Genomic DNA, 576,716 nt, shown 5'->3' with positions numbered 1-576,716 from the left:
TTGGGAGGTAACCTGTGTTATATTTGATAGGATCATTATTGATTAGGGCACAGTCTGGCCTGAGGGTGGGACAGCTACACCTGATAGTCTTAGGATGGGAACTAGCCACACAAGAAGATGACCATGCAAGGTAGGGTGGAGCTTTGGACCACCGAGTAGCACTAGACCTGGAAGCTGAAATCAAACATGTGGGTGATTAATCAATCATGGTTACTAAATGAAGCATCAATGACAGCTCTGAAATGTGGGTCTCGGGGAGCTTACCTGATTGACAATACTTGTGTATCAACACATATCCATGTCAGGGGGTAACACGTCCTGAGTCCATGGGGAGAGGAGAATGGAAGCTTTGCCTTGAAACCCTCTCAGATTCTGCCCTGTGCATCTCTTTCTTGGCTGATTTTAATCTGTATCCTTTCCTTCAATAAACTATAACTGTGAGTATAACAGCTATCAGTGAGCTCTGAGTCCTTCTAGGGAATTATTGAAGCTGAGGGTAACTTTGGGAACCTCCAACCTTGCAGTTGGTGTCAGAAGTGAGGGAGACTTTGGGGACTGTGCCCTCGACTTTCTGTCAGCTGAAACTCTCATGTATCCCTAAATCATTTTTTAAAAAGACTGGTATTCTAGCTTATTTCTCAATCAATAAAGCAAACTTAATAAGGAGCTTCTGTGGCTCAGTCTCTTCCCAGAACACATAGTGGAGGATACGTGGCATTCAATAGATCATTTTCTAGTTCTTAGTATGAGGCAGGGACTCTCGTTGGTGGGTTCATCTCATTATCCTCGGTGCCTAACCCAGTGGCCAGCAGAAAGCAGGTACTCAGAAGTTTCTGTGAACATAAGCACCCATAAAACTTCTGTTCTGTTCAAAACACATACTACAGGGGCTTTCACAGAGCAATGTGTAGACATATACATCAGTGACATCTGGTTTCAAGAGAATGATGACTGTCTTACTTAGCTCCAGCTGGCATAACAAAATGCCATATACTGGGTGGCTTAAACAACAGAAATTTATTTCTTGCAGCTCTGGAGGCTGGAAGCCCAAGCTCAGGGTGCCAGCCTGGTTTGGGTTCTGGTGAGAGGATCTCTTCTGAGTAAATGGATGCTGCCATTTCACCATGTGCTCCCGTGGCCTTCCTTTGGTGTGTTTTCAGCGTCCGTCAGAGAGCAGGCTGTCTGGTGTTTCTTCTTATCAGGACACTAATCCCATCAAGGGGCTCCCACCCTCATCACCTCATTTAACTCTAATCACCTCCCAAAGGCCCCACCTCTACATACCATCACAATGGGGGTTTGGGCTTCAACATATGAACTTGGGGCCGGGGGCAGGTACCATTCCATCCATAGCAATGACTTAAACGACGGTGACCTGGAAAGCTTTACACAGAAGTAGGAGTGATGAGAGTGAAAGGGGTGGAGAGCAGGGGGCTGAGGGCATCACCTGCAGGGTGACTCCCAGGAGAAGGGACTCACATTTTCTTCAGTCTTTAATCTTTAATCTAAGTGTACTTGTGAGTGCATAAGGGGACATGGGAGAACAGGAAAGCACAGATCTCCATCAGCAGAGGAAAGCTCTCAGTAAATTCCCCACATGTTCTTTGGTTTCCCTCTGTATTAGGACAAGTCATTAGGAAAATGGGAGAGAAAAATCCACTATTCTGCTGGGTGTCCACAGCCTTGTTCTTATCACTCCCACCTGAGGAGATGGCAGTCCTGGACACTGCCAGCAGTCCACAGCCTTCCATCAAGGAAACCCCTACACTTGGAGTTCTCCTTGAAATTCACAAAACACTTAGTATAGCCTGCAGTGAAGCATTTAGGAGAGTTAGTGCCAACATGTCACAGAAAAGGGAACTGAAGTTCAGAGAGACCGATGGCCAGCTGGACTTCCCCCTGCTAGTCACAGCAGCAGGGTGGGGTTTGGAATCCAGCTCTCTGGGTCACAGGGGAGAGCTCTCTCCATGCCACAGTACTGCCTTCAAGTAGAGGGACGTGGTTCCCAGCCAGGGAAGTAACGGTCCACCTTTGGAGCACACCTGGAAGGTCACACATCTTTAATAAACATCTCCGTTTGTGTGTTCTCCCAGGATAACAATCTGAGAACTGAATTAATGCTTCTGCCTCTGGAAGAGCATGGACAGAAAATAACAACCCGTGACGTTTTGAACAAATTACTAAATTTCAATCTTCTCTAAAACAAAGAAAGAAAAAGAAAGTGAAACTAGAGTGGGAAGGTAAAAATTATGTTTGCAAGCTTGAAAATCATTAGCCTCCATCTTTTTCCTTTAATATTTATCTTATTTATTTATTTTCCTTTCTTCTTTTGGCTGCGTCAGGTCACAGTTGCAGCATATGGGATCTTTGTTGAGGCATGTGGGATCCTTCCATTATGGCACACAGTCTGCTCGGGTTTCTCTCTAGTTGTGGCGCTTGGGCTTCTCTCTCACTGAGGTGCACGGGCTCCGTAGTTGTGGCGTGCGGGCTTAGTTGCCCTGCAGCCTGTGTGAGCCTAGTTCCACAACCAGGCATAGAACCCTCATCCCCTGCTTTGGAAGGTGGATTCTTTACCACTGGACCACCAGGGAAGTCTCCTAGCCTCAGTCTTGACATCATTAGAAGTGGATGAAGATCATGTTCTCCGGTGCCTGGCCCAGGTACCTGGTGGACGAGGGCACCATCCTTAGAGATAAGGGTGGATAAACAGCAGTAGGCTTGGGGGGAAATGGCACTCTCAATTTCTCTCATGTCGAGTGTGCCTTAACTGCCACAAATGAAGATGGTGATACCCAATGACCTGGTGGGTGTTGCCCACAGGATTGGGCATTATGGAGCCCCAAAGCAAGAGGAGCTGAAATTGCCTACATTGGGGTTGATTACAGAATAATCAGATGTGAGAAATGGGAGAAGTAATAAAAACCATTTTTTCAAGAATTTTGGTAAAGAATAGAAGAATCTAGATGAAACAGAGTCAGAGAATTTTATAAGAAGAGTGTAGTGATTATGAGCTCTCAAGTTGAGCTGCCTATGTGTAATCTTGGCTCTGTCAATTTTTAGTTCTGTAACCTTTAGCAAATTACTTAACCTCTCTGTGACCCAGTGTCCTCATCTGTAAAGTGACAAAAACCATGATGATAATTATGATAATGATCATTTATTTCCTAGGTTTTTGCAAACAGTAAATAAGTAAATATATGCAAAGTGCTTGAGACATTGTCTCCCCAATGGTAAACTCAACTCGTGGTAGCTACTATTAATCCTACCAAAAGCCAAAAATGAGAAAGGAGAGAGGTTGAGTGGTATTTTTGGGAAAGGGGTAACACTGAGAGAAGATATTTTTAGGGTAAAGGGGGTGGGGCATGATTTCCAATTGCCCTGCTGTGATTCTAACTCCTTCACTGCTGGAGTATCCAGGTCTTCTTCCCCAGTGTGCAGGGAATTTCACACCAAGCACTGAGGATCTAATGATGAAAACATAGGTGAGAGGAGAGATGTGCAGAACATTGAATGAGACAGCTAAGGAATCCTTCAAATCATGTCTTGCCTTCCTGTTCCCGTACGTGGAAGGCTAGCTTCCTATATTACCTACGTTTCCGTAGAATCTGTGACCAGATGGATCACTCAGATGGAAGGACCAAGACTGAAAACCACTTAGGAATGACAAATAACGCTCTTTGATGAAACATTTGGGTCTTCTTGACCTGTGCTGAAAATGGCCATTTGAATATCACCAGCTATGAGTTTAAACTCCCTTTTATTTGTTCATCATTCATTAAGAATTTACCAGGGATAAGATGACAAGAGAATTCTATTCTCTGCCTTCATGAGGTTCATAGTCTAGTTGGATAGACATAAATGCAAATGGTGACATGATACAGTGTGACAATCGCTATGAAAGACACCGGAGAGCCTGAGGAGAAGGTGCCTTGAGTCTGGCTGGTGTGGGAGGGTGGGTGCTGGATCTTCCTGAAATGGAGGACTTCCACACAGTATCTTATGGACCAAGAAAGAGCTCATCAAATTAATACAAACAAAAAAGTTGTAGGATGTCGAAACCGAATGTGCAAATTCTTGGTAGCCACTTGGAAACTGCACTTCTGCTGGTCTGGCACATGGGTTGGGGCATTGAAGGATATATTGATTAAACATGAGGTCCATCTTGCATTATCCAGCATTTGCTGTGCTCAACCTCAGGAGAAAAATATTGTGGACATAAGGTGACCATGTACAGCAGACAAAGCAGAAACGTGACTGCACCCCAAATTTCCCGCTGGGAGAAATTCTCTAACCAGGAATGGGGTCTCTGAAGGTACATGAATGTACTGCTTCAATCTGCGAAGTGTTCACATTTATGAGTTTGAAGCAATAAAACCTTATGCTCTCCCAAATGATCTGTTATTACCTATCTTCCATATCCTGGTCCAATGAACCCTGATCAGTGTGACCAAGTAGTATGACAACTTCATGCCAGAACTTCCATGAGCACAGGGGCAGCGGGCTGCGGTATAGAGCTGCAGCCATTCAGGGTGTCCTTAAAACTGCTCCAAATTTAAGATTTGATGTTCTAATAAACTTTGCAACTTCTGGATCCTTCTCTGCATTTACTTTAAGTATTTTTAAAGGAAAATGTAGCACTTCAAACTTAACATAAAGCTAAAACTAACCAACAAGTGGAGGTTTTGTGATGGGTTACAGGCAACAGTTGCAAGCAAGGCTTAGAAAAGGACAACCACCAGCCTGAGGTAGTGAACAACTTCATACTTGTATCTTTTCAACCAGATTGTTGAATTTTTCAGGGCAGCAGGTGAACCCCATTTCTTGGTTTTGTAATCCACATTGTAATGAAAAAAAAAAAACTGACGGCCTCCTAAATGCAGAGCATTCTATTAGATGTTGTGTGTAGCGGGGAGAGGGAGAGAGAGAGAAAGAGAGAGAGAGAGAGGGGGTTTATTGGTTTCTAGTAGGGGAGAGAGATGTGCACAGATAAATGTATTAAAACATATACACAGGTAAATGTCTTAAAAATTTAATTATAATATATTATATTTTCATTAGAGACCGCTGAGTACAAAAAATTCTGTCTATATATAAATTCTGTATGGGGACTCATGAGATGGCGTATGGGAGATAAACCCTAAGGGGAAAGGGAAAATCTGAAAGGCAGGGTGACAGATGTGGGAGAGGAGAGCTTTCACCTGTGTCCCTCTCCTGAGGCCCCTCAGACACACAATACATGCTGTGTCCGCCCTTTAGAGACAGGTGGAAGGATGGGTGGATTGGTGGATGATGAACGGGTAGGTGAAGGAACAGATGATTCACTGATTTGGTTAGAATCGGCTGCTTGCAACGTGAGAGAAAATATTTGGAAGTGATTTGACCAACTCCTACCTCGTTTGTATAGTGGTCAGGTAACTTTTGAAAGAGAGGGAAGGTGACATTTATGTGCTCCTACTGCAATGGCAGAGTTGTTCCCAGGCCCTGTCAATCATGTCACACTCACCCTCCGAGCTGTATATTGTCTCCATTTCACAGATGAGAAAACTGAGACTCAAGGAGGCCAGCAAACTGCCTGATTTCACACGGCTCTTAAAGGGAGAGACTGTGAAATCCAGACCTGCCTAATGTGCCCAGGTCCAGCTGTCTTTGGGCTGAAGTTCCCAGGAAGCAGGGAGTTTAGAGGTGGCAATGGGTCCGCATTCTAGTTAAGTTGATTGCTTTCCTTTCAAAGTTTAGAGGCCCCATGACTCTGGTGCTGGGGGAAACGTGCTTCTTCCTGCCTCCCCGCCACCATGTCAGCCCTTCCCCGAGGCCAAGACTACAGTTTAGAAGGTGTCAGCCTGGTGCGAGTGGGGGTGGGAGAAAGGTCAGGGCTCTGACAGCAAGGGGACTTCACCTTAACTTTTTTTTTTTTTTTGCTGCACTGCGAGGCACGTGGGATGTTATTTCCCCAACCAGGGATAAAACCTATGTCCCCTGCAGTGGAAGCACGGAGTCTTAACCACTGTACCACCAGGAAAGTTCCCACCTTAGCTTTTTTAATTGAAGTAGTTGATTTACGATGTTGTGTTAGTTTCAGGTGTACAGCAAAGTGATTCAGTAATTTATATATATGTAACACTTTTTCAGATTCTTTTCCCTTATAGATTATTACAAAATATTGAGTATAGTTCCCTGTGCTATACAGTAGGTCCTTGTTGGTTATCTATCAATATTTTATATATAGTAGTGTGTATATGTCAATTCCAACTCCTAATTTATCCCTCCCCCCTTCCCCTTTGGTAACCATAAGTTTGTTTTCTATGTCTGTGGGTCTATTTATGTTTTGCATATAAGTTTATTTATATCATTTTTTTTTTTTTTTAGATTCCACATACAAGCGATATCATATGGTATTTGTCTTTCTCTGTCTGGCTTACTTCACTTAGTATGATAATCTCTAGGTCCATCCCTGTTGCTGCAAATGGCATTATTTCATTCTTTCTATGGCTAATATTCCATTGTATACATGTACCACATCTTTATCCATTCATCTGTCGTTGGACATTTAGATTGCTTCCATGTCTTAGCTATTGTAAAGAGTTCTGCAATGAACATTGTGGTACATGTATCTTTTCAAATTATGGTTTTCTCCAGATATATGCCCAGTAGTGGGATTGCAGGATTGTACGGCAGCTCTATTTTTAGCTTTTTAAGGAATCTCCATACTGTTCTGCATAGTGGCTACACCAACTTACATTCCCACCAACAGTGTAGGAGGGTCCCTTTTTCTCCATGTCCCCCCCAGCATTTATCATTTGTAGACTTTTTGATGATAGTCATTCTTTTTATTTTATTTCATTTTTGGCGATGCTGCGTGGATTGCGGGATCTCAGTTCCCCAACCAGGGCCTGAACCCGGGCCACAGCAGTGAAAGCCTGGAATCCTAACCACTAGGCCACCAGGGAACTCCTAATGACGGCCATTCTGACCCGTGTGAGGGGATACCTCACTGTAGTTTTGATTTGCATTTCTCTAATAATTAATGAGGTTAAGCATCTTTTCACGTGCCTTTTGGCCATTTGTCTGTCTCTTATATAAACCAGTCAGGAGAGCCGACGGGGCATAAAAGAAGGAGTGAGAACTGTTCTACCCACAGTGTGGTGAGGAATAAATGAGGGCCTGGGCGTGTGAGTACAGAGGGCTGTGTCCTCTCTAGATGGCTGCACAGTGAGCTCTGATTCCCTTTCTAAGTAGCTCTCCCATGGATGAGTAAATGTTCATCCACTGATTCAGACAACTGGGTGCCACCCCCGACATAGAGTCACCGAGGGTCCCGAGGAGGCGACACGCAGATGTGGACTGGGTCCCCTGCCCATCCTAGTGGTCCACACACCTGCTCTGTGCAGGGGTGGTGACCGTGAGATCAGGACCAAATCTGCTGAGGGTCGTGCTGACGTCAGTTTATCTCTCTCACCCTGGCATAGCTAATTAGCTAGATGGTGTGCATGCAGCTTCTGCTCTGCAATCATAGACAAGACCAGTGGGACACTCTCCAGGACCAAACACTGCTGGGACAGGCACTTTTACACCTGAGTCTGCATCAGCATCAGCATCGCCTGGAGATGCCACCCTTCAAGGCTGGTCCCAGCCCCACAGGGTCTGATTCGTCAGGTCTGGAGAGGGGTCCAGAGCCTGCACTTCTTATTTTTTTTAATAATTGAAATATAGTTGATTTACAATGTTTCATGTGTACAGCAAAGTGATTCAGTTATACATATACATATATATGTCTATTCGTTTTCAGATTCTTTTCCATTATAGTTATTACAAGATATTGAATCTAGTTCCCTGTACTCTCTCCGAGCCTGCACTTCTGACAGTTTTGGGTGATGCTGGTGTGGCTCATCTAGGGCCACACCGAGAGAACTGCCACGCTGAGCGTGTACCAACCCCAAGCCTCTGGCAGCTCTGCACGGGTTGGTATTTCCCCGGGAAGCACCAAAGCCTGACTGTCCTAAGCATATAGTATCAGCACTGATGTGCAGTCTTGCGGTTCCACGTCACATCTGATTTCTCAAGCCCTGGGCATTTTGAAGTCAGTGATAGTCAAACGATGCAAATGCCTTTTGCTCATTGCTAATATGTGACAGGCATCTCCCAACACACAGAAGTGAACTGGGAAGTCCTGGCTTTTCTACCACTGAGAGAAAAAATGGAAACATGGACATGGACATTTTTTACTGATACAGAGAAGCAGATAGATAGATGGATAGATGATAGATAATAATATATATTGATAGATAAGATACATCAATATATAGTGATATATATATTGATATTGTTATGTATCTGTATTAATATGAGAGAGAATTTGAGAATGTTCCATGGCAGCCAAGGATAAAACAGAAAGGTCCAAATCAAGGCAGCCTCAGGCTTTAGGACCTTAGAAACAGTAAACCCACAGTGGGGGCAGGTGGCAGAACAGGTGCGATGATCCCAGAGTTAAAGCCGGAGCTCGGCAAGACACCTCGGGTGGCAGGGAGATGGAGACAAGGTGGCAGGGACATAGAGACAAGGATAAAACACAGGGCACTGTGATTAAATTATGACAAGACAGCTCGGCTGGCTGAAGCAGTATGTAAAGACCAAGGCTCTCCCCTTCACATGTTTTATTGGTGAAAAATTCCCTGAGGAAAGTGACTTAAGATGCAGCCTTCTTCATTCCAGGTACTCAGAAATGTTCATTTGTAAAGACTTAGGAGGTATTTTGTTACCGGCCTTTGGTTTCTGTTTGTAGGATTGTTTTAAAAGCTTGGAAATTGTTTTCAAGGACTTCTCATGCATTCATTCAAGAAGTATTTACTGAGTGATTCTATGTTGTAGTCACTACTTATGCCGTGGATAAAAAAAAAAAAAATGCCATGGTGTTTCCATCACGGGGCCTTTTGTCAAATAGGTGAATAGACATTAACCACATAATCTCCCAGCTAGTTGAAATGACCAGCGGGCTATGGAGGACGGCCGTGTGAGACTACCACAATGTGTAATAGAGAAATCTCACCCAGATGAGGCAATTAGAGAGAAGGTCTGTGAAATTCGCCCTGTGCACTGAGACCATGACAATGACTAGGATGTAACTAACGCAGAAGCAGTGTTTTGTTTTCACCCTTGGAGCAGTAGATCCCATTTCATCCTCCCAGTGACCCTGCAAGGTGGATGGCATTATTAGCAATTTAGAGGGGGAAGCTGAAGTTAAGGGTCACAAAGCAGGAAGTAGCAGATTGGATTCATACCTTGGTCTTTGGTGAGTCCAGATCTCTATCTTGACTACCTCATCATTATTTTGTATGAGAAAAGTGACTTGGGCGACAGGTGTCTGAACTGGAAGAGATCTTAAAGAAGAAATAGTTTAACTTCCTCACGTTATGTGTAGAAATGAAAGAACTAAGATCAAAGAGGAATGGGTTTCAGTCACACATGGAGTTTGGGACAGAAGCAGCGTGATTTCCTGCCTCCACGTCAGTGTCCTTTGTGGTCCAGCACGCCTCCACCAGTTTCAGGCTACACTGTTCCCTACCTGCAGCCAATCGCTGCACAGCTGCTCAGGTAGCTTTCCAACTTCCCCAAGCATGGGCATTGCCTGGAGGACTAGTTCAAAGATTGCTGGGCTCCACCCCCAGAGTTTGTGATTCAGCCGGTCTGGATGGGCTGAGAATTTGCACTTCTAAAAAACTCTTAGGTGATGCTGTCACTACTGGTCCCAGGACTACACTCTGAGAACCAGCTATCAGCTACCGAGCCAGACCACAGAAAATACCTGTGATGAGTGTGGCTCAAGTTTTTGAAATCTGACATATGCAGAAGTGCCTCAAATACTCTGGTTACATAACTCCCAGGCTTATCAAAGCCCCCTGCTCTTACTCACCATCCTGTCTCATCCTGGACTGGCAAATCCATTCCTGCATCCAAATCCCTTCCGTCTTTGACATCCAATTCAAATGGCACCCTCTGTTGGAAATGTCCACTATCCCTCTTCCCCCAATTGGGATTCGAGCTATGCTCAACTCTCAAGGCATCTTATTAGTCTCAGCATCAGTTTCACCATGGTCTTCCTATTACAGTTATCAGTTCACAAAGATTATGCCTGATCCATTGTTGTATCTTATGTAGTGACCTCCACCCTCCTAGCACAAACTAACTCTTCAGTAGACATGTATTCAGTGAAAATGTTAAACCTTGAAAAGCATTTAAGCATATGTTTTCACATTTTATATTCCTAAAAGGCTTATGAAGCAGTTTGAGCAGGAATATCCCCCCTTATTTTTAGAAAAGGAAAAAGAGGACACACATACAGGGATTGCAAATGGCACATTCAAGAACCATAACTGCTCCATCTTGGGTCACGGCAACAAATAATTGGTGCATTCCAATTGGATATCGAGGAGAGTTTACAAAGGGACTGTTTACAATGATGTGGGTAGTGTCTAGGGAAAACAAGGATGAAGCAGACCCTGGGGTGAGGAACTATACCACACTGGAGTGGACGCTAAACCCTGAGAAGCCACCATGTGGAGAGAGCCCCCTGAGAAGAGCTCTGGACCTTGGTAGAGGGAGTTAGCACCCTGCAGCCATCTGCCAGGAAGGGAGCTGGACATGTGAATTCCCCCATCTCACCACCCATCCCCCCAACCCTCATCTCTTACCCTCACCTCCCAGTTGTCAAACTTAGCTGGAAGGCAGGAGATGAAGGAGCCCATTCTCAGGTCCACATAGACGGGCCTCCGGCACAGCGCAGAGTCGAGAGGCTGGGGAGCAGGCCTGGAAGGGCTAAAGGAAGACATCCCAGGCATTGATTCCAGCCTCCAATTGTTTGTATTTTCTCCTCAACCCTGCTGCTTCAACAGACTCATAAATCTTCCCGTTAAAAATGTCTACTCCGTGGAATGTAGATGGTTTATTGATAAAGACAGGGAAGGTTAATTAAATTTTAGATGGAATTGCTTTGGAAAAAGGCTCGTTTTAGAATTCACACTTTCAAACAAACTTTCTGCTTTATGGGTGCTCGTTTCTTTAAAACAAAAAAGTCAACAAACCATAACACCGAAAATGTTGTTTCATGCTGTCTTTTTACAGACTGCTTCACTGGGCAGGTTGTATGTTTATAATCTATGGTAGGACCTAACATGCACTGGGATGATGATAAAAAAATGAAATGAATTTCAACAAATAATTAAGGATGCAGTTTCTAAAGACTGGTGGAATGCTTAGTACAATAATCTTTGTTTTTTCTAAGTCATATATATTTTATGAGTCTGAAACAACTGATGCCAATAAGTCTTTGGGCTATGGAAGCAGAAAAGGAACACAATGTAATGTAGCACAGCATAATATATGAAGCAATCATTCAAACATAGCTTGCAGTACATACGTCAATAAACTTCCAGTGTATGGAAGCCAGTGAAGTATAGGAGATATTCAAGCAGAAGGTGCTTATTCAGTGCACTGTAAAAAAATCCATTTTTCCTCGGCTTGCCAAATGTGCCTGAGAGTTATTACTAATTTATCATGAAAAAAGCAACCACCAGTGTGATATAAGCAAGGAAACCTGGGTAATTTCTCATGTCGTTCTTTTGGACCTTGAGGGGATACCAAGGGGATGTGACTATAATGATTGTAGTCCATGGGTGAGATCTTGCCTTGACTCAGCGGATGTTCAGATACTGCTGAGAATGCTGGTGTGGGTGTCAGAAGACCTGGCGTCGACGTCCAGCTCTTCCAGTAGCCAGCTGGGCCACCCTGAGCCTCAGGGGTAAGTGGAGAGGAAGGAAATGGAAACCTGAAAGTCCCTTCCAGAGATGGAGTCTGTGATTCTCCGGAGAGGTGGAAACCTGGGTGCACACTGTATTACATTCCACAGTCTCTCCTCTGGGCCCGCAGCCTGACCAGCTTCTAGGGGAAGATGCCCACTCCTGCAGGATTTGACTGACAACAACTCCTTCTGCCTATCTCTGAGCAGCTCAGATGATGAAGGCGTTCTGTAGAGAATGCTGGCTTGTGAAGCCCGAAACAGTAACTCTGGGACAATTTCAAGTTGAAGAGTCCTGAGCAACTGTGGTTGTACTTGCTTTCTATGGCTGCATAACAAACTACCACAAACTTCATAATTGGCATTTCTTATCTCACAGTTTCTGTGCGTCAGCAATCCAGGTAGAGCTAAGTTGAGCCCTCTGCTCCAGATCTCACAAGGCTGTATCCAAAATGTCAGCCAGGCTGCTTTCTCATTAGCTGCTCACATCGGAAGAGATCTGTTTCCGAGCTCCCTCCTAATTCAGTCCTGGGCGTTGTGGAGCTCATGGTTGCTTGTTTCCTTAAGGCCCACTGAAGGGTCTCTCTTTAGGAAGGGGGTTTCACCTGATTAGGCCAGGCCCACCCAGGATAATCTCAAACTTGATCAAGGTCCCAAGTGACCTGGGGCTTTACTTACATTTTCAGAATCCCTCACCTTTGCCCTATCACAGACCCTAATCACAGGAGTGATGCGCCTTCTTAATCAGAGCCCCTCCATACTCAAGGACAGGAGACCATACAGGGTGTAGAAGACACCAGAGGACTGGGGTCTTGGGGACCATCTTAGAATTCCATATGCTAGACCACAAATAAATACTGTCTATATACCATTTGTTTTAAGAGCAGGAGCTCTACTTCCTTGAAGAAGCTGTCATAACTGGCGCTCCCATTCTGGCAGGCTAGGCCAGCTCCTGGCTCCCCACTGCACACTGAGTTTTGCTGATAAGTTGTCATTTCTCTGCTTGGTTTCCCCAAAATTGTCTATACATTACTTAAGAGCAGAGATGGACTTCTTATATCTTTATATTTATACTTAGCCTGTCAACTTGTACACAGTGGATACTCAGTAATTAATGATTGATTGATAGTATTAAAAAAAATACTTGATATCTATACAGTTCTTCAAAGTTTATAAATCACCTTCACATGCTTTATTTCATCTTATAGCTCTGTGAGGTGAATACAGCAACAATTAATGCATAATATTCAAGGTAACTTATCGAAAGGTGTTTTAGTAGCAATGTTGAATTAGCTATGCTGTCAAACATGTAACATACAAGGAAAAATGGCAGAAATAACTTTTTTCTAGATCACACCTGTCCTGGCTTTTTTTTTTTACTATTACTAGAACTTTTTGTTTACTTACAAAGTCCCCGTTATTTTATTAATTTTGCACAAAATGTTAGTACTTCTGTATTTAAGGAAACGGCTTTGGGAGAGGCGTACTTAAATGGACCCAGTGAGGAATCAGCATAGACTAGACGGTTCTCATTTGTAAATGTGTTTTCTCAGCTTTATTACCCCCCAGACATATTTTAAAGTGAAAATATTCAAATAGTATAGAATTGTTTAATGTGGCAGAACAAATGTCACGAGAGAAAATAAATGTAAACCTACAGATTTCATGAAAAAAATATGTAAAATAAAGCACTTCTGTAGCAAATGATTCACTTAAGAAGATCATGAGCCATGAGATGTTACATCCGCTGGCCCACGTACAACCCTGCTCGTCTCACTCCCCGCTCAGCTGTTCAGAAGGGGAAGCTCTCTATCAGGTCTTCTCAGTGATCTCCCATGAGAATGCTGTTATGTTTGGAACGCAGTCTGCATTCCAGGAGAAAGGCACCACCTTCCTTTTCCTTCAAGAGATGCTAGTCAAGGCCACTTGCTCACATTTTCAAATTTCTCATATTTTTTTCCCTTCCAATTTTGCTGACTGTTGGAACCAGGCAAGAAGAACAGTGTGCAGTGACCTGCCCAGAGACAAGAAACTAGTGCAATGAGTCTGTAGCTTAAAAAGCAGGAACACTCCTCACTATGGAAATGTTTCACTGTAGTTAATAATTAAGCTTACATTCAAAAGTTTTTTCTCTGAGCTGCTCTCAAGGAGAGCATTCTGTTCCAGCAAGAGTAACTAACTTGTAGGACTTCTGATCTGGAAGCCCCAGTTTGGCCATCAAGTAGTTGTGTGACTTAGGCATGTCACTTACTTTCCTTAACTCTAAAATGTTTTGATTAGGCAACATCCAAGCACTCTTTTTGTCTTTGAATTACATTGTGCAATGATATACATACTATTTTTTTTTGCAAATTCTTCACTTTACACATTTTAAACCCCAAATGTCCCTCTCATCTGTTTTACATATCAAGTGTGATAATAGAATTGCTTGCCTCTGGGAAACTGGAGATGGTCAAGCAAAACATTCAAGGTGATTGAGCTCAAATTCGTTTCTTTTACACCAACCTTTAATGCATAGGTAAAGTGTTGGACATTGACTTATTATACTCTGGTAAAAGAACTTATCTACTCCAGTAAGAAAATGTCAAGGATAAATATACACAAAGCTCATTTGGAAAATCATTTTGAATATCTGATGTTACGTGGGAAAATGTTAGTGATGGATGGTCAAATAGAGAGAAAGTTATAGAAGTTTATTGATGTTGTCCCCTTGAATCTCATTTCCCTGAAAGGTCTCTCCTTCAGAGGGGCACGCTCCCTGCAGCAAACACATACCAGGCTCAGGGAGATTCTTGTGATGACCTATGGAGAGTGTAACTAACAACTAGTCTATACCTAGTATAGAAATGAGTGTTTGCTCCCAGATTGTCTAGCTCCATATCCCAGGGACAAATGTTTTCTTTGAACAATATCACAAATTGTGTCAAATTGTTATTTAAGAAATTAAACTGGCCTCCAATGAAACATTAATCATGTGACATGATTTAATTTACAGGTACAACTTGAGAAACTTAAAGAATCTCTTGCTAGTCTCACCTGCACAAACGTCCCCTCCTGTGTGGCTGAGCCAGCTTTGCAGCTGAGAGTGGGAAAAGCCACAAGGTGAGAAGGACCATATGTCGTAGAGTCTTGCCGATGGAAACTAGGAAACCCAAGTTACGGTTACACTGGAGAACGGACTGGAGCAGGGCTGAAAACTCAGAGAAAATGTTCAGGATAGGGACAGATTGAATCGCAGAATGTGTTCCATGCCACAGTGTATTGTATTATGTGTGACCACTGTCCTTGGAAGAGAAGTGTCCGTGGCTTGTCACATCTGCTGTAGACCGTATGGTGTGTGTTTGCTTCAAACTACAGTTGACCAAGCTCATACAATCAATGATAAATCATCTTCTCTGTTTTCTGTCAGCTTTCCTGAACTTGCTGCATGTGGGTTGCAAAATTGACTTTTGCTTCCTGGAAATTAACACAGAGAAGAAAAAAGAGCAATTATAAAATTCACAGATCCACAAAAATAAATAAAGCAAAATGTTCTCTTATTTCTATCCCGGAGAAACAAATCTCTATACAATACTCAAATCATAAAGAGGACACCGTGTAATATAACGGTTAATATTTTCAACAACATCCTTCAGGTAAACGCAATGGTGAGTTTCAAAGTCCTGCCCTACACAATATTCTACTATTCTCTGTTTACTTTCTAAAGAATGTCTGATGCTGCGTAGGAGTTAGCATTTTGGGGTAAAGCAGCACAAGAACCACTCTACTACCTGGGTTACACGTGTGCCTTCCCTTGAAGATGATAAGTTGCTGAGGTCAAGAAGAATATCTAATTATTTCATCATGAATAGCCATGTAACATAGCCAAGTTGTTAACCTAACTGATTCACATACAACGTACATGTAAAATTCCGGGGGATTATTTAATGTATGTGGATGCAAACACATACACATATTTGCCAACACACACACAGATTTTTTGTAAATTATTATTTAGGATACTAATACGGATGACTTGAAGTTGCCTTTCCTATGCCAGGCCTCTGATCCCTGGGAGGGAATCATGTTATAACTGGTTCTCCTCAGGATGCATCTGCTCACACTTGCCCACACTGAAACTCAGCTGCCACTTCCCGCCCACTCAGCCAGCCTGAAGAATCTTTTTGCTGCCGTCTATGCCTGTCAGCTTGACGTCTTTCTGTTCAATAGCATTTTTAGCATTGTCTGCAAACTTGGAAATGACATGCACACCCCCTCTTCCGGATTAATAAGTAAAAGAAGAAATAAGATTCATCCTGTATTCTGTAAAACATTCATTTATTCTTAAACGTTTTTAAAGGAACTAGTTTTTAATGTTCGTGGTGCATTTTTTCTTTTTTTTCTTTTTTAGCAGTCTCTTGGTAATGGAGATTTGAGCAATTTTAGATTTGGGTGTTTGTGAAAATATTTGCAAAGGAAAAATAAAATCATAGAGTGATAAAATATTGGGTCTGAAAATATCATAGGAGCCTTTTAGATGAACACAGGCCTCTGAAGTAATCCTTACATCCTCACCATAATGTCCCAAGGTTGATTGGAAAGGCAGTGTCACAGAGACAAAGAGACAGAGAGACAGAGACAGAGAAAGACATAGATAGAGAGAGAAAGGAAGAGAGACAAAGATAGAGACAGGGAAACAGAGATATAGAGAGAGAGGTTAAAACAAAAGAGGGCCCATGGACTTCCCTGGCGGTCCAGTGGTTAAGACTCTGTGCTTCCACTGCAGGGGCCCAGGTTCGATCTCTGGTCAGGGAAGATCCCGCATGCCGCGTGGCCTGGCCAAAAAAACAAAAGGCGGCCCAGCCTTCACCTGATTGCACCGACAAAGGAGGGCCAGCTCCATACATAGTCTCTGTCCTGGGGCTGGAGTAGAACAGAGCAGGAGGGTGTGGATACCAAGGATTCCCTCGAAATCTCCCCCCCTTCCTGGGATGAACTTGGGATACGCATGTTCCCAAAGGATCCCTGGGAATGTGGCTGTCATGCCACAGCCAGGCATGACCTGGCCTCTCTTCACCAAGACTGTGATCAACCCTCCTGGAAGGAAGCCCTGCAGAAAATGCATTAACCTTTATCATCCACCTCATTCAGGGAATTGGAATATTTAGGACTAAATCAATATTTTAACGGGGGTTACGACTTCCTGGAGAGTAAATGACTGTCCCCTGTGCACAGTCCACAGTTGGCCAAGGGGATTTGGGACACAGTAGGATTCCAATGTGATGCTCAGGCTACACCAGCCAGGATGGCTACACCTGCCCCATCAAGTCAAACTGCATGCGGAAGCACATACTGAGGGTTAGTCAGACATGAACGACAATCATTTTTGCCATTATAGTAAATGTTCTATTAACATTTATGGAAAGAGCATCAAAGAGAGAAAGGAATGCGGGGCGTTCCTCTGCCCCCGCCCCCAGGGGCCCACCCCATGCCTCAGCTTCATGTCTGTCCCATTCTCATACCATCCCCACTCCGCTGTGTGCATGATAGGATTTGTATTTCCTCCTTCTTTTCTTCCTTTCCTCTCCTCCCCCCTTGCATTCAAGATTATGAAACTTTGCTGTGGGCCCTGCCCTTCCTTCTCTTTCTCCTGTTCACCCTGGTGGTGTGTGGGTGAAATGGGGAGGGGGGCCCCCAAATACATATCAGCCCAACAGCCATAAGTCTCCTTCTTTATTATTAGGAAACAAAACAACAACAACAAATGGCGTCATGAATATGAACAGCATTGTCAGGTGAATTAGCTGAAGTGCTTTTTTTTTTGTACTCTGTCCTCAAATTTAATGGAATAATGTGTCTTGCATATATGAGAAAATATCTACCTGCAAAAAATGGATTTTTTTTAATGGTAATGGAATATCAGAGGCTTTTAAGGCCCAAAAGTATTGAAATTATACAGAATAGCTGCTTCTAGCTAAACCTTAGTGGCCACAATGCCGCTAGTTCACCAATCTTTAGATTTGTGGTTTGTTTCTGTTTTATACTTCTGAGTTTTCTACTTTCAGGAGCTTTCTGGACAGAGATTCTTGAACCTATCGAGGTCCTCCATGACATAAATTAAATACGGACTGCTTTTGTTTGCTCTTGAGCCAGGAAATTACATGTGAAATGTTATCTTCCTAGAATACAATTTTGTGCAATTACTCAGTTACCAGAGTTTTTGATAAGTCTAATTCACATAAGTCTAATTCACAGAACTCAGTTTGTTCATCAGTTAAATGGGTTTAATAATGTCTGCCTCACTTATTCCACAGTGTTTGGTGCCATTTCTTGCTATGCCTAAATTACGGATTGACATGAGGTGTCCTTTCTGGAACCACACTCATAGTGATCTCCTGTGTGAACATACATGTACACATCATCAAGAGTGTGCACATATATCTCTAAAATGATATTGCCATCAGCAGTTGATCAATAAGGATGCATTGAATTGGTAAGGGATAGATGATGGATAAAGTAAAAGACATAGGCTGATTCCCCTGCCCTCAAGATGCTTGTCCAGTGGTGAAGACTCTGAACTCTCGAGCAGGGCAGCCTGAGTGCGGGTACTGGTTCTGCCACCTGTTTGCTGAGCAACGCTGACCAAGGTGCTTCCCTCTGCACGCCTCAGTTACCACATCTGTGGAATGGCCACAGCAACCCTCACTAAATCACAGGACTATTAGGAGGATTAAATGAGCTAATTCATGTAAGCCACTTTGAAGAGTGGCTGGCACATGACAAACGCTATATAAATGTTTCTTACATAAATTAAAAAAAAATGGATGATCTAGTGAAGGAGAGGAGACCAATGCACTTCCTGTAATTTCAGTGCAATCCAACAGTTGCCAGGAGAGGTCTGTGCAAAGTGCTACAGAATTTAAAGGAAGGGATAAGTGACAAGATTAAATAAGTGCAGGGGGGTTACTGGCTCTATAATAGGAGCATCACTCCATGGCAGGTCACAGGGGGCAGTGCCGAGGCCTGTGAGGTGCAGGAGGGCAGGCTCTTCTTGCCGCAATGGGGAATCAGACTCCTTCCTCCTCTTTCAATGGCAGCTTCTCTTTTGGAATTTCTGCTCTAAAACTTGAAGTCCACAGGGAAGTGTTTGCTTTGATGTGTGAGAATGTGACTGAAGATAATACTGGCACACCCCAAGGCTGCATGTCTGCGAGGATCTGCCAGTTCTATTCTTGGATATTGACATATGTCCACATTCTACAGGGGGATGCTCTGGCAATCTGATTAGAAATCACGAAATCTGAAGTGTGACCCAGGATGTACTAATTCCCAGGGGCTAACAGTGCTCAGTACTTAAGCACGGTGGCCCGGTGGGATTCAGATGTCAAATCCCTTCCTCCAGATGTGCATTTACCAGCGGGGATTCCGATGCTGGCAGACTTTACAGCTCTCCTTGCAAAGGGTGCCCGCCTCAAAGGAAAGCATGACTTCCTTTGCTTTGCCAGATCTACAGGTAGCTTTGGGACAATGGCTCCTGTCTCGCATAATCGTTCCTTAAACAAGTGCTCTCTTGATTGGAAAAGTGATGATTTTATTTCATTTTATTTTTAGAAAAAAAAATCACTGAGCGCTGGACGCCGAGGACAGCTGGAGCGTGTGGGACGTGGGGTGCTATTTTTTCCTCGCCGCTTTGGGAACCAAGCAGATGGGTGGCCACTTGATTAGATCAGGGGCCAGATATGGTGCCTTCCAGCTGTTGGCCACATGACCACATTTACTATGGGCAAAGGTGAGAATTTCCCTTCTGTTTTCCATTTTCCCTTGGTCCTCAGCTTCTTTAAATTGTGTCTCTGGGCTGCGGAAAGCACATCTGCCTACTCCTCCTTGAAATATGCGGCTATGGATTCTCTACGGGAAAAGAATTTCCAAACACCTTCTGTAAAATACGCAAAGGGACTTACGCAAAGGGACTCAGGTAACCTGAGCAGAAAGAATCTGGGCTTTTAAATGAAGTGGGGCACTTTCTCACAAGATTGGCAGGTAGACAAAGCCCCGGTCCAGAGAGAGCGTGGTCCGAGACAGAGCAGAGGACAGGAAGGGATGCTCTTGCATCCTAGGGGAGGTCTGCAAGGAATCCTTCCTGTTGGCACTGGATGTGCCTCTACTGTCCCATTGGAAACTGGTGATGAAAGATAACACTTTTCTAGGCACATTAACACTTTACAGTTTGTAAGCACTCTATGCTTTACACGTCACAAATGTGGCTTCATAAACTCCCAGCCAAACACCAAGTACTGGGGCCTCGTTTGTTCTCAAGTCCTTCCATCCTCAGCCACAGGCCTAACAGTTCATGGCTGAGGAGACATAAAATCTTCTGCAATCACAGGGTCTGTGACCGTGTGGGTGACAGTGGCACGGTGTCATGACACAGATGGGTCGGGTCCTAGCTATCCCACATCCTCTGTGAGCCACAGTCTACCTGTGTGTTGAATGGGGATTATTTCCTGCCCTGTGGACCTCACGGGGCTTGGCTGGATCAGATGAAACCGTGGGTGAACAACCGCCTTGGAGGCAAGACAGTTCCCTGTGCACGTGTTGATAGTAGAAGCTGAGCATATTAATATTATGATCCTCTATTGAATCTTTATCAAACAGTGAACTTGGGGTTCCCAAACGTCTTACTTCATTGAGAAAATGAGGTCACCGCACATCCCACGTCCTCTGGTGTGTCACTTAGAAAAGGCCCTGAACACAATCACTTTTGGCAGAATTCTGCTTCGGTGGTGCTCTATGCTTTACATCTCTTTTCCTCCGTGTATTTCCTCGGTTAAGCCTCATGACATCCCTAGGAAGTAGGTACCGCCACTGTGAGGTCACCTCTGTGGAACCGGAGCTTAGGGATTGAGGGATTTTCCACCGACTCATCTTGTAAGGGGAGAGCCGGGAGTCGAGCCCATGTTTCCAACGCCAGCACAGGAGCCACTGTCAAGGGGTCTGTGTTGCGGGAGCCCCACGTCCAGGTTCAGCCTCCGCTGTGGCAACCCACGTGCTTCAGGAAACCTCGTCCTGTCTCCTTGGTCACGTAAGCTTCATCTCTTCATCTTTTCATCCCAAGAGTCCCTGTGGGAAGGTGACTTGACACTAGTTTTGATTTTTTGTAGAAACTTCTCCAGTGCAAGGCAGGTACTCAGGGGTGGGTGCAGACTTGATTTTACAAGTACATCTGTTCTGTTTATTTTTGCTTCTTTGCAGTATTATCAACTTCTGCTCCATATGGGTGATCCATATTGTGCCTCGGTGAAATGATACCACATTATGCTTTTATCCCTTTATCATCAAACACTACTCATGAAAAAATCACCAGGTTTGCCTAGGTTCATCTGTTCAATTTATTTTTCCCAAACTTTATTTTGAATAAAACACCTACGGTAAATGTGATTTATGTAAATGAATAAAACAAAACTGTTATATAAGCTTTTTTGACATCATTCAGTCCCGTTCTGTCGGGGTGCCACTATACAAAATATTCTGGCAGCCTGTTTTCCATAGGATTATATTATTTCTGAAATCGCAGAGCCAAAGAGATAAAACTATAATATACTTTCAAATGCTTTAATTTAATTTTTTTTTCTCTTCTCTCCCCAAGCTTCCCAGATGGAGGAACTCCAATATTTTAAAAGAAGCTTTTACTTATGAGAATCTTTCAACACTATTCCAAGTGCCTGTATCTATTCCTCTCTCATACTCTCTGCATTTCTCCATTTTTCTCACACCTCTCTCCCTGATTTTATTTAAAGAACGGCAATCCATCTTTCCTTTTTTCTTCTTCTTCTTCTTTATTGTTATATTTTCTTGCTTTCTGCTCCCTGGAAACTGGAATGGAAGAACTTCCATTCTCAGAGCTTGAGCTGGGGGCCAGCTCCTGTGCCCTGGATTTACACTTATCTCACTTATTGCCTGTGCCGCTCGGCTCTGGGAGAGGTTCTTATCTCCACCTGGCAGATGGGAAATGAAGACTCAGGGAGCAGAAGGCCTAACCAGCTCAAGGGCGCACTGCTAGACTCACCGCTGCGTCACTGAGCGTGTGGACGTCCACACTGCCGCAGGCGGGCGGGGAGGAAAAATGCCTTTGCACCTGCTCTTCCCAGGACACGGGCCACCTGTACGGCTGATGCCACGGCAGCTTGCGTTGTCTTCGGCTAACAGAGCCTCAGTTCATGGCTGAGGCTGAGGTTCCTCACGTGGCAGACCTGCTGGGTCATTGTCAGCCCCTTCGTTCTATGCAGTGAGGAAACTGAGTACCAGAGACAGGGTCATGACCTACCTAAAGCAGCACATCCAGTAACAGGAAGTATGTGAGCATAAGATCTCTGAACTCTGTATCCAGCATGCATTTCTTATAAGCTGACACTCAGTTGAAGACCCACAGTGCCCTTAATGAAGAAGTGAAATAAACCAATGATTAGTTCACTAAATATTAATGTATAAGACTTTTAATTCAGGTATTTCATATCTAATGAAGTAATAAACATTTACATTTGAGATAATGTACGTAAAACCTTTTGAAAATGAATGTACTACTAAAATATATGTTAGTATGATTATTGTAAATGTGAATCATTAAAAACAGAAATGAATCAAACTCATGTTTCCTCATAAATGAAGGTCACCTGGCTTGGGTACCTTTTGCTCTTTCTTCCATGTTTGTTGGGAGATCTGGTACAAAAAGTTGGACTTGCATTAGTGTTGCAGTATCCCCTACTGGATTTTTCGAAGAATTCTTCAGATATTTTTGTAGACTTCAGGCACACTATTCAAGTACTGAACTGTAGTTCAGCAGCCTCTTGTGGATTACTCATCAGGAGATACGCTCTCAGTACAGTCATCTTGATGCTGTATATCCCTGAAAAGTTCATGAGAATGACAACTCTCCAAATCCCAGTTTCCCTAATACCAGGATAGAAAGTCCTGACTATTTTTGCAAGTCCCTCTCACTGCAAAATAGCAGGAAGCTATAGAAAAATGATGCTTGAGTATAATAGAGACTGGAGACAGGTTGGTATTTTTCACACCATAACGCAACGTGAAGTTACCTTAGCCTAAAAAGTAGTCATGAGTACATCAGGCCCAATCTGCATGGTGTTTGTCAAATGGTTGTCCATCCAGTTCCTGCCAAGCAGATATCTGAGCATTTCTGTTTTAATATTTTCTTCATTTTCTCATAACTCATGTTCAGTATTGGTGTTTGGGGATCGATCTATTTTTAATTATGAAAGTAGAAGTTCTGTGTTGCTCTTGTTTTCCACATTTTTGCTACATTTCTACTGCAAAGGGAAAGGAATATGCTCTCTACTGCCTGGAAACATGGCTGAGGGCATATCACCAGCTTGGAGTCTGCTGTTGATGGGGAGAGGATCAGTACGAAGTCACTCCTTTTTAAAGTGAGACCTGTCATAATCATTGCTATCCAAAGTGAGAGATGCTTTCTCTTCTATACAATTGGCCTTTGACAATTAACAATGCAATGCCCACTGCTGGGCAGAAAGGGCCTCCAATTGTGGGAGTCATAGATGCCTTTCTTAAACTTTTTACCTTAGTTAAGAGCAAGGATGAAAGAAAAGGTGACCAGGAAAAGGTAGAGGCAAAATTCTGGGTCCTGAGTTGGAGTATAGCAGCCATGACCCCTGTCAGCATGGTGATGATAATAATGATGATGATGGTGTAGTGGTGGTGGTGGTGGTGATGGTGGTGATGTTGAGAGGTGATACAGCAGAAGCTCAGAGAGGTCTGGAACTTGCTCTGTTTATGCTTTCAGCATCCTTGGTGTTGAGTCCCAGATCACTGATCTTTTTTCTCTTTCCCCTTGTTTCTCACCCTTTCCCAGATTTACATCCATTTTGCTTCTAGTGGATGTAAAGTTTGGTGTGATGCTCATGCTGATAGATTATTGCACTGATTGTTTGGACTAAATATTCTCCCAGTGGGACTGAGCAGAGGTTTCCTGGGGCCAATGCAGTACCATCTCTTCAGGCAGACCCAGTGGTCAGTGAGCAGCCTCCATTATACCCCGTCCCTGGCAGGCAAGGAATGGACCACACATTTGATTCTGGGACACTCATTGACACTTTAGTCCCTCTGTAGGCAGAATCAGTTTTCCCAGATTTTGGAACAGCAGAGAAAGACTTTTCTCCCAATGAAAGATCAATCAACAAACGAAAACAACTTTCAAATGGTACTTCCAGCCTATGGGCTGGTGTTGGAGTGTGTCCTAGAGCACAGGACAGCTTTGGAAAAGTTATTTAACCTTACTAACCATAATTCTTTTTCTGAAAAATGGATATGGGCATGCTTAATTGAGAAGTTTAATTCTCACGTGCCAAGTTCAATTGAGAATTAAATAAGATAATGTACTCGAAAACGTCAGCATGCTCACCAGCACAATGAAGAACATTAAGAACTTTGATGTTATACTGTCTTCCTCAACTGGCCCAATCTTACTCCCTGTTCATAGTGCCTCTCTGAGTTGATGCTGGTTAAAACTTCTCAGGTTTCCAAACAAGAGTCCCAGAGTCCCAGGAATCATGCTCCTTTCCATATTCCACACTCCATACTCCATGTCTAAATCCTATCAGTCTGTGTCAGATATGTTGCCTATCTCAATACTGTCTGTCCCTACTCTCTGCTTCACCGTAGAGTTTTAAGGCCTCTGTTCCCTCATGTGCATGTATTATCTCATAGCCATCCAATTACAGCTGCCGTCAGTCAGTTTCCTCCTACACTGATCCATTCTTTTCTTTCTTAATAGGCTTTATTATTTTTTTGACAGCTTTAGGTTCACAGCAAAATTGAGCAAAAGGTACAGAGATTTCCCATATATCTCCTGCCCCTGTATATGCCCACCCTCCCCCATTATCAACACCTCCCCGACCAGAGTGGGACACTTGTTACAACTGATGCAGACGTTGATGCATCATTATCACCCAAAGTCCATAGTTTACGTTGGGGCTCACTCTTGGTGTCATGCATTTTATGGGTTTGGACAAATGTATAATGACATGAATCCACCACTACAGTACCATACTGAATAGTTTCACTCTCCTAAAAATCCTCTGTGCTCTGCCTATTTATCTCTCTCTCCCCACAAACTCTTGTAAACCACTGATCTTTTTTTTTTTTTTTTTTTTTTTGCGGTGCGTGGGCCTCTCACTGCTGTGACCTCTCCCGTTGCAGAGCACAGGCTCCGGACGCGCAGGCTCAGCGGCCATGGCTCACGGGCCCAGCTGCTCTGCAGCATGTGGGATCTTCCCAGACCGGGGCACGAACCCGTGTCCCGTGCATCGGCAGGCGGACTCCCAATCATTGCGCCACCAGGGAAGCCCTACCTTGTATCATTTGATTAGAGCACTTACAGCTTTTTATTTTAAGTATCTGCATTTCTCCTCTCCCACCAGGCTCTGCTCTCTACAATGAAGTGACTCTACTTCACTTCAGTAAATAAGTGAAAGAATCAACAGTTGAATGGAAGAAGTTTGTCTCCAAAACCCTTTCAATGATTTTTAAACTAAGCTCTGTAATGTACTTTTAGAAACTATTCAAAGACAAGATTTTACTTCCTATAGTTTCTCTTATTTAATGGACATTATAATCACTGGTATCAATTTATTTTTTAATGATTTTATAATCATGATATTGTATAATTACAATAGTAATGTAATTAAGGAATCTGTCAACCCAGTTAACAATAATGAACATTAGTTACAACCACTCTTGTCATTGGCTCACCTACCACATTACATCCACTATGACTTTACAGGATGCAGCTTTTATCACAAAATGTGAGACAGTGAACAAGATGTTGTACATATCTCATTTAATAAGCTCATGAGGTACATATTATGACTTCAATTTTATAACTGAGAAAGGTGAAGATCAGAAGATTGAAAAGATCTTTGCAGGCCACAGAGCTAGTGAGAGGCAAAGTCAGGAACAGAATATGTTACCCCATCCTCCTGTGCTGTAGTCATTTTTCTTCATTTTATGGGACCTTTCAGCATAGATTTTTTTTGCCTTTATTCAACTATCTATTTTTCTATTAACAGATTTTGACTTTTCATTTACAGATTTCCAACTTTTCATACTCTGTAGACATTGATAGTTTCCTTCTTCAGTCTGTGCCCTCTATCCGTTTCTATTTTCTACTTATCTAAATTCTCTGGTAATTTTTTCTAGCTATTTTTCTTCATTTCCCTCTACTTTGTATTTTCAGATCCAATGAGATAATGAATTATGAAATATTAAAAGTAGTAACTTTTCCATTTGCTCATTATTAAATTTGACCTCAACCTATGGAGAAGAATAAAGTAAGACTTTTATAGCACTTAATCAAGTAACATAGGTAAAATGCTCTGAAATACCATGTTACAAAAGACTATACTACATAAAATCATCTTATACTCATTTTGGTTTCTTGCACAATTTCACCTTATTCATGTCATGAAAGGATGGTGCCCAGTGGAGTGTGGTGTTTACCTTGACAAGAGAGTGCAGCTTTATATCAATACAAACAGGGTAACCTCCACCCAGGGCTGCAAGGGAGCCTTTGTCTCTATTTAAAGGAGAATTTCTAACGTTGTTCATAAAGTATACTGGAGCTTTTATCCCTCAGAAATTTGAACTTCCCTTCTATTTTGGGAGATCATGAGATCTTCTCCTGTTCTGTTCCTGAGGTGTGTGTAAAATGAGTTCTCTTATCAGTTCTGCCTGCCCAGAAGAGATAATTTAGTGACAGAACAGAGAGCATCCTTGTGTGATTTCTACCCGGTGTCCTTTGCAAATGCGGCAAGGGATTTCATGGACATTTTAATTTTTTTTATTAGAAGTTGCTGAATTTGAATTAGCTGCAATCCCCCTTTTTAATAGACTATATCAAAAATGTTTAAATTCCATGGCGTTGGTGGAACCTTCCATTGTGTCTGAGGACAAGGGCTAGGAGCATGCCTGGGGTGTTAGCAGCAGCTCTAAGTAGGTATTCAGTTTGAAGATAGAGTGCATGATGAACGAAAGGCAGACCCTAGCAGGTTATTTAGCTTTCAGTTCTGAGGAACCTGTCATTGCCTGCTTCTGTAAACCTACCTAATGTGATTTATCTGATCCATTTCAATGCAAGAGACGGAAATGGCTCCTGTTAGCAGAAACAGCAATTACAAAGTCACAGAAACAGCAGTTAGAAACTTGCAAGGCTGGTGCTGCTTAAACATCTAGGCTAAGCACTTTTTAAATTTGCACTTTAATCTTGTTAGTGGCCTGTAAATGAGAACCCCTCTCAGCAATCAGATGTTCACGAATAGGGCCATTTCCTATGGGCCAATGCTATCTAGAAGACTAAAGCTCTCTTGCTAAGGAAGATTGACTTTATAGCAGGGTCTTAACAGGTATCCAAACAGACCACAGAGACTCTGTTTGGGAGCACAGAGCCTGACAGCCTTGGGGGGGACTCATGACACTGCCCACACACCCCTACTGTCCTCCTCTCCTGTCCTCCCCTTCCATGTCTCTCTTCCATGTATACGACCTCCTTGGGGGCAGGGAAATGAGACACCTGAACGCAGAACCCAGAACCTATGGGTGCATAAAAACCAGGAAACTTCACTGAGGTGATTAAAACCTCAACACCCTCTTTGGGGGTGAAGCTTCAGCTTAATGATGCTTTTTTATAGCTTTTAAAAAAAATTATTGAAGTATAGTTGATTTACAATGTTGTGTTAATTTCTGCTGTACAGCAAGGATATTCAGATATATATATATATATATATATATATATATGCATTCTTTTTCATATTCTTTTACATTATGGTTTATTACAGGGTATTGAATATAGTTCCCTGTGCTCTACAGTAGGACCTTGTTGTTTATCCATTCTCTATATAATAGCTTGCCTCTGATGATCACTTTGTCTTTGAGTTATTTCTTTAGCGCCTGCCACTTCTAAGTGTTTGGTTAAGGATCTGAGAGGAACATGGTCCAAGTCAGATGCACTGAAAGGCACTGAGATGAGGATCAGATGCTGATTTCTAGCTTGAGATGGTTTAACAAGAGTTGATCCCTTCTGAGCTCACCACACAGTGACCTGGCTATGGATTAGCCATTGACAGCACAAGGAGTGTCAATTATTCATTGACAGTAGGAAGAATTCCAGAGGATAAACCTGGGTCTCGTTCAGGTAAAGTCCTGCTTCAGCTAATTTTGGGCTCCTGTGTGAGGGTAAAAATGCAGGAAGTCCACGGGGCCTCCATCCAGAAGAATCACAAACAAGGACGTTGACTCATTACCAGAGCAAGGAAAAGAACGTTCTCCTTCCATGCATCTTCCTAAATTCAAAACAAAGGGATCCCAGATAGCAAGTGTTTCATACCTCCTGGAGGGTTCTATGGCTAGTTCAAATGACAACTGGATCCCCATGTCCCTGGAGGTAAGCTCCCTCTTGCCAGGCCATTCCCTTGGGAGTCTGGGAGTTGTCCTGTGTGTGCTCACATCACAGTTATTTTCCTTGTGGCCAACTGACCTCATGGGCCATGAACCAGCCCCTCACATGTTTTTGAAAACTTCCTGCTTCTGTGTGCAATAGCCTTGCCACTCACATGTGGCCCAGGGCATCATCACCTGCTTCCTGAATTTGGCAACAGGATCACCTGGGGAACTTTCCAAAAATAGGTTCCATGACCCCATCTTCTGTGTGCTGAATTTGAATGAAAAATTGAATAGGGAATGTGTATTTTTTGTTTTTTTTTTTAGAAAAAATCCTTTCTAAGTGAATTCTGTTATCAGCCAGGTTGGGAAACTAGTAACAGGATTAACTTCCTTAAAATTTCCTTGTCCAAACCTAGCTTTAGGTACAGACAAGAGAAAAGGCAGCTGAAGGGAAACCATGGAAAGAGATTCATGGTCTGATCAATTATCAGAAGGAAGCCCTAAATACTTTGTCTGCCCTGCGGGCAAATGGCAAAGTTAGCACGCTATGTCCAGGGATTCAAACGCTGACCTGGTTTCCAGTCCAAATTTAGGGAGAGGGGCATACGATCTCCATCACCAAAAGCTGCTGAAGAGCCTGAGACACTCCTCAGTTGAGACCCCGCATCCCATACTCATTTTTAATCCATCTTTGATTATTATCCTAGTCATACGTAAAAATACACTTGTCAGAAAATAGGCAGCGCCTAAGTATAAGAGGGGTAAATGGCTCCTTCTACGACCTCAACTCTTCTCACTGTCTTAAGTTAACCAATTTATTTACTAAAAGTTTATACCTCTGGAGACACCATTGCATGCTTATGTGGAGAGAGAGACAGAAAAAGAGAGAGAGAGAGAGAGGTGGATGTGTAACTTTGTCAAGTTACTCAGCATTTCCATGTCTCAGTTTCCTTGTCTAGAGATTAATAGCAGCACCTTCCTTATGGAGCTATTAGGAGAATTAATTGAGTGGATATTGTCTGGAAGATAGTAAACACTATATAACTGTGGTTAACAAACATATGCATATGCTTTCAACATACTATTGATCTAGGTTTACAACTTGTAGTTTTTCACTTAATATTTGTCTTATAGCTCTGTATATGCTAGTGCACACAAATATATAATTTTATGAGAATTGCGTAGTGTCACATGGATGGACTATAAAGTATCAATATTTCAGAACATCTTTTGATGGGCTACTGTGTTGCCGTCAAGGGCCAATGTCTTTTAAATACTCAGTAAACAGTGAGAAAAATACATGCAGTTTTACTTGCACATGTTGGAAAAAAATTGTAGAATAAAAAGTTGAATTGTGGGACTTTGCTGGTGGTGCAGTGGTTAAGAATCTGCCTGCCAATGCAGGGGACACGGGTTCGAGCCCTGATCTGGGAAGATCCCACATGCCGCGGAGCAACTAAGCCTGTGGGCCACAACTACTGAGCCTGCACTCTAGAGCCCGTGAGCCACAACTACTGAAGCCCGCGTGCCTAAAGCCCATGCTCCACAACAAAAAAAGCCACCACAATGAGAAGATTGCACACTGCTAGGAAGAGTAGCCCCCGCTCGCCACAACTAGAGAAAGCCCGTGCACAGCAATGAAGACCCAACGCAGCCAAAAATAAATGTTATTTAATTAATTAAAAAAAAAAAGTTGAATTGTTAGGTAGGTATGTAGATTTCCAGACTTGAGAGATAATGTCCAATGTCTACTCAAAGCTGTCCCCTTTTCACCCTCAGCAGCAGTGTATGTTGTTCCCCTTCATGGTAATAAATGTTGGATATTATTAATACAAACTTAAAAAAACCCCAAAACTTTACTAATGTGAAGTGGTGGGAGAAGAATGACAACTTTGTTGCTGGGAGGTGAAACATGACACAGGTTAGAATACCAGTGACAGTATTGGATACATACTAGGCATGCCTTCATTTTATTTCACTTCATTCAACTTGAACCTTATTCCCAGCATTAGTTTTGAGTATAGTAACCTCCCAATATGCTGCTAAGATAAATAAGCTGCAAAATTTTATCCAGATTCATGAAAAAAACAATACTCCCCTGTTCAATAAAGTTCTTAGGATTAGCATCTCTGTTTTGGAGACTACAAGACCCATTCATTTTAGTGTTGGCATCATAAAATCAATATCCTCTTCCTGGGAGTCACTGCAGTATTGAGTCAATATTTTCTTGAGGATGGATAGACATGTATAAAGAGATGTAGATGTAGATAGACATATAAAACATTATTAATTACACTGTCCGTGAAGAAGCTTGTAGGGTCTAGTTAATGATGTTTTACTGCACCTTGTATTTACTGACGCTCAGTGTAACTGGCGGCTGTGGGGTTTGCAAGAGGTGATGTGGAGCCTGGCAGCACTGACTTACACCCCCAGGTCTTCACGTATGAGCTGACAACCTCCTGAACTTTTCTCTCTCTAAGCTTGACTTTATTTATTTATTATATATATTTCTCTATATATACTTCCTTATATATTTGAGATATAGCACATATCTCAAAAGAGTAGTGAAGGTTGACAATTAAAATAAGCACCTTCAATTCAGTTATTACAAAACATTGGCTCTATTTCCCCTGTTGTACAATACACCCTTGAGCCCGTCTTACACCTGATAGTATGCCCCTCTCACTCCCCCACCCCTATATTGCCCCTCCTTCCTACACTGGTCACTAGTTTGTTCTCTATATCTGTGAGTCTGCTCTTTTTTGCTATATTCATTAGTTTTTTTTTCTTTAGATTCCATATATAAGTGATATCATACAGTATTTGTCTTTCTCTGACTTATTTCACTTAGCATAATACCCTCTGAGTCTATCCATGTTGCTGCAAGTGGCAAACTTTTGTTCTTTATTCATGGCTGAGGAGTATTCCAATATGTGTGTGTGTGTGTGTGTGTGTGTGTGTACACACACACACACACACACACATATATCACATCTTCTTTATCCATGCATCTGTTGATGGACACAAGTTGTTTCCATATCTTGGCAATTGTAAATAATGCTGCTAAGAACATTGGGGTCCATGTATATTTTGTAATTACTAAATGGAAAGTAATCTTTAAAGATTGTATAAAAATGGATATTCACTGTAATACGATCAGAATCAAAAGTTGGAAGCAACCCAAGCCCATCAATTAAGAAGCAGACTAAAAAGTTGTGCGTTAAAAGAAAAACAAGCACCTCATTGAGTCTCAGGATAAACATGTGAGAAACGTTATTCTGTTTCGATCTTCATGACAGACGCAGCTCACAGGCTCAGGTGACTTGCTCTGGGTCCCAATGAAGATTAATGACAGCACTGGACAAGAGCATAGGTCACACGACCTGTAACGAAGCATGCATGCCATCAAGACAAAGACCCCCGGAATGCTGTTCTGCTTGTGAAAATGCCCTAAGACCAGCAGGCACGTTTCTTGTCTCTGTCCTTCTGAATCTAATCATTCATAATATACCTGTAAACGACACTTGCAATTTCAGGATGAAAAGAAATTTTGGCATAATTATGTTTATATGAAATATTTTAATGACTATCATGAAATCAAACTGATCATCCAAGTTCTAATAATTATATTATAATTAAGTTAAAATCTCAGAAAGACCTTCATCAGATGGGGAATGCTCATGGTTCTAGTTTAAAAGCACAGCCTCTGACTTTGATGTGCACATGTGCTTGTGCGTCCGTACACGTATGGAGCTTTACCACCTGCTGGAAGTAAGACAGATAAGGAGATTTCGCTCTTCCTCTAAAAGTTTTCCTTTAAAACTCAGGTCAGAATTTCAACTGGAAATGCTCTTCAAGGTTTCCCTGGGGAATTGTCTCTTGATATTTGTCAAATTGAACACTAGATGTCACTGCATTGCAACAAAATTTGGGTTTTGAATGCATTTTTCTGTGGTTGTAAATAACATGTTCCTTAGGAGGGTGGAAAAAAAAGGTGAGATGTCTTAAAAAGGATCAGTCTTTCTCAGTGGTCTTTCAAATGTTCATTTGGGCAAAGTATTATAGAGTTTCTTTATCATCGATGGAGTTTTATTTCAAGTAAACACATGCCTAATTATGTGTATATTTTATGTTTCAGCGATTTCAATGGTCATATTCGAATATCCAGTTTTTCCATGGTTCTGTGCCACAAAATCGAGAGCAATTCAAACCGAAATCTGAAGGCAATAACTCCCGGGCTCTCCTTTCAGCCTCAAGCTCTTTCCTGACATCCATCCCGACTTCTCACAACAGTGATGCTGGACATCCACAGGTACCACAGACCCATCATCACCTCCTCCCCATTTCCCTAATCCTTAGTCAAAGGTGGGGCCAGAAAGCCAGTTTCAAAATATAAAATATCTGGGTGATTTTTCCCTTTTTTGTCCCTCAGGTATCAAGTCCAGTGTCACCAAGATCTGAATTAGTCTCTAAAATCCTCACAAGATCCCATCTGAGATCTTCTCACCGCCTTAGTTCAGAAATGCATATTTAAAGAAATGTCCACTGTTGTGACATCAATCTCCACATCAATCTCCTAACCAATGTCTCAAACTCAAGTTGTTCTGTCCTCATTTAAAGAAACAAACCCAAATGAAACAGCACCACCACCCTTGATCTAAACTTAGATGCTTCTCCATTGGCCATGGAAGCAGATTCAAGCTCCTAGCACCTATGGCTGTGGCAGCCTAATCACTATATTAGGTCTTACTTCTCTTTAAGGCATTCTTCTATTTTATAAACCTCAAGCCTGTGCAGGCACTGCTGCTCCTGCCTAGAAAGTCTTCAGTTCTTTCTCTAAGTGGCCAATCTCTTATTTAAAACCCAACTCCAGTGTTTCTCTATTGGTGCATGCTTCTTCACAGCCCTTTTAATTTTTGCATCCTTCATTCTAATTATTTCTATGTATTCCTATCTTCCCTTTAGTTTGTGCATAAGTCATGGTAAAGGTTGATGTCTCTTCCTCTTGTTATCTTGATATTGCTTCATATATGGTAGTGCAGTGACTGTACAAATGACATTTTTATGTAGCATATGATGCTTTCCTCTGAATTGAATTTGTTAATTAAAATTTAACAGAGTGTTAAAGTGGAAATTTCAGTTGAGGCACTATCAGATAGACAGATGTCATATTCCAGGATGAGGTGCAATAACTTGAGGCTGGATTTCAGAAAGAAGAGAAAACCAAGGGTGTGACTCATCACCCCTCATCACCCCCCCCCCCATCTGATGATCTGAAGGGTCTGGAAGAAGCTGGAGGTGGCGGGGGAGAGATTTTTCTAGTGTGAGTTTTGAGTACCATGGGGAATGAGGGACTTTCCCTCCTATCTCAATTCAAAGTATAGGTGCTGAAAAAAAAATCACTCGGAAGCCTGGATATCTGTAGTTTATATTTTGGCAAACATGGTGAGCTAGCATCTGGCTCTCTCCTGAAAGATGCTAAGGGTGAGAAAAGGCGAGGCAGTACCATGGTGAGTGCCTGCTGCAGAGCTTGACCATTTGGGTGAAGGATGTGTGATTATTCCCAACAGACAAGGCATGAACCCTGAGCCAAGAACAGATGTGTGTTAGACTAACTGTTGTCAACGTGAGCTCCTTAGAGGGGCAAGAGACCTTGATCCAAGAGTACACTGATGCCTAGGTTCAGAGGAAGGAAGTTAAGTGTCCATTGGGATGGAGTACTGATTGCTAAGCTTCTGTCTCTCATCTCCTCACTCCCGCTTTCTGTAATTAGCTCTGTGACATCAGGACTGGGGCTCCAAACCACCTTTCTTCTTTGCCAGGGTTCCCTGACCCCTTCTGCCTAAGGTGCTAGCAGAGGGAGACTGCAAGGCAGGAGGAGGGAGGGGGCACCATTTTTCTCTTTGCACACCTTTCATGTCAGCAGCTTGCAAGCAATTCTGCTTCTTCCCCTGCAGTGCCTATTGAGGAGCTCTTTATTTCAGTTTCTGGCTTTGTCCACATTTCTAGAACCAGCCTCACCATTCTATCTCCCTAAGCAGCACTCCCTCTTTCAAGGTCTGAGTCCCAACTCCTGGCACTTCCTTCAAGCTCTTGAACCGTTAGTAACAGCGAGTGGCACCTCCTTAAGTGTTGGGCTCCAGCTCTGGCAGGGTCCTCCTCCAAGCTTCCATGTTCTCAGAGTCCTGACCTCTTTCCTTCATTCCCAGACCTCCTACACTGACAGCCACTGTAGGACTCCAATTTCCTTTTTTACTTTCATGTTGCCTGATTCCTGTCTAATCCATTCCCTAGATTAAATTCTCTCCGTTAAAATAACTACTGTGTTTCTGCTTTCCTGTCTGGATTCTGATTGATAAAAATAGGGCTACATTTCCCATATCAAGAGAACTGGAGGTATGAATCCTCCAAGGTAAGGAGAGATTGTGATGACCCACAAAAGCCCCTGGGGAGAAAGGGTCAGCCTCAAGCACTTGCTGGGCCACAGCGTGTGGACACCGGCTTCAGAGTAAATGCAGGTAAGAACTTTCCTCAACTCCCCTCTCCCTTCCCAAACTCCCCAACCTTGAAGAAGCCAGGAATTAGAGTTAGCAGCACAAGAAGGCAGGTGGCAGGCTGCAGGTCTAGCTGGGGGTGACACCTCAACTTTACTCACTTCTATGGTTGGTTACGATGTGGGAATGGACACAGCCATGACTTAACCGTTATATGGTTTTTGTGACATCAAGGAACCTGATTTTTTTTCACTTAAAAGTGATCCCCAAAACGTAATGAAGCTTGTGTTAAATTTCGTCTAGGAACAAAAGAAGAACTAGTCCACCAAGTAGGTTTAAGGGCAGAGGGGACCCACAAATGGCACAGTCTTTTATTACAGTGGGGACATGCAGACAGACAGGTAAATGAACAATGCAACAATACAGTAAGTTGGGGATTGCAGGTAAGCCTGGGTTTTATAGGCATTTTTAATGGCTCAAGGTGCTGGGGCTGATAGGAAAGCAGTTGCATTTCTATTTTCTCCACTATCCTATAGGTACTGTCCTGCTTGGCCACAGTGTCCTGTGTCACATGCTCTTAGGGATTAGAGGAACTGGATTGAAGAATTTATCATTTAACCACATTTATCACTCCCCTGTCTGCCTACACTTCTGGACTGGAAACTCCCTAGGACAAAGGTGGTGCATGCTCACCATGTATTCCTAGTAGATGGCACAGGGTCTGACAAATGCCAGGTCATTAATATATAGTTGTTAAATGATAAGAGCCATTGCAGAGGTTTATGGGAAGAAAGACTGAAGGATGACTTAATTCCATGTGGGGGACCTGGGAGTGGGAATCAGAAAACAGAACAGAGAGATGATACTGAACTCGCTTTGGGGATGCCCAGAGAGCAAGGAGAAGGTAGGGGAGGAAGAAGTGCATTCCCAGAAACAGGGAGGGGTGGGGAGGCTTGGACCCCAGGGCCGGTGCAGGGACACAAAACAGGCAGGTGGTAAGGGGTCCTGGTGCCTGGGTTCTTCATCTTTCTGCAGGACATGGGACAGAAGGAGTAAGATACCCTGGCACCATATTTTAATTGACCTCAGTTCATTCTCCTCTCCCAGAGCTAAGGATCCAAGAGAGACTACAGCATCCCCAGGCGGACCCGCGCCCTGCCAGGCCCGAGGGAGTGACAGTAGCAGTTCCTGGCCCAGAGTACGGCTGGCCCTCTTTCTCTGCCCTCTCTCCGGAACTGTTTTTTCTCCCCTGCTCTCTGAAAGCCTTATTGATTGCTCAAAGTGAACTCCTCTGCCCACGGTTTCCTCAACCCCCAGAGCAGCTTGCATTTCCTCTGACGTGGCCTCTGTCTTCTCCCCTCCCCCAGGAGCCCTGGGGTTTTTACATTTCAAATACTTGACAGCTGGGTGAACTTCTGCTTCCGCCAGAAGAAGGACTCTTTGCTTTCCACAATGGTCAGCCAGTGGCACCGGGGCTATTTTCTCTCCAGCTGTGAGAGAGGCTTTCTCAAATGACTGGGAGAAGCTGCTGTCCAGCTGTGGCGCCTCACCCTCTCGCCGGGCTCTGCATTTTAATCAGCGGCCTCTCACTGCCTCATTTGTGGGCTGACGCAGATGCACCCCTTCTCCCAGCCTGCAGAGCATCCTCAGAGGCCTTCCGCTCGCTCGGGCAGGTGAACGCAGGACTGACATCACCGCAGGTGTGCCCTCTGTGGCTCCCAGCTCAGCCAGGTCCATCTTGGTGCCCTCAGGTGTCCCAACTCATGTCTGCTCTCTGATTCAACTCTAAGGAATAGGGCCTCTGACATAAAGCTTAAAGCCAGAATTCTGTATACAACGGAGAAATACAGTGGAATTATGAGGGTGACAAATGAACCAGGACAAACCTGGGTGGATGTCCTGATTCTGTCCGCAGCTGGATGACTTCTGGAGTAACCCAGCATCTCCCCACCCATCTCCTGTGCGTTCCCAGCCCAGTGCCTTTGTTCAGCCTGGTCCCTGTTTTCACAACTTTCTGTGTCATACAACTATCCCTGCCTGCTGAATCTCATCCATCTTTAGAGCCCTGGTTTACATAGCCCTGCCTTCCAAACATCTTCTCTTTGGGTTGCCAAGGTGCCTCATCATGGTGTTTTGCTTGTCTTTAATAAGAATAGCAAGGATTCATCATCACTGAGTTCTCACTAAGTGTCAAGTGCCAATGCCTTTCAGCGCGTTCATCTCCTAGTCCCCTTGACACTGGGCTTGCTACAAATCATTGTTTTACATGCAGAACTAAGGCACAGAGACCTGCTAATAGTGGCCGAGCGCTGGCAGGGCCATGGTCGGTCAGGGGCCAGGCAGTCATGGTCCCCCCACTGCATCATCTAGTGCAATGTCCTTCATGTGGCTTGAGATATCCCCCTCCTAGTCTAGGATCTCCCTGAGGACTGGACCCTGGTACCATTCATCTTTGCGTGCCCTGCAGTGCCTAGCCTTGTAGACACGGAGGAATAAAAGGGACCAAAAGGGACAGAAAGGGGCAGCACTCACACCGTACCCAGAACTATAATCCAAGCTTCCATGTCAAGCATCTGGTGTAAGCCACTCAGCCACCCAGTAAGGAGAGTTTTTTGTTGTTTTTGTTCTTTCTTTGTTTTGCTTTTCTTCCTTTTTTTCTTTTTCTTTTTTTTTTTTTTTGGCCATAACATGCAGCTTGTGGGATATTAGTTCCCCAACTAGGGATCGAACTCCCAGCAGTGGAAGCATGGCGTCCTAACCACTGAACCACTAGGGAATTTCCTGCAAGGGGAGGTTTTTGGTTTTGTTTATTTAACATCTTTATTGGAGTATAATTGCTTTACAATGTTGTGTTAGTTTCTGCTGTATAACGAAATGAATCAACTATACATGTATATATATCCTCTCCCTCTTGCATCTCCCTCCCACACTCCGTATCCCACCCCTCTAGGTGGTCACAAAGCACTGAGCTGATCGCCCTGTGCTATGTGGCTGCTTCCCACTAGCTATCTATTTTACATTTGGTAGTGTATACATGTACATGCCACTCTCTCACTTTGTCCCAGATTACCCTTCCCCTTCCCTGTGTCCTCAAGTCCATTCTCTATGTCTGTGTCTTTATTCCTGTCCTACCCCTAGGTTCTTCAGAACCTTTTCTTTTTTTTTTTTAGATTCCATATATATGTGTTAGCATACGGTATTTGTTTTTCTCTTTCAGACTTATTTCACTCTGTATGACAGACTCTAGGTCCATCCACCTTGTTACAAATAAGTCAATTTCATTTCCTTTTATGGCTGAGTAATATTCCATTGTGTATATGTGCCACATCTTCTTTATCCATTCATCTGTTGATGGGCATTTAGATTGCTTCCATGTCCTGGCTATTGTAAATAGAGCTGCAATGAACACTGTGGTACATGACTCTTTTTGAATTATGGTTTTCTCAGGGTATATGCCCAGGAGTGGGATTGCTGGGTCGTATGGTAGTTCTAGTTTTAGTTTTTTAAGGACCGTCCATACTGTTCTCCATAGTGGCTATATCAATTTACATTCCCACCAACAGTGCAAGAGGGTTCCCTTTTCTCCACACTCTCTCCAGCATTTATTGTTTGTAGAATTTTGATGATGGCCATTCTGACTGGTGTGAGGTGATACCTCACTGTAGTTTGGATTTGCATTTCTCTAAGCTTAGTGATGTTGGGCATCCTTTCAACATCAATTTTTTTTTTTCTTTTGGCCGTGCCATGCAGCTTGTGAGATCTTAGTTCCCTAACTAAGGATCAAACCTGGGCCCCCAGCAGTGGAAGCGTGGAGTCCTAACCACTGGACCACTAGGGAATTCCCTGCAAGGAGAGATTTATCGTCTCCATTTTTTTATGGTCAGTAGTATTTGGGTCGGACTGAACAGTAGGAAGGAAATATATTCAAGCTCCTATTCCTTATACTAGCGACTTGCATTGATCTATCTCATGAGCTGTTCTCACAGTTAGTTTCTTCAAGGGATGATGGATTTGAACTAAATTGTCTCCTCCCCCTTCTCATTCGGTATGAGGCATTCACAGGCTGGGAACCATAATGGACTTTCTTTTATTTCAACATTTCTTTCATGCTTCTGAAACTTATTTACTCACCACAACCAGTGAGGCAGTTGTTATAATCCACAAGTTAGAAATAAGGAAATGAGCTAAAAGAGCTAAAATGTTTATTAAAAATAGAGGGCACACACTCTTGCTGGCACACTGGAGATCTCAAATTCATAGCCCTAAGTTAGCCTAGAGTCATGTTATGCTTAGACCATATGAGATCTTATTTTATACATTTATACTAATTTAATTTAGAAGTTAGTTCACATTGTAAAAGCCCAGATTTCCAGTCTGCCTGACAAGATATCAGATGACCTGGCAAAGTTGGGTTTTCATTTTCATAAAGTAACAACCTGTTGATCCTGATTGATCCCCACCCCTGTATTTTAAGGTGAGCTCTCCCATGTGCCCCCTCCACCACGAGCCTGTTTTGCTGATTCACAACATATTTTGGGCTCCTGAAAGCCCTGACTTTGCCTGATAAAGCTTTAGAAAGCGCCATACCTGTCGGTGGAACAGTCTGTGATATGAAAACAGCTATCTCTAAGGGATGGTCTCAGGCCTCTTTCTATCAGAATATGCGGTCCATGTCTCTCAAGCTCTGAATTCTGACATGGGTTTCAAAGCAGGTTATTATAAGGATCTAAGGATGGTTAAACATCAGAAATCCCACTCATTATTGGGAAACCACATAATCATTTCCATAGATGCATAAAGACAGTGATAAAATTCATCTTTCCCTTTCCTGGTAAAAGATTCTGAAGAGTTTAATGAAGATCTTAGCCATTGCAATATGAAAACAAAAAAGGAAAGAAGTGAGAGTTACTAAGATTCAAGTAAGAAATAAAATTGCTCTTAAATGCAAATATGTTCTAGGTAGAAAATTCAATATAATCTATAAACTATTAGTACTAATGAAGGACTCCATATATTTATTCAACAAATATCTACTTAGCAAGAGAGTGGCTATTCTAGGTATAGCAGATACAGCAATGAGTAACACAGAAAGCACTACACTTGTGGAACTAATCTTTTATTTTAAAATATGTTTATAATTTATCTGATGATGATAAATGATCTAGAGAGCGATAAAGCGTCATAAATTGATTTATGTATTAAAAATATATATGGTGAGATCAGCTCAGTGCTTTGTGACCACCTAGAGAGGTGGGATAGGGAGGGTGGGAGGGAGGTGCAAGAGGGAGGAGATATGGGGATATATGTATACATATAGCTGATTCACTTTGTTATACAGCAGAAACTAACACACCATTGTAAAGCAATTATACTCCAATAAAGATATATATATATATATATATATATGTATATGTATATATATATGGCGGTTAGAGAAAGCCTCACCTCTGAGTAGAGCCCTGGAGGACATAAGGGAATCAGTGGATCACTGGGGGAGATCATTCCAGGTTGGGAGGGCAGTGAGTGTGAATGATCTGAGTGGTAAACATTCCTGGTGTGCTGATAACAGCAAATAAGGTAGTGAAGCAGCAGGAGCCAAAGGAAGTACAACACCTAATGAGATTTAGGACATACATGGGGCCAGATCACATAATGCCATGTAGGTCCTTGAAAGGTTTGCCTTTGATTCTGAGTGAGATGGGGAACACTGGAGGGTTCTGAGCAGAGTGTAATTTGTCTTACAGGATTACCCTGTCTTCTTTGCTAAAAATAGAGGGTGGTCAGTGCAGAAGCAAGGAATCAATTAGGAAGCTATGGCAATAATCTGGGAGAGAAAGGAGGTAATCCTTTTGGACCAGAGGTAATGCTGGAGGTGGGAGATATGATTAACTTCTGACTTTATTCTGAAGGAGGAGCTAACTGGATTTGTAATAGTCTCAGTGTGGTAGGTGATATTTTAGTTTATAAACTCGAAGAATGGAATTTCCATTTACTAAATCCTGAAGACTGAAGAAAGGAGTAGGTTTGAAGGAGGTGAGGGATCAGGAACTTGGTTTTACACATATTAATTCTCGATATTGAAGTAGTCATTTGGGGCCAGGCTTATGCTGTGGTAACAAAAACAAGTCTCAATGGTTTAAATCAAAATTTATTTCACACTGATACCATGCCTATCATAGGTTGGACAGTTCTCCAGGACAACTGCTTTTTGTGCCACGATTTAGTGATGTGACTCTGCCACTTGTATTTAGGGTCTTCACACTCATTGCTGAAGGGAAGAGCAGGATGGGAAAAGTGGACGGGGTCTTACTACCACCTCTACTTGTGAGTGTGCCACGGTTGCAGTGGTGGATTGCCCCAAATTCCCTGTGAGGTCTGAAGTAATCATTATCCCTGGTGTTACAGAGTTGGATGCTGATGGATCACCCCAAGTCCTTCCTCATTAATTGTCTACTAGAAATAGATCCATCTAGCCTAAGGAAATGCCCTCTGCCTAGAGGCAGCCCACTTCCAGTAACAGTTGACATGGGGGAACAAAGAAGATGCACTTGACTCAGTTTAGAATGACTCTGACTAGCCATCCAGGTCCAGGACCTCTCATGGGATCAGCTGAGGCTCTGTTGTAATTGCACCACAGTCAATTTTTCCCTCTTCCCAATTCTTCTCCCCTCACTCCCTTACAGGTGAGTCCCTGCAGGCCTGGCCTCAATAACCTCCTTCCTCAAACCTCTGCGACTCAATTTCTTAAGGAAACCTAAGACATGTGACATACTTCTTATTTTCTCGGCAAGAAGTAGTCATGTTCTCCCATCTCAATGAAAGTGTTAATGAGAAACACAGTGTGTGAGCCTGGAAGAGGGACATATTAGTGAGCACTTACATTGTCCATGATATGTCCCTTTTGAGTGTAGAGTTTAGGGCTTACGTCCAGACTGGATATAGAAATCTTGGGTGATATTTCAAGAGTAATACCAGATGACATACCCTAATAATTGAGAGCATATAGAAAGGAGGAGAAGTTTGAGGACTGGGCTCTGGGCATGTGATCATTTAGAAATCTAAGAGCTGAGAAAGAACCAGGAAAGGAGGCTGAGAAGTTAAAAATATGCATAGTCTATGCCTTAGTACCTCCTCAGAAACCCTCACCCTTGTACACAAGAAAATGTGTGTGTAAATGGACATTTCAGTATTTCTTTTTTAAAAAGTACAGAATAATGGAAACAACCAAACATCCATCAACACAAGGAAGATAAATTGTGGCCAAAATCATAAAGCAGTATAGAATTTACCAGTTAAAATAGATAGCATTGAGTTGCATGAATTAATATGAATAAATCTCAAAAAACATATCCTTGAGCAAAAACAGCAGGTTTCACCATCATACATGTAATATGATACCATTTATATGAAGTTTAAAAACACTCAAAACAATACCATACATTGCTTTTGGGAACACATCTGCATAATAGCAGTATGACATGCACATGGAATGCTGTGCATTCTGCAGAGGGGGAGGGAATGGGAGCAGGCTTGCACCCTGGTATATGTATGTTATCTTCTGCTGTTATTGTAATCCCTGAATGGTTTTACATAAGAAGATGCCTTCCCATCTTGCTGTTCTAAAGCACATAAAATATTAATAAAATCAGCTATTTTAGGTGTCTTATGTAACAACGGATTGTAAATTCATTGGTAACCAGGACCTTTGATTCCCTTGGCAATTGCCAAAGCATCATCACCATAACAGCAGTGTAATATGGTTATAATAATAATATACCACTTTTTTAGCCTACACTGTGACCAGAACTGTGCTAAGACTTTCATATGCATTATTTTGCTTAATCCTCTCATTGATACTAGAATAGAGACGATCATTACCCTATGTTGCCGATGAGGAAACTGATGCCTAGAAAAAATAAATAAACCCCACATCTCACAGCTAATAGGTGGTGGAACCAGAATTTGACTCATCTTAATTTGACGCTAAAGACCATGTTCTCATTGGCAGTACTGCCCCCTTCTCTCTGCCTGGTGTGAGACTCAATTATCCTCTAGTACATGGAAGTGACCCAGAACTGAGAGGGCTTGGAGAGACCAGTACTGCTTCTCTCCTGCCTGGAGGATTGAGCCCTCAAGTGGCAATACACCCATCATCAAGTCTTCTTTCCCAAGTTCCATGGGCAATGGACCCACTCCCATTCTTCTCTATCCATTCTGCATGTTTCTTGGTAACAAAGTGAGTCACAATTCCCATGTTTCCTCTTCTGGGGAAATTAACGGAATTGAATTGAACTGAAAATCACAGATAGGAATGACCTCAGAGAACTTCCCTTTCAATTTACAAATTTCATCCCTCTCAATTTACAAATTTCATTCCTCTCAATTTACAGATTGAAAGGAAAGGCCAAAAAACGTAGAGCCTTCCTAGTTACCAACAGATTCGTTCATTACTGGAACTCAGGGGTTCTCCATGCCGTTTGCACAGTAGAATCACCTGGGGAAATTAAACAATTCTGCTGCCCTGGCCTCAGAGCCAGACCCTCTGATTCGGTTGGTCTACAGTGGGACTTGGCATTGGCAGCTGCTTGGTCTCCCCAGGTATTTCTAAAGTGAAGCCATGCTTGAGAACCTCTGCCTTTATGTTTCTTTCCCCTGGCACTCTCTCACACAGATCCTTGATGTAGCTGGCCAGGAAGCAGAGGTTGGGTCCATGCTTCACATTTTGCCAATAGAAAAGGGACAAACACTACTTGAATTGTGTTTGCTTTTCAAAAATTTTCTGAGGTCCATAGGAGATTCTATTACATACAAGTCTTCTGTTATGCTAGTTTTTATTTAGTGCCCTTTTTAAGAGGTAAAGAAAATGATAAAGGAATGTTTTTAGCAGCTACAAATGGGTTATATATGAGAGTAACAGCAGTTCAGAATATGCAGGTTTGGATTTAGTTCTGTTTCAGAAATCTGTATAAGCTGACTCCAGTTACCATATGTCTACTGTTTCAAAGGCAGGGTCATCAAACATTTTCTGTAAAGGACAGATAGTAAATATTTTATTGTGTCTGCAGGCCATACAGTTTCTTGCATCTGCTCAACTCTGCTTTTGTAGCATGAAAACATCCATAGATAAAGACATAAAAATGGGTGTGGTTTTGCTCCAATAAAACTTTATTTAGCAAAACGCTTGTGGGGCTGAATTTGGCCCTCTCCATAGTTTGTCAACCTCTCTCAAGTGTCAGTCTGAAATAGATACTGTTTGATACTGATCCAACTCATGAAAAATATAAATAAAATGTGTTTCTTATGCTATGGAGAGTTTCTGAAATTAAGAAGATGTCTCCAACGTTGCTTTAACATTTTACTTATATATCCAAAAGACCCTAATACAAAGAAGAACAGTGTTTATTCCAGCATCATTTTACACCTTTGCATCTTTTTAGCAGCTTGTACTTTCAGTGCAACTTAGAAATGTTTCTATTTTTCGTCTTCATAAATTTCTCTTTTAAAGATTTAGCAGAAGTAAGCTGCTAAACTCCAGAAGCAGTCAAATAACTACTTGGAAAATGGAAAGGCAGTGAACACTAGTCATTTCATGATTTCAATTTTATGTTTTCTTCATTACAGAACATACATACATAAAACTTTCAGTAGGGTTGCATCATCTGAATCATAGTTTTCAGTTTCAGCCCAAACCACTGCCAGTTATGAAAGCCTGGCCTTGCTTGATTTAGGTCTTCGAACAAACCTAGAAAAGTAGTTGCTAGAATGAAAACAATTCTTGGTTTGTTTTGAGTATTGCTGTAAGTGGTTGGAAGGAAGAAAAATGCCTTGCCCTTGCTAGGCTTTCAGCTTCAGAATGACTATCTGAATTCTAGTAGCATCTCTTTGCTACCCAGCGCTCATTTAGGGATAGGAGAAGGTGCTCTGGGGCTCCTGCTATGACTTTCCCTGCAACCCAGCAATGAATAAAATGACTACTCACTTTTAAACTAATAGAGAGCCACTGTCCAAAGGTAAGGAAGTGAATGAAGCCAGAACAGCCCAGGGAGAGTTGTCCAGAAGCATTCCACATGAAATATAATGTTCAAGACATGGAAGAGATTACTCCAAAACACGCTACCTGGATTTCAGGTTTTTCTGGGAGGCAGGCAATCTCTCACTCAACCCACACAAGCTAACAGCAGATCAAAAACTGAGGCCGACACAGAGGTGGGAGAGCCAAGTTCAGGACACTGGTCCACAAGACACCTCCCAGCTCCTCGTAATATTAAATAGCAAAAATCTCCCAGAGATCTCCATCTCAATGCCAAGACCTAGCTCCACTCAATGACCAGCAAGCTACAGTGCAGGACACCCTATGCCAAACAACCAGCAAGACAGGAGGACAACCCCATCCATTAGTACAGAGGCTGCCTAAAATCATAATAAGGTCACAGACATCCCAAAACACACCACCAGACATGGACCTGCCCACCAGAAAGACAAGATCCAGCCTCATCCACCAGAACACAGGCACTAGTCTCCTCCACCTGGAAGCCTACACAACCCACTGACCCAACTTTAGCCACTGGGGACAGACACCAAAAACAACAGAAACTATGAAGCCATAGCTTGTGAAAAGGAGACCCCAAACACAGTAAGTTAAGCAAAATGAGAAGACAGAGAAACACACAGCCGATAAAGGAGCAAGACAAAAACCCACCAGACCTAACAAATGAAGAGGAAATAGGCAGTCTACCTGAAAAAGAATTCAGAGTAATGAGAGTAAAGATGATCCAAAATCTTGGAAATAGAATGGAGAAGATACAAGAAACATTTAAAAAGGACCTAGAAGAACTAAAGAGCAAACAAACAGTGATGAACAACACAATAAATTATATTAAAAATTCTCTAGAAGGGATCAATAGCAGAAGAACGGAAAAGTGACCTGGAAGAAAAAAGTAGTGTAAATAACTACTGCAGAGAAGAATAAAGAAAAAAGAATGAAAGTAATTGAGGACAGTCTCAGAGACTTCTGGGACAACATTAAATGCACCAACATTCAAATTATAGGGGTCCCAGAAGAAGAAGAGAAAAGAAAGGGACTGAGAAAATATTTGAAGAGATTATAGTTGAAAACTTCCCTAATATTGGAAAGGAAATAGTTAATCAAGTCCAGGAAGCACAGAGAGTCCCATATAGGATAAATCAAAGGAGAAACATGCCAAGACACATATTAATCAAATTATCAAAAATTAAATACAAAGAACAAATATTAAACACAGCAAGGGAAAAACAACAAATAACACATAAGGGAATCCCCATAATGTTAACAGCTGATCTTTCAGCAGAAACTCTGCAAGCTAGAAGGGAGTGGCAGGACATATTTAAAGTGATGAAGGAGAAAAACCTACAACCAAGATTATTCTACCCAGCAAGGATCTCATTCAGATTTGATGGAGAAATTAAAAGCTTTACTTCAAGCGAAAGCTAAGAGAATTCAGCACCACCAAACCAGCTTTACAACAAATGCTAAAGGAACTTCTCTAGGCAGGAAACACAAGAGAAGGAAAAGACCTACGATAACAAACCCAAAACAATTAAGAAAATGGGAATAGGGACACACATATCGATAATTACCTTAAATGTAAATGGATTAAATGCTTCAAGCAAAAGACATAGACTGGCTGAATGGATACAAAAACAAGACCCATATATATGCTGTCTACAAGAGACCCACTTCAGACCTAGGGACATATACAGACTGAAAGTGAGGGGATGGAAAAAGATATTCCATGCAAATGGAAATCAAAAGAAAGCTGGAGTAGCAATTCTCATATCAGACATAATAGACTTTAAAACAAAGACTATTACAAGAGACAAAGAAAGACACTACATAATGATCAAGGGATCAGTCCAAGAAGAAGATATAACAATTGTAAACGTTTATGCACCCAATATAGGAGCACCTCAATACATAAGGCAAATACTAACAGCCATAGGAGGGGAAATCAACAGTAACATATTCATATTAGGGGACTTTAACACCCCACTTTCACCAATGGACAGATCATCCAAAATGAAAATAAATAAGGAAACACAAGCTTTAAATGATACATTAAACAAGATGGACTTAATTGATATTTGTAGGACATTCCATCCAAAAATAACAGAATACACATTTTTCTCAAGTGCTCATGGAACATTCTCCAGGATAGATCATATCTTGGGTCACAAATCAAGCCTTGGTAAATATAGGAAAATTGAAATCGTATGAAGTACTTTTTCCAACCCCAATGCTATGAGACTAGATATCAATTATAGGAACATATCTGTAAGAAATACAAACACATAGAGGCTAAACAGCACACTACTTAATAACCAAGAGCTCACTGAAGAAATCAAATAGGAAAACAAAAAATACCTAGAAGCATATGACAATGAAAACACAAGGACCCAAAACCTATGGGATACAGCAAAATCAGTTCTAAGATGGAAGTGTATAGCAATACAATCCTACCTTAAGAAACAAGAAACACCTCAAATAAACAACCTAACCTTACACTTAAAGCAATTAGAGAAAGAAGAACAAAAAAACCCCAAAGTTAGCAGACGGAAAGAAATCATAAAGATCAGATCAGAAATAAATGAAAAGAGATGAAGGAAACAATAGCAAAGATCAATGAAACTAAAAACTGGTTCTTTGAGAAGATAAACAAAATTGATAAACCATTAGCCAGACTTAGCAAGAAGAAAGGGAGAAGACTCAAATCAGTAGAATTAGAAATGAAAAAGGAGAGGTAACAACTGACACTGCAGAAATACAAAAGATCATTAGAGATGACTACAAACAACTCTATGCCAATAAAATGGACAACCTGGAGGAAATGGACAAATTCTTATAAATGCACAACCTTTGGAGACTGAACCAGGGAGAAATAGAAAATATGAACAGACCAATCACAAGCACTGAAATTGAAACTGTGATTAAAAATCTTCCAATAAACAAAAGCCCAGGACCAGATGGCTTCACAGGAGAATTCTATCAAACATTTAGAGAAGAGCTAACACCTATCATTCTGAAACTCTTCCAAAACATAGCAGAGGGAGGGACGTTCCCAAACTCATTCTACAAGGCCACCATCACTCTGACAACAAAACCAAACAAACATGGCACAAAGAAAGACAACTACAGGCCAATATCACTGATGAACATAGTTGCAAAAATCCTCAACAAAATACTAGCAAACAGAATCCAACAGCACTTTAAAAGGATCATACACTATGATCAATTCGGGTTTATCCCAGAAATGCAAGGATTCTTCAGTATACACAAATTAATCAACATGATACACCATATTAACAAACTGAAGGAGAAAAACTGTATGATCATCTCAGTAGATGCAGAGAAAGCTTTTGACAAAATTCAACACCCATTTATGATTAAAAACCCTCCAGAAAGTAGGCATAGAGGGAACATTCCTCAACATAATAAAGGCCATATATGACAAACCCACAGCCAACATCATTCTCAATCATGAAAAATGGAAACCATTTCCACTAAAATGAGGAACAAGACAAGGTTGCCCACTCTCACCACTATTATTCAACATAGTTTTGGAAGTTTTAGCCACAGCAATCAGAGAAGAAAAAGAAATAAAAGGAATCCAAATTGGAAAAGCAGTAAAGCTGTCACTGTTTGCAGATGATATGATACTATACATAGAGAATCCTAAAGATGCTACCAAAACTACTAGAGCTAATCCATGAATTTGGTAAAGTAGCAGGATACAAAATTAATGCCCAGAAATCTCTTGCATTCTTATACACTAATGATGAAAAATCTGAAAGTGAAATTAAGAAAACACTCCCATTTACCATTGCAACAAAAAGAATAAAATATCCAGGAATAAACCTACCAAAGGAGACAAAAGACCTGTATGCAGAAAATTATAAGACACTGATGAAAGAAATTAAAGGTGATACAAATAGATGGAGAAATATACCATGTTTTTGGATTGGAAGAATTAACATTGTGAAAATGACTCTACTACCCAAAGCAATAATAGAGATTCAATGCAATCCCTATCAAACTACCACTGACGTTTTTCACAGAACTAGAACAAAAAATTTCACAATTTGTATGGAAGCATAAAAGACCCCAAATAGCCAAAGCAATTGTGAGAAAGAAAAACGGAGCTGGAGGAATCAGGCTCCCTGACTTCAGACTATACTACAAAGCTACAGTAATCAAGACAGTATGTTAATAGCACAAAAATGGAAATATAGATCAATGGAACAGGATAGAAAGCCCAGAGGTAAACCCACACAGATATGGTCACCTTATCTTTGATAAAGGAGGCAAGAAGATACAGTGGAGAAAAGACAGCCTCTTCAATAAGTGATCCTGGGAAAACTGGACAGCTACATGTAAAATAATGAAATTAGAACACTCCCTAACACCCTACACAAAAATGAGCTCAAAATGGATTAAAGACTTAAATGTAAGGCCAGACACCATCAAACTCTTAGAAGAAAACATAGGCAGAACACTCTATGACATAAATCACAGCAAGATCCTTTCTGACCCACGTCCTAGAGAAATGCAAATAAAAACAAAAATAAACAAATGGGACCTAATGAAAATTCAAAGCTTTTGCACAGCAAAGGAAACCATAAACAAGACCAAAAGACAGCCCTCAGAATGGGAGAAAATATTTGCAAAGGAAGAAACTGACAAAGGATTAATCTCCAAAACATACAAGCAGCTCATGCAGCTCAATATGAAAAAAACAAACAACCAAATCCAAAAATGGGCAGAAGACCTAAATAGACATTTCTCCAAAGAAGATATACAGATTGCCAAGAATCACATGAAAGAATACTCAGCATCACTAATCATTAAAGAAATGCAAATCAAAACTATAATGAGGTATCACCTCACACCAGTCAGAATGGCCATCATCAAAAAATCTAGAAACAATAAATGCTGGATAGGGTGTGGAGAAAAGGGAACCCTCTTGCACTGTTGGTGGGAATGTAAATTGATACAGCCACTATGGAGAACAGTATGGACGGTCCTTAAAAAACTAAAAATAGAACCACCATACGACCCAGCAATCCCACTACTGAGCATATACCCTGAGAAAACCATAATTCAAAAAGAGTCATGTACCACAGTGTTCATTGAAGCTCTATTTACAATAGCCAGGACATGGAAGCAACCTAAGTGTCCATCAAGAGATGAATGGATAAAGAAGATGTGGCACATATATACAATGGAATATTAGTCAGCCATAAAAAGGAATGAAACTGAGTTATTTGTAGTGAAGTGGATGGACGTAGAGACTGTCATACAGAGTGAAGTAAGTCAGAAAGAGAAAAACAAATACCGTATGCTAACACATATATATGGAATCTAAAAAAAAAAGTAAATGGTCAGAAGAACCTAGGGGCAAGACGGGAGTAAAGATGCAGACCTACTAGAGAATGGACTGAGGATACGGGGATGGGGAAGGGTAAGCTGGGACAAAGTGAGAGAGTGGCATGGACATATATACACTACCAGACGTAAAATAGATAGCTATTGGGAAGCAGCCGCATAGCATAGGGAGATTAGCTCTGTGCTTTGTGACCACCTAGAGGGGTGGGATAGGGAGAGTGGGAGAGAGACGCAAGAGGGAGAGGATATATGTATATGTATAGCTGATTCACCTTGTTATAAAGCAGAAACTAACACACCATTGTAAAGCAATTATACTCCAATAAAGATGTTAAAAAAAAAACAAAAAAAAACTAAGGCTGAAACATAATCAGGTGGGGTTTGGGCACAAAAATTCAAGTAGGGCCTTGCCTATCTGGATCACAGACCAGACCTGTGGATGGCTCTCCTGAGCTAAAGGGCAGGTCTTTGCATGAAACTCTCAGCTCAGCTCCACGTCTTGCCTTTGTCTCTTTACTGTCACTTCTGTCTTTGGCAGTTTTCATTTGTGTTTTCTCTCTTTTGACAAATAGAGGTTGACAGGTATTTATTTTTAGACAAAAAGTGTTTTTATAAATTAAATCTTTTCTTCCATCCCCACGATTAACTGCTAGAAGTGTAAAATTAGATAAAGTGAAGCTGAGTAACATGTAAGCCATAGGGTCTATAGTTTTACAGACTTGGGTTTCAATCTCGTTTTTTTAACTTACTAAATATATGACTTTTAGAAATTAATCTAACTCTTTGATCCTTGGTTTCCTCGCCCAAAATATGGGAATATCAGCACATGGCTCATAAGATCTATGTGCAGCAGTCAAGCAATATGGGTAATGTTCTGAGGTCCAGGCACATAGTAGTTGCTCAGTAAGTGAAGACATGGTGATGATGGTGATGATGGTGGTGACTGTGACAATGACGTCTCTAAAATTGGGGTCGTCCTGTCTAGCATAAATGTACAATAATAAGGAAAGGATAGATTGGCAAAGAAGAAAATGATTTCTAAATTTCTTTTTCATCAAATGGTTTCAGAATGTGGTTTAGGAAAACTTTCCAGAATGACAGACACAAGCATGTTCAAACTAAAGGACAACAGAAAACTCACCCTATCACTAAATATAGGTGATTCTGCTTTACATAATCTTACTGAGTCCTCATTTCTTCCCCCTTTCAAAGCCATGGACCATCAAGAATCAAAAGTCAAACCAATTTATTAAATACTCTGGCAGCAGGAGTAAGAGGTTTGATTATTTGCTGTTGCTTTAATCCCAGAAGCCCAATCAGCCAGCCATGAGCTCTTGGTTACAGCATTCTTATGGTTTTTAAAGTCCTATGAGTTGTCAATCAGGAACTCCAAAAAGACTAACCGTAGTGTGAAATATCCACTTCCTGTGAACTGTATGTATATTGTCATGTCTGCACTTCAGTTTTGCTGAGTGCCAACAAAACTGTGTTGATGCTTAAAGGAAATACCCTCTAATTCTTGGAAGTAGAAAGGGTTACATAATTAGTGGAAGAAAATGTATTTATTTATTATTTTCTTAAATATTATATTATTATTGAGATTCCGCTCCATGCCAATCTCTGTGGTAGGCATGGAGAAAGGTCTGGGAAATAGGTATAAATACCATTTCATATACTTGAACTTGAGGAGCAGGAATGTAAGAAATGTCCTTGGCCCATTGTTTCAGTAGTTGGCTTTCAGTACAGTGTACGTCTTTTAGTGTTAGAGTCCTCATTCTAGGAGTCTTTGATTTTCTACATTCTGTCATATACCCATCTTGGCACAAAACAGTAGATGAGAGAAAGAGAAGGGCTATCCTGAAGATAAAGGGAAGAATGCTCAGGCAGGACCATGACTGGGAAAACACACTTTGGGAATCTCGATATTAGAAAGAGAACAGGACAGGGTGAGTACACATATCATAGCACTCCTTTTGTGTCTATTCCCTGCAATAAACGCTCTTCTGGGCAAGGGATTATTTGCACAGCCACTGGTGAGGAGAGGGTTGGAAAACAGATTGGAGTGTTGGTTTTGTAACATTTCCTCTCATCGGACTTTCAACCCAGCTCAGCATGGTTCAACAGCATCAATGGGATTATTGATTTGTAGAAAGTGAGAGAAGTTTTCTCAATAGGCAATGATAAACAAAGGAGATTGTTACAGTAAGAATAATTCTGGAGTCCCACATCATTTCACCAAAGAGAATGAATGAGTTTTGAGAGAGAGAGAGAGAGTGTGTGTGTGTGTGTGTGTGTGTATATGTGTGTACTATTGCACTGTGGTCAGGCAACTGCTTTTCCTGTTTTTCTTTATTAATATTTTTAGAAAAAATTCACACTCATGCTTTGTTTTTACATCCTCTAGTTCTCTTTTCTTTTTTTAATCACTAGAGTCTCTGCTTACATGTATTGCACAAACACAGACACTTACGTATTTTCAAAGCCCCCAAATACAATTGTTTTAATCACCCTCTAACTCTAAATTAAAGAAACATAGCATTGCCACCTAATTTCAAATAATGCTCCATTAATGAGCACTGAAATTTTTCTTTCTCAAGACTTCCATGTTGGTGAGCTTGCTCATCATACCTCAATATGCTTATATAAAAACTTATAATTTAAATATTCTATGTGAAAAACACTACAGTGGTCACTAAGTCAAATGACCTTGAATACAGGTGACAAAGCTGAGGCTCCAAGAACTTAAGTAACTCTATTAGTCACATGACTGGTATATGTGTTGTTCAATTCAATGGATTTTTGTTTGTTTTTCTTTTAGAGTTAAATATTTAGCAGAATGAAATGAGGACAGGAAGGCAGGCATATCACATCAATTTTATTTTGTTTTTATCTTTCATTTTAAGTTTTAAATTGAAAAGGCACTAAGTACAGCATTTCTTTCACCACTACTATCAGTGTCTCTCCTCTGTGGTACAGCTACAAACTTTGACTTAACTTCTTTCAGGTAGAGTAAGATAGCTATATAACAAGAAAACCTAATATGTAAAAAGGCTCAAAATATGATAGAAGTCTATTTCTTGCTCAGGTAAAGTATAAATCAGATGTTCCTGTTCGGTGGTGGCTCCTTTACAATTAAGGTTGCAACTTGCTTTCCAACTTGGGGGGTTCCATCAGCCACCATATATGATTTCCAATGTTGCAGGTGGCAGGGGAGGGGTTTCTATTACGACAGCCAGTAAAGGAAAAGGGTATGGAGGATGGCAAAGGGAGGTTTTCATGGGCCAAACTTAGAAATTGTATAATGGTGTAAAGCGATTCTACCCACGCTTTATTGGCTGGAACTCAGTTACACAGGCACAACCTAACTGCAAGTGATCCTGGCTGATGTAGTCTAGGTACCTGTGTATGGGTGCATGTATGTATGGAAATGGAATCAGTCTATGCACACGTTGCCGCAAATTCCTTTTACCATATTAGCCATATTAGATCATTACGTGTATTGGGTGCACAATGCTCCAGTGGAAAAATGTTCTGTGTTTATTTAACTAGTCTATGTGATCTTATCCAACTTTCAAAACACAGTAAAATCTTGCTTCACTCTTTGTAATGACACGTTTTAAATATTTGAATTTTGGGGATAATTGAGACTTTATCTTCCTTAGCAACACTTTTCATCAAAATTCTAAGCAACTTTTACATGAAGCTCTTTCTAGATGCATTACACAGGTAGATGCCTTATTAGAAATCACTACTGAACAGAACTGATTGATTTTTCTTAGGACCATGGCAGAGAGAGTGGGGCTTCCCAAGCACTCAGTTGGTTTCTGTATTTCCTGGTCTCCTTGACCAGCTAGTTCTTGTCTCTGGGCTGTGGACGTAAGCAATGTGTGCTAATTCTGAACCAAAAGGTAAAAGACTGACCACAAACTTTAAACTGTCCTGCCCAAAAAGGTGACCAAGGAGGCCTCACATCGAAGTGGTGGAACCACTAGAACAAAGCAACAAGAATTGTTGAATTACAACATGGAGGATAATTACCCTGGAGAACTGCCAAACTTAGAGCAGAATTTTCATGACTGAGGAATGCAAACCTTCACTGCATTAACCTCCTAAGAGGTAGGGTTGTTGCTGCAGCATATTCTATCCTGACTAATGAAATGTTTGTGCGATATTATTTAAAATATTAATTATATTACTTTACATTATTGATTAATATTAGTTTCCATTTCTGTAGGACTTAGAGCTTACATAAGACTTTCCTAGTCATGAGCTTATATAACTTGTACAACAGTGTAATTCTTATATATATAACAACATATAAGCCATTCCTGAGATGTGTTCTACTACTTTACTGAACATTTATGAGTTAATAGTATTTTACTTTCTGAGTTAGTATGTCTTCTTTTTATGGGATGTTTGTGCTTGCCACTATACCTTCCACCCTATTGCCACTTTTCATGCTGTCTTAGGTGATTTTAGTAGGCAACTTCTGAATTTAGTTTTATTTGTATTAAGAAAAGTAAATTGTCTCAGAATGAGAACCTGAGAACCTCCCTTCTGAGTAAGCTATTTAATTCAACACGTAGAATGTGCAGTTTTAATTTTCCATCATAAAAATGCTTTCAAGAGTACTTAAAGCTATTTCATGTCTGCCTCATTTTAAGAGTGGGTCTGTTGCAATCCTTGGCTTCTCTAGGTTTTATTTGACTTTATCTTTCCTTTCCTTGCTTCCTACCTACACTGTACTCGGGTGTGATGACCATATAGGGAAATTAAAGTTCCAACAGGGAGATAACTGAGCTGATGTGGACAGGCCTGGGGCCTGGTCTGCCTGGTGATAACTCTGTATCCAGTGCAGCAGAAGGCAGCTCATGGCCTGGAGTCCATGTTTTTCCTCAGTAAAATTACAGAGCTGGGTTAATTACCAACTAAGATTTTTCTGCATACCAAATTATCTGGTTCTAATTAATATTAACAGTCTTTAGAGACTGAAAAGCTGTTCAAATCTTGTATTCGAGCAGCAAAATATAATTGTTAATAGACTTTCAGTGTATATAATGAGCCGGTCCACATGCGTGCACTTTAATATAGCACCTCATCTATGAGATTCTCATTACTCCCATTTCATACTTGGGAAACTGAGGCTTGCATAGGAGAGTAAAATGCTCAGGGTCAGGCAGGGCTGAATGATGAAATGGGCAGTTGAATCTAAGTATGTTTGATTCCAGAGCTTCAGCCCTTAACTCTTAAGCTCTATTTTAAACAATGGGAATTGTTGCTATATAGGCCCCCAGGAAATTAATAAAACAGGTAATAGGTGCTATAGTTCTCCCCCAAAACTAGACCATTCTCCCTGTCCTTATGTGGAACCTCTTTTGCACAGACATTGGTGCGCCATCCTTCCATGATTTGTCCAGTGCAGCAGGGCCCACTGCGACTGCTGGGCTGACTTACCACCCTTCTGAAGGTTCAGTGGTGAGGCAAGTGTGATCCCACAAGGATTGAGAACTTATTATCCACGACACCACAGGCCACATGAGCTTCTTGTCCACATTGGTTCTGCATGGATCCTGTTGTCCCCCAAGGACAATGAGGTCATGTGGAGGTAGGTCCAGGTGCATGCCATGCACACACAAGTCTGTGCACAGCCTTGAAACACTGAGTGTGGAAAGCCCCAATCATATAAGTGGGCTTCTAGCAAACCTGCCCACCTTTGCCCCTGAGGGACACGTGAGCTTTGTTATCCTGGTCAGAAAGTTTGCCCTTTGCTTTGGAGGCAGACACTAACTTCCAAGACTGCTATGTAAATGTTCTTGGAAACAATCTGAGATGCTGCACAGAGATGCCACGGAGAGTTGGTGGCTGACACTACCTAAAGGTGAAAATGTGCCCAGAAGCAAAATATGCCCCAATGTGTCCCTTCCTTGACAATCGTAGCATCTGCATCAGTCACGGGTCTTCTCTCAGCCAGGAATGATGATACAAAGTAGAATGGGGAGTGTGGATGAGAAGTCCCTGCACTTTTCCCAGAAAGCTCCTTTTCTGGAGTAGTTGGTCTGAGTGTAAATTGGTCTAATCCATTTGGAAAATATTTTGGTAATACGAACAAAGAGACCTAAGTGTACTGATATGCATTGAATAGAAATTCCAGGTCTAGGAATCAATCCCAAAGGAACAATTTGAAACCGCTGAGAAAAGTTCACATAAATAGATTATTTATAATAACAAAATGGTGATCATAATCTAAAGAATGGGAGAATAGTTAGATAAATTATGGTGTATATTTTGATAAAACATTACCTTTTTAATTTTAAATGATGGTTATGGAATCCCTCTATTAATAAGAAAAGTATCTATGATGTAATGTTTTGTGAAAAATTACGGCTACAACTGTATTCAATTTGAGTACAAACGTGGTGTGATACCCACTCATGAGGGGAAAAGCTCAAAGGAAATTCGCAGAATACTGCCATATGCTTGCCGAGTTGGGCTAGTGGAGTGAAGAATGAGAGGTCTTTTTTCCTCATCACAATTCTCCAAACATTTTGGACACATGGTTTGATTTTTAAAATGAAAAATATGTATAAGGTTAAAAAACAAACTCTTGTAGTGATGTGTTAATGTTATCAATCAAACATTAATCTCTAGATTTAAGTCAGAACCAATCAAGCATTTTTCTTCTTTTTAAGGTTACGTCCTTTCAGTTATTAAGTTTGTTAATTAAAATCTCTTCCTTTAAGACCGCTTGTGTCCCAAGCGTGAAAGGCATGTGGACCTCTGCAGGGAGGTCATGCAACAGAGGTCACTGTGGAGGCAAAGATGGTCTTCATGGAACAAGGATCCACTTTCCTTTCTTTGGATTCCTCCATTACTCTACATGAGCCCTCCAAGGGTAAAAGAGAAATATGACACGTGACAGCTATGACAAGGTCCTTACACGTCAGCATTGGCTCCTATTCAACTCTCTGGACTCACCCATCATGAAGCATCCTGACTCTCCTCCTACTCCTTCACCACCCATTAATCTGAACTAGACCCACTGAAGTTCATTAAGGTCCTAGAATATTCTAGATCCTCTTTGACTCCAGTCCTTCCCACCTGCTAACCCATCTGCTTGAAGCTCTGCTTCCTCAGCTCACTTTCACCAAACTAACTCTTACTTAAGATTAAAATCACTTTCTCTAAGAAGCCTACTGCAGCCTCTTGAGTCTGGATCAGGTGCCCCTGCTGTATTCCTTTAGCAACCTTATCTCAGCACTCCTCACCCTCTATGTGCTAACAAATACTCCTTCAATAGGCCAGGAGACTTTAACTGGGGAGTAACCTAGAAAATGCCAAACATTTTTTTTTTTTTTTGATGTTGGGGGTAGGAGTTTATTAATTAATTAATTTTTGCTGTGTTGCGTCTTCGTTTCTGTGTGAGGGCTTTCTCTAGTTGTGGCAAGCGGGGGCCACTCTTCATCGCGGTGCACGGGCCTCTCACTATCGCGGCCTCTCTTGTTGCGGAGCACAGGCTCCAGACGCGCAGGCTCAGTAGTCGTGGCACATGGGCTTAGTTGCTCGGCGGCATGTGGGATCCTCCCAGGCCCGGGCTCGAACCCGTGTCCCCTGCATTAGCAGGCAGATTCTCAACCACTGCGCCACCAGGGAAGCCCAATGCCAAACATTTGATTCTACAAGGTAACAGTTAGCAAAATACACCATCTCAAGTTGATGACAACAGGAAAGGCATGTGAGTATCTGGCTTCTATTGTTTAGATATTTCATAAAAACAGTTAATTTCTTAAGCAAATTTTATGTTAAAAAGAGGCTGGATCTTGGATATCATGATGTCAAAAGGACTACGCATTGTGTGATGAGCCCCCAAACCACAAGGACAGAAGCCTCACACATGTCATTTTCACTGGTAAGGTAACGGTCTCAATCAAAGGAGCATCTGGTGATTCTCATATGACTTGAATTTGATTGCTGCTTTCCTTACATGAGGCAAAAAATTACCAGCAATGAATTAGCTTTCCTTTCTATTTAAATCACTTTACTGTAAAATGTTTCAATTTCTGATCTAAGTTATTATCTCATAGTACTTAGATAAACTTTCTGTCTTACATTATTTTCCTTAAAAATGTACCTCACACAATATCAAGTATCAAATTATCTCAATTTCTATCTGAGGTGATTAGGCTTTTGGTAAGTTCCTGAAGTGTTTATTCCAAACTATTAAAAACCCACTCTGAAGTTACATCTCTGAGTGAGACACCTGCCTTAGAGAATAACAGTATTCCAGGCCTTTTTCCCATTTGCAGCTCACTGCCCAAGGAGAGGGAGGAATGAAATGTGCCTCTTACCTAAGCATCATGCCCCCCACCCCATATTCTGACTTTTTCCTCTACTTGGCTGAGAATTACTGACCATTCCCATCAGGACTGGACTGAACCATGTATAAAATAGACCTACTGTTAGAAAGAGAATTAGGTGAAATCATTGATACATAGAGCATTTTAAACATATTTTAGATGAATTCTATTATATGGACAAAGTGTTTTAGAGTTTTCTAAAGTCTTTCTCCAGACTAAGATATCTCCAGAGACATCTTGATTAGAAAAAGAGGAAGATACTTTAAAAATCTTTTATGATGGAGATTGTTAAAAGAAAATCTCTTTTTGTTTTCCTATTTCAATTCACCATTTTTTTTAAGATCAATAATACCCACTATGATGGGCTTCTTCTACTCTTTGGAATTTGCAAAGAAACCATTTGGGAGAATGTTCTCAGGTCTTATAGCCTTATCCAACTGACAAGTTCACCTGCTGCATAATATCGTCAGATTCTGCAACCCCAGAGATGTGTCATTTGCATTTGGAGCCATTTTCTTTAATAGGTGGACTGGGAAACACAGACACAGACACACACACACACACACACACACACACACACACACACACACACAACATGAGAGCTGTGAGTTCAGTTTTCTTTGAGGACTTTCTGAGGACTATAGCCTGAGAGACAGCCTCTCAGATAGCTCTGAGGAACTGCTACAAAGAGATAAGGGGGATGTCAGTGTATATGTGATTTTGGTAAAGGTGGTACTGTACATGCAATCAAGCACACATCTGGGTAGAAGGTTGCTATTAGTCACAAGGAAAAGATGTGTCCATTAATGATTTTAGTGTTTTTCTAGGTATGGGAAGATGAAAGAAGTAGGGTTCATAAAATTTACTCCTGAAAACATCTAACTATCTGAAGGCCTGTTCTGCCAGTTTTTTTTTTTTCCCCAGGGCACACAGTGCCTCATTCCTGATCTCCACCCTGAACTCCTTTCAGGGTATGTTAAGGTCAGTGACTGCAGTGGCTAATGACTCAATCTTTGTAGAGACAGATGGTGAGAGATTCTTTAGTTGGCAAATAAATAAGTGGAGCTACCTTTATAGTCAAATTTGAGGATTACAATCCTACTGATGCAAGTGGAAGATGATTTCTTGCCTGCTGCTATGTTTAATACACACAACTGATACATTTTTTAAAGAAACATTTCCAGGCTCTTAGGTGCTTAAAGCTCCAAACCATGCAAAGAGCATGAAGGAAGAATCCACAAATTTGCTAATAGTTTTGACCAATGCGGTGATGAAATTGCATTCCCCAAGGATCTTTCTGCTAATGTAGCTGAGCTAGGAAAGGCCTAAGGCCAATCACATAAGGTGGATCAATGGCTCTTTCATCACAGGGAGCCCAGCTGCTGGCCCCAGAGTGCACCCTACATCTAGCCCCCGATCTTCCAACTGCCCAGGGCTGACAGGGGGAAGGAAGGGCTATTGCTGACATGAGTGATTTGAGCTGAAGAATCTAAGCTTTTAGAAAACCGTAGTTCACATTTCATTTCAATTATTTGTGTGTGTGTGTTTCCTTTTTGTTGCATTTTTTCCCTTGTGAAGAAACTTGCCATGTGGTATTTAAGGTGACCTAACTCTGGCGCCGAGAACGTTCAGTGTGGTTTGTCTTCCCACCCACACACAACTTGCCTTGCAGACTTGACAGGGATAGATCAGCCCCGCAGAGGAGCAAACAAAAAACCAAAAATACCCTCCTCCAAAAAATACCCCACGGTGTGAAACTCTTTCTGAGAAAGAGTGGCCTGTTTCCTTAAAACAGAAAAAAAATTAACAAAAATAGATTTTTCTTAAGATTCTTATTTACTCAGATGATATTGATTCTGTTTCTAGCACAGCACAACCGACTGTAGTGGCTGCCCAGGGATTTTTAGAAAGTCTGATAGATGAGAACGCAACGGGGTCTTGCTGTGAGTGAGTTGTGCTTCTCACGTTGCTTATTAGAAGGTAAATGCATGATTATACGGCACACTCATGGAAGAGCAATACACTTTATGGGGGAATTTATAAACCAGTATGTTTACATCAACGGTGCTATACAAGTAACAAATAATAATAACATTGTGAAGAAAATTAGCTCCTTAGATGCATAACATTTAATATGTAGCTCTGTATAATTAATATCCTGGCAGTTTAATGTGTTACTCATTTTCTTTTTTTCCCTCCCCTTTACTAGGAAGAAAGGAACAGAATTTGTTTAATTTAATATGGCGTTTTCACAGTAGTATACAGCCAACATGTCTCATGCTGGATTAATCTAATTTCCTATCCCATAACTTTGAAACTGGCCACTGGTTTATTAATGTACAGTATGCCCACTTAGATGATGTGTAAATATCATTCCCTCCTCACTGTTACCTTTCGCCTCCCTGCCGACTGTTCTGCTAGACACCCCACGATGCAAAGACAAAGAATTATTTAGCTCAAAATGTCAAGTGTGCTGAGACTGAGGAAGCCTGAATTCGCTCATTGATCTTTACAACCATCCTCAAAGGCAGGGGTTATTATTTTGTGTGCAAAAAAACTTGCACACAGAGGATCCAAGAGATTTATCCAAGATAAAATTTCATAGTGCAAAGTTGAGGACTCCAGGCTTGATGTCAGGTCTTCAGCGTCTAAATCCCCGGGCACCTGCCGTAGCCCTCTTCTTTTACAAGTGCTTTTACATTGAGAACTTGGCATTGGTTGCAGCACACACATATGTGCTGTTCAAAAGTGTGTGTTTGTGTGTGTGTGTGTGTGTGCATGCACAGGTATCGATATTTTCCTAACATCCAGAAATTGGTCCCTAGGAGCCAGACATGTCTGACTCCACGCAAAACTGAAGAAAGCCACATCTGCCTTTGGCCCTGTCCTCTTAATGCTCCGGATGAAGTAGCCCCTATAGAGTCCACCCCACTGTGCATCATTTCCTGTGCTCGTCCTCTGGCCTGTGATGACGGCGGCCCCCCCTCCCTCAGCTCCACCGCCCATGTTAATGATGCTCTCGCCTTTTCACTGGAGCATTACGTTGCCGGAACACACTTCACTATTCAGCTGTCACCGTCACCACTTAATACACAGTGAAAAGGCAGTGACTCAGATCGCAGGTGCCAGTTTGGCCTGGGTGATTGTCAAATGGTCCCATCCCAGCTTATTTAGGGTGCCTAAAGGCAGGCCTGATGCCAGCACGCCCTGCGAGTTCCAGGAAGGAGAAGGGCAGGAAAAGTGCATGAAGAGTGGAGCTGGGCTTAGTGACATCCAGGTGTAAGTGATTTGCGGGGAGGACTCAGGAAGGAGGAATCTCCTGGCTTGGAATCAGTAGGTGATTTATGCTCGATGCTCCTAGCACATAGTGGTAACCCTTCTCCTACAACCTCTAGGGTCAGAACACCTGGCTCTGCCATGGTGGATGCCTACCTTGACATCTCCACACCCATTGTGAAGACAAGGGAGCATCTGGACACTCCCAAATGTCCTTTGTAGTTTGAGTCATACCACATGGCAACTGGCTTGTTGGTCCAATCCCTGCTAAGGATGAAAGACTGCTTCTCTCATGCAGGCACTTAGTTTAGTCAAGGAACCTTCATGTGTGGTTCTGGGCCACATCCTGAATCCCTAGTGGTTCAATAAGGGTGTGGTGATGGACATCTGCAAGTAATTTTATGAATTTTAATAAACCTAATAAGAACCATTCTATAGCATCCAAACCACAAAAACTTACCAAGTGCCCTTTAGGTGCCAGGCACTGTGTTTGGCTCTGGAAACATTCAAGCATCATCTTTGAGCCCAGGATATTCAGAGGTAAAAACCAGTTACACAAACCAGTTACACGATCACTTTAGACATAGTAATAAGGTGGTATACGTGATGCTTTAAAAGAAGAGAGGCAAGAATGTCTATCATTTGGAATTTGGGACAGGAGGTTTGGAGTTGGTAGCAGAGAACATGAATCACAAATTGTACATAACATAAGGACTCCAAGTTGTGTAACTCGGAAACAGATATTCTTGACATCCTTAGTGTGGAACACTTGAGAGCGTTGTGCTCATCATATTCATCCCTGGTCTTTGCATCTATGCCTTTATCTTAATTCCACGCTTATCATTCCAGTTATTCATCTTTAAACATTATTTTATGACACAACATTACCCTGGCTCTCGAGTTTCTTGCATGCACCGATATGATATTCTTTAGACCTTCCTCAAATGCCAGCTCCTCCAGGAAGCTTCCTCAGTTCCCTCTGGGATCATGTAGACTACACAGGAAGACCATAAATATTTACTTGCACCTTTTTAATGCACACCTCATTTTGTACCTTTTATTATATTATAAGAATTAGGTTTATTGTTGTACAACCTGTTTCATCCAGTTCACATTATTATCAATCATCAGAAAAATATTTCTGTTCAGGAAAACGACAAACAAGCCGAAGTTAGTTTTTGGATCCATCTTCAGTGAGAGCTCACCAAAGTCTTCCATTAACTCCATAGGACACCTGCCCTGTCCCCACCCCACCACATTAACACCCTGGGCTGCCAGAGCATCCTGAATATGGACCTGCCATAGTCCTTTCCACTCTGCAGCTTATTTTCTTTTGCAGTTCTCTCTCTGATGAGACTTGAGTCCTGAGGAACAGGGACTGAATCTTGTTCGCTCAGCACCTTGTATGGGACAGGATCAATAGGGGGAACTTAGCGTTTGTGTTCAATCCACTACATGTAGGTATCTGTTGATCATTTGAGCAACAGCTCTGAAGAGCCAGCACAAAATTCGGTGCTCATAAGCTTGGGCCATTCTACTACTTGTTGTATGCAGGAAAGCAGTGAGAGACTCAAAAGCAATCAAGTCCAATCCAAATGAAACCTTATTAGGTTCAAATTATGCATTACCCTGAAACATTCTTACCATGAGTACATTTGGCCTGTACATAAAATGTTTGTTTGTGTTTCATTTTTTAACTGAAACTTATGCCACCCAAACTTTAACCTTGAACTGACTGACTCTCATCTTGGTGCCAAAAGTCCAGCTGAGCAATTAGCATTTGAAGTTCGTGTGAGGAGGGACTCGTGAATGATGGCTTCAGAGCTCTGCCATCTTGTCCTCCTATGAGGTTAAACCCCAGGACCGCTGTGCACACGGACCTCATTAGAGAGTCCTGGCAGGACTATCTTCCCTGAGTTGCCTATGAAACTCATGATACTTTTTTAGGGTGTTTTTTGTAAATAATCACTATACAGAAGGCATTTTTGTCTGGTTTACAAAATGTTCATGATGACATTGTCATAGTAGCCAAGGTAGTGAGTACAACATAATGACTGGGAACAATGGGTCAGAGTCATGGTAACCACTCATAGTGACTTACACACGGACTAACCTGTGTGAACCTGATAAAAGGCACATAACCTCTCTAAGCTTCAGGGCCTTCCTGACTGCAAGATGGCAATAGGAATTACCTCTGTTGTTGTGAAGACTGAGTGAAAATACTCTGGACATTCATGTCCAGCATTAATTAAAATTTAATTAATTAATTAAATTAATTTAATTAAATTAATGCTGGACATTAATGCATGTCCAGCATTAATTAAAAATAACTTTTTAGTGTGCTTTTGCTCAATGTCAGTCTGCATTACCCTTTTAGTCACTATTTGGTAGCAGATAATAAAGTGAGATGGAAAATGCCATTTTCTCTTTTGGCTGTTTTGAGGCACAGAGCTAATATCTAATCCTTAATATTTAATCCTTAATATTTAATCACAGTAGTTATGTGAATTTGAATGTCTGTGACATGTATTTTCTCTTGCTATCACATATTCTTGTTTTTATTTTACATCTAGGTTTTTGAAGCCAATATTTTAGCCAGACAACATATTTTAGATGTAGGTAAAACATATTCTAGAAATAAGTAAGCACATAGTTTATTTTATATGAACAGAAAATATACATTTCCTATCATTTAGGACTTACAGTATTGTTAGTGTGGGAAAATACATATAAAGCAAAAGTAAAATTATACATGTGTGTATATACACACACACACATGCACACACACACAGAGTGCTGAGCTGGCAAATGTAACATCTGCTTCCCCAAAACAAAAAACCCCTCATTTGTAGGTTTTGCCAATTTCCATGGTGTAAATACTCCTATGATGGCTCATTTCAAGCTACCAATAGTTTAAGAAACAGTGTGCACAGTTCCTAAAACATGAACTGGCTCCAGTGGATAGCTGCTAAATTGGCACGGACTCAAAGAAGAAAGCAAATTCAGAGAACAGAAGTTCCATGTTTATGGACTAAAATAGCCTTGGAGGTACCAGAGAGCACGGACAATCTGAGCCAGGTCTGAAAAGACTCGTAACATTTGGAAAACACCAAAAACGGTGAAAAAAGCTCTAGCATCTATGTGTAGCCAGCTCTTTCATTCATTATGAGTTAATTAAAAACATTTTTTTGAATTATAACTGGATGCCAGACACTTATTATAGGGTTTAAATACACGGAATTATAATCACAGGTGTCAGACAGATATGTACTATAAAGCAGTGTTGTAGACACAGTGCTGTAGGCTATGCACAAGTAATCACTGTAGTGAGCACTTAACCCAGCCTGGAGGTCAAGGTCAGGGAAGGCTTCCCGGAGGCAGTGACTGAGTCTTAAAGGCTGGAGAGAATACTCACCAGGCTGAGGCAGCAAGAGAAGGGCATTTGAGCTGGAGAGGGCTTAAGTGAAATCAAAGGGAGAGGGAACATAGAAGGTGGAAAGCTACAAGCAGATCCAGGTTTGGGGTGCATAACTTGCATGGCGGCAGGCAAGAGGAAGAAGTGTGGCCAGGAGCTGGGACAACGTGGATTCTCAAGGAGCTGGTGGTCCTCTTAAGGGTTCTGCAGTTTCTGCTGAAAGCCCTGGCACACGTCTGCTGTGATCTGAGCAGATGTTGAGAATTGCATCCTATGTAGGTCACGTGAACAAATTTACCATTATGTGTCGGTTTTGAATGCCTAAGAGCAGGGGTAATGAGATCCCTCCAAGGGTCATTGTCATCATCCAGGCATGATTTGATGAGAGCATAAGCAATGCACTAGAACTTGGGATGGAAAAGGATTATTACGGATTTTGTGCAATTCATAACTTGCCTTTACTTTCATCTTTTTACTTAGCTTAGATTGTAAGCCAAATAATATCATTCTCTGTAAGTTTAGGCTCAGATTTTCATTTTTTATTAGTTAGCTAGTTCTGAGCTATCTTATTTCAATAAATGTCTGTTTATTCATGTTATAGACTCATGTAATAGTCTCGTAGATGTCTTAACCAGGAAGGCACTGAGTGTGCATTAATTTATAGATAATTTATGATAGAACATACCTATTTTCCAATTTCTTTTCTTTTATATTAAACACATCTATCACTAAAGTCATTTTTGTGTCCATTAGATAAAAGAATAATTTAAAATTTCTCCAAATGATTATTAATCTTTGTTGGGAAGTGTCTCCTACAGTTGGGTCAGTAGATGAAAAGGCAAGATTAATTATAAAATTACTTCAGCTCTAGAAATCTTAATATGCCTGGAGCTTAGAAGGTTGAAATATAGTCTTTTTGATGACCAACAATTAGATTTCTCTCTCTACAAATACAATAGAGTAACATATCCAAAACTATAGACAAATAAGAAAAATCACCATTACTAGAGTCTAAAGAGGAAAATAATATATATATTTTTTAATTTCTTGGCAAAACCATATATCTGGGTTAATTTTACTACTGAAAGTTCCTGAGAAGAATGCATTGTCTTTGCAGAAGACATTGTCCTAAAATTCAAATTAAAATATATTTAAATGATACTGAAAACACTTGAGAGTCATTTGGATTCACATCTAGTATACAATAATTAGAATTTCCCATCCAAAGTACATTTTCCCCTCTAATGCTTTATGGAATGCATGATTGATTTCCTTTTTGTTAATATAATCAAATAATTTTGTTTTAAAGTGTGTTTTTCATTATAAAATTAATGTAACCACATTACAGGACAGTTGTGAACCACAGAGACTTAGACTTGAGTGTCCACTGTAGAATATTGTCCCAGCAAAACAACTGAAGCAGCTGAATGTCCAACAGTGGAAAGATGGTTAAAAGATCTAGAAGAGGATATGATCTGACAACTAAAATAATGAGGCAGATCTCAACATAAAGATATATATATTGACATAGAGTGTCAGTGTCGAGTACAGAAATCGAGTAACAAAACAATCTACATAACATGGTGCCATTTATGTAAACATATAATATGTGTTATAAATGCACTCAAAAGGGACTTCAAGAACAAGCATACCAAACTGTTGAAAGAAGTTGCCTCTAGGATGTGTGTCTATGTGTGTTTGTGCATCTGTCAAGAGGTGGGAATAAATTTAGGGATGGTAATCAAGAGATTTAATTTTATCTGCTATGTTTACAAATTGCATTACTATATTGTGTGTTGGTTTCATGAATAATAATAGAAAATAAAAGAGAGTAGAAAAGGGAAAAGACTGTTGTGAGGCTCATTATTTCACTACTGTTACACAAAACCCATTAAAATTTCATATATTTCTTCCAGTCTTTTTCCCACTCAAAAAAATATATACATATATACATATATACAATTATATTGTATATAAAATTTTCCTCATTTTTTCATTCAATGTTTTAGTATATTGTTACATAGTTTCCATAACTGGGAATGTGCCATAATTCTTGTAACAATTCTTTTTGTGGATATGTAGTTTATGTTTTATATTCTACTACTGATGATTAACATCTTGCATATAGTTTGATCCCTTATTTTGAAGAGTTTCTTTAGGATTTTCTGAACTATATAATTAGGTCAAAAGTTACGTGCATTTTTTGTGGTTTTTCATTCTGTATTTCATGAGGAATGTCACTTGTGCTAAAGTCAAAGATGAACAGAAACATTTTATGAGCTGTGGCTTGTTTCAGATCTTTAAGCAAATTCAGTTAACTTTTTTGTTTTTGTTTGGTTTGGTAAGGAATAGATTGATGCTTGGCCAAATGCCAACAACATCGGAGGACATCAAATCTGAGGTGGTGGAACCAGAGTCAGGGTCCCCCATTAATAAGTGTACTGCTTCTGCAAGTGGCTGCGGGCTATTAGGTGCCTTATACAGTGCTTGGTGGAGAGCAGTCAATGTTCAATGTCTATGTATTGAACTAAATTGAAGAGAAATGAGAAATCTGAATCAAATCCCAGCTAAAACATACAGATGATGGATGCCATGGCAGCCCAGGTGGCATCAGACCAGGCAGCATGGAGTCATATGTTGACAGCAGCTCCCAACCCACAGGCACCTCTCAGGTCATCAGAAAGACTCAGCAGTCAGAGCTGTGCATCTGGCCATGGTTCTAAAGCGCCCAAGCGTGAAGGTCCATGCTCCATTCAGGTCAAGTCACAATGAGTTCACCAATCTGTGCATGTATGTCAGACTGTCTGTAAGAGGATAGGGTTCTGTGTCCTGAATTAGAACATATCAATGCATCCATTCTATTGTTCATGAGCCAGCTGTCCTACTCCTTTCACAAGCTTTTTTTTTTTTTTTAATATTTATAGATTCACAGGAAGCTGCAAAACTTAGTACAGAGAGATCCTGTGTACACTTCACCTAATGATTTCTCCCAATGGTTATTTGCATATATTTGCATATAATTTGCAAATATTGCATAATTTTAGTACAGTATCCAACGTAAGATTTGATATTGGTACAATGTGTTTGTATAGGTCTATGCCATTTTATTCACATGTGTAGATTTGTATGATCACCAACCCAGTCAAGATTCAGAACTATTCCATCACCACAGAGATTTCCCTCATGATACCTTTTTATAGTCCTATCCCTTAAGCCCCTTCTACCACATACACAACCTCTAAATCCTGGCAAGGACTAATCTGTTTTCCATCTCTATAAGTTTATCATTTTGAGAATATAAATGCAATCACACAGTATGTGACCTTTTCTCACACAGAGATTGACTTTTATCACTGAGCATACTGCACTTGAGATCCATTCAACTTAATGTGTGTAAATAGTCACTTCCTTTTTCTTGCTGGATAATATTCCACTGTATGGATAAAGCACTTTGTTAACCATCTAGCTATTATTCAAGAGCTTTGGATTGTTTCCCAGTTTTGACTATTACAAATAAAGCTGCTGTGAACAATCACATTCAGGTTTTTATGCTGACATGTTTTTACGTCTCAATAAATATCCAAAATACTACTTGTTCAAATGGTAAGTACATGTTTAGTTTTCTTAAAAAATAAAATAAAAAGGCAAACTGTCTTCAGAGTGGCTGCATCATTTTATATACTTACCACGATATGAGAGATTCCATTTCTCTATATCCTTACCAGCATTTGGTATTGTCACTAATTTTTATTTTATGTGTTCTAATAGGTGTGTAGGGATATCTCTTCTGGGTGTTAGTTTTCATTTCCCTAATGGCTAGTGCTGTGCAAAAGATGTTGAATATCTTTTAACGTTATTGCTTGCTATCACTGACAGGTATCCTCATGTCTTTTGCCCATTTTCAAACTGAATTGTATTTTTTTCTTCTGTTAGGTTTTGAGTTCTTAATATGGTCTAAATATGATGCCGTTGTCAGATATGGTTTGCACCTATTTTCTCCCAGTCTGCAATTTGCCTTTTTGTCCTTTTCATAGGGTCTTTCACAGAACAAATACTTTTAATCTTACTGTGGTCAATTTATTTATTTTCTCTGTTACGGGTTATGCATTTGATGTCACATCCATGAATACTTCACCAAGCCCAGGTCCTAAAGACATTCTCCTGTGTTTTCTGCTAAAAGATTTACAGTTCTACATTTAACATTTAATGATGACCCATTCTGTATAACAAGGTTTAAATCAAGGGTTTGTTTGTTTGTTTTCTTTGCCCATAGATATTCAGTTGCTCCAGCACCATTTACTGAAAGAATATTTTTCCTTCATCGAATTACTTTTGCACCCTTGTCAAAAATTAGTTGGCTGTACTTGTGTGGGGCTATTTTTATGTACTCTATTCTGTTCCAAAGATCTTTATGTCTACCCTCCAGAAATACTACATAGTCCTGATTAGTGTAACTGTATCATGAATCTTGAAATTGGAAGAGCACTTCCTCCCAATTTTCTCTTCTTTTTTTCAAAATTGTTTATTCTAATTCCTTTGTTTTTCCATACAAACTTTAGATTAATCATGTCTATCTTATAAGTAATCTTGCTAGGATTACAATAGGAATTGCACTAAACCTATATGTCAACTTGGGGAAAATTGATAACTTTACTGTTAAGCCTACCAATCCATCTATATACCTAATTCTTTTCACATACTGTAGAATACATTTGTTAGTATTTTGTTAAGAATTTTTGCATCTGTATTCATGAGGGATATTGTTCTGTAGTTTCCTTTTTGGTGCAGTCTGAGCCTGGTTTTGGCATTGGGTTAATACTGGCTTTGTAGAATGAGTGGGAAGTATTCCCTCCTTGTCTATTTTGTGTAGAATTTGTGTTAATTTTTTAAACTTCCATTAGAATTCTGCAGTGAAACCATCTGGACCTAGAAATTGTTTGTTTGGAATATTTTAATTTATGTATTAATTTTCATTATTAGTCACAGAACCATTCAAATTATTGGTCTCGTATTGAAAAAGTTGGGATAGTTTACAGTTTTCAAAATTTGTATATTTCATTTAATTTATCAAATTTATTTGTGTAAAGTTGACAGTAATATTCCCTTTTTATCTTTTTGATGTGTACAGGGTCTGTAGTGATATCCTATGTTTTATTCCTGATGGTAGTAATTTGTGTCTTCTCTCTTTTCTTTGTCAGCCTAGCTGGAGACAAATCAATTTTATTGATCTTTTTAAAGAACCAGTTTTGTTTCCCCATAAATTTTCTCTGTGTTTCAGTTTTGCGTATCTGTTTTCTGTATTATGTTTCTGTTTTCACTTTCATTGATTCTAATTTTATTTTTATTCCTTCCTTCTTTCTTCTTGCTTTGAGTTTATTTGCCCTTCTTTTTTTAGTTTTTAGAAGTGGGATCTTAGATTATTGATTTAAGACATCTTTTCTAATAGAAGTTTTTAGTGCTATAATTTTTCCTCTCAGGCTTGCTTTAGCTGTATCCCACAAATTTCCATATGCTATATTTTCATTTTCATTCAGCTTATTGCATTATTTTATCTCCCTTGAAGCTTCCCCTTTGCCATATAAATCATTTATTAGTGTTGTTTAATCCCTAAGCATATGGAGATTCTCCTGTTGTATTACTGTTATTGATCTTTACTTCAGTTTGATTATAGTCAGAGAACCCATACGTGACTTCAATTATTTTAAATTTATTCAGATTTATTTTATGGATGGCCTATCATATTTTCTATCTTTTTATATGCTCTGTGGGCACTTAAAAAATGTTTATTCTTCTATAGTTGGGTGGAGTGTTCATAACATCTTAATTTGATTCTGGTGGTTGATCATGTTTTTGAGTTGTCTATATCCTTGTTGATTTTCTGTTTAGTTTTTCTATCAATTATTTAGTGAGGAGTGTTGAAATGTCCCACTATAAGTTTTGAATTGTTGATTTTCAGTTACATTCACATTATTTTGCAAATAGAGTTATTCTGCACAGAGTTGGTGGCTTAAACAATGGAAATTTATTTCTCATGGTTCCAGATGCTGGGAAGTCCAAAATCAAGGTACTCAACTATTCTCCTGATGAGAGCGCTCTTCTTGGTTTGCAGATAACATCTATATGCCCCTTCATATGGTGGAGAGAAGAGAGAAGCAAGTTCACTTTTCTATTCTGATAAAATCACTAATCCCATCTTGAGGGATCCACCCTCATGACCTAATTACCACTCAAAGCCATCTTCTCCAAATACCATGACATTGGGGATTAGGGTTTCAACACATGAATTTTGGAGCAAACACAAACATGCATTTCATAACACTTTTTTATCATTACAAAATGTCTCTCTATATATCTGATAATTTGCTTTAATGTCTATTTCATCTTATATGAAACCACTCCTGATTTCTTTTGATTAATACTTGCCTGGTATATCATTTTTCATCCTTTTGCATTTAACATAGCTACATCATTGTATTTAAAGTGAGTTTCCTACAGACAGCATGTTGTTAGGTCATGATTTTGTTGTGTTTTGTTAGTTCAATTTTTTTAAACTATTTTTCCATTCTCTGTCTTTTAAATGGTATTTTTGGGCCATTTACATTTAAATTAAATGATTTTTGATTTGTTTGTTTTGCTGTTTCTTCCCTCTATTTTTCACATCTCCATATTCTTTTTTCTGCCTTCCTGTGAGTTACTTGAACATATTCTAGAATTTCATTTCAAACATATTTTAGAATTTCATTTTGTAGTGTGCTTCAGTTTATAAAAGTTTGTATAGTTCTTAATGGTCACTCTAAGTATAACCATATTATAACTTGTCACAGTCTACTAGTGCTAACATTTTACCAGTCTGAGGAAAGTGTAGAACTCTTACATCCCTTAAACTCCATTTACCATCTCCCCTTTATAATAATTGTCATAAATATTTCCTTTACATAAGTAATTTAGAAAATTTCAGAGGAGAAGGAATTCTATTACATTTACCAATATATTTGGTCTTTCCATGTTATTTCTTCCTGATGCTCCAAGATAACTTCTTTTATCACATGTTTTCTATTTGTTAGGGAATTTCTTGCAGCCATTCTTTTAGAGCAGATCTGCTGGTGATAAGTTCTCTGAGTTTCCTTTATCTGAGAATGTCTTCTCTTTTCCTTCATTTCTGCAGGATATTTTCATTGAATATAGAATTCTGAGTTGGCAGTTCTTTCTCTCAGCACTTGAAATATTCTGTGCCATTTCCTCCTGGCCTCCACAGTTCATGCTGAGAAATCCGCTCTGGCTGGAATTGTTTTTTCCATGTAGGTCATGTGTCATCTTTCCCCTGTCAATTTCAAAGATTTTTTTCCTTTGTTTTCAGTTTCCAAAAGCCTAATTATTGTGTGTTTTGGTGTGGATTTCTATAGGTTTATCTTATTTGTGGTTTGTCCAACTTCTTGCAACTGTAGATTTATGTTTATTTCTATATTTGGGAATTTTTCAGTCACTATTTATTTGAATACTCTTTTAGTTCCATGAATATGTGATCTTCTGTTATAGTCCTACATATTCCTGATATGTGTTCCTTTTTTTTTTTTCAGTCTACTTTTTTCTCTGTTGTTAGAATTGGGCAATTTGTGTTGTCCATCTTTAAGTTTATTGATTCTTCTGTCCTCCCTAGTGTGTTCTTATAACCCATCTATTGAGTTTTTTATTTTGGCTACTGAAATTTTTTTTAGCTCTATAATTTCCATTTAGTTCTTCTTTATAGCATCTATTTATTTGCTGAGATTGTCCACATTTGTGTTCATTTTAACTGTATTCATAATTACTTGGTGAAGCATTTTCATGATAATTGCTTTAAAATACTTGTCAGATCTTTCTAACATCTGCATCATCTTGGTTTTAGTGTCTTATGATTGTCTTTTCTCATTCAATTTGAGGTCTTCCTACTTCACAGGATGAAAAATGATTTTCTATTGAAGCCTGGACATTTGGGGCATTACAGTTTAAAACTCTGGATCTTAGCTACGTGTTAGGTTTTAGCAGGCCTCCTTTTATAGAATCTTGGTTGGTGAAAAGGGCTGTGCCCTACCACTGTCGGGTGGATGTGGAAGTCCAGGCTGTACTTAGCCTCAGTTGACATCCAGTGAGGGGGGCTTCCTTGTTAGCACTGGGTGAGAATGAGAGTTCATTCTCCAGTAGGTCTCTGTGATACAACCCTGGGTGGAAAGAGGAGGGCACATTGCTGCTCTTCCCCAAGTGGCCTCCACTGCCATGGGGTGGGGAGTGGGCCTTGTTCCTTCAGGTGATGGTGGAAGTCCTGACTCTCCACTCAGTCCGTCTGAGACTACTGCAGTGACAGTGGAATGATATCCCTCTCATTATTACTGGGGGTAACCAGGCCCCCCAAAATGTCTTCCCTGACACCCAGGTGTCTATAATATAGTAATCTCATTAAGACTGTGTGCATTTTAGGTATAAACCTTTACTTTCCTTAAGGATGAAAAGCAAGTTAGGTTCTTGTAAACTCAGAGGCAATCCTATACAAACATAGGCTCCTCACTATTTATAGGACAGAGTCCATTCTCCTAAGTACACTATCCAAGGACCATTATAATCTGAGTCCATCAAAGCTCTTCTACTCCTTCCACTTCTCCCATCCATGCTCTCTGTGCTGCAGTCAAACAGGTGATTTGTGGAGATCCACCTGTGTCCAACCTGTGCCCTCTTGTTACTGAGTCCAACCTCACTCTGCTAGCCAAATAACAGGCCAATAAATCAGGAGACGCCAATAAATCAGGAGACGAGGTGTTGAGGCAAGGAATATGGACTTTATTTGGAAAGCCAGCAGACTGAGAAGATGGCAGACTAGGGTCCCCAAAAACCTATCTTCTTGGGGTCTGGATGCCAGTTTCTTTTATAGAACAGAGAGCGGGAGGAGGTGAGGAAGTAAAGTAAAAAGGCTATTGGTTTTGCCTGGCTTGGCCAGCATCAGGGAGGTGATGTGTTAATTTCTTCTTTTCTGCAGCCATTCACAGGTGGGCAGGGTCAGATTGTCTCCCTGTGACCTGAGCAAAGGCACTTTAGTTTAACATTCAGGCAGAGGGGCAGGGTTCTCTAAGGCAGGCTATTATGTATGATTATAATAACAAAAGCAATGAAAAGCAACATTTAAGTCAAAGAAACAGGTCCAACATGGAGTCAAAATTGGTTGTTCCCTGTTACACTCTCTTTGCTGACACTGTTTCCTTCTCCCTAGAGAACAATCTCTTCTATTCAGTCACTCCCCTCACCCCTACAGGCCTTGCTTAAATAGCCCTTTACTGAAAAGTCCAACTCAAGCACAGAAATCTTTGACTCCTTTCAAATCCCATGTTATTATCAGCATACTTTTAGCATGTACCATGGTGTATTACTAGTTTACTTTTTCATTTGTACATGTCCTGGTTCCCAAACTATCTTATAATTTTTTTACAGAAATGTTGTGACAGTGCCTTGCTCAAGAAAAGCATTTCTTTTAACTCTACTTATGTTCTTTTAGATCAGTCATTTGAGTGATGGGTGGGAATTGAAGAAACTCAATGAGGAGGTGATAGGTTAGGGCATAATGAACTTGAGTGATCAGATAATTACTGAAAATGATTTCTATAAATGCAGGCATCTGTGAAAAAGAATGCAAAAGTAAAAAACTCATAAAATTGTATGAGTGCTTAGAAAATATGAAAATATCCCAAGGTTCATTTTCTTATACAATTGCAAAAAGGCATTCACTGCAGGACAAAGTTTAAATTCATTTCATCATTTTCTGTATTAGTTACCAAACAGCAATATCTGGTCAAAATTTAATACAACAGAATAAATAATAATCACAGAATGGTGTTCCTTTGTAATTATAGCTTAAACACTAATTTATATCTCTTCACTTATCAGAAATGATTACTTACACTTAACATTTTGAACATTTTGGTTACAGTTTTTTTTTTTTGTATTTTGCCTTCAGTTTATTCATTTGCTTGTTTACTTGAATTTTGTGCTGGAGATGCTCCACAGAAACTGCATACTCTTATAATTCCTAAGAAGGCATTTGAATCTGAAACCTAACTGAGACTCTTTGCACCACAATTAGCGGTGCTGGCTTCACATCTTTCTGTCACAATAGAAAGTCTACAATGCCATTAATGTCCCAGGCTCCTTCTTGCTTCTGCACTATCATCATTATTTGTGGCTTTTATCTTCCTGATTGCCTCTTGATGGCAAAAGGAATGCTCTATCTCCAGCTCATGCCCTCATTCCAGGAAGGAAGATGATGAAAGTGACCAGAAAAAGGTGGTGGAATCTATTCCAGGAAAGTAAAACTTTCCCAGAAATTCCCAGCTCACTTATACGTACATCTCCTTTGCCATAAGTGTGTCGCCCAAGTTGAAAGAAAGGTAAAATGTAATTTTTTATACCTTTATCCTGGCACACAGCCACTCTGAAGAAAACTTGTGTTGGGTCTGTGAGGGAGAAGGAGAGATGGATTTTGGGGAGGGAACTAGCAATGTTTACTATAATCAGAATCCTCCTGGTATTAGTACATAAAAATCTATCTAGCCTTTAAAAATGAGGTCCTGGTGCTCCTGTGCACATTGTAGAAATGTGTTTGAGCCTCTTGGGAAGCCCTCTGAGTGCCGGGCAGCCAGTGACCCCAGCACCCGTGAGGACCCGCTGCTCTCCATGCCTCCCCCTCAGGATGGCACGTGTCCACACCCATGTGTTCCTGGGCATCACCCTGACCTCTGCATCTTCTTTTCGTGTTAAGCACCAGGACAAATGTCATATTCTCATCTGCTGTTTGTGCCACATTTTGAGTTCAGGAATCTTCTCTTTTGTTTCAGGCGTGGATAACTATGTCCATTACTGATAAAATGTCCAGGGGTTGTAAGTGACACAGTAGGACCTCCATATTAGGAATTCCATTTTTACCACCCATTCAGCACATCATAGCCACATGCCAGAACATAATACAAGTGCACTGTATTATTGCACATTACATGCAAACACATTTCAGCGTGGCGTGTACATTTTAAGATAACCACAGATTGAACAGGGAAAGACAAAAACAGAAAACATAACCCACCTTTGAAACATTTAAAGTTAGGTGGCTGGGGCTAATAACCAGTCTGCATTAGAAATGTTTCCTTTTGTCAGCATTCTAGCTTTTGTTTAAAAAAAAATAAATAAAAGGAGAAAAAAAGTTTCTCAAGTTAGCATAGCGAAGCCTTTTTCTAAAGGGCCTATAAATAATTTTAAATTCCTGGTGCTGCCTCAAATGTAGCTCTTCTGAGCTGCAATGTCGGCTATTTCTCTGAAACTGGAGTAGTCATTCAAAAATAGTTTCACTCAATTTAACTGCCTATTGAACCCTCTAAATTACAGATATTAAGCCTTTGGTTTCACAACAAACTTAATGAACAGTTCTGACAATCTATAAGCAAGGCCACTGGAAATTCATGGGCCAGATGGAATCACAGATTACACCATTTTCCTACTGGCCTGCAATTCTCTGGCACCTGGATCGACATTCCAGGGATACATATTATGTCTGGTGCCATAGCCCCTGCCCCTAATAACTGAATTTGTGTTTCAAAAAAGCTCATAGCAAGCAGAGAAATGCCTGCTAACTTTCATTCACGATTCTTTGCAATATCAGGGTAAAACTCATTTGATATATTTAGATGATATTTAGAATGCAAGGTGATCTAAGGAGAGCCTTTGAGAGGAAATGCATCTAAGGAAAAAGAAAGACTATAGGAATAGGCAGATTAAAGCAAAGGTAATGGAATGAGGAAAGAAATCTGCAAAATCACAAGGGGGGACATAAGGAAGAAAAATACATAAGTTAGCAAAGGAAGAGAAGAAGACAGTTTGAAAGTCAAGATATCCATCCCCCCTACCCAAGAATCTCTGAATTATTTCTTGGGAAAATTAGCATTTGTGACACATATTTTATTCGAAATATCCCACATATCTGCTTAATAGTGATTTTAAGGGCAATGTGTTTAATCACTGCAAGATTCCTTTCCACGCCCTGAAATGTGACCAGGTGTCAATGACATGATTGATTACAGGGGATGGGATGATGCTGAATTAATTGTCATCACATACTCCCTCACTCTTATTGCTCAGGAGCTACAGCACCTATGCCCCAGGGTAACATAAAACTTCCTGATTCCAAAGAACACACATCACTCTTTTCTTCCCCCATCTTTATATTTCTCATGCTGTATAGTAATTGTTTTCATCAATTTTTCTTCCTCAGAGTAGACAGTGTGCTCCTTGAGAAGATTTATCTTATTTACCTCCTTATCCCTGTGTTAACAGGAGGCCTGAAACAGTGAAATCTTAGGAAATGTTGGTTGACTCAATGTAGGCTCCGAATTCCTTGGGCAAATTGCATGATTTCCTCTTATGATAACCAGAAAGCATTTAAGGCATGGATTTTTATTTAAGAGACAGAAGAGTATCCCAAAGAGAAGCCAAGACATGACTTCAAGTGTTCAAGTTTGTGAACAGCAAAGGATAGCAGTATGTATTGTCAATGGTATTGAGCGCTGTTTTTGAAGTTATTTGTGAACATCATTTCATCGGAATGGTCACTGCTTGACACATCATAGGTATCAGAAGTGGTTAATCTGGCAGGAAGCAGGTGATAGATCTCTTGGGTCCCTATGGAATCAAACACATTTGGTGGAAGCCAGAGGAAATTCCATCAGCATTATACGTTTCAGACAGAAATTCTTCTTAAAAATAACTGTAGGGCTTCCCTGGTGGCACGGTGGTTGACAGTCCGCCTGCCGATGCAGGGGACACGGGTTCGTGCCCCAGTCCGGGAGGATCACACATGCCGCGGAGCGGCTGGGCCCGTGAGCCATGGCCGCTGAGCCTGTGCATCCGGAGCCTGTGCTCCGCAATGGGAGAGGCCACAGCAGTGAGAGGCCCGCATACCGTAAAAAAAAATAAAAATAACTGTAGAATGCTCTGATATTAGAGGTTGAACAGTCCCTAGAGTATGCAGTATAAATACCTTATTTTACAAATGTTGAGGTGAAAACCAAGTCAGAAAAGGGAGTCAGACTTATCAGGCGGCTGGGGTCACTATGTGGTTAATGGCATGCTTTCCAACCCAGACTCCCTGAAACCCTTGGATTGCCAAAAATTGGCAAAGGAGGTATGAGGGCTATTTTCATGCTTTCAGGAAGACTAATGGAAATCAGATTTTTGGTATCCATTGAACAGCCAAAGTAGATAAAAACTGAGTCGTATTGTAGGTGAGGAAGGAGCTGATATTTCTTTACTTTTGACTGAAATTATGGTGACACAGTTTAGTCAAATTCTTTATTTGATGATAAACTGGTAGGTGGTGGTGTGCTGACAATACCTATATTATGAAAAATGTCATATATTATTTATTAAATGTACTTTTTTTGCTTTTAAGGCAATCTTAAAAATATTTTTTATAAATAGTATGGGAAGGAGTTCTTCATGAGAGAAAATCATCCATGGCTGAGAGAATGATCATCAAATATTCCATCTTCCCCCAACATGTCCTGTCCTCCTGGCTGCTAGGCAGGGTCAAAGAATTATATCTCACCCATAAAATGTGAGCAAAAGTGGTTGATGTATGTCATTTCTTGCCTGAGATAGTAAGTTTTTTGTGCAATCTTCTCATGTTTCTTCACTCTGCTGCAATGACTAAAGAGTGCTCTGAAAGGGGAATCTCATCTTCACCTCCCTAAACCCTGACAACCCTCTTAGCACGTGTAGCAGAAGAAAGAGACAAATTCCTGTTGTTCTGAACCAGATAATCAGAATGGTTTGCTGATTCAGCATACCCTAGGACTTCCCAAGTGAGGAGCTAACATTTATCAAATACCAAATACAAAACTACCCTGTCAAATGTTTTTAAATCACTACTTCATCTAATTTTTACAGAGCCTATGAAGGAGATGTGGTCTCCACTCCTGTATAGAATGCGGTGATGAGGGAACTGAGGATCAGTGAGTGTCCATTCATTTCCAGCGTCCCACAGTTAACAAGTAGCTGCATCAGGAATGGAACCCAGTCCTGCCAGCCCCCACTGTCCATGTAATTCGCACCATCCATGCTTGAGGAGGAAAAATTAACATCTACTGAGATAGTAGAGTCCTCCTGAGTTCAAATCCACTACCCTGTGATGGCTTTGCCTCCCAAAGCTCTGCATTTCTGCCCTTTGGGAGATTCCAATCTCTTCCTGGTTGTCCAATTTGTCTTCCGTCTACACACCAAAGCCAAGACCCAACCCAACTATTTAAAAAAAAAAAAAAACAGGTTCAAAAGGAACGTCCATTGTCGTTGCTGCTATTGCCATGAGAGCACGTATAATACCTTTCCCTTTGTAAAAGTAACAAATAATAGATTGCTTTTCTTACCCTCAACCTTCAATTTTGTGTCAAACCTATCAATCACTGTGTTGACCTTTACAAAGGAAGGTTAAGGGAGTTCACTGTGGCGATTTCTATGATGTGCATCACATCAGATGCAGAGAGTCAGATTTGCATACGTTCCGCTGATTATCAAAAGGTTTTTTTTCTTCCCCTCACCCATCTTTTGTTCAGTTATGTCTCTATGTTCTTTTTCTTCAAAGAGGTCATGTATTGCCAGGGAGGTGACATGTGAAAGTCAGCAGTGTCTGGCAGAGATTCACGTGGAAATGGAGGTGGTCTGTACTGCTCTCAGACTGATTAAATAAAGGATGCTGTGGGAGCAGAATGAGACTGTATGCATGCTTTAGTAAATGAAAGTAATGCATTAGAACGCAGCTTTAGGGTCTAATTTAAAAATATAATTCAGGCACCAGCAGAAGCCTTTAAAATATTGGCAGATGTCTGTATGCTACATTTCATGGAGAGGACAAAGTGGATTAAAAGACAAATGTAATCTACAGAATAGTTCAGCTTCTCTTATATTCACTAGTGCTTTAATTTCTTTCAAATGCATTTTGTTTAAAGAGGATTTTATGTCTATTTTTTCCTATGCTACTGTAAAATTACTATACACCAACCTCAGAGATAGTCTCAAATTATTAACTCATGTATCAATTGTCCATTCCCCCATCCCTTCATGTAATGTTTATTTAGAACCTGCTATTTGTAGACTGTAAAATGAGGAATGTTACCTTCAGGGGAGAAGTGGAACTGATTCAGGAAACTGACTGGAACTTACTATCCCTGGGAATCTCATGGCTTTGTCCAGGGATTTTTGTCCCAGGGGATGGATTCTCATAAACACACTTCCATTTCCCTTTTGAGATGATGATGAGGTGACCAGAGCAAAACAACTATTGTTCTCTCCTTCTAGCTTTAATTTCCCCCAGTGGTGTTTATCAGGTTCTGCATTTTTGAATCTGCTTCCCCTTTCCTTGATCAACCTATTTTTAAGTCCATTCAAATGCCAAGCAAAGTGCTGATTCAAGCATCCTTGTGCTATCTGCTTGGAGATGAACTTGGAAGATTTGTCAGTTGGGGAGCTTTTTGTGATACTCAAGTGAGGAAACTGTTTCCAAAGCTACCGATTTTGTAACACAGATCGAAGGATTGCCAGCCTTTTCCCATAGACTGTAATTCCCGCTGACGGAAGGGAAAGAGTCAGAGAGGAGAACACTGCTGACCTTAGAATCTAGGGGAATCACGGCACCCCTTGGACACATTACTTTGACTAGTGACCGGATTTTTCCTTCTGAGATGTTTATAGGATGAGGCATCGTAAGGGATTTTGCCCCTAGATAAATCTGACTAGGCATGGTGTTCATTAGCAATTTAATGCTGCCACTCACATATTTAAGAGAAAAATAAAACAGAAAAGTCACTTTGAAAGTCTATTTCCTCCTAAACTATGAAGTCTTAAGTGTAAGAAATATCCTTAGTCTGTTTCCCTTAAAAATGAATCAGCAAACAGAAAACTGTTGAATCTAATTCTTAACAGGATTGTGGTTCAATCTATGGAAAATATAAGGAAGTGGTTTGCTAAAAACAAGTTAAAAATTAGAGCCAGCCTCACCATGCAGACAACTGTAAACATGGAATGGCCTTAAACATGATGGGTGTTGCTGTTTCTCTTTTGGAAGAGTCAGCTCAGAGAAGAGAAGTGGGTGTATCAGAGGTGGAAGCCGCAGAGGTGAGATCATTACTTTGTCTCCTGGTCCCCTGATCCCCTTCCTCTTCTTTCTCCAGACCCAGTAATTGCTTGAGATCCACAGATTCCCTGGAGCATGACCTTGGTCACAATAAGAGTGACTGTTTAGTTCTATCAAGCACATGTCGGTGTCTAAGGCCTGGCTTGGAGGTTATCTATCAAAGTTTGAACACACAGAAAATGTACACTTCTACAAGGCAGGGAATATTTATCTCTTCTGTTTAGAACTTTGCCATCTGCAGAGGACCATGTAGTAAATATTACTTGCGTCTCCTCAGATGGATACATAAGAAATGCTTTGGTAATAAAATAGAATTGCCTTCTGAGATTTATTTTTTAAAACATATATTTGGGAATATAGCTATCATGGAAAAGAACAGACTTTTAATATTTTTCCTGGAAGGCTTTGTTTAGAGGCTACAGTGTTTCATAAATTGAAAATGTTCTTGAATTTTTGGTGCTGGCTGTTTCTACTCTAACTTTTGTGAAATATCAAGAAAGGCAATAAAATTATCTATGCCACAAATGAATTTTATTATGTTTTATGTAAATAAGGGTTCCCCTGCTTTCTTTATTGGTCCTGAGTACAGAAAAAAGAGAATATCCCTTTAATTTTTTGAGAGATATATTTCACTGTATCTGTCTGTCAAAGATGCAAAGTAAATCTCCCTTTTGAAACTTCTGCTACTGAGAAGGAGGAAATACCTGTTCTTTCACATGTTCTCATAGTTGAATGTGGAAAATGGAGCTCTAAGAATAAAAGCAATAAGAACAAGGTTATTATAAAATACAGAAAAGAGTGACCTATCACTGGACCTCATTTGGGGTGACTGGGGAATCTGCTGCTTCAGCGTCCTGATTTTAGTGAGCCACGGAAGGTCAGGAGAGGGATGAATTCATCTTCTGTTCCTTACAGACAGGCTGTAAGCCAAATTTACTTTTAATTGTGCAGCTTTCCTAATGTTCCTTTAATATCAGGACCAAAATTTTCTTTTACTTGTATTTTCTTGTAATCTACACTAAAGTTAAAAATAAGCCAAAACAACTGTTATGAGCTGAATTGTGTTCCTCCAAAATTCATCTGTTAAAGTACTAATCTCCATGATCTCTGACTGTGACCTTATTAAGAAATAAGGTTATTGTAGATGCAATTAGTTAAGATGAGGTCATACCGGGCCCCTAATTCAATATAACTGATGTCCTTAGAAAAAGGACACTTTGGACACAGATACACACATAGGAAAAACATCATGTGAACATTAGGCAGAGATCAGGGTGATGCTCTACAAGCCAAGAAACACCAAGGATTGTCAGCAAACCTCTGGATGCTGGGAGGAGGTATGGTCCAGATTCTCTCTCATGGTCCTCAGAAGGAACAAGCCCTGCCTGGACTTCTGGCCTCCAGAGCTGTGAGGTAGTAAGTTTCTGTTAGTTAAGCCAGTTTGTGTACTTCGTTATACTTTGTTACAGCAGCCTTAGCAAACTAGTACAACTCTTAAATGTTTTCCACTCTTTTGGATTATTTTTAGTTCTGTGGCTTAATTACAAGAACAAAAGAAACTAACAAGAACAAGACCAAAAAACGTCATGAGAAGATAGGATTGTAGAGGTGTCCTATGAAACATGTTCTGGTCACGTCTCACAGGGCAGGGAAAAGCAGAATGGAAAGCTCAAGGTATATGAGGACTGTCTGCAGTGTTGTACAGACAAGGTAAGCACCACGGAGTTTCAGGAGCACTCCATTTCTCCAGCTTCAGGGCAAGGTAGGTTAAGAGCTCAAAAGAAAAGTGACAGCCAATCGTGGAAGAGAAGCATCCTTAAGGAGATAGAGCACATTCTTCTTTGTTACGTTTCCATTTTTTCTTCTTCCATTTGTGCCTCAGAGATCCAGGCCTCCTTCCCCCACAAAATGAGGTTGTTTCTAGTGGTCTGTATGTTTCAGCCCCCGAGCAAATGCACTGTCACATCACAAGCCTTCTTCCCTGGAGTGAGGAATCTTCCCTCCTCTTACCAAGTCTTACATATGGCAAATCTTATCATTCTTACCTATGGCCTATACTTTTAATATTTCCCCCTTTGATGGAAAAGCTTTTCTTTGCTCATACCTCATAGCTCTGCCCTTGTCATATTAAAAACAGTTTTTGTAATTTAGAACAACTCCCCTCCCCCTTTTTGGGGAACAAAGACTGTCTTCCGATGAACCTTTGTTCTAGGCTGTCTCCTTCACTCCAATAAATTAGTGATAGCCACTCATTCCATGAGTTGTGAATCTCAGAGAAGGAAATATACTTGGAATAAAAAGTACCTCAGAAAAGAGAAAAGAGTTCACAAATCTTACCCCCATTACATCTTGTTCTGGTTTTGCAGAGGAAGGTTGAAGCCGGTGGGCACAGGATTATCCTAGCAAGCCTAACCCTGGAAATGCTGCCAAACTCAGAGCAATTGTGGATATGTATGAATAGTCATCCCTGGGGGTTATTTGTTTGACATAGGCTCTCTTGTTTCAAAGTGATGAGCCCAAGATAAGGTGCTCTCTCCTCAGTGTCTGGGCCTCCCTGGAGAGGGGCACAAAGTTGGATGACTGGTGAGAGGCCCTTTAAGGCATTATGGAGCTCCACCTGAGCACAGGTGTGGCAGGTCGACCTGTCATTCCCCCAGGGCCCAGAATGAGGGAGCTGAGAGGCTGGAACCGACACTGTGACATGGCAAGTCTCTCAGGTCACACAGCTACTTCCTCCTTCCATCTTTCCTGAGTGAACCCAGACAGAGGAGAGCTCAGGTGAGGAATCGCTCAGCCCTGATGGCGAGCATTTTAGATCTCTGGGCAAATGGGACTCCTGTGCTTAAAAAATACCCAAGAAACAATAGCATGGGGTTTCAGGACTTATCACAAGAGAATATGGTAGCAAGCATGTGAAAGGAAATTTTGATGGTTTTTGTTTATTTATTTTATTTTGTTTTTTTTTACCCCATAGAATAAACTTGTAAAACCGTGTAGAGCGACCTGGAAGTTCCTTGGAAATAGGTTTCAATAAAATAAAATAACAGTTATTTTTGGGTTTTGAGTCTCTCCACATCATAGTAACAAAATATGTAAATAAAAAGCCCTTCCTCTAATCCACTTTCTGGTATGTCAGTCCTGGATTAAAGAGTCATATCAACACCTGACCCTCCCACACATAGGCAGAGATGGAGTGCAGTTTCAAAAAAAATTTTTTTTTTTAATAGGAAGACTTGGTAATTTTTTTCAGATTTATGCCAAGCTTTGGAACCCCACACAATTACTATAGGTGACAAAAAGCCAATACACCAGTTTCCTTTCCCTAGTTTCATAAATCTTGAAGTTACTTTCACTTATTTTTATTCCTTATTTATACATGATCTGACTTGATTATACCTGATTTTCACAAAGGCTACTTACAATAAAAGAACAGGGCTTCCCTGGTGGCACAGTGGTTGAGAGTCCACCTGCCGATGCAGGGGACACGGGTTCGTGCACCGGTCCGGGAAGATCCCACATGCCGCGGAGCGGCTGGGCCCGTGAGCCATGGCTGCTGGGCCTGCGTGTCCGGAGCCTGTGCTCCACAATGGGAGAGGCCACAACAGTGAGAGGTCCGTGTATCACCAAAAAAAAAAAAAAAGAACAGTTATGATTAAAACTCCTAAAGGCAACAACACTACGTGAGAAGGAGAAAGAGAAGGAAAACAAAAAAAAATAAGGGAAAATAAGGGGTGAAGAAAAGACGATAAAGATAGAAAAGGAGTATTGAGCTTCCTATCAACCACAGCAAATAATCAAATCTCATGAATTATGTAACACTCACTATTTAATTTAAAAATGCATTCTATTTCACAGGAGAGAGAAATCATTTCCAGTCCTAAAGTCCTGGGATAAATATGTCATGCAAAATCTTTATGTATATGACATTTAGAATATGATAGGACTAATCTTCACTAATCATTCTTCAACAGTGAAGACAAACTCCATGGGTCTGTTTCTTTTTATTTTGAATTTTATTTTATTTATTTTTTATACAACGGGTTCTTATTAGTTATCCATTTTATACATATTAGTGTATATATGTCTATCCCAATCTCCCAGTTCATCCCACCACCACCACCACCCCCACCACTTTCCCCCCTTGGTGTCCATACATTTGTTCTCTACATCTGTGTCTCAATTTCTGCCCAGCAAACCCATTCATCTGCACCATTCTTCTAGATTCCACATATATGTGTTAATATACGATATTTGTTTTTCTCTTTCTGACTTACTTCACTCTGTATGACAGTCGCTAGATCCATCCACGTCTCTACAGATGACCCAATTTCATTCCTTTTTATCATGGGTCTGTTTCTTAATGGCCTCCAGTGAGAGCCAGTGGAGAGTGGGCAGGACATAATGACCCTGTAAAGAAAATTCTGGTGCTGATGCTGGGGGTGCTACATGTTGGGATGAAGGTGTAGAGGTAGCTAAAGATGTCTGCCTCTGGAGAGTAGCTGTTTTTCTCATCTGACAAGTTACAGAAAAAGCCTAGAGAATCTTGAAAAGTGAAGAGTCAACATGATTCTTAGATTATGCCTTTGGGACACCCATTGCCTCAGATGGGATTATGACAAGAAGAGCATGCCAGACTCCTCAAATGGCTGTCACTTGGGAGAACCAGAAGGGCAGGCATTTTGTGTTATTGACTGAAAGAATATCAATATGCTCTACCAAGCTGAAAGAAAACAACTCGTTCTTTTTGTGGAAAATGGAAGATTCCAACAAAGAGTTTTGCTTGATGGAAGGTTCTCCAGGTCTGTGGGTAAGGATAAGTGTGTCGGCAGCAGAGCCAGATGGTCTCAAGGAGCACCTCTCAGGGCAGTTCACACCATGGCCAGGCACCTGCATTAAAGGAGGTGTAGATGAAGACACTATCAACCTATGATGCTCAAGAAGGGGAAAATAAACCAAAAGGCCAGGGCAATAAAAGTAATAGCAGACACTATTTTTCTTTGTTTTTTAATGAAACGTCTAATTTAAAAAGAGGGGGGAAAAGCCTGTAGCAAGAGCATTTATTAAAAACTAACAACAAATATGATATTAAATGGAGAATTGTTCAAAGAAGCCCCACTAAAATCAAGAAAAATACAAGAACACCAGTTATTCAAGATTATGTACTACAAAGTACATAATATTAAATGCAATGATAAATATGTATGTCCCATTTGAAATAAACTATATTTTATTGAGAAATATAAAGAAGGCCTAAGAACGACAGGCCTTACTTCTAATTAAAATGCCAATTCTCCAAAACAAATAATTTAATCTAATAAAATTTCAATCATAATCTTAACGAGGGTATGTTTGGGAACTAGAAAAATTGGATATAAAATTTAGATGGAAGAATAAATGTGTGAGGGTTGTCAAGAACAATGTGAAATATATATATAATTGAGATGGACTTGTCCTATCAGATATTAACATATTCTAAGAAGCTACTATCATAACAAAATATGGCTATTCTAGAAGAACAGAAGGTTGATAAAGATATCTAAGAATGCATTGAGTTTAATCTAGAGTACTTAGGTATTGTAAATAAATGAGGAAAAAACAAGGCTTTTCTATAAATGATGTTGAGAAAATAGGTTAAATGTTAAATAAAATAGGAAAAATAAGTTTTATCCCTATTTTATACCATATATAAATAAACTACAAAATTAAAAAATATTCAAAAATGCAAGTATTAAAAGTAATATATGTGATTATTTTAAAGCGTTTATGGGAGAAGTCTTTCTAAACACAATAGGAAAAACAAAAGTTATTGAACAAATAAAGGCAATTTAATATTTAAACATACAACTTCTATAAATCGAAACATAACCAATACAGAGTCAAAGGATACTCTGTAGAGAAAACATTTGTAACATAGGTGACAAAGAATTAATGTCCCTAATGTATTTAAACTCCTAAAATTAATTCTAAAAGACACAAGTATCATTAGGAAAATGTTGAGACAGTATGAAAGGCATTTGATAGGACAAGGAATCAAAGTTAATAAGTAGCCGAGGAAGCTCAGCATCATGAGAAGACAGGGAAACACAAATGAATCCATAGGTTTAGTGCCCTCGTCTGCCTCCCAGGGTGACGCTCAAATGATTGGTACCATCTAATGAGTGTACAAGGAATCAGCATTTTCATACACTGTGGAGGGAAGTGTAAATATCCTCATATCCTCACCTCCCTCCTAACCCAGCTTAGAGTAGTCATAGTAGTGACTCCTCTGATACGCCTTCAACTGCCCTAAGCTTTCTACTTTCATTGTAATTCCCTGCTGAACACCTAACCCGAACATCATTAAGTCCAAATCTCTGCCTTCTCTGTGGCTGCACCCTGAGCAGCTGGATTTTACTGGATGAAACATGCACACACATGCACACGTAGACACTCAGAAACACAGGCATACACAGACACACAGACACATACCACACAGAAATACAGAGACATACGCAAACACACATACACAGAGACATACACATACATTCTGATGAGTTCTGTTCTTATTCTCTGCTCCCTCGTCCTTTCATTCCGGCGTACTGCTCCCTCCAATAAATGACCTCATCAACTTTTTACCATTTGTCCCACCCCTTATAGCCTCACTTCCTTAGAGTCTGATGTCCATCATTATAATTACTCCATTGACATACTTTCAAAGGTCTCAAGAGGGTCCCCATCATGCTCATGGTTTAGCAGTCAGATTTACATTACATTTTCCTAGGTAATTTGTTCAAGTGTTCTCCAAAAAGAATGTTAATTCTTTTTTTTTTTTTTTCTTTTTGCAGTACGCCGACCTCTCACTGTTGTGGCCCCTCTCCCGTTGCGGAGCACAGGATCCGGACACGCAGGCTCAGTGGCCATGGCTCACGGGCCCAGCCGCTCCACGGCATGGGGGATCTTCCCGGACTGGGGCACGAACCTGTGTCCCCTGCCCCGGCAGGCGGACTCTCAACCACTGCACCACCAGGGAAGCCCAAGAGTGTTAATTCTTAACACTCAGTGTTCCCAACACACACACACACACACACACACACACACACACACACTCAGAGTGGTTATGGCTCTACCTAGAGAAAATAAAGACAATCAAGCAAGAATCATCTTATTCCACACACCATGTCTGAAATATATCTATACTTAACCCTATTTTAGTCAGGATTTTCCAGAAAAAAAGAACCATCAGAGAGAGAGAGAGAGAGATTGTTTATATATTATATGTATTATATGTTGCATATATTACATATAACATATATGAGAGAGAGAGAAAGCAAGAGAGAGGGAGAGAGAGAGATTCATTATGATGAATTGGCTCACACAATTGTGGAGTCTGAGAAATCACATGACCTACCATCTGTAGGCTGGAGACCTAAGACAGCTGGTGGTATAATCCAGTCTGAGTCCAACTATGAGAAAATACAGGAACATTTATGAAATCTACTCATCTTATTTCTGTAACATCCATACTTAGTTTATTTGCTGCGACTTTCCATTTCATTCAGACTAAAAGCCTAAAAAGTCCTACATGATCTTCTCAACCCATTACCTCTGGTTTAATTTGTGCCTACATTCTCCCTTCCTCTTCTTCCAGATAACTGTATGATGTCTTCCTTATCTCCTTCAGATCTTTCCTCAAAATGCCATCTTATCCATGACCTTTCTACGACCACATTCAAAATTGCAATTTCACCCAGAGTTGTTATTATGTATCTCTACAGCACTTACCACTTATGTATCTTACAGCTAATATACATTATAGTTTCCTTTTTTATTTTGTCTATTTTATGCCTTCTGCAACTAGAATACAAGTACCATGAAGATAAAAATATGCATTTGTTTAGCTGACTGCTATATCCTCAGTGCCTGGAAAAGAGCCTTACACAAGGAGACAGTTTAGTAAATATTTCTGAATCAATGTTGTATAGAAGAATGATTGAATGAAAATGCTTTTATCTGTATATTCAGAGTTACCCAGGGCTAACTGGTATGTGTATCAACACTAGTTACTCAGCTCAGTACAACTAAATGGCATTTCCTGTTTACCTTACAAGAGTCCATAAATTTGGAGTCCTTAGGAAAATATCATCTTGACTGTGTATTGGTAAATTATTTTCACAAATTGACTTTGACACAAAATAGATTATAGACTGAATGTGAAACAAAACTATAAAACTCCTAGAAAATAACATAGGAGAGAATCTAGATGACCTTGGGTATAACAATAATGCCAAAGACATGATCCATGAAAGAAAAATTAATAAGGGGGACTTTTTTAAAAATAAAAAAATTCTGCTCTGTGAAAGACATTGTTGAGAGAATGAAATACAAGCCACAGACAGGGAGAACGTATTTGCAAAAGACAAATCTGATAAAGGACTCTTATGTAAAACATACAAAGAACTCTTAAAACTCAACAATAGAAAACAAGGAACCCAATTAAACAATGGGCAAAAGACCTTACCAGACACCTCACCAAAGAAGATATACAGGTGGCAAATAGGCATATGAAAAAATGTTCCACATCTTATGTCATCAGGAAAATGCAAATTAAAGCAACAATAAGATATCTCTACACACCTATTAAAATGGCCAAAACTTAGAATACTGACAATATTGGGCAAGAGGGGTTCTCATTCATTGCTGGAGGGAATGCAAAATGGTACAGCCTCTTTGAAGACTGCTTGGCAGTTTCTTACAAAGCTACACATACTCTTACCATGTGATACAGCAATTTGGCTCCTTGGTATTTATCCAACTGAGTTGAAAACTTATGTCCACATAAAAATCTGCAATGAATATTTATAGCAGCTCTATTCATAATTGCCAAAACTTGGTAGCAACCATTATGTCCTTCAGTAGGTGAATGGATTAATAAACTGTGGTATATTCAGACAATGGAATATTATTTAGCATTAAAAATGATCTATCAAGCCATAAAAAGACATGGAGGATCTTAAATTCATATTATTAAGTGAAATAAGTCAATCTGAAGAGGTCACATACTGTATGTTTCCAACTGTATGACATTCTGGAAAAGGCAAAACTATAGAGACAGTGAAAAGATCAGTTGCCAAGGCTAGGGAGAGGAGAGGGACAGATGAATGAGTAGAGTGCAAAAGATTTTTAGGGTAGTGAAAATTCTCTATATGATACTATAATGGTGGATATATGTTGTTATACATTTGTCCAAAGCCATAGAACATACAACACAAAGAGTGAACCCTGATGTAAACTATGGAATTTGGGTGATTATGTCAATGTAGTTGCATTGATTGTAACTGACTGTAACAAATGTACCACTCAGGTTCAAATGTTGATAGTGTGTGAAGCTGTGTACGTGTGGTGGAAGAGACTGTATGGAAATTCTCTACTGGTCAATTTTGCTGTTAACCTAAAACTGCTCTAAAAAGTTGTCTATTTTACTTGACTTTGAAATATAAAATCGAGCATACAATTGTTCTGTCCACTAATGATGCATAAAAATTATGCTCCCCCCCACCAATTTAGAAGCTTCAAATAATTTTACCATGTTCCCAGATTCTGTGTTTCAGGGTCAAACACAGGAGTAACGATTTCACAATGAAGACCATAATGTCTGGTCTTCACTTGGAAAAAATTCAAATTCCAGTGATGACTTGGAGGGTGGAATCATCTGAAGGCTTATTCAGCCATATGAATGTCTCCTGAACTAGAAAGATCCAAAGATTGAATGCCTACATGTGACCTCACCATGATTTTTTAATTCTCACAGCATGGCAGATTCAAGGTAGTTGGACTTTGTATATAGTATCACAGGGCTCCAAATACAAGTGTTTAGGTAAATAATACAGAAGCTGCATCTCATTTTATAACTCATCTAAGAGTCATAAAAAGTAATTTCTATAGTATTTTGTTGGTCAAACAATTACTCATCATCCATATTCTTGAGGGGGGGAATTTGAATCCATCTGTTAATGGTTGAAGTCAATGTCACATTGTAGAAGAGCAACTGGGAAGAGGATAATAGTTGCAAATATCTTTGGAGAATGAAATTTGCCAAAACAATTATGTAAACATACATCTAGCTCCTTTGAAATCTCAAATTGAAATAAACATGAAGTTATAAAAGCCAGAATCATATAGCAAATCAAATTTTGATATTTTTACTAAAAATTATATGCTTAAGATGCAGCTAATGCAGCACTTTGAGGAAAAAAATATAGCATTAAAATGTTCACATAATACATAAGAAAGGTTTCAAATATGTTATCTATCTTCCACATTAAAACTAGAAAAACAGGAAAAAATTAAACCCAAATCACACTAAAGAAAGAATATAATAAAGGTAAAAGCAGAAATCAATAGATGGAAAAGAGCAAGGACAACAGAAAAATCAACAACACCAAAAGCTGCTTATTTTAAAATATTAATCAAATTGTGAACCACTCATCAACTGATAAAGAAAAATGAAAGAGAAGGCACAATCTAGTAGTATCAGAAATGAAAGAATGAACAGAACTACAGATCCTACAGATGTTAAACGATAAGGGAAAAACTTTAAGAACTTAGATTTAACAGACAAATTCCTTGAAAGACAAAAACTATCAAAGCTCACTCTCAAATAATTAGGAAACCTAAGGAATCTTACATCTAATAAGAATTTGAACTAATATTATTACAAAACTTTCCTACAAAGAAATCTCCAGAACTGAATGGCTTCCCTGGAAAATCCTACCTACTATTTAAGGAAGTAATAATATCAGTTCTACACAAACTCTTCCAGAATCTCTAAGAGAAGGGAACAGATTCTAAAAAATATTATGTGGATATGATTACTCTGATAGTAAAACCAGAGAAAGACTAAATTTCTCAGGATTTGCCTTTGACAGGAAGTCATATGAATGGAATCGTATAATATATAGCTTTAAGCGTCTGGTACCTTTCTCTCAGCATTTATTTTTGTGATTCATACGTGTGGTTTTGTTCCATTTTATTGTTAAATAGTATTCCATTTTACAGACAATGCACAATTTGTTTATCCATTCATCAGTTGATGGATTTTAAGTTCCATGATTGACACAAGTTACCATTCTAAATATATTTATGTCTTCATTGAGATACAGAACTAATATAAAATAAATACTGATATACAGTGCAGCCTGCCTGTAATCTGTAATCTGTATCCCATAGCCAAAAAGAGATAAAATCACAATAAAGATATTCTGATAGTTTTTGTTGTGAAAAGCAGAAACCAACTAAAGAAAACTTTCAAATACTTACAATCAGATTGACACCCTTAAGTAACAAATTGCTTTTGACCTTGAATCTTTTGGGTCTTGCTGTAAAGTTATTTTCAAAGCTCAGTTGTTTAAATGTCTCCCCTGATATCCTTTTTCCTCAAATCACACATAAGTCATTAAAGAGTCTCCTGATCTTTCTCAGGATGTGCTCTATATTTTTTTAAATAAATGTTCTTACCATTCCATCTCCAAATTAAAATCCTTGAAAATTCCCTTAGTCCTTAATGTAAAATTAAAGATATCCTACAACTAGGCTACAAATTATCTTTCCAGACGCAATTTTCATTTTTTTCAGTTACCTCCTGAGTAGCCTGTTTCAGAGAAATGATTTTTCTCCTTTTCAGTATATACACTGATATTTTTAAAAGTCAGACCATTTTCCATCCAGTGTGTCTTCATCTTCAACGACGCAGACTCCTCCCATTCTGCATGGGCAAATGTTACCTCTCTCAATTTCGACACAAACCCAGATTTCCAAATAAACTGTACCTGATTTTTCCCACCTGGGAATTATTTCTATTCCCTTCTTGTATCCTTTATAGTCACATATTTAACTAATATATCTACACCTTATATGACAGAAAGTGATAGACACTTGTGAACATAGGCAAGTCCTTTTGTTTGTTGATTTGTTTCTTAATTACTTTCTAAGTTACAAAATTCTCTACCACATCAATCTTTTTGCGCGGTGGAGTTTGCTTCTTTCTATAGTAAATCAGAATGTCAGATACTCAATTTCCCGGACTTCCTTGCTGCAGTGGTAGGAGCATGTGATCAGACTTAGCCCATCAGACACAGCCAACCAGGAATTTGAATTAAGACATAGCAATACAGAGGAGTAAACAGAGGGAAGGTTTCAATCCGGCAGCAATGGCATCAGCAGTGGCAACAGCAACATTAGGTGCATAAGTGGATGGAAGCAATAACCAGCAATAGCAGTCATTGCCCGCCAACAGCAGCTCTGCCCAGGAAGGCCTCATCTATCTCATTTTGAAGAGTGATTTTTTACTATGATTCTGACTGCCTGGCCTCCCTCAATACCACCTTTTTCTTCATCATGTTTCTTTAGCCTGCTAGTAATTTTGCTAAGAACTCATCCATTGTCTTGTCTAAATAAATCCCATTTTCTGTTTAAATCAGGCTGCTCACAATTGAGAATCCCTATCAGAGCTGCACATCACTAAGTCATTGCAGAAATGCCATAAGGTGGGTATTAATATTCTCACCTGCATATGAAGAAAATGGAGCTCAGAGAGGATGTATAATTTGTCTAAAAGTCATTCATTTGGCATGTATTATTTATTAACTTTCTTATTAAGCATCATGTTTCTTCTGCAGTGGGAAGATAATATTTAGAGAAAGTCATGAAATAGCAAGTTGCCTGGGATTTGAAAAATATGGAAAATAATTAAATAACAATTACAAAAAACAGAAATGACCCTTAAAATTAAGTTTAAGGTCAATATTTTTGATGACGTATCTGACTTTATTCATGTTTCCTAATACAGATTTTGTTTCAGATTGACAAACTTTCTAGTTTCTCTCCTGCAGAGGGTAACAAGGAAGGAACGTGGATGAGAGGAGAAATGAGCAGTAACTGCACTGAAATTGTGGTTATTAAAGGGAGTGGGCACAAAATATTGTCTTGGTAGCTAGTAAACACTGGCTATAGAGCCACAAGATTTCTTGAGGCCCTACTTCTTTTAAACCTTGTAGCCTATTAGGACCACAAAATTTCTGTATCACCTCTTAAAAAAAATCTCACAAATTTTATGAACCAAAACTTAGAAAACACTTTTTTAATTAACAATTTTGAAAAGTAGTGTCCCTTTCTTCTCAAACAGTAGGAGGTGGCAGGATCTGTTAGATATGTGGGAACCATGTACTTCTTTTATTTTATTAAAACTCTCATGCCCATGTCCAGTTTGGTATGTATGCCAGAATGTGAATGTTTTCTTGGCACTTTCTAAGAAATCTGGAAAGATCCAAATGAACATAAGATCTGGTGGGTGATAAGTGTGTCACAACCAGAATTATAGATTTTAGAGTTGGGAGGAAACAGAGTTGCCTATTTTTAAAATATAAATTCCAACTGTTCAAAACCCTGTAGTTTCCAGGATTTAATTAATGCTCTCTTTGAGGGCCCGTTAATGAAGTGTAGAGACTTCTGGGTTAGACTTTATTGGCATTCTAATAACATATATTACATATTTAAAGACTATTTTGGAATGTGTAATTCTCCCAACTTCTGCAAAAGTGTGACTTCAAGCAAAGGAAATTGTCATCCAGCATGGATGATTCTAGGGAGTGCTCTTTCTAACAACGGTCCCTAAACAGAAACTATGTATTATAGGTGAGGCTGTGCCCCTACATCCCTGTACAAATTTGCTAGGCTGCTGTAACAAAGTACCATAGACTGGTTGGCTTCAAAAATGGAAATTTACCTTCTCACAGCTCTGGAGACCAGAGATCAGGGCGGGGGGGTCCTTCTGAGGCTGTGAGGGAGAGTCTGTTCCATTCTTCTGTCCTAGCTTTGATGGTTTGCTGACAATCTCTGGTTTCCTTGGCTTGTAGAAGCATCGCCAAATCTCTGTCTTCATCTTTATATGGCCTTCTCCCTGTGTGCTTGTCCATGTCCAAATTTCCCCTTTTTATAAGGACACAAGTCATATTGGATTATAGGTCCACCTTAGTCCAGTATGACCTCATCTTAACTAATTACACCTGCAACAACCCTGTTCCTAAATAAGGTCAAATTCTGAGGTACAGGAAATAGGACGTCAACATATGAATTTTGAAGGAACATAATTCAACCTAAAACAATTCAAATATAGACGAGCCAGTGTCCTCTGGTTCCTGGTCCTTTGCCAGCTCAGCCTCTCTAACCAGACTGCCCTTTCTAGTCTTCCCTCCCCATTTTCTCCCTGCTTGCTGTCATACAGAAAACCCACAACTCTCCTGAAGTAGATTTCCTTATAATTTTCTGAAGGCTTTCCAGAAAGCTACAGATGAATATTAATCTCTCCTTTTTCAGTCCATTCATCTCATTTACAAATTTAACAGCTTTTTATCATTAGTCATCTTTACTTCTTTATCTCAAAAAGTTGCTTATCTCTTAAGAGTGGCAATCATTATGCCCTTAATTTGGTGTGTCCTGTACTGTGTTCCATAGGTGGATTTGTGGCTCTGGAGCTCAAGAAAACATGGCTGTTCTACAGCAGAGAGTAGACATTTGCTGTCTTGATTAAAGAGAAAAGACAAGAGAAATGAAAAGAGGGAAAAAGAAAAGAATAGAAAAAGGAAAACACAAATTATTTCTTAAGCAAAAGCTAAAGAAGGTGCTGGACATATGTTCTTTTGGAACATTTTGCATTTCAATTGAGAAGGTGGCTGCGTTGCAAATTAACATAGATATATTTAGCACAAAGAATATACTCTGATACAAGAAGCCTTTTGTGATAAATGCAGCTCTTTGACATTGAGCCAGTTTAGAGGGCAGAGGTGCTGTTAATTCAGCTTTGCTAAAGGTATTTGGTTGCTAACTGACTTTCTGTTTCGCATTATATTTGCAGCCCTAGATTCTCCAAAAGAATCTCTGCATAGCAACTAAGGCATCTTGAGTGATGAAGTTCTAGGTAGCATTGCTGTAGAACGCTTTGCTCTGAGGAGCAAAGCCAACCCTCTAGAAACTGGAGGAACAGTGAGTGGCCGGAGAGTGTTAACTGTATTCTCCAGGGTGCAGAGAAGGACACTTTACCATTTCCTGTCCTTCCCTTTATAAACTCACTGTCATTTTTTACCCCCAATTCTTAAGTGCATTCTCTGGCAGATATCATGGATTTTCTTCTGACCCTTTTTGTCAATTAGAAGTCATTTTCAGATTTAAGAAAAAATACACTTTTAGGTAAAAATTGGTTCTTTTTAATATTATTCCTATCAGCGCTAATGTAATAGTTAATGAAAAAAAACATTTTTAATAACCACCTTTAAAATCCTTCATCAGTGATTTCTTGCTTCAGATACTGAGTAGTCTTGATTCCTTTTATTCTCAGCCTCAAGGGCTCTCAATCTGAGTCTTATTTTAACATCCTTTTTACACTATACTTATTGTACATGCCTTCCCTCCAGACTGCAGGTTCTTTGAACGCAGAGATAGACATTTTTTTTTTCTTTTTTATCCCCATAGGTCAGCATATCCTTGCCATCCATAAATGCTCAAAAAAATGTTTGTGAATGAGTGAATGAATAAAACTGTTTAAAAAGAGTTAGGTAGTATTTTTTTAATTCAGTGCCAATGTACACTTAGCAATGTCACAGAGAATAGCAGCTTGCTAGGAAAAGTAATTTGAGAATGTCTGTGTTCAAAGACTAAGAGCAAAATGATATTAAATAGTTTTTCACTGGTGAGTCTCTGGAGACAGTAGGTGAGGCATTGCTAGTTAAACTTACTACCACAAAACATTACAGTATTAGACTGTAGCCTGTAATCAACCCCAGCTGGAAGCCCATATCAACATTTCTGTGTTTCTTGCCAGTTCCTTGTTAATCCTTTAAAAGGGTAGGTAAAAACAAGGCCAATGAGTTGTATTACAAGGGATGATTTATGGATCCCAGTTATTCAAAGGTTCACTCCACATACTGCACGTGCCAAAAAAAATCCATTTCAGAAATGTTTAATTGACTGATTATGCTGTGCAGCATAATTGGCTGAAGAGTACGAAGGGCACTTTGTTATAGACTTTATGTGTCCTCTTTTCATTTTTAAAATAATTTAGGTTTCTCATTCATTGACCATAGTGACAAAGGCTTTCAGAGGTAGAAGAGTAGAGCCCGTAAGCCCATGACCTCCCCCATATCTTCCAGTCATGACCCTCAAATAAATATGAGCTTTTAGAAAGAACTTGATGCATTCACTACTAAGCATAGATTTTGAGATGAGCTTTGAACTCTTCTTCCAAGGTCACCTGGTAGCATTAATTTCAAAATTGGTATATGGCAAAGGCATCTTCATATCAACTAAAAATATAATGGAAAAATTTTGAAACTCTTAGAACAATAATAGATATCTGAAAAATTTCTAGCATCAAATAAAACAATGTATTGTCTCTTTATCATTGAAAATAAAGCTCTAGACCTTTGAAATGGAATTTCTAAAGTGATATGCATGAGCTAATGAGGGGATTGGAACACTGAAAGAATGATTTTTGTTTTCATAATTGATAAAAATAATGATGGTACATTATTATACTCATTTTTAGTTGGTAAAATAGTTTCAGTGCAATGAGAATTCACTGAGTGACTCTCATGTACCAGAATCCTAGGGAATGCTTTCTTCACAGAGCTGCAATCTTTTAGGGAAGGAAGGAAAAAACAAAGAGAAAAGATGCCAAATGTTGTTTTAATATTGTTTTTCTTTCAAAACGTAATGTTCATTAAATAAAATTTGTAACAATATATATAAATATAAAGAAGGAAATTAAACTATTTCTATGAGAAATAGTTTTTATTAATGTGTTCATATTTTGATTATATGTGTGTGTGTGTGTGTGTGTGTGTGTGTCCGTGTATTTTTTATGCAGAATAAAATACATTCTTACTTTTTTTTTTTTTTTTGCAGTACGCGGGCCTCTCACTGTTGTGGCCTCTCCCGTTGCGGAGCACAGGCTCCGGACACGCAGGCTGAGCAGCCATGGCTCATGGGCCCTGCCGCTCCGCGTCATGTGGGATCTTCCCGGACCGGGGCAAGAACCCCTGTCCCCTGCATAAGCAGGCGGACTCTCAACCACTGTGCCACCAGGGAAGCCCCATTCTTACTTTTTAGCTTAAACTCATTTTGTGGGTATATCACAGTATTGGATTTTCGTAAATAGTTATTCATGGTTGCTTAATAGTCTATTTTGCAGGTGTATCGAAGGTTATTTAACTGTAACTGGGCTTTTAAGTTTGTACATTCAGTGTAGCACTCTGGTGGACTAGGCCTATCAGGAGTTGCTTGGTTACCTGAATTACATTTTTGCTGGAGAGAAATACATTCTCCCTCATTGTGCAGTTGCATCTGCCTGTGAGTTTTCATAGAGATTGTTGTCAATCCTGGCATAGGACATAGGGACTTGAATGTTCCCTGGGATACCCAAGGCCTGGTGCAACAATGGCAGTGCTTGATGGAAGTCTGCCCATCTCATAGATGTAGGGTGAGCAGTATCAGCTCCTGTCGAGAAACTGCATCATCGTTAGCAGCAGAATTTCCCAGGGATTTGGCAGTGTTTCCCAGTGGAATACTGTTAGAGAAAACAATGATATAAAGACACCAAGAAAATGTAAAAACTCATTTACTTTAAGTTGACAAAATATATGAGCATTAACGTACAAGAGACAAAAGATGAGCTAGAAAGTGTGTTGCTTATCGATGTATTGCTCAGCTCCAAACCCAAACTTTTTTTCCGCTTTGTATAAATGAATCTGGGCCCTTTAATTTTTTTTTTTTTTTCCTTTGCTGGCTGGCATGATGTTAAGCTTCGTTAGTAGAGGGTACTGAGGAGACATTGAGGGAGGAATGGATTTTGCTTTCTGGTACTGGTGTTTGCTTGGCAGGCTCCTGCAGGGAGCCCAGCTTCCACTGGTGTGCCCCCAGCCCTGGGCATAGTTTAGCAGTGTGCCTCTGTCGAGCAGCTTAACACAAACAGCTTTCTCCTGCAACCCAATGGGTGCATATACTGCAAGTCACCAAGGGCAGATGTCCAGCAAGTTCTGCCAGCACAGTACCACAGTGACTTGTCTGTCATCCAGAGAACCACAGCTGTGTCTTCTACAACAAAGTCTGGAGCTCAGCCTGGGGAAAGGAGGCACACTTCTCCCTGGACGCTCTTTCTCAGCCCTAGGGCTACAGGTGGTTCCCTATATCTTCTATTTCTTCGTTCTTTTGAGTTTTCTTTACTCCTGATTAGTTATTCCATCATTATTCCAATCCCTTGTTATATTTAATAATTCTTTATATTAAACTTTTTCTGTTCAAGTTACCATGTGGCTTTTCTTTTCTTGTTGGATATTTACTAATATAATGAGTTACCAGGGATTCAGGGAAAGATGTAACAAGAGTGAGCAAAAAATAAGAAAACAATGCCTGGAAATGGAAATTGAAATGGAAAGTTTAAATCTTCTTATGAGACAGTAAAGAACATAAAAGCACAACATAAAATCACATCAGTAAGATGGACCACATACAAGGGAACCAACAGTCCCATGGCCTACAGAAAGCCAAGGTGAATAAGATCTGCCTTGTGGTTGAACAAAACGATAAAAACCTTTAATGAGTAAATTATTTATTTTTCAGAAAAAATTTAGTATTTTACTTTTCATCTTTTATATTTGTATTCATTTATTTTTTATTGAAGTGTAGTTGCTGTACAATATTACGTAAGTTATAGGTGTACCATATAGTGATTCACAATTTTCAAAAGTTATACTGCCTTTATAGTTATTATAAAATATTGGTTACACTTCCTTGTGTTGTACAATATATCCTTGTAGCTTATTTTTTACCTATTTTTTTGGGCCTCTTACTCCCCTACCCATATATTGCCCCTCCCTCATTCCCTCTTCCCACTGGTAATCAATAGTTTGTTCTCTAATACCTGTGAATCTGCTTCTTTTTTTGTTATCGTCACTGGCTTGTATTTTTTTAGATTTCACATATACATGATATCATACAGTATTTGTCTTTCTCTTTTGACATATTTCACTTAGCATAATGAGTAAATTATTTTTATATCAGTGTGTCAGAAATTATCTTATGCATAGTAAAAATAAAACTATAGTATTTATTTAATAAAATTCATACTAAGAGGCATATTTAAGGAATTGTTACAGCCTGATTTTGGAAAGTGTATTTTTCCAGCAGAAACAGATGATAGTGAGTCGAGACATTTGAGTTTTTATTTGTTGTCCTAGAGCAGAGGTTGGTGAACTATGGGCTAAGGGCCAAATCGGACTTCTACCTGCTGTGTGAATAAAGTTTTGTTGGAGCACAATCTCACCCGTTTGCTTACTTACTGTCTATGGGGGCTTTCACACTACGACAGCAGAGCTGTGTACTTGCAATATAAATTGTATGACCTGCAAAGCTAAAATGTTTACTCTCTGACTCTTTACAGAAAAGTCTGCCAACTCCTGACCTAGAAGCAAACGTGTGACACTGTGTCGAGTGCTTGCCATGTTCTACCTCAATCAGTGGTAAACTATGACTATGACCCTCAGAGGTGGGCGCTCTCACTACACCAGGTTTGCAAAGGCGGCTGAAGCTTATAGACTACTAGAGCTGGTGGGAAAGTTAGAAGGCTTGAGAGTCACACCCGCAAGATTCAAGTTCTGCCTCCACTTTTTAATTTGTTCTGTCAAATATCTGCTCTCTCCAAGCCTCTGTGCCTACAAGGAGGATATGGAGGAAAAACAACTGCCACATAGAGCTGCTATAACTAATAATTTAGCTATTTTAAATGAAGAATTTAGCTTAGTACCTGTGACCTGGAAAATGCTCAGTTTGTATTATTAGAGAAGTGAAAACACTTGGCCAAGACATCATGGTCAGTAGCAGAGCTGGCATTCCAATACAGCATGTCTGAGTCTGGAGCCCAAATTCAAAACCAATATGGGAAACTACTAAGTGCTTAAGAACATCTGAGATACACTCTTTTCTCCCCTTTGAGCTCTCTTATTTTCCCTTCTTTAGGAACAAGAAGTCTTGGAGTAGAGTTCCACTATTGATCTATAGCCAGTAAATCTACTGATACCAGAATTTCTTAGTTCTAACTTTGTCAGGCATACCTTGGAGACATTGTGGGTTCAGTTCCAACCACTGCAATAAAGTGAATATCACAATAAAGTGAGTCACGTGAATTTTTTTTGTCTCCTAGTGCATATTATAGTTAGGTTTACACTACACTATAGTCTATTAAGTGTGCAATAGCATTATGTTTCAAAAACAAAGTGCAGACCTTAATTTTAAAAAAATGCTTTATTGCTAAAAAATGCTAACTCCCATCTGAGCCTTCAGCAAGATGTAGCAGTGCCATCAAAGATCAGTGATCACAAAGTAACCATAATAAATATAGTGATAATGAAAATGTTTGGCATATTGTAAGAATTGCCAAAATGTGACACAGAAGCAAGATATGGGCAAATGCTGTTGGAAAAATGATGCTCATGACTTGTTTGACACAGGGTTGCCACAAACTTTCAATTTGTAAAAAAAACACAATTTCTGTGAAGCCCAATAAAATGAAGTACAATGAAATGAGGTATGTGGGTATTCTATAGGGGCTGTTATTACTCAGTAAACATTGTTTCTTTCTAGAAGTTCTCCCCAGTTATGGGTTAAGGAAGGTGTGGTAGGCAAATTCTCAGATGGCCCCCAGACCCTGTCCCCTAGTGTACTTACCTGTTTAATCACCTCTCTTTGAATGTGGGTGGAGCTTGTGAATATGATGGGATTTCACCCTCATGCTTAGGTGAAGAGATTTTGCAGAAGTAATTAAGGTTTCTATCAGGTGACTTTGAGTTAATCACAGAAGATTATCCTGAGTGGGACTGACCCAAGCAAACAAGGCCTTTATAAGAGAGATTTAAAGCAACAGAGATTTTGCTCCTGGCCTTGGAGAAGTGAGTTTCCATGTTGTGATAGAGTCTTTGTGAAGGTTGTGAGGAGGTCACATGACTGGAAACTACTAACAGTTCCTAGTAGTTGAGTATAGTCAGCTGTTGAAAATCAGCAAGAGAAAGGGACCTCAGTCCCAAAGCTGCATGAAAACTAATTGGATCTTTCCCCAATCAAGCCTCTGATGAGAACACAGCCCCAGTCAACCCCCAAACTGCACCCTGGTAGATCTTGAAATAGAGAATCTTACCAGCCTGTGCCCAGACTCATAACCCAGAGGAATTATGAAAGAATAAGCATGTGTTGTCTTAACCTGCTAAGTTTGTAGTAATTTGCTCTATAGCAATATAAAACTATAGAAAGCTGTAGTAAAGTCATGGAAAATATTTTTCAACATCTAGCTGGAGGAAAGGAGAATATTTGCTGAAATCAGGCTCTCTGTTCTTTTCAGAATGGGACTTTTGGTCCATTGCCACTGTGTGCTTGGCTAGGAGGTAGCAGAGTCCTACAGAGTAGGACCTTAATGCTCCAATCACACTATTGTTATAACCCCTTACTATTGTTGCTTATTAACTTTCATTGGGCGCTTATCATACACCAGCTCCATTTTATTTTTAAAAAAAATTTTTTTAAGAAGATGTTGGGGGTAGGAGTGTATTAATTTATTAATTTATTTTTGCTGTGTTGGGTCTTCATTTCTGTGCGAGTGCTTTCTCTAGTTGTGGCAAGTGGGGGCCACTCTTCATCACGGTGCACAGGTCTCTCACTATCGCGGCCTCTCTTGTTGCGGAGCACAGGCTCCAGACGCGCAGGCCCAGTAGTTGTGGCTCATAGGCCTTGTTGCTCCGCGGCATGTGGGTTCCTCCCAGACCAAGCCTCAAACCCGTGTCCCCTGCATTAGCAGGCAGATTCTCAACCACTGCACCACCAGGGAAGCCCCACCAGCCCCATTTTAAATGAGAATGTATTGATATTATTTTTATAGTAAGAAATAAATTATTGAAAAAGTAATGACTAGATTTGGTTTATTTTTATTGATTATAACTGAGTGTATGAGAAATGCCAGTTCTCGGATTAATTTCATAGTCTTTCAAAGCAGGAGTGTTGAGTTTGTTTCAAGAGCGGACTTTGTGATAAAATAATTTGTTAAAGGCAGGGAAGGAGGAACTGTGGCCTTGTGAGTTGAGCATTTGTGAGTTGAATTTTGTGTTTAAAATATATAATGGCCTAACAGTGGCAGATGCAGCTCTGTGGTAATGAAATGGATAAATGCTGGGAAAGGGAAAAGGAAGAAATTATCCAGCAGGCTGACCAAGGTTGAGCTACTACCTGGGTGGTAGGGTGCTGTATAGTCTCCTTTGCTGCTGTAACAATTTTCCACAAGCGTAGTGGCTTAAAAATGTAAATTTATTACCTCACAGTCTGGACTGGCCCTTCACATTGCTCTGTTCCTGGTTTCTTTAGGCTGGATGGGGGTGTCAGCTGGCTGGGCTGTTATCAAGAGGATCTCAGAAGAATCTACTCCAAAGCTCATTCGCATCATTGGCAGAATCCATTTCCTTTTGCTTTTAGGACTTGGGTCCCTGTTTCCTGGCTGGCTGTCACCCGGAGGACATCCTTAGCTCCTGGGAAGCCTCTCTCTGGTCCTTGTACATGGGCCCCTTTATCTCAGAGTCAGCAATACTGCATCATAACCTTGTCAGACTTGGAATCTCTGACTTCTCCTTCTGCCATATCTTTCTGACCCCAGCCAGAGAAGCCTCTTCACTTTGAAGGGTGGACGTGATTAGAGTGGGCCCACCCAGGTAACCTAGGATAGTCTTCCAGTCCTAAAGTAGATAACCTAATTACACCTGCAAAGTCTTTTTTTTTTTGCCCCATGCCATGTCGCATATTCTTACATTGGGACACAAGCATCTTTGGGGCCATTATTCTGCTCACCATGGATGCACTCTTGGGAAGCAGTGGTCAAGTCTAGCACAGGGTTCCCAAATATGTTCAGCAAGATTTAGAACCAGAGGCAGGGGTTGTAGCACACGCCCTCTCACGTGGGAAACAAAGGTCTAGCACAAGCCATGTAGTTTACCCAGGTTAAGTTCAGCTTCTGCTATGGCTACATACCGGCCATGCGTGGATGTGGACCTAACCTTGCATGTGTGGATCTCGGGAAAATGAATCCCATATCCTTTTTGATAAGATGGGGGTAAGAAAACTCAATGAGTGATAATCTAAGGAGTAATGATATACTTTACAGTGATTGTCTTACAGTGATTAAATATGATAATCTATGTAAAGAGCCTTGCCCATAGTGGATGCTAAACAAATCTTAGCTCCTTCTCATCCTCTCCTACTATATTCGCAAAAGAATCTAAAAGTTATTTTCTTCCATGATATAATTTTTTTAAAAAATACAGGAAAACTAGGGCTTCCCTGGTGGCGCAGTTGCTGAGAGTCGGCCTGCCGATGCAGGGGACGTGGGTTCATGCCCTGGTGCGGGAAGATCCCACATGCCGCAGAGCGGCTGGGCCCGTGAGCCATGGCCGCTGAGCCTGCACGTCTGGAGCCTGTGCTTCGCAACGGGAGAGGCCACAGCAGTGAGAGGCCCGCCTACCGCAAAACAAAACAAAACAAAACAAAAACAGGAAAAATAATATAGATGCCTACTATATAGGGAGATGTATACTACTCAGTGTCTACCTGGTGGTTCTCAAAGGTTTTGAACGTACCTGTGGACACTAATAAGTATACACAATTGAAATATTGACTAGTTAAGCATATGACAAATAAGATGTTATAATTTGTACATGTGAAATGCTATGTTGAAATAAATCTAAAAAGTGTAAGTAAATCATGTGGAAAGATCTTTGATAATTTTTTTTCTGTCTGTATATGGAATGTTTAATAGCAGTTTATTCTGAATTTACAGATGTGTAAAAGTTCATAAATAATTCACACAATAGGACAATTGAGAATAATTTGAACTCTATTACATCAAGCACTATTGTTTGTTATAAATATCTACATGACATTGAAACTCCAATTGCTTCTGCGACCAAGCATTAGAATTATTACTTGGCAATTAAACCAGTATCTCAATAATGTTTGCTCAGATAATACGTAAGGAAGGATTTCATGAAAACAGATATTCTCAATGGCAGCTGGAGAGTTCTTGGTTCATAATATTTTGTGCTTTTGGGAAGATCAGAAGAAGTCAAACTTTTAGTCCTGCTCTGATATCTGTTCTTCTCTATGAAGCTGGTTCTTGTTCCTCTCTTCCCAAAGGCCCAGGCTCACCCCTTTCCTTGGTGTTTTCATTATACATTGAATATTTCTGTTGGAACTTTCCTCACTATATTTGTGGGGTTTTTGGTTTGTTTGTTTCTGTTTCCCCCATTGGACTGTGAGCTCCTCAAGTGTAAAAACCACATATGTCACTTCTGTTTGTAGGTCTTGTTTGGTTTTCTGGGTTAGACATGGCCCCCAGTAAAGCACTGCAGTTAAAGGCACTGAAGAACTTCAGCTGCAAGTGGCGGAAGGCCTAAGAAAAGAATTTAAAACAATGAAGGTAGATCTGGGCTAACATACAGTATAAGAGGGAAAGGGAGTTTCAAGACAGAATAGGAGAAATGTATACTTAATTTCAACTATCTTACCCTGGCCTCAAGGTGTGTTCAAATTTAGTTAGTCTATTGAATCTGGAATACATACCATCATATTTTTTCAGAAATATTTTCAGTTGTTTAACAATTCAAAATCAGCAATAATCCTAATAATTTTTTAAAAAATAAGGAAAGAAAGAATAAAATATAAAAAAGAAAGAAGAAAAGACACTTGTGCTAATGATCTACTGATCTGAGGTTGTGATCAGAATATTGAAATTAAGAGCTAGACTCCAATAGGGCATATACTTGACTTGTACATCACTTTTTTAAAAGGAAATCCAGCCTGTTTTTCCCAGAGTAATTATTTAATGAGGCTGAGGACACACACTACATGCTGGCCCATGGCTCTGAAAGTATGAAAGCCTAAATCTTAGAACTAAAAGAATTTCAAGTTCACCATCACATTCAGATGGGCTATGTGGCTGAACTGGTGATCTGGGCCATATTAACAGTTGGTTCTACCTCAATGAGCTAATTATACATAGAGAATGAGGAAGACACAAAATTAAAGTTATTCAGAAGAAGTGCCGTGATAATCACCCTTAATAAAAACCTATGAGACTATTCCTACTTCCTGAGGCTTTTATAAATAACAAACAGATGATGCCTGATAATAATCAGAAACTACCATTTCAAACAGTTATAAGATATTCTATATTATGCTCAATCCAATGAACTGGAGCAGCAAATGCGTAACCATATTTTATATATATATATATATATATATATATATATATAATTTTTTTTCTCCCTAATTTATCATCTTGCCACGGGTACTGGTTCTGGACTCTTTCACTACATATAGTTTATAACATAATCCTTTACTCCTTTACTTCACACTTGTTTATCATCTCAAAATTTAGACTGAACATATTAAATCTTAGTAAAAAGAAGTGTCCGATTCCTCATTATAATTCCCAGTTAAAAATATCTTCCACCAGCAAACATATTCAAGATGTTATTTAGCACTCATAAAATATTAATATGTTCAAGATTAGTAATTTTATGGGTCTATCCAGAGGTTGGATAAACTTATTTGTTCAATTTCTATTAAATACTTGAAGAGCTCATGCTCTGTAACAGATAAATTCTTAATAAAGGCATTTGTCTAAGAGTGCAGTGTTCTTTCAAAGCCAGACGTGACTTTAGGCCGTATGCCCTGTGACTCAGAGCAAGAGTTCGGATTAGTCATACAAAATTTACTTTTTTATTGTACAACTAGAATGGCCAGTTGATTTTCCAAAGTAAATTCTGGCTTCAAGTTTAGCAAGACTCACATTTAGAGATGCTATAGAACAAATAGTCTTCTCTACAACAATCACGATAGGATTGTGATTTCTGTAAGTGCACAGGGACGCAGTACTTCATTGGAGCCAGTACACCACACCTAATACCAAGAGGGAATTATTGTTTCTATGGCACTTCCTGTCACTATGTGCCAGATACTGCTAAATGACAAAACACTACACAAAAATAAAAAATAAAAAAGTAAAATAAAATTAAAAAAGCATGGCTCCTGCCTGCAAGCATCTCACTGTTGACTAAGATGAAAAAAAAAAAAATCACTTTGCCTGTGATACATATACTAGTAGGTGTTTGTAGAAAGTCCTTTGGGATCCTGGGACAGGGAGGAACTAGTTCTGCCTAGCGAGAGGGCAAAACATTTTCAGAATTGACATTTCTTGGAAAGTTTATGAAGGGATAGAACAATTAGGATGTGAGTTATAGATTGCTTCTGCCTCTGATTCTCATTGTGACGGGTAAATAATGCAGACCCGTGGATTGTCATACAATTTTGTATACATTTGCTTCCTCATTTGTAAAACGGAATAATAAAACCAAGTTAACAGATGTCAGCTCAACTCACAGGGCTGATGCAATTATCAAAGAAAATAATGTTTGAGAAAACGTTTATATAAACCTTATGACAGTATACTTGCAGAAGATTATATTAAAGAGATAAGTTGAGGACGGATCTGGGGGACCCTTAATACCACCTAAGAAGTATGTATTTTGTCTTGTAAATGGTCCTTATTTTGTAGGTCATTTTTGAGATTGACAATGAATATGGAAGTAATACGTAAAAGAAAGTATAAACGGTGAGAATAAAAGTCCAGGAACCAATTGAGGATTACTGTAAAAGTATAGATTAGAGATAATAATTGCCTAAGCTTAAGTAATAACAAAAGAACTGGAAAGAGAAGGTGAATCAGAGCTAAACTGAGGAAAGAGAAGCAATAAGACTTGGTAACTGATTTAACGTGGGTGACAAATATGAGAGAGGAATCAAAGATGATCGTATTTTTAGAAGGATGCTATGGCCATTAACCAGAGGAAGGCACCCAAGATGTGTGGGGAAGGTGAATAACATGCCCAGATATAGCTGGACTTCTATGTGAAGGGCACAGGGACAGGGCTTGAGAGGTAGACAGGAGATGGAGAGACAGTTTGGAGATTCACCAATATAGATATTAATATTTTTTAATTGAATCAAATAAAAAAATTGGACTCAAATCCCAGTCTTCTGGTCATAATCAGGGAGCTCCACTACAGATCATAGAAACTTTCTGAATTGTATCTCTTTTGGGGAAGTGGTTTCTATTTACTTAGTAAAGCGATACTTCTTTGAGAAGGTGAATTTCACAATTCCAGAAGGTGACTGAGGGACTTTCCCTTTTTAAAGCCCGTGTTAGTAGGAAGATTCTGGAAGAAATTGCAATGAGCAATACTTGAGGAGTAGAAAAGCATTCAGGGTCAGGAGCATCATGGCTGGTGGACAATGGGAAGATGATAAATCCAGGAGCAAGTGTGGTTGGGAGATGAAGCAACCCAGCAGTCATCCAGCCTCAGAGCAGATGTGTTCAGATGGCATCAAAGCCCCTGGCACTGAATATTGGATTTGAGGGCATTTGTCTTGATTTTGAGACAACTTTTGCACAACGGAAGCAGCATATCAGCCCTAGAAAAGGACTGGACACTATTAATGAACAACATTCAATCTTCAGATACAAGGAGCCAAACCTGGGCATGCAGAGCAGCCCGGATTTCAGGATCAAGCAGAAAAAGATCCATTTACCACATGGAGAAGCCAGGACAGCTGGTGCTGAGTCACAGAGTGTTCAGTCCTACGACGTTGCTTGATGCTCAGAGTGTAGTTCATGGTTAGGCACGCTTGACATCCCTGAGGGCTTGTTAGCAATGGAGAAGGAATGAAGACCAGGTGCTCTGGTGGTTCCTTCCAGCTTCAATCTTGCTATATAGGAACTGGGTTGGAGTTTCTGCTGGAGCATAATGGAAAATAAGCATAGGTAGGTAAGTTGGTTCCACCTTTTTTAAACAAGGCAGAATGAAGACTGGAGTTGTTAAAAGCTATGAAAGGAGGCAGAGAGCGCCCAAAAAAAGCATGAGAAACATAAAAGGGGAGGGAGAAGCAAGGGCACAGGGTCCTAAGCTAAGGTCATTGGGAAACAGTTATATCATCAACATAAGGATGCATGTTTAGAAGGGGAAATTTGTTTAGGGGAGGACTATAAACTTTCTACTATTATTTAAAAAATGTCACAAAAGAATTTGAAATCAATCCTCTGCTGCAATTTATAGCAACACATTATAATATAGCAAAACCTAAATGTTTGAGGTAATTTTTTTTTCATAAAATGCTATTTTTTTTCAAATTCTTCACCCGAGGCCCAAAAGGAAATATTACACATTATAATATTTATACCTACATACATATGGCACTGATATCATGTAGTGCTTAAAATTGTGGTCCCTTATAAATAGTAAAGTAGAACATTGAAAATGTTATTTTTATTTTTTTATTTTTGCTTAAAATGAATGGGGATTAAATATTATTCCTGGGAGACAGAGAATTTCTACTTTTTTTCTTTCTTATTTTTCTCTGCTCTTTCATCGTAGCAGAGAACAGACTTCAAATATAAGTGGCATTGCACTAAATATGGCAGGGCCAGAGGGAAGGCATTAAAAAAAATTATTCTGTGGAAAACAGTTTGGATGAATCAGCCCTCTCCCTTCGTTTCCAAGTCTGGATGCCATACCACATCTCGGCACTTTTCAGCAACCCCCTCATGAGATTTCAAATCAGATTTCCTAGATGCTTGTAAAATCTCCTCTTCCATTCTCCAGATTCTTTAACACAGATGCATATTTCCCTTTGTATGATGGAGAGCCTGGGTCTTACTTCTGAGCTAACCGGAGAGCTTGACATAACTTAATTTTGTAGCAAAAAGCATTAAAGCAGAAATGTCAGTGCAAAAGGCAACCTGAACTTTTCAAGTCTAGAACTGGGCTCTGCAAGGCTCCCACTGTGTCAGACTCTAAAGAACAATTCGCTTTGTGCAAGTGTAAAGGCAGCAAGAAGACCACTGTGGCTGCCACTTACAAGGGACGCTGGCTTGTCATTTGCTGTAGAAAACTAGTGATTAGGCCACAATAGCAGCTGTAGCTTAGTGATTTGCCTTTAAAATTTTTTTTTTTTTTAAGCAGCGCACAGAAACCAGCACCTGGACAACGTATTTTCCACCTAATCATCATCAAAGAAAGGATGTTCAGTCTGACAGGTCAAGGATACCTCTACAGAATTATGGTTTTTATCTTAAGGGTGCATAATGGTTGCTAATTTGCTGGAGAGGGGATTTCTTTCTGAGTTTCAAGTCACAAAACTAGGTCTGGAGCGCTAATCATTTCCTTCATCCATCCATCCTAGCACTGTTTGTCAGCAAAGACAGATCTTAAGAGTGGGAAGAGTATGGCACACCGGTTCTTGTAGGGATGTCTGATCTGTGTTCCTCTGCCTTTTGATTTCTTCTATGTCCTCTGAAACTTTAATAATGTAATACCACTTGGACATGCTTATACCGGAGGGTTTAATTAAACCAACAACACAAAACAACAAATCCAGCCCACCTAACAGTAAAAGTTAATTACATTATTACTGAAGAAAGACCTAATAGTTACATGCATCGGGGGAAAAAAATTTCTACGAAACAAAAATTTGAAAACAATTTGAAAAGAAGTCCCTCATTTTACCAGAAAGAAATCTGAGGCTTAGATAATTGGGGGGATTTTCCCAGACAAAACTGTCAGTAAGGGACAATTTGGAACCACAAATATTTGAATACTTTCCACGTAGTATGTCCTGGACAAAGCTCTGGAGTACCAAGAAGAAAAGTCCCCCTGCTGCTCATCACAGAGGTCACAGTCCAGGCGAGCAAACAGAATCACACACAATGTCCGCATCTCCTAGAAATGGAGAGATGGGAGCTGGGGCTCTTCCCACTGCACCATGTGGGCTCCACATCCACTGCTCTGCTCACAGAATCTCATCAAATCTGTTACCACATATTTATTTTCATTAATAAATATGCATTAACAGCTACTAAGAACAAGACGCTGAGTTACAGAATATAGAGCAAACTCAAATCAGGAATCCACAGGGAGGGAAAGACATTAGGGAAGGGCAGATACAATGCAGAAGAGAGGCAGCAGAAGGCACATGCCAAACTCTCTGGGGCTTTATTTGATTATTATTTTTATTTATTTATGTATTTTTATTGAAGTATAGTTGATTTACCATGTTCCAAGTATATAGCAAAGTGATTCAGTTATACATATGTATAGTCCTTTTCAGATTCTTTTCCATTATAGGTTATCATAAGATATTGAATAGAGTTCCCTGTGCTATACAGTAGGTCCTTGTTGATTATCTATTTTATATGTAGCAGTGTGTATCTGTTAACCCCAAATTTCCAATGTATCCTTCGCCCCCTGCCTTTCCCCTTTGGTAACCATACATTTGTTTTCTGTGTCTGTAAGGCTGTTTGTGTGTTGTAACTAAGTTCATTTGTATCTTTTTTTAGATTCCACATATAAGTGATATCATATGATATTTATCTTTCTCTGCCTGGCTTTAAAAGAAGAGAAAAATGCTTTTGGTTGGAGAATTAGGAATTTCTTCAGGGATGAATGGTATTTGAAACAGATCTTGTAGGATGGGTAGAAGAGCAAAGATGGGGACAGCCGATGTATCAAGGCAGAAGGAAGGCGGTGTCTTGTGGGGGAAGGTTATAACTAGAGCATCTGCAAAGGCCCAGCAGCAGGAGAGCTCAAGGATGTCCAAGAGACACCGTGTTGCTTTGTTTGGCTGGAGGACATGGAAAACATGAAGTGGAAAATAGAAGCTGAAAGCTGGATTTATGCTCCGCTGTGGTAAGAGGTGAAGGCAGACCGTGAGCTCATTTTTGGAGATTTGGATGATTTTTTTGACATTTGTAAGCAGGAAAACTGATATTCTTAGGTTTCAGATATAGGAAATTTGAACGGACCCTAGCAGGAAGGCCAAATTGGCCTGGGTTAAATATATAAATCTTCCTTATAGCCTTTTAGCCAAGGTGCCTAAACTTCTCACTGCATAAATAATGCAATTCTACTCTCATTGTTCCTCAGATGATCAGTTCCATATACTCCAAGGATTATAGTCTTATAGTTGTTAATGCACGGGTACTTCAGATATAATTTACGCCAAACCACTCATATCAACAGCAACAAACAGGGGCTTAGAAAGAGCAGGAGTCAGGGTCCCCTGAGAAAACTGAGTCAACACTAAGTGGGATGGCTTTAAATGGGATTCCTTTTTATGACTGTAAAGTAAACGTTTCTACGATACACAGCACACACGGCCTAGAGAATGTTGTCTGGGTCCTCAGGCCAACAGCTTTTCAGGTCTGTCCACAGTGTGACCATAAGAAGGATGCTATCCCATTCCTTTTCTTGGGAAAATTAATTTACTGATGCCACTTTGGCAGAAACACGAATCTATTGCCCATCCTGTGTAGGTTTTAAAAATATACTTAATTGCTAATTGTTATTCATCCTTTGGGATTCTCTGACATATGCAATATTTCATAGTTTACCTAAACTCATAGAAGATCAAATATTTAAGGTAAATGCACGTGGTCAATAGGCTGACTTCAAAATTTACTTTATCCTTTGTTTTAGTGTATTGCCAATAGTGTAAGTGCCACTTCTTTCTTACATTACGACACTCTGAGGAAGAGTGGTGCTGTTATGTGTCTTTGACTAAAGAAGCATCCTCTAAAACCTAAGGAAGGCATGGTGCAGACATGAGTATGTGTGCATAAGACATGTAATTCTCTGTATTAAAAAATATATATGGTTGCCATCTACCTGCCTGCACCTCTTCCCTCTTACATAAAACAATCTATATAAACGTCCTGGAGCTGAAGGGAGGAATCTACATTTGGGCCAGAAACAAACGCTATAGGACACCAAATGCAATGGAACTCAAAATTAATGTGGCAAATGTGAAATGTGAATCAGGTCTCAGCTGCAAATTTAACCAGATAGATGTGAGAAACAAAGAAAAAGAAGGAGTTGCTTCTTGTAAAGAGACCTACCACTACCATTTCAGACCATGCTCTTAAACCCTGATTTCCGCTCTTTCTAAGCCCCTGTTTGTTATTTTTACATGTCTTCTTCCTAAGTCTCTGCTCCAGGGGGTCAGCAAGAGGTGAGGCCAGCTCTCATCAACAGAAGGGATTCCATTTACTTAGAAGATCATTAGAGTCAGAACACAAGATGCTTCGATTTCTGAGTCTGTGCCCAAAGCCAGCTTACCTGGACCTCAGACCAATGTGTTTGGTGTTGAGAAACATACACCTTGCACACTTGAGACAGTGAAGTATGTCACTATTGCTGTCATCCTTTCAACAATTCATCTACTATTAAAATTTAAAGGCCATGCTGTCCCTGAAGTGAACATAGTAATTCAACCTCATTCATGGTTGGAAACATAAAGTGAAATATACAGGAGACAATGTAATCCCAAATACCCACCAGCCAACTTCTTACTGCCTAAGAAATTTATTTGGAGTCCTGCAGTCAACCTTATCTTCACTCTTAGATACTAGGCAGGAATAATATTAAGAACACATTATTTTGAATCCCTTCTCTGGAGGAAAAAAAAGGAAAGAAAAGAAGAACATTGTGCAAAAGCAACATCTTGTTGCCAGGACTGTTCTGAGAAATGACGAATGGGCACCGGCTGTAGATTTTTAACTCTGTATAGTAGTTATTAAAAAGCACTCAGCTGCTTTGCAGCCTGGATTTCTCTCCAGAGTTTGGGGAAGGAGTAACAGCAAATGTCAAGAAAATACCTCAGTTCAGTTCGGTTCTTTGTACTTTCCTGGGACACTCCGTGTCCTTGATGGGATGGGACTGGGTAGAGGGGCCTAGACTTGGGCCCCATGGGTTTGGTTGACCCATGGCCAAAATGAATGACAAATGGGGCACACAGGGAATGCTTGGTTGATATTTTAATTTGAGCTGTATTCCTTTGGATTCTGTCCATAGTGTTTTATTTCATTTCACCAATTTGTAATGTACTATAGTGACAATATGAGTTGTCATACTTTGGCTTTTAGTTACTGCAAACAAAAAGGCTTACACAGAGTCAGCTTTCTCCAGAATTAGGATTCAGTCATCTGTGTCCTCACTTTAATCGGCTTCCTTTTTCCTTAGAAAATAAGGAAATTTTCCTTAACAATAAAAAAAGGTCAATGACGATTTTTTTCATGAAGTTGCAAAAAAGTGTCAAAATTGCCTTCTCAAAACCTTCCGTGCATTAAGGAACATACGTACTGTATTTGGGGGAAATGGGAGCAGACTGGGTGTGTTTAAGCTGGGTTGAGTCTACAGCCATCCACCTCTTTGAGCCAGCAAGAATCTGCAGAGTCTTCTTCAGCTCCTCTTAGCAGGGTCTTGAGAGACGGCGCCCTGGTGATGCTCCATCCTAAATAAGCTTCCACCCCTTCCCTTCATTCCCTCCTCTCTGCGTTCACTCTCATTGGCTGGGCATCTTCCCTTACTTAGCTCACTCTCACCAAGTCTTCTACCTAGAATTCCTTTCCCCACCCTATCTTCCTCTCTGACAGCCAGAGTAATTTTATAAAATAAAGATTAAATTATTTTTACCCCCTTACCCTCTCTCAGTATCCATAGGATTAAGTTCTACTTCTTTGGCATGGCTCATAAGCCTCTTCTAAACTGACTTGGAGCTTTACCTCACTAGCTTTTCTCTGTAGACATTCTCCTCTAAATACCTCTTCACTGTTTTCCAAACCCATCACATATTTCACAACTTTATGCCTCTGTTTTTACTGTTTTTTGCCTGATGTTTTCTCTTCCTAAACTCAGGTACTTGCCCCTTATCCATGTGATGAATAATTATTTATATTTCAGAACCCAGTGGTCAAGATCTACAACTGTGCTTTCTATCTTTCTGTGACAGCTTATGTCCACTTAGCTCTATTAATTGTCTTCCTGCAGGGTTTTGGGAGCAGCAGTGTGTGCTGCACCCAGTCTAACAGACTTGGGGTTTTGTCTCAACTTGGCCACTGTATTAGTCAGATAATCTTATCAATTTGTTTATGCTTTATCGGTCTCAGGTTCCTCAGCTACAAAGTAGAGATAATAATAATGGTTGTCTCTAGGATGCAATGGGAATTAAACTGAGATAAACAAAACACTTGCCTCAGTGCCTAGAACAAGGTAAGTTCTTAATAAACAAAACTCATTGCTATTGTATATTTCTATCACTGTAATTTTATGCCATATTATGTCTGTTTAACCTGTCTCTGTCCCTGCTGGATTGTGTGTTTTCTAAAGTAGGAAATGTACCTTCATTATCTTTCCATTTCTAGCACATAACATGGGGCTACTTGTAAAGTTGGTGCTAAGGTCACCAGATAAGGTACAGATGCTTGGTTCAATTTGAATTTCAGATAAAGAATATATTTTAGTATAAGTATGTCCAAAATATTACATGAGACATACTTTTAATTAAAAAATTTGTTTTAAATATCTGAAATTCAAATTAAATCAGGTGTCTTGTGTTTACATTTGCTAAATCTAGCAACCCTAAATGATGTTCTTCATCTAAATTGTCAGGTTTGGGGATGAGGATTCATAAAAGACTCTTATGATGGTGTAAAGTGTTTACTTATGACAATAATGTGAGACATCACACTTATTTCCTGTGCAACTCTCCTAGCATTACCAACACCTCACTGGAGATTTCACCATTGTGAAACTAACAAAAAGAAGCCGACTGGAAAAAAATATCTGTCACTGATACACATCCCCATTCACTGGAATAAGGAAACTAACGAAGTAAGGTAAAAAAGAACAATGTATGGTTTTCTTGAACCTCTGTTTCCTCATCTGTGAAATGATCTAATTGTAACACCTGCTACGCATTTTAACATTGGTAAAGAAGTCAATTAAATATAAAGAATAATGGAAAGAGAGAAAAGAAGAAGTATACACAGAATGTATTCTTATTTTTAAACCTAACACTTATTTTAGCCAAATCTTTCTTGCAGATATGTCTGGGTTTTCATACGTATATTTTCCTTACACATAAGAATTTATTGTCGCAGAGCAAATATTCATCATGGTTCGGTGGAGATAAATAACACTGATCATGGCATTTAAGAAGACAAAGTGGAATATGAAGAGACAGGGATGAAGATCAGGGCAGACTGGTGTAAACTCCATCTCATCTCTTATTGTAAGTGAGATGTTGAGAAAGTCTCTTAAAATCTGAGTCTCAGTTCCCTCATCGGTAAGACGGAGGCAGTAATACTGACCTCACAGCATAGCTCGGAATTCAATGTAAAAACTGAGATAATATGGAAAAATGTCTAGAATGATGCCCAGCCCTATACAAACACTCAGCAAAGGCTGATCTAGTACTCTTCAAAGTTGAAAGACATAGGTCGATTGTATTAGTTTCCTATTCCTGCATAACAAATTGCCACAAAATTGGGGGCTTAAAATCAAACCCGCTTATTAGCTCACAGTTCTGTAGACTAGAAATCCAGCATGCTGTAGCCACGTGTTCTGCTCAGGTTATTATGAGACTGAAATCAAGGTGTCAGCCAGGCAGAGTTCTTGTCTGCAGACTCTGGGGGAAAATCCACTTACAAGTCCATTTTTGTTGGAAAACTTCAGTTTCTTAGAGGTGTAGGATTGAGGCTCCTGCTTTTCTTTTTAATTTATTTATTTATTGTATTTATTTATTTTTGGCTGTGTTGGGTCTCCATTGCTGCACGTGGGCTTTCTCTACTTGTGGCGAGCGAGGGCTATTCTTCCTTGCAGTGTGTGGGCTTCTCATTGCGGTGGCTTCTCTTGTTGCGGAGCACAGGCTCTAGGCACGCGGGCTTCAGCAGCTATGGCTTGCGGGCTCTAGAGCGTAGGCTCAGTAGTTGTCGCGCACAGGCTTAGTTGCTCCGCAGCATGTGGGAACTTCCTGGACCAGGGCTCGAACTTGTGTCCCCTGCATTGGCAGGCAGATTCTTAACCACTGAGCCACCAGGGAAGCCCAGAGACTCCTGCTTTTCATGTTGCCTGTCTACTTTCTTATTTCTTAGAGGTTACCTGAATCCCTTGCTAATTATTCCCTTCCATCCTCAATCCAGCAAGGGGACATCAGAGCTTTATTGTGCTTTGAATCTTTGACTTCCTTTTCTACAAGTAGCCAGAGAAAACTCCCTGCTTTTAAAAGGCTTGTGTGATTACGTCAGGCTCACCCAGGTAATCTTTCTGTCTTATGGTAAACTGTGCCAAATAACATCACCTGATCATGAAAGTGATGAGTCAACACATTCACAGGAGTTGAGAATATGCAGGGTTTGTACACCAGGGAGGTGGGAAAATGAGGTGGTCCTTAGAATTCTGCCAATCTCGCTACTTTCTAGCTTTGTGAATTTGGCCAAAAGGACTCTTCAGCTTTCAATGGCTCTGCTCTCTGCAGCACCTTTACAAATGGGATGGGGTGGGGTGGGGAGATCAGCCTACCTCAAAAGATTATTGTGAGTTCCAAACAAGAGAGAGGCTGAGCATTTTGTAAGCTGCAAAGTACCTTCTCTGAGTCATACATTTGTCTTTGTAAAGCATTTTAAAATTCTTACATCACATTGCAAACGTTTGTTTACATATCTGTCATTTTCTCCTGAATTCTGAAATGGTTGGAAGATAGGTTGTTGATTTTTACTTCAGTATTTCCATTTTTTTTTATCACTGCTCATGTTACAGCAAGTGCTCAGTAGTTATGAAATGAATGGACACCACATTTTATCCCTACCTTTTTGTGACTCACTAGGGACTCCAGATGGGCGTGAACCAGGAGAAGTAAATAGGTCCAAATTCTTTCTTGGAAGTATTAAAAAAACAAAATGGATACTTAGCATAAAGCAATTTGATTTTTTTTATTAAGTACTCTGGCAAAGATGCTACTAGGTAACATGTACCTTGAAATTAACCAGTCAATATATATGATGCTAGTACAAAGTTCTATGTTAGTAAATTTACATTAAAAATCATGCTTTCCTGCTACCTGTTAATTTCTTACAACATCTCACATATTGATGATATCAGATGGGCCTCTTAAAGCAACTCCTGTAAATTCATAAATATGAATACCATGGATTCTAAAGGAATAATTAAAAAATAACTTACTTTAATTTTTTTCCTTCAATTTATCTTTGTTATCTTTCTAGAATTTAGGGTCAAGAAAAATTGAAGACTCAGTAAAGATATACAACAAAATGCAATAAAACAAGCGTGGATTTGGGATCCAGACAGACTGGTTTTGAATTCTATTTCTTTCACTTGGAAGGGGTATTTCTTAGCCTGTTTTTTCTTCTGAAAAAGTGGCTACTGATGTTCATCCACAGAGTTGTTGTGTGGAGTAGATATAAACCTTATAAGTTTAACTGTGTTCTGGTTAAATTGGCAGGTTGTTAATAAATTACAGCTGATGTTATTATAAATACAATCAGTAATAGTATTTTAATAGAGGTAAAGTCTAGGTATGTTCTAATTAGTCATTCCCAAATCCATTAGCTGTCCCAGAATTAACCCCCAAAAGTCTAACCAAGGCTTTGAAAGAAAAAGCGAGTTGCTCAATGCCACAGTCCAGGGGCTCATCTGAATTCAGATCGGAAGCTCTTCTCCTTAACGCCCAGCCAACCCAGACATCCCAGTGACCCAGGGTTTGCTTTCCTTTGGTCAGTGTGAAATCATCATTTGTGTATTCATAAACTTTCTTACAAGTTAAAAAATGTACTTTGGAAAACCAGAACATAGAATCTTTTTAAACGATCTTTATTTTTCCCCTTCAGGCATCTTCCTGAAACAGCCAGCTAGAAAAGACACATCCCCCTACACAAAACCCACACAAGAATATCAAAATCTGTTTGATAATGAATTTAAATTTTAAAAAAATCCATACGCTAAAATCATTTTTATTTTTAATTTTTCCCTCTTTTTTCAAATTCACGGACATAATGTTTCTTATTGCAACTCAGAAACATCCCAAAATAGCTGCCAAAATCTTACAAATAAACATAAAGCCAAGGCTTTTGCTGTACAAAAATAGTCCTCACTTCTGCTCCAAAGGTTGGTTGCCCTTCTAAATCTCAGTTAGGGCTGGGCCTCCACTGGCAGCTTAGGCTTGCAGCCACATTTAAGTAAGACTAACTTTTCTATCTGGAAAAATTCATACATATGGGAGTTTGTGCCTCCAGTCCCAAATATGTACGTGCATTAAAAAATTCTAAAACGAAAAGAAGATTACAACTAGAAGATTGAAACATATTGATGAAATAATTTCAATTGCAATGCAATTCGTGCTGAGTTAGGTTACATCACCGACTATTGTCCCCAAAGTGTACCATGATTGATATTACTTTGTAAAGTGCCAACAGAAATTGTTACCCGTTCACTTAAATTGCTCCCATAGGGCTTCCCTGGTGGCGCAGTGGTTGAGAGTCCGCCTGACGGTGCAGGGGACACGGGTTCGTGCCCTGGTCCGGGAAGATCCAACATGCCGCGGAGCAGCTGGGCCCGTGAGCCATGGCCGCTGAGCCTGCGCGTCCGGAGCCTGTGCTCCGCTACGAGAGAAAGGCCACAACAGTGAGAGCCCCCCCCCCCCGCAAAAAAATTGCTCCCATAATTAAATAAGGAGTTTTCTTCATTACAACTGACATTTATGATCCCTGCTACAAGGTATAATAGATCCTCTCTCCCACTCTCTTTCTTTGAGGTATTGAAATTCTGTATCTATAACTGAGGAATCTTCGGAAAAGAAAAGACAGGTCATTCTGTTAGCATGTCATTGAACCCAATCCCTGGAATATTCATCTTGATTACAGTTTTTTTTTCCCATCAATTTTTCTGCTACATGGTAGAAGAATATCGCAGTTTGGGTTTGAGTAGAATAGGTGAAGATTAAAATTGACCACAGTTAAATTATTGGAATTTTATATGAGAGAGTAAACATTTTTTAGTCCCTACACCTTCTATACAAAATGAAAGGCAGAAAATTAAATTACTGTTTTTCCTTATGACTCACTACAGGGCCTTAGAAGACAGTCCATGATATGGCCCCTGCTTCATTTCCTACCACTTGTCAGTTAGTTCTAGAAAGATGGGCTTCTTCTTATTCCTGCAACATGCCAATTTCTTCCCTATCTTTTAGCCTCCAGGTGTCTGTACTTGCTGTGCCTTTTGACATAAGATTTCATGGGAGACAATTCTCCACGGTCTCCTGTGTTATGCATATTTTACGAGGAAAGCACTGACTGCCCTGTGTCAGGCGAACATTTTAAGAATGCTTGTGTGGCTTCCCTGGTGGTGCAGTGGTTGAGAGTCCGCCTGCCGATGCAGGGGACACGAGTTCGTGCCCCGGTCTGCGAAGATCCCACATGCTGCCGAGCGGCTGGGCCCGTGAGCCGTGGCCGCTGAGCCTGCGCGTCCGTTGCTCCGCAACGGGAGAGGCCACAACAGTGAGAGGCCCGCATACCGCAAAAAAAAAAAAAGTTTGTGTAGCAAGTGATCCTGGAATGTAGAGATAGTGTCTCTCTCTGGGGAAAAGGGCAGGCATGCTTACTGCCTATTTGGAAAAATGTGGGTTCCCTAAGCTCAGATTTGCTCTTCTGTAATTCAAGGCACTGCATTTGCAGGTACCCTCCACCCTCCTTTGCATCATCTTATGGGAACTGGGGCTTAGGCACCTGGCAGTCTAACATGTTAATTTGCAAATAAAATCTCAAATCTTTCACAGGGCTTACAGTGTCAGTTATAAGATAGGATGCTGATGGATATATGACTTCCTGGAAGAGGAAGGATAATAGCCAAACGGCTTTGTTTGTCAAATGGAAATGGTATACAGTATTGAAGAACACAGCTGACCCAGCCCCAGCAGTAGACATAAAAGTGGCAGCTCTCCATTTCTGGGAAACTTCATTTCCATTCATCATGTAGATGCCTATAATAAGGGCCTGTTCTTTGCTGATACTAACTGGGATGGTTTAGCTACTGAAATAGGACACGCAGATTTTGTGCAGTGCGCCTGAGGTGGGAACCCCCCAATCCTCAATAGGAATAGGGAGAGAAGGACATCAGTGACCTGTGTCTTTCATAATTGTCCTTAGAACCTTCCTCACAAGGCAAATGTCTTGATGCAGCTCCCCCCAAACTGTTGCCCGTGCCTTAGATTTAAATGACTGCTAGGTCTGCCACTTTTCACTAGGCAACTCTAATGACTATAGGACCGCTATTCCCCTTAACTTTACTGAGAAATCTATTAGAAACAAACAAGGGTGGCCCTTATCCCGCACTTCCCATGCAGAGCATCTGCCAACACCTCCATTCGAACATCTCCCACACCTCCATTCCCTTAGCCATTGCTCAGTCACCAAGAGCAAACACATGACCCTATGGGGAATTGGGCAAAGAGGACAGGCTAGAAAAGCTTCCATCATTCCACTGCTCCTCAAACAAGCATCAAACAGAATTATTTAATTGAACTGGGCAGCCTAATGCCTTTGAGCTGGTGGGGAGGTCAGTTTGGATTCATCCTAAACCTTCTGACTTATGGAAGCATGGGTTTCCTAGCAATTCTACATAATACTTTCTTTCCAGGGACATCATGTACACCCCAAGCTATACTTGTATAGGACCGAGGTGCTAACTTTCCTTCCCCATAGAAGCATGGTGACTTAGGGTGGTCAAAAGAGAACTTCACGTGTTTAAGGAAACCAATGTGGATTGGTATCACTCAGATGACTGCAGGTGGGGAACTTCATGGAGGGGTAACTGAGTCTTTAATTATGTGCAGGCTGCAGGCAGTCAACCTTGGATGGGAGTCATTTAATTAGAAAAAGTGGCACAAAATTGTACCTCACTTTGGTTGAAGTGGTCAATGACATTACTTCAGCCCTGGAAGGCTTTCAAGTCAGTCCCAACTTACTGACCAAGGGTGTTACTGATGATACAATTTCCATTACCTTCTTCCTTGCAGACTAAGGCAGGGTTTGTGCGATTACTAAGATGTTCTCCTGTACCTATATTAATGCCTCGGTTGAGTAGAAAGATCAATGCAGAAACTTAAGAAGAGTTTTCTAAGAACTCTTTTTAGGAAACTGGTTTTCTAAGGTAGACTGGCGGTTCACAGAATGTTCTACTGGTTGTATTTGTGATATCATGAGGCATGTTTGAGCTCAGTGCTGTAAGCTGGCCTTATTTTGCTACTCGGAGTCTTGTTCTTAGTATCAATAGTAGTAGTAGTAGTAGTAGTAGTAGTAGTAGTAGTAATTAAACAATATAGGAAGCAAATTGACTGGATTTGATCCCAGACTCTGTCAGTAAGATTAATCTGGGTAGCCGATAGAATGGCATACTCTTGGGAAAACTGGCCAGAATTCAAGACTATGTAGAAGTGAGGGGTAGCTACTATCAGGAATCAATTTTTCATGGATCTCTCACATTTTCACACATCTTGTAAGCAAGGAGCCAATTACACTTTGTTCCAGAATATCTTTTCAAGGATCCTTGCGTAGTAAATATTTGGAAGATAGAGACGGTAAGATCAGGCATTTTTACTGCCTATTATACAAATTGGGGCTGCCTAAGCTCAGAGTTTCTGTCCTACAATGCAACCCACTGTTATTCAGGTGCCATCTGCTTTTCTTTGCCCCTCCCTGTGAAAATCGTGGCTTGAGGAAATAGCTTCAAAAATGTTGATTCTTTGGTTTAGATAACTTTGTGAATCACAAATTGTCCTCCATCTTTGACCTTGGAGTCACGTGCCTTCTTCCAGCGTCCGTGAAGCAGTGGGAAGCTAACACATTAGTTTACGAGTAAGAATATTTCCAGTTTTCTACAACAGCCCCTAATCATTCTGATCTCTACTTAAGTGTTGTCTCCCGAGAGGCCATAGTGCTTCACCCTCAGTTATCCTCTTTCCCACGAATGTTCTTTCTTCTTATTGTAGCCCTTATCTTTAAAGATATTCGTGGTTATGTATGTGTACAAGTGACCCCTGAGAAAATGTTTGAACCATGTGGGGCTTCTTACACACAATTTTTTTTTTTCAATAACAATACAGGTGGCCCTCTGGATCCACAGATTTGGACCCGAGGATGCAGAGAGCTGACCGTAAGGGACTTGAATAACCATGGCTTTTGGTATCCATGGGGGGTCCTGGAACCAACCCCCTGTGGATACCAAGGGACTATTATATTGTCTACCCTCCTCCAATTGAATATATGCTGCATGAGGGCAGCAACTATGGACTCTATGTCCATTCGCTTTCTAAAGCTCAGAGTAGTAGCAGGCAGTAAGTAGGCATTCAATAAATACTGGTTGAATTTATTTGAATTCCTTTAGAAAATCATGGGGATTTGTAAGACAATGATTTCATATGCTCTCCCTTTTCTGTCTGTCTGCATCATACAAGACATGTATCAGATAGATAAGTATCTCTGCTGCACATATTTGGATTCAGAAACATTGAACCTACTGCAGAAGGAGGTGGTTTTATTAAAGATGGTTTAGCCAAAATATGGAACATTTCTTAGACCATAAAATGTTCAAACAATTGTAGATCAATCAGTTCACAAAGGAAACTATTATTCCATAACTTTATCCTCAATCCTGTAAATCCACATGGATACCCAATAACAATATAATTTTTCCATTGCAATGACTTTTACTGGAAAAACATAAATTTTCATTGAAGTAAAAAAAACCCTTATTGACCAAATCACTTGCTGGGCTACAATTACATGTTGTAATCAGAAGCAGAGGCTTGGATCATTTCAGTGGAAAGAATGGTAGAATCGAGGATCAAGTCACCACATCAAAACCAAAACAGAACAGTAGATTTGATCAAAATCAGTCTTATAGTAAGACATATGCTACGAAAGAGTCAATGGTATGATTAAATTCAAGAAACAAAAATGTAGATAGACTTTGGATGCAGACCATTCTTATTTGACTGGCTCTGCATTTAACTGTTTTTATCTCATCTTGACATTCCTAGCAATTATAGTAGTTTTATATGTTGAAGAAACACAGTACAAATCACAGAGAGCTCAACATTATGTCTAATGCCAAACCTTTTAATAAAGACAAAACTCAAATTACTATGCCTTCTTACCAAATAAAGAAGATGACAGAGGCACCATCTTCCCAGTCCTCAAACTGTACTGCAAAGCGTCACTTCAAAAAACCTAAAATAAATCATTATTATCATGTTGATAGTGTCTCAACTCACTCACTAGTTGTTTTTCTTCATTAAGAGACATTATTTCTTAGAGAAGCTTTAAATTTACAGAATAATTGAACAAGAACAGAGAGTTCCCATATACTTTCACGCCCACACACCCTGGCCCGTATTTCCCCTGTTATTAGCGTCTTGTATTCGTGCGGCACATTTGTTACACTTGATGAACGTATATTGATACTTTATTATTAAAGTCCATAGTTTACATTAGGGTTCCCTCTTTGCGTTTTATATTCTGTGAGATTGCTAAATTGCATAATATCATGTATACCTCATTACAGTATCATATAGAATAGTTTTACTGCGCTAAACATGTCCTGTGCTACACGTATTCCTCCCTCTCCCTCCTCACCACCAGCCCTCCAGATCCTGACAAACACTGACCGTTTTAGTGTCTCCATTTCTGCCTTCTTCCAGAATGTCATATATTTGGATTCAAACAGTATGTAGCCTTTTCTTACTGGCTTCTTTCACCTAACAATATGCACTTAAGGCTTCTTCTGTGACTCTGTGTGGCTTGATAGCTACAGTATTCTTTTCCTGTTTTAAATAATGTCCTTTGAAAATAAAGTCATTAAACAACACCACCAAAAACAACAAAAACAACAAAAAGCATAATATTCATAATGCTGGATCATTAACTCATTATTTAGCACCACTTGATCTATTAAATTATATACAATACTATTTTGCCAATTGTCATGTTATGTCTAATTGTTTCATCTTCTTAGAATGTTACCTCCATGAGGTCAGAAACTGTACCTTATGTAGTCATTCCCCAGTGATATATCTAAAGGTTTATATATATATATAACATATATATAAACATATACATATATATAACATATATATATATGCACATATACATATCTTTGCAAAGAATTTACTTTTAAAGTCCTTAAATAAAGTGTATGCAAATAAATAATATAATTTAGAAAGTTTTCTGGATTTTAAATGTAGTTAAGTAGGCATCCAAGAAATATTTCTTAAATAAATAAAGTAAATTAAAAAAATAATGTCCTGGGCTTCCCTGGTGGCGCAGTGGTTGAGAGTCCGCCTGCCGATGCAGGGGACACGGGTTCGTGCCCTGGTCCGGGAAGGTCCCACATGCCGTGGAGCGGCTGGGCCCGTGAGCCATGGCCGCTGAGCCTGCGCGTCTGGAGCCTGTGCTCCGCAACGGGAGAGGCCACAACAGTGAGAGGCCTGCGTAGCGCAAAACCAAAAAACAACAACAACGAAAAATTTGGTGTGATCAGTTTTTTTTTTAACAGTACATATGTTACTCTATGCATATAGGTATATTAATATGATTTTAATTTGTATTGCCCTAGCAAAGAAGTAACAAATAAGTGTCCAGAAAGAAAGTGACTTTAAAATGTCAGATTTTCTCTTTGGGTTATCCACTGTGGAAATTTTCTCCCTTCCTTCAGTCTTGTTTACTTGTAGTTCTCTGATGCCTTCAAATAATTTAATTTTTTGAAACTCAGACTTTTTAGTATTTCTTAATAAAAGTATCAGTCTTCTTCAAGCTACTACACTGAATACAAGAGCAAACATTTTATACAGCCCCTCAACTTTGACTTTGTAGATTAATCTTATTATTTTATCTTTTCTCCCCATTGAATCTATTTATATTTGTTGTTGTTTTACTTTCTAGATTTTCCTTATATTCTCATCCATTAATATTTAAATGTGTGTGTGTGTGTGTATGTGTGGTATTCCTTATCCTTGCTAAAGTATAAACAGCATCCACTTCTACATTTGTAGATATGGTATATTCTCTTCTCGTGGATGAAATATTTTTTTTTCCTTTGAGATTATCATAGCATTTCTGATGTGTGACATGTTCTTCTGCCCTCACATCATCTCTAGGTTCTCAAAGTTCCACTTTCTGTCTCTTATTTAAAATTGCTGTGTTTCGAGCAGAGGGGAAGCCTCAAGGTGTGGACATTGCCAACTGAATGAGCCTCTCTTTATTTTATTTTAAATCAATCCAGACTTACCAACTTCTGTGGTTTTCTGCTGGCAAGGAAACTTCCTATCATTCCAACAAAGGTCTCAGTAATGGGGTGTACAGACCTCTAGAGGAAAAGGAAGGGGACAAAGTAAATATATGCATAAATATCCATTTAATGTTTTTTGACTGTTTATCTCCAGAATTCATTGTGTGAGGTCATCAAAGTTCTTTAGGGATCTTTACATGCCCTATGAACCCCAGAAAGTTGCCTCACATATTATTAGGAGTTCAAGGGATGCTTGTTCAATTAAATCCCTGCTGGAATGGTGGGGCAACATGCAGCTAGGGGAGAAGCTGCCAAAAGTGTTATAAGGGTCTTATGTCAACAGCTGACGTATATGTGATATGATGTCAAAAACTGAATGTGAAATAGTTATGCTTTAAGAAATCACCTTCTCCATGAAGATAAGAATTTTATTTCAATGAGCTGTCTTAACTTTTCCATATAAGTTAGAAATGTAAAAACTGACAAAAATGAAATTAGGACAGGAATTGTTGTAGTCATTTTTGTCAAGTATACACCACACATGCTTATTTATTAATGAGCTATGGGTTGATTTTTTTCCTCTTCCTTTCATGCTTTCTCTGATCAGTGTGATGTATTCTTGGACCACCTTTGTATGTTCTTTTGGTCTGACCAAGATGTTGTCCACCTGATTTTGATATAAAAAGGATGTGGGACAAGGAGAGGAACATATCAGTGCTTAATTTTGTGTTACTACCTCAGGTATTCCAGATCCTTAATTTTATGATTTTATTTACTGACAATTGGAGTGAAAAAGCAATCAAAATCAAATTGCCCAGCTTGCACCTGCATAGGCCTGGAAGTGACGTGTGGCATCACTGCTCTCAGCCTCTTCCTTTGGATGTGCCCTGTGCTTTGACAATCATCACCTCAACTGGGCTTTGTCAGGTAGCCTGTGCAGCAGATCCAGGGCTGCTGGGGGCAACCCTGTAACTCATAGCCCTGCTCTAGTCCTCTGCTGAAATAGATGTAGTTTTCCTTGGCTACAATCATTCAGAGGTGACTACGATTCCCTCAATATTAAGATTATAAATCATCTATTTCAGATCCCATGTTTACCTCAGTTTATTTAAATAGGAATTGCATAATTCTAGAGAAATTTGTTTCTACTTTGTGTTATCTTGGTTTTATTTCCCCTCTTCAAAATGGAGGTACAGACATGGCAATCATTCCTTGGTTATCCAAAGAAATGGTAGGTTGTGAATAGCTTGAACCATTATCGTCATAATAAAACCATCATCATTGTCATTTTCTTCTTATTTAAAAGTGTTACCATGTATTATTTAAGTGTATTTTTTCATTATAAAACGTATATTCATCAAGTCTACTCTAGGCCAGACACTCTTCCAGGAGTAGAAAATACAGTGGTATTTAAATGAAAAGTGTTCCTATTCTTCTGAAGCTTTTATTCTAGTGAGGAAGATAAACAACACAGAATCTTTCTCTAAATAAGTACTTTCTGATATTGGTAATTGCTAGGAAGAAACTATAGCACGGCAAGGATAAAGGCCAGTATTTTAGGTAGAAGTGAAACATTTGAGCTGAAACATGAGCAAATGAAGGTTTTGGAGAAGAGTAGCCAGCTAGAAAACATAGTGAGGGTAAAGATCTTGAGTGTAACAGGAGGGAGAAGTATTGAAGATTACAAGCAAGAACAGTATGCCTTGAGTGTGGTGAAAAAGGAAAGAGAGAGGATACTTGGAACCAAGGATGGATATGTGAGCAAAAGGAAGATCATAAAGGTCCTGTGGAACATAGTAAATTAGATCTAATTAGACCAAAGCACCCTCTGGTTAAAACATTGCTTAAAAAATTCTCATATACCAATATGAGAATTCTCCTATACCAATATATGAGAATTTTTTTAGCAATATTTTAACAGGAGGGTGCTTTGGTCTAATTCATCTTTTTAAACGGTCATTTCCTGTAGGTGAGGATGGGGGAAGTGGAACCCTTGTGCACTGCTGGTAGGAATGTAAACCGGTGCAGCCACCATGAAAAATAGTAGGACGTTTTCTCAAAAGCTTAGAAATGGCATGACCATACGATCCAGCAATTCCACTTCTGGGTGTGTACCTGAAAGAACTGAATGCGAGGTGTCGAGGAGATATTTGTGTCTTCACGTTCGTAGCAGCATTATTCACAATAGCCCAAAGGTGAAACAAACCAAGTGCCCAACAACAGGTAAGTAAACAAAATATGGTAGATACATATAATGGAATATTATTCATCCTTAAAAAGAAAGGAACCTCTGACACAAACTGCAACAGATGAACCTTAAGGACACTCTGCTAAGTGAAATAAGCCAGTCACAAAACAAAACAAAACAAAACAAAAAAACGTTGTGTTTCCACTTATATGAGGTCCCTAGAGCAGTCAAATTCATGGAGGCAGAAAGCAGACAGGGGCTGGGGGGAGGGGTAAATGAAGACTTGTTTAATGGGTACAGAGTTTCAGTCTGGGATGGTGAAAAAGTTCTGAGAATATTTAGACTATGGTGATGGTTGCGCAACAATAAGAATGTAGTTAGCCCTACTGCACTGTATACTTAAAAATGGTTAAGATGGTAAATTTTATGTTATATGTATTTTACCACAATTAGAAATTTTTTAAAACTGAAAAAAGTGAAAGATTATTTTCTGCTTCTTGTTTGTTTGTTTGTTTTAGCACAGGTTGCAAGAAGGAAAACATAAAAGCATGGAGACCTGGTAGGAAGGAATGTGTATTTCATCTCTAGCCCAGATATGATATAAGCCTGGGTTAGTATGTCACTAGTTGCCTTGACTAGACAGCAAATGCAGACAAAGGTTATAGACAGCCCATCCTAGGTGGTTCATGGTAAAGGCACGCAGAGAATTGTAGGAATGTTTGTGTACGTGATGGGAGGCATCTTAGCACTACACCACAGGTGCTGATGGGAGTATCCATTAGAATGAAGAATACTGATGCTTCAGAAAAAAAGGGTTGAATAAAGAAGCAAAGTCTCTCATTAGGCATTTGGGAATCCGATTGAGTAAACATTTTGAGGAGTTGCCCTTAAATATCAGGGATGAAAGGTCATTTATGGTAAAATCCAGGGTAAAAAATGGAGAAGGCAGGGTATGGGGGCCAATGCCATAGGTCAGTAGTTTGGATTTCAGAAAGACGATATTGTTCTCGTGAATGATTTCTGCTTCATCAATGGAATAAGAAGTAAGGTTATTATTTGGGAGTAAAGAAGGGGACAGCTTATTGTTGAAGGTTAGATTAAAAAGTAGAAGTATGATATTGCTGTCTTGGTGAGTGAGGAAGCAAATGGATTAGGAAAATGCAATAGGATGATATAGCAGGCCTTAGAATCCATTTGGGATTTATGAGAAATGTACATAATCTCCTTCACTCATCATAGCATTCTTACAAGATAGATATTATTTTACTCAAATTTATAAGTGCAAAGCATGAGGCCAAGAGGGTAGGGTAAGCAGTAAATTCCATGTCTTTCCACGTTCTTTCCATTTTGTCAAGGTTGCATCTCAAGGTGCATTACTTAGGTTCTACCATGTGCCAAGCATCTGACTTTTCTCAATTTTACTTTGTCATAACAACATCCTTGCCTCAGATAAAAGAGAGCTTCAAAGAAAAGTCTGGGCAACTTCTCAAGGTCATAAGAGGCAGAGGAAGTTTCAAATTATTCTGGCTCCAAAGCCCACTTTTTCCCATCCACACTCATGCCCTCTACACAGAGAGAGACATTTCAGGAAAGGCAGAGAGACCTGCAGAGGGATAACCCAAGGCCCATGTCCTTCATTCTCCGAGATCACAAAGAAGTGTTATTGCACCGTATGTATTTAAGACTATGGAAAACATAAACTGTGGAAAGTTTATAGATTAAGATTCTAGGGATGGTTAGGTTTTAACTCTTTGTTGAGAAATAAAATAATCTGAGGCCCAAGGTCAAGCAAAATCAAAACTACTGCCAGGTTTCCAAAGTTCCAGGTCCATACTGTCTCTTCTTGGAGTTACTGGTAGAATGCATTTTATTTAAACAAACTGTACTCTTTGGAAATGTCAATTTTAATATGTTAAGTCTAATGTTTTGTGTGGTGCTTTCCCAGAGAAAAGGCAAGGTGCCCAAGTATACTTAAGGGTCAGTGGATTTCTGTAGTAGAAGTCAGAGTAGCTGGCTTCACTCCTGTTGGGTCTGATGTTTGAGTGTAACCTTGAACACACCTTGCTGCTCAGCATGGCTTACATCACCAACTCACGTCTCCTGAGCACTTTCCAATCACCATACCTTGTCACAGTCTGACATGTAAAGAGCTAAAGATTTCATCTCAAAAAAAATATTTCATAATTCTTCCCTGGCATAGCTTTTCCCATCACTGGATCTGAAATTAAATTGATTTACCATTTGTAAGCATAGCACCAAATGCAGCGTGATAGATCTGATTATATTTTTTAAAGCTGTCTATATGTCAAGACTACCATAAGCAAAGTTAAATAGCAAGGGGTGAAAAAAAATTACAAAGTACATGTCAAAAAAAACAGTTTTACATGTATATATGAAAACAGAAGTACAATTATATAAATATAGTTAAAGCATATAAAAATAATTCACAATGAGAAATACAAATGATCAACAGATATAAACATTGTTCATCTGACAAGAGGAAAAATGCAATGAGGTATAATTGGTATCTAGCTAATTAGGAAAGAATAATGTTAAAATAAATATAAATAAATCATTATTGTTAGTAATTAAAAGTGCTAAGGATTTGTGAGTGTGAACAAACTCTCTATGTATTCACTGTAGGTAAAACTTTTGTGGAAGCTAACTTCAATTTATACATAAAAGCATTAAAGATGTTCATACCTTTTAGACAACAACTTTACTTCCAGAAATGTACCCCAGAGAAGTAATTAGCTGAGGGGGCAAAATCAGACATATAAACAGCTGTCTTGTAGACATGCTATCACAACTGGTACCATGGGGATCTTGGAATAGATAACATGGATGATCTGAGTCCATTTCTGTAAGTCACTCAGAGACTCAGTATAGTGTTCCTTACATTTATTTAGTCAACATTTATTTATCTAAATGTAGAAGACCTGTCTATAGGACCTGATAGAAATTATAAGACATATAATGACCAATTTATTAATTATTTAACTTTTAAGACTTCTCTGCTCGTTGAGTTAGTCCTTAAGATTTATGAAAAGTGTATGGAGATGTAAATTCCAAACTTAGAAATCCATCAGATTAAGGGAGCCACATCCAGAAAATGAGATGATGTATATAAAATCTCTAGCATAGTGCCTGCCACACAGTGGGTACTCAATATACAATAGTTACTATACTACAATAAAATTATACCAATGCTATTGTTATTATCAAAGATTCATGTCAGGTTTCCTCAAATGGTCCTTTGTTTCTTCTCTCCTTCCATCCATTTTTCTCTATTCCTGCCTTGTTTCTTTCATCCTTTTGCCTTTCTATTTTTCCTTTCTTCCAACATTTTTGAGCATCTAATTGGAGCCATGCATTTCATTAGGCACTGGTGTAAATAAAAAACAAAACACTATGTTCTCCCTCAAATAACTGATAGCATAGTTGATGTACCCACCCTTGAAAGAAGCAATATTACACATGCCAAACAAAAGTCTTTGGCAGCTGAAGGAAGGGTGTGGCTAATTCTACAAGGAAGAACTTTTTTAGACTTTTTGTTTGAAATGGATTTTGAAGACCAAATAGGCCCAGAAGGCAGAGTAGCTTTTTCATGCCTGTGACATAAATTTGCACTTGAAAGTACAGGAGCCATTTTGGGAACCACAGGGAAGGTATGAAGGGCAGGAGACCTGTGGGAAGAGCTTTAGGTGAAAAGAGTGAAAATATGTCAGCATAAGTTTGGGAAAGACTTCAGAAAAGACAGTAAGTAGTTTGTATTTGATCCTATATAGATGGTTTCAAGAACGGTGGTGGGATCAAAACTGTTTGTAAGACTAGCATGCTGCAAGGTAAGGATCAACTAACTCATACTTGATTCAATACGTAACTTTGAGGGGAGCAGCTTCCATGGGCAGAGAGCGTGCCCGTATTTTTCAGTGCCAGTGTCATGCACTTCCTAAAGCAGAAAGAGAAGTGTTGCCAGTGCTTATTCCTCCTGTGATCCCTTCTTTCCTCTGGAACCCAAAAGTTCAGTGATAGTCCAGCTCCTTCATTGTTTATTCAACAAGCATCATATTATGCTAAGTGGAGCCAGAAGCCAGAGACACAAGGATAACAAAGGGTAGGTTTCCTCCTTCAAAAATGTTACAGGTTAATAGGACAGAAATAGTTTAACTGCCTAGCACTGCGGTGTGATACATGATACAATAGACTTATGTCTGGTAGAGAGAAAAAGGAGAAGGAAATTAACTATTCTTGGAAGAAAGCTTTCTCATATTAAGGAAACGCTTACCATGAGTTTTAAGGGATAAAATAGGACTTTACAAGGAAGTTGAAGGGGAAAAATGCCCTCCAAACCCATTTTGTGTGTGTGTGATGTTGTTTTTATTTTCATGATGCTTTGACTTCACCGGGCACAAAGAGAGGATTTCTCTCTTCTCTGGTTCCCATGGAAATAGTACTGTGGCTGCCATATGCAATTTCTGTTAGGTATGTTGACTTACGCCGGCATTTCATGTGTGCAATCTTATTATATTGTTAGACTAGCTCTTTGAAGTAAGCAAACCATTCTGAATTTTGTAAACAAGAAAATTAAATCCCAGGAAAATAAAGCTTGTGGTTATCACAACAGTAATTGGTAAGGCGGAAACAAAATCCTGTTCATTCTGTTATCAAAACATATGCTATACACATTACTAGTATTCCATTTATGCCTCTGTGTTAACAACACCTTGTTGAACTATGATTGCATGCCTCTATGTGACACAGGGGCTCTGCCTATTTTATTTTGTATCCCAAGTATAGGACACAGTGCTTGGACCTAGTAGGTCTCCCCAAATATTTGAGGAATGAACATATAATCCCCTAAAAATATCCTTTGGGACTTACCTAGTTCTACCAGATATGAAGATCTTTTTTGTTGTTTTATATGCTTTGCCTTCTGAACTAAATAATTTGCCTCTTGAGGTCAGAGCTTCTGTCTCAGTTCTCTGTAAGCACCCACAACACCTAACATAGAGCCTTGTCTGATGTAGGAGACCCCGATAGAGTGCTTTTAAGTGAATTACCCATTTCTGATAGATTTTGGAGTAGACTTCAGTCCTTATGCTTAGTTTTATAAAACAATGTCTCAGTATCCCATTTGGTAGGCTGTGGCTCTACCACTATACTAAATGAAATTGAAATCACTACCGCATTCTCTTCCCCAGGACTGTCTCAGCTCTGGGACTTTAAAATACCTCTCAACCTTTGTGGCAAACATGACCCATTTGGGGACATTCTTTTCTCTAGGGAAATCAATAGAAAACTCAACTTTCACTTGAGCAAATGCTTAGCTCTCAACTGGTTTCATTATTATAAGAAATGTTAGCAAATTATAATTAGGGGAAAAATTAGGGGGCCAAAAAAAGGAAAAGAACTGCCTTGACAAACCCTGAATGCAATTCTAATCTATGCTATGCTATTATTACTTTTTAATCCAAATTTAACATATGTTGGAAGTAAAATTAGAAAATCTGTTTCTGCACTATTTAAAACTCCAAATTCCTGCCCACTGTTTTGACTTTGAGATATCAGTACCTTTGGTAAGATTGAAACATCATTCTCTAAGGAGAGATTAGGCATTTTTATGCAGCTATTAGACTGCTGTCTAATGGTCCTGGATTTGATGGAGTTCACGTTCAGGTTTACCTGTATGATGCTGAGAACAAGGAGCTTCCCCACCTGCTTGTGTCCATTCGTGATCACTGTCTCCTGAATGATGCCAGTGATTACAGCTTTTATGAGAATATGGACTGCAAAGTGACTGCCATATGCCCCTTTATTGAAATGGTCCATTCTTGTGGGAATACCAGTAAATAGTGAGGTGGTCCAAAATCCAATCAACCAGCAAAGAATTATTGGCAACCTAGTTTCCCTAAAGTGTAAACCTTCCATATCCAAATGACTAGTAAACAAGCCCCAAACCTTGGATTCCTACTAATTTCACCACTATGAATTTTTATTGATCACTACAGATCTTAAGTATTTCTCAAATCCATTCTTTTCCCTTCTTTCCCATGTCATTGTTTTAACTCAGGCTCTCCATAACTTTCTCCTGACAAATTTGTATTGCCTTTTACCTGGGCATTGGGGAATGCAAAGTTGATAGAAGCAGAGAAAGTCGTAGTTTGTAGAACTTGATGGCATGTGGTTTTTACCAGCTGAAAGGAGACTTTTAACTTCAGCTATAAGATTTAATATAATTTCACATTTTTCACTTCCCTCCTCTGTCAAAGGAGAATACATATTCTCTGCTCTGTGGCTCACAGAGACCTCTCCCTCCCTCCCCATGGGAAGAGTGTTCTCATTGTCCCGTTCACATGGGCTCAGTCACATGATTTGCTTTGGCTAATGAAACACTTGCAAAAGTGACATGGGCCTGTCCAAGCAGAAGCTTGAGAGCCAAGTCACAGTGTGACTGTGGCATTTCCCCTCTGCCAGGAGATCGCCACATCCCAGATTGGAGCTGCTCCTTCAGCCTGGGTCCTGGAATGAAGAAATGACAGAGCAGTAGCTGACCTCAGCCAATATATAACATGAGCAAAAACTAAACCTTTGTGGGTTCAACCATTGAGATTTGAGGGTTATTCAACATTACATTACAAAACCTCATTAATACAATGAATGTTTCATTTTGTTGGCTATTTAATTCCTCATAAAAAAGTGTTTTTGTAGCAGTTGATATTACTTCAGGATAAATTGTCATTGTATTTATGAAATAGATCTCTTCTGTAGAACATCTGATGAATATTGATTAAATGAGATAATATATGGATAATATATGGAAGGCAAAGTGCTGAACACAGACTAGATGATTTACAAATGTGGGTGTCCCTGCCTATTTCTGTTCTTTATTAATTTAAAATGACTCAGCTGTGTTTGTTTAATGTCTTAGCTTATTCCAAACAATGACGTTTTCCAAAAGTCTTTTCCCTTAAAAAATAACTTTTTAAAAAGCAAAAATGTTTATGCTGCTGGGACTTTTCTTCCCCATTGACTTGAGAGGATCAACACACCATGCTCTCTGGTGGCTCAGTTAACAATTAACCCTCACAGAAAGGGCAGCCAACCTTCGTCCTGTAATTGTTCTGTAATTCTGGTTTGGAAAAGGCTCTTTCATCAGCAGAAAGCACTTGTTCAACCTCTATTAAGTGTTAGGCTCAGGAACAATAAAAACATATAATTCAGAGATGGGGCTGGGGAAGCGTATGCAGCAACTCAGGAGGTGAAGTGGCATTTGGGACCAGCAAACGAGTGGGACAACCATGCAGACTTTCCAGGGTGGGGACTGAGAAGGAGATTGCTTACGGTCAGGACCTTAGACAGACTCCAGAGCCAGGAGGGATCTGACTCATTCCACAGCAGGTTCAGTCTGGACCTTACAGCAAAGCAAAAGGGAAGAAACAGCACCAAGAATGATTGAGGGAGGGAATGAATTACAGAAGGAAAGGGGGGAAAAGAGGTGTGGAAATAAGAAGAAAAAGGACATTTACTGAGCACCTACTGCATGATGCTAGGACTTACATTTCTTTCCTAATTTAATCTTTAAAGCAGGTCTTTCAAAGTAGGAATTATCAAGCCCACTCTAAAGATAAGGAAATGGAGGCTTATAACTTGCTCAGTTCCTCATAGCTGGTAAGTGCCATGGCTGTGGGTTACTGTTCTGCCTCTTCCTCTTTGCCAGTGGTCTGAGCAATTGATACTAGACCTCTTAATTTATACTGCATTATGTAGTATACCTTATCACCACGGTTGGCTGCTTGAGGTTAAAATGGAAACATTACAAAACTGTAGCTACAGAATTCCCACACTCTTTGCTCCTTCCCATGCTCACATGTACTATACCCTCTGTTCAGAACACTCTTCTACCCTCTTGCCACCCAACCTGCCCCATGTGTCATCCCCTTCCCCACCCCGCCCCCGCAAGCGTCTCCAGCCTGTCTTCTCCACCAAGTAAAGACCAGCAGAGTACCTTCCTGCAACTGCCCCATCATGAGTCGACAAGCCCCCTTATCCCTCTACACTCATATATTAAAATCACTGTTTTGATATCTGTCTCTTTTCTCCCCATCCCCAACCACAAAAATAAGTTTTCTAAGTTGAGGGGCTTTTTCTTTTCTTTCTTTTTTTTTTTTTTAACATCATTATTGGAGTATAATTGCTTTACAATGGTGTGTTAGTTTCTGCTGTAAAACAAAGTGAATCAGCTATACATACACATATATACCCATATCTCCTCCCTCTTGCATCTTCCTCCCACCCTCCCTATCCCACCCCTCTAGGTGGACACAAAGCATCGGGCTGATCTCCCTGTGCTATGCAGCTGCTTCCCACTAGCTATCGATTTTACATTTGGTAGCATATCTATATCCATGCCACTCTCTCACTTCATCCCAGCTTATCTTTCCCCCTCCCTGTGTCCTCAAGTCCATTCTCTATGTCTATGTCTTTATTCCTGTCCTGCCCCTAGGTTCTTCAGAACTATTTTTTTCTTTTTTAAGGTTCCATATATATGTGTTAGCGTACGGTATTTGTTTTTCTCTTTCTGACTTACTTCACTCTGTATGACACACTCTAGGTCCATCCACCTCACTACAAATAACTCAATTTTGTTTCTTTTTATGGCTCAGTAATATTCCATTATATATATGTACCACATCTTCTTTGTCCATTCTTCTGTTGATGGACACTTAGGTTGTTTCCATGTCCTGGCTGCTGTAAATAGTGCTGCAATGAACATTGTGGTAAATAACTCTTTTTGCATTGTGGTTTTATCAGGGTATATGCCCAGTAGTGCAAATGCTGGGTCATATGTTAGTTCTATTTTTAGTTTTTTAAGGAGCTTCCATACTGTTCTCCACAGTGGCTGTATCAATTTATATCCCCACCAACAGTGCAAGAGGGTTCTCTTTTCTCCACACCCTCTCCAGCATTTATTGTTTGTAGATTTTTTGATGATGGCCATTCTGACTGGTGTGAGGTGATACCTCATTGAAGTTTTGATTTGCATTTCTCTAATGATTAGTCATGTTGAGCATCCTTTCATGTGTTTGTTGGCAATCTGTATATCTTCTTTGGAGAAATGTCTATTTATGTCTTCTGCATATTTTTGGATTGGGTTATTGTTTTGGTACTGAGCTGCATGAGCTGCTTGTAAATTTTTGAGATTAATCCTTTGTCAGTTGCTTCCTTTGCAAATATTTTCTCTCATTCTGAGGGTTGCCTTTTCATCTTGTTTATGGTTTCCTTTGCTGTGCAAAAGTCTTATAAGTTTCATTAGGTCCCATTTGTTTATTTTTGTTTTTATTTGCATTTCTCTAAGAGGTGGGTCAAAAAGGATCTTGCTGTGATTTATGTCACAGAGTGTTCTGCCTCTGTTTTCCTCTAAGAGTTTTATAGTACCTGGCCTTACATTTAGGTCTTTAATCCATTTTGAGCTTATTTTTGTGTATGGTGTTAGGAAGTATTCTAATTTCATTATTTTACATGTAGCTGTCCAATTTTCCCAGCACCACTTATTGAAGAGCCTGTCTTTTCTCCATTGTATATTCTTGCCTCCTTTATCAAAGGTAAGGTGACCATATCTGAATGGGCTTATCTTTGGGCTTTCTATCCTGATACATTGATCTATATTTCTGTTTTTGTGCCAGTACCATACTCTCTTGATTACTGTAGCTTTATAGTATAGTCTGAAGTTAGGGAGCCTGATTCCTCCAGATCTGTTTTTCTTTCTCAAGATTGCTTTGGCTATTCGGGGTCTTTTGTGTTTCCATACAGATTGTGAATTTTTTTCTTCTAGTTCTGTGAAAAATGCCACTGGTAGTTTGATAGGGATTGCACTGAATCTGTAGATTGCTTTGGGTCGTATAGTCATTTTCACAATGTTGATTCTTCCAATCCAAGAACGTGGTATATCTCTCCATCTGTTTGTATCATCTTTAATTCCTTTCATCAGTGTCTTACAGTTCTCTCCATACAGGTCTTTTGTCTCCTTAGGTAGGTTTATTCCTAGGTATTTTATTATTTTTGTTGCAATGGTAAATGGGAGTGTTTCCTCAATTTCTCTTTCAGATTTTTCATCATTAGTGTATAGAAATGCAAGAGATTTCTGTGCATTGATTTTGTATCCTGCTACATTGCCAAATTCATTGATTAGCTCTAGTAGTTTTCTGGTAGCACCTTTAGGATTCTCTATGTATAGTATCATGTCATCTGCAAACAGGGACAGTTTTACATCTTCTTTTCCAATTTGGAAAAGAAGGAAAAAGGAAAGTAAAACTTTCCATTTATTTCTTTTTCTTCTCTGATTGCTGTGGCTAAAACTTCTGATTCTATGTTGAATAATAGTGCTGAGAGTGGGCAACCTTGTCTTGTATATGATTTTAGTGGAAATGGTTTCAGTTTTCCAAAATTGAGAATGATGTTCACTGTGGGTTTGTCATATATGACTGTAATTATGTTGAGGTAAGTTCCTTCTATGCCTGCTCTCTGGAGGGTTTTTATCATAAATGGGTGATGAATTTTGTCAAAAACTTTTTCTGCATCTATTGAGATGATCGTATGTTTTTTCTCCTTCAGTTTGTTAATCTGGTTTATTACATTGATTGATATGCATTTATTGAAGAATCCTTGCCTTCCTGGGATAAACCCCACTTGATCATGGTGTATGATCCTTTTAATGTGCTGTTGGGTTATGTTTGCTAGTATTTTGTTGAGGATATTTGCATCTATGTTCATCAGTGATATTGGCCTGTAGTTTTCTTTTTTTGTGACATTGTTGTCTGGTTTTGGTACCAGGGTGATGGTGGCCTCTTAGAATGAGTTTGGGAGTTTTCCTCACTCTGCTATATTTTGGAAGAGTTTGAGAAGGATAGGTGCTAGCTCTTCTCTAAGTGTTTGATGGAATTTGCCTGTGAACAATCTGGTCCTGGGCTTTTGTTTGTTGGCAGATTTCTAATCACAGTTTCAGTTTCAGTGCTTGTGAATAGTCTGTTTATATTTTCTATTTATTCCTGGTTCAGTTTTGGAAGGTTGTGGTTTTCTAAGGATTTCTCCATTTCTTCCAGGTTGTCCATTTTATTGGCATAGAGTTGTTTGTAGTAATCTCTCATGATCCTTTGTATTTATGCAGTGTCAGTTATTCTCCTTTTTCATTTCTAATTCTATTGATTTGAGTTTTCTTCCTTTTTCTCTTGATGAGTCTGGCTAATAGTTTATCAATTTTGTTTATCTTCTCAAAGAACAAGCTTTTAGTTTTATTGATCTTTGCTATTGTTTCCTTCATTTCTTTTTCATTTATTTCTGATCTGATCTTTATGACTTCTTTCCTTCTGCTAACTTTGGGGTTTTTTTGTTCTTCTTCCTCTAATTGCTTTAGGTGTAAGGTTAGTTTGTTTATTTGAGATGTTTCTTGTTTCTTGAGGTAGGATTGTATTGTTCTAAACTTTCCTCTTAGAACTGCTTTTGCTGCATCCGATAGGTTTTGGGTCATCGTGTTTTCATTGTCATTTGTTTGTAGGTATTTTTTGATTTCCTTTTTGATTTCTTCAGTGATCTCTTGGTTATTTAGTAGTGTATTGTTTAGCCTCCATGTGTTTGTGTTTTTCACAGATATTTCCCTGTAATTGATGTCTAGTGTCATAGCATTATGGTTGGAAAAGATACTTGATACGATTTCAGTTTTCTTAAATTTACCAAGGCTTGATTTGTGCCCCAAGTTATGATCTATCCTGGAGAATGTTCCATGAGCACTTGAGAAGAAAGTGTATTCTGTTGTTTTTGGAGGGAATGTCCTATAAATATCAATTAAGTCCATCTTGTTTAATGTGTCAATTAAAGCTTGTGTTTCCTTATTTATTTTCATTTTGGATGATCTGTCCATTGATGAAAATGGGGTGTTAAAGTCCCCTGCTATGATTGTGTTACTGTTGATTTCCCCTTTTATGGCTGTTAGCATTTGCCTTACGTATTGAGGTGCTCCTATGTTGGGTGCATAAATATTTACAATTGTTATATGTTATTCTTGGACTGATCCCTTGATCATTATGTAGTGTCTTTCTTTGTCTCTTGTAATAGTCTTTATTTTAAAGTCTATTTTGTCTGATATGAGAATTGCTAGTCCAACTTTCTTTTGTTTTCCATTTGTATGGAATATGTTTTTCTTTCCCCTCACTTTCAGTCTGTATGTGTCCCTAGGCCTGAGGTGGGTCTCTTGTAGACAGCATATATAAGGATCTTGTTTTTGTATCTATTCAGCCAGTCTGTGTCTTTTGGTTATATCATTTAATCCATTTATATTCAAGGTAATTGTCAATATGTATGTTCCTATTACCATTTTTTAAATTATTTTCGGTTTGTTATGGTAGGTCTTTTCCTTCTATTTTTTTCCTGCCTAGAGAACTTCCTTTAGCATTTGTTGTAAAGCTGGTTTGTTAGTGCTGAATTCTCTTAGCTTTTGCTTGTCTTTAAAGGTTTTAATTTCTCCTTCAAATCTGAATGAAATCCTTGCTGGGTAGAGTAATCTTGGTTGCAGTTTCTTCCCTTTCATCACTTTAAATATGTCCTGCCACTCCCTTTTGGCTTTCAGAGATTCTGATGAAAGATCAGGTATTAACCTTATGGGGATTCCCTTGCTGCTTTTAATTTTTTTTTCTTTTTATTTAATTTTTGATAGTTTGATTAATATGTTTCTTGATGTCTTTCTGCTTGGATTTACCCTGCATGGGACTCTGTGCTTCCTGTACTTTATTGACTATTTCCCTTCCCATATTAGGGAAGTTTTCAACAATAATCTCTTCAAATATTTTCTCAGTCCCTTTCTTTTTTTCTTCTTCTTCTGTGACCCCTAGCATTTGAATGTTGGTACAGTTAATGTTGTCCAGAGGTCTCTGAGACTGTCCTCAATTTTTTTTTCATTCTTTTTCTTTATTCTGCTCTGGGGTAGTTATTTCTAATATTTCATCTTCAAGGTCACTTATCCTTTCTTCTGCCTCAGTTATTCTGCTATTGATTCCTTCTAGAGAATCTTTAATTTCATTTATTTTGTTGATCATCAGTGTTTGTTTGCTCTTTAGTTTTTCTAGGTCCTTATTAAACATTTGTTGTATTTTCTCCATTCTATTTCCAAGATTTTGGATCATCTCTACTATCATTATTCTGAATTCTTTTTCAGGTAGACTGCTTATTTCCTCTTTGTTTGTTAGGTCTGGTGGGTTTTTATCTTGCTCCTTCATCTGCTGTGTGTTTTTTCTGTCTTCTCATTTTGCTTAACTTATTACGTTTGGTGTCTCCTTTTTGCAGGCTGCAAGTGCATAGTTCCTGTTGTTTTTGGTGTCTGCTCCCACTGGCTAAGGTTGGTTCAGTGGGCTGTGTAGGCTTCCTGGTGGAGGGGACTGTTGCCTGTGTTCTGGTAGGTGAGGCTGGATCTTGTCTTTTTGGTGGGCAGGACCGCATCCAGTGGTGTGTTTGTGGTGTCTGTGACCTTATTATGATTTTAGGCAACCTCTCTGCTAATGGATGTGTTCCTGTTTTGCTAGTTGTTTGGCATGGGGCATCCAGCACTGTAGCTTGCTGGTCATTGAGTGGAGCTGGGCCTTAGTGTTGAGAAGGAGATCTCTGGGAGAGCTTTCGCCATTTGATATTACTTGGAGCTGGGAAGTCTCTGGTGGAACAATGTCCTGAACTTGGCTCTCCCACCCCAGAGGCTCATGCCTGACACCTGTCCGGAGCACCAAGACCCTATCAGCCACACTGCTCAGAAGAAAAGGGAGAAAAAAAGAAAGGAAGCAAGAAAGAAAGAAAGAAGGAAAGAAAGAAGGAAAAATTAAAATAAAAGTTATTAAAATAAAAAAATTATTAAAAATAAAAATTAGATAAGTAATAAAAAAAGAAAGAAAGAAAGAAGAGAGCAATCACACCAAAAAACAAATCCACCAATGATAACAATTGCTAAAAAGTGTACTAAAAAAAAAAAAAAAAAAAAGACAGATAAAACCCTAGGACAAATTGTAAAAGCAAAGCTATACAGACAAAATCACCCAAAGAAGCATACACATACACACTCACAAAAAGAGAAAAAGAAAAAAAAAATATATATATATATTTAAAAAAAAGGAAGAGAGCAACCAAATCAATAAACAAATCTACCAATGATAATAAGCTCTAAATGCTAAGCAAAGATAAGCATAAAACCAGAAACAAATTAGATGCAGAAAGCAAACCCCAAGTGTACAGCTGTACCCAAAGTCCACCACCTCAATTTTGGGATGATTCGTTGTGTATTCAGGTATTCCACAGATGCAGGTACATCAAGTTGATTGTGGAGATTTAATATGCTGTTCCTGAGGCTGCTGGGAGAGATTTCCCTTTCTCTTCTTTGTTTGCACAGCTCCTGGTGTTCAGCTTTGGATTTGGACCTGCCTCTGTGTGTAGGTCGCCTGAGGGCGTCTGTTCCCACCCAGACAGGAGGGGGTTAAAGGAGCAGCTGATTCGGGGTCTCTGGCTCACTCAGGCCAGGGGGAGGGAGGGGCATGGAATCTGGGGCGGGCCTGCGGCAGCAGAGGCTGGCATGATGTTGCGCCAGCCTGAGGTGCGCCGTGCATTCTCCTGGGGAAGTTGTTCCTGGATCATGGGAGCCTGGCAGTGGCAGGCTGCACAGGCTCCCAGGAGGGGAGGTGTGGACAGTGACCTGGGTTTGCACACTGGCTTCTTGGTGGTGGCAGCAGCAGCCTTAGCATCTCATGGCCGTCTCTGGGATCTGCGCTGATAGCCGCAGTACCCGCCTATCTCTGTAGCTCATTTAGGCGGTGCTCTGAATCCCCACTCCTTGTGCACCCTGAAACAATGGTCTCTTGCCTCTTAGTCAGTTCCAGACTTCTTTCTGTACTCCCTCCCGGCTAGCTGTGGCACACTAGCCCCCTTCAGGCTGTGTTCACACAGCCAACCCCAGTCCTCTCCTTGGGATCTGACCTCTGAAACCCGAGCCTCAGCCCCCAACCCTCACCTGCCCTGGCAGGTGAGTAGACAAGCCTCTTGGGCTGGTGAGTGCTGGTCAGCACCGATCCTCTGTGTGGGAATCTCTCCACTTTGCCCTCTGCACCCCTGTTGCTGTGCTGTCCTCCGTGGCTCCAAAGTTTCCCCCCGGCCCAGCCCCCATCTCCACCAGTGAAGGGGCTTCCTAGCGTGTGGAAACTTTTCCTCCTTCACAGCTCCCTCCCAGAGGTGCAGGTCCTGTCCCTATTCTTTTGTCTCTGTTTTTTATTTTTTCTTTTGCCCTACCCAGGTACGTGGTGAGTTTCTTGCGTTTTGGGAAGCCTGAGGTCTTCTGCCAGCATTCAGTAGGTATTCTTTAGGAGTTGTTCCACATGTAGATGTATTTCTGATATATTTGTGGGGAGGAAAGTGATCTCCACGTCTTACTCCTCTGTCATCTTGAAGGTCCCTGAGGAGCTTTTTCTTCATGGATTTATTTGTACATTGTTCTTTTAGCAAGCATTCATTGAGAGCCTGCCCTCTGCCATGTGGTGTGCCTGGTGTTTGGGACACACTGATAAATAGGAATGAAATGGTCTCTGTCCTCACCAGGCTTACTCCATGGGGCATTACCGACGAGAGTCTGGGCAGCATGACAGGGTTCATGGCCAAGTTAGCAGACAGAGTGCGTCCCTGAGGACCCGAGTACAGCCCCTCCCTTAGACAGAGTTGTTAGGAAACTATCCACCAGGAAGAGACATCCAAACTGATATCTCAGAGGTGAGAGGAAGGTGATAAAGTAGAGGGAGAGGAAGCAAAAGTCCAGTCGCAGCCCCAGCACACACTGTAATGACGGCATTCAAACTAAGGGGAAGGACTCTTTGAAAGCTCCTTGCCATCTTAGATAGTATATTCTTGTTACTTGCCATAGAATGGGTTAAAAAAATCAGTATTTGTAAGCCAGCAGCACATGCTTTCGTATACTTTGAGTGAGAATTCAGCATATCTTTTAAAATGAATCCTATGTATGTTCTGATTTATTATCTGCCTTTGCATGTTTATCTTATCTCACTTTCTGAAATCTCCTTTCTAGCTGGAAAGTACAGCTGATGGCAGAAGGTGTGTTTATACCTCAGTGACAGAGAAAGGAAAGTGAGGCAAGTGCCTTGAATCAGATAGTTGGGGGTTTTACTGTGTTCTCAGAGCCACTTTTAATAAACCTTCCTGATACTCGGTAAAAGGATGTGGTCTCCATCAAAAGCCCTTTTCGGTAACCAAATCAACAAGAGGAGAAAAACACACCTACACAGTCCCAGGTGCAGCCTAATGCAGGGCACCCTGAGAGGTGCAGGCTGGCTCTTCCTCCCGGTTTACGAGGGGCTCGCGTGGACCAGCAGCTCAAAGCTCTCCGCATGCAGTGGGAGGGTGACAGATCGAGCCTCTTTCAGCTGACAGCTCAGGGACACCAAGAATGCACTTCCCTCTGCTCTCCCACCTCAGAATTGCAGCTTTCTTCTCAAATGAGAATTTTCTGACCCCCACCTCCACCCCAAAGCACTGGCCAAAGTACTAACCATACTGAGTAGTCCTGAGTTCATCTGTGAAATGCACACCCCCTGATCTTAGCCAGCCAAGTGCTGGAAAGCTTCAGGGGTGTAGACAAAAAGCTGGTTTGATGAATGAAGGTTTACATTTATCTGCTCTGGGTGCTGGAGTAAAAGCACATGCAACCCTTGTCCCAATATGGGCAGGATATCCATTACTTGGCGCTCTTCCTAGCATTTACTCATTTAGGTTTAGAGAATAACACTTATCTTCCTGCCTATAGAGTCCCATGTCCAAGAAATAAAAAAATGGATGTAATGGACAGTAATGCCTAATGTCAGATTTGGGGAAACTCTTAATAGTTTCTCTTTACAAAACTCCAACAGATTTTCTTATTTGTCTCTGAATTCTCCGTACATATTTTGACATCTATTTCATTTTGTGTCTATTATGTTCAAGGCACTCTGATGGGCTTTATAAGTGTGTTGCATTGTTGTCTGTGTCTGGCATAATATGTTTAGATTTCTGTCTCCTTACCATACAAGAGGTAAGATAACGTTTATTTTTTAATTTACTTTAAGGATTAAATGAATGTAGGGTAAGTTAAAACATACAGTACTTAGTATACAGATTAAAAGTCAGCTGGGCAAGGAACGCATCTGTATTGTTTGCCCCTACATCATTAGCTCCTAGCTCAGTGCCATGCACATAAAATGTAGCTAATAAGTATCTGTTCACTCACCTGTGGTAGTAGTAACGGCAAAAGAAGACGTTCTAATACTCATCTAATGTAAAATCTCAGCTGTAACCTGTGCATTGAAATACTATGGGTACTTTACACCTATTTTTTATTCTAAGTCTCGCATTCACTCTGAGAAGCAGATCACCTTACATTCATTTAATAATAAAAGAAATTTGGGCTAACAGAGTTTAAGTGACTCTGCAAAAGGCTTGCTATTTGTGTTAGAACCAGAATTTGAACCCAGACCCATAAGTCTAAGCTCAATACTATTTCCTCTGGGCCATAATGGGGAGAAACATGAACCTGTCCACACCTGAGGTAACTACTGCTACAAGGTGTTCTCTTCACTTCCAGCTGGTGGAATTACAGTGATCTGTGGTCTGGCCACCTTACCCTCCACTTATGAGTGACGTTGATGCTAGGACTTTCACCTGCATTGTCACAATCTTCTTCAGAATAATTCTGGGAGGTAAGTACTAGCATCACAGCTGAACTGGTTGAAGCTGAGTTGGGGGAGGATCAGTATCTCCCAGCCTCACCCAGCTTTGCCTCCAAAGCTTGCTCTTGGAATCACTGTGCTTCTCACACAGCCATGAATAGGTAGGACATTCAAGGGTGGCACCTCTACGGCTTTCCATGTCTCCAGATTAGCATTCCAAAATCAGATTTGCGCAAATGACAACGTAGCTCAGACTGACCAATAATACCAACGCTTCTGCATCACTGCACTCGTGATGTACAGCTGTTGTTCTTGGTACTTTAACTCATTCAAGTGCACATATTTTATAAATTGATACCTGTTGGTGATATATAAAATGGTAAATCTCCAGGATTATCACCTTTTGAATAGTCGTCAAAAGATAATCAACATCTCATGCAAACATTACTTTGCTCAGCCTTTTATAATCACCTATTTTTATATGGCCAGCCTGTGACCAAATGGATAAATAAGGGTCCTATTGATGAGGACCTCAGAGCAGAGAGAGTAGACTAGCAGATAGGTGAGTAAGCAGATAACTAGAGTGTACTGAGCTAAGTGCACTATGTGCGTTTGTACAATGAGGGATGCACTGAGATGGAAAAACCCACCTTCCCTGTCTCTTCCAAAAGGCTAATGCACAATATGGCCCTGCCATTGAATAAATGGCTCAGGTGACAAAAAAAAAAAAAAAAAAGTAGAAGATGTGAAATTTCAGACTAAGGCACGGAAGTTTCAAAGACAGTTTGTGATGCCAGAGACCAGTTTCATGAGACTGAGCAGGTCATAGATATTGACAGTTGACAGGCTTGGTGTACAAAGAGGAGATTTGAGCTAGATCTCAATGAACCCTGATGGTCATGCTAAGATATAGCTTTGAACCCAAGAGAAACATTTACCCAGTTTCCTCTTAGTGGATAAATATGCTCTGTGGAGGCGAGGGGCAGCCTCCAATCAATGTGGTGCACAGATCAGTGTGCTGCAGTCGCAGTGCAGCTGACAGCAAAGAGTTTGGACCAGAAGAAAATTGTTCATACTTCTTTTAACAACTGTAGTAAAACCTCATTTTTCATTTCTTAAAAGTAATCTTTAATTACTTTACCATGTTTTGTGAACTATTATAAACATTTTGACAAAAACAGAGCATAAAATAATGAACACCTATATACCACTCCTAAATTTATTAAGTGGCCACCGTAGGCTTATTTGCTACAGATGATTTTTGTGTGTGTGTGTATTTATAAACATTACATAGCTGGCGAGGTGCCTGTGTACTGCAGTTGGATTCCTTTTCCCTGATTCTCCCATAGAGATGATCACTGACATGCATTTAGAGTTTATACTCCTAGGCAAGTGTTTAAAGGGTTACTATTTATCATGCAAATTTAAAAAAAAATTTTCTAGGTTTGAAAACTTTTAATAGATGATATCACATTACATAGGCATTTTCTTCCAATATATGTGTATTTTTTTTCTTTTGCTAAAGCAACATGCTTTAGAGATTTTTGCTACTGATGCAAATAGCACTTCTTTATTAATTTTAACTGTTGAGTAGTATTTGATCACTTTTTTTATTCATCTTTTGAGGTTCATTTTTTTTTGAGGGGAGTTGGCAAGGAAAAATGCAACTACATAGAATTTATCATCAAAATTACTGCACCAGAAGGTAAAATCTATATGTAGCAGTGTGCATGAAGCTAAGGCATTAGCTGGCTTTGCCACCAACTTCCATGGATCATCTGTCCCATTCTGTGATCCACTGTTTAAATTTCTCTTTACATAGGTGTTCCAAGGGGTTTCCTAGAAATCCCATAGAGACCAGGAAAACATACTTGTTCCATGTTTTCATTGAAAACATTTTTAATGTTTCTATTTGATGGGGCTCTGGATTCTTTTAGGGTATTACGCTTACATGTTGGGAATTCCACTCTTTTGGTGAGCATTCATGACCATTTCTGTGGCTCTATCTCTGTTCATCTCATAGCTATTTCTGTCTAAATTATTTTCTAGGATTATCCTCAAAGAGAGTGGTCATTTCTGCATTGGCTGGCTAATTGAGGGTGGAGAATGTTTATTGTATGAGCATTGAATCTACCATTTTCAACTGTCCCACCATCTCTGCCCCGGTATACTTTAGGCCATTTGGGAGGACTCGAACCTAAATTATTTTACTGTTAAGTGATAAGGACATATTTATTTGATGAGGTAGAACTTCTGAGCAGAAGAGGGAAAGCACCATTCTTTGGGAACTGCTGTGCATCAGACACTAGGCAGGACATTTTCACCTCTCTCATTTTGATCTCCCTCCCTGCTCCATCTAAAGGCTTGAGGGAGACAGATTTTTCCCCATTGCAAGTGAAACAAATGAGGAGAAAGAACATTAAATAATTTGTCCAATGTCACACAAATAGAGCAATGGAAAATAAGTACGGTTTTATTTCGAGTCTAAAATTTTATTTTTAGCTCAATAATAAAATAAATGTCTTTTAGTTAAATAAAAATAAAATTATATTCATTGAATATTGTCCTAGTGTGTTCTGAGGTCTGCAGCCATCCTGGTAAACTGCACAATAGGGAGGATATGTGAGGACCCCGTGTGCCTTTAAACACATTATCCAAACACTCTCAGTTTTTCTTGAACTCGACAGGCATATTCTGTGAATATTCTATTCTTTAAAATTATTATTTCAAAAACTTACCAGTGGATTGGCATAGCTTGCAGGTTGTATCATTAAAACAATTACGCTGCAACAGCCAAAATACATTACAAACATCAGAACCAGCAGCTTAACACTCTTCTTTGCACAATTCCTTAGCATCGTAGCCAGCCAGATCCAGATCTAAGCAACTCTGCATTTGAGTGGAAGATCCCAGGGAGAAGTGGTGTTTGCAGTTAGTTGCCTCTGAAAGGCAGTGTGATGGTTAGCAAACCAGATGTCTTAACACATAGGAGGCTTCCGGGGCAGATACCCACCCACAGATTCTCAATTAGGGAAATCTACAATTAACATGACAGCGAGGAGAAGGGTCTGGTGTGCAATTAAAATATTTTGGCTAGTTCTTATTTTGCTGAGATATTGGTTAATAGTCTTCAAAAATTCATATGAAATCCAGTTATTTGCTAAAATGTGAGACCATTTATAAGGGAGCAAGCAGTAATTTGATAAACTTGTGTTGGATTTATTTTTTAGAATCTGCTTCAAGGCTACGAATCACGGATACTATGATATGGTTTAGACAACAAAAAGCATAATCCTCATGGGATTTGAGAAGACTCAAGAAGTGAACTGAAGGTGAAAAAGTCCAATAACAATGAGTAAAGATTCTTCTAACAGCTTCAGCAATTCTAATGCATCTTGAGCCCCAGAAGATTTTGGAGTTTGCAGCTGCAGATGACAATTCTTTTTCTTTCCTTTTTTTTTTTTTCTTCTCAAACTGAATTTCAACAATGAGGCAAGTGATTGCAGCATGGCAATAGACAAAAGCTGTTTTCAGAGGATTGCCTGCTTGCAAAGGCCTGGGAAACCCATGCTTCCAAGTCACAAACAATAGGTCTTTTAACCTAACACATTGCCCCAAACTGGGTGGTAAACACAGTTCCCAAAATTGTCACAGTTCAACATATTAGAAAACCTACAATAAGAAAAGCTTAGCATAGTTTTCTGCGCTCCAGTTACAAAGATGAGCCTTATGGAAGAGCCTCTTTCACAAGCTGGCTAGCAGCTCCCTCCAGTACGGAATTGTGGTATGAGTCTCACTTCCACCTGTATCCTCAGAGCAAGAATATCATCACTACAACATACACAGGAACATAGTCATCAATAGTTTGGGGTCCACTGGAGTTGATAGTGGGGATCCATATGGACTAGAGAATATGTAGAAATTCACTCTGATTATTGTCTCTCTACTCATCCATCCCTCCAGTTAAGCTGTACTTTGAAAGAAATAAATGATTGTTTTTCCTCTGCTCTGAAAATCCCTTAAGTTTTAATGCTACTGTAAATATATTTAAAGACATGAAAATGATCGTTGGTAGATATAAAATGAAACTCCACAGTCATTCATTCAATCTTTCAACCAATTTGTTTGATGATGGAAGGTCATGGCACTATTGTTGTAGTTTCTGGAGATGCAGAAGTAGACACAGTGGGGTCCTTCCCTCACATTTTATAAGGGGAGGAGTATATTTTAACTCAGTTATATGTAGTGAGTTAGATGATTGAACACTAAAGATAAAACGCTGAATGATGATTATGCAGCTGAGAATGAGTGATCAATGTGTCCCAGAGAAAGCAGGAGTTGAGTAGGTAGTAGCTGAATACAAACAAAAAAAGTGGGAGTCTGCTAGATAGACAAGGATACAAAGGCCATTCTAACCAGAAGAAATTGCATAGGGACACAAAGGCAAGAAGTGATAGTAATGATTAGTTTTTATTCAGCACTAACTATACACCAAGTGCCAGGCTGAGCACTCCACCGGCCCTATTTCAAATATTCCTTGTGACAACCTTATGAGAACAGCACTGTTATTATCCCCACATCGTATGTGATAAAACTGAGGTTTGAGAATTAAGTATCTTGTTCAAGTTAAACAGCTAGCGAGTAAACGAGGTGGGATTCAAACTCAGGTTTCTTTTTCATCCCAGAAACAGTCTCGAAATGTCCTATTGCCAGGACATAGTAAGTGACCTGGAGTTGTGGAGTTGGACAAAAAGGTTCAGCATCAGGCAGGAGCCATTCATCTGTAAGACACAGATGTAAGTGGGAGTGTTTGTAGCACTTTAAACAGGGGAGTGACTTCACCATATGAATATTTTCAAAAGATACCTTTTGTAGCTATTGCACAGACAGGATTGGCAGGGAGGAGCTCGGAGGGATTGGAAGCTGAGATGAGGTAGAAATTTGCAAACTTGATGAGAGATAATGAGGGCTGAACAGAGGCAACTGCATGGAGATGGTGTGCTGAGGATGGATTTGCAAGATATTTGAAAATTAAAAGTCTACATGGCTGGCGAAAAGAAGTGTCACTGCAGAGAAATGCCCAAGTGTCTGGGTAGAGAGCCTCGGTGAAGTGTATCAAGCAAAACAAAGATTCTATAAACAGGATAGCTAACAACTCCCACTGATGATCTGCTGTCTGTCACCATCAATAAGCTGTTTCCAAGTACTGACGCTGTACAGGGAGGTGAGCATGCACAGATCAACAGGGCTAACTTCCTGTGTTGCAGGAGCCTCCAGAAAGCTTAGGAGAGAGTAAACCAACACAAACAACACTATAACCAGATCTGACTCATGTCTACAATGGGGCTGGAGAGTGGGTGCAGGCTGTAATATCACAGGAGAGCAGAGGAGAAATGACCATTCTGGGCTGGATTTGTGCAGCCGATGGTGCTGGAGAAGGACCTTGAGCTTAGAAGATGGGAGGATACACAAGCATGTATAGTGACAGCCCTCCAGTCAGCGTGCTCATACAATAATACCTGGAGTCTAACTTCCATACAGAATTTCTGTGTGACTTACAGGTCGAGTGGTAGATTCACCTCAGACTGTAGAAATCCTTGAAGGAGATCATTAAGTGATCTGTTGTTTCATGTTTTCTGCGTCTTTAAGGGTTTATATTGCTTCTCTAGACATTAACATGCATTGGAATAGCATGTCATGCATGCTAAAATTTAAATTCTTAAATTGCACCCCAGGGAATCTGAGTCAGGATGTATGGGATGGGGCATGAGGACCTGGCTCTTTAATCACAGCAACCAAGTGGTTCTGATGGAAGTGCCTGGAGGCCACTGGAGGAACACTGCTCTAGGAAGCATGAGCCAGGGAGAATTTTATCAGGATAATGACAGCTAGGAAATTGTATATTAGAAAATATAAACAGTCAGCACCTTACTTCTATTACAGTGGTGAATGAATGGCATAATATGAAATAAATTTTGTATGAAATGAACACAAAAATCCCTATGGATATTCAAATTGGAGTCTTCAGATTCCTTAGGTGTCTCTTATACTCCTTTAGTATTATTTTCTCTCATTTCTCTCACTTTTCTCTCAAACTCTCACATTTTATCTATCTAGTTTCTCCTCGCCACTTGCCCAACTCTGATTTCTCTTTCAGCTTCTCCACATCCCTTTCTTTGTCCCTGACCCCTCACCATCCCTGTTTCACCTACTTTTTCATTCTGTGGTCTAATTTCTGCCTTTCCTTTCATCATTGCAGCACCCATCTTATAGAGCTAATTTCTCTGTTAATTCTTTCGTAGCTTTCCCTCGGTGTTGAATTGTGTCAAATATGTTTTTGTATCTACTGAAATGAGTACATATTTTTTCTCTTTATTCTGTTAATATGATGCATTGTGCTTATTGATTTTTGGATGTTAGACCAACCTTGCATTTCTTTGATAAATCTCACTTACCCATGACATTGTGTGCATCTATACTCAATTTGGTAATACTTTGTTAAGTGTGTGGTATCTGTACATAATGAATTTTTCAGTTCTTGTAATGACTTAGTCTAGTTTTTATACAGGGTAATTCTGGATTCATAAAATTAGTTGGGGAGTGTTTCCTCCTCCTTTATTTTATGAAGGAATTTTTGTAGCATAGCAATTATTTCTTCCTTATATTTTGGATAGAATTCACCAGTGATGCCATCTGAGCAAGCTTTTTTTTCAGAAGGTTTTTCATTATGAATGCAATTTATTTAATTGATAGAAGTCTACTCTTTTTTTTTTTTTTCTATTTCTACTTAGGTTACTTTTTCAAAAATTAGTGTCCTTTTAGGAATTTTTCCATTTCATCTAATTTGTTAAATTTACTAGCATAAATTGTTCATAATAATTCTGTATCATCCTTTTACTTTCTGTAGTACCTTTGTTAATGTCCTCTTGTTTCATCCCAAATAATAGTACTTTATGTCTTATATTTATTTTCCTGATCAGATAGCTGGGGGCCTATTTTAGATATGAGTATGAGTTGTATAAATTCTGGTTTCTGTTTTTTTGTTTTGTTTTTTTTCTTCTAAGTGTATCATTTGTTTTGTTTTGGTGGGCAGTTATCTTGGTTGAAATCAAGATGAAAATTCTGTTTTTTTTCTTTAGCTCTGATCCCAAATGACATACATTTTTTTAAAGCTGAGCTCCTTTGAATATGCTTCAGCCAGAGATGTGTGCAGACAAAATTTGGAGGTTCCCTAACTGGCTACTTTCCTTCTGGGTCTTTTCTTCTCCTCTCATTCTCATTCTCTCTCTCTCTTTTTCTTTCCCTTGCTCCTTCTCCATTTGCCGCTGATTTCACCATGTTAAAAGCTATGATAATAGCAACTCTACTGTGCATAATTCTCTCCATTTGCTATGTACTACCTTTTCAAATCTGAATGCTTCTTTTAACTCTCCAATGCCTTCAGATAACTACATTATGTTCAGAGTTTATACTTGTAATTTGTAGAAAGATAGGTCATGCGCAGTCTTACTTAGAGATTTCCCAAAACAGATCTACATCTTTCTCTGTTCTCATTTTTTAAAGGAGTCTTCGCTGTAAAGAAAATTGTAGTTTTTTTTTTTCTTTTTCTTCTTCTGTTATTTGACTTCTTAAAGATCTTCATCCATTGTATACTATCTTGCATTGTTTCTGACAAGAAGTCTGTAGTCACTCTTATCTTTGTCCTTATGTGTCTTTCTTTACTTGCTTTTTAAAAAGTTTCCCTTTCTCAAATTATACTGCAATAATTTATTATGATGTGTTTTTGTTGTGGTTTACTTTATCCTTATCCTGCTTGGGTTTTCTTAAGTTTCTTGGCTTTGTGGGTTGTAGTAAATAGTCTGACTCCACTTTTGATGTTGGAATACTGACATCCTTTAAGCACCACTCCTCCCTCTTCCCTTCTGCCCACTTCTGGAAAAGCTTATAAGAAAGTCCAAGTGCTCCTCCTTTAACAGACTCTCACCCCACCCTACTCTCTAACAACAATAAAAACCCGAAGTCATTCTCCTTTCCTTTCCTGTTCTCTCAAGCCATTTTCAGACCAGCTTGGGAAGCCTGCCTTATACGTCCCAGATAACACATTATGTGAATAATACAACTTTTCAAACCTTCTTGAAGTATGTGTTTGCAACATCATGCTTTGATACTTGAACAAAATGTTTGAGTTGAGCTCCTTCTTATATCTTCAGGTGTATATAATACAGATTCAAACTTTTCATCAAATTTTGACAATTTGTATCAAAAAAATTTGATACAAATATTAAAAAAAATTTTTTTTTCTAACTTATTTTGGAACACAAAATTTTTTATATGAGACCGTTTGATATTGTCTCACAGTGTACTGAGCTTCTCTTAAATTTTTTAGGCATTTTTTAATGTCTGTGCTTCAATTGGTGTAATTTCTAACATCTGTTTTTAAATCTTTGAATTTTTACTCAATGGTATTTAATTTACAATTAAGATTATTCACTGAATTTTTCATTTACAATGATTTTCAGCTTTAGAAATTACATTTGGTTCTTTTACAAATATTTAATTTCTTCCATCATTATTTTCATGCTTTCCTTTAAATCTTTGAGATGTTTATACTAGCAATTTTATGGCTGTGGTCAGGATCCCATAATTTCTGTTATTACTGGATTCACTTGTACTGGCTTATTTTTTGTCTGGTTATGTGTCATAGTTTATTGCTTCTTTGTAAACTAGTGATTTTTAACTTGAGCCTATGTTATTAAAAATTGGATGTTATGCTTTGTTGTTGTCTTTAAAGACTATTTCACTTTGTTTCCCTCCAATCATGTCTGAGCTCTGGAAATTGATTAGCTTACAGCTCCTTTGTTTTTCTTTGTCCAGCTTGTGAAATTTCACTTTATGCATGCAAAACTTGGGCTATAACAATGGATTCAAGGGAACTACTCTATATATTTTGGAACTCTTAGATCCCTTCTCTCTGGTACATTGCCTTCTAAATTTCATTTACCTAAGCCTCTACAAACTACCATCTCTGCCTCCTCAACTCAATAGTTTTGTCACTCTCAGCTTGGGTTATCATTTATTTCAAAAAGATCCATAAAATATCTCCAGCGAGACAACTTGTTTTCCTGATCTAAGGGATATATCTGAAAGAGTTATTCCATGCATTTTCTTTATTTTTCTACTTATTTTTGGTTGAAGAATAAAACCAATATCAAGTACTCCTTCATTGTTGAAAATGAGAGTTCTCAAACCTGCTTTAATACTTTAAAAAAACTTTTTAGAAAAATAGAGGTTCAAACTAACTTAAATTTTAATGATATTTGGCACTTTCAGTGAGAATAACTCAGCTTAGGTAGCAGTGAAATAAGTGGAAACCTTTACACATGGCTAAGTTCACAGTGGTCTAGCCAGGATAGATCACAACCTGTTCTATGCGGTCTTAAAAAAGGTTTTGTTTATGCTTTAAAAAACAACTGTGAGATGCATTCTTATTTCACAAATATTAAAATGTATTTGTTCATGTTATAATCAAAGAGAATGGACTATTATGAAAAAGAGAGAGATAGAAAGGAGAACATGAGATTAAGAAAGATACAGCTATATTCATAAATATAAAAGAAACCCCAGGAAAATGGTAAATACTGTAAACTAGCAATCCCCAACCTTTTTGGCACCAGGAACTAGTTTTGTCAAAGACAATTTTTCCACAGACAGGGGTTTGGGGGCATGGTTCAGACGGTAATGTGAGCGATGGTTCAGGTGATAATGCAAGCAATGGTTCAGGCAGTAACGTGAGTGATAGGTCAGGTGGTGATGCGAGCGATGGGGAGCAATAGGGAGTGGAAGATGAAGCTTCGCTTGCTCACCCACCACTCACCTCCTGCTGTGCAACCTGGTTCCTAACAGGCCACGATTGGTACTGGTCCACGGCCTGGGGGTTGGGGACCCCTGCCATAGACTGATGGATTTTCCACACATCATTTTTTTCTTTTCCTTCCATTTTCTGCTAGAATAAATGTATTATTTGTACAATAAAGATGTCTTTTAACAAATGGTGCTGAAACAACTGGATAGTAATATGAGCAAAAAAGAAATTCAGCCCTATCTTGAACCATATGCAAAATTAAGTATAATGGGGTAAAAAACAACTATGAACCAACTAGAATACAATGTTTTGACCACTAGAATCAAGATAAATATGTAAGTTGGGAAGGTTTGTTCATATTGAAGCCTGGGACTTGGGATGTCAGGAATGACTTTTAGTGTGGGTATTAGTCAAAATGATTTTGGAAGAGAAGGATATTCTGAGCACAGCAACCAGCAAATGCAAATGTACAGAGACACGGTACTGCCCAGTGATTTCTTTGTGCTGAAGTATAGTGCGCAGTATTTAGCCAATTATTGAGAACTTACAATGGCTGAGCAATGTTATACGTAGTTCACATATATTGCCTCATTTAAACATAGAAAACACACTTATTTCTAGATTATTGCTTCAACATCTGCCTACCTCAACCATCCCATAAGAAATTCTGGGAACTGACGCCAGTTCCTAAAAATTCTTTATTACAGTTTCCCTAAAAGACGTTAGAAGCTTTCTTGGATGGATGGATAGGTAGATAGATAGATAGATGATAGATAGATAGATAGATAGATATACAGAACTCACCCAGATTTTTGTTTTATATTATGAAGAGGGAATTATGTAAGTCATTAAATTTGATCATATTTCTGACTTTGCTAGTCATTTTAATATCTCACGACATGATCTCTCTTTATGTTATCAGCTGTCCAATTTAAAAAAAAATGAAAATAAAAAAGCAAATGAGGCCTTTCAGATCTTCTGTGATTAATGGGAAAAGAAATACTGAAGCAGAGAACAAGACTAGCATGTGTATGTGCCAAAGAAACAGAAGCTGCACTGCCCCCAGCCATGCCTACCAGACTCAGCCAACACTCAGCCCACTGGAATACTAGCATTCCATCCAAGTCTGTCCCCAGGTCTCACCTCAAGGTCATTATGCCAGGCTCATGTCTGTCTTCTACCCAGAACCCCTAGTACCTGCTATCAAACCTCCTCCAGTGCAGAGACTCCAGGCGCATCATGGGAAAGTGAGATGCAGTCTGGCAGGGAGAATTTTCACCCACATAGAGGCTCTGGCCTCAGACTGGAGCCTTTACCACAGGCCATCTGTCTCAAGTTATCAATCCCTTGGATCTTCAGGGATCAGAGAAATGGGCTGCTTTGTTCTGAGTCTTATGCTAATGTGCCTCCTGACATACTGTTTGTAAGAGTAGAAAAACATACAATGTAATATTAACAATGGCAAGCCTCTGGTGATGGGTTTGGTAAACTGTATTTTCCAAATTACTTTCTGTATCTTCTTAGAAAACAATTAAAATCTATTTTAAGCTATGAATACAGTACTGTTTCTGTTCTCTGTATTTATTTCATTATTTATTATATGTACATTCATTTATTACTTTAAAACTTAAAAGAAATTCTTTATGATCTTATTTCAAAATATCATAAGAAAATTATGTGACTTGACTCTAGGGAAATTCACTACCATCCATATTACTATTGAAATCTGTGATCTTGTTGGAGACATTTTCATATGTCTGTTTTCATTACATTAAAAGATATTCAAAGTAAATATGCCATAAAGGAGAAGCTTGTTTGCCAACCAATATTCCAGAATATTTTATAACCATGAACAAAGAAATGTATTAAGGAGACCACTTTCTTCTCTGTTATGCATAAGAGCAGTGCCAGGTTGTTATATATTACAGGGCTGTGACTGAGACAAAATGCACATGGTTTAGACACTATAGACATGTATTTTGTTATAATATGCAATTTAAAAATAATGTTGACAATAATTCTGTAACCTGCCCCATGCCGAAATATAAAAATACATTTTCTTTCTTCAAGAAATGCATAATTAACTTTCTAAGAAACATAAGAGATAGTCCCACCAAGCACACATACATATAATATTATGTGACCCAACTGGACTGTAAGGTAAATCTAATCTTTACATGTTTGTCCCTATTTTAGTGAATTTGTAACTTTAACCTTTGGAGTTCTTATTTTTGTTTTATTAAAAACATCAACTTTAAGCATTTTTTGTCAGTACTTTTGATTTCTAAAACGAAGTCTACCACATCATAGGGCAATGACCACTGAGTAGAATTTTCATAAGCTCGGTAAGGCTAGATATTTGAATTGGATTTTCCTCTGTTCTTGTTGTATATGAAAGCCCCTAAACAAAACTCCAAGAAATGAGAGAGCAAGAGATAGAGATAGAGAGAGAACTCATAGTATGAAACAGGAGAGATAAAGGAAGAAAAAGAAAGTGGGGAGGGAAAAGGAAGGAAAGAAGGAAGGAAGGAAGGAGGGAGGGAATGAGGGAAGGAAGGAATGAAAGCGAGAAGGAAGGAAGGAGGAAGTAAAAAGGAAAGGAAAGAAAAGAAAAAAGATGAGAAGAGAACAGAAAAGAAGTTCCATGGAGTAATAAATGATGAAGACGTTTCAAGCATTGATGAATTCACATCCTGTTCCTTTGTTTTTTTTTTTTGTCTCCAACCTGAAATATAAGACAAACAATAAGCAATTAATCTGTAATTATCCTAGGAATAAAGACAGACTGTTTTTTCAAAATTCTCTAATCTATTCAAACTTCTGTATAGTTTGCTTTTTCCAAAACTGCTGGATCCCCCAAATCACTTCACTAATCAACTCTACATGAGGTTAAAAAATATTTCCAGCACCTAAAGACTTTTTCCAAAACTGCTGGATCCCCCAAATCACTTCACTACTCAACTCTACATGAGGTTAAAAAATATTTCCAGCACCTAAAGACCATCATCCTCATCTTTAAGTAAGAGCAGAGAAACTATCTTTCCATCATCTTGATGAGCTGAAGGACTGCAAGGTTGCAGCCAACAGAATCAACTCTGGATTTCGGGTAAGTCTTCCCAAAGATGAAAGACCAGCAGTCTGAGATGACTGAAACTGACACTGGTCTTAATGACTGATTCTGGTGATTCTGGCCATACAACACATGATGGGAATTTTATTTGAACACCATCCCTTTACCTTCAAATTTTCTAGGTCATTTGGTTGAAAGTTTACCACTCATAATTCAAGAATTTAGCTTTTTGACCAATGTAAAGTCTTTTTCTTCCAAAAGTTTATTTTTCTCCTTTTTATGTTTATTATTAAAAGTGATTTGCTTTGATTTGCATTTCTCTAATAATTAGTGATGCTGAGCATCTTTTCATGTGTTTGCTGGCCATCTGTATGTCTTCTTTAGAGAAATGAGTATTTAGGTCTTCTGCCCATTTTTTGAAACTAATGAGAACCTACTGTATAGCATGGGGAACTCTACTCAATGCTCTGTGGTTACCTAAATAGGAAGGAAATCCCCAGAAGAGGGGATACATGTATACATATGGCTGAGTCACTTTGCTGTACAGCAGAAAATAACACAACATTGTAAAGCAACTATACTCCAATAAAAATTAATTTAAAAAGTGATTTGCTTTGTCTTCCATCATTTCATTTTCCTTTTTCTTATTTTTCTATATTATTGGCTATTTCCTTTGTTTATCTTTTGTTATATATTTTCAGTTTTCAAGTTTTTACCACCTGGCAAATTCGAAGGCATAGCTTGTTTTAAAAATACTATTTATAGACTGAAGACTTCCGAATGTATACCTCCAGGCCAGAATTTTCTTAACTCCAGAACCACAACTCTCCATTGGTATATCCACTTGGGCAGTCTCATATACATTTCAAAATTTACGTGCAGAGAACTCCATTATTGATCTTGCTCCTCATCTCCTTCCCTCTGGTCTTCTCTGCCCAAAAAACCAGTATTTCCATGCCTTCCATTCCTCAGGCCAGTGTATCATCAGCAACTCCTTCAGCCTGCCCATGTCTAATCCATCACTAAATTCTATCAGCATGTCCACCAAATCTCTCCAATATCCACTACCATAAGCCTAGGCCAAATCATCAACTTCTTTTGCTACAACACCTTCCTACATGGTCTTATTGAACCAGCTCTTGATCTATTCCAATCAGTTTTCAACATAAAAGTCAGATCAATTAAAACATTTAAATTAGAATTTTAAGATAATTTCTTTAAAATAATTACTGCATTAAGTTCCAACATTACTAGGTTGAGAGAGTATCCCCTTCCTGGTGTAAGAGGAGGGAGGGCATGACTATGGTGGGATACTTCTCAACTATTGCTTTGTTCACCCAATTCTGAATAGTCAGGCCACTTTTTTTGAGAATTTGCATTTTAGAAATGCCTTCTGTAGCACACTGACTGATGAATTAGACTGCATACTTTTTATGTTTGTTTTATCCAGTTTCAGAGTATGAACTGTCTGAATGCATGCCCTTATACCACCATATTTCCTGGAATATGGGTCACACAATTAAGCTGAACTTGATTGCCATATGTTACCTCTGTATGTCAATTTGTTCCCATGATCTTTTTCGTCATGGCCCTATGGTTTTCTCTGAAGTAAAAGCTGCAATTGTATCTTTTGCTTACCCTTTATTCATTATTGATTGAGCACATACTGGGTAAGACAAACTGCTTGTTCTATCTATAGGAGATATAGAGATAAGTAAAGTTCAGGCCCTGACTTTAGGGAATTCAGAATTCAGTGGACGACACGGGACACACATAAGTGATATATACATGTTATGCATATTTGTGCTCAGAGAAAGGAATGGCCACTTCTAAGGTAGTTATGAATGGGAGCTGGTAACTCTAAGACATAATATTGATCACAGATTTTAATTTCACTAATGACATATTTCCATACATTTTTTATGCTACTTTACTAGTGTTTAGGAAATAGCTCAGCATATGTCCCCTATCTAAAAGTTTACTTGAGATAGTCCATCATATGAAAGTTTCATCTTCTAAAAAAGACCATAATAACAACTTCTCAATTCAAGCTGGAATTACTCCTTAGTGAATCCAGCTTCTATATTGTACAAAGGAATTCAAGGTCAAAGAGTTTAAATTCAGTCCTGCATGCCCAAATAATACAAGAAGGAGGAAAATATTTAAAGAATATTTCCCTTAAAATATTAGCTTTTACCAAGGGTTTTAACATCTTCCACCTCTAAATTTATTTTTAAAGTATTGTGCAAGTACAGTGATTTACTGTATACGAAGTTTTAATGTAAACTGTGAAGAACCAAATCAACTGTGTGAAAAGTCCATGATTCAATAGGATTATAATGCACTGGAAAAAAAAAACAAAACCTTAAAACTAGGGAAACCAAAAACAAGCAGTGTAAGGAAACAGTCTCCCAGTGTCATAATAACAAAGACATTGTTGATACTGTATATTTGGACTTCTTTTTGTTATTGTTATTTTCCTCTTATAAAATAAGGCTTATTTAATACTAGTTTAACCTTCTCAGAGTTTAAAAAATGGGAAAATGTTGATCTTTTATAGGAATAGAAAGTAGATGCATAGGAGAAAGATTTCAGCTATGTGTCACCAACTCCAACATGTAGTATTTGTAATAAATTGCCTGTAGGGTCTAAATATGTTGCTGAGAAATGTGGACAAGACAAACAACAGTAGGGCATAATTTAGAGCAAGTGCAAGGTTAAGACAAAGCTCCTGAATGGTGGCAACCTCATTCCAACAAAATACATTGTTGTGGGGGGGGTTATACTATCTCAAGACTTAAGAGGTGGTAAACTATTGGATTTGACTTCTCTGTACTTAGATTTCTTTTTTCTATAAAATCAGAAGTTTGAACCAGGTACCCAATAAGGGACAAATCCACCTCTAAAACTGTTTGATCATGAAATGTCAATTCTGGCAAGTACCCGCAGCTAAGTTTTTCTTTCCTTTGGTACCTAAATAATACTTAAACACAGCCATGATGGATGGGAAACATCTATGGACTCTCCATGAAGTGCTTTTTAAAAAATTATATTCTGTTTTTTTTAAACTCCAATTACATGTACAAGCTTTAGGCTTCACAAAATACTAACCTGCCTCCACTCTAAAGCTAGACCTTTTATTTCTTTACATTGATTTCTTGATCTCAACTCTTTAAGAGCCTGGAGTCTTTTTAGGTAGCTGAAGTCACTGCCTGTCTCTCTTTTTGTGAAAATCAGATTAATCTCACAGTACTACCAGCTCCATCTATTTTAGGACACCCTCCCCTCTGGAGTAGCTCACAGCCTTGTCCTTGGGGTCTCCCATTTCCTACTTTCATCTCCTCTCCTTCTATGGCCTTTGGTCTTGAGCAAGTTGTCTTCTTGGAATTTCTGAATTTCCTGTGTAACAAGAGTTTGTTGTTTCCTTCGATCATTGTTAATTTCTGTCAGTATGGTTTAACAGCTCTGTAACCTAGATTCCCACAGTACAGTCATAGTAATAGTTTAAACCACCGTCAACATGGATCACATAGAGTTATACATGAATATCTTCCCAGAATTGTATGCATGCCCATTATTTCATATGGGTTCTGCTGATATTCCTGGGGTTTTGTTGATGTATTAGGTGTCATCTCAATACATCATGATGTAAAATCAGAGCTCGATGGGAATACCATTAACTCTAATGAAGAGAGTCAAAACAACATTCTCAGAAAGGCTTAGAAACAATCTTCTAAAGACGAGTGTTCTCAGGAGGATGACAGTGATCTGTATTACTGTTGGACAAATTCTGTGGGGCAACTTGCTAAGGACAATGGCACAGACCTGGGTTGATTTTTAAAAATGCAAGCATACAATATTAATATAGGTTCCCAAATTTCTTAAATAAAATGAATGCATGCACGCATTTGAGGCAGCTTTGCATTGCCAGCCTGAGGAGGCTATGAGGGGAGCATCAGTATTATTACTAGAGCTGGGTAAAGATGTCTTCCTGGATCAAATGCACCACGATATACATGTACTTCTTTGTTTAGCTCTGCATTCCCATTTGTTCCTAATTTCTGCATATAAACACAAGGTAGATGGGATCTGATGGGAAACTTTGTTTCTGATCAACTACAGAGAAGTTTTCCAGCATCTGTTGAGCTCAGCTAGTAAGCACGATTTATAAAACAGTGAATGACTAACCCCTGTAACCATTTTAATGACCCTAAAATAAAGTGCTTAGAGCAACATCTGTCCCAGCAGCTGGGTTCTCTGCATGAGTGGGCAGAGCGACACATTGGGACAAATTCTGTTCTCCCTTTTGACAGAAACAATTGCAGCAGATCATTTTTATCGTAATCAATTTAGGTACAGTTTCTTGGAAACCATCTGTGTAGTGTTCATAGATTGTGCTTAAGAATTTAAATGTGTATATTTTTGGTCGCTTGATGTAGCATCTGCTAATGGCCACATAAGTTCCACTTTTTATGCAGAAAGCTGTTTCCTTGTAAAGGGATTAGTAGAATGACTACTTGATTTTATCCTTTTAACTACCCAATAAGCTTCTGCCATTTGAATGACATCTGTCATGGAGGGTTAGTTTTAGAATTAATTGTTCAAAACATTAAAACTGGAGTTGAAGTTATAAGACAAAGCTTCAGTGAAACATTTTATAGTGTTTGTATCTCTAGATCATCAATGCAGTTAATATGGTTGTGTATGGGGAACTAAAACTAAAGAAAAGTCGCTTTTGATAACTCTTTTTCATCCATTTTTATCCAGTTTTTGTTTGTTAGCCTATGCCTTTACAGTTATTAGTTAAATAATCATACATGGAAATCAAATGTCTAAAACAGACAACATTAACTTCAGCCTTGAGAATAATTTTGCAATCATATTAAAAGGTAATTGCTCTTAAAATAGTTGATAATGAAAATTGATTGGCTTTGGTGCAAAAATGAAGGATTTGCCTAAAAAATGCTGTCAGCTATATTTTTGGAATGGAATGCATTCTGTAATGTAATTGAGTCTTGATAACACATTTTGAGTAGAGAAATTCCTTGTCTTGCTTGAGAATTCTTTTTGAATTTAGCAAATATGGCACTATCTGGATAATCTAAGATATCTGAGTACGTTAAGATTTCCATGGTTTGGGGCTTCCCTGGTGGCGCAGTGGTTGAGAGTCCACCTGCCGATGCAGGGGAGACGGGTTCGTGCCCCGGTCCGGGAAGATCCCACATGCCGTGGAGTGGCTAGGCCTGTGAGCCACGGCTGCCGAGCCTGTGCTCTGCAACGGGAGAGGCCACAACAGTGAGAGGCCCGGGTATCGCAAAAAAAGATTTCCATGGTTTGAAAAAGTTTTTTTTTTCCTCTAGTAACAGACATGTTTGGACTTTTCTCTATCCAAACATTTTGAGTGCCCACAAAACAAATTTGATAAACAACTGGCTAAGTAAACAAAAAAATGTCAGGATTCAAATTCTATGAGATTATGAGACACTTAACGTTACATCATTTTTATTTTCATAAATACTAAGTAGAAGGTTAAGAGCAGTATGAGTTTTGTATTCATCCCTACAAACACATATTAAGTGCCTATTAGGTGTAAAGGGCTGAGGTTACAAGGTGTATGAGTCGTTCTAAGCAGGAGGAGCTCCCTAGGTAATACAAAGGAAAGAGCGTCTTGTAACTGGAGTAGTTTCCTCTGTGTTCTCAAGGTGCTATTACAGACATATCTCAATTTGGCACAAAATTGGAGTAGTTTGTCCAGCAATCAACCTGGTCGTTATCCATGTGTTTTCCTTTTATTCCCTTGTAGTCAACAGTCTTGATTCGTAAAACAGAGTAAGTAGTGAGTTGTTTGTAATAGTATGCAGGTGAGTGTAATAATCAATTATATTTATTAAATGGACTGTACGGCTGTGCATTAGGTAATCAAGGCACGAATCGAATATGAAATTGGAACCGCTAATACAAATGTTTCATTGTAAATGTCTGTCCCTGAAATTTGCAAATTGTTTACTTAAAAAGGCATGAAAAGAGAAAAAGAAATACAATGGTTACACAGGTTGGGGTTCATAATATGCATACTAGAGGTGATGGATAAATTTTCCAATAAGATTTCTGCAGTCGATAATTCCAGTACATTTCAGGAAATATATCATCAGAATTAATTTATGGTAACTTCTGAAAGTGGCAGGAGGTGAGATACTTAAGGCATGTGCCATTTTTGGCTCCCTGGTCTAGAGAAGTTCTTTCTACCCCAACTTATCAATCAGCTAAATAATTTGCAAAATTAATTAGATTAAAGAATTTGGTACTATGATTCTATGTGCTGGAAGGTGTCCAGACTATTAGAAACATCATTTCAATAATACCCTTTCATGCCATCTGTAAGAATCACATCAAACAGACTTAATGCAGATGAACATAATACAAAACAGAACTTACAGCCAAAGAGAGGAACACACACGCAAGAGGGTACACGCACACGCACACACTCATGCCTCAAGCCTCATATAGGTACAAAAATATATGTAGGAGCCATAAAGAGAGTTGTGATGCAGTAGCAGAGGAGAAAATTAAAGATTTCCCCCATTTTGAGATTCACATTCCTCCAAAAATAGCTTTATACTTTAAGCTTCCAACTACCTTTTCTCAGATTGTCTGTTGGGCTGTGGTTCTTTGGGAAGGTATGTTTTTTTTCATTTAGATGGATGTGTGTGTGTGTGTGTGTGTGTCTGTGTGTGTCTCTGTGTTTTTGAGTGTGTGATGTCAGTGCTCAGTCCAGGTTGTTTGGTGCTTTTGCAGAAGATGTATGCTGGTTACCGTCTCAGACTTGATTACCCAGCATCTTTTAGGGTGCAGAAGGTGGCAGAAATTGTGTATAATGTATGTACAAAGATACCAAGAATCCAAGATAGAAAGAGATGGACGCTGAGAACTGCAGGTGCAGACTGTGGAAGTTCAGGGATGGAAAGATTCTTTCCAATAGGAGGATTGGAAAATCTTCCAATGAAAGAAGTAACATCGTAGGAAGTCTTCCCTTGACAAAGCATTGTTTCATTTGAGATATGCATGATAGATAGATTTGGACTTGCAGGTGAAGAGGACGATATAAGCAAAAGCTAATAATTGCTGCATCTTCTTGCCTGAATTTCAAAGATTCCTTGAGAGAGCCATGTTCGTGACTTTTAACTGCTTGTGGCTGGAAGCACCAAACAGACTGAGGGGACACAGCACAATTATATGCCCACTATGGGCTGAGATCCACCAGGTTCCTTGCTGTGCAGGGTTTGGTTTGGTTTTGAATTAAACATTGTGCAAAGCAGTGCTACTCAAAGTGTAATTCTTGGATAAGCAGCATCAACACCACCTGGGAATTTTCTAGAACTGCAGGTCTCTAGACCTCGTGTTTGAGAATCCTAGCACGAAGCAAGGATAATGAAACTTGACTTCAGCAGGCATCACTTTTCCACTTGACCTTTCTTCCTGATAAAGTACCAGCTGAGTTATCCAATCTTTCTTGTGCCTTCACAAAGAACTTTGGTAGGTGCTCATCACTGACAATATTTATTTTTAGGGAACTTTTGGTAGTTAATCGTGCTAATGATTTGTCTGCTTCGTTGCTTTACAAAATCACGCATGATTGTAATTCTGTGGGCTCCTGCCAGGAAGCCAGAAAAACCCATAGCTGCTCTGCTGAGCTCCTGACAGCTCCAAACTTCAAGTACGATGGGGTAGGGAAGGGGGGCATCAGAGACTGTTGGTGCCCAGGCAGATGTGACACATGGGTTCATTTTAGAATATGTGGTCCACTTAGGCTCTTTGCAGTCTCATCCCTTCAAGTCAACTACAGGATCCTGAGGAGATGGTTGATTATTTTTGTGTAGTGTAGTTGGGTGAGATCGGTAGTTCTTTCAGTCCTGGTAGAGGCTAAAGGATGAATTTATGCAGCTGTACATTGACCCAAAGCCTATTTTTTTTTTGTTTTTACAGCGAAAAACTAGTGTCTAAGGGCCTGTTACTCTCTCTCTGTGGTTCTCCCTTCTGACCTCTGCTGCCCATGCCCTTTGGGGCTCACCTGTTTGCTACATGAATGCAAGTTACTGGTGGGATTGACGCAACTCCAGTTGGAGTCAAAGAATCTCAGTGTTCTCATGGCCATATTGAAGAGTAGAAAGTAAGGGAAATTGTCCAAGGTCATTGGATGGGAAAGTGCAGTTCAGCACTCCTTTTCCTGCATCATTCCACCTCTTCCAACACAGGCTGTGTCAAGAGCGATCAGTGAGGGACACAGTTGCTTCCAAGAGCAGGCAAGTGATACAGTCACTGGAGCATGTGAGGGTTGGGTAGAGAGGGGATGGGAGAGTGCCTGTCCACCTAAAGCAAAGAGCTCCAGCCAATCATGCCATGTGGAAACCCAGGCCCAGTGTTGGCAGATTGTACGTTTTAATGTGAAAACTCCCAATTTTTAAATGTTGCCTCAAATGAAAAATGATCATGTGAGATAAACAAACATGTTTATAGGTCTGATGGGGGCCATGGACCACCAGTTTGAAAACTCCATGTTTCCAGTGAAGTTGTGCCCCACACTGACTTTTCTCATTTTTTTCTTAGTTCACTTAGTTTGAAGTCATCCCTTTCCCAGCCCTCCCACCTAGAGCAACATCTGCTCTTATCCCTCTGACCTACTTTTGTTCGTGCCATTCTTTTTGCCTGTTATGTATAACGTCTCTCCCATATCTACTCCAATTTAAATGTCTTTCAAGTTTGAAGTCCAGTCACACCGCCACCAGGCAGGCTTCTTTGGCAACCCCAGCCAGCCAAGGAGGCTGGCTCCCTTAATGAGCAAGGCATTTGATAACAAGCACATTTGATGCTCAGTTAACAGTCTATGGCAGGTGGTGAGCACACTCAACCCTGGTAGATACGCCAATCACCTGGAGAACTTTAAACAGCAGTGCCATCCAGGCCTCGCCTCCAGCAATTCTGATTTAACTGGCCTCAGGTGGGATCTGGACATTCTTTTATGCTCCGAAGTAATTGTAATTTGCCAGAATGGAAAATGATGGAGACGTTTAATGATAACTTATTCAAGGCCATGTTTTGATTAATCAGATTGTAATCAATTTTTTTAAAAAGCAGGGAGGGGGTTTATATTTACCTTTTCCACACAAAGGAATGATGAAGAGTATTTCACATGATAGATGGTCCAGGGATGCACACGACAAACCAGCAGTTTTCTAGTCCACAAACTGCCGATGAGCGTGCATTTCTGCCTGAGCTCTTTATATTCTGTAACTCACCATATTAAGGGTTCTTGGGTTTTTACCAGTTGTGGGACATAGTCCATGCTTGAAATGGTCCAGGAAAAGGAAATGGAGTCATTTTGGCCAACACTGTTGCTTACCTTCTCTCTGTTTCCAGGTATTCGGTGATGACCGTGGTCATAGCAGCCTTAGATGAACACAAATGGAACAAGGAAGGAGTGGCCTGTTCTGCATAGGCAATGGGACAGGAACAGCATGACTGTATCAAAAATCCTTAAAATATTTCCCCCCTTTCTGAGCCAGTAATTTGTGTCCCAGGAATCAACTGAAATAACAATACAAAATACCAAATAATATTTTATTGCACATAAATTTTTATTGAAATGTTACCAAATGATCAAAAAAATTTAAATAACAAAAACATCCAAATCTTCATGGTGAAATATTGTGTATATAGCCATTAAAAGGTTTTAAAATCCCCACTGGACTAGCATGGGGGTTAAGTTGATTTTATAATAATGATATCATTCATTTATTCCTTTATCTTTTCAATCAAGCACATGCTTATTGAAATCTACCATATACAAGGCATCAAGATATTATATACATAATTGAGATTGTGTATATGTGAAACATTGCAAAATTTTGCTACTCTCATATGAAGGCATCTTTTAAATTTTTCATGTTTTCCAAGTAGCTTTGAGTAAAGCCACTGGTTTCTGTATGTATTTTTTATTTACTTTAATAATTTCATAATATTTAAAATAGTTTGTTTTAAAGTTATTTCCCTAAGCTTGTTTTAAGGGTAAGTTCCTCTGCAAGAAATAATGTTGCCTCTTGGATAGTAAAAAGTAATATTTCTTATTTATTTTTAATGTGTTGCTTGACAAGAAATTGACAATGATGTAATATGATTTGGGGAACAGAGGGTTTCTTACCTATCTTCTGATTATAATGGGAATGTCTTACTAATATTGTCAGTTTCAGTGGTGTCAGAGAAAATAGAGAATAGTCGACTAATTTAAGACATATTTTGGGGGAAGATACTATAGGACTTCTTGATAGTTCTCATGGCTTAGAAATGAGAAAAAGGCAGGAAACAAATATCACTCCTAGGTTTCTATCTTGAGCAACTAGCTAACTGATGAAGTCATTTACTAAGATGGGAAAGCCTTGCATATGCAGGATTGGGATGAGGGTGTGGGATCATGAATTCTAATTTAGACATATAAAGTTTGAGATATCTGTAAGACACCCAAGCTAAAATTTCAAGGAGGTAGTTGGCTTTATGATTATAACTGTAGAAAATAATTGGGGTCATCAGTCTAGATCTGGTACTTAAAACCTAAGGAATATGTGAGATCACATCTGTAAAGAATGTAACAGACGCTGTTAGACAAAAGGGAAAAGAACTTAGGAAAAAGCACCAAAGTTTTCCAAAATTTAGTATTTGGGAAGAATAGAGAGAAATGTGAAATTTCTCATGTCTATCTGTCTACCTATCCCTTTGTATGTTACTCTTACAGCACATACCTTTGGGAAGTATTAGGTCATGAGGGTAGAGCTCATGAGTGAGTTAATTCCCTTATTAAAAATTAAGGAGACAAGGGATCTCTCTCTTTTTCTTTCTATACTTTCTACCATGTGAGAATACAAGAAGACAGCCATCTGCAAATCAGAAAGTGAGTCCTTACTAGACACCAAATTTGTAGATGCTTTGATCTTGGGCTTCCAGCCTTCAGAACTGTGAGAAATAAATTTTTGTTGCTTAAATCACCCAGTCTATTGTATTTGTGTTATAGCCGCCTGAACTGATTAAGCAGTGTATACAAACATTTTATTTCTTAACCAAGAAGTTTTTATCCTAGGAATACAATTATCATTCAACATAAGAATTACCACCATTGTGCTTTTAGAGATTAAATGATAAAAGCAATATGGTCATATTATAGAAGAAGTAAAACCATTTGGGGAAAAATAATTTATTTAAAGAAGTATTGATAGTAATCTAGGAGTAGAAGAGAATCTCTTTAATCTGATAAAGCATAACAACTCAAAATACATATCAAATCTTACACATATTGACAAAATTTTGAAAGCATTCTCACTTAAATCAAGAGCTAAAGAAAGTCCTGGTATTGTCACTATTATTCAGTAGTCATAGCCAATGCAATAACACAAGAAAAAGAAATAGGAGCTATTAGAAGAGACAAAATTATAATAATTCACAGATTAAATTATTTTCTACATAGAAAGTCCAATATAATTAACAAACAATAAGAACTGAAATATAAAGTTTAGTAGGATACTGGATGATATGTTCGATATAGGATATAACCAATATCTAAAAACCAGCAGTGCTTTAATTCACAATTCATGACTAATTGTATGTTGTTATCAAGAAGAAATACTTTTTATAATAGTAGAGTGATGCATCCAGTATGATTCCAGGTATGCAAAATATAAAAACAGGCAAAGTGTTACTACTGTTTTTAGTGACCAAAAAAAGATGTGAAGAAGTCTGAAACATGAGATGAAGAGATCCATTAAATCTGTAGTAGAACTTGTTTCTGGGAGGGAGGGAAGCAAATGGGAGATTTATTTGACATATACAAATTAATTAAACTTAATTGTAAAATTCTATTTGTAATTAAAGTAATCTGATCCAAAAGTTAATGTCTATTATTTCTGTGTTGAAATATAGTGCTTTGTTACAGTATCTCATGTAATTTTTTCAAATTTAGGTAACACTGGTTTATAGCATTATATAAGTTTCACATGTACAATGTTATATTTGGCTTCTGTATACACTACAGCATGCTCACCACCAAAAGTTTAGCTTTTATCTGTCACCATACACTTGACCCCTTTTACTCATTCTACCTTCTACCCAATCCACCTTCTCTCTGATAACCACAAATCTGTTCTCTGTACCTATGTTTTGTTTTGTTTTGTTTTAACTTGGTTTGGTTTATTTATTTTATATTCCACATATGAGTGAAATCATATGGTGTTTGTCTTTCTCCATCTGACTTATTTCACTTAGCATAATACACTCAAGTTTCATCTATGTCATCACAAATGGCAAGATTTCCTCTTTTTTGTTTAGGCTAATATTCCATTGTGAATACACACACACACACACACACACACACATACACACCATGGCTTGTTTATCCACTCATCCATCAGTGGGCACTTACGTCGTTTCCATATCTTGACTATTGTAAATAATTCTATGATGAACATAGGGGTACATATAACTTTTCAAATTAGTGCTTTTGTGTTCTTTGGATAAATACCCAGAAGTAGAATAGCTTGATCATATGGTAGTTCTACTCTTAATTTTTTGAAGAATCTCCATACTGTTCTCCATAATGGCTGCACCAATTTATATTCCCACTAACAGGATATGAGGGCTCCCTTTTCTCCATACCCTCTCCAACACTTGATATTTCTTGACTTTTTGACAGTAGCCATTCTAACGGTCATGAGGTGATATTTCATTGTAGTTTTGATTTGTTTTTCCCTAATAATTAGTGATATTGAACATCTTTTCATGTGACTTGTCCATCTGTATGTCTTCTTTGGAAATCTGTCTATTCAGATCCTCTGCCCATTTTTAAATCAGGTTGTTTGTTCTTTTTTGCCGTTGAATTGTATGAGTTCTTTATATATTTTGGATATTAACCCTTTACTGAATATATGATTTTCAAATATCTTCTCCCATTTGGTAGGTTATCTTTTAATTTTGCAAATATTTTCTCCCATTTGGTAGCTTGTCTTTCTGTTCTGTAATTCTTTTTAAACACAGAGAAAAAAGCAGAAGTGGGATTGTTGGCTGTAAAATGTCAGACATCAACGGAAATGCAGAGGAATTGAGGCCAGGGTTTGAGTCCCCATAGAGACCTCATATGCTCAATCAAGATGGCAGCCACCAGCTGAGGGCATGCAGGAAGCTAAGCTGTGCCTGGAGGAGAAGGCTGGCTTGTCCTCTTTCATACTGGGGAAAAGGTCCCTCACAAAAGGCCGTGGACATGCAGCTGATACTAATACCTTGCTGGCTTGTTCAAGAGTTGAGTATAGGAAATTCTGCACATAGAGTACATTAGTAATTCTACTTCATAACAAAATAAGCAACTTCTCCATTTCTAAGGATGACTATTACTATATCATTGCAAATGTTCCTAAACACAGAAAAATATTGTATATTTGAAAATGCCTATTGGAAATATTTGAGAGGGAACATCCAGGAGCTGTCTGGATTATATGGAGAGTTCAGAGTTAAAATCCAACTCTCAGTACTTACTGATAGCTGGGTTGGTGCCATACCTCCCAAGAAGTAAGTATTCTTGACTTTCTCTTAGCCAAAGCAGATGGTGAGTAGTTTAGAAATTTAATTTGCCTGAAACACTTCCTTTTAGGGCAGTGTGGTAGATTCCATTTATGACTTTGACAGGTAAGGTGTAATGTTAGATTTTAATACAGAGCTTTTCACTCTGAGGCACAGACATCTGGGCAGCAGTGTCACATATGTACAATACATGGGCTGGAAACAGGGTCCTTCTTCTCCTTTCAAAAACCTTTCTGCTCCATCTGCCTTTCTAAAGACTTTGGACACCACATTCCAATTTAGGGAATGGGATCATTTTGTAATTTGTAAAAAGTCTATATGTTCCTGGTGAGTTTGTACTTTAGCCTTCATATCTAACAATATTTGAAATGAGCAGGTGTGTCAAATTTTGCCCACAGAGTCAAATTATTTAAGATGAATATGTCCTCCCCTCTCAGTCAAGGACACTAAGCGGAAACAGTAATGCCAGGGAGATGACAATGAGATTTTGTTTGCTCTGCATAAAGAAGCAAGTTAGAATTTTTCTTCAATTTCCTATGCCAGAAAATGTGCAGTTTTTCCTGTATAAGTTGCATTTTTGTTGCTCTCTTTATAAAGTTTTGCTCAGAAATAAGGGTTCATCCTTGGTATCTGAGGGTATGAGTTGGGATACCACCAGCTCGTCCTTGTTGTGTGTCCTAGAACACGTCCCTACCTCTCTCTGCCCCAAGTTCTCAAGTATACAGTGGCATCACTAACAGTGTCGTCATACAAGGTATCACTGAGGATCGAGTGAGTTAGGACCTGTGAAGTGCTCAGAACAGAACCTTGCTTGTAGCATGCATTCAATAAATAGCCATCATCATTAGACAGAATGTGATTAATGTAATGGACATATTTCCTATTTTTGGTTTGGCTGAGAGTAAGCTCAGAACTAAAGTTGCAGTTCAACAGAAATGATTGTATGGGGTTAACAGTTTGAATATTTATGTGCTAGATTCCCTTTCTACTTTGTATTTTCCAAGGCTTTGCTTATAGACTTTTTTTTTCTGCTATAAATTCTTATCAGTCACCTCAAATGTTTTGAAGAAAGAATACTGAAACAGAGACACTCTGTGTGTGTGTGTACATGTGTCTGTGCTGGAGGTGCCCTAAAATAAAAACTGGTAAGCAAGATCACCACTTTCCCCTCACTTTGTGAGTGAACAAGAAAATCCCAGCCAGGGCACCAGAGCAATGACTTTGGATACACGCACCTGATTCACACTCCAAAGCAATGTCTTCTTGAAGGGCCATAACAACCTTGTTTGGATGAAAAAATGGTGATAACAGACCAAGGCTCAGTTGGGCAAGATTGGGCAAGACAGTGGGAGCACCTGTGAAGAGCGGAAGAGATGAGGAGTGTAGCTCTCTGTAGGTAAGTTTACAAACTGACATAAAAATAGACTATAATGAAATTCTCACGGGAAGGTCACAGGATTAGGCTGAGAAGGTCTCGGGGAAAATGCATTTGGTAAAAATTTGACCCTTGGTATTAACCTAAGTCTTTATAGAACTCAGACCTTCATCCAATCACTTCACTTACCCAAGCCCCCGTTTTCTAGAAGTAATACTAGTGCCAACCATTCAAAGGATGATTGAGGATTGAGTGAGTCCAGGGTACAGATACAATTTCCAAACTCAAAAGCATTCGCATGCATGAGCTGTCATTACTATTTCAATGTCTTTATGGCAGTTATTTTCCAGGGGACAGTCACTTCTCAGCTGGAGACAAACTGAGCCTAAAACTTCTCCCCTGAAGGCAGGTAGCAGTAGCCTTCTCCATGCTCCAGAGTCAGAGAAATAAAAGGAGAGGGAACAAAGAACACTTTCTCTAGAAAATTGTCCCTGCTTCTGTTCTGTCACAGTCAGCCTGGCTAAGGGTCATTGATGAGCTATTGTATTTTTTCTCTCTATCTCTAAAAAGTCTGCTGAAACATCCTCCCAGGAGCCAAAAGAGGAGGCGAAGAAATAAACAGCAGCTGATGGTTGAGGGAGCTTAGCCAGAGCGCCCTTCAACTCAGGATGTCCGTGTGTGTGTGTGTGTGTGTGTGTGTGTGTGTGTTGAGGTGGGGTTGGAGGGGAGGCTGAACAGGCAGGTGAGTGAGACTTTTCACAGTGTATGGGGTGTGAGCGGCCCTCCAGAAGCGGCTTGCTCAAGAGGTGTCTCTGGCTTTCGAGAAAGTAAGCCAGGTGAATAGGTAAAGTGAAGGTGAGATGTTATTTCCTGGCCAAAGTGATCAAGGTGGGCATGGCACATGCCCTGTTAACAGGCCTTAATTTTAGACAGGATTGGCCAGGCACAATGAATTACTGGACAGAGTCGTTCTCCATAAATGCCCATTGAAGGACTAGATGAGCCTGCTCACTGGCCACCAATTGGAGCCTCAGGGCCACAGGGATGGAAGAGCCAGATGGGCCTCCCCCATCCCCTCCCAGATCTCCACCCCACCCCAAGACTGGCCCTGAAAGCTCTGTGGAGTTTCATTCCAATTTTTTTCATAATGCCTTTTAAAATGACTTGTTAATACTATAATCTCATTGTAAGAAATTTAAAACTTGAGAAAAATACAAAGAAGAGAATGGAAATGGCATAGAGTCAGTCTTACAATCCTAAAACAACTTTATTAACGTTGTGGTATTGAAGCTAAATCCGGCCTCTATACCACGACACTGAATTAATTTTCAGAAACAGAGTTTTGGGTGAAGTAGAAAAGGAGAGCTTTATTACTTTGCCAGGCAAAAGAGGGACACAATGGGCTCACGTCCTCGAAACTCTGTGTCCCAACCTGAAGACGGTAGTGAGGAGTTTTAGAGCAATGGTTCGGAGAGGGCGTGATCAGCTCAGGGGCATTCTTCTGACTGGTTGGCGGGGAGATAAGTGGGAGTCGGCATCATCAACCTTCTGGCTCCAACTGGTCTGGCTTTTGTGCCCAGGAGCCCCACAGGGTCCTGCTCAGTAACAGTATATTTACTGCAGTTACATCATCTCAAAGGTTTTGTCATTTGTGTTTTATTCCCCATGACATTTTAGCCAGTTCTCAAATTTCCACCAACTACTTAAGATACAGTTTAAATATTCTGCTCTGCTGAGAATGTGCCCTGGCATGTTTAAGTATTCCTCTATTTTCATACATGGGAAGCTCCATCATTTCATCCTACACACCACTGTGTGTCTTTGCATCTGACTGCACACATATTTGCAAGCACCAATATCCCTTTGTTATTGGTCACTTGAAGTGGAATTACCTTGTTAAAGTATGTAATTCTCAAAATGCACACACACATACACACACACACACATTCCAACTGCTTTCCAAAAAATCCTGAGATTTTTATTCCCTTCCAAAGAAGTGCATGACGGTTCTAATTTCATCCCACCTTTTCAACCTTTAACAGGATAACTTAAAAATAATTTTCTATCTTGAAAGACCCAAAATGATATTTAATTGCTTAAATGTAAACCTTTATTTCCCTGGCACAGGTCTTTGGTCTGGATAACGAACCAGGATCAAGAGATGAGAAGAGTCTCTAAGGAGAATAACCCCCAAGTAGAGCCTTAGTAGTGGACCCCTTCCCTGCACCCTCCATCATGGCTGCCAGGTCCTTTGGGTTGGGGGTGTGGGAAGCTCCCAAGCTGAAGGCCTGTCCAGGAAGAGGTCTCCTAAAGCTCTGCAGAGCCCTGGATAACAGGAGGCTATGCGGCTCTAGAGAGGAATGGAGAGGCCGCTCCTGCTGAGATGTAGCGTTAAGATTGGGAAAAGCTCAGGGACCTGGGAAGCTGCGGAAGCCACAGTCTGGGTGGCAGCGAAGGGCCTCCAAGGCTGGGCTCTGACTCTGTGCCTCCTGCTCTCCATCACCTCACAGTGCCCGCCCCCCCGTGGGACCCTGACCCAGAGGAGACATAAGAGGAGGAAAAGGAGGCCTGATTCAGAGCCGCCCCTTCCCTAATGCAGCCCCACCTGTGCCCCGCGCTGGCCGTGCCCCCATACCCCTGGGGCTTACCCTTCTGAGCTGACCCTCTCCTGGGTGCTGCCACAGCACAGACTCATGCCCACCCATCACATTACACGGGGTCTCTTTGTCTTTGCTCTCAAGTGCCTCCACGAGCCTTGAGGGGAGACCATGTCTTATTCATCCACCTTACCGAGCACAGGGCCTGGCGCAGAGTGTGATACCGTGCAGGGCCCTGTGGGCTCCTGGGCACAAAAGCCTCTCTGTGTCCCCATTTCTTGATTACAGGAAATAGGCTTCATTCAGCCTCCATGACCTTCCCTGAGTTCCAAGGAGCAGGTTCAGTTGCTAATTAGGGAAGAAGGGGATGCAGACATGGGAGGACAGTTTAAAAGGAACAGTAGTGCAGCCTTGGGGCAGGGTCCTGGTTCTCCCTCAAGGGATACACACAACAATATCTTTGAGCTGTTTTGCAGATACTGAAACCCCCTCCAGGCGGGAGAAGTTAACTGTATGGTGCCCACAAGCACGTGATCCCACACTGGTTGGAAACAGAAGGTTGGTGATGCCGGCTCCTACTTACCATCCCACCAACCAGTCAGAAGAATGTCCACGAGCTAACCACACCCTCTCTGAACCATGACTACAAAACTCTTCACTACCCCCTCCAGGTTGGGACACATAGTTTCGAAGGCAGTAACCCTCTGTGGCCCCCTTTGCCTGGTAAAGCAATAAAGCTATTCTTTTCTACTTCACCCCAAACTCTGTCTCTGAGATTTAATTGGGTGTCAGGGTACAGAGGAGGATTCTGATTCAAGTGTGTGGTGCATCAGTGAATAGGGATAGAGTTTTCAGAATCCCACCCAGGCTGCACCATCCCCCCAGGAGGCTTGCCAGGCTCACCTTCTCAGGGAGCTGGTACCCTGCAGGGAGGAAGGGACTTGCTGGGTACAGGCTTTGCAGGGGCCTTGTTTCCCTAGGCAACCTGCTTTCTCTTTCTTGTTCAGAAGGCAGCTCTCATCTGCAGTTCTGGGGCCTGCAACTTTTGCCATATGTCGGTTGTCTCTGCCTTCATGATCCCAGCCATATTAATGTTATAATTAGAGCCAGTATTTATACAGATTTTCTTCTGAGCACCAGCTCCTCATGCTTTGCGGGAGTGATTTTCTTCGTCTTCCCTGCATTGCTGGTTCAGGGATATTATTCCATTTTATATTCGAGGACAGATTGGGAGAGAGAAGGGAAGGGGAGAGAAACATGGCAGAGACAGAAAAAGCAAAGGGCTCGACCCATCCTACTTCCAACCCCATCAGGCTGACCCAGAGTGCTGTCGGGGGTGCCTCGCTGACCTCTCTGCTTCTGCTGTCCTCCAGAAGCCAGAAGGAGCCTCTTATAACGTAATTAGATCACAAAGCTCTTCCTCGCCTCCGGTCCAGAGTGCTACCAGATACCAGCACTGGGAGGCCCCTCCCTTGGCCAAGCCCCCGAACTCCAGCCTCAGCTTCCACAACCCCTCCTGCTACTTCTGTGGGCTCTCTTGCTGACCCTCAAACAAGCCAAGGACAGTTCTGCCCCAGGGACTTGGCCATGCTGTGCCTGTGAATCTGCACAGCCCATTCTCCCTTCTGTTAGGTCTCTGCTCGCCGTCCCTGGGGAGTATCTTCTGTATCCTCCTCCCTGACTGACCCCATGCACGTTCCTGATGGTTTACAGGCTGCCCCCTCTGCTAAGATGTAAGTCCACAAGGGCAGTAACTTGGTCTCTTTTATTCACTAGTGTGTTTCCAACACCAAGAATTGTGACAGGCCCCGAGTACTGTGGGAGGTCAGCCACAGGATGTAATGTCCAGCTGACATGCAAGCTGGTCCCGGGCAGTGAATCTCCTCACTCCCTCCCTGTCCTCAGAGGGTAAATTCCGCCCGTCGTTCCCACAGTGGGAACCGTGTTCAAGGACGCAGCCTTGGGAGGTCAAGTGTAGTTCTAGAAGTACATGTGATGGAACCCAGTTAAGGCCTCTCTACAAACTTAAGATTCTGGCAGAAGGTGAGAAGGTCTACTTGCCTTACAGTTTTCCCAAAACGGTCTTGTGTGTAAGCTCCTTTGCTTATTAAACCCACCACGTACCCATCCGGAGTGATGCCTCTTCCTTCAGTCTCTCCTTGCCCACTACAGGGCCCAGTTTGCAAACCAACAAGTAGGCACTCGGGAGATATTTATTGAAGAAAAAGTAAATGAATAAAGAAAGAGATAAATGAATCAATCCAGGAGCAGTTCCCCATTTCCACACACTTTCTTTCCTGATGATTCAGTTTATTTTGCTTGATCCCAAAGAGGCAAAGTACTAAAGGCTTATGTTTGTGGAGTACTACAGTTAACACAATGTTTTACATCTGCTCCCACAATGGATTCTCTCAGCAGCCTGAGCAACCTTTTCAGGTTGGCAAGATAGGAAGATTCTAGCACTCAAGATCTGGGCTGGGACCCAGGTGTTTCCTAAGTACTCTGAAGTTTTAGAGCTGCTGCACACAAGGACATGCTTCTGCCCTTTGTTTACAGATGACATGAGCACCGCACTCCATTCTTCTCCTGGTGATGGCCTCTCAGGTTTGCCTCTCCTTTGTCTGTCTCAGCTTCCCCCGTTGACATGATCTAATACACATTCATAGTAATATTAGTATGCATATTGTTACTTGTTGAAAGTAAGTGGAAATAAGATTTTAACTCCCAATTCTTCCTGCTCTAATTGCTGATTCCCACACTTGGTGGGTGAGGGGGAAAGGGAGATAATTTTTCCTGCCTTTGAAGCATTCAAGTTCAGTCTTGGCATCAACCATGTCATGTGAGATGTTACACATTTTTAAGGTTACCAACTGCTTCATGATCTTCTTCCACATTATGTTCTGAATCTCAGCGCTCTCTCCCATCAAGTACAGGTTGCTCCCACCCCTATGGGTTCTATGTAAACTCCACGAATCAAGGCTGCTCACCTCACACTTACATCCTTTTTGATCAAAATGTCCAAAATGGTGCCACTAAAATGATTTATCTGATCTACAGCTGTGGCGCTAACCAAAATAAATGAAAATTTGTATAAAGGTGATCCTATTACTCTGTTGTAACTCTTTGGGATCAGGAGCCCCAGCCTCCAGGCCTCCCCCACCCACACCCACAACTGCATGAAAACAGAGTATTTACATTTGCCAAATTGAAGATAATCACCTCCCAATTGGTTGCTGCCCTTAAAGGCTCAGCCTGAAACCGGGGAGGACCCTGTGGGGCTCCTGGGCACGGAAGCCTTTTTTGTCCCCCGTTTGTGGTAGGCAAGACTCCAGCCTCCATGACCTTCCCTGAGTTCCAAAGGGCAGATCTGAACTGTTGCTAATCAAGAGAGGAGCAGTCAAGAAACCACCTGAGACAAGATTAAAGGGACCAGAGAAACTCATCAGGTTTAGCAGACCGACCACCTGAGACCCTGTGCACATCCTCACCTTGTCAGCAACCCCACCCTTGAACTACTGCTATAAAACTCCTCATCATATCTGCCCGGGTTGGGACACATAGTTTTTCGAGGCAGGAGCCCACTGTGTCCCCCTTTGCCTATCAAAGCAATAAAGCTAATCTTTTCTACTTCATCCAAAACTCTGTTCCTGAGATTTGACTTGGCACTGGTGCAGAAAGAAGCTGAGCTTTCGTCATCAGGACCCCTACTCTATGAACATTTTCATGGGTCACTCTTGGAGTGAGTAAAATATGCCAGGAACATTGTATATATTTAGCCAAATTAACTCTGGCCATGAGCCTATGAGATAGGTATTGTCATCTCCAATTTACAGACAGAAATACATGAATTCATCACACCCCTGAGCTCTCCAACTGTACAGCTCAGATTTGAGCTCAGTACACCCAGTGCTAAGCCCAGAGTCCTCGCCCTCTTCCAGCAAAGACATTGTCTAATCAGGTGTGTGTCTCCTGAGAGGATTAAGGCATCACCTAAAGGCTTCACAGAGATTTTGCATGGGAAAAGCTCTTAAAAAATGGAAGAGCAATCAAAAGTATTAGTTATTTCTTATTATGGATAACAATAATAATTGTGTCTATTGTGGATAGCAGAATAAATGTCTAGCCTAAACTATTCACTAGCAAATTCTTTTGCATTCATCAAGTCCAAGCTTGTTGCCCTTGAATTTTGTTTAGCTTATAAAAAAAAATCATCCTCAAAATGTCATATTTTGTTTCATCCGATCAGGTCAGGCCACATGAGGATTGATCTGTGCTAAGAGTTCTGCTTTAATTCACATACTTAATTATGTATTTTATAATTGAAAGCAACATTAAAGACACATTGATATATAAGATAACCTCAGCTAAATAGTGCATCAAATGTGGTATTTTTTCTAAAGATTTTGTATTCTTCATTAATTCAGCTAGCAAACACCACCCCATCTGAAACCAGGTATATTTGGCAGATGAAATCAAAGTAGTAAACAAAATGTATCAATAGTGTAGGCAGGCTGGGGAATGTTCACCGCCTGAGTTATTTTTGGGTGGTTCAGCAGATTTCTTCTTTCCATAATAAGTGAATTTTCTCCACAGAATTTTAAATTTAACTGATTTTTCCTCAACAAAATAAAGTTACTCCAAAAAGGAATGTCTATTAACTCTTTACTATAAGTTACTTTCATGATCAAACTTCAAAAAGAGAAAAAGATCTAGTTTCAGTCTTGGATTTTATCTAATACTCTGTAGTCTAGTATATTATTGTAAGTGTTTTAAAATTAAAGAAAAAATTTACTTAGTCAATGTAGAAAAAGGGTGAAAAGTAGATAACCTATGTTTCCCCTAAATAAACAAGCAAAGGATAGCACTGTCCCCAAAGGGGAAACAATTTGTACCATTTTATTATAAGATATAACCATTATTAACAGTTGAGGAACTGGTGTTCTTTATAAAGCACTTTTAAAATATGTTATTAAAGGTTTATGAATTGGAAGTGATACCGCTGGTTTAGCTTTAAGTGTGTGAAGCTGACGGAATGCCAGCTGTGGCCTGGGAATGAGAAAACCTGGTTTTATCCTGCACCCGTCACTCCTTAGTTCTGCGATCCTGGCTGGACACCTCCCCCCACGCCCATCCTCAGTTTTTCATCTGTAAAGTGGGAATAAAAACCCTCCTTATATTTGTATGACTCATATGAGAAGAGATCTCCCCAAGACATGAATCGAATCAGTCTTATCCCCTTAGTATTGAATATATGCTGACTGCCTTTCTGTTGTCCTTTTCATCAATGACATAACTTGCTCTCCCTGGTAGGGCCCAGGCTGGGGTCACCAATGCTGTCTTGGTCTCTCTCCTTTTCCTACAATTAGCGTCATCCATGCCAAACCAAATCCCATTTCCAGCAGTGGTCATGCTCTCTTGGGCCTTTGTGCTCATGCTGTTTGTTGTAGGGACAATCTGGGGGGAAGACTCTCTTGCTAGGGTTTCCTCTCCAATCCTCGGTGTCCCCTACTCCATCACCTACTGCAGAGCAGGTGGCCCTGCTTCTGCGCCGAGTGCTGTGGGAATCATATTCAGGAACATGGAGAGTCTAAGGGAAGATTTTGAAGCAACAATTTCTATGTAGAGTTAGACTCTACAAACAGGATAAATTCACTTCCATAAAATACCTAGTGTCAGAATAAAGCATTGGCTAAAAATTGTTAAATTAGAAGTGGACACTTTTTTTGGAGGAAAACTCCCTCTAATATTAAAAATGGATCCTCTGTCAAGATTGATTCTAACCTACCCTCCAAAACATCAATGGGGTGTGTTCCCTCACAGCAGACAGGGCAGCTGGAGCAGACAGACGGCCAGCAGAGGAGGGCTCAAATGTCAGGTCCAGTGGTCCAGGCTTCTGAGGGTGGCACACAACTGCATAGATAAGGGGATGGGTCAAGGGAAGACAGAGCCCTCCTCCTTGAATCACAGGACAGGCATTCTTGCCGCCTGATTTCAACCCTGGGGGCATGGAGCTTGCCTCTAAAGGGAAGTCCTTCCTTCCTTTGCTGTCCGGTCTCAGCCCAGAGCCACCGAGGCGTGAGCAAAACCTCACGGGGGCCATTTCCTCCAGCTTTCCTTCTCCCCGCGGACACAGAAGGAGAGCACTTTAAAGCAGCTCCTTAGAGAAGCTGCTGACTTCTCGCACTACTCACACCCACCTCCGCCTGACGCTGAGGAAATTCTGCGGGGGGGAGAGGCAAGGAGCCCCACTCGGCTCCCTTTGCCAGGAGCGCTCTTCCCCTGCGACTCCATTCTCGCACCAGCTCTGCCCCTGGACGTGTGAAGCGTGCCTGTCATGTGCCCCCATAGCCCCACGTACCTCCCCAAACACACCGTCCAATCACACTGATCATCGTTACTTGTTTGGCTTTTGCCTTAAATCATGCTTCCTGAGAGGAGGACACGCCTGTCTCCTTTACTATTGCAGGTGGGTAAGTAGTGATCTGTATGTCTTAAAGAAGGAAGGAAGGGATGCTCTAGAGCAGTTTGAGAACTCTAAGGGGGTATACAAATATAAGCTGTTAGCTTTAGTCCTTCACAAGTCCCATCCTGCTCTAAAGTTCTGCAATTCCCTGTCGTGTGAAACGAACAATAGAATCAATGCTGTGTAAGGATTTTAGATAATCCAAATGTCTGATCTCAAGGACTGAAAATCTGTGATTTTTGTCTTTTGCTAGTTAGTGGCTGTATTGAACGGATTTGTCTTGGTGATTAGATGGCCAATCTTCTTTCTGACCAGGCAACACAGGTTAGTTTACATAAACTCCAGGTGTTTCCATGTGCAAATGTAATGCCAAAAACCATGGATAACATAACAGCTCCACACTGGCTGTCCCCTGTTACCCCTGAGAATCAAAGTTCTATTGCCTAGGTCATGCTCCTGCTTAGGTGTTAAGCCCCCCAAGTTTTTTTAAAGAAAGGTATTAAGTATTCTACTTTTTCACTTCTCTGTGGCAAAACAGACCAGGGTGCCTTGACACAATGGAGCCAAGAATGGCTTTCTACCAGATGAAAGGAGTATTTGGTTTTGACATTTTGAGAGCACAGTATCCAAATGACCTTTGAAGAATAAGTAAAAGAGCCATCAAATCAGTCATTATACTGAAAACCAAAACTCTGTGGCTCCTGGCATCTGTGTCGCCTACTGCCTTCTCACCTGTGAGTGCAGGCGCAGCTCTGGACCATCCCAGGAGGTGTGGAAGCACGCACTTTGCAGAGTTCCAGGCAGCTCATCTATGGCAAGTTATGTCCCATGGCAGCCCTCACCCAGAGGTTTTGAGCACTGCCTGAGGGACTAAATTGGCCATAGATTTCCCATACACCCCTAATATTATTGCAGAATTCCATTATCATGTTGGCAACAGCTGGTGGGGAAGCTATAGTTACAGCCTGGCCAGAAAATATTATATCCACAATACTTTATGCCTTTAAAATAGGGGGAAGGAAAAAGAAAAGAAGAAAGAAAAACTCATCTCTGAGTCACTGGCACTTCAGTCAAAGCAAAACATGGCCCCAGTGCTGTGTAATGCATTATGTATCATCAAACTGGTGTTGCAGCTTCAGTCCTGCACCCTTTCGTGAACGTTTGAAAGCTGAATCCAGCACAGAGTTTGAATGTGGCTCTTCTGGAAGGAGACAATGCTGAATGGGAAACAGGAATGCCAGTGGTGCTGTAAGGGGCTATTACTCCTCTGCAGTTACAGAAGAGAAGTGTACACATGATGCCCTTCCAATTGCTGTGGGTCACAGAAGGCTGCGGAATTTTCTAGCACAGCGCAAGGGAGAATGCAGAGGGCCCTGGGCTTGAAGAAAGGGTTCAGGGTCATTGAGGTCATTGCATCTTACTAGGGAAACATTCACAGAGATGAGAATGTAATTTGGGCTCATATTCATTTGAAGGTAAGTGACATACAAGCACTCTTCACCATGTGCCTACTGAATAAGATAAGATTCTTCCTGGAGCTCCAGTGCCACTATCCAGAAATGGGGTGATCAGAAAATATCTTCACTTAAAAGGAAAAGAAGAAAATGGAAAACATGCTGGGTCACTAAAGGATAGAACAGTTTTGGATGGGTGATACCTGCTCAATATTTTTAGTTCTCAAATAACATGACAACAGAAAAATTATTGAAATGTCATCATCCCGGTGTCAATCATGCCCCAGGGAAACTTTAGCATATTCTTTATGATGTGTTCTGCCTCTATTTGTAACCTATTTTGGAATATCAACGTACAGTAAGCAAAGACAGGGAAACTATTAATCCTGACACAATGGTTAGATACTTAAGTGAATAAAAACTAAGTGATTTAGCAAAAGTCTGTGGTAGGATATTAGTGAATCATTTTTAATAAGTGGGTAGATTGTTTGAGCTGTCCACTAAAGTCCCTACCATATCATTAATTCCCTTTTCTTATTACTTTCAACTGATGAATATTTTAATTTCACAGAGAGAATATAAATTAAAAGAAACATTAAAAGAGCAAAAGCAGAAATGACAAAAATGATTATTAATTAGCACTACGAATAACAGACTATTCTTATGGTATAACACTGTGTGTTCTGTTTGTAGCACATAAAATTATAAGTAGCAAATTATGGGATTAGTTGTTGCATGTTTCATATACTAGAATCTAAGGTTAGTTGAAGCAGGGATAATGTTTGCCTTGTTCACTGCAGTTTTCCTAGTGATCCACACATAATCAGTGTTACCCATATATTATTCATCCTTTCATTATATGTCATCTGATGGGATGCTCTGCTCAGCACTACTTACTATTATTATGAATAATATATCTTTGAACCATCACATATCCCTGTGAATTCTACTATGTACAGATTTAAACTGTATATGAATAGAAAGTTCAGAGATGTATGTGATTCAACTCACTCTCCTTATTTCCTCATATCTTATTATCAACATGGCGGACAGATTCATTCACAAAATAAATACATAGATAAATATCTTTGCTCATCTACTTTTCCTGAATACTTGCAATTAGAGCCATGTGATTGATTTCAGCTAGTAATGTTTCATAGAAATAACAGGTGTCATTTCTGTAGTGAGGGACTCCAGAGCTACGTGTAATGGCCAACCTCTCTCCCTGCCATCATGACAAAGGAGTCTGTGCTCTAGGTGGTGTAGACATCCATCCATCTGGGTACCTGGGTGACAGTGCAGAGCAGAACCATCTGCCACTCCACAGGAAACGTCATGTAAACCCAAAATAAAGTTGGTTGTTGTTTTTTAGTATAAAGCCACTGAGATGTTGAAGTTGTTGTTACCTCTATGTAATATAGCCTTTTCTGACCAACATCGGCACTGACTTTATGGATTCTTCCTTCTCAAATTCAGTTTAGTCACTTTACATCTCATGTTTTTACAATGATAATAATATTCTTGCCATCACTCCCTCCTGATCCAAATCATTCTGCTCATGCTGCAGAAAGAATCATTTTAAGCTAGATATTTGATCGTGTTATTCTTCATTTCAAAACTTTCAGTGACTCCCATTTGATTTTTAAGCTATAAGTATAAACTCCTTATTTAAGCATGTGAAGAGTTTCAGTATCTGGATCAAATTATGGATTCAGCCTCATCTCTTTTATCTGCTCTACGTGATCCATTTGCTCTGGGAAATTGGTCCATTCATTCAATCAAAAAATATCTATTCTCAAGTCTTACTTTAAGGTACTGGAGATATGGTGGTATATAGACCCACAAGTCCCTAGATCTCGTAGAATTTACATTCAAGAACAGAGGTGCCTACATTGATAGAAGTGTTTTATATCTACATTTTACAATATCATAACCACTATATACATGTGTCTTTTGAGTACATGACACCTGGCTACTGTGACTGAGAACCAGAAATTTTAATTTTTAATTCTAATTAGTTTAAATTTAACTCTAATAGTCAGGTTTGGCTGATGTTTACTGCACTAGACAGCACAGTTCTACAGGGAGGGAACAGATATTCGATCAAACACTAAAGAAGGTAAAACTATCAGACAGTGATAAGTGCTATGAATAGAATTAAATGAGTAATAGAGGATAGGATACAATGTGAGTCCCATTGAGAAAATAGCTGTTTCAAACTGTTGGGTTAGAATGGTGCCTCTGATGAGTGATGTATGATTGACAGGAGAGAGCTCCTCATGGAAACATCAGAGAGAAGACTAGTCCAGACAGAGGGAATAATGCAAGTGTTAGAGGAAAAGGGAATGGCCGTGATGCTGAGCAAAGTGTGCAAGCAAGGGAGATACCAAATGAGACTGAAATTTTAGGCCTTTCTATCCTTTAAGGAATAAACACTACCTTGTGTACTTACCATTCTTCAACTGTCATTGACAATTTTTTCTCTTCCCAGTCACAAAATATTTATTCTTTACAACCTCTTTTTCTTGCATGAAAACTTCTCATCCAAAATAAAACAAAGAAAGCTCTTTCTTACCAAACCTATAAGTTTTATTTTCTGGGACACTATGCGGCAAATTTTAAACTTTGGTGACTTTTTTTTAATATCTAATGTCATTTTATTTAAGTTCAGGTTTTTAAAAATTTGTTCTGTGTTTTGGTTTTACGAACTTATGGTTCCTCTCCCTGAGCAAATTTAAGCACCTTGAGACTGAGGCCCATGTTACTAATGGATTCTGCAAAGTATCTAATGGAGTCATGTGATACACAAGCTCTGGGTCAGTTCTATTGATTAACTGAAATCCCTTAAATTTAGAATTCATATATTTTTGTATGACCATTATTTTGTTTTAAGTTTCGTTGACTGGAGCATACATTTATTTTAATTATTCTTAGATGTTGAGAAGAAGATGAGTTCCTTTGATAGACTGTGAGCAACATAAAGGAAGCAATTCATTTTTGAATCCTTAGCACCTGGCACAAAATAGATCATAGTATTTGTAGAGTAATATAATGAAGCCATTATGTCTTCAACATGTATTATGAGAACCATACAAATTTTGGCATGCCAATCACCAAATTAAAATGGAGATGCGGCTTCATTTAATAATCATGGCACCACCCCAAACCAGAACTTTAACATATTGCAGAAACTCTCAATATTATCCTTCTCCTCTTTACTCATAGCAGATGAGGCATTTTCTCTTCATTAAGAAAGCCTGAAGCACCTGGAATGCCTAGTCCACCAAGTTGACGTGGTACCGTTCTAGACTAGAACATTTCATAAAGAGCTTGGTGTACAAATTAAACATATCTTTCCAAGTAAGTAACAGTCCATTTCTGAAAACTTTCTTAGACCTTTCTCATTATCTGAGATTTCTAACATTCATTTTTAAGGCTAGAAAAGGCAAATCTATGGCAGGTTGAGATGATGGAAAGAATATTAAGATTACAAATGAGAATATAGAGAAATGTCCGCAGAGTAGACGACAATATATCCCACGACAAAGCTGGCAGACAACTCATGATTAATGGTATGGGTACTGGATGAGTGGGAGGTAAGCCTGACCACGTGGCCATATTCCTGTTGATTGTGTTGTAATTAGATTCAGTCAAAGGGCATAAAGAAGAATTAAAGATAGAGACAGTGGCAGCGGGTGACTTGGTAGCATGGCCCTCATGTCCTCCCAATCTTTATTTTCCCAATTTTTTTGTCTTTAGTTACAGCCACTCATTATCAGCACTACCTAGTCAGCCCATTTCCAATCCCTGATACTCACCCTCGTGGAAAGGTTTCCACTTGTTTCTTCCACCAGCATGTGCCATCTTGTCTAAAGGAAACAAGGCTGGGTAGAAAACATAAGAGCTACATTCTGATCAGGGTTCCACCACCATTATCTCTGTTGATCTGGATGCCATTCGACCTCTCCATTTCTTGTTTTCTCAGATCGTAAAATGGAGAAAACATTCCGAGCTCTGCTCATACAGTGTTGTGATAAGGGCCACAAATAATGTTGCAAACTACCATACTGGTCTGAATTATAGTAGTGTCTTCTAAAGTGTGTTCTAACATTGTTGGTTCTATAAGTGTTAACAGGCATTATCAACAATAGAAGATTCCTCAGTAAAACAAAATGGGGAAGTCTTGGGATGAGCAACTTCAGGAAAGTTTCTCTAATGCACAGCTCCTCTCCATCCCTAATGCCACTATACACTGCAAGCATTAGAGAAGGAAACATAGTAAGAAGCACTTTCCAAAGTTGGTTAACAATAAAAACTTGTATTTTTGTTGAACGTGCCACGTCCCTGGCATCTTGGGCTACTTTAAGTCATGTTTTCAATGAGTGCAGTTCTTGGAATATATGCTCTAGATCCCTGTGAAATCCCTTCCATCTATACAAGGAAGTGAAGCTGAAGCCTCTGTCACTGGTGAACAAGAGGTTTTCAGGGTGGTCTGAGGGCAGGATGCTGGCCCTGCCCCAGTTAGAGTGTCTGCCTTTGTCTCCAAATAAGCACAGGGTGGAGGCTCCTGGGGGTCCATGATGGGTGGCAATGCAGGTTTCACTCTAGTCCTACCCTCCCCAGTGGACTGGTCTATCTCCCCAGCCAGTCCCACTGGCTCCAGGTAGAGCAGCCTAGCTTCCCTGTTTGATTTAATAGACAGTTCAAAATCAACTCTAAATATAGTGGAGTGTAACTGTGTAATGATATGTTTATGTTCAGTGAGGGGGAAAAAAAGGAAGTGAAGAGAGTAACAGTTAACAGTGTCACCTCCTGTTGTGCCCAAACTGTGAGATGTAGAAATTTGATACAGAATGAATAAAATTAAATCGCTGGTCCTTTTCAACAAATGTATTTCCCCAGTCCTTGGCTGTTCTGCAGGGGAACTCAAGATATCACTTGCCAGTGCTTCTGAGGAGAGAAGAGAAAGCTGGAATACTGCAGAAGACTTGTCCCTGAACCCCTCACCTCACCCCACTACCACATGTAATAACTTCCTGCTCAACTACAGTAATGCTAGGAGACATGCAGGAACTCAAGTTTGAGCAAAGCAAGTCTACAGTCCCTAGCCTTGGCCCATCAGTTATACGTTGATGATCGGAGATCATTTTAGATCCTTGGAGCTGTCACAATCAGGTCCATGATGCCTTGTGAAATTCCCCCTGTCCTGAACAGGTCTGGTCGATTGGGATTTTCATACTGTGTCCTCATCCCATGAGGACAGGGAAGAAACCTCTGTTGTACTTGAAACACCATAGTAAGTTTTCCCCCCAACCAAATCTAAATACAAGGCTTTTCCTGGGATGGCCTCAATCTCTCCATCAGTCCTGTCTTCTGCCTGCCTCCAACTTTTGTTTTCCTTCCTAATCAAGCATGTTCTGTTTGTTCTGTCTCTAGCTGCTCCTCTTTCTCATCCCTAATTCTCAGTCTCCTTTACTTGTTCCTTCTCATTCCCAGTTGGAGTGCCCCAGAGCTGCACCCTCTGATCTCTTCTTATTTTTATTAGCACTCCCTGTCTTGATGATCTCCTAAAGCTCCATGGCATTAAATGCCATCTATATGCAATGCCTCCCAAATTTAAATCAACCGATCAGAAACTTCTTCTAAGTCCATACCCACATAGTCTACTTCCTACTGAAAATTTAATAAGCCTCTCAAATTTAACACATGCACAACTAAGCTCCTGATTGCCCTTTTCAAACTTTAGGGAATTTCAGGATCAGAAGTATCTTCATCATGAAATAACGATTACAGAAAAAGCAGTTCTTCTTACCATCTCCCCCCAACTCAAGAGTTGGCAACTCTAATTTTCCAGTTGTGAAGGCCTACAACTCAAGTCACCATTGGGTCCTTCCTTTCTCTATTACACTAATTCTCACATTTGAATCCATTACCTTATACCCAGAATCCAATAACTTGCATCACCTCCACTGATACCACTCTTCTGAAAACTGCTCCCAACTCTCACCTGGATACTGCAAGAGCCTCTACCTTAGAATGGTTACAAAACTGGCCACAGTCTTCAACTCTCCCTGTATTCAGGACATATGCAATCTGTCTTTGCATCTGTTCTAACTAAGAGATGTGTACTCCTCACACACACTTGAGTCAGGCCTGTGACTTGCTCGAAATGTGTCCACAGGCCAACTCTAAACCTGAGCTTTATTTCACATTTTCTTTTGAAATTCTGCTGTCACCATGTGGGTAAGCCTGGGCCAACTGGCTGGAGAAGAACTCAGCTGTACCAGCCAAGGCCATCCTGGGCCAGCCTGCAGCCTGTAAACCAGCAAACATGAGACTAAGCCAATCTGAGGTCAGCTGAGGACCCCACCTGTTCCACAGCTAACAGTGTGAACCCAACCAAACCCAAAGAACTACACTGATAACTTGTAGAGTAATAATGCATGCTTATTGTTTAAGCTTCTGAGTATTTGTTATGCAGCACTATCTAGCTGATACAATCTCTTAACTCATCGTCCTTCTTCTTCCTTTGCTTACTTACAATCTGTTCTCAACCCAACACTGTGAATTATTTCACTAGATATAAGTTACATCATCCTACTCTTTTCTTCAAAGCCCTGCAATGCTTCCCCTTCTCACCTGGAATAAAAGCCAAAGTTCTTAAAATTGACCCTAAGTCTAGCTTGACTGGCATCCTGCCCACCTGCTACCCCTCTAAAATTTTCTGCTACTTTTCCTCTTGCTATCTGTGTTCCTGCCACATCGGCCTCCCCACTACCACTCAGGTACCAGAGACATATCTCTCCTTAGGTCCTTGGTGCTGGCTCCACCTAAGACATTCTCCCCCATAGAAGATGGCTCAGCCCTACCTCTTCAGCATTTCAGTGAGGTCTTCCCTGGGTGCCCACCTACAATGGCAAGTATCCCACTTACTCTGACTTGTCCTGTCTCTATTCCCTGCTTTCCTTTTCAACACATTTACTCTCCCACCAAGCAAGCCTTTGTATTACCCTCACTCTCAGTACATCCCTGTAAGCTCTTGTAGGGCAGGAATTTCTGTCTGTTTCATTCATTGTTGCATTCTGAAACAGTGCCTGGCATAGAGCAGGAGCTCTACATTTTTTTTTTTTTAATGAATGATGGATAAATGAATGTGTGAAGGTGGATCATTAGAACTAAATTGCTCTCCCTCTTTGGCTTGGTCCTTGTTCCCTCACCTTCCCAGATACCATTTACGTGAAGCCTTTACTTTGAACTTTCACTTATTTTACTGCAGCTCTGCTCCCAACTCTGCAGTACTTGGTTCTTGGTCCCATAGTTCTTCTAACACTTAACACGTTGTACTGGAAAGGGTCAAATTCTACCGACTTATAAAAATAACCCTCAGCGTCTAGCAACCTTTTTCTCTAAATATTTTAAACGTTGGATGCCTATTGAAATGAGTGTCTTACCTCATCATCTGTTTTCCTCCACTGGCTGCTTCCAGTTGTGCTAGACTTGTCTCCTCAATTAGAAACTAAGCTATGTGTGTGTTTCTATAACTCCAAAGGTGGCTTAAACCGTGCTGATTGGTACAAATCTCTTACATAGCCTTCATGAAAAGGTACCATAATAAATAAGAATAGTAAAAAGAGACAACAAATAACAAGAAAGTTAATATAGCCTGAAGGACTCATTTTTGAATGTTATTCAGTATTTTCGTGAATACTTTTGTTGACAATACAGAAGATACATCAATTAGACATAGAAATATTAAACAGCAAATGTACAGAAGGTCAGAGAGTTCACCAGAAATTTATTATGGGGCAAAACTAGAGACGAAATCTAACAAGGACAAATAGGAAATCTATGTTTAAGTCTAAGCAACCAATAGTATAGGGACCCAAATGAGGAAAAACTGAGGCTGTTCATTGCATGTAGGGAAACAAAAGGTCCTTGGCTTTAGGGAATTTCAGGATCAGAAGTATCCTCAGCATGAAATAACGATTACAGAAAAAGCAGTAAACAACATTAGGAAACAACATAGTCCAGAACAAAAGAGGAAATGATTTTGTGCCAATCAAGCCACATCTGGAGCATTCTGTTTAATTATGGGTGTCGCATTTTAAGATGTTGAAAAACTGGAGCACATTGAGAGGAGGGGGGAGCCTGTGAGGTGGTCTGAGAACTGGGCCATTGGCGGATTGGTTAAATCATTGGAGAAGCAGTGTCTGGAGAAGAGAGAAAAAGCAATTTTTTCAAATACCTAGAGTAGAAAGGCTTAATCTGGTCAGGTAGCCAGGGATGATCTAGAGCCTACAGGAGAAGGTAGAAGAAGCAGCCTTCTGTTGCCACATGGAGGAACCACGACCTGCCGGACAGCAATGTGCAGCCTCATAAAATCCTCAGCCCCCTCCACAGCCAACATAAAGGCAAAGGGGGCTGCTTCCCTAGGCCCATGAGTTGTAGTGGAGGTTGTGGAGTGTAGGGGAGTCTGGGCAAGGTGAACCCTCAGAAACCCCACCACTCTGAGATTCTGTGATTCTGAGTACTTTATTGATACTGTTTAAAATAAGCCAAATTGATGATTGAACTTTGTCCTGTGAAAGTTTGGGGCTGCAGGAGTAGGCATTGGGTCTGAAATAAATGGATTACACTGAAAGGGAAATCGGGGATGCAGTGGGATGGAGGTAGACTGCCTGCCCGTCAGAGGATTCTGATTCTGGTTGTGACTGATCAACAGGACTCTCAACTTCCTCCAGTGTAAGAAGGCAGGATGGGGGCAGGGGTGCCTTCTTTGTCTTTACCGGGTTGCTGTGAATTCCAGGTAAGATCATATGTGTGTATGACCCTTAATAGTGTAAACATAATATACAGACTGTGTTTACATATGTATGAAGTGATGACTGTATTTCTAATTTTGTCAGTTTTAGACAGGTATTTCAGGGAAACAGGATGGATCAGAACTTCAGCAAAGCATTTTGCAAGATCTCTAATGATATTTTGGCCTAAATACAGCTGTCCCATCTGGGCCATGGTAAACTTAGAAGGATTTATCACTGGATGAAAAGCTCTGCCCTAAAAGATGCAGATTAATAGATCAACGTCAACCTAGATAAAGTTGCTTAATGACAGGGCTGTGTCTTCAAGCCCTGCTCTGGGTCATAACAAGAGCAAAACGAATAGAAATAAATCTAAGAAAATTAAGTTTAATATGGAGGAGGCAAGTGTATTATTATACTTGATTCTAAGAAAGCACCTTCATCTCAGAAAGGTGAGGAATACACTTAAGAGCTTGATCTCTCATAAATTTAGTCACTTGAGGGTAAGTCAACACTGAAACTTGGTGCCCAAGGAAGATGACATATTCTCAGGCTACATTACTAGAGGTATAATTTCTAAAAAAATTTAAAGGTCACAGTTGAGTTCTTTGTATTGCTTGAGCTGCCTATTCACTTCTGGGCATCCCAACTTTAAAAGATTTTTTTGACTGTGAGGAACAGACGCTAAAAAGAGTAACATAATGTAAACCTAAAACTATTAGCATGAAGGACAGGGGGAGGATAGTTATCCCCCCAAAACTGAAGACTTAGAAGTTACATGAGCACTGTAGTTCTGTCTCCAAGTCTAGATTAGGTGGTGCCCTTCCACTCATGTCTCTCTCTAAATTGTTCCCTTCAGGTATTCACATCTGTTAAGGAATCTTGGGGGGGTCACTACTCTTAATTTTCCAAGGACAAACATTTGAACATGAACATGCACACACACAAAATTACACACACACCATCTCTTCTAAAATTAGCAATAATGTTTAACTTCCAACTGAAGGTCCTTTGTCTTAATCTGGACTTGGGAAAGAAGGTTCTTTTAAAAGAGAAGGTAACCCACAGAAGTGTGGCTCTGTCTCTTAAGAAGAGAACCTTCCACATTATTATTCACAGCAGCTTAAATCCATTCCAGAAGAGAGTCTTTGATCTACATTTGCATATCTAAATGTCCTTAGGGTGGTTTTCCCAGAAGAAAGGAAGAGTCTTCATCAAAGACTGGCCTCCACCTGCTAGGATGCAGAGAACTGCTTGCAAATTTTAAAGAGGGTTTCTATCTGTCCTTTCATCTGGGTTTCAAAAATCTTGAGGTCTATTCCCAGCCGGGGCACTTTGTCATCTGTAATCAATGTGGGGGAAGAGTAAGTGGTCACCCCTGAGGCAAGCTCATTGCTTCACAACAGGTGATCCAGTGGGCAGGCCTGTCTGTTATAGCACCGGCTAACACTCAGCTCACCATCTGTGCCTCAGTCTGTTACAAGGCTAGAAGAAAAGGTGGTAAACAGGTAGATTTAAACATGGACAAACTGGAAGATCATCCTCCCACACTGAGCCTGTGGTGAGGTAAAGAAAGAGAGGCACCCGTTGAAGTAGAAAACGTGTGGAACTGAAGATGTTGGACAGAGGTCTGGAAAGAATGGGATCTAGGAGAGAAGATGGTGACATCAGCTTGGGAAATGCTGAGATGAGGGGTAAAACATCCAAGCGGAAGTGGGAGCTACAGCTCAGGGCACAGGGTCCACCTCCCATTGGTTGATTTGTTGTTCTTGGTCCTTCAGGCATTCTGGTTCAAACTCCAGAATGAACAGCAGGCAGTATTGCTGGCTTCCTTCACACCAGCCTCCTTCCAAATTAAGGATGCCTCATAGGAGCCCGTTTCCCTGATGACACGATTAGTAACAACCCCAGGAAGTCATCTTTTGGGAGGTGGAGGAGGCCTGGTGTCTCCACATGGATAGCTCTAGTTATGGCACAAGACACAATCTTCCTGGAATCCCACATGGATACCTCTAGCTATGGTACAGGACACAATCCCACACTTATGGCCTGTTGAGAGCAAAGTCTTCCAAAGCAGCAACTGGCAGCTAAGCCATTAGGACTTCTGCTCTTCACGTAAACCTCAATTTCCCCTTATTTGTGCTACAACTATGGGACATGGTTTTATGTTTTTCTCTAAAACTATTCAAGTAGGGTATTGCTACTGGGTTCCTCCATTTGGGTTTGAAGAACTTTTCCTTTTGGCCGGCATGATGTTGTGTTTCGGGTTTTGAATAGATATTAGATCAGCATCCTCTCCTTCACTCTTTTCATCATCCCTTACTTCTCCCAGGACTCATTTAGCACCTGCCTAATTCTTTTAACGATGCGTAGGGTGATTGTGAGCACTGATGGAGAAAGAGACGTCATCAGCTAGGCGCTGGGAAAGAAAAGGAAGTAGCCACCAGTAAGTGGGAGGAGGGGTTGAAGCCAACATGACTGTCAACTCCCTTCAGCCCCATGTCTTTCTCTATATAATATAAAGCACCTTGACGTCTAACGTCTCATTTTATCCTTGTAAGGATAAGTGAGGTAGAATTTTCTGTTGTCCCCATTGAACTGATGGAGAAACTGAGGCCCAGAGAGGGTAAGGAAATTAAAGGCAGACATCCAGGAAGCACTGGATTTGGGAGTTGTATGCTCTCTGGGGTCTCACTCTTGTCCTTCCGGCTCCATGTTGCACCTCATGGACTCAGTAGCACAGACAGTGGTGTTGTGAGGTTACTGTTGATATTTCCACATCACCAATTTTGTGCAAAACACTCTCCTGGGCACTTTTTACTTATGCAGTGTCAGTCAATCCTCACCAAAATATGGTCTATTTCTCCCCCCGCCCCTGTTTACAGATGTGGAGAATTAAGACTCAGAAGGTAGAAGCAACTCATCTAAGGGTATATTGTAGGGTTAGGGACAAGACATCCCCAGGCCTGCCTCACACTTCACCCTGTACCACCTGCCCAGTCGGGTTCAATGCCCCACGGAGAGGTTCTGAGTGGAAGGGCTGCAGGAGACAGAGTCCCTCACTCCCCCCAGGGGCAGACTGGGCAGCGTCCCAGAGCAAATGGTGTGGACCCTGGCAGCCATCCAGCTCTGACAAATACATCTCCCGGGGGGTCAGTGTTGGAGAGAATGAGCACAATCACGCCTTATTTCCTCTGTCGGACGACTGCAAGAACAAGGTCTCCCCAACAGATTTCACCTAGGGACTCAAGAACTCGACAGGAAGAACGAGTGCCTTGAGGGGCGTGCCTGTCACTGTCCTTAGGGCAGGGGTGGACATGCCTGCCCTCAGCTCACCACCTTCAAAGGCAGCCCCGACTGAATCCCAGATTTGGCTGACAGCTCCCCAGAGCAAACGGCGCTCCTAATATTAAAGGTACTGATGTTAATTAATTAAGTCAAAAGGAGTCTTAAAGAACCCTGCCCCCCCCCCCGCCCCTCTCTCCCCACATCCTCCCATCAACTTAACATGTCATTCACTTCCTAGTGGCTCCTGAGTCACCACACCGACTCTCCGATTCACAGAAATCTTGTGTTTAATACAGCGGCAGCGATACCTATAATGGAGGGGGGGCGGGGAGACTGCACATTTCACCATTTCCATCTAGATGAGGAGCAAACAAAGAGATAATTATAAACTGTTTCTCTTATTGTTGCACTCGCATTAGACATGTGCATCTCTCTCTTTCTCCCTCTCCGTCTCTCTCCTTTTTTTTTTTTTTTTCCTCCACAGAAAAGTAATTCTGTTGTGGAGATGGTACCAGGTGCATGGGGTGACCTCACACACACCAAATCGGGAGCTGACATCCATCACACTTTGAAATTTTGGATTTCATCATTTCCTGATCTTTCTAAAGGGATCACAGCACCTGGCCCTCACAGCTGTAGTTCATTTAGAAAGCAATTTAAAAACCGAGAAAAAAGCAAATGACATCTTGCTGCCTCAGCCTTGTCATTAAGTATAGCAGAATGGCCTTCATTTATGAGGCACATGGCTAAGAATTAATATCTTTCAGGGCTTTCTCGAGGAGAGATTACAAAAGGTTTGAAAGACCACTAAATAATTAGTGGTATGACTGAGGCAAGCAAAAAAAAAAAAAAAAAGGAAAGAAATCCCTCTTTTTCATTCTACAGAAGAAAATCGGAAATTACACTGACTTGAGTGTATATCCTAACTTTGGGAGTCATCCTTGCAGCCCCCTTTAGGAACCACATTCTGTGCTTTCCTTTGCTTCTTTTGCCCTCCTAGGCATAATTGGCACTCCCCAGAGATATGTTTTACTTCCCCAGATACTGTACAGCAGTCAGAAGTAAAAAATTAATTTTTTTTTCAAATGCTTTGCTGTGATGGCTGAGAACACCCTGAATGCAGATGCTCTAACAATTTTAAAGTCATCTGACCGATTTCCCCACTTCTTCCCTTCCTAGATCCCAAGCCCCTTTATTTTTTATTTATTTTTTATTTGCGGTACGCGGGCCTCTCACTGTTGTGGCCTCTCCCATTGCGGAGCACAGGCTCACGGGCCCAGCCGCTCCACAGCACGTGGGATCTTCCCGGACTGGGGCACGAACCCGTGTCCCCTGCATCGGCAGGCGGACTCTCAAGCACTGCGCCACCAGGGAAGCCCCCCCCCCCCACCAAGCCCCTTTAGATCAGGGCCATGAGGATCACCAGTCCTCTGCAGAGCCGTCACAAAGTGGAACAACACCAGGCAACGGTATTGGTGTTCCGGTTGTTCCAAAAATTTCACTCTTTAGCCACATGAAATTTGGAAAACTGTTTCCCTTGTTTGGATCTCAATTTTCTTAGTCTGTAAAATCAACGGGTTAAAAGACTTGATTTCTGGAATCCGTTAGAAAGCTAAGATTCCAGTATACTGAGCTGGATTTCTGAGAACCTCCCAGAAGTCAGCTCAAAAGTTCGGTTGGTACAACTCTAGGTGGTGGATCTTTGTCCCAGACTTCAGACACAAAGAGAATAAAGTGCTAACTTGATTTCAGACCTGGGCCCTGTTTTGAAAATTATTTGTGATTATTACAATATGGTACATGGTATAATTACATGATCTTAATCTTCCTTACCACTCTTCAAAGTGGGCATAACTATTCCCTTTTTACAGTCATTGAAACTGAGGCTCCACCAGCTTCAATAACATGCCTAAGCAAGGAGGAGGTAAATTCCAACAGATTCTGTGGGTTCTGCTGGAGCAGTGGCCTTTTAGTAGCTTTGCAGGAGCCTATCAGGTTGAATTCCTAGGATGGTATCAATTTGGTGTGTCCTGAACCCTGGAGTTAGACAGCACCCCGACTCTCACTTGCACCCCACATTCACTCATACTTCTTTTACATATTGGTTTTTAGCTCATCGATGTTGAATTGCCCTTCCAACTAGGTGTTTCCCAACGTTCATTAAAAACTTTTGGGCCCCTAAATGCATCAGAACATCGGCTAGAAGAGAAAAAGAATACATATGTTGCACACTGTTCTAGAAACATGAATGCGTTTAGATGCCATCCATGAATTATACCAATTTAATTCTCACAACAACAACATAAAGTGGGTTTTATAACTCATTTTTTAATTAGCAGAAGACAAAGCTGGGGTAGGTTAAATAGCTATCTAGCATAGACTGTACTACCATGTCTGGCTGTTCATTGCCCTTCCTATGAGAAGAGTTGAGGTCCCGGTTCACTCTCATGGGCCTTGCACTGCCTCCTGTGCAGGGAGGACACATCCCTGACCCACCGGGGGTTGCCCATGGCCATGTGACACTTTTGCCCAGTGGAAAGTGAGCCAACATGTCCTATGCCTCTTTCAAGCCGCAGCTTAAACCTATTTTGTGTTTCCCCCCATTCTCTCATACATTCTCTCTGCCAACAGATGGCCTGTTCCCTTGTGACTGCTCCTCAAGCCTGGGTCCCCAAACAAGGTATGCAGAGTGGAATGCAGGCAAGCCATAGAGGTCATCCAGCAACGTAAGCATGAAGTAACTATTTAATTATTCAAGGGAGATCCCTGGTGAACTTGTGGTTAGGATTCCGGGCTTTCACTGCTGGGGCCTGGGTTCGATCCCTGATTGGGGAACTGAGATCCCACAAGCTATGCTGTGCGGCCAAGAAAACAAAACAAAACAAGTAATTTTTTTGTAAGCCACACGCATATTTTTTTTATTACCGCAACAAAACCCAGTGAAAGCTAGCTAGCATATTTGCTCATCGTCTTAAGGCAGTGGCTGCTTCTGCACTGATGTTATTCAAAGTCCCCTTTAAGTTCTGACTGGCCTGCGATTCTATACAAAACTACAGCCAGACATTGTCAGCAAATTTTTTTAAAAAGTACAAAATAAAATACAAGCATTGCTAGATCACATGGTAGATGACTTCTAGGTCTACACACAAGGCATAAAGTGATCACTCATCCAGAAAGCAGATTTCTCTTAACCTTTATGTGAACAAAAGGCATAGCCACAACTTTAAGAGATGCACAGATATGTGATAGCTTCTTAAACAGAGAGAGAGAAGATTGGCACTACTTCATCTCCAGCTTAGAGACTGCAGCCAGCTCAGACTTTAAATACCTACTACACAGAGAGCTCTTGTTCTTTCCTTCTTATTTATTCATCTATGTATTTATTTATGTTTAAGGAATCAGCTGGTTAGTTTTAAGATCACCATGAAGAGATGTCAACAAAAGAGCCACTGGTTATGAGGGTGCTTCTTATAGAGTCTGTCTATGCATTAGTTTAGCCAAAAGTATATCCAGTTTTAAAAGGGCAAAATCTTGTGTATAGGGCGACCAGCTACATCTGTTTACCTAGGAATGAGGGGTGTCTTGGAATGTGAGACTTTCCATGATAAAACCAGGAGAGTTCCTGGCAAACAGGAATGTATGGTCACCATGTGTGGTGTACAAATCTTTATACTGGCATATTCTCCTTAGATGTATCAGTGGGTTTTTTTCTTATCTCTGGATCTTTATATCTTCTATAAAGCTCAAACACTTCCTCATCTGTGAAGACTTCCCTACTCTGACCATATTCCAGAACTGTAATGAATTTGTTCTCAGAATGGAGAAAAGCATTCAGAAGCCCATCATTCATTCAAAGGTTAGTATTTGCATTCTATTTTATTCTTTCCTTTGTGTCATTTATCATTTTTGCTAGCAATCTCCTTAGTGATACAGAATAAGAGGATTCTGATTTATTAGCTCAGTATCTGGCCATTAGAATCTCCTGGTAAACTTGAAGGAGTATTTATCCCCAGACTCATCTCTGGTCAATTAAGTCAGGATCTCTAGGGATACAGCTGGGGCCTTGACTTCATTGTTTTGTTGTTTTCATGTTTGTTGGTTGTTTTGTCTTGTTTTGTTTTGTTTTAAGCTTTGCAGGTGATTCTATGTACCTAGAGTTAAGAAATACTAATATGGCACAACCCCCTAATTAAAAATGACAACAACAAACAAAACAAACTTAAACAGAAGTTAACTATCTCATGCCAGATTTTTACAAATTGCTAGCAGCATTTTTAGATGAGAAGAAAATCAAGAAATCAAACTGTCTAATCCCTATTCTTCTGGCATAATTTTTAAAATAGATCTATGCATCTATCCATCCATTTCACCCCATGTGCAGATGATATTTCCATTTCTCCTTCCTACTTCCCTCTTGTTGACCCTCTCCCCAAACTAGGGAATATCCGTGGGAAAAGAATGGCTTGTCATGAACAATAGGATTGTTGCAAGTTGCTGAGTCTGATGGGTTGTGTATACTTCGATAGAGCCTCTTTTTACCTCTAAAACTGTCATAACCACACCTGCTACAATGGACTATGATCACAGTTTAGGTCCAACAAATCTCTCAGGAGTATCATACAGAACTTCTCACGGCGTGTGCCCTGACTGTCTACAGATAAGCCAAGGTATTGATTCCCTTAGCTCTCTAGCAGTCCAGGCAGGGCATGGCAGGGGAGGAGCCCCTGTCTATCAGCAGGCTCTCCTTCCTTTGTGTTGTAAAAACATGGTCACTTTCTACATATACCATGATGTAAAAAATTTTGCAATATGCTGAAAATAATCTTTATTCTCTTTCCCAGTGTTTTTCTCTTCCTGCCAGTAATGTCAGCCTTCATAATATTAATGCTTTTTTGGAGAACCTAGACTTCCAAGCACTGAAGATAGTGATTTCTCTATTTTACATTATTTTATTTAATTTTCAAAGAAGCCCTGTTGGATTTATTTTAGAGATTAGAAAAGAGAAAATCAGAGAACTTGAGTACTGGCCCCAAATGACACAATTAGTAAGGTAGATATGACATTTAAAGCTGCCTAACTGTTTTTGTTTGTTTATTTATTTTTTACCTATCACATCACTTCTAAATTTGCCTTGTTATCACTTTCATGGCCAAACCAATGATCTGGACTTGAAAGAGATGAGTTTTTTCTGGACTTAGGGTTGATTTTTCAGTCTGTATTCTTCCCTTGAAAGTCAGAATTAGCATCTAGAGAAAAGAATTTAAAGAATCAAATATCTGATGTGTGCAGTAAGGAATAATGTGGCAGGCCTGGGTTTCCCAAACCCTGAACATTCTAAAGAATTTCGAGACTGATCCTTGACCAGTTCCTGGGAGATAGCTCCCAGCCCTTGGAATATCCTGCCTGCTAAGAGTGTCTTTGTATACCTGAGATTTGGGGCCATGCCAGGTAGTTTATACTAACAGAGGGATTTGTGTTGGATGACAATGCTTGTATGCCTGAGGTTTTGGGCCATGCTGTGCCAGTTTGACATCTGAGGGGCTGGGGTCTGAGTAACTGAAGTCAGTTATATAGCACTGCATACCTACACAGCTGACCCCAATAAAAACCTTAGACCGCAAGGCTTGCGTAAGCTTCCCTGGTTGGCCACACTTCACTTGTGTTGTCACACATTGTAGTTGGAAGAATTAAATGCCATCCATGCGACTCCACTGGAAGAGTATAACTGGAAACTTGTGCCTGCGTTCTCTTAGACTCCGCCATATGTATCCTTTTCCTTTGCTCATGTTAATCTGTATTCTTTCACTGTAATAGGCCATAACCATGAGAATAACATCTTTTCTGAGTTCTGTGAGTCTTTCTGGCAAATCATCCAACCTGAGAGTAGTCTTGGGCATCTCCAATACATACTGCTATTTGGAAACATATATGTTGAGAAAGCCTGAGGATTTACATGTGCCTGCTACTGCCCTCCATGCTAAGAGCAGGGTCAAATATCCACTACAGCTCCAACTAAGGACTTTATAAATAAGCTCCTCAAAAAAGAAAGGGAAAAAAAGGGCATTCTGTAAAAAGCTAGAAGAAAATGCTGAGTGTATAATCAAGTGCTTAATTGTGTGGTGGTAGCTACCATTGCTGTAGCATTACAAGAAAATACTGAGAAATATGGTGGTCAAGTCATGTCTCTCTTACCATTAATGCCCTTGGACTAATACAATCTCGTCAAGGGCATTTGCTCAGAAGTAGATTGATGTTCACATGCTTGGAAGATAAATTGGGCTACTGACATACTCTTATTAAATGTTTTGTTTTTTTTTCCTTAACAGCCACAAAAATCTGCCAATTTCATAGAACTAAGAGGTTTTTCTTAGAAAAGATAGTTCTTAAAATCAAACCATTCTTGCTAATCAGTCTTTTCCCTTTTTACTTTGTTTAAAGAAGGAAAATGTGTCATGAAAACATCCATGTCTTTCTCTGTTCACAAAGCAGCACACTTCATGGGTTGATGACATCTTAATTCTAGCTTTTTAAGGTTTACATCGCGGAATGAATTTTTACAATCTATCAGCGATCTTCAAAAATAAATGAGATGTATATCATAAGAAGGCAGCAAATGGCTGAACTAACAATATTAATGATGACTTTTAAAAAATCTTTTTCAATTATATTTTATTTCTCGAAAAAGAATGTAGGTCTAAGACTAGTACAGAATTTGAATGCTGTCCTTTTATTTTTACCCACAAGCTGTATTCATCATAAGGATAAACATTACCCCAGGTTCACAAATACTTTCAATGAAAATACAGCAGACAGGAAATAAGGAAATGGGCCTGCAGAGAAATTAAGCCTTTGTTCTTTTCTGAGTTTTTTTGTTTTGTTTTGTTTTGTTTTCAGGGAAGTCTTTCTTGAAAGGGAAGAGAAAAATCTGTCCCATAATGCACATGTCCAAAGACACATCAGAAAAAAATAATAGGGTCTGGGGAGATCTAATGAATGTGACTCCATTCATGGACTGGATGGAAGCTGACACTGCATATTTTCAAACAGATTGTCTCCACAAACTAAGATAATAGCTAGCAGAGGGCTGTGTTGATGCAGGGGTTAGAGGTGTGAAGCAAGTGGAGGACTGAAGGCATCAGACACATGGGCCACAGGATGGCATCCAGGCACATGAACCATGGAATGGCAGCCTTATCAAGATCCACATAGGGAGAGGGTGATGTGTGACATTCACCAATGCAACTTTGTCAAAACCATTCAGTCAGTTGCTTCTTAGCATTTTAAAGAGTAGAAAAATTTCAGAATTGTGTTTGCTTTAAATGGGGTGTGTGCTGATTTCACTCTCATTCCTCAGGGTGTTGTGTTCTTCTGATGTAGCAAAAGACACCCCTGATGGTCAATGGTGGGAGACCCACATCATCCTGGTTACCTACAGGGCTCCTTTCTTTGAAAAAACAATCAACACACTCCTGAAAACCTCATATTGAAACTAACTAAGGAGAGGAAGCTATTCGCAGCATTTTTTATTATCCTGAGTTGTACATTGTATGCTTTTGAATACCTCGGAAATAGTGTTATGCTACAACTTGGAACTGAGTTGAACTGTAACATTTGGGAGGCAGAAAAATGTTAAATGTTTGAATAGATGCCTTGTATTGTCTACATCCTCTTATTTACATCTTTTCATTAATATTAACCTTTGATGATATGATATATTCAAAGTGGGATCTAAGAACTCTTCGAATGCTTGTAGGGATTAACAGCTGTTGTGATTTTTAAATTTAATTTAATTTAATTTTTTACTGAAATATAGTTGATTTACAATGTTGTATTAATTTCTGCTGTACAGCAAAGTGATTAAGTTATACATATATATATATATATATACATTCTTTTTATATTCTTTTCTATTATGTTTTATCTCAGGTTATTGAATATAGTTCCATGCACTGTACAGTAGGACCTTGTTTATCCATTCTATATGTAATAGTTTGCATCTGCTAACCCCAAACTCCTAATCCATCCCTCCCCCACTCCATCCCCCTTGGCAACCACAAGTCTGTTCTCTATGTCTGTAAGTCTGCTTCTGTTTCGTAGATAGGTCCATTTGTGTCGTATTTTAGATTCCACATGTAAGTGATGTTTCTGTTTATGTCTTGATAGAGGTCCAGATCTTGGTAGTGATTTTATCACTTTCTCTCTGTACTAGGACACAAGTTTCTTCACACTCTCTGAAGGTGTAGATGTGCTTTCCTCTTCGTGCCATTGTCATGTGTGAATATGTCTTCTCCTTTCTACCCCATTTTGTAATATTTGATAGAAGAACTATTTTGTAAATTATATTTGTGTCCCTCCCAGTGTGTCTAATTCAATGCCTTTTATATAATGGGCATTCAATAATTATTTATAGACTAAGTGATTAAATGAATAATATCAATGATGTCATCAGTGAATAGAAAGGTCTATTCCATTAACTTTGATATATTTCAGCAAGTGATACATATTTACTGAGACAAAAAAGTGGTTGATAGTCACATGTTTAGAAGGGATTAATTCTGGTGACTTTTTCAAATGGAAATTTTCTAAGTACCAGTAAATAGCATTTACATTATTTGTTGTGCTCTGCAGTCTCATCAAGATAATAAAATATTGTTTCGATATAAAAAAGATTGGACAAAACTAGCCTGGGTGGTGTCCAAACCATCTGCTTAGGTCCACAAAAAACACTTGTAGGGAATAAATATGTCTATAATGAGCTTGTGACTTTTAGATTTGAAATCTTAAGTGCAGAACTCAATAAGAGTCCTCAAATGGCAGCTCTCAGAGACATCTACCAAGGAAGAAAACAGGCAAGTTACCATTGCTAGTCAGATGTATTTGCCAAGAAAACCAAAACATTGAAATGTAGGTCACAGATGGCGTCCCAGTCTTTCATGGGTACAGCATCCTAACCATAAATCTGCAATCTTCACCTAATGGAGATCCTGGTGAGATCAAGCACCAAAGTTCCTCTTCAAGGGGTTGAGCCCACCCTCAAGCATGGCCTTCTCCCCTCTAAAGGATAAGCAGGAAAGATTTTCTTAATCCTCACTTGATCAGATATTGTTAGCATCTCCCACTGTGTAAGTTATCAGCGATATAGCAGTAAACCAGAAAACTAATTTCCTCAGTGAAGATTTTTGTAGAATAAACATAGCCTTTGGAAGCAAATCTAGATTTGAACCTGATGACTTCTACCTAAGATCTGAGCAAATAGATAGGCTCTGAGAGAAATCAATAAAGCACTTATATCAGAGAGAATAATGCAATCCAAACAGTGGAATTTATATAATCTCTGCTGAAAGGATACTGCTAGGATGCAGGCAAGGTTAGGAATATGTGTGGTCAAAGAGGAGAGAAAAATGTGATAAAGATCAGAGCCACATAGATGGTGAGCAGACATAATTACTCACTGTAGTTAATTTGCTTAGGTCCTCTGAAGAATGAAAATGGCCCTTTACCTATTCAAAGACAAGGACAAATATGATCTCAGTCCTATTAAAATAAATGCAAGAAAAACTTCAGTAGTTTCTAAAAGCTTTTTTTTCTTTGGTAATGAAAATTAACCCCCAATTCAGAACCTGCCAGCTATATACAGATGAATTGTATTCTAAATGTGGTTTTAAAAATCTCTACACAAATAAAAACTTAACAAAGAAATATTGCTGTGCAATCAAACTGAAAAAACAAAACAAAACATGGTTTTTCTTGTGAATTTTAACTTCTTAGCTCTTGTAAAAAGTTTTGAGAGCAAAGACAAGAGGGCAAGCCACGTTAATCTAGGTTTAGTCTTTCCACTAACAGGAATCAGAGGAGAGTTATTCTATTCAGGCTACAGATGACCACAGTTATCAGATTGATGTCAGACAATTTTTCAAACCACCTGACATGCTCTTTGAAGTATTCCCCCCCGGTAATTCAATAATTATTACAGAACACCTACAGCCTGCAAACGAGTGAGCTCTGCTAAACTTCGAATGCTAGACAGAATGAGGTACATATGGCTCTGCCCTCTTGGGGCTTCCAGTCAAGAGGAGCAAAGAGGATAAGCAATTAACAGGGTTCTTTGTTAGAGATATTTTATAGGAACCAAATGGGTGATATGAAAGCCAGAAAGTGAATGGAACAAGTTTCTTCCTGCAGGACAAAATGCAGGTGCAAATCCCCAACAGACTGATCCCTTTGATGATATACAAAACACATTAATTACAAGTAAGAAAAAGAAGAGAGAATCAACAAGATTCAAGGCAGAATTCACTTACCAGATCAATCTGGGCTTTCATAGAGCTCTCTGCAAGACTTTAGAGCAACGTTTGGCAACAAGAGTCCTGCAGGTACATGTGAATTGAAACCTTTCTAATCTACTTTCTACCACAGAAACATTGAAAATAATAGAACAAAATAAAAACAAACTATAATTTTCTGACATGATATTAAATGAAGACAGTATATAAATTTTCAAATATAGCATAATTTAGTGCAAAGAAAAAATTTCATGTCGGTAAAAATTATGGAAAGAAATAAAAGAATATGCTTATATTCTATTGTCCTGTTAGAGGAGTGAACCGTTTCCTTAAATGATCTTTCCCTTTTTAAAATTAATTAATTAGTTAATTAATTTAAATATTTATTCGTTTAAATATTTTTCTTGTAAGTAAAGGCACAGAATTCATTAACTGTAATCATTGGTTTATGACACCACCATTTGTTTATACATTGCTCTTCTCTGTTTGTTTAGTTTGTTTGAATAAGATAAAACACACCCAATACTCCAATTTTAGTATTGTTGACTTAATTAATCTTTGTTTAATAGGCAACCTATTTTGCTTTGTTTCAGACCAGGATGTCTAAATAGTACTAACCTACACATTTTACTAATAATTAAAATAATTTTTCTCTGTTAGTGAAAATAGCATTTCATACTTCTGAAATTAAATTTTTTTTATTGTGTGAAGATACTCAATTTCATCTCTTTTTTACAATTTAATGTATTGACCAAATTCTTCTTTCCCAATGATCTCAGACACAACCTCTTTCATATATAAATTTCCACAAATGTATAAGCCTCTTAATGGACTCTCTGATTGATACATTGGTCAAATTGACATCAGTACATTGACATATAATTTTTCACAAATATTTTAGAATTTAATATTTAAAGTCTAAAAAGAAAATTCTTCTGGGATTTTTATTGAAAATGTAAGGAGAATTGATATCAGCAGTTCTGAGGTTTTAAATACATGAATATATCTATTTATTTAATATATATTTAATTTCTTCAGTTATGTTTAATAGATTTTAAGTATAACTTGCACTTATTTTTAAAATTTGTCCCTATGTGTCTCATATTTTTATTCTATTGTAAATGGTATTGCTTTTTAAAAATTCCATTTCTAATTGTATGTTGCTAGTATATACAATGACAATTGATTTTTGTATAGTGTCCTTATCTTGTATAATCTCACTAATTCATTTACTAGGTCTAGTAGGGTTTTTTTTCTTTTTTTGTAGATTTTGCATAATTTGGCAAGTTAACTCAGAGGGGTTTGTTGCTGTTTGTTTGTTTTACATAGATGATTAGGTTAACTACAAATAAAAATTATTTTACTTTTACTTTTCTAATTTCCAGCACAATATCAAATAGAAGTGGAGAGAGTAAAAAACATTGTTATCTTCTTGATCTTAGGGAAAAAAATGTCCAGTCTTTCACTATTAAGAATGATGCTAGCTATATTTTTTAAATATATTTTTAGAAGCTCTAATTAATTTTATAAAGTTTTCTTTTATTCTTAGTCATTTGAGAGTTTTTATGATGAATTAATGTTGGATTTTGTCAAATGCATTTTTAACATTTATTGAGTTAATCATATATGTTTTTGTCTATTTATTCTGTTAATATGACAAATTGCATTGATTGATTTTTAAATGTTAAACCAACCTTGCATTCCTGAGATAAACCTCACTTAGGCACTATACATTATATTTTTTTGCTAGATTTTATTTGCTAATATTTTATTGAGGTATCACATCTATATCTATGAAAGTTATTGGTCTGTAGATTTTGTTTTATAATGCAGTTTTTATGGTCACCTACAGAAGCATATGAACCCCTCAGCCAAAATTTGGTTTAGATGTTGAGACTGATGGTTATACACACTCAAACACACACGTTTACAAATACACCAAGAAGGCATGAAAGACTTATTCCTTACATAATTGAGTTCTCTGAGGGGATCTGGGAATACCTCTAATGCAGGTCGGAAATGGCTTGAGAAGGAGTGTGGAAAGGAGACTGGTTTGAGTTTTTATTGTAGTTACAGGGTGAGGCTGGGGTGAGAGTTTTGGCACATGGGAAGGGGTATTAGTGGTTTGAATTTCACACTAGTGCCAAAGTAGAGAACACCCAGCTTTTCTTATCAGCTTGTCAAGATGTAGGGCACAAGGAGAAAAGGGAAGAGTGAGATGTCATCAACAGTCAAACTTCAAAAGACTCCATTACAGTCTTTGTTTTGTTTGGGTATTTAGAATAATCTGACCTTATAAAATGAGATGACAAATGTTCCATCCTCCTTTATTTACTGCAGGTCTGTGTGGGCTTTTTACAATCTCTTTAAATATTTGACAGACTTCACCAGTAACCTATTGGGACCTAGAGTTTTTGTTGTTGTTGTTGTAGTTGTTGTTGGAGGGGAGGTTTAATGGTAAATTCATTTTCTTGAAGAAAAATAGAGTTATTCAGAGTTTCTATATCTTATTTTTTTCAGCCATAATAATTTTGGACTTTCAAAGAATTTGTCCATTTCATCATTTTTTTAAATTTATTGGCAGAAATTATAACATTATCTATTTTTAAGTGATTATAGGACCTATAGTGATATTCCATATTTCAGTCCTGATATGGATAATTTGTGTATCCTATCTTTTTCTTGGTTAGAGGTCTAGTTAGAGGTTTATCAATTTTATTGTTTTGTTTTTTTAAAGAAACAACTTCAGGTTTTATTGATTTTTAAGCATTGACCAATTTTTATTTCACTGCTTTCCTCTCTATTATTTTCTGCTTTTGTGGGATGGATTAAATTGTTCTTCTTGTTCTAGATTCTTATGATGACATCTTAAAGTTTAATCTCTGGGTCAGTTTCTATTGATTGCTTTTTTTCCTTAATATAGACTTAATTTTCCTCCTTTTTGGCACATCTAGTATTTCTCTTTACCTATTTTGTTGTAAATTTTATAGATGGCATGTTGTCAGCAAGCTGGATTATGTGTATTTCTTCCCAGGAAGTTGAGAATTTGTTTTGTTTTGTTTAATTTTGCTCTGTTTTCTGTCTTCCAGCAAAAATTTCCTCGAATTATAATGAGTATGGTTTTATCCTTTTTTAGGGTAGCCTATTTTGGTTATGATCTATATTTTTGAGGTATGACTCTTTCCCTAGAATATAGACCTTCCTCTTAAGTAATGGCTTTAATTGGGGTATTCACTGAATGCTTGAGATGTCCAGCAGTGGTATCCAGTCTGCACAGGCAAGAACTCTAAAACTTCCTGTACATGATGACATCTGGTATACCTCATTAGCTATCAGCCTGAGAGCAGCTGATTTCTTGCAGGCCTTGTCATGCTTTGCCTTCACATGTCCAGCCCACACTTTATCAGTTCTTGAGGTGGATCTGCATGCAGAATTCTGTCCCCACTTCCAAAACCATAGGCAGCTCCCTCCTTGAGCATCCTGGAACTCCAATCTCTTCCTCTTCAGCTTGACCAGATCACCTCTCCCTGCAGTCTCTGCATGCCCATAACTTCACAGGGAAAGGGTCCCAGTCAGGGAACTTGATGGATGTGGAGCTCACCATTCTGACCCTCCTATTTAGTGCTTGGAAACAAAGTTTTTTAGTTTGCTTTATATAGTTTGTCCAGTGTTACAGTTATTTACAAAGAGAGGGTAAATCCAGTTAAAACCTGTTAAACCATCTTGGAATATCTTCTGCACTTGACCCTTCTTCACTCTTCCATATAAAATTTAGAATCATGTTAGCAAGTGTCATAAAAACTTATTGAGATCTTGACTGGAATTGCATTCAAACTACCGATCAATTTGGAGATAATGGCATTTTCACAAGATCAAGTTTGGTATATACCTCTATTTAGCTTTCCATTAATAGTTCTTATCTTTGTATCTAATTTCTAAACTTTATAATGTGTTTGCATTGCTATTATAATACACACATTATTTAATAGACTCTTGCATGGTTTAAAGATACATAGAAAGATCAATCCAACTGTTTTTAAAATAGTTATATAAATTATATTTTCTACTTCAATGACAGAGAACTCACTGTAGCTGATTTTATTGTTAAACAGCTAAACTTGTCATGAATTTTGGCCTTATGATGAATGAAAATTATGCTTCATACAGCTCTCCATGTCTTAATTTTACTCTCTGACCTTAAATAGATAAATCTAATTTTTAACATTATTACTTAGTTTCCACCATTTAAAAATCTCTTTTACAAACTTTTTAAAGTGTTGGACAATTGATCTTCATTAAAACTCTGGAAGAAAGCAGAATTGATATTACTTGCCCCATTTATGAATGGAGAAGCTGCTAATCAGAGAATTTTTTTAAATGTTCCAGCTCTCACAGCTAGTAAGCAGGACCTTTGGGCCCTTAATTCAGTGTTATTTCCATCAACAACGAGTTTAGATTATTTCAACGTAGCTACAAAGTAAGGTGCAAGGTCAGAAGAAAATAAAAAGCTGACATGAAACTTACAGTTTTCTGAAACATTTACAGTTGACAAGTTTAACACATCTTTAAATTCCCGGATGTAATCAGACTTGACCTGATGGTCCTTTAAATGGAGGACTTCATGTCTTGTACCACCTGGTGGCCTACCTACTCAACCAGCACAAAAGACATAGAAGGTTCTCTAAATATTATTGTTTTAGTAAATTCTCAGTGACTTTGGATGCAATCAGTTGTCAGCACCTTCAAGTTATTGGTCCTTTTCTTAAAAGGAATTTTAAATCTGTGAAAGTAGATTGAAAGCAAAACTGAAGGAAGGAATCGCATTAACATTCATGAGTGGTCACGAGTTTTGAATGCATTAAACTAATTTCATCCACCAGCCCTATCTGATAGTTCCCATTATCTTCATTTTACAGATGAGGGTCAGATTTTTCAAAAATGGTAGATCAATGAGGTAATACTTTGACGCCATATTTGGATTATGCTTTTTTTTTTTTTCTCTCAGATTTGTGTGTCATAATGTACCACAGAGGTTTTTAAAGAAATAGTTAATAAATAACAAAAAATATCAGAAGCTTCCACCGAATTCTGCTCTTTTAGCGCCATACTCAATAATGAACTGATTGAGCAAGAAGAATAAGAAAAAGTAGAAATAGCTGAAATTTAGCTACTTAAAATGTACCAGGGACTTTGCTAGAAGTTATACACATATTTATCATTAAATCCCTACTGAACTTTATGGAGAAGGTACTGATTTCATCTTCATTTTACAAATGAGAAAACTGAGCTTTAGAGATTAAGTAATTTTTCCAAGATTACACAGCCAGCAGTAGCAGGGGCGGATTCAATCTAAACCCAGGTTACTCTTAAGCCTTTGTTTTCACACATGCATGTAAAAGACTGTACTGTGTGTGAGTGTAAAATAGTCCTCCATATTCCAGCCTTCATAACAAAAATTTTAATCTCACTCTATCTCAACAGTGGAAATTCAGAGCACTGTACTGCTTAGACTTCTGTTCCACTGCAACTCATACTGTAGTGAAGGAGAGACAGAAGCATAAATAAATAAATACGTGAATAAGATTTTCAGATAGCAGTAACGGCTCTTTACATAAAGCATGGTAATGTGCCATCTAGTAAGTGACTGAAGCTTTGACATATCAGCTGTGACCAGAATGACACAAGGGAGTCAGCTACGTGAAGGTCTGAGGACAGAGAGAGGACATTAAGGGAATAGCAAGAGCAGAAACCCAACAATGGCATCACCAGAGCTTGGTGTGTATTAGGGAAACCCATGCACCAGACTGGCTGGAATCCAGAGCAAATTACAGAGTGAATAATACAGAGTACAGAGAGACAGACAGACTCTATGAAGACTCTTTCAGCCATGGTCAGGAGCTCAAGCTTTACTCTAATAAGAAGGCTTTGGAAAGTTTGGAATGGGAGGAGTGTGAAAAATATAATTTTGGGTTTAAAAATATCAGTATGTGTGCATACGGAGGATGGATTGTAGAGGGTCAAACATGGAAGCAGAAAGACCAGCTAATAGCATATACCACTAATCTGAGAAAGACATGATGGTGACTTGGACCAACGTGGTGGAAGTGAAGAAAGGAAGGAGTGGATGGATTAGGGAAAAAAAAAAATTAAATAAATAGGCCTTACTGGTAGATGGGATATGGGGGGAAAAAAAAGAATTAGTTTCTCTTATAGTTTTGCTTAGCCAATTGGACATTTGTGTCATTTCCTGAGATGGAGAATTTCAAACATTGGGACAGGGAGGGATATGGATTAGGGGAGAGGTAGGATCAAGTTTTATGTTTGGGGCAGAGATTATTAACCACATGAAGTGTGAGACACCTCTGACACATCCTAGGAAAGATAGAAAGTATTTTACAAAATCTCTGCAGCAAGTCTTTGAGATAGAAAAAAAAAAAGAATTTCTCCTTTACTGAATGTTTAGCGAGGCTTAGAGAGAATATGTAAAATTTCCGAGATTGCAAAATGGGTAAATGTATAGCTGAGGGTCTCACCAGGTCTGAGGACCCGTGTGGTGCACCATGAATCTCTGACCCTGATGTACCTCCCTCCTCCCCACATGTCCAGACGGTGATGCAGACACACACACAGATTCTTGTGCAGGTTGAAGTATTGGAGTCCAGTGTGATTGCTGGACATGGAATTAGTCACTTACAAAGCACATAGGTGGAAGATTCATGGGCCCTCCTGGAGAGTAATCATTTCACAGATAAAGCACACAGGTGTGTTGGGACTGGTCCATATCTGCACTGATTTCCCAGAGGAGCTCTTTCTCAAATTTTGAGTAGAAAAAGAGGACTTTAAGAGTGCTTCAAATTTAGAGTACCCGAAGAAGTGCATCTCAGGCACACAAGTTACACAGCTCATTTCTTAGGGCTCTGTCCACTCAGAACACCTTGGATAGCAACCACTTCATGGAATCTTCATACTGTTACCATAAGACCTTGGCAGGAGAAAGAAACTTTTGGAATATTGAGATAGAAAGTGCTACTGGAGAGAACTAGTCCAATATATTCCTTTTTTTAAGTGACTGCACAATAAGTCCACTGACTGTTTAAGAACTGAGAATGAGTAAGTGCAGTGCCAAGAACACAAAGATCTCCTGAGTCCCTGCCCAGCTCTTTCTGCCACCAGAATGCTTTTCTGTCACTGTAATGACGTACTTACCATTCCCCAAATTAAACACTAGATTTCTCTTTTCTGTGCAAAACACTCCCCATTTCACAACTGCATCCCTCGTGCCTGCTGGACTCCTGTGTTCCTCCTCGCCGCTTGATGGCCAGGCTCCTGAAAGCTCTAAACCTTGAGTGCTGCCACAGCCTGGTAAGCAGACACAGACGCACTCCAAGTCAAGTTGCCTCCAGGGTACTTGGAGAGCTCGGGGAAGGAGACCGATGTGCACACAACGGGAGAAGCTCTCAGAGGATATTGGCAGCAATTCCGTTGCCAACCAGCTGCAAAAAGCTTTAAAGGACGGTGTTGCATAAAAAATGAAAAATGTTGATTGAGGACATATTGCCCTTGATTGAATGCTGAAGGAAACCTGCTGGCAGAAAAATAGATATGGGAGAGAGAGAGGGGAAGGGAGAAGAGGGGGCAGGGAGAAACAGGTTTGCCCATTCTACCAGCTGTAGAGAAAGCTCTATTTGTCAATCCACAGCAAACATCATTGGGAGTGAAATTTTGTGTTGTCTACTAGAAATCCAATCCTAGGAAACAATGGACATTTTGCCACATTTTGTTTCAGGACCGTCCAGTGCTAAGAACAGTTCTCAGCTCTTCTGAAAATGCCTGTGCCGTGGGTCCCCATTATATCCCATCCTCGCCAACTTTATCTAAAGTCCCCAGAAGGGTGGGGCAGGAAGAGGATGTATGTTTACAGCATTTGGAGCCAGGCTTTGGGGCTTTATAATCTGTTGACCTCCAAAGATGCAATTTGGTTATATTCTCAGGGATGCTGGCATCTATTTCGTTATTTATCCCTGTGAGGTGTTTGACTCACTACCAGCAAACAATGAAGCTTTCTCTTACTCCCCACAAGTTATGTGGTCTATGGTTTCAATGTGACTGTTCTGAGGACTCCCCTTTCCAAAGCACAGTCATTCATGGGTTATCACTGCCTAGGGAGGATAGATTTCTGAGGACTGTTCTGGATTTCTTGATTGTGGGAGGCTGTGCTGTGATCTGAGCAAGAAATAATTTTTATGTAAGATGACTTATGCCCACCATCCAGCACAATTGCACACCTCATCAGAATTCCTGGCCCTACACTTGACAACTGACCTCATTTTCATAGAATCATGGAACATAGTTATATGAGGCAACTAGGGCATCAGCCACATCACAGATCAAAACAATGTCCATCCTTTGGCCCCAGGTAGGCACCACTGGGAGGGAGCATATGCCAGGGATCCTAAGAGACAATTCTATCACAAGGAGGTGTAGAGAGAATTTTCCAGCTTGGGGGATGGAGAGGCACAACATCCATTTACATATATTCCATTGCTTGATCTTGAAGACTGGATTTTTAAAAGTCATCCAATAAAATACTCACATTGTTGATGAAGAGAAAGAGGGCCAAACACAATGGCTCTCAACTATTAGAAAGTGGGTTTGTTGATAGCCTCCATCATTGCAGTATTTTAGTAATCAGTACAATTGATATAAAAAGTACTCGATATAATGTTTCACCGTTCCGAAGTCTTGTGGAGTAGCTGTGCAGCACTGTTAATTAGAAAAGTGTGGGGTAATGGGTGTTTGTGAAGCTGAAAAATTATACAAATAATCCTTGATGATACATCCCCTCATTGTCCACTGTGGGAACAGAGGACCATATAACACCACTAATAAGCATTTGTTGGATTAACAACTTCAGAAGGAATACAACCTTTCTTGGGGGATATTACCAGGTCGAAATCTTTTGACCTATCAAATCTACTTTTAGGAAGATATCATAAAAAAAAAAAACATGGGGATGGCCTTTAGACTTAGCAAAAATTATGTTCAACACAACATTGTCATAACAAGAAAAATTTCTAAGCAACCATAATGTTTAGCAACAAAGGCCTTGTTAAATAAATTTTGATCAACTATATAGTACAACACTATACAGACATAAAAAGTGATATTGTAGAAGATAATTTATCCATATAAAAAGACATTTTAAGATATTTGGTGAAAAAAGTCAAACGAATTTCTAAATTGTGTGTAAAGTATGATCCATTTCAAGTAGTTGAAATATAATATACAGAAATATTTAAAATATATAAAATACAAATATTTGAAACATATTAACAGCAGTTTTTTAATAAGAGGTGGTTTATTTTCTTCATTTAAATTTTGAAATTATTCTAAAATGAACACATATTACTCTTGTAATAAAAAGTAATGAAAGAAATTTTAATAAAGAGAAAGTCCTGCATAAGTTAGATATAATTTGTTAAAGAGAAACCACATGGTTTCTGCCCACCAGGCACTGTACGGGAGGAGAGGCAAAACCCAAAGAAGACAGCAGTCCTGCTCTGCAAGGACTCATGATTCTGGGTCACAGAATAGGGGCTATAGATGCAAGGGGTGAGACACCAAACTCCCCAAAAGCATCAGTTTTCTTAAGGTGGCATTGTGGGGATGTCTCTGAGCCCTTGTTCCATTTTCCCTGTGTTTAGTTGTTTCTGAGTATACTAGAAATTTACCAGCTGTCATCTACATATTGAGAAAGACAGTTTTAGGTGTGGCTCGTTATCTCTCCAGTGATCCACTGGAATCAGGTCCCTCCAGGCAACTACTCCAAAGCATAAGCATTTTAAATCCTTCCTCCTGGGTCACACTTCCTCCTCCTGATATTCAGTAGTTGGTTGCCAATATACCTCACAGAGTTTTTGGGTCAGATATCTCTTATCAGAGAGGCCCATCCTGACCATTCTGTCTAAAATAGCTGCAACCCACCCCCACCACACAAGCACTCTTCAGGTCTGCTTTGATTTTCTTCATAACATTTATCGTCATCTGATGTGGAACATGTGTGTGTGCACGCACGCATGTGCATGTGTGTAAAGGGTTTGTCTGCTTTGTGTTTTCTCTAGTTCAGTTGTCTACAACAAGTTGCCATGGATAGGCACTTATGTCAATTTTGGGTGAATTAGTAAATAATTCTGATGTCCCAGGTTGAAGTGAAGTATATATTCTAACACCAAGATTAGTTTTAGGCTCACATCTATGGTGTTGAGAAAGGCCTAGAGAGAAGAAAACTGAGAGTTCCAACTCTTCCCGGAAGAGGATGAAATCACCTTTGACTTCAATAGTGCAGTAGACTAGGGATTGATAACTCAGAGCACTGTGTTCACTAAGCTAGTGTTGTAAGTATAATTCCCATTTGGCATAGCTGAACTTCAGGCTGGTCTGGATCCATTTTGTAGACCATAGCCCCAGGGGCTCTACATTTTATGTGTTGTGCTCAGAGACCTGAAATTCCCTGAAAATCACTAAGTGAATGCCACTCCCCACCTCCCAGATCAGCGCTGGGATGTTTGCCAGTAAAAGCTCAAGTGATAAACATGAAAACAAGTTTGAATGGTCAACAAAAGCCATCAGTACAACCATCAAAATAATTTAAATTCATGTCTCATTGGTCAGAGTTATCCTCATACACGGGGATGGGGTAAGATATGGTATAATTGATTTCAGCTGTCCAGTAGCCCTGGATTTGATGAGGTTCTTTCTAACCTTGAATCTTCATCTCACCAAATAGCCTGTGTCATGAGGTAGACCTTCCAAATTATGCAGCTCTTCTCCATGTTGAATTTGAGACACGCACTTTCCAACAATTAACCTGTAAGGCACTCTTCCCAGAGAAGCAATGGTCTGATTGATTTACTATGTGACTTTAAGCAGTATGACTGCTTAGAGAATTTGCAGACGTCACAGTCAGAACTATTTCCTCTGGAAGAACAATATTTAGGGTGAGATCTTTGAGAGCAGAGATTCTTTCATTAATCTCTGCATCCACTCTATGTAGCAAAATGCTCTCAGCATAAGAGTCCGTTCAATAATATTGGCTGCTCTGTTAAATGATTGAGTGAGGGTTCTAGCCTTTAGGTTTGTCTCTTACACCTGCAGTGTTGGGATACTACCCAGGTTCCTACGTGGCCAAGACACTTTCCAATACTTCAGATTTCATTTTAATGTCTCTTTAAGTTGTTTTATTGGTATCACCTACGAGTCATAAGTAACTCATAGGGAGTAACGAGTAACTGAATGAGCTCCTGGGATACAGCCTGCTATTCAGGTTCTGGAAGTGATGATTTTCAATGAACCCCAAAGCTGATGGATTGGACAAGGAAAGGAGGTGAGGGTGAGAACTGCACTCTGAGGTTCCAGTCCAGCCAGGAGAAATACCGAATTTGCGCCGCAGCTCTGCTATGAATATTCTAACACAACTTCAAATACTGCAGTTGAGGTGAGGTATCAGTGGCCAGAATGTAGCAAAGTAACACAGTACAAAACAGAAATGGGGAGTCAAAGAGATGTATTGACCCAGAGGCTGGTCTCTTCCAGGGATAATCAGGAATCTAATCTCGAGGCAAACTCTTATATTGAAACTTAGCTCACACCTCCCACTCTCTAAGTGATACGGCCTTTGGAATGCCACTTAGCCTCAATTTCTGCCTAGGCAACAGGGTTGTGAAGAAGATCAAGTGAATTAATGACTACGAACGGGTTTTATATGCTAGACCGCACTATGCGGATGTAAGTTATTATGTTCTCAGTATGTGAAAAGAGTGACTGTATTAAATAAAGTGGACCACTTTCACCAACAAAAGCAAAGCTGGTGTTTCCAATGCTTTATAGATTAGGCATATAGGGATAAAATCAGTGGTGTGTCGGAACTGGTCCCCACTGGCTTCCAAGAGCTGATTGCGTACATCTATTCTCAAGTCTCAATGTGGCTAGTTTGAAATCAGACAAAGTTGGAGTGTTTACCCCATGAAATTTGGCAAAAGCTATAAATCAGGGCCTCTTTATCCCCACCGGAGAGATCACAATTAAAGTTTTACCAGCACAAAACTAGATAAAATTTGGAATTTTTCACAGTTAATGTTGCTTTTATTTTTCTCATATCTAGCAAAGATGAGATTTTTCTATTTGTTTTGCACTGGCCCTTTCCGACACCAGCATTCCCATGGATTAGCAAAATAATCAGCATTTACAAGAGAGAGGGAGAAAAATAAAAGCTCTGAATCTGAAGCCTCTGTCCACCTTTCTCAGATGAATTTAAATTGCAAGGTCTATATATTCTTCAATTCCATATGGTACCATGAGGTCTCAGTAAGTATCATTCGATGGCTCTGATTTAGTAACAGTAACACGCATATGTATATTCAAGTCATCTGCCATCTGCTGGACTTTGTAAACGAGTCAGAAGTCCCAGTCAATGCAACAGTGTTCACGGATACTAACCTCCAACCTGATTGAGATGGTTCAAGTCGATAGTTTCTCTCTAATTGTTGAAAAATGAATAACATATTTATATTCTTAGAAGTGGCACTAACCTATAAGCTGATGGAAAGATCAAGCTTTCCTGTCTGCTGGTCCCCGCTCAAAGATGAGTCCCACTGCAGAAGAAGTGTATGTACCTCCTAAGAACATGGGGGTGGAAAGTGTTGGAAATGTTCTTTCATTCACATTGCTCTACATACACAGTAACTCTATCATGAACTTGACTCCCCTTTCAAGATTTGGTACCCCAAACACTAATACTGTCTTCAACCAAGGTCCTGAGACTAGTAAAGTATGGCTGTGCCCCAAGTCTGAAAGTTTGGTTTTCCACCATGAGGAAGATTTGCACTGGGAAACAAGCATAGTATAGAAAAAGCAAGACAGAAACCTGAAGACATTACAAGAATTTCTGGGTGATTTCTGACCTGCTCACTTTCTGCTAGAGCATCCCAGGGTTTTTTTGCCTTCTCAATTTTGAATAACATCGCATTTAAACGATCATTTTGTCTGCCCACCCCCTGCTCCCCAATCGAAACAACAAAAGAAGGAATTTAACCTCATATCCTTGCTATGAAATTAGCTCTATTGTCAAAAGATGACAGCTGTATCCTGATTTCAAGAATTTCATGTTGGAATAAAACAGCATTTTAAACCATTGTGTTACTTCAGACAGATCTGTAATGGTCCCTCAGCAAACCATTTTCAGAAGACGTGGGTAAGTAAGATTAAAAAGACACCATTTCTAAAGAGTTGCTTTTATGGGCTAGGTCAGAGTGCTCTCTCCATGTTGTTCATTCCCAGTCGAATTTCCTAATAGTCTATCTCCTCAGCTAACAGATGCCCGGCCTCATGTCGGAACCAGATCGCGCCACCGCTGAGATGCTATCCAGCTCCTTTCTTATTGAGCCGTTTCCCTAGCAGATGGTGCAATGCTGCAGGCATACTCCTTCCTGTTAATTACCAGCCTTCGCTACAGATGGAAATGTCAGTCAGCCTCACAGGTCCTGGTTCCTGCCATTGCCTCAGCCCATAGCCCCTCTACCTAGGCAAGATGCTGCCAACACACACCATGTGTTTTGTGACTGCTGACTAGGCAGGCAACAAAAAACAACTTACTTCATGAATATTCATGGCGGAATGTTTAAAGTTCTGTTCATCTGCGATGCTTATAGATCTGCTTAAAGGGGGCTGCACCTTCCTAAGAACACTCTGCCCCTTGTTTATCTACACTGAAGAGATGTGAGTTACCAAAGTGAGTTGCCATGGTAACATAGAGAGGACCATTAAACACTGGCCATTTGGAGCATTCTGTAGGCACATCAATTTCTGACTAAAGCTCTTCCCATACCTTTAAGTGTCACTTAATTATTCTTGTCCTGCCATAACAGACCAATAGTCACCAAGCTGAACTGATTAGTTAACAACAGCGGGTTTTTATTAAATCCTGATTATCTCATCTGCACATACGTACCCAAAAATTAATTTCTTGATCTTTCCTGGTGTTTAAACATACTAAATGCAGATAAATGCATTTCAGCAGACATTCCTTATTCATTAAGTCAAATTATTTTACCCTCTGTGGAAAACACTTTAGAAATCAAAAATGGGTATCTTTTCAGGTTTATAGAAGAAAGTTGGGATCAGGTTTTGAGAGTAGAGAAAGGGAGGGGAGACCTGAATCAGGCATTTTATTGAAGGTAATTCAGATAAGACTTCCTCAATTGGTACCATCTCAGAGATGCTGTGTTTCAAGGTGAGACCATGTGGGTGATGGAGAATGTCACAGCAGCTCGGCACTGTGTCTTCCCAGCAGGCCTTCCTCTCTCCATGATTTAATACAGAGAAACCAACATTAAATGCCCCGAACACAGGCAAAAGAGCTTCAGGTGAAGGGAATCATTTTCCTCAGGATAAAGTAACCAGCATACTGGGATGGCAAGTGGGCAGCATGATGGGTGTATGAGTGAGAGGTAGAGAGTCCTGAAGGATTTTTATTTTATTATTAACAAAATGTGAATTGTTTTTCCTTACGTGTCTCTTGTTCTGAAATGAAGTTCTACCCTATGTGATTTCTAGTGGGGAGGAGAGCTGCCAGAGAGAGTATGGGAGGTATGAGAATTCCCAAGCTGGAGAACGGTACATAGTAGGGCAAATCAGAAGATGCTGTTTGGGAGCTCCCCATGATAATTATGAAGCTTAAGTCTTCTTTCCTGTTTCTTTTTTAAGAAGATTTGACTTGTATGTTTTTCAGAAGAAAATGAAAGCATGGTTAGGTATTTTACAAGCAAAAGAGAGAAAAGCTCATTCTGAATGGGGCATCCAAAAAAAAAAAAAAAAGACATATGCTACATATATTTCATGAGGTACTAGGAAAAGATGCATCTCCATAGTGGGTATGAAGATGATGTCACGAGCATAGCCAGAGCTCTCCATTCCCTGGTTCAAAATTCACTATGATTGCATCTCTCAATGAATACATGCAATGGTGCACACATAAATGCTTAAAAGGCTCACCTCAAAAATAATAATGTTGGTACATGTATATACATTGTATATAATTTCATTATAAATTTTACTCATATAAATGATGTGTAGCACATCATATACAAATAGTAATAAAATATACAATGCTCTTTATTATAGACTCTACATAAACAACTGGTTCTTACAGAATGCTTTCATTAATTTTTGCCAACTCATATCTGTAGCCAATCTGTGGTTTCAATTCAACCATGATTTGAAATTTGAGTTGCATCCCTTTCTGATAGCTCTTTTCCCATTAAATTTATTATCATTGTCTGTTACATGATCCATTGTTAAACAATTTCTCACTCTCACACCATTGTATTCATTAAACTGAAACCTCCTTCAGCTTCCTCACTGTGAATGTCAGAATTTCACTCCTTCAATGGTTTGCCTAACTGGATAACAATTTAAATACTGAAGAATATTTCTTCAATTCTTTTGTGCTATTCACAAGGTAGTGATGACCTGCACAACATACTTTTAAATTTAATAGGCATCACTTATATTTTTTCCATCACTTTCTTAAGCCTAGTCAGTCAACAAAGCAATAAATCAAGCTTTTATTTATAGTGTTTGCCAATTTTTGTGGTATAAATACTCCAGCCACAGCCGATATCAAGCTACTGACATGATGTCACTGAATGCAAATTTGGGAAAAGATACATAGTAGAACATTTGATTTTTAGTAATGGCCACATTTAACAGCCAATTTACAAAATTCCTGAAAATTCAGCAATAGACTCCTGCAGGCTAGTGTGAGTAGCCCAACCACACAAATTTATAGTCTAATCTCTATGCTTTCTTCACCTCTCACCTATTTCACAGGAATAAAATCATATTCCAAACATATGTATTAAAATTTGTAAAGTTACATAAGTCTGCAAAGTTTTCGTTAGGAGGAGCTTAATAAATCATTGAATAAATTGAATTGAATGGATGCAAACTTAATGAAGCTAGTTGAAAAGATGAAATGCAAACACATGGGAAGTTTAATGACGTTTGGCTGTTTTTTGCTTTGTGTGCCAAGGGGGCTTTCACAGGAAAATAAAACTTCAGAGGACAGCAAGGCCTTTCTGTGTAGCCTGGTCAGGGCAGGAAGAGGGCTTGACGTGAGCTTAGAAAATGGTTAGGATTTGGACAGATGGAGAAGAAAGAAGGATATTTTAATAATTAATCCAAGGAACGCTTACTAATTGATTACTAGTCACCATACACGTTGTATTTTGTACTATGAAAAATCCTCAAAAGACACAACATGGCTCTAGAGAATGCCTCATCTTCTAAGCAATTGGAAGGACCCAAAATAAATCTCAAAAACTGATTAAGTATTTAAATTACTAAGTTTACCTAAAACAGCTCCTAAAAATTAACCACTGTATCTAAAAGAGAAGAATATACAATATATACAATATCTTTGCTGTTTCTCTAGGAAGTAACAGCAATAAAAACTCATCAGTAAGCCAAAATTTGTTCACAAGATTTTGTAGATAAATGAAAACTCTGAATTGGGTCTTCACAGAGGAAGAGAGATGGAGCAGGTGTGAAATGACAGGTCAAAATGTTCAAAGCTTTGGCTACAATTGGTTTTCATTTACAGTTTGGGACTCTTGGAGGAATTTCCTACTTCACCGATGTCTGCACCCCAAATGAGGGAGTAAAGCACTGGTTCCAAGGGGGACCATGAAGGGGAAGGAAAGTTAGCTCTTTTGTTTCTGGCAGTGGGAAGGAAGAAATTACAGACAGATCTATAGGGGAAAAGTGTAGATTTTTGCCATTAAATGAGAAAAGAGGTCTATAATTTTGAATATAGAAATATCTAAACATTGAATGAATGAAAAATACAAATAACTCACAGAAAAGTAAATATCGGAAAAATGATCAAACTAATTAAAATAGAAAATTGTTTGATCTTGTCAGCAATGTAAAATAGTAAGGTGAATTTTCTCCTTAAAAAATGAGCAAAGACCACAGAAGTTATTATATTGTTGCCTCTTCAGATACAATGAGATTGATGTGCTCACACTGCTATGAACTGCTGTTAATTTGTTTCTAGAACTCAATTTGATATTGGTATATAGAACCATAAATACATGCATACTTTTAGCCAGCATTTCCTGAAGAAAGAATTACAAGTGTAATCTAAGAGTTATTATTTGTGGAAGAAAATAAACCCCTAAATTTCTAAAAGAAAAATGGTTAAACATATCATGGTCCATCTATCTATCTGTCTATGCTTCTATCTATCTATCTACCTATCTAATTAATGAACTACTTATCTAGGGAAATCATCCGAGCAAGAACATATAACAAAATGTTAATAGTGGCTATTACTAAGTAACAGATAAAGGGCGATTTGGGGACTCTGATTATGTTTTTCAAATTTCTACATTAAGCAAGTTTCGTTTATATAATCCATTCTGTTCCATCCAGCAGACATCAAAGTTAATTTAGAAAAGAAATATACTGCTTTCTAGGAGAACAAGGTTTGAATCCAAACAGACCTAGAATTATATCTTGGTTTGAATCTCTATTTTCTGTGCAATATTGGTTAAAAATTATTTACTCTTAGGTCTCAGGTTTCATGTTTTTTAAAAGGAATAATAACAGGGTACTTACAAGGTTACCATGAGGATTACAGAGGCATACCTTAGAGTGTTTGACATAGGCATGGCCAGGTGTTTGATTTGTGCTAGTTTCCTTCCCCCAAATCAAGGCACTTCTGAATGGTGCTATCTCACGGAATCAAAGATGAAAAGAAGATCTTTTTTCAGTCTCATTAATTCTATCAAAAAGGCTCCTCCACATCGTGTCAACCTAGAGAGGGTCAAGCCCATGGAATGCTAATAAGCCTCTTGAACATAAGCCATCCTGGGTGAGCTTTGGGTGCTCTCCGAAGCATCTGCTGGGATGGGTCCTGCTCTTAAGTTTGCCAAAACTTCTATCATTCAGTTCATACTGTCTGCTCAAGATGTGTGGGCTGACCTGAAAACAGAAAGATAAAATTTTGGACAGCCATTCCTCAGAACTGTAACCCCAACAGATGTCAGTGCAGGGACCTGGAGCTTAGAGGGAGAAGTAAGACCACACCCTTCAAAAGCATCACAGCACCTCTGCCTGAAAATGAGGTAGGAACTGAAGATGTGTCCCTGAGACAGAAAGCAAAATCAGAAGGCAGCAAGAATTCAGCGTACATTTGAAAGAGGCAAAAGAGTGAAATCTGCTTCTGGCCATCAGAGGAGGCTGATGTAATCCAGGCTGACTCTGGGGACGACGATGGTGCCAGCTATGGAGGCCACATGGCTTCTCACGAGGCCAGGCCCAGTTGCAGCTCACAAGACTGAGTGAGCAGCCAGATTTCACCCAAGGACAGAACCAGCCTTAGCAGCTGGTGAGTGAATTAACTTAAGGCAAACCAAGTGGACCTATGTGGAGGGACATTTGAATCTTTCCCTTATGGGTAGAAAAAGAAGAAAACATCTTAGGGAACAGAGCCTCCACAGCCTCTTTTATTTTCTTTTAATTTCTTCTGGCAGGCTCCTTTGGGGTACAAGAAGAAAAGGAGAGTAGAACAGAGATGCTTTGGGGCTTGAAGAATATGGATTAGTGACACATCAGAGTTAAAATGTAGTCAGGAGTCTGTGATTTTTCAATCAGAATTCCACTTTTGTAAAAAGAGAGCTTACTAGGTCATGTGAGCTCTTAAGAGCAGAGCACAGCTTTGTATCACCAGATTTTACAAAAATGCCAGACCCTAGTATTTGCACAGAAAATATTACTGACTTGTTACACAGTGTCTCTACTTCTGAGATTTACCTGGATATAGAGTAGACTGTCCACATAATCTCCTGTCCCTGGATGTGCCCAAGCAGAGGCTTCAGGCTGATCCTGAAAGGATGGCAGATGGGTTTTTTTTTTTAATTAACTTTTATTGGAGTATGGTTGCTTTACAATGTTGTGTTAGCCTCCACTGCACAACAAAATGAATCAGCCATACACTTACAGATATCCCCTCCCTTCTGGACTTCTCTCCCATTTAGGTTACCGCAGTGTATTAGGTAGAGTTCCCTGTGCTATACAGTATGTTCCCATCAGTTGTCTATTTTATACATAGTATCAATAATGTATACGTGTCAATGCCAGCCTCCCTATTCCTCCCACTCCACCCCTTTTCCCCTTGGTATCCATACATTTTTTTTTCTATGTCTGTGTCTCTATTTCTGCTTTGCAAAGCAACTGACAAAGGATTAATCTCCAAAATATACAAGCAGCTCACACAGCTCAATATCAAAAAAACAACCCGATCAAAAAATGGGCAGAAGACCTAAATAGACATTTCTCCAAAGAAGACATACAAATAAACACATGAAAAGATGCTCAACATCACTAACTATTAGAGAAATACACATCAAAACTACAATGTGGTATCACCTCACACCAGTCAGAATGGCCATCATCAAAAAATCTACAAACAATAAATGCTGGAGAGGGTGTGGAGAAAAGGGAACCCTCTTGCACTGTTGGTGTGAATGTAAATTGATACAGAAGGGGTTCTTGAATTGAGTGGAAACCTGTACCACATCCAGTGGAATTCAGGGAAAGCCCACGACTGGCTGTTTGAACACTGTCCTGCCACCTGGTGGCTGGATCATTAAATTGCAAGGGCAGTTCTTAACTCTCAGCAGGCCTGTTAAGTGAATTTGCAAAACTGTCTCGAGGTGACGCCATTTTGACAAATGCCAAAGAGAGATGTGAGCATTTCAGAAGGATAAGTAGAAAAAAAAAAAAAGCATATGTTGTGAGAGAAAATAGCTTCCCTGATGAGAAAGAGGCCAAATCACATGTGAGTGGGCAGGCAGAAATAGAGAAGCAAATACAGCATCCGGGGTGTGGGCAAGAGACCACGGCCATGACAAGTGGGTTATTCCAGGAAGATCTACCTCATTGCCTGGCGGAGGTTAACCATTCCTACGCAGCCCTAGGAGAGGGGTCTGGCAGCACTCTCTTACCCTGTCTCTGTGACATTCTACAACCCATAGTTTCAAACCTTCCCAAGATGGCACAAAGTCCTTTGCTTTCTTAATTATCAGCATGCCTTATATCTCTTTCTTCTCTTTCTCCCACTTATGTTTATTTCATTGTGCTCCTTTCTTTATTCAACAGATACTGGCCACCTTCTACATGTCACCAATTGTGATCGGTGTCTGGGATACACAGATAGCACGGGAAACACAGAGAAAACTGAGGGGGAAGAAAAATAAATCAGCAGTTACAGCCTGGAGAGCTACATGCAATGACAGGACGAGCTCTGGGGCTTATGACAGAACAGAGGAGGGACCCCACCCCAGGAGGCATGGGGCCAGGAGAGGCTTCTGAGTGCAGAAATGTCCAGGTGATAGCCCAGGGTGCAGAGGAGTTCATGAGACAGATAAAGGGGTTGGTGGGGAAGTGGTGTGGGAGATACTTCAAATAGAAGGAACAGGAGGTAAAAGGAGATTAAAAAAGAAATAGGCCCATGGAAGTGCTAGAGAGACTCTTCCATGGGGAGACGGAGCCACAGACACATTTAGAAGGCCTGCAAAGGACAAAACCATGAGACTAAGCTGGTGGCTTCCATTTGACCCTGGCAATCTGGAATCAGGCCAGAGGATTTGAGCAGGGTAGGAGAGGCCACCTGACAGAAACAGATAAACATTCTGGAAAGATCACTCACCTTGCAGTAGGGAAGGAACAATTTTGGAGGCCAGGGCTGCTCAGACCAAGGAGGCCTTTAGAAGGAGTGAAGCCACTGAGGGTCAGTGTGGATGAAGGCAGATTCAAGAGCTATTTGGGATGCAGAACCGACTGACCTTGGCATCTCACTTTCCCTGCAGGCCTCACAGGGGCCTAGATTGGCTCCTGGGTTCGTTTTACCAGATGGCCTTTTTGGCATTTGCAGACTGAAAATACAGGATGGGAACCACTTTGGGGAGATGATCACATGAGGGTTGTGCCTCTGGAATGGGCAGTCACTGCGTCCTTGGGCCCCTGGGTGCCAGGACCAGGGCCAAGAGCTGGAGATGGGCTGTCTCCTGTTGTCTTTTTTCCTCTTCTCTCTCTCCCCCTCCTCTCCCCCCTTCTCCTCCCCTCCCCCTCCCCCTTCTCCTCCTCTCCTTCCTCCTCTTCCTCCTCCTCTTCCTCTGCTCAGTTCTAACCTGTCTGTCTTCACTCTTTCCTTTCTTTGTTCTTTAAAGAGAGACTTGTTTAGACTCAGACTCCAGAAAATAGTTTCAAAGGGGACGTTGAATTGGTGTTTTAAGATGTCAACCAGAGGCCTGCTCTAAAAATGCCCAAATAGGTCCAAGGATGTGCTGAACCATTTGGCTATTTCCAGAAAATCATTTCACCCATACGGAAGCCTGGATGTCAGCCAGAACAGGCTGGAAAGTGATAAGAAAACACTTTTTCATGAAGTCGGGAGGGGTTCTGGCTTTGATCCCTGGAAGAAGGTATGCAGAATTTTTCTTTAATGTGTGCGCAGGCCTTAACTTTTGAGCCCAGCTAGATTTAGGAACTGTCCCATTTTTCAAACCAATCAATGGTTGATGGCCAGGGAAATCTTTTACCTTGGGAATCTGACTTCTCACACTGGTTAAAGAAGAAAGACTTCTTAATCCATTGATAGAATGACCAGGCTCTTCCAACCTGATCTCCTGCTACAAGTCCTACCTATGGCCAATGGATATCTTAAAAAGAATACTCAGGATAGGTCCCACCCCTACTGACAGCTAATCAATGAATCCTTGATAAATGTGTAGCATCACCAGTATGGCACCATCCACCCTGACCCCTTGTCACTCCCCTCACCTCCACAAACTCTTTGCCTTCTCAAAATAAGAAACAATGTGGGTAAGTCTTCCTAGTTCAAACAAAAGGCTGACCTTCTTTACAATGGTGGGATACTCTTCCAGGAAGAATTCTTTTTCCCCAATGGGAAGGGACTGGAGAGTGTTTCTCCCAGGTGCAAGGAGAGCAGAGTGTTTGTTGAGGGATAAGTTAGCCCTTAAACCTCCATAGCCAGAGGAAGTTCTCCCTTTCAAGCATTCTTCTGGAAAGAGATCAGGTAGTATATGCAAAGCACTGATTTAGAATCAGGAGAACTGGGTTTCAGACCTGACCCAGATCCTTGCCGAAAGTGTGCCCCTGAATGAGTTATAGTGTCTCAAGCCTCTGTTATCTCATGTACAGTATTGAGCTGATGATGTGTACCTCACGGAATTTTTGGGAAGAACGATTAAGAGGGTATATGTGAAAGTGGCCAGCTCACTTACTAATTAGCAGTCACTTACTAATATTACTTGAATATGATTCTGAAACTCCAGCTATAAAGGCAATTTCTCTGGCCAAGTTTTATCACCCCTCAACCCCAATTTTCACCCTGGAACTTCCATTTTTGCCCTTGGATTTTGTAGTCCTGCCACTAGGTCATCCCTCCCTCACTCCCTCAATTCTTTTTTTTTATTATTATTATTATGTTAAACCTAAGAAATCCTCATGCTTTAGAGGATTTGTCTAAGGTAGTTTTACTGGAAAAGTCAATTCTTTAAATAAAAACCGAGACTTTGCCAGAATGACAGACACACGTAAGTAAGTGGTAGAAATATTAAGGGCATCCAACTTTGCAACATGGTCCAGGGAACCGAATGTCAACTTTGCTGTGGAAGTGCCTGTTATTGTGTGTCTTCCTGGAATAAATCAGCTCCTACAGGGCTCTTCTGTGGGCTGAGATGGTCAATTCTGGCTATAGCGCCCATCACTTACCTCCATTAGGGACCTGGACTGAGCTCTTTTGTGATTCTCTGTAAATTTCAAAGTGTGTTTTCAGCTGCAAAATATCAAGTGCCACTAGTCCTATTGGCTTTAATCAGTCTCCTGCCTTGAGCTTGGAGAAGGAATTGGGGAAGTGTGAGCTCTTGGGTGGCCAGGTGTTCCCCAGCTCCATTTTCCTATGTAGTGTTGCCACTGGCCATTTCTTTGTGGAGGGGGTTTCGTGGGCCTAATGGAGAACTCGCAGTGGAAGCTGGAAACATGCTTGCTTTTATCTTTTATCTCTTTCTTTCTTCCTTTCTTGGATTGATTCCAAAATCATTTGACTGTTTTCTTTTTACAGTGACAGAATAGATGGAACATGTTCTTTCGATGTCATCTAAACTACCACATTACAATAGAATGGAAAGCTCTGAAATTCTATGAAAATGGTAGAGACACAATATCCACAGTGGGAGCAAAGATGCTGAGATCCTGCTGGACATTGTAAACTTCCATGGCATCAAAGAAAGAGTCCAGACTCTGGGGTCAAAGGCACTGATGTCTAAATTCCATCTCTACTTCTCCCAAGTTACTTATTCTTTTTGAGTTCTGATTTTCTAAATGGTCAAATGGGAATAAAAGTACCTACCTGTACTAGTCAGGGTTCTCCAGAGAAACAGAACCAGTAGGATATATATGTAGGTATATATAAGAGGAGCTTTATTATAGGGATTATCTCATGCCGTTATGGATGCTGAGAAGTCCCTAGATCTGCATTCGGCAAAGCTGGAGAACCAAGAAAGCCAGTGGTGTAATTCAAGTCCTAAGGCTGAGAATCAGGGGCCTGGCATGTAGCCCAGGTCCAAGTGGCTGTCTCAGCTCGAACAGAGAGATAGGAGATTCACCCTTCTGCCTTTTTGTTCTACTCAGGCCCTCAATTGATTGGACGATGCCCACCCACATTGGTGAGAGTGATCTTCTTTACTCAGTCTACTGGTTCAAATGCTAATTTCTTTCCTGGACCTCCTTGCAGACACACCCAGAATCAATGTTTCACCAGCTATCTGGGCATCCCTTAGCCCAGTCTGGTTGACACATGAAATTAACCATCATACTATCTTGTAGGATTTTCATGAGGACTAAGTGAGATGATTATAACAGGAAGAATCTTACCTCTTATGAATACCCCCCTCCTTCTCTTGCTGCAGCTAAGTTGCTTTTCTTTTATCAACGTGCCACAATTGATCAAAGAAATCAGGCCAATGCAGGGCATTCACATACACTGTAATCTTTGCCTAGCATATTATTTTGTCCCCACTCTCCTATAGAACCCCTAAAGATTTCTCAGGTCTTAAAACCAGTGTCGTCTTAGAAGTCTTCCACGACCTTCCAGAATGAGAGGTGTCCCCCAGTCATCTATACACATGGTTTTCTCGGCTTCTCTTTCTCCTACAGGATGTAACCAAAGGCCATAGCATGGCCACGAGGCCCTTGACGTGATCCTCCTGACTCTTTCTGGCTTGTCTCTCATCACTCCTGGTTCCTCTCAAACTTGCCTCTCCTCCGTGGATGACTTAGGTCGCTCTGACTTGAAATTCCAACTCTTCCCATGTGATTCCCTTAGCTGTCTCCTTCACTGGAGACTTTACCACTCTCCCAACTCTGGTCCCCCCTGCTTCTGTGTCTCCTGTCAGAGAACTGGTCCTGCTAGGTATGGACCATCTGCTCTCCCATCTATCTCACGAGGCTGGGAACTCCTGGAGGGCAGAGACTTTATCTTGTCCATTTCCATAACCTTATTTCCTATTGCAGTGTTTAATACACAAGAGTGTGGATGTTAAAATAAATAAATGTGGCACACTCCCTGCCAGGCTGATGCATGGTATTACAAGCTCCCTCGTTAATTTTCTTCTATGGCTGATTACTGCCCTGACCTCACCTTCCCAGTCTCAACTGGGAGGTCAGAGGCTGACTTTCTTTTATATGTCACAGTAGCCTTCACATTTGAATCGGAATATCTTTAAACCAAGGAAAGTTTTATTACAAGAGGAAATACATAACTTAATTTGGCTAGTAATAGGGAAGAATTTGGGGGCACCTACTTTTGATGGGTTTGTTGGGACAATATTTCTTAAGTTGAGTTATTTGAATCATTGCAAGAGTCACAGATTCCTAGTGCCCTTTGCAGACTGACAGCATCACAATCTCTGGAAATGTATTGATGCACTTTTGGTAGTCTCCCTTCAGAACTCCTATGTAGTGACGTATGAATTCACTATGCAGAGAGTAGAAGTAAGTGCCCAACTGGGCAGATGCACTGAAAATGCAAATTACCTAATTCTTCCTGGGTTGTGTGAAAATCAATGGGCGGTCTTTTGCAAACATGAGATGCAATTACCCCAGAGTTTAATGTGTGCTGGTGAGATTTCAAGGAGGCATGGTGGAAAGAGCACAGATTTTGGAGCTAGAGATACTTATCTCTGAATCCTGGCTCTGGTCCCCACTGGTCATGTGTCTCTGGGCAAAGTACTCCATCTCTATGAGCCTCTGTTTCTTTATTAACAAATATCAAGCTTAGAGCAATCTATGAGAATTCAATGAAATTATCTATCTATCTATCATCTCTCTATCTATCTCTATCTATCTATCCATCCATCTCTTGATCAAGAGAAAAATAAAGATTAGTCTAGCACCTGGCAAACAGTAGGCATTTAATAAATTCTATTTTCTTTTTCATTGTATCCCTTTAATCTGAGACAAAGAGCTCAGACAATTACTCATCAACATAAGAGTTAAAAGAATTGATGCCTCCAGTTAGACTGGGGGGTTCACTTTTCCCTCTCCCAACATTCAGGAAGATGGTGTAGAAACAAACTCATGTTTCCGTCTTGAACCTGGACGCAGTCTCCGTGAAGTCAAGTCAGGACTTCATTTTCTGAGCACCTCCATCAGAGAGGAGGGGGAAGGTACTCAGAGCCCATGGCGGGTTGAATTTCTCAGCACCCAGGTGGGAACAGGCTCTGAGACAGATGCCATTTCATTTTTAAACGTGAAATTTGTAATTAGTACAAATGCATGATGCATATATTAATTCTCAGGTGTAGCATTATTGTCTCATTTCATTAAGGAAAAGTCTAAGGCTCACAGGCAAGGGGACTCACCCGCAGCTTCTATGTGGTAGAAGCAGCTTCTAGGGGCTTTCTCTTACCACAACCCATGTTATTCTTACCATAGCAGTGTATTCCAATGTTCAGTCATGTTTTTGCCATTCTTTATTTTATACTTACCTGTAAATATTAAATCTAAATTGACTCATTTCTTGATACAGAGATTGTGTCTGTGTTACTTCTGATTTTCTAATGCTTTGGAAAAAATAATATGATGTTAGTGAAAAGAACATTTAAAAAAGAAAAATACGTGAAAAAAATGAGATTGGTTTGGTAATGTGGTCATTGTTGAATAAGCTATCATCAGATCAATAAACTGGATAGGTACATAGATACATAAATACAGATACAGATAAATATTTGAAGGCACTGGAGAGCAGGCAAAAACAAGAAGATCTTACCCCTTAGAAGAAAGGAAGCATACTGGATGAGAATCACATGTAGAAGTCCCCTCCCCAGCCCTGGGTCCTCCCCAAGATGCTCCAAGGATGCCCAGTACAGGTGCTAGGACTCAGGTACAAAGCTACTGTTTTTGTGGCTTGAGGTGTCTGAGGAATGGAGTTTGCTTCTGCCAGAGAGGTTAGAAATTAAATGTATAATTAAAATCTGTGCATTTCACTACACACACATTATACCTCAATTTAAAAAACAGATTTAAATCTGAATCTATGTGTTATTATATGATAAACATAAGCATACAATTTCACTGACCTTAGTTTCTTCATTTGAAATACATCCCGGACGCTAGTTTTTGAAAACCTGCCTTGTGCCAGAATCTCTTAGGAACTGAACAAACATCAACTCAAAACTTCACAATAATCCTGCAAGGAAAGCGTAATTATTTGACTTGACCAAGATCAGGCCAACTGCCCTGTTCATATGGGCATAACTACAGGGGTTGTCCTCTTCTGTATAAAATTGTTGGGCAGATCAAATTTAAGATGTGGTGTAAATTGGTGCTCGATGGTTTTATGTTACTCTTACTACTCAGAGGGACTTGGCTGACTCCTAATCATGAAGAAGAAACATTTATCCTGTTGTTGAGACCCTTAGGGCACTGACAAAGGCAGCAAAAGGCCATTTTGTCTCAGCTGCGACTCTCCACTTTCCGAAGCTTTATCTCACCTCTTCTGATCGATTAGGTGACAACTCTGGGAACTCTCCACTTTTCTGCCTTGTTTCAAGAGTTTGACACTCCAAAAACTCAAAAGAGGGAGGCAAGCAGCTGCATAAAAGTAAAGACACATTTGCAAGATGCTGTGTGTGGCGCTTTTCTTCCCTCCCTCTCCCTTAAATGCAGAGAGAGTGCAGTGTGACTAATTACACCGGAGAGGAAAGCAGAAGCTCTCAAGTTAAAGTATTTTGGTAATCATGTTTACCACGGGTAAAGTACGTCTGCATTAAATAAGTCAAAACACAGTGCGCAAAATTTGGAATGATTCCTTGAGCACTGCAAGGACGGAGTTAGATGTAGAAATGATATAATGTCCAAGTCGAAACACTATAAGAGAAGATAAACCATCTGCTTCAACTAACTCAGATCCACTTGAAAATGCTAATCGTATGGCAGTAGGATGATTAAACTACATTAAAAAAAAATACTTTTTTGGTAAGACATACAACACATTTTTCAGTGAGATTGAGCTGCCCACAGATGGAAGGAAAGTTATTACCTAAATTAGATGACCATCAGTATCAAAATGTGAGTCATAGGTTCTTAGAAGGCTTACTGATTGCTCAGGCTCTGTGTTTGCAGATGGTCCAGACAAGGTAATTAACTTGTCCAAAGGCCAACAAAAATTTAATGAGAGATCGAGAACCTGTTCTGAATTTGATGCCCTTACACTGACTCTTTTAGTGGAGAATTGAGTCCTATGTTGATGGGAAAATACAACCCAATCATTACCCAATCATAGCCACATGATAATAGGGCCAAAAGGGACCTTCACAAGTTTCGAGGTTCAGAGTCTGAACTCCTCGTTTTGTGGGCAAATAACTGGACAAGAGAAGTAAAGAGAAACTTTTTACTCCACCACAAAACCATGGAAATATGCAACACACACATACTCTTACAGATATCCTGCTCTTAAATGGAGATGGATGAAGGTCTTGGTGTGGGCTTCAGCCTAGGGCACAACTTTCCTTTCCAGTATCAATGATGAAGATGTCACTGATGATATGATGAATACAATAATTATGATAACACATTTTCGAGAGCTTCCTCTATAACTGTTAAGCATTTTACACCTGTGATTGCATTTAATCCTACAGAAATTTCTGTATTAGATTGCTAGGGCTGCTGTAACAAAGTACCACAGACTGAAAAACTTAAAAAATAGAAAGCTGTTGGCTCACAGTTCTGGAGGCCAGAAGTCCAAGATCAAGGTGTGTCAGGGATGCTTCCTTTTCAGAGCTGTGAGGAAAGGTTCCAGGCTTCTCTTCTTGGCTTGTAGATGCCCATCTTCTGCCTCTGTCTTCACGTTCTCCTTCCTCTATGTGTGTTCTGGTCCAAATGTCCCCTTCTTATAAAGATATCAGTTATAAAGGTTTAGATCCATCCTGATGACCCCACTTTGACTTGACTTGTAAAGACTCTATCTCCAAATAAGCTACCTACTGAAGTACTGGGGGTTTAGGACTCCAACATATGAATTTCGTTGGGGCATAATTCAACCCATAGCAGGCTGGTATTATGTTGTTATTATTTTCATCCTGGAGTTGAGGTAACTGAGACTCAGAGAAGGTGCCTAATGAGCTCATAGCCACAAAGCTGGTAGGAAGAAGAACTTGCATGAAGGACCAAATGGAAAGCTTTTGTTTTTCTTTCTAAAAATACTATATATTTTTCTGTGTAAGTGAAGACTGGGTCAGGCTGATAGAAAAGGCCTGGGTCTCTGGTCAGTTCCTAGAAACATTCTCTCCTAGGTGGCTCCAGGAATCTCCTTCTAAAGAAAATAAGAAGCAGATTTCTGACTCTCACTCTGCACATTCTTGAATCCCCTGAGCTGTGCTCCTGATTCTCTCGGTCCCAAGCGTGGACTGACATTCTGAGTCTCAGCCATTACCAGCTCATCAGTGTCAGAACAAGAAGCTGGGCACAGCCTGTTAGGAAGCCAAGAGGATATTCCGTCTTCAACTGGGGGGAACTTATGGTGTGCAAATGCACACCATTCACCCAGGCAAGGGATTTCATCTGACAGGGCAAATTCCTCAAAGAGGGAAGTGACTTCACTTGGGGAGAGACAAAGATTGGGGTGGGAGGATCGGGAGCCAGCCCAGACAGATCTTCACCTGAAATACTTGAAAGCAATAAAGTGGAGGAAAGATGAGCACCAACATTGCTGGTTAGAAAGAGGACAAAGAACTGGAAGTCAATCAGATGAATTAAAGCAAAATATGTCTGGTTATAGCATCCTTTTCCCAAAGATTTCCATATAATTAGTCCTGGGTGAAAATCACTTCTTTGTGAATCATTTCTATATGAATTCCATTGGGAACTTAAGGTCGGGTGAAACAAACAAGTAAACCAAGGCATAAATCATGGGAAGGAGTGAGACATGGTATACATAGGCAGTGGGAATTAGGGCTGGGTTTGTATCCTGCAATCCTTGGCTTTCTTACTGGTTCTGATTGACTCTCTGAGTGTCAGCCTCTACCTCGTAATGCGTGCATCATGATAGTGTCCTATTAAGTAGTGATAATTCAATGAGATAAACGAGTGGAAGTGTCAGCGAGCTTTGCATGTATGAGGTGCTCAACACTCGTTTTAGAATAATAAGAAATAATTGTATGGTCAGGGAGAGACAACTGGAAACAGGGCTTCTGTTTGTAATTCAATCCTCCTTCTTCTGGACCACAGAGAGGAAAGTGCGTACACATCATGAAAAATACCTCAAGAAGAGGCTGTGTCATGAAACAGAAATAAACGCCCCAAATCATAACATTGTAAGAAAAGCTCTTGTAGAGCAGGGTTCCAGTGAAACCGGTTGTGCACGTGGAAAATCAGCTATTTCGTAGAGTGGCCACTTGACCTGTGGAGCAATCGTGGACTCTTGTAGGAAAAACAGTGAGTCCCTGAGACCAATGAGGAGGTCAACAGAATGGGCCATCCTGGTGGTTGTGACTTGTATTCACTCTTCAGATAGGGTGCTGAGCATGTTCAGCTGCTGGAGTTATTTTGCTGGGTACATGTCCCCCTTCAATTCCTTTTTCTGATGCACATTGTTCAGAAATGCTTCTGACAACTGGAAAATTCTACCATCCCTGGCCAGTAAATGTGAGGGGCTCAAGGTTGAGTACAAGGACTGCTGTTTACTGAATTGCAACCCCTATCTCCTGTGTATAAGGCATGTTCAATTCTCCCAGCATTCACATGAGCTAGCCATCAGTCTCCTATTTTTCAAATGAGAAGAGTCTCTCCAAGTGGCTTGCCTGTAGAGATGTAGCTAGCTAGTAGCAGAGTTAGGATGCAAACTTTGGTCTAAAGCCAGTGCCCACGATCTTTACATTATAGTTATATTAACAACAAAAAATCCCCTAATACTTACATAGCATTGACTATATGCCAGCAATGGTTTAAATATCCTCTCTCAGCAGTGGATAGGAGCAGGTACTCTTATCACTAATTTAATAGATGAGGATCCAGAGGAATGGATGGCTTGAGTCAGGCACAGAGCTATTAAGGAAGGAACTGAGATTTCATCCCACGTGGTCTGCGTTCCCTGCACTTCACAACTATGTTAGGGGGCTAGAGCTGCCATAACAAAGTACCACAGACTTGGAGGCTTAAACAACAGAAGTTTATTTCCTCATGGTTCTAGGAACTAGAAGTCTAAGATGAAGGTGCCAGCAAGATCAGCTCCTTCTGAGGTCTCTCTGTTTGAGTTACACACGGCCGTCTTCTCGCTGTGCCTTCACGTCCTATCACAGGGTTTACCTTTTGTGTGTGTCTGTATCCTAATCTCTCCTTATGAGGACCCTATCATATTGGATTAGGGCCCACTCCCACGACCTCAGTCACATTCTGAAGTACTAGAGATTAGGACTGTGACATATAAATTTTGGGGGGACACAGTTCAGCCCACAGCAACCACTATACCAGGCTGTCCTTTCCAATGGTACCATTACCAATTCCAGTCTTGTTGCTTTGCTATTATGTTCTTTTATGTTTTGACCCTGTGGCTACAATGGTCCATACCTGTGGTCTGACATATCTTACCTTGATGTGTAAATGTTGAATGTATCAGACAATGAGGCTTAATATTCCCCAGAAATTCTCACCCCATACTTAAGATAGTATAAAATAGCTATTGACTGATCTCAAAAGTGTTTTTTTTTTCCCAAAGTCACCATTCCTTGTTTATGAATTAAAAAAAAAAAATCATGTGAGCAGATCAAGACAGTTGGAGAATGGCAAAGGTAGAGACGTAAGTCAGATATATTGCCTCTGGGTAAAATAAAGCAGCTTGCTGTGTACTCTTGAAGTTGGAGTTACAAAAATCTACAGTGTGACGTGAGAAAATATTTGCTTTAACATTAAGACAAAATAGTGAAATAAAAATTGTACATAAACATGGCCATGCTTAAATATAAAACTACAAATAAGAAATAAAAGAGGGGAAAGGAGTGAATCAAATTGTTCACATTGGTTGTCTTCTAGCCATGGTGTAGGAGTGATTTTTCTCTTGAGATTTCTCCCTATTAAAAAAAAATCATATTTATAAGTAGATAATACGTTGTAGTAGAATAAGTAATAATATTTAAAAATAACCAAAAGTGCCTTAAGAACGATTGCCTTATAATTAAACTTATTTTTGGACTGAAGAGTCTGTATTAGAAAGACATCTACCATCTTATGACAAGCAGGCAAAGCCTTAGATCTTGTTCATGAGGCAAGTCATGCATCTTTAATGAACACATAGTGCTGAACGTCCCTGTCAAAGCGCTCTCACAGAACTCAATTATTTGATTCTCAAAGCCATCTTACTCAGCAAATGGGACAATGATTAATATTATAATAGGACATAAAGAGATAAAGGGTCAAAGGGGTCAGAGGGCTGGGAGTTGGGGAGAAACATGATCATGAGGTCTGCTTTCTTCCAGTTTCCTCTGTGCTTTGGTGCTAAGAATATGTTTCTAAGGTTCTCTCTAAAAATGCAGGGTTAATTTTAAGTAGAACAGATTCTATAAATGATTGCTTCCGGTTGCATAAATGGTAGAACAGAATTTCATTTTTAATATGCATATTTAGTGATTTTAAAATGGTGTAGTTCTTTACCAAATGTTAACACACTGGAGGTGACCAATGTATTAATTTGTACCTCCAGCTTGATCTCTTTTGGAACAGCTCTGCAAAGTTTTTACATGCATTCCGTCAATATATTTAAATGTATGTCAGATATAGCATTAAAGGTGAAGACTACAGCTCTACATCAGCCCTCAGGAGATTCAGACCCATGCAACGGTTTGTGCTTATCAGAAGTCCATATGTATACCATGCACTTCTGCAGCCTAATAAAAGCCTGGATTCTCAGTCAATGCCAGGCAAGGGTCAGGAGCCCCAGGGCCCTGAGTGGTTCAGACTCCCATCTGAATTTTGTTATCATCTGTAGAAGAATATGAGAACCTATGACAGGTCCCTGTGTGATTACATTTTACTACCGATAGCTCTGGGGCTTAAGTAGTCTTTTGTTTGTTTTATTTACTTTAGTTAGGTTTAGTTTGTTTAGGTTTACTGTTTTTCTAGCTTTAAATCTGTGGTTTGGCTCTAAGAATATTTAGACATTGTGGTTCCGCTATAAGAGAATTTAGATATCGCTGATAATTGATTTAAGTTTTAAACAAAAATTTTCTCATCTATATTTTAAACTTTTGCAACAGATTCATAAATTTAGTCCTGAGGATACAAGGCCAACTTTAAAAAAATCACTATTTGCATGTTCTTGTCTGTACATATCAAGATATTTTCATCTTGTGCAGCCATAACAAAATACCGGAATAAATGAGATGCTAAAGATGAGACTGAGCTATCATCAATAATCCTGACTTCAAATGCTTATGCCATAAAACAGTTTCATGTTGTAATTGCTTGATTCATAATAAAATATTATAAATATGAACTTATAAAATACATTCGTAGTAAAAAAAATACTTGGTTCGTCTGCTTTATATTTTAGGGATCTACCTAACAGCTCATTTGAAAATAATATTTTCTTTTTTAAAAGTTTCAAAAACACTCGCGTAGACCAATACTGTACTAATTCTGCTTCTAAAAGCAGAAATGGCTTATACTGTAACATTGTTTTCAGTTTCCTGGAATTCATGTTCTGGTTAGTCACTGATTATTTTCAGCCTTTCCCATGCTGCTTGAGTTATTTCAGATAGAACCAGGATTTTGGATTTTCCCTGGGGAATAACTATTTATTCATTGCTTCTGTTGTTATTCCTTAGACTGATGATCAATCATGACAGTTACCACCAAGACATATCTGACTAAGGGAAATGGAAACACAATTATCATCTCCTGTAAACCACTTCACAGGGGACGTTGCCATCTTTCTAACCTTCATTTCAGGATCGCTTTCAGGAAAGTCAGATTCCTAGATCTGGATGCTAAAAAAAAAAAAAAAAAAAACTTTCAATATAGGGAAAAAAGAAGTTGGCTTTCCATTATAACAGTCATTCTGAATTCCATTGTCCCACCAGAGATCAATGAGGGCCATACTTATCTTTAGGAATAATCTTGGAAGTTTGAGTGTCACTGTCCTGTCTCAGTTTGGGGTTGGGGTTTATTGGCATTTGGTAGGCAAGGGCCAGGGATGCCGGGTGCAGATAAAAAATGTATCTATAGCTTGTGAAACTTTCAAATCCCTCACCAGAAATTCTTGCAGCTGAAAATCTTTTTTAAATTATTTGAAACTAGAATCTAATTTCATTTTACAACTATAAACACAGAGCTCTCTTCGCAAAGCTTTATTACATACTGAATGTTCCAAGAGTATAATTAAGTCATAATTGAAGGAAAGAGTATGTTTCGTCTTATGGAAATTTTACCAATAGTTAGTCACATGTCCAAAAAAGTCACAGCATAATGGCATCACTGCTGGTGGTATTTGGGTGACCACTCAAACATCTGGATCAGTTCTCAATTATAGCGGTCGCAGTCACAGACATTCTGTGCATAGAAGCAAGCATCTCCCTGCTTCATTATACCCCTTTATTATTATAGGAAGGCGAAATCTAGAACTATGTGTAGTTATATATTGATTTTTCACTTCAAAGACAGAAATTCAGAGGATGGAGTTAATTACACTCTTCAGTTCACTGTACACTATCAACATCGGTTCATGCAAGGTTCTCTTTATTTATAATTATCTTTTATCTTCATAACACATTCCCACACCTAATACAACCATTTTGATATTATATAATGAGTATCTTTCTGTTAGTATGTGATTTTTCAAAATGGAAATTATTGACGTGTTTACCATTGTATTGCACCCAACACAACTTTTTTCTTACATTTCCATTAAGCATCACGTCTTTAAGTCCATCCAAGGGGCTATGTGCACATCTAAGCATCCAGCATTCGAGCCCTGCCCAGCTGCCACTTCCCCCTCCATGATGTACATCTGCCACAGTTTAAGCGTCCTACCCAGGAGGACACAAGTGGTTTCTAGTCTCCACCATCAGGAAAGTAACAAGTGAGCATCCTTGACCATGTCTTCTAAGGGATATGTGAGAATTTCTTAGGGATTTCCTGAGGATACTCCTAGGGAAAGAATTGCTGGAGTTATATGATGCATCTATACTTGAGTTGATTGATTAGTATCAGATTGGTCTTCAGAATAGCCCTTCAGTCTCGATTCCCCACTGGAGAACATGTGCCTCTATTCCCATCCCTGTCAATTTTGACATTATCCTCTTTTACGACTTTTTTTGTGGAGGAAGAGAAGCTAATAGTTTTGAAGTCATAACTTCCTGCATTTCTTATTTCTCTGATTACTAATAACTGGAAACCTCTTCATACACTTGTTAGGAGTTCCTTTCATAATTCAGATATTAATCTCTTGTCAATTATATCTTACAATTATTTTCCCCCATTCTATTTCATAACAGAAAAATTTAATTTTGAGATAACCAAATGATTGGTTCCTACCTCATATTTAGTGCTCCGTAAGTTGTTAAAAGTCCTTAGCTTTCCTTAATCACAAGGACGATATTATCTTTCATTTTTAAATTCATGTAGTAGTTTTATCATTAGCATGTAAGTTGTGCTACACACAGTTCTGTGGCAGCCCTAGTGCCGCCACCCTTTTGACGTCTTTGATTCCTTTGGCCCACCTCTCTGTTCCAGCACCAACACCACCCTGCTAGCATCACAATGGCTTTGTAGGTTGTCTGAACAGCTGGCCAATGATAATGAACATTAGTTCAGGGGACCTGGGACAAACCCTAAGAGAGCTGAGTCCACTTGAATTGTAGGGAAGAGCTGGTATGATCCTGTGCTCATTGGCCCTGACCTAAGTTTTATAAAAACCTGTCCTGGGCTGGTAACGTTCAAGTCCAGGTAAGCTGCTGGCCCAAGGCCAAGGGTACAAGAGAGGTCTCCACAGGGCTGTGCACCTAACCTCTCTCTGAGACATGGCAGCTCTGCTGATATAAAATGCAAAATAGAAATGGACATGGGTGTTCTCGGTTCCCTAGGGTCACCTCCAGCTTTTGTAGCAGCTCTTTTCTGTGACTCTCTCATCCTCTCTGCCCTCGTTATGTCTTCAACCCTGCCTCTGAATCCAGGTGCACTTGGGGACACTTTCTGTTACTCCTTGCTCTCTGCCCTGGGGCTTCCCTGTCACTGCCCCTGCGGGTCCTAAGGTGACTGCTCAGCTGTACCCAGACCTGCCCAATCACAAGCCTGAGGAAATTCATACCCATGGAGCAATGCTTGAACATTGGAGGATGGAAGATAGCTCAGAACTACCCCATCGTCCCCCACCCCTGCCCCTGCCTGAGGTCCTGAGTTGTCCCCAGCAGTGATCAGCTTGATCACAGGCCCTTGAACTAGCTCTCCCTCCTCCCTTGTTTCACTCTTTCTTCACCTCACTTCCCTGCATCCATGCCTCTTTCTTAAGATCTGCTTTTCAGGGTCCACTGGCTAAGATAGAGAGGCACCCAATACTGACCTTCCCATTTTATATTTATATTTATATCCTGCCTCCTGGCTTACCGCTGATGGATTCCATGAGTCACAAATAATCAAATTCAGCTGACAATTCTCTTTTTTAGTGCAAGTTAAAATCTGTGGCTGATACTGAGGATCTAACAGTGCAAATGAAGCATCCTTAGTCTCACTTTAGTGTAGAAGACAGACAATTACAATGGAAAGGTATGCTTCTTTTTATAATTCAGCAAAGATCATGTTCTTACATTCTGAGCAGCAGTACGTTCCAGCCAACTCTATGTGCAGAGAAAGATTTACACAAGGCTGTTTGTAAACTAACCAGGTGGAATAGAGAAACAGGACATTGGACCAGGTCTACCCTTGAACACTACCCATCAGGCAGATAAGCAGGTGTGTCCCCATGGCAGGCGTCGCCAAAAGACCACAACACTTTTGTCCACTGCACCTCAAGGGCCTCACTAAGCATCCTTCTCATTTGAGCAAAACAAGCAGCCACTATAGCTGGTCACATTTCACGTTCACAGTAAAATCTATTGGCCTGTAAGAACTCCGCATTTTACAGGTGAGAAGACAGGTCCAGGAAGGAGGAAGGACTTTCCCAAACTAACCTGGCATATTAATAGCAGAGTTTGGACAATAACCCAAGGTTACTGATATAGTGTTCTTTCTTCCTTTGTTCATTCATTCACTGACCCATTCATTCATTCATTCATTTGTTCATGCAGTGCTCTTTACCTGTTCATTTTTCATCCCTACCACAGGTAAAACCCTATGACCACTGATGCAGCACCCCTTCTCCATTGGTTAATTGCTTGGCTGATTAATTCATTCGGTCATATCTTTAGCAAACAAAAAATTTTAGCAGACAGTGAGATCAGAGGTCACCTATCATTCCAATTTAAAAGTCACAGGCAAACAAACACATTAGCATTATTCCTACTAGACTGTGAACTTCCTGCATGCAGAAACTATTTCCATGTCTACTGTGGTCCCACCACTACTCCCTTCTTATCTAAGTCAACAGATGCTCTGAGGAGCTCTGAAAAATCCTGTAGTATTGAGGGAAGAGCTTGCAAATCCCTAAAAAATGATGTATATCAGTCAGGGTTTAGATCAGAAAACTAACTCACTTTGAGTATCTCAGAGGTGACTAGTGTAGAAACTTGATTACACAGGTCATGGAAGAGTGGCAAATCCCAACAGGGCGTGATGTGGTAAATGAGTGATGGGGACTGCAAGACACTACCTGGCCTAGGACAGAGGAATAAAGTAAAGATGTGATTTGCAGGAGCATGGGGACCAAGTAGAAATTCAGATCGTGGAGCACGTCTATGGTGGAAGAGACAACCACCATGGGGGCCGCCATTTTGGGAGAGAGAAACAAAAGGAGCTATGTCCTGCTTCTTCCCATCTTCCAGTTTCCCACTTGGGCTCCATATTGACCAACTGAGCTGAAATCCAGCTGCTACAGGGGAGTGGGAAAGGCAGCCCACAGGGATCGCCTCCTGGGATTCAAGCAGAGCAGGAAAAGAGCAAGGAATGGATCTGCAGGAAAAGGTCCCAAGACCCACATGAAGCTCATGGTCCCTTCCAGCTCTGTCACCCTGTCTTTGCTCAGGCCTTGGTCAGACTCAAGATCAAGAGCACAGTTCACAGCTTTGTAGAAGTGCTTTTCTTCTTGGAAGAGATGCCAAGAATGTAGGATTCCAGGCCCCGATTTTTTTTTAAGTTTGCTAAACAGATGCAAATATGCTATTCTAGACAGTGCTGTAACATCCAAGACACGTGCCTACACAATGGAGTAAAATAAATATTTGTGTAAAGAAACAGATTTGAGTTTATAATCTTAAAAGGAAATTTTCTCATCAAGTTAAAATATAGGCTAACATATGTTATTAGGAAACAATGTACCTTTATTTAGTTCAGTGTCCTCCGAACAAAGTCTGGTTTCTCATGCATACAACCATTCTAAATCTACCTCTTCGAAGGTGGCCCCACAAATCGGAATCTCAGAGAGAAGACATTTCACACAGGCATCCAAAGTAACGGTGTAGGTGGTAAAGAAAACGATATTCCAGAAATGGAAAGCAGCATAGTTGAGAAAACAGGGAAGGTTATACCTTATTACAGAAGCCGAGACTTAGAAAGTTACTCACACCAGTTGGATGCACATATTCACATAATTTCCATGAGACAGAGCTGAACTGGAGTGATAGAATTGAATAACATTCACACTATATATATATGTGTACATACATACACACACACATATAGATATATAAATCATTTGCACTTATAAATATAAAACATCATTTATTAAGTACCTACCATGTAGACTCTAGAATAGATAAATGATGTAACTTAATTTCTTCTTAAGCATGTGCTATACCTTCCTCATGCAGACGTTAATGTAAATGACACATAGCTAAGAAAGAGGATGGCTTGTTCAAGGACACACTGCCAATAATTCCAGGACATTTTGTGTGACTTCAAATTCTGTTCTTATCACTATATATCACTATGTTATAGGCATATATTAGGAACCAATTTAAATAAGGCTTTAGATTCGCCCAAACTCTTGGCATTTAAATAGAACTTAAGCTAAATATATGCCACAATATAGACATGCTACAACGTCAATTATCATATGAACTGTTATTGTGATAATCTGTGAAGAAATACGGAAACTGAAAAGCCTCTTAGTTGGGCACTGGAAAGCATTCTATCTAATATTCTTGAGTTTTTCCTTGAACATTTATCGAGACTATGTACCAAGCACTCTGCAAAGTATCCTCACACACACTATTTGATTTTGTGCTTTCACAACTCCAAAACGTAAGTACTATCATCTCTTTTTTACAAGTGGGACATCAGAGAGGGTGATTATTTTAAGCCTTCCCAAAGAGCTAGAATCTGGAGCAGCCCTTTGACTCCACGTCTGAGGGTTTTACCTCTGTCCTCGAAGCCACCTTTCCAGTTGAGGACCCTGTGTGTTGAGGCAACTGCTCGCGGCTGCTCCTAGAGGCCAGGTGTTCAATTCCCGGCCTTGCCTCCTCTGGATTATGCTTCCTGGAGGCTTTTTTTTTTTTAAGGCGATCTCACATAATAAACCTATTATTAGTATTATCATCATTATTATCATAATCCTTTCTCTGAAATAATTTCCGTAAAATATTTTTACTAAAGGAGAGGAGCACTTGAAAAAAAATGCTAATCCACCCCTACCACACAAACCCCAGATGGCCTTGTATTAAGTGGGGGAAGACACCATGATAATAGCCACGATTACCATCAGCTCCATGCAGCGGCAGATGTGAAAGAGATAAAGATGCCGGGATGCTCCCATAGAAGTTCAGAACATCTTTCTGTCCTCTAAACAACACAAAGGCACACATCCATGTTTAAAGAATAGGTTCTGCGCAGTCACATTTTAATCTTTCTCGCACATGTATGCCCCAGATGGCCCTGTGTTTAATGGGAGGAGAATAATCGTCACTTTGTGAGCAATTTCGGGGGAAATTACAGAAATATGGAAACTGCCCTGTGTATCTGTATTCGATTTTTTCCTCATTTCCCCAGCAGCATGAATAAAGAGAGGGGTGCATATTTTTAGCTGAGCGTGCCATTTTGACTTCAGAAAATGAGGACTTCCAAAGTGAGCTATGCTAAGACTCTTCTGTCCCACGTCGGCTCGTAAACACGGGAGGATAAAGTAAGCCTGCTCCTTGGCTACTCTACCTAAATGCAAACTAGTTAAAATGCATAGAAATTAGAGATCAGATTTCCTCAGTTGCACTGGCCACATTTTAGGTACTCAGTAGCCACGCATGGCTATTGGATAGATATCGAATATTTCCAGTGCTGCTCTAAATGCTTAGTGCACTCTTTTTTTTTTTTTAAGTCACTCTACTGTCACTCAGAATCATAAAGTTTTTACATGAAAAAGACTTTGGACCCCATGGAGCCCAACAGCTCATTTTGTATAAGAGAAGAAAGACCAGTCACTTTACTAATAAGCAAGGCTGCCCCAGAAGGAGGCTGTAGGAAAACCATCATGTCATGATGTGAATTCATTTCATATATATGTGCTTCACCTCCAGCTGTAGTTTGTAAGGTCCTCAAGGACAAAAGCAACTGTTCTCCATTTGTTCATCCCAAATGTCTAATACCATGCCTAACATATAGTGGAGATCCGAGGAATGTTTGTTGATAGATTTGGAAATATTATCAAGTAGAGCATTGCAACCTAATTTATAATCCATTATCACAGCAATAGGGTTTTGAGAAAATGAGATACTAGCGAGGTAAAGATTGGCAGAGTGTCTGGAGTGTCACTTATTAAGCCACTGCCAGGCTAGACCTGATTTCCCAGAGCAGATATGGGCAGACTGTGAACAGGTGCTAGACATGTCCACCTGGGCAGGTGTTAGTGGCACCTCACAGAGCCAAGAGAGAGTTCCTTCTGAAGGACAAGATACATGTTCAAGGGACTCAGCAACAGCAGTGGAAGTTCAGGTGAGCAGTTGGCAATGGGATTCTGAGATCATGGAAAAGAAGACCCGTTGGGGAAGGTCACACTTGGAAGTCCAGATCAGCAGAAACATCTCTCATTTTTCTCAGAAAGGCAAATTTCCAGGAGCAAAACTCCAGTTTTGACAGTTTCTAGAACAGGAACTTACCAGAGAAAGTCAGGACCCTGACTCAGGAAGAAACCAGAGAAGGAAGCAGCTTTCCCCAGGCAGGGACTCAGGTCCAACCAAAGAGGCAGGATGAAGATGATTTCCAAAGTGATCTTAGATAATTATTTGTCATGTAGAAGTAGCCTGACTTAATGAATATGAATTTGTAGCTGCACCATCCCTGTCTTCCTCTCCTCCACCTCACTCAGCACCAGGGCAGAGCTAAGGGGACAGGAGGAAAGAGGACAGAGAGCAGGGGTCAGTGGGAGGCTGAGAGGCTGGCCTGTGGGGTGCTCAGGCCAGCACAGGGGAGGGAGTTCTAGGTTTGGGGGCAGACCTGTTACCCAAGGGGCACCAAACTTGTGTGTTTGCAGCAAAATCAAACAAGGCCACCAGTTAAAAAAATTGTAAATAATTATAGGTCAAGGGCATTAAAGTAGTGATCATGGGAAAAAGTAGGAATTCCTGGGACTCCCTGCCACGGACATTAACATTTCTATTTTGAATTACATGTTGAGGATGGAGGCCCAGGCGTTCACCATGATACTGTTGGTACCGACCCTCTGAAGGGTGTCATCTGGCTTTGGGTGGGCAGAGCTGCCAGGAGATCAGTGAGCACAGAAACAAGCCAAGGACCTCACGGTCACAGAGAAATCAGGACAAAGAGCGGGGTGTGGGATCCCCTGAAGCCAGTCCAGAAATCAGAGCCCTCGTCTGCCTCCTTTCTCCTCTCTATTTAAAGCAGCCAGCAGTTAAATATTTAAATTGAGCTTTAAAGCCATTTCCTCCAAGAGCTAACATAATATAAACCATCATAAAAGAAAAAAGAGGGACCCGTTTATATTCCAATTACACAGGAGTCGCTTGTCTCTATCAAGGCTCAGGAGCATTTGCTCTTAAATGCTATTTTTTCCTCCCAAACAATAGTGCAGGTGCATCGCCTTCAGTGTACAATGCATTCATCCCAGGAGGCAGGAAGGTGATTTCACACCTGTTTCTTCCTTTTATTTGCTCCCAGCAGGGCTAATTTGCCCAGTGTCAGGATGGGTATGGCCAGAGTCTGTCAGCAAGAATCCCTGCTTCAAAGTGTGGCATCCTCTCTCTGGGAGTTGGATGGTGTGAAGTGCCACGCACCTCTTCTGGATGAACCGCACTGTTTCCTACCACATATGAATGGCACTGATTGGTTATGATACTTTAAAAGAGATTATGTGTTTAGTGAAATATGAAAGAGAGAGAGAGAGAGGGAAAGGGAGGAAAAGTAGTTTTAAGTGGTATTTGGTATCGCCACTAATGGGGGGTAGAAAAAATGAGACACTATTCTGTGCTCTGATTGGCTAAAGGTGATTTCCTGGAAAAGACGTCTGATCCTCACTTCCAGAGGAAAAGGAGAAGAAAAGAAAACACAAATCCTGAAAGCCTGCCCTTTGTTGTGTATCCTGGATCAGAAGAGGTGGACTTTTCACATCTCTGCACAGTAGGATTTGTGTGGCAAACACTAGGTGATTTGTGTCACAAGACAGCATGCCAAGTTCACGTAGAAGAACACACTTTTGTTATGTGTGATGGCATCCACCCCATATTTTATTTCAACTTTCTATTCCTCTCAAGTTTACCTCCTAATTTGCTCTGGAATAGAATGGTCACACAAACTACAAAAAATCCTTGGTGGAACATGAAAGTTGAGAATAATGAATTATTAGATGCATATAAATTTTTAAAAATCATACCCTCTGCCCATTACAAGTAGTTGATATTATTCTAGTGTTAAATTTTTAGGTATGATTTGTATAATTTTAATAGCAAACCCATATACTATAAACTTGTCAATTTCTTTTCTTTTTTTTTTTACTGAAATATTTTTCTTTTTCAGTCTGATGCCAATATAGGTTACTTAGGAACAGCTCAAGCTGTAAACTTGTCCATGTCTAAGTGCTTTGAGGGCTCACAAATTCCCTAATCAAACAAAAAGCTCTAAAGAAACACTTGATATTTTTGAAAAAATGTGCACCAAATTATTGAATATAAACTTATTTCCATATTTTATGTTGCCGATTTAAATATTTAGAATATGGTTTTAATTACCACAAAACTTTACTAAACATCCACCTGTCAGTAAAGAAACTGATTATTTTTTTTAGATTCACATTTCCCTGAAAGGGAAACAGGTGTGAAAACCTGCAGGTATTTATCCACCAACAAAAAATAAAGGATATCTGTGAAATGTGGAGGAAGAAGTAAACAGGAATGTAATCTTGAAGCTGCAAGCCATTGGTATGTGATCCCAAACCCAAAATGCAGGAAGAGGTTCCAGATGAGCAGGGAAGTGCACCTTTATCTGGGGCTGCGTTAACTCATCCTCTCTGGGACTTCGGGATCAGGTGCTGACCACTTCCTCCCAGACTGGGTTAAGGTGACCTTAGGATACTATATGTGGAAATTACATCCCCAGGGCTTTGTAAGAACAAGATGGTGGTGAGGATAGTCAAATAAGATCAACAAGAGTGTAGTAGATGTTAAAGTTGGTTGGGACAGACCCAAGAGGGATTTACTTTACTTTGTAGCCCCAAACACCTAGCACGGTGGCAGGTTTAGAGCAAGCCTTCCACAAAGGAAGGCAGGAAGAGAGGATAGGAGAATATTGCTATACAGGGCTGTAGTGCAGAAGGAAACAAGATGAAGGCTCACCAATGCCTGCTTGCACACTCAGTGCTACTGCCATGAGTGTTAGCTCTTGTAGCCAATAAGGAAAGAAATTTGGATCCACCTCTGATATTTCAGCCTAGGCACCAGACGCCATAAGCAAAGGAGAAAGAAGCTAATCAGGGTATCTGACATTCAAATGGAACATGGCATCTCTCATCACAAGCTTGAACGTATAGGTTGTACATTTGTAATCGGTATGGCTTGGAAAATACCTCCTTCAGGATAACTATGATAAAAATACAGTGCCCTAGGTGTATTGATATGTGTGTTAACTTTGTTACAGCCAAAGCTGGGTAATGTCATAGTTCTTTACCTGTGAAGAACTTTGGTTGACAAAACTCAGGACTCTGCCCCAGGTAACACTGCAACATAAACACCCAAAAATGGCTGCTAACAATCTAATCTGTGTATTTGCCATTTTGCATTCAGACCATTTTCATAGCCTTCCACAGGGTCTTTCTACTTCTGGGTCTCCCCCTCGCCCCATTGTTCAATCAATCTCACTGAGAAATCTTTTTAAAAAATAAATTTCAAGCAGCAACATCAACTTTCAACGTGTCATTGTCCTTTCTTTACTTGTAAGGTCAAGTCCAGACTCCTTATCCAGGGCTTCAGACCATGTAAGAATGGTCCCAGGTGACTCACATTGCACGCACCCAAACCTTCTACTCAAGCCAAGGGTCCCTCTGCATTTCTAATCATCTCACCTCATGCCACCAGGTGCTCCCTGGTTGCGAACTGTCTCAGCACTCCTCTGTCTGGGCACCCTCTGTTGGCTCTTCCCTTTTGTCTCTTATCTCTGTAGTCATGTCTTTTTAAACCTCATTTCAGGCCACCACCTCTTCTACAAAGAATTCATGCATGATCTTCTCCTCATCACCCCAGTCTGCCAGGGCTCCCTGACCTCCTCTGACCCCTGTGGCATGGTCAGCAGTAAATATTTGGCAGTTGTCAATTGTGGAAATGTTTGTAGAACACCACTCATAGATCAGATACCTCATTAAGCTTTATCCATCTATCTATCTATCTCTGTATTAATTTAATCCATATAACAATCTTCACATGATTATTTATGGCAATACTATTTCCATTTTTTAGATGTAAGAATCAAGGTTAAGTAATTTTCCTGAGATACCAGTGATCGTTCCTGGGCTAGGCTTATTTTCTACTTAATGTTTGGAGAGTCTGTATTAATATCTCCTCTATCATTCCTGATACCAGTAAATTTATATCTTTCCTTTGTTCTTATTCATTCTTCCTAGAAGTTTGTGAATTTCATTGACCTTTTCAAAGAACAAGCTTTGGTATCATTGATTTTCTCTATTGGTTTCTTGTTTTTTCTTGTTTTTGTTTTTGTTTTTGTTTCTTGTGGTATGCGGACCTCTCACTGTTGTGGCCTCTCCTGTTGTAGAGCACAGGCTCCGGACGCACAGGCTCAGCGGCCATGGCTCACAGGTCCAGCCACTCCGCGGCATGTGGGATCTTCCCAGACTGGGGCACGAACCCGTGTCCCCTGCATCGGCAGACGGACTCTCAACCACTGTGCCACCAGGGAAGCCTGGTTTCTTGTTTTTAATTTCATTGATTTCTGCATGTTAAATACAAATAAAATGCAGAAATCAATGCACTGTTTGCTTAGTGTTTATTTTGTTCTTTTATTTCTAGTTTCCTGAAGTGGAAGCTTAGATCACTGACTCTAAGTCTTGCTTTCTTCTAATGTAAGTATTTAATGCTATAGCTTGCCTTTATGTTTCGGTCAGTGGGAGAGATAGGGTGGAGTAAGCCTTCTCCATCTTACCCAGAGCTAGAACCCCAGGGTTTGGTTTGAAGAGGAGAGAAGGAGTAAGTGTAGTGGAAAGATCCTGAGCTTTGGGGACAAATTGTCTTGGGCAATAACCACAGTGCCTAACAAACTGTATCCTTGGAAAAGTTCTTAGCCTTGTTTCTCAATTACAATTATAAAATGAGACAAAAGTCTTATTTCTGGTGCCTCCCTGAGAATTTATTTAAGATAATGTAGAATGCCCTATATTACCTAGTGTCTTGTTCCCTCCCCCAGTTTAAACCACTGAGCCTTGGCCATCCATTTGCATCAACCTAACTCACAAGCACCCTGGCAACTTTGCCTCTGGCTGTCCACCTCTGCTACTCGCCACTTCTTTAATATTCAGATACAGTTAGCATTTATTAATCACCTACTCCAAGCCAAGCATTGTGCTAAGCATTTCCCCCTATGTTGGTTAATAATTCTTGTGGAGGAAGTTATTATCCAACTTTCTAGAAATAAAGAAAGGCAAGTCCTTGTCAAGGTCACACAATTGTATGATGCAAAGCCAAGATCCAAATCCATGGTACCTTGACTCTCTCCCCAGCTTTCACCAGTGTACTGCAGCTATTTCTGACTTTTTACACTTTGCCAGCCTGGATTTCTCACCATCAGCTTCTCTATGTCCTCTAATAACTTAAAGGTCTCCATACATGGGTTGCTCATCCTGTCTGGAGGTTTGTCTGTCTTTACTGCTCCAGCTTTGGCTCTGGGGCTCCAATGGCCCAGCCATTCACAGCAGCAATGTGTTCTCCAACACCAGAAGACTGACAGGGCACAGGGAAGTCAAGATAGTGCCTAATTAAACACATCACTCACTACTTAGGGAAACATATTTTTAAAAAATTCCCCAATGCAAGCTGTTTTCAACTTATTAAAGTACAGATTTATATTCATAGCTGATTGGAGAATAATTTCCCACTGACTGTTACCATTTCAATTTCTAGCCAAGGACAAATCTACCTTTTCAGAAACATAAAGTCAATTTCTATAATTCCTATATGTACTGTGGGTTCATCATAGATACAGATCCTTCATCATAATGGTTTTCTGAGTAATGAGTCTATAAGCCCCTTGGCTCCCCTTCTCCTCAAAGTCTAAGCTCTAAGCCTCCTGTTGGTGTCTCATTTCCACTCGGGCCACCAGTGCATTTTCTTTACCTCATCAAAGTCAAGATGCCTCAACTTGGAAGAGACTAGTAGAATTAGGTGAAGCTGAGAGTTATTTCTGTTTGAATCAGAAACAAGCATACAGAGGGAAGATCCACAGTAGGAAGTAGGGTGTCGGGGTGAGGTTATTACTAGAGACAGAGGGTAGGGCAGAGTGATGAATAATTTTAGGTGTCACTGTCTCAGGTACCCAGACATTTGTCAAACATTATTCTGGGTGTGTCTGTGAGGGTCTTTCTCAAGGAGATGAACACATGAATCAGCAGACTGAGTAAATCGGATTGCCCTCCCCCATGTGGGTGGGCCTCATCCAATTACCTGAAGACATGAACTGAACAAAAAGCCGGAGAAAAACAGAACTCTGACTGCTGAGATGCAACATTGGTCTTCAGCCTTCAGACTGGAACTACACCATTGGCTCTCCTGTTTCTCAGGCTTTCAGACTCAGATTGAAATTATACCATTGCCTCCCCTGGATCTCAATCCTTTGGACTTGAACTGGAACTTACACCATCAACTAGCCTGGTTTCTGACCCTCGGACTGAACCACTGGGTCTCCTGGGTCTCCAGGTTGCTAACTACAAACCTTGAGACTTCTGAGCCTCCATAATGAAAGCCAGCTCCTTATATTCTGTGAGCTCTCTCCATATATACATAGACAGATTGATGGAGATAGAGGCTCTCTCTCCCTCCCTCTCTCTCTCTAGCTCTATCTCTCTCTATATATAATATGTAGATTAGCCAGGGTGCTCCAGAGAAAGAGAACCAACAAAATTATGCATAATTCTTTTTCTCTGGAGTACCCTGGCTAACACAGACAGGAAGTGCTATAAATTAAAGGATGCCTCATGGATAAAAGTAAAGGGAATCGGAGAGGGGGAAGGGTAAGCTGGGACGACATGAGAGAGTGGCATGGACATATATGCACTACCAAATGTAAAATAGATAGCTAGTGGGAAGCAGCTGCATAGCACAGAGAGATCAGCTTGGTGTTTTGTGACCACCTAGAGGGGTGGGATAGGGAGGGTGGGAGGGAGATGCAAGAGGGAGGGGATATGGGGATATATGTATACATATAGCCGACTCGCTTTGTTGTAAAGTAGAAACTAACACACCATTGTAAAGCAATTATACTCCAATAAAGATGTTAACAAAATTTTTTTTAAATGATAAAAAAAAAAAGTAAAGGGAATCAACTGAAGTCTAGGTTCCCTATTCGTTAACTAATCATATGCCTTCCAACAAGTCACTTAGCCTTTCTGTGAAGGATCTGAGATTGGATGACCACAGGGTTACTTATGGCTCTTATATCCAGGCTGTTTGAAAAATAGCATGGCTTCACACATTGCCAAGTACAGGAAGGAGTCCATCTTTCCACACTGATTATGATGCACCAGTTAAATTGAATTTTGGTTATTGAGATCCTGGGTCACTTTTTTTTTTTTTTTTTGGTCAAGTCAGTGTTATAAATAATGCTTATGTTCTCAGACCAGTCCATTACATGCTATTGACTGACCCATGATGGACTTGCACTGGTATAAGACCCAGGTCCTAAGGGAAGAAAGGGAGAGACACAGCAAACCAATTTCCTCAAATGTTGCTGCGTAGGGAGTCCCCACATATCCACTGATGTGAACTCCTTTCTTCCTGGCCTCATTTCCCAAGAAGTTCCAGGTTATAAAATCGCCATCCCAACTCATCCCCCAATAAAAATACCCCTCAGCCCCGCTTTATTCTGCTAAGCAGTAGGAGAAAAATAAGCAGTTTGCTAATAAAAAAGTAAGTGACTAGTAGACCCTAATCTTACTTCCCTGCAGTTTGCATTTTAAAGATGATTGTGCTGACTTAACACTTAATGAGATACCAGCTTTATGTTTAAAAATACACAGATCTTTCTCTGGAGGTAGAAGAGGAATTTGGGGCATGTGATTAATTTTGTAAGCAAACCACCAGATTGACCTGGGAGAAAGCCCCGTTCAGTATTTTGAGATTTATGCTTCCCCAACCACTCAACCACGGCACACATGTTCTTAAAACTTCTAAATGTTCATCCTCCTGTGGCAGGGAGAGGAGCTCCAGCAGAAATAACAGGTGGCCTTGTTGTTTATCCATTTTATATAGAATAGTTTGCATCTGCTAACCCCAAACTCCGTCCTACTGTATAACACAGGAACAATACCCTATGTTAAACCATAATGGAAAAGAATATAGAAAAGAATATACATATGTACACATGAATCACTTTGCTGTACAGCAGAAACTAACACACATTGTAAATCAACTATAGTTCAAGTAAAAAAGAAAGAAAGAAATGACAGGTGAAGTGGAGCCACTCATATATGTCTGGAATATTATATATTCCCAGAGAATTATTATACGTTGTGGGCTACCCAGCATTACCCACCAGGCAATAGCAGACGTCTCCTTGAGATTCCTTGTGCTTACTTCCATCTAGCAAGTATCCTTCTTGCTGTAATTATGGCTTTTTCTGTTTCTTCCCAAGTAAATCATAAAATCCATGTCTTTTAGCCTATCACGATCTGGACACATTTAGGGGTCTCTTGTAAATGCTTGCTGACGCAGCGTACCAATCAGTGATCAGTCTACACTCTGCCAAAGAGCATCAATTAATTTCCGGATCATTCTTGAAGTACCAGGATGGTGTCTTACCTCAATTTAATCACACTCTGCTGAGCACCACTACGATGAAGCTGCAGCAGCAGAGCCTGGGATTTTCGTAACCAGACAGAGGGCTTTACCCTTCCTTAACTTTTAAGTCCACCTGAGGGATGGTGAGCCATTTCTTTTGACCCTAAATATCCTAAATGATAAATCTGGAATTGTCGCCATGCTAACAATTTGGTGGTCTCTGTTTTGTGTTTGCTTACTAATTATTTAATTCAACAAATATCTACGAAATATCAGGTAAACTAGGACTACCACATAAAATGCCAGCTAAAAACATCACACAGAGTGAGGATAAAGTGGCAAATAAAGAGACACGCCCCCCCTCCAACCCTGTGGAATGTACTGTCCTTGGGGGTAGCAGACGTTAAACAAGTAACTATATAGGTCAGTGACCCAACTGTAAAAATATTAATAAATACAACTCTGCCTTTAGCTGGATAGAAACTCATGATATTGATGAAAATACTTGCAGAAAACAATGAAATTACAACTGAAGAGGTTTTTTTTTTTCTTTTATGAACTATTTTCTTCCGTTAGGTGACTAGTTTCTATATTGAAAAGCTTGGTAATTATAAATAATATGTAGACCTGTAGAACATTAAAACCTATTGTGTAGAAAGAAAATACAGGAGAACCTAGAGTCTGTCATACAGAGTGAAGTAAGCCAGAAAGAGAAAAACAAATACCATATGCTAACACATATATATGGAAACTAAAAAAAAAAAAAAAATTTTCTGATGAACCTAGGGGTAGGAATAAAGATGCAGACATAGAGAATGGACTTGAGGACACAGGGTGGGGGAAGGGTAAGCTGGGACGAAGTGAGAGAGTAGCATGGACATATATACACCACCGAATGCAAAATAGATAGCTAGTGGGAAGCAGCTGCATAGCACAGAGAGATCAGCTCGGTGCTTTATGACCACCTAGAGGGGTGGGATAGGGAGGGTGGGAGGGAGATGCAAAAGGGAGGGGATATGGGGATATATGTATACGTATAGCTGATTCACTTTGTTATACAGCAGAAAGTAACATAACATTGTAAAGCAATTATACTCCAATAAAGATGTTAAAAAAAAGAAAATACAAACTTGTATGATACACAAACACCCATGCACATGCAGGCATACACACAAGTGCCTGTGAAATCTTAATAAGGTCTGTGGCTTCTATCAATATTGATTTCTTGGATTTGATATTTTGCTATAGTTATGTAAGATGCTTCCTTTGGGGGAAGCTGGATGAAGGGTACAGGAGATCTCTCTGTACTATTTTTATAATTATTTCAAATTACTTTAAAATATCATAATTATTTTAAAAGAGAATGCTAAAAATAATATGTGTGATATAAATACTGCAATCTAAAATTGTTTCTTTAAGCAAATGACTGGAGAAAGATGCCAAAAGGAACATTAGTTTGTTATAATGCTGGGGTTATGGTTCTCTCTCATTTAAAAAATATACTTGAGTGTTTTATACTATCTTTTCCATAATATTTAAATATGATTTCAATGTTATTTAATTAATGTTAAAAAAATTTAGTGTAAAAACATATTGCCCTTAGAAAAGAGTCTGCTTTGAACAGTTTGTTGCTAAATATTAAGATAGAATATAAAAGTTTTTGCAAACATCCTTTCAAAAGCTAACTCATTTCATCAAACTCCTTAAGCATATTTTCTCTGCCATGAAATTTCAAAAACTGACAGAAAACTGTGTTGAAATACCTGATAAATCATCATTTCAGCTTTCAAGCATTATCTCAAAAATCTAGGTCCAGCTCATGGAAATGAAGCCACAGGCTTATCTGAATAAGACTCAATTATTACAATAACTGCCCTGGTTATTCCTCACCTGTGTGGTTTGTGGTGCCAGATGTCAAAGTGAATGTCAGTAGCTTACCATCTTTTTAGCAATTAATGGGATTATTTTATGTTTTTGTTTGATCAGAGTAATTTTTTTCTTTTATGTATTTATTAAGTATGTATCTCATTGTTACTTTAGTAGTAAAGATCTATAATCAACAATATCCTTGGATTTTCCACAACCTTTTGTTTTTGTATATTAAATCTGTATTAGTAACATTTACTACTAACCATTCGACCACACATTTTATGTATGTATTACTAATCCAAATGTATGTTAGTAAAATATCAATTTACTTTTCATAAAAAAGTGAGTATTTCTATCATGACCAGATCTAGGTTTTAACACACCATGTGCTTCTGCTAGAATAAAAATGCAGCTGAGATGAAGGAGCCTCATTTTCCTTATGCATATGTACACCAGCAGCCTAAAGATCTAATAAAACAGTAAATAGATAAGTGCATTGGGCAATAATAATAATAATAGTAACAACAACAGTAAATATGTAGAGTTTACTACAGCTCATGCGCTGTTCTAAATGTAACTCATTTTGTCCTTCTAACAGCCCTATGAGGTAGGTAATAATTTAGCCCCATTTTATAGATGAGGAAAGTGAAGTTTAAGAAATTTGTTCCAGGTTCACACAAGTTGTGAATAAATAAGTTTGGATTCCCTATCACAATCTAGCTCTAGAATTTACACATTTAATAACTACATTATAGCACTATACTAGCCAAATAGAAAACCCAGTACCACATAGACATGCTTTTTTCCAGTTGCCTGAACTTTTCCACTGGCTTTTGCTTTCCATAATACCTCTTCATCTCTATTCAACACCTAGACCACCTGGGTCCTAGGCACCACCTTTCCTAGCAGCATCCAAAGTGTCCCTAAGCCAATGCCATCCAGAAACAGGCCTGCCAGCTTTCGAAGGACCTCTCATTCCCTGGCAATGAGCACATCGATGATGCCCCCAGTGGTAGCAGGTTGGAGGCCCCAGCCTTACTTTAGTCCCCTGAGTATAGGTCTTCAATTCTAGCGCAGCACTTGTGCCCAGAGGGGCACTGATGAAGAAGACTGAATACAATGAAGGCTCAGACGAGACAATAAAATGAGACTCCTCGCAGATCTACCTTTGTGCATTGACCAGAGTATGATCACAATGTACCATCAAAAAATTCTAGCAGAGAATGCCCTGAGGATTTATGGAACGCCATGGAAAGGGCCGTCATGGGAAGAGCACAGCCTGGGAAGACTTCCTACAAGGGGTGACAAACAGAAAAGGAATTAGCCAAAAATGATGAGGTGGGGTAGATTTGTGTGTATGGGGAAAAGTCACTGCAGGCAGAGAAGGCAAACTTTTCCTAATGCATGAAAGTAGAAGCAGACGTATGTAACTGTGTGTAAATGCCTGTGCATGTGTGTGTATCCTGGCACCATGGTGACTGCGGCTTAGTGCTTCTTCAGTAAGAGTTTGTGTCTCCCTGCTTTTAACCCCACACCTCCTTCAGTCTCAAAGGATGCTTCCCAGGCTCTGGTTTTAGAACTTAGCATATGCTTTGTGAGTGAGCTTTTGTTCTCTTCATGCAGACACCTTGAGCATACCTCTGATCTCTTAGGTTAAGAAAGCAGAATAATATGGATTCTTTAGATCAGTCATTTAGATGCTGCTTCACATGCAAAATTTTAATCTAAACTATCCATAAACATTTCCCTTTTTCAGTGGAACATCATGCCAGCCCCATACCCTAGTTGCAAATGTCAAAGTAAATCCCAAAGGTTGTTTGGGATTTCTAATTGTTGTTTTATCTGATTATCTATATCCGTCCCCCGACCCTTGGTGTGGTAGGCAGTATAAGATGTATCATCACGATTACAAATTGATAAGTTTTTACAGCAAATAAAATAATTTGGTAGATGCATCCCCACATAGCAGTTTGCAAAATGTATTCCACTGTGTGCATTGTGAGACAGATCTTTTATGAACCGGTATAAAATGCACAGGCCTGCGATGCAGAATGGCTACAGTTGATTTGATAAATGGACGCCATCTTACTTGGGAAAATATTGGGGTTACTGTGCCCCACTGATAGCAGAACACTTGTCCAGAAAGAAACACACTCTGCTCCTCTGGGTCAGCCTTGCAAAACAGTTCACAGCAAAATTAATAAAACTTAAGAAGGAACTTGAAAGAAAAGTGAGAACCACCACTTTCTAAGAGTGAGATTTGCCAATCCAAAACAGAGACAAAAACCTGAATTAAATGCCAGATCAAACCAGCTCATTTTTTTAAAAGGAGAGATTTTCAGCCTTTCAATAATTTGCTCATTCTTAGAAACAAAAGAGAGGGACTGGCAGAACGTGCAAGCCTTCAGACAAACAGCCCCAAACTTCCATCTTCTATTTAGCAAAGTGAAGAAGGAAAAGGATTTTTATTCAGCTAATAAATAGGTATTATTTTCTTAAACTCCTGGTGACTGCAAGGGAAATAACACACTAAAAGCTTTCTTGTGGCTTCCTCATCTGGAACCCTCTCCCGACCCATCAGATTCTTGTCCAAACACCCCCTGGCAGCTGTCACCCTCCAGATTTGCAGAGATGAGCTCAGGGTCTGTGCCACCAGTGCAAGTTGGAAGAAAGCTCATTTCCATGGAGAAAGGCAGGAAGATGACAGGTTTCTTTTGTTGATGTTTTGTGTTTTGTCTTTCCAGGGCAAGACAACTCACTTGGTGGACATAACAGGCAATCTGGCCTCCACATAAATGATCCAGATGGCTGTTAGTAGCTGAGAGGGGTTGCCACCAGCAAACTCAGTCCAGCTCTTTTATTGCAGGAGATCTTCTCACCATGGCCTGCAAGCCACATGGTCTTGTCTAAGAAACTCTGTGTTTTGAACATAATGGGAGTTTTAAAATTTCTAACAAACATGCATACCACTGTTCATTTTTTAAACTTATGCGCTATTTGGAGAGATGCTAAAAGGAAGACAATGAAATAGTGTTCTTTTATGACATCTTCCTAAATCAAAGTGCTCATGAATCTTGAGGCATGTATGTTAAGAATATTCTTATTAATATCTTAATTACTGTAGGTGTTAACTGGTGTAGAGCTAATCCCAGCTCTGAATTAACACCATGGTCTGAGTCTGGACCAATTCTCTTCTCTGGATCTTGCTCATCTCTGAAGGTAAATTGTCTCAGGTCTCTTCTAGCTTTGGCAGAAAATGATTAGTTTAATCAAATTAAGTTTGATTCAGTTCAACTCACCAGGTTTTGAATGTGTATCTATCTACACAATGTCAGAAACTGACAGGTAAATGGCCCATGTTCTCAGGGAGTCAAAATAATACTTTATTTAATTTTATTATTTCATCGTGTTACTGTAGGGTTCAGAAGTTGGCATCCCCAAGATGTGCCACTTTGGCTTGTGGATTACTTTGAGCTAAAGGCAACTGAGATGCCGTGGCCTCAAGAGAAACTACTGCTCCTCCCATAACTACCTGGAAGAATTTAAGTTGGGGAAATTTTCCAGAAAAAAAATAGTTATTACCATAATTGTTAAGATAAATTTTTTCTAAGTGGCCCCACCTGTAAGGCAGGGCAAACATCTAATTACCTATCGTCTGCTCTGCTTACTGTCCTGTGACTTACCCTCCTGTCTTTGGAAGTCCAGGCCCTGCCCCATTCCTTAGTTTGGGATGGTGTATGTATCCCATTTTACAATACCTTTCTGTCTCTGAACCTCTCATGTATGTGGGATTCCTGAATATATGAAATTAAATTCAATCTTCTCTGTTAATCTGTTTCATATCGATTTGATTATTAGACCAACTGAAAGAACCTTTGAAAGGTAGAGGAAACTTTTCTTCTTTGCCAGTAGTAATAAACTCAGTTTGCAGAGTAGATACTGTTAAAGAAGAGGACTTGAAATAGCATAGATATTCTGAAGCACTAATTAGAGGACTCAATAAACACTTAGAGAAATAACTAGAACATGATACAGCACAAACGAAATACAAAGTTTTATACCAAGTCAAATTCTGCTCAGCCATAGATAAAGGAATAACCAAAGGTTGTGAATGGGTCAAAGAAATTTTGTTAGAAAATTTGAGAGTCAGACTTACCTGGACCTTCCCTTATAGGAATAAAAGTGGAAAAGTATCTGACAGTTAGATGTAAGGAATGGAAAGAGTGAGAAGAATAATTCTCAAAACACTGAGGGCTTGAGAGTCAAACCAAGGAAAGCCAAGAACAAACTAAAAATCCAAAGATTAAAAGAAAGTAAGAACAGCTCTGCTGTTAAAGAGAGGAGCCCACCCAGCTTTTCTAAGTCTTACAGCCTCTGATGGTCCATATATATCGCCTCAAAATTCATAAGTTGAAGCCTCGACCTCTAGTACCTCAGAATGTGAGTGTATTTGGAGGTGACCTTTAAAGAGGTGATTAAGGTCAAACGAGGTCATTAGGGTGAGCCCTAATCCAGTATGACTGGTGTGCTTTTAAGAGGAGATTAGGACACAGACACACACAGAGGAGTGGCCATGTGAGGACAGAGAGAAGGTGGCCGTCTACAAGCCCAGGACAGAGGTCTCAGGAAAACCAACCCTGCTGATACTTGATCTCAGATTTCCAGCCTCCAGAACTGTGGGGAAATGCATTTCTGATATTCAAGCCCCCAAATGCTGTTATGGAAGCTCTTGCAAACTAATATGCTAACCATGGGTCCAAAAGCTGACATGGCCAAGTGCTGGCCCTTGAAGCAGTACCAGAGTCACCAATGTAGGCAAAACTCTGGAGTCTTGGAAAGACACATTGGAGCAGAAACAGGACCAGGATGAATGAAGAGAACCTGGGTGCTTGTTTTTATTGTCAGAAGTTCATGTATACAGTTATAATTGTCAATTATTCCTCAATAAAACTGGTAAAAAAAGAAGTATGTGTGGGTGCTGCAGTTCACTTAAAATAGGTTCTCACCCATGGACTGTGGCTGCCTATTTGAGATCTGGAGAATTTTTTAAGCTCCTGACACCCAGGTCACACCCCAGACCAAGGAAATCAGAACCTCTGGACGATGAGACCCAGGCATCAGTAACAAGCTAGTTCTTCATAGGATTCAAATGTGTGGCCAAGCTGGAGGACAACTGGATTAATGAGGTTTAAGCCTGGTACCTAGTATCTCAGCATGGATTATTTTTCAGTTTATCTCTCTGCTATTACTCTTATCATCTGAAGTGTGTATACCACATAATGGCCACATTACTTGCTCTGAAATTTATATAATATACATAATAAGTTCATTGCTTGAGTTGTAGAGATAGTTAAAGCTTTTCTTGTTTTCAGTGTAAGATGAAAGGAAAAAATGTGTGGATCAAAGCAGAAATAAAATAACAATACAAAATAAATAATGCAGGCAGCATGACATTTTGTTAAGAGTCTAAATTTCTGACAGCAACACAAAATTATTTTTTGGTGATGAATTTCACCATTTTTCCTACCAAACTCTTTAAGCCAGTAGTGGCTTTAAGCTAAGTCTACAAGAAAGTGTCTGATTTGTTTCCTTTTCAGGCTGTGTCAAAAGAACTTCAAGTAAAAAAGATGTAAAAGCTGAAAACCTAATTAAAATAATGGCACAGTTGCAGATTTTACATGTGGACAGATTTTAACGCATCCATCCACATTTTTTTTTCTGATACAATTGATTCCAAGGATGGCCATAAACAAAGACTAATCTGATGTTAGACATCCCTTTATAGCACTATGCAGTTTTTATCAGAAAAGTTTCAAAAGGGGGAGCTAGTTAGCTAATTGACTACAGATTGTCAGTGAAATTTTGCAGGAAGGAGACACTTTCAGAGTTTAAGGAAAACCCTAAGAAAGCAGGGTTCCTAAGGCCCATTTCTATCCCTGCCTTCCCTGTAAAGCAGGCTGATTGGTGAAGCTCTCATGCAAGCTCAGCATGGTAGCTGACGAGCAAAAAGCAAATAGGATTTTTAACCATGCATCTCACAGAAATGGAGCTATGAAAACCGAAAGAACTGCCCTTTCACTCCAAGTCACACGATTCAGGGCAGCTGAGGTTATAGGCATGCAAGCGAGGCCTGTGATTGTAGCCTTTGGACCTGGTCTGAGCAAAGCCATCAGTAATGTGACAATATCAACTTCAAAGCCAGACTTCTAACACCTCCCATGTCTGCTAACGTGTGGTAATTCGTAAGATGGGTTCACAAGCTCGCAACCGCTAGACTCATTTGTGCTGAGGGGAGTGTGGAAAAGTTGTTTTATTACTTTTTCTCTTCTTTTTTCCATTCCATTTCCTCTCCCAACCCATTCCTTAAACCGCCTTATAGACTCACTTCATCCCTCTCCTGTCTACATTTTTTTTTGGAAACAAGATCTGACATAGTTGCTTTTGTGGTTTTTCTTTTCATTTTGCCATTCTCTCACTTGTTTAGAAAATAAATTTCCACCCACGCTGACACCTGTGCAAGGGGCCCCGCCCTGAAGCTCAGCAGGAGGCCAGAGCCAGCCTCTGAGCAAACATTCCTGAGAGGGAAGAACAGCACAAGTGCGTGAGTGTGTGTGTGTGCCAGTGTGTGGGAGAGAGTGTGAGATATGAGTAGGGTATACTAATAACTTGTGTGTAGGTATCTAGATCAAGATAGATACCCCAAATACATCCAACATGTATCAAATATTTCATAGGAACCGCACTGTGAATTCTGGGAGATGTGCTTGCATTTATGCATATGAATACATGAACTCTTTATAGAGTACCGTATACACCTCACTTCCCATGGACTCCCTTCTGCCAGGCTGGTCTCCCAGCTAAGATGGGGCATGACAGTTTATGTTTGTATCTTGGCTTGGCAGAGTTAAAAGCTAAGATGTAGAGTCTGAATGAGTCAGATTTGAAGCCAGGCTGCACCACTTCCTAGACATGGTGCCCCTGGGCACACTCCTTAATCTCTCCATGACTCAGTTTCCTTATCTCTGAAACAAGGAGAAAAGCTGTCTCTTGGAGCTGTCTGTGTGGGTTGAGGAGCTATGTGCAAATGGTAGCCGTTCCTATGTGTATGTAAGTGTGCCCTATGTAATAAAACATACTCTTTGTAAAGGACTTCCAAGGGCACATCACCTTGGATTCCTAAGCCACCTGGGCTTTCCCTTGCAATTCCTCGAGTCCCTTTCTAACATTGTTACACTACGGAGGTAGGTTAATGCAGGTGGATTGCACTGGGCTGGGGAGAACACAAGGTCGTGACCACTGTACAGCTCTGACTCTTGGGCTCCCACTTGAGAGTCACTGCAAAATACTGAGCACATTTTATAAGTCAGAAGCTAGAGAATAGTGCGCTTGTGGTCAAGAAATGAGAAGAAAGGTAGAAAAGGTAAACAGAGCTCCAAATTCAAGAGCAAACATGGTGGTTTGGGGGCAGAGCAGGATGCAGGGGTGTGGACGCTGTTAACTGATGCCGAGTGCACCTGGCACAGTTGTTGTCTTCATGTGTTTAGACTCGGACCGGATTCACCACAGCTCTAGACACAGATTTTAAGGCAAAAGAGACAAGATAAAGCACTTACTGAGCCCGAGTCTTTATCTATAAAATGGCAAATAACCACATCATGTTTTCTGAGGGAGGTGGTAAAAGTTAAATTAAATTGAGGAGATAAACTACCACAGTGCATGACACAACATGATGCTCAGTAATTGTTAGTTTCCTTCTTACCCTCCATTCTTCTTCTTACCGGTTTCCTCTCTCTTTCCCTCCCCCCTATCTTCTCATAGCTCTGGACCATCCTAAGCCAAAGACCTGGATAAATTATCCTAATTGTGTTTCCTGTGCTGGTTCTGAGCATGATGCCTGTCACAAGGGAAGTGGCTGGGTCATTTAAGCTCATGCAGAATGTATGTGTGTGCATGTGTGTGTGTGTGTGTTGGGGGGGTATTCATGGACTTTATCACGAAACACCCAGGTTGCCCTTCGGTGACGCACTAGCTGCCCCTGGGGTTGGCGGTGTTGGTGGACAGCCCTTCAGAGGTCTCCTTGGCTACTGATAGCTGGCCCAAGATCATGTCTACTCTGGGGATATCTGCATGCATGACTGGTCCACAGGCATTGGGGATGAGGGCAAGTAATAAAACCCTAGCCAACTCAACCCAACTCAGAGACTCTTCTGAAGGCCCGTGGTAGCTTGTAAGCTTCCCATAAAGGAAGCTGAGGCTGTCCTAAGCATCCACTGAATCTGGATCCTCCTTCTGCCTTCTTCTTCCTTCCTCTCTCTTCCGCAGGTGTTGATCCCAAGGCATTCCTCAATAAAATTCCTTCATACTAAACTGTCATCTTAGAGTCAGCTTCCCCAGAACCCAACCTGCCACAGGACATCACAGGGACTCAGCCCCTTTGCACCTACTGATTCTTAAATCGTGTGTTGATGTAACGAGGGACATATATGCAGAGAGTGAGAGCCCCACTGGAGAATTCTGAATGAATCCTGTGGAGACGGACAGCTACACGAGAATTCTTCCTGCAGAAGTCCCGGTGCATCATGAGACTGAGAGAGGACTTTGAAACTGTCCTATGGGGTGGCTGTCACTTACAGGTGTCTAGTAAGACTCATTGCTGCCAGTGATGACTGGCCCAAAATGGGTAGATAATGGAGATGAGGACTCTGGGGCCTTCATGCCCTTTTCAGCTTTATCTGGAGGACAAAGATAGGGAGGCTTCAGCCTACTTGCTTTTCAGATGATTAACCCTTGGTTTTGATAGGCTTTTCTCAAGGACAGGACAAAGACAGACATGATGAGGGTGAGGTTGAGAATCCAAAATGGCTCTTTATAAATAGAAGTAGGTCAAGGCCATTTTGTAAACATTTTTATTGAAATATAGTTAATTTACAATGTTGTATTAGTTTCAGATGTACAACAAAGTGAGTCAGTTATTCATATATATATTCTTTTTCAGATTTTTCTCCATTATAGGTTATTACAAGATACTGAATATATCAATAGTTCCCTGTGCTACGCAGTAGGTCCTTGTTGTTTATTTTACATATAGTAGTGTGTATATATTAATACCAAACTCCTAATTTATCTCCTCCCCCACTGCTACTCCTCACTCTCCCTTTTGGTAACCATAAGTTTGTTTTCTATATCCGTGAATCTAGTTTGAATAAAGATTGTTTTACTTTGTTCTTTCCAATCTTTATGACTTTCCTTTTTTTTATTTTTCTTGCATTATGACACTGGCTAGTACCTTCTGAACAATGCTGAATAGAGGCAAAGTCCATTTTGAAGATGGACTTTAAAAATGAGTTGATTAATCACCAGAGAGGTGCCTCTGAGGAAATTGGAGAAGCACTCCATCTACTACCACCATACTGTTAAAATGGGGTCCCAGAAGAAGTGGGTTCTAAGCTTAAAACTGAGAAGTTATACAACCTTATTCTTTGTCTGGGAGAGACATGGAGGCTATAGGAGTACGATGATTCTTCATATTTCTGAGCCCAGCCTAATTTGAACAATAAAGATAAAGATAGTGTTTATCATGCTCTCTCCATGTGCCAGGCAGTGTGATAGGTGAGGCAGTCCTGATCATAATCTAAGTAAGAAGTGGATGATGGTATACCCATTTTACAGATGAGAAGACTGAGGATTAGAGAGACTGTGTGACTTGTCCGAAGGCCCATAGTGAGGAAACAGCAGCATTGTGACATCCCACCCGTTTATCTGGTTCTCACTCTCTTAACCCCCCTGATACAGCAGCTCTCAATAATAACAGCTCCTACTACACAGGGTGCTGGTGAGGATTGGAGATAACACATGTGAGGCATCCAACAGTGCTTGGCACATAGAAAGTACACAGAAAAGGGTAGCTATTGGCTGAACCTTTTGTCTTTGTGGAAACTCCATTAGAGAACACTGTTTAGCCTATTTGGCCTGGTTTGGAGTATGATTTTGAAAAATGGGTGGTACCCTAAATCTAGTAAACTGTAGCTCATCTTGGGTCCCCAGAGTGGAATTGTGTAAAGTCTAACTTACTGCAGAACCACGGGCAGCTCCCATTAACATGAACAAGAGTGGCTCATATGTGAGTGTGCTGTGCGACCCTCCAGAGGGAAGAGGAGTCTAGCTGTTCCAGACACTAAGTCCTCACAGCTGAGCCCTCGCTGGTCACAAACCAGGAGGATGAGAAGATGCTGCTGAATTAGGGAAATACGCATTATATCACTCCACGGCCCTGCCAGGGGTACAGACCCAAGACGTATAAATATATCCAGATATCCTCTTCTAGTATCTATCCAATGAACTGAAATGAAATTAAGAAAGGAATGGTCATCACAGGTTACATTTACTCCAAAAAATACACTTTAAAAGCTTACTGCCTTTGCTAATTTTCTCCCATTAACACTGTTAATGAATTATACTCCAATATAAAAAAAAAATTAAAGCCTCTATTTAGGTATATTGTTTACTATTTAAGCACTGATTAATTTACAATTTTCTTTTGTCTTTGACTCGTAACTGCTCTACAGAAAGCACACTCTTAGAAAATGCAACATTGACTAAATAGGATTGGTGTAAACATAATGAACCCACTGAAAATAGGTTTTACTGTTTGTTCAATGAATGGTCTTCAGTATCTCTAAATTAGATGGAACAATGTCCATGACTTTGGGGAGCATTTAAGGAAATCAAAGCCAGAAATGAGTGTATTATTTTTGCTTAGATCCAAACATTTGTCACTGCTTTCCTGTCTTCCCTTGTTATCACTAAATTCAACCTGATCTTTAGAAATTGTTGCCTCTAAAAGACAAGGAAGACAGATGATTTCCATATGTCGTGCTTGTACTGGATGCATACCATGAAGCATTTCACTGGGGAAACAAACCCGGGCCCTTTCCCCCAGTAACTCTCAAGGCAGGGGGCTTGGAGTGGAAAGAGAAGCAGCAAAGATGCCCTATAGGTGGTATCTGTGTGAGAACGTGTAACATGGCTGTTATTTAATTCCCACTTTATGGATGAGCAAGTTGAGGTTTGCAGATGATGAGGAACTTCCCTGTGTCCCACAGTTAGCAACTGTCAGAGAGAGAACCTCAGACTGCTTAACAAACTCACATTTGCCCTACCCCACCCCAGAGCTCTCATCATATGGGGATAAACAGCAGAGATACCTAGCTGCTTTGATTGTGGGAGAAACACCATTCCTGGGTCCTGCATGAGTGCAATTTTAGTAAGAAATTTTAATTTTCTGTTGTTGTTTGTTTTTAAACCATCAGTGTCATTGTACCATCAGCCTCTCTTAAGTCAGGAAGGCTTTTTCACTTTGGATTTCAATTCCCAACATTTTAATTTTCCACCAAGACATCATTCCAGGGATTGAGATTTCCTGATTATGCTGCACACAGTGGGAACCTTTTCCAGTAGAAAACAGTGAAGTTACATTGCTCCTCTTGAAGTATCCATTCAATACAAACCGTGCTGACTGCTACCTAAGACGTGCTTTGAGACATTCTCAATACACTTGGAAAATGCACAAGTGACTGCCATCTGCCCACTCACACTGGCCATGGATTTCCTTCCCTGTGAGCAGGTCTGGACCAAAGAGAAATAAGAAAAGCTGGGTTTATGCTACAGAAGGCCAGAGCTGAGAAATGGGGCTTTGGATGCACTGCCTGGCTGGACACAGGGACACCTCTGCCACGGACTAGCCCCTCCACTTGAGTCCATTACTTACTGTCTTTACTCTGGGACCCTCACCTGTAGTAGTGATAACAGTCCATGCCTTAAAAGTTTGTGGTGAGGATTGAATGAGATGCAGTGACAAGTACTGGCACCTTTCTATGATGTTAGCTGTTATTGTTGTTGCTAGGAAACAAGAGCCTATCATCACTCAGCATTGAGTAAATCAAGACTAAGCAGGGATCGTTTAAAAAGATCAAAGGTATTATTTCAACTTGATTCTTCTTGCCACGTGACTAACTGGACCATGATTTCACTGTTAAGGAAGGGCAGAGTGTTGTTTCAGAAAAGAACTAAATGTTATTTATCTGTTTTACCAAAGTTTCCCACCTGGAAGGAATGTGGTGTAGGCAAGTGGCGTGGCCTGTGGAGGGGAACAGGTCTAACTTGATTGACAGCTCTGTTGCTCAGCAGCTGTGCAGCTTATGTAAGTCACTTGGTCTCCCTGCAGTTGAGTGCACTGTGTACAGAATCTGTAACAACAACACCTTACAAGATTACTGTTGTGACTAAGTAGGATAAAAGTTGTGAAGTTATTTAGTAAAGTGAAATGTCTTTAAATTGGACTTCACAGAATTCACAAAAAAATAGATTTTAGTCATCTACCAAGAATTCAGCTAATTAAAACATATACAGTTAACAATTGTATAAAATTTTATATTTTACTCAGTACTTAGGCTTATGTTATCATATTTAATCTTCTTAAAATGTCTAATTCAGCAGGTGATAAATTATCATTGTTATTAATATTATTTTTCTCAATTACACAGTGACGATTAAGATCTCTCAGGTAACAAGTGGAAGGAGATATTATCCAGTCTTCCAATTTTTTTCAATTTAACATTTTTTTCAGTTTAATAACAATTTAATAATGTTAATAAAATACATGTAATACTCGTGAGACAATGATGATTCTAAAAGCTTAACCAAAGAGGTTTTTGTATAATCTAAATCTGCTAAAGAAAAGAGAGTATAAAAATGAGAAAACATACACCAGCAAGGAAACCATAACCAGAATTTATGCTTAGCTGTAAGACAGCAATATAATAAATATATGGAAAATTTTGTGAATTCAATTTTATGGTCACCAAAGAATGGATGAAATAAAGAATCAGTGCTCTAAATACATAATAACAAAAGGAGATCTCATAAACAGTAAGATTTGTTCAGGATGCCTCTCAGGGTTCTAGATGTTCAGTTAGTGGAGAAGCCATGCCTATAATTTGGGCAGCAATAATCTGAATCAAAGCAAGCCAGTATTCACTGACATAATTTGGTGGAAATTAATCTTTCAGAAGATTTAACTTCTTTATTTAAAGGTTGCCTTAAACCCTTTTTATAAGCATGAATCAGATAAATGACAAGATTCCTCTAATTGTAAGCATCCATTCAAACTATAATCTGGTTTCCTAGATAGATGTCAAAACTGTCGGGTTTATCTTCCAATTAATATTCCACTGTAAATTAACTATCACTTCGCATTCTCCATAATGAATTTGTCACATCTTTCCCACTGCCCCAGACCACTCTTCATTCAATATTTGTTTCGTATGCAAAATATCTCAGACACTGTTCCAGGCATTACGAGTAAAATGTCTTAGAAGACAAAATCAAGTTTGGGTAAGTATCACAAACCACTCAACTACTGGGCAACTCAGAAATCTGAAGGTCATCCTTGATGAATTCCTCTCATCCTCCCTCTCACCAAGTCCAATCAGTCAACAAGCCTCACCAGTAACATGTTCTAAATATCTCGTGAAAAACTCTGCTTCTCTCCAGTCCCGCTTCTACTCCCTTTGTCTGGACATGTGTGAAATTTTGAGTAAAGACCACCTTGACTTCTGACACCAGTTTCATATTTAGCAGTTCCCAAGACCACCTTGAGTTTCACTAATGAATTAGAAGGACCCATAAAACTTACCGAAAGTGGTTATACTCATGGTTACAGTTTAGCACAGTGAGAGGATACAGATTAACATCAGCCAAGGGAAAAAGTGGACAGGGCAGAGTCCAGGAAGGTTCCATCATGCAGCTTCCAATTATCCCTCCTGGTGGGGTTGTGGACAGCAGTGTGTCATAATATGCACGGTGTGGACATCCAGGGAAGATCACCCAAGCCTTGAGGTCCAGTGTGCTTATTGGCCCCAGTCATGGAAACCTGGTTGGCTGCCACATGGCTGACTTTGCTCTCCAGACCCTTTGGAGGTTGAGCTGACACAATGTGATGCAAAGCCACCACCCTAAGTCTCTCTGGGTATGAGCCAAGGCCCCCATGCAACAAACACCCCTATCAGGCATGACATTCCAGGGCTCAGAGCTTACCCTCCAGGAGCCAAGGGAAAATTCCAAACTTCACTTTGGGAGGGTCAGTTCTTTACCATAGCACCTTATTCCCTCACTTGGAGTCATGTACTGTTCTCTCAACCAGCTTCCCTGACTCCAAGCTTGCCTCTCTCCAATCCATCCTTCGTCCTTCTGACACAGAGCTATTCTAAAAAGAAAATGTTATTAGGTCACTCACCTGTTAAAGTTTGCTAAGGGATTCCTCATTATCCTTGAAATAAAGTTCAAATTGCTTAATGTGAATTAAAGGCTCTCAGGAAGAAAGAGATAAGCACACAGTACTTGATCGAGACAGAGGAATTAAAAACCACTTTATATTGTATTAATATTTTAATAAGAAGAGTAGTATCTAGACAGTTCCAGAAGAGAAACTACATTATCTCCACAAAATACTGTGGTCAGGAAATCCAGCATGTAGGAAGGCTGGCATCAAATGAGAAAGGAATGAAGCAATGACGACAAAAATAAGGCCTCTGTATATGATGTTCTCCTTTGCCAGGACCAAACATGACTATGTGAAGCCACTTACCAGTATATCAAATGCACTGTTGGGGAAAAGGCAGAGTGATGTTTTACAAAAAAAGATGGGCTTTGGAATCAAACAGTCCTTTCAGTGACAGCTGTGCCATATACTGTAAACTTGGGAAGCTCCCTGGACTTTTCTAAGCCTTGGGTTCAGATCCTTTAATGTTTATCTTATGGATTTGTTGTAAATACGTAATGAATTGTCATACTTTTCAAATGCTACATTATGTTTGAAACAGACCTAGGTCTTAAGGAAACAATAGTGAACGGGAGAGACCCAATCCTAGTTTTCATGGAGTTTAAAAACCCCCTTGTCAAAGTACTGGGCAGACAGTGGGTATTAAAAATATATTAGTTCTGCTTATTCTCAGAGATCCTCCAAATACAGTGTCCCCTCCAGTCTGGGGACCAAATTCTGTTCTTGACATGGGGGTGACCTGTGGGGTAATGGGGGGACAGTCTTTCTTGAGGACTCCAAAGGAAGCAGAAGTCTTTCAGATGCTTTGATTACAAGGAAGCTGCAATCTACAAGTGACATTTCAAATCACGTGGGCTCTGGTGCACTTTTGAATCCTCTCCAGAGCCAACAGGGGCTGGAGAAACAGTGTCCTCAGTGAATGGTCACTGACTCAGGCGATCTGACGTCTCTGCGGTCACATGGGCCACTAGGCTTCGTTCACCTTGGAGCAGAGTGACTTGAGCCTGTCTGAACTGTGAATACAGGTGATTCATACTTGACAGTAGTTATTCTTGGACTGAGTTACTGTGAATGATCTTTTTCTACTTTTCTGCACTGTCCATTTTTTCCCTTAAATTTGAGTAAACGTTGCTTTAATATCAACAAGGATAGAATAGGCATCTTGGTTAAAAGCAAGTAAAGGTGATTATATTGATATACTAATTATGGTTTTAAGGAGGCAAGTCAGTAAGGTTTGTCAGTATCACTTATTTTTAGAAGTGGCATTTGCGGCTGCATATTTGCTAAGAGATGAGGCCACCTGGCCCTGCCTTGGTGGCCACAACATGTAAGAACAGGAGCATAAGGCAGTGCTCTGGCAGAGGAAACAGAACAAGAAAGTGGGATGTTTAAAGAGAATGGACTTCAGAGTCCAAAACCTGGTAATCTCTGCTCTCCTCTAAGTCAGCTCCGTGAGCAAAGTTGCATTTCTATACCTCTCTGCCCTTGCATCCCTCGATCCTTCAAATGATGACAATAATAGCTACCTTTCCACTTGTCATGAGGATTGAATAAGATGATGCATACATATGTATGCCTTATACCTGACATAGAATAGATAGTTGATAAACTTGAAGGTAAATTTGTCAAAACGGAGTGAGGAGCGATGTACAGTCTCCCTCTGCAGAGAGCAGGTGGGGATGGGCATGCAGGAAGGGTTCAGAGAACTTCCTCTCAGCTCAGTATCTGGAGGGGATGAGCACAGGACCAATGCTGATGCCCTGTGGACACAGCCGCTGGGGCCACTGTGCAGAATAGCGTTCACATGGTTGGTTAAACATATTTGAAGGAAAGAAGAAAAGCAATCCAGCTCTTGCTTAGGAACAACCTGGGAGAGCCTGGAAAGAACCTGTGCCTGGATGCTCTACAAAGCTACATGGTGATTGATTTTTGTATCTCTGAGAATGGACTTCAGCTTTGCACACAGATGGAAGGAAAGAGCCTTTTGTCAGGCTGTTATGCCACTTGCATCCTAAATCTCTCTCATGACTTGAATGCAACCAGAGCCTCCTCTTGTGCCCTTGTCCTTGGGACCTGAGTCACAGCCACTATGGTGCAGAGTTTTAACCCTCCCAGCTCCTGTTGGTCTCGGTGCCCAGAGTCAGTCTGTGGCTTATTCAAGAGCATGTCTTTTCCCTTCTCATGCTTTCCCTTCATCTGCTACTTTTGTTGTCTCTATTTTGTGTTGTAAGGAAAATAGAATGGCTTTTGGAAGTGATGCTTTTTTAGGAGGTGTGCATAGTGTTTGATAACAGGAATAAAGGATCTGATGATAAACAAGTTAAATCAGCTATAGACATCTATTCCTTTGTTCTTTTGCTATTTTCTTCCTTCTTTATTTTTTGCTTATAAAACTCCAACTTTGGTAATGATTAAACATATTTTGCTTAAGGAGAATTTTCTATCTTAATTCAATGAACTTGTAAGTGCCTTCTACGAGCCAGCCATGGGTTAGTCATCCCACTAACCATCAGTTGGATAGATTCTCTCTCCTCAAATAAATTACAAGGTAGGAAGGAAGTTGATGTATTAGCTGTGATGCACTGTAAATGTGCTGTTATAGAGGTTATGTACCCAGTGCAATATTAGCACATAAGAGGAAGGGATTTGTAGTCCATCACTGACCTTTGCGAACAGCCAGGAGGAAAATCACTTTGTTTCTTCCTGAGAACCCACCACTTCCTGTTCACAGCACAGGTATCATGAGTAATGGCCTCCCATCTGCGTCTGTGACGCAGCCAAGCCTCACAGGCTGCAGCCAGTTCCCTAGTTCCTGGTGGTATTTCCCACAACCTGGGTGGTGTCACCTTAACTTTGACTTGGTTCCCAGAGCCCAGAGACAGAAGAAGCTATGGAGCCTGTGGTTGGTGAAATCAGACCCACAACCAGACCTCCTCTGGGAACAGGTCACCAACCTGGAATTCCAGGTCCTCGACGTTTCCACAGCCTCACACGGCAAACATTCTCAGGACGCGAAGTTCTGAGGGATTAATGACTGTTTAGAACAGTCGCAGTTACTGAGCCTGTATCTGCACGTCTCACTGCTCTGCCCTAGTCCAGGATGGCAGTGACCTCCACAGGCTTGCTATTATGTCTAGAATGGCATCAACTTTCATCCAATTAACTTTTTCCTTTGTCTAATTAACTTTTAACCTAAATGTCATAAATGTACATTTTTCAATCAGTTATGAACTGTGAGAAACATTGCAGAATGACAATGTAGCCCCATTTAGTTTATCCCTCCATGTCACCTCCCCAGTTCTTGAACTCAGACTAATAAGAAAAAAGTTTAAAATGAGAGGACATTTTTCTTTGTTTTGATCTGTAAAGAGCCCAAGTTTCAAACATCCCTCTGATTTTTGTACAATTCATTTTCCTCTTCATCTGTCCGTTTAGAAAAACCAAAACAATGATTTGTGTATAGGATGATATCAGAACTAGGTAACCTCAGTCTTTTTACCAGGTACTAACCAAAATGGCAATAGTAGAAAGTGAAAATGATCTCCCAGTGGCAGTGACAACAATGCAGCTTCACATGAGAGCATGAAAATGCGAGGACTGACGAGCACTATGGACTTGGAGATGGGATTTCTTCATTTCTGGCTGCAGCACTAAGCCCCATCAGGGAACCATAATGGACAGAGCATCTACCATGCATCAAACACTTTGCACAGGGCTTTAAACATCTTGTCTAATTTAATTGTCATAAAAATCTGCAGCATGAGCATTGCTATCCCTCTTTTAAAGAAGGGAAAGCAGAGGCTCAGAGAGTAAGGAACTTGCCCCGGATTGTATTTGGGTGAGCTAGGATTTGGACCTATAGCCATCTGGCCCCAAAAGTCATAATTTTCCACTTGACTGTTTTTTCCTGCAGCCTCAGAGATAGCACTCCACATTTCCAGGCAAAGACATTTGGTTCTGATGACTTAGGGAAGTCAGTCAGACTAAGGGAGTTAATTAAAACAACAATGACAACTAAAGCAAATAAATAACCAAGAAAGGAAAATTTAGTTTAATACCTCAACTCCCCAAAGACTGTCACATTCCTTATTTAGCAGGGAGGTCAAGACACATGCAATATGACTTTTGGAGCTCTGAAACTCCCAATAGAATGGAGAAGACAGATGTACATGTACATGACTCAATCCAGTTCATTCAGTCATTTGCTCATTCATTCATTCATGCCATCACTTAGTTTTAAGCTAGGGGTTGTAGTAGGAACTGAAATAAAGGCATTGAGCAAGTCTGACCCCAGGCAGCTTACAGAGTAGTAGAGGGGATATATATTAAATAAATGTAAACCAGATGTCACCTGGGGTCACCAGTGCTCTTAAGATCCAGAGATTCTGCCCAATTTACTCTCTCATATACTATGGAAATCCCTTCATTCTTCCCAAGATCTTTGTAAATCCCTGGAGATATATAATCCTAATTACCTTTGGTTTCTGTTTTTCATTTGGGTGCTTATTCTTTTGCATGTCTTGAAAAGCAAACACAGACATATCATACAGGCTTGACTGTTTGCAGAATAGCAGTGCCTCTCACAGAACTGCCTTGGGGCTGCCCGACACAGCAAGCATACAGCCTTCCAATGATAACTGAAAAACTCGGGCTGAGTATTAGATTTCCCTGTAGTTGGAATATTCCTCTTCCTTTTGTGCCATCTCCAGCTTGCTTCTAGAGATTACCAGGACCTTTGCCCCTCTCTCTTCTTTCTTTGCTCTCCTAACTAGTGCCAAATTCCAGTTCATGGTTTATAAAAGCCCAATTTATCTATCTTTTTCTTGTCCCTTCAATTCACATGCTTAGGGTCCTACCTGCTATTCCTAGGTATCTGATCAAAGTTTGTGAACAAAAAGCATCCTTCATTAAACATATCTAGCTGAAGAAGTAAGGCTATTTCTCACCCCAATGTGTAAAATGTTACAAAACTAATGATATACCTGATGGTGATAGAAAAGGAACAGGATGCTATAAGAGCTATAACAGGAGGAATCAGAATAGGCATGGTTCTACGGGGGGAGCACACAAAGAAACTAACTGAACTGGCTTAAAACAGTTTATTTCTCATTTGCCTCACAAGTCTATTGCTGGTCCACAAGGGGGCCACTCTTAGTAGCCACTCAGGCATCCAAGCTGATGGTGGCTCTACCTCAACCCGTAAGCATAAGAGCTGGGATGAAAAAGAGCATAGATATGCACACACTGGTTCTTGACGTCATTACTGATCACTACCATTGACCAACAGAATGCTCACCTTCTCTTGCCCAGGTCTTTAGTCAATGGGAAGGAAGTGTCCTCCGCTCCAGAGGAGCAGCCGATTGCTGCTATCTCCCACAATCTACCATTTGGTCACAAATACTAATTTCACTCCCCTTTTTTGCCTGCAAATACACTCATACCTTCCCCAAAGGAAATAGTTCCTCTTGCTCTGGAAATCTATATACTGAAAAAAGAAACAAAACAAAACAAAACAAAACAAACCTTCCCTCCCTACAACCAATACAACAATGATGGAAGAGGGGATGCACAGTTTCAATAAACACTCTGAAACCCCACTGACAGGCATCACTTCATCAAGACCCTGTTCTGCCCTTTGGTCCATCGATCAGATTGTTCCGTGGTCCCACTCTCCTTTTAATTATGCTACTTGGCCACATTTGAAGAGATCAATGGATAATACCTGTCTTTAGGACTCAGCAGATATCTTAGTATACTTCCTTCTTCGGAAATGTTGGAGACTTAAGCCTCCGTTTAAATCTCAAGCATTATTCTGTTTTAGTTCAGACTAGTGGTTCTTTTGACAAAACAACTCTCTTCAAAAATGATGTCAATCTCATACTTACTTTATTTTAATAGCCATGCCCAAAATTACGTTTTAGACATGGATTTCTTTTCCCTCTAGACTTAATTGCTTATACTTTAAGTCTAGCAGATTTCCATGGAATAAAACATGTTCATTCTCTCTACCTGAACCATTTTACCCAAGTGGAAGTAATTCAATAAAATTTTACATGGTTTAACAAAGAGTAAGGTGATCCCCTGGATTTGGTCCTTTTCACATGGCTGAGTTTTCATCAACCTATTGAAGCTCAAAGTTGGGAGACTAAGAATCTCTCCCATCTGTCAATCCTTCAAGTTGTTGATTTATGGAGTTTTCACTTACTTTTATTCCTGCTTGTAAACTTGACAATTCTTTCTTAATCTCATCCTTTCTCATGGATCTTCATCAGATACGACCATTACCAACAAACTCATGCCACCAAATCTGAATTCGCATTTACTTGGCTAAAGCTAGGTATGATCTTAATAAGAACATGTTTGTCTTCCAAGTTACCGTGCCTGGCAGTTTTACTAAGTGTTTCACTGTGACCTAACATAGATAGCCATCCTTACAAACCCTGTTAAGAGTTTCCTTACTGCTCACTGTTCAGCTCTGAAGCCAGAGCCACATGTTCCGCTCATCATAGTAATCAGAGTCCCAGACTGACAGGTATTACATCTTCAGCACATGCTTTCAAAAATCTCAGAGTGAAAGAAAGAGAGTGTGGTGAGTAAAGTGCCGGCCCTTAAAGCTTCCGCTTGGAAGTGACAACTGCCTGTTCCATTCACATTTCATTGGTCAAAGCAAGTCACATGACTAAGCCATGAGATATTTTTATGGGGTGATGAAGGGTAGTTCTCTCCCAGGGAGAAATGATAGATATTTTTTAACACACAGGGGAAAAATACTAGTAGGAAGAGTTAGGGAAGATCTTTTTATAGATATGATATTTAACCAGAAAAACTATTTGGTGTTAGCATTTTATGTAAAGGGCTCAACATGTGTTACATACTGAGGACAAGAAACATGGACCAGTCTCAAAGAGAAAGCCAATGTGGAATGAAATTATGGGGGGATTGTTGGCAGGGACCAGATAATGACGAAATGTCATAAGTGCTTTAATCAAAACATACAAAACTGCTATTGAGAGGGGGAGAAAGTATTCAGATTTCAGGATTTTTGAAGTTTTCTAGGAGAAGTAGGACAATAGATACTGATTACAATTTTTCAGATGAAAATTTATTTGGGAACTTTTGGAGTAAGGACTGGCATCCTCTCAAGAGCAGCACGCCAAAAAGCCAAACCCAGCTGTCCCAGGGCATGAAAGGAGTGCCAGCAAAGTAATAACTAACTCAAGAAGCTTGACAGTGGGTGGAGTGACCCAACTGAGCCTCATGTCAACATATGGTAAGCATCACTAATGACTGGATTTGTTTTCCTCATCACAATTGTTTAGTATGATTTTTAATCCATACCAGCAGGTTTCAATCAACAGGAGTAGATTCACTTTAAATTCATAATCTCCAAACTCTTGATACTAAATCTCGGCAATACAATTAAGTTTTCCCAGTATTATATATCCATATCTTCTTTTTACTGAAATCTCTACCATCCTCCCACATGTATCCTCATATCACTGAATTTTTTTAAAAAAAATCAGGTTTATAAACCCTTATATTCCTACCATTAAACTAATGACCTGTCTATACATGCACCAAATTTTTCTTTCTGCCCAAAAACTAAAGAGGAAGTCATGTTCATTCTCTTATCATAGACCAATCCTACCCATCCTCAAATTCCATCCTCATTCACTTTCCCAAGGACTTCATCTTTAAGTGGTTTCCTCCTCTCTCCCACCTCATTTACTTCTTTTTCCAATGCATCATTCCAATCGATAGACAGACAATGTCCTAGAATTTCCCATCTTTGACCTCATAGCACTTCTTGGCTAACAGATTATTCTCCTACTCCCTTTATGGATTTCTTGAGATTTGTCTACAAAGCAGTCTCCATTTCCTGTACTCTCATCAATTTTTAAAACAATATTGGAGTTCCTTGCACCAATTACTCCTTACTTGTCAGTCCCCAGTGAATTCTATGCCTTCCTGATCATTCTTGTATGCCTCCTTTGCCAGATACTTTCATTCCACCAAACCTCTGCTTCTTGGAGCTTCTCCGTTCCCAGAACCATTTTCTCTTCTTTCCTTATATCTTCTCTAAGATGACTACATCAACTCATATTTTCTTAATTGACATAAATATATGTTCACCAGTTATGTGTCCAAAATACATTTTGAATGTGGTCTCTGTTTTCCATACCAGTTCCTACCTTCAGTTCAGGTTCCCATAGCTTTCACTTGGATGATTGCAGCAGCCTCCCCAGAGGGTTCCTAACTTACTCTTCTCTAATTCATTCTCCAGACAGCAGTAAAAGTAATGTTTCTAAATTGTAACCACCATGATGTTACCATCCTGAAGGTTTCCTTACCCTTCTTAACCACTGCCCATCCCACCGTGGCTTACAGTGCAGGGCGTGACCTGGGCCCCGCCCATCTCATTAACCCCACTTCTTGCCACAATCCTATCTGGTCACCACTCGCCAGCTATAGCCAGTTATCCTTCTGAACCTCAAACACATCGAGTTGTATTTTAATTTCCTTCCTCTGGGCTTTTATGCTCTTATGTGTGACTTTAAGGATTTCTGTCTACTGTTCATTTATTTCCTTCTACCACTCATGGTTTGGCTCTCAGTTTAAATACAACGTCCTTGAAAAAGACCTCCCTAACCATCTCATCCAAAATAAGTTCCTGTTCATTATTTTTAAATCTTAGCTACTTTAAAAAAGTCATGGTACTTAATGGAACTTGCCAATGTTTTTATCCAATTGACTGTTTTTTACTAAATTTGTTGCTGCACTGTTTTGTTCCTTTAGTCTCCTCACTAAGACATATACCCTAAAAGGTCAGAAGCCATGTGTCTTTTTTACCATTTTATCCTCAATGATGAGTACATGACCCGGAACAAAATAAATATTTGTGGAATAAATGGAATCTAAGAGCACAGTCGAAGTCTCAGGGTTGCTCCTGTTTCACCATCTGTGCCAATCAAATGAAACTGCTAGTGCAATTATATAAGACTTTGAAATATATTGAATTTAGGTGCTACACAAAGATGATGATTTCTCTTCCATTCCTCTTTGCCCCTACCCCCATCCTGGTTTTAGAGTTTATCTGAAAAACTGAAATAAATCATATAACAACAAAGCAGGTGCTTCAAATCAATAGCGGTTTCTACCAATTCTTTGTGATACTCAACATATTAAAGGAGACTCTTCTATTTAGCATGGCAGGTGATGTTTCCCTCATCTCATTAAAGTATGTTAAATAAAAATATATTAAAGTAGAATCTCTCAGCATATTATACTGAAGATAGAAATGGATCTCATCTCATTAAAATATGTTAAATAAAAATATATTAAAGTAGAATCTCTCAGCATATTATACTGAAGATAGAAATGGACCTCATCTCATTAAAATATGTTAAATAAAAATATATTAAAGTAGAATCTCTCAGCATATTATACTGAAGATAGAAATGGACAATACACCCAAGAAGAGGCAGTATTCTCCTACTGTACTTTCCACTGTGTGTGGGTACTGAGAAATATGTTCTTGGACTAACTAGCTGTGTGTTAAAGCAAGTCCAATGGCTCAAAGAATAGCAAGAAAAAACTGTTGGACACTTGTATGGCCTGCCCCTTCTCAAGGATCCTGGGACTTCAGCTGACTGTGAAATGAGCCCAGATACAACCAAGAAAATAAAAATAAATGAATAAGAATAAACATAGACCGAACTCCTCTTACTCAGTAGAGGTACTGGCTGAGTAAACAGGGGTCACATGCTTGCCCAATGTGTACACAGCCTGGAACACAATAAATATTTGAAGTTTTTATTCCCCTTCACCTCCTTCCAATTCAGAGACTTCCAGTTTACACAGTGGTTAAAAACAAAACAAAACAAAAAGCATATAGAGCAGGCTTATATCTTGGGATATTGGCTGTCGAAGAAGATTTTGTTTTTTAATTTAAAAGTAAACAAACAAAACTAAGCAGTGGCAAGTAGAGTTCATGCAGTTATGCAGTTTGTGTTGACTTCTCCATAAAATTCGTCCCAAAAAGGAATTTCATACTGCTTCTAGCTCTCTGCTATGGTCAGGGCTGACCAATTGGAAGATTCAAACTCAAGCTAGTTTTCCAACCCCTCTGTACAAGGGGGAAATGCAGGCACAGAGGATGCTGATGACCTGGGTGCATCACAAGGTCGGCCGTGCATCTGTATGGGTTCTCCTTGCTAAAGCATCCCGGAGAGGACTGGGAAGAGAAGGAAAGGGTGACACAGGGAGAAGCCGCCCATGGGCAGCAGCCCCCTCAGTGCTGTAACTCAGGAGTCTGGAGGACCCTCCCTCAGGAGATGGCTGAGAGACACAGCCGCTGGCCCCCGGCTGAGCTCACCTTGCTCTTGAGACTGAGCAGGAAGCAGCTGAGTAAATGCTGACTTACCAACTCTACCCTCTTCCTGTTTAGTCATCCAACAAGGAGGGAAAAAAATGAAAATCTGGCAATGCTTTATTCTTTTTATTGAAGGCTTTTTAAATTGATAATGAAAAAGCTAGAATAAATGTTAAGCAAGTTTTATTATTCCATATACACCAACTAAGTTATTTTGAAAAACTGATAGGTACTAATATTATGTGTTTAATTTATTCCAAAGGGGGTAGTTTACCTCTAAACACCGTTTACCTCTAAAACACCTTAACTTTTTAAATTATCTCATATGTGACCAAGTGAATATTTCTAAAATGAATTTAAAATCTGTATTAAATCTTCTCAATGTGACTTTATCAAAATAAAAAACTGAAACAACTATTAATAAGTTTTAAATAAAAAGTTTTTACATGGGTCAGAATGTTCCCATGAATGAAAAAAGACAGGAACAAATATCATCCAAACTATTTGAAACAAAAAAGAAAAACAGTGCACATATAATTCAAAGATTGTACTCAGATAATACCAATATATATATACCAAATTATATTGAAATATAATTCAAAGATTATACTTTAGATATCCCAAGAGAATAAACAGAAAAAAAAACTATTACACTCAATAAATTAGTTAAGTAAAATAACCAGGTAAAAAAACAACTACAGAAAATTCAAACATTTTCTTAGAAATTAACCATAAGTTTTTAGAAAATATATATTTTTTAAATAATAACTTTGAGAATAAGAGTAGAAATATGAAGTACCTAGCTATAAATTTTGCAGTGTTTATTTATAAAGTATATAAAAACCGGTAAACTAACAAAACTACTTCAATGATCTGTAAAAGAAATGTGAATACACTGAGTGTAATTATTTGGAGGATGGGGAAATGGAATACTATAAACATTTAAAAAAAATAAACCTTTAAAAATTGTTCTATTATTATTTATGTGAGTAAAATAAGTCAAATCCAATCTTTAATGGAAAAAACTAACTATGAGGAGGTGATAAATCACTAGTTGTGGTCTTTGCCACCAAATGGAGAGCAGGGCAGAAAATGAGGAAAAGACTTATGATTAAAGAGGTAGCTGGTGTGTGTAGGGTGGAGCTGGGGGTGGGCAGCCACAGTTCAAAATAAATATTAAAACATTCTTGAATTTACTTTTATTTTTAAACAGTTTTGTGTAATGTGTCTGTGTCTGTCATTTACAATTGAAAGTGGATAATAACTAATTAATATATGAAAATAAAGTCTAGTCTCTCTAACAGCAGAAACTTTTGCAGTGTTCCATACTGTCTAACATGATACGGTTATTGAGGACTTGAAATGTACCTTGTGCAGCTGAGAAACTGAATTTTTAATTTTACTTAACTTTAGTTAATTTAAATTTAAATTATGTGGCTAGTGGCTACTGTTTTGGACAGTGCAGCTCTACCTTAACAAAAACAATAAAACACTGCTTTTGCATAACAAATTAGAAATATGTTTGAAAGCATGTTAATGGTGGGGAGCATGTACTGTAAAAAGAATTGTCACAATTTATCTGTTAGAGCCCGAACTGGCCAAAACTGTCCTTAAAATAATTTGTCAATTTGTGTCAAGTTCCTAACTTTAGCCCAATAACTTCAGAAACTTCTAGGAATCTATATACCAAACTAGCCAGAGATATTGATAATATTTGTGCATGAAAATTATTAATACTGTGGCATTTATAATTTTGTTTTTAATTTGAAATACATTTAAATGAGTAACCAATGGAAACATAGGTACTTGAAGAAGATTAACTCTTATACATGCATTTAAAGTTAAGTTTGGGGGAGTTATTCATTAAATTGTAAAATATTTACTATATAGCATATCTTATAAAAAGATACAATTACTTCCCCCACTTGGAATAAATTAAACATATAATATTAGTACCTATCAGTTTTTCAAAATAACTTAATCGGTGTATATAGAATAATAAAGCTTGCTTAACATTTATTCTAGCTTTTTCATTATCCATTTAAAAAACCTTCAATAAAAAGAAATAAATTACAATAGCATTATGAATGAAAATAAGCTTTCAAATATTAATAGCAACTTACAGTTCACAAAGTATTTTCATATTTTTTATTTCTTTTTATCCTTCTGTAGCCTATAAAGATAAAGCTCAGTGGAACTAATTTATTTGATCAAATCATACATTTTTTAAACAGTATAGCCCAAAAGAGACTTTAGCTGTTATATTTGTTGTTATTTAAACTAATGTTAAGTTTAGTAAGGTCTCAGAGGTGGTATGAGTCTTTCCGTTCCTCAGTTTGAATCTTCTGATAAGCTACAATCATCTGGTAAATAAACTCCTCAGAAAGGAATCACACTGTCAATTTGGAAAGTTGAATTCATTTTTGCAGCAGAAAAGATTCTCTCTAGTTTCATGTCTTTGGAGAGATGTTCAACCAATCCACACAGGCCATGCTTTGTGAATGTTTTCTAGCCTGTCACCACACAACTTCTCTAAGATAAAATGATTAAATAGATAAAGATCCAGACATAGAGATTATCTCATGCAAACTGCACTCATGCTTATTAGGTGGACAGTTTTTTCATAATTCAGCCAGAAAATTTAACACTCTCTTTCATGCAATTAAATAGAAACTAGATTAATCACCTGAATCACATTAATCTCTGAGAGGTGGGCAACATATATTTAGGAAGAGATTTACCCATATTAGTTTACCATGGGAACAAGCTTACTAGTAAATAAAAACTTAGGACTCTTATGGTACCTTACTAAAATAACCCAAGATATTTGAAGAAAATTGTCTCAGGAGTTTCCCCAAATAGTAACACTGTCTTCTTTTGATGTTAAGTCCAATTTCCAGATGGAGATTTGTTTAAAGGCTCAACTTATTCTGTCATTGACTGTTAAGATTAGGGGAGATGATGAAGAGCAGATGGCCCAACCTTGCCACATCACAAATGAGAACACAGGTAGAACAATGAGGTGACTGCCCAGGTCATCCACTTGGTGTCAGACATGACACTGGAAACCAACTGTTCTAAATCCCTCCTTGATCTTTGTTACTGAAATCCACCCACAGGAGCAAAGGCAGACCAACCCATCTTTCCTAAATTCCACACGAATACATTTTTAATCAGCTCTCTGATTAAATACACATCTTAAAATAAAATGTGGTGACTTTTTCTCAGCCCTGTTGCAGCATGCCTTTTGGGGAGATGCAAGACGTTGAAAACCTCTGATTAAACTTTCAGGTATCACAGTGCAAAAAATCAGTAAACAGTGTTAATAGATTGGTATTCACTCTCTTTCTACCATTTACATGGAACAGAACAGATTTTATATCCTCAGATAGAATGTCTTCTTAAATAATAATACAAAATATTCCTCAAGTTTGTAGAGTGCTTTCCGTAGTTATATATTATCCCATTTTAGGGTGCTTTGTTCTGATAGATAACTAGAACAGAAAAGTGGTTTGGAAATAGGGCACTGCTGTCAAAAAGACCTAATTGTTGACGAAGGCTGCAAGTGCGGTGATACAGCTGATACGGGAGGCTTAAAAGATGATGCTCCGTGTTTTGTAGTAATGAAACAAGTGTCAAAACTGCTGTTTGCATTTACCTGGAAAAGAAAAAAGGAGTACCAAATTAACCCACGCATGCAGATAACATGTCTAGGCAGAATACTGAAAGTGCCAATTGGCTTCTGTTAGTTGCATATGATAAGATATGGAAAGATGAAACTGAGCTAAAGAGAGAACTATTCAGTATGCGAACAGAATTTCCAATCCAGACTTACTAAGTTGAAAAATAAAACTGTTTCACATTTCCAGGCTCTCCAGCTGGCACAAGACTCTCAAAATAAAAAATGGCCCCAGGGTAAAGAGTAAATCAAGGATGTGGTCATAAGACCCTTTGTTAAGACCCCAGAAAGACCCTCACCTAATAGATTCTCTCAACTAGGAAAAAGCACTTCTAAAGATCTTAAAAGTGTTATTTCACTGCAGCTGTATACTTGGACCAAAGTGGAGAGAGTTCACTCAAAAAGAATTATGGCCATGGCTTTTGGGACATGGAATGAATCACAATCAGATTTGTAGAAAGCCCACACAAGTTTTAAAAGTGTCGTACAAGTTTGGACTAAAAGGGGCATAAACCATTCAAAAAGAAAAGATACCTCTGGGGTTCTCAATTTTCTACAGTCAAGAAGGAGCCTGCTCTGGTGAGAGCATGGGCTATTTCTTATGGGAAAGAAAAGATGTTTCAGAGGGAAGAATCCCCAGAGGGTGGAACCCAAAACCATAGAAAATCATGAGTTGGAGAATTACTTTTGAGGGGCAGAATTGGGGTTAATCAAGGAAGATTCCCTGCTACCAGACATGGGCCCTGACATGTGACGAGCTAGATTTCAGAATTGCTATGTACCAGTGACCTCTGTGCCTCCTATCTCTACCCTTTCTATTCAGTGTCCATTGCAGTTATCTTGTCCCTATCTCCATTGTGTGTAGGTGTGTGAAAGGCGACTTGCATGTCTTTTTATTTATTTATTAAAAAAATTTTTTTTAATTAATTTATTTTTAGCTGCACGCGGACTTTCTCTAGTTGTAGCGAGCGGGAGCTACTCTCAGTTGCGGTGCGCGGGCTTCTCATTGTGGTGTCTTCTCTTGTTGCGGAGCATGGGCTCTAGGCACGCGGGCTTCAGTAGTTGCGGTGCATGGGCTCTAGAGCGCAGGCTCAGTAGTTGTGGCCCACAGGCTTAGTTGCTCCGCGGCATGTGGGATCTCCCCAGATCAGGGCTCAAACCCGTGTCCCCTGCATTGGCAGGCTGATTCTTAACTGCCACGCCACCAGGGAAGCCCGTTGTGTGTCTTTTTAATTCACAAATCTCTAGATCAAAAAGAGAAGCATCCACAGAGCCTGCTCTATATCTGGGCCTGATATAGGTCATAATATCATGAATTTCAAAGTCACTGTTGTGACTTGATGAGTTTAGCATGGGGGTCTTGTTAGGGCGTGAGTGTGTTTTGCATATAGAGGGGTGTGAATAACTGGGGCCTGACTGTGGACTGTTGTAGGTTGTTACATAAATGGTGTACCTGGTGAATCAAACCTCCCAATAACCACACCTTTGTATAATCAGCTCTCAAATCCTCTGGGTCTGGCCATGGCATGTGTTCTGGCCCTCGGGCATCAGCAGATATGTTTCAGGCACATGCTTAATAAGCTGCTATTGTGTTGGGGTCTTGCCTTTTGGGAAAACAGCTGCCACCACGTGAGGAAGCTCAGTCCAGAACTGTCCTCTTAAAGATGGAGTACTAAGGAGAGAAAGTCCCAGCTGAGCCCAGTCCCAAGCTGTACCCCAGCTGAATGCCATCATATAAGATAGCCCCTGTGAATCCAGCAAAAGAACCACCAGCCAACCCAGAGAATCATGACAAATGATAAATCCTTATTTTAAGCACTATCTGGGGCAGTTTTCTTCTCAGCAATAGGTGACTGAAACAGATTTTCAACAGCAACAGAAGAAGATAGAAGAAAATGAGTAACATCTTCAAAATCATTGTGGAAAAAATTATGTTTCACCTGGAATCCTATTTGTATTCAAACCATCAATTAAGCAAAAGTGTAGAATAATGCCTTCAGATAAACAAATTATCAAAATTTTGCTTCCCGTGTAATCTTTGCTGGAGGATGAATTCCAATAAATGAGGAATTAACCATGAAAAAGAAAGAGATGGATTCCAAGTAAAAACATATTTAACCCAAAAGAAATAAAAAGCAAATAGTCAAATTCCCAGGATGATTATAAAGGGAATGGCATGGGAACCCCTATGCACAGACCTAGCATAGGTGAAGGAGGAGGAAAATAGAGACTCCTAACGGATGTCTTCCAAAAAAAAAACAAAAAACCAAAAAAACCCAATATGTTAAGAGGAGATTTACCCTTCAGTTAGGGACGTGTAGAATGCTATGACTACTTAGAGATCTAAATGGATAACAGAGATAAAACATTAAAACAAAACAAAATGTGCAGAAAGGAAATTGATCTTCATAATGTACAGAAACCATCACTATTGGGGGAAGAGGGCTGTGTGAGTGTACATGCATGTGTACACATGTCTGCATTAGGGGTGGGGCTTCTCAGAGAGCTGATTCCTCGTCTTACACATTAGAAAGTCAGTAGATAACATCTAAAAAGGAAAAATCAAGACATAGATGCATCAGGGTTCCTTATAGAAATATATGGGTCATCACAGCAAAAATCAGCTAGACCAGTTGGAAGTGGCCCCCTCTTTGAGGTGGGACTAGAAGTGAGAGAGGTGAAATATAGTCTACTGTTTTTGTTATAATCATTACAAAGCTACTTGACTCTATAAGCAATGTGTTTGAACATCTTTGACAACATTAAAAGAAAATTTTATTATCTGAACATCTGTGTTTGTGATTAAGTTAACAGTTCCTATTTTTCTGGATTAGCTGATAGCCCAGGGATGCTTTGGGGAAAGGGATAAGAAATAACAGGAGGGTCCACACATGGCCCAGAAAATGGAAATTCTGGAAAGAGTGGAGAACATTATCTTTAACTTACCAGCTCATTTAGTGCATGTCCAGGTTGCCAAGAACACACTGCAAGGCATAGACAATTCAGTGAAAGTTTCATAACCTTCTGTGAGCTAAAGAATGTAGGTGAGCAATGAGAGACGTAGTGCCTGAGGATGGGCTTAGGCTTCCCTTCTATACAGTCTCCTCAAAGGATGGCTAAAATCAGATCCTTGAACAGAATTTACGTAAGTAGAATAAATGGAAGACCATGAGGTCATGAAGCAAAGGATAATTAAATTTTAACTGCTGGAGGGATGAAGAGAAGTAGTCTTGAAGGCACAGGGGAAAAATGAAGAGGGGAAAGGCCAAGGAAGCAGAAGAGAGATGAACAGAGAATGATTCATGTAGCTCGGAGCCAGGTGAAGAGCCCACAGAGGAGAAGAGCAGCTGCCACTCAGGGCTCGTTCCCAGTTTGCAGGCTCCATTACAAATGAGATCACTTCAATTAAATAAGTGTATGTGGCATAATCATGTACTGCTACCCCTTCATTTTCTAAATTGCTGTCCCCAGGACAGAGGTCAGAGAACAGAAAGAACATCTGCTGTAAAATAAATCAGAGAAGCTCTGGTTCACTGCTCCTGCATCCGTCAAAATATATGCTCGTTTCTGCAACCTCTTCTCAGGGAGAACAGCCTGCCTGGTTCCCCGGGAACTTTGGCCAACGTCTCAGGTATTTCCAGGTCATGCATTGATGTATTCCCATATTCAACAAGTATTATTGATCACCTACTATGATAACAGGCACAGTTTCTGCACTCATGGACATATTATTCAAGGGGGTGGACACAGACCATAAACAAGTAAACAAACAAGGAGCACACCTGATAGTGGTAAATGTTACACAGGGAGACAAAATAGCAGAGAGCTGTTACAGAGATGACAATGAGCTTTTTCAGGCAGCCTTCCAATATTGCTTCCAGGGTTCCAAGGAGCCCCAGCTCTTGGTATTCACACCCTTGTGCAGTCCTCAACCCTTGAGTTTAGACTAGTAATTTAGTGCTAGAAATAAAATAGAGCAAACATGATAGAACATCACTTCCGTTATTAGGTTATAAAAGAATATGACTTCTACCTTCTTCAGACTCTCTCTCTGACTCTTTGCTCGGGTTTGCTCTCATGAAGAAAGCTGCCACACTGTGAATTTCTCTTTGGAGAGGGAAGAAAGTGAAGGTGGCCATCAAGGAATGGAGACCATCCATGCAACATCCCTGAAGGAGCTGAATATCTCAGTCACCACATGAGTGAGCTGGTAATCAGATCCTTCCCAAGCCCAGCCTTCGGAAGAGACAGTCTGCAGCCCTTGTCAACATTGTGTGTGAAGTCTTGTGAGAGATCCTGAAGCAAAGGACCCAGCTACATCGTGCAGACACAAAAACCAGTCCCTTCTCAACAGAATCATACCCCTTCAAAAAAAGAATTAAGGATTTATATTACATACACAATTTTTCCTTGGGAATTTTAATATCTTTATAAGGATGAGACTTCTTATTCAAAAATATAAGCGTTTGTTCCATTTGGCACACTTGTATTTTTTTGTCCCTCAGGAGTATGTTTCAAATTTTCTTCCTGTAGGTCACGTACATCCCCAGTTTATTCTTAAGAATTTTGTTTTGTTGTTTTTGTTCATGTGTTTATATATATATATATATGAACAAATTATACATATATATTTTTTGTTCATGTGTGTATATATATGTTTATATATAAACATATATATGTTTACATATGTAAGCTACATATTTCATTATTTTAATAAACCCCTTCTTTATTATAAAATGTACATAACCCTTTATTAGCTGGATTTTCTTACTGTTTACAATATTTTTTCATATAGGAATATGAGCATATCATCCACATTCGTCAACTTTATTGCCTGCTTACAAAGTTGTAAGTCTTTGGTTTCTTTCTCTTATCTAATTGCGTTGGCCAGAATGTCAGGAAGTAGTCACCAGAAAATATAATGCAAGGTGCAGGGGATGTAAAAATAAATTAGATCCTCTAGGTCCCTGTCCTCACAGGGTTGAATGAAAGGTTGAAGCTTAAAGAGAAAGAGCCTGAATAAATGTGAACACTCTCACTTACCCAGCTTTCCTTTTCTTTAGGGCATGTTGCCCTGGCTGTCATCTATTACAGAATTATTTAGGAGTTTCGGCCTCTGTCCCCCATAAAACATAAACTCTACTGGGGCAACATTCTGTCTTTGAGGTCATCAGTGTTTCCTCAGGGCCTAGAACATGTAGGTATTCACTCAGTATTTGGAGAAGGATTAAAGCAGGAGTGGGCAAATCCAGGTGCAAGCCAAATCCCACCGGGGCTGCTTTTGTGAAGGAAACCTCATCAAACACAGCTTCTCCCACTGGTCTGCACGTTCTCCCTGGCTTCCTTTGCACTGTTCAGCAAATTTGAATGATTGCAACAGAAACATTATGGCTCACAAAACCTAAAATAGCTAGTATCTCACCATTTATGAAAAATGTCTGGTGGCCTCAGAGTCAAAGGATGAATACCCAAAACCAAGATCTTCTTTCATAATAGTTCTAATCTGGTAGAATTATCTGTTTAACTCCTGGTGGAACTGGAGGTGATGGACCCTGATTTCTTCCTACCAAAGGATTCTGCCTTTTTGCTGCTCAACTTAAGGGCAGGTGTCATTTTTTCAGGGAACATGTTGCCTCTCATGCACCATGACATCTCAGGGTGCTTGCTGAGGGGTAACCAGGGAAGGCGGAATGGCAGGATTGGGGCATCAGATGGCAAGGAGCAGCAGTGGCAGAGAAAGCCCGATACCCCAGGGGGCGGGAGCACCAGGGCCGGGGAAGGCATGGCTCCCCCCAACTCCCACCCCCAGGAAATGGGCCTGGCTCTCCGTCTCCTCGGCACACTACACCCAGCTCCCTCCCCAGGTCCCCATGGCCATGTGCTCTGTGTTAGCTCCACAGAAGATCCAGTAAATGTCACCCTGCAATGCTCTCCATTACCAAATTAGTCCTCGCCTCTGTCAGCTGCTGTCTGGCAGCCGTCACAGTCTCCCAGCAGCTCCCAGCCCAGAGCTTGTTTACTGGGGAGCAGCACAGGCTTGCGCTCTTGAGGAACCACAGACCCTGAGGCAGATTTCAGAGGGGACCTTGGAGCAGAGCATCAGGGCCCAGCATTGCTACCAAATAAGGCCACTCTGGCCCCTACAGCTGGTCCACAAGGCCGCAGGGGCTGAGCCCTGCTCTCCCAGAGAGCACACATCTCCCTCGGCCCCTCTCCTGCTCACGATGCGGGGCCTGGGGCGTCTCACCGGCAGATAATATATCACAGGCCCTGGGCTCCGGCAGGCCATTTCTCTGGGATGCGCAGGAACCACCTGTGTTTGCTGTCAGATAGTGGTGCATCCCTGCTGGGCTGCTTGCGCCACGTGACAACTGTGATGCTCCCGCTGGAACCTGCATCATCTGTGGGAACAGGCAGCAGGGCCTCCTGAGCTTCACCCACCAGTGGCCTCTGGATTTGGGGGTTTGACACCCCTGAGCACGTTCATTCCTCATTCCAGCTGATAGTGTTTATTGAATAAATGAATTCCACTCAGCGTGATTAAAAATCTGCTAAAAGTAATAAAACCTATTATATGAGCACCTTGCCCACAGAACACACATGGACTTGACTTACATATGCCACACAGCACGCCACACACACACACACACACATACAGCACACACACACCACATACACACATCACACATACTTCACACACACATACAACACACACCACACACATACCACATACACACCACACTGTACCTCACACACACATATAATACACATACCACACACCACGCACATATTCACACACACACAGAGGCATAGATAGGAACCTCTTTGCCTATCAATCACCCCACTAGGCCATGAGGACAAGGCCTCCAAGACTAGGAAGAGTGCTGAGTCCAAAGACAGAAGAATGTCCTGGTGTTATATTTCGCTCAGTGGGGCTCAACCACCAGCGGGAGGTGAGGGGCACAAGTGGTCAGAGTTGGTACTGAGACAACAGCACCTGCATTTCATAGCACCTTGCACGTTGCCCCCAGACAACATTCACCGTGAACTCTGCATCCAGTGGGTCATTCAGCAGTGTGCCTTGGGTACAGCACGGGGTCAGTGTCTCTGTTAAATAGAAGTATGAGTTGATGACAAGATGAGCAAATGACTGGACGAATACTTTGCAAGGAGGATAGTTAAGGCAAAGACAAAGATTTGATCAGTTTGCCCATCACCATTTTAGTTAGCTCAGGGAGAGAGCTACATAACCCAACAAAATACCCTATGCAAGAAACATCAAGCTCTCAAATTAATTCCCCAGAAAACAAAATATCAGTGGCATGACAGCATTCAAGGCCAAAGCTAAGACACCTCTGCAGAAACAGATGAAAAGTTAACTTGGTGATGGCGGGTGAGGTGTAATCTCTCATCTGCCAACTGTTCTTTTTTGCTCAAAGGTGGAGAAATAGACAGAAGGCCCATTGTGAAATCATGAAAAAAAAATTAACTAGAGGACAAAAAGCTAAAACCTCAGATTATGTAATAATTTCCCTTACATATCGGTGACACTGCCACTGCCAATGAACAAGACTGCCTGTAAACATTTTGCATTTAGACACTGCTTGAATCCAGCTTGCAAGGGAAAATTAAATTATGTCAGTGACATTTTTAAAATGAAAAAATGAAGAGCTGTGTAAGAGGCTGAGGGAAACTGTGGTTACTGCCCTAAGGACTTGTGCTTTTTCTCCCAAACGCTATATGGAAAACAACAGAAAGAGAGACTTGAAATGTAGGGGAAAACCTACATTTCACACGAAAATATCCTGGCAGCAGGCATGAGCGTTATTCCAGAGCACTCACCGTAGCCTGTTCATTTGCCATCCAAGGAAACGTGAACGAGATCCCACAGGGAGCCAACCATCCTAAGAGATGTTTCCCCTCCCACTTCAGGAAGCTGCACAAAGCCCCACCGTGACCAAGTGCAGAAGCCAGGATTCCAGCCCACCTCTCTCGAATCCAAGTCCTGTGCTCTTTTAGTTCCTGACGTTCTCCTTGGAAAGGTGGGGAGGGAGTCTGTCAGAGGCAGCCCTCATCACGCAGCCCCTGCACAGTCTCCTCACAATAATAACTCCTTTTGAGTTATTCCAAAGTTCACGTGGCCTTATAATTTATATTGATGTTTAACTAAGTAAAAACTTATAAAGAAAACTCATAAAATTATTAACTCTGTATGGCGCCAAGCATTGTACTGGAAAAGCCCAAGTTAGTGCCTTCATCGTGCACATCTGTTCTGCTGGGTCATTCTTACTAGAACCCATTTCCCTGATGACAAAAATGAGGTGCAAAGAATGGTTATAATTTCCAAATAAGACTTGAAATTCCCAAGTCCAGGCTTTCTCTAATCTACCATGTAGGTTTCCTTTCACGTACTCTTTTGAGATATATTCCTTAGACATGATTTTGTCATGTACTAGTTTTCCTTTGTTGTCTAAAATATTCTGAGTTTTTATATCGCCCCTTGATATAGGCATTCTGGAAATTGGCAAGAGGAGGTAAGGTTTGGACAGAGGGAGGGCAATGTGGCCAGGTGCTCGCCTCCCATGGCTAGGGCTTATGGAGATGAAGAATAGGGCTAGAAAATCCAGGAGGCTGCCCGTGAAGAGACATGAAGCCAGCACATAGAAAAGCAAGCAATGAGAACCATAGAGCTTACAGCAGCATGATTAGGGCTCAGTCAAAACCCTTCAGAATACCAGTGTTGCTTTTAATGGATTTGGAGCTAGAAGGCACTTCAGGCTTGATATTTTATAGACAGAAAACCTGAGCCTCAGAAAGGGAAAGTGACTTGCCCAAGTTTGCAGTCAGTTAACACAGAGATGGACAAGAGCTTGGGTCTCTTGGTGGCTCCTCATGTTTATTTTACCCGTACCTGATTTCATGGAGCAAGACTGAAACAGGTAAACAGCTTGCCAGGCAGGTGGCCAACACCTGGTGGAGGAGTTAGGCAGGGCGGCTGTAGCCCAGATAATATCCAGTCCTTCACCTGTACCTGCTCACACTTTAGTCCCATCAGAGTGTATGACTGTGCCATGCTTTCCCTGCCGCACACACATACGTGAGTCTCCATCTATCCAGAACCTAGTGAGTCTTTGAACTTTTATGAGGTGCTTTAAATAATTCATAGATGTTTATTTCACAGAGGAAGAGACTGAAGTTCAGAGAGGTTGATGGTCTTGCACAAGGTCCTCTAACTGGAACTGACACAGCCAGGATTTGCACCTAAAGCTGCTGGACTCCAAGGCTTGTGTTTTCTCCACTTCCAGGATGCTTCTCTAAGACTTGAACAGTCAGGACATCTCACTTACCCAACAGTATCAGAAAATGAGAAGCTTCCACACAATAGAAATTCTCTCCATAACTGAATTTTAAAGTTACAAGCACAATATATCTAAAATTTTATTTTGATGATTTATTTAGTGAACAATACAAAGTGCTTCATTAACTACTAGAGTGTTTGTTTAGTAAACAATATATTACACTGTGCCATTCTAAGCATTTTACATATACTAAAATCTTTTATCTCCTTAAAAACTATATAATATAGGTATTCCTATATTCCCATTTTATTGATGAGGATACTGAGACCCAAAGACATCCTGTAAATTATCTAAGAATGTACAGCTAGTAAGTGGTAGAGCCAGTATTCAAATCCTGCCCAGAGTCTGGGCTTTTAACCACCAACCCATACACCCTCTATCATTCTGTGGAAATCTTAGTAGCATAGAGTATGCATAACTTTGCCTTCCTAAATTGAGAAAAGTGAACTGCATAGAGCCTTCCCCTTATAATTCCAGGGCATGTAGGTGAACTTAAAATATTATATCCACTAGAGCATGCTTAGTAGTGCCCTCAGAGTAAATCGCAAAGAATAATTCCCTCTAGACTGGCCCAAGATCACTGTTCAGGTGAAGCTCTCTCTAATCCGTATTGTTCTTCTGTTTATTTATCCTGCTGTCTTCTGTCACTTCCTATGACTATTATACATTAGAATATATAATATTATTCTTAAACTTGTTCTATAAATAATTACCTGGCTGTGTATCTCTGCAAGATTCTCTTATACTCTAACACAGTAAAATGCATGAGTTTCGTGACAGCAATGTCTCTCCCGTAGGATTTATTTTTTTGATAGCTTCAGTGGCAAATCCCAGGTAGATGTGGCTGCAGGAGGGCACATTTAGCATTCTGCTACCAGGGTCTCCTTGGAAGAGAGAAATGTCAGCCTCCTGGGGAGGGAGACCCCAGGGAGCTTTTCTGGTGGAGGAAGTCACCACGTACACAGGTGCGGCATTGTGGTGTCCTCTAGGTCTCAGTCATCTCATTACTGTGGAATGTCCCTCCATGCCAAGACCCAAACACTACAGCAGCTGAAACTTTCACATATGGAGGAGCAGAGTCTCCCTCAGAAGACAGGAGGCAGGACAAGTGTTTGATGCTGGCTTTTTTTTTTTTTTTTTTTGCAGTACACGGGCCTCTCGCTGCTGTGGCCTCTCCCGTTGCGGAGCACAGGCTCCGGACGCGCAGGCTTAGCGGCCACGGCTCACGGGCCCAGCCGCTCCGCGGCATGTGGGATCTTCCCGGACCGGGGCACGAACCCGTGTCCCCTGCATTGGCAGGTGGACTCTCAACCACTGCGCCACCAGGGAAGCCCTGATACTGGCTTTTGACACTTTCAAGTTGGGCAAAGTTTTCGGCTGCAGCAACACTGCTAAAAACCACATTCTCCACGGTCCGCCTGAACTTTGACTCAGAGCCTAAATAGTTGGCAGTGGTGTGGTTGGCTCTGAGATTTCACTTGGCAGTAGTTTCACTAACCACTGGGTCTGCAGCCTGCCATCCTTTTAGGTGCGGGATTTCAGGCCTGGTGTCAAGAATCATCCAGGAACCACTGTCCTTTCCTCTGGGTCGCAGTACAGTGGCAGTTCTCAAAGTGGGGTCCCCTGACCAACTGTAGCAGCGTCATGTGGGAATTGTTAGAAATGCAAATTCCCAGACCCACTGAACCAGAAACTCTGGGGGTGGGCTCAGTGAGCTGTGCTTTAACAGCGCTGCAGGGGATTCTGAAGCACCCTTGGATTTGAGAACCACTGCAGTACAGGCAAACCTCCCTTTACTGTGCTTTGCAGGTACTGCATTTTTTGCAAATTGAAGGTACAAATTAAACCTTGTGTTGAGCAAGTCTATCAGTGCCATTTGCTTACTTAGTACCTCTGTGTCATATTTTGATGATACTCACAATGTTTTACACTTTTTCATCACCATTATACTTGTTATGATGAGCTGTGATCAGTGATCTTTGATGTTACTGTCGTAATTGTTTTGGGGCACCACAAATTGAACCCATAAAGATGGCAAACTTAATAAATGTGTGTGTTCTAACTGCTCCACTGATCAGCCATTACCCCATATCTCACCCTCTTCTCAAGCCTCCCTTTCCTGAGACATGACAATATTGAAATCTGGCCAATTAATAACCCTATGATGGTCTGTAAGCGTTCAAGTGAAAGGAAGAGTCACATTCTTCTCACTTTAAATCCAAACCTATAACTGATTAAGCTTAGTGAGGAAGGCATGCCCAAACCTAGACAGGCTGAAAGCTAGGCCTCTTTCTCCAAACGGTTAGCCAAGTTGTGAAAGCAAAGGAAAAGTTCTCAAATGAAACTAAAAGTGCTACTCCAGTGAACACATGAATGATAAGGAAGCAAAACAGGCATTGCTGCTATGGAGACGGTGTGAGTGGTCTGGATAGGAGATCAAATCAGCCACAACATTCCCTTAAGCCAAAGCCTAATCCAGAGCAAAGCCCTAACTCTCTTCAATTCCATGAAGGCTGAGAGAGGTGAGGAAGCTGCAGAATAAAAGTTTGAAGTTAGCAGAGGTTAGTTTACAAGGTTTAAGGAAAGAAACTCTCCATATCATAAATGTACAAGGTGAAGCAGCAAGTGCTGACATAGAAGCTGCAGCAATTTATCCAGAAGATCCTGCTAAGATAATTCATGAAGGTGGCTACACTAAGCAACAGATTTTCCATGTAGGCAAAACAGCTTTATATTGGAAGAAGATACCATCTAGAACTTTCATAGCTGGAGAGGAGAAGTCAATGTCTGGCTTCAAACTTCAGAGGACACGTTGACTCTCTTGTTAGGGGCTAATGCAGCTGGTGACTTGTAGTTGAAGCCAGTGCTCATTTACCATTCTGAAAATCCCAGGGCCCTTAAGAATTATGCTAAATTTACTCTGCCCATGCTCTAGAAGTGGAACAATAAAGCATGAGAGCACATCCATTTATAACATGGTTCACTGAATATTTAAAACCCACTGTTAATACCTACTTGCAGAAAAAAAAAAAATCTGTCAAATATTACTGCTCATTGACAATGCACCTGGTCACCCAAGGACTCTGATGGAGTACAATGATATTAATGTTGTATCCATGCCTGCTAATACAACATCTATTCTGCAGCCCATGGATCAAGGAGTAATTTCAAATTTCAAGTATTATTATTTAAAAATGTATTTCATAAGGCTATAACTTCCATAGATAGTGAGTCCTCTGATATCTCATGGTAATACTTTAATAGATGAATAGTTGCTTCTTATGCATGAGCAAAGAATGTGGTTCTTTTTTATTTTTTTTAGATGGAATCTCCTCCTGATGAAGATGCTGTGAAGATTGTTGAAATGACAGCAAAGGATTTAGAATATTACATAAATTGCTAAGCAAGACAGGGCAGTCTCTGCTCTGTGTGTGTGTGTGTGTGTGTGTGTGTGTGTGTGCGTGTGTATGTGCACGTGTGCGTGTGTGTTTTTTTTCTTTTTTTAATGAAGGAGATGTTAGAGGGAAAGTACACAAGAAAGAACTGCAGCGGGCTTCCCTGGTGGCACAGTGGTCGAGAGTCCGCCTGCCGATGTAGTGGATGCGGGTTCGTGCCCCGGTCCGGGAAGATCCCGCATGCCGCGGAGCAGCTGGGCCCGTGAGCCATGACCGCTGAGCCTGCGCGTCCGGAGCCTGTGCTCTGCAACGGGAGAGGCCACAACAGTGAGAGGCCCGCATACCGCAAAAAACAAAAAAAAAAAGAAAGAAAGAAAGAACGGCAGCAAAATGGTTACAGTGGTTGTCTTCAGGCTCTCCAACTGTGGGACTCATTTTTCTTATATTTTCATCATTCAAAATTCCCTACTTTCATAATTAAGAAAAGCAAATGTGATGTAAAATTTAAAATAAAAATTTATCCAGAGGGGCTTCTCTTATGCCAGGTAGGTGATGCCAGGAGCCCCTGTGTCTGCCAACACAAAACGCACGTCACTCTTGGCTGAAAGTCCTCTTTGCAGGCACGAACGTTCACATCCAGAAGTCATTACCTACTTGTAAGGCTAGAAGCCTTTCTTTCATCTCAAACTGTTTCCTGAAAATGCTACAACCATTCCGTGCAGCTGTGACAAACTCGGATGTTCAAGAGGGATATCAGAGTCTGAGGCTTTAAGTCCCCGGCCAGCCAAGCACACAGACTCTTCAGGGCTTTTCTAGGATCTGCAACTGGACAAGGCAGAGTTTAGAATTTTCTGGCGCCTTCTGAGATGCCAAGCCCTAGGCTAGGCGTTTTACATATGATTCTCACTTAACTGTCACCACAAACTAAGGGGACAAATATAATTTTCTTCCACTTGGAAGAAAACAGAGGCTCAGAAAGTCTGGGTCACCTGGGGGATATCACACAGCTGACCCGAATCCAGGTCTGTCCTGACCCAGAGGGCCCTCTTTCCCTGGTGCTGACTTTACCAGGCAGGACACTTGTTCTGGCAGCTGCTTTCACATCGTTTTCATGGCCTGTCTCTCTGAGGAGCTTTTCAATAGTGGGTGCATTTGTTTTAAAGCAAGACAAGAATCCTTCTCTAAGTACTGCCCTTGAGTGTGAGGGCTGAGAGATTTAACAGAAGGCTGATTCTGTCTGTGTGGTTAGGAGTTCCGTCAGTGCCTGGACCAAAAAGGGGCTGATGTTGTGCAGGTTTTGTCTTTATTAAAGCTGAAATGTTTGGCTCTCTTTTTAATTTTCATCCATGGCCAAATTTCCAAAAGGAGTTTTAAACTAATAATAATTGATAGTCCTGCAAATTTGCTCTCCTGTGTTTTTGAGTAAGACCCTGTCTTCACATTAGGCTCCCTGACCTGGGGTTGAAATGCCTCTCTCTCATCTTCCCTCTGGCTTCACGGCACTCACGTATTCCTCCTCCCTGATGTCTGAGATTCTATGTGAGGCAGAGGCTGTCCAACTGGGGCCGGACCTGTGTCCACTGCTCAGTTCTCCCCAGATCAGGATGGCCGTGCATGGGAGGGGCAGGACACCTGAGCATATTTCGATGCAGGGGTTGGAGACCACTTAGAAAGCTAAGCTGAAGAGAAGGAGCCAGGCATAGAAGAGTCCCAGCTGGGGTCTCTCTCTGGTCTTTGAGGAGGAAAAGTGACCGAAGTGCCTGCTGTCTGATTTTGTCCCAGACCTCACTTTGCCCACGCATTGTGGCAGCCCTGGACAGACATGGAGAGTGCACCCAACTAGGTCCAGAGATCAGGCAGTGTCCTCCTCGGTGGGAGGAGCAGAAAAGGCCTTGCAGAAGCCTTTACCTTCCCCACTTTGCATCTTCACAGGCTGAGGAAATGTAGGAGGTAGAAAGAGAGCCTCTGCTGGACCTCAAGGAAAACCAGGATGGACGCTAAATGAATGTCATTCCTCAAAGAGAGATCCTTTCTGCCACCTCTTAATTTGCCCTTGGATTAGTGTGTGAGAAATACTTCTCACTGATACTAGGGGAAAATAAGCAGATCAACTCAACCAGGCCAAGGGGTGAGTTACTGAAGGCCCTTGGAGGATGTGCTGTGGTCCTGGGATGGAGAGAGAGGTCAGGGTTCATTTAGCCCAAGTCAAAGGTGTGCTAGTCTACACAGGCTGCTGTAACCAAATAGCACAGACTGGGAGGCTGAAACGGCACTCGGTTTTTGTTTAAAATTTGGGAACCTGGGGGTCTAACATAAGGGCGTCAGCAAGTTCAGTTTCTCCTGAGGCCTCCCTTCTTGGCTTGCAGATGGCCATCTTCTCCCTGTGTTCTCATGTGGCCTTGCCTCTGTGTGCGGCACCCCTGCACCCATCCTACTGGACTAAGGTCGACCCTTATGACATCATTTAACTTTAATTACCTCCTTAAAGGCCCCATCTCCAAATACAGTCACACTGGGGGTCAAGGCTTCAACATATGAGTTTGTGAGGGACACAAGTCAGTCCACACAAGAAGGAGAAGCTAGTGAGAAAATGGTAGGCATCCTGAAACAGGACTAGAAAGCAGAGTCACTACTTGAGCTTAGGGATGAGGGGGGAGTGGGAGGGACTTGTCCGCCTTCAGCCACCATACCTGGATTCCTCCTCCCAGGGCTATAGCCCCTGCTCTATGCCAGCAGGAACACCTCAGATAACCTTGGCCACAGCAGAGTATTTCAGATACTCACATTTAAGTCAACTGTGCCACACTGTCCTAAAGGTAACTTAAACAGATAACAGGAAAATACTCATAGAACAACCAAAGATAAATATTAAATATTAGCGTGAAGTGAAAATAAAGGAAAATAGTAAAGTAAGGCTATGGAGAAAATGATCATAGTACATAAAAATTAATGCTGAGAGGTTTTACATAATTACTGACAGTTTCCTCCAATGTTCCATGTCCCTAATAACCAAGGCAATGGGGAAACTGTCAGTTATAAAGTCTGGAGCATCCACAGGACTAGCTGTAAACGCCTTGAGGATTTATCACGTTGGCCTCCCAGCACTCTTCACAGACCCTGACACACAGCCGGTGCTCACTAATGTGCACTGAAGAAATTAAATCCTTGGCAAGCGTATAATTTTATGTGTCAACTTGACCAGAAGGTGTGATGCACAGATACTTGGTCAGATGTTCTTTGTTAGTCTGGGTGTGTCTGTGAGGATGCTTCTGGATGACATTAACATTTGAATTGGTAAACTGAGTAAAGCAGATTGTCCTCTTCTAATGTGGGTGGGTCTCGTCCAATCAGTCGACGACCTGAATAGAACAAAAGGCTGACATCCTCTGGTTAAGAAAGAATTCCTCTTTCCTGACAGCCTTTGGACTAGGACATCTGCTATTTTCATGCTTTCTGACTGAAGCTGAAACATCGGCTCTCCCCGGGTCTCAAGCCTGCCATTCTTCAGACTGAAACCACACCACTGGCTCTCCTGGTGCTCCGGCCTTTGGATTTGGACTGGAACTTACATCATCAGAACCCCTGGGTCTCCCTATACTTGCCCTGCACATCTTGTGGCTTGCCAGCTGCCATAAATGCATGAGCCAATTCCTTATAATAAATCTCTTTCTAAATAGTCTAGTTAGATAGTGAGATAGAGAGATAGATAGATAGACATATCCTATTGATCTGTGTCTCTGGAGAACTCTGACAAATAGTGAGTTAATTCATTTTTTAGCACCAAGGAGTGAGGGAAATTTCTCTTGCAAGTCTAAAAGAACACATAGTAATGTAGTGAAATTCATGTCAAAAACATTGCTATAGTAGATTAGAAAGTATTAGGAAATGAGTTTCTCAGTGTTTACTGTGTGTATGAATCACCAGGGGCATATGAATCATATAAGGCCTCTGATTTGGTAGGTCCAGGGTAGAGCCTGAGAACCTGCATTTCCAAGAAGCCCCCAGGTGCTGCAGCTGCAGTTTTCATGCACAGTTTGAGCAGTGAACTCTTGGATTATCTCTCAATGCCAATTACAGAGATGAGGAAGGTGAATTTATCATGGTACTCATCCTACTGGAGCTGCCTTCCAGCCCACCCTCCCTGCAGGTTCAGAATACTCAAAGCTCTGCTGTACTGGGCTTCAACTAGCCCCTTTGTTCTGAATATAGTTTTCCCTTCTTTCATGTTTCCCTCCGAAGACTGCCCATGGATCACTCAGCTCTCTCTATCCCATGGCTATAAATTTGCGGGTCCTCTGGAGCCCCCTTGGATCGCATTCACACCTTACCTCTATAATGTGGATGCCATCTCTGCTTCTTTCCTCTTTTCCATTAATCCAATCCAATCTGCATTCTGTTTCCCAAGATACCTCAAAATATCTGGCCCACTGCTGGCTCTCTTCCTTACTTTTAAGCAGTTTCATGTTCTCTGCCAATTCAATGGGTATTTGGGGAAGGAGTAGTTACAATGTTCAGTCCACTTTCTTGATCCAGAAACCTGGGCCATTTTCAAAGGCTCTGCATGTGGCTCTTAAACATTATGCTGAACCAACAAAGAACATGTTGCCAAACTGAAAATCGTGTGCAGCTGGCTGCTCCTCCACCATTGCTCAGAACTGGGGTACACAATAAAATGATAAGACATAAAAAGTCTTTTTAAATCCTTTTTTTTTAATTGAAGTATAACATGCATTTAGAAAAGTTGTATAAAACCAGCAGGGTTCAACTGTAGAATTTCATAAACTGAACAACCCATGTATGTAACTAGCACCCAAATCAAGAAATAAAATATTAAATAGGAGGTCGGAAGGCTGCCCTGTCCTCTGCCTTCCCCACTCCTTTCCTCCTCCCAAAGGTAGCCTCTATCTTTATTACACAGGTTAGTGTATTTATGTAAAGGAATCAAATAGTATGTGCTCTTTTGTGCCTGGCTTCTTCTGCAAAACATGATCTCTGTAAGACACACCCATTTCATTTGTAAATTTGTTCATTCTCATTCCTGTATGGCATTTAATGTACAAATCAATGAGAGTTTACTTCTTTTTTAATAGCTTTATTGAGATATAATCCATGTACCATATGATCCATCCATTTAAAATGTACAATTCAATACTTTTTGAGTATATTCACAGGGTTGTGCAGCCATCACTATAATCTAATTTTAGAACATTTCTGTTGTTACTAAAAGAAACACGGAAGCCATAAGTAGTCACTCTTCATTTTCCCCCATGCACTTCTCCTCCACCCGGCCCTCAGCAATCACTAAGCTGCTTTCTATCTCTATAGATTTGCCTATTCTGGTTTACATATAGATGGTATCATACGATAGGTGATGTTTTGTGACTGGCTTTTTTCACTTAACATAATGATGTCAAGGTTCATTGTTGAATGTATCAGTTCTTCATTTCTTTTTATCACTGAATAATATTCCATTGTATGGATATACCATTTTTTATTTACTCATTCATTGGTTGACGAACATTTGGGTTGTTTCTAACACTGTAGTGAAATTTACATACAAGTTTTTATATGGACATATGTTCCATGTTTCTTAGGTACATATGTAGAAGTGGAAATAATGGGATATTTGGTAAGTCTGTGACAAACTCTTTGAGGAATTGTCAAACAGTGTTACGAAGTGGCTGAACCATTTTCCATGCCAACCAGCAACGTATGAGAGATTTTGACTTTTCCACATCCTCACCAAAACTTGTTATTGTGTTTTTTTGATTACTGCATTCTAGTGGGTATAAAGTGGTCTCTCACTGTGTATTTGGTTTGCATTTTCTGAATGACTAATAATGTTGAGCATATTTTCATGTGCTTATAGGCTGTTTTATATCCTCTTTGGAGGGGTGTGTATTCATATTCTTGGCCCATTTTTTAATTGGTTGTTTGTCTTTTTAACATTTAGTTATAAGAGTTCTGTGCATATTCTGGATACAAGTCCCTTAGAAGTTATATGATTTACAAATATTTTCTCCCATTCTGTGGGTCCTTTTCTCACTTTCTTAATGGTGTTATTTGCATCACCAAAGTTTTAAATTTTCATGTAGTATGATTTATCAGTTTTCTCTTTTGCCACTTATGGTTTTGGTGTTATATTTAAGAAACCACTGCATGATCCAAGGTCATTAAGATTTAGTACTGTTTCCTTCTAAGAGTTTTATAGTTTTAGTTCTTATATTTATGATCCATTTTAAGTCAATCTTTTATTTTGTATGGTGTGAGGTAAGTGTCCAGATTAATTCTTTTGCATGTTGATATTCAGTTTTTCCAATACTGTTTGTTGAAGAAACTATTTTTCCCAAATGAATGGTTTTGACACTCTTGTCTAAAATCAACTGACTACAGGTGTATGGCTTTATTTCTTGATTCTCAATTCTATTCTATTGTTTATATGTTGATCATTATGATAATAGCACACTGTCTTGATTACTGTATCTTTGTTGTAAATTTTGAAATCAATAATTGTGAGCCTTTCAAATTTATTATTTTTTTAATACTGTTTAGGCTGATCTGGGTCCTGTGCATTTCCATATGAATTTTAGGAAAAGCTTGTCAAATTTTGCAAAAATTGCAGGTGGGATTTTAAGATGTTGAGCTGAATCTATAGATCAGTTTGGTGAGTCTTGCCATATTAACGATATTGTTTTCTGATGCCTAGCTTATTATGCATCCTCTATTAGATCTGTAATTTACTTCATTGATGTCTTTTAGTGCTCGAATACAAGGTTCGTCCTTCTTTTGTTAAACTTGTACCTAGATATTTTATTCTTCTTGATGTTATCATAAATGGTACGGTTTCTTTAACTTCATTGTCAGAATGTTTATTGCTAGTGCGTAGAAATGCAACTGAGTTTTGCATATTGATCTTATATCCTGCAGAAATGCTGAATTTATTAGCTTATTAATAGATTTTTAGTGGAATCCTTAGTATTTTCTATTTATGATATCATGTCAACTGAGGAAAAAAAATGTTTGACTTCTTTTCCAATTAGGATGTCTTTTTCTTTCTTTTTTTTTTTTTTTAGCTTAATTGCCTTGTCTAGAACTTCCAGTACAATGTAAAATAGAAATTGCAAGAGTGGGCATCCTTCTCTTATTCCTGATCTTTAGTGAATTTTAAATTTAGGTTATTATACTTTTCAACTGTTGGTCTTTTCATAATTTCTATCTCTTTACTTCTATGCTCTTTATGAGACAGTGTCATCTTACTTTCCTTGAATTTAGAGCATAGATTCCTTTAGTTGTTATTTGAAGGTATTTATAATAACTGCTTCTAAGTCTTTCTCTGCTAAGCTCACCTTCATGGGCAGTTTCTAATGCCTGTATGACCCTGTATATGGGTCATACATTCCTGTTTACTTTCATGTCTTACATGTTTTTGTTGGAAACTGGTTATTTTAGATAACATATTATAGTAGCTGGATAGTAACCCCCTTTCTCAGAGGTGGTGGTTGTTTATTTCTTTAGTGATTTGGCTGAAACTAAATCTGTTACATCCATTTCCCTTGCAATGCATAGTTTCTCTTATTTGTGCTCAGATTTTTCCCCATGACTTTTTTATCTTTTAGCCTTGCTCTCTAGGAGCTACTCCTGCGTCAACATGTTGTGCTTAAGTTCCCTCAGCCAGTTACATCTTCACCCTTTCATCACTGGGTGAGTGTATGCTTTGAGACTGCTACCACAGATTAGGGAGTTCACGCGGTTTGTTTTATTTTGTTTTGTTTTGTTTTTGTTTGTTTTGTTTTGTTTTTTTCCCCATGTTCTTCCAGGGACTGGTAGCTTGGAGCTTCCCTCTATGGTAACCCCTGAGAATGTGCAGTCCTGGGCTTATACACAGTCCTCTGGTCTTCCAGGGCTGAGTGTGACTTTTCACCTTAAGAGCTTGGCTTACTACAAGTGGCCCCAGGTCAGAGTTTCTGGTTAGTCAGCGTGTGGGCAGAATTTGTGTTTAAGCCCCTTATGCCAGTGAGGCTTCTGCCCTGTGTTGGTGAGTCTGGGTGCTATCTGAGGAATGCTTGTAGGTCTGCCCCACAACCTGCTCTGACGGCTCCGGAGTGGGTGTGGTCTAGCACACACTCCCAGCTTCCCTGACCCCCAGAGTTGCCAGTGTTCCCAGGAGGGCTATTCTTGGCCTCTCTTCTCCTGGTTCTTTATATTTGACTTCTTGCTGCTCAGCCATTCACATGCATCTTAGATCCACCATCCTGCTCTTCATTAGTCTCCACCAAAGTCTCCATTCTTTTTGACAATACCCTTAGGGATGAATTTTTCCCATCCTGTTCCAAAGAGCCAGTGTTCTCAGGCAGAGCTATGGAGCTCTTCATCCTTGCAGCATGCCTTTCCCCTTAGGCAAAGCCCCTGAGTCCCTGCAGCAGTGTTGAAGGCAGAGGTCCACGTTTCCCAGAATGACACCTGTCTCTACAATGGCACTAGGAAAACAGCAACCCCTGGTTTCCTTGGCTTGTCCTTCCAGATATGAAACCCCTGCCTTGGAAGCTAGCTGGGATAGGGACCATACAAGGCCCATGGTCTCAGCAGCTTCAGCTGGGGTAGAGCTCCTGCCCTAGCACTGGGGCTGAGTAGGGAGAGACAGGTCATCTATGCCCACCTGCTAGAACAGAGCTTCTTCAACACAGGGCTGGGGGTGATGAAAAATGCTGCTAACTGTGCCTCCTGCAGTCAAACCACAGCTCCAGAGTTGGGAGAGAAGAAGCCTCCTCTTGCTGCTCTCACCAGACAGCAGAACTCCTGGAGCTGAGGCAGGTTCACGGAGCATGTTGTGGCTCAAGTACTATAGACTCTTGATGATTATTCAGAGAAACAGTAGATTTTCTTGAATGAATGTTTTCCCATTTGCTGTGTGTGCTTAGAACATTTTCCAGAGAGTTTAAATGATGTTTTTTTCTTTTTAAAAAAATAAAACATCGGGACTTCCCTGGTGGTCCAGTGGTTAAGACTTCGCCTTCCAATGCAGGGGATGCAGGTTCAATCCCTGGTCAGGGAGCTAAGATCCCACATGTCTCACGGTGAAAAAAACAAAACATAAAACAAGCAATATTGTAACAAAATCAATAAAGACTTTAAAAATTGTCCACATCAAAAAATTGTTTAAAAAAACAACAAAAAAGTGATTCTTACCAGTTAGTTGTTACTTTGCTGGGAAGAAGTTCTGCCAGGCTCCTTGTCTGGTCAGCCTGGAAGCTCCATCTCCTACCTGTTCTATCCTTGCTGGATATTTGGGTTGCTTCCCTTTTGGTTCTATTACACAATAAGGCGCCTATGATCAGCCTTGCATACATTGCCTGATGAGCAGATGTACACCTTTCTGTTGAGCATACGCCTAGGAGTGACTTATTTAGTGACAGGGTTGCAAATGTTCAGCTTTAATTGTTAATATTATCAAAATACTTTCCAAAGTAACAGTACCTATTATACTCCCAGTGTATCCTCCTTATCAATCTTTTCATAGACAGTACTTTAGTGGATTAAAAACGTTTGAAAATTTTAAACACTCAGTTGTGAACCAAAATCCAGAAAGTGAATACAAGGATATACTTCTATTTTTTAGCATATTCTATTTTTAACGTGAAAACATGGTATTTGTAGTTTCTACATCCAAATACCTATTGCCATATATCTAACAAAGAGTGAGTCTAGGCAAAATAATCCCCTTCAAAATTCAGTTAATGATAAAAACTAAACATTTATTGAACAATTACCTCCAGAGTTCTGCATGGCCTCACCATTTTAGCACCACTTAAGTGCCTACAAAAAAAAGAGCTGCAATAACTCTGTCCCATACACTCACATCAATAGTCCTGGGCTCTCAAGCTTCTCCCACGTCCTCACTCTTCACTTTCTTCCATGTTACTTCCTCTTTCCAGATTCTGAAAAATTTGGCTTTTTGTGTCTGAGCTATTTTCTTCTCAGGATATGACAAGATCCACTTCCTCAGTTCTAACTTTTGAATCTCCTGAGACATAGATTAACATTCTGGTTCTTCCTACTCTTGGCTGTTATCTATAGAGGGTACTGTGGTTGACTCTCCAATATCTGGACTCATGTTTCCCTGATGCAATGTAAGTTGGAGAACTGAACTCAAATCAAGTTGTGGGAATAACTGATCTAAGAGTATTGCCAATTAATTAACTCATACTGGGCATATGACAAAATTTGGGCTAATAAATTATGAGGAAAAGGTTTCTAGAGGGGTCTTAAGAAAGGCTACAGTGCCTCTCTCTCTTTGTCTCTCTCCCTCTACCACTGGATGGGAACAAGACAGCAGAGCCCTGAGGGTTATTAGCAGCCCTGTTTAAGAACAAGGTGGATTGGGGGTTGGGGGTTTGGGATGAAGTCAATAACATGGACAGCAAACCAGGGTTGCCAAGAACTCGAGCCTTATTTACAATTGCTGAAAATGCCAACATCACCCCATGAAGTTTCCCCTATCTCCGAATTTAGTTATTTGATATAAAAAATATGCTATTTTTTGATCCAGTATAAGGCAGATTCTTATAGCCTATAGCCAAAAGAATCCTCGAAGATTAGTTAACTTTTTTGAGTCTTATTTTTTTACTCCATAAGTGGAAGAGAAACAGTGGTTTCCTCATAGAAATTTTGTAAAAAATTTTGTAAAAATTTCATTAAATTGTACATGGGGATCCCTCACTAAAATACCTGGCACATGGTAAAGACATGTTAATTTTTGTTATAGGAATGAATGAATGAGGGAATGAATGAAAAATGCTGTTTTGACAGAAAGAGATGTGGAAAGGTTGAATTATAATTCTGCTGGAATGTAAGCTCAAAAGGTCAGGGGTCCTCCATGTATCCCAAGCCTCTAAAAATACTACATGACACATATCAAGCACTAATCACATATATTGTATTTTCTAAGCTCGTGAAGTCAAGAATAAATGTAAGTTTATTGATTCACCAAGTACTAATGAGCACCTACTGTGTGTCATGCATTGTGCGAAATTGTGACGGTGCAGTGATGAATGAGACAGTCCCCACAAGCTTATTCCCAAGTGGGGAAAGGTGGATCGGACCATAGGTCAGTAGGAGGGAGTGTACAGTGCAGAATCATACAAGGTATAGTGCGTACATGAAGGAGGAAAAACCAAACTATGTGCGAAGGACTAAGGAAAACAGCACAGAATGAGATCTGAAGGATGAACTGGAGAAGATGACGGAAATGGAGGCTTTTGTGCATTTCAGGCAGAGACCCAACAGGTACACAACATCTGCTGGTGATTGCTGAGTGAATGAGTTGCAAAGACGGATCAAGCCTGTCTGAGGAGTGGCAGGAGGCGAGGAATGAAAGGGAACTAACTAGAGGTGAGGTCAGGGATCCCAAGCTAGTCACTTAGTTTTTCTCCTGTAAGAAAGGTAGAAGATTTTGAATAATCTCATAAATTCTCTGATGATCAGATCTGCAGAAGAACATCATTCTGGATTCTGCAGACTCTGCTTGGGTGTGGGATGTGTGGGATCTTGGAGGGGTAATTAGGGTTCAATCCGAAGTAGGGCAAAATCAAAGCAAACTTGAACCCTCAACTTTGTTCTCAGAAAAAGAGGCAGAATTGAGTCTTCTGCAGGCAAATAAAGAGCCAGAGTTACTCGTTCCCTGTGGGACTCACCAGCTGGCTTAGATAGGCCAACTTGACTCTCCTGATACATTAAGAGCTAGTTTTCACTCTTACAATTTTTCATTAGAGCCACACGCCTGTGTCTCCGACTAAACGTTGAGTTCCTAGTAAAAAGGGCAAGGTTTTTTAATGATCTTATGCCCCTCTCTCTTAGCATACAGCAGCACCTCTACTGAAAGTTGGTGCTTATTAAATTACTGATGAATTAACAAATGAGAAATTGGAAAGATGGAGTATTATCTTCTAAGTGTTATTACCATATATGGTGTGGCCATTTATATTCATTTAGCATGAAGACTTAGGAAGTGCAAAGCTATGGTGTCAATCATATGAAATGCTATTGTTAGACATATATGCTATTGATAGACATTTATGCTAAAATAGATATTATTGTACACTAATAAAAAGAGTTAAAACATGCCACACACTCCTCCAAGGACTTTGCAAATATCAACTCATGTAATCCTCACTCAGCCCTATGTGGCGTGTGCTGTTATTGAACTCATTTTTCACATGAGGAAACAGATACAGAGGTTAAGTAACTAGTACAAGTTCAAAGAGCTAGTAAGTGTCAGGATTCCAGTCCAGGCAGCCTGGGCTCAGGGCCCTCACTCTCCACAGCCAGGCCAGAGACCCATAGAGGGTTCTTCTCCTTGGCCTCTCGAACTTATTCACACCCCATTTGGGAAAATAGTCTGGTTTTATCAAAATTGTTCATTATATTAGATTTTGACTAATAGAATACGAGTTCTTTAAGGGCAAAAATCATATTTCCCAGCACCTTTCAGAGTGCCTAGCATATAATAGGTGCTGATTTTTTGTTTGTTCTTGTTTAATCAATAGAATATTGACGAGTTACTGAGTGGTGGTGTCACCGCAGACATCTGGGAGAGTCTGAGGGTAAATGTCAAGAACTATAAATGCTTAAGTGTTCAAACCCCTGTCTCCCAGCTCCGCCTCCAGGGCCCCTGGTGTCCAGTGAGATAGTCAAAGGTGTTTAACAAAAAATGGCTGTCCAGTTGAATGCTTAAGAAACATAAAATGCATTATTTATGGTCCCCTTTCGTGTTGTGTAAATAAATGAAGTTATGTTATGGTCCACCCACCAGTGGACATTTATATTCGGTTCTATGACTACAAATTAATTCTTAGCAACATCCTCACCGGAACCTCCTTATAGAGTAATCTTATGGAATATAAAGGTGGTTTGAGCTTGCCTCGAAGACTGTAATTTAAAAGTCATTCTAGGAGTAAGAGAAAGAAGAGAAAGAATGGAAGGAGGGAGAAGACAGCCAAATAGTTATTTAGGTAAAGGAAAGTTTCCTGAATCTGGAGAGGGTTCAACAAAAGAACAGTCCTGCAAGGGATGAATAGAACAAACTATAATTATCTATACATTCAGCCTCTAGGTAAAACGGAAGAGAGAAGGGGAGGCCTTCCTGGTGATTCAGGTTAAAGTTTCTAAAGCCCCCTGTGAAGAGACTGAATTCCCAAATCTACAATATGCTAGAATCTTCTAAGTCTTGCTTTGGCCGAGCCTTTGATTCCCTTATGAACTCTGAATTTAGTGAATTTAAATGCACATGGACTTTAGGAGGCTTTGAGCTGGGACCAAACTTAGGTTATCATACTGAAAGCTTTTTGCAGATACATTAATTTATCTTAAAGTGTAGACATATAAACTGTCAAGAGACCTAAATTGTCGTATCTCATCCAGTTAGGGTCCAATAGCCCCGAGGAATCCGTGTAACTCAGTCTCTCATCTCCACGTAGACTGGTTTCCAAACCATCCAGGGCTGGATATCTTTAAAAGTCAGTCGGCATCAAAAGATACAACTAAATGCTTCCTCCTGGCACCTTTTTCCGTTTTCTCTTGGAATATCAGGGTTGTGCTGCAATCTCCGTGCTTATCCCCTGGGTCCCTGGGAGGTGAATGAACGTCCTCACTGAACTTCCTCCCAGCATCCTTATTTTCTCATCTCTCCACACCTGCTGTCTTTTTTTTTTTTTTTTTTGCCGTGCTGTGCGGCTTTCAGGATCTTAGTTCCCCGACCAGGGATCAAACCTGTGCCCCCTGCAGTGGAAGCACAGAGTCCTAACCACTGGACCACCAGGGAATTCCCCACATCTGCTGTCTTTATTTTCCCCCAACCCTTCCCCCAATTTACTCTTTACCTGCTACAAGGGGGAAAAGACACAAAAAAAATATTTACCAAATATTTTCTTTTTAATTAAAAAAGACGGTAATGACTTCAGTTCAATAACTATTAGTGAAGTCTCTACTAAGTGTCTGACACTAGAAGAATAACAAAATTGACAAGGCACAGCCCCTGCATCAAGTGTAAAGAGGTAAGAACAAACATATAGAAACAACTAAAATAAGAATAAGAACTGTAACGTTTCTAATGGGAGAGGATCCATAAATTTAGGTTGTGTCCCTCAAAGCTTGGCCCATGGATCTTCTGCATCAGGATCATCTGAATGTTAATTCAAATAGATATTTGGGGGGTCCATTCTAGACTGGGCAAATCAGAATTTCCAGAGGCAGAACTCAGGAATCTTCATTCTAACCAAGAGGGGGACCCGGCAAAACTGAATATGCTGTTCTCTGAATGACCTACAAGAATCAGAGATCTGTCTTGAAGGCAGGAGAATTAAGGATGCTTAAAACTTCAAGAATCAGAGATCTGAAAGGCATTCTTTGCAGAAGGAACAGCAAGGCAATGGCAACATGAAAAGCCTTGGGGAGCATATTGGAAAACAATCCAATCAGCGAGGGCACAGGATATGTGAAGAAGAACCACAGGCGATAAGCAGAAGCCTGAACTTCTGTCTTCTGCCCTAGTCAAGGCGAGTATCATTTGTTTGCAGACTGCTGAAAGTGAAATCCCCACGTCCGTTAATTTTTGTTAAACCTCTTATCTCTGAGGGTATTTAATTTTTAATTTCTTTTTCACTTACGTTGGTTTCCTAGCATGAATTTAGTGAAAACAACTTAAGGGTTTTTTTTTTAATTAAATCAACCTTATTTAAATTCTGGCTCCATCACGTATTAGCTCTGTGACCTTGTGCTAAGTCAGCTATCGTCAGTGAGCCTCAGTTTGTGCCCCAACAAAGAGACATAATATCTAATCACTGTAGCGAGCGCTTAGCAGGGGCAGAAGGGCACAGCCGGAGGGCGCGTGGCACCAAGCATGCACTCTGTGAAGGGAAGCCCTTCTAAGTGTTACTGGGCTCCCAGGACGCTGGGAAACTGGTTTGCTTCTTCTTGACTTCCCCGTGGATTTAATAACTCACCCTTTTGATTCTAATCTTCAGATTCAACTGTCTACCTGGCATATTTACGATCCCACTGAATTTCAACTTGTGAAGCTCTTTTAAGGCGCGTCAGCCTGGGATAGCACTGGGGCCTTGTGTTAGCATGGCCTGGTGCCAAAGGCAAATGTTTAGACTTGGCTGAGGGCTTGGCGTTCAGTTAGCGCTCGATGCTTTAAAGAAAATGCAAACCCGGGAGCTTTTTTGGGAACAGAGGGGCTGGCTTCTCCGCCTTACAGCCACACAGGTGCACTGCCTCCTGGTGACAGGGAGCAAACGTTTGACCCAAGAGCCCGAAGCCATGTCCCAGGAGCCCCTGGAACCAGTGCAGCCCTGACTGCGGGGAGCCCTGTTTGACTTGGCCGCGGGCCCCACGAAGCTGGCGGCGGGCACAGCCCAGAGGAAAACAGCCTTGACATTGACTCTCATCACTGCGGTGCTCAGGGCCACCTGTGGGTTTCACAACCTACCTTCCCTTTCCCACAGCATCCTAGCCAGTTCGTTTGCATTCCCAGAAAAAAAAAAAATAAGAGAGAGAGAGAGAGATCCTATTGCTCTCTTTGCTCCAAAGCTCAGTACCTGTTCTGGGTCACTGCCTTAAGGCACTCACCTGTGCACACCTCTGAGCGCAGGCGTGGGGCCAGCTGCTCCATCAGAAGCCTTTGTTAATTCTGGGTCTCTTTCCTGTTTCCGAGCATCTATAAATATACACGTTCTGCTGCAATGGGGAAGAAACAAATATTCATTAAGCACCTGCTTCATGCCAGGTGCTTTCACACACAGAACCTTGTTTAACCCTCAAAGCAGCTCCGTGAGAAAGGAGTTAATATCTTTAGGTATTGGATAAGGACAGTCAGGTGGCACGTCAGAGAAGCCAAGATTTGGACCTGGCCTTCTGACTCTAAGTTCATGATCTTTCCATCTAATGTGCTGCCTCTTACCACGTTATAGAAAGAGCAGCAGGCAGGGACAGGAGACATGGATTCCAGCCCAGGTTCTGACATTGGCTGGCCAGAGATGAACCCTCCTGCCATCTCAAGGTGTCTGACTCTTTTTATGAAATGAGGGGCTGGGACAAGCTGCCTCTAAGGTCCCTTACAGTTTTAATATGTATCTTGGGCTTGCATACAGCACCAGAGACCACAGGTGGGGAGTGGGTCCCTTGGCTGCCTTGAGCCAGTCCCAGCCAGAGGAAACTCTGTGTGTCTATGGACAGCAGTGGTCTTGATGGAAGTCCATCCCAAAGTGGTGACACAGTTGTGTGAAGTCTAAGGCGTGGATGGGTCCCTTTCTGTCCCAAGACAGACAGACAGTCTTCAATAAAGGCGATCTGAACAAGGGGAAGAGATAACCCACAGCTGTTTCCAAGAACAGGGACTGTGGTTGTTGGCACGTGCCTGACACTGCTGTGTGTGTTTCATGTATGTATACTGATCCGCGTCACCTTCACAACACTAGGAGAGAAATACATCTGTTTTCCGCATTTTGCACATATGTGAGGATACAAAAGCTCAGAAACCGCACACACAGCTAGTATGGGAGGGGCTGGGATTTGAACCCCATCAGTCACTCTTAACCGTTGCATTCAGTGGCTCTTAGACAAAGGGGTACAGTTGGGAGCTGCTCATTAAGGAACTTGCTCTGTATTTTGAAAGAAGAATAAAAATAATGGTTATTGATTGGCCAGACTTGGCTGGCCATTGTCACCTGTGTCATTTCACTTAATTCTCACAGCAGTACCTCAGGTAGGTGACATCTAGAGGGAAGCATGACCAAGAAGTTAGAAGGGATCGGCTGAGAGCGGGGCAGAAATTCCTGTCTCCCCGTCACCTTTCTGACCAGACACCTGTTCTCTTTTCACCACCATGCTGCTTGAAGCATGGGAGGATCTCTGGCTAACCCTCCCCCCTGCCCTGTGTCTGCCTCTCTGTCCCTCACAGGAATTAGGAAGTAGAATGGACTGGTCACTAGTACTATCTTCCCTACTCATTCTTATTTGGGGAGGGTCCTTCACTGACATAATGGAAATCAAGGTTGTTAAAAATAATCCTTCATAGCCTAGCATTTATAACTATATATTTAATTATTACTTTATACATCAATTTCTCCATTAACCTGAGGTGTTTGCATGCAGGAAACACAGCTTTCACCTCTGCTCTCCAAAACCTCGCGTGCAGGTCACTGCACAAGGCGCAGGGTCACATTTCCCTCTTTCTGTGTTGTGAGCAGGTGCTTATGACGCCCCATGTTAAATATGAGAAAGCAAAACAGAAACTGTGTTCCGCTGCCAGGTGGGAGCCGCAGGCTTTGATTCTTCTCTGAGACTATTCGGAGGAGAACTGACTGTTTACCCAAAGGCCGTCGGGAAAACTCTAGAGCTGAAGGTCCAGTATTATTGTCTGTTTTAAAATGTATTAAAGAAACAGAAAAGTGGATCGAGTTAGTTTCTGAACATACATTCAGACAGCCTTGTGGTGTGGATTTTATTTATGGAATCATCTTGCTAATTAAACAAAACTAACTTTGACACCATTGTAGCTTAATGTTTTAAGGTAACCGGAAAGGCAGAGGGAGAGAGAGGCTGTTACAAAATAAGGACACGTTTCTCAGTGTTCCTACCTTCCCTCCCTAGGTGCACAGAAATGATACATGTCTGCTGCTTAACCCTCTTTTTATACATGCTTTGTCGCTTCATTTCCCGGAATCGCATGTGTCTCTAACCTCTACTTACTTACTAAAACGCGTGACAATCTGTTCGAAGCTAATCCTACTTGAAAATTAGGCAATAGTCAAATTGTTTCAACCTGGGAGAGAGGAAAAAAATTCATCTTCTGGACTGTCTGAGGACCTCGAGATAGGATACCAACTTCGACCAGAAACTATTCACCTTCTTCCTAAATCGTCAAGGCATAAACAAACAACAACTGGAAAATGCCAAGCATCAGAGTTGAACCTGAGATCTCAACGTTTCTCACTGATGTAAGAAAGGACAACATGCTTTTGGAAATTGTTAGAACACAGGTGCACAGGAAATCCAGAGGCTCTCCCTCAGCTTTTGGCTCCTTCCCGGGTCCTGTGTCAGCAGAGACAGTGGCCGCCCCACAAACGAGGAGCCTTCTGATTTTCGTGAAACGAGCAGCAGTGATGAATTTGGGGTGGATGTCTCCTGGAATACCAAGTAGCCTCAGGAAATGTCGGTTTAATTCAAAGTTTTTTTTCCCCATAAATACGGAAACCCAGGACATAAGGAAAGAGGAAGCTTAATGGTGTGTGTGTGTGTGTGTGTGTGTGTGTCTGTGTGTGTGTGTGTGTGTGGGTCTGTGTGTCTGTGCGTTTCCCCAGAACTTTGGGTATGAAAGCAGGATCAGGTTATTGACTTGCAAGGACTCTTACACACTAACTCCGAGGTGCCCTTATGTCAGCCCATGGAGCCCATGCTGCTTCCCTGTAGCCTGACTTGCCTCCTAGAATCATGTTCCTGGGTCCCACTTCTGACTTGTGGAACCAGAAACTCCAAGGAAACATTTGAGGATCAATGTTTCTAAAAAGCTGCCCAGGTTACCTTAACGCTTATCTTGGTTTAGCAACTCTTTATTTAAATCCTTTATTTTATAAGTGGGAAGGATAAGATCTTAGTACATTGGCAGAAGTGGCCCAAGGTCACCCACGTGGTGAGCGGTGGAGCCCCCGTTCCCACCCAGGCCTCCCCATTCCTGCTGCAGCTGCCTGCCCAGTGTCCCTAGGACCCAGGGCGACACAGACACGTGGTTTGCCTGATTCAGGTTTCATTTTGAAACCTTTCTGTTTATACAAGAGGAATCTCCTCTCCCTTGGCAGGGTGCCTTCTCTTGCACCACAAATAATGATTCCTTTCAAACAAAGCTAAGCTTTTCTAAAGCTTGGAAAATCTATCATAATCACAGTGTAGTTTCCTTCTTGTAAGTTCTCTGAAGAGCCTAAGCCATCTTCTTGCTGGGCTGTGGGGAAGGGAAGCTATCTCACATCTCATTGTCATTGTAAAGTATTGATGGGGTAATTTTATGGGCATTAATCCACTTAATTTCTTTCATTTGTCTAAAATAAAGAATGTGTTTTATGACCCAGGGCAGGGCCTAGCAAATTTGTTCTGTAAAGGTCAGAGAGTAAATGTTCCCTTGGCTAAATAGTCTCTGCCTGCTATGGCAGGCAGCCACAGATAGCACCTGAGCAAATGGGTGTGACTGAGTGCCAATAAAACTTTATTTACAAAATCAGGTGACAGGATGGATTTGGCCTGCAGGTCATGGTTTGCTGACCTTTGGTCTAGGAAACCTAAAGTTCCAAAAAAAGGAAACAAACAAACAAAATGGTTTGTCCCTAAGCAACTCACAGTCTAGGTTAGATGGAAGACCTAAATTTGAGGTAACCGATGCAGAGGTTCGAAAGAACTGCCTAGGGCTTCCCTGGTGATGCAGTGGTTGAGAGTCCGCCTGCCGATGCACGGCACACGGGTTCGTGCCCTGGTCCAGGAGGATCCCACATGCCACAGAGTGGCTGGGTCCGTGAGCCACGGCCGCTGAGCCTGCGCGTCTGGAGCCTGTGCTCCGCGACGGGAGAGGCCACAACAGTGAGAGGCCCGCGTACCCCAAAAAAACAAAAACAAACAAACAAACAAAAAAAGAAGTGCCTAGTTTTCATGTTATAAAGGTCATGGAAAAGTCACTGCCAGACCAAAGGTCCACAGGTGGCACAGGGAAGGCAGGAAGGGCTGGGGGCCAAATCTGAGGTTCTGGCCTCTCCTGGGGGTCCTCACACCCACATGGCCAAGGCCTCCACCCACTCAGGGAATTGCTGGAAGCCTCTTCCCCCTGCGGTGCCCCTCCAACGCCCTCTACTAGAAGGCTTAACATGGAGGCTCCCTTTAAAAGAAATACCTAGAGGGGCCTTCCCTGGTGGCGCAGTGGTTGAGAGTCCGCCTGCCGTTGCAGGGGACACGGGTTCGTGCCCCGGTCCGGGAAGATCCCACATGCCGCGGAGCGGCTGGGTCCGTGAGCCATGGCCGCTGAGCCTGCGCGTCCGGAGCCTGTGCTCCGCAACGGGAGAGGCCACAACAGTGAGAGGCCCGCGTATCGCCAAAAAAAAAAAAAGAAAATAAAAAGAAATACCTAGAGGAATTCTGCTGTTTATCAAAGAGCATGTATTGAAAAGGTGCATTTGGATCTGAGAAGCAATAAATTGATAATGGACATGGCCCTATTTCAGATTCTTTGTTAAATTTCTCCATAATTATTGCTCTGTTTCCTTTCTCTTATTGAAGCAATTTTTTGATAACTTGGAAAATGATTCATTTCATGTGATTTCAATGTTTCTTAAGTCTATAATTATTATTTTATTAACGTAATTTTCAATGAATAATTTCTGTTACTGTAATCATTAATGCAGTGCATAAAATCATTTTATAATTCATTTAATCTTTGTACACGCAGCCTCTCACAAACTACCTTTTCACCAGTAGCCACCAGCTTACCAGTTCCCCTCACTTAATGCTCCAGCTGATGCCAAAATCTTGGCTCTCTGTGCACCAGTTCCAAACAGAAATACGGAGACAGAGTTATGGAGGAGAAAGACCGAGTGGCTTTATTTCTTTGCCAGGCAAAGAGGGAACACAGTAGGCTAGTGCCTCAAGAACTGTGCCCCCCTCCCTGGGGAGTGAGGAGAAGTCTTATAGTCTGGGAGGTCAGGAGTAAGCGATAAGGAGCAAGGCGGTAACAGTCTTGCATTCTTCTTTCTTCAGCAGGGTTTCCAAAGCGTGGGGTTGCTGACAAGATGAAGGTCTCAGGTGGTCTGCTAACCTGGATGAGCTTCTCTGGTCCCTTTAATCCTGCCTCAGGTGGTCTCCTGGCTGCTCCTCCCTTAATTAGCAACTGTTCGAATCTGCCCTTTGGAACTCAGGTAAGGTTATGGAGGCTGGAGTTTTGCCTACAAGAAATGAGGAACCAAAAGACCTCCCTGCCTGGGAGCCCCATAGGGCCCTGTTCAGTTTCACAGCCTTGCAGGCCTGACTGTTCTTCAGACCTGTGCCATGGTCTCCACTGCTGTCTGCTCTGCCTGGAACCCACTCCCTGCGTACTTCTGCATAGCCCTCCACTCAGTTTCCTGCAAGCCTCTTCTCAAAGTCCACCCAATCAGACAGAATGTGCCTGCCTAACCTGATCAGAACAGCATTCACACGACTTTCTCTCCCTTCATCCTGTTTTATTGTAAGCCGCAGCACTGATCAAGCTCTGATATTGTATACATACATTCTTTTTTATTGGTTTATCTTAGTTACCTCCCATTACTAGGAGGTATGCTAGAAAAAGCAGGGACTGCTGTTTCCTCAGCACCTAGAACAGTGGCAGGTACATAGTAGACTGGCAATCCATTTTTGTGGTTGGACCTGTTGTGAGAATCGGAGTTGAAGCCCCTTAACAATATTTGATGCAGTTAATTGCTTGGCGAAATTCATGAAAAATCGCAGGCATAAGGTTTTACATGCGAAATGTTCCTAATTTTGCTGGTGATTGGAGAGGAGCTCAGGTAAGGACTTGGTGTTGATGGATGTCAGTCCCTTAGTAAAACCTGTACATGCAGCTGTGCATTTTCCCCACCCTCTTACAATCTTCTTTCTGTGTTTGGGCTCATGGCAAAGTAACGTGGGAATCCCTGGTCCAACCTCCCAGCCCCCGAGTTCGAGTTCCCCACAATCCTTTCCCTGCTGCCGGCTCCCAAGCCCTTGGGACACCCTCTCACCTGCGTGGAGTCTTCCCTGTGTCCCTCATTCCTTGTTTGCCCCTCACAGTGAAGACTTAGCTTTTCTCTCCAAATACATGTGGAGCCACCAGGGATAAAACTGCATACTCTGTTCTTGAGGGTCCTTGGTGTTGGAGGAATCTTCAGAGTCCATGCTGGTGTATAATCTCCCTTCTGCTGGTCCGCTTCCTGAGCCTGGCAGACTACAGTCTGTGTGAGAGCAGGCGGGTGGAGAAGGTAGAACATTGGTCAGATGGGCTGTGAGTAATTTGGCCACAGCGCCAGGAGGGCAACATTCACGTGAACACTTCCCCTGGCCTTCACTCTCAACCACCCAAGGCTTTAACTAATGTGATTCTGGAAGATGCTCTTGTTTTGCAGTGCAAAATACGTGGGGGAAAAGGCATAAGATTGACGTGGTGCCTTGTTATTTTTCCCCCTAGGAGATTCCTCTTTAAAAACTTACATATGTTCCCTTTTATTGGCTTACTTGCAAAGAAGGGAGTTTGAACCTATGGAATTATTATAATTGTACATCAAGAAAACCCAACTCTGAGAACTGTTTCTATACACACATTAAACTAATTTCCTCACTGAAAGGCCCTGACCAATGGGCTTCCAAAGTGGCCCAGAGGAATGCTGATCATTCCTGCCTTAATTTTCCTCTTACTAGAGTGTATCTGTTTTCTTCCAGGCAGAACAATTCTGACAAAAATATCGACAGTATTTCCCAGACCTTGTTAATCAACCACACCTAATTTTCTTGTTTGTTTTCATCTATTTAGAAGCATTATACAGCTATGAACTTTGTCAGTATCACAAAACTGCCCAGTGAATAAAATATGATCTGTATCAGGCAGTCACAAGGAGACCCCTAAGTAAACTCTAGTATGGGTGTTATAATCTTACAGAACTTTAGAACTCAGAGATAAATGCCAAAAAGGACTTTAGTTATGAAAGGAGATAAAAAAGAGATTAACGCAAATAATTCATTTCATTTAAAAAAAATCAAACAACCCTGATGGAGAAATAAAGATCAGCCATCCCTTACAGCATTATCCCAATGGGCATGAGTTTGCTCTCCAGATCTAGAAGAGTGTCCCAGGAGCCTGAGTTGGGCATAGGTGTTGCAGAGCCGGGAGGGGGATATATGGGAGGCAGGAATGTTTGGTCTGCATGGTTGGGAGCTGAGGGTCTCCCAGGAAGAAACTCAGCGGCCAAGTAGATGAAGCCTGGCCCATGCCTGTTAAGGAACTCCACAGCGCACTTTTAGTGATGTTGGACCCGCAGTTATTTAGCGCTGGGCTGCTGGAGTATCGGCATGGCTCCGATCTGCATATTAGCACACACAGAACACGCATGTAAACTCCTGTTCTCCTGCTCTCTCTTCTATCCACTGCTTTCCATACGCCTCTCCAGAGGACTCTTTCTGGAAGTTGCTGCAAAGGAAGGGTGGCGAGCAGGGACTGTGAAGATTTGTCAGCCCAGATGTCAGTGGACAGAGGACAAGCTTTGGTGGCTTTGGCCAGAGGAAAGAACAGGGCGGTCAATGGATTCAGAGGGAGGGGACAGGAGGCAGGGTCAGGGGTAGAGGTGGGCTGCAGAGGGTTGAGAGGAGGAAGGAGCAGCGGTGGGGATGAGGGTCACCAGGTCCATCCCCGCAGCCTAATGGTCAAAGCTGAGGGGCTCCCGCCCAGTGGGCAGAGGTTTCTGGTCCTCCCTTCCCTGCAGGATGGCAACATCAAGGTCCGGGGTCGAAGACTCTTAAACATGTGCTCAACTCCCTGGCTTCTCTGCGAAATGGTGCAGGAGCTGGAAGGGGCTGAGAAGAGGTGCCCACATGCCTTCTCCTGTAGCTGGATCTGGGGGAAATGCCAGAGGGCAAGGGCACTGCCCTCGAGGCAACCAGAGTCTGCTCTGGAAACAAGGCCACCGAATCTAAGTCCAAGGATCCTCTGGTGAGCAGAGCACTTCCTAAAATGCAGACCCTGTGGAGAGTAGGGCTGGTGGGGTCAGCCTGATGCTTGGAGAGGTAAAGCCACCAGCCCAGGGGTTCAGAGCTGATGAGTGGAAGCCTGGATCCCACAGATGTTAAAAGTGATGGACAGTGACTGGGGAGGCCCATCCCTAAATCTGCAGGGTCCAGGGCAAGAATACACAGAAAGGCCCATTAGTCAAAATATTTGAAAGTTATGAAGCAAAGCAAGAAACTGTTAAATGAAATATTTTTTCTGCCACTTTGACAAATAAAACTTCAAAACACAGATCAAAAATTATGTTTTTTATGTAACTAAAATTCAGCAAAATATCAAAGATGATTACATTTAATTATTACTACACATGTCTGAGTGCTTTGTTGATGGGCTAATGATGCTTGAATAAATGATAAGATAAAGCTGGACAATTCATATATTATTGTTAAAAAAATTCCCTTCATGATGGCTACCTCAGTTTTCCTTCCAGGAACATATGATGATAAAACTCACTTACACCCTGAGCGATGCTGAAGCTGTGGACAGAGGCCATGCACCACTTAATCTGGCTGCTGTAAGTATTTAAATATTTGATCAGCGTGCAGATTTTCCTTGCACTTAATGTATGGTACTTTCAGATGTGGGAAAATTATCTTTAATTTTGAAAAGGGTGAAGAATGCTAAATGTCAAAACATAACACAAAAATACAGACTCTAAGTGAGTACTGATAGGTAGTCAACTTGACAAATATATGAATGGAGGAAAATGGGGGTATAAACAGAGTTTTCGTATAAGAGGATATTTTAAGCAGTGAGCGAAGTGATAAGTTATGTTGGGACAAAAAAAAACATCAAATTGGGAAAAATGTCATACTCTTGACTCATGTTGTATTCAATTTTAGGCACAAAGAGAGATTAAAGGGTTACTATCCCCCCAAAAGATGATTTTACTCATCGCTTTGAACTTTTTGTACATTTTTACAACTTCTTTAGTTGATGCAGCCAGTGATTCTGTCAAATGACATTGATGGAACTGCACTTGATTGGTTTTTGGCTGATTTTAACTAGAATGCTTCTAGTGTTTCCCCTATTAAGAAAAATGTTGGCCTTTAGCTCAAGATACCTGCCATCATTTGAGAAAATATCTTTCTATTTCACTTCATTAGTGCACTGATAAGGAATTATAACGTTTATAAAATTTCTTTTTAACATCTATGAAAACTCTCTGTAAAATGAATTGTTGGACCCTTAGAGTATATTTATTTTTAAGGCTTTTGAAATGTATTTTCAAACTATCCTCCAGAATCCTTACCTCAATTTAGACTCATGCCAAGGTATATAAGTCTAAAAGTTTTAGATTTCTAAAGCTTATTAGAAGTTTATATCTTGGTGTATATATTCCCTCATCTGCTGGCCCACCCAAGATCAAGTAAACACTAAGTCTCCTGGGTATCCTTCCAGAGTTTCTTTAAGCACAAAGAATACAAATATATAATTTCCCTCCTTTTGTCTGCAAGGGTTAAATGTGTTTGAAGTATGTTTGTATGTACCTATAGAGCCTATAGAGCACTGTCATTATGTTTCCTAACAGCTGGATAGGATTTCATGAATAGAGGCAGCACCAAATACTCAGATAATACCCTATTGATGGGCACTTAGCTGGTTTTCAGTACTCTGCTATTGCCTCAGTGCTGGGGGGTGGGTGATGCTGTACATTCATCACTTCACGTACCTGCAAATATACCCACAGAAACCTCCAAACTGCAATGACTTTGTCCAAGCCTACATGCACCTGTAATGCTCAGAGTTCTTGCTGAATTTTCCTCCAAAAGGGTTTTAATGACAAATAATCCCATCATGCATGTCTGACCACTGACACAGACTGCCAACAGTGTTGTGAAATTCTTGACTTTTGCTGATCCCAGAGATGAAGAATGGTACCCTAGTGTAGTTTCTTACATTACTCTTTTCATATTGTGAGAGAAGGTGAGCATCTTTTCTTATGCTTAAGAGCCATTTGTAATTCCTCTCTTGTAAACTGTCCATACACCTATTCTTCTCTCAAGTTTCTATTGTTTTGTTTGTTATTTTATTAAAAATTTCCTAGCATTCCTTAGGCATGACAGAATTCAGTCCTTTTTTGATAGGAACTATAAATATAGTTTTCTCACTTATATTTTGATTTTGCTTATATGATTATTTTTATGCAGAAGGGTCTTTTTTTGTAGTTCGTTTATTTTTTACTTAGTCAACTTTATCATTATTTTCCTGTTTGACTTTTTAATTGTGACCCGTATTACAATGGCCTTCCTGAATACAAAACTATAAGGACATGTCCCTGTGTTTCTTTTAGTATGTTTATAGTTTCATTTTTTACATTTAAATATTTGATCATTTTGGAATTACACTGGCATATGATTTAAGGTATTGATCTATGTTTAATTATTCCCATCAGAAATATGTTGAAAAGATTTTTCAAATTTACTGATATTTTTCCTACTTATTATTTTTAAAAACTTTATTGCTTTATAATTAGATGTTGTCTGTACTATGATTCACTTTGAAATGCACTCAGTTTTATTTTGACCTAATATATGACTACTTGTCATGAATATTGGAAAACCTCAATATGGGAGCAGAGAGTAATATTCAGAAATCAGATGTACTCTGTTCATGAAGTCTTCTGTAGTTGTATTGGGTACAAACTTTGTGGGTCTTCTCAATTCCATTGACTGTCTCCTTTCTCTCTTGTCTGTGCCCTGTTTAGATCAGTTCTCTTCATCATACCCAGAGGTGATGGAAATGCAATGGCAGGATGAAATGCACTGCACATGATGGAGGGCAGTGCCCACAATGAAGTGAAGTGCTCAGGATGAAAAGCAGTGCATGTGGCGTCTGCCTTCCTGAGTGGCCCCAGACACTCCAGATTACGTAACCTGGGAGGGCCAGGTGGCTAAGCTCCTATAAGTGAACTTTGACCACTTGAAGTCTGGCAGATAGATTCCTCTTTTTTCTCTCCTTGCAGGAACTTTCTGAGGTGTAATTTCTCCTTGAAAATCTACCTGAGAAGCAGCCTACACTGAGTGAGCACAATTGACGAAATCCCTGGGAGGCCAGCGCTGTACCACAGCCTATTGCATTTCCCCAAATCTCCCTTTGACTCACTTCCTTTGTCCTCATTTTCACAGTCTTGGGTTTGAAACTATGTCAGCACTTTAATCCTTGCTTTATGGTTTTCTTTCTAGAAGACCCAAGCGAAGGAAATAGTCTTACTTATTTTTTATCTGTTTGATTTATGGCTAGAAAGAGATAAAGGGTATAGATGAGTTTATGTATTTTACTCCTGCTATGTTTCTATTTCATCTTGTATCTTATAATTTCTACTTTATAAGTGTCTCTGGTGTGTTAGTTTGTGCATGGATTTTCACGACTTTTCATACAATTATTCAACAAATATTTATTGAAAACTACCAAGTGTCAGGCATTGACCTAGGTCCTTGGATATAGCAATAAACAAAAGTGACCAAAATTCCTGCCCTTAAGTATTTAGATTCTAGTACTTATTCACTGTGGAGTTTAGCAGTGTAAAATGGTGTTTTTAGGTCATTTTATGTTTTATGGAGTGAATTCCATCTTGTCTGACATTAAGATCATTGCCACTGCTTATATAATTCTTGCATTTGCCATTATGCTATGCCTATTCATTTAATTTCAAGCTTCCTCAATTATTTTGTTTTAGATGTGTCTTTTTATACAGCATAGAGTAGGATTTGCTATTTTGTTTTGTGATTCTTTTTGAAAATTGTTTTTTTGGTGGTAGATAGGATAATCTATTCATTTATTAATAAGACAAATATGCTTGAGCTTGACTCTCATATAAGTCAAGGTTCAACTTGAGAGACAGGACCCTTGGAGATATATATTAAAGTAATTATCGCAAGAGATTGACTCACATAGCTGTTGGGGGTGACTAGGTGAGCCCAGAATCTGGAGAGCAGGCCATCGGAAGAGGTAAGCTGGAACTCCCAAGCATGAACTGAAACTGCTGTCCACAGGTTGAATTTCTTCATCAGGGAAGCCCAAGCCCTGCAATGAAGGCTTTTTGACTGAATCAGACCCACACAGATCCTCAAGGAGTCTTATTTACTTAAAGCCAACTGATTATGGACTTTACTTACATTTACAAAATATTTTCACAGCAATACCTAGATTAGCATTTGATTGGATAACTGGGGATTGTGTGTCCTAGACCAATTGACATTTAAAACTGACCCTCACATGTTCTTTGTTGATTTGTAGCTTAAAATGTCTGTGTGGTCCATTTTTATGGTCTTTGTTTTTAATTTGTTGTAATTTTTCTAATAGTTAGAACGTCTTGTATTTTTCTTCAAATGGTTGCCTTTAATGTTAGACTTTAATGCAAAACCTTTAGTTTCTATTTATTTAGACAATATCTACTAGTTCTCTAACATGAACAGTGCCGAAAATGACACGTGTCTTTATCCCTTCATGTCACCTTCTTCTGCACAATCCCTTAATTCTATTCAATCCCTTAATTCTGTCTTTGTTAATATTGACTCTTGCACTGTTAAAAATGCTTATACACTGAGACTTGATTTCTCAGCTTTAAATGGTATGCTTTGATGCTCAGCTATTACAGCTGAGGTATCAAAAAGCTTATTCTACCTCAATTTTCTTTCTTCTTTCCTCCCACTTTTTGTTAGCTGAGTCATTTATTTATTTATTTATTTTGCGGTACACAGGCCTCTCACTGATGTGGTCTCTCCCGTTGTGGAGCACAGGCTCCAGACGCGCAGGCTCAGTGGCCATGGTTCACAGGCCCAGCCGTTCTGTGGCATGTGGGATCTTTCCGGACCGGAGCATGAACCCGTGTCCCCTGCATCGGCAGGTGGACTCTCAACCACGGCACTACCAGGGAAGCCCTGGTGTTGGTGTTTTTAAGGGGAAACAATTGGGAGAAAAATTTATCGCTACATGGCAACTGATCATGTGCTGTCAAGTTTTTTGCATTTACTTCTTAAGTATTTTTACATCACTTAGCAATGGACTGTATTTTCTTACGTCCTATTTATGGGAATTTCTGAGACTGATGGGTGTTGGGGAGAAACTAGTACAGCAGAGTAGTAATCCAAGGCTCAAAGATGAAAGGCTCCCTGGGCTCTGCTGCCACAAAAACTTTTTCCTTCTAATCCTACATGGGAGCCAGTCTGTACCCTCCCTTACCTTGTCTCTGATTCAAACCAGGTTCAGAAACAATTCCACCGCCATCCCTGCTCTTCACACTGTCCAAACCTATTGTTGCTACACCAGCTGCAAAATGTATCCTTTCAGGGTGACCCTCTCACTTTCAAGAAACAGATTTAGCTGGTTGATTCTAAAGTCACTTGCAGCATACCTCTCAGGCTCTGAGCTTCTACTTTTACCTTCCTCACACCAGAGTTTTGCATGGTCTTGGCTCTTTTTGACCAGTTTTACATATGTTTTAGAAATCTGTGAATCGTATATGTGACCAAGTTCCACTAAAGATGGAGATTGTACCTTTTTTTTTACATTCTCCCTTTTGCTTTGTATAGTTTCCAGGAGGAGAAAAGGAAGAACTGCTGACTCAGTAGATACAGTCACCTAGTTTCTCAAGTCCTTTTGACCCAGAATGTTCTTCACTCATATCTTCTGTTGTGTCATTCTCCATAGATTTAAAAATCTGAATTCCTCCTGTCCAGAAGAATTTTTTTACCTTGTTTCCAGGTAAGTAGTATAAGTCAATTATACCCTCAGGTTCATACAAATGCAAATACATGTACACATCTATGACAACAAATAACAAGGATAAGTCAATAATTCTCAACTTTACCAACTATACTGCACTAATATTTTCTTGTTCCATTCTGTTCTACTTATTTTTTTAATGTTTGTCATGGTCCACTAATTCAGCATGGTTCATTAGTGGCTTACTACCCTCTCTATGAAAACCTCTTATCTGGAAAATTTATTCATTCTGCACCTAATATTTTTTGAGTGTTTTCTATGGGCCATGCACTGTGCTAGGTGTTTTAATATGACTGTGTATAACACATGCATTCAAATATGACATCTATCCTCATGAAAGTTTACAGAAATGCCACCAAATGGTCAAGAGAAATAACAGCAATTGTACGGAGGATGATAATTGCATCATAACTGCTTCACACATATTATCTAACAGTTAACAAATAATCTGAAAATTTTACGTAACTTTTCTTTTTTTATAAATTTATTTATTTTTGGGGGCGTTGGGTCTTCGTTGTTGCTGCGTGCAGACTTTCTCTGGTTGTGGCGAGCGGGGGCTACTCTTCATTGCGGTGCACGGGCTTCTCATGGCAGTGGCTTTTCTTGTTGCAGAGCACAGGCTCTAGGCACACGGACTTCAGTAGTTGTGGCACGTGGGCTCAGTAGTTGTGGCTTTCAGGCTCTAGAGCTCAGGCTCAGTAGTTGCGGTGCACAGGCTTAGTTGCTCCATGTCATGTGGGATCTTCCCGGCCCAGGGCTCGAACTTGTGTCCCCTGCATTAGCTGGTGGATTCTTAACCGCTGTACCACCAGGGAAGTCCCTACCTAACTTATGTTTTAAAACATGTGTACCAGTTAGGCAGAGATTACACTGTTTTTCAATAAGACGTTTTTAAGGGTCAGTGATTTTGTGACTCACTTAAGATCACACAGTCAGTAAGTCACAAAACTAGACCATAATCTTCGTGCTTTAATTCTTAGTCATTGTCCTTTACATCACATGAATGTAGAATCAGTTAAAATTAGTAGCTGTCAAAGAAGATCAAACAGAGATTAAATAAAACTTTACTCAAAAGAATGAAATATCAGCACTGCATAAAAATAACTTTCATTAGTAGTCAAACATAAGTTTTAGGGAACATACTACCTCAAAATGTTTGAGTAGTAAAAAACCAACAGCAGCAAAAACAGCACATACATATTCACATAACTCACAACTCATGGTGCTATTTAAAAGGGGGATCTTGTTAGTGACTACGTTCTCTGGAGCTTTGCTGACACTTGATAGTGTACGTGTTCCAGGTCAGCTGAGAAAGTTGACTGAAGGACTCCTCATTATATGGACATGTCTGTATGGAAGGCAGATTGGGTGCTGTGGGGAGTCATGGACCATTCCTAACACTTGGAGTTTGATATCTGCAAGAAACATGGCCCCAGTAGCCTCTTCCAGAATCCTCATCTCTTGACAGAATGAATCTCTGGATGAAGGTCATCCTTGTGGAGACCACTCAAGACTCAGAGAAAGCTGACTGCAACCCCTCCAAGGACAGACCTATTCAGAAGACAGCAAAGGACCCACATTTCCAGGAAGAGGGCATTTGACATGAGGGAATGAGTCTGGCAGAGCCAAGATCCCTCCATGAAAAATAAAGGAGGAGGAGGCAATGGAACAATTTTCATCAGAGTGATAAACCTCCCTCAGAAGTGCTACACCCTGACATGAGTATTTGCTTCTTAGGCCTTCCAGAACCAACTGTTTACTAACCTTCTCATGGGATCAGATCAGCAGTGTGTGCTGACTGTCCATGACTCGGCCTCTATCCGATTTTTGCCTAAGCCAGTATCAACCCCTGCCAAGCAGACGCTCTTGAAAACTTGTAGCGGGTGTCCTTGTAGCGGGTGTCCTACAATCGGTCAACGGCATTCCAAGACGATCAGATTCCAGCCACATCTGCAAACTGAGCTGAGGGTTTGAACATAAAAAGATTATAAAAGAAAACTATAAAGCAAATGTTGAACGGCTCTGCAGAAGGAGAAAAGAGAAAACAAAGGCTAGACACAGGTTGTGTCTTCCTTCAGAGAACAGCACAAACAGTACAGTCTTCAGTAGGAGGGTCCAGATGTAGCTCTAGGAGAACACGCCCAAATGCAACTGATGAACTTGGCCACGTTTCGCTCTCCTGCAGATGGGACCCAGAAGTTAGTCCTAAACTCTGTCACTGTAACTTTCAAGGGAGACTTTAATGTAGAGCTACTGGTCAACAGCTTTTTGCCAGTGATCAAGCAGCACCATGGGGTGGTCCTCTCAACGTGGAATTTTTTTTATTTAATTAATATAATATATATAGGACTCCATGCAGTATTCATTCATTCATGTACTAATTCATTCATAAATTAGTTTCTTCTTCTAAAATATAATTTCACTGCTATATCTCTAGAGACAAAATCGGGGTCTGGCACATCATATACATGCAATAAATAGTTTATTGAATAAATGAGTGAGCAACCAGAACAGATTATTATAAAAATGTGTATGTGAGATATAGGCAATTAAGCAAGAATCCATTCCCAGCCATCAGGACACTGCATGTAAGAGGCAGTCACGCAGACTCTGTGACACCGAAGGTAAGTGCCCCTCCCCTAGCAATGCCCTTCCCCGTGATCTCTCCTTCCCCCCTTATGCTTTCAATTAATGTGAATTTGCTGGTGCCTCTAAAGTCTATATCAGGGAATTGCCTGGGGGTACAGTGATTAGGACTCTGAGCTTTCCCTGCTAGGAGCGCGGGTTCAATCCCTGGTCAGGGAACAAAGATCCCGCAAGCTGAGTGACCAAAAACAAAAAAGCAAAACAAAAAATACTACCAATGTTTAATGTGAAATTATTAAAAAATATATATATATAAAATAAGTGAAATCTATATCAGAGCACAGACCACTTTTGAACTCTCAATCTGTTGTTCAAACTTCTTACTGAGTCCCTCCTCTTAGGGGGTCACGCAGCTCATCAAACTCAAGGGCGTAAAATCTAATGTGTCTTCTCACCCCATCTAACTGGTCACCGAGCTTAGTTATTTCTATTTTGTTTAATTCTCTCAGATCTTTAGCTTTCTCTTCACCCTACAACTACTACCTTGGTTCAGTCTCTATGATGTCAATTTTACACCTGCACCAACTGCCGATCAGAAGCTCCAGTGGTTTCCTCAGTTATTTAGCTACAGATGGAGCAAAACCCATGTTCTTTCTGTAGGACCTATTGAGCACCTGTGAGGGGCAAGAGAGGGTGACAACCTGAGAGTTTCTCAGGGGGCTCTGGTTCTTAGGACTGGGTACCGCATAAGAGCAGGACCTGCTTCTGGAAAACAAAAGTGAGTCCGGTTTTGTGCCCGTGAAGTGTGGGAGGAGGGAATGTCTGTGGACCTGAGTGAGGCCAGCCGTCTGGTGCAGGCGAGTTTCTGGTAGCATTTTCTGCTTCTGTCTCTTTTTGAATCCCTGCTTCACCCTTCCCGCTCTCTAGAGGGCTCCGCACAGGTCAGGCGAGGTGACAGATTTTCTCTTTCAGGGCTGACCTGAGCCTGCAGAGCCCCTGTCTCTGGTTTCAGTCTCCACACACACCCCCCATCTCCATCTGCTTCACAGCCAAGAAAGAAAGCACAGTGGGGCCCAGGCTTCCTCGGGATGCATTTGAAGTGCATGCAGAGCCCCTCCTGCTCTGGGGCCTCAAGGCAGGTTTGCATCACTCGGCGCTATTTTCCTAAGAGAATCGGTGGGCAGCTTGGGGACCAGCCACCTGTCTCTGCAAGCGTGGCTCCACCGTGCCACTGGGGACCTCAGCCGGTTTCCTGGACGGAACATGGGGGTGAAACTTAGGGCACCTCTAAGAGTGCGCTGTGCACTGGATTCAGCTAAAAAGCAGTAGACTTTAAGCTTGAGCTCCTGCATCTCTTCCGACATAAGCAAGAAGACACCATCATTTCTTGCTGAAGTCACACCCAGCCCACACCCTCCCTGTCCTCCCACCAGAAATCTTCTTGTCCCATCTACCCTGCTCCCACCCATACCTCAACCAGTCACTGCTTCCCAACGGCCGTTTGCCTTTCATATGTAAATGGAGGATATATGCATATATAATAAATACATATATATCTTAGATATATAATGCATAAATATGTATGAAGCATATATATACACATATATCATATATGTATATAATGCATGTTTTAAGGGAACAAGAGTGGAGAAAAAGGAGACCCCTTTGAGGTAGGAGTTGACGGAGGAATCAGTGTTAAATTGTGTACACACATACAATCATAAGTATGTGTATGTGAATGTATATTTTATTTTACTATTTACAGAGTATGTTTATGATCCCATTTGACAATTAAAACATCTTTTGAAGGAGGTGATAGTACCATCCCCGTTTCGCAAATAAATGAATCTGTAATTTCACAGAGGTCAGAACTTGGGCAAGATCACATAGCCAGTCCGTGACAAAATTGAAGTCAAAATGTACACTTCTCGCCCATGCCCTCTTTTGCCCCTACGACATTTTGCTGCCTTTCTGCATAATTTTTAACTCTTTAAATCCGTAAGTTGTTTTCTAAAATGAATCATGAACTACTTGGTGGCGTATTTTTCAAATCTATTTCTATGGAAAACATGGGATGCAGTAGAATGATATTAACCAGGAGCCAAAGACCTGTTCAGCCTCAGTCCAGGCTGTAAATATCAGCCCTCATCTAAGAGCCTGGTCGTGGAGAATCATTTCCAGTGTGGAACATGCCGAAAACTCATTTACTGGACAGTAAATCTCCAGAAATGCCCATGTAATCTACTATCAGAGGTTTTGCCAGCAAAAGATAACCACTATTGTCACCCTAAGATGATACATTTTTAACCAAAAGGAAATATATTTAAGCCTCATTATTTACAGATTCTGTATTTATGAATTTATCTACTCACTGAAATATATTTGTAACCCTAAAAGTCAATACTCGTAGTGCTTTCATGGTCGTTTAAGGGTGTGTGCAGAGTGCTGAAGTATTAGAGTCACTCCGCACGCACATTCCCAGCTGAAGTCGAGCAGAGCAGGTCTCTGCCTTCTTGTCTTAGCTCTCACACTGTTACCAAGTGTCCTTTTCACGGTCTATTTTATGCTATCTTGTTCACATTTCTGTGTGTTTGTTGGTGATTTTGCTGCTTAACGTGGTCCACAACAACACCACCAAAGCGCTGTCTAGTGTTCCTGACTGCAGGACTGCTGTGATGTGCTTAACAGAGAAAATGCATGCATTAAGTCAGCTTCATGCAGCATGAGGGACAGGGCTGTTCAGTTATATGTTAATGAATCAACAATTTGTATCAAATAAGGTTTCTTCAAACAGAAGCACACATCCAACAAAGTTATATATTGATCAGTTGTTAAAAATGTTATGACCAGAGGCTTTCAGGAACATAACGTGACATTTCCCCCAGGAGCAATGACTCCATATTTGCTAATTAGGTGTTGCTGGGAACTTTCTTTTTCTAACATTTTTATTGGAGTATAATTGCTTTACAATGGTGTGTTAGTTTCTGCTTTATAACAAAGTGAATCACTTATACATATACATATGTCCCATATCTCTTCCCTCTTGCGTCTCCCTCCCTCCCACCCTCGCACCCTCCCTATCTCACTCCTCCAGGCGGTCACAAAGCACCAAGCTGATCTCCCTGTGCTATGCGGCTGCTTCCCACTAGCTATCTACCTTACGTTTGGTAGTGTATATATGTCCGTGCCACTCTCTCACTTTGTCACAGCTTACCCTTCCCCCTCCCCGTGTCCTCAAGTCCATTCTCTAGTAGGTCTGCGTCTTTATTCCCGTCTTGTCCCTAGGTTCTTCATGACCATTTTTTTTTTTTTTTAGATTCCATATATATGTGTTAGCATACGGTATTTGTTTTTCTCTTTCTGACTTACTTCACTCTGTATGACACACTCTAGGTCCATCCACCTCACTACAAATAACTCAATTTTGTTTCTTTTTATGGCTGAGTAATATTCCATTGTATATATGTGCCACATCTTTATCCATTCATCTGTCAATGGACACTTAGGTGACTTCCATGTCCTGGCTATTGTAAATAGAGCTGCAATGAACACTGTGGTACATGACTCTTTTTGAATTATGGTTTTCTCAGGGTATATGCCCAATAGTGGGATTGCTGGGTCGTATGGTAGTTCTATTTTTAGTTTTTTAAGGAACCTCCGTACTGTTCTCCATAGTGGCTGTATCAATTTACATTCTGGTGTTGGTGGAAACTTTGAAGACTGTAACTATTGCAAATAATGAGAATCAACTGCAAGTAATTTTGTGTGGTTTTTTTTTTTTTCAACCTATGTTGCTTTATCATGAGTTACTTCTAAGAAGCAAGTGCTTAATAAAATCCGGGTCTTGTTATTTCTATTTGATATATTTTTTTAATACTGAATAACTCATGGACTCCCAGTAACAACATCAGTTGCCTTATAAGCAAAATTAATACGCACCAAGCATGTAGGTTCTAAGCACCAGCCCAGGTGCTAGAGATTCAAGGGTGGAAATGCCAGACATCATCGCTGTTCCCAGTGGTGTACATGCCTGTGAGGGGAGCAAACCCTAACAAGGAATCACACAAATAAATAAAAGAAATTAAGTTGTGCTAAGAACCAAAAAGAGGGAACAAGGATCAGAGATAGAAATCCATTGAGAAAGAGCTACTTTGAACATGAGTAGTCAGAGAAGGCCTCTAAAGGTAAGCTATCAGTTGATCAGGCAAGAATGACAAGGGATTAGCCATGTCACATGTGAGACTGGGAGGACTATTTCAGGCAGGGAAAACTGACAATGCAAATGTCTTGAGGCTGGAAAGAAATGTAGCCAGTTTAAGGGAGTGAACGACGGCCAGGCAGGTGTTGGGAAGAAAAGGCAGAGAGTGGAGTGGTGTGTAAAGAGGTAAGACCTTTCAGTCTTCCTGGATATAGATATTACTGCATATTCAACTGATGTGCCCACCCTTTATCATAAATATTTTATTTCCCTTTATTTGTCTACACAGCTGAGGAAAGTACCTCTCCAGTGCATGCACCAAGAATTCTAAAAACTCATTCTCCTGCAGGACACCAAGTCACACACAAAGGTACCCTTGGAGAGAGCCAGGGCATGGGCACTGCCTCTCTGCTGTGGGTATTCCCAGTTTTTAAAGACAGTATTTGGGAAAATATGTTTTTACTCATGGCTGATACAAAGGCCCTTAACCTTTTTTTAGTTTTGTAATCTTACCCTTTTTTTTTCTTTTTTTGTTTGATATTATTTTTCTTTGAGTCATACAAAGAAAAAAAAATCACTTTGGTTTAATCTGTTCCTCTATTTTTGTTGCAATAGTGTCTGTCTTACTGAATTATTTGATGAAATAAGAAGCTTCCAGGCACCAAGCAGCATGGCCCAGGCCCCATAGCTCTGTGTGTGTATCTGTGTGTATGTGAGAGCTACTACTTTTTATGGGCTTACTGTGTGTCAAGCATTGTAGTAATCATCTTTATACATTCTGTCAAACTTACACATACATATACCTTTGTGTATACATTATGTACATATACATAATAACATTATGTCTAATAATTACTATACAAGGTTTTGTTACCCACGCTGTAGAAAATGAGGTCTATTTAGTAACAAACTTGACCAATGGTAAGTGACTGAGAAGATCTGGCAACAAAATCCCAAGCACTGTTCTATCCATCTTAAGATGCACTCACTTGCACTGACAGATAGATACTGTTGATCATAAAAACAAGTATCCATCTATTGATATTCTAGGAAGAGTTTTGGGTATTAGTTTCCCCAAGTAAAAACTTACCACAAACTGGGTTGCCTAAAACAACAGAAATTTATTTTCTCACATTCTCGAGGCCAGATGGTGTTGTCAGGATTCTACTTCCTCCAAAGTCTTTAGGGGAAATTCTCTTCCTTTACCTCCTCCAGATCCCAGTGGCCGCATCTCTCCAATCTCTGCCTCTGTGGTCACATGACCTCCTGCTTTTGTGTCTGTGCATCTTCTGTGTGTCTCTTAGGATGACACCTGTCACTGGATTTAGGGCCAACCTGGGCAATCCAGGGTGATCTCATCTCAAGATCATTAACTTCCTTGCACCTGTAAAGACCCTTCTTCCAAATAAGGTCACATTCCCAGGTTTCAAAGATGAGGACATGAACATATCTTTTTGGGGACCACCTTTCAACCCATTAGATTTTTAAACATTTGTCAACCTTTTTTAAAATTCCTTTCATATTTATTGGTCCATTCAGATTAATTGACTCCTCAAATCAATTTAAATCTGTTTTCCTAGAAAAAAACTCAATTTCTAGCTTTTCAGAAATATTGAACAAGATACACATACACATATATTTCTTATAATTAGTTTATTGTCCTCAGAACATGTTGTTAAATTCTTATAATTGATTCATTTTTTTTTCTTCTCTTGCTCAGTGTTACTGGCCAAATACATAGATTTCATATTAGAAGTTTTTCTTCACTTTTCTGTTCTGTGTTTTATTCTTGTTGACATTTCCTAAACTACCTCTTCTTAAAATACTGTATTTTAAAGTAATTCTATTATTTAGGGTCAGTAAATAAGCAAGGAATGCCATTCCTCTATCATTTTACTTTATTTCTCTCAGTTAAATCTACTGTAAAAAACTGATACCCTTTAAATTGGAATTTGCAACAAATGAAATCCGTTTTCTTCCTTTGAACTTGGACCCCCAGCCCAGCCCCGTGCAGTCACGGGAACCTTTATCTCTGCCTTGAACCTTCTCACCTCCTCATCCCACCAGAGGCATCGCTAACATCTCCATTTATTAATTTCCACTAACAACCCAGAACTCAATTAACATAATAAGCATTTCCCATCTGCACTGAGGGGGCTTCTCATCACAGGCGGAAAACTAGCTTCTGTACCGGAAAGTCACTGGGAATAATTAGAATGGACGTGTGCGCACCCCCCCGCCTGATGTTCCTCCTGCCACGGGGTGTAGTTAGCAGGTTGTGCAAACTTGGCTGTTGTCACCTCTGCACAAACTCGATCCTACAACTGGAAGAAAGCCTCTCTGGATTTTGAATAACAGGTCCTATGATGAGGACTTGTGTGGGACGGTTGAGAAGTTGATGGTCATCTGGGGGGAGGGTCAGGCTTGGTGCTGACCAGCTGAGTCACCTGTTCCCATCTCTTTCCCACTTGGAGCTTTAGGATCCTCATCAGGAAAAAGAAAGAGGGACCACAAGGGAGTGAAGGCTTTCCCCAGCCACCTGGGAAAAAATGTGTAAAGCCCTGCAGTCTGAGGGACACCGGGGCAGAGTCAGTGCTCAGATGCAGTGCAATTGCTTCTTGGGTGCATTTACTGCCACTGACTCTGGCCCGGCAGCTCCCAGCTCCTACCCTCCCTTCTGTGGAGCAGCTGCTCTTTCTCCGCAGCCCTGAGGTTATTCCTCGACATCCTGGACCTCCTCTGAGGAAGATGCCTCAGTCTTCTCCCGACCTGCATCCTTCCCACCTCCCCATCCCTGCTTCCCAACCCCACCCCGTCCCTCCTCCTCTCCTAGTGTGCTCACCTGGATGTCTCAAAGGAACCACAACTCCAGCTTCAAAACCAAGACTAGTATTTGCCTCTCAGTCTGATATTTTTAGTGTTTCCCATCTCTGAATGTTGCCCAGGACAGCAATCTAGAGATCTTCTTTGACCTTTCCTTCTCTCCCATACATAATCCCTCAGAATGTTCTGTCAATTTTATCTCAATTCCATCTATTTCTTTCTGCGCTCTCTATAGATCCCTAGTCTAAGCTCGATCCTTTTTCGTCAGCTTTCTAACTAGCCTCCCTGGATCTACACTGGCTTCCTCCATTCAGTCCTCCACATGACAGCTAGAGTGGTCATTCCAAATGTATGTTGGATCCTGCCTGACACATCAGCATCCTCCTCCCTCGGCTTGCACCATGACACGTGACCTCGGGACATCTTCCATCCTCTGGCTCCCACCTGCTGCTCCTCTGTGTTTTCTCTTGCCCCAGACTTCTTCCAGCTCCTTGAAAATCTGTGTTTCTTTCTGCCCTGGTTATTGGTCAGGCAACACCCTCTGCTTGCAGTGATACTCACAGGGTCCCATTATGCTTCACTTAGTTATCACCTAAGAATCGTAGCTTAGGATGACTTCTTCTGGTCATCATTCCCTGACGAGTCTGTTTTATATGCTCCCCCAGAACTACAGTCATTTTCTTTGTCCATATTAGGCATCTGTTAATGTGAACCTTTAAGTAATATCTTTCACTCCCCAGGAGTTCCATAAAGGTGGGGACAATATCTGGTTCTGGACCCTGCTCAACTCAAACCTGGCCCATCATAAGAATTTAAGAAATACTTATTAAATTATTATACTCCAATATCATCTTACTTTTAAAAGAAATGTCAGGGATTTTTTTGTCACTTGGTGTCACTGAGTCATATCAAACAGCCCTGTGCATATATGTTATAAAACACTGAAAGTAAGAATACTGGAGGTGGTGGGAAGGTTGGGAGGCATTTGGTGTGGTTTCTGAAGTAGATACTGGAAAAATACATGGCAGAATGAAATTTAGAGACAACTCGACCCATCAAATCTCCGTCACCGCATAACAGTATTCCTCTCTAAGCTTCAGTTACTTCTTCTATAAAATGGAGAGAATGCTACAAGAATTAAATGACAGGCAACACTTCCTGGTATATGATAGGAGTAAAGTTAATTGCACATGGGAGACAAGATAGTTCAGTGTATCTCTTGGGTCCAATGTCACTGTGATGATGGGGAAAATGAAATTGGTCCATTTAGTCTCTAATTTCTCTGTGAAAAAGGTGGGAGAAGATTTCATTTTTGAGATGCACTACTGGTAAAGAGCACACTTTGCCACATTACATAGTTTGGCATCAAATTTCAGGGCTGACATTTTATTTGAGCGTCATTGTCACCCAGATCTGGTCTACCTTATATATTTCTACTTGTGAACTTGGATGGACAGTGCGGCTGAGCTTAAGTTGAGAAAGGAAATAGAAGCATCTGGTCAGCTTAATTCAGAGCGGGCTTTGTGGGCAAACTGCAGCAATGTTTGATCCTGACCTATTTCACAAGTATGTGGCACTAATATCAAAGGGCTATTCATTCCCAAAGTCCTGGTCGACAATGCCCAGGCTTCTGAGTACAAAATTAATAACAAAATAAAAGCAGAGTGTGATTGAAGAATGTTTCCATGGAGGTGACTGTAGGGTTTTCTTATATCCCAGAGCCCTTCTGACCTAAATGAGGAGAATAGCAGCCTGGCTGATACAGCATCTGGCAGGTAAGATGAGTAGCACAACAAAGGAAAGAATGAAAATGCTGGAGAATGTTTGCTAGAACCCTGCTTCCCCAAGTTTTCATGTTATGAAATATATAGAGAATAGTAATGTTTGTAAAATATACTGTTTAAATAAAGAGTAAGGCCCAGGCATTCCTATCTTGAGTGTAAAGAGGGATCAATATCTTAGCAAACCTGCATCCACCCTAGAGAACCGGGCTGGGAAGCTCTGATCTGAAAGGAAGAGAGCTCTTCTCTGGGGCTGCTCTCTGACTCCACCATCAGGGAGGAGGAGAGAAGATATAAAATTATCAAGTTTGAGAACATTCGCTGAGCCCTATTTCTAGGTGAACAACAGTAGCATGAGGGCTTTAAAAATGCCATTATTGGAGGAAAGACTCTTGCTTCCTGCTGGCTGTCTTACTCTCCCTTAAATTGGCCTCCTTCCATCATGGAGAGGTGAGAAATCAAATCCAGTGTTGGGAGGGGAATTAGGGAAAGAACAAAAAATCTCCCTCAACCTTACATCGACGGAAACAAAAGAAACCTCCTTGTGCCACTGTAACTCATTAGGTGTTTGGGCTTGAAGCCTCATCTAATCACAAAACTTGTGCTTTTTCAGTGCCAGATCAAATGTACCAGTGGATGGTCCAGCAGCACTGAGGCTAGAGACCCGTGTCCTCATCTCCTCACCAAGCTGTGCCCTTTGTGAGTACACTCATCGTTGGGGTGGAGGGACACAGGAGGAAGCCTGATACCTATGTAACCTCAGCCTGACTCAGGGAGGGGACCTGATGTGATTGCTAATAACAGGCTCCCTCAAACTGTGAGCCTGTAGGATGCCACTGTCACTGTCAATCGCCACTGGGGTTTCATAGCTTGGAGAAGATAATTGCTGTTCACTGTGCCTATTGAGCAGACAATTTGCTGGCAGACAAGGAATTGTGGATAGACCCTAGGCTTGATTATACATATAATACTTTTTTTCTTTTTAATTACAATGGTCTTCTTTGAGCCACAAGTGGCACTTCTGTTATTATCCTGCAGGAGGTTCCTCTGAGTCACCCTCTAGGACAAGGGCTTGTACTGTGTGCAGACCTCCCCGCGTGGGGAGTGCTCTGTGCCTCCAGCTTCCAGCTCTCTCCAGGCACCCAACAATAAGGTTCTGTGCAAGGCTTGTTCAGTTTGTTAAACCAGGACAGTAGGGATTGAATTAGAGGAAAGCATGTGGTTTCGGAACCAAAAAAATAAAGGTCAAACTTGGGTGTTCCAATCCATTCCCTTCAAAGCAAATAGGCACAGTAACAAAGAACTCTCTCTCTCTCTCTCTCTCTCTCTGCACATGTGCACACACACACACACACACACACAGACCACACTTAACGAGAAGCAACATTATAATTGCTAGAGAGCCTTCTACTAATTTCTGCGACATGTTCTGAAGCTTTAGGTCATTACACTTGTCCTTAGCCTATAGATATTTCATTCTCTTTCCCTCACATGTAACTTCAGTAGGTGTATTCTAAGTATACCTCCACACGTTTCTATTTTTAAATTCCCACAACAATCCTATGAGGTGAGCATCATTCTTCCCATTTTAAAAAGCCTCAAAAAGGCTTCATGACACCCCTGAAGTCACGTGGCTCATAGGTAGCTGTCCTAAAATCCAAGTTCAGTGTTTTCCCATTTCACTGCAGCTGCCTGTCACAGCAAAGCTCCATAGCCTCTATTCTGAAATCACACCCATGACACTCTGCAAAACCCATGCAAATGTGGGGATCCCTGAAGGCAAATGTCTCCAATCCAACAATCCTACCCTTCTCAGACATCTCTTTTGGAAATGCACATCCCTCCTTAGCAAGGATGATGGGCTTGCATCCTCATATCTGCATTTTCCCTGAGCATGTGTCCAGCTTCACCCGTAAATCCTCAAATGCCTCTGAACCTAAGAGCAAAGCCCCACTCTCTCACAGGCCCGAGTGGACCCCAACATGCTTACTGACCTCATGCTTGGGGTGACCTCTGAAGAACAAGAGGCTCTATAAATCCCTATATTAGGACAACAGGTAAAAACAGTAACACTCCTGAGCAGGTGGGAAAACACAGTCATCTTACTCATAAACTTAGTCCTCTGTCCAACACCATTAGCTTAAGCCATGGGTTTAGAGCCTTTAAAGAGAGGACAAGCACAAGCTGGTAAGTGTCCCTCATGTTTTCCCTTTGTCCACCAAAACAGTAATACACTATACTTCAAGTGGCGTTGATCTAAGAACACAGGACATTTTTACAGATCCAGTCAAAATTCATATATGTGCACACACACGCACACACGCACACACATACACACTTGGCTCTTCAAATCACCTTCAAGTTCAAGAAAAGTGCTATACCTAAGGCAGTTGGTTTGGATTGTTAGAAAATCATCAATAAAACTTAAATGGTCAGGGAGGAGATTTCAGGTTTTGTCCGTTGAGGAAATCACATATAATTTTGTGACCCCAAGACTTCCTGTGGAGTTAATGTCTTGGTCATGCTCCCAGGGCACCTTTAAAGACTCCAGGTGCCCTGTGTCTGAGGCAGGTTTGGAAAGATTTGCTTGCACACCGTTTGTTATCCTGCCTTTGAATATGGGAATAAACAGGCTGAGCCCAAACGTCAATCATTTCTTTTAAAGATTTCATTTTCACAAAATTCATTGACTTATTAGAAAGAATTCTGGCAGTGAGAGAGTAAACTTTTTTATATACATTGCATGGAGAAAACAAAACTGAATATAATTATTTTTGTCAGTTCCAAAACATACTTCAACAAAATCAAGTTGAAATATTTTTCCATAATATTTAAAAGAGTGTGATAATAGCACAAGAATGGAAAATAGGTCAGTTCCCAAGATAGAGTCCAGATAGACTCCATAAGTTTTGGTATGTGATCAGCTGTGGGGAAAGTAGAAGCGTTCTGTAAATGATGTTTAAAAAAGGATAATTTTCAATTTGGAAAAAAATGAAGTTACATTCCACTCCTCCATCTTCACCTCCTCCTGGCCCTGCCTTTAGCAAAGAGTGACATGGGTGCTCACTGCTCTCATAGAGTCTGTTCGTGATCTGGAGAGGTTCTCAGGACAGACCAAGGGTGTGGAATTCCTCCTGAGTGACTGCTCCAGAGGGCGATTGCCAGGACACTAAGCCCTTCCTCTACCTGGAGCAAGGAGCACATGGTGCCCACACGAAGGCAGCTGAGGCTCCAGGATTTTTAAGCAAAAGGGGATTCGGTGGTTTTGCCTTGAAAATGAGTCATCCTTGGTTCCTTTCTTTCTATGACACTCATAACTTAACCATCCAGAATCCCTGTAGCTCTATGAAACTTATCCAGAATATGACTACATTTATCAGCTCTACTGCTCCTACTCAGATCTAAGTCCCCATCACCTGAATCCTGGCAATGGCCTCCTGATCAGTCTCTCCACTGCAGTCCTTCCCCCCATTGATTCCGTTCATCCAACCAAGGACTTGCAGATTCAATGGCTTCCCTTGGCTTCCCATCTCTCTCAAGTGCCAGAGACAGTCCTTAGAATGGCCACGGGCTCTTTCAGACATGCCCCCGCTCCACCCATGGGATGTCTCTCTGACCTCATCTCTCACAATTCTTCTCCGCACTCTAGTCCAGCCACACTGGCCTTCTGGCTATCTTGCACATCTCAGGAGCGCCCCAACTCAAGGCTTTTGTACTTGCTGTTTGCTCCAACCTCTTAACAAGCATGGCTTTCACACACCCCTCATCAGACCTCTTCTCTAATAGTGTGTGTGGAAATGATCTGTGTATTTATTTGTGCTATTAGTTAAAGCCACGCCCTTCTGCCCCCCACAAAAAGGCACAGAAGTCTTGGATATAGCTTCATGGATTTCAGAGAACCCTAGAAGCTGATTCACATAACCCCAAAGTTTCAAACTGCTGCAGTAAAGCATTATGAAATCATAAAGACAACTACAGTCACAGAAACACATACAGGTTTCCTGCGAGACTGTCTGAAGCCTTGTCCAAAAGTACACCACCCTCACCCTCATAAGGAAAGTCCACAGGAAAAATCTGACTCACTCCCCAGAAACTCCTTAGAGACAACTTTTCTGAAATACCTGAATCAATAGCGACCTCAGTGATTAGGTAATGCTTCTCAGTATAAGTCTACCTTGTTTCCAAAGAAATTGTCTTTTTCAGTAGCTCTCTGCAGCTGAGCAAATGCTAAGACCATTGGGGAAACCTATTACCTGGCATTAGTTGGGCTTGAAAAAGAAGCCGGCACTGTTACTAATACCCTCATTCTGGACTCAGAGATAAGAGCCCTTTCTACGCGGAGCTTTGTTATAAGTGAAATTTCGCATCCTGGCTGCAGATAAGATGTCCCTGGTTGTTGAAAGCATTCCCGGGCTTCCACTGAACATGTAATGAATGGAGCAGTCCGTGCTGCAGACTCTGAGAAGCTGCCTATCACCCTCTTCCCCGACTCTCACTCTCCTTTCCTTTTTTCATCTTCCCTAGGCCCTAAATCAGCAATAGCGATGACGCTTCTTCAACCTCCGTAAGCCCGGCCTGTAGGCCAGGACACTCATCATAAAGTTGTTCCACGTGAGGCTCAGTCCCCGTGCTCGTGCAGGAGAGTCCGATGCCAGTCTCTGCACGGCGCCTCGAGCCAGGCCTCACTGTGAAACAACCAGAGCGCTCAGACCAGCAAAAGTGACCATGAACTAAAGCACTAACCAACTACAGGATAGTACAGAGCAGATGTGATTAAGCAAATTAAACTGCACGTATCCCCACTGCGATCCATGCTGCTTTATGAGACTTAGCTTGATATGCACAAGAACAATATCCCCAAGAAGCAGTTCTGTCAAAATGAATTCTCATCTTTTGGTTCCTACACGCCATCCTTTCCCACATCCACTGGCCACTAAGCCTGTCTCCTGCCCCCTCTCTCCATCCTTTCAAAAGCACCCACTACTCAGCTCCAAAGTGTGTCTCACGCCACGGTGTGTTGGTGGACTACCACAGGATGGCCGTGCAGGGCTGAGGTCCATGATCAAGACTACCTAGAGAGGTCCCTTCACCTTTCTCAGGAGTAACTGGGTGCACCTGCAGCCTGTTCCTTTACTATAGTCCTTCTCCTACTGTGCTGTATTCACTTTTTACACCCTCCTCGTACACCGTTAGATTGAGAACCTCAAGTTAGAGACCATCTTAATCATTTTATCCACAGGACCTACCTTCTCCATAATAGTTTCTCAATAATTGTTTATTTGGTGGATGAATGTGTATCCAGTTTTTTAAACTCAATGAGGGAACAAATATAAAAAGCTTGATTTCTTTCTGCCATCAAGCAGCCTCTGTCGGGTCACAGTTCTACATAATGGTTCTAGATAATTAAGAGTCAGAGTCAGCTATTTTAAAAGACCAGGGTTTCTAAACCAAACCTTCAAACTGACATCTTCCTGCTTCTCTCTTGCCATCCCTGGTGGCCCTGGGCCCTCTGCTCGGCAGCTGTCTAACTGATGCTCCTTCGTGGGTGTGCTGTGGGTTCTTTAGAGGCCTCTGCACTGCCAGATCCCCCCGGGAGTACTGGCAGCCTGGGCTGATCTCAGGACATCTTCCCATCTGTACCTTCTCCCCTGAAGCCCACGGGAGGCCGGGAGCTGCCCTCCAGCTGGGGATTGGGTCCGTGAATCAAGCTGGTTCCAACTGGTCACTGGTGGGCAGTCTGTTTCCCAGTGGTGATACACGCCTCCTGCCATATCAGGATTGTGAGGACAGGCCACCCACTGCTCCCAGGCGTCCTGTCCTACCATGCCTGGAGGCTCTGCCCCACTCACGCCTGCAATTCTCCAGGCGTGATGCAGGCAGGCAGACCTCATTCTCCCCACTGGCCATCTGTATTACAGAGGACACAGTTCCTGCCTCTAAAGTGCTTCACTCTGCTGGAGCACCAGGCATTATACGGGCCATCATAATGCACTGTGATGCACCTAATGATAGATATATAAACATGGGATTCTTTGGGAGATCATGGAGGAGCACCTAACCCTGACGGGGATCCAGTCAGGACACGCTGGCTGCCAGTGTATCGAGATGCTTTATACAGGTTGACAGTAACCACTTCTGCCCGCCCTACGCCTCCAGCCACACCTTCCCTTTCTCCTCAGCCTCCCTGAGGACCCCAAATCCAAGAACTAAAGTTACCTTTCTAGCGGCGGGCCCTTGGGACCCCGCACCAGCACCAAGGCCATGGTCTTTTCTGATTATTGGGCTCCTGTGCCTAAGTGTCTGTAAAAGATTTTGGATGTCACACTTGTACCTAATCTACCTTGAGGGGTTAGGGAGTGTGTGCTCATTTTCTATTATCACAGATTTAGCAGTGTACACAGCACACATGCATTCTCACATTTCTGTAGGTTTGGAAATCCAGGGTCAGGGTGGCTCAGCTTGGAACCTCGCAGGCTGAAAGCAAGGCATCATGGGGCCACATCCCTTTAGGAGGCTCTGGAGAAGAGTCTGCTTCCATAGTCACTAAGGTTGTCGGCAGGACTGAGGTTCTGGCTTCCTGGCTGGCTATCAGCGAGGGCTGTTCTCAGGTTCCAGAAGCCACCCACGATCCTCAGCTCATTGCCCCCTCCCTCCATCTTTAAAGCCTGAGACAGCAGGGCAAGTCCTCACACTTTGAATCTCTTTGACCTCCCCTCTGGCCTCATCCTTCCTAATTTCCTCATCCACCACATCTGACTCTAGCCAGAGAAATTTCTCTGCTTATAAAGCACAAGTGGTGAGATTGGGCCCACCTAGAACATCCAGGCTAACCCCCTACCTGAAATCTGTAACACAAATTACACCAATTCCCTTCACAACAGTACATAGAGTAGCATCTGAATGAATGACAAGGGCACAGATATCTTGGGGGAAAGGGGCATTTTAATTAATTAATTAATTTGTTTGTTTAACACCTTTATTGGAGTATAATTGCTTTACAATGGTGTGCTAGTTTCTGCTTTATAACAAAGTGAATCAGCTATACATATACATACATCCCCATATCCCCTCCCTCTTGCATCTCCCTCCCACTCTCCAATCCCAACCTTCTAGGTGGTCACAAAGCACGAAGCTGATCTCCCTGTGCTATGCGGCTGCTTCCCGCTAGCTATCTATTTTACATTTGGTAGTGTATATATGCCCATGCCACTCTCTCACTTTGTCACAGCTTACCCTTCCCCCTCCCCGTATCCTCAAGTCCACTCTCTATGTCTGCGTCTTTATCCCTGTCCTGGAAAGGGGCATTTTTAGATTTCTGCAACAACAAGGAGTTCTCTCGCGGGGGCTAAAGTCTAACTTGAGATCTGAGGGCAGGAGGTAGGAGGAAGATTTGGAAGAGGGTTCCTCAGATGAAGTCAGAGGAAGCCCAGTCCGCTTGGAGCTCCGACACTAGTTTAATATGGGAAGCAGGCCAGGTGACAGGTGATGGAGGGATAGGGTGGGACCAAGGGCAAAGGCCACTTTACAAAGAGCACTGCAGCCTACCCGAAGGATCTACTCTTCGTCCTCAGCCTCTCCCCATTGGTTTGTTGCAATCTTTTTCCCACATGTGGGATCATTTTCTCTAGGTGTGTGATTTCAATCTATCAAGCGCACAGTTAGAAATATTTGTTCCTCTTCTATGTTTTGGAAGATTTTGATTAGCAGAGGTGGAGCAAAGAGGCTCTGCTTAGTTCTCAGCCAGCCAAGAAATCTCAAGTGCTTTGATAAGTGAGCTTTGATTATCCTGATCACACCCAGAGGCAGTGCCTGCAAGGGTTAACTCTATTAAATTGTCAGATATTTGAGATTATTAACATTTTATGGGAGGCCTAGAAAGGTGAGAGACTTGCTTAATTTTACACAAGAAGAGAAAGAATGAATTCCAATCCCAGTGGCCCTTTGTTATTGAGGGAGGAGTGTGGACAGTAAATGAGAGGTATAATTTTCTTCTGATTTTTTTTTTTTGGCATCTATCCTTCTACTCTTATGCCTAGTTGGATTTATTTATGTTTTCTTTCTACTTGTTTTGCTTAATTAGATCAGCCAGTGTTTTATACCTTTTATAATTTTCTTTAAAGAAACAACTCGTTATTTATATACTTCATGTTTCTTTTTTTCTAATTTATTACTGTCTGCTTTTGTCTTAAATGTACTTTTCCACTTTCTTTTCATAAAGATATTGTTCTCTTACTAATCATGTGGGTTAAATGTTTTATTTATTATCATTATGGCTTAATAAAAATACTTAGGGTTATAAATTTAACATGGCATAAAATATGTATACTTCTCAATTACTCATACATAATACCCTCAACACTATAATTTTTAAATTAGTCCGTAATTATTTTTTTAATTCCCTCTTTGAATCAGGAGTTGTTTCAGCGGCTATTTCCATATTTTAAAACATCTAAATGATCAAGACTTCTTTTTGCCCTTTGTTATTAATGTTTTAATTTCCCCATTTTTGAATTATTTATTTCTATTCATCTTTTAGTGGGCTAGGATATGTCTTTAGATTACGTTTGCCAAAAATAATTTCTGAGCAATTTATTTTCTATGTTTCTAATTACTACTGTTGCTTTTACACTTCCTTGTGTTGGTTTTCTATTGTGGTGTAAGACATTATCACACAGACAGTGGCTTAAAACAAGCACCATTTACCATCTCACAGCCCCTGCAGGCCAAGAGTCTCTGCCTGGCTTCACCTAGGGTCTTAAGAGGTTGCAGTCAGGGGTCAGCCAGGTGAGGGACTCATCTGAGACTGAGGTCCTCTCCAGGTTCACATGGCTTTTGTCAGAACGCATTTCCTTACAACTACAGAACTTGCTCCTTTAAGGCCAGAGGGAGGAACTCTCCAGGAAGGTCATAGCCCTCTTTTAGAGGACTTCATCTGATTAATTCAGATAACCTCCACCCAGATAACCTCCCTTTTGATTAACTCAAAATCAACTGATTTGGAAACTTATTTATATCTGCAAAATTCCTTCACCTTTGACATGTGCTATAGTCTAATCGTTGTGGTAGCATCCGATTGTACTTACACCCTCCCTACACTCAAAGGGAGGGTTGCACCAGATGTCATCTTAGAATTCTGCCTACCATTTCCGTTTTAATATGTCTTTGTCTTTTCATCTCAGTTTGGTCTCTTCCTTTGGTGTCTTGCTTCATTTTTATAGATCCCATAACATCTTCCTGAATGTTGAAGGGAATGCTTATCCCTGACTAAGAGACTGTCTCTCTTCTGACCCTGGCTGGGTCCCCCTGTCTCTCACAGGCCTCCTGATTCCAGCCTGTACTTCCTACATGGCTCTTATTCAAATATGACCTATGGAAAAGAAGCTTTCATGTTTTAGATTTTATCTTACTCTTTCTAGATAGTCTTTGGTTATTGCTTATAAACTACTCCAAGTTCCCTTTAACCATGTTGCAGGCTTACCTATTTGGTCACACACACATATGAGGTCCTTTCTAGTAATATAGGCAGACAGGTGAGAGTTTTCTATGCTTCTATAAACTCCCTATCAGTTATAAGGGAAGTAGATCACTACACCAAATTCTGCCACGTGTGTGGACATTTATTATGCAAGCACAGAGCAGCATTACTGCCTATGCTCCAAACTTGATGGAGTCCCAGCTCTCTACTTTGTGCTCTACTAGTACCTTGCATTAAAAGTTTATACAGTACAAAGCAACAATATTCTAACAATAGGAATGGCCTGACTACCAGATGGACCCAAGTTACTAAGAGCCCTTTTAACTAATAATTGCACACTTATACTTAGGAATTAAGCAGAGGAGCCATCCCTAGTGATAAAGACCAGAGGGCTCCTTAGCTCCTTAAACTGAGTTCATATAAGGAGGGAGGTTGTCCTAGACAATTCATTATCTTGAACACCACATATTTCACCAATAAAGACACTTTTTGACTTTTCTTTCTAGTAATGGAAGATTTGGTAATTCAAACTGACCTACTCTCTGTGAAAAACTAGAAAACTGGATATAATATTAAACAACACAAGGCTGCTTGGTGTCACTAGAAAACTTATAAGAAAGTAAAAATTGCTGGGCCAAGGTAAAATTGCAGACAAACTAGGGGTAGGGGGCGTTAAAAGGTACAAACTACTATGTATAAAATAGATAAGCAGCAAGGATGTATTATACAACACAGAGACTATAGCTAATATTTAATAGTAACTATAAATGGAGTTAAACTCTTAAAAATTTTGAAAAAAGAATAGAAAAAGTGGGAGCACTCCTGTAACTCATTTTATGAGGCTAATATAACCTTAGTTCCCAAACTTGACAAGGATAGAAAAAAAATTATAGGCCAATTGCACTATAGAATAAATATGCAAAAATCATAAATAAATAATATGAAATGAATACAGTGAAGTATAACAATGATACTACATGACTATCAAGCTAGCTTTATTCAGAATACAAGATTGGTTTAATATAGGGGAATCAATTATTATAATTCATCAAAATAAGATAATCAACGAGAAAATCAGTCATCTCCAGAGATGCAGAAAAAAATTTAGCAACCTAAGAGAAAGAAGAAAGAAAGAAAGAAAGAAAGAAAGAAAGAGAGAGAGAGAGAAAGAGAGAGAGAGAGAGAGAGAAAGAAAGGGAGAGAGAGGAAAAAAAGAAAGAAAGAAAGAAAGAAAGAAAGAAAGAAAGAAAGAAAGAAAGAAAGGAAGGAAGGAAGGAAGGAAGGAAGGAAGGAAGGAAGGAAGGAAGGAAGAAAGAAAGGAAGAAAGGAAGGAAGAAAGGAAGAAAGAAAGAAAGAAAGAAAGAAAGAAAGAAAGGAAAGAAGGAAGGAAGGAAGGAAGGAAGAGAGAAGGAAAGTAAAGAAAAGAAAGGGAGAAGGTGAGGGAGGAGGGAGGAAGAAAGGAAGGAAAAAAACCAAATGAGACAGAAACACATTTGAGCAACCAAGGAGAAACCCTGATAATGGGTTATGAGGGAAACATTAATAGTGAATAAATATTGTGCTTATTTAGTTACTGGTTGAAAGCCTGAAGGAAGATAAGGATGGCATCTTTTATTCAACTTGTTACTGGAGGTCCTTTTCTAGGTGAAAGGAAGGGGAAGAAAATAAAGTTATACTATTTAGGAAAAAAACACATCAAACACAGGTTTACAGAGGCAAAATGATTACTTACATAGGAAATATGGAAGAGTCTACAGATAAAGTATTAGAAGGAAGTAAGCCTAATGAGGTATTAATATAAAGTGAAAACATAAAATCAATTTTATTTCTATGCATCTGAAATCAGAAAGTAAAAATACAAATTTTAAAGAAAAGATACAATAAACAATAAAATAAAAATTAATAATTAAAAATGCAATAGAATTATGAAAGCACCAAAAAAATCAAAAGAAACATTTAAAAACCAAGATACAGTAAAGAAAATGATAAACATTAAATAATATGAAACATATCAAGTAAATAAAGATACAGTAAAAAAAAAAGATTCTAATCGGGAGACATACCATGTTTATAGACTGGCAGACTCAACATTTTAAAGATGACAGTTTTCCTCCAATGATCTGAAAATTCAGTGCAATTTCAACCAAAATTCAAACAGGATTTATTGTGGAACTGAAAAAGTTGATTCTAAAACATGCATGACAATGCAATAGGCCAAGACTATCCAAGGCACTTTTGAAGACCAAAGTGGAAAGATTTACTCTAATGATTGTCACAATGTATTATACATGTACAGTAATTAAACCAGGGTGGCATTGGCACAAGGACCAATGGACTAGAAAAGCACACCCAGAGATAACCTATACATACATGGATGCTTGATTTATGTTAGAGGTAAAACTACAGAGCAGAGGGGAAAGAAAGGTCATTTCAATAAACAGTGCTGGGGCCATTTCTAACAATAAATGAAATATGATTTTATCTCATACCATACATAAGATAAATAGACTCAACAGTAAAAAGCAGAAAAGCTTCTAGAAGACGACCTAGTGTAGCATATTCCTGGCCTTGGGTAGTAAGTAGTCTCTCTTTTTTTCCCTTGTTTGTTAGCTTTATTTTATTTTTTAAAAAAAATTTATTGGAGTTTAGTTGCTTTATGATGTTGTGTTAGTTTCTACTGTACAGCAAAGTGAATCAGCTATACTTTTACATATAGTGAGTATTCTCTTAAGTAGAACGGAATAAGCACTGACCTTAAAAGAGAAGGATGAAGTGGTCTACATTAAAATTAAAATTTGATGTTAATCAAAAGAAACCATAAAGAGTTAGAAAGTGAGCCACAAATCCAGAGATTTTGCTAAGCATTGAACATATCTAATTATGAAAGGGCTCACATCCATCACATAGAGAGACTCCTACAAAGCTGTAAGAAAAGGGAAGACAGTGGGATATTAAGATGGTCAAGAGACTAATGTGTGAGGCTGGTCCCACCGGCTCCTTTTTTTTTTTTTTTTTTTTTTTGCGGTACACGGGCCTCTCATTGTTGCGGCCTCTCCCGTTGCGGAGCACAGGCTCCGGACGCGCAGGCTCAGTGGCCATGGCTCTCGGGCCCAGCTGCTCCACGGCATGTGGGATCTTCGGCGACCAGGGCACGAACCTGTGTCCCCTGCATCGGCAGGCGGACTCTCAACCACTGCGCCACCAGAGACACCCCCACCGGCTCCTTTTTGTGCTGTGCACGTGCCCACTGATAGTGATTTTAAACTTTCCATTGTTTCTGGTTACCAGTTTGCCATGCTCTGGAACCTTCTTTTTTAGACCCTTCTCGTCATCCTGTCTTCTTAGCACACTGGGAGTCACTGGAAGCCTTGCTAACACCTAGAAGCTTTTTTCTCCTTCCCCTCTCACCTTCATCTAGCATGTTACTCCGTGGGACATTTTCCAGCTTTGACTCCCGAGCAAAATTCCACTTTTAAGAGTTTCTAGCAAAACCTTTTCTCTCTTGAAATGCTATTGTCTCGCCATCAAATTTTAAAAGTCTGGTATGAAACTTGACGCTGAGCAAAGGCTCTAGGTGGTGTTTGTTGTCTGGGGTAACCAGCCAAGACTTTTGGCTTAGCGCTTGTGACAAAATGGCTGAGGGAAAATACAGGAAGTGATATTTCAAATTACTGCGGTGCTACATTTATTTCATGGACTATGTTCCATAAAATTCCATTAGCCTGCTTTACTTCCAAGCTGAAAAACGGCAAAATTTGGCCTCATTCCCCCGACTCTTGTTGTCTGCAATGTCCACGGGAGGAATGCAGCACCAGATACAGAAGTTAGTAGACCTAGTTTTAATCTTGGCTTGGCATTTGCTGTGTGTATGGCAAGTTACTAGAACTCTGTATCTCAGCTACTTCATCTCTAAAACAGTGAGAATAAAATCCCCCTCCAGGACCTTTTATGAGGACTGATGATCTAATGTACTGTGTAAAACTCCTGGTCTTTCTATTGTGTGGGACAGGGAGCATGGATGCCTCCCATGTGCAGCCCCCCAGTTGGTCCTGGTGTGCCCACCTTGAGGATTGACTTGATTGCATCCCACCCGACTATACAAAACATTAGCAAGTCATGGAGATGTGTTGAAAATTTCAGACAGTTTAAAATTTTATTTTATTGAAGTATAGTTAATGTACAAAGTTGTGTTAATTTCTGCTGTACAGCAAAGTGATTCAGTTAGACATGCACACACACACACACACACACACGCACACACATATACTTTTTCGTATTCTTTTCCATTATGGTTAATTACAGGCTACTGAATATAGTTCCCTGTGCTATACAGTAGGACCTTGCTTGTTATCCATCCTGCGTATAACAGCTGCATCTGCTAATCCCAAACTCTTAATCCATCCCTCCTCCACCCCCCTTCCCACTGGGCAACCACAAGTCTGTTCTCTGTGTCTGTAAGTCTGTTTTTGTTTCATGGATAAGTTTATTTATGTCATATTTTAGATTCCACATGTAAGTGATATCATACGGTATTTGTCTTTCTCTTTCTGACTTAATTCACTTAGTATGGTAATCTCCAAGTATATCCTCGTTGCTGCAAATGGCATTATTTCATTCTTTTTATATGGCTAACTAGTGTTCCATTGTGTGTGTGTGTATATATATCACATTTTCTTTATCCATTCATCTGTCAGTGGACATTTAGGTTGCTTCAATGTCTTGACTATTATAACTGGTTCTTCTACAAACCCAGGGGCGTATGTATCTTTTAGAACTATGGTTTTCCCCAGATACATGCCAGGGAGAGTGATTACTGGATCATAAGGCAAATTTATTTTTAGTTTTTCGAGAAACCTCCATACTGTTTTCCATGGTTGCTGCACCAATTTACATTCCCACCAGCAGGTAGGAGGGTTCCCTTTTCTCCACACCCTCTCTAGCATTTGCTATTTGTAGTTTTTTTTTTAAATTAATTAATTAATTAATTTATTTTTGGCTGCGTTGCGTCTTCGTTGCTGTGCGTGGGCTTTCTCTAGTTGTGGCGAGCGGGGGCTGCTCTTCATTGCGGTGGCGGGCTTCTCATTGTGGTGGCTTCTCTTTGTTGCAGAGCACGGTCTCTAGGCATGCGGGCTTCAGTAGTTGTGGCTCATGGGCTCAGTAGTTGTAGCTCGTGGGCTCTAGAGCGCAGGCTCAGTAGTTGTGACGCACGGGCTTAGTTGCTCTGCGGCATGTGGGATCTTCCCGGACCAGGGTTCGAACCCGTGTCCCCTGCATTGGCAGGCGGATTCTTAACCACTGCACCACCAGGGAAGCCCTGCTCTTTGTAGACTTTTTGATGATGGCCACTCTGACCCGTGTGAAGTGGTACCCCACTGTAGTTTTGATTTGCATTTCTCTAATAATTAGCAAGGTTGAGCATCTTTTCATGTGCCTATGGGTCATCTGTATGAAAGACAGATTTTTTACCATGAAGCTCAACATCACATGCAGCAGAACTTCTATATCCACCACATCGTTCTCCCCGCAGTCGCTTTCCAGAGGCCAGCAGCTCCGTGCACAAACCAACCCCTCCCAGCCCTGCCCCCATGAACTGTTGGCAGCATACTCCAAGTTTACTCAGAAAACTGATCCAAAATCTGAAAATGAGGCCAAGAGGTGGGTACCATGACCTCTCAGTGTCATATGGGGGCAGAGGCCACCCAAAACATCTAGAAATATGTGCGGAGTTTCACTGTTTCCCATCAATTAAAAGCTTCAGACTTGTGAAGATGCATTATAAATGTATGCCCATTAGAGATGTTAGTAATTTCTCTCTGCTGGAACATATAACCCCAGTTTCTGTGGCCCTGTTGGACATTAACCACTTTTGTACTGTAGCTGTGCCTGTATCTATATTTACCTTATTAAATGCTCTTTGAATCTGGTGTATTAATTAATTGGTTCACCCATTAATTAATGGGTTCATAAAATCTTTGATCTGTGCTTATTTGTTATTTACTTGAGAACAATGACTTTAACTTTTTAAAGGTTATATTTCAATGTCTCTAACTGAACATAAATTTAAAAACAACCTTGAAATTAGCCTTCCATTCCTAAAAAAGCTGTTTTTCATAGGTTTTACTGATTCTAGCTTTCTTTTGGGGCTCTCCAGAGCTTCCAGAGCTATGGGGGAAAGTGTTCTCATGATCTTATCATGATCTATTTTCTCTGTCATGTTTGCGTGCCCTACAACATTAAAAGATTTTCCTTTTCTAAACCCCCCTGTTCCCTGGACTTGTTGCCCCCTTACAGCTCTTTCCTCTCTAAACTGAGATTTTTCCTGTCCACTCCCCTCTCCCACGTTTGTAGCCTCCACTCTTGCCTTTTGACATTACATGTTGTCAAGTGGCAATGGTAACTCAGAGGGTCACTCACATCATGCTGGAGGCAGAGAAGCACTACACTTGTCTATAAAGAGCTTCTCAAGACAACCCAAGTCTTTGACCTCCAGCTGACATGGATCCAGCTCCTAGGAAACAATGTGATACATCAGAGCCACATGAAACAGCCAGACTACAGTCAATGGCTACAGCAAAAGGACGTAAGTTCAAGGAATACTTGGGTACCCATGTGATACTCTGCCCTACAGTGTGTGTGTGTGAACTTTGTAACCTGGGTCTGTGGTAGGGGTAAAATGAGTTTTGTGTGTGGTTCAGTCTATCTCTTCAAACATTCTGAATGATAATTAGCTTTGATTTTTACATCTATTCATAATGATAGCAGAGGGCAATGCACAACAGAAAGGGGCTTGCAAGCTTTCCACTTAGCAATTAATTCTATTATTAAATGCTAAGAAAAAAATAAGTGCCTGCCAGCTGTAGCTTTATTATGTTTTCCCAGAAATAATAATGAGAAGCCTGTGGAAGTATATTATTTATTTCTTCTTTTCTCCCGCACCCTTGTAGGAGAAGAAAAATACCCATGAGTCGTTGCTCCTTCCATGCAAAAATAGAATTATTCTGCTATGAGAAGGTGGCTTGGACAGGGCATAAAGACCAAGGTTGGTATATAATGGAAAGCTTCTTTGTTTTATTTTTGTTTATTAATTTTTGAAATGGAGCATCTAACTCTGGGCCAGAACCTATGCTAAGCAAGATGGGGATTGAAAAATAGGGAGCATTTGGAGCTTCCTCTACAAGAGGTCACAGCCATGTACACACCTGAATTAAACCAAAATGAGGTGAAAGGTACAATAGCGAAATAAAGGGTGCCCTGGGAGCACAAAGAGAGGGGGGCTGACTTTTGGTGGAGATGTTAATCATCAAAATGTAGCTATTGAGTAACTTCCGCCAGCATCACACCAGACAAGTAGTAGGTTCTCAAAGAATAGGAACTGACTCTGAGTCTAAGGGGGATTCCTGTTGCAGCCCCCAGCACACTATGGAACAGAGAAGGAGGCTACCTTACACCTCCCAGTTCACACGTCAAATTCACCATACAGGGAGGCAACAGAAAGGTGCTCATTAGTGTTTGCAAAAGAGAAGCAAGGTCAAACTCAGCATTGTCGATAATTTAGCCCAGACAGACTCCAAGAGATTTAGATTACTGTTTAATTGCCTGGGACATGGATGGAAAACTAGGACATACAGGGAAAAGTGTTGGACTTGACACTCACTGAAATCTGACTTCTTGCATCTACCAGCTGTGTGACCTCGGGTGTATTGCATACCCCTCTGAGCCTCAGTTTTGTTATGTATAAAATGGGTATAATAATGCCTCTTTTAGAGGAATATTATGAAATTAAATAATATGTGGAAGAAGTTCTGGAGTACTGTAAGTCTTCAACAATGATTTTTATGTTTTGAAGACTCACATTGCTTTTGTGGTTTAGAAGTCATGTTTGTGGTGAGTGAAACTTGGCTTTTCCATACCATGGCCTTATCTGTGAGATCAGTTACATGGGTGCTGCAAAAAAAAATTGTGTTCAGTGAAGACACTCAGGTGTCCACATCTTAAATCCCCTAATTTAGAGTATTTCCTCCTCCAGTTGGCCCAGTCATGAAGACTTGTAAGGGAGTCAAAAATGTCTAATTCTCTCTGATTCTGATTCACACTCCATGTCCCTGTATGATGTGTGAGCGTCACTGTGACTGTTTAAGCAGGTTTCTCTAAACCAGAGCTTGTAAGCTGGTAACCCCTGGGCAAAATTTGTCCTGAAGATTTTTGTGGTAGGTGCAGCATTTTTGTTTTGTTCTAAACTAAATGTGCATGCCCTTGAGTGTGGGGTATACTCTTCATTAAGCCCCGGGCTCCTCACCCCGGGTCTCAGGTTTGAGTCAGGTAGGATGTCACCTGCTGGCTCCTGTAGGCCACCTGAGATCATGACCACGAGTCTACTCTATGTCCACCTCTAACCTGAGTAATACACAGCCTACTGCTATGGGTTTGGGAGCAAAGACAATAGTTTCCAAACTAACCTCCTTGCCCCAAGACTCTCTCCCTTTAATGCCTCCTTCCCACTGAAGGTGATTGCAGAGATGTGGATGCACATAGACCCATGCATTGGTTGTTGTGATAGCATTATGGATATTGCACAGTGATGGGTAGATGGATGGATGGATACTGCTATATTTTCTAACTCTCAAAAAATGGTGCATCTTATAATTTGTATCAACAAAGCAAATGACTTCACCAAGTTATGAGCCCCCAAATTATCAAACCACATTTTCAAACAAAGAAGTTTTGAAAGAAGAATCTTCTGACTTAAATCTCTTAAGGGATTTCTAAAACAGACAAATGTTCTGTTTCCTGAAGTCTCAACTTCATCTCTTCCAACAGGGGTATAAAAATATAGGTGCGAAGGAGAAGAAGGGTGACTAGAATGGAATTACAAACAAAATGAAACTAGAAAAGAAAAGAAAAATGTGTTGAGACTTCAGGGCTAGGTTATATTTTTTGATTTCTGTTCTCGGCGGAATATTGTACAGTTATAAGTAATGCCAATATATTGCCTAAACAGAGCTCTGAAAAAAAATTACAGAGGAAAATTAACCCAATTAGCATTTTATGATTATTTCTGAGAATGAGAATAGTTATGCTGTACGGCTTCCTGGAATAAATTAAGAAGCGTTTATTGAGTTTTAAGAAGATTTGTGTTTCAAAATAACTTTGAATTCATGGGCGAGTTGGGAAATATAAAGTTTTGTACTGGCAGGAAAATTCCTTTCAATTAATCACTAGTAAGAGTAAGCTGAAGGGAATTTCTCAAACTTTTAATGAGTTTTTGAGGGAAAAGATCTAGATAAACTCCACACAGCACACTTGAAACAATTGGTTAAATACAGTGGTAATCTCATAATTACCCAACTGTAAAATTCAAATCCCAACTCTATCACTTATTGAGTTAACCTTCATAACTCTTTGAACTTCAGGTTACTGATTTGCAAAATGAAATGAATATTAACATAATAGATTTTTATGAAGGTTTAAAGAGTTAACCTATGCAAAGCCCCGGGCAGGCAGTAGTATATGATAAGAACCAAAAAACTACTACTTTATCTAAGTTATCTTTCTTTTCTTTACCTCTTTTTTCTTTACTCCTGAGATCCCATTGCCAGAAGAAGTGTTGATGTAAATAATGTTTGCATCAATCTGCTTTTCTAAAAATCAATTTAGTCTTCATATACGTCACACACACACACACACACACACACACACACACACACGCACACACACCCTAAATCACCCATGGCATTTCCTTCCTTTTCAGATAATTATTTTGACAACAGGAGAACCTTTTTTTTTTTTTTCTGTTTTGACTGTGTGACTTTGACTTCTGGCTGCATTTTACCCTGGATGGTGACTTACTGATGTTGCACTGAAATTATGAAAACTCACTCTGCTGTGACTTACACTATGTGACCAACAGTCTATTTCTGATGACTGCTGCCAGCTTTCCAGGCTCAGCTTCCCCTTTCCCCTTTGCCCCACATCTGGGCAACTTGATAAGAAGCAGTGTCTGTGTCCTTCATCACTTGAGCGATGGACATTTCAAACGATGTAAGCACTTACCTGGGAGGGTACCCGATCCCCAGCTCCAGCCCCATTAGTGGTAAACACCCAAAGCTTGATTCCTGCTCCCTTGCCCTTTTTTCACTCTTGACTTTCTGCTTAGGGAACCTTTTTTTCTGTTTGCTATGTGAGCAGTAATCTTTATTTCACACCCATTGGTGCCTTTGTGTCATTTATTCCAACTACCATAAAATCCCAGGAGGGGGCCGCCCAGTGAACTGCAGGCAATGGTAAGTGACTCTCACACCCTGCCAATAGAAGCTCTGGTATCCATGCTTCCAGGTGTTAAATGGATTAATTACTAAACATCCATTCATTCCTCCTGACACAGGCCTTTAACACATGCTGTTTCTTCTGTCTTTAGTATTCCTCTACGGAGAGCACTACTGCCCATGACTCTTCTTTCAGATGAACTTGACCCTCTTTCTTTTTCTTTTTTTTAACATCTTTATTGGAGTATAATTGCTTTACAATGGTGTGTTAGTTTCTGCTGTATAACAAAGTGAATCAGTTATACATATACATATGTTGCCATATCTCTTCCCTCTTGTGTCTCCCTCCCTCCCACCCTCCCTACCCCACCCCTCCAGGTGGTCCCAAAGCACCAAGCTGATCTCCCTGTGCTACATGGCTGCCCTCTTTCTTTAAGGAAAATTTACTTGACTTTCCCAGTCCAGGTTGAATTCCTTTGTAACAAGTGCTCATAGATCTCTGTTGCGCTGAGATTACAATAAGATAAATTGTAACTATATATGTCTTAGTAGAAGCATTTGATTACTTTTCCCTCCCCCATTTGATTACCAGCCACTGACAGTAGGAGCTGATCGTGTTCTCCATGGTTTACCCAGCACCTGACCCAGTACATGACATATGGACAAATAATCTAATACTTTTTGCTTTAAGCATTAGAATACATCAATGCCTTGGCTAGACATCGTCCCTGTCCTCTGTGTGTATGTTTGCCTACATAAGTGTGTGTGCACATGCACACACACACACAATGCATACATATCCACAGAATAAATCACAGTGAATTTAGCATTCCTCACTCTTTCTTCAGATGAGCCTCAGGTTGGCCCCAGGAACTTGAGAAAGGGAAGAATCAGAGAGAGATTCTTTTAAAACTTTGTGTTTCAGGGAGGGTGGGAGGGAGGGAGATGCAAGAGGGAAGAGATATGGGAACATATGTATATGTATAGCTGATTCACTTTGTTATAAAGCAGAAACTAACACACCATTGTAAAGCAATTATACTCCAATAAAGATGTTAAAAAAAAAAAAACTTTGTGTTTCAGAGGCAGATAATTGATGTGGTTCCTCATTTAACCATTTACAGGCTGGGTAATTTGGAGCAAGTCACTTAACCTTGGTGACAACCAGTTTCTCATCTACAAAATAAGCAACTATAAAGCAACATTGCAGTGTTGCAGTGAGGCCTTGAATGTATATGTGTAAAGTGCTCACTAATAAAACCTATGAAACATGTATGTAATAAACTGTGCCTATTTTAATGAAAGTGTCCTTCGCTGGGTCAACTCGAATAGCAGCCCTGAGCCAGATGTCCAAAGCCGACTTTAACAAGTAGGCTCTAAGGGATTAAATCAAATCAAAAGATTCACCTTCTTTGAACTCAGGTTTCCCTTCATAAATCCTTTTAACTTATATATAAAAACTTCTTAAAGCCCTGTCCCCTCTTATAAACATACAAACTTCATCTCTTTATTAATGGTACTTGAAATTTAAATCAAATCAAACATTCAAGTCATGTACACTTGAGAAATTCAGGTAAGTTAGCCCCTGTGATCTGCACATCCCTCCCTTCTACACTCTCTGAATCTCTACTCTATATTGGCAGTGCTCTTCAGTAACCATCACCTCCATCAGTGGAGGGAAGGAGCAGACACACCTCTGATGGCAGCTCCAAGCGGGATGTGTCGGTGCCGATATACAGATCTCCGAAACGCAATCACTCCGCATTCAACTTCCTACCCTTCAGTCTTTACAATAACTGAACTAAAACTCCTTGGGCCTTCCCTCGTTCCATGTCACTGTCACCAGCTATCTGTGAGAGCCAAGGTGGCCTCAAGCCTCCTCCTGCTTCCTGAAGACATAGAAGAGCCACACCATCTTCCGGTGATGGTCTGGCGGGTCTGCCTGGGGACTGGAAGCTGGGTAACGCGTGGATTTGCCCTGGAGCTGCTGTCTCAGAATCACTTCTGAATGTTCGGGTTTTTGCCACGAGAGGAGTCCGCGTGCGATTTGGAAGCCAGAATGTGCAGCAGCCACGGTTCTGCCTGAGGGGTTTGTGTGCGGCCTGGTGCTGTTGCGGCTCTGCCCGTCGTTGCTCATCCATGGGCTCACCTTGTGGGTGAGGGGCAGCAGCCAAGCTTGCACCTCCTGCAGCTTCCTCCTCCCCTCCCCCTCCAGCTTCTCTGGATCCTGGGCCAGACTCATGCCCATCTCTGCGGTGAAGGGCACCAGCAGATCTGCACCCACATCCCTAATATTGGAGGGGGTGAGAGGCACACCAGGCCAAATCTGTCCTTGCTCTCTCCCACTTAATATCTACCTTTCCTTCCCAACCACCAACTCTGCTGACTTCAAACTCAACACCAGACATAGGAGCAACTGCCCTAAGTGGACTGCTTCACCAGCTCCAACAATCCATGAGGTCAATAGCAAATTCTGTATCTATATCTTTATAAGATATAAGCAATTCTTTAATCTGTATCACACATAGTGATTCTGCTTATCTGGTCCAACTGTAAATAGGGAAGAAATGGTCCTGTGTCTAGAAAATTCCACATACGTGGGGTGCAGAGCACTTGAGAAGGATGGTTAAGGAAGAGATATGGGGACATTCCTACAAAAGCATGACCTGTCATGTGTTCTCTGATAAGAAGATCTTTTGCTATGACCCTGAAAGTCATCCATGAAGATGCACAGATCTTGCTGTGAATGCATTTACGGTGGAAGTAATCAAGTGGCAAACTAAGGTGTCTAAGTCAGCAGGGGGATCAGAAGCAGAAGCTGACACAGGAGATGGAGAGAGGTTGGGCAGCGGGGAGTGGGAGAGATGAGTGACAGATGTTACGGGGAGCTCACGCCATTACCTCATTGTGCAGTCTGACAGTTGGTGTCAAAATGGGAAGAGCATCTGGACACACTGAAAATTACAGTTTCATGCCCTCAGCACTCCAACCTCTTGAATAATCCTTTTTCAAGAGAAATTAATGCACTCTTTGATTCAGCACTGTTTTATGCACTGAAGATAAATCAGTGAACAAGGAAGAATAAATATCCCTGCCCTCATGGACTTTACATCTTAGTGGTAGTTGATGAAAAACTTTGATTTTTAGGATGATGCTTTATGAAGAGGTTTGATCTAGCCATGCAGAGTGGGATAGGTGCCCACTGGTTCTGGAAAAGAAGGAAGGGAACCTCTAAAAAGTGTTGAAAGCATCATATTACAGAGAAGAACACTTAAGAAATGTCCTCTGAACGCTTTCTGGGGGTTTTCCCTGCTCTTTCCCTAAAGATTGAAAATTGTTTAGTATGTTCTTTCTGACCAAACACCTGTCAAATTCCAATTTTTACTTGATTTAATTAGGAGCAAGAACTAATACCCTTTTAATTAATTGCACGTCTTCTCTCCTTAATTCCTCTGCTGCTTCTTCTTCCACTAGATAACCCCCAAACAGAATTGCTGTAGAGTTGAGGAATCTATTAGTCTGAGACCATGAAGATAATAAATAGAAAGCCTCACAAACACTTAGGTATTCAGATTTATTCACATGTTCTTAATTAGTAATGATTCTACTTTAGTTTGAGTTGGTTATCTTGAAAAATATGAATTTGTTCATCAAATGCTCACCAATCACCTCCAATAGTTTCTTTTTTTTCTTTATTTTCTTTCTTTATTTTTTTTTGTCATACATGAATTGTTGAGACAAAAGAAGAAGAAAATTTCCCTGTACTGAACCATTATATTCTTCATTCTTGTGTACCTGGGTAAGGAATGCATCATATGAAGAGTGGATCTCTTCTTTAGCCTGACCTCCTAAGTGAACTCACCTCCAGACACTAAGAGGCACTGCATGGGGTTCCCTATTTCTTTACTGTGGACACCAAAGTTCTTTTTGTTTGTCAGTTTCTATAACTCTGTTCCTCTCCCTCACTGATCACAAGAATCAATCACTCACTTTTAGTTTTTTTCCCATCCAAATAGCTCGCCAATCCATGCCTCTTTCTTATCACTTTTCTCAAGATTTTCAAGACTTTCCTGACTTCCAAGCCATCTTCATATTACCCAACCCAGAGAGCCTTCTGATCATGGTTTTTATTTGTTCATTTGTTTGTTTTCTTCAAACTTTTGAGTGGCCCCCATTATTCTAAGGATAAGCCCAAGCCTCTGATGAACAGCATCCTTCTGGATCTGATCTCTGATCCTTACCCCACCTCACTGTCTGTCACCTCTGCACAGGCAGCTGTCTTCTCACCACTCCTACTTCCTGGCCTGACTGTAGTGGATGCTGCTGTGTGGCCCAGACCTGGGGGAGGACTGAAGCACTCGTTCCCCGGATGCTGGGAATATCGGCAACTGACAGCTCTCAGCTAAATCCCTCTCTAAGAATTGTCCCCAGCCAAAGACAGCTACCTAGATGAAAGTAACACGCTTCAGGGTAGGGGCATTAAGCCCTAGGATGGCTCAGTGTGGCGGCATAAGAGCCTGGCCCCTGACCCTAAGCAGGACAATTCTGAAGGGACGTCCCCATCGGCTTTGAGATTGGCTTGTACTACAGCTGCAGCCCGGTTCACAGGCCCCTTCTGACCAATCCTACTTCCTCACTCCCCAATAGAAGATCCTGGGGAAACCCTCAAGACATGTATTACAGGCACATCTCCATCTAAACAAGCTGTCTCCTGGGAAACCAGGCCCAAGTCACATATGATTGCTACATTATTTTGTTCATTTTCTCAATTCCAGGTTTATATTTACCCAGAATGTCCTCTCCCACAGATCCATGCTTCTTCTTTAAGAGTCTTTTCAATTTTTTCCTTAGCCATCTCGAAAGAGTTGACCATGTGCTACAGGTGATCCTTCAGGACAGAGATGCTTTATTTCCTTCTTTGCATCCCTCTTGCTTAGGCCACTGCCTATCACAGGGTAACCGTTCAATACACATTTCTCATGAGACAAAATGAAAGAATGATCCTCCAACAGGAAGAGTTCAAGCATGTGGGAGATGAAAACCATTCAGTTTGGGACAATAGAGCAGAAATATGCTGTCCCTTCAAGCAAATCAATCCATTGACTAATCAATTGTCCTTGAAGAATACCTAAATACTCAAATAATGAGAAAAATCTCTAAATCGAGATTTAGCATTGGTTGAGTGAGAGCATGAATTATTAGCCTGTCTTCTTAGAGGCCAGAGAGTTTGAAAGTACGGTTGCTTTTTATTTGAATGAATTTATTGATTCAGTTATTGGTTTTACTGTTGATGCCTGGTGCCATGCTAAGTAAGGTGGACACTAAGTCTCATAAAGGGCCCAGGAGCATGAACTAAATGAACCATAATGCATGGCAGAGTGACAAGTGCCACAGAAGAAAGACATACGGAAGTCTACAGAATTGAGAGATCTCATTAGGCAGGTCACGAATCGTATTCAGGCTCAATCCTCAAAATGGGAACCAGGTCAGCTGTGCTCTGACCATTCCGGATTCTGATTTAGGGTCTCTCATTCGTAAGCATAAGGCTATGTCTTGGGTTAGAGGTTGTCAGGTCTGCATAGGAACTCATCTAATATTAAGTCAAGAGGAGGAGGAATCAGAGGTGTGGAGAATTTATTTTCAATGCAGTGCTGGAGAAGTGGGGCAGAGTCAGACCAGAAGAGGGTGTGTGGTGACCAAAGAGCTCACACATTTGACCAAGACACTGGAAGCTCCACTCCTGAAAGCCGCTGCCCCCCGGTGCAGGGGAAGCCCCTGCAGAAGGCTTTGCTCCAGGCAGGGTGGCCTTAGTAACTGGTTGGTAGGGAATTTGTTGGTGTAGAGTAGAGTTTGTGAAAGCAAAGCCCATGGGCCATCTGCATTACAATCGCTTGGATGCTGGCAAAAACGCAGAGGCAAGGGGTCTTCCTTATTCATAGCTAAATCAACATCTATAGGTTTGAGTCCCAAATCTGCATTTTAAAAGACTGCTGGGTATTGTATACACACTGAATTTAAGAATCAAGGATCACTGGTGTGGATACTTGGGGAGTTGCAAAGCACAGGCAGATTCTTTTCTTTAACTGGGTTTGTGTGTGGTGTGTGTGTATATGGTACGTGTGTATGTGGTGTATGTGTATGTGAGGCATATGTGTGTGTGTGGTGTGTGTGTGTGAGTAGTATGTGTGTATGTGATGTGTATGTATGTGTGTGATGTATATGTGCTGTGTGTGGTGTGTGTATGTGATGTGTGTGCGATGTGTGTGTATGTGGGATATGTGTATGTGAGGTGTGTATGTGTATGTATGTGATGTGTGTGTGTGCATATTTAAGAGCAGTAATAGAAGTTTGGAAAAGGTGGAAGACACTCATTCAGAGAGAGAGCAGGCCATTACAGTATAAAATTGGTATCGAGTACTATTCTGTTAAATATCAATAAAACAGACTTTAGGCTCCTGCCTAAGACTAGTGTCTGGTCTCCCTAATGTAACACAGTAGTTGCTTTAATAAGACAATAAAACTGCTTTGAGGAAGTAAATAGTGTAACGCTAAGCTCCTTCTCAAGTGTAGAACCTGAAACCATTATTCCCAAGTAGAATTCAAATGCATTTTGCAGTGAAGTTTTCTCCACTATTCACTGCTTTGAATAGCAGACAAGGAAGAAAGATATTTGCAGCACTGTTGTTGAGTAGGGAAGGAAGGGTCCAAAAAGTCCTTTTCTTCTGAAAGTCTGCACAGGTGTCTCAGCCTTTCTTCTTTATTCCTTCTCACCTCATCCAAAGACCAAACAACAATAAAGTGACTTGATAAAATCTCACCCACAGACCAGCTAAAGTTAGACCGGCCACAGGGGAAGAGTGTGCTTGGGCATCCACATCCCAGCGTCAAGCTAGAAACTGAATGACTAGACAATTTTTTGAACTTTACGTATTTTTCCAGGGTGTGTTGTCCACCCTCTCATGAGGCTGTGAGCTAGGAAACAGCCGCACTGTGGGTCCCCCTGTGTAGAGGGACACCCGCATCCCAGAGAGAGGAGGGGCCTTATTTCCTGGGGGCAGAATCCGGATGCTGAGACAGAATTTCTGACTTCCTGATGAGTTCTCCTTCTTCTGAAATGACAGGGCAGATCATTGGAGCTGTCAGCTCACTCGTATGCGTAAAATGTCACTAGTACATGCAACCCAAAGATCCGGTTGCTTTAGGGGGTCAATATCAGAAAATAAGGAAATCAGCAAGCCAGTCTCGTGTCCTGCTGAGTGTCAGGCAGAGGCAAGGCTGTCTGTTCTCCATGTTTAAAAGACTTGAGCCACTTTGTGGGTGTCCTACAAGACTGAGGGGACAATAAGGCCAAGCAGGTCCCTCTGTGAGAGGGGAGGTGGTCTGTGTAGAAGCGGATGGGATGTGGGTATTCGGAGCAAGCATGGCAGAGCAGCCAGGAGAGTGAAAGCCCAAGTACAGCCATAAGCCACCCTGTGTGCACGTGCAAGCAGACTCTCTGGAAGGTCAGTGTGGCTCTCAGACTATCTCTTGGCCTCCACCTCCCATTTCTAGGCTTTGCAACTAAAAAGTCAAGCGTTTTGGAGGGAGCTCAAAGGAGAACTCTAGAGATGCTGAGTGGTTAAGAAATGACCTAGAAAAAAGACTGAAAGTACAAAAATCTCTCCTAAAGGAGAACTAGGATGACCACTTTATTATTAATAAATCACTCTTCTTCTGCTGACCACAAACTAGGCTCTGTTCTAAATCTGCAATCATTTTGCCTCCCACTGAAGTTATAATGGAGATTACTATGTGTTATGGGTTGAATCTCCCCCAAACTCATATATTGGACTTCTAACTTCCAGTATCTCAGAATGTGCCTATATTTGGAGATGGGGGTCTTTACAGAGGAAATCAAGTTAAAATGAGGGCATTCAGGTGGATCTTAAGTCAACCTGGCTCATGTCGTTATAAGACGGGGACATTTGGAAACAGAGGCAGAAAGAGTGAAGACAGTGGAAGAGTCCCAGGTAGAAGACAGCCATCTCCAAGCCAAGGAGAGAGGCTGGGACAGATTCTCCCTCACAGCCTCCAGAAGAAACCAACCCTGCCAACACCTTGATCTTAGACTTCTGGCCTCCAGAAGTGCAGAGATGATACATTTCTATGGTTTAAGGCCCGCAGCCTGTGGTGCTTCACGACAGCAGTGCTGGAAAACTAATTCAGTATCATTAACCCCGTTTTATAGATGAGTAAACTGAGGTACAAAAGGCTTAAATAACTCATCCTAAATCACAGCCAGTCTATAGAATCCAGATTCAAACTTAAACTTATTCTAGAGCTCATTGCACATTGCAGCCCCTTTGTTGTTATGAAGACGTGAAAAGCAAATAATGACAACTAAGGTGAATCTGTATGGAAACTAAAGAAGAGACAGAATGAGAAGCTTCAGATGAAATTAACTGTAAGGGAGAAACTCAGCCAACATGGATGGCCAAACATCAGCACTGGGGAATAAAAGTGACAAAATGAGAACGTAAAACCAACATGTGAAACATCTTGCAAAAAGAGATGGAGATGAATTGGATCATGTCCTATGGGGTCCCTCCAGCCCTGCCCTGGCCTGGCGTAGCAAAGCCCATCTTGGACTGGGAAACGGCAGCTGGAGGCTAGAAGCACCAGAAGGGAACTGGGGTGGCCCGCTGTACACTGACCTGGGGACCAAGATGCCCGCTGCATGCACTGCTATGCATTCTTTCATTTTTGCTTTTAAAGATGAGAAAGCTAAAGCTGAATGTCTGCAGGAAGGTGGATATTTCACCTAAAGCCACACAACTAGTGTGAGGGAGATAGGGTTCAAATCCAGATTTACTGGCCCCAAGGTCTGTGCTTCAATCTCTAAAATATAAAAATAAGTGGACCAATCTCTGAAGCCACAGGAGGTGGCGTCCTCTTCCATAGTCAGACTTTAGGGACAGATTCCCCTAAAACATAAAGAATAATGTGAGGTCAGATCCAGGAGAAGAATTCACAACTAAGAATGTATAGCAGGGCAGCCAGCAGCGTTTGAGAGAGATCACTAGACGTTTGTCAGTAGAAGGCTTGTGATTCCTTTTGAGCTCATAGCTTTGATGGCTACAACCACAATGCAGAAGACATCATTGTCTATTGTAGTTCTTTTTTTTTTTTTAATTGTAGTTGGCTTATAATAGTTTCAGGTGTACAATATAGTGATTTGGTATTTTTATAGATTATACTCCAGAAAATAATTATAAAGTATTATAAAATATTGGCTATACATCCTATGCTGTATATATTACATCCTTGTAACTTATTTATTTTATACCTAGTAGTTTGTACCTCTTAACCCCCTTCACCTATTTTGCCCTCCCCCATCCCTCTCCCCTCTGGTAACTACTAGTCTGTTCTCAGTATCTGTGAGTCTGTTTCTGTTTTGTTATATTCGTTTGTTTTATTTTTTAGATTCCACATATAAATGAAAACATACATTTGTCTTTGTATCTCTGACTTATACCCTCCAGTTCCATCGATGTTGCAGCAAATAGCAAAATTTCATTGTTTTATGTTCTCCTATACCTTGTACTGGCTGTTAGTTTCTATTATTTGCTTGGAAAGGCAAGCTTGTATTTAATAAAAGGACAAGTTAAACTTTTACACTCACTTTGGGGCACTTGGGCATCAGTGAAAACAATGAAGATAATTTCTAACAGTAAAATCCTTCAGAGCAACACACGTATTTATTCTGGGCTGAGTCATATCTCAGGAGAGCAGTACTGTAAGACCTGAAAACCATTCCTGCTGAAGCAGTGAGCTCTCAAGATTGCATTCACATTAAACCTGAGCAGTTAAGGGCAGACCAGCTCACTTGGTTTTGTGTCAATGCCTTTTACATTCCTTGGCACCTAGAAGGGGCTCAGCAAATATGCATGAAAAAAATATGCATGAAATGAATGAATATCTCCTAATCATTTCAGGTTCCTAATCCATCAGTATTAGATCACTGTGGTTACAAACATCCAAAAGGATGAGATTTGGTGGACAAGTCTTTAGCACTATCATATTCTTACACTTATTATATTTTTCTTTATTGTTTTCGTAAAAATTATTAGGAATGCAAATAAGAGTCAAGTTTCTGAGTCCTTGCTAATTATTAACATCTTGTTAGAGGTCACAGTTGTTCCCAAAAAGCAGTTAACACATATCTGCCTTTACCATTTCTCCTTCAGCCTCCTTTGGGTCCCTGACCAGCCTGTCCAAACACCAACCTGCCGGTCAATCCAGTGCTAGCACAGACAGGTAAGTGAAAGCTCCCATGGTTCCTCCCTCCAGATGCTTGTTAGACACTGAATTGCCAGAGCCGGGGAGAAGCAGTGGACAAACGTGGACTGAGCAGGCTCAGTGGCTTCTCTGTGAAAACACTGATGCTTATAAACAAGACAATGGCAATTATGTTGGTCACTTTTATTGTCTTGTTTGCATGAAATAAACCCTGGAATAGTTTAGCTGTGCCAGTTTCTGGCAGACAGTGAGAAATGTGGCTTTGCAATAGCTCTTTGGTTCATTAAAATTATTCCTTCATCTTCTCTAAACAGCTTCAAGGGGTCACTAAGGGGAGGGGATGGGCCAGTCTAGTTTCATTTCACATAGGGTTGTTCTGACTTACATTAGGCCATGTGGATACTGTATGCTGGCCATCTCTAGTGATGTTCAAAACTGAGAGAGAAAAATACACAGAAAAAGTAGTTTAGGAAGTGAGATTAATGGTTTTAAATCCACACACTATTTAAATTATAAAAGACAAAACACACATATGAAACTAATTAAAGTTAACCCATTTCCAAAGCAAGCTTGTAGATGGAAAGAGAGAAAGATCTGACATACACTTCCTTTGGTTTCGTAGTATAATGAGATATTAGTGCTTAAGGAAACTCGGAAGATTGTCGAGCACAGAATATCTCAGAATTATTAGAAGGACGACATGTGATCAAAACTCCATATGTGTGGAGGCTGTATTAATTTCAGTTAATGCAAATGGTGCAGAACCATTTGTTAATCAAAAGTAGAAATTTTAACATTAATAAAATCAGATTTATTTTATTTGTACATATGAGATTTTACTTATTTTGTTGCTTATTATTCAGTGGTTTATCATTTTTGAGTAAATCAACAAGTTAAGTCATTGTTACTATTCAAGTATTTTCAAAAAATTTAGGCTGCACTTTATGAGAATATATTAAAATAATGAGTCACAAGGTGGATAAACAACAAGGTCCTACTGTGTAGCACACAGAACTATATTCAATGTCCTGTGATAAACCATAATGGAAAAGAATATGAAAAAGGATACTGAATCACTTTGCTGTACAGAATAAACTAACACAACATTATAAATCAACTATACTTCAATAAAATTTAAAAAATAATGACTCGTCCTCCATCAGTGCCTCTGGACACACTTACTGAGCAACCTCCACATGCCAGGTTCTCCATTTGGAGAAAGGGGGACACAAAATACAAAAGTGAATGTTACAAAATCCATGTCAACAAGGAGTTCACAAACTAGTCAGGGACCCCTTAATATTACCTAATGTGTTGATTTTTTTTCTCTTTATGGAAAGTAGAAGATATAGACTGACAATTATCCTTGTTCTTCAGCAAGATAAAATATACCATGTCTTGGCATCCCTTTGAGAGTTAAGGCAATTAATACCAGGTAGCTGCTATAACCAACACCTAAATCATCCACATGGTTCAGCACAATAAATGTGTCTGTTCTCCCACAGAGCCTCCTGCAGGTAACGCAGCTCTCCCCCGCCTTGTAGCTGCTTGGGTTCCACGTTCTCCAGATGGCAGAGAGCCATCTGGAGAGGGGCTTGATGGTAGGGAAAAGGGGACTGGAGGCACTGTAGGATGTGGGTGAGGATGACACCTGGAACTGGGATATTTCACATCCCCCTATGTTCCACTGGCCAGAACTGAGTCCTACAGCCCCCTCCTAACTGCAGGGGTGGCTAGAAATGTCTTTCTCTTGGGATTCCAGGAAAAGGCACAAAGTGTGGAATACAGTTTTTTGCCCCTGCCACAATCTGTTCCGAAAGATAGACCAAAGACCCACAAAAATAAACACGATAACGCAACGCTTACAAACATTTTATTTAACAAACTATTTTCCTGGAAATCATGCTGCTTTATTTTGTTTTGATTTTTGATGAAAAATGTGAGCCTAAATTTTCCCTTATCTAAAATACAAAGTTGCTTCTCTATTTGTGACCAAATCCTGATTAATAAAAGAATGTGACATAAGGGACTTTGATGTTTAAGAGATGAGGGTTTATGTACCAACCTTCCTACAGGCTTATTATAAAGTAAGGATAATGATTTGTCTTAACATTATAGGATTGTTGAGAGAATTAAATGAGTTAAGAAATGAAGGCACACAGTAGAGCCTATAAAATCAAGGGAAAATAAATATTCTACCTAATGAGAAAATTGCCATTTCCAAGAGTTATTTTTTTTCCCCACAGTGTTAAAAAAATTGCCTTTTTTAGACCTCTTTCATGTGGAGTTGATACCTCTGAGAGTTTTATCTTTCCCTATAGGTCTTTGAAACTTTTATTCCAACTGTTACAACTCTTGAAGAATAGACAAAGGTCCCAAGGCAGCCTAAGTTTCCATGGGCCAGCCCTCAACCCAACTTTGTGAACCTAAGAAGGCAATAGGATCTGATGAGATTAGGACCCAATTAAACTCTTTTCCGTGTTTGTTTAGTGTAAAAGGAGAGTTCCAGAATTTAAAATCTTTAACTTTGGTTTATACAGCTGAGACTTCTTATTAATGTATGAGATGTGTTTGGCTCCTGGATACATGCTACATACATTGAAAAAATGATCCATTTTACTACTCTGGGAAGGACTCCATTATGTACCCCAAAGTATCACCTTTCTCAGGTTTATCCAAAGAAGTAGGGGTGGCACTTACATAATTTGGGAACTAACCATTGACTGTGGAAAGAAGGGGCCAGGAAACTCCTAATTTCAAACCTCAGCACCAAGTCCCAGATTCCCTATGTTATTATTAAATATTTCCTGTTCCTTCCGTCACCCCCTCAGTCCCCCCAAAGATACTTTTTAGTCATTTCTTTGTCTTTGGATCTCACATTTATAAAACCAATATATTTCCTGACAAATATATTCTGAGGCTGTTGCATTTTAATTTAATTAATGGTACTGTATAATAAGTTGTATAGTGACCATACAACTTATTTTCCAAGCCAGGACACTTTGAGATTTTAAAAGGGGAGCTAGTAATAATTACTTCGAGATAACAGGGAAAAACTGGGATTATCCTAGCCCAACTGAGACTTATGATCACATTAAATATAAATTCAATGTTTTTTTTAAATTCAATATTAAGTTTTTCAGATCTTATATTCAGATTACTGAGTAGTACTTATTACATGTATTCCCGCATATGCCACCATACATAGAACTAAAAGGAATGTCCCCATTTGCTTTTTAAAATCAACATTCCTCTTATTGCCACTGAATCTGAATTTGTTTTATCTATTACTCGCTTACACTTCCAGGCCTGTAAATTGACTATTCATATTCTTTATACTTTGGTCATTTGTCTGATGGGTTTTTCTTTTCTTACTGATTTGCAAGAGTTCCTATGTGGTATAGATGTGAATATTTTGTAAATTTAATATTTTATAAATATCTTTTCACTGGTATCTCTTCTTACAAGTTTGTCTCCAATGTCCTTGATTAAATGCAGATTTATATGTTGATGTAGTCCTATCTATTAATTTTCCCTTTATAGTTTATGGCTTTGAAATTCTATGATTGTTTTGAAATATCTTATTATCTGGTAGGGTTTGCCTCTACCTCCTCTCTTCTCTAACATTTCTTAACTATTGAAAATATTGTGACATCAATTTGCCAAATTCCAAAAAAAACCAAAAAACCAAAACTGGTACTGAGAATTTACTTAGGATTGCACTGCACTGATAGAAACGATATAGTTTTAAAATTAACTCATACAGCAGTGATGTCAACAAAAAAGGCAGAGTGAGGACATTTGGAAATTCCTCCATGAAAGTAGTAAACACCCTGGCCAAAAAAAAAAAAAAAAAAAAATGTCAGAATCAACCTTGTCAGAACTCTAGAAATTAGCCAGAGGCTTGAAGCATTCTGAGGAGCATTTATTCAAGAAAAATGACTGTATTTCTGTAAGAAAAGCAAGTTGTAGTATAACTTGCCCTACTGCCTTCCTCCTTTCTCCAGCTCTATGAGAGCCTTGAAAACCAATACTCTACAATAACAATGAAAATCAGTAGCTTGGCAACCACGAGAAGAGGCAGAACCGGTGTGGAGTGCCTTCCAAACCCATATTCAGAGAATTCTTCACATACAAATAATCCTCAATAAGATAAATAGGTGATTTCTCCTCAGAAGCATGGAGGCCAGAAAGCAGTGGGATGACAAATTCAGAGGGCTGAAAACTCACTCATCCAATCAGGGAACTCCTGTGCAGTTCTTTCTCTCTCTCTCTCTCTCTCTCTCTCTCTTTATCTCTCTCTCATCTTTGGAGTTACTTATTCTTGATAATGATTTTGTACATTGTTGTTTTGAAAAACTATGTTTTTTGTTGCAATTATACATTGCATCTCTATGACTTTGTATACCATTTCCTGGGTGTCAAATTTCTAGCTGGTGTGAAGGAACACTGCTGGGTTGTGCTGATTGACTATCTCTCTGGCCATCTGGCTGAACTTCACAATAGTATTGGCTCTTCAATTGATGAACCATTTGATTACCCTCACCTCTCTTCGGATTTCTATTGAAATGATCACGTGATCTTCAAATAACGACAATTTCATCTCTTCCCTTCTAATCTATACGTGCATTTCTTCTTCTTCTCTTAATAGGTCCACTCATTCAGCTGACTGACATTCATAGTACAAATGTTGTACGTTTGGGCTTCCCTGGTGGCGCAGTGGTTGAGAGTCCGCCTGCTGATGCAGGGGACACGGGTTCGTGCCCCGGTCCGGGAAGATCCCACATGCCGTGGAGCGGCTGGGCCCGTGAGCCATGGCTGCTGAGCCTGCGCGTCCGGAGCCTGTGCTCTGCAACGGGAGAGGCCACAACAGTGAGAGGCCCGAGTACCACAAAAAAAAAAAAAAAAAACACTTACACGGAATGTTGGAGAAAATAGAATGGGGCAGGGAGATAGAGGAGATGAAAGGAGCTAGGACTTCTGACTTGTATGAAGGTAGGATACAGATGATGCAATGCTAAAGGAGAAGATGCAAATTAATAATCACTTTGAAGAATGGAAACGAGGATAAATATTCTAATATATAATGACAGTATTTCCTTCCATCAAATGACTCATTTCTTGTCCTTGGAATTTTTATGAAATTAGTGTTGTCACTTCTAGTTTCATATCTTTTAACTTTTTTCCCAGCCATCATATTACACTACTGCTTTCAGGTGTACTCTGGGAGAATTACTTGAAAGCAGCATTGAACCTACTAATTTATTCTTCAGCCATACCTATTCTTCTGTAAAAGTCCATTCATTGAGTTCTTTATTTCTATTATTTCATTTTCCATAGCCAAGTCTTCTTCTTGTATACTTGTCCCTGCTTCCAATACTTTTCCTATTCTTTCTGAGAATATCCATATATATATGGATATATATATATGGCAGCCATGAGGCACTGCCTGCTGTGGACTGTCTATCCATGCTCTGGTCTAGCACTGAATTAATGTCACCCTTCCACCTCTATCTAGGAGTGGGCTGATGAATTCTGTCTTACTGTTGTTGATGTCAAGGCTGATAGACATCCATCTAGAGAAACATGAGCTAGAGTTAAAAAAAGAAAAATCAAAACCTACTCAGTCCATCCCTCCCCTTGCCTGTGGGCAATGGTTCTCTTTGGTCCCAGGTTGCTATACCCTCCCTCCTCCACCTTCTGCTGCTACCACGGGAACTCAACAACCTCCTCTCTACCCAAGGGACTTTCACAATTTTTGTAGGCTTTATAAAGTTCTGAGATAATGTCAGCCTCTACGTACCATTCATGGCCTCTCAAGGGTAGAGTTTAAACACCCATATAATTCATATCTATTCTAGAACCTCTTGGTCCTCTATTTAATAATTCTCATGATGGAAGAGTCCAGGATACAAGTTGCAGGTGGTGACAGCTAGATCAATGGTCCTGGACTGGAGATTCCTGGAAGAACGTAATGTGAGGAACATTTGGGGTCATGAGTAAACTGGTAGCCATCCCGTTAATCCAAGGTCCCATTCATGGTGCAGTGGGTCTTGGTGTCTGAAGAATGGGACTTTAGCCTTCCACTGTATGATTACATAGTGGTCTGTTTAAGGTGAAAACTTGTTTTCAACATGAAAATTAGATAGAGTAATCACTTACAGACAGTGGTGAGATTTTATCTGGTGGAGTTACAGTACTTTGGGAATAGACATCTGTGTTTGGAATATGTTTGATGTGCAGAAGTAGGCTGTCATTCGCCCAGACAATCCCATATTCCCCTGGTGCCTCTCCTTTGTCTCCCCAACTGGAAGGATTAGGCAGAAATATTTTGCCTGTCAGCTCTGGAGAGAACACTGTTCATTAGCTGATAAGACTGGGGCAGGGGTTAGTGGGCCAATCTGAACCAAATAGAAAATGTTCTATTATGGTATTACCACTGCCAGTTTGTTTGCCCATCCTGCTACCAAGTTTCTGATAATATGGTGAAACCAGTGGAATTTAGTATATATGGAGTAATAAGGATGAGTGCCCCCTTTGGAAGCCTGCCAGAAGGAGCTGGCACAATTCTTAGTAGGGGTGCTTTGATTCATAATCCATAGGGTTGAAAAGCAATGAAAATGAGAAAGAAATTTCATGTCAAATAGAAAATGCTCCATACTCCTCTGATTTTATCTCAAGTGCATAGCCAAGTTCAGAAAGACTGAAGATCAATTTCTAATTCTCATCCTTAGGTTTGTGTAAACTTTGACATTTTGTTGGAAGTAAAATTATGTGACTATGAATATCCAGATGTTAACTCCTCTGAATGACCAAAGACCAATGCTTTTCCCATGCATATGAGACAATCACCTAGTAAATTCACATGCATAACTTAGCAAAGTCTATATTTAGACCATCAGGCTGCTGGTTTCAGAACTCATGTGCAAGAAGTTATCTACACCCTCCATCTGTCTACTAAGAAAGGGAAAGAGAACCAATGGTTACCGAGATTTTCATGTGCTAAGTACTATCTGAGTGCTTTGTACACATTTTCACATTTAACTATCCAAGTGTTTAGTGAGGCATTAATATCATTCTCAACCTATAGATGAAGAAACTGAGGTCCCAGGATGATAGTTAACTGGTCCAGAGCACTGAGATACATTGGACAAACACTGATAAAGACATGTAGGATACTAATTTTTCTTTCTTTTTTCCTATGAAATTTCCATTGAATATTCTTTGCAATATGTCTGAAATACAGCATTTAAGTGAACACCAACCTAATTAACGTATTTTACCTTTTAAAGAAGAGAACAAGGGAAATGACAGTGATTAGCTATTGCTCACCATGCTATTTGCCCCCATGCTGCTACTTTATGCAGTAGACAGGCTCTGAATGGCACTATCTCTTACACATGATTTTCTCTTCACTGTGGATCCACAGATGTTGCAAAGACAATTATAGAAATTCCAAAGCTGTACAGTGATGTGCTAAACCAAACTGTCCATTGGAGATGGCAGAAGATCTACCATAAGTTAAAAAATCAGAAGCACAGAAATATCTGTCATCCCTTCTGAGTGCAGCATAGGGTTTGGCATCTGATTCAAGTTTGACTCAGATCTAAATACAAATCAAACCATATGGATTTGTTAATTGGGAACATCAACTAGAAGCAATACTCCTGATGGGGTCCTGGGAAGCAGAGACACTGAGGAAAGAAAGGAAAGAAAGAAAAGAAAGAAAGAAAGAAAGAAAGAAAGAAAGAAAGAAAGAAAGAAAGAAAGAAAGAAAGAAAGAAAGAAAGAAAGAAAGAAAGAAAGAAAGAAAGAAAGGAAGGAAGGAAGGAAGAAAGAGAAAGAGAGAGAGAGAAAGAAAGAGAGAGAGAAAGAAAGAAAGAGAGTGAAAGGGAGGAAGGAAGGAAGAAAGGGAGAAAGAAAGAAAGAAAGAAAGGAAGGAAGAAGAAAGAAAAGAAAAGAAAGAAAGAAAGAAGGAAGGAAGGAGGGAAGGAAGGAAAGAAAGAAAGAAAGAAGGAAAGAGAAGGAGGGAGGGAGGATGGAAGGAAGGAAGGAAGGAGAGAGGGAGAAAGAAAGAAAGAAAGAAAGAGAAAGAAAGAAAGGAAAGAAGGAAGGAAGGAAGGAAGAAAGAAAGAGAAAGAGAGAGAGAGAGAAAGAAAGAAAGAGAGAGAAAGAAAGAAAGAAAAAGAAAGAAAGAAAGCGAGCGAAAGGGAGGAAGGAAGGAAGAAAGGAAGGAAGGGAGAAAGGAAGAAAGAAAGAAGAAAGAAAAGAAAAGAAAGAAAGAAAGAAAGAAGAAGAAAGAAAAGGAAAGAAAGAAAGAAAGAAGGAAGGAAGGAGGGAAGGAAGGAAAGAAAGAAAGAAAGAAGGAAGGAAGGAGGGAAGGAAGGAAAGAAGGAAAGAAAGAAAGAAAAGGAAAGAAAGAAGGAAGGAAGGAGGGAAAGAAGGACAGAAAGAAAGAAAGAGGAGGAGGGAGGGAGGACGGAAGGAAGGAAGGAAGGAAGGAAGGAGGGAGGGAGAAAGGAAGGAAGGAAGGAAGGGAGAAAGGAAGGGAGAAAGCGGGTTGGGGGGGGAGGGAGGGAGGGAGAGAGAGGGCAAGTCCAGCCAACAGTTTATAATCCTTGGGTATATTACCAAAATCTTAGGGGAGCAGAGATCAAAAATGTTTGGAACTTTGGAAGTATACTTTAGTATATCTAATGAAGGTAATTGTTAAAAGATTATGAAAGCTAATTTGATTAAAAAAAGAAAAGGTTAGAACAATCAAGGTTAATATTTAAAAAATGGTAGTTAGGTAATTTCCAAGCTTAGAACAGACAGTTTATTTTAAAAAGTAACCATTTTGTTCCCAAATACCCAGGAATTGGTGAGGATTTCATGTATATGTATGCTTCTGTCATTTAACAAGTACTTTTATAGCACCATCTTTGTGCCAGATATAATTCTAAGCATTAGCGGAACAAAACTGAAAGAAAAAGAAAATGTATATATTCCTGCCCTCATGGAGATTATTGTCTACTGAAAATTTTCAGTGAAATGTTAAGATTCCAGTAGGATAAATGGAAAAATATGAACGATCCCTTGACGTATGAAAGAAAACTCAATAAATATATTTTGTAATTCCTTAGCTAATAATCAAAGATATTCAGATTAAAACTAACTACCTTGTGATAGAAAAGTTAACATACACCCACAGCCAGTCCAATACTGACGAGTCTGTGCAGAGCTTAGCATACGCTGAGGACACATTCCAGGGCAATAGGATAGCAAGAATCTAGAACCCCCTTGATGGTTTTCCCTTCCTTGTGGCCAGGTGATTCCATCACTTGGCATCTTCCCTAAGGGACAATTTCACAGAAGCAAAAATCTACTCCAGTGCACTCACTACAGCGTTGCCTAAAATAATGCAAAATTCCCCATCAATAGTTTGTTAATTTTTGTACATGAAAAAATGTGCTTTCTATGTAGAAATAGAAACATTTCCATGTGTTTTTAAATGTTTTAAAAAGGTGAAATACAGAATAACATTTTTCTTATTGTTGTTAACTATATAAAATAAGTCTGTCTAGACAAAGACCAGGATAAAATAATGAAAAGTGAATTACTGGTTGCATGTGTGTATTGAGATAAGAGAACATGTAATACTTCAGAACATTATTTAAGGTTGTTGCATCTTCTTTCCCATATACAAATAGATGCAAGAATAGATAAAGGAGATGGACTTTACCATAGGCTGAGCAAGGGATTAAAAAATTGATCAGTGATGGGTGAAGAAAAATGGAATCAGTCATCAGGCTTTAAAATATAATACAGATGGTTTCCTGGTTGAAAATAGGAGTCCTCTAAAATTAGCCATGAGCCCACCCGGTGGAATTTGGAGGAATTCAGCCAGCATCCTGCATGTTTGTCAGAGCGACCCAACCCTCAGTATGAAAATCGAAAACTGCCCAGTTATATTTGTTTCTATTAAATACCTAATGCTCCTATAAAATTGCCCAATTACCCTTCAATATATAGGACTTTAAATATGTGTAATGTAGAGAAGAATCATTATATCACACACATCTGAAGGCTACCTTCCAGATTTGGAAGGGGGCGATTTGCATATGACGGTCTAAAGAAAATAACAGGAAGAAATCTCTACCTCACACTCTTTCCTTCCTTCTGCTCCTACCCTTCCATCCTCTTCTCTCACCACCACTGTCCCCCTCCCAATAAAATCTAAGCCATGTGACTCTTTTCAACATCTGCTTCCTTTCTTTTCTTTCATAGAAAGCGCGTGTGAATAATCAGACCACACTGCTGCTGTTAATTGTAAATATCATTAGTAAACTTCCAGGTGCTGTTTACTATATAAGCATTGTAATTTTCTATCCTAAAATCAGCAACTCCCCCGCATCATTGTCTGCCCTGGGGCCTGAGCACTGTGCAGGTTTGAGGCTGTCAAAGGCAGTCGCAGCCGCATTTACTGGGACTGAAAGAGATCGATCCACACCTGCAGTGTTTGAGGCAATAATTCCTAATATTAACCAGACCCCATGAGGAGCAGGTCCTTTTCCAACCTCCTCATGATTCAACACTTTTCAATCCATGTGAAATCACTGAACACCACTGCGATTGACTGACACCCACCCCAAGTTCATTCTTCCCCTCTCTGCCACCACTGCATCCCACTTCCCAAGGATTCTGGAAAGAAACCCATAAAGAAGATAAGGCCAATCTGGACACCACTGAAATCCACCTAGTAAGCTGAGATGCTTGCATTGTGCAACTGCAAAGGAGGGTGGAGGGTAGAGAATCCTGGAGATTTCACTGAGAGAGAAGGTCATAGAACAAAAAGGAAGTAACTTGCCCAAAGCCCCCCACACACTGCCTAATGCTTCTGTTACACAAAACAGATTGCAACTTCCATCTGTTTCCTTGAAGGCACCTGTGGTTTTCCTCAAAAAATTCAAGATAAAAGGAAGCAAAGCTTGAGTTTACATCCTTCCCAGGTAATATCATGGCGTTCCTGAATGCACCTGCTGCTCTTTCCTCAGGGCTCACAGGCAGGCTTTGCTCCTCCAGGCAGGACCTCATCCAGCCTTCTAGGATCACGGCAGGAGCCGCCCCAGGCTGATCTAGCTGCTCCTTTGCCTATAGTCTGCTGCACTTTGTATATTTACAGCCATAGCCACTACTTTATTGCACTGTATCATCCCTTTGTATATCCCTATTTCAGCGGTTTTGGAAGTGCCTCTAATGAAAGGAGCTTCTTTTATTTTTATATTCTTAGCCTAGTCCACACCTGAATGAATGAACGAAATATATTGAGGGAGATTTTCTAATATTCAATGCTTTTAATAAATGTGAGTGCTAGGAAGTCCTTTGAGACTCCGTAATCTGACTTCAAATTTAATTTCCTTATCTGAGGCACAAACACATTAAGTGACTGTGCTGAACTATATTCCAGTTGGGCCCCTTCTACAGCCTTCTCTAAATTCTGGAGGAGAATTCTAGCAGGACATTTCCAGACTTCCTTTCCCCATCGGTTTCCAGGTGAGTATGACAGCGAGAGAGGAAAAAGCAGTATTCGCTAGTAGCCATGGCAGTCCGAAGCATAGCCTGCCTCATAGCTAAAAGTATGGGTAGAAAGTGGTTGTGACTTTCTCAGTAGCTTTCAGGCAATCTCCTGCACATCTCATGAGTTAGTGTTGCCAGCTGAGAACTTTGGCAGTGGTTTCACAACCATTTGTTCCCTTAGCCCTTCCCATGCGTTTTGTTAGGTTTTGATTCCTTGTTAAAACCTTCCTGTGAGAAAAGAGTCATCTTTTCAATAGCCCTTGTTCTGGTCAATAGGATATACACGGTGGAGGGATAGTAGAAATGAAACTTGACCCTCCACCTCACACCATACAGAAAAATCAAATCCAGATGCTTGTAGATCTAAATGTGAACAGTGAAACAATAAAGATCTAAAAGAAAACAAGCAAGAACTTCTTCATAAGCTTGGGGGAAGCAAACCTTAGACAACACACAAACAAACATTAGCTAACCATAAAAGACAAAAATTGATGAACAGGGCTCCATTAAAATTAAAATCCTCTGAACATCAAAAGATACCATTAAGAGAAGGAAAAGGCAAGCCACCAGACAGAAAAATATTATATGACATATATCTGACAAAAGGCTATCTAGAACATAAAAAGAACTTTTACAAATCAGTAAGAAAAAGGCAGACATACCCGAGTAGGAGAAAGACTTGAACAGGCACTTGAAAAAAGAATATCTAAATTCTTTAGAAATATGCAAGAAAATACGTTAAAGGTGCTTAACTTCATTAGTCATCAGATAAATGCAAACTAAAACCACAGTGCAGATTAGATAAAGTCTATGAAAGACAGACAGATAGACCAAGTGTTGTGTTTGGGGCAAATAGAATTCACATATTTATAGGAGAGTAAATCGGAACAACTATGCCTACATGTGGTTGGAAAACACTGGAAAACTGGCATTATCTACTAAACTTGAACACACATGCGTTTTTTTTGTTGTTGTTGTTGTTGTTTATTTATTTATTTTTGGCTGTGTTGGGTCTTCGTTTCTGTGCGAGGGCTTTCTCTAGTTGTGGCAAGTAGGGGCCACTCTTCATCGCGGTGCACGAGCCTCTCACTATCGCGGCCTTTCTTGTTGGGGAGCACAGGCTCCAGACGCGCAGGCTCAGTAGTTGTGGCTCACGGGCCCAGCCGCTCTGTGGCATGTGGGATCTTCCCAGACCAGGGCTCGAACCCGTGTCCCTTGCATTAGCAGGCGGATTCTCAACCACTGTGCCGCCAGGGAAGCCCAACATGCGGTTTTTTTAGTTTAATTTTTATTTTATATTGGAGCATAGTTGATTTACAATATATTAGTTTCAGGTGTACAGCTAAGTGATTCAGTTATACATGTACATGAATCCATTCATTTTCAGATTCTTTTCCCATATAGGTTATCACAGAACATTGAGTAGAGTTCCCTTGTTGTTTATCTATTTTTTATATAGTAGTGTGTACATGTTAATCCCAAACACCTAATTTATCCCTCCACCCCACCTCTTTCCTTTGGTAACCATAAGTTTACTTTCAAAGTCTGTCAGTCTGTTTCTGTTTTGTAAATAAGTTCATTTGTGTCATCTTTTTAGATTCCACACACAATAGCCAGGACACGGAAGGAACCTAAATATCCATCGACAGAGGAATGGATAAAGATGTGGTGCATATATACAATGGAATATTACTCAGCCATAAAAAATGAAATAATGCCATTTACAGCAACATGGATGGACCTAGAGATTATAATTCTAAGTGAAGTAAGTCAGACAGAGAACATACATGTGTTCTATATCCTAGCAATTCTACCTCTACATATATACCAATAGAAATGTGCACATATTTTCACAAAAAAACATACTTAAACATATTCATAGCAGCAATAGTATCCATCAATAAATACACTATGGTATATTCATAAATGGAATACTATAAAGCAATGAGAATTAAATAACTAATTTCAACAAATGGATGAATTGCAATCAAAAGAATGCAGATATGAAAGAATACATACTGGATAATTCTATTTGTATAAAGTTTAAGGATCAATTCAGGAGAAGCAAGCAGACCTCCTCTTGTCTCCTTTTCCTCTCAATGACAAGTCTGAATGTTCACCATGGCCCTAGCTTCTTCTTCAACCTCCTTCACCCCCCTCCAGCATTTAATATTGAACTCCTACTTCAGAGGAGTCCGAGGCTCATTGGCCATCCCCAGCCCCTCTGCTCATACACCTGCAGTGAGGCCCTCATCCTCCCCATCACTCTTTACCCTGCTTCAGAGGTTGGAGAAGGCCTTATGCTCTTGGAAGACAAGCCCTGTCTCTGTGCCTTAATACCTTCTTGTTTTCCTCCAATGGCTTTTTCTACCAGTTTTTTTTTAAGTGTGTCTTTTCAATCCCCAAATTTATGTCACTCCCTTATGTATCACTCAGTGTAGAACTGAATTACCATCTACACTGATGCCTCTTAAATCCACTTCACCATCAAAAGCCTCTCCCCCATTTCTTATTCAAATGTATCCAGTGATCAGTTTCACTGGTTTTGGATGCACCATTTTCACATGATGCAGTCAAGTCTCCAATTTTCTGTAGCTGCTTCTGCTCAGCCCATATAGTTTCAGAATTCATTGAAAACGTCTCATTCTTTATTGACCGTACCACTCCTTTACAATGAGATCGTGGATTACTCCGTCTTCCTTGAGTCGCCCTGTTCCCTAGTTTCTGTGATACCTCAGTCTCCAGTACCCTTCTGACCTGCTGACTGGTCCTCCTTCCCAGCCTGGATCTGCTTCTTCCTGCACCTGAATGTTCATGATCATTGGATAGCTCCCCTCGGTCCTCAGCTCATACAACTCCGATAACCTAAACCTAAACCTAGAATTTTCCCCAGAGCTTCAAATTTCCATATCCAGCTCTTTGCTGCATATTTTCATCAGAATATCTAGACCCCCTAGGTTAGTGAGGACCGCCACCCAAGACAGGAAAGAAGACAGGACTGTAAACAGCCAGAGTGCATTTCTGGCCTCTGTGCCTGGCGCAGAGCAGGCGGTCAGTAAACGTAAAATGAATGAAGAAGGGAAGGAATAGCGAAGGGGGCTCAGAGACTCTCAGACGTATCTTCTGATCTGTACCGTCCATCACTGTGACTTCATCCAGACACATGTCGGGCAAGTGCCGTGAATCTGTTACCCAGTTTCAAAGAAGAGGATTAAATTAGCCCAGAAGCATAAAACTGTCATTTAGTTTATGTATACTATTTCAAGTTTTCATTAGTTGGATGCCTTTTTTTGTTTGTTTGTTTGTTTTTTAATGTAGCCTCTGGCTTCCAAAAAAGCTAAATTTCGGAGAATGTTCCTGAAGAGACCAAGACTGCTCATCAAAGACCATCTCAGCTGAGTCCCAGTGGCTGGGAGGGCCAAGCCCAGCCTGCAATCACAAGCTGTTTTCTCATTTAACTTCTCCACCAACAGTTGCTGTGAACCATTAGGCGGCTGCTCTGGATGTAAACGAAAGATTTGCTGTATAATGTATTTTTTTACAGAGATTGTTTAAGGCATGATTTCTGTTTATGGTCCCAGGATAAATTGTAATCACCTTTGTTTACCTCCTATTCTTTTCTTAATTAACTGACATCCTATTAGCATACATTTTTTTTTATCCCAGGAGTATTAATTATACATAATTTATATCACAAGTATTTATTTCATATCGGGGGATGAATAAAACATTTACCTGCTTATAGCTATTTGAGGTTAACATTTTTATACAAAAAAACTCACCTGAGACTTCCAATCAAATTATCAGATTTTTAATTTTCTGTTACATAATGATACTGTACTAGTCATTGTAGTGTTTTATTCCACTTTAGGCTAAACAAGCGTTTAGCAGAGGGCTGTGCTGGCAGCATGAATGACCAATGATGCATATGCTTCGCTGCACAATGAGATGCAGATAATAAAAAAGTGAACTTTGCTAATATGAGAGCTGGATCCGCATTGGGATTGGAATACCAGTACTAGCCCTGGCAATGTTACAAAGACCTCTAGGCCTTTAGTTTCATCGCTCTTCAGACCTAGAAGGGATCATAGTGATCAAAGGGCACATCCTTTGTCATTTGAAAGGCGAGGACTCATGGGCCCAGAGAAGGCAAATGACTGACACAACACAGCCCATCAGCAAGCAAATGCCAGAGCCTGGATGCAGTACAAATATACGGACCCTGCTCCAGGACGTTTTCCACCTACTTAGGGATGCTCTTCTCTCTCAAAACAGGGTAAAATTTAGATGTTTGAATCAGGTATGGTCTCATGCCCAGATGTTTTGAAATGAGCTGCACACGAATCAGATTCGGAAGGAGAAACATCACAAGCTTTCCTCTACGGGGTGGCTTAGGTGATGTGAAGAAGGAATGGTGTAAACCTCTCAAAAGATTCGTAGATTGACTGGAGTGCCAATCCTTAGGCTCGCAATGCAGAATGCGCTTCTCCCCAGCCCCCAGCTCCCTTTCCCACCACACCTGTCACTGGCTGTCTTCTTACTCTGAATGCATGGATGTCCAAAACCATGGACCCTGGGCCCTTTCTGCTCTCTGAATATTTTACTTGCCAACTACAGTTACGTGGAAACCAGTAGCAAAGTGAACGAGAATACAAATGGACCATTTCACCTGAGAAATTTGTTGCTTAGAGGGATATACAGAGGATTTGGTTGGTTTCATGAGAGAAGAAATGTATGTACATGAGCTGAGCAAGAGTACTTAAGACCCAGAGCACAGAGGAAGGAGAGGAAGGAAAAGGCAATTAAGTACCTGTTCCGTGATAAGCCCTTGCTATTTTCGCTTACATGTTCCCTAATTCACTTCTTCCATTTGCCCTGGTAAAGAAGTACAATTATCCTCAGCTTGTAGAGGAGAAAATTGAGATTTAAAAGATGTAGTCATCTGAGTAACAGCCATTGCTAAAGATAGTGTAGGGGTTTGAACCAAGGTCTAGGTGTGTTTGACCTAACAAATAGAAAACAAATAGAAAAATGTCCCCCCCCAAAAAAAATAACAGGAAAGATGTTTTAAAATTTGTAACAAAAGCAGAAGCCAGAAAGAAAAGATTGGTAAGGCAGACTACATAAAAGTAAAATATTTCTGATGACAAGACAGTCCTAAACAAAGTTAAAGATAAAAGACACACTTGGAAATTTAAAAAAATACGAATTTTCTTAAACTGTAAAGACAACCTAAAATAAACTTTAAAAAATGACAAAGAACCTAATAGAAAAATGAGCAAAGAACAAGCTATACAAATACATAGACATACACACACACACAAATGGCTCTTGAACATTTTAAGAAATTCAGCCTCTTTTTTTTTTTTTTTTTTTTGCAGTACGCAGGCCTCTCACTCCTGTGGCCTCTGCTGTTGCGGAGCACAGGCTCCGGATGTGCAGGCTCAGCGACCATGGCCCACGGGCCCAGCTGCTCCGCGGCATGTGGGATTCCCCCCGCACCAGGGCACGAGCCCGCATCCCCTGCATCGGCAGGTGGACTCCCAGCCACTGCGCCACCAGGGAAGCCCCAGCCTCATTTATAATAAGATATAATGCAAGTTAACAAGATACCATTTTTGTTTATCATATTAGCAAAGTAAAAATGTTTAACAATACATTCTGCTAGTAATGATATAGGGAAAAAGTCCTTTCTTATTGAAGTGATGATAGAAACTTGTAATTTAATAACATCTATCGCATTTAAATGCACATACTCTGATCTAGCAATTTCCTTTTGGGAATTTATTCTTCAGATATAATTGCACATGTTTGAAATTATATATATTATATATATATATTTATATATAAATATATATATTATATATATTATATATATAATATATATAATATATATTATATATAATATATATTATATTATTATATATTATATATATTATATAATATATATATAATATAATATAATATAATATATAAATATTTATATATAATATAATTATTAAAATTATATAATATTTATATATAATATAAATATATATAATATATATATTTATATATATAATATATATAATATATATATATATACACTCACACATATATTAATTATATAAATTGCAGCATTGTTGTAATAACTGAAGACTGGAATAACTGAAATGTCCCCCTGGGGCATCTCTGGTGGCACAGTGGTTAAGAATCCACTTGACAATGCAGGGGACACGGGTTCAAGTCCTGGTCGGGGAAGATCCCACATGTTGCGGAGCAACTAAGCTGGTGCGCCACAACTACTGCGCCTGCTCTGTAGTGCCCACGAGGCACAACTACTGAGCCTGGGTGCCACAACGACTGAAGTCTGCACGCCTAGAGCCCATGCTCCACAACAAGAGAAGCCACCGCAATGAGAAGCCTGTGCATAGCAATGAAGAATAGCCCCTGTTCACCGCAACTAGAGAAAGCCCATGCTCAGCAACAAAGACTCAATGCAGCCAAAAATGAATAAATAAATAAATAAATTTATTTTAAAAAAAAGAAAAGAAATGTCCCCCAATACTTAATTGGTGAAGTATATTGTATATTGTGGTTCATTCCTACAACAGAATACTAGGCAGTCATGAAAAATAGTGGAGAAGATCTGCATAGGCAGAAAGGAAGCAATCTCTTAGACATATCCTTAAATGAAAACAGCCATGTATGACATAGTGTGTATAGAGGAAGTGTGTATGTGTGAGTGTGTGGTGTGTATATACTCGTGTATAGATGTCATAGCCTCCGGAAAGATGCACAAAATATTTCATCTGGGAGAGAGCCTGAGTGGCTAGGAGCCTCTGTTGAGAGAGACACTGGATTCATTTGTACCACTGTAACCTTCTACTCACATATATACACACACCTGTGTGTGCCTGTGTGTGCCTGTGTGTACCTGTGTGTGTCTGTGTGAAGAGAGAGGGGAGTGTAGACAGCCCTTTTTGAGGTCTGAGTGTGAAGGAGAGGTGAGTAGCAGGGTAGTGTCTAGAAGCGGTGAGAAATTTATCAAGAGTGTTTTTGCTTTTGTTTTTTATTTTTAGTTGATGTATATTTGTTTTAGTGTTGTGTTAATTTCCAGTGTACAGCAAAGTGATTCAGTTATACATATATATATATCTGTTATTTTTCAGATTCTTTCCCCTTAGAGGTTATTACAAAATATTGAGTAGAGTTCCCTGTGCTATACAGTAGGTCCCTGTTGGTTATCTATTTTATATATAGTAGTGTGTATATATTAACGCCCAAATCCAAATTTATCCCTCCCTGAGCAAGGCTTTTGTAAGAGGCAAGAGTATTGCCCATGTATGGAACTGCTGAGAACGAGAAAGGAGAGAGTCTTCGGATGCAGGCGAGGAAAGCGCATCAATCCAGCAGCCCAGAACCAGGCTGAAGGGTGAGGACCTAGAGCCAAGATGGAGACGGGAGTGAGAGCATCCTTCCGTGCAGCAGGGGAGGGAAGGGGATGTGCGGTTGTGCAAGTTTACATCATGTATTTCCCTCTTCTCAACAGTTTCACTCTTCTCAACAAGAAGTTCCTGCCATGTCAGTAGGTGAAACCCAAATGAACGGAATTCCAGTGAGGAAGGGGGAGGTGACCAGGTGACAGGCAATAAGAAGCCGTTATGCAAACTCTAGAAACGCAGCTGTGTCATCTTTCAGGTATATCTACACAATGGAATATTACTCAGCCATATAAAGAAGAAAATAATGCCATCTGCAAGCAACATGGGTGGACCTAGAGATGATCATACTAAGTGAAGTAAGTCAGAAGGAGAAAGGCAAATACCATATGCTATCACTTATATGTGGAATCTGAAATATGGCACGAATGAACCTATTTATGAAACAGAAACAGAATCACGACATAGAGAGCTGTCTATCTCCTTTGAATCTCTCCTGGTCTTTTCTCTTCCTCTGCCAGCTGCTGAGGATGACGTTTCAGGGCTCTCCTCTGTGTCCCTCCTAGGTGGACTTCACCATGTCTCCCTATCATCTGTGCCTCCTTTGGTGCCATCAGGATGTGTGGAGCATGTGTCCCAATGTCCTCGGCTTGGATCTGCTTTCTTGACAGAACCAGGCAAGTGGCACCTTCGACCCCTGCCCAGGGATCGTGCATCTTGTCTTGTTTCCTTAGCTCATCGCTCCTGAGAGATGCGACCACTTGTGCTTTCTTGTGCCTCCTGCGCACAGCACCCCTCTCCCCCACCCCCGCAATTTCCTCACATCTGCTTCCCTTTGTGGATTCTTACATCGTTCCAGAGCACGTAATATTTTTAAAAACAGTTCTTCTAGAAAATTGCTCCTGGACTATCACGTTTTAGAGGCTGTCCAACTTCTAAGTGGGTTAAAATCTACTCCGTTTTGAGTGAAAATAACTTGACCCAGATGTCTGCAGCTAATATTAACCAGCAGCCACTATTGTCATTGTTGTTTCAAGTTGCTGTGTGTTTATTGGACACCAGGGCACTACTGTGATGTGATGAGGTATAAGGTATGAACGCTGACTTCAAGGAAGTTAGGATCTAACATAATAAATAAGTAGAAGATATGTTAGTATAATATTTTTATTAGAGTTAACATAGACATAGTCACAAGAATACTAACATTTAAGAATGCCAAAATATTAAACACCTCCAATAGAAGATCACTAAGGGCATACAAAAAGCAGCGGTTTTCAGCTTTACAAATAAGCATGAAACTTTAAAGAGATGTATTTGAGAGACAATATCTTAACTTTACATCAAAGGAACAGAGTCAGTATTTTTTTTAAAAAAGGGTCACTGGCTCCCTGACTGATACTTCCCCCAAAATCCTCCAATCAGTGACTACTCTTAGGGCGACTGTTGAGTCTGGTGTGAATCCTTCTCCAGTTTCCCAGATGAGGCACACAATCTTCATTGCCATGTTCTAGGGCACCCCTGTTAACACGAATTTCCCATGCGTCAGCCTGTCACCTGTTTAATTCCCTGCTGTGCCTTGCATGGGGCCTCCACACAGGGCTGAATACACCTATGCATGTATGGAGATGGGATTCATGCTTCTTATTTTCATACCATGAGGATAGTCAAGTTCTTGTTGGGTTTAACTTGGTCTCCTTGCTTTGTAAACTGCCCAAGTTCAGAGGCCATACTTTATATGCATGTTAAAGGCAGCTGGGATCCTTGCCTGCGAAAAGTGACCCCCATATGACTGGAGGGCCAGGCAGCTTCTGCGTGTCAGCCCGTGAGCTCTGAGCACAGAAGGACCCTGTCATTCTAATGGCTGGTTCCCTGGCATCTCGCACAGAGCCGGGCCCCAGCAAGAAGAACTCCACTCCAGCCTCATTCAAAGGCAAATTCAGAGAGACAGTATCTTGAGTCCCTGGGAGCCCAACTGGGCAGGCTGGCATCAGAGAAGGATGGCAGCCCCCCTGGAAGGGATCAGGCTTGATCCTTCTGCTGTGTATAGAAATAAAGCAGAATTGCCTGTTTTTCCACAAACCCCTGTTCTTTAGGCAAATCTGAAATCATCCTTATTCTCTTCAGACCACACACTAGACAGCTCTTCAGCCAATATTAAAAAGCAATCTCCAAGCTCATTACTAAATGAGAAATGAAAGAGTTGAAGGTAAAAACAAAATGATCACTCTGGACAGATGGCTGGTGAATTTGTAGATGAGCCTCAGGGCCTCCTGGACCTGAATGTAAAGTAAAAGCAAGTTTACTTCTGTTATTTCAGCCTCTTTCAAGGCCATTAGCACCATATTATAATTAGCACCAGCTCTCCAAAATGCATTTTGAGGGGCCAGCACAGAACTCTGAGCAAAAGTGAAGGTGCATTAATGAAACCGCATCTAGAGTCTGGCTTAGGAACCAGCCCTGAGAGGTGATTTATAACTGGCTTCAATCTAACTTCACAAGCATCCCTCCGCACTCCAAGATACATTGATCAAGACAACCAGAATCAGAAGCTACTGCCATCTACTTGAAAGAAGTTAAAAATAATTTTCACAGGAGATTTTCTGCACCATTTACTACTTTTTGCCTGCAATAAAGAAATGCATGAATACCTCATTCTAACTAGAAAAAAAGAGTTTGAGGCAAAATTTGGCTGTTTCCAATTTCAAATAATATAGTAGTTTTAATGGTGGAAAGAGTTTGAACCTAGACTTACAGAACTGATGAACATTTTAGAGTAGAGTGTATAATATATTGCTGCATGTGAATGTGGAGAAGAAAAAGCAAAGTCTTCTCATAGTAATGATGATAATATAAATACAGAAAGGCAGCCTTTGGAATCAGACTGCCTGTACTCAAATCTCAGACTCACCGATTAGGAAGAGGGCAAACCCTGCCAAGTCACTTAACCTTAACTGTGTCTCTTTTTCTCATTTGCAAAATGGGAATAATAACACCTAACTAACGGGATTACTATGACAAGTGTGTGAGGTCTTTGTGGCAGCTCTTATCGTTGATGATAATGACGCCTACCTTCCAGGTCAGTACTCAGGGCAGTGTGGTTGAAGGGTTGAACTGGAGTACCTGAGTTCTCATCCCAGCTCTCACCCAGTGGCTGAGGGAGTGTTGATCGTTCACTCCCTTTACTCTGACATCAGTGGCTCCCTCTGAAAAGAATGAAGAAATTGGATTGAATAACCTCCAACTTCCTTTCCAGTTAGCACATTCCATGCTTTCTTTTGGAAGGAAAGGGCTAATTTTCAGAAATAACCCTGAATTTTGAAGAACCCAAGAGCTCTTTGATTTTATTAGTGAAGAGAATTCATTTACCATTCTCTCTTTCATCGACGTGATACAAAAGCAACTGAGACACTGAGCCAGTTCAGAGAACCAGCGATTTTGTTCTAACCCATTGTGTGGTGCCCTTCAGCCAAAGCCAAGTGAAATGTTTACTTTTTTTTCAGATATAAAAGGATGGCTGCAGAGAGGCAGTGTTACAGTGGAGCAGGGACATAAATGACAATGTGGCAGGCTGGATGGAAAGATAGAGAGGGTAAGAGAGAGAGAGACCACGTCAAAGTCAGAGCCAGAGATAACTTGTGTAGACCAGCACTCTCTCCTGCCTTAGTGGTTATGTACTGCTACGTAACACACTATCCCAAAACACTGGTTTAAGACAGCAGACTTTGATCACCTCACTCAGTTTCAGAAATCTGGGAGTGGCTTCGTGGGGAGGTCTGGCTCAGGGTCTCTCATGAGGTTGCAGTCAAGCTGTTGCTCAGAACTGCATCATCAAAAACCTTGAAAGGGCCGGGGGAGGCACCTCCATTCACACGACTGTTGGGTGGAGCCCCCAGTTTTTCATTGGCTATTGGCTGGAAGTCTCAGTTTTTCTTCACGTGGGTCTGTCCACAGGGCAGCCACCTGAGTGTCCTCAAGACAAGGCAGATGACTTCCCCAGAGCAGGATGAGATCCAAGGTTAGTTTGTAAGATTGATTATCCAAGAGAGAGAGCTCTAGTTGGAAGCTGGGGTCTTTCATAATTTAACCTTGGGTGTGACATACCATCAGTTCTACTTTTTCAATTTGGTCACACAGACCAGAGCTGGCGCACTGTGGGAAGGGACCACGCAAAGGTGTGAACACTGGGGTGGGCATCACTAGGTGCTGTGCTGAAGGCTGGGTGCCACATCTGCCTGCTTATGGCCAAAACACATGGAAGAGGAAGTAAGATCTTCAGTGGTCCTTCAATCTGACCATTTCCATGAACCTCCCAAAGAGACAATTATTATTGGATTGGTTGTTTGAGCCATAAAGTAAGTAGAGGTACCATTTACTAAGCTGAACTCATTGGGTAGAAAATTAGATAAGAGTTTTTGGAAAGAAATAATGAATTCTGTTTTGGAAATATTTAGGTTGAGATGTCTATTAGAGTTTCATGCAGGATATGATGATAATGTCTTAAGATATGTATTTTTCCTTTCACATGGCTGCTAAGCACAAGCCAGTGACTTCACCAAAAAGGAGCTAAAACAGTTAAATGCTCCAGCATAAGAGGAAAATCTGGCTACACTGGACTTAATAAGGGTGGTATGTCAGTCTAAAGCAAGGCATCTTCCATAGAGAATTTCAAGAGCAATTTTGATTATACTTAAGGAGTGCAGTGCAAGTATAGTAATTAATATCATCTCCTTGATAACTCAAAATTACATCCCAGCTCTGACTTGTCCCCTGTACTCCAGATTTGTGAACATAATTGCCTACTTGACATACACTATACACTTGAGTGTCTAATAGGTCTTAAAACGTAACATTTTCAAAATAAGGCTCCCAGTTTTTCATGCAGCCATCAAGTCTGTTCCTTCTTGAGCCTTCCACATTGCAGTATATGGTACCATCACCGATTCAGTTGTTCAAACAATTTAGCAGTCATTTAAAATTATTTATTATCCCTCACACCTCACGTATAATCATCACCTGACTCTATTGGTTCTACTCCCAAATATATATCACATCGCAAGCTTGTCTGCCTCTGTGCCGAATGAAATCACCCTAGACCAAGCCATGATGCTTTCAATCACCTGGACCGCTATTGTAGCTACTCATTAATTTCTCTGATTCCACCTCTGGAATCCTCTTTATTCATTGAGCCCAGCAGTCAGAATGATCCTTTAAAATGTCTAAGGAGGAACTCAGCTCATGTCCTGGCTTAAGGCCTTTCAATGGTTTCCAATTATACTCAGAAATAACTTCAGACTCTTCACTGTGACTGCAAAGCTCTGCCTCTGCTCTGTCCTTCCCTCACACACTCCCCCCTTTGCTCTCCACCACACGTGCCTTCTTCTTGTCCCTATAATACACAATGTTTGTTCCCACATCAAGTCTTTTCCACTTGCTTCACCTGGAATCTCCTCCCCCAGGCACTTGAATAAACTTACTCTTGATTATTCAGGTCTCAAGTAAAATGCCACCTCTGGAGGCATTTCATGATAATCTATGAATATTGGTCTGGGTTATTTTCTCATGTCATTTGGCAGTATTAGAAACTGTATGTGTCTCGATTATTGTCTTGTTGCAAAGGAAAGTAAGCTCTAGGAAAGCATGAATATTTCCTCCCTTATTTATACTAATTTTGCCAGGATCTAATATGATATATACTAGTATTAGATGTAGCATGTAGTTGGCACTCAATAAATATTTGTTGGATCAGTAAATAAATCATTACGAACTGTCTAGCTGTCAGGGTTGGGAATGCCCTTTCCTAACTTACTTGAGTGCTTGTGTTGGTTTTCCCTAGGTACAACGCTTGGGTAACTTATTATCACTAAGACCTTGGGTGAGAGGAATATGAAAGTAGAGAGAGAAGTGGGGCAAATACACACAACAGTGAATGGGCATGAGGTAGTCCTTTTTTCAAAGCTAGTGGCTCAAATGGAAGTGGGAATATGGAATGGCACAGAGGATACAGACAAGGATTATACATGTTCAACAGAACATCAAATCCCTGAGCTAGGGTGCAACCAGAAGAATACTTCTGGCAAAGAGGCATTTAAAATATCATTGAGATATAAACTTTTTGAGTGCTTGTTTGTTTTTTTTTCATTTTGAATTTCCCCTGCTCCTTCTGACAAGTGCCAAGAACAGCACCTGTTGCATAGTAGGAACTCAGTGAATATTTTGATGCATGTGAAATGATGAAGCAGAACTGGTTGGAAGACCAGAGCTGGTTGGAAGTCTGCATCTGGGTAGGCATGCAGGGAAAAAAATATGTTCAGTGCCCAAGTCAGGCCAATTAGCATTTTAGAATCTAGGCTAAGAAAACACCAAATTGAAGAGACAAGTAAATGTGATATCAAAGTCTATCAGTGACAATACAAGGAAAAAAAATATGACAGACAAATATCCCTCATAAGCCCTGATTCAAAGGATCCTAAACAAAATAATGACAAATTAAATCCAACAATATATAGATAGAAAGGAGAATTCATCATGACCAAGTGGGGTCTATTCCTGCTGTGAAAAGTTGACATGATATTCAAAAGTTAATCAATATCTCAAAGAGACGCCAAACCTACACAGTTGTATAAGGCAAATTCTACCAAATATTCAAGGAGCAGGTCATTTTTATGCTATGCAAAATACTCCATGGCATGGAGAATGGTGGACTGATTCTCAACTCGTTCTATGAAGCTAGCGAAACTTTAAAACCAAAAGGAAAAAGGAAAGCAAGATAAAAGAAGGAAGAAAGGGAAGGGAAGCAATGAGAACAGAACAATAAGTCATTGCCATTTATGTACTTGTATCCTTAAAATACATATCAGTAAATCAAATTAATCACTATATTTAAAGAATAAACCATCATATAAACAAGCAGGTTTAAACTAGGACTTCAAAGACGTTTTACTATTTGGTAATCTGAATAAATAGAAAAAAGAAACATGATTATCATAATAGTTACTGGAAACCTACTTGACAAAATTCAGCACCTCTTCCTGGTAAGCAGCTTTCACTGGAAACAGAAGGGAATTTTCTAAGCCTGCTGAAAAGAATCTCCCAGTTAACCACAACAAAAATCACAGGAAGGATGAATCATTAGAAACAATCAAGGACAGAAACAAGAGAACGATGCTCACTGTCACAGGAACTAGAAGTTGCAAACCATAAATGAGATAAGAAAAAAAAGTATGGAAAAGCATAGAACAGAGTTTCTCAAAGGGTGGGCCCTGTATCAACGGTGTCAATTTGTCGGAGTGCAAGCCATCAGGTCCCATTCCAGACTTGAATCGGAGACTCTTAGACTAGAAAACAGAATCTGTGTTTTAACAAGCCCTCTGGGGGTTCCGACGTGTGCTAAAGTTTGAGAACCTCTCTGTAAGCAATACTGGTGGCGCCCCACCCAGGTCTCCCATCCGGCCAGGGCACTCCAACCCCCCACCACTGACTGTGAGTGTTGGCTTCCAACAGTTTGCAGCTGCCCTTGGCCTCCTCCTGAGAAATGTCCTTAGTGGAAGGAAAGCTACATGCTCAGAAATGTCTGCAGGATCCACCTTATATCTGGGGCAGCCTGCAGCCACCGACTAACTGACGCAGGGTATCAAAGGCCCTCTGGCTTCCAGGTCACATGACTATGATGCTATTCACCATCCAGAAGGTCCTGAGGGATCAGACTGAGGCTGGACCACAGTTGAGTCCCATCTTTGCCCAGCTTCTTTCCCTGTTCCTGGTCTGCTTCCCAGCACACCTTCTCTAGAAATCCAGCTCTGCTTGTGGAAAACCCTATCTGAGGCGCCAATTTTGAACATTGTTTTCTACTTAGAATTTTTAAAGTAATCAACCTAAAACTATTATAATTATTCTACATATATATTCTATACTTATATAATGCTATGTGTCAATTTCCTTCTATATATTAACTCATTTAATGTGCACAATGTTATCCTGATACAGACACATTATTATTATTCTTATTTTACAGATGAGAAAACCAAGACACAGAGAAGTTTAATAGCTTTCTTGATGCCATATAATTAAAGATCTTTAGTAGTTGGATGAAAGATAAATGTTCAAAAGTAATTCGAGTTTGCAAATCGGATAACAGTGAACTACTAAAAATTTTAAGTGAAAATAAGAGTTTATCAAATCATGGGCACAACTAATGATTATATTTAAAACTCACTTTATTTGGTTTTCATTTATATATTTACTTCTTTTTATATACAATTGTGGTAGAAAAATCAAGCTTCACCAAAAGCATAGGTATCACTGCTCTCCCAACTCTTGGTTTCTAAATCCAAAAACAGTAAATTCAGGTCAATTTTTGGATGACCCCATACTATCAGAACCCTCTCTACTCGCTTTTAAAACTCAAAGACCAAAGAGGCTTGGAGAAGACAGTTTTTCTCACCATTGAGTGTGCTCTGGGAATGCTTACTTTCCAACTTCAGGAGGAGAACAGATTGGGTCTGGAGGGAAAAGTCCCATCTTATCCTCCGTATCTCCTCAGCATCAGGCAAGGCCCTCCGGCTGATTCTGTCCAGTGTATGTAAGGGGAAGGGACCCACCACAGTCGCCCCCTGGCTGAGAGCACCCCAGATCCTCAGTCTCACTTACGTGGTGGTACTGGGACCCATGACCCTGGGGGCCACAAGTCCTCTTTGTGCAGCTGAAGGTGGCAGAACCTACATCGGCCTCACTCCCAGCAACTGCATGAAGCTGAACCCACTCTGTCTTCCAAGGACATTGGTACAATCGAGAGAAGAAAAGGAAACCTGGCTACATGTAGCCACTGAGATTCTGGAATTAACATATTGCCATAGTGTGACCAAAACTATATTGACTAATATAGCGATTATTTATTAAATCTCACATCAGTGGGAAAGAAGAAGCTAGGTAAGGAAAAGAAAGTGTTGAACAATTTAGAGTAAAATGGAGTTAGCCTTCCTTCATATAATACAAAATAAAGTCCTGATGAAGCTCTAAGAAAAATATTTAAAAAATATATAGGGGTCTATTTTTTTTTAATAATATTTTGGTAAGACAAGAATTTTTATATTTACAAAGCACCAAATTCAGATATTAAATAAAAAGAATGACAGACAGAACTACATAAAAATGTAAAATGTTCTTATGAAGAAAGACATATTAAAGATAAAAAATAATAATTTTCCTGTTCTAGAAACATCTTTGCTATGTACCTGTGTGCACAAGCATGCACACATACACACACACACAAATACACACAAACAGAATGTGTATCCAAAAATACCTAAAAAGAAGTGCTATATATCGAGTAAGAATAAGTAAACACATAGTAAATGTAAATAATAATGAGAAAAGGATATGAATAGATACATTATAGACGAAGAACCCAAATAGATAATACGGATATTTGCAGTGGCCATCTTTCTCATAATCAGGAAAGCTAAAATTAAGAATATATTATTTTCATCCTTTAAACTTATTAAATATTAAAAGAAGAACAATAAATAAAGACAGAGGTGAAAAATCAGACCGTGTCATTCACTATTGGAATGGTGTAAATAGCAAAATCGTCTTGAGGACAATTTAATTTTAAATATGAGTAAAAAAAAAAAAAAATCTTTAACTCAGCAAATCCACTTCTAGGAGCCCCTCAGAAAGAAATATTTAATTATATGCACAAATTTTATAATAATATTTAATTTAATGTAACATTATTTGTAATATTTCCAAATTGGAAAATAATACACATCAAAAAGGAGTAATGAAATAAATTACATCACATCTATATTAAAGAATACTATGTAGGCATTTGAAAATTAAATAAGACATGTTTACAGACATTAAAGAATGTCTCAGATTTAGCCTAAATAAAAAATGCAAGTTGCAAGCAGTGAGCATAATTCAATCGCTTTTATATAAAAAGAGTATGACTGGAAGCACTTGTATACGTTATCTGTTAATTTGTGGAGGTAGAAAGACCCTATTAAACTCTATGTATTAAAAAGGGAATGTATTAGTTAAAAAAATCAATTGAATAAAAAATAATATGCAGAGCCTTCTGTTGAATCAATAGTGTAGTTATATATTTGATTACTGTTGCCAAAATCTAGTTGTTATTACACTTCTCAATTTTGCAAAATTTGTGCATACTTATATTTACATATTATTTTTCTTTAAGTCAACTCAATTTTATTCTCACATAAATTTATTTTTAGAAGTTTAAGCCATTGCACAAATATGTAGAGATAACTACAAAGACAAATGAAAAAGATTTTTCAATTTAAAAGGAGATTGTGCAACTAAATCATAGATTATTTATATAATGCAAATATAAAAGAATTAAACTCTTTTTTAAATGACTGCCTGAAAATAAGTGACTTAATGAGAAAGAGGGAGATGTTTTTGACCAGTTGGATAAAGGATGTATGCGGCTGAACACTTAAGGCATCTATGCCAATAAAAGAGTTAATTTCTTCAGTTTTAGCTAATCAGCACCAAGTCCTGTTACCCACATGTGGTTAGGAAGGGTGGAATATTTCCCTGACACTGTTAAACACTGAGAGTTATTGTTATTCCAAAAGAAGTGAGTTGTCCAATAAACTTTCACTCAGGAAGACTTCGGCACATCCCACAGAATCAGGTCTTCTGAATACGTTCATTTACATGTTTACATGATAATGTCCAAATAACTTGAGAAAATACCCATGAACACCATGCATTAGGTCTTTCAACTGTCTTTTCATTATGGTCAAAATAGTTCTCAGCTCCTTTATAGGAGCTTATAACCATAACCAGGTTGATCAACGATAGGAGTTTATAACCATAATTAGGTTATAGGAGTTTATAACTCCTATATAGTTTATATAATCAACTCCAGGTTGATTGAATGGGTAAATTTCCCAGAGGTCTCACCCCCACTGTCTGGGTGTGTCTGACGAACACTTATGATTAGAATAGCCACCATCTCCTGAGTCCGAGATGTCATAAAACACAGTCTTCACACAATATGTCATTCAATTCCCACCATACCCTGTGCAGCTTCAATCCCCACTATACAGCCAAGAACTTGAGTTTCAAGGAGCTAAGGTGACCTACCAGGGATCACACAGTAGGAAGTTACAGTCTAAGTATGAGCATCAAAAATTGAACCTCAGTGTGTTGTGTTCCAGAACTATCCTCCTATCTTCCAAACTGAAACTGGAAGCTGCAGGTTCTAAATATCCTCAGAACAGCTATATTCCCTCCATTGGGCCTTAACTTGGTGGCATAGGGGTACGGGAGGCCTACTCAGGCACAAGAGCCTCTAGAATGTGCAGATAAGGGGAACACTGGCACTGCTCATTCAAAGTGCCATAGTCACACCCCGATGGAGCTGTTGGCTGGCAGGGATGCCTGTGAGCTCAGTGTGTGTGTGTGTGTGTGTGTGTGTGTGTGTGTGTGCGTGTGTACAACTTGCTCCTCTCACCTTCCTGGCTTTCTCTCCAGTTCCTTTCTTCCTTCCTCTCAAACCCAAACTGCTCACCTTCTATAGCCCAAGCTAGCCCTACCTCTGTCTCCTCTTCCATCTCAGATTTATGTAAAACCAATCTGTGATAACCATGATGAATACATTATACTTGTTTGAAATACTAACTGAACTATTAATAGCTTAAGAACAAATACTCTACTTCCCAGGCTTCCTAGCAAATGTATTATTTATGTATGTTTCATGGGTATATGACTGACTTTTTTTAGAATTGGGGTATAGTTGCTTTACAGTGGTGAACAGTTAGTTCCTGCTGTACACCGAAGTGAATCAGCTCTATGTATACATATATCCCCTCCCTCTTGGACCTCCCTCCCAGCCGCCCATCCCACCCATCTAGGTCACCGCAGAGCACTTTATGCATTTATATGTCTCTTCAACCTTCACTGAAATAATTAATCGCAGTCAGCAATGAATGTGTTCAAAGTTCCCTGCATGGGTTTGAATTAGTCACTAGTATCTGCATTCAGGACCCTGAATTCTGTGAATAATTTCAGGTACTAACACCTGCAGTCTAGGTCTGGGAAGTAAGCTGAGTTGGCAGGTGTGATCTTTGCTTCCTCCTGCTGTATATCAACCACCAATGAGTTTCAGCCCAAACCCAGACTCTAAATTGAGAAGCAGCTTTATGTTCTGCCCTGCTGTTTAACTGCGCCATGTGGTTTTTAAACGGCTTTTTCTTTTTTCTTTCTTTCTTTTTTTTTTGAACAGTCAAGATGAAATTGGCTTCTGGTCAGCAACTCGTTTTCTTTTTCCCTCCTCTGAGGTAGAGTAGCCAAAAAGGATTTTGTTTTGTTCCATTTTGCCTGCAAAGCTATGGGTAGCCAAATATGACTACAAATTATCTACATTGTTTTTATGAAGAAAAATATATTTATTTTCCTAGCACTTGGAAGCATCGCCTGCTAGGGCCAGGGAACTGATGTTGTCCCCTGATTTCTGTCCCACTCTTACCCTAATTGGAGAGATTTGAGCACACCAGAGGATACGTGGGGCTAAATTGGGGTATTATGAAAATAGTTCACAAAGCAAGTAGAAAGCTATATATAAAAATGATATTTATTTCTCATTTTAAATGAAGGCTAAGACAAAAGGCATATAGGTAAACACAGCTGCAACATTTTTAGGCGTATAATCAAATGCAAAAATAATATTGGAAAACTATGTTAATTATTGTAATTAAATTGTGAACAGTATTGATAGAAAAATATCTTTAAAACATATAAAATCAAAATGGAGCTTATCACATTAGGGGAGTTTGCTCTATTATATATGAGGTGCCCAGGTTGACGTACCATTTGGCCAATGCCATACTGCTCCCCAGCAGTAGACTAGGGAAAATAATGGATTGGCAGGAACCAGAAAAGGGCTCCATACCTCTCCACTTCCCAGGTCTGATTTCAAATTTTGGGGAACTATGTTTGTCTGGACCCAACTCCAGATATTTGTCAGGGAATGGTGGGAAAAGCATAGGCTTTGGGGTCAAAGTGATCTGTATTTGAAGCACGGCCCAGTCATCCTTTACCAATGTGATTTTCCTCCCACATCCCTATCTATAACATGGGGCAAGCGTCTTGAAGCCCTTAGAAACCCCAATTCCACTTTGACAAAACTGTTGTCTGTACAAAAGGAAATGTGTCATGTACCCCACATAGTTTGTCCAGCCTTGTTATTATATGGACATGCAGCTATTGTCCTTGATTGTAAGTGCCTTGGGGTTTGAGGAATGGTCAAGCAACCCTGGCTTAACCATAAAGATACTAAACTCTCAAAGTCCAGAAGACTGTTTCTGGCTGCCTGTAGTCTTAGTGTTCGCTTTCCTCACGGATTTCTTTGTTCGTGAAGACACCTTAACTCCAATCGAGGCTTTTAAACCAGTGTTGGAGTCTTGTTCTGGTCTACCATGCTTCTCTTTTAGAACATTTCTGGTTGTAGGAGAAAACTGGTCATCAACCAAGAGGTTTATTGGTGCCATTTCTCCTACTTACTTTGTATCACCCAAGTGGGGGGGGGGATGCTTTTTCAAGCTTTCCGATCAACTTCACTCACAGCAAAGTCTGGTTGAGGAGCCACACTGGAGTCTTCCCCATCTGTTGCTTCGTGGAAATGTTTGTACAGGATCTGGGCTTTCTGCCGAGACCCATTTCCATCATAAGTCTTGTGTTTCCTGTGCATATTCTCACTCTACACATTAACCCCCTTTTCAGTTTTCACTTAAGTCTTATCTCTCACTTGATGAGCAATTTTTTCACTGGCTGGATCATTTGCAACAGTTTCACAAATGTCTTTTTCTCATTTCTGTAGGGAGAAATTGGTGAACTTGTTCATTCCTGAGATCTGAGCTACCGCTGAATTCATTTCTCTCTTTAATTTACTCATTTTTATATTCTGGCAAAGAATCCTAAGTGGCTTAGCTTGTCTCAATTTTTCTTAATTTTCATCATACACTAACCGTTGGCTTTTGTGTCGGGGGGAGGGGTTAGGAACAATTATTTCACAAAGAACAAAATTTTTAATAAGTGAATAAAAGTGACTGCATCTAACAGCAAGTACACGTGATACAAACCACATAGAAGTGGGATTACTGGCATAGATATCAGGCTGACTCAACTGGATCCCAGCCACAGGGCACAGGTAGATCCTTACCAAAGCAGGACGTCACACAGTGTTTATCTAAGTGGCAGAGCCAGGTAGATCTGTTCAACTTCAAACCCCGCACTTCTTCCACAACACGTTGTAAGTCACAGAAGCCAGCCAGCCTCAACTTACCTGTAAGATGAAAATCCTCATAATAATAATTGCCTGTTTCACAGTGTTGTGAAAATCAAATAAAATAATATTTGTGAAAAAGTTTGAAAGATTGTAAGTACTCTGCCATTAGAGTGTTCTCTTTCCTACCACAGAAATTCTATTCCAGAATAGCCCCCATCCTCTGCCACCAGCCAAGAGGAATCTATAGTTTTAGGGCTAGAACAAAATCTGTGTGGGGAAAATGTAATGGGGAGGGGGGCCTGTGCAAAATTTTGCAAATTCTTATAAAATAAATGTTTTCACAACCAATAAAACAAAACATGGGGCATTGCTGGTAGGAAAGTAAAATCGTTCAGCCACTATGGAAAGTAGTATGGCAGTTTCTCAAAAATGTAAATAGAATTACCATATGATCCAACAATTCGTCTTCTGGGTATACACTCAAAAGAATTGAAAATGAGGACTTGAACAGATGTTTGTACACCGTGTTCATAGCAGGACTCTTCACTCTAACCAAAAGGTAAAAATAACCCAAATTTCCATTAACAGATGAGTAGATTGAAAAAAAGTGGTATATATACACAATAGGATATCATTCAGCTTTAAAAAAAAGGCATGAACTCTGATATATGCTACAACGTGGGTGAACCTTGAGGACATGATGCTCAGTGAAATAAGCCAGACACAAGAGGGCAAATATTGAATAATTTCACTTTGTGGGGTATCTAGAGTGGGCAGATTCATAGATTCATAAAGACAAAAAATAGAATGGTATTTTCCAGGGGTTGGGGTGAGGGGATAGTAGGGTGTCATTGTTTAATGGGGACCGAGTTTCAGTTTGGGAAGATGAAAAGTTCTGGAGATGATGGTGACGATGTCTGCACAACAATGTCACTGTACCTAATGTCAATGAACTGTGCTCTTCAAATGGTAAATTTTATGTTATGTATATTTTATAAAGTAAAAACGAAAACACAATCTTAAAGGCACCTACACCAGACAAATCAATATTAATGTCATGCTAATCATCTTAAATAAGTAATAATGTTTTGTAAATTAGTTTCTTTTTATCATGCTTTTTCTCCCCAGTTTAATCAATTGTCTTTTTGTAGTGCTAATGAGATCTGCCTTATTCATCTGCTTTAGCTGTGGATTGTAAACAGATTAAAGGTCATTTATTTTGCCTTTATCTGGTCCTTCATCAAAATGCTCAATAAATTCCTCTGTCTTATGTCTAAGAATATTGTCTTTCTGCCTCCTGGGTTACGTCATGATTTCCAATAAGGTATGTTTTGTGGATTTGTGAGATCCAAAAAAGTTTGTATTTTTCAACCTCTTCCCAGTCTTTTCTAACTTTCTCCAAGTAAACGCACGTTAGAGCCTCTGCCATCAGACCCCCGGGTCAGTCCCAGCTCCTCCTCTCTTCCCTGGTGACTCAGGTATGCAGTGTTGAGACTGGGTTCCTTTACCTTATTCTTCCTTCTTTCTCTTTTTCAAGGCTTCATTGCAAACATTACCTTCTTTCTCTCATCCACTCTATTTCTCTTTTTTATTGATGATGCCACTTCCCTCTTTTTTTTTCTTTTTTGCTATTTCCCTCAGTAGAGATAACCTGCAACTCTAATGCCTAGCAACGAAAATTCTCTAAGAGATGTGAGAATTGAGTAAGAAGCATTCAGTTTATCTGATGAGAGAAATGGATTGTAAGGGATGGCGAATTATTACAATAGTAGGCAACTAATAAATATTTGTAATTGAGGCCAACTGTTTTAAGAAGTAATGACAAGGTGTCCTTCTGAGGTTTAATTGAAGAGGTCTTGCCCCAAGCTCCACCCAAGTATGAGTGGTGGTATAACTGTGGCTAAGAACATACACTCTGGAATCAGCTACAGTTGGACTAGAACCTAGCCTTTGCCACCAACTAGCTACAAGACTAAATTTTAGTCTCCTTCTAGGGATAATGCCTATTATGGGGACTAAGTGAAATCAGGTATGTAAAGTAATACGAGGTTTATATTTATTCAATTTGTACATACTAACAACTATGCCTATGATCACAGAATAAGAAATTATTATTCTCTCTCTCTTTTATTTTATTCTCAGATGTATTTTACCCTCCCTATTATTCCTTTATAAAGTGTATTAGTAAATCATTAAAAAATATATATGACTATTAGCAGAAATATTTTGTTTCTGGAGCCTAAAACTCTAAGGATGCAATTGTTTCCTGAGTCCCTCCTTCTAAAGAATTCGGAGTGGAATGAAGGCACGTGCAGTAAATTTATAGAAAGAGTGGTTTTGTCGGTCTTTCTGTCAGGTTTCTACCACCTCCGGGTTAATCCTTTTCCCTGACACTTTCTCTTCTTGCAAATCAATGAATACAATGAATATAAGTGTACATCACTGCATTGAAGGAAATGGGTCTCTTGAACTACAAATATCATCAGGTAGCCCCAGAGCACCCTCGGTAGGACCCGAGGCTCTGGGTGTAATGTGAAAGGAAGAAGTGGGGAAATAGAATTGGGCTTTTCCTTCACCTCTTGAGTAATAAGTGTCTCTAGTTATGTAGCTCTGATTATCCAAGTCTTACAATATTCATTTTGGGCTGATGTGAAGGATGAGGAAAATAATACAACATCTGATTATCTTTGCAAAAAGCTGCATGAAGAGTGAGAGGTTTTAAGTGGTCGCGCCACAATGGTCGGGAGGATGTGAACCCACTTTGGAGCCTGTTTCCTCCTCTGAGTCAGTTGGTTTTCTCAGCTCCAGTAGCATCTGCAGACTGAGCCCCTCATGGTCAATAATCAGAGTTCAGTGAAGATCTCAGCGCTGTACTGAGGGGCCTGAACTTGGATGGGTGCAATAAGCAAAGAGCTTGACTTTTCTTCAGTTACTCCCTTCCAACCTACTTTGAAGCATCACCCTTTTTTCCAGCCTACCATTAATTTCTGGCTAGTTTCTATTATGAGCATCTCATTGGGAAAATAAGACTCACTTTGAAGTATATAAAAGTCCCTCTCATCAGATTCAAGCCTTCTCCCCATTCCCAGCTCAGGTCTGACCCTGACTCAGGGGACTTCAGTGAGGAAGAAAATGTGGGCTGTTCTCAACTTGTTTAGTTATCTCCTCCTACTGCCGAGGCTGGTGAGGGTGAGGGGAGACTTGAGAAAACATACCAAAGTCTAACTTGATTGGTTTTGTTATAATATGACTACTGGGGTAATAGTAATAGATGTCCAAATGCTGGGCTTTTCCTTAAGTGCAGGTACGTGGGTTTCTCAGAAGACTTGCAGAACTTGAACTTGCTTCCCAGACACACGTGGAGGCCTCTTCAACTCACTTCTGCTCTCCCTCCAACCACAACTCCTGCACCCGCAAGTCTACCCCACAGCCTCATAGCACCAGACATGCTCTTGGTCTTCACCTCTTCAAAGAAGGTCAAGCTTGGCTATTATCTTCAGCACCCACCTCGCCCAGGAAAACCCCACATCACTGTCTCTCCACTGGGCATATTGGTCACCTCCTGCTGGTTTCACCATTGCCTGGCCTCTCATCCCCCAGGTTGCTGGGAGTGGAGGGGTGAGGCTGCCCTGACAGTGAGCTCTGTGTTATTCAGCCCAATGAGGAGATGTCTAATACCTCCCTTTTGAATGTGGAGGATTAATTACAGCTCCTCTCTCTGAGCACCAGGCATGGTATCTAGACTAGTAAAATTCTATTTAATATCCTGTTATACATATTTATTAAATAAATCAGCATAGTCTTTCTGTTAATGTGTTGAATGGATAAGTGAAATCTTTGTGGGTGGGAAACTTCCTGTGCACATAGTTACAAACTAGATCAAAAGCTTGTTAAGAGCAGAAAAAGCACTGCATCATATATTTCTTTCAATCATATAAATGCACATTGGTAATGATTCATACCCTAGTGACTTGCTCAAGTAGCTCAATGATATATTTCTTGCCTTCCCATTTTGATACAGTAATTATCAATATTTTGAAGGCATTTATCTATATAGTAGCATAATAAAATAGTTGTACTGACAGACAAATAAGTGATATCAACAGGATAAAGTGGGGTGTAAAGATATGATTAGAATTCTTTGAGCAGAAATGAGGAGAAAATATAACTAAGATTTACTAATCACCTACCGTGGTAATCGTCTGTATGACCTCCTTCAGCAATAGAGCAAGGTGGCCAAATTTTAGTTTAAAAAACCTGGGCTCTAAGAAATTAAATGTGACAATAAGTGCATGGCTAAGTGACAGATGGGGTCCAACTTCAGATCTGTTTCAATAGCCTCTTTTGCTCAATTTTGAAGAACTCAAGTGAGAGTTCAAAGAGAACTCTTGTATGTTCTTGGGTTAAATTGCTCTTTTGGATTTCTCTTTAACTGAACAAGTTTTCTTAGAGAAATAAATGAAGGAAGTATTTGTCCCCTTGACCAGAAGCTCCATGGCAAGAAAGAACATAACTTTTTTAGATCTCTGACCCCAGTATTTGGCATAGTGCCTATGGTCTTGCACATAGTAAGGGCCGTCTACGTTTAATCAAAATAATAAACAGTATATGATGAGGCAAAATCATACCTAAGGAAGAGGAGAAAATATATAAAGAAACAACTTGAATTTAATCATCTAAAGACAGGTTTTAGGAAATGCTTGAATTTTTAGATTAAAAGAAAACTGAAATTTGACACCTTTATTTCTTTGTGCAGAGAGAGAGAGAGAGAGAGAGTTTCAGAATAGCTTCCCCCTTATAAAACAGGGATGAGCAGATTGTGGCAGCTGAATGGAACATCCTGGCAGATTGCATTAGGAGAATGATAACGTGAGAATCAATGTTTAAAACATTCCCCTAAAAACCAACTCTCAAAATTAAAAAAATGCAATCTCTGAGAAATGCCTGAGATACTTACTTGGAAGGTATGAGCAGGAATGAACAATTAACTTCATGATATTTAGATATTTTACTCCCTAATTTTTCCTGGCCTTGTTTATAAAGATCTCTAGACAAAGTTAATTGCCTTTAAATATCAGAGTAGCAGGCTCCATCTTTCACTACTTTCTTTTACACGTCTTATTTTCCTGGAGAGCACATAATTCTATAATACTGGTCTCAAAACAAGGAGCTGCCACAAATGGTGGGGCTGAATTCATGCTTGAAACAGTGGGATAGAAACACAAGGCCAGTTTACTAAGGACGGAGGACTCAAGCCTCTGCTCCTGCATTTGTGCTTATGTTAAGGAATCCTACTTCCCACACACCGAGTCTGACATCAGTTCAGGGGTTTGGGGGCATACTGATTTGGGTACAGAAAAAAATATTCTTACACTTGGGATGGCACAAGGAGGATATTTCTGTCTTACACTCCAGTGCAAATGCCTCCAAGGTTGGACTTAGTAGAGATCCTATCATCCTTGCCCTTCTGTCTCTCAAACTGCTTGGGACTCAGCATCTCCCACCATCACCAGGGGCAGGATTCACAGCAGCAACTCCGCTTGCTCTCTTTGCATCTCCAGCTCTAGACTGCTCGCTCCTAATTAGAATGTTTAGATAAAAATTTCAAACAGAGCCCTCAAAATTCTGGACATAGCACTCCAATCTAGACTGTGGAAACTGTCCATTTCAAAATCTATCCCATAGTCAGTAACACTCTCACCTCACCTCTAAACCACAGTGAGGAGTCCCAACTGCCACCCAGTCTCATCCGTGCAAGCATCCACCTCCTCTGCCTCAATGACTTGCTCCTGAGAAACTTTGATAGCAACTCCTTCCATTTAAAGACTCTGCCTATCTACACGGCAGCCTGGCTCCTACAATGGTCATAGCCAACTGAGTTCATTCTTTGTGCTTTGAAAATCACATTCAATATTAGTATTTTAAACCATATACTGAACATACACTGACACTCTGAGAATTGCTCCTCAGATTTGATTTGCTCAAGTGCATAATGCCATCTTTTACAGCATAACTTTTTAAAAATTTTATTCTTCAGGATTACATTGAATATCTTGATCAACTTTTAAAAATATTATTCACTGACAAATATAAATAAATAAATAAATATATATATATATATATATATATATACCAGTTTTTATTCCCTTCCTTAACACTACACGTGAGTCTCTGCAAAATTTTGCTATTGTTTCTAAAGAGTCATCTGGAAGGGTTTTTACTTTCAATAGCCTTATAAGAATAACATTTGTAAAGGAAAAGATATTGCATAAGAAAACATTTTTTCTATATTGTGATCACTTGCACCTGTGGTTTGCCATAAAAAAGGTGAGGCATTTAGATCTTTGATAATCTCTGTAATAGTAAGTGGAACTATTATATGCTTTATTATTGAAGTAAGTTTTGTCTTGGCACTTAAAAATTTGTTTGCAATTTTGGAATCAGGAAGTACTTTTGGTAGAAAAACATTCAAATACACATTTAAACTGAAACACTGATGACGATATAGTGTAAGGTCATTAAATTTCCTGCTCTTGTTCTTTCCTTTCTTTGTCTAAATTTCCCTTAAACAAAAAATTTGTTATTTACCATTTTCTTTGACACTGGTTGAGGAAATTATACATATTGTATGTTTAGCTATTAGTATTTGTTGGTGTGTATCTTACTTTCTACCATGAAAAATTGTATGCTGTATAAAAAACTTCAGAAGGACGTTTTCTTGTTTAATAACATTAATTGTTCAGAAAATTCATTATTAAGTTTACACTTACATTTTGGAGCTCAGATATACAGATACAAAACTGCATTATAGACTTTCTAGCTAATTTTATGAGACCAGCATTACCCTAATACTAAAGCCAGACAAGGATATTGCAATATAAGAAAACTACAGACCAATATCTCTTATACACATAGGTGCAAACATCCTCAACAAAATATTGAACCCAACAATGTGGAAAATTTTTTTACACCACAACCAAGTGGGATTTCTTCCAGTTATGCAAGTCTGGTTCAACATTCCAGAAACAATGTAATCCATTATATCACAGGCTAAAAAGTAAAAACTGCACAATTATATCAGCAGATACAGAAAAAGCATTTGATGAGTGTTTAAAAATTCAACACTCATTCATGATAAAGAATAAAATAAAAAAAAAACTCCCAATAAACTAGAACCAAAGGGGAATGATCTGAATTGATAAAGAATATTTACCAAAAAAACCTACAGCTTACATTATACCTAATGGTGGGAAATGTGAAACTTTCCCACTAATATCAGGTGAAAGTCAAAGATGTTCCCTCTCATTACTCCTTTTCAACATTGTAGTGAAAATTCTTGCTAATGCAACAAGACAAGAAAAAGAAATGAAAAGTTTACAGGTTAGGAAGGAAGAAATAAAACTATCTTTGTTCATGGATGACATGATCAACTATACAGGAAATCTGTAAAAAAAATCAAGAAAAATTCCTGGAACGAATAAGTTATTATAATAAAGTAGAGGGTACAAGGTTAATATACAAAGGTCAAACACTTTCCAATATACCAGCAATGAACAAGTGGAATTTGAAATTAAAAACATAATACCATTTATATTAATGCTCCCCCAAAAAGAAATACTAAAGCATAAGTCTAACAAAATAAATATAAGACATATATGAGGAAAACTACAAAACTCTGAAGAGCAGAATCAAAGAAGAATTAAATAAATGAAGAGATATTCCATGTTCATGGATAGGAAGACTCAATATCAATAAACTTAGATGACCTTGGATATGGTGATGCCTTTTTATATATGACACCAAAGATATGATCCACGAAAGAAGTAATTGGTAAGTTGGACTTCATTAAAATTAAAAATGTCTGCTCTGTGAAAGACAGTATCAAGAGAAGGTGAAGACAAGCCACTGAGAGAAATATTTGCAAAAGACATATTTGATAAAGGACAGTTATCCAAAATATACAAACAACACTTTAAATTTAGCAATAAGAAAACAGACAACCTAATTTTAAAATGTACCAAAGACCTGAACAGACACCTCACCAAAGAAGACATACAGATGGCAAATAGGCACATGAAAAGATACTTCACGTCATATGCCATCAAGGAAATGTGAATTAAACAAGATACCACTACACACCTATATAAATGGCCAAAATCAGGAACACTGACAACACCAAATGCTAGTAAGGATGTGGAGCAACAAGAACTCTTACTCATTATTAGTGGAAATGCAAAATATAGCCACTGTGGAAGACAATCTAATGGTTTCTTACAAAATGAAACACTCTTATAATACAATACAGCAGTCGTATTATTTGGTATTTACCCAAAGGAGTTGAAAACGTATGTTCAAACAAAAATCTGCACACAGTTGTTTATATCAGCTTTATTCACAATTGCCAAAACTTGGAAGCAACAAAGATGTCCTTCGGTGGGTGAATGGATACATCAACTGTGGGTACATCTAGTCAGTGGAATATTATTCAGAGCTAAATTGAAATGAGTTATCAAGCCTTGAAAAGACATGGAGAAACGTTAAATGCATATTACTAACTGAAAGATTCCAATCTGAAAAGACTACATACTGAATGACTCCAACTATATGACATTCTGGGAAAAGCAAAACTATGGAGACAGTAAAAAGATCAGTGGTTGCCAGGGGTTGGGGGATGGAGAAGGGATGAATAGGCAGAACACAGAGGAATTTTAGGACAGTGAAAATACTTTATATGATACCATAATGCTTGATACATGTCATTATCCATTTGTCCAAGGCTGTAGCATGTACAACACCAAGAATGACCCCTAATGTAAACTATGAACTTTGGACAATTATGATGTGTCAATGTAGATTCCTCAGTTGTAACAAATGTACCCTCTGGTAGGGGATGGTGATAATGGGGTGGCTGTCCATGTGTGATGGCAGGGGTTATATGGGAAATCTTTGTACCTCCCTCTCAATTTTACTGTGAACCTAAAATTGCTCTAAAAAAATCATGTCTTAAAAAAAAGGAAAATAGTATCCACTACAGGAATTGAAAAGATTGAATTTGAGCATATCAGTACCACATCAATTTGTCTGTCACTCACAAGTCTGAATTCATAAATAACAATAAACGGGGGCTGAATGAATTGTTAAAAGGTTTGAAAATTTGCAAACTAACAATAAATTAATCTCTATATTTGAGGGGAAAGCAGTGAACTTCCCAGCTCACTTGCAAGGGAGAATTGTACACAGTGTCCCAAACAAAGTCGGAGCTGGTCTTGTAGGAGGTTTGGGGAGGACCAGCCTGCAAGGGTTGGTGGACTTTGAGAAGTGGATGGACATATTTTGGCTTTGAGAACTTTCAGCTGTGCCACTTGTGACCCCTGGAGTAAGGCTGGCTTTTAGAAGCAAGGTCCCTGGAATGAAGCATTTGCTATGGACTGTTGTCTACAGTTGCAGAGCTGTCTTTGGTTGACTTAGAAAAGTGTGGGGCTGCTATCGAGTTGCTGATTTTCAGAAGCATGACCCCACATGGGACTGAGGTGGTATAGATTGACTAATTTACAGAGCAGGTGTAGTGATGTAAGGTTATCTTTAATTAACAATGGTTACTTGTTCATAAGTTCGGACTTAGGCCAAAGAACAATCTTTTCCTTTCTTAAACATAAAAAAAAGGTCTTTTAAATTCTCATTCCCCTCTTTTGGTTTTCCCTCAGCCAAACCTGTGGGAGAGACCACAAAGATGGTCCAGAAATCTCTGTGTAGAGGTATGATTATCAGCTAGTGAGGCCATTTGTAATCAAAGCCCCAATTACTGAGGTGGGAAATTAACTCTGATGACTTTCAAAATTTATTGATAAAAGCTGAATAGGGAACATTTAGGACTTCCTGACAAAGTCAGTATAGGACACAAGACAAAATCATTAAATACAGGACATGCAACCCTACAATAGGCATTACTAGTGGACGTTTTGTCAATGTGTTACTTACTTCAACATGAATAATCACAAATGTAATTAGCTAAAAAGTTAAGATTAAGTATGATTCTTTAATTGAGGCAGTCGATGCAGCTCTCCATCCATCTCTATCCATCATTTCAGTCTCTTACTTGGAACTTAATGTTTTCACACTTCGTGTTTCTCCTGAGGCACATGTGTTTGAGTGGAAGAATTCCAACATGAAAATCTTCAAGATGACACTCAACAATCTCACACTGGAAGTGTAGAAATAAAGACATTAGAATATTTGCAAGTTCTCTTTGCATGGTCTAGACATTTAAGGCTTGCGGGATGGCCAAAGGTTTCATTTTATCCCAAAACATCCAAACACCAAAAAGAGATAGACCACATCTCATTGTTTTTTGCAATCTATTTGCAATCTAATTGTTTATTTAATGACCTCCTTCTTTTTGCCTTAACTATCTTGCCTGGTAAGCTATTCCACACAGTTATGATTCTCCGCATGGGAAAAAAAAAAAAAAAAAAAAGAAACACTTCCTGACATCTGTTCTGAATTTGTTTTTCTTTAATTTTCATTTATACCCTCTTGTTCTATCATCTGTGTTGGGCTCAAAATAGGAAACCATGTTGACATTTTCCAAACCATTTAAATTTTATGTTCTTTAATTAAAATCCCCCTCTTAACTAGATAGACATCTAACCTGGTGGGTAGATGCCATGATACCACATCTGAAGAAAGACATTTTTTTAATCTCCCCCACTGTCACAGGAAAAAAAAAAAAAAGAAAAACAACTTGAAGTTACAGTATTTCTGTGTTATGCAAAAACCAAAGAAGATATTCATATAATTTCATTTTCTCCCCAAGTCAAGAACTAACTAAACGTGACTGAAACTAAGTTTGAAATAGTAATATGTAGCTTCAAGACCCAGCAAGCTGGCACCATAGGGATGCTTTTTATAAGCAGTTTTTTTTTTTTTTCTGGGCAATAGTATTTGTGTTGGTCAGAAACCCTGGCTACACAGACTGATTCCAAATGTCTCAGCTCATATATTCTGTTCCCAAACTTGGAAGCTAATGTAAGCTCTTCTACTCTGGACCATTGCAGAAACTACATATGTAAAAGGATCATATTTTTCTATGAAACATACAGGCCATATCAAACTTATTAGGAAACAAGTAAAAGGCTTTCTCTGAGTGAGGTCTTTAGTTATGTTGGAAACAATGTGTTCAAGACTAAATTACTTAAAAGCTGTACATGAACCATGTTCTGTTTAGGCTCTGCGTGCCCCCTCCTATAGTATCTAGAAGATTGTCTTGCAAATAAGTGATGTTTAATAGTGCCTCTTATCTTCTTACACTGTTTAGATGGGTACATATACCTTAAAAAAATAAAATTCAGAAATTTAATCAACATACATTTGTTTATAAATACTGTGCTATGAATTAGACAAAGCCAATTTGGTACCTGCCCTCATGGAAATTTGCATTCTACAGTGGAGATAGACACCAAACAATAAACCAACAATCACATATTGCAAATTGCAGTAAGCTGTATGAGGGAAAAACTAAGGTTCAGTGAGAGTTTAACAGAAAGTACAGGCTTTAGATTGGGTTGTCCAGGGAGGCTGCAGTAAGTTACGGTGAGGCTTGACAGGTAGGAGTGAGAGGAACAGTGTTCCATGAGGATGGAAGAGCAAGTGTGTGATGGAGGATCAGTTGCAAGTCATTGCCCACCCAAGCCCTCTCTTCAATGGGAGGACAAGCTCTGGAAACAGAAGAGGAGCTGACTCCACCGTTCTCCAAAGGCGGTTGCATCAAACCTGAGAGCAGAGGTGGGACTCACAGAGGCTTCTCCACAGGCATTTGGGACACACTGCCTCACTGCCACAGACCAAGGCAGTTAGCAGGAGCTTTCTCAGGCACTTTTGAAAATCATAGCATTTTCCAGTGAGCTGTGGGAAACGACCATCTTGGATATTTCAGGCTGAGGCCTCAGGGTCTGTTCTCATCTTCCAGCTGGAGTTCTCCCTCTCTTTTCTCCCAGAGTTCTCCCAGGCGTCCTGTAAGCTCCAATGTCCATGTTAAGCACCTTTATTCCCAGAATATTTACCGTGGCTATATTTTCCTATCCAAACCCACACCAATATGATGTGTGAAGGTCTTAAGGAAGGAAAACCCTCAGCATAGTAAAAGAAGTGAATGCCAATAAAAAGCAAATCAATGTTGGCTTAGAAAGTTATCCTGAGAACATTTCATGGTGTATCAGGTCTCTTATCCCTGGAGTATTTGGAAGTTGTGTGCACACATTTTCTTTTTCAATAAGGTTTCACGTTTAGGAAGTCATAAAGATCCAACATGTCTGTAAAGTTCAGACATTATTGGTCTTTCTCTACTCTGAACTTTCTAAAAGGAGTGAGAAGTTACATGGAAACATAAAATGGCTTTTCCCTTCTCTCTTGGTATTGTGGAATGAGCTCTGTACCCTCTGGGAAAAGTGTACTATGTCAAGGAAAACTGCTCCACTGTTCCCAAAGCCCTTACCCAGCAGGATGTTGATTGTTTAGAAATTACAAATTAGCTTTCCTTTAAAACACATATAATTATGTGATTAAACATGGGAAAGTAATGTCCTGCAAAACATTTCCCATCTACTAACCCTGTGCAACTCAAATAGTTTGATAAACAGGAAAAAAAAATTGTTCTCTCTCGGATGGACCAGGACTACAGATTAGAGGATTTGTATCGGCTTTTAACCAACTATAAATCGTATTCTTTTCCAGCAAGACTGAGTTTGCAAAGGTGTCCAGGCTCAGGGGGTAAGACATGGAACAAAGGATGATTTCATCTCTTGTGGGAACTCGACTCAGACTCCGCTCAATAACAGGGCTAGTGTTGGCCAGCTCTGGTCTTGTCTCTTAAAAAGGAATAATCATGAGATGTTTATTTCTATTTTTATAATTAAGGTATAATTTTCATAGAGTAAAATTCACCTTTTCAATGTAGAGTTTGCAAGTTCGGACAAAGGCAGCAAAATAAAGATAGAGCACAGTTCATCCTATCCTGCCCCACCCACACCCCTTCAAAAGCACAAGACAGTTTAATTGGCTGATTTGAAACATAGATATCCTTCTTTGGAAAAATGAGCCGGCGCATTTTCCCCAAGTCATCCAGCACTGTCTCTGGGGATTTTCAATGAGAGTAGAAAAAGGCATTCAGAGCTCGAGTAATAGGTCTTCCCAGCCCTGGAGTCAGACCATCCAAGCTAAAAGCCTGATTCTGTCAGATTGCTCAGTGAATTCTTGGGAAAATCCATTAGTGTTTCTAACTCTCAATTTTCTCTTTAGAAAAAAAGATGGTCACAATCATGGCTAATACTCAGTTCATGGAGAGAATTACAGGCTGCCTTGCACACACGGCACAGAGTGAAGTCTTTCACATGCGGAAGATGTTCAAAGATGACCCAGAGCCACTGGGGTGGATCCAATGCTGCATTTCTCAGGCAAAGTTGTTTCTGTTGCACCTGTTCCTAGAGAAAGGATGATGAAAGGGAAGAATCCCTCTGCACAGACAAGGAAACACTAAGACGAGGGAGGGAGGCAAGGAGGCACATTTGACCCTTCACTCTCGCCCATTCATCTGGTTCTTTAAAATGCTGTAAGGTGACTTCATAGTATTTAATCATTTTCTCTCACTTCAGTCTTGGGGGCTTTATTCTCCTATTGCATTTGGTTTCCTTGGTATAATTACCTACTCTCTCTGAACTGCTTGTCCTTTCAAAGTGCTTACTTTGTGCTGTCGCAGAAGTACACATTTTTGGCAAAAGTGATGGAATTTGCAGCCAAATGAAAAAGAATATGTGCAATTAATGAAAAAACAGCAATGGACTATAATTTACAGATTATTTGGCAGAGACATGGCCCACTTTGTTCCCAGCCTTGGTTCCCATAAAGTCTTCTTTAAATTTTTATGCAAATAATGTATCCAAGAAAGGAAAGCTAGGGATTATAAGTGTGGAAGCATTTGCCATCGCCCTTACACTCTGAGGTCTGTGACATGGTCTCTGCCATGCCTATTTCATACCCCCAAAGGGTGCCATATTGAACTAATTCCTCCATAATCGCTCTGTCACAAACATAATTGTCCATGTAATTAAAAAGATTTATACAGCATCTTCAAAAATGTTACACAAACTAAACAAGTAATTTGATATGAGGGTAAAATTTCAAGGAATTTGAAGTTTGGGGCCATTTGACAGCCATTGAATTTGATAGAAAAAAGATACATAAGGTCTTCCAGAACCTCTGAAAATAAGACCTGCCACATGCAAAACTCAAATGTGGCTTGTAGTGCTCTCTTCCTAGGGAATAGTTAGTGAGAAAAAGAGACCAAATATCTTATGAAATGAAAAAAAGAGCAAAGATTTTTGTGATGGCTAATTTTATGTGTCAGCTTGGCTGGGCTAAGGGATACCCAGACAAATGGTAAACATTTCTGGGTGTGTCTGGGAGGGTGTTTCCAGAAGACACTAACATTTGAATCAGTAGATGGAGTAAAAACAAGCTCCTTCACCAATGCCGTGGGCACCATCCAATCCAGTGAGGAGCTGAATAGAACAAGAGGTAGAGGGAAAGAATTTGCTCTGGGCTCAAGCTGGGACAACCATCTTCTCCTGCCCTCAGTCCTCCTCACTCCTGGTCCTCAGGCTTTTTGACTCAGACTGAATGACCCCCCCCACCAGCTTTCCTGGTTCTCCAACTTGCAGATGACAGACCATGGGACTTCTAGGTCTCCAAACCTGTAGATATAGAGATATAGATATAATCTATTCATTCTTTTTCTCGACTAATATAATTTTGGAGTCAGAAAGATTTCAGTCTCTGCTCTATTGCTTGTAGTAGTTAGTTGTATAATTTAGTACAAGACATTGAAGGCATCTGATCATCAACTCTTCCACAGGGGGCATAGGCAGGGCCAGATCATCCCTCACTGTGATAATACTTGCATTGTATTCTACATTGGGAAGCCATTAAAGTTTTGAACAGAGGAGTAATATTCCCTGCGACATTCTCAAAGATCCCTAGATCAGTTAGGGTTTTCAATTACAAACAAAAGAAATCAACTCCGGGTAGATAAAGGGAAGAAATCTAAAATGATAAAATCTCTGAACAAGCAGCTGTAAAGTCTGGGAAGCAAGGCACTCTGGGCATCTAAGCAGCAGGAAGAATGGACCCTCAGCTTCAAACACCTCCAGCTCTTGCTGCCTTTGCTCCAGATTCCAGGTCCAGAATCAGCATCTGATTGTCTAACTTAAATCACATGCTCCCCACCCTCAGCTAGAGGAGGAGATGGGGCTCCTCAGCCAACAGCCCCACTAAGGCTGCTGCAGTGGAGGAGGACAGTTCTCAAGGGACAGTTACAGTGTCGTTGCCCAAATCAGGAGTTGTGATCCTTAGAAAGCAAACACAGTCAGCACTGACTGCCATCAGGTTTACTGATTTGGGGATAATGGGGTGGAGAGAATCAGGAGTGGAAAAGAAGTGATCAGTTGCTTCACAGATCCAGGCAGGAGCTAAAGGTGACCTGAACTAAAAGATGGCAGAGGAGGAAAAGACACGAGGGCAGATTTGAAAGTGTTTAGAAGGAGAACCAGCGGGTCTTACTGATGGGCTACCTGTAGGAGTTAACAAGGGGGGAAGAATAAAGTATGATGCCAGTGTTTCTAGCCGAAGATGATAATCAATGGACTCAGTTGCATGCGATTCATCTTAATCTTATTGCTAGTACCGCCTTTAATAAAGGAAAGAATATGTGCATATGGCATACAACATTTTGAGCTTAATATATTCATATAGGGAACAGAGATATGCAGTATGCATATGGACCACAGTATCTGCAAATCTATTTTAATAGGCACTTTTATTAAGCTTAAAAGCAAGCTTTCCTACTTATTTTTTTTTCATTCGATGAACATATTTTAAATTATTTCTTGACTCAACAGAGCATTGTTTTAACTTAAAAATATTTTGAGGTCTTCTTCTCTTTCTTTCTTTTTTTTTTTTCTTTAAATGGAGCCCTAATCCACGTTTCACGCAGCACTGGTCCCACAAGAGACCCTCCTCCCTGTAGAACCACAGAGCGCAGCACAAGCCGGAGGGAATAGTGACGAGGAGAGGGGGGAAAGTGCACAAATGATTTCAAGACTAAAAATATCATCTCAAATTCTAGGATATTGGTTCACTCCTCCTCAAGACTATTAGAATGGGAGTTTCAAAAGTTCAGAGACTATTTTGGTCAGAAGCCTGAAGTTCTTCGAAATAACAGCTAGCAGCTGCTTCTCTCTGCTTCCCTCTTTCCAGCTATAAATACAGGGCACTTGTAGAAATTTTTGAGTCAGCCACGGAGGGTGTGAGCTCTTATTGTCTTTTTAATTTTTTTCTCTGTTGTGTCATATCTCTCTATAACACAGAAGTGGAGAATTAATAGGCCTGGTGAAAATCAAGTTTTGTTTCTCTGTAGAAGAGGGAGAGCTTATCAGTGTTATCATTCTGGTTTGGGGGGCTCAGATTCCTCTTAAAATAGAAAAATAAACCCTCCATCCTTCACCATTGTTTACTCTGGGTTATTCTCTGGGTTATTACTCAAGGTTACTTAGAAATCCACGTGGTAAGGGGGGGAGAAGCAGGGGGTTGGGGTCTGTGGGACCTGAAAAGCTCATCCTGGCTCTGACACTTGGTTACTCAGATGTGATGTTTAAGTGTCTGAGACTGTTTCTTTATCCGAGACAAGGAAGCCAGTGATGCCACCTTAGAGAGTTGTGATGTGAATAAATGTAGCCACTGCTGTGAGAGCATCCAGCCTGCCATGTGACACATGGAATGGGCAAAAAGGAACAAATACCATGGTCCTTATTCTGCTCTCCATGATTATCATGCCGAAGTTCTCCACGTGAGTGAGAAGTATAGACAACAGAGGCCCATCTTGGTGTGCACGTTTGCCTGTGCCTGTCAAGAACGCTGGTCATTTCCTACTCAGACCTTTTGCTACAGTAAGTATGCAGCTGGGACGGAATGGTCCCACTGCAGGAAGCCATGACCAGGCTGTGCAGAGTGAGACAGTTCATGGGGAATCCCTGCTTCACCTTCCCAGTTGGCCCTGCTTCCTCCATTGTGCTGTGTGTGTAGTCTTCCCCACTTCAGAGTTGATGCCCATTGGTCCAACCTTGAGGGACTGGGCCTTCATCCTGCTTCATGGCAGAGCATCCTTCCAGTTGGCAGGTAGGATCTAGTGCCAAGAGACAAAGAAGTCCTTCTCTCGAGCTGTGTTTTGGTCCCCAGGGCCTTCTGTAACATGTGTGAACTTTGGTTTATTAAGCTTCTTCTAGGGGCTGCCTCAGTGAGCCTCTGGGTTTCCTGACTATTATAAAGCATCTAGCTACTCCCCTTAAAAGGCAGAGAGAGAAAAGACACCAGCTCATTTTCTCATCCCATAGAGAGCAAACTAACCAGCAGCCATGGCCACTCTCCTGGAAATGACATAATTTAGAATCTTCTCTTGAAAGACAATATAGCAAGCCTGTGAGGAACACAGCCTCTGACCCAGATCGCCATGTTTGAAGCATGATCTCAGCACTTATTAGCTGTGTGACCTCAGCGAAGTTGTTTAACTTCTCTGTGCTTTGGTTTTCCTCATCTGTAAACGGGTAATAAGAGGACCTACCTCAAACAGTTGTGAGGATTACATGATACATGAATATAAGATACTTAGGATGGTAACAAACATCAATTAAGTGTTAGCTATTAGTGTATTTTTTTAATATTTCAAGGAAAACTAAAGAGGCAAATAGCAACAGATTGAAATTTTTGTTTCTTATCAAGTTGATGTGAAATTTTTTATTTAAAAAATTATTAAGAAGAAAATTATGATGACATATCATTTTTGAAACGTTTTCTGTGAGTCACATTCTTTTCCAGTACCTTTCTCCACCTCGGCCCTCGCTTCCTGCCCCTCCCTTGCTCTCCCACCAGATTCCAGCTGGACACACACTTCGCAGAGGAACCTGCCGCCTCCACGCCCGAGCACAGAATGAGCTGTCTGGTGATGGCAAGTTTTTGACTCACATTTCTAGAAACAAACCCCCAAAAAGGAAACAACAACAACCACAAAAAAAGAAAACCAGACATTCAAGGTCCTCGAGGTTGTATCACAAGGACATTCTGTAATCCGAGTTCCCCTCTCCCCCCACCCGCTCAGACTCCTAATAACCACCACCTGGTCAAGCCCCTGGACGAGCCCTGTAGACACAACCACTACTGTCTCTCTGTGACTTGTGTCAGTTCTTTGATTTATTTATTCATTTGTCCTTAGGCCAGTCCATATCAGGCATGGGTAATGTGGAGGTCATCAAAATAGGAGTGGCCCCTTTATTTGGACAGTTAATGGGGACGTTACATGAACAGTGCCAACAAGGCATGGGATGCGTCTTCTTAGGGGAACACAGAGTCAGGAAGGCACGTAGCCCATTCCTAGCCTCCCCTGGTTCAGGAAAGGACACCTAGAAAAGAGCCACTCTGGTGTGATTTGGAGGGTGAGAAGCAGTGAGCCAGAGGATGAGGAGGAAAGAACAGCTGTGACGTCCTAGAGACGAGAACACAGAGCAGCTCTGAGCAAAATCAGTGCAGATAAAGCACAAATGATGGGAGAAGGAGAGGGGAAGATGGGGTGGGGCTGGAAAGATGGGTAGAGGCTAAGAAATTAAAGGAGGTAGACGTGTGTGTGTGTGTGTGTGTGTGTGTGTGTGTAAAGCAACATAATACATATGCACATACATATGTATATATTATTTTTGAAATGTTTTCTGAGAATCAGATTCTCCTCCAGTACCCATGAGTTTTGAACTAGGAAAGAAGACATGATGTTTAGACACATTCTGAGCCATCAACTCAAGGAGTCTGTGGGAAGAAGGAAGGAAACAAATGCAGTGAGGTCAGACTTCAGGTTCTTAATCCATCAGACCAGGCAGGGTTGAATCTTGGGAAATAGGGTTGACTTTAGAAATATCTAGATAAGCAGAAAATAGCATAAAATCACCCAGGCTAGTGGCCCAACTGTCAGAGCAAGAACATGGTAGGGCAGGTTGCAGACCCAGAAGGGAACCTGCACCAGGTCCAGCAGAAGCGGTGGTGCAGAGGAGCTGGCCGGGGCGACCGATGGATGAGCTGGATGAAGGTTTCTGCCCCCATGGCCATACATAGCATCCAGAAGTCTCCACAGGCCCAACTAGGATGTGCACAGGTTCTGGAAATCTGGGAGGACAAAGAGGCTTCTGATCAGAGCTGGAGAGGATGAAATACATAGAGCTTCTAGACCAGATTAAAGGTGGGTCCACGTCTGCAATGGGTGCCAGCAAATTACTTAAAAGGCCAAATAGTACTTTGTGGTCACCAGTCCAGAGAGCAAACCAGGAAGACCCTGAAGCAGAAAACAGCAAAGATACAAATGAGGGCCCACAGACCCAAGACCCTTTTCTTCCCGATTCCCATGAGAACAAGCAGGTGCCCTCATTCGCCCACGCGCCATCCCGGGGAGAAGAGACAGAAAGTGCATCTTGAAAAATCTGAACATTTACAAGACACCACAGTATCTGAAAGCAGCCACTGAAAGATGCAACGAGTTGAATTTTTGATAAAAGACAATATGTCAACGAAAAGTATGTGTTCAGACTAGAAGAGACTGCAAACTCATGAACTGGCAAATCCTTAAGTTTTTCTGCTGCCCAGCAGGGTGAGGGCTCATAAGGAAGAAAATCAAAAGACCACACTTGATTTACAAATGTGACTCTAGAGTGGGTGAGAGGTACGATCCTGTAACTACAGCCCTGAAAGCTAGTTGAATTCTCTCCTGGCACCCGCCACCTGGGAAGCCATGGATGGATAACATGATCAGATAGACATTTAAGCTTAGTTACTATGGCTCTCATGACATCATAAAATGCCATTAACAAGATACCAAGAAAGCACATCACATCGTCAGCTTAGGATCAGTATGAGTGAAGCCAAACTTTCCCTTGAATGTTGTCTCTTTAGGAGACTTTATTGCAAGCATCTCTCCTGCCCTGTAGGAGCCGTGAGCCAGTAGCAGTAGGAGGAGGTTTTCATCAGCTGTCAAGCGTTCCATATCTGGACAGGCTGTCTCACCCTCAGCAGGGGACATCTGGAGCACAGCCTTTCATCTGCTGGCTTCTGCATGCCTGGCTACCTGCAAGGGGCTGGAGCCCAGGGCATGTGTGTGCCTGGAACCTGGCTCGTGTGCCCAGCTGGGCTCCAGCAGCACTAGGCAGAGGGTGAAATTTCACTCTCTTCCAGCAGCAACATCTGTTCTGGGAAGCCTTTGTCCCTTCCTCTATGAGATGCACTTATGGCTCCAGCCAGCCTGGAGGGATGGTCTAATCAATGACAACCACTCCAGTCTGACAGGTGTGGATCCCCCAGTGGATCACCTCTCATGGCTAGAGACCAAAGCATTCCAAGAGAAAAGGCTGCCTGTCCTGAGCTTGCCACCTGGCTTGGAGGATATGTGGCATCAAAAGGAAGCAGTTGTGTTATTTATTAATTCCACTAGAGCAGACTTTTGCACAGTGGGTGTCCTTTGCTCCCAGGAGATGTATGCTCAGGATTATTGAACATACAGCATGGGACATGTTGTTTTACCCTCACAAACAGCTAAACGTGGCCAAGCTCTTAGGTTGTGATGGTCTCCTGCTTTTTTGCTTGAGGATACCTCTGCCAAAGCAGATAAAATATAGAAATAATTTTTGGTCCTGTGGAAAAGTTACATTGGTAAAAGAAATGGGGAGAGATAGAGCCTTGTCCATCAACTCATAAGCCCTCAAAGTCTGTTGTGTGATTTACAATGACATGGGGGATATGTGTATATATGGGCTTGTCCATGCATGTTTTGTAAATGCCTAAAAAAGACCCAGAAGAATGTACTGTGTACTGTTAGCAGCGGTCATCTTTAGGAAGACAAGGAGAAAGACGGTTGGAGGTGGTGGTTCTCCATATTCACTATTCAACACTGTGTATTGAAAAATTATTGAAGAAATGATTTCATGAATTCTTGGCTCATTAGGAATGAGATTATGGGGAAAAAAGAACATGAGTCTCTAATTTGGAGCAAGTTTGTGATAAATTTCTACCCCTTCTCATCAATCTGGAGGCATCATGAGAAAGATGGAGCCCAGGTCTGGGTGTGACTACAGGTCCACCATTAGTAGGTGGTGTGTAGATGTACAGCCTCCTCTCCCATCATGGATTTTTTATAATGAGTGGAATAATATAACTCCAGCCTCTGGTGCCAGAGAGTCTGGTCGATGTTTCCACGAGGCACTGTGGCCCCCCTATGTGTCACCGTGGTGGCACGCACGCCTACATCTCAGTTCCTGACACAGGTCATCGCATCTGATCTTGTCCATGCAGGTTTTTCCCACTAATCTCTGAACTCTACAAAGGCAGGAAGGTAGGGGCTCTTTCTTACCTCTGTATCTGCAGAGCCTAACTGAGTGAGGACACATATTTACTGAGAAATGAGTAAAGAAGACCAAGTGAATATGTCAATGGATGATTACAAGAGTGAGCAAATAAATCAACAAGTGAATCAATAAAACACTGAGGTCTCTATGCTTAAAAGATTACTACACATTATTGGAAATCACCAGTTTTAAAAATAAAAAACAAATTGATGACCATGATGATGATATAACTATTAACATCCACAGAACACATACTGTGAGCCCAGAAATGTTCTAAAAGCTTTACATGGCTCGAATCATTCAATCATACCCACCTCTCCATGAAGAAAGTGATAATTTATAGATGAGGGAACCGAGACACAGAGAGGTTAAGTACATTGTTCAAGGTTTCTCAAGTGGCAGAGCCAGGCAGCCTGGCTTTAATACGGAAGTTGTCACCACTACGTCATGGTGCCTCTCAATTCACGTTATGTTTCTCAATGTCATCCCTCTGGGTAAGAATTGATGAGCGGGAATCTGGCCCAAGTAGATGAGCCAACGTCTCTGCCTTGACAACAGTTCCAAAGTTGTAGTTGAGCAGGACTAATGTGACCCTCAAGATTCCTTGACGAAGTCAGTTCTTGAGGTGTGTGTCTCAGGTTTAACCCAGGCCCAGAGCTGCTGGGTTATCCAGTACCCTTCCTTCTGAGTGTGGGGCAAATGCTGTCCCTGACCAACAGACACGGACAACACTCTCTCACTCATGTAGGGCCACGTGATTTCTTGGAGAACAGCAGAGAGTTCAGCTGAACAAAGCAAATCTGTCATAAATCTTGCTAATTCAGGCTGGGTAGGGCATTAGTCATTAAGCACTGGTAAATGACCAATTTTCTATCACAGCTGTTTTGCAGCTACATGGGAAGGCAGAACACGGGTTTTCAGGCCCACTAGGAATAAAATTTGCAGTTAACTTTATTAATTCACTTTGCCATCAGACCCCCTTAATGACCAATTAGGACAGAGATCATTGGCAAATTCTGTTTCCTCCCTGGACAACCAAGGAGAAGCAATTGTCATTTGATTTCAGGGAATGACTTCTTCAACTCATGTAACTTCCATCCTTCTCCACAGTAACTCGGAAGCAAGAGGAGGGATTTCACAAGCTGCCTTTTTTCCCCTTAGGGCCAGGTATGCAATGACTGGGAAACATCAAGACAGCTTGTAGAAGGGAAAAGACAGCAATCTGGAAAATGAAGACAGAAATGGATAAAATTACAGATATGCAGAATGTTAATTAAAAGGTTCCTATTTTGACCAGTATGTTACTCGATGGGAGAAAAAAAAAGTGCTTTCTCTGAAGAATGGAATGAAATTATCCACACTGAGAAGGAAAGCCTGCTTTATAGGTAGAGAACAAGGAGGCCACTAAACATGACCACACTTTCTGCTGTTCTCCCCTCTCCCCAGACATATCACTCGAGAGGTTGCTAATCAATTTGAGACCCATGTTGGCAGAAATGAGTTTTCTACCAAACTGAACTTATTCGGTAAAATTCGTTTTCTCATGAGATGAAATACTACACAGTGGTCAAAACCAGGTGAAGGAATTGGGCCAGTGTTTCCCAACTTGGGCAATTTTTGCCCTAACAGGACATTTGGCGATGTCTGGAGATATTTTTGGTTGTCATACTGGGGAGGGTGGTGAGATGCCACTGACATCCAGTGAGTAGAGACTGAGGATGCTGTTATCGTCCCAAATGCATGGACAGCCCCATCACACACTCTCCCCTCCCTGCCCTCAACAAAGAAGGATCGTGTCCAAAGTATCCATGGTGTGAAATAGAGAAAACTTGAATTAGACAAACCTAGATCATTCACCAGCTTCACCACTTATGAACTATCTGATTTGAGGTCACAGTCTTTAACCTTGCTAAGCCTCAGTTTTCTTACCCCCAAATTGTGGAGTGTTAGTGAATTTCCCACATTAGAAGCATTGTAAGGGATAGAGGAGATAATGAAAGTCAAGGGCTTAGGACACTCCTATAAATGCCCTGCACATGGGAGGTACTTTAAGAATATTTGTTAAATGAGATCTTGGAACTTCTCTCACTAAACTCCTGTAATTCCAGCACATAACAAAGAAACTTGAAGTATCAAAAGGCTCTGAATTAGGGACAAAACCTTTCAGGTAATGTTATCCCCCAAGAGCATCAGAAATCACCCCTTTATCTAGCTGGAATCTATGGCCAGAGGAACTCATTTTCTAAAAGTAATCTTTATCCATTTGATATTCTAACAGACTCCGGTGGCTGCTTTTATGAAGTTATGGGGCCAAGTGCTCACCAAAACTATCAGACATGTGGGCTGGAGCTCATCCAATGGTCCAACTCCATACTTGAAGAATTCAAGCCTCTAATTGTTTGATCTGGGGTCCTGCTGTGTCTACATGTCTTTTATATTAGAAAGAAAAGTTAACTTACAAGCAACCTGTGAAGATGTCTGATTCTTTGAGGAAGCTGAAGCATATCTGGGAAGGTTGTTCACTGCAATGTTATTTATTACAGAGGAAAAAATTGGAAACATCAGAAATTACCAAACAGTAGGGGACTGGTTAAATAAATCGTATTGGGGTAGCAATTAAAATCACATTTTTGATTTTTTTTTATTATATAGGCCACTATTCATTATATATTTATGAAACATGTTAATTATGATCTGAATTTTTTAAAGATTATGCTTATAGAGATCTAGAAACATAAATAAAAGATATAAATAGACAATAGGATAGCTGAAAGGATAAAATAAAATAGATGAAAGAAAGATAAATAGACATAAAGAAGTGGGCAGCTAGATACACCAGTAGATATTTTTTGAGTGATGGGATAATGGGATATGTGTTTTAGCATTTAGCATTTTGGTATTTTTCAAATTTTCCGTAAAATGAACACACATTACTTTTATAATCAGAAAAAATGTTAAGGCATTACAATTATATTATTCCAAAATAGGCACACATCAACATGAAATTATAGCATGTAAGTCTCTTCCTCTCTTTTTGGAGGAGTTTGGGATAAGGTAAGCAAGTCATTTCCAAGAAAGTAAGGAGGTGAGGAGGAAAGAGACAAAGTGGTGAAAAAATGAAGAAACAAGAAATAAAACCAAAGTTCTTAGAATCAGATTACTGGATCCTGGTCCTGGCTGCCCCAAGTATTGCTGTGTGGCCTTCAGCAAACGATTCCTCCACATCAAAATGAAGAACGGCATTTCTTCACTTTGTGTTTAAATTAGAATGAGGATTTGAGAAACACCAAGATGACTGGAAGGGCTGCACAACAGTTAAATATACAATTATTAGGGCAGAAGTGCTGCTTCTTGAAAATGGTCCAATGAAAAAACCCCCGAGTTTACAGAATGAGGCCTGGGTTCAAATTCTAGCTCTAGCTTTGTTAGTATTAGGACCTTGGCCAAGTCACTTAGCTACTGTAGGTTTCAGTTTACTTATTTAAAGACTATCATCGCCATCTTACTGAGTGTTGTAAGTTCAAAGGCACAGTATATACAAAGAATCAATTTACTTTAAAAATATACCTTAAATGTTTACTTTTAGGCCAGAGATGTTATTTCTGAAATGAGGATACATGATGGCTATGATTAACATGCATGTTGAGAATCATCAGAATAAAAAATAAACAATATATCATAGATGTATGAATATATATAATAAAATGTTATATAAATGTACAAAACCTCTTGATCAAATAATAAATCTAAAAATGTTTTAGCACAAAGGTCTTGTGGAGATGCTGTGCTGATTACATGTTGTGTATAGAAAGTTTTTTTTTTTAAATTAAAATTAGGGCAGGTTTTTTGAGATGTACACAGATAACTGCATGAGCAGCTATATGACATACTTGAAATCTGGACGGCCTCTGAAAGCCTGGGCCACAGAGTGGGTAGGTGTGGACCACACAAGGTGGGCTTTGTTCAAATGCCAAAAAGAGAAATACAACAGGCAAAATGTTATGGAGAAACCAAAATAAAATTTGAATTTGTGATAATCACATAAAGTCATGAATATAGAGATAGGAAAATAATAATGGCTTGATTCCTGTGTTTTCTGGCCTTCCAGCAGAAAATACAGCTCCTCCCTTCCATGGGTGGGCAATTAGGCTGTGCCCACAAATACTTTTCAAGCTCAATGACAATGTGAATATAAACTATGTGTCCTACTTGCTGGAAACCAGGGTGTAAAATAGGTCACAGCCATTTTAAATGTTCCTATTGCATGTTGTGAGACTCGAGGTCACCAGGCACTCCTTTCTTAGGAAAATCTCCAGAATCTTCTGGGTGTCTTTCATGCTGGAAGGTCCTTCTGGAGGCTTTTTTTTCTCATTGTTGGGCTTGGCTACCGGAAGTGCCCCTTGAGGCTGGAGGCATCTCTACCACCTCCCAAGCTAGCTCTTCCAGAGCCCCCAGTCGGCCACACTTGAGCCATCAGTGTGGCCCATTGGACCAGGCACCCTGGTTCTTCAAGCTAAGAAATAGAACAGTCTTTCCCATGGGAGCTTCCTCTGCATGAGACCCCCGCACCCACATCAGCCTCGCTCCCAGGAGAGCTGTGTCTGGGCAGGTTTGGGTATTTACCTCTTTGTAGACAATGACCTACATTTTCCTTTGAACGGCAGACTCTCTACAGGGAGTGGGCCTCTTCTGTCTCTCTTGATAACCAGGAAGTGGGCCACTGCTTTCTCTCTTGATATCCTATGGTGTTTCTACTCAGAAATCTCATCAACCTTCTCTTCCAACCTTCTCTTGGTCAGAGCCTCCCTGGGCTGCCTAAGTTGTCCCAAGAGCTGCACTAAGTCAACCCCTCGATCTGTAGTCACCTTGCTCCACTTGCGTTCCCAACTCCCGCCCCCCACCCTGGCACACTTCTCCGTGAATGTTCTCTTCCAAGCTGACGACCTTTGCACTCACCCCCAAGGATGTCTTATCCATTCCTTCCCTTACTCATGGCCCCAGATCCAGCTCAAATCTTTCCTCCTCCAAAAAGCATTTCTAATGTGGAATAAGCTGAGTTCTTTCTTTCCCATAATCCCTCCAGCACAAATTACCTCCAACAATTCTTCTATCATTTTTTGTAGATGTGGACTTCTTTTTTTTATTGAAGTGTAGTTGATTTACAACATTGTGCCCATCTCTGCTGTAGAGCAAAGTGACTCAGTTATATGCATAGAGACACTTGTTTTTATATTCTTTTCCATTATGGTTCATCTCAGGATATTCAATATAGTTCCCTGTGCTATACAGTAGGACCTTGTTATTTATCCATTCTAAATGTAATAGTTTGCTTCCACCAACACCAAACTCCAAGACCATCCCTCTAGCTCCCCACCCCCTTGGCAACCACAAGTCTGTTCTCTATGTTTATGAGTCTGTTTCTGTTTTGTAGATGGGTTCATTTGTGCCATATTTTAGATTCTACATATAAGTGATGTCACATGATATTTGTCTTTATCTTTCTGACTTACTTCACTTAGTATGATGATCTCTAGTTGCATCCATGTTGCTGCAAATGGCATTATTTCGTTCTTTTTTATGGCTGAGTAATATTCCATTGCATACATGTACCACATCTTCTTTATCCATTCATCTGTTGAGGGACATCTAGGTTGTTTCCATGTTTTGGCTATTGTGAAGAGTGCTGTTATGAACATAGGGGTTCATGTATCGTTTTGAATTGTAGTTTTGTCTGAATATATTCCCAGGAGTGGAACTGCTGGATCATATGGTAGCTCTATTTTTAGTTTTCTGAGGAACCTCCGTACTGTCTTCTGTAGTAGCTGTACCGACTCACATTCCCACACACAGTGTAGGAAGGTTCCCTTTTCTCCACAGTAGATGTGGATATTTTTAAATCACAGATTCAGGTAGGCAGAAATATGACTTTATTTTTTTCTATAATTTATCTTAATATCCATTTTGGGCTCACATTTCAACCTATCACAGAAAAGTAAACCTTACCAATTCAAGGAAAATTCAGTCACTTCCAATTTCTCATCTCAGTCTGTCAGTAAATTCAGACTGTTTTTCCTTTCCTTTCTTCTCACCTTCAACCTGGGCTGGTAGCATTCCTGGTAGGCTCATGTTTTACATGACATCAGGAGGAAGCTTGTCCTGTTCAGGTCAGACTGTGCCCTCTTCTGGTGCCCTCCTAATGGAGACTGGTCCCTGCTGGTCTTCACTCATTGGCCTTTAGACCTCCTGCATCCCTTTCTATGTCCATTGAGCAATCATGATCTCTGCTTTGGGAGACGTGTAGTCCATGTCAAAAGAAGAAATGCCTTTCCATTGGCTCTCATCTCCACTGGCAAAGAATAAAGGCTTAGGACATGTTGGAAAATCTGTGATGCTCTCCCGCATGCCATGCTGAGTGTGTCTGTGAGGTTTTCCTGCTCAGTTCCAGGCTGGATGGGGAACTCTACTGAGTGCCTAGGCTAGGTTCTGTAAAAGCAAGACATAGCTTCCTCTGCTTTCAGATCCCGCACACTGAGGGAGGTTCTATGACTAACCTCCCAACTATCCCCCTTCTAGGATGGAATCTGGAGAGAGCAGAGGGAAAAGGAAACCACACTCAGTCTAATTCTTGCCTGTAGCCAACTCTTTGGAGGAAATATGACTAGGACAAGTCCATGAAGAATCTAGCTCCCCTTCCCCGGGATACAGGTGGGATATGGAAGAGAAAAAGGACCCACTAAGTACACATTCTATGAAATCCTATGATTTGCAGGTAAATTGGATGCTAATTCCTTCAAATTTTGGCTCCTGGTAATCAAAACTAAATTTTGAAGCTCAAAGCTAAGATATGACTAATGTCTTTCCTCTGACTTTCTCTAATAAAGCTCCTGCTGGTAGGGGCAGAGGAAAATATGGGAAGAAGCAATTTTATTTTATTTCTTTATTTTTAAAAAGTTTAACAGCTTTATTGAAGTTTCATTTACATGTCATAAGATTCATTACTTTCAAGTATGAAACAATCAATGATTTGCAGTAAATTTATAAAGTCGTGCAATCATCCCACGATACAATTTTAGAATATTCCCGATACCCCAAGAATCTCTCTCACTGCCACTGTAGTCACTCCCCATATCCCCACCCCCAGTCTGGCAACCACTAATCTGCATTCTATCTCTATAGATTTATGGGAAGAAGCAATTTTAAAGCATATAATTTAATTTCAGATACTAACTCCCAATGCTTTTGCATATATTATACTGTCATTTGTTTTGTATGTGGTACAATGGTCTCCCAGAAGAGGAGTTAGGGACCATCCTACTCCCCTTGAAACAGTGAATTCTGATGGAAAGAACTTGGGGGTGAGTCCAACCAAAGCACAAGCTTCAGTTCAATCTCAACATTTGTGAGTCTGTCACTGTGGGCATTGGGACAAGGATACCTATTTTAAATCTAAAAACAAGCCATTCAGCTTTTCTTTTTAAATTAATTTCTCAGTAATATGTACCATAAGTATAGTAACAGGTGTCCTATGAATATGGTAAAATGTATACTCATTAACTCTATGTAAATTTGATTGTATTTTTTTAAGTCTCATGCTACCCAATCCCTAATCACCATGTAACTTTTTTTTTTTTTTTTTCCGGTCCGCGGGCCTCTCACTGTTGTGGCCTCTCCCGTTGCGGAGCACAGGCTCCGGACGCGCAGGCTCAGCGGCCATGGCTCACGGGCCCAGTCGCTCTGCGGCATGTGGGGTCTTCCCGGACCGGGGCACGAACACGTGTCCCCTGCATGGGCAGGCGGACTCCCAACCACTGCGCCACCAGGGAAGCCCACCATGTAATTCTTGGCTCTTCCTGAAGGTTAACCATCACCCCAGTATTAACAAGGGATGAAGGTCAAGGAAGAGGTGAGGATTTCTGTTACATACATTACTTCGTAACACCATTTTATTAATAATAATTTAAAGTGATTTTACCATAAATAATGAAATACATGTACATACTAAAATGCCCATTAGAGTCAAAGCAGCCTTATCTTCACAAACACATCCACTATGATCACTTTTACTTACATTACAGGTAAATGATCAAATAATAGTGACTAATTTTTTTCATTCTCTATCTAAACTTTTTTTTACTGATGTTTAATTTTATGGTATTTTATGTAACATTAGTATCTTAAATTGTTTTTCTAATAACTATAGAATGAGCATTAATATTAATACTACAGAATGAGCATATTAGAACGTGGATTTAAACTAGTAATGAACTTTATAATTAATTGGCACTGTTCTTCCTCTAGGAATTGAGCTAATGAAGCATGTTTACTTAACAATAATAACTACTAGCTTGCATCGGGTTAACCGGATTCATTACAAATACCATCTACAATTGCACTGAATTCTGACCACAACCTCGAAGGACCGATATGATTATTCCTGCTGTACTTAACAAAAATTGGAAACTCAGTCAATTTAAAGTACTTACCCCAAATCCCACAGGTCATACATTGTGGAAACAAGATTTGAACCCATATATGTTATTTTTCTGCTTTTTCTACAACTGATTGTTCTCCCTAATTAAATCCATACATCTGAGTTGGACAGGACAGTTGTTTTTCTTACTGTGAAGTCTAATCTGTTTCTTGCGTTTTTCCTAAGTTCTTCCCTCACCTTGTTAAGGAGAATATGAAGGCTTCGGACTCCTCATGCATCTCTCTGATGTAAAGTGAGACCTTTTCCTTCATCTTTTCTAAAATGACAACATTCTAACCAGTGCTTGTATATGATTGTACTGAAAGAGATCATCGCAGCTTCCTGACAGTGTGAAAAGCAATTTCACATAAGCCTACTTCAGAGCTGCATGCTCCATCCATTAGCCAGCCAGAGAGAGAGAAAGAGAGAGAACTACAAACATCCCCTGCTGTATAGACCATTGTAATTAGAAACAAAAAGGATGATGCCATTCATTCCAAATCTTGTGAGGAAGTCAGCTTTCCCTGGAAAACCTGTTTGCAAATGGTGCCATGCTTCTGCACTTTCCCACTTTGTGAGTTTTCCGCATCTGCTATTTAAATATAACAGCACATATGGTACCATCGTTCTGCAAAGTAACAAATGAGAAGATGAAGAAACCATTACCCTCCCTGTTCCCCCCGCCCAGCCCTCCCCACTGCCTTGTTGAGGATCTAGAGTGCAGGGACCTGGGTGAGGGCCACCCTACACCCCCCTTCCTTCTCCTATGTCACCTGTCCCCGTGTTTCAAGTTCTTTCCCACCCGATTGTCCACATCCCATTCATTGGGGTTTTAGTGGGACCCAAGTGGCATATTTCTAAGTGTGCTATTAACAGAGATATTTTATAATGGATGGAACCTTCCTAACTGGTCTAATTTGGTCTGTTTAAGAAAAAGCTGTTCAAGTTTCATTTGGTGACAGAAATTGGAGCAATAAAAAACCTCTTAGGTCACCTCCTCCATCCCTCTGCCAGCACCTCCTGTATATCATCTAAGAGACTTTTTAAATGAAACAAGTGGCGAGCCACTACTTCCCAGGGAAACCATTCCATGGTTAATAAAATGTCACCAGTAAAAACTCTCAGTTGAAGGGATTTCTCCATAAAAACGGCCTTTCCTCACTGTGCATGTGTCTGGCACCCTCCCCAGCTGCAGGGCTGAGCTTAGAGCTGGACCAAGCGGGACCTGGGGAAGAAAGTAGTCTCAACTGCCTTCAGCTCTGCGAGGTGCTCTGATGCTCAGGACCCGGGATGTGGGCTGGGGATGCAGCAGAGGCTGAGGGTGGAATCAGGCTCTCACAGGACCCTTCAGAGAAACCAGATCAATTTCCCCAAAAGTTAGTGCTGGAACAAAGGGTCTGGCACCACTCTGAGATCTTGCTCCCAATGTGTGATCTGGGTCCAGATGCAGGGGCATTGCCAGAGAGCCTGAGAGAAATTCAGACTTGCAGGTCCCAACAGACCTGCATTTTTACAAGGTCTCCAGGTCTTTCCTGGGCATGTCAGCATTGGAGAAGTGCATCAAACCCTGGTTCTCAAAACGGATTCAGGGGAATCACTTGGGGAGCTTAAAAAAAATTGTATGCCTGGATACGGACTCCAGAAGTTCTCATTTGTCTGGTCTGGGATGTGGCCATGCATGTGGATTTTTCAGATCTCTAATGTTCAGCAAGGTATGAGAACTGATGCTCTAAGGCACACTGTCAGCCTCGGGGTCTCCTGGAACCCTGTCACACTCACGACGTCACCCTCACCACCTCCTTGCAGCTCATACTGACTCTGCCACTTAGTTACCCCTGGGTGTGCGTCACCTGCAGCCCCCAGCTTTGCCCACATCGTACAACAAAGCACAGTGAGGAAGACCTCAGGCTCTACTCCAGCTCTGCCTCTATAGCTCTGCGCTTTAAGGTTCAGCTTAACTTTAAGATGAGGTTAATAAAGCACCTGCCTCTTAATAAGAGATGCTGAGATGGTGAGCTGAACAAGCCCTTTCATCCCTCTCTAAAGAACCATTGAATTAACACTAAAGAAATTTCCATGGCACCAAAATTGTCTCCAAAATGAGGAAGTGGCAGAAGTTGGCTGTCAGCCAGTACAGAATGTCAACCAACTTCTGAAAGATGGAAAATGGCTGGAAGTTTGTTGGCAACTGAACCAGCAGGGAAAGCTAGGTCCAAAGACAGGGAGCAGGGCAAGACCCTGTCTTCCCAAGATCACCCCCAGAAGGTTCTGTGCTGGGAACACACAGATCCAGGAGGTGGGGGTCAAGGTGGAGCCGGAACTGCTGGCATGAACCATCAGCCACTCTCCTACTCAGAACCAGTGCCCCCTCCCCCCGACCCAAGCCTGCCCAAGGAGAGGCTGCCAAGTGGCTCTCCATGGCCTCCCATTCCCCATAGATGATCCATCAGTCTGGTTTCCTCATCCCGTGCATGCATCTACTGTTGAACTTGTCATGCAATTCTGGGATATTTATCTGTCTCTAGACCAAGAACCCCTGGAGTGCAAGTGCCAGGTCTTTGTCATCTTACTAAACCCATAATCTGCTTTGTTGAAGAAAAGTGATTTTTTCTAATTTGCTTTCATTGCAGTCCATAGGCTGGAAGCTTCTCTCTTGCCCAGCATATGATAACAAATATACTTGGGGCTGCTTTTCCTCAATATATCTAGCCCCCATGTTCTATTGCCAACCCCACTACCCACATCTGTCACCCTCTTCCAGAAACCCTACTTTCTAGTTATGCCAAATATAAAAGCTCAAGATAAAGGCATGTTTTACAAAGGGCCAAAAGTTGCATAATGGAATACCTGGCTGGTCATCTCTCAGCTAGAAATACTACATAGCATTTCCTCAGTGAGTTATTCTCTGTCCTTAGTATGCACCTGAGTCTTACCTCTTTAGGAATCTTAATTTATCATTCAAATAGAGATTCACTTTTTGTGACAGTCTCCCATTAACCAGCTAGCAAGACTGATTTATAAACCAGACACCAATTTGTGGTAGATCCACCCACGTTTTATGTGCCAATTCTGCCTCTAGGTGTGTTAATGTAGACAATTAAAGCATTCTCTTCATTAAGGCTAAGATTTGCAAATTTAAGAGCTATTCTGATGAGTAAAGTACTCTTTCCTCTGGGTCTCTCCTGACCTTGCTCATTTCACTGGGAGAGCTAAATTCCACTGCCAGCTCTGTGCGGGAAGAAACACCTTGATGTAGCTCTCAAGCACCAAATAAATTGTTCTACGTTGTATGTCCCTTTCTGGCCTTTACACTCATTGTTTCTCTACTGGAATGCTTTTTCCAGACTCACCTACTTGACATATATTTACTCTTGCTTTAGGACCCAACCCAAATGATACTCTTGTCATAAGCTTTTCTTGAATCCCATAGGCAGCTCTTTTGAACGCCCTTTACACGTTGCTCATATTCCTATGAAAAAACTCATTCTGTGCAAGGTAACATAGAGCATTAAGTTCTAGGGCTATAGAGACAGATACGGCATCACCTCTGCTCTTGAAGAACCAAATATTAGTGGAAGAGGCAGGAATTTAAACAAAATGATTTTATGATTTAATCCAGCTTTAGTCTCTGGAAAGGGTTGTAATAAGGAAAGCCCATTTTTGGTCCAGTTATAACTATGTAAGTCAGAGTACTTAGTTGTGACCCAGAGAAACTGAGTCTGGCTGAGTTAAGCATAAAGGGATTGTGTTAAAATTTTGTAGACAGACTTGCAAGAGGACTTGAACACTAGACTTAAGGGCAGATCACCGGGAGTAATGCTCCCAAATCGCAGAGTGAACTGGCCTTGTTCCCGGTGAATTTGAGGTTCTTGATGTCTCGTTGCAGAAAGAATTCAGTGAGAGACAAAGTGATAGGTAAGAAGTGGATTTATTTAGAGAAAAACACACTCCACAGAGTGTGAGCCATCTCAGAAGGTGAGAGAGCCTTGAAATATGGCGTAGTTAGTTTTTATGGGCTGGATAATTTCATAGGCTAATGAGTGGGAGGATTATCCCAATTATTTCAGGGAAGGGGTGGGGATTTCCAAGATTTGGGCCACCGCCCACTTCTTGACCTTTTATGGTTGGCCTCAGTACTGTTGTGGTGCTGGTGGGTGTGTCATTTAGCATACTAATATATTACAGTGAGAGTATAATGAAGTTCAAGGTCTACTAGAAGTCAAATCTTCCCTCGTCTTGGGCTCAGTTGGTTCCAACCAGTCTTTGTTATGTACTATGGCTATGTCATTCTTTTAAAGGTTGTGCCTGTGCCCCTTCCCACCGGTTTCAGTCTGCCAGGAACAGCCCTGATGCTGCTGCCCAGCGGTAGGCTCTGCATCTTGCGCTCTCGATGCCACCCAACGGGGTCCTGGGTACTGCTGTTAGCATCACTTCCAGTATGCAATGAGGATGCCACACTGTGGATTCTCTGCCATCGCTGCCTCACTGAGTGTTTACACCATGGCAGGTTTGTCTGATGGCAGGTCCCATGTCTGCACCCAAGCTGCAAGGGAGGCCAGCAGAGCAAGAACCTGATGTGGGAAGCTTCTGCCCTGGGAGGTAGGTTCTACGACTCATCAAGGCTCACAGGGCCCTGTGAAAATAACAAAGATCTCCAAAGACAGGAGAGATGCTCAGATGCTGGGCAGTCAAGAAAACAAGTGGTGTCCATTACGGTAAACACCTTGTTGAAGAAGCAGGACTGTTGGGGGAAGCTCATAACAATGGTGTAAGCCAATGTCCACTGAAGAGCAATGGCATAGGCCAATGTCCAACGAAGAGCGATCCTTTAGATGCGGTGGAGGAGGTGAGCAGGGAGAAGTGTGAGGGCTTATCTTCCTCCTTCTCCTAAAGGGCTGTAGATAGAAACACACATGGAATTAAGTGTAGGATGGAGAGGAGCCCAGGAAAGTGTTTAGTTTAACTGACTCATCTTGTATATTATACTGGGATCTTGAAAGGCTAAGAGTCTTACCCAGAGCACATAGCTGGGTGGGAATCAAGCTCAAACTACTACTGAAATCTCCAGTTCTCTTTTCAGTTATCTTTCTACTAATTAGGGTTTTTTTTTACAATGTAGATTTCTATGCAGGTTGGCCTGTGGTGGGTGAAAATGAAGTCAACTTAGTCTGGTCCATGATAACGACATCTAACTATCAGACCCTAAAATGCATAATTAAATATTTCCCAGGAAATATCCCAAGTCCTCCACACAATCATTTTTACAAGACTGGACACACTAGCTTAAGGAAATTTCACTGCCCATAATGCAGGTTTAGGACTTCAACGATTTTGATTTGCTCTGGTCCAACAGGATAAATCTTCGCACTTTCACTGGTTGACGAGTACAGTTAAGTGTTCATTTTGGTTGAGGGTGAGATATAAAAAGCATGTTTGGGAGAGATTTCTAGCAACGTGCACTCCACGCAGACTGTTTGGGTGATAGCTTGTGCATCCGAAGGCCACATTAGTCATTCAGGTTTCAGTCTCTCCTTCTGGGCTCTTTAAAATCCAAGCTGTGAGACAGCAGTTGAAGCTTTATGTTCGGCCACTGCAGCCAAGGCCACACAATGGAGCAGGCGTGCCTGCAAAATGTGGGACAGCCTGTCGTGGGCACAGGCTGGGGGTCTGCTAAGAGGGGATGCTCAGGAGCCCATAACTCCTGTAATTTTACAAGACATTGCACCTGGAAAAGAGACTCCTCTTAGTAATTCAGGGCCAAATGGGAGGGGATTAAGAAGAAAGAAGCAAATGGTTTCCAATGGCTTGAAGCCAAAATGCGAGGCAAGTTTTTCCCCATCACTGAAAAAGGGCAGAAAGTGCCAACATTGAGGCAAGTGTCTCCAAGTCTTGAAAACCATCCCATGACACTGTGATGTCCCATAGGGACCTCACTTGGAACTGTCCCAACGCTGAACTTCCCACCTTCCCTCCAAATCTGGTCCTTCTTGAGGATTCTTCCTCCATTGCTGGTATCACTTCCTACCCAATCACCTATGCTAGTGTACGGTGAAGGCTAAAAATTTTGCTATTTCAGACTGATGGAATCACTGATCGTGGCCATTTCTGACTCCTAGAGTAGGGACCGATTTTCTTCCTTGGAGTCCATAATCCTTTTACTTAGCAAAATACCTTAACTGGCTTCTTTTGAGTTGGAAGTTGAAACCTCTAAGACTTGGTCTGGAAAAGAAAAGGTGAATTACTCAACACTACAAAATAAAAGGATTTAGAGTATGCTTGAGCATCCTAAGAGGGTAAGATGTCCCAGAAAGAAAAAGTGAAGAGGAAACAGGGGACATGTAATGAGTCATGGAATACATTTTGTAGATCAGCAAATTGTCGTGAACAACCATCAGAAATATTGTGCCTACAGCCCTGCGCATTTCTGAGAGAAAGCAGAATCTGAACAGGAGCAGAGGGCAGACACAAAGATGGTCCCTGGGCATCAAGGCCACACCTTCCAGGGGGAAAGCTGTCCAAATGGTCCACGCAGGTAAAAGCTGTGTTAGGTGAATGTGGCAAACAGAAGTCATTCTAAGCAGGTGGCTAATCTAACAGAGGGCACTGGAGAACCACAGGGTCGGTGGAAGACTTCTGAGTGACAGCTTGTCAAGGTCAGAAGCAGCACCTGATTCTGATCAGGGCTTCCATATCCTGCTGTCAGAGTTTCTACATGAGGGAATAGCCACCAGACATCCTTTTTGCTTCATCTTTCTCTTCTTTAAAGTCTGTGCTCCATCCAGATGGCCCTGGCATGTGCAGATATAGTTGAACATTTTCTTGGGAAGAGTGGAAGCTATTGAATCCTTCTCAGAAAAGCTCCATGGGTAGAGAATAGGGATAGAAATGGAATGCTATTCAGAGAATCCTGCAAAACTTTAAGAAATTTCTAGGCCCCTGGACCATGTTATTTCCTAGTGCTGTAGTTTAATTTTCAAAAAGTTAAAGAAAACACAACTCTCCTACAAATATAAACACGTCAGAAATTTTTTCTGCCCATTAATTAATGAGGAAGCCACTAAGATATTAATACTGGTTCAAATGAGAATTTGAAGAGCTAAATATTTATAAATATAAATTTATATTATTAAAAGACTGTTAGAAAAAGATTGCTAGGTTACCTACTTAACTGACTGATATTCTATAAGGTCACACCATAGATGTCATATGGTCACACACACCATAATCTTTGGAGCTAAGCTTTCCCATTGGGCAGAAATTATTTGCATCTCTGCCGTAGAAAAATCTACATGTTAACCTCTGCCCCTATAGATTTGTAAAATAACCCAGTCACCAGGAAGTCAATCAAAGGTGAAAACCCAGCACTGCACTGAGAAAACACCTTGCAATGTTTTTTGCTTATTTCCAAATTTCAGATAATTTTTCTCACACTAGAAAGCTCTCAGATATCTCCTTTTAAGATTTGCAGACAGAATTGTTTTGGTATGAACTACCCTATTAATTTCACATAATACTTTAAGGTAAGAATAAGACGTGGAAACAAATGCCCCAGTGAATGAGGCTCCAAGAAGGACCCAGACAGCACAAGTTAAAAGGACAGATTCCTCAGTGCCACGTGTATGAAGAGATATTTCTTCCCCTCTTGACACAGATGGGAAGATTTCTTGGAGCACAAACTCCCACAGGAATGCTTTTATTTTATTTTATTTTTTTGCTAGTCTCCTAGTGGATGAAGGGTTAAATGGACCTTTTTTTTCCATATGGGACACATACACTAAACTACCCATCTAGGGGAAATTGCCTGATTCATGTTTGTTTTTTCTGAGCTTGTCCAAAGGAATTGGGTCATCTATCACTGAAAAGAAAGAAATTATTGGGCTCTAAAATGCTGGCCTCCTTTTTTAAAATACCTTTAATACCTTACCCTCCAGAAGAGAAGGGTTTTCTCGGACACGGGTCTCAGCATAAGCTCTTATTTCAGAAGATTATTTTACCAGTTACCTTTTTAGCTAATCCTGCACTAAAATCTTGGGTAGACCCATTGATGTTTGTATGAAATGGTGATGCAGGAAGAATTATTTTGTAGGATAATAAGTGTCCCCTGGAGTGCTGAAATGTCTCCAGACCAGCCTCGAGGCAGATTCACCAGCCCCCAGCCTCAGTGGCAAATCTACTTTCTTCACCACTAAGAGTCCTGCCCCTGTGAGAAACAAAGGGATCCCCGGGGTCAAATCCACCCACCGGATCCACAATTTCTTACACCTCTGCTCCTTTGCTGGATCTGCAATAAACAGACATGAGACCACAGCCCAACTCTGTGGTCTAGGCAGGCTCACCCAACAATCTGAACTTTTTCAGACTCTAGGACTTTTCCTGCTCTAGGAATGGGAAGAACTGAACACATCCGCCAAATATCTTTATAGCCAGAATTTTTAGTATAACAAAAAGATTTCCAAGTCCTAGTCACATTTAGATCAAGGCACATTAACATAACAGATTTCTAGGTCTAACTCAAGAATTTTGATGATCTATTACAGTTCGTCATAATGGGATTTGGCCTTTACCATAATTGAGGGCAAGAAACACAGAACTGGAGGCTTAAGTCCAAAATTGTTGTGTAGAGGAAGCTCTCTTCAATCATTTTATAGAATGCGTTGATTGCTGGAAATATCATCTTACTCATTCCATGTGTTTCTAGATTTCAGTTTTCTAAGTGCCATAAGCCTACCTAATTTTACCACGGGGCATCTGTAGATATATTTCTAACATAGAACAAAAACTTCAATAAATCTACCCAGTTAGCTGGAGATGCCATTATAGCTTCAGGGTTCTTTTTTTTTTCTTTCTTTCTTTCTTTCTTTTTCTAAGCAAGTTAATAATATTTAAACTGTTTAAATGACCCTTTTCCTGTTTCCAAGCAGAAATTCAGATCTTATTTGTGTATACTCTTAAAATGCTGGCAAATAATGCCTCGGCCTGGCATATTCTAAATCCTCCACTTAAGTGGAAACTGATACCTTAACGTCATAAATCTTCTGCCAGGGAGACTGGCTTCAGCAAATCCAGGAGCCCTAACGATGCCCTTACTCAGAAGGCAGTACCTTGGTCAGGGCAGAAAGACATGAGAAGTCAAATGAATTCAGTCTCCGGAGTGAAATGTAAAGGGCATCGAGGAAAAGAACAGGCCCGGAGTCCCCCATCAAGGATTACCAGAGCAGTTCTGTGACCATTTTAAACATTTCTCACATACTTTTAGCTTTGGGGAAACACATCCCTTCTCTTTTATATTCACATCTGTTTCCCATGTTAGAATATAAACATCTTCAAGGAACATACAGAAATCGTTTCTATACATCCATACATTTGAGATACACATTCAGATGGGCTTCCTGGGAAGACGGTGTGAGGAATGTACAACACGAGTCTTTCTCTTGCAATGTGGGCACAAAGTAACATTAAACACACTATCACTTTTGTCCCCAAAACAGAAACACATGAGGGTTGGAGGATGGCTTTAGAATGTGTTCTTCATTTGGGGTTTCTCTTCTCTGGCCATCCCTTACGTACACTCACGCGCACATATACGTGGGCTGCGTGTCTAAATCTGCAAAGATGTGGTGCAGGGCTGGGTGGAGAGCTCAGGGTGAGTCTCTGGAGGGCAGGGAAGGGGCTGGGGGATTGCAGTTGTCTATGAGATCCATGTGACCCTCCCAGACATGGGGGAGGAATCTGATCTTGCCTAAGGTGGCCAGAGGTGGCAGCCCCATGGGACCCTGACTTTGGTGCAGATCGTCAAGGAGGGAGGCAGCATGAAGACGCCTAGAGGATCTGGGAGATGTTGTGACTATGAATGAGAAAAAAAGACCGTGGCTTGGAGAGGAAGAAAGTGTCTTTCACACACTGTGAGCAAATCTGAGTGATCCAGCCATGGCTGGAGGTGGGCAGAGAGATGTGAAAGGCTAGCAGGACACTGTGGAACTGGGGTGGGTGGTGGGATACTCACACAGGCTGTGACAGGAGGATATAGATGGGAAGCTCACAGATGCTGTGTAAACCTCAAACCTATGAAGAAGGACGTCACCTGGTCCAGATATACGGTGGGACATTCCCCCATGAAAAAGAAGGAAATTCTGCCGTTTTCAGCACCGTGGAAGGAACTTGGGGGCATTACGCTCAGTAAAATAAGACAGAGAAAGAGAAGTATCACACAGTAACAATTATAGGTGAAATCTTAAAAAAAAAAAGTCAAACTCATAGAAACAGAGAGTAGAAAAGTGGTTGCCAGGGGCTGGAGGGTGAGGAAACTAGGGAGAGGTTGGCAAAAGTGTACACACTTTCAACTGTAAGATGAATAAGTTCTGAAGATCTATGTAAAACATGGTGACTCTATGATCTAGCAGCCCCACTCCTGGGCATATACCCAGACAAAACTATAATTCAAAAAGGTACATGCATCCCTATGTTCATAGCACAACTATTCACAATAGCCAGGACATGAAAGCAACCTAAATGTCCATCAACAGATGAATGGATAAAGAAGATGTGGTACGTATATACAATGGAATACTACTCGGCCATAAAATAGAATGAAATAATGCCATTTCAGCAACATGGATGCAACTAGAGATTATCATGCTAAGTGAAGTAAGTCAGAAAGAGAAAGAAAAATACCATATGATATCATTTGTATGCAGAATCTAAATTATGACACAAATGAACCTATCTACGAAAAAAACAGGCTCACAGACATAGAGAACAGACTTGTGGTTGCCAAGGAAGTGGGGACCTGGGGGAAGGGATGGATTAAGAGTTTGGGATTAGCAGGTGCAAACTATTATATATAGAATGACTAAACAGCAAGTTCCTACTGAATAGCACAGGGAAGTCTATTCAATATCCTGAGATAAACCAAATAGAAAAGAATATGAAAAAGAGTGTATGTATAACTGAGTCACTTTGCTGTACAGCAAAAATTAACACAACCTTGTAAATCAAATATACTTCAGTTAAAAAAAGAAAAAAGAACATGGTGACTAGTTAATAACATTGTATTGTAATTGAAATTTGCTAACAGACTAGAACTTAAATGTTTCTCACCAAAGAAAAAAAAAGGAAAAGAAAACAAAAGAAAGATAAATATGTGAGGTGATGAGTGTGTTCACTAACTAGATGGGGGGATCCTTTCCCAATGTATACATGTGTCATCACAATGTACACATACGTCATCACAACGTATGCTTTAAATATCTTGCAATTCTATTTGTCAATTACACCTCAATGAAGCTGGAGAAAAGTGTAATAATAATATTTTTAATAAAGAAAGAAAGACGTCACCAAGATTTCAGTGACTGGTGAGGAATGTCTTGTTCTTACACAACTTCAGAACCAACCTGAAGAAAAATTGAGGAGAGGGTGGTCCTGCCCCCTCCTCTCACTTTCCTTCAGATACTCCTGATCTCCCCTCCTTTCCTGTCCTCCCCCCTCCCCAGCCAAGCCTGCTCAGTCCTTTATATCTAGGGTGGTGACATGATATATTGATATATGATTTATTGTCCACATGATGTGTGATTGATTGTCCAAATCGGGACACTTTGGGAGCATAAGGTGGGAACTATTAACAGTCATACAGGTGTAAACTGGCACTCTCCCAGGCAAGTGTGTGGACCTCCTATTTTTACTTCAACGTGAGTCTAAGTTAGTATTTTAGTCTTTCACTGGGGTGTTCCTTTTGTATATTTTCTCTCATATTAGTGTGGTTTTAAGAACCAGAGACAGATGTAAAGATATTTTAGGTGGCAGAGAAATGTCCCTCTATTCCTTAGAAAACAATAAAGCAGTTCTCTGGCTCTGTCATATATTTATTGTATGATTTGTAGAACTTCCTGTAAGCCCTCTGTAGCTCCATTTCCTCATGGGCATAGTGAGGCAATAGTACTAGATAATACAAGAAGAGCCTGAAGGTTTCATGAGCAAAGTCATTGCAAAGGGCTTTGCCAAATGTAAAATGCTTCCTATTGTCTTCATTACTGTCACTGTCCTCACCCTCATCCCCACTTTCTATTCTAAGGAGGCTAAGGACACTCTGAAACTACAAGACGAATTCTGGATCTCCATTCATATTTATGTTGTAAGTGGTTTCAGACTACTACGTAACCCTTCAGGATGTCACGTGGGCAAAGAGTAACAGGGAAATGTAAGCTAAGAAGGGCGTGACCTCCCAGGGTACCCTGACTCATGGGTGATGCCCACAACCCACTGTTGATGAGGCAGGAGTGACATGTAAAATCCATTTTCTTGATTTCATATGTTCAGTGCTCCAAAATCAAGCCCTGGGCAACAGATTGTGGGAGTGGTAGTTTAAATAACTTATATGAAAATGTATTTAACATCTCACATTTCAAAATAGGACATGATGAGGTTGAAAGTGAGCAATTTATTCTCAACTATAGAAAAAGTCAGAGACTTTCAGGAAAGGGTCCTGGGAACGAACACTGCAGGAGGAAGTTTATTCTGAGGATCTAAGTCGATTGAGGGCTCTATGACCAAGAAGTCTCCTCACACTTCTGGGTGTGAAGACTCAGCGGGCTGAGTTAGATCTTCGGGAATGTTCCTTCTAACACTACAGCATCTTGTGATTATTCAAGAAAGGAAACACAATTAAAAGTTGAGCAAAACACAGTTTATCATTGCATTTACCGTCTGCTCCCCGAGTGACTGAGAAGGAAGGAGAGCCTCTCAATCGTGCACTCCTCTTTCATGTCTTAATGATGATAATGTGACGATGATTATGTTGATAAAACATGCTGAGAAAACCTTTTTGTGTATAGAATAAAATATTTTCTATGGCATTTTTCTTTCCCAGTGGGAATTGATTTGAATCATGATGTGTTACACACAATTTCCTTATCTGTAAAGTAGTCCCGAGAGATTTGGAGTCAGATAGAAGTAGATTCTATCTGTCAGATAGAACTCTGCCAAATCCTCAAAAGCATCCTTATTTTCTCCATCTGTGAAATGAGATTCATACCTTACCAGGGAGTGGTCCACACACTATTGTGTGGACAACACTTAGCCCAGTGCCTGGACCACAAAAAGCCTCAAGGGAAGGTATAGTTCATTCATTCAGAAAGTGGTACTTACTGCCCCATACCAGCTCTCTCTTGGGCACATGGGATATGATGACAGAAAGAACAGTCATTGTTTTTGCTTTCAAGGATCTTAGAGTTAGTATGAGGATATTAAATAAATAATAGCACTATTTCAAATAACTGAAAAGTTTGATAAGTGCCCTTATCAAAGAAAAGAAGAAGAAAATGAAGGTCAATGGAAGCACAAAAGACAAAGACCTATATTTAGTCTGAAGAGTTGTGGAGCCTCCTTGGATGGAGTTACATTCGATAAAAGATCTGCAAGAAAAGAATAGTTAAAATTGGTGTGGAGAAAGAACATCTGTGTATGCAAACAGAACAAGATGTGCAAATGCCCTGGGGCAGGAGACAACCTTTGGCAGGACGACTGGTGCTGGGTGAGAGGAGGTGGCGGAGGCGACAAGGGCTGAGGCTAGATTGTACACAGAGCTTTTTCTCTCTGCTCAGTTATCGGGTTGAATTTAGCTTTCTTCTGCATTTAGAGTGAGGGGTATGCCATAGGCACCTCTTTGGAGCAAGTGCCTTCTTTTATCCCTGGCACCCAGCACAACCTTTGGAACCATAAGTGTTTAATGAATGAGTGGAAAGCTTGAATATCTCCTCAGTCTAGCCAACTTGTTAGCCCTGCTCTGGGTAATGTTCCTTTAAGACATGGTTCTTAAATCTTCTGGATTCGTAGACCCATGGCTGCCACTGTTACCCATGCTCAGGCCACCTGCCCCAGAGCTTAAGCTTCTCTCCTCTCCCACACCCCTCACCTGGGGCTCAGGTCTCTACCTGCCAGCAGGGAAAGGCCTTCTTTGAATGGATGGGGCTTCAGAGTTTAGGTCTTATAGTACAGGGGCTGTGAGTCCTAGGACACAATTATTTCATGCTCAGATTTCTTTCTGTATTTGGGAGAAGTGGGTGGGGAAGATGAGTTCATCTGAGTTCAAGGGTTACCTCACACTCTCACATTTCTGCTTTTATTTCCCACAAAGGCTCTCCTTTTAGTTATAACCTACCATAGCAACACCACTTCTGGCACCTCACGCCACCTTCACCCTAACATATTTGCATGTACACACACACACAAACACACACACTTTACCAGAAAGGGTCCTATATGTCTGAATTACAACCAGGGATGTGATTCAAGTTCTTTCCCACTGTGTCAAAGAAATCAGGGAATAAGCTAGTTCAGGGGGTAACCTTTTTGTGTGAAAAGCCAGCTGATAAGTATTTTAGGCTTTGTGGGCCATAGTCCCTATCACAACTAGTCAGCTCTGCCACTGTAGCGTGAAAGTGGCCATAAGTGATATATGTCAACAAACGGACAGCACAGAATTCCATGAAAACTGAAAACTGAATTTCGTATAATTTTCACAGCAAGAAATCTTTTGACTTTTTTCAACCATTTGAAAATATAAAAATTATTCTCGGCTCACGGGCTGTAGTTTGTCAAGCTGAGCTAGCTAATTGTTGAATTGTCTTCTAGGCATTTCGTATTGTGCCCAGGCACTCCAAGGTCAGGGGCAAGGGCGGAGCTGAGTGTACACCAAGGTCAGCCTCTACTGTACATGCAGCTAAGTTCTGATCTAGCCAGAAGGTCCTACCACAAAGGAAAGCATTCAACTGGTCAAGTAAGTGAAAAAGTGAATTAAATATGAAATGAAGGAATGAATGAGTGAATACATAAATGAGTGAATGAGTGAATGAGTAAATGAATGAAAACTCCATAGTTAAAGGAGAGAAGTTTGTCTGGAAACTGGGAATGGATGATCTGGATCCACCTCATGACTATTCTCGCACCTTCATACGTTTCCCTGACAGTTTTCAAAAGCAAAGCCCTCATTTGCATCTCTAATTAGAAACGTCTTGTGGCTTGCGAGAGAGGGAGAGCCTGATCTGCGTGTTATTACGTAGCACTGGGACATTAACAAGGATCAGGAAAGGAGGCTGAGGGTCTGTGCTAGGGGAGCATCTTCAAATCCCCCCAGAAGTGGGTTCAATCAAGCCAGCATATGCAAAAGATTCACAATTTTATATTTCAAATAAGAAGCAGGATACAGGGAAACAAGAAGCTTTGCAGCTAAAGAAAAATGGAGAAAAAAAACACAATCGTTCTTAGTCTGTCATTTCCCCCACAGAGCAGTAAATAAGAGCTTTGATACATAAAAGCAGTTATCAAACAGTAACAAATTAGCTCTTCACCATCTGTGATCCATGAGAGGGGGTGACAGTTTCAGTGCAAGATTTTAAAATGTGAAATCAACTATTTATGAACTGGGTTCAGAGTCTCTGGGTCTACCCGGCCTCTTAAAGCAGAGCCACAAGAAAGCAACTGAGGTTTGCAACTAACAAAAGCCAGCAGTTGTGGCTCTGCTCTTTAAATTATGCTAATTACCGCCCGACATTTGTAAACAAGATGTTTCCTTCCCTACTACAGCTCACTATGCTTTCATACTTGCACATCACTGTAGAGAAACAGCTTCACTCACCAGTCTGGTGATTATGGAGCCTCCAGGCGAAGGAAGTCCATTTCCCCTTGCTACCTTAGTCTGGAGCCTGGTCAGACATCCATCAGCTGGATTCTTTGCTACCCCAAAGCCTTGTCCTTGGGCTCCCCTGGGACACAGCTTGGCTCTCCCATCTTCGGGGTTTTTTCCACCACGCAAGGCACCCATCAGCTTTCCATGATGTTCTGTGTGTGAGGCTGTGCCTGATTCCAGGCAGCGCCAGGAGCTCCAGACCTAAGCAGTGGATCTCAAGAGCCTCATTCCCAGGGGACAGGGAGCCTCTCTGCCACCCACTCTCCCTACCACCTACCTCTGTGTTGGCAGGAGAAATTAAAGGATGTCAGATGCTGGTCCCCATCCAGGGATGGACCCCTCCCTGCCCAGTGCTACGTCTGGTCCCTAATCATACCCTTGTCCTATAACGTGAGCCATTTCTGAGTAAGGAAAGGGGTCCTTTCCAGGAGTAGTGTCTGCAAATCTACAACGGAGCTACTGTAGTGATTCCTACTTTGGGAAATGGGTAAAGAGTTCAGAAATAAAAGCAAATGGTTTTCCAGTGATGGAGGAGAAAACCCCACCCCTGGGATGTTAGGTTTAACGTCTCTCCTTGGCCATAAGGCAGTATCTTCCTCAGTGAGTTACTGTAGATTTTTAACATATGTCCTTGCTTTTGTTTTTTCTTCTCCTCCCTCCTCTTTCTCCTTTGTTCTTGTTTTTAAGTGGGAGGCAGCATGGAAGTCAGTAAGTAAATAACAACTTACTCTGTTTGCAATTTACTATAATGCTATAGTGAGGAAATGACCATGTGTGCAATCAGAAAGAGAGGTGCGTTTCAGTCTCATCTTGGTGTCACACCTCAGCGTATGCGACAGGCAAGTCACACCAACGTTCTGTGCCTCCAGTCTTTGCCTGGAAATAGGGAACAATTTCAAACAGATCAAATGAAGGCATATATGTGAGATTGGTTCTTACATGTCTCGTGAAATGAGAGCCTACATCGCGCGGGCAGGTGACCTCATCTCTCTGAAGATCAAGGGCTATCGCGTAAACGACCCCCTTTGCAAATGGCAAAGCAAAAGACAGCACGACGGGCTCTACCAGTAATTCACTGTGAAAACTTAACTGTGTCAATGACAAGTCCACATTTAGGAATTGCTAAAGCCCCTTCCAACTTCATCAACCAATGGAGCCAACTGCACAGCGATGGTGACTTTTAATATTTCAGAAGAGGTGCTGTAACACTATGACTTGAGGACTTGTACGACTCGTTCTTTGACCACTGATCAGCCAGGCGCTGGCTCTAGGACTGGTTTTCTGACAGGGGCAGATAGAAGAGTCCTGATCTCCAGTAACTCTATCTGGAAACCGGCTGGGTGTTTACAAATTCAGCACAGCGTGTACTCAGATTCCTCAGCTCTGAAATTAAAGGGTATCTCTGTTATTTACTTACACAATTTATTTTGTACTGCCATAGTTTAAATCAAACTCCAGAAACAATAGGATGATGAATTTTTACAGGAACTTTCCAAAATAAATCTATTTTTTTGGCTTGGGTCAAACTGGAAAAGTTTCCACCCCTAAGGAAGAGTTTTGCTCAGTTTGCTTGATGAAAGTTCGAAGGCATCCAGTAAGTCCTTATACAAGAGTTTGCACTGTCTTAAATGGGAGATTCTACTGGCATCTAAAGAAGGTAGGAAAACAATCATATTAAGAGCTATTATTTTTAGGCATTGAATGGCTTATGTGCCAGGCACCAGGTTATACATAACTTAAAAATTTTAATACTAGGGACTTCCCTGGTGGCACAGTGGTTGGGAATCCGCCTGCCAGTGCAGGGGACAAGGGTTCGAGCCCTGGTCCGGGAAGATCCCACATGCCATGGAATGACTGAGCCCGTGCGTCACAACTACTGAGCCTGCGCTCTAGATGCCGCAAGCTACAACAACTGAGCCCACGTGTCACAATTACTGAAGCCCGTGCGCCTAGATCCCGTGCTCCGCGACAAGAGAAGCCACCGCAATGAGAAGCCTGCGCACCGCAACGAAGAGTAGCCCCTGCTCGCCGCAGCTAGAGAAAGCCCACGCACAGCAACAAAGATCCAACACAACCAAAAATAAATAAATAAATTAATTAATTTTTAAAAAATTTTAATACTAATGTTACTATCTCTATTTTATAGCTGTAGGAGCTGAGATTCAGGGAAATTTTACAGATTTAAGATCAGACCATGATGCAGGAAAACTCAAACCAAATCATTTCCCCTTCAATCCCAAGTCTTTTCACTTGACCCAATCACACCACTCATTTTGCACACAGGTGCTAAAATCTTCTTTTATCCTAGTGTGTTTTCTAATGAATATTATCAAGAAGTCCCAGAAGACATTTTAAAGTAGTCAAATCCCTCCCCAGGACGACTCTCCTTTTCTCAGTAAATTCTTGTCCCCAGTCTTGCCTGTCTTCAAGACGTTTCTCAGCTCATAGGGCATTCAAATCAGCCTCAGCATGCCATCTGCACCCGAGATATCTGAATAAGAAATATTACAAAAGCAATTATTACATGTAAGGGAACTGTCTTAATGATAATTCCAAGTCAAATCCCCCCGAAAAAGTCCCTACGGAGCTATCAGGAATGTAACTGTGTGAATAAGACAAGTGAAGACATGAAAATGGGAAATATTTCACAAAGACAAACTCACGACTTCACTTAAAACCCAATGGAATCTAATTCTCACTTCTACTGTAATTCCTTTGCACTTTGCTCCTGTGGTTACTAAAATATAATTTATTGGGAAATGTGTCTGTGTGCTGCTCCCTCAGCCAGAAGAAGAATCATCCTTGACGTTTCCTTGTCCTTCATCCCTTCATCTTGATGCAACGCCAGTCCCGTCCCTTCTGCTTTCTTCACAGTGTCCACTTCACTCTGGCCTCACCACGTGGGCTGTGTCCCCATAGCCTTTCACTCCCATTCATGGCAGCCAACGAGCTGTATCTGCCTCTGTCCCAACCCAGTGCAGGCTCCAGCCAGGGCCAAAGCAAGGCTTCTAAGATACTCTGACCAAGCTACGCCGTGCAGCACACTCTTCAGTGGCCTCCCCTTGCTCTAGGAGGCCTGTAAATCCATAACGAGGGCCTCTGGGCTCTTTCTGACTTTGGTTCCTGCCCCCTCACAAGATGCATCTCTCACTACACCCCACCCCACCCTCTAAATCTTAGCCTCAATGATCTTCCTCCCTCCCTGCTTCCCTCTCTCCCTTCCTTTTTTCCATCTTTCCTTCTTTCTTTCAGAGCAAAATGTACCTCTTTCCTCTTCACTCTTCTTGTTGCCTAGCCAGCTGCTCTGCCTCTTCCAGACTTTGAACCAACTGTGCCCTTTGCTGGGATGGCTTCGCTGTACCCTCTCCAGATTCAGTTTGATGTCTGTGTTCTGAGCTTCCCTATCACAACACCCCTGTCTCTCACGTCGTAGTCATCGCCTGTTTGGAAGCTTGCCTTCCACTCTGACAGATAAGCTCCATGAGAGAGGATTCCGTGCCCTTCTCACAGTTCCAGTTCCAATGCCTAACCCAGCAGTTGGCATATAACACGTACTCATTCAGTGCTTTCTGTAGGAACAAGTGAATTTCAAATACACTAAACCATTAATAAAAATGTGATGTGTTGACCTGAAGTTAGAGCACTAGCAAGCCCAGAGACTTTCTGGTGGAGCTAGAATCAGAGCTCTCAACCTCACACTTCTCATTTAAAACTCTTGCTAATGCAGGTTGGAGAAAGGAGCTCTTGGTGTCTACAACTGGGTCTCAGTAGCGTCACAATGACCCAAGTGACTTTAACCAAAGAACAAACGCCTAGAGCCTTAGTTTCTTCATCTGTAAAATGGGGGTGATAACACCTGCCCTGTTTTCCTCTCAAGGATATTATGAGGCTCTAATGAGCTAATATGAAAGCGCATTGTAAACTCTAATGTACTCAAAAAAAGAAATAGTATCTTATTGGTTAAAAAAAAGGAACACCTGGCGGCTGCCAGTATCCCTGGTGTGCCTTGGCTTGTAGGGACATCACTTCAATCTCTGACTCTGTCTTCACTTACTTTCACTTCTCTTTCTTTTCTTTGTTTTCACTTCGTATAAGGACACCGGTCATTGGATTAGGGCCCACCCTAATCCAGGATGGATTCATCTCAACTAATTACATCTGCAAAGATACTACTTCTAAATAAGTCACTATTGTGTACTGAAATGAGGCCTCCCCAGAATTTAAATCTTGAAACCAAACCCACCAATGTGACTATGTTTGGCGCTAGGGCCTTTAGGAGGTAATTAAGTTGAAAGAAGGTCATAGGAGTGGGCCCTCATCTGATAGGAATGGTGTCTTTGTAAGAAGAAAAAGAGATACCAGGGCTCTCTCTCTCTCCACCATGTGAGGACACAGTAAGGACGGGGCCATCTGCAAGCCAGGACTAGAGTCCCCAGAGAACCAGACGCTGCCAGCACCTTGATCTTGGACTTTAGCCTCTAGAGCTGTGAGAATATAAACTTCTGCTGTTTAAGCCCCTTGGTCTGTGGCATTCTGTTACGGGGATCTGAGCAGACTAAAACAGGCAGATTTGCAGATTCTGGGTGAACATAAAATTTAGGGGGATGCTACTCACCCCAGAATATTCAGAGAACCCCACTAGCTTTTGATCTTCAGGGACTAGGCAGACAGAGAAGACAATAAGTGACTTAGAAAGCTCTTCATTGATATTTAGAATAGAAAATCTCGTTTATCTGAAAATGTACTTTACAAAGACTCCCTTGTTTCTAGTGATGCAAGACAAATGAGGAATAGTGTAACAATGAGAATAATGGCTATTCTTATTATAGCTTAGCTGATTGGGGGGTGCTAAAATTTGGTTTAGAAATGTTTGCCTTCCGTGTGTTTGTGGTTTTGCTGGCTTGGAAATGTTATTTTTGTTGAAGTCTACTGCCGCTGCCTCTGCACAACACTCATTATCCCATTCTTGTGTGGACATATGGCACAGAAAGTTTAGAAAATACTGCCCAATTTGTCTAAATACCAACTCATGGCCTAATTCACCACGGTGCCCATTGTGTTGGGTGAACACAGCTGTATAACCTTATCAATACTGGCCAAAGGAGTGCCCACGGGTCCAAATACTAATCCAAAGCCCACATTTGCCTTGGCACATGGTGGTGGCACATTTGGAAGGAGCAGGTTGGTGAGGGACTTTGAAGGGCTGCAATAGGGAAGGCGGGAAGGGAGAGTGCCTATCTTTCAGGCCTCCACATAAATTCAAAACAAGTAGCCAACTTTCCTGTGCCAAAAAAATTTTAAAAGAGTATTTTTTTCCTCTGGAATCTTTCCTTCCCATTCCAAGATGGTTCCCATAGCTCTTATTTTTAAGGCACAAAATTCAGAAAATCACTGAAGTGATGTTTTCCTCCAATGTGGAAAGGATGCTTCTTCCATAAATCCCACCTCCCGTTCCTCTGGAGAATAAAAGAAATCACGCAGGGGCTGTGAGTCAGTGACTGCCTACTTTCCTTCTTGGACTAGCTGAACAAGGGAACTGGGGAGCATTCAAATAAGTTAATTAATAAATAATTTACAGCCAAGAATTTTTTTTTTTTAATTTTTACTAAAGGGGAGGAAGGAGATGCAATTGAGCCCGAGAGCATAAAAAGGGTCCACCTGGGTGCGTGCATGCAGGAAAAGGCTTCAGGCTGACCCCACTAGCTCACAGCCTTGGGAGACCTGTGCTCCCTTATCTAAGAACTGATCTGTGCCCACACTTACTGTCTGTAAGGCATTCGGGGCCCTGGGCTTGAATCCTTTCTACTGTTTGAATATTTCACCATGAGCATGTTTTGCTTTGACATTACTATTTAACAGCAAGGATGTCCTCGATAATGTAAAGGTCCTTTTCCAGATGAACTGTGTTCCAAAGCTTTGGTCAATAGTGTTCCGCTCCCTTGTGCACTCATATAGAACACAGGCGGTGGGTACATGGGGGAAATGGAGACGCTGTACCATGTGAGCCTGCAAACAATCTTCCTTCTCTCTGGGCTTTTGCTCCGTGATGCACGGCGTCTCAGGCTAGGGAACAGGTTCGCTTCTCCAGGGACTACACAAGCCAGGAAAAAGACAGACTGGTGATGCGGAGGGCAGTACGGGGTCCAGGTCTCCGCACAGCACGTACTACACACCAGGTGCCTCCCATCTCTCAGAATCTCCAAAGACAGTGAGCATCTTAAGGGCAGGTGCCGTGTTAATCAGACCCCGACGCCCCCAAGACAAGCAGAATTTCTGCTCCGAGGTAGGCGTTGAGCAAACACTCAAGGAGTGGGTGACGCTGGGTCAGCAGGATGCTCTGGGCCTCAGGGAAAACTCCTGACCCTGGCAGAGTGGAGATGGCCTTCCTCCCAGGTCTCAGCCTCCCCTCCGAGAATGAAGCCCCTCTTGGGAAGACCCTGACCTCACTCACTGCAGGGCGTGCCCCCTGCAGGAGCTGTGGTTGTGTGGCCATCCCTGGGGGTGAGCCGTGCGGACTGGTTCCTCCTCAGGGAGGTGCAGGCCTCCTCCAAGGGCCTGGAATGCTCCAGGCGTGCAGTTGGAGAAGCCCCAGGGAAGGGGCCTGTTTCCCCCGACAACCACCTTTCTGAGGAGAAATTCCCGTTGGCCATTTCCACCTCCTCACCTTGTCAGGGAGGAGGGAATTTTCCTCTACCCTTCCAGGTTCTTCTGGTGGGTCCAGGAGCTAAACTGACATGAGACAGATTAACAGGAGAAAGCCAAACAAAGGTTTAATAGCGTGTATACATGGGAGAGACTCAGGAACACTGGGTAACTCGCCAAAATGGCTGAAGCCCTCACCTTAAATACCATCTTCAGCTAAAGATAAGAGAGGATGCCGGGGCAATGGTCTGGGACTTCAAGGTGAGCAACGCAACTGACATAGAGATGGAAAAACAAATGTTTGGTAAACAAATGCTTGCTGGCTATCGCAGAGACCATGGGACACAGAGAGGAATTTTAGCAGACTTCGATAGGTTCCTCTCTGTCTACCACACCCAGTTCATACTCTAGTTAACTATGATAACAGCTCCCTTCCTGGAACAGGTCCTCTGGCTACCTTCCTTTAGGCAGTGAAGGGGAAGGTCAAAGTTTTTTCCTGAGTCTTTTGGGCCTTGATAGTTTTCAGCTTGAAATAATCTGCACGCCAAAGAGATTTTGGGGTGGCAAGTTTTGCTCTCCTACAACCTTTTATGAAACTCTTGAGGGAAAGAAAGGCAAAACTTCTGGGTGTGCAAGTCTGTGTTGTAGAACAAATGATTAGAGGGTTTTCACTGACTGTAGAGGAAATAGGAGCATCTGGAGAGAAGGGAGTTCTGGGAGCTTGAGCACACCCAAACGATGGAACATTAGTCAGTGCCAAAAAGAAATGAGCTACCAAGCCATGAAGAGACCAGGTGGAAACTTAAATGCGTATTATTAAGTGAAAGAAGCCAGTCTGAGAAGTCTACATACTCTATGGTTCCAACTATATGACATTCTGGAAAAGGCAAAACTCTGGAGACACTAAAAGGGTCACTAGTTGCCAGGGGCTGGGGGGTGGGATGGATGAATGGACAGAACAGAGAGCATTTTTAGGGCAGTGAAAATATTCTGTATGATACCACATGATGGATACGTGCCTTTATACATTTGTCCAAACCAGAGAACGCACAACACCAAGAGTGAAACCTGATGTAAACTATGGACTTTGGGTGACTATGATGGGTCAGCATAGGTTCATCAGCTGTAACGAGGGTACCACCTGCTGGGGGACGCTGCTTGTGGGGGGATGCTATGTGTTTTTCAGGCAGGAAGTACATGGAAAATCTGTGCATCTTCCTCTCAATTTTACTGTGAACTTAAAGCTGCTCTAAACGAACAAACCAACAAGCAAATAAAACAACCAACGAACAAACAAAAACCAGTCTTTTTAAAAAAGCCACTTTTTAAAAACTGATGTCTAAGGCAACTTCAGCTATAATTTCTGCTGCTCTTATCTTCCAAATGGGGCCACAGTTTCCAAAGAAGCCTACTAGGTGTTTGGCACCATCCCATTCGGCATTTCTCTGCCGTCCTCTTCTGCAAAGCGGGAGCTTTGACCAAGGGATTCTAATATGTAAATGCTGCCTTTTCTTGTCATCCGACAGACACACTTATCTGATGGATAAGAATGCAACTCTAATTGTCACTAAGAGAAGACAGAGCAAGTTAATTATGCACAGTTTCTGCCTCAAAAATACCTGATAAGGTTTCAACTGCAGAATTACAAAAAGAGTGAGACATCAACATGATCAAACCATATGCCCTGGATTACCAGCTTGCGTTCTGTGAATCTACCCTGTGATTGGCTTTTTAAAAATTGACTGCAGTAAAATCTGTGGATTACATAAAATGGGGATGTTTTGTATTTAGTTGCTAAGGAAAGCTATCCTTAACTGAATAAAGTAATTGCAAACAGATCTTTTCTGTTACTTCTCATTCGAAGATTATTCATCTAATTCCCTGTAACTTCATTCAGTTTTAAGCTTTAAGCAGGAATAACAAGGTACATATAGTAATATTTTCTGCAAAATGAACTTTCTGACATGTAACCAAGACTTTGAAGGTAAAAACAGTATGTCATGCAGTTCTTCTGAACCTGAAACTGGGAAAACTTTCAGCTAGTACACCAAAATATCTGAGATGAGGAAGTCTTCATTAATTTGCGTGAGTAAGCATGCATCTTCCCAGTTAGTATTTGGATGAATTCTTTCATAGCTCTAATGGCAAATTTGGAGGACACCCACCCCATTTCTTCAGACCCCTTTGCATTCAACTTATATTTCTTAAACCAACTTATATTTATAATAGATTGCATACATATTATTTATACTATACTCAACTTATATTTCTTATAACTTTTAGAAATGTAACACAGCCATTAGGAGTAGGAAGTTGGTAAATGAGAATCATAATCCCTCTCTGCCTTAACTAATTCCTTGGCAGCTAGGGGATTCTTTTGGCTTTGGTTGAAGTTCTTATTTATATGTTTCTGCAACCCCTGAAGTAGTCTTATTCTCACTAATAATTCCCTCTGTACTTCCTCAATAAGAGTGTGTGGAGAGAGATACAACTCCCACTGGTCATTTGGAAAGAATAGCTCAGGCACCCAGACATGGGGATCATGTCTGTCCATTTCTCACATCTCAGACATTTATGGAACTATCATACATGTAGGACTTTCCCTTCAGTGCCTACGGAATTTCATGCTTTCCCTCACTTTGACAGTATTTCAGCCTTTTCTTCAATTCTCTCACTTGCCATTGAATGAGACATACTTCTGTGTTCTCCCCTACCTCACTTTCCCACTCTGATTCTTCATATATTGTTCGACCACCTTTTGTTTCTTCTCCCTTTATTCCAGGCATTCAAAATCCTAACTTATATCCAAACCAATCAAGAGTCAACAAATTCAATATTTAAGCATCACCATGTTTGCAGTTGGTCCCTTCAACCCCCATCTTCCGTCTACTCCACCTTCCAGACCTGGCAGTGCCCCCATGCACCCTGGGTTTCCCATCCACTCAGTGCTGCCAACTCACCCTCGCAAAGCTCACTGTCACACTTTTCACCGTCAACTCCATCTTCTTGGATACGTGACTTTCTAATACCTGTGCTGCTTTTTAAAATTTTTCCTTTTTCTTCATGTTCTCTTGCTCAATCATCTAAGCTTTTGTTTTGCTGTATCTTTGTGGTCCCCTTGGTCAGTCTGTGCACACATTCATGCCAGTCTTGCTCCTTTCACTGGGAACCTGTGACAAGGAAGAGGGCTCTGGGCTCTTTCCTTCTCAGCCTCCAAGTCTCCTTAACTGTTCTGCATGCTGATGTCATCAAGATGCTAAGATCCACTCAAACCTCATTCCTGTAGCTAAAAAATTATCAGTCTCTAGAGTTCATGCTCTCATGCATGCTCCAGATTCTGCCTTATTTGTGGTGTTAGATCCAAAATATTTGAAATAAAAACAAGTACACGGAGGGACTTCTGCATGCTAGGCTTTGAAATATGCAATAGAAACCAAGGAATGTGTCCCAAGTCATTATATTCCTCATGGTCATGTTACTTATTACACACAATCCACATGTGGGGAATTATTTGCTTCAGGAAAAGTCATCCATTCATTCCAAAAATAATAATTAAGCAACTGCTATAAGTTTGGCAGTGTGCTAGGTGCCAAGGATGCAAAGATGAAGTCCTACCCTCAAGGAAGCCTTGACAGACACGCTTGTCCCTAACGATTGCAATGAAAATCACCAGTCCAATCAAGGGGGTACAAATGAAGGCTACTGGCAGAGGATGAAGGCACCCAGAAGTGTCAGGAAGTGATGGAGAGGAGGCAGCATGTGAGCTGAGACTTCCAGACAAACAGGAATAGACGATGTACAAGTGAGTAAGGCACAGAGGGCAACAGAAAAGGCATAACCATTGCTCAAAATGTACCAATTCGGCAACCTCACATCTTAAAACATGATTTCCCATGAGAATGTTCCTGTAGTTCTGTGTCTTTCAGATAACTAATTGGCTACATTTCTAGTTTCTGAGGTTCAGGTTTATATTCATGTTAAAACCAGATCATTAGACTCCTGGCTCCGGCTTTTTTGTACATTCCTGAAAATGTCTTGTAATAAATTGTAGGCCTGTAGCATCCCTGTACTGCTCAATTCCGTTACTTTAATTACATTAACACTTTCCCCATTAGGCGTTTGCTATATGTTTCTACACTAAGATATCCCAGATCCTATCGGGGGAAATAAGCTAATCCAGTTATGTGCCTTTTACCTAGAGGGAAAGAGTTAGTTTTGTTCCTTATACATCTTATCACATTTTGCATGTCCTCTCCTTGTTCTAATATTCAGCATTTCTCAGTGAGGACCCTGTTGCTGAGCAGATGGGCACAGAAGTCTGTCCGGCTCAAAGCTAACTGCCCCTCACTGGCCTTGTGACTTGGATACATCACTTAATCTCTGTGAGCGTACGTGTCACGACCTGTAAGATGGGACCCCAAGAGTGCCGGCCTCACAGTGACTTTTGTGAGCATAACATGAGTTTATTCACGTTATGCTCTTAGAACTGGGCCTGAAGCCTAGGAAGAGCTCCATCAACATTCTCAAATATTTTATTTTCTTCCTTAAGACAAACCATGTAGATGTATTTTTTCAAGATTAAGATGTTTCACATTAACCTGTCCTACCTCATGGGCATGGCAGGTCTTTGTTACAAAATCGAAATGATCCAACCTCAGTGCCGAAGCGGTGCTCCGCCCCACACCCATGAAGATGGAGCTGCAAGGAGCATTGAGCGCTGAATTTGGGTTAATTCACTCCTTCACTGGCTTCATCTCACCCCCGTGACGTCTGCCCTGGATCATGCGGGGCCCATTCTATTGCAGGCACCTGTGTTCTTCCAACCGGGTTCCCCAAATTTCAGTCCCGTCCTGGCCCTCATGACCTGGAGTTGGTGCAGATCTCGTGGGTTCATGGCTCAGTCCCACCACCCCGAGACTCCCAAACCCATCATTTGGGGGTTCTTAGGAAAGTTTCATTACATGTGTGTGCTCGATTAAATCACTGACTATTGACTGAACTCAAACTCTAGCCTCTCTTCCATCCCATCCAGAGGTCAGGGGTGGAGCTCAAAGACTTGACCTTCTAACCTTGTGGCTGGTGCTTCTGGTGAGAGGCTGTGTAGCCTCACCCAACTCCCAACTCAGGAGTCACCTTGTTAGCACAAGGGCTTCAGGAGCTCTGTGCCAGGAGCCAGGGACAAGACCGGATGTTCATTATATTTTCATTCTGCCCCAGACGCTCAGCCCCTAAGGCTATGGTCTCATCAAGGCTGAGGTGGCATGAGAAGAGGGGGGAAGAGCACGGGGGACGGGGGCAGGCAGGACCCAGGAGACTCTGCTGACCCTGGCCGGCAGCAACCCCGGCACAACAAACACCTCCACTGGCTTGTGTCCTCATGTGCCAAAGGACAAGCCAAATTCAGCCACCACCAGAACGAGTCAGCTTTCCTTCCCTGAGAGCCTCCCACGTGCAGGCACCACATTGTCTGTCATGGGAGAACTATCTCTCTCCCTCGGACAACTCTGCTCTGCGGACGTGGCTAGCCTGACTTAAGAGATGGAGAAAGAGACGTTCAGAGAGGCGAGGGGTCATGGCCAAGGTCACCCTGCTAGTAAAAGGGATGCAAATTCTCTGCCAGCAAAGACTTTCTGTTTCTACCATATGCAAAACTCACCACTGACCCTTCGCACCTGGGGCCAAGTAGCCTTTGAGGATCATCCCTGAGTCTACCCCTGGGACCCCCTCTCCACACTGCTTCCTAGTCCAATTTTGTCAACAAGGTCTCTTACCAGCTCTCCCAGAGCTTGTCCTCATTCACATTTTCTCCCCAAACATTGTGCCAACTGCAATTGAATAAATAACTGTAAGAATTTACTTTGCCCACCTTTTCAAGGACAGAGGGGGAGATGCTGAGACGGGTTGACTTTCTGTGGACAGGCGTGGTTGCTGGGATACGTGACACCCTCCATCCTTCAGACAATCCACCGGAGGCGCTGACCACTGGGGCTGCCTGGACCCTGGGTTCTAGTCACAGGAGACCTCGGACTCTTTCTGACCAATGCATCATTTAACACCTGCGGCCTTTTGAGTTGCTGACCATCTGTCAGCTCCAGGCCCTGCAAGCATCCACCTCACCAGCTCTTTCATCTGGCTGAGATTTCTGATGCATTTCCTAGTTCAGAATCCAGCGGAGGCCTTTTATTCCCTTCTAAACTCACCAAACTCCTGCCTGGACTGGCCCACGTTCTACCACATAAAGGCCACTTTGCTCAAAGACTCCTTTTCTTTGGTTTGTTTTCTGGCACCATGTCCTGGGCCTTTTTTTTTTACAAATGACATTCTTTTTCCTGTCTCCTAAGTTCTTCATAAATGGTCAGACATTCTGGGATAAAAGTCAAATGTCTTTTGCAGAATTTACCAGAAGAGCTACAGGTTACAAACGCTAAAATGCCCCTGTGTTTCCTTAACATTTTCCGAACTGATCTGGGAGGGGACAGAGATGGTGGCCACATCAGGAGCAAACACTGGCCTGAACTAGAAGCTGTGATAATTATTTACAAAGAAAGTATGAGTGTAAAGCATGCTGGGTAGTCCCTGCCCAAGTAACTGGTCATCCGTAATACACAGGAATTTCCTGTCGATGCTCCTCTGGATTCTTAAAGCATACCACCCACGTTGACAGCCAGCCCAAGCTTAGCTCAGCGCCCCACCCCCCCCCCGCCCCTCAGCTCCCTCTGCCCTGTCGTCCTGTAGCTGCTACCAGAGCCCAGCACCCACATGCACTGGCAACAGTGAGGGCACAGGGTTCAAGGCCATGATCACTTTCTTTTGGTCCATTCATTAGATACACATTGCTGTCTACACTTGCGGACACAAATCCACGCAGCTCTGCTTAGCATGTTTTTATGCCACTAAATCACTTTTTTCTCTGATCCTGAAAGGATCTGAAGCAAGTCCATCTAAGGACATAGTCAAGTGAGGATCAAATTGTTAAATTGTAGATAGAAAATCAGAACCGAGAAAGGAAAATGAAGACACATAGAAAGCAGCAACAGTTTCACTTTAATATTATGTCCTTGCTCTGTTTTGGCTCTGCTTTAAGTCAAAGGTTGCTTCTAAGAAGCAGCCATTTAAAAAACAAACTTAATTTGATTAAAATTGTCCAAAAGGACAATTTTATGCTATTCAGTATCACCTTTCTGCTATCATGCTATTCAGTATCACCTTTATGATACTGAATGTGAGAAATGGCTTCTCAAATTTATTGCCGAAACAGTAGTATCTACTCAGGTTGGTTGTTTCCTTCTTTCTGATGCTGTGTGTCATGTAACATTAGGCGAATGTTTCCTTCTTTATTCCCTGGCTTCAGGGGGCACAGAGGTCACCTTAGTGCTTGTTCTCAGCAGCTATACTAGCATCATTTAGCATCCTTGCTATGTCTGAATTGATTAAAAGACAGGTTTACTTCATGGAGAGACGGTATTAGGAATGCTTTGGGAAGCATGTAACAAAATAACTGACCAACTGTGACTTACAAAGGCATTTGATTATTTCATGGGAAATAAGGCTGGAGAGAGCTGGTGTCAGAGTTGCTTCTGAAGCTCAACACACGTACCAGGGACCTTGGTCCTTTCTCCTTCCTTCTCTCCCATCCCAGTGGTGTGGGAATGCTCCTCTCCAGATCACAGCTGCTTTAGCTTCTAACATTACATCCTCACAGAGCAGCCTCAGAGAGGAGGGGCTGAGGCTCCAGGACTCTTTCTCTACATCACCCTGCTATCAGGGAGCAGAAACTTTCCCCAAAGTCACAAAGCAGAGTCTTTCCATAGCATGGAATATTTTTCCCAGAAAAATTATGAATAAATGAGATGATTTGTATGAAAGTATTTTTAAACTATGGAGTAAGTCAAAAGTTCATTTTTGTTATTATTTGGACTTATTATTATAGAAGTACAGGATTTGGAAAACTGTATGTTCTAAATCAGCTTATAGATCTTTTGATTTCACTCATCAAAATACATTGAAAACTGGTCACGTGCTCTGGAGTGGCAGTGGTTCACTAATGGCAGTGGTGATGGAGGGAAGTCAGGGCTGATAACATGGGGTCCTCAATGGGCACTGGGTTTGCAGGTAGCAGGTGTCATCACGCGCCATGTAGGAAGATGACGTAGTAGAATCTTGGAAGTACAGCCTCAGGCTGTGTGCAGAATGCCACCCCTTCCATTAAAACTTCCCTCAGGAAGAAATCTAGGATCTTGTTCCAACTGCTTTATTTTACCAACCTTGTTTAGAATCTTCTTATTCTAATAGCAACAGCAAAGCTAGCTATAGGCAGGATAGCACTGCAACAGAAAAGAATGGCATGTGCCCAGTCTTGACAATGACGATAATTACAGCTAGAATTAACTGAGTACCATGCTAGGTGCAAGATCTAAATTATTTCTCCTTAGATAGCATGGACATTTCTCTACATCTTGATATCTTTTCTAGATCACTGGAATTTAATTCCATTCATTCTTTTATTAATTTATTCAAAAAATTATTTTTGAAGGCATATTCTATGTCAGATACTATGTACAATGTTCCCCCCACCAAGTGTAAAATGTAACTAAAATATGAGACCTTCTTACCAGTCTCCTTAGAAGATCAGGAAGCATGTGGTGGTAGAAAGAGCTCTAGGCAGAAGTCTGGAGACACTGTTTCTATTTCTGGCTCCACCAAAGGCAGTCTGGCCTTTTGTGGGGCAAAGTCCTTCTCTGAGCCTCAAATCCTTTATCTATAAAACAATGGTACCTGATGAGCCCTTCCCTAACCTCACCCCCCAGGACTGACCTTCTCTTGGACTGGCCCCTGAAAAGACAGGTTTCATTTGGGGCTCCACAAAAGAAATCCTAGTTCAGGGATGGGCATGCTGCAGGCTGCATGCTGTAAGAAAGCAGATTCTGCTGCTGGTGACAATGAAGATATCCCCACTTCATGTGCCAGACAGGCTTGTCGCAGAGCAGTGTGGTGCGAACCAGATCTCTGTGGACTTCTGGCTCCTGTCCATCAGGCCCAGGAGGAACTCAGCGACTGGGGAGAGTGTGAACCCTGCTGTGAACCCAGCAAGACCTCCATCCAAAGGCAAGAGTGTAACCAGGGGACACTGGGACTTGTCATAATCAATAGGGACAAGATTTCCACTTTCTTTCCAGCCCTTGAGTCAGCAAACCTTCAGTGCAGTCAATGCTATTATTCACATATTTCCTCATCTGGAAGCATCAGCATATATCACACTCAGACCCACTGACACGTGCACTCATACACACACATGCATGTACACGCCACACACACATACACTAATGCATGAACCCATATGCATGTGCACACACTCTTGCATGCACACACAACCACTGAACAATGCCAGCTGTTGCTTCTGAATTGGTTGATGACACACCAAAACCCCTGTGATGCAAACTTTGCTGTATGCATTGGCAAATTCTGGTGACTATGAAAAGAAAACCTAATGTATCCCTCTGTCTTTACTTAGGCTCAATTCTCCACTTACACAAAAAAGAAACAAATCAAAACAAATAATTAGCTTGGGTGCTAGGTATTTTCACTATAACTGTTAAAAAATATACCAGACTTAAAATATACTATACCTATTGGTCTGAAGAAGAGCTCTAAACATGGATGGACTTATAACAAAAACATTTAATTTTTAAAATCTATTCATACACTTAATTGTACAGGCCGGTGATGTTAAAACACAGTAAGGAGTAAGTTAGGCCTTTGAGTGATTGTGCTTTCATAATGTTGCTAAAACTTCTGCTCAACTTGGTAGATTTCTGCTACTAGTTACCAAACTGGAAAATGATAGGTGAAAAAACCAAACCCAAAACAAACATAAATCTTTGATTGCTGGTCTCTTAAAGCCTCAAAATATCTCTTGAAGGGCACAGCGTACGTGTGTACTGAAATGGCAGGCCGACACCTTGCTGGTTGTAATTACAGATGTTTTCCTCGGTAGTATGAGTTTTCAAGAGAGACCACACTCCACAGGGTTGTAGTGAAGAGCTGGACCTTTATACCAACAGGCAGAGCTTGCACAGGGTCTATCCTGGGGTGGGGGTGGGGGCATGGAGGAGCATGACGGGACGAATTGGCACGTGACAAGGTCATGGCCAGGGCAGCAGTTTCTGATGCTCATGAGCGGTCCCTGCACTGTGCCACCTCACTTCTATTTCTTCTTCCCAGCAGCCTTACAAAATAGGTGTTGTCAGCATTCCCATTTCACAGATGAGAACGTTGAAGCTTATAACCCTAAGTGCTTTCCCAAAGACAGTGACTCCAGGTTGACCTCACATGCCCAGTCTCTGCTATACGGATGCCCTGGTTCCCTGCAGCACACACACCACAGTGATCCATGTCTTTTAATCAGCTCCAACTCCTGTGGCTCCTTCTCCAATATCCCTCAGAGCACAAGTCAAATACCCTCATATGTCCCTGATGACCTCAGGCAAAATTACCTGCCCCCTTGTGTCTATTCCCATCGAACTTTATAGAAACCTGATCATTTGTCTGGAACGTAAGTCACATAGCATTGAGTGCCATGGAATGAAGTCAGAATGTCACTTTAATATCAAGTAGAGAAGGGCTTTCTACACCATGGTAAGGAATTGATTATGTAGTTGCTGTGGACTGAAGTTGTTCCCCCCAAATTCATATGCTGAAGCCCTTACCTCCAATGTGATGGTATCTGTAGGTGGGGCCTTTGGGAGGTAATTAGGTTTAGATCAGGTCATGTGGGTGGAGCCCCTATAATTGGATTAGTGCCCTTACAAAATAAGGAAAAGACACTAGAGTTTCTCTCTCTCTGTCATGTGAGAACAAACACAGCCAGGAAGAGGACTCACAACAGAAACTGAATTTTCTTGCACCTTGATCTTGGACATCCAGGCTTCAGAACTGTGAAAAATCAGTATCTGTGGTTTAAGCTGCCCAGTCTGTGGTCTTTGATTATATCAGTCCAAACTGACAGAGACAGTAGTCAATGAGAGTGTTGGCTGGATTTCAAGTCAGGTAGTCTCAGGATAAGATTATACTGACAGATAGGTGTTCCTTATTTTAAAAGAGAAAACCACATTTTAAAAATTCTCTTTATTTATGTAATTACAAACATGGGCAAATGTTCTCTGCAAAGGGCCAGAGAGTAAATATTTTAGGGTTGGCAGAAGATATACAGTTTTTATCTTGTGGGCTGCAGGTCATGGTTTGCTGACCTCAATATAATACAATACATTTTCTGAAAGAAAACTCTAATTTCTCAAATGCTGGCTTTTCTTTGCTGGGTAGACATACAAATGATCACTTTTTTTTACAGGAAACTTATTTAGGTGTCACTTGATTACAAATATAATTAATTAGGTACAGATATAGCTAACTTCTTTGTTACAGTTTAATATAGCATTTCTGTGCAGGAAATACATTAAAAAGTGACCCAGGGTTTTAAAAAAATAAAGCAATGCACATGCATTAAGGAGCTCTCAAATGCCAAGCATGGCATGCCAAGGGGAGCTTAACTCCTCAGGGGCCCCAGCCTAATTCTGTAGAAGTCACAAACCATTATCAGAGTCTAACAGTAGTTTCACTTTATAAAAAGAAGCAAGAGAATTAAAGATCCCACATGGGAAATGTTGCAGCCACAAGAATGTGGTTGCCTTTTTCTCTGTTACCTTATATCTAAAAGTAGGTATTGCTGTTGGACCAACTTCAAAAACTGCTCATCTCGCATGAAGATTTCAGCACCCCCTGCTCCACCCCTACCCCACCCCAGACAAACGACCACCCTATATTTTCAGCAAATATCAAAGTTATTTTTCTTGCCTTGGGTCAAAGAATCACTTTCTCATCTATATATGTGATATACATGTTAGAAAGAGGGGAACTAGTTTTTATATCCCACTTTAACAAATTTTGCCTTACTGACCTATGTATTCTTCCCAGCAACTTTATGGTGTGGTCATACTTCCCCCAAATTTACAGATAATGAATTAGAACCTCAGAGACCTTCAAGGTCACACATCTGGTGTGATGGCTGAGCACCAGGTTTGAACCCAAAGCATATATTCCAACATCTGAATCCTTTTCACATCAGATTGTTTCTCTCCTATCCTTGATTCATTTATCAAAGCTCTTCTCTCCAAGTCAACACAGCCATCAACTCTAACAAGCTAACAAGCAGAATCACTAGTCCTCAGAATTCTCATTGGCTCGATTCCTCAGTTAGAAGTTCCCTCCTGCCCACCCCCACCCAGCAAAGCATCCTGAGCATGACGGGGGGTGGTCACTGAAGGGAGCAGGGAGGGGTCCTCCAGTGTCTGTCCTCCGAAGTGCACAGTCAGAGCTAGGACACGGCCGGGTGGTGGAGGCTGAGGGGAGTCCAGGAAGGAAAGGAAGCTGAGACAGATGAGGCAGCCCTCCACCAATGTCAACAGAGCAGGGCGCCCGGCGATGGAGTCCTGGGGCCCACGGAGCTCTGGGATAGGAGCCTGCCCGCAGAGCCGCCGGGTCTAGACTCCAGATGTGCACTCACTGTTACCAGGCAAGTGAGATCCAGCGGGTAAATATTCCTACCAGATGACAGTGGGCTCCATTACAGCAATGATGACAAAGGACCAAAATAGGAACAGAGTAAATACGGGGCACTGGTGTTCCTTGGGGGAGGTAAACACACACACACACACACACACACACACACCCTCACACACACTCTCACATACTTCTCAAGATGCTATTATGCCAGTAAGTCATATACATCCTTATATTTTCTTGCTATGTTAAAATAGTTCCAAGATGAATTGAAGGCTATTTAAGTCAATTAGATACTTAAAATCGGATGAAATTGGGTGCACAGAGAGGACACGTGCAATTTACCTTCTGATTTTTAACCTTTAAAGAGATTGAGAGCCGAGGAAAAGAGAGAAAACAAGTTTAAGAAAAGCTTTTAGACTGCAGGGCAATGAACTATCAATGTACTTTGAGAGGTGAGAGTTTCACAGTTTTTTTAGAGCATCAGAGTAGCCCTGCATTACAAAATTCTAAAGATAGCTCTGCCCCCCAGATCTGCTCAGCCCAAATGTTTTTCACGGTCTGCCACATCCAATGTCACCTCCTTGATAACCAGTCCCAATGACGTCATATGCTGATTTCCAAAATGTGGCTTTTTACGTCGGCCTCAAGCGATTGGAGAGAAAGAACATAGGTTTTCAATAATTCCAGAGTTGTGATATCTCTCTGCTTAAAATATATTGGCACCTGGTAGGAGGTAAGGTTTCACTTCCTTGTGAAATTACAGCCTTCCATATGTCAGAGATAGCAGCTGAAAATGAATGAAATGCTAGAATTTTTTTTATGAACTCCCCCACTCAATCCACAGTATCCCAGGAGGGACTTAGGTAATATTATAAAAATTTCACTTCTTTGTGACTTTACTTCTTGAGAGGATAAGATTTTATTTGGAGGGAAATTGACCTAAAACTGGAGTTTAAATCAGCCCTTTTGATTAAAAGACACAACCAGCAAAGGAAATTTCCACTTATCAATAAGATACTATTTTCTAGGCACATTGCTTATTTTATCCCCTGTAACTTTCACCACATCCTTAAGAGGTAAGTATTTTAATTTTTTATTTATTTCTTTTTTCAGGGCAATTTGATTTGTTTTATTTATTTTTATACATCTTTATTGGAGTATAATTGCTTCACAAGGAGGTGCTAGTTTCTGTTGTACAACAAAGTGAATCACCCATATGCATACATATATTCCCATATCCACTCCTTCTTGAGCCTCCCTCCCACCGTCCCTATCCCACCCCTCTAGGTGTTCACAAAGCACTGAGCTGATGTCCGTCGGCAGATGAATGGATCATTATTTTATATGATAAATAATTTCCACAGAGTCATAGAACAAGTCTGTGACAGAGCTGGGATTAAAGCCACCCTGCCTGATTCCAGATGGACTATATCCTGGGGAAAGGATTGGCGTGGACTTGAGGATGCAAGTGATACTGACCACCGCATCCCCGGCTGAAAAGAGCATTCTGTTTTATTCCTAAAACTTAAATTCTCTCATCTAGTTCAGTGAGTACATAATTCAGTGTGAAGTCTTTCTATTTATTCATTTTCAAATCAAAACTAAAATTTTTTTCCAGATGTGCTTGAATGAAAAATTTACAATACATATAATTCTGGCTAAAAGCAAACCAAACAAAGAGTATCTAGTAGATTCAGTACAGCCGTAGGTCCTCTGATCATGGCTGGCTAAATGGTGAACTTAAACTTATTAAAGGTACCTAAATTGAATATGTAGTAATGTATCTGAGTATTTCTATTGTGTGAGGCCATGATTATAGATCCTCAACCATAAATCACGTGATAGCCTCTGAAAGTCAATTATTTAAGTTATTTTATGTAAACATATGATGGTTACAATGATTTATATTATATTATTTATTATTATTTAAATTTTCCATTATTTGGATACTTAAAGGAATGGAGTGCATCATCCACTTTTTCTTTTTTTAAGAAACAGAAAGTATGAGTCGCCCAAACAGGTGAGGAGGAAATAGATGGTCCCCAGGTGATTCCGTCCCTGGTCTCTTTCTGCTCCCTCATCATCAGAGATTCCACTCGCTCTCATAATTTCAGCCACCTCTGCTGTGGATTGAACGTCTGTGATTCTACTTTTGGTTCTAGGTAGGGAGAGAGTCCCACCCAGATATACTCAGGAGCGTGGAGCCAGACACGGACCTTCCTTCTCAAGTCTGCTCACTGACGGGCTGCTTCCCTCAGCCTCCGAGACCCAAACACACCGGAGCCTTGCTGACTTCCTCTTCTCCTCAAATCCCACACCCCATGTCCTGCCTCACTCTGCCTGTGCCCCTCCCCCTTAAGCCATGGTCTCAGGCAGACCCCGGTCTTCCTCCTACAGGCTGTCCTCGGTGCTTTCCCCCTGCTCTGCCCCCCATGCCCGTTTCACATTCCCTTCACTTCCTGTTGTTCTGACAAAGGAAACCCCTCAGTACGTATGGCTGTGAGGCCCCACCCCTGTAGCCCCACGCGTCTGGCTTCTCCATCCCCACCTGCAGCCTCAGGCCCTCCGTCCTGCCTGGTCTCCCCTGCGCAGCGACGTGTCCTGTCATTCCCTCCACCTGCAGTGCCCTTCTCTGCACCTTGGCCGAGGTGATCCCTGCTCACACCGCGGCTCCTGCCTAACCACCACTGCCGGGCGGAGCATCTTTCTGGGCTCTCTGGCTAGGTGGACCGTTGCGGTCAGGGTCATACTGTCACAGTGCCTTGTAGGGGGCGAGGGTTCTTCCCCGTTATCTCAGGCACAGTTTCACATGTACCCTGCTGTCATTTGATTCACATCTCTCTTCTTCTCCATATCATAAGCTTCACAGAGGCAGCGACCTCATCTGATTTTGCTGACTGTTGTAGCTGCAACTCTTGGCACACATTCTAATACATAATAAACGCTCCGCAAATATGTGTGGAAGGAATGACGAAAGGTGGTCTAGGAAGAGGGGGAGGTGTATTTGTTTTCTACGGTGCATAACAGAGTTCCACAGGCATGTGCCCTCAAATAACACAGATTCACCATCTCACAGCTTCTTTGGGAGTCTGGCATGTTTTAGCTGGTCCCTTCTTCAGGGTCACAGGACTGATGTCAAGTTGACCCCTGCTTTATCCTTATGTGGAGGCTACGGAGGGAACACTTTTCTTGCTTGCTAGCTGTCAGCCTGGGGAACAAAGCTCCCAGAGGTGAAGTCACGTCCCAGCCAGGTGACCCCACCTATAGGTCCTCTCAGGTTTCCCATCTCCCTGACTTCAGGAAGGGCCATTTTAAAGCCTGTAAAGGGATGACCTGATCAAGTCAGGCCCACTTGGATAATCTCTGTTTTGGTGAACCCAAAGTCACCCGATTAGGAATCTAGTCACAGGAGTTTGAGACACCTCCATCTTCCCAGGTTCTACCGGCAGTCAAGGGAAGGGCATTGGATGGGTGTGCAAGGGCCCTGGGGTTGCCTTGGAACTCTGCTGGCCGCAGGAGCGCACCAGATTTGACAACCAAGGGAAAGATCTTCATCACTCTCCTATATTGGTTAAAATATCAGACTATGAACCCGAAGAACTCTGCCATGTGCCAGCTGGGAGACGCTGAGCCACCTTCCCAAACCTCAGTTTCCAAATAGATAAGAATGTAGCAACAGTGATGCCTACTTCAAGTACTGCCATGGAAAATTAAAAGGCTTACTGCGCATAAATCCCTGGGATGTGGAAAGTGTTCACTCAGAGATAAATATCACCCTTGAGATTCTCAAGTATATTGTGCTTCTGGGAAAAATGGACACAGTATTTGAAACCCAGATCCTTCCCAGAATACCTAGAACATATGGTCTCCAAAATTAGAGAAGCACCATCCTATAAGCAATATATTTCTGGGGAGAAAAAATCCCCTTGGAAACAAGAAGTTAAGGGACCACTCTTTTTTTTTTTAGCATACAAATTAAATTCAGGCCCAGTAGCTACCTATTTTATTAAGGAAAGTTGCTGGTTTCCCTTAGTAAAAGACTTATAAAGGAGTTTCCCAGCCTTATTTGAGAGACATATAATTTTATAAGTTCTAAGAAATACACATTGCAAGTGTGATGAAAGTAAAGGAAGGAGACTTTGATCTGACTGCCTCTTTCTATTTTGTCTTATACCAAATTATCTCCCCTAAACCAAAGTTAATAACTTTTACTATTCAAAATGTCCCCCACCACTGCATCCCACAACAGTTACTTCTGATGCTTCAAATTCCCATTCTTGCCCATGAAGACTTTCCTTTCAATCCAATTTATTTGGATTCTCTTTTCTCCGTTACAGTGTGGGAACTTCCCACAGAGCTGATGAGGTCACTTCCTGCTGACTCAGCGCATCTCTGGTGCTGAGTCAGGATGCACAGGACCCCAGCAAAGGCTGTAATTAACCCTGATTATTGCAGATAATACAAAGCCTTGGAAAATGCCACAAGAGACCCGGAGAACCTGAGAGAAAAATGACCTTGCAGTACCATCCCCTTATACCCTACAATCCCAGGAATACTTGTGCCCCGTCTGTTTCTTTCCTCCCCTTTTCCATCAAGAGGTTTCTCTGCTGCTGATGGACGTGCATCTCAGAGACAGGTTCTCACAATCCATGCTTAGTCCGCAGTGGTCGTTTGGGTTTATGAAGGGGGAGGCCTTAGTTTAACCACTAACATCACCACTGGGGGCTGTGACTTGTCCCTTTACCCACTTGGGCTTTTGTTCCCAACCTTCGCATGGGGCCTTTCCTCCCATCGCTGTTGTTCATGTGACCAGATGTTGGATGGGTCTTTCGCTGCATTTGAAATCTAGTTAAAATCAGCCTAAACATAGGACTTCCCTTGTGGTCCAGTGGTAAAGACTTTGCTTTCCAATGCAGGGGTTCGGGTTTGATCCCTGGTCAGGGAGCTAAGCTCCCACATGCCTCATGGCCAAAAAGCCAAAACATAAAACAGAAGCAATGTTGTAACAAATTCTATAAAGACTTAAAAAAAAAAAATCCACATCAAAAACAAAAAATCAGCCTAAACTCTGAATCTGGAGTACAAGCTCAATGCCCTGGATTTCTGTGAGTCCCACCAGCTCAATTTATCTATGCACAATGCCCTGTGTCAGACGTGCTAAAATTTACCTTTATCATCCAATCCAATAAGCTTAGCAATTTCACTAAAGATGGAGGTGTATTTGGACCATCACATCCTATATGGCACAGCCTCTGCCACTTGGGTAACTATGCCTCTCTCCTCTGAGCCTTCCTGCAACTGGGCCTCCTGGGGAGTGATGTCTGGGTCCCCAGGCTGGTGCTCCTTCTGGGACAGCGGCAGCCCAAGGGGGACAATCTCCTTAAGGTGGTTAGATCTAGCGAGGAATTAAGGCCCCTGGAATCACTTTGATAATTATGAAGCAATTAATAAATGTCAGGTATAATTAGTATTATTTTAAGCACCATGGGGCATGAAAACTTTTGCAAGGACGATGTAATGGAATCAGCAGAAAATCTCCTTGATCCTTGGTCTGGAGGCAGAGATAAAACCTTTACCTGAAACATACATCTTTTTTTTTTTTTTTTTTTTTGGCGGTACGTGGGCCTCTCACTCTTGTGGCCTCTCCCGTTGTGGAGCACAGGCTCCGGACGTGCAGGCTCAGCGGCCATGGCTCACAGGCACAGCCGCTCCGCGGCATGTGGGATATTCCCCAATCAGGGCACGAACCTGTGTCCCCTGCATCGGCAGGCGGACTCTCAACCACTGTGCCACCAGGGAAGCCCGAAACATACATCTTTTGGTTAAGACATCATACTTTGCAGGTATGTTCTCTGCATGAGCAAGCTCTGCAGCCATAACCCCAGGTACCTCACAAAAGCAACAGCCTCACTATAAAAGGGTCCAGGGCAGAGAGGATGGTTGGGTTAATGGCAACATGACCACTTTGAAAAAATAAAACCAATATCAAACTAAAATGCTTCTGCACAGCTAAAGAAATAATCAGCAAAGTTAAAAGGTAACCTCCAGAATGGGAGAAAATATTTGCAAACTATCTATCTGAAAAGAGCTTAATATCCAAAATATATAAGGAACTCACACAACTCAATAGCAAAAAGAAAAAGAAAATCTGATTTAAAAAATGGATAAAGGATTTGAATAGAGATTTTTTTTTCCAGAGAAAACATACAAATGGACCACAGGTACATGAAAAAGTGCTCGACATCACTAATCATCAGGGAAATGCAAATCAAACCACAATGAGGTATCGCTTTACACCTGTTAGAACAGCTGTCATCAGAAAGACAAGAAACAACAAATGCTGGCAAGGATGTGGAGAAAAGGGAACCATTGTGCACTGTTGGTGGGAATGTAAATTGATGCAGCCACTATGGAAAACAGTATGGAACTTCCTCAAAAAATTTAAAAATAGAACTATCATGCAATCTAGTAACCCCTTTTTGAGGTACATATCCAAAGGAAATGAAATCACTATCTCAAAGAGATAAGAATTGAATTCTTCATATCATCAAGGCTGCTATGCCAGAGTCAGGTCCTTGTTTGGGAAGGTAGAACCTCAGGTGTGGGGTGCAGGCATCTAGGTCAATGCACTTGAACATTTCAAATCCACTCATCTGTCAAGCAGAAGTGACCCTCTCCTTCCTGCTAAAATCAAGTGTCCTCCATCTTTTAAGTAAAAGGTACCCAACGCCTCCTCCATTCTACCCCTGCCCCTGATTAGCATTTATCCTGTCAACCTTTCTAAGCACCACGTCAATAACTAGGGTTAAGTCCCAACATAACATGGCTGGGGAAGTGCTGGGTCTATTGAGGGAGGAAATGGACCAGACTCCGAAAGAGCCACAAGACCTCGCCAACATGTATCAGCAAGAGCTAGGAGAGTGTACAAGGGAGAAGATCCTGAAGGTGGGGTATCAGGTGAGGGTGAAATGTAAAGGAGGAAAAGAGAGGGCTCTCCCATGATCAAGGATTTAACACAGAGATGGTGCTAACACACTACGATGCACTTGAGAGCTGGGAGAAAGCCATGGTCTACACTAAGTGAAGCAGAAATCCTGAGCTTCTTTGGCAGACATGGAAGAATTGATCAAATTATCACATAAGTGGGATTGCTAGATCAGGTGTTCTATGGAAGCCACTTGATTTTAGCAGGGCTGATTGGCATACCTGCCAATTAATATGGCAGGAGGGTGGGAGACACTGTTTGCCACAGTAAGAAGGAATGCTCTGGTGAATGGAGCATCAGTTTCCTAAAAAAGCTCAGTGGTGACTGCTCTCTGTAGATCATGACTGACCACAGGAAGTGTTGATACAGAGCTGTATTTCCTGATACCAACAGGAGAACAGGATCACCAAAGAGCAAAAGCCAGATGGCAATGCTTAACCATTAGAAGAAAGGTAGGTGTGACTCTTGCAATGGAGGGCAAAGTCAGAGGGGCACCAAGGGCTCTGATCCACCAAGGGCTACAGGAATGATTAAGAGAGCACGTCATTCCCAAGGGCAAGAGAGATGGCAGCCAACGAGTCAGGAGGGGGATAAATGGAGTTAGTGTTCCATGGTACTCTCTTGTCCAAAAGGAGGACAAAAGAATTTATTAATCTAGATAAATTAAATATTGTTGTTGTAAGTACTAGGATGACCACTAAAAACATGGAGGAAAGAAAAGGAAGAGAAACATCGGTAAACAAAATATGAAATTGCATGAAGGTCTGAAAACCAACTATATCATTAATGGTATTTAATATAAATGGGCTAAATTGTCCAGCTAAAAGATAAAAATTGCCTGAATAAGAAAACAAAATCCAAATATACTCAGTTTATACAAAACATATCTAAAACAAAATATATAGAACTGTTGAAAGTAAAAAGAAAGAACATAGACCATGAACCACTAACCAAAAGAAACCTAGTGTAACTATATTATATATTTTTAAGCCAAAACTCATTAATAAAGAAGGTCAATCCATAAAACATAATGTTCAAATAACCCTGAAGATAAAAAGAATTCTAAATGTGTATGGAATTAATAACACAGTCTCAAAATCTATAGGAAAAAAATTGCTAGAATTACAAGGTGAAATAGAGTTAACCACTATTATTTCAGAAACTTTGGTACAACTCATTAATTAGTGGTCCAAGCAAACAAAACAAAACAAAAAGCAGTGGAATTACAGAGATTTAAACAACTTGATTAATATGCTTGACTTATAAAGACCTAGAATGTTATCCCCCAAGCTGCAGAACACAGAATCCTTTAAAGAATATCAGAGACAGTTACAAAATTTAACTATGTATTGGGTCATAAAACAATGACCCATTTTTAAAGGAATGAATTTACATGGAGTATGTCCTCTGATGGCAATGCAATTATGCTAGAAGTCAAAAATAAACAAAGCAGGGCTTCCCTGGTGGCGCAGTGGTTGAGAGTCCGCCTGCTGATGCAGGGGACACGAGTTCGTGCCCCGGTCCGGGAAGATCCCACATGCCGTGGAGCGGCTGGGCCCGAGAGCCATGGCCGCTGAGCCTGCGCGTCCGGAGCCTGTGCTCCACAACGGGAGAGGCCACAACAGTGAGAGGCCCACGTACTGCAAATAAATAAATAAATAAACAAAGCAGAGACAATTAGAATATGTGCAAATATATATATTTGGAAATTAAAAATTACATTTCTAAACAATCCATGAGCCTAAGGGGAAATCGTAATTCATAATGGAAATTGGAAAATATATTTAAATAAAATATACAAAAATACTACTTATCATAACTTGGGGGATCTTTTTAGTTTTATTTTTTAAGTTTTCTCTTTTTTTAATTTATATTTTAATTTTTGTTTTTTATTGAAGTACAGTTGATGTTTCAGGTGTACAGCAAAGTGATTCAGATTCTTTTTTCTTATAGGTTACTATGAGATATTGAATATCATCCCCTGTGCTGTATATAGGTCCTTATTGTTTATCTGTTTTATATACAGTAGTGTGTATTGTTAATCCCAAACTCCTAATTTATCTCTCCCCCTTTTTTTCTTTGGGGGCTCTTTTTAAATGCATATATTAAAAGAGAAAAAAACCCTGAAGATTAATGAGCTAAACATCCATGTCAACAGACTAGACTAATACCCCATACACAATTGAAAGAACAGAATTATTTAAATACAGGCGTCAATAAAATTTTTTAAAAGGGACATGATAGAGAAAGTCAAAAAGCCAAAAGTTGATTCTTGGAAAAAACTAAAATGATTGATAAACTTGTGGCAACATTGGTTAAGAAAGAGGGAGGAAAAAGTGGAGAAGGAGAAAGCATGATCCAAAATGAAAGAGTGGATTTATCACTTTATGCCAATATCAAACATTTAAATGAAATGAGCAAATTCCTAGAGAAACGTCTTACCAGAATTGACTCAATTAATTTACATAAATGAATAACAAAACTTTTTCCTTAAAAAGAATATATCAGGCCCAGACAGCTTCAACAGCAAATTCCACCAATCTTTCCCAAAGTCTTCCAGAGGATAAAGGAAAAAAAAAAATGAGGTAAAAAGGTACTCTCAACAAATAAGATATAAGAAGAACCTGGATAACCAAAACTCAGTTAGGTCTGAAAAAAAAAAAGGAAAATTATAGAAGAATCTGACATTTAAACATAAGTGCAAACATCCTAAAAAAAAAGAGCTTAGTATTCCAAATCCAGCAATATATACCAGAGTTGATACATTATGGCCAAACTAAGTTTATATCTGGAATTCAAGATTGTTCTAGCATTAGAAATTCCATCAGTGTAATTCACCACTTTAACAGATTAGTGGAGAAACCCCATGCAATCTTTATAAATGGATCAAACCAATTTGATAAAGTTTAATAATCAGTCATGATTTAAAATATATATATACTGTGAACAAAGGGAAATTTGAAGGAACTTCTTTAATTAATAATGAACATCAGTCAAAACACTACAGAAATCCTAAAACCTGTAGTGAAATACCAAAAGCTTTTCCTTTGAGGTTGCCAACCGGATGGAACTCCTACTCTCTCTATGTGCATTCAACATGGTACTGGTGCCCAACAGGGCATCCATATTGGAAAAAAAATTACAGTAGACCTTTAATTTTCACCTTCACAAAAACCAAGTCCAGATATATTATAAATCTAAATGTGGAAGGCAAAATTATAAAGGTTTTAGAAGATAATGCAAAGTGATCATCTTCATCCCTTGAAAATATCTTTGTGATTTTAAGGTAGGAAAAAGTTTCTTACCCAAGACCAAAAAAAAAAAAAAAAAAAAATCCCTAATCACAGAGGATTATATTAAATTTAGAAACTAGCCATGCATGCCTTGCCTTTGCCCCAGCCCTAACATAGTTCCTTCTAGAAGCTTTCTCTGGTTCCTCCAAGCATCATGATGCTCTTTTGGTCCAAGCTCCTAGGAAAAGCCTTATGATGTTGTAATATTGTATTATAGTTTCCATACCTGTCAGTTATGCCAGACTTTGAGTTCCCTCATGGCAGGAAACCTGTCTAATTGATTCTATACTCAGAAACTTAGCAAACTCTCTGGCACAGAAGATGTACAGTCAGTGTATGGTGAATTCACGGAAAGGGATGCTGCTGCCTTTATCTGTTCCTGATACAGGGCACCAATAAGAGCTTAAGATAGTCCTGAAGCACTTGTCATAAAAGAACCATTTCAAGCTACCTTCTTAGGGACACTAAAGGCTCAGTGTGTGTAAAACCCAGTGCAGAAACGAATAGAGCTCATTGCCGGTTCACCAAGTCCTGAGCTGGAAAGCGTCTAACGAAAACACAAATGTAGCTGATGAACAAATGTGTGTTAGTGTTCAGAGCCTCAGAGTTTCTGTGGAAGTGGATGGGCTGGACGTGCAGCGTGTGCATTCCCCCTTTGAACTGCTGGAGCTCTGCAAGACTGCTGCATTCAATTGTGCGACAGCTGGCGATAATTTTCAGTATGGAATGAGGGATTTAGTGACTGATTCACTCTTTGCATTGTGTTTCTTGATCTTTGTTTTTGCCCTTTCAGCTTTTGTAATGGGCTGTAAAGGGGTGTGAGGCCCTGGAACTGAGAACTGAATATGAAACAGAATCCTGAGATTTGTAAGCTGGGCAAAATGTGATGTTTTTCCAGGAAAAGTCTTTGTCAGGAAGTATGTAGACTCCTGAATGCTTAGTCTTAGAGGTACAGCAGAGATCATCTAATTCATCTCATCCTTTTACAGCTAAGGAAACAAGCACAGAGAGGTGAAGTGACCTCCCTGAGATCACCCAGCATGCTGAGCAGGGTTAAAGTATCTCCCTCCACCACCAGCGTTCTTTCTCAAATATGATCTCCCCCTTCCCCATCCTTGGTCAAGCTATGGAAAATCTGAAAAGAAAGGCAGAGCTGTGAAACATGGTGGTCAAACTGTGAGGTCTTCTGGCTCTGTCCTATGATTTTGGTGACGGCAGCAGAGGTCTAAAAACAAAACAGGACACAAAAATCCCTGCTCTTAGAAGTAATCCTTTCCCCCCCTGAGAATCAATTAGTCCGTGCTGTAAAGCTTTACACAAATGTTGTACTATGACTGTATGCTTGTATGGTGTGTGCTTGTTGAGCATGTTAATGGGACCGCTTGTGGTCCAGAGACGGCTTGTCAATTCACAAGACACCCAGCAGAAAAAGAAGTTCAAAGTTGAAGTTGTTACAGAAGGAACAGTAGTATCTCATCATTAGAAGGTAATAGAACTCAAATTATCCCCAAGTCTCCATCATCCTGGCAGCCAAGAGCCTGGTGCTGGGCAAGTAAGCTTAGCCCAGGCTCCCTTAGATACTCACCTTACCCTTTCGCAACGTCTGATATTTTATGTCACTTCACATAATTTATAGAAACAGGCAAGAAATGCAAAGATGGGCATGAGTATGTAAGGGAAACGGGCTAAGCCTACTTGCCTGGCATCCGGGTCCTGGCTGCCAGGATGAGTGAAGACTTTGCAAATAGGCAAAGAAAGGCAACAAAAAGAGATGATATGTCAAAATTTTAGAAAAACAACTCTCGGTTAGTTTCTGCTGGAGGCAGACTGTGTTCTCCTCCCGGTCTCTGAGCTGCCATGTCTACCTGAGCCCTGGAGCATTCCTTGGCTCCAGGTGACAGGCAGGGGACCAGGCTTCCCAACAGCACTGGTCTGCAGACAGTGGATGGTGGCAGGAGGGGGGATGTGACAGGAGACCCCAATTCCCTGCTGTGTCTCCTCTACAGCTGCCAGCGAGCCGAAGAACAGCACAACACTGAGGACTTCTTGCCCGTGTGTCCAGATGCTCTGTTCAGGCACCAGGCAAATGCAGATGAGCCACTGCAAACATCTCAGGCAGCAGCTGCTCTGAAGAAAGACGACAGCCCTGGGCAGAAGCAAAGAGCGAACAGCTAGGAAAGCTCAGGAGACTGGTTACCAAAGAGAAGTTGCAAGCCATCACTCCAAGAAGGGGATCGGCCTTTGGTTGGAAGGAAACCAGGGAATGGTACAGCAACCTGGAGGGAATGCATGGCAGAAAAAAAAAAACAAAAAACTTACACCTCATTTAATGAGGGACATGACATTTATGTCTCAGACAAAATAAACAAATACAGAATGTATGGCAAAATATGGCCAGGAAGGGCTTACTTCTGAGCAATTAATATTTTCTCTTAGGGACAGTGTGAAGCTTTAACTGTACACTTTCCCTTTTTGCCTTGGTTGCCAGGAAGCCTATGTCTTAACTTGCAATCCAAATTCATTAAGTGAATTTCATGAAGTGAGTAGGACCTTACGGCATAAATTCCCATGACTAACTTTCCCTCTGGTTCCATCACACCATTGTATCTATCTTTTTTCTTCACATCAACCTTTAAAAACTTATCTACTTATTGCTATTTTATTGTTTTAGAGTCTGGCAAGCCACTTCTTTTTTTTTTTTTTTTTTTGGAACAAAGCAGGGCAGGAGCATATACATGGAGGCAGGCTAGCAGAATTTGAAAATAAACAAGCCACAACCTGTGATATAAATGAGACTGGAACCCAAACATGGGACAAGGGAAGGACCACCACATGGAGTGCTAGACACCTCTGTTCTGGTTCTGACTGGATGACCAACTGCACGGTGGTGACATTGGACAGAGGATCTCACCTCCCTTGAATCCAGCTTCATCAAGTGTAAAAATGGAAGGGCTTATTTAGATCATTGCTAAGATCCCTACCAAATATAAAAATTGACGATTTGAAGTTTGTATGGCTTGTGTGTGCCCCCTGGGAAAGGGGCTGAGGTCAGGACTGGAGCTGATGGCCAGAGAGGGCCACCCTGCAACTGCGTTGCTGCGTGAGAAATGAGGTACCAGAGACCCACTGAAGAGTAAGTAGAGGTTTCAAGGACTTTATTATCCAAATGAGATCAGAGTTGGCTTGGGAATTGGCAGCTGACAAGTGGGGAGAGAGAAATTTGAGCTTCCGCTTTATTGTACTCAGAAGATCTGTAGGAGAAGCAGCAGGTCTCACCCATGCAGGACAAAAAGCTGGCTAGTGACCTGCCGTTCAAACCCCAGGGTTTGGGAGGAGAAACCGGAGCCCAGACGGCTCTTGCACACAGTGACACCCCTCTAAGAAACCCCAGGAGGCCCAGGGCGGCCATCCTGTACCCTGAAACTCACAACGTGACTACAGCTTTGGGAGCACAGTTTAGAGTGGTGTCTGGGGTGGGCCAGCCTGAGGGGAGGGAGTGGAATGTGCAGTTGTGTTCCGTCTGGGCAAAATCCAAAGTGTGCCACAGAAACAGCGTTCACCGCGGTGATGGGGGGCAAGCACACGTTCAAGGTTTCCTAAAACCATGGTCAGATCAACGAAGCATGTTGGTTCCTGTGGGACCGGGAAGAGCCAGAACGCAGAGAAGGCGAACGTCGTATCTGCGACTTTTTCTGGACAATCAAAGATGCACACTGGTTCTTAATAAATGGAGCCAAGCAAAAGTGTGGTTAAACCTGATCGCACTGCCCCTCTAGTCCAAGAAGTCTGGGGCTTCTGTAAATAAGCTGATTAAAGCCAAATAAAGATCAATATTTCTAACCTCAGAATCAGTGGCTACTTCGTCCAGAAACTGTGTGTGCGCGTGTGTGTGTGCGTGTGTGCACGTGCGTGTGTGCGTGTGTGCACGCACACATGCATGCCCTGGATTATTGTGCTTTAACCCTAGAACAACACACCTCTTGTCCTTCCTAAGATTGCCTTATCCTGTAAGTGGGTGCCCCCCCCCACCAATTTCCTGTGTGGCCCACAGAAGGATCCGAGAAAAGAGATGGTGCCTGTGTCTTGAGACACGTAGAATTTCGGAAAGATGATGTCCTTTGAAGATGTTTGCAGAAGTGAGAAGAACAGGGACGTGGGATGAGAAAGAGTGGCATTCAAACCCCAGTGATTCACAGCAGTGTGGCCTTGGGAAGCGTGTGACACCATCTGGGCCTCCAGTCGGTCGAAAGCAAGATGGCGGAGCAGACACTGCCTGACGGGAGTTGTGTAGAGCGAGTGGGACGTGTGCGTGGAGCACGTGATGCTCACGGAGTGCGCACTACACACCGATTTCCTGGGCCGCTCTGAGTCCGTGTTGTTGCCACCAGGAAGTGTGAGGCCCCGGGTCCCTTCTGAGATGTCTCTCGACCCAACCGTGTCCTCCTCTAGGGACCTTCCAAATGCCAGGTCTTCGTCTGTGTGGGACGCAGGGATGGGGGTGAGGGAGGGGAAGTGCAGGGACCGGAGCTCAGAGCTGGGGCGTCATCTTGTCCCACCCAGCAAGCAGTGCTCTTTCAAGGTACGTAAATGCTCCCCAGTGGTAAAGAGTGTTTGGAAAATGGTGACATATTAGGTTAATAATGACACTCCCACCACTAAACTGAGAGAGCCTTAAGTCAACCTGGCACTGACCCAAGGGGAAGGCCCAGGCCAGAGGTGGATCACAGAGTCTGAAAGCCCTCATTGTTTAGATGCTTTTTTAGGGCCAGGCCTGGCTTCTTACCCCCTGGTGGTGGGTGGTGTCAGGGAAACCGTCAGGGAGACAAGAGGGCCCAGCCCTTCTAAGCTGCCAGCAAGTATGCACAGCTGAAGGCGCAATGTGGTGAGATGTGACAGCTCAGCGGGGTGCTCCGGCCCACGCCTGCCCCTCACATCTGTGGAGCCTGGGACGGCAGTGCAGTGGAAGGCTCTTGGCCCCCAGCCTGCTCCCCTGTTCCTGGCTCCCCCCGGCTCCCTCCCCCAGCACAGGGGCTCCCACGAGCACGTGTGTGGACCCCCTGGCCTGCAGCTCCAAGCTCCAGCCACCCCCTCGTGCTAAAGAGTGGGCTTCCCGGTAGCAGCAGAGTGGTCTGCCCTTGGGACAAGCTGATGCAGACCCTCAAGTAAGACTCAAGCTGTTTAGTTAGGAAATTCTGGAGTCACGAGTACTCAGAGCATTGTCTAGAAGGGGCCGGCAGGGGGCGCCCCACGTGGGCCCAGGCTCCTCGTGCCATATTGGTGGCCTTGCCCTCTGGGGAGGGGCACAGCTAGAAGAGGGGGGAAGGGGGCTTCTCTAAAACCCAAGGCCCAGAGCAAGGGCCTCTCGTACCTGGGTCAGTACCACTCGACAAGACAGCAGCAAAGACCAAGGGAGAATGCAAAGAAATAAAATAAAAGACAAAGGAATGAGAAGAAGTGTGGAGGGACCAGGACAGGTTGTTTGGAGGAATTCTGATGAGGGTATAGAGACCACGGTAATTCTGGGGAAGACGTGTCCCTTCTTTTACTTTGGGGAGTTGCCCGAGACTCGTCAGCCGCCTGGAGCAATGCTGAGGGAGACGCAGGGACAAGCCAGCCATGGTGCTCCTGGGGATGCTGGTTCATCGAGAGATGCAGGGCGGAGCTCCTGGGCACGGCGGGGCTGCCTGAAGCAAAACCAACCAAACTTCATCAGATCACCTCACTTTGAAAAAAATGAACACGGAGGTATGTGATTCATGCAAGCACCATAAATCTGCAATGAAGAAAGTTATTTTTTCCCTTTACTACTACAACATTTCTGTATTTCTTCTAAATCTGTCTGTGATTTTAAAGGGTGGGAACCAGTTGAAAGTCAAGCATTAGCACTTAGTATTAGAAACATGTGTGACCCAGGGCACCTCCCGCTACTCGCCCCACAATCCAACTAAGAGACCCCCGGCGTGTCTCCTCAGGAAAGCAGTGGGCCAGGAAAGTGAGGCATTGTTCCATCTTGGTTTTGAAAGTATGTGCTTCATGACTGCTTTCTCATCCCCCTGAAGAATGGCAGGTTAAGTGAAATACATGTTTTCTAGCGAAGATTTTACTTTCCAACGTTTTGGAAACTTTCATTCTTCCTGCTAAATTAGAGATACATTGCATCCAATAGTGTGGTATGACAGTGTGTAAGTGACCAGGTTGAATAATCTAACAAGTTCTCCATACTTAACAAAGATAAACAGCACACAGATTATGGCCTGAGAGCACTTGGAATCAAAGTTGCTGACTGTCACGAGCTGTTTATCAGAGCTGGTTAGTAATCTTTTCTTTGGCTGTATTTTACTTTCCATTCCCTACAGTAATAAGCAGATATTGGTTAGGATAGAAAGGTCCACGCACATAATTTTAGATTTTTACAGCTTTTGGCAAAAGTCAAAGCAAAGAATAACTCGAACAAGTCTCTATGAAATTTGTCCCTACTGTCATTTTCCTATCGTTTTGGTAATTTAAAAAAAAAAAAGTTCTTGAGTTAGTTTTGAATTTATGTAGCTTTCAAATCTTTTTAAGAAGGATCTTTAAATTGAAATACGTAAATATACATATCCATATGCATGTAGGACACCATGTTAACTGAACTATCCATTCAATAAACAAATTTTGGCAACTCCCGTGGGAAGGCACTAACCAGGATGCTAAGACAACTCTCCTGACCCGACATGAGAGGGTACAGTTTCAAGGAAAGATAATGGACTTGGAATTGAACATTTTGTGTGATCTGGGATGCATGACTCAACGTTTCTAAGCCTCAGTTTTCTGGATACAATAACACAACAGCTATCATGGAGTGTGGTTGGTACCATTGTAGATCGTTCCGTGAAAGCAGGAGTTGTCTTGGCCGCCATGGTTTCCTCGGTCCTTAACGCAGATTCCCACGTAACTCTCTTCTGCTACGGTTGTAAAATTTAATCAGCAGCTTTGGGGGATCATAATGTAATAAGCTTTGCTGGAGTCTACCATGTTTTTTATTAAAAGCTGAGCTTTATCTGTAGGACTTTATAACCTTGAGAAACAAAAACATCACATTAGCAGTTTCCTCAAGAGATCTAAAAGTACATATTTCTGTTCTTTGTGTGTCTTTGTGTTTCAACCTCAAACAAAACAATATTAAAATTTTATGATGAAATGAACAGAGAAGGAACAGAGACACTAGCCAATATGAGGTGAAAATAATCTCTGGGTATGAGTCTGAAGGCCTGAACTATGGCCACAGTTCTGAGAGTAAAAAAACTACAAGGGCAGATCCTGGAGATATTAGAAGGTAAAGAATCATTAGTGTTTGTCACGTGTTATTAGCAGAAAAAAGGGAAAGCATCAGATACTCAGAGTTGGGAGCATGGGTTTACGGCAGGCAGACACTTAGACGGGGTGAGGAAGCCCTTCTCCAGCAGGAAAATGATGTTTTTGGTTTTTGAAATTAATTTTCAAGATGAAGTGTCTTGTTCATCCTTCTTCCGAAACACTCCCTGCCCAGAATAGTTCTAATTGCTCAGCAGAGACAATGTCCACCCGTAAGAATCTGGGTGCACAGCCCAAACCGGAAACAACATGCGTGACATTTCTTCAAACTTTTTTTTTTTGTATTTTTAAACATTGCTTGAATCTAGTATCGTCCATATAGACATGTGTAAGTATGCATGCATATGTGTCTGTATCTTAAGTTAAAACTAACGTCACCGCTTTTCCCCCAAATTAAAGTAAAATTGACTCTCCGTGAAGCTGCAGTGGCACATTGCCTGTAGTTTAAGTTCCTCCCAGGGATGATGAGTGTTGTTCCCCCTGTGAGAAGCAGGGTGGGTACACCTGGAGAGGACACGCGGACAGAGAAAGATGCCGATTCCTGTGCAGAAGGAAAAGACCCGAATGCTGGGGGCGGGGAGGACATGGCCCTGACTCGGACACTGGAGGTCAACCTGGAAAGCTCTGTGGGTGGCAGGCTGGCCGAGTGTCTCTGCACAGGAGCAGAGAGGAGTGGCGATGGTACCAGGGCTTGACACAGTCTAGAAGGATGGGATGGATGCTACAGACTGTGTCTCCCAAATTCATGTTGAAAACCTAGCCCCCAGTGTGATGGTATTTGGAGGTGGGGCCTTTGTTGTTTATGCCCCTGAGCCTGTGGCATTTTGTGATAGTAGCTGGGGCCACATGGATGGCCACCAGCAGAGCTGGACAGAAGGGAGCACATCTGCGTGACTCGTCTGAGACATGCAGCTTCAGAAGTTCAGGGGAAGAATCCTGAGGCACAGGGTGGTGAAGTGGAGGCACATGCAGTGTCCAGCAGAGTACTGCGAAGTCTGGGGGTCGGATAACAGGGAAAGGAGGGTTTTTCAAGGAGCCATGAAGGTGGGAGGGGTCCAGAAACCAGGCTGAGATGTCACCTCGTAAGAGGGTGAGAAAGCCAAGCCCGGATGTCTGGAAAGGAAGAAGGCCTGTTTCTAAAGTGAGCACACGATCACCCAGTGGAGCCTCTGTTCGGCTCCCCGATTCACTCAACAAATACCATCCCAGACCCTGGTAGGATGTGGAATGTGGGGTGGAGATGAGAGACAGAAAACCGAGAAGCAGGGGCTCAGAGACCCCCTGAAAAAGCCAAGGCATCAGGACGAGGGTTGGAGCCATCTAAAGCATGTCGGAAGTCCTTTGGTTTAAAAGTGAACTTCTCCCTGTGCCTTTCCATCAGCTCTGATGTCCTGGTCAGGACGCCTCCCGTCTCCTGGGATCACAGAAGGAAGGACCCCAGGAGCAGGGGCGCCCCCTGGCTGAGCCCCGGGCATGCTCTAGTTCTCTGCATTGACCCTCCCGGCAAGCCCTCCAGGGAAGGACTGATGTCATGCTTTCTTTCCAAATAAGGGAGCTGAGGATACGTAAGATTCAGAAATTTGCCTGGGGTACCGGTCAACAGACACCCCACTCTCACCTCTAGTTAACAATTCTCATGCTGTTAGTTTAGTTCTCACACCCCTGGAAGGACCCTCACTACTGGGCCCCAGGTATCTGATTGTGCTTAATTGGGTCCACAGAGCAGGCTACATAGCTGTGCCACTGGGACCAGACCCGTCTACTGACACATGTGTCTGGGGGTCCGCAGAGGCATCCTCTACCTTGTGGATTTGTGTTGCTCCAAATAGGCAGGAATACAGTGCAAGAAATCAAATGGGGGCCCACTGACTAGAAGCCCTCTGGCCTGCAGACAGGTTTTGGGCAGTCTACGTGAACGTTTGTAGGCAGGATGTGTGCTTTCTTGCTCTGTCCCCACCTTCCTGCCCCCTACAGCTTCCCTCATTCCCGCTACCCTCCCTGCACTGAAGGCATTGAGTTGACTGCCCTGATGGATACCAATCTATTCGTGATCATTTTATTACATACTTAATACAATTCAAGAGAAGACCGTCCAGATCAGAAGACTCTCCTCACATAAAGGAGGGTAGTGATGACCTGTATGAGACCCAGGATTTCCCAAGAACATTTTGCAAATGTTAGGTCAGGCAACGCGCTTCTGGTCATTTTCTCCATAACAGACACAAACCAGGAGCAGGACAGCTGCTTTTCAGCTTGATAAGTGGAACTGCCTGCCATGTCAGTAAACAAAGGATGTCAACTCTCAACTTTTAGGTTGTGACTATTGTTTAGGTTGACAAGCTGACGCCAAAACAAACAGAATATTTCCCCCAAATGAGCTGTAATAAGTAAAACTTTAGAGTTACACTGAAGACGTGATCCATTACGGGGAATCAGACGGTAGGACGCAATGGCCTCAGAGAAAAGTGCGTTGTTAATACAATGTGAAAAGCATTTTTTGAAAGCTTCACTAATCTGGAGACAAAAGGTTTGTTTATCCCCTACAACCGGCTTCTGGTGCAATGAGCAAACCTGCCCACTACCTGGGATTCCTGGAAAATGTGGGGCAGTGAGATGATTAAACACTAGAGACCCCCCTACCCCTACCTGTGGCTGTGTTCTGATACCAGGATGGGATCTGAAAGCAGAAGAGCAGAAATCAAAAGCCTTGTCTAAAACCGATCCTCCCTTCTGGGAAGGAGGGACGGAGTCATTCCAGTGTCTGCACACTTGGCTCCTGCAAGAAGCCCTTAGGACATCCTGGTCTTGCCGCTGCCCACGAGCGTGTGCCCACAGAGCAGAGGGTCAGCTCCACATGCGGTGAAGCCGCTGGGAAACCACAGCCCACATGCTCACCATCTCTGCTCCGAAGTCTATTTTGAGCCACGTTGCAACTTAGCACCACTTTGAACCGCCTCCAGTGAAGCCATATCGGAGATCCGACCCTGGTCCAGGTGAGCAGATTAATGGCTGCGAGTCGGAGGACTTTCACCACGTGGGCTGGACACACAGCTCTGCGTGCAGGGGCACCACGCAAGGAACGAGGTTGCTGGGAAGACTAGGCTGTTAGCCAAGTGCACACTGGCCCTGAGTGCAGTTTACTTGTGTTTTAGACCTGATACTCTTGGGGCAGCTGCAAAGATGCGGATCAGGGCGCGTAGATTCACTGTTGGGGAAGCACGTGCCCGTGAGTGGCTGGGCTTCTGCGGTTGGTCACAGGGCTCCAAACCAGGACAGTTTCGTTCCACAGACACACCCCAGGAATCGTTACCGCTGAGGTTCAAAAGACAGGGCTTTTCAGGTAGAGGCTGGTCCAAAGTGGAGCTGAGCCTCTTCACCTATTTCTTCAAGCAACAGCGAGCAACTCATGGGTCCTCAGTGGGCAAATGAGAGTCACAAGGTCCCCAAGGCACCTCTCAAGGACTACTTTCTCCCTGAGTTTTTCCCTCACTTCTCCATCCACCTTGATCCTCAGAATTTAGCCCATTTCCTGGGGCACGATCATTGCTCACTTCTTGTTTTGGGGGACCCCCCATGGTGCCCAGCTCCTGGTACTCGTGCCCTTATGTAATCCCCTCCCTGTGGGTCTGGTAGGACTTCCTGACTGGTTTGAGCCCATTGCCAATAACAACTGCCCTCACAGCGGCAGCATCACCTTTCCCCCTAGAGCGCCAGCAGGCCTAGCATCCCCCGGCCCCAACTCTCATGAGCCTCAGCCTCAGGGCGACTCACTGCCCTTCCTGCCTCCCAGGCCAGGGCCAACCCAATGAGCCCAAGAGTTTTCACTGATTTGTTACCGTGGGGAGAAGTCGGGGTGTTTCTGTCTCTGACATCCTAGACATCCTGGTCTCTCCAACCCCTCTGCCCCGCAAGACCTCCCAGGCAACCTTCTGCTCCAGGGTACCATTCTTATCTTACAAAGAAAACCTCAGAACATCCCCACTTACCAATTCCACAGGACACAAGGACAAATGAGACATGTTCTCTGGCCTTAAAGGGTTGCGGAAACACTGAAGGAGGAACAATTACTTTTGGTTTTGCAGGTCTGAGGCGGGGGAGTGGGTGGATTGAAGGGAGGCTATAGGTAAGATGCATTGTTTAGCCTTAGCTCTGACGGTTAGGAAGAAATTTCCTGATGGAGGATCTGAGAGCAAAAACGCCATCAAGGCAGGAGCAGCCACATGGGGCAAAGGCAGGGAAGCAGAGAAGGTGTGATGCAGGGTAAAGGGCAACTGAGCCTGGCTGGACATTAGCCTGAGAATCCGAGAGCACCTGCAGGGGAGGCTGGAAAGCTTAGCTGTGGCCACTTTGCAAGGGATCTTGAATTCCCCTGTGAGGATTTGGGGGATTATCCTGTGGGCAGCCAGCTGTCCCTGGAGGAGCTAAAGAAGGAAACCCTTCACTTCTGATATGTGTTTGGGGATAACTCTTAATAATGTCTAACCAGTGCTTATTTATTAAGAAACTACTATCCTCCCAACCCATTACAAGAAAGCTAGTGACATGAATAAGCTTGGTTTCTCTTGTGGTCAAACCGATAGATGTTTCAACAGCCCGAGCCCTGCAGAAACACCTATTCACACATGAGTGACATACTGAGACTCATACATTGTTATTTGGTCATTAAGATCCCATAATGACTTTGAGCACCTCATTCTTTGTTAGTAGATTCTCATTATTCTATCTCCATGCCTAAACGCTGTAAAATTGTATTCTCTCAACTAGAAATGTTTTATGATTACAGCCTCTTACTAGTTCAGACGGGCATGTCCTCCCTAACTTCCCCACCTCAACCCCCAGGTACTGTGAATGAAAAGATCTAAGTACCTTAAAAAGGCCTCCCTCTAGATTTGAAGGATGCTCTCTGTGTAGACACAACATGGCGTGTCTAAGAGCGCTGGGCTCAGAGCAGGACGTATTTATTAGTCTCCAGCCCCAGTGCTGACGAGCTGTATGAATTTGGACCTTGTCTAACCTATTGGAATCTCAGCATCCTCATTCAAACCAGGGAAATAATTATCTCTCCCACGTGGACTCAGGTTCCAAGTTTAAGTCTGACGAAAAGGGCTGTGCCCTGAGAGATGCCCTTAGTCTATCTCCACAATGAGCAGGGGGGACACACAGGGGTACGTAGTTCTATCCAAGTGCAGAGAGCGATGGTTTTATTAGTCTATAGCCCAAATGTGAGTAAACCTCTGATTCCCATAAGGTGTTTTCAACTACTGAAGGTCTTTTTAATAAGCCACTTCTTTTCTGTGGGTTCCCACACCTGAGGACCTTTTTGGGGGAAACCACTGATAACATCATCTCAAATTCTTTCTAGTCCTTTTATGGAAAATCTGTGTTATTATTTTCTTCCTGAAATTAATGAACAGGACACAGCCTTCAATGTTCCTAAGGAAATAATGACTAAGGATTGTCAAACCCCTTGAAAAAGGTCGTGTGTGTGTGTGTGTGTGTGTGTGTGTGTGTGTGAAGATTCCCGAAGTCCCTTCTCAGACAGATCAGCAGAAAATCCCCTATCAAAGGTGATAGACAAATTTCAAGTCACACAAAGGATGGAGAGAAAAGAAAGCACACATTTCATTCAAACAACCCGTGTTTGGAGCAATGAGGAAACCCATTTACTTACCACTTAAGTGTCAGAATTTCACCATTGATATTTGTTATCCTAGCACTTATTTTTATTTTGTTCCCCAAATGCATTTGCTCCTTCATAGAATAATTGGCCCATGTATTTCCAGCTAGTGAGTCTCATATGGGCCAGGCAATGCACTCTGCCTCCGGTCCCAGTGGTGGGACGGCTTTACGCTCAGGACAAGGTGGAGGCAGGTTATCACTGCCTCCCAGGGAGGGAGGTCTGCTCACGCAATGCTCACAACAGGCAGGAAAGCTATATTCCTCATGTATTCCACTCAGCACAGATCCATGTGGCTTCATCCTCATTACAAACACTGCGCCTGAAGGCTCCTTCCGTCTGTTACATCTGCAAGCATAGCTGTTTTTTAAATGATGCTCTGACAGCCTCGGGGTTTGCAGGTCCCAAGCAGAGCAGCACTGGGCCAGCTCGCCAGGTGCCCCTCACACCTGCCCTGCTGCTGCAACACCCAAGCCGCTCTGGCCAAGACAGGACTCAAGCCATCAGAATGAAGCACAGTGTGGAGTAGCTTGTGACCGTCTCAACAGAAACCAGGGGCACTGAATCACTTCCCCCCTAAGGCTGCACTGAGATTCACACCTGCCCTGAGCTAGCAGCACATCCGAGAAGGTTCCAGAACTGCAGAGGTGGAAACAGGCCTCAGGTGGCTCCTGTCTGAACCCCATTCAGCCACATGGCAGGCCAGGTTTCCAGAGGTCCCTCATCCTTACCGCATGGCTCTCAGTTATTCTAGATTTGACAAGCATCCGACAAACAGGGGAAGGGAGAGAAAAAGTAGAGGATCGTGAGGGTAATTTTGACGTCATGACCCTAGAAGTAATGTACATCGTTTTAACCCACAATTCACGAGCCAGAACTCAGGCCCAGGGTCCCACCTGGACACAAAGATGCTGGGAAAACAGTCCCAGGATTGGCAGCCGTTTATCAGCTAAGACACATCAGGAAAGGGGTGTAAATGTTTGTGAACAGGAAGGCATCTCTGATGCAATAGAACATACCAGTGAACTAAAGGGCACAATTTGTAAAATAGCATAGACCATATAACCATTCATGTGAAGTCTGAGCTATATATACACATATATGAAAGTATCATTCATTTCCTGGTTTGGGATCGTAAATTTGGTTAGTGAGAGTTGCCATGTTATTTAAATCTACTTGGTTCTATATTTGGAAAGTGAGTAATTAGAGCTCAGGCAGTGAAGGATACCAATCATATCTCAAAAAACAACATAAAAAAAATGACCTGAATATATAAGGTTTTGGAGTATGTTTCAATAGTGAAGAATACCCGTGTGTCTGTGTGTGTGTGTGTGTGTGTGAATTCATGTGAGTGTATGTGCAGAGAGAGAAAAATATAGAACAATAATCACCAAATGCTTATCAATAATTATATCTGGGAGATAATATTGGGTCAGCCAAAAAGTTCGTTATGTAAGCTGTTATGGAAAAACCTGAACGAACTTTTTGCCCAACCCAGTATTTAGGCCTGTTACTTTCTTCTTTTTAACTGTTTATTGATAAGTATTCCTTTATATTTAGGATGGTAATTTTATATTCAAAGGAAAAAAGAAGTAATACAATATTTATTTGAGAATTAAAAACGAAACAGCGTAGTCTTTCCAGTTAAAGTAGATACCCTATGGGACTATGAGGTGTGTTTTATCAGGAGGACATATATATACACTAACACTCAAGGTTTTTAAATAGGGTTGAGGTGACAAGCAGATGTGTTTTAAAATGTCACATTGGCTGCAGTGTGAGAAGTGAATTAGACAGGGGGCATGACCCGCACAGGCCACCAGGACACACAGAATTATGTACTGCATGAATGATGGTCTCTGGGGTTGTCAGTGTGAAGGTCTAGGAGTGAAGGCAAATAGATCCCTAGGAGTCACTTGGAAGGGAAAGATGGTACACAGATTAGCTAGTGGCAATGAGGATGGAGAGAAGTAAGTCAAAAATAGATATTAGACAGATGGCCAACCAACACGTGAAAAGATGCTCAACATCACTAATTATTAGAGAAATGCAAATCAACACTACAATGAGGTATCACCTCACACTGGTCAGAATGGTCATCATCAAAAAATCTACAAACAATAAATCCTGGAGAGGGTGTGGAAAAAAAGAAACCCTCTTGCACTGTTGGTGGGAATGTAACTTGATACAGCCACTATAGAGAACAGTATGGAGGCTCCTTAAAAAACTAAAAATAGAATTACCATAGGACCCAGCAATCCCACTACTGGCATATACCCAGAGAAAACCATAATTCAAAAAGAGTCATGCACCACAGTGTTCATTGCAGCACTATTTACAATAGCCAGGTCATGGAAGCAACCTAAATGCCCATCGACGGACGAATGGATAAAGAAGATGTGGTACATATATATATATATATATATATATATATATATATATATATATAATGGAATATTACTCAGCCATGAAAAGGAGCGAAATTGGGTCATTTGTAGAGATGTGGATAGACTTACAGACTGTCATACAGAGTGAAATAAGTCAGAAAGAGAAAAACAAATATTGTATATTAACGCATGTATATGGAATCTAGAAAATGGTACAGATGAACTGGTTTGCAAGGCAGAAATAGAGATACAGATGTAGAGAACAAACGTATGGACACTAGGGGGGAAAGCGGGGGTGGGTGGTAGTGGTGGGATGAATTGAGAGATTGGGATTGACATACATACACTAATATGTATAAATAGATAACTAATAAGAAACTGCTGTATTTAAAAAAATAAAATCAAATTCAAAAAAAAAAAAGACTTTACAGTCTAGTGGAGACACCACCATGGAGACCAACAAGTGGATTCAAGGAGAGGCCAAATGAAGAAACAATAATTGCATGACAGGGGTCAGAAAAGTCTTCATAGAGATTGTGATTGTCAAACCAAATCTTGAAAGATGAGTTTGTGTTCCCCAGAGCATCAAAGGGAAGAGAGAATATGGGGCAAGAAGGATGGGAGTACTAAACATAATAAAAGATTAACAGAAGCATGATATGGAAACACACACAGACAGAATTGTGTGTTGATGGACGTTTGTACCATTCTGCACGCTTGTCTATCTGAGCAACAGGGGTGCTCAGACACCAATTCTAGACTTAGGAGTGCTATTCATTTCTTACGTTGGCAAAGCAGCCACAGTTCCCAGGAATTAATGGAAACAAGTGCTTCTATCTTGTTGCTGGATAACTGAACTCTTCATACTTTTGATGATCATAGTCATCTTTTAATTTCAATGTTACAAATTATACCAAATAACTGCAGATGACCCCATCCCTTTCCAATTCTTATTTGGAGCTCATCTTTCTCTATATGTGTGGTATTATTATTTATTTATTTTTCCCTATAGAGGGGGAATAAATTTCATCTTGTCAAAATACTATGTCTTTATTACTTTGGTATCTTCTGGTTGTCTACAGTGATATTAATGTAGCATTTTAAAATGCCAGCATGCTTTAATAACATCATAGTATATCCTTGACTCGTGCAAAAACATCACATTATTCAACGTATACAAGTGCAAAAAGATATGACTCTCATATAATTTACATGTCCTTGTGGGGTGTTATTAAGGTGTGCACTTTATAAGGGTATAATTCTGGAAGCAATTTTCCATAGAATTGTAATAAGTGTTATCTTATAAATTTGAAATAATTTGGCACAATATTCATTTAACCAAATTACCCCAGTAATAACATTTCTTCATTTGTGAATACCAGTTCAGATTGACATTACACATTTTTGGTAAGACATTGAGCCTTGAAGATTCACCCAGATATGGCTGCATAATTCAGGATGAAGAACAACTAACAGAATTCCCATAAGTAGGCCAACTTTATTTCCCTAAATTGAAATGCACAACCGGACAGTACTTGCCCCAAACTGCCACTTTTTCGTAATAAAATTTGATTCTGAGAAGCCGTCAAGGCAGGAAGAGGCATCAAAATGGATCGTGGATTGGCATTAAGGTAACTTAGAATTGTGTGCTGGCTCAGCCTTATGGTAGCAATTTTGGGGCTTTGGACAAGATGTGAAATGTCGATAATCTTCAACCTCTTCACTGATGATGTGAAATAATAGGATTGGACTGGATGGCAAAGGTTTCTTGGAGCATGCAATTAATTATCCCTGATCTCCTTTAGTACTTAGTTATATGTTATTTTATCTTGCCCATTTTTAAGGTCTGTCTATCTCATCTTCCCAAATATATTGTAAAATCATCCAGCCATAGAATGGGTCATCCATATATTCAGTTTGTAAAGCGTTTAGACAGCCTTCTGTGTTGATGGCTAGGATGGAGGAGTCCCACAGGCCTGTGCTCAGGTCTTGTCTCCATCACTTACTGGTTCCATATCCTTGAGAAATTTACTTGTCGTCTGTGCAGTGTTCTTTGGGCCTGTCATCCAACCTCTCTGAGGCTGAATCTCAGTTTCTTGATCTGTAGAGTGGTAAAGGGTGTAGTGAAGAGGATCTGTGGGAGAATGCCACTAAGGGCTTTGGCACAGCACCTGGCTCATAGACTACTTCAAGAAATGTAACTCATAACCAAGCACGGAAAGTACTGGGGAAGGATAGAGCTTAAGGAAAATTCACTCTCCTCTCACACCCAGCCTAGAATAGAGGGGAAGAGAAGCATCTTTTGTGCAGTAAGTAATTGTGAATGAAGCATCTCTCTTTATCTCCATCAAGATGCACTAAAAGCACTAGACTAATATTTCTTGAATTAAATAGAAACCAAACTCCAATTTTATTGAAAAGCATATAGCAAAAATAGAAAAAGGAGATGAAAGCCTTCATTATACCCAATGATGCCCTGTGTACAGGGAAGGTGGAATCATGCCATGGATTTCTGAACAATCACAAAACCACCCAGAAGCACAAAATACAAGATACTGTTGAGGAGGAGTCTTAGTGCAAAGTGGTGGGCAGGTGGGGAGGCTGGCAGAGCTTCCAAAGACCTTGAAGACAGGCTGGAGACAGGATGAATGGCCTTGGTGGTTAGGAACAAAAGCGTTAATGTGCTAATTCTCTTTGTGATTCTGAGTGTAAATGTCCTGGTCCCTGGAGTCCACAGGCATGACAGATGATAACAAACTGGCCAACCCCTCTCCCTGGCCCAGCCTGTGCTGACACCTGGCCAGCATCTTTAAACAATGAGTGAGGTTTGGGAATAAAGCACACTTTGCTAAGTTGTGCTCATTACCAAGTAAATCATGGTATATCATGGTGAGACAGAACACCAGAGGTCTATCCCCCACAACTAAATTTCTCTGTATGGTGAATCTTTCATTGGCAAAGAAATCTCTCCCTGCTCCTTCAACCCAGTCTTTCATCTTGGATTCAGTAAATATTGTCTGATTGCCAACTATGCCAGGAGGAGAGAGAGATAACCAGACCCAGCCCTGCCTTCTGAGGGCTTCAATCTGCCATGGCTTTACCTCTTCTTCCTTAGGACCTTCTCCTAAACCCACACTTACCTTCCTATTCTCAGTGACTCATGAAGAAGGGTGGGGACACATTCAAACTCAACTCAAAAGAACAAAATAAAAACCAAGGGTCTCCCCAGTAAAGATATTGGGGTCCCCAGAGAGACCAGTTTAGTCAATCATCAGTCACTGAAAATATCTGAGTTTTGCCACCACCAGGCAACTCAGAAAAGCGTAAAATGTATAAATTATTAGGCTGTGGTACAGCCTGGACCGTTTTGCATAAATACAAACCTACTCTCATTGGCAGGTCAAAAATTTTTTTCGCAGGGATCTGAAACCGCTTCCAGCAGCTCATCTCCACTCAACCCTGGAATACCCGGGGCCGCAGACAGTGCGTTAACAAAGGAGAACTTGAATTTGGTTCCCCAAAATAGGTATGTGGAATCAGTGAATCTCAACTCTCTGAATGTTTTACTATGGTGTAAACTTCATGTGAAATACTTTCAACCTCTAGGGGTGAAGTTAGAAAGTGTTTCATAAGAACCCACTTTTTAATCTGCTCTATAATTGGCCTTTCAAGACAAAGAGAATTTTAAGACAGGACTCCTGCTCTCAAGAAATTATAATCTGTGAGAACAGCACAAAAACAAACTGTAAGAGAACAAACACTCAGAGAAGAATTTATTTGGTGGTCGCATGTGTGTCACAGACTGTGAGCACAGGCCAAGGGGAGCTAGGTGAGATTGGGAAAAGCTTGGAGTGGCTGGACACAGGCAGAGGGGAGAGGATGACCTTCTTAATGGGAGACATGTGCATTCTAACCCAGAAAGTTCTTTCGGGAACTCCAGTTGGTCCTCTGCCCTCAGAAGCAGAAGAAAACTTAGAGCTGACCCAAACCTGGGTATACACCACAAAACCACAGGAGCTCCACTGAAGCTTCAGAGAGGAACCTTCTAGTTCCACCTCAGCAGAAGGGAGAGGAGTGCTTGATTCATGTGGATACAAAACACAAAACTTCTCTAAAAGTTTTCAGACCCCCATCTCATTCTCGCCATTTTACAGCCGTGGTGACGTGGCAGTACTGTCACAAGAAGGCTGAGGAGTCACACACAAACGCAACAATCATTTCAGCTTGGGGACTAGTCATACGAAATCGCAAAACCTGGCGATGCATTTGTGTGTAGCTGTCGGTGGCCTGACAGCCAAACTCCCCGTGTGCTTTGGAAAGAATTTTCAGCACCTATGATGCCAGTTGACTAGCCAGGGCTCTCTTGGGTGTCAGGGGGTTCGGGCAATGTTTATGGCAATCAAAGTTCAGAAGTTAAGATCCTCAGAGCTTGGTCAAATTCTTCAATACTTACCTACGCTTTTAGCTAGGGCATACTGTGTCTTCAGACTGTGACAGAAAACTTCAGTGTTGTATTTTAAAAACATGATTCAATTCCACAAACCCATATCGAGCATACAGTGTGTGCCAGGCACTCTGCAAGACACAGGAATAGAGAGATAAACAAACTGTATTTCCTGCTTTTAATGAGGACCTAGTCTCTCAAGAAAAACATAAGCAAGTAAGTACAAGGGATGTGACAAGTATTGTAAAAGAATTACATTAAGCAGGCTAAATGCGTTATAGTGCAAGTCTGGGGCAGAACAAAACTACAGACCTATTCAGCTTTCATGGAACCATTTGACCACAATTTTCTCCTTGATCATAAAATAATAACATGTTTGTATACAACATAGTTCTTTTTTTTTAATGGAGCATAGTTGATTTACAATGTTGTGTTAGTTTCAGGTGTACAGCAAAGTGATTCAGCTATACATATACATATATCCATTCTTTTTCAGATTCTTTTCTCATCTAGGTTATCGCAAAATGTTAAGTAGCGTTCCCTGTGCTATACAGTAGGTCCTTGTCTTGTTGGTTATCTATCTTATATATAGTAGTATATGTATGTTAATCCCAAGTTCCTGATTTATCCTTCCCCCCCTCAGGTTTCCCCTTTGGTAACCATAAGTTTGTTTTCAATATCTGTAAGTCTGTTTCTGTTGTGTAAATAAGTTCATTTGTATCATTTTAAAAATTAGATTCCACATATGAGTGATATTATATGATATTTGTCTTTCTCTGTCTGACTTACATCACTTAGTATGATAATCTCTAGGTCCATCCATGTTGCTGCAAATGGCATTATTTCATTCTTTTTTATGGCTGAGTAGTATTCCATTGTATATGTGTACCACATCTTCTTTATCCATTTCTCTGTTGGCGGGCACTTAGGTTGCTTCCATGTCCTGGCTATTGTAAATAGTGCTGCTATGAATATTGGGGCACATGTATCTTTTTGAATTATGGTTTTTTCCTGGTATATGCCCAGGAGTAGGGTTGATGGATCATAAGGTAGTTCTATCTTTAGCTTTTTAAGGAAATGCCATACTGTTCTCTACAGTGGTTGTACCAGTTTACGTTCCCACCAACAGTGTAGGAGGGTCCCCTTTTCTCCACACCCTCTCCAGCATTTATTGTTTGTAGATTTTTGGTACCTGGTATTTAGAACAATGTAAGAAATGCAGGGGGTCCCGATAGCACACTATTTATTTTGTTTTTTTAAATAAGTGAACACTCCTTTTCCCCATTCCCTATCAAGCTTTTAAAAAATACAAGGGGGTAGTCTCTCTTAGAAGATTTCCTACCTTTAAGAATATAAATCATACTCATTTATACAAAATAGTTTGAGTTTATTTAATGTAAAATCAAATGCTCGGATTGAAAGAGAATAACTACTGCAGCATTTTAACACCTCATACCTCAGATTTCCACATTTCATATCCTTATTCCCCAAATTAGAAATAGTTGCCAACTCTAACCAATCAAGTCTTCATTTTATTTTCTGTATAATTGGCAGATTTGACTAGATAATTTTCACATTTCCTTTCTACTCTAAAATAACCAACATAATAACTATCGAGGGAGAGCATGCACAAGGGACCATGGAAAGAGTACTGGCTTTAATCAGACACAACTGGGTAATTCCTGTCTGTCTGTTCATTAGCTGTGTGACCAACTGTTTCTCTGTCTCTAAAATGAGGCTAACAATCCTTCCTTCAATTCCATATTTAAGGATTAAGTGAAATGAACAGTAGCAGCAGTAGTAGTACCAGTAGTAGCACCAGCAGTAGTAGTAGTAGTAGCAGTAGTAGTAGCATAGTAGTATTTATAAAAATCATGGAGACATGGCCTAGTCTGAATGGAAGTCTAGAGATAGTGCAGGATTCAGGCTCAGTGGATCTGTGGTTCCTGAACTTTTTGCATCTGTTCTGTGGTGAGAAGATCAGCTTCATTCTGTTGTCTGTCTGCTGCTCAAGGTTCTAAGTTGGCTGTACAATCACAGCTACATACTCCCTGGGTTCTTCTTTTTTCTTCCTTTTTTTTTTTTCTTGAGAAGCCACATTAATCTTCATCACCCTTCTGGAGAAATATCATTTTTTTTAAATTGATGTAACATTGGTCCATCACCATACAGTTGACCCCCTTTACCCATTTCATCCTCCCCCCGCCCCTTCCCTTTGGTAATCACTACTCTGTTCTATGTGTTTATTTTTGTTTAGTTTGGTTTGATCATTTATTTTGTTTGTTATATTCCACATATGAGTGAAATCATATGGTATTTTTTTCTCCATCTGATTTATATCACTTAGCATAATACCCTCAAGTTCCATCTATATTATCAAAAATGGCAAGATTTCATCTTCTTACGGCTGAGTCATATTCCTCTGTGTGTGTGTGTGTGTGTGTGTGTGTGTGTGTGTGTGCATCACGTCTTCTTTATTCATTCATCCTGGATTCTTTCTTATTCCAACCAAGACAGAGGTGTGGTGCTCTGCTTGCCAAATTTCTTCTTCTTCCAGAGTGACCCCTTTGCACTCTCATGGCATCTTGCCCAGGAGGATTTTAGCAGCAACCCCAGGGCCACTCTGATCCTAAATGAAAACCCATCCTCCTTTGCTGTCTCACTCTAACCAACACAGCTCATCAGAGTTTCTCGTAAGTTATCCCAGAGATACTAGGAACAAAAGAAAATCAAAAGGAAGTACTGTCCATGATCACATTATCTTGCCTTTGTGAGATAAAGTTCAAAGTCCAAGCTGTATCATCCCCTGCTGCTCAGTCTCAGGCAGAGGGTTCTTCCATCACCGGGGAACTGATGCTCTTTCCAGACCTGCCACCAGCACTGCTCCCCTCAGAGTGGGGTCACTTCTTTCCAGGGCTCCCCATTGCCTCTGTAGGACACAAGATTTTTCCACCACTGACTCTCCGAAATTTAAAAAAGAAGCAAATGCCTGGCCCTTGAAGCAGATGTCACATGTAAAATCATGTTTCAGGACCAAATATTAAGTGTGGTCCAAACCAAAGACTCAGTGGTTTCTGAGGCAATTCGAGTTTCTGGAGATGAGGCATCAGGATGGCACGTCTCTGTCTATCGTCTGAGACGCACGAGCTATGAGGGGGTTAATTAGGGACACATCCATTTGACTTCTCTAGTCTAGGGCCACACAATATCATCTTTTTTTTTTTACATCTTTATTGGAGTATAATTGCTTTACAATGGTGTGTTAGTTTCTGCTTTATAACAAAGTGAATCAGTTATACATATACATATGTTCCCATATCTCTTCCCTCTTGTGTCTCCCTCCCTCCCACCCTCCCTATCCCACCCCTCCAGGCGGTCACAAAGCACCGAGCTGATCTCCCTGTGCTATGCGGCTGCTTCCCACTAGCTATCTACCTTACGTTTGGTAGTGTATATATGTCCATGCCTCTCTCTCGTTTTGTCACAGCTCACCCTTCCCCCTCCCCATATCCTCAAGTCCGTTCTCCAGTAGGTCTGTGTCTTTATTCCTGTCTTACCCCTAGGTTCTTCATGACATTTTTTTTCTTAAATTCCATATATATGTGTTAGCCTACGGTATTTGTCTTTCTCTTTCTGACTTACTTCACTCTGTATGACAGACTCTAGGTCCATCCACCTCATTACAAATAGCTCAATTTCGTTTCTTTTTATGGCTGAGTAATGTTCCATTGTATATATGTGCCACACCTTCTTTATCCATTCATCCGATGATGGGCACTTAGGTTGCTTCCATCTCCGGGCACACAATATCATCTTAACACAAACAAATGGATTTGGTTAATGCTGCTAAAAACCCCTCCACTTAATTGATTGGCAGAGTAAAGTGACTCCTAATATAAAATCCCAAAATTTTGATTTTAGTACTGAAAACCCACAGGTGGAAAGAATCTAGAAGGATCCTTATCTGTAGCAATGAGACAGAAGATTCCTCACAGAAAGACAGCAGTTTCCTTTAGATCCAGACCGCGGACTGACATGAGCCATGAAAAGTCACTTGCCATCCAACCTCTTAACTTCTACATGGTAAGACAAGAAAATATTTGTTTCCAGGTTTTCTAAAATTACGTGAAATATTTTTTGTTGTGGAGATGCTCTGAGCTCTCCATCAGAAGTATGTTTGTGGCCCATGTCCCTTTACATGTGATGGATGTCCCAAAGAAGTTCTGAACAAACCAAATTGTTCAAGGTCAAATCGTATTGTAACTTCACCTGGAAATTAGTTGATGTTAATCAAATCGTATGATAAAAAGTTATGAGTGATTAAGTTTTCTCTGAGTTCCCTCCATTGGGCTTCTTTCAAATGAAGCAAATTTGCTTCGTAGTAACACATTATTTTATACACATGAAGGAATCCATTGTTTTTATTGGTTTCACAAACATGCTCCTCATGTAACTGGCCATCACACGTGTGTTCATTGCCCATGCTGTGTAACAAGTCACCTCAAAATTAGTGGATTAAAACGATACACATTTTTTACCTTACTGTCTCTGTGGACCAAGACCCAAGTGCGGCTTAGAAAGGTCCTCCACTCTTCTTGGGTCTGACAAGTCTGCCATGCAGGTGTGGTCCGAGGTAGACCCTTTCAGGGTCCTCTTGCAGTTTCCTGCCATGTGGGCTCTCCATGGGCTTCTCACAACATGGTGGCCCTTCCTCAAGCCTGCAAGGGAGCAAAGTCTCTCGGAGGTGTGCTAGCAGACTCCGATATGGTAGGTGTGTGTTCTTCTGCTTTAAAGATGTCTCTGCTTTAGAAACAGACTCACAGACATAGAAAACAAATTTATGGTTACTAAAGGGGAAGGGGGAATAAATTAGGAGTTTGGGATTAAAATATATGCACTACTGTGTATAAAATAGGTAACCAACAAGAACCTACTGTAGAGCACAGGGAACTCTACTCAATATCTTGTAATAACCCTATAATGGAAAAGAATCTAAAAAAGAATATGTATATACATATATTCAGTTATACATACATATATACATATATATGTTATATACATTATATACATATATGCATACATATATAACTGAATCACTTTGCTGTACATCTGAAACTAACGCATTGTAAATAACTATATTTCAATAAAAATTTAAAAAAATATGTCTCTGTTTTAATTTCTAATACAGTAAATATCAGCAGATGTAACCCCAGGAAACAAAACTTCCATGGGGTCCTCAACAAACTCTAAGAGTGTGAGGGAGTCCTGAGACCAGCAAGTGGGAGAACTGCCTCTCTGGGGAGATTTGGGAGGGTCTGTGCACAAACAGAGGAGCCTGGACCTCACCCCAGGTGACACACACTCACTCAGAGCCTGGGAGAGGCTTTTGTCTCCAGCTCTGTTCATAACTTACGAGAACTTTGAAATCCCGAGGAGAGAAAATTTTCCGAGCATCAACGCAGCCACACTGGTTAGGGCCTGACATCCTGGCAGGCTGCGGCTAAACCAGTTACAAAGAAAATAAGAAAAGGAACAATAAGAACCATATAGGAAGAAAACATAAGAATTTTAAGTATGTATTTCTGCCTTATTTTCAAATCTAGAGATGATGCCGATCGCGTTTCCCCCTACCCTCCAGAGTGTGATTGAATGTCTGGGCTAGGATCTTGTGCTCTTACTTAAGATCCATATATCCAGCTACCTTAGCTTCTTCAAATAATCTAGGACATAAAAAAAAAAAAACCCAAGTGTGATGAAAATGGCTCTTGCAAAGTCCCTTCGCCAAGTTTGAGGGGCGAGCAGGTGGGAGGGTGCATTACCTTTTTTTCTAGAGCACAGCCCTTTGTTATCAGTTCACACAAAATACATCCAATTTCCCAAAACTGTCTTTGGCTCTCTTATAGATTAGTTTGCTTCAGTAAACTTTTACTGAAAATGTCAGTAAAATTATTTTTCTAATTATTAAATAAAAATCTAATCAAAATTCCAATTGACATATTCTATATGTTAACAAAATAATTCTAGAATTCATTTGAAGAATATATAAAGATAACTTTAAATATTCTTGAATATAATGTTTTTTTTCTTAAATGGGCAATTGGTCCATAAGTAGCAGGGTTACTATGAGGACTAAATAATCAAATGTAAGTGAATCACAGAGAAGAAAACTAAATAAAAGGAATACAAATTGGAAAAGAAGAAGTAAAACTGTCACTGTTTGCAGATGACATGATACTATACATAGAAAATCCTAAAAACACTACCAGAAAACTACTAGAGCTCATCAATGAATTTGGTAAAGTTGCAGGATATAAAACTAATACACAGAAATCTGTTGTATTTCTATACACTAACAATGAAAGATTAAAAGATGAGTGGAGAGATGTTACCTAAATAGTAAAATTTGTTTTAAAACTAAGTCAAGAAAAAAACGTTGTCACATTGGTTTAAGAAGAATGGACAGATAAATAGAAGAGAAAAATAGTGACAGAAGACAAAACATCACAAACTAGAAAGAAAAGATGGATTATTCAGTGTGACTAGTATTTAAAATATTGACTGTTAACAACTAAAATCAAGTGAGAACTTTACCTTCTATTGTCCACCAAAAATAAATTCTATATTTATTAGAGAGTTAAATACTTTAAAAGAAAGCACAAAAAGGAACATATGTGTGAATCTTCAACTGATCTTTATACAAGACAGCTTCTTAAGCTTTTAAACAATGAAAACAAAAAGAGAGGAAAATTATTGGTAAGTTTGAATGATGTCACAAATCTTATAATGACATTATAAGGGATAATAAGGTAAAGAAACTGGAAACATATCCAAAATAAGTATGATAAAAGGCCAATATTCTAACTATAGGAAGAGCACTTATTCATCAAAAATAAGACTTCAAAACATTCAAAAATTTTTTGAAATATGAAAATGACTAAACATAAAATTTACAGAACCAATACAAATGGTAACACACTTGAAAATAGGTTCCACCAAGTGGCAAAATAAGATACCATGTTTTACCCATCAAGGTGCTAAGGGTTTGTAGACGACACTTTACAATACTGGCAATCATATGGCAGAAAGGGTGCACCTATATTATCCTTCAGGAGAAACATTTGGAAATACATGTCAAGCATCTTAGAAAATAAAACTAAAATTTAAAGAAACAATTCTAACCAAATAGGGATTCTAAGCTTTATATAGGAGTGCTCTCCACATCAATTACTTATCATTGCAAACCCAGACAGTACTTAATATCTTAATATTTCTGAAAATCAGGGGTAATAACCCACTTTGTGTAGGTCGTGTGTGTACTTGTAACAAAGCCTGGCACACAGTGGGCATTCAATTCATCATTCATCATTGCTTTTACCATCTTTTGTTGTTCCAGCAAGATTCTGACAGTAGCTTCTCTCTACCGATTCATGTGGTGCTTCCTGCCAAGTACTCCTGGTCCCAGGGAGCCCTCTTGGCTCCCCAGGCTGTGGGAGCAGTTGCCAGCCAAATACTGACAACTCTGAAAGTGTACACTGAAAAGGGTATGTGCACCAAAAATTCACTTACCGAGATGATTCCCTTGAGATGGTGAATAATGGAGGAATATGATTTGTTACAACGGATATTTTCACTCATAACCACTGATATCCAATTGCCAGTATATGCGATAAAATAATTTGGGTGGATGAGTTCAAGAAATGGAAAGATACAGGAGATAAATAAATGATAGATAGATAGATAGATAGATTTATATACATAGTAGATGTAGAATATATAATACAGAAATTAGAAAATAAAGGAAATTGTTCACATTATGAAAAAAATCATGGAAGAAGAAGGTCCACCATAAGACTCCTAGCTTTATCTATTGGAGTTAAAATGTAATTAATTGGACTTTTAAAAGTACAATTTATAGTCAGTATTTCAGGGGCACATATATTTCATCACCTGAGGTACGCACAGAAACGAATTCACATTTATTTACATTTGAAAATCATAGTTATCAATGCCTACTGATCTTCCAACATGAATTCTGAAATAACCACAGATAGCTGCAAATGGCTTGAAAGCATGACCGCAGGGAGTGTGCCCACAGATGGGTTAGCTCAGGGAGATTAACTTGTTTTTTAATTTTTTTGCTTATTTAACAACTTAAAAATTAAGCACTAACATTTTCAGAGTGCTTAAAAGACTTCAACACAATAATGGCTCAGAAAAATTGGACAAATCAAATGTCGTAATTTAAAACCATACTCATTTAAAAAGAATTCAGACAATTTTGTTTGAATCAAAATTTCAATAAAACAGCTGATTATTGGCCTGGAAATAATTATTTGATTGGATGAATATTTCTTAATTTTAAGACCTCATATGAACTCCTGTGTATGCCCAAACCCCTAGGTATTAGCTTCCCGGAGTGGTTTCTCAATATATCCACTTCTCAGAATGGTGATTGGTTAAAAGCTTGTCATATCAGCACTTTTTTAAACTTCTCCTCTCCATATGTTAGCACTTTCTTGTGTGTCTTTGAGAAAATTTGTGTTAAAAACAACAAAAAGAAATTAATCACTGAAATAATGTCATCTTAACTACACTGAAATCTTTGATCCCGAATCTCTAGCTACTAAAACTCAACCCAAGTTGTGTCCATGACACAGCCACAACCAAAAACACTGTTTCTTTCCCTAAACCCAACTTCATGGTTTTATTCTTTTTGGTTTTGTCTCAAACTCTCCTATAAATAAGTTTTCCCTGCAGCTCAGTAATAAGATGAGGTAAGCCACTCCTTTTCCAAATTATAGAGATCTAGGAAAGCAGATGTTGAAAGTAAATAAGACAACTCTAAAATAGGTCTAGAGGCAAAGACTCCTTGCTCCAGGTCTGGACCCACAGTAAACACACACGCTCACAACGTTTCTCCTTTGTAGATTCTGAAAAGTTTCATGAGCCAGTATCTCACAAACATCTGCCTTCATTATAATTATATTTCTATTTCAGCTGCACCAAGCTATTTACAGATGAGCCTGTTCATAAAGAGCTTTATAATTAAGCAAACAGAAATATCTTTTTATAGGATGCAGATCTAGGGGTGATAATCACACACAAAATACACAGCAACAGTTGCAAATAGAGTGTTTAACGCTAGTTATATAGTTAGTGATGTGCTCAATAAAGCTTGACATGTCTTTGTTCCTAAATACGAGAAAATATGGTCTTTGCTATGCAGCAGTGTAAACTGTCTTCTTCTCTTATTTTTTTTTTTAAGCAAAGGCCATATTTTTCAGGGTGAGTTTTTTAAATGTGTGTGTATGTGTGTGAGTGCGTGTGTTTTATATAACAACAGGGTTAGAAAAAGCACACACATATTCTCTGGCTTAGTAGGGTTTGAAATTTGCCTGGTACTTGGAGAAAGAGAAGTGATTCTAAATATTAGCAGCAATGTATGGTCACTCAGAGTGTGACAGATTAAATTAGTAGATATTATGTGATGGTACTATAGTAGTAGCTGCCAGACAAAAAGAAACCTAAAATACTAATCACAGGATAAAAGAAATTTCTCATGTTCCCATAAAGTCTACCCAAGCCTTTGGGTGTTTCCCAGGAGGGTCAATCTTCGCTTATGTACATTTCAGCAGCTCTCAACCCAACCTCAACCTGTACAATGAAGCTCTTATTTGATGAAAATGTTTTCTTTCTCATTTTGTAGACTTTCTTGACCATCCAGAAGTCACGCAATCCCAAAGACTTTGGGCAAAAAAATATAACCATTGTTTATTAAGATTCAACCCTGGCATAGAAAGGGTCACATATGTATTCAGCACTATGTCCTAAAAGGTGTTTGTCCAGCTCATATACAGCTGCTGAGTGTACAGTGGTGTCATGATTTAGAAAATGGTTTGAAAAGCACACACACTCACAGAGTCTTAAAATGATAATGTGCTTTGACCTAGCAATTTCAATTGTGTGAATATATGTAAAGAAAAAGAAGTCCGAAAAGCATGAATAAAATAGCTTTCATTGAATAAGATATTTATCATATTACTTACTATTGTTATAAGATAAAAATGGAATGTTCACAAATGTCCGACTGTAGGTGGATGGAGAAATAATTTATGGTATTTACATACACTCAGTGTAATGTCTTGCAGCCATAATTCATTGGTATTCTAAACATTTATAGTGGTTTGGAGGAATGTTTACTACATAATGTTAAAGGACAAAAATAGGATAAATTGCACAATATAATCTCAACCATGTACAAATGAAAGTACCAAAAATTGGAAGGAAATATATCAAAGTGATAACAGTGGTTAGATTAGAGAAATGGGTTATAGGTGAATTTTATTCCATTCTTTTTAATGAGGTGTATTTTCCAACTTTTACATAGTATCTACTAATTTTAGGCTAAATAAAGACTATTTTTAAAATATGACTAATCTCAAGATGCGTAACAATAATCATACAATTTAGAGTTGTTCAGCTATGTTTTAGAAAGGCTTGAATAATCTTTTCTTACAATTGACTTGAGTAACTAAACATTTTCCATTTATGAAATGTAGCTGTATCTTGGGTCCATGCTCCACCCAGTCTGCCAGAATAGGGTTGACAGCATGTGTCCCTAAGACAGTGATATTTGTTCTTTAAGAGAAGAAAAATGAGACCATTGCTAGAAAAAGCCATGGGCTCTGGGTATATAAGTTGTGACATTCAATATATTTTACCTGCTTGTTTGCTTGACCTTCTCTCCTGTTCTGTGTATATGTGTGTGCATGTCTTTTCTCCCCTCATTTTCCTCCAAGCCTCTATATTTCCTTACTGACCTTACATCTACGTCTTATACATTTCTCTCTTCACAATTCATAAGGAAAGAGGAAGAACTGATATTTATTGAGTTTCAGCAACTCACCAGGTGGTTTACAATTTTGTGAAATCTTTTCATCTTCATACCATCCATGAGAAGTGGGTTTTTTGACCTCATTTTGAAGGTGAGCAAAGGCCCAGGGACTTTTCCCCAAGCCATCTTGTCAGTAGGAGTGAAGTGAAAATTCAAATTTCTGGTCTGTCTGCCTCTAAATCTTTACTGACTGACTGAATCAATTGCTTCCCCATGGTGTTCAGTGCTTTCTCTATGATATTAGACTTCAAAGACCCATTATAGTTAGACTTTGATTGAACCTCAGAAATGAGAGCATGATTCCCAGGTCTGTGTTCAACCCAAAGTATCTGTCACCCATAATTTTACCTAATCCACAAGGTAATGTACAAGATTAAATATAATATTAAGTAGGAAACAAATAAAAATAAAATAATAGCAAAGTAGTTCAAAGGAGCAGATTAATTGATGTTACTTGACATCAGATTGATTTGGTCATGGTGTGAGTCCTCCCTAAGCTTTCCTGTCACTGTGTAAAGAGCTACTTCCTTTCTGTTGTATTAAACTTGTTTACTTTTTGTTTGAAGATACATTTTCTGGTTGTTGGAGTCCAGGATTTGCTAACTTCACTGATGTTCAAGTTAGGCATGGAGCATATCCCCTTGACTTCCAGATCAAAGGCCTGCTGGCCCATCCATAGTTATCAGGCCCCTTCAGTCTCTCTGTCCAATGTCCCTGAAATGCAAGTACCTACACGTATACACTCTTTTCTGGATTTGAACAAAGTATGGCTCCTTCTCCAGCATTTTCCAGTTAATGCTGCTGCCTGCATTCTTTCCCATAAAAAACCTTCCCAAATAGCCCTATCTCAAAAAAGAAAAAAAGAATTCTTACTCTCCTAGACTCTCCTCTGATCCACCCTCCTCATTCCTCCTTTCACAGATTATTTATTACCCTCCTTTACCGAAACCCTACACTACCTGTTCCTTCTCTCTCCGTTTGGTTGTAGTTGCACTGCCCCTAAAGCTTCATCCATCACCTCCATGCCTCTATGTGACTGGCTGCAAAAGAAAATCGTGTTTCTCCTGGCCTTCCTGTCCACTGCTTCAACACTGAACTTCCAGACACTGCTTTGCTTTCACTCTTAATTCTCTCTAGCCACTCAGACTCAACCGGTAGGAAATCCTACTCATCATTGCCCTTCTTAAAATGGCCCTTTCTACAGACTCCTCTTTTTGGTGAATGGAATGTTCCACCAGGGAGACCCACACTTCAGTATAATTTCTGAATCCTTTCACACTGTTGCCTCTGCTATTCAATCAATCATTTAATCCTGACATACTAACTCATAACAAACCCATCTCTGCAACCCATTCAGACCCAAGGTTGTCACATTCACAATTATGAGACACTTTTTGATAGATATCTAGTTGGAGATAAGGGAGGATTCTGGGTTTTTTTCCCTCACAAGTTTGGCAGATATGTCATAATTAAAACAAGTCTCAGCTGAATTCTGAACCATGTCTATTTATTAGTAAGTAGGAAAAAATTCCATCCAATGACCTATTCTAACGAATTGATGAAATCCAGCTCCCTGTGCTTTCTAATAGTCTGAGTATCTTTCATGAAATATCCACTCAATGTTGATATTCTAGCAGCATCATTCAGCTGACCGAGTTCAAGTCAGATGACAAAAATATCAGCTAAGCAGAGACAGGCTTGGGATCCATAGCCTAGGGGTCTATTCCAATGGATGCTGGAAATTAGGCTTACTGGAATTTTCTATGTTGTTTACACAAAGGCAGCATTGACTGAGTAATATAGCTAGTCAGACCACATGTGTTTCTCCATCAGTTTTATTTAATTAGTATTTTTAATTATATATTAAGCATCAGTGACCTCACTAACTTGAAAAAAAGGGCTAAGATCTTGACACTAAGCTGCGCCTGTGGTGCTTGTGTTCCTTCCATTCCAAACAGCACCTTCACGGGGGTAATGGAATTCTGTGCCCAAAATTCTTCTGCATTCTGCTTAGATTCTTCTATTGTATCTATATGTGCTCCTTAAAAAGAGCATATATGCATATCTTTATTGTAATTATTTTTAACGTAAGATTATGTCGTATATAGTCTTTATGACTCTTTTCACCTAAATACCTTGTTAATGAACTTTAATATTGTTGCAGGTAGCTATAGTTTGTTTTGACTATTTTATATTATCTATTTATTCATCCACTTTCTAGATGATGGGCATGTAGATTATTTCCAGATTTGGGGATGATTTTTGCTCTTTAGAACAATTCGGCTGTATACATTCTTGTACAATCTCTTGCCATACATATACAAAAGTTTATCTTCAGCATAAATTGAGCTGTGGAATTACTGGGTCAACAGGGTAGATAAACGTTTGGAAGAAATATGCCAAACCCTCCTCCACCATGGTTGCCACAGGGACCCTCCTATGAGCAATGTAAAAGAGCTCTTCTGTGATGTGTCCCCCCAGCAATGATTTCTAATTGATATTAAAAATAATCAAATTTTTAAGTATTGTCAACCAAATGGAATAAAAGTGGTATCTCAGCATGGTCGTGATTTGCATTACCTTGATCACATGATAATCAAGAACTTATTGGCTTGAAAAGGTGTGCTTATCTTTTGACCATTTTTCTATTGAATTAGGTTCTTAATGAGTTTAAAGAGTTTTTTATGTGTTCTTGACATGTGTCTACATATCTTACCCACCATTAATTTCAGCAGTGAAAAACCACCCACGTTTCCCCACCTTTTAATAAAATGTATTATGTTATTTAACAAACCATCTGATTATAATGGGAGCTAACTCAGCAGAAGAGCCTATAGTAGCCTCCTCTGTAACACGGGCCTTTGCTTAGTGCATGTCCTCAATTAGTGGATATAAATGTCAATTAAGTTCCTCTTGGGTATAGTTTAAAGTTTGCATATTTTTATGTACTTACCTACCTACATACACATAGACACATGCACACACACATACACACACACAAAAAAAACAAACAAACAAAAAAAACAAAACAAAAAAAACACTGCCCCAAATAAATGATAGTGTAAGGCTCATCTTTTCTGACCCCAGGCCCCCAACCCCGGGGGTCCCTTCCAAGAGTCCCTGTGCCCAGTCTCTCCTCTTCATGCAGCCTGTACATGGACCTCAGACTCCTCTCTCAAAACATCAATTTTACCAACTCTCAAAATTAGAAAGTGCTTAAACCTCTGCATTGCCTAGCATATAAAGTGAAAATTCCTAGCCCAGCACCTCTGTCCTACTTGACCTAAGCTATCTTCCCAGGCAAACCTGCTCCTGCTTTTCCACATGAGTGGAGCCTAAGGGTCTCCATCCCAATTCTAGCACTTGGCAGCTGTGGGACACAAAAGAAGTCACTTAACCCGATGAAAGCTCAGTTTCTTCTTCTATAAAATGAGGACATAGTGTCTAACTCATGGGTTCACAGGGTCGACCTGGGGATGAAGAGAGGTAATGCTTTGTCAATATTTAGTACAATGTCTACATGGGAAACGACCACTAAATGTGTGTTGTTGTTTAGGTGCCTAGTATTGCTGGAACTATTATTTCATTATAGCCAAATTCTTCATCTTGTTAATCCCCAAATATTGGTGGAGTGATTTGTTCTTCCACTCTCCCTTGCATCTTCACATAGATGTCTTACTCAACTGTCTGTACGATGACATGGAATGCCATCAATTTCAGAATCTCTAAGCACTTCGGTAACACTTCCTCTATTAATACTTATGCCTCTCAGTTCCTTGTACAAATATATTTATCTCTATCATTCCTGTGCTACTTGAGAGAAGGACCAGTATATTGGTCATCTTTTTGTTCCAGCATCCAATGCTCAGCCCAGAACAAAACTGGTGCTTATAAAGTGTATGTTGTTTGAATGATTTCCTCTTCTTCTCTTTCCTTCTTTTTTCCTAATCCTCAAAGCCCACATATAAAACCCTTATTTAAATGTTATTTTTATTTGTAACCCTATAAAACCATGACTCACGATACCCAGTCTTATTGGCTGCCTCTTCCATCTCCCCCTCCACAATACACTCTGAACCTCTCTTTCCCCACATCCCTCTGTTCTCCCAAACCACTCAGGGTGTAGAGCCCTCGAGAGCTGAGTTCTTACTCTGCCTGGCCGCTTTTCTAGAAAGAATGTTCCCAGTCATTGTGTTTTCTTCCTTTAAAACTCCAGCAAGAGAAAAAATTGGAGCAGATAACCCCTTGATACTCTGTTGGCGTCAGAGCTGGGGAGGGGAGGAGGAAAGCGTATAATCCCAACATGTCAATATATATATATTTTGCTGCAGTTTGTAACATTATCATGCATTCAGATTATGCCCAGGGACAGACCACGTGCATAAACATAAACTTCTCTACATGTCTAACTTTAATGTCTTTAAGTATTACTTCTTCCATCACTCTTTTCCTGGCCTGAGACAAGTCACATAATGCAAAGTGTCATGTTCTGTCTCATGTCGCTCACAATCACCATTTCTACATTATTTGATTAATTTCATAAGATAGCACAGTCAATTCAATGAGTAGTGCTTATATTCAAGGTCCAGTGTACGACCCAGAGATGACATGCTTCTGCAATATAAGCTCAGACTTGTTGGAGCAAAGATGCTTCACACTGGGCGAGAAGGGTATTCCTCAGCATCTCAGCGTCAGGCTCTGTTTACTCTCACAGGTCAAATGACATGTTGCAGAGGGAAAAAAAATCAGACATCATCTATGATCTATTTTTTAAAAAGCTATTATGTTAAGGGTAAAAAGAAAAGGTAAGATGATGTAGAAGAGGGTAACTGTATGCAAATGATGTCATGATTATGTGCCTAATTATTGGAGCTCATTACTCAGGAGTTCCGATCTACCTCTAGCTCTGTGATTGTGGGTGCCAGGATCCAGTGAAGGAAAGAGAAACTACTCAAGATATTTGGAGCACAAAAATACTCGCTACAAGGAATTGGGTGCTTATCATTGAGCAGACCAGAGGGACGGAAGCTGGGAAGCTGCCTTCCAAATCTCACTCAGCTATTTCTGATTGCATGGAGACAATTCTCATTCAAAATCCTACGCAACATTGTAAATCAGCTATACTCTAATAAAAATTTCAAAACATAGTTATACTCAAAAAAAAAAAAAAGAAAAACACAAAGTTTACAGAAATACTTATTCAACATGAATAAATACTTACTCAAACAAAACAAAACAAAACAAAAAAACCTCACTGCTGAGAAGTACAGGCTCTCGCTTTTTGACTTCTCCAAGTAGAAAAGGTGAATGTGGGTTGAGGGCCGATCCAGCGTGAGGTGGAAACAAATTGTTAAAATGTGGTGCGGAGCCAGGTTTAAGCTCAGACCATTTGTTCTTGAGCAAGTCTGTTACTGTCTCTGAACCTCGGTTTTTACACCAGCAGGATAAAGACAGACCTATAGTCCTTGTCTCGGGGTTTGGAGTACTGAGTATGATGCACAGAAAGAAAGAGCCCAGAGCCTGGAACGTAGTAGGCGCTTGATAAATTGAAGCTGCTATTGCTCTCACTAGGGAATGAAATTGTGGAGATGCTGGCAGTCAAATGCTTGTTTTCTCAGCTCAAATGTGACTGTGGGCAAAGAAAACCTTAGGTACCAACTATGTGCTTGGATGCTTTCATGACCCCGGCCCAGTTATTAATCACAAAGACCCCATGGGGTGTACGTTGGTCTCCATTCTGTGACTGGTGAACCAGAGAATCAGAGAGAACACGAATGATAGAACCTGTGGCAAGACCCTTTCTCCCTCCCTCTTCTCCCCATCACACACACAGCAGCTGAATGAAGTCCTGTGTTCTTCTCCTGGATGCCCCCCGGAAGGGCTAACACTGATGTCAGAATCTTTCACTCACATCACTCCTCATTACTTGCAGGGATAGGGAAAGTGTGGACACCATTGATCAGTCTTTCTAGTCTGACAAACGTCTACTTAACTCTGCACTCATGATCTCCTCACAGTTTTATGTAAATCTTCTCCAGTCGTTTGCATTGACAGAGAATTTCTAGCTATGTCATTTCTGCCTCCTCCTCCAGCCTTCCAGTTACAGGTAGTTCATTCATTCATTAGAGCATCACCTTATATTTGTGTCTGATGAGCTAGGCATCCTGATGGAGGTTCAGAGATGAGCAAAGCTCAGACCCTCCCCTCAGAAGTACACAGAGGGGGAGAGATGGGCACCCAAGTTTCAGCACTGACATTTGAAAAGACTTTATTAAAATGCTTGACTCCAGATGGTAAGAACTCTGGAAGCAAGATTAAGTCTACCCCAGGTGGGGTGCAGGGTGTAAGATGACAGGAAGCTTCACACAGAAATGATTTTTGAGCTGAGCTTTGATGAATTATGCATTTTCCCAAGTGGAGAAGCAGAAGAGAATTTGTCTGGAGTTCTGAAGCCTAGGATGTCCTAAAAAGGGTCTCAACCCTTTGGCAGCTTCACATTAGTAAACTCTTGCAACACAGTGCCGGTGATGTCTGGATATTCTGGGTCACTGCATTTTGGAAGGGACGAGGGAGAATGGTAAAACCTGCAAATTCTCTTTGTCTCGCATCCCGGAAGTTCTAACCCACTGATATTGAAAGAATGGAAATACCATCTGGCTTCAGATGTGACAGACAGTGGAACGACACTCAGAAGGAAGGAAGGCGTAAGCTGAAGCTTAGGACAAGATGGTGCCCAGTCCAAGGAATGATGGGGCTCCACATGCCTGTGTGGTTAAGGGGGGTGGGTGGGGTGGGAGATAGGGCTTGGTGGGGAGAAGAGGCTGGGTGGGTGCGGAAGAGTCCGTAGTGGGAACAGTCTACGGCAGTCTTTAAAGGCCAACATAAGGAATACAGAGCTGATCCTCAATGCAATGGGGAAACTCTTTGCTTGTCTCCAGTCTCACCTCCACCAGGCAACTTTCTCCTGCCACTACCAACTGCAGTGAGGGTCTGTTATCTTTATTAGCAATACATTTCTCTCTCTCTCGTGCTCAATATTTTATTATCTTGTCATAAATCTATAATGTCTTTTTACATGGATCCTATGTCTAGGTTAAGAACTGTATCTGGTTTAGTTTTTTATTGTTTTTTTCTTATCAGGCATATGTATACATTTAATATACATATGTTTGTTTGAAGAAAAAAGATACGATGGCTCTAAAATACTATAAGGAAATGTTATTCTGTTCCTTACGGTGTACAACTCATGGTAGGTCACAGCACTGCAGTAAACAGAGGTCAGAATCTAATATCAATGGCACTTTCATGGGACCACAGTCTCATCATTCCTTACTTTCTGCCAACATTCCCTACCCAGTGATGGTAGGAATACCTGGGGATGCGGTAGCAGCAAGCAAACATACAATACAGACAGATTAGCCAGTTAAGAGTCTTTATTTCCTTTTGAAGAAGCAAGACTCACAGCAGGCATGGTTCATGCATGTCAAGTTTGAGAAAAGCCAGGAGACTCATCTCTGTGGTGGAAAATAAATGTAAGCCTTTCAAAACTCTCCACACACTCCCAGAACTGCAGTCGGCAGGAAGAACATATAATGTCCCAACTCTTTCTGGGATTGAGAAGTCTTGTAGGCAGTTCAGCTGCCCCCTACAAAGATTCAGGCCCTTGGGACAGAATAGAAATGACTTTCTGCTGCTACTCCCTTCTCATCTATAGGTGGTTGGCCCTCAAAACTCCCCAGGCAGGGAAGGTTTACCAGAGAAGGGTCTGTCTAGGACTGCTCTGCCCAAGACCCAGACACCAACACTCCAGCCAACATCTCCAGGGTGGGCAAGGGTATGGCAACCCCAGCTACTGAGGCTGCCTTTTTAGATGATATGTCCAAGCATCAAATTCATCTCTATGAAGGTGAAATTAGAGCCTTTAGCATAACTCCCTCCATCCAGCCCGCCTAAAACAGACCAGTCTGATTTGTTCTGGAGAGGTGGGATTCCAGGACACTGGGGTTGGAGGGAGAAGCGTCACACCAAGATTCATGAGGACATTGAAAACAAAGTGAGTGGTGGTGAGCAGAGCTGAGGACTGAGTGCCAAAGGAGAAGCTAAGCCTAATGCACCAAGGAGGAGGGTCACAGTAAGTCGTTCAAGCTGAGGGACTGAAGCCAGTTGTCAAGCCAGAGCTTTCAGCTATAGGAACACTTTTGAGCAATAATACACTTTACAACAGAGGGGCTATGACTCCATTAGGTCTCCTGGCCAATAGCCTCCATGCCTCTGTGGCAGCCTGCAGTGCCCCAAGTATTGCTGCAGCTTTGGAATGAGCATCAGGGGCCACCTTTATGTTCTATCTTAACGTCCCTGTCAACACAAGAAATAGAAACCAGACATACAATATAGAGTCAGTTTCTCTGGGGATGGTGGAGCTGTTGGTCCTCAGCCTGAAAGCATCTCCAACCAAGGTGTGATATGGGCAGTTGTTCAGTAATAGGCCCTCTAATCACAAACCTGGCTCTAGATTGAGGTTCTGTGAGACACCGGTCCCCCAGCAAGGGGAGGCTGTCAGCATGGCCGGGTCTGGGCCTGATATGAAGCAGAGCCCAATGGACCATGCCCCCATTTCTTTAGCTCCCCTGCCGCTCAGGCTCAGCACTCCCTAGAGAAGGAGGCCAGTGTCCCCTGCACTGAATCTCCCAGGGGCCAGAAACTTCTAAAACACCATCAAAAGAAACCATCGAATGTTCAGGGAGTGAAAGATGTGCCAGGGAGTTTTTTGATGGCAGTCATGGGGCACAAGTAGCCTGTAATTATGACAGTCTCCTAAACCAAACTCCTAAATGGGCATGATGGTTTGGGAAGACATGCAGAATCTCCAAGCCCATGGCCTGTTTGACAGTTGGTTCCACCACTTAATACTCTTGAAACCCTGAGTGTATAACCCACACCCTTCCAAACCCGGCTCAAGTCCTGCCTCCAGAAAACCCCGATTTCTCTTAGCTGATCTGATGGCTCCTCTTCTAAGGCCCTAATGTCCTTAAGGTATGTGTCCCACAATTTAATACTTGATGGATACTCTCTGTCATTTTGTGCTGTTCCAGTGGTTGGTTCTAGAGTGATAGCCCTGTTGCAGAAGGACTGCCAGCTCTAAGAGAGAGTACCTTTCTCTGTTTTAATCCATCTCTCCCAGATTAAAACTTCCTAGTGGCTTCCCACTGCTTCCAAGATTTGCTTTAACTACTGCTTCTGGACCATGGAGTCTTCATCACAGGCTCCTGGGGCCACTTCTTCTCTCAGTTCCTGCCACATGCCAACAGTACCCTTTGGCTGAGTCACACCAGACAACTTAGAATTTCTCAAAGGGTCATGTGTCTCAGACATCAGAGCTTGGGGCAACTAGTTCCCATAGCCTGAAATAGCCCACGACCTCCTCACTCTTTTCTTGAGGCTACTTCTCCTTGTCCTTCAAGTTGCCACTCAAGGGTTACATTCTTCTGAAGGCATTCCCAGAGTAGGTAAGGGACCTGGATCCAAATAATTCCTTAGGAACATAAAAGTATTTATGACTTGAACAGTCGTTAAAGTTCTTTGCTGTTGAACGAGACTCACTCCCCTTTTGGAGCAGAAACTGTACCTCATTGATCTGTGAATCCTCAGAGTTTAATTCAGTGCCTGGCTTAACAAATGATTATTGAATGCATAAATGAATAGAGAAATAAAAAAAAGATGAATACATGAATGAATAAATAAATAATTGGAAAATGAGTAATTTAAAATGAGTAACAATGTAGCATAACCTTTTTGACCATGTCTGCGGTTGATTATCTGTTGCATATAAATACTGTAACCATGTGCTTCTTTTAACTGCTTGCATCTTCTCGGGAATCTTCATCTACCTCCTTGGCTTCCTTTCTTCTATACATGCATGCCTCTAACATCTTCATTTCTAGGTCAGAGAGTAAACTTCTGAGTTTCATTCTCCAACATGTGATTTCTTAGTTGCATACCTCCACTTGGGATATCCCACAAACATCTAAAATTCAGAATGTTTCCAGCTCATGATCTTTCTGATAGAATTCAATTATTTGTGCTCCTTCCCTCAGTGAAAAATATCTTTCCCATTTTGTTCACCCAAATCAGAAACCTAAGTGTAATCCTTACTCCATACAATTTTCAAATGTCCTCATCTAAGCCAGCCCTAGTGCTTCTACCTTATAACTATCTCCAAATACGCCCAATTCCCTCCTAGCCCACCCACATTGCTGTAGCCCAGAAGGTACTCTTACCTCTCCTGGATGGTGTCAACAGTCCCAAGGTCTCCCCGCCTGCATTTGTCCTGCTCACATCTACTCTCTGCACATCAGTGGGGTGCTCTGTTACAATCATGTTATCCCAACCTTTAGTTTTTCTCTAATCCCCTCGGGATAAAGTTCAAACTCTTATAAAGTTTACAGTACCCTTCCTGGCTCCTCACCTGCTCAGCCTTCAACCAAGTAACCCACTACTTCCCACCCCCTGTATTTTCCAACCATGTTCAACCACCTTCAATTCTCCAAAGATATGACACCCTCTGGGGCGCCAAGCTTATTCACATATGGCACTTTCATTGTGAAGCACCTACTCTCAGTCCTCTTACACGGCCTATGTACCTCCTTGCTCAGCTGGTATGTCATCTTCTATGAGAAGCCTCCCTGGTCCTCTGGGCTTGGGCCCTCCCTAGGTGTTTCTGTAGGATCCTGCATGACCTGTAAGTAGCACCTACCACACAACTGTAGCTTTCTACTAGTACGTCTCTTCTCTCTACCACTCTAGGAGGCATTGGAAGAGAGATGGGGAACATGGTGAAGGGTTGATAACTGAGTATTAACAACGTCCATCAGAATCCCTTCCTTTGATACAGATAATTGATCATTTCTGTCTCCTCCTAATTGCTCGACAATGAACATTCAGTCTCCAGACCTCAAATCCCCCACCTCAAGCTCCATACCTATTGCTTTCTTCTACTTTTGAGCTGCTCCTGCATGGAGATGGTAGACATGCACTGGAGCACCAGGAGGTAAGTATTTTATCAGTCTCATCCATGATTACATTTCTAGCACCCAAGAGAATAAGTTTTTAAAAGATATGTGGGATACTGAATGAATGTTGGACGTTCAGTTAACCCGTAGGCACTTGCCCATGGTCTGCTGAATTTCAGAAACAGTGCTAGGATCCTGGGGGAATGCAAAGATGTTATTTCCCTGACCTTTAGAAGAGTAGAGGATCTAGTTGGGATGACACAGAAACATATAATAAAAATATTACTATGGCACCAAACATTCTTCCAGGGATCTGTGAGAATGATTTGGCTGGTGCTTGAAAATTCCAAAGAAAAAGCAAAGGATTAGGACTTCCCTGGTGGTCCAGTGGTTAAGATTCCGTGCTTCCACTGCAGAGGGCGCGGGTCCTTCCTGGTCCTGAAGTTCCGCATGCCGCACAGCGTAGCAAAAAAAAAAAAAAAAAAATTATAAAAGCAAAGGATTAATGGCCCAAGCCATGATGGTTAGCAGATTAGAAAAGAAAGAGATCAGTTTGCACTGAAGTATCTTCTGAACTTTGGAAACAGCAGGGCAAGGTAGGATTATTATGTCATACATTTGGGAGCTGTACAGAGATGGAAGAGAGAAGAAATAGACGTTTGTTAAATAATGTCTATGTGTGCATTACAATTCACGTGAAGTACTCATGTTGTTTCATTTAATCCACTAGATTAAAAGTAAATGCTATTTATTTTAATTTTTTTCTGTTTTGACAGATAAGGAAAATGAAGCTTGGAGAAGTTAAGTAAATTTCTCAAGTGCCTACAAAAGTAGCAGGACTACGATCTTAATCCCACCTTGTTTGGCCCCAGATCTTTTCCCTTCCTCCAGCCTGGCTGGGGAAGTCTGGATGTGCAGATAGCTTGTAGGGCCATAGTGCAAATTAGCCTGGAATAGCCACTTTGATAGCCTATCCCAAGTCCTCAGTTCTCTGTTATTTCCATTTTACCCTACCTGAATTTCATTTCTACTTTTATGGTTTGAAAAAAATATCTGAGTCCTCTGAAAGGCAGCAATTAAACCTTTTATCATATTACAAGACCAAAATAGTTACCCCCAAAGAGCAAACTTCTTGGATTATCACCTCTATTTGAGATTTTTAGGAATTTGTCTATGTAAACTTGTTCCCAGGTAATACACATAAAGCATCAAGCAGATGTATTACACTTGGCATTCTTTGCTCTTAAAAGGAAGCTGTGAGAATGACTCACTGATTAAAAAGTCAAAACCAAAAAGCAAAAGGTCTACATAATAGCCTTTGTATATATTGTTGGTGCTCCTCACTCTCTTTGGGAAGGCAACCATATCATGCCCAATGGATAAGGGATTTGCTGAGCATTCTAAACCCTATATTCATGGAACCTGTCCTGAGATCTGCTTCAACTATGAAAATGCTTTCATCTCTCTTCTAATATAGAATACTATGCTTTTCACCTTCAAATGTGTAACCATGCTTTTCCTAGGATAAATCATGCTAATAAATACTTTCAACTCTTTTGGAAAACAATTTAGAAATATGTATCAAGAACCTTAAAAATGCCCTCTTGGTATAATAATAGCACTTCTTTCACTTTATCTTGAGGAAATTACCCAAGAGAGATATAGAGAAAAAACCTTGATATCAAAGATAATCCTCATGATGTTATTTATAAAAAGCATCATAAGTGATCAACAAAAGGGTCAATTACATAGTAATTTTTATTTTGATGTTTATATAATGACATGAAACAGGGAACTAATAAGCTAAGTGAAAACAGGATACTAAATTTTAGATAAGGGATGATGACAACTGTGAAAATAAATGTGCACTGAGGAAGATTTAATTAAACTAAATCAAAATGTGGTAGTGTTTTGGTGGTATAATTGATTTTTTCTACATTTCTATGTTTAATAAATTTTCAACTATGACCGTGCTTGTTTTCACAATCAGAAAAAAAAAATCTTCATTTTTTAAACAGCTTTTTCTTCTTGGTGTTATAGTCAAAAGAGGTAGAAATGGAGATATACTAGTTTTATAAATAAGAAGCAAGAAAAAGTCTTTGAGATCTATTTCAAGAGACATTGACATACGAAAGTTTAGTAGCACATGAAATTGGAGAAGTAGCTAGATGTCAGAAAGCTCTAGAGTGACTTCTAGATGCTCTTGACTTGACCAGGAGAGGAAAGAGTCTAGACAGTGAGACTTCCCTACAGAAATCCTGAAGAACAATTTACACTGACTCCTAAAATAGAGAGCCTGTGGAGTTGAGTAAAGTTGCAGAGAGCAGAGGTATGTCTAGCAAACAGGTAATTAGAATCTTCTAAGGAGAAGGAAGGTGTGATATTAACAACTTTAAAATAGCTTTAAAAATAGTGATCTTTAAATCCCCAGTAGTGTCAGGGTCACGGGAGACTAGGTGGAACCTTGGCAGCCATGTTAGATGAGTAAATATAGAGCAGGCATCTAAAAGATATGATTCAGTAAATATGTGTTTCAGGAAACTCTTCCTGAGCATGTCTAGTCTACCCTGGCGTGAAGTCAGAGCTGCAGGGTATATGGAAAGAGCTGTGCATCAGCCCCACTGAGGCTCCGGGCTCCAGAGTCTGATGGGGCTGGAGATGCTGTGCTCAAGGGTGAGATCAGCCACTTCATGCAGCCAATGCAGAACAGTCATGCTCCCAAGATAGCGGTGACTAAAGCAGCAATAATGCTGAAATCACGCTGGCACCCCCGATAGGAGGCAAAGATGCTCCTTGGCCTGGGCTGAAGGCTAGATCATAGGGAGGAAATCATAGATTTTGGATTTTTTGTAAGTGCAACAAAAACCTCTTCGGCATCACTCAACCAACACATCACTCCAAACATATTTGCCCCAAAAAAATGTCACATCTCATTACACTAAACCAGATGCAAACTGCCTGTCCTAGACCACTGTCCATCATCCAGCCCCAGTGCTCAGGTGAATCGCCTGTTAAAATACACATCTTCTAGGGCCTTGTGCCATAAATCTCCATGGAGGCTCAGGAATTTGCATTTGAAGAGCATCTCAGTTTATTGTGGTAGAAGAAATCCCCAGATTTAACTCAGAAATGCTGCTCTGGTCTGTCTGTTTATCAATCAGTGAGCACCACTTTCTTTTTTTTTTTACAAATTTATTTATTTTATGTATTTATTATTTTTGGCTGCATTGTGTCTTCGTCGCTGCACGTGGGCTTTCTCTAGTTGCGGCGAGCGGGGGCTACTCTTCGTTGCGGTGCGCGGGCTTCTCATTGCGGTGGCTTCTCTTGTTGTGGAGCACGGGCTGTAGGCACCCGGGCTCAGTAATTGAGGCTCGTGGGCTCTAGAATGCAAGCTCAGTAATTGTGACGCAAGGACTTAGTTGATCCGTGGCATGTGGGATCTTTCCGAACCCGTGATCCCTGCATTGGCAGGCGGATTCTTAACCACTGCATGACCAGGGAAGCCCCACCACTTTCTAAACTACTGTCAGTTTCACAAATATTAGTTCAGTACAGTCATGTAAACCCTGAAGAACTAACATCAGTTCTTAATTGGCTGATTCTGTACTCAACCTGATTGTTACCAATATTTTTATCATATTGTTGGATAGAGACAAATAGAATATTTCATTACTCTGAAATCTTCAGATGACACTAGGTGGAGAGAGATCACCAAGACATTATTAGAGAGTTGGATCAGGATTTTAAAAGGTTCTGGCATTCCCGGGAAACAAGAGTCAAAGTTAACTAGATAAAAATAAATACTTAGAAAGAACCAGTCCTGCTTCTGAGTCAACGAGTAACATGACCAAGGGTGAAAGAACCTAGTTTAGTAGGTCAGCAAGGTTCAGAGGTTAGAAATGAGCACACCTGTGTGGATATGATTGGATGCCAATGTTTAGCACTCACGGCAGAGGAAAGAATAGCCCCAAGACACCACACTATGTAAACCACATTTGGAGTGCTGGATTCTGCATCAGGAGCCACATTTTCAGAAGAAATTTTACAAACTGAAGCCTATCCAACAGAGAAAACTGTGACGGAGAAGGTCTTGGAAACCTTTCCAGATGAGAAAAAGTGAAGAAATGAGGAATGTTCCCTTTGGAAAACACAAGACTTGGGAGAGCTATTAGCACCGTTGTCAAATCTGTGAAAAGCTCTCATGAAAGAATAATTCAATTCACTCTTTGCTGTCCCAGAGAGTAAAACTGAGGTCAACGGGAAGAAAAAATATAAGCTACAGGGCCTCTGAGAAGGGTGTTTGTTTTTCTCTCCAGCCCAACTCCTCCAGGGAGCCCACCTACATATGCCCAGTTCCAGTCTCATGGACTCGTCACTCTGTCACTCCTCTGGGCCTGCATCCTTCTGGCCCTTCCCCTAGAATGCCCTCTCTTATTTGTCTACCTGATCACACCTATTCATTATTGTGGACTCTGTTATCTCCCCCTCTGTGCAATCTTGGCCGCAATATCTCCGGCACTGCAAGACTTGACCACCTGAGCACCATATGCTTCTCAGTCCCCTGTGTCCTTCTCCGTCACAGCAACTTCACTGGTGCATTAACACCCTGTACACACACCTGCTCGTTCCTTGAGCTATGACTAGGTATTACTGATTTTTTTTTTTTTAATCCCCAGCAGCAAACAGAGTCTTCAGAAAGGCAGAAAGAGACAGAGAAGAAGAGTTAGTCTAGGATCCAGAGCTAATTTACTTACACTTCCCAGGTGTGAACTAGATCAGGAGTGAGACCCAAACTGGAAGCTTCACTCTTAGAAAAGGTTTTTAAGGCATGACTAATGACATGCTTTTAGAAGAAATCAATCTAAAGAGATGAGAACTCAGTCTGATGCACTGCCATGAACTCCCTCTATATGAAAACCACATGGTAAATTGGCAGTGAACTCTTGGTAGGAGATCCAAAGAGAAAGAATAGAAATGTTGTTCCTTAGAATTCAGCAGTGGCCTCTGGAGCAGAAGAAACTTAATCCTGAGCATTTGTTTTACTTTAATTCTCCGATTTGATTGCTAGTATTTCTAAGATAAACTAGAAACTTTGTACTTAAAGTTGATTTGTCCTGAACCAGTAGTGTTTCATCATGTTTAAAGATAATATTATGAAAACTAAAATTATCCTAATCAAGTATATAAAATGAAGACATTAAAGTTGAGAGCTGAACTGTATCATGTTTCACTGGGAATGTATAATGACAAATAGTGCTTTCTCATAAAAGTAGTTATATATTACTTACTTTTTAAAATGGAGTCACAGAGTAATAAAACTGATGTGTCATTAAACATACTGTACCGTGGTTCCCCAAATCTCCAGACTCGAACCTATTTACCAATTGGCCTATCCCACAAGGCCACCAGATGGCAGAAGACCAATGGAACTATGCTGTGTATCCCAACAGAACACGCTTAAAAAGATCGCTATATTTCTCCAAAGAAGATATACAAAGGGCCAATGATCGCATGAAAATATACTCAACATGGTTAGTCATCAGATTAATACAAATCAAAACCTCAATTAAATATCAATTTGCACCTCACTAGGCTGGCTGTCATCAAAAAGACAGGTTATAACAAGTGTTGGCAAGGATGTAGAGAAACTAGAACCTTCATACACTGCTGGTGGGAACGTAACATGTTACATGCTACTTTAGAAAACAGTTTGGCAGTTCCTCAAATGATTATACACGGAGTTACCACTTGACCCAGCAATCCCACTCTTAGGTATATACCCAAGAGAAATGAAAATATATCCATGGAATCCTTGTACACAAATGTTCATAGCAACATTATTTATAATAGACAAAAGATGGAAAGAACCCACTGGCCATCAACTGATGAATGGATAAACAAAATATGGCATATCCATACAGTGGAATATTATTCAGTCATAAAAATAAACGAAGTGTTAATACATCTCCAACATGAATGAACCTTGAAAATATTATGCTAAGTGAAAGAAGCCAGCCACAAAAGACCACATAATATACAATTCCATTTATATGAAATTTCTAGAATAGGCAAATCAAAAGAAACAGAAAGTAGATCAGTGGTTGCCTAGAGTTGAAGACAGGAATGGAATGACTTGGGGAGTGATAGCTAAAGGAAAAGTATTTCTTTTAGGACTAATGAAAATATTCTAACATTCTTTTTGGTGATGGTTCCGTAACTGTGAATATACTAAAATCACTGAACTGTATACTTTAAATGGGTGAATTATATGGTGTGTGAAGATATCTCAATAAAACTATAACAAAACATAATCAGAAAAGTACAGGCAAAGAGAAACTCAAAAAGATATTTTTCAACTATTGCAACATTTGGATTTTTAGAAGAGAAACTATAGCAGAGATGTGATTCTACAAAAGAAGGTTCTAAACAACTTTTCTAAGACTGTAATCTTAATGCTTAAGAAATTGGGCAAGTGTTTCCATTGGAAAATATCCAGTACGCCAGATAAATTTTCAAACTTCCTTTAAAAGTTAAAAATAGATCTAAAATTCAAAAATCTAAAAGAAAATGTAAATCACCTCATAAAAGATCAATAATAGTGTCCCTAGAGATCACACAAATTATATAACTGTACCAGCGATTACATTCTCAGAGTAAAACCTCTGTAAAAAGAAAATACATCTCGGCACATTCAGCTGTTGAAGTCTCCTGGATTAAGAAATATTTGCAAAACTAATAAAACCTTCTGAAGAGAGAGATGATCATTTTATCCTTCCCAGAATCACAGGATTTTAGGATGGAGAAGCAGCTCCATCAACCTGCACATTTTCTAGATGAAGACACCAAGTCCAGCATGAAGGTCTCCCTCTGCTGTGGGTACCAGACTGTGGGAGCAGAGCCTGCACTTGGTCCAGATCTCCACCTTTTCACTTTCACTTCCTCTCTACCTGAGCCAGGACTTCTGAAATGAGTGTTTGCCAAGTCTGTCTGCAAAGAGTTAACGTGCACTTCTGGTCTGTCCAGCATTTGTGTTCAAACTCTGTTCTGTTCGGGCTGGGGGAGGGGTTGGGATGGGGGACAACTGGTCCACACTTACCATTCCCCAAAGAAGATTTCCATCTAGAGGTTTCCCTTCAGCAGGACCCTTCTTCATGCACCTCCTATCCCTTAGGTTGTTTCTTCATGTTTGTGAAGTGAAGAGCTCATAGTCTAACAGAAGAAACACACACACACACACACACACACACACACACACACACACACCATCTAAACGTGATGATTAAATGAATATAGTCAGTACTATGAACACAGAAATGAGAGTTTCACATTTTGGAGAAGCTCCACAAAAGAGGTGATATTTGAGCAGATCAGATCAGAAATAAGAAGTAAGTCTTAGTCTTTACCCTAAATTCCCTCAACAATGCTTCGATAGCTCCATGTACTCCTGGCTTCCAAACAAATTTTTAGAAGAACCAGCAAGCAGCACAAGCTGCGTCCTTATGTCCCAAAAGCTGCTTTTGTGGAGACACAACATGGTTGCTTTTCTGACAAGAAAGGAATGGGAGGTTTTCAAGTCTTCACATGCACACAGCAGAGTTGATGTACTCTACACTAATGCACATGTACACATACACACGCATCATAGTTGCTCATCTATTTCCCCACACCTGTATTCTGAGACAGTAAGAGAAATGCTTTCTTAGCTGGAAGAATAATGATTGGTCATTAACAATTTTTTGGTGGCAGCTCCTATGGTATAAAGAAGATACATGGCCCTTAGCTTCAAAGCCCTAAGCAGATGAAAAATTCCCCAGATTACACTCCCAAATTGCTCCAATTTTGTTATTCTTCTTTGAAGAATACTTCTTTGAAGTAGCAATGTCATTATAAAAAGACTTTGCTCTAATTTATATTGTTAAGGCAGACAAATAATTCATTTAAAGTATCGGTTATTATTGATGTTTAGGGTTCTTTCCTATGGTTCCTTAACACCTGTGTCCTTGCTGTTTTCCCTCCTAATGCCCCTGAGCTGGGAGTATAAGACTGTTAGAGCTGCCTCTTCAGCCCCTCAAGGTAGCCTCTATCCTTGGTGGTGGCTACATGTGTTAGCTGTCAGCATGTTTCATACACTTACTCATTTAATCCCCCAAAGGACCCATCCTCTCCATAGAAGAAACACACACACTTTTTAGTACATTACAAAGCATCCTTCTCTCCATACCTTCTCAGGATAGATACATACACAAAGCCTAGCTTATAAGACATCTTTTTATAATCTTTTGCCCTAATAAAAATGTTTTAGGCAGACACCAAATTGTAGAATGGAAGAAGAAGTTTTGTATCTAACTCCCTACCCATTACCAACAAGAAATCTTATGTAAGTTTCTCAATAAACAAAGAGGCCTGAGAGCTTTAGGAATGAATAAAGTTTGCAGAAAGTGAATGACTTCAAAGACTCAGATGGTGGCCCCCTCTACCCTCACTCACCCCGTGTTCCTTGTGGGCCAGCCTGACATCTATAGGTAAATAGAGACAATTACGGTAGCCAACCTGGGATCACGGGTCATGATTAGGCTTATTCTTTTGATGTAAATGTCGATCATATGTGAATGTAAGAAGGATGCAATATTTTGATTATAATACCATAATAAGAAAATATTAGTTTTTCCTGGATCCCTGGCCTATTTAAGAGGATGTGTGAATGTCTAACACATTTACTAAAATTCAATCATACTTGCTTATGTAAGTTCACCAGGAGTGTAAGTCAAAGAAAACACTACTTAAACAAATTATTAAACTGGACCCTTAACCAGATACACAGGTCATGAATGAGTTACTTACTCTCCCCTGTTGAGAACATTAGCATATATCCCATTGTTACTCTGGCCTGGGTAGGTTAAAACAACAGGCCACAGTCTCTTTAGCACAAGGTCCATCTAATCTTTAGATTAACAAGAGTTATTTTACTTAGGACTATCTGACACATACAAGGCTGCACAGTATAGATTTAAGCAGAGGTCATTTCAGAGACTAAATCAACTGCAGAATTAGTTGGCTGGAATTCATTAGGGATGGACAGTATTTGGCCAGTTATGCAAAATTCCTAAGCTTTGTCTATTTCTATATCATATTTCAGCTTTACTGGATACGACTGTTTATGCACGAACTTTTTTTTATTATAAATGATGCTAAAAGGATTTTGGTGTTTCAAACTTTGTGCACAAGCCTAGCAGGCAAAATCTTCCATAAATGTATTCTAAGCTCTTGGCAAACTTTCCCCAGGAGCAAATATTAACTCCAGATAGTGTTTATTAGCTTTTATAAAATAATCACTGTAATAGTGGCATGTAATTGCTAGAGGTAAATGCTTATCTGGGCCACAAATTAATCAAGTTTGAGCTCCTTAATAGAACCCAGTCAGAAATAATTTACTTCTTGCACAGTTTACATTTCAACATAACCACATGATTTTCCTCTGATTTTGCTTTGCACTCCAACAGTGAATTCATGGACACGCATTTCATCCTGCCTGTGCTGTTAACAGAGAAACACAGATTAGTGAATTCTGTGTTGTATAAGACAGATAAAGCTATGGGAGACACCTTCATTCAGCTTCTTACCCTGTACCCCCATGACTGACCTAAAACTTATAGAGATTCTTCCAATTTAAACAGTCGTTACGCCTCTGTATTTTTGAAGTATTATTGCTACTTCCCTAAATATTAAGAAGTACACCATGCTATGAAACAATTGCTCTCTACAAGGCAATCCTGCTAGAAACACCACGCGCAGGTACATGTGTGAACATGTTTTCACCTCCTTCAGGCAAATTCCAAGGAGTATGACAGCTGGATCATATGGTAAGAGTATGTTTTGTTTTGTAAAAAAACCCACCAAACCCTCTTCCAAAGTGGCTGCACCGTTGTGTCTTCCCACCAATAATGAATAAGCATTCCTGTTGCTCCACATCCTCACCAGCATTTAGTGTTGTCAGTGTTCAAGATTTTGACCATTTTAACAGTTGTGTAGTGGTATCTCTCTCTTTTTTTTTTTTTTTGGCCGCGCAGGTTGGCATGTGGGATCTTAGTTCCCCGACCAGGAAGGGAACCTGCGCCCCCAGAATTGGAAGCGTGGAGTCTAACCACTGGAATACCACAGAAGGCCCTCATTGGTTTTTTTTGTTTGTTTCTTTTTGTTTTTTTGTGGTACGCGGACCTCTCACTGGTGTGGCATCTCCCATTGAGGAGCACAGGCTCCGGACGTGCAGGCTCAGCGGCCATGGCTCACGGGCCCAGCCGCTCCACGGCATGTGGGATCTTCCCAGACCGGGGCGCGAACCCGCATCCCCTGCATCGGCAGGCAGACTCTCAACCACTGCACCACCAGGGAAGCCCCCTCATTGTTTTTTTAAATTTGCATTTCCTGATGACAAATGATGTGGAGCATCTTTCCACTTGTTTATTTGCCTTCTGTATATCTTCTTTGGCAAGGTGTTTGTTAAAATCTTTGGCCCATTTTAAAGTCACATTGTTTGTTTTTTTATTGTTGAGTTTAAGAATTATTTGCATATTTTGAATGACAGTCCTTTATCAGATGTGTTTTTTGCAAATATTTTCTCATTACAAGCCAGTCTGTGGCTTGTCTTCTAATTCTCTTGATATCATCTCCCACAGAGGAGAGATTTTTTTTTTTTTTTTGCGGTACGCACGCCTCTCACTGTTGTGGCCTCTCCCGTTGCGGAGCACAGGCTCCGGACGTGCAGGCTCAGTGGCCATGGTTCACGGGCCTAGCCGCTCCACAGCATGTGGGATCTTCCTGGACCAGGGCACAAACCCGTGTCCCCTGCATTGGCAGGCGGACTCCCAACCACTGCGCCACCAGGGAAGCCTGAGATTTTTAATTTTAATGAAATTCAGCTTATTTCTTTCAGGGATTATGCCTTTGGTGTTGTATCTAAAAAGGGATCACCAAAAACATAAAAAGCATCACCACACCCAAAGTCATCTAGGTTTTCCCCTATGTTATCTTCTACGAATTTTGTAGTTTTGCATTTAACATTTAGGTTTATGATCCATGTTGAGTTAATTTTTTGTGAAGAGTATAAGGTCTTCGTCTAGATTCAGTTTTTTTTTTTTTTGCATGTGAGGGGTCCGGTTGTTCCAGCACCATTTATCGAAGAGACTATCTTTGCTTCATTGTATTTTCTTTGCTCCATTGTCAAAGATTAACTGACTGTTTTCTTTGTTCCGTTGTCAAAGATTATCTGACTATTCACATGAGTCTATATCTGGACTCTCTTCTGTTCCATTTACCTACTTTATTCTTTTGCCAACACCAACCTGTCTTAATTACTATAGCTTCACAGTAATTCTTGAAGTTGGGTAGCATCAGTCCTCCAAGTTTTTTCTTCTTCAATATTGTGTTGGCTATTCTGAGTCTTCTGCCACTACATATAATCTTTAGATTCACGTTGATCTCCATGAAACAACTTGCTCGGATTTTTACTGGGATTGCACTGAATCTACAGATCAACTTGAGAAAAACTGACATCTCGACAGTATTGAGTCTTCTTCCTCTTGAACGAGGGCTATCTCTTCATTTATTTAGTTCTTCGATTTCTTTCATCAAAGTTTTTTAGTTTTCCTTATATAGTTCTTGTACATATTTTGTTAGATTTAATACCCAAGCAGTTTAGTTTTGGGGGTGCTAATGTAAATGATATCATGTTTTTAATTTCAAATTCCACATTCATTGTTAGTATATAGAAAAGTGATTGATGTTTATACATTAAGCTTGTATCCTGCAATCTTGCAATAATTGCCTATTAGATCCAAGAGTTTTTTGCTCAATTCTTTCAGTCTTTCTACATAGACAACCAGGTAACCTGTGAACAAAGACAGTTGTATGTTTTCCTTCCTAATCTGTATACTTTTTATTACCTTTCCTTGTCTTATTGAATTAGCAAAGCCTTCCAGTACAATGTTGAAAGGAGTTGTGACAGGGAACATCCCGAGACCAACATTTTATGTTTCCATTTAAATAAACCTTCATTTTATGGTATTTTTAGGTAAATGAAGAAATCTTTGGGGAACTTACTCCAAAGAATGGGTGAGAATGAGTTAAATTAGCATATCATTTATTTGTATGCAAATAGGACTCCTAAAGAGCTTTAAAAGTTTGTTTTGCCCAGGCAATTTACATATTTTTCTGCAATATTAATTTTGTCATAAGGGAAACTTCTGAACAAACACAAGCTCAACCCAACTCTTCTGCACAGTAGTTTTTGAGTCTCTATGAGAGGCAGATTTACCAAGAAGCTGAAATTGTAGGACTTTGGTCCTTTGTAGGTTTCTTTCATGCCCTTGGTTGGGGACCATACAATGCATCCATATGGTTAACAACTGATACTTTTAAAATGTCAAACGAAGACATTTTAATCGCAATCAGTTAGGAATACTTGTTCTTTCTCCTCCTATCATATTTCCCTCAGATTCTATTGGCATGGCTTGTGCATTTTTGTATTTTGGATAAGAAGTTGAGTGGGGACACACTTAGTTTGGGTTTATTGGGGCTTCTTTATGTGATTATGTCTCTTTTATGTGTAGTTAAGTTATTGTTGTATGCCCCAGTGCAAGGATGGCTTGTGAGAGTATTCTTGCTGCCCACTATGCCAACTCCTATGGCATTGTGACATGAAGTCCAGGGCCAGAGATCACGTGGCAATAGAAATGCATCTTATGACATCTGACTCAGTGGATCAAGGAGCAGAAGTAAGGTTTGAAATATATAGAACCAGAAGGTAATCTGGAAAATTCTTCTAATCATCAGTCATGTGAAGTTGCAAACAAAGGATGCAGTTCTCAAGGCCCAGTGAAAATGGAAGTTGTCTCCTGTAAGAATACAATCAATAATGTAGCATATGCAATTATAAATACATCATGTATGCTTATGGAAACCCAAAAAATATACTCTATCTGAATGGGTATCCATGTTTGTGAGGTACAAGTCTGTGACTTTAGAATAAACAGTGAGTACATCTATGTGTGGAGTTGCATATTTAAACATCCCAACTATCAATAATTAAAATAGATTTCAATCGACTGTGCTAAAAGAAGACTGAGTTATTCTTCTCATCTCTCTAAAGAAAATATTATAAATTGTTGCCCAATGAAGAAGCACTTCATAGAGTATGCAGCCAAAAATGTAGGAATTAAAATATTACAGAGATGTGTCAAGCAGTTAATTAGTGAAAATATTATGCTCTTTAAGACTTTGTGATGCTTTTCAGATTCCTAAAATTTTCTTTCTCATTCTAAATAAATACTCTCATTTTGCATCTATAATTTGTATTCTCTTTCTTAAAGAGAGCCTGAAAAATTGGAAATGCTTCAGGCCACACAACCTGGACCTGCCCCTGGCCTCCATTATTCCACCTAGCAAGATCTTACTATCATCTAAATTGAAAAGAAACTAATAGAACTAAATGTACAACTGTGCAAGGAATTACTACCTTTTGTTCAGATTCTGCAACTCATTTTCTAGATGGTTCTGCTATCATCTTTAACATCTGGATTGAGTAAGAGAAGATAAAGTAATAAAATTCCCCATGAATACTCTGCAGCTGCAGCTCAGTGGTGGACACAAGTGGGGCCCCGGGGCCATATTGCTGCCTCTCATCAGCCTCATTAAGGCATTGGTGAGACTGGGGGAGGGAGAGGGCAGAGGCTGAGCCTCAGGATCCACCTGGTAATGTTGACACACATATTCTGATCACATTATCTGAGCAGGAACAAAGGCGTCCCTTGCAAGCCTCCAGCTTTATGTGGGGGAGGCCATGTTTTACTCCCATCCTCTGACTACTTGATCTTCTTCTCCTGGGGCTTGAGATGTTGACCTTCCCTGGGGCACTCCAGTCAGCTGGGCCAAGTGGGAGTTGGAGAAGTGCAGGAAGGACTGTCCCCAGGCCTGCAGTCCACTGTCCTGACTCTGCTGTCTTACAGACACTGCATTCATTAGGGCTCTTCTGAGAAAAAGAACCAATAGAATGTGTGTGTGTGTGTGTGTGTGTGTGTGTGTGTGTGTGTGTGTAGGACGTATGTGTGTGTTTACACACATACACATATATACACATAGAGAGGAAGAGAGAGAAGAGAAAGCACTTTATTATACAGAATCAGCTCACCCAACAATGGAGGCTGAGAAGGCCCTAGATCTGCAGTCAGCAAGTTGGAGACCCAGGAGGGTGGTGGTGTAATTCCATTCTGAGTCTGAAGGCCTGAGAACCAGGAGATCCAATGGTGTAGTTCCATTCTGAAAAGGCTGGCAGGCTGGAGACGCAAGAAGAGCCAGTGCTTCAGTCCAAATCCAAAGGTCAGAGGAGAACAAGACACCAGTTCAGTGCAGTCAGGCAGAAGGAGTCCCTCTTACTCAGCCATTTTCTTCTTCTCATAGTCTTCAGTTGATGAATGAGCCCCACCTACACTGGGAGGGCATTTACTCGGTCTACTGATTCAAATACTAATGTCATCCAGAAGTGCCCTCACAGGCACCCCCAGAATACTGTTTGATCAAGAGTCTGGGAACCTCATGGCCTGGTCAAGTTGACATAAAATTAACCAACACAAACACTGAGGCAGCATGAAGTCCAGTATCCTTTGTCTGATGCTCAGAATGAGTTCTCCTTTCTCCACCATCACTTCCACCTTTGGACCAACTCCTAGACAAGTGGCAGTGCTCGATTTACCCACACAGAGTACTGGCAAGGTGCCCCAATCCTGTACAATCCTCAAATCGTTTAGAGGAGTCTGCACTTCCCTCCCTGGACAGAACAGACACTGCCTTAGCTCTGGCGGTCATAACAGACTATCGCAGAATGAGTTTTAAGGGGGATTTAAACAACAGACATTTAATTCTCACAGTTCTAGTGGTTGGCAGTCCAAGATCAAGGTGCCAGCCTGATCAGGTTCTGGTGAGAGCGTTCTTCCTCACTTGATGAAGGCTGCCTCTTGCTGTGTCTTCACGTGGTGAAGAGAGAAAGAGCAAGTTCTCTAATAAGGACACTAATTCCATCATGGGGGCCCCACCCTCATGACCGTTTCTAAACCTAATTACCTCCCAAAAGGCCCATCTTCAAGTCCTATCACATTGGGGGTTAAGGCTTCAACATATTAATTTGGGAGAGAACAATTCAGTCCACACCAGAACCTATTGCGGATTTAAGCTGAGAAAGGGGCATGAACAGGCTGAGTTTCACAAAAGTCACTCTGGTGTCAATGGGGAGGAACCCTGGAAAGGAAGCCTGGAGGCAGGGGGCTCCAGATGGGGAGCTGAGGAGTTGGAGGGGAGATCACAGAGATATTTAGTAAAAAGCACCCAAAGCTTTTAGTGGCCAATTAAAAGTCTGGCATGATGTATGTGTGTGTGTATGTTTTAAGGGTGGGTGGTAGTTAATTATGTGAAGATAAAGAAAAATAACCAAGGGAAACATTTCACAGAATTTACCAGGATACAAATTAGGAGTTTGTTTCACTGGTTTTTGTTTTTTGTTTTGTTTTTCTTTTCCAGTTTCATGGAAGTGGCCCATTAGCCCAAAGTACAGATTCTGATTCAATAGGGCTGGGCTGGACCCTGAGTTTCTGCATGTATGACAAACTCCTAGATGACATCAAGATGCTGGTACACAGACTAGCTACTTGGAGCAGCAAAGACAAAGGAGATGGGGGAGGGGAGAACCGACCAGAATGTCTTCAGGGAGCCTGTGTGCTCCATGTAGTTATAACCGTACTTAGTTGTGCTGTGTGTCATGGAACAAAACACTAACCCTCTCTGGGTCTTGGTTCCTTCATTTGCATGCTTAAAGATAGGAAGGGCCTCCCTGGTTGCTTGCAGTTCTATGTTTACATGACCCCAAATCTAAGAGCACTTGTTCCAGGAAGAAAGTGATGGAAAGTCAATTGTAGTCAGCTCATAGCCTCAGGTCCCAGAAGCATGTTACATGTTACCAGGCTTATTAAATAACTTCTTCTTAAAGGGAGGTTGGTATTAAACACAGCTTTAAAAATGGGCCAGTGATAGCTTAGGTTATCACAACAAAGTTAATTTGAAAATCAAACTTTGCTTTGAAATCTTCCTTCTTTGTACTTCCTTAGTGCAGGCAGAAGAGAAGGGGGACCAGGCAAGTAGGTCATAGAGAGCTGTGTATAATCAGTGCCTCTTTTGGGAACTGGTTTAGGGCTTTGCACGGGGGAGATGAGTAATGCACATGTGAGGTGAGTTACTGAGTCTGGAAGGACCTCTAGGAATTATAAAACCCTTTGGTTCACAAAAACTATTTTGACTCTTCACTTCTCTAGAATAATTTGCCTCCAGGGTCCATATTATGGGGTACTCATCACCCCCTAAATTAGTTGTCATTCCAATCAATTCCCTTGATGTTAACCCACGATTCATAGACGAGGTGGTATAAATGTAGGCCAGGTTCACTGTGTATAATTTATTTGGTGTCAAGGAAAAAAATCATCACATAGAAGAATTTGTACAAAGTTCATGATTCATACCTGCAAACTTGTGCCTTTAATTGGAAATGTGTTGTTGTCAAGGCAGAATATGGGTGACTGGATTTCTAGAGCTACTTTCCATCCTGGGCCAGAAGGCGAGGTTAACTCTATGTGACACAAAGCACGCACTGAGATGACATCCCTGGGCCACGGGGCACCAGGTCTTAGGTGACATTCAAACCCCAAGGCTGGGAGAGGTAAACAGGTGCAGCTCAGGGTGGCCTGAGAGTTTATGTGAATCCAGTCAGTCCCCTTCTATCCCATTCTTTCCTAATGTGGCTTCTCTCTCAAAGTGAGGTTACAAATTGCTCTCATGAGCAGTTTAGCTACAGAGTATAAGGAAGCATTCTCAGAGTAAGTTGGACCAGGTGAGCTTTTCAGAAGGCTCTGGAAGCCCCTGAGAATGGAATCTTGAACTTGACATTGAAGATAGTGCTGGCGAGTCCACGGGAAACACCCTCCCAAGGGGCAGGGAACAGCAGGAGGGAGCAGATTCTTGCAAAAACAAGTCCCCCTCTCAGACATGCTCTGGCCACTCCAGGTGGCCTGATTATATCCCAGATAAAACAATCAGCGTAGTAGATGCCACATGAGCATCTACTGTGTCCTGCCATCAAGGAGGTTTTGCAGATGTTACATCATTTAACTTAATTCTCACAACACTCTTAAGAGGTGACTTGTGCTGTACTCTTTTCTCTTTTTCTGTTTTTTTGAATTTTATTATTTATTTTTTTATACAGCGGGTTCTTATTAGTTATCCGTTTTATACATATTAGTGTATACATGTCAATCCCAATCTCCCCATTCATCCCACCACCACCACCCACCCGCCGTTTTCCCCCCTTTTTGTCCATACGTTTGTTCTCTACATCTGTGTCTCTATTTCTGCTCTTTTCTAAGTGAAGTAATCACAATCCAAAAGCATGAAATGACTCTTTCAAGGGTTAGAAAGAGGTGGAAAGGGAACTCAAAGCAGGTCCGTTGGACTCCAAGCCCTGTGCTATTCCCACCAGGCTGCACTGACCCTTCCATTCTGGCCAGCTCGGGCTCTTCCCTGAAAGGCTGCATCCTGGGCTGAGCATCCCATGGTGACCTCCTTGCTTAAGGCATGTCCGTGGCTTGGCTTAGCTCCAAGAACCACTGCCCAGTTTCCTAACTGGGCAGGGAATACGATCAGTTGGATCAGGACATATTTCTCCTCACTTTCTGGTTCAACTTGTCCTAGCGGGGTAAGAAATAGGAACAAAAAAGGAATTCATGAAAAAAGCATTTTCAAAAAACAGCAATGAGCTTAGCAGTCCAATGGGGCGGGTGTCTTGGGGTGTTTTCTGGGAATCATGTGACCTGTCATCCCAGTACTCCCCCAGACACATGCATCTCAAAACAATCCCTACTTGAAAAAAACAATAGTTATAAACCATAATTTGTACCCCAAAATGCCAGATGGCCAAAAGAACTGAAAAGAGCTAAGGAAATTGCATTGTGCCTAAAAAACAGCCCAAAAAGTGGTGTCTCTCTGATGTTATAGGCAGCAGCCCCAGCTCTCATCAGAGGATAAATCAATTTGCAGCAGCTGTGGGCTGCTATGAGGTCCGGGGCACCAGGCCAGACTCATGCTAAGGAAAGACAAAGCTGGGGTGAAAAATCCCCAAGGCTCCATGGCGCCCTCACTGCCTGCCTATGGGGAATCTATGGCCTACATTTCCTGACTTCAGTGCTTCTTTTCGCTTTCAAATTATTGAAAGGCAATGTCTTCCCAGAGGGAAGTCACCTCCAGTTCACCCTGTCCCCCAGGGAAAAGAGCGGCTTTTCATAGCTTCCTTTCCAACCTGGAGAAGAACACGGTAAGGGACAGAGTTGAGAAATGGCACCAGCAAATCTTTTCCTCAGGGGGCTTTGCTCCAGATTCATTTTATAAGATTTGGGCAAAGCAGGGAACATTTTTATGCCACATTTTCGATTTGCCTACTTTTCTGGATCAGACACGGCAAACCCACGGGGTTTCTCTAAGGCTATTGCTGTGATGCTTCTTGCTGTTTTGCTGCAGGGCAGCCAGTCTCCCACTCCAGGGCCTGGGGAAGCCCCGCCTCCTGCTCCCTCCCACCACAGAACCACGGTGTTTGTCTACTGTCCACCCTTCCACAAGCCTGCTGGGCCTGGGAGTGACAGCACACCTCTGACTTTCTACCACACGCAGGTTCATGCAGAGGCATAAGGAAGCCTTCCAGGCAGCAGTGGGGAAGATGGACAGCAGGGACAGACAGGGCCTGAAAAAACTAACTCTGCTCAGGGCAGCTGGAGTGGGGTGGGTGCTTCACACACTGGTCGTCAACCCAATTGAGCCCAGAGTGACCCAGAAGCAGCACAGCAGAGGGGCCAGAGCCCAGGAGAAATGCAATGAAATGAAGAAAACAGACCAGCAAACCAAACTCCAGTCTGCCCATCATGTCTGAGGTTCCATGGATGGAAGTAGGGAGATGTGGGGAGCCCAGGGTGAGGAGGGAGTCATCTTTCACCCCAGCCCATCACCTTCTTACTTTATGTCTTATGTACCAAACTTTGTGCTGTGTGCATATTACCTTATTTAACCCTTAAGAGAATCCTTATTTAACAAACCTGCAAGATGAGCATTATCCTCGATTTACAGATAAGGAAACAAAAACTCAGGAGGTCAAATAAATGAGCCAAGGTTATAGAGTCACCATGCAGTCCATGGAGTGGAAAGGGCTCCTGGTGACCCAGCTGTGCCAGGTCTCTGTGCCTGTGTCCATGCAGTTTTGTTGGGTGGAATGTCTTTCCTTCCCATGCAAACCCCGTCAATCTTTCAAGACTCTTCAATATTTCCCTGCCCCCCCCAAACAACCCAGGAAGAACTGCTCACACCCTCCACACCCCCAGCAAATGCCTATCGCTCTTCCTCAGACCTTTTCGAGCTCTGGCTTCTCTGCAAGGCCGTCGTCTCCCCTCTCGCCCTTGAGCTGGGGCTCTGCCTGTGTTCATGTCTCAGCACAAGCAGAGCTTCTGGAAGCATTTATGAATATCCTTTGCACTACACCTTTCCTCTCCCTGACATGAGACAACAAGAAAATGACACCACGCTAAATAGGGGCCACATGAAAGGGTCCTTAAAAGCAGGCCAAATGGGTTTTCTGTTCTGCCAAGAGGCGTTTTCCAAATGAGTTTTTCCATCACCTCTTTCAGTAGCAGAGGGTTTGGTTCCTTGTTCCTGAGTTACTGCCTCTCAAACCTTTGTGAACTCACTTGGGTGGGTTGAATGGGGTGAAAGGAAACTGAGTCCCTCCCTGATTCAGAGAAATTCAGAAATTTCTTTGATCGATAATGAGAATGACATTGTTTGGCTGGGTTTTTACTGGTTGAAAACATTTTGCTCAGATTAGCTGTAAAGATTTCAACACCAACTGCATCATCTCTGAGACAGGAAGTATAAGGCAGCCCTGCAAATCAGCCAGCATTTGCGAGTTGGAAAGAACTTTGATTAAACAAAGGGAATGTCATGATGTTTCCTGAGCCCAAGACCGAAACACCATTGTCTGGTTAAAAACCATATTCATTCAGCCCAGCCCAGATCTTCGCCTTCGGTTGTGAAGGATCTTCGCCTTCGGCTTTCCTGTGAAGATGTTCTGACTGTGAACTTAAAGAAAGCCCCACGACTGTGACTAATTGTTTTCAGTTCTCGTCGATTGTCAAGACTCCTGACAAAATTCTCAGAAATAGAAACAGAATCTGCTGCCTAGGCAAGACATCCTCCATGTGTACGAGAACACCCCCAATACAAGCCCCCTTGTCATCTGCTTGGAGGGCTCCTCAGAGAGCAGGCACGGCCTGTGCAGAGCACCAGAATAATAGCAAGAACAATTTCCTCCAGGATTAAAGGTTTCCCTGTTTGCGGCGAGGCCAGAAGTAAATATGTGCCCATGTGAGTGCATATGTAGGAAACTCGGATCAACCACATAAAGCTGGTTTCTGAATGAATATCATTCATTAGTCCAGAGGCAAAATGAACCTAACGACGTGATTACAGCACTCCAAAACAGCTGAGACCATTAAAGTTCAACTTGGCAGACTTCAGCTTCTTACTGAGGGAAGAAATGGAGCCACATTTTAAACAATGACAGTTTATCACCTTAAAAGGCGTGCAGGTTACTGGGAAAGTACCTGTGTGCCTTCCTGCAGAAACATCTCCCTTTGGTGCCTTTCAAAATTCTCCACTCTCTTTAAAAGCCAATCACAGGAAGGCAGGAATGGAGACCAAGTGGAAATCAGTTTGCCCTTTCAGAAGTCGTTTTCCTTCGTTGATCAAGGGGAAATCCCACTCTCTTCCAGAAGCTAAATGTAAGAAGATTGAACCTCAGCCTTTCCAAGAACAACTGATTCAGACGTTAAGATTCCCAAACCCTGTGCAAAGTTTTGAATTCACAGCAAAGCCCTGGTTTCAGTTCTGAAAGCAGCTGGGACCCTAGACTGTTCATTGTTGGTGGCCGGTAGTGAAAATGAACAAACATGTGCATATACACATACGTATATATACATATACATATCTACATATATATACACACATACACATATCGGCATAGTCACGCAGATTCACAAAGAATCTATTTTAATAGCAGTGCATACTTTTTTATGTGCACATCCTCAGACAGGAAGGAAATACTGGGGGACTGATCCTGATGTGGTCTTTGTGCCAGGAGAGAAGAAGAAGGTAAATGAATAGGTGAGAAATAGACTTTAATTCCTGCTGATTGAAATTCAGCTAGAGCATTTCATAGTTATTTGGGAATTTTCATGTATGGGCCAGGGACTGGATTTGCAAAATATGTGCTGAAAATGGATACTTGGTATTCCATGAAGATGTCTGTGGGTGACACGTTTCACTAAAGCACTTGGTGCTGCAAATCATTTCTTCAGGATGTTCATTCTCACCAGACGGGTCATGGATGGATGGTCCCTTTGGCAGCGGGATGTTCCTGGACGACACCACTCGGAGGACCCCCAGCTGCCTCCAGAAAGCCCCTTCCCCCAATGGAGCTCCAAGTCCACCCATCAGGGGCACTGGCTCAAGGGCAGAGGCTGAGGGGTAGGTGCCTGAAAGTTGACTGGAGAGAGGAAAGTGGTGGGAATCCACTGCCCCCTACCATCCCTGGGGAAGCTATAGTTTTATTTATTTTACTTAACTGGCTTTCTAATGACAGGTCTTTTGAAAGAAAAAAAAAGTGGAATTTCACCCTTTAACTAACTGAGAGGAATTTTGGGATCCACTAGGCTAGGTGGTTTTGTAAGCATTCAATCTTAAATCTCTCTTACTTGTTCCATCTTAGTGTTTCTTCTAGATATTCTGGCTTTCTTAAAACATCTTATTATTAATAATAATAATAATAAAGAGGCCCTTCTAACTATGATAGTCACAAAGGATGGGATTTTTAAAATATCTTACTGTCCTTGGAGAGGGAAGGTCCTGACTGGAGTTGAATGCTGTCATTCAGATGAGCTGCTATTGTCCTGATGAAACATTTAGGAACTTGCTGACCTATGTCAACACTCTGGTGGAGGATACATCTGTCATTTGTAGGGTCTCCTTTCCGATCTGCACTTGCCAGAATTTTCTAGCATCATTTTTTAATCACCAACTTTCATCGTTTTCTCCCCAGGCTTCCCTATCTTTTTAATGGTCATTTTGACAAACTACACTTCCACAGTGACTTCACAGTTTATAAAATGTGTTTAGAGGTATTATCTCATTTACCTGCCATCCTCTCAAGGGAAGTATCAACCATATCTACCATTCCTCCTCCAAAATTATCTCCTCAAATATGAAGAAGTTAAATCAAGAGAAAAGAACTTTGCTGGAACAGATATTAGACTTTTTTCCATTGCAAATTATCTATGCTGTCTGGGAACTGCTCCAAACTGACGTGAGGTTCTCTTTGACAACGCCCTGTTTCTAGGCAACATCACTGGGCGATCCCACATGCACCAGTGGTCAGCTACCCCTCTGTGACTTCAACAAACACATCTCTTTTGCTGGACGTGCATCTATTTGTTTTGTTTAATATCCATTTTTTACAGAAGACTTTTTAAAAAGTACAGCTGAAAATGATGCTCCCAGCAGCTCACTCTCTACCCAGAGCAAGCCTAGAGTGTCCAAGGTCCAAGAATTTTGTTTAATATCAATGCTACTCATCAATAATAATACTGATTTTTATTTCTATGGCATTTACTGAATACATACTCTAGGTCAGGCACTGGGAGGCTTATTTCTTTCAATACTCGCAGAGGTTAGAAGCCTTGAGACAGCTTTGAGACAGATATCATCATATAGGTCTCAAACTCAGACCTATATGATTCCAAGCCATTGTTTTATTCACCTCCTCAGACCCTTGTATGCTCACGATGGGGTTCAATTTATACTGATAGCTAAACTGTGAAAGCAGTCACCACGGCCCCATGAATTTATTGTTGATACTGAGCCTGTGTTTAGATTTTGAGCTCTAAGAAAATTGCGTACGTTTCTATCCTCCCTTTAAGTAGAAGAAAAAACCCTCCTGTTCATAGTTTTTTCTGGTTATATTTATTAATTTTACATTTTTATAAAGTCATTAGTCTTGTTTATGGGTAGAATTTGCAAATAAATCCGATGAAAATATCCTTTTTTTAACATCTTTATTGGATTATAATTGCTTTACAATGGTGTGTTGTAAAGTGAATCAGCTATACATATACATACATCCCCATATCTCCTCCCTCTTGCATCTCCCTTCCACCCTCCCTATCCCACCCCCCTAGGTGGTCACAAAGCACTGAAAAATACCCTTTTATCAACTTAACATTCTCAGATCCTGAAGGCATCTGTGTTTCAACTCTTTAGGGAGGCTGGGAGAGAACTCAGCACATTCTTTCCAGCTGCATTATCCCCTCCCCAAATGTTCAGGAGAAGAATTCATCTCTGAACAATTTACAAGGTCTCCCAAATAGTCTAGCCTCTTCATATTTCAGAAGGCTCAGTCACCTCTAACCAGGACTTTCCAGTCACCATATTTTTATTACCAAGTTTATATTATTGATTTCCTCATTTATTATAAAATTCCTGCTACACATTGTTTCTGGAAATTGCTATTTTCTATTTCCCTCTCTTTACAAAACACCCCCCAATCCCACAGTCCTATAATACTGCTTTTCAAATGGCAAAACAAGACCTGTTACTTGGCCAGATCAGCTTAGGAGGTTGCAACCTGCTTTTTTTTTTTTTTTTTAATAAATAGACTATAATCTTGAATAGTATAGAAAATACAAGTGCACCATCTATGGCATTAGTTCTCATCCAGGGGTGTTTTTCCCCAAGGGAACGTTGGCAATATCTGGAGAAATTTGGGGTTGTCACACTGTGGGTGTCGGTGCTAGTGGCATCTAGTGAGTGGAGGGCAGGAATGCCGCTGAAAATCCTCCAGCGTGCAGGATGCCCATCGCAAGAGAAGTATCCAGCCCAAATGTCAACAGCACTGAGACTGAGAAATCCTGATCTATGGTAAGGGTAAGTTGCGTTGTATGAAACTTTGGTTCTGTCATCGTGTGTGCGTGAGCACACACATACTGGGCTGCAATGGAAAATTTTAAGTAAATTCTTACTTGTGATAAACTCTGAGCAGTTTGAAAAATACTGTTTTAAAACACAGACAGATACTCATCTCTCTTGCTAGAACAGAGGCCCCAGTGCAGGGCACACATGGGGATGGCTGTGGTGGTGGTGAGAGCCAGGGCTCCCCGAACTAAGTTTGCATCCCCAGGTGAGGCGGGCCACCTGCCTCCCTGTGCTTGCCGTTCATCTCTGAAATCATTTCATAACAGGACCTCATCGCTGGCTGTTCATGAGGCTGGAAGAAGGTAACACTTGTCCCTGCCAGGGGCTCACAGACAGAAACTGCTCAGGAAATGCTGGCTACTCTTGTGAATGTCATTCTGACCCTGTGCCTTCAAAACAAAACCACTCATAGGCAGGCGTCAGCAGGCACAATGGAAAGGAAGGACTAGAGCTTTGGAGTTAGAAAAACCTGCTCTCAAAAGCTCCATGACCACTTCCTTCTCTCTAAGGCTGGCCAGGTGACTTCAGCTGTCTGCGGCTTATCACTTTATTCATTAATAAATTAACAAAGAGAATGCCTAACCTCAGGTGGTTTCAGGGAGGGTTATGTGAAATGAGTCATGTGACAAAGCAACACACACAAAACGCCCCACTCAGTAAACACTAATCCTCATTCCTTCTTTGAATAACAAGTACCGAACAAAACATTGACACCTGGTAGGTGTTCAAGAAGTAAATAATCTTTTCTGAAACTTCTAAATTGCTAATCTATTATTCTTACCATAATGTGTAGGTTACTATTACAAGTGAGGGATGAAAAGGCCCCAGAAGGGTAGAAGGACATGGCGAACAAAAGCCCTCCTGTCCTGTGTGGCCGACAGCCTTGTACATGTCCAGGACAGTGAATTCCAGCTCTCCGTGTGCTTCTCCACGTTCATCCTATTTATCTTCACCACAAGCTAGTATGGAAGGCAAGGCAGGAATGACTGTTCTGTTTTACAGATGAGGAAGCTCAGACAAGTCAGGCAGGAAAGAATAAGGGAAAGGACCTGAGGGGCTCTGGTCCAGGCGTGGTGTTGCCCTCGCCTTGCACAGTGGTCTTCCCCAGTCTCCTCCACGATGGGCTTCGAGTTCCTCATTCAGAAGATAAAGGGACAGACTAAATTATTACCAAGGTCCCTTCGACTTTTCAATAATTATGATCAGAGAAGGTCTGAGAATTTCCCCAAGTGAGATGGCTGATGAATGGGGGAGCCAGACCTGGAATTCCAGCTTGTGGCTGTGGCTGGGTGCATGCTCTTCCTGGACACCCATGCATGCCTCACTCAGCTACAGGGGTCTTGCAAGACCCTTAAGTAAAACTAATTCAAATTTGGAGGAATTAACATATACACACTACTATGTATAAAATAAATAACAAATAAGGACCTACTGTATAGCACAGAGAACTGTATAATAGTTTGTAATAACCTATAAAGAAAAAGAGTCTGAAAAAGCATTTAAAAATGAATATGTAGAGAGAGAATATAAAAAAGAATATATATATATATATATATATATATAGCTGAATCACTTTGCTGTATACCAGAAACTAACACAATATTGTAAATCAACTATACTTCAATTAAAAAAAACAAGAAAAAATTTCACTCTTAAAAAAGATGAATTTGTGCAAGATGGTGCTTTGAAAAAAGGGATACAACAGCATCAACAGAAACTCATCAAGTGTTTCTTGGTTGAAACATTGAAGCTTTTGGACAAGGGCCATGGGTGACCCAGCATATCTTGTACTAATCAAATTATATGTGTATTGGCAAGTTCTTATCTGTGCCATTTTACAAAAACTCATTCTTAATTTTTGAGAGAGCAGATAGACTTCATAATTACAAAACATTTAAGATTTAAAACAACTGAATTTTGAAACTTCTCTTTCTGTCGTACAGGTCACTTCAGCAGCTCAGGTCCGTGGTTTCAAGGAACCCCTTGTCTTCTTCTCAAAGAGCACATTACGGAGCTGCGTGATGCCTGACACTTTTGCCAGAGTGACTGACCCAGGCCCACTCTGGGGACACTCTCCCCTCTCAAGGTAGCTGCCCTGGAGATTTCAGCCGATCTGAGCAATCGGCAGGAAGTACATGTAATTCACACGTCTTCAGCAGTGCTGGTCATCGTTCATAGTTTAAATCTTAGAAATGCCCCCAACATGCACAGGGTAAGAACAAAGCCCTTGTTGGGGCTCAGGCTCCCTTCCCGTCTCAGAACTCTGGTGCCACCGTGGTCCCGGCCTCCTTGCCCTCTGTGTCCAACACGCCACACTCTTTCCTATCCTTCTGCTCCGAACACGAGATTCCCTCCTCCAGGAATGCCCTTCCCACTTCTGTCTTGTGAACGCCTTAGCACCCCTTCAACAGACTAAACATTTCCTCATCGCACTTTCAAAATTAGCATCATGGCTCTTGTAAGCTCATAACAACCATTCTCATCCTTCTTATAAATGCCACACTGCCCTGTCACTCTTACCGCACGTGTCTGTCTTCTTCACTGAGCTGTGACCTCCAAGAACAGGCGGACCGCATCTGCTTTGTTCAACACTCTGGTCCCAGGACTTAGATTAACTGTAATTCAGTTACTTGCTTAGGGTCACCTTCTCTCCTAGACCGTGAGCTCCATAAAGGTCAAGGTTGGAGCTCTCATGTTTCCCTGAATGGCACATAGTCACAGCCTAACAAGTGTTTATCAGCTCTATGAAGAACATGAGTTTCTAGGGGGTGAAAGAATGTCTCGGTTGTGCGTGTATCCATCAGCACTTAGCACAATGCCTAGCACGTAATAGGTTCCTGTAAATGTCTGAAGCCGCAAGATGAAGGAAGGTTGAGCCTTGTTACAATTCTGGCTCAATCCTGGCCGGATTGTGTCTACCTTGGTCAGATCTGGCCTTTCACGTACTCCTCACTAAATAATGAAACCAGGCCTCTCCTCACTAAATGAGTCCAGGCTTGACGGGGGCCTTGGGCTCAACAAACAACTCAGCTTGGCTTGACTTATGCTCCAGTCTGTTAGGAATTTCTTCTGCGCAAACATCACATCCTGAGGTGAAACTTAGGGACCGATGGAGCGGGCAGGAGACCGATGACCAAGCCTTCTAGAAAGCGTTCAAGGCACTTGTTGGCGACAATACAATCTTCCCATCTTAATTTTGCCACTATCATGCAAAGTTGAAACACTAACTCGTCCACAGAAATGAAAAACACTGGGGGGCATCTCACTTTCTCAACCATTCTCCCTCTTGTGAAACTTACCAGAACTGACATCTTTAAAAGCTGACTGTCTACAACTTGTGACTTTGGCCTGTCCTTTTCTCTTTTAGACTTTAACTGGTGGAGATGACTTTGTATTAAAATTCTTACATCAGCGTTTCTTAAAATACTGTCTTAGGACATGTGTCCTCAAGGTGATCCATAGAGACAGAGTTCCTATAGGTCAAATAAATTTGGGGACTTAAAGGCTCTCCCGGGCCCTGCAGCTCAGTTCTCTGTTTAGCTTTGCTCAGCCCAGAATTTCCCAGAATCCCTGTTTTAATACCTGCATCTATAGATTGCACTTGGGGGAACAATGTTTCTGAACAGAGGTGGGTGACCTCCTCCCACCGCGGGTCAGATAGAAATATTCCGGGCTTGGTGGGCCATGTAGTGTCTCTCTCAGAGTCTGCTTTTGTTTGGCTTTATTTTTTTTCACAACCCTTTAAAACTGTGGAAACCAGTCTTAGCTCATGGTTTGTACAGAAATAGGCAAGGGCTGGATTTGGCTGCAGGCAGCATTTTGCCGATCCCTGTGTGTTAATTCTAAAAATCCAGAATATTTTTCCCTGACAACCAGTTGCCAGGTTGAACTTGAGTCCAATAAGCTTCTAAGCACACCAAGTTTGAGTTACTTTCGATGCTCTCTCACATCCCGCCTTTTGGAAGTCTCTGGAAATTGCTAGTTCTTGTAAAAGCATTTCTTGGCACTCTGAAGGCAGAAGGTAAACAATGATAAGTATTATTATATGACACTGAATGGCATTTTGATCACTCCTGGGTGTGCAGCGCTGTCACATGTGCTCTACCTTTGTCATCATGACAACCCTGTAGATAGAGGCTGGTGAAGGGGGTGTTCAGACCTGGCTCGCCAGCTGCACACCACGCCCGCTGCACAGCCTGGGCTCATGGCTATCAGGACAACTAGCTGTAGACCATGACCAATTCTACCCCGTTTTGCAGGAACCCTGGAGTACAGGTCAGTGGGCCACACGCTGGGGCCACCTGCTCAAAGCGCCCTCGCTGGCTGCCACTAACCAGCTGCCCCCACCCGTCCTGGCTGTGGGTTTTTCCCATGGAGCCCTGTCCAGTCACGGGCTCTGGAATCAAAAACACCTGGGTTCAAATCTGATTTCCATCATCACACTATTTGCGTGATCTCGAACATGTTCATAAATCTCTTTAAACCTCAGTTTCTTGACCCCAAATGTGGTGCCATCATTGTTGGGAGGGGCCAATGAAGCCAGGTGGAAAAGGGGTGTGCCCCCTGGATGCAGAAAGGGCAGGAAAGGGCCCTCTCCCTCCCCTTCCACAGCCCCCTCAGAATCACCTTTTTGCTGCCAAGGATGCAGAGCAGAATGAGACACGGCCCTTTGTCTGCCCCGTCTTCCAAGACAGCTGCGTTGAAAAAGGACAGTTTTAAAAATGCACGTGCAAGACTTGGGGAGCCCAGGGTGGGAGTGATTGATTGCAGCCAGACGTCACAGAGAACTTTGAGCTAGAACCCTGGGGAAAAAAACAAGATTTGACCAGTTGGAGAATGGAGGAAAATCGATCCTGACAGCAGGAGCAGAGGTGAGGGTGGCTGGGAGAAGCTGGGATGGCAGTGGCTGGCGGTAGCCTGGATCGCGGAGGGGCGGGGGTAATGAAGAGGCAGGAATGGTGGCCGTGCATGTGCCGTGAAGGTACACTGATTCTTTCTGAAGAAGATAATTGGAGGCTTTTCCCCATTTCTTCCTAAGGAGACATGGTTGATGCCTGACCACCATACCAATGAGAGCCAGGCATCCTTCTGTACAACCTCCTCTCCATATCCCGAGTCTATTCCTCAGGTGCCATTGGAACCATTGAAGCCATTGAACAAAGCTCCTTCCACCAAAAATGCATCACCAATGGTGTCCACTTTCAGTCTCCCCTTTAGATTGTAACCCCATGAGGACGCATCCTGACTTTCTATCTCTGTGCCCCACAATGTGTAGAACACTTGCTTGTACACCTGTTGTGCTAAGCCTTCAAACTTGTTTGTTGAAAATAAAGCTAATGACAGGAGAAACTCTTAGAGTATTTTGGATTTTCTCATCAAAGACGTCTTAGATAGAGCCTTCTTCTGAATTCTGCATTTCTTAACTGTATTAAGAATATTCGCCTACCACGCCGCTAAACTCTTCCATAAAAATTATTTTATTTAGAGCTCAAGGTAACCCTATTTTCCTCATTTTACAGGTGAAAAAAATCAATTTTAGGTTGATGAATATGCCCAAAGGCACACGGCTGGTTCAAGGAAGAACGAATGATACCACAGCAACTTTCAGGAGACCAACGTTTACACATAGACCACAATGAACACGTGTACCCAAGACTGAACACGTGTACCCAAGGCAAAACAAATAGAATTCAGACTTTTTTCTCCCTATTATCTTATCCGTAGGTTGGTGTATATCTGTCCCCCCTTCAGACATATACACATACACACACACACACACACACACACACACACACACACAGGATTCAAAATAGTAAAGATATGTCCAATTAAAATGGGTTCTTTTTGTCATGAGGAAGCAGAAGGGAAAGCAAGATAATCTCCCAGGGTTTGTTTTCTGTCATTAACATAGAGGAATAGACCCATTCATGCTAATAATGCCTAATGCAGCTCATTTCCTGCTTCTAAAGGCACCAGAGAGAAAACGGGCTCCCTCTAGACCCACTCCTCCCATTTCCATCCCTAACCTTCAACACGTCTGTCATTGTTAATAATTTCCCTGGAATTGTTCTGTCAAACATTTTCCAGTTACAAAGCACCGTACAGACCAGTGACATCCCAAGAGTTGCTTGGTCCCCATCGGTCTTTAGAGCCCTGAATTGCCCTGCAGGGGAACTGGGGGGCTGTTAGTGATTCTTGATTTTGCCAAATAATCTTTCACCTGAAATTCTTTGTGCATACTCACCCTCTCCTGGATGAGACCATTCTGTACTGAGAGAAGAAAGGCCTCAGGCAGTCTCTCTCTCAAAGACAAGGTAGCACTTGGATGAGGGGACATGGGACACAGGTTATTAATGGCCCTACTCCGAGGTCCCATACATCGTAATAAATGCCCCTGCCATGTGTTTACTCACACTAGACAGTAACCAACGTTCAGATAAATGATGCTGGTGCCTGCAAGATTTATGGTACACTTCTGTGTTTAGCACTGTTTAATTAGGAAGTTAACATAGGATGGTGTAACATCCTTTACAAGCGTGTACAAGAGGACCATTAGTGCTTTGCCAGGCCCGAGGGTCAAATAGCCCAGGCTTTCATGAAACACAGCAATAAACGAGCACAGGGAGCCTCTTGTGGGCTGGCATTTGCAAACACAACCAGGGTTCATTTTCCCCCCCCTTTTTATTTCCTTTTCCTTTCTGGGTTTTTTTTTTTTTTCCTTTCCAGTTATTTATTTTCTTCCTTTCTAAGGTTCTCAGTTTTTGAAAGGGCAAGGTGATAAGTAAGGACATGTGACCCTGATTCTAGGATTTCCTACCCCCTCCCAAAAGTTAGCCATCAGGGAAGGTAAATGCAGGTCCGGGGGGTGGTGGAGCCCGGTGCCGGAGTTCAGAGTGTTTGGACAAGGCCAGAAGCATGCGGGGGGTCAGCATGAGGCATCGCACCTGGAGGAGGAGACCCGCGGCTCCAGCCCCAGTGCCATAAGCCTGGCTCCACAAAGTCTAGCCAACATCTGGAATGGATATCAAGAGACACAGGCAGCCCTTACTGGCACGCAGCTCTACCTTTGTACTTTTCGTTGCAAATTGAAAAGCAAAACAGACATCAAGTATATATTTATATAACTGTCTTCAAGTTGCATTTTCTACTCCCATCTGCTGCACATGATAAGTTTCAAGTGTTTCCTAATAAAAAAATGGGGTGGGGGAGGGGAGGGGAATGGAAGGGAGGGCTGAGCATGCATGTGTGTGTGCCTGAAGGCGTGCTCCTTATTTGGTACAGAGATGATCTTGTTCAGGCTTCCTTTATAAGGAGACGTTAAAACACGCTATCTCTGAAGGTATCACTGTTTTAAGATGTTCTGATATTTTGCTTGTCACGCGGATTCGAAAATTTGCATTGAATCACTTTGAAGGAAAAGAGGGTCTATTTCTCCCCCTTGCACTCATTGTTTGGGTGGAGAATGTTAGGGGGAAAAGAAGCACATATTTTTGTTGTTAAGTCTTTGGAGAAAAGAGAAATGTGGAGGCGTGAGATGGTGGAGTGAGATATTGAGGGGAAAAAAATACAGCATCAGATAGAAATACATCAGGCAGATCCAAGATAATTTGGGTTTGTCTACATTTAGGTAAATATGCGAATCCAGATGTGACTGTTGATTATTCATGAACAAAGCTGGAATCACCAACGGCCAAGTTTAGTGCAGATTTGGACAGTTCAGTTACCAGCCAGGCCCCAAACCAGCCTTTTTCATTTCTTTTTCCACTGTGGGGAATGGAGGAAAGAACAAGATAGTGGGATCCTCTAATTTTCCCTTTATTCCTGGACCGTGCCTAAACATGAAAAGCGGAGTAATGAATCACAAGGCAACTACCCTGGTAATTCAGGACTTATTGAAACAAATGCACAAAAATGGGCCCCTGGATATATTTGGTAAAAGTAAGATGTTTTCCATGTCTCAATGAGCTGCACATTTTTCCCAGTTTGTCCCTCTGAAGAGGACCCATCCATGCCAAGTATTGTCAGAGAAACGGCAGAATGTCCAATTCATCAATCAATTATTCCCCAACCCATATTCCTCCTGGGGATTTCCTCTAGGTCCAAACTAAGGTGAGCATGTGCTAATGAGGAAATGCCCCAGATCAGCACCCCGACAAAAGGCCATCAGGAACGTGTGCCGCTTCTCAGCAGAAGTGGCAGCTGATTTCCGACTGCAGCCAGCAGGGAGTGGTGGAGAGACAGGAAGATGTGAGGTCAAACGCGGGCTCTGCCACGGAACCTCCCTGTAACCTTGGATCGGTTACTTAAGCTTTTTCATTCTCAATGGCCTCATCTGGAAAAGAACCTAATAACAAGTATCTCATAGCGTGGTTAGAAGAGTTATGAGTTAACATTTGTGAAATATCTGGTGTGCACTCTTAGTAGGACTTAATAAATGATATTTGTCCTGTCCTCCAGCACCTGGCCACAGGTACAACGTGCACGCTGTCTCCTGGCCCCTGCTGAACCACGGCCGACGTCCTAAGCCATCCCTGCGTGATTCCCACTGGCGTCTCAGCCTTAAAAGCCTTTTCATCAAAGTGTTCCATACACCCACTATCAACTGGCGAGACTTGTGACATCAAGCTAAATCTATTTGTTATCTTGATCTTACCTGGAGCAGACCCAAGCATTTTATATTTGACTGGGCTGCATTTCTCTCCTACCGGCCATATGCAAGGGACTGGATTCCCGGGCTCTTTCTCTTACTGTCATTTCTCCCCTGCATTTCTTCTACTTTACACCCTCAGGTCAGAGCATTGACATGAGCATAAAATCTGCTTGCAGAGCTGAAGGTGACACAAGTGAGGGTGAGAATTTGCATGGTCAACGCTACTCCTTCCTCAGCCTTGAAGACACCAAGCCGTGCGTTTGTGCAAAGTACTTATACTGAGAGACTCTTATTGTCAGGCCACATATAACATTTTACTCAAACAAATATGTGCTCTTGGGCTTCCCTGGTGGCGCAGTGGTTGAGAGTCTGCCTGCTGATGCAGGGGACACGGGTTCGTGTCCCGGTCTGGGAAGATTCCACATGCCGCGGAGCGGCTGGGCCCGTGAGCCATGGCCGCTGAGCCTGTGCGTCTGGAGCCTGTGCTCCGCAATGGGAGAGGCCACAACAGTGAGAGGCCCGCGTACCGCAAAAAAAAAAAAAAAAAAAATGCTCTTATTGAAAATATATGGCTCCATTTCTTTGAGAGAGTGCAGAATTCTATTTCCACTCTTCTCATGACAAAGCAAAAAGAAAAACCCAAAGTCATAAAATAGTACCCAACATGTCCACTCCTTTGCAAGATAAAAACCAACAGCAAGAAGCCAGTGGTTTTACAGGGTCATGTATAGCCCCGTGTCTCTCCGAGGCCCAGCTCCAACTCAGTCCTCCTTAGGCTCCGAGGCCACCATGGGCAGGACAGGTACCCTGGGCAGGTGGAAGATCATAGGACCCCTCTCAGTCTTGTCCACGGAGACTGAACAGAAAATCCAGCAGCAGAGTCTGTACTCATTTCCTTGGGTTTCATTTATCTAAACAGAAAGAAACTGAACAGTAAAGATGGAGAACATCTATATTCCTGGTGCAGGCAATGAAACCAGAACACACTCTCCCCTCCTGACTGCACACCAGGCCTCAGCTTCCTCCCCTGTGAGATGGGGATGAAAAAAGCACCCACTCCGTGGGTTTGCTGTGAGGATTAAAGGGAGTAAAACGCGCCAGGCACTTAGGGATCACTCAACCCTGTGAGCCTGCCCCATGATGACCCACCGTCATCATTCGGGGGCCTCAAGTAGGAATGCAGGCCCACGTGTACACACGGCGGGACACGGTGCAAATGCTCACACGCCGATCCCTCGTAAGCAACCACCGGACAAAATCCAAACCCCGCTCACCACTGTAATGATTCTCAATGATTCTATGCATCATTTTCAAAGCTCTCTTCATTTTATGAGAACAAAAATTGTTAATGTTGGAGAAATAGATAAAAACAATAACTCCTGTGACTCTGAAATTTGAAAGGAACTAGGTCGATGTATTTATAAAAAGCATATCTCTGTATTCATAGTACAATAAAATATATTAAATATATGTAGGTTTATATGCACACATACAAAATGTTTTCACATTTTTGGCCCTGGGTCCTACCATGTTTTATGTTGCCTTTTTAGTTGGGGGAAGGGTTACAATGACATCAAACTTTATAACTGAAAAAAAAATCTCCCCGCAAGGTTAAGCAAACACAATACTATTTGGCCATGAACTTTGGTTGTTTCTCACTAACTAAATTTCCAGCTTTGCTCAATTGCCAAAAGAACGTTGTGAAGCCTTTGGACTCTTACCTAAACCCCGTTTGTCCAAAGAGGTCAGTCTGGAGCCTAAAAGACATCTTGATCCAGAAAATAGCAGTCATGTCTTCAGTCACCCTGAGATGGTCATGGAAAATTACAACACAGATGTTAACACTGGATCTTTTTTCCGTTGCCCAGAGTCCATGAAGCCACAGAACAAAATCGGACGGAGAAGGCAAAGAATTGAAAGGCTCCTGTGGCCAACGAGAAAGGAAGGCAGTTCTGTGGCAGCAGAGGAAGACGCAGGGCATCCAGGAGCATAACACAGGCATCACTAGCTAGGCCGGAGGGTGCGAGCGTGCACTCAGCCCTGACTCTGCCACCGATCAGCTGCGTGACTGTGAGCAAATCACCAGGCTACCCTCTGCCTCTATCTCTTCACCTGTAAAGTAGGAAGAAAGATAGTAACACTTTTACAGTGTTGCTTCCAAGATTAAATGAGTTAAGGTATATTAAACAGTGCAATGCCTGGCACAAAATGTGTCGATACATTTCTTTGTCAGGTAAAATAAAATCAAAGGGCTGAAAGGAATTGCTTCCAACACTCACCATGTTAAGATGCGAAAGCTCACAGTAGGGTGATAGCCGTTGCCAGGGGTGGAGGAGTGGGGAATGGCTGATTAATGGTCACAGGTCACCTTTTGTGGTGATGAGAATGTTTTGGAACTAGATAGAAGTGGTAGTTGTACAACACTGTGAATGGGCTAAATGCCACTGAATTGCACACTTTGAAATGGTTAATGGCTCATTTTATGTTATGTGAATTTCTTTAAAAAAGAAGAAAGAAGAAAGCTAATGGTAGCTGTGGGATTAAATGGACCAAGAAAAGCCCGACTTATCAGAGGAACCCCAGCACTCAAGGGTGACCCTAAACTGACCTCAGGGTCAAAGCCAGTGGCCTGGCTATTACTGGGGTCTTCCCTAGCCCTTTCTCAGGTTGTAGCTGGCAAGGGATCTGGCCGACCGTTTCAACACTTTGGTGCAGCTTACTTGGGTCTCCTCAAAATCATAAAACATTCAACCTGGAGAAAGATTCTTGCAGACCTGGTATCTCTGCCTCAGGGCAAGACTTAGGACCCAAGAGCAAGTGGGCATTTGGGTGCCTCCTTCAGATGCAAAAGAACAGAATTCCTACAGGTTCTTTCCTATAGGGAAGGTCTCTTCATATTCCAATGAAATAACTGAGGAGGGGTCAGAAACTTACTCCTTGCTCTGTTGTTATAAGACAGGACAGCTGTCACCAACTCAGGCTCAGAGAAGGTATGCAGCCCCCGCTCCCTAAGCCACCCCTGATACTTTGTCTCAAAAGGAGATGGGGCAGCAGCAGATCCTGGTGCATCTGGAGGGACAAGGGAGTGAGGTCTGCATCCAACAGGCAGCGAGCGAGGAAACTCACAAATGCACTTTTCAGCCCTGAGCCTACAGCTGGGCTCTCCAACAGCAGTGCCTTCAGGTGATTCCTGGAATCGCACCCTCAAGGCACAGAGCCTGCCCTGCTCCAAGCCCTTGAAGCCACGCCTGGCTGGGGCAAGGCTGTTTCAGGGAGCTGGGACAAGGGAGTAAGCAGGCGGATGTCTCCAAATCCCAGACACAGTCACTAAAGCATCCTCATCTCTTTTACAAACTGTGTTCAGAGGCTCTCCCTTTATTTTGCTGCTATTTCTCTGAATCATTTCTGTAGTTAACACATTCATCCATTCAGTAAATATTTGCTGAGGACTGTCTCTGCATCAGTCACTAGCATGCTGGGACTTAAAACGTGAAAATAAACGTGGTCACTAACCAGTTTGGAGGGAAAGAACTATATAAAAATACATATTGATAATACAGTGTGACAGCTGCCCTAACAGAGCACTCACAGGCTGTGGAAAAGGGTCCTCCCAACTCTGTCTGGGCGGGGGGGTTTGCCCTGAGTCTTGAGATTTGCTAGAAAGACAATAAACAGGAAAGGTATTTCCTAAAGTGATTTCCAATAGAGGTGCTCACCAAAACGTTCTGAATTGAAAAAGATGCTCTTTAGAATATTTCAATTATTTTCTCTTTGCCGAATTGTATTCATCTTTGAAACAGGTTTAAATCACTACTGGAAAAAGACATTAAGGAGAGTGTAAAGGAGAGAAGAAAGAGGTGGGGGGAAAGAGGAGGAAAAAGAGAATAAGTTATGACTGTGTTCAAATATCATCTACAGAAGGGTCAGCAAGCAAAGAAATGTGGGAATGACCACGTGGTAGGTATATGTGAGATAAAGAGGCATAGAAAAACTAAGAATTGAATCAAGTAGTTCCAAGTCAGTTAACAGCCAGGACTGTGTGTGTGTGTGTGTGTGTGTGTGTGTGTGTGTGTGTGTGAATGGAGTTGACTTTGACCCATGTGATGATCTCTTTCCAAAATGTGTCTTCTTATCTTATTTTGCAGCTACATAAGGTTCTAGAAATTATTTTTCCAAAGCAACAAAGCCACCAGCATGTTAAGGAGTCTAAAACCAAAGCTACAACAGGATCTTGGAGGGAATTGATGAGTTCAGCATGGGGAAGGGCACCCTACCCAAAAAACTGCCCAAGAAATATTGAACCATAACAATGAGAACAGATATTGGAGGTGAATGCCTCTTGTAAGACTAAGCTCTGTGTCCATTCAAAGGGGATCAAAAAGAGGTCAGGGGTCATCCACCTCAGAAGGGAGTGATAACCCTATGGAAAATGGAACTCCAGCTCTAAGATCACTATTAATTCTTAGTGCTATAATTCTCCGATTATATCCCATCTGTATCTTTGAGTCATCTAATCAGAAATGTTATAGCCTCCAATTTCTCCAGAAATAAAAGGCTACAACCAAATACTGTTTTCATGGGGCTGCTTATTTCTGAAGGTGGGTGTTGGAAAGCTGCAGACAGGAATGGAGCCCTTGCTGTCGGAAGGGCGCCCATGATGAAAGGGAGTATCTTCAGATACTTTATGAAAATTCTGTTAAGATTTGGAAACATTTAAAATATGCTGGTTGGGTTGAGAGCCTGCCTTCCCTCACCTCTAAATTTCAACCGATCCAGCGTTCGAACAGAAATCTCACTCCCACTGCCCAGAGATCTCTCTGCTAAAATTTCCAGCCTCCGTCAAAATGCCATACAGACTGTACCATGGAAAAAGTTCTCACTTCAGAAGAACAATTGTCTGCTGCAGAAATAAAGTAATGCCTTTCCTATGAAATCTATAAACTCAAAACAGGGACAGAACTAGTGGTTGCCAATAACTTTAACTTCATTTATCTATATTTGGCAAAAATTGTGCTGCAGCTGGAGATGAAATGCTGAGCTCAATAACTGCAGAGACGTGAGCTCCAAAACAGCAATTACTAAGCTGTGCTGCCTTGTGTAAGATTTCACTTTTATTTATTATATTTAAAGCAACTCTCTAACTCTGTACAGTACAGACGGCATTGTCTATTCAAGCCAGAGCTGCTCAGAAGAGCATCTCCACCTAGCTATTGTCCACAGAGGTGCTCTCTGGGAGGCAAAAGCCCTCTCTGTGGCCACACTAACAGAGCCTAGATGGCAGCCTCACCACCAAATGCACCTCTCTTTTGTCCATAATTGCAAGAAACTATTCTCGTTTTCAACTCAAACTTGGCTTATCACATACTGCGTGCAACTCAGATGATGCCTCTTTTTTTTATCAGTGGAGATATTGATGATTATAATTGGCAGGCTGAGGAAGAGAGCTATAAATATCTCATCAGCTGCCAGAGTAGAGAAATGGTGGGGAGGGGAAGAGGTGGCAACCTATGCCTCGAAAAGGGCTGATGGAGAAAGATGGATCCTCGCAGCCATTGTCACCAGCCAGCATCTGCTTCTTATACTGGGTGATGATTTTCATAGAATCATAGAAATTAGAGATAGAAAGGGCCTATTGGGTCATCCAGTACAGCTCTCTGCCAGTGTAGAATTATTCTCTACAAGAAAGACTACTTCTTTGTTCTCATAAAAAGCCCTGGTCTTCACATATGGTTTCCCAACTCTGCTATATTTAAAATAGATAACCAACAAGGACTTGTGGTATAGCACAGGGAACTCTGCTCAATATTCTGTAAAACCTAAATGGGAAAAGAACTTGAAAAAGAATAGATGCATGTATATGTACAACTGAATCATTTTGCTGTACACCTGGAACTAACACGTGGTTAGTTAAATTTAAAAAAATTAAATAAAATGAGCATCTAGAAGAGTATATGCAAAACAACAGCAACAACAGGGGGTGCCTTTAAATGGACTCCTGAGGTAAAGGAGTTGAAAAATTATTAAAAACCTAAATGTGCAACCATAGCCCTTTGTATGCTTGTAAGACACGGCAAGCTGGAATGTTAGCAATTTACAGAGCCTCGGACAAATTCCACGAGGAATGTTGCAACTCGATTCAGAGGAAACGTGGATTTTTTTTCTCCCCCCCAAAAAGGAGGAATATAGGATTGGCAAGGCAGTTATTGAAACTACTTTTTAATCCAGTTCTAAAATTATTGCCAAAAGTTGAGCTCCCTGGGATTAAACACATTTTTAGTGACCATTATTCAACTTTTTCATGTACTGACAGCCTAGCTCATCTTTTGACTTACTGAACAAATTACTTTCTATTTTTGAAGCAAATTTTCTGTCTATACGTCCAATGCCACTTTTGCCCCTGAAACTTCGCTTACGAACATTTGCCTGATGGTCCCTTTATCTGACTTGGTTTATCAACACCAGCAGGAAACACGTTCATCTGTCTGTTGACTTGGTTTCTCGATTTGATTCAAGTTCTTTCCTTTGGTGGAAACTTTAACTTGAGAAAATCTCCAATGTTTAACCTACAACCTATGCTTTCTAAGCAGTAGGAACTAGACCTTACTTTTCCTACCATTGTCCCCTTTCTTTAATGTTAGGTAGTAACTAATGTCACCAACTTCAGACATGTTCATGATGTTCTGCTCACCAGATATGACTCAATGAACATCAAATCAAAAAGTGGGCTTTAGCCTTTCAGAGGTATGTGTTCCAAAACAGTGAGCAAAAGAGAATGTTCTCTGGATCCAGTTAGGAACACCAGCCAGCAGAGATATGAATAATTAATCTTACTTTCGCCATCCACAGGCTGTCATCGTCCTGTTCCGAGTGATTGAGTCATACTAGGGTCCGAAATATTTTATGACAAAAGTGAAGACTTCTTTGTAGTTTCCAAAGGAACAGCTTCTTTCCTACAATTATGTAATCTTTTATTTGAAAGCATGGCAGTAACACGAGAATTTGGGGCATTGTTATTTGTTGTTGTTACCATCAACAAAAGGCATTTAATTGGGGTCTGTTTTCTATGGGACAGATAAAGGCAGTTCAATGGTCAGAGTTCTTCTACAGTAAGCAGTTTTCAAGCACCTATTATACACAAAGTGCTGCGCTGGGAGAGGGCCTAGAATGTTGGTTACAAAACAGCCTCAGTTTTGAGATTCTAATAGGATGAGAGACACAGAGACACAGGCCTGCTCAGGATGCAGTGACAAGAGAGGGAAGTACAAAGCAAGAAGGGAGAGCCAAGCAAGGAGAAGGTACCCAGGCTTACCTTCCAGAAACTCACCTGCTGTATGGGCAACAGTGATGTGCACTTGTGGAGAAATGCCTACAGAATGAGGATGAACAAGTGCGTATACATTGCATAGTAGCCTTCAGCTACTGATTCCATAACGAAAACCCAGAGAGGCAGCTTATTGATTAGAAACGCATTCCTGTTTGGTCTTAAATCAGGAGTGACTTTAAATCAGGGCACTAAATTGGGAGAAGCAAGTTTTGTCTGTCTTATCACAGGTCAGCCAGGTCACCTTGGGCAGGTCCTTCATTCATTTGCCCCATGTCACTTTTTAATAAAGACTTTCTTTTTTCAGAGCAGTTTTAGTTACACAGAAAAATTGAGAGGAAGGTACAGAGATTCCTCATGTAATATCCTCCTGCCTCTGCACGCGCACAGCCTCCCCCATTATCAACACCCCCGACTAGGGTGGCACATTTGTTACAATCGATGAACCTGTATTTTTTGTAGTCATCATCCATGGCGGTCACTTAAAGCATCCGAGCGCCACTTTACATAAAGTGGGGACAAAAGTGTCTACTCTCTTGTGAGGGTCAATTAGATAACATACCCAACCGTAAAGTTTAATTCTGATACATTGTGGAGAAATACTATCCTGAGTGGTTATTTCCTAAATCTATAAATCTAATCCGTTTCTTAACTATGTACACATGTTCATACATAAAGACATTACTGTAATGTGCTTCCAAGTCTCTTTCTTACCATTGCCGTGCATTTTGTTCATTCATTCCTCAGATGTTTAATATGCATTTACTATGTGCTAGCGCCCAGGCAAAGTATCATGGGTGACACAAAGATTCCTCTGAGCAGGTACTGTCTTAAAAGGGCTTCATTTTAGACAAGATGCTTATGATTAGCTTTTCAATGATTTGGATTTGTTCTGCTAAGTTTCTTGTGGAAACTTAGTCATAACAAACCATGTGGCTCCGCTAGGATCACTCTAATGAGAAATGGGCATGAATGTCTTTTCTCACCAATGCAGAAGCTGCCATATATCCTGCTGTGAATGGGCTGGCTCTGTTTGGGTAGCCTTGGTAACATACATCCAGTCCAGATTACCAAAAAGCCATGCTTGCTGCTTCTTAAGAGATTCCGTGAAAGGTGCCATCATATTGAACTCTCAACTTCCAAAGGGATTTCCAGCCAAAATCAATTTGGCCCCAATGTGTTTTCCACTTGGGAGATCAGGTACAACCCACAAGCAGACTCTCTTGTCTGGGAAGCAGTATTACAAACTAGTGTTTTCCTGCTCTCTTTTTCTCTCTGCAGAAAGTGAAGTCCACCCTGAGGAACTCTGGAGCATATGCCCTAACAACGTTCTCTTGTGCGTTTCCAATGTCATCATCTTGCAAATAGTGCTTCCTTGTTCTTTCCTCCTGTTTCACCATCCCTGCTTTTCATGATGGAAATCTCAACTCCTTGCCTTTTTAATGGCAAATTATTGCAAGGTCACCAAATGGTTCTGATCCAAGTGGACAACAGGCAAGACTGAACCCTGGCTGAAGTTACAGAGACACTGCTCTACCATCATAAGGGCAAGAGCCTGGAAGTTGCCAGCTGCATTCTATGGTCACGTCGCTCTTTTTTTCCTTATACTGTTTCTTGTTTTTATGATATTTTGGAATTAATTTTGAGTTTCATGAAGGCAAGAATCATGTCTGATTCATCTAATATTCCTTAAGTTCCAGCAACTAGCAACGTTCTGGAGAATGCCACTAAATACTTGAGAGGTGATTTTGCATGGATCCAGCTGCATTCGCACCATTGATCTTTTGCGTTATGAACTGGTGAGCAGTGCAGTCCATCCCCAAGGGACAGATGGCAGCCAGCTCATCCGTAATGGAACTGGACGAGCCATCTTTATTTTATTAGCACCTCTCTCTAAAAAATAGAAATGACCAGCCACAAATAAATGAATAAATGAATAAAGCATATCTGAAGATATAATCCAATCCCAAAGGATTTGCATTAGCACTCTGTTTCTTGGACTATAAAGATTTAGATGGCCTCCACCTGGCAAGCCATGCTACTTGGTATTTTGCGGCAAATTACTTAACATCTCAAGGCCTCAGTATCTCCGTCTCTATAATAAGATGGATGAATAGCCGATACCTGAGGGCCCTTTTAGATCTGAAAATATTTGATTAGATTTCTGTCAACAATCGCTAAACATTGATTGACTCGACTGAATGAGCTGAAAAGCAAATGTTTACCATTTGATTCATTTCTGTAAAATTGTATTAAAAATGTATTTTCTGTAAGGCACTGTGTGGGGTGCTAGAAGGGCTCTCAAACAGGGTATGGCAATGCTTTTGTCTCCAAGGAACTGGTGCTTATTCTCTCAGAGGTGTCATAAAATTATCTTAAATTAAGTAAAAGAAGTAGGCTAGAGTGAAGGCAGTTTTTTTTTTTTTAACAATTATGCCACTGCTTTCTCATAATCAACATGAATGATTCACAGATGCAAATGAGTTTGTCCCGGAGGGTGGTCAGTCTCAGTCCCCTCATCTAATGCCACTCCGTCTCCCCTTCCCAGCACACGGGGACTTCCTGCGTCTCTCTGCTTCAGCCTACTCTCCGGCTGTACCTCTTTCTGGGGTGCTTTCTTCCCCTGCTTCTCCCAGGACACTATTTAACCACAGAATCTCCACCATCTTCCTCTCCTCCCACTGACCCTGGTGCCTCCCTCCTCTGTGCTCCCATTACCCTGGCCCTGACCTCCACTCCAGCAAGGACATGGTGTTGGAATTGGTTTTCAGGTGAGGATTTCCCTCCTGGGCTCTGGGTTTCCCAAGGACAGGAGCTCCCTGTCTAATTCACCTGTACCTGTGCCCACCTTACGACAGATGGATGTACAGACCTCTCCGAAAAGATTTGCTCTTTACCTATCCCACAGCCAAGGGCTGCAGATTTATTTGTAGCTTTGCCTTTCGTAACCTCATTACTGAATAAGAATCAACCTCCCTGTGCAAAAGCCAGTCTCACGTTTGAGAGGTTGACATCATCTGAAACTCACCCCTTCCTGTAACACTGGAAGGACCTAGATAAAGGCATTGACCTTGAGTAGCCAGGCAGGCAGGACCGTGGGCACAGTCAACCCACTCTCAGGACTTCTTTCTCCGTCTCTTTCTCCGCAGCGTATTTCACCTGCCAGAGTGCATGCCTGTCCTCCCAGCTGTTCTGTCCTCTTCCACCCCTCACCCCACCTGTCACCCAGTGCCTACACATGTTTGTGTGCAAATCGAATGAGCACCGGATTCAGCATAATTGCTCACATGTTGACCTGTTACTCTGTGCCAGGTGCTGCTCTCTGAACTTCACGTGTAATAACATTTAATCCTCCAAACGACCCAATGAGAAAGTGTAGTAGTGTTGTCGTCAGGCTTCCCCGGAGAAACAGAACCAATAGGATAGTATGTAGCCTACTGAGAGAGAGAAAGAGATTTTAAGGAATTGGTTCATGCAATGGTGACGACTGGCAAGTTCTATTTCTGCAGGGTAGGCCAACAGGCTGGAGACCCAGGGAAGATTTGATGCTGCAGATGGAGCCTGAAGGCCATCTACTGGCAGAATTCCCTCTTCCTGAAGGAGATCAGCCTCTATCAAGGCCTTCATCTGCTTAGATGAGGCCCACCCACATTATAAAGAATAATCTGTTTCACTCAAAGTCTATTGATTTAAATGCAACATCTACACTGATGTTTGACCAAATATCTGGGTACCATGATCTAACCAAGATAATACAAGTTATCACAGGAAGGTACCCTTGTTACCCTCATTTGACAGAAGAGGAAAACAAGGTACAGATTGTTTACGTAAATAGCCCAAGTCACATGGTGACATGTAGCCCAATTGGGATTTAAACTGGACAGTTGTCCCAAGAGCTTGTGTCCTTAAGCCCTGAGTCAAGCGATCTCCCTGTGAATCACAGCATGGTATTCCATACTTTGCCATGAGGTTGAACAAGGGGAAGAGTTGAAAAGGAACCACCTCTTTCTGATAATTGTCAAGGTCAGTTCTACAGTTAAGTGTAGCACTGAGCCAGAAGTGCAGAATCCAAGAGGATGACTGCATATTAAGTTTGGTCACATGATTCCAAGCCAACATCAACCTGAACCAATTCCCTGGGCCTCACAAGGCTGACAGGAAGGATCTGCCCCTGGAGGCTCTTGGTCCGTCTTTGTTTTTGTTTCTGTTTTCTGTATATGTGTGTGTGTATGTGTTTGTATGTGAGTATACCTGTGAATGATTCGGGAGAAATCTTCTATGGGCTCCTTGGGGACACCAATGATGGATTTCTCTAGTTCATCACCTCTAGCTACTCCCTGCTGTTTAGGACTGAATCCTAGGTGGGTCCTGCCCTTGTCCCAAACCTCCAAAATAGTGTCAATTTGCTGTAAAATCTCAAAGTGCTCGCTCTGAATTCAAAGAAAACTGGGTCAGAATCCCACCTCTGCCTTTATCAGCTAAATACTCTAGGACAAGTTATTTAATCCCCCAAGTTCCCATTTCTTCTGTACTATGGGCTAATCAGGATGCCCACTTGGGAGGTCATTGTGAGGACTTAGAAATAATGATGCAAGTAAGGCACACAGCCCAGCACCTGGCCTGGAGACGTGTTTAATGGGTGTGAGCCTTTTTGAAAGATAATTAATGCTTTATTCTAAATATTTCCTCATTAAAAATCTTTTTAATAGAAAAATGATGAACCAAAGCAATCTCTTGATTAAGACTTTCCATATGCCTCATGGGCTGCAAAATGTCAGAATGATCCAAAGGGTTGCTCTAGCCAAGAACCTGTCCAGCTGGGCCTCCCTCGCTCTTCCCACAGCCTGCTTTCAGTGACCGACCTCACCCCAGGCCACCAGTCTGGATGAAGCCCTTCACATCCTCTCCCCATGTATGGTCATCCACCTGCAGTGACTCATTCTTACAATAAGAAAGTGGGCCCCAGCTGACGCCACCGCCTGCCGCCCTGCAGGGGCCCCGCAGAATGCGGGTACCACAGCTGTTGTCTTGGTGGAGGCAACTGTACCTCACTTGCACCCCCGTTTGTTTCAGGAGGAAAACATTGAAAGCGATCTTCCACGGGCGCTGACTTTACTCAGTCTCTGTGGGAGATTAAGTGACTGGGTCTCCATGGCTCTGATGTCATTTCAAATGTATGAGCGTTGGCCCAAAGCTTAATGCATTTCAGCCATGATACATTCTTGACTTTGCTCAGGCTGCAGATCCTCCACTTAACAGAAAACAGTCATGGACCTGATGAAAGCAATCTTCCGGGATGGCACCTTCCTTTTATTTTCCAGTCTCCAGTAAAAGGCCACACCTCTCACCTTGCAGCTATGGCAACACCCGGGGAACCTGGCCAAGTACGCGGACCTCACAGGAAATGATGCACATTCCCCGAATTCCTCACGGGAAAAAGGGGCCTCCCTGTTTCTGCCCCACACTGTGCAAACACAGGAAGTGTGGAACAGCTGAGGAGAGGGTCAGAGGCTGTTAAATGTGTCAGAGTTTCTGGGGGTCAGACACCCTGGACATTTGACAAGTTAAAGTTGAGCACCTACTTGGTGGCAGGAAACGTGCTACATGTTAGATTTACAGCTGTGCACGAGGCACCCTGCACCATCCCTTGGGGGTCTCACATTTTCTCAGGGACAGACAATTCATCACTGTAATGGCAAGGGGGTGCAGGCTGCCAAGTAGAAGCGCAGGGCGTGAGAGAATACAAAACACTGGGCTCTTTGGCGGGGCTGGACTCAGTCTGGCAGCTCATTAGACGATGCCCTAGAAAGTGAGATTTTAGCTGAACTCTGAAGTGTGATTAAGAGGGTGCTTCGTAAAGAAGAATCCAGAAGAGCCTTATAGGCTGAGCTGGAAAACCATGGGACTGACGGAAGATGGTCGAAGCTTGCTGGATTCCAGGAACTAAGAGAAGTGCCGAGTGGGTGGCGTGTCGAGGCAGTGGGCAGAAGCCAGAGCACACAAGGCCTGCAGACCATGTGCATGATTTTTAATTTTATCCTACAAGGCAGGGAAGCCACCGAAGGTTTAAGAAAGGGATGAGAAGATTAGATTTATCTTCCAGAAGTTTATTTTGGCCAAATGGAGAATGAAGTAGTGGGAGACAAGATCAGACGAGCTTCCAACAAAAACTTTCACAGCAACGTTCATGGCAGCACCATTCACTGTAGTTAGAAGGTGGAAAGAGCCCAAATATCCACTGATGAACAGAGAAACAAAACGTGATAAACCCACACGATGGAGTATTACTCAGGCTTAAAAAAGGAATGACATGCAGACACCTGCTACAAAGTGGATGCACCTCAGAATCATTATGCTCAGTGAAAGAAGCCAGACACAAAAGGCCCTGTGTGGTGATGATTCCGCTTTTATGAAATATTCAGAATAGGCAAATCCATAGAGACAGTTGTCAGGGGCTGGGGAGGGGGAGGAATGCAGAGTAACTCCTTAACAAGTATGGTGATGGAAAGTTCTGGAACCAGAAATGGCGACGGTGGTACAACATTGTGAATATACGTAATACGACTGAACTCTACGCGACTCCAACTTTGGGTTCACCTTTCCCTGAGGCTGCACCAACGATGCTTCAACCACACTGACTCTCGTTCCCCCAGTTCAGGCCTGGCCGCTCATTAGAGACAGAAATGGGGACGCCAGACGGATCTGCTCTTTCACTTCCTCACTCAAAATCATCCCCACGTGTGGACGTTCATGTTAGTTATGTTGAGAGCATTGTTATCAACATAACGTCTTAATGAGCACAGCACTGCAGTGTTCACAGAACACGTTCCCGTCTCTTATTGAGTATCTTCTCCACTCAGCAATCCTTAAAGCAGACATTGTTAACTGCATCTTATAGATGAGCAAATTGGGTTCAGAGAGGTTAATTAACTTGTTTAAAATCCCACTGTGAACAAATATCAGACCAAAACTTGGGATGCAAGTCTTTGGCCTCCGAGTCCAATATTCTTTCCACAGTGTCACCACTTCCATTCTAGAAAAACAGATCTCTGCATCACGATAATATGAACATTCTATCTCCCTTCACACCAGCAAGATGAAGTGGTCCAAATTATTCACAGAAAGAAGGACTTTTGCCTGACTACACAGCAGCCAGCATTTGACCACACATTCCATTGGGTTCTTAATTGGAAAACATTACAAATATTTCCCAGTTAATTTATTTGTAAGGTCTCCAAGCTAGAAGCAGATCTTTTTGAGTTCATTGTAAGAGATCATGCTTGTGCATGTGTATGGGTGGGTGTGCGTGTCTGATCCTCTTAATCCCGAAAAGATCTGTCCTATTCCTAAGCACATCACAGGTCTATGATAAATGCTTGTTCACATTGAAATAAAATTAATATGAATTCACTTAAATTTTACAAGTAATACTTGTATAGGTGATGCAACACGTCACACTTTGGAGAGAGCCAACTATCCAAACTTGAATCCAAAATGAATGAATATCTGTAAGCTCGCCACCAACCTCAGAAACGTTTCGATTTACTTAAGCAAAAATACTGACCTCCACCCTAGACGATGCTCAGATCACCTCAGAGCACCACACGGGACACGGCTGCACATGGCACTGAAATCAACCCGAACTCAGTTTTCGAACTTTACGTCCATTGCTTCTGCCTCTGTTTCATAGAAGATGAAGGGGAAGGTGAGTGCTACCAGGAACAGGGACTGCTAAACCATTTGCCCCTCTGACCCCATCATCTTGACTCTGGGGACTCGGCTGTCAGGGGCCAGCTACACGGATGATGCTGAAGCGCCAAGGATAGATTGATCACCGGAGCTGGACACTCCTACTTGCTCAGAGTTATCACAAAAGGGACCACTGTCAGAGTGAGAAAAGGAAAGCAACCTAAACACATAATTAAAGGAAAGAGATTTAAGGAAACCTCAATCAAACTCAGAGGTAAGCAAGCAGATAACTATTAGGTTGCAGAGAACCTCCATAAAGTTCGCACATGTGAGTGATCTTGTCCTGCATTTGGTGGGTCACTCACTGTGAAGGTTACGCTGACCATGTCGGAAAGAGGAGCCAACGGACATGGGTGCGGGTTTCAACTCTGCTCCACCAGCCGTGAACTGCGTGGCACTGATGCTTCTGTGATTCCCTTTTTCTCATCCACACAATGGGAGTAAGCATTTCATATGATTTTCATGAGAAAGTGCTTAGAATATTAATTGAAGAAGAATGTGTGGATATGGCTAAAAGAACTGTGTTTATTGAATTAAAATAATAATAATTAACATTTTTAACACCTTTCTACATACCGAGCTTACACCAAGAGCTTTTATCTAGCTCATCCTTCAAAAAATAACTTTGTGAGGGAAGAATGGTTATCATGCCTTTTTTAAAAGAGGAAACTGACTTAGAAAGTCAGTCAGAGTTTCAGCAACACACCAGCTAAGGAGTCCTAGGGTTGCGGTCCCAACAGTCAGTGCACTTTAAGTCCACATTACGAACCGCATCATAACAGAAACGACAAGCAAAAGAATGAGAAGCGGAAACAAACTTCACAGATTATCTTGTTCAATCCCCATAACAACCCTATGAGGTAGGTATTGTCAAAGCCCCATTTCACAGATGAAAACATTGAGGGAAGGAGAAAGAGAAGAAGGGGTCTTTGGAAACCACAAATAGTTTGCCAGACATGTTTGAAAAGCAGCACAGGGACGTGGACAAGAAAGTGGACCTTACAGCCAAACCTCCTGGGTTCGAATCCCAGCTCTGACACTTAGTTGCTGTGTGACCTCAAGCAAGTCACGTCACCATCCTTGCCTCAGTTTTTCCGTCTGAATAATAGGGACAACAGTAGCACCAACCTCACAGGTGGTTGTGAGGATTAAACAAGTGAATGTGTGCTAAGTGCCTGCTCGTTCAAGTGTGATCTGCCCACCATTAGCGGCACCTGGGAGCTCGTTAGAAATACAGAGTCCTGGGCCCACTTCAGACCCTGGACTGGAGCCTGATCCCAGGAAGTGTGTCTGCACATTGAGGAGAGCCCAGAGCGATGCATGGTAAGGGCAATGTTAGCGGATGTCTTTATTCTCATTGAAGCTAATGACTCAGACCGTCAGAATGAGGCGGGAGGGGATACGGATGGGTGGGAAATGAGCCTCGTGAAGTCAGTTGGGGTAAATTATGAAGGGCTCCACCCGGGCAGTCGGGTGCCATCCTGAAGGTCCCAGAGACAGACGAGGCCCTAGAGGCTGGGAGTGGGGTCATGGTCAAGACCACATTTTAGTGTTCCCTTCCAAATAAGGCCACCAAACTAATGACCAAGCATTAAACAAGCAAGTGTTGCTAGATTCTCCGGCTGTAAACAAAACCCCTGTGACCGTCCAGATCCTCCAGATGTCCTTGGCTCTCCCCCGGGGAACTGGTGGACAGAGCCTTGCTCAGGCCTGCGCCCCATGCCAGGCTCACCAGGGGGCCGCTGAACAAGTGAAAGTTTCTCCTTTTCACTCTTCCCCACGGGTGGACCTAAAATTAAGCAAATGAGCCAATTCATGTTAAAGGGTATTATAAACCAGGAAACACTATGAAAAAGTGAAGATTCCTTATTGGAAAATCAATTACTTTCTACATGGAAGAATCACCAGACACACCCCAGGAAAACCTGGACCCTAAGATTCAGAACTTATTCTAAAAAATATCTGTGAGATTCTAATTCAATAAATTGGGGGGGGGGGTGCAGGGAGAGGGAGGAGTATGATAACTTCTAGGAAGAAAGACCAAAAGTCTGGGAATTTTTTAGAAAACATGCCTGGATTGTTCTAATGGGAACTTACGGTTTGCAGGGGTAGTTCTCAAACTTGAGTGTGCATCAAAATCTCCTGGTACCTGGGCCCTACCCTCAGAGTTCCTGATTCAATAGATCTGGGTGGTACGGGTTTGCTAGGGCTGCCGTAACAAGCATCACAAACGGAATGGCTTAAGCAACAGAAATTAATCGTCCCACAGATGTGGAGGCCAGAAGTCCAACATCCAGTGTTTGCAGGGTTACTGACTCCTGAGGCTGTGAGGGAGAATCCGTTCCGTACCTCTCTCGCAGCTGCTGGTGCTTTGCTAGCAATCTCTGGGGTTCCGTGTCTTGCGGATACATCAACCCAATCTCTGTCTTCATGTTCACATGGCATTCACCCTGTGTGCATTTCCATGTCTAAATTTCCCTTTTTTATAAGGACACCAGCCATATTGGATTCACCCAATTCACTGATCATTGAGGATGACCTCATCTTAACTAATTACATCTGCCATGACTCTATTTCCAACGAAGGTCACATCCGGAGGTCCTGGGATTTAGGACCCCAACATATGAGTATTAGAGGGGCACAATTTGACCCATACGACCTATCTTACCCTGTACATAACTCACAGCCCCCAAATCCTAATGAATCCAGATCATTGTAGTTATGAATGATCCATAGCACGTAACTTTCTTTCTTTTCTCCCTATTCAGCTCCCTCTAAATACATATTTCTCTGCCATTGTACCTTCCCTCCTGGACTCCTGCAAGTTCTCTGGGAATAAAGCCCTGGGCCTCCTCAGCAGGACTTCTTGGAGCAGAAGTCCATCAATGCCCATCTTTGTGAAGGCGGCTTTCACCAGCTCAGTGCTGCTTTGTCACTCCAAGCCCTTCTCCCTCCCAGGACCCCAGTGATTCCCAAAGAGCAACTGTCTCCTGACGCATCTATAGAGCTGGAAGTCTGCAGTTACCATGGTTAATATTTCTGACTTGATTGACACCACCAGTAATTGAACTGCAGTCTCTCGAGTGCAACACGCTCTATTCATTAGCTCCTATTGTGTTGGACCATTGCATCAAACCACATTATTTTTCTGCTTACAAAAAAAAAAAAATGAAAAAGAGAATAGAAAGGAAGGAAGAAAAGGCAGTCATGAATACAAGGCTGCGTTGCCATATGAGATGCTGCAGTTTTGCTTTGAGGGTGAAATCATTCAAGACGGAATTTAATGTTGTACCAGCTCTGGCCCCGTCAAGAATGGTGAGATGTAAAGTGAGAAATCTTAATTTTGATGGCACAGTCACACAGAATCAGAGCTAGAAATCAAAACTAGCCGAGTCCCAGTGTTTGTGTCATGAAGGCAACTGCTCGCTTGTTTACCATCCTGTCAGCATGCTTAGAACCATCTTTGAATTCATGTCTCCCTCACATCTATTTATACCCTGCCCCCCATCTCCAGTATTCGAGAAAGCTTTTGTGAAATTGCAGGAGTTTTTCCTTGAGGAATTACTGAAAAGTGTGTGTATTTGTAACATCCTTGGATGTTTATCTCAAGTTTCTATTTTTTAATAATCGTGGCAGTGTTTTGTTTGTTTTCAAGCTGGAGATGCTTCACTTTTCCTCATTGGAATTCCACTTTTTCTTTCTCTCTTTTTTTCCTCACTTACTTCACCACAGTTCCTGGAGCTATACTGTATACTATCAGACTGTGTGGACTTGTGCAATATTAGTAACAATAACAAAGAAAATGCAAAAAAACTATAAAAAGATGGGGGTTGTGGTTTAAGTTTGATATTTTTTTACATTCCAACATTCATTTGTAAAACTATTCTGGTTTGATCATTTCTGCCTTAGGATATGGGAAATTATGAAACTTCAGAACCTGAGGGTGGACATCCTTGACTGTCACCTGCTCACGGAGGTTGGAGGACACAGCTGTTCTGGATGGATTAGCCTCACCTCCAATCTCTTCTCCTCAAAACTGGCCCTTCTCGGTGCATGGGAATAACATGGGGGGGGTCCAGCGGATTCACTCTTCATAACCTGCCTCAACTTAACCCTGACATGTCTCTCCTCCAAAAGTCTCTCAGGGACCCATTTCTCAGCACCCACTCTTCTCACATGCAGGCCTTATGGCTCAGGCCCAGAGCTCAGAAATCACCTTGTCTCTCTAGCAGCCTCTGCTCCCTCCCTCTACTTAGAATCAGGTTAACTTCCCAAAACTAGCGTTCCTTTATTTCCTGAGAGAGTTTACAATATTAAAATTATATCCCCTCCCCAAAAAAAGAGTTGACAGACTTAACGTCTGTCACCACCACCACAAAGTTTTGTTCGCCCAGCACTAGGTTAAAAAATAGAGTCTGATATCTGGAGGCCTCCCTGCATTCTCTGGTTCACCGCAGGCTCCACCACTCCCTATCGCCCTACACTTGACAGCTTCTCAGGCTGTGATAGCTGCCTGGCCTTGAAGACAGCCATGCATATGTGCTTGCTACTCTTGCTGAATGCAGCACATTTTAACCCATCTACCTGGCTCTTCAGTCACCTAAACATCGATGTCTACCCCACATTTCTCCTCCCTTCCAGCCAAGTTACACTTGATTTATTCCATTTCACTAAGGCTGATCTCCAAAGCTCTTATTTCCATTTCACAACTTTGTACCCAAAAGCATGTTTTGGGGGATTCCCCTTGCATGGGATGCTTTTGCTCCTCCCCTTTATCCATCTAGACATGATCTGCCATCCCAGTCATGTCCCTGTTCCTTTCATGAAGCCCTCTCTGTCTTCCAGTCCATACCCATTTGCCCCAGATGAGCACCGTACAGAGCCCCTCACCCAGCTGCCTGGATGGACTGAGTCAATCTAACTCAAGTAGAAGTTTCTCATGGCCAGGTTGCCTCCACTCTCCTGGTATATGTTATATAGCACTAAGTACATAGTCGGCATGTGCTCAGTAAATGCTTTAAAATGATTCATCTGTGCAATGAAGACAATAGACATGAAATAATCTGCTCTAAAAAGCACCTCCCACCATGAAATGAAGTTGTTCCTCTCTTTAGCTTCCTGGGACTCAGAGTTCTGTCATGTGCAATTGCAAAGTCCAGGGAAACTTGTGGATTCTTCCCCAGGGCACTTCCTGAGCAAGTGTTGGGAAACGGGTAACTGATTCTCCAGGCCCTTCCAGCCAGCTGTGTCTGTTGCATCACATCAGAGTAAAGTTACAGGAGGACACTTCCAAGCTTGGCTCACAGACAAGCCCAGGCTCTCGCCACAGCGGGCTCCATCTTACTCCCCGGATACGCCATACCCTAACCCTGCCTGCACCCTGACCTCGACAGCTCCTTTTCCTGTGCTCTCTTTGCTGGAATGTCCTTGCTTCTTCCTACAGGACCGTCCCTAGTTGCCCTCTCTTCTGAGAAGCTTTCCCTCAAGCTCCCTTACTCCAGCTGACCTTCGCCTGCTCTGTGTCTCTCCAGCCCCTTGGACCTGTGGCTCTCGGCTGGGGGCCCCTCTATACACTCAGGCTAAGATTCACTACTTTGCTCTCCTCCTAAGAATCCCTCACACATCACAACCACTTACCCTTGACTTTTGCAAATACCCAATCTGAGTCTTGAGTGGGAACCTGGGAATGGGTGTTAGAGCACAGGGGGTCCCTAAAATCACCCTCACCCCCTGACATAAACCGTCACATATTTCAGGTCGCTGAGCACAAGATCTAAAAATAGCAGATGTCTACAAAATGTTAATTGTTTTCCTTCTTTCTAGTAGTAGGGAATATGAGCTCTAACATGATGACTTCCCAGGTATTTTTTTTTTTTTTTTTTGCGGTACGCGGGCCTCTCACTGTTGCGGCCTCTCCCGTTGCGGAGCACAGGCTCCGGACGCACAGGCTCAGTGGCCATGGCTCACGGGCCCAGCCACTCCACGGCATGTGGAATCTTCCCAGACCGGGGCACGAACCCATGTCCCCTGCATCGGCAGGCAGACTCTCAACCACTGCGCCACCAGGGAAGCCCCCCAGGTATTTTAAATAATAATGAAATATTCCATCCCAGGTAGATATTTAATTAATTTCAATTTTATTCAAAGTTAAAATTTAACATATGCTCAGTTGACAATTAATACTATGTATAAATCACAATTTATAATGAATTCTAAAGTGAGCTATTACTTGGGGGTTATAATTAATATGCTACTTCTTTGGTCCAATTTACACTCTGGGAAAGGAAATGAGGCTTGATGGATGGGGGACCAGCTAGCAGGGCCAGCCCCTGGCGAGGTGTGTTCCTACCCCTTCCTCACTTGACCTTGCAGTCAGGCTGCAGGGTGGGTGTCTTTACAAAGTAATTCAGGACCTTGCAATCTGGACGCTGTGCTTGCTCCCAGATCTCTTCCAGACATTTCTGTGGGTCTGTGTTTGCCGTGTGTTCAGTGAGAGGCATGGGAGCAGCAAACATGCTGAGAAAACTTGAGCGGCTGGTCTTTTCTATTTAAGGGAATCTCAAAGCACATGCCATAAATTATCCTTTCCTTGGTTTCTTATTCACGCAAGGAGTCCTGAGCCAACCCTCGGAGTGGCCCATGGCAGCACTATTCTGACAGGCAGGTGGCAGGGCAGTCACCCCACCCAACACGAAGCTTGCCTTCATGTTCCACGTCCTTCTCCACCTGTGTAGTGGAGATACTAAGTGCCGTTTTAAAAATAAAGCATGTTTAGAGTCTCCAGGATAATAAATTTTGCATTACCCTCCAGTCTCCTCAAGTCCAGTCTCTCTGCAAATACTTACCTTTATTCTTCATGCCTCTTCCTCTGAACAAGTGTCTGCATACAATCTTGTTGAGGATTTTATTATTTTTCCAAAAAAAAAAAAGAACATAATTTTTAAGTAAACAGAGAATTCTTCTAGCTTGGACATCTCTCATCTGTACCCTGGAGTGTGGAGGGTTAATATCTCACGAAGCCACAAAACAGCCACCCCCGGGGTGGGCTGACCCTTCCAGATCTTTCCCTCCCCAGAAGAGGCCCTTCCAAAACCCCATGGGGTGTGGGATCCCACAGAGTTGTTTTCCTGACCTTCAGCTTTCTTTCCCGTTGGCCAAAACTCCCCATACACAAATAGTTGTATCTTAAGAATAGAACAAAATTCTTGTCCTCAGCTTGACATACTAAACTACTGGCAGAGATGTATTCTCGGGACAGCTTTTTAAAGTCTGTCTGCAAACAGCACCAAGATTAAACACGTCTCCGGAGCCTGAGTGGGGATGGCGCGTCTTGACAGGAGCGGTCCTGCAGGCCAGGAGGATCACAGCCCAGGCTGCACACACATCAGGAGGTCTAGACAGTGGCCCTTCTAATTCTGGAAATGCAGGCGATCAGCAAAGCCAGCAAATGGGACGATGGCAGATCCATCTATTGTGGACACAACTGAGTAAGCGAGATATATTTATGAATTCAAGACGGCTTAGTCATTCTGTAAAGTCAGAATTTAAAATCCCAACCAGAAATAGTCATATAATTTCTCCTTTTAAGTTACAGGGTTTTATATAATGTATACGAATGAAATATATTTCACAAAGTGAGAAGAGATTCTGCGCATTTAATTAGCAAATGTCGACACTTGGTCGTTGAATAGACACGGAGAGATAATGTCTACTTTTGGATTTCTGTGTTCCGAGGTCTCCATTGTGTTTTCCTGTTGCTGTGTTCATTAGAATTTAGGAATGCTTCTATCTTGGCCTGACATCACTTCCAGATGTATCATGGGTGTGATTTTAAAACGCTTAAGGAGGAGAACGGCTTTCCTGCCCACACTTGTGCTCATGGTGACAGCACATATGTTAACTCCTTCCAGTTTTAGATGAGAGTAGGTGAACCTGATACTTATTGCTGGCCTTAGTCTGTGGATTTTTTTTAGCAATTATCTAAGAAATATCTTCTTAGAGTTGCACGATGCTTCTGCAGGTAGAAACAGTAACAGCCTATGATTTTATACCCAAAGGGAATTTTTACATGAAAAAAATCACTATTGTGAATGTAGAATGGAATATTATGCAGGCAATAAAATGAGGTTTATAAAAGGAGGTATGTCCATTTATAT

The sequence above is a fragment of the Delphinapterus leucas genome, chromosome 13, assembly GCF_059928025.1.
Source record: "Delphinapterus leucas isolate spDelLeu-1000000601 "Yukka" chromosome 13, BTC_Dleu_Yukka2, whole genome shotgun sequence".
Lineage (NCBI taxonomy): Eukaryota > Metazoa > Chordata > Mammalia > Artiodactyla > Monodontidae > Delphinapterus > Delphinapterus leucas.
Note: the sequence above shows the minus strand (reverse complement) of the source record.